At 40.4% G+C, this 555,940-nt stretch overlaps 8 protein-coding genes and 1 long non-coding RNA gene across 14 annotated transcripts; 6 read left to right on the top strand and 3 right to left on the bottom strand.

Moving 5' to 3' along the window:
- The first annotated feature begins 19,758 nt into the window (after nucleotides 1–19,758).
- Nucleotides 19,759–45,986, top strand: SULT4A1 (sulfotransferase family 4A member 1). The gene is made up of 7 exons (XM_054631560.2): nucleotides 19,759–20,125; nucleotides 36,008–36,138; nucleotides 37,534–37,614; nucleotides 37,719–37,845; nucleotides 39,390–39,484; nucleotides 40,891–41,029; nucleotides 44,327–45,986. The coding sequence occupies exons 1-7, from the start codon at nucleotides 19,957–19,959 to the stop codon at nucleotides 44,437–44,439; spliced, it is 855 nt and encodes a 284-aa protein (XP_054487535.1). The 5' UTR covers nucleotides 19,759–19,956; the 3' UTR covers nucleotides 44,440–45,986.
- Nucleotides 45,987–112,555: 66,569 nt separating this feature from the next.
- On the top strand, nucleotides 112,556–129,390 carry LOC143694037 (uncharacterized). Its single transcript, XR_013182214.1, has 7 exons — nucleotides 112,556–112,715; nucleotides 113,291–113,576; nucleotides 118,599–118,752; nucleotides 120,747–120,861; nucleotides 121,982–122,177; nucleotides 124,248–124,376; nucleotides 128,551–129,390. It is a non-coding gene; the product is annotated as an uncharacterized LOC143694037 (long non-coding RNA).
- Nucleotides 129,391–157,963: 28,573 nt separating this feature from the next.
- MPPED1 (metallophosphoesterase domain containing 1) lies at nucleotides 157,964–221,313 on the bottom strand. 4 transcript variants are annotated; one of them, XM_077178405.1, is made up of 8 exons: nucleotides 219,982–220,120; nucleotides 219,578–219,833; nucleotides 207,266–207,528; nucleotides 202,108–202,289; nucleotides 189,553–189,778; nucleotides 168,916–169,031; nucleotides 164,187–164,300; nucleotides 157,964–160,718 (listed from the first exon to the last, which is right to left on the bottom strand). In XM_077178405.1, exons 3-8 carry the CDS (start codon nucleotides 207,415–207,417, stop codon nucleotides 160,600–160,602), a joined length of 909 nt encoding a protein of 302 aa, XP_077034520.1. In that variant the 5' UTR covers nucleotides 207,418–207,528; nucleotides 219,578–219,833; nucleotides 219,982–220,120; the 3' UTR covers nucleotides 157,964–160,599. The 4 variants fall into 4 exon arrangements, with proteins under 4 accessions (XP_077034520.1, XP_077034519.1, XP_077034522.1 ...); XM_077178404.1 differs by lacking the exons at nucleotides 219,578–219,833; nucleotides 219,982–220,120 and adding an exon at nucleotides 220,525–221,313; XM_077178407.1 differs by lacking the exon at nucleotides 219,578–219,833 and having other exon boundaries at nucleotides 219,982–220,105.
- Nucleotides 221,314–275,532: 54,219 nt separating this feature from the next.
- On the top strand, nucleotides 275,533–469,690 carry SCUBE1 (signal peptide, CUB domain and EGF like domain containing 1). Of its 2 annotated transcripts, XM_054631631.2 has the most exons (23): nucleotides 275,533–275,980; nucleotides 278,729–278,851; nucleotides 306,495–306,623; nucleotides 327,590–327,724; nucleotides 374,718–374,843; nucleotides 382,855–382,971; nucleotides 385,764–385,853; nucleotides 401,075–401,191; nucleotides 421,395–421,517; nucleotides 440,732–440,848; nucleotides 442,824–442,946; nucleotides 446,299–446,418; nucleotides 447,480–447,572; nucleotides 449,119–449,235; nucleotides 450,884–451,042; nucleotides 452,048–452,251; nucleotides 453,704–453,865; nucleotides 457,089–457,256; nucleotides 458,103–458,264; nucleotides 459,661–459,858; nucleotides 461,336–461,488; nucleotides 461,964–462,043; nucleotides 463,078–469,690. In XM_054631631.2, exons 1-23 carry the CDS (start codon nucleotides 275,548–275,550, stop codon nucleotides 463,228–463,230), a joined length of 3,402 nt encoding a protein of 1,133 aa, XP_054487606.2. In that variant the 5' UTR covers nucleotides 275,533–275,547; the 3' UTR covers nucleotides 463,231–469,690. The 2 variants fall into 2 exon arrangements, with proteins under 2 accessions (XP_054487606.2, XP_077034518.1); XM_077178403.1 differs by lacking the exon at nucleotides 385,764–385,853.
- A 5,425-nt stretch (nucleotides 469,691–475,115) lies between these two features.
- TTLL12 (tubulin tyrosine ligase like 12) lies at nucleotides 475,116–500,650 on the top strand. The gene is made up of 14 exons (XM_054632007.2): nucleotides 475,116–475,279; nucleotides 481,971–482,146; nucleotides 484,151–484,349; nucleotides 485,537–485,696; nucleotides 486,288–486,418; nucleotides 488,948–489,024; nucleotides 493,025–493,141; nucleotides 493,269–493,463; nucleotides 494,993–495,104; nucleotides 495,887–496,038; nucleotides 496,112–496,193; nucleotides 496,636–496,704; nucleotides 498,183–498,321; nucleotides 500,143–500,650. Exons 1-14 carry the CDS (start codon nucleotides 475,160–475,162, stop codon nucleotides 500,292–500,294), a joined length of 1,881 nt encoding a protein of 626 aa, XP_054487982.2. The 5' UTR covers nucleotides 475,116–475,159; the 3' UTR covers nucleotides 500,295–500,650.
- A 1,048-nt stretch (nucleotides 500,651–501,698) lies between these two features.
- On the bottom strand, nucleotides 501,699–511,411 carry TSPO (translocator protein). Its single transcript, XM_054631774.2, has 4 exons — nucleotides 511,047–511,411; nucleotides 505,029–505,229; nucleotides 503,204–503,342; nucleotides 501,699–502,451 (listed from the first exon to the last, which is right to left on the bottom strand). The coding sequence occupies exons 1-4, from the start codon at nucleotides 511,409–511,411 to the stop codon at nucleotides 502,275–502,277; spliced, it is 882 nt and encodes a 293-aa protein (XP_054487749.2). The 3' UTR covers nucleotides 501,699–502,274.
- Nucleotides 511,387–513,848, top strand: MCAT (malonyl-CoA-acyl carrier protein transacylase). The gene is made up of 4 exons (XM_054631791.2): nucleotides 511,387–511,830; nucleotides 511,928–512,015; nucleotides 512,283–512,500; nucleotides 512,775–513,848. The coding sequence occupies exons 1-4, from the start codon at nucleotides 511,387–511,389 to the stop codon at nucleotides 513,195–513,197; spliced, it is 1,173 nt and encodes a 390-aa protein (XP_054487766.1). The 3' UTR covers nucleotides 513,198–513,848.
- A 3,249-nt stretch (nucleotides 513,849–517,097) lies between these two features.
- Nucleotides 517,098–528,924, bottom strand: LOC143694101 (uncharacterized). 2 transcript variants are annotated; one of them, XM_077178402.1, is made up of 6 exons: nucleotides 528,788–528,902; nucleotides 522,621–523,197; nucleotides 520,546–520,682; nucleotides 519,235–519,336; nucleotides 518,135–518,243; nucleotides 517,098–517,639 (listed from the first exon to the last, which is right to left on the bottom strand). In XM_077178402.1, the coding sequence occupies exons 3-6, from the start codon at nucleotides 520,674–520,676 to the stop codon at nucleotides 517,544–517,546; spliced, it is 438 nt and encodes a 145-aa protein (XP_077034517.1). In that variant the 5' UTR covers nucleotides 520,677–520,682; nucleotides 522,621–523,197; nucleotides 528,788–528,902; the 3' UTR covers nucleotides 517,098–517,543. The 2 variants fall into 2 exon arrangements, with proteins under 2 accessions (XP_077034517.1, XP_077034516.1); XM_077178401.1 differs by lacking the exon at nucleotides 522,621–523,197 and having other exon boundaries at nucleotides 528,788–528,924.
- Nucleotides 528,925–532,117: 3,193 nt separating this feature from the next.
- Nucleotides 532,118–550,418, top strand: TTLL1 (TTL family tubulin polyglutamylase complex subunit L1). The gene is made up of 10 exons (XM_054631219.2): nucleotides 532,118–532,267; nucleotides 535,269–535,401; nucleotides 536,610–536,818; nucleotides 537,999–538,179; nucleotides 539,250–539,384; nucleotides 539,553–539,661; nucleotides 542,914–543,057; nucleotides 544,877–544,963; nucleotides 546,082–546,245; nucleotides 547,778–550,418. Exons 2-10 carry the CDS (start codon nucleotides 535,289–535,291, stop codon nucleotides 547,905–547,907), a joined length of 1,272 nt encoding a protein of 423 aa, XP_054487194.1. The 5' UTR covers nucleotides 532,118–532,267; nucleotides 535,269–535,288; the 3' UTR covers nucleotides 547,908–550,418.
- The last annotated feature ends 5,522 nt before the right edge of the window (nucleotides 550,419–555,940 follow it).

Genomic DNA, 555,940 nt, shown 5'->3' with positions numbered 1-555,940 from the left:
GATTTAATTGCCTCACTCAGGACTGCAGAAATCCCCTTTAGCTACCTGCATGCAGCATTGCATCATAACAATGGGATGTTGTAACATCCAAGACCCAAGAGGAGTTCATGCTTTCCAAATACACCTAGGAGAGGTGTATTTGGTGGAGAGGTTATGTTGTGAGACGTTTTATTAATAGAAAGCACTGCCATGATGAGAGCAGAATTCAAGCTCTTTTTAAGTGGATTTGAAGCCATAATTCTGGCTCTAAGTGAGCACCACAAGCACTGGGCCATATTTCCAGTTTTCTCACTTCCAAGTAACTCTCTAGACACTTCTGTCTTGTTAGGCCATTCAGCTTCATCTATTCACCATTTCAGTGAGCAGAGCATGGAGTGTCTTAATCCCAATCCTGCCTGTCTTTAAGGTGCTTCCCATTATTTAGGAAGAAGAATTGAACCCCTTTCAATTCACAGGGAAGGAAGGAGCTGAAAAGATGAAACCAGATCTCACACTTCCTAGAAGAGCCTTCTTTCATTAAAAATTGTGACTCCTGTAACTTTTCCATTCTCTTCTAAAGGAAGGGCCTAGCTGTGCTGTATTTTGTATTCACTTCATGTGTGCTCTCATGCTATTTACTCAGACCATAAGTGTGGGAGAGTACCATTTCTTAATCCATGTTTTGGAAAATGGACACAAAGGTGTTCAGAGAGGGACATTTCTGGACATTTACAGAAGTCTGTCAGAGCCAATTAAATGGCAGGCAAGTAAGGGGTTTTCAGAACATTATCACATCAATAGGTTTTTCAGGGCTAAGCTCAGTTTTGCTGGTAGACATCAACTCTGTTTGAAAATGTTTTTTTAATCCCTAAACTCTCACTAGAAGGCTGTTCCTGAACCACATTTCCCAAATAGTCAGGAGAAGTCCTATTTCTCCTGTAAAATGGCCAGTTCATAACCATCTGCTCCTCTGATTTGGGTCCTTTGACATTAGTATCTCCTGCATAACACTGACAGTGGAAAGAGTGTTATGCAGGAGTTTTATTCCCTTTATTACCCATTCTGTGACACTCCGTGAGCTGAGCTCCTCTGGCTTCCTCTCATGACACAGGTGCTACAAATGCTCCCCAACCAGTAAAGCAACTGGTCCTTCAGATGGGGCTTCTCTAGAGCTCTACACAGTCCTTGCTAGGGAAGCTGAATCACAGATTCTGATTACTTGTACTGTGATGAACTGGTAAATCCAGGTCCTTCCCTATCTCAATTTACATCAATGTTTTTAAATGTATTGCACTTCCCTCAGTACACAATACCAAATTTGTTTCTAAAACTAGTGTCCCACATATGCCCAGCCTTTTTCACTATCTGTGTCTTCTTGGGCTGCTTTTAACAGAAAGTGCAATTTCTCTACTACATCATCTCTAGTTCAGCAAATAACATCTCTTGCAAGAAAAAAAAAAGGGCAACAAACAAAAAAATTTAAGCTAAGGTGCATAACAACAGGATGGATCCCATCCAAGAAAGGTGATACAACCTTGTCACAAGTACTACCAACCCTACTGCAATTGTACAAGATGCAGTTTTGAGATATATATTAAGTTTATATCAAGGTTTTAATCAAGTTCATAGTTTATATCAAATACTGTTGACAAGTATCGTGTTTTTTACCAAGAATCACTCCACGTACTATATGCTGCAATATGTGTTGCATACACATCTTAAATCTTTTACTGAATCAAGACCATAATAATTTTCCCATAATTCCAGGAATATGAAGCAAGGCCTGAAAGGCCTCGTGATGAAAATCAAATGTATTTCAGTGGGGTTATAATCTACCAGGAAACCTGCATGCAGCTTGCAAACCTGTAAGCAGACACTGACCCAGCCCAATGTCTGGCACATGAACTCCACAGACACACCTGTGTGTCATTGGTTTGTCATTTAACCACCCTTCATCCTTTCCATTTAGCAGCTATGTTAATCATGATACAGGCATGCCACAAGATGTGGACTAAATAAAACCTTTCGTGCAAAAAGAGAGAAACTGATAGTGTACTTGTAAGGTGTCTTTAACTCCTTAGGAGAAAAGTACCATTTGAATACCTGCAGGTAGCTGAAGGCACATAATTTATGGGAAAAGGAACCACATGGAATGGAGCACTAGCAGGAAGTGACAAGCAGTACTGGGCAGGTAACAAAATATCAGGTCTCAGATTTTGGCCAGCTGTGTAAATCTGACAACAATTTCTGTCATCAGACCAAGAGGTTCAAGAAGTTACTGCTAAGCCCTGCTTGGAAACAACAAATGTTTTCTATGATTTTTTTTTAATTTCAGAGATTCATTATTAAAGCATTTTAAAAGAGATTGATGTATCACAATGGCCTTTTTCATGGGGAAGGTGGAAGGGGAGACAGTAATGAAGTTGGCCCAGTATCACTCAGCAAGTCTAGTTTCAAAGTTGGAGGGGAAGTCTGATTTACTGAGAGTTAAGCCATATCTACAGCCTAGAACTTCTCCAGAAGGATAACAAAGCACCTGCTAGAATTTCTGGAGCCCAGGACACTTGCCAGTGCAGTCTGTCATGTGTGTGTATCCTTGTCAAGTGATCATCTACCTAATCTAAAAATATCAAAGCCTCATCTCTGCCTAATACCTTTCTGGAAATGCTCTGCTGTGAAAATTTTCTGCAGAATCACAAAACATTTGTTGGCAAAGTTTAGGTGCCTTTGGTGGGTAATGCAGCCTTGGTTCATGATAGAAGGCCTTGCTCTCCTCTGCCTAAGAGAACCCAAAAAGGAAAACCAAGGGATTGCTTTACACTCCCTTTGAGATCTCTTATGTGGGATGCTGCAAGTTTACTCCTCTTGTTTCAGTGCATGGAGGGGAGAAAGAATGTGAGCTCTGCTGTCTTTGTTATTCAGGTAACTGCTGCTTATGTTCCTCTGAAGATGCTAATTTGTCACAGAAATTATAATCAATAACAAATATTAATTCTACTCCTTTTATGGGATCATCCTACCATCCTCATAAAATAAGAGAAATTCTACTGGATAAGTAGCCAGGAGACTGTTAAACAGCTTTTCCTCTTTAAAATGCATGAGGAACCACAGGGCGGGAATGGATAAGTGTTGAGTTACAGAGGGAGGTAAGCTGAGGACAAATACAGACCATAACCTGGACAAGGAATTCATTACATCCCTGGTGCCAAGGCCCCATGTGCACGCTCACCACTGGGGATCAGGGACAAAGAAAGGACATTGAAATCATCCTGCCAAGATATGTTTCAATGGTTTTTAGTCCATTAGCAACATCAACTGAAATCCTCTCACTACACTCCATTGTAAACCTCACAGAGAAACTACACTTGGCACAAGCATCCTTCTGTTTCATTATTGGCTTCCAGCTCTGTTCAAACTATATGGACCAGCAAAGACTCAGGCACTTGGTGGGGTTTTCTTCTCTTTGCACGTCTTATGACCCAGTGAGCTTGCAAAGGTCTCAGGTTCACTACTCTCAGGGTACTTTGGCTAGAGGTTGTTTTAGTGAAAACTGCTTTTGCCCTTGGGCCTGATCTTCTAACGTTTTGAGTATGGATTTGGGAGTTTGGGTTAAGGTTCTGGTGACTGTTTCTAAGTCATTATTTTTGTGTACAGTAAAACTGAAGAAACTTGAGACTGTGAGCTCAAAAATTGGCTTGTCCATGTCCGATACAGTAGATGATGACAGTTTGAGCAGTTTTAGTGCAGATTCCAAACTTCACAGCATAACCCTTTGAACTAAGCTGAGAGGTCTTCTCTCTGACTTGCAGTTGTGACTGTGGACTAACAGACTCCAGTCTGGGCAAAGGGAAATCAGCTGTGAAGATCTGTATCAAAAGGGCAATACAAAACCTAAAACCAGACAGACAAAGCAACCTCTGGTGTTTTTCAGAGGTTTCTGCCATGATCTTTTCCAAAGGAAAAGAAAATCAAAAATCAAGCATCCATTCCACATACCTTTTGCTACGATCCAACACTAAGTCGTTCTGTAGAGACAGAGCCCTGTGCTCTCGGGGGCTGAAGCATGAGTGTTGTAGGTCTAGCTTTTTTAAAAATCTCTTTACAGGTCCTGTTTCAAGGTGTATGCTCTTACAAAACAGGGATTTTCATTTTGGAAGCTGCATTGGAACTACTTTCTCTGGTTGCTTTGTCTTTAGTACTTGGTGTGCTACTACCCGGCTTGTAGTTTACTTGTGCAAACAATTTTGTGACTGTGGCTGAACCTTAAAATATAGGGGAGGTTCTCAGACCTAGGTGCCTGCCTAAAAATTCTGGCTGTTGAAATGCAAATTCTGCTGCCAGCCCTTTCTTCCTCTGGGTGATGTGGGAGGGAGAAACATGATAAAACAAATTTAGAAAAGATAATCCAAAGAATGTGTTAACTAAAAAAAACCACACAGAGCATGTTTGCCTTTGGCCAGCTTGTTTGCAAATAGGTGTCTCTCAAGAACAGGCTGTGACAGCAGGCAGAGAAGAACCACTGGCCAGGGTCTGCTTAATTACAGTGCATATAACGCCGTCACTCATCATCAAGAGCTTTCCACCTCGTGCTAAAGGAATGACAACAGTGACTGAGTGCTGGTGCCAGAGGCTTGCTTTGTCAATTTATTGGAAAAATAAATGTGCACTCAGCACATTTTTATATCCGAGGGTGGCTGGAAACCAGTGTAACTGGTTCAGGTAGGAGAAGCAAAGAATTTTCATATCTTGAATTCCTTGGTGTGAGCTGTGTTTTTCCTTCTGAAAGCCAAACAGAAAAATCCTGAGAGTTAAAATTGCTTCTCAGATCTGATATCAAAAACCGTTGCCTTTACTCTTCATAATTTCAAAACTCTTGCATGGAACAAATAGCCTAGAACTATTTCACATGAACGTGGTCCAAATACTGTTTCACAGGAACATGGCCCATTTAAAAAAATATATTTATTACTTTATTTTTGTTTCATAACTTTGTGGCCTGGTATGCATGTTGCAACAGTTTCTTGCAAAAGATCCCATGCTGTTCTATACATCATACTAATGAGATACAGCAATGACCAGTGCTGACTTGCAACGTTGTTTTTTATCAATTACTTTTGGCCTTGACCTAAGAAAAGACTTCAAACCTATAACTGGCATAAAGACTAGGTGTTTGTCTTCCCAAGTCTACGACCAATACTATTTAGAGAATTATTCTAGATATAGATATGTACATATGTACACTTTCTCTGGCAGAATTTTTCCCAAGAGTTGTGATGCATTTGAATCTTGTCTTGCACACAGTGATCCATTAGCCAGGAAATGTACATGATTATTTTATATTCACCTCTTTACGGGGGTTCTCATTCTGCAGAGAAACAGCTGGTCCTTCATTCACCACCCCTGAGAGGTGGAAGCTCGTGAGAAAAGTATGAAAATAACATTTGTAATAAAAGGAAGTGATTGTTTGTGTACACAGAGACCAGTAAGCTGCTTAGCATGCATTAACACCTTCTTAACATTTGAAAATGCGTTAAGAAATTCTAGAGAGGAGATTATGGAGCTGAACATAGGTGAAGATGTTGTCAACAGAGTGTGTGGGTGGGATGTAAACATACATGCTGTGCATAAATATAGGCCTTTGGTAGAGCAGTCTTGGTTCTCTTGATTCTTTAAATACCAGGGATTTGAGATTCCTAGGTTTTTTTCCTTCCAGTTGGAGAAGCGAAGGATGTTATATCGAGCACATTGCACCTTGCAGATGGCTAAACCAAACCACAAGCTGGTTGACAGAACCACACAATGCCAGCACAAAGGGGACAGGGACTTAACAAGTGCCACAGAAATCTGCCCAAAGGACCTCATGCAGTTTGCCTTGAAAAGCAAAAAATTCTAGTGAGCTTTTGGGCAACAATACCAACCTAGGCAGTCAGTGCCAGCCCTCTGCACCTTTGGCTGTGCTCATATTCTAGATGAGTGCACAGTGGACTGGGTGGGGGAGTTACAGTGCCAGGAAATAATTATTTCCCTTCTGTTTCCCTCTGTGTTTGCCTACTTAAAGCTGCTGAACAGCAAACCACCCATGGCCTCAGCATGGAAAAGCTTCCTTAAGGCTTACGTAAGCCAGGTGACCTGGGGAAAGTCATTCCCTGGCACGTAGCAAAGGGGACCTGAGGTAGGAGGGGAGGCAGCCTCAGCAGGAAGGATGTCCCTGCGTTCTGCACAGCATTTGGGGACCTTTCTGCTCACTCAGGTCTACTGCAGGTTTGAGGGACTTATTGAAAGGTATCCTTGTGTTGTGAAGGTGTTGGACAACCCACCACTGCCCATTGTGGCCCATTACACCAGATTCATTCTGTAGCCACCCGGCTTCCAAAAAATTATGAGAAAAGAAAGAAGAGAGATTTTAGGAAGCCTGCCTTTTCCCTAAAAGTATCCAAAGTTCCTGTTTGTGGAGTTGGAAGTTTGGAGCAGCTATTCTAGAATACAGCTTGAGGAGAGTGGCTGAAGTCATTAGAGCTGGCTACAGTTTGACCACTGTGTACCAGGAGTTTTCCTGAGTGACCTCTCTCAGCCTGGACCTGTTTTAATCATTAAATGATAGCACAATAAGGAAGATTTGGAGAAGGTTTTTGTCCTGTAGCTCTGCTTTAAGAGGAATAGAGAGCTTTTTCTCTTTCTTTGTAGAGGAAGGATGTTATTTAAGTCCAGAGAGGAAGACATGTAAGCTGTGCATCTCTCATTGGGTCAAAGTAAACATCTGTTCTCCTCATGCTCCTGTGAATTATGTTAGGCAGCCACCTGTGCAAGGCCCTGGCTGCTGTAAATTCCATTTTGAAGAATTCACCATTCTTCCCAAATGTTGCACAGGAAATTTAGACACACCTTTAACACTATGTAAACTTTATGCCAAAGGATGAAGTGTTTCAAGAGAGCTGATGAAATGGTAAAGGCAACAATACCCAACTCCTTTGGCTGGTCTTTCACCTAGATTGATTGGTTTCATTTTTAAGTAGAAATTATCCAATTTTTTTAGTAGGCAAATGATCAGTACAGCAGAAACCAAGAACCTGCCCGACTCCCCACTTAACCAGGAATCCTGACAAGTTTAAGGAGGCTATGAGGGCTCTGCAGAGGGATCTGGACAGGCTGGATCCATGGGCCCAGGCCAGTGCTCTGAGATTCCACAAGGCCAAGGGCCCGGTCCTGCTTTGGGTCACACCAACCCCCTGCAGCTCCAGGCTGGGGCAGAGGGGCTGGAAAGCTGGGAAAGGCCCTGGGGGTGCTGGGGACAGCGGCTGGACAGGAGCCAGGTGTGCCCAGGGGGGCAGGAGGCCAATGGCACCTGGGCTGTGCCAGCCATGGTGTGGCAGCAGGGCCAGGGCAGTGACTGTCCCCTGGGCTGGCACTGCTGGGGCCACACCTCAGATCCTGGGGCACTTCTGGGAACCTCAGGACAGGAAATGGACATTGAGGGGCTGGAGCGTGTCCAGAGAAGGGAACGGAGCTGGGGAAGGGTCTGGAGCACCAGGAGGGGCTGAGGGAGCTGGGGGGGCTCAGCCTGGAGAAAAGGAGGCTCAGGGGGGCCCTTCTGGCTCTGCACAACTCCCTGACAGGAGGGGACAGCTGTGGGGGATTGGGCTCTGCTCCCAGGGAACAGGGGACAGGATGAGAAGAAATGACCTCAAGCTGTGCCAGGGGAGGTTCAGGTTGGACATCAGGAGGAATTTTGTCATGGGAAGGGTTCTCAGGCAATGGAAGGGGCTGCCCAGGGAGGTGGTTGAGTCCTCATCCAAGGAAAGACTGGACGTGCCACTCAGTGCTCTGGGCTGGGTGACAAGGTGGGAATTGGTCACAGTCCCTTGTCTACTGGTATTAGCATTTAAAAAGAACTGCCAGGTCCAGATCTTCAACTGCTGCAAATCATTGTATTCCCTTTTCAGATGTGCTGGTGAATTGGTTTTTGAAACCAGTAAACTGTTCTGCTTGAATAATACTTTTATATGGAGCAGTTCCCTTTTACTTCAGTGATGTTTTCTAGTGAGAAAAACAGTATAAAATTCACACCAGAAATTGTACAGGAGTCCTGACATCTTTCCCAGCTCTGTTCTGCTGGAAGATGAAGGACTTTTCACTTCCTCTTACTTTGTATTTCATCCCTTTTGTCCTTTGTTTGTCCTGCTCTCGATTGCTCTGCTCCTTCCTCCTCTGCTTCCATGTTTGTATACTCCTTGTCTTCCTTCTCCTGCCACTTCTCTGATTTTAGGCTTAGCCAACACTATTAGCTAAGTTCAGAAAGACAAAAGTGAACAGTTAGCTGGGTTAGAATGCTGAATTGGAGAGGGTAAGCAGGTACCAGAGGGAGGCTCTGCCTCCTTGGCATAGCCAGCTGGTGGCTTGGCTCTGTCTGTGGCCTTACAGCAGGGTCAGTGCAGGCTGAGGCACATTTCCAAACATTTTGTGACTTGTGGGCAGCCCCTGCTCCCCTCTGCTGGGTGTGCAAGAGAGAGGGCACAGTGGTGTGCCAGCTAAAGCTGGTTAGTGGGTCAGGGAGCTGGCTCTGGCATGGGGAGGGACTGATCTTCACCTCTGCCCTCTGCCATTCCCCAAAAAACACATAATGGGAACCAGGCTGCTGCTGTGCCTGTTCTTTCAGAAGTCCAGAGCCTTTTGCAGTTTCTGTCTGTGCTGTAACAAGAGTGACCAAGGGGTGGGGCCTTTTTGGCCTGTCCATTCTCATCGACCCAGTCTGCCCTGTGTATATCCCAGCAGATGCCCCTGATGTGCTCCTGATGTCCGTTCATGTGCCTTCTAAGAAATGCTGCTGAGGACCATTCTGGTTACATTTTTAACCATCTTAAGTTGTGCAGAAAACAGTAATTGTCATCTTCTCAGGCCTCAAGTTCTTGTCACAAAATAATTTTGTCTCCTTCCCAGCCCATTCTAATTTAGGAATCTAGGCCACCATGTCACACCATTTCCCTTTACTCCCCATTCCCCCCACTTCTTTCCCAGCTGCTGAATGTTGGCTTGCTGTAGGGAATTTGGCTGTGGCATGATGTAAGTTATATTGTGAAACAGCCAGACTCTGATCTTAATTCCTGGCTGGTAAAGGCAGAGAAACTCATAACTTCAACTTTACCCTCAGTGATCTGTCCTGACTTGTCCTGTGGAATGAATAATACTCCAAAAATAGGAGTAAATACAATGTCCTTTCCCTAAATAAATACTTTGGTCAAAGTATTTGGTCTGACTTTGGTCAACCAAAGAAACAAGGATTATTTCCTTCAGTCCATTTCAAAAGCAAAGCATGAAGTTTGATCTCACTGAACAAGTTCTGAAAAAGAAAACTCCGTAATTTGATTCACTCCTTTTCCAGAGAACACCGTCACTGCTGCCCACTGATTTCCACTGAACCCTCCGAAATGTGCACACACCCAGACAAAGGGCAGTCCCTGTTAATTAACTGAACTGTGCTTCTGCTTTCAGCAAAAGACAATGTTCTGACTGCCAGCAGATCAACCCCTTCTTTGCCACCTCAGAAAGGATAATTTGCATCCTGCTGCACAAGAGACCAGGCTAATACTGATTACTCCCAGGATTCACAGCAACATCACAGGAAGCTCATGAAGACTGCAGTACGTGCAGGCAGAGGATTCACTCTTCTGTAGCAAGTTCTTAGCTTCTATTCTTCAAACCCAAGAAATAGGCATTTTCCTAGCACAGCTGAAATGTTCTGTCATCTCTGGATGCTCTGTGGAAGAAAGGAGATAATTTATACCAGTTCAGAAGAAACACAACTGCTTTACTGCCCTCCCCCCTCAACACTAGGCATGCAGAGTATAAGTGAAGATTAACTAGGAGACTAGGAGGAAGAAAAAATACAGGTAGTTGAGATAAGCAATCTTGTCTTTAGATGACCTCTTTTAATCTGTTGCCAAGATCAGCATAAGCCCAAATTCTGCATACTCAGAAAACAAAAAGGCAACACATCCAGTAGTGTTAGTTTTGCATTATTTTGCATTAAATTTGCCAAGCAGAACTAGAAGCTTGGCATGGTTTCCTGAGGGTATTTCAAAGTTCAGCTAAATAATCATGCCTTATAGACAGGAACTTTCAGTGTATCATCAGATAAACTGTTTCTCTAGCATAATTAAAGGCACATATTTTGATATTTCTCTACTCACAGATGTCCATGTGGCTTTGTCTACCTCCATTATACCACAAAAAATACTACACAGATATCTACATACATATAAATATATATATATACACATTGATACTCAGGAAAACACTGAAAATTATAAACAGACACCAAGGTTAGAATAGTGCAATGCATAATGTAAAGCATAAATGTGTCTATGCAGTTAAATCATTGATGCTAAGTTTGTGATAAAATAGAACCTCAGTTTATAAACACTTATGATCCAGTGACAGACCTAAAACTGTATTTTGGTGCTTATATTGTTAGTTTTTATATATATATATATGCTCATGGTTGCATTTCACTTCTCATGGTTACAGAGGTTGAAGTATGTTTAGTAACATAATGGAAATTACAATGGGGAACAAATGAACTAATTCTTTTAGTTTCTATTTGCTAACCAGACACAAGGAGGGGCTATTTCTTGAGGAGGTCCTTGACAGCTGTGTGCTGTGAAGTCTTTGAATGCCCCCCTTTTCCTCGCCTTTCCATGCAAGTCCTGCCCTTTTTCTTTGCTCTTAGCCTCTGTAGGCAGCAGACTCCTTGCCCTGTTGCTTCAACACCAGGCAGCCCTCCAGCCTTCCTCCAGCACATGTTGCAGCCCTGACCCCATTAATCTGGCCAAAAGGCTTTCAAAGTGGAAACACTTATAATCATGAGACTTTCTCCTGTTGTCAGGCACAAGCAATCTGTTAACTTCACAGAAAATATCTCTTAACAATAGGTAAATTGTGAAAGTAACAATACCCCAAGGGCTGTCTGATCCATGGAAAATTAAAAATCCAGAAAAATTCTTTTAAGGAGTATGTAAAGGCAAATCACTCCTCCTGGATCAGTTTCTAAATTGGTGGGGTAGGGATGTAATTAGTTTGAAGGAGTCTTTAGACAAGTCTCAAGTTACCAGTAAATTATATTTTACTTTGTAAAATATGATTTAATATAATCTACATTCAAATCCAATGTCCCACAGAAAGACCATGTGGGAATTTTTCCCCATAGTTTTATGGAAAGGTCCAGCGTTAATACTCACTGATGAATCCTAGAAGTATAAGAGGTCTGATGTCAGATGTTGGCCTATTGTACAAACCCTTCCTACCACACATCCCAGACAGCTCACAAACGCTTTATTCATCCTGAGTTTTAGAGACCTCAATTCCCTGTCACAGCCCAAGACCTCAAAAACCCTTTCAAAATGCAACTAAAACTTATAAAAAATTCTTTCAACTCCCAGTCCTATGAATTGGCTGTGATGTCCCCTGCTGAGGGGATGAATCCATTCCCTTCATTGCTATATATTGTATTGATGGCTTTAGTGAATCCAGAGCTTCAGTCTCAGTCTTCTGCTTAAATCCACAAAATAATTCCTTTTTCCTTTCTGAGAAATCAAACCAGATCAAAGCTGTCCTTAAAATTTACCTGATCTCTTGATGGAATCCACAACATGTTGCTCCCTAATGAACCTAGGGATTTTGTGCAGTATTCTCATCCTGGTCATCATGTAATACTTAATACTACTGATTAAGTATTACATTATAAAATCCTTTTACTTTCCCTGAATAGAATGGACATGAAATTGTCTCCAAGAAAACTAGATTTCTGTGGGTTTCTCTGTGCTGTGGCCATCAGTAGTGCGCAGAGTCTCGGTCAAAGAAACAGTGCCCTGCAGTTCCAACAGGGACCAGTTCTATGAGAGAATGTTCCTAATACAAATATTTTTCTGCTTTTCTTAAGCCTCGGTCTCTATGAATTCTATATTACATCCACTGATATTCTGCCTATCAGAAGCCTGACTCCCTAACCAAAAATCATTCTCATCTGAGCCCTTCCTTTCAACACTCTTTGTTTCCTCCTCACAATATAAGCCCTGAGCTGACAGGAGACTACAGCTTATCCTCTATCCTCGTGGTCTGTTTTGTGACATGGATGTGGAGCCACAGAAGCAGCCAAAACAACACAACTGAGAAGCTGGCATGGAAACAACTTAGCAAGAATGAACAATTGAGGCTGGGACAAAGAGGGAGATGGGGAGACAACTGACGAAGAGCAAGTATGGTGGAACAGCCATCTGCAACTGTTCTTCAGCTTTTTGTGGGATCTGGGATATGTGCTGTCACCGCTGCTTCAGAACAGAAGCTAAAACTTAGTTATAACTTATTGTACACAAAATATCTGTTTTAATTGAGATTGAGACACTCCTAATTCTGTTGTATTTTTTTTTCAAAAAGCATTCCTGATGTCAAGTAAATTTGATTAATTTGTAGTTTCCTGGAATGACAAAGTAAGGTACATCTTCAAAGGAATGCTGCAAAACAGCAACCAGTGCAACCAAGCCTGCCCAATGTACATTTCATAATTAGAAAAAGGTACAATATAGAGAAAGACTGTATAAAATGACCTTTAAATCTTGAAACAACTCTTAAAAATACCAGAAAACAGGCTATAGAGCACAACATTGCATTAAATGTAATTTTCAGGAGTTGTTTGAGGAATGTATCTCAAGGATATTTGAATCTGCAAGTACAATCTACATACTAATTAAAAAATCCCTGCTGCAGCTCATAAGATCCAGATAAAATCTCAAACATTGTTTGACTCATAGTCCATTTTCTGCATTTCAATATTTTGATTTTTCTATGTAACAGCAGATTCAAAGGACCACAGAATGCTGTCTAATGTATTCATTATTATTAGTGCAACATCAAAATATAGCTTATATTTTTCTTATTCTCTTTTGCCTTCCTTTACAGAGGAGGAGCAAAAAGCAGACTAAGACATAACTGCTCCCCCAGTTTGTGCAAACCACAAGAAATTACACAAATAGATCTTTTTTGCTTGAGGCTTTGCACTTAAAACTAAGTTTTGTCATGACCTAATGGGCAATATGTCACTAGGCATTTACAGGAGGAAAAGCATGCTGCTCAAGTATTTAGCTGACATAAATTGTTATAGAGCAAAAAGTGGATGATGTTGCAGTATTTACAATTAAAATGTGACAAGTAGTCCAGTAAATATTGTTTTGCTTTTCCCTACTGTCTTTTCCTTTGCAATGCCAACAGCAGGAGCAATCTGGAAAGGAGGTTTAGCACAGGTTAATGCAGTCCTATTCCCAACAGAAAATTTATATTCTCAGTAGCTGGAAGGCATGTACACAGGTAATGTGGGTGCTGGTTTCTCAATTCCAAAGCCAGACCTATGAAACCAAATTGCTCTAGCTTATAAATCTTTTTCCAGCTTCATTTACATGTAATAGCATGGAATGTAATGCTGGTATAAATTAAGTGAAATCACCGCCAGGTGTAAGAGAACTAGGAATGGACTTAGTTTGTTGGGCAAGAAGGAACACTCCCTTTCAGGTCAAATTTTCAAAATCTGGCAGGCTGAATTTCTGGGGTTGTTTCCCACAACCCCATTTGGCGTGTGCCTGGCTTTTGTAAATGCAACAGTCTAACTAAAGGATGGTTTAAGCAAGAGTTACAAAAGTGGGATCATGCAGCACCTAGAAGACTGGCTTCTGGTTTACTTCGTGTTGATTTCTCAAAGGCATTCAAAGAAATCTCTGTTACTACCCATCTCAAAGTACTGGCAAAGATTCAGTGAGAGCTGAATCTTTCATGATTTCTATCTATTTGATATTTTGCTTAATAAAACACCTTCAATTATGTGTAGCAGACCTTCAGTTACAGCCTGAGCTGTATTTGTTATGAGTAGTCAGTGCAATTCAAGACAGTTTGAGTAACTCTCTACCATGGTTTTTCTAAAGAACAAATAGGAGAGTGAAAACCACAAATTTAATTAAAAAAGCATTACCTGCAGGGTCCTAGAGCTGGACACTAAGTCCCAGGATGATCACAACCATACCACTAAGCCAGCCAATGACCCCAGCACTCTGTGCAGCACCAGGGAGAAGAAGACAAAGACTCTTGAGGTGCACTTCTGAACTTCCCTACTCCAGGCCCCAAAATTTTCTAGCACACAGGTTCCACAGGAAGCATGGGGGGCCTTCATTCTCACCCAAGCCCACCACTAAGCCACTTTCATAAGCAGATCTACATGGTTTTTCAAAAGATTCCAAGACACTAAGACTACTATTCACTATATTTCATAAGTACAGAAAGAGAAGGTTTAAGAACTTGAGTGGAAACATCGAGTAAGTTAAAGCAAAACTGGGATTGGAAACTAAGACTTCTGTTTCCCATTGCCAAACTTAAACTTCAGAACAATACTCTCTCTCCTGGAGTACCTCTGCTTCGTGTTGGCCCTCTTTTTAGAGATTAACCTTCCATCCCTAATTCCCATGATCAGTCCATGGAAATGAATGAGAAAAGGCTCAGGACTGAGCATTTAAGTTGCAGTCTTAATATTTTGTAGCCCTTTTTTTTGTTAACCCAGCACCTGTGCTCTCTTATCACTCAGTACTTAAACTGTGATTATAAAAGTAATTAGAAATAATCAGAGGTACCTATATTCCAAAGGCTCCAAATTATATTTGGCAAACTGAAGTTATAATGTATGGTGTAAGAAAAACACACATAATTTGTCAGCCTAATTAATGAGTCTGGGTAGAGATAAGTCATATTACACCTGAACATATGACATCCTCTTGAAAGCCTGTGACCTCTCTCCTTATTATGGGTCCACCCACAGGAGATGACTGCAGTCTTTAGCAGAAGACACGTTACATCTGAACTATTTTTGGGTGCTTTCAGCTGATGATGTATCCAGAATAATCATGATACTACCACATGCCAGCAGATACTGTGCCACAGTCCTTGTGACTGATTGTCTGAAGAACTATATTCTTACCTATAACTATTAGGATCAGGGTGGAGTTGGAGGTGGTCTGGAACCAAGAATCTCTTAACTTTGCAATTGTCAGCTTCTGGATTTGGCAGCTGAAGGATGAACTGCCTGAATTCCAAACACAGCAAGTGCAAGTTAAAAAGACTTCTCTTCCACTTGTGCATCACTTCAGAACTTGCAGAGCAGAGTGAGGTTGAAGCCTGGCATGCAGAAATGTGTAGTAGAATGTGGTTTGTTAACCTCTTACAGACTCCTGGGCACAGTGAGGACACAGTGAAGTAACACTGCTGCTCTCACAGAACCGGTTGTGCCTTACACACAGAGAAGGTTCAGTGAGGTTCTTTTAGTGTCCACTCCTGGGTGACTGTTCCCTCCATGTCTTATGCAATCCTTAAGCAGGTGATGCTGTAGGCATTGCTCACATCTCTTCCTGCCCCTACTGAACAGACTTTTTGTGATGATGTCATGGTTTGACCCCAGCCAGACCCAAGCCCCTGGCAGCTGCTCACTTGCTCCCCCACCAGTGGGATTGTGGAGAGAATCAGAAGGGTAAAAGCTGGAAAATCCATGGGTTGAGATAAAGACATCTTAATAGGAGAAGCAAAGGCTACACACACAAGCAAAGCAAAACAAGTTGTTAATTCTCTGCTTCCCATGGGCAGGCAGGTGTTCAGTACCTCCAGGAAAGCAGGGCCCTGTCCCGTGGAATAGTGACTTGGGAAGACAAACACCATTACCCAAATATCCCTGCCCTTCCTCTTTCTTCCTCCTTCTTCCTCCTTTACATACTGAGCATGATGTCGTGGGGTCTGGAGCATCCCTTGGGTCAGTCAGGGGCACCTGTCCTGGTTGTGTCTCCTCCCAAACTCCCAGGCACCCCAGCCCCTCCCCAGTGTGGCCTTTGAGGGGCAGGAAAGGCCCTGGCCCTGTGCAATCCCTGCTCAGCAATAACAACAACACCTCTGTGTTATCAGACCTGTGTGCAGCACAGATCCAAACCACAGCCCCATTCTAGCCCCTGGGAAGGAAACTAAAAATTAAAATTAAAAATTTGCCTATTTTCTGAATAAAATTGCTCTTAAAAATAGCCACAAATTCAACACCACATGAGTACAGAGTGGAGGCAGAAATGTGCAGGTAGCTAAAGCCCACTGGGGAAAATATTTACAGCTATGCCATATTAAGCTATGCAAGGTATCCAATACCATCTTGTCTAGTAGAATTACCATTGCACAATTTGTGCTGGGGGTCTACAAAACCAGCAGATTTGAACTTTCAGGAAAGCAGAGCAGAACTGACTTATTCACTGCTCCTCTTCCCCTCACATGATCTTTGCTTTGAGGCACTGAAAATATCGATGCATCCCCAGTGTTTTTCCCTTGAAGAAATCAGCTTGCTGTGTACTTTCATTACTCATCTCTTTGTGTTCCTGCCCTCATTTCTTGTACAATGTACATGATGCAAAGGGATCACATGATTTTTTAATTCCGTTGAAGCTAGTGATACAGCAAGCTCATCTTGTCTGGATGTCTCTATCTGGCCTGTTCGGAAGGGTGGTGTTAAGAGTAAAGATGATATGTGATGTCTACATGTAGTCATGATCCAAGTCTGCTGAATGTGAAATGATCTAGGATATAATTTTAGGAATGCTGTAAATTTGTGAAAGATATTCTCTGGTAAGGACCTGTCTCAGAGCTGGCACAGCGAGTGATTTGCATTGCTCCTGAATGTAACATGAGTGTCTCCTACAGCCTGGGGCACTCAGCAGCTGGTTTTGTCAAGTACCAGCTAAGAAAATTTCAGAGAGAAATACAAACCCTTGCATCCCAATCACATTGATCAGGATCACATCAAAGAAATCATGATTGGCATCAATCCTGTCTTCTAGAAGGACCACCTATCTTTTGATTAGGTAATGGGAGGCAAGAGATTTATCTTCAGACTGCCTCCTGAGGTGGAACACAATCCTTGCAACTGTTTTGACAGTTGGAAATTAAAGCAAAGGGAGACTGAGTTATTTAAGGTTACACAGAAATCAGAAAGAGAGCAGAAAAGAAATCATATTCCTTAGCATCCTGGCTATAAGGCCAGAGCACTCATTCCTGGTTACAGGTACAAGAAACAGAAAAAAGATGGGCGAGTGCTGACTAACAGCTTGATCCTCAGCCTTATAGGCAGCAGGAGAATCAAATGCTGTGTTAGAATCCTGTGCTCAAACCTCCCATGGTTGTAGCTCACATTTGGTCAGTGTGAGTCAGTGAGAAACATTCCTGAAAGTTCATGTGTCCTCACTGAACAAATGCCAGTGGCCAGCAGGCAGCAGTGTTTTGTAAACACCAAGCTGGTGCATTAATACAACATCACACGCTGTTATTAGGGTAACACCACACCAGTGTAGTGTAATACCTACAGGAGCCTTCATGAAATGTCATGTCTAAAGACTATTTTCAGTTAGCCTTTATCTTCCTGTGCAGTCCATCTTTCTGTGAACATGCCCCTCCAGCCCTGATGCAAGTTTCTATTACTGTGTTTTAATACAAAGGTAAAGCAAAATATTGTCAGGTTTAGCTTTGTTCATCAGATGCATTTCAAAAGCTGAAACTCCATTTTGGTATGAGCATCAGTGTGCACACACCTCAAGACAGGGACATTCTTTACAGTATCTTCAGCTTTAGGCACATCTGGCAGCAGCAGCAGCAAGGAGACACCTCCTGACTCTTCAGGAGTATGAAGGTGTAGGAGCGCTCTGTGCAGTGACAGACCACAGAAATACAGACATAACAAAGCTGCAGAGGAACAGACAGACTTTTTGCCCGATTTAAGTTCTGCTTCTTCTTCTAAGATCTACTCCTTAGTTTTCTCTTAGCCAAGTTTTATACAGAGATGAGTCTAATGAGGTTTGTCCCAGTTTACATCCCTGTGAGAGAATGTGAAGTTTTTTCACCTCCATCACTTTGCAAGCTACATATTCTGATTCACTCCATGAGTCCTGTATAGTTTGAGGGTAAGTGAAACACTCCAGGATGGTTCATCTGCTATAGCACATTTGATTTTTATTTAGCTTTAACACTGGATCATCCTCTGGTCATTTGCATAAACTCTTGGGTACCTGAATGAGAGTCTGACAGCCTCACCCTCTTTGTGAATGATGAATCTACTGACTGCAGTCTGTTTTAACAGGGAATTCCTAAACAGTTTCCATGCATTTTGTGGTTCAGTTGTCTTGAAATACCCAGCAGATCTGATGTGACTCAGGTATGCGATCTGAGTAAGCACTGGGCCAGTGACCTGCACACAGGCATTAAACCCTGATGTTTAATATCCACATACATGCATCAGCTCTGCAGTTTGTGCACTACAGATCCCACATCCTCACTTACTGCACCTGCAACACAGAGACAGTCATCCCAAGTGCAGTTAGTCCAGGGGACTTGTTTCCCAGCCACATTCCCACTGCTCTTTCATTTAAAACATTATATTGTTGCGTTTTGAAGGTGGGTTTTTTTGTGTTGTTGTTGTTGCTACTGCTGTTGTTAATTTTTTCCCTAGCACATCCCTGTAAAGCATTTCCAGTCAATGAAATAATATTTTTGAGGTTAGATTTTGACATACTTTTCCTACCTGCCCTAACCATAGCTTTAATATCTGCAGTTTATTTTTAGTATGAACAGACATAAGTACAGTAAAAGCATGGATTTATGCATGCTGGTGCGTAGGTCTACAAAGCCTGAAAGCAGTTACTGCTCAGCCATTTGAGCTGCTACTTTTCCTGAAGTTGCTTCTGTAGAAGAGAGAATTTGACACTACACACAAACTCCACAATTTAGAAAACTCAATTGACATTAGCTGTTGTAATTTACTCCCTAGTACTTAGACATGTATTTTCCAAGCAGCTGTACCTTCTTCCCTTACTTTGCTTCTTCTTTATATGCTTATTTTATTTCTTTCAAATGTATGAATCTGCTACAGATGGTTTGAAGCTTTTAAAGAATTTCTGTTGTGTTTTAGTGCCATCACAGAAAGATACATAATTTAAAAATAAAGCAGCTGTTATAAGACAAGCAAGAGTAAACTAAACCAAAGTTCTTCATTGATGCTTCCAAAACAAAGGGAAGTCTTAATTCTGTTGAAATACTGCTGGCTTTTCATTCATGCCAGACCAGGCAGCCACACTGGCTTTTCTTTTGGTAGCACAAATATATTTTAAGGGAGGTTAGGTGTGTTGGGTACTGCTGAGTGCTGAGGCCTGAGCCCCATCTGAAAGATGCCCCAGGCTGTAATGAAAGCTGTTTCCCCCGTGGATACACAGAGGTGGCATCCAAGAGATTGGGATGAGGGAGCCAGGATGAAGAGTATCCTGTGTGGAAAGCAGGTGCCGGCTTAAACGGGAGTAGTGTGAGGAGCAAATAATGTGTTGTTGAAAAAGCAGGTGGGCTCCCCTTTGTCACCGTCTTACCTGCCCCCACCATGGATCATGACTAATCTCGGTGCAAGGGCGGGTATGAGCCCCCGGTTCACTTGGCGGCTGTGGCTCATCCCTCTCCCCTGCACTCCCCAGCATCCCACCTGCCCTCCGAGGCCTTGGCACTGCCACAGCGCCCGCACCGCCGCGGGCTGAGTGGAAACGGGGCCGGCATCCATCCATCCATCCATCCATCCATCCATCCATCCATCCATCCATCCATCCATCCATCCATCCATCCATCCATCCATCCATCCCCTCCCCTGCCAGCCCGACCGCGGCTGCGGCTGCCCCGCAATGACATCACCGTGCGCGGAGCCCCCGCCCGCCGTGCGCGGGGCTGTGCCGGGGGCCGGGGCTGCCGCGCCCGCCGCTCGCCCGCCCCTTCCCTCCCCTCCTCTTCCCTTCCTCCCTCCCCACCTCCGTCCCTCCATCCGTCCCTCCCTCCCTCCCTGCCGCCGGAGCGCCCGCGGCCCGCGCCCCTCGGCCTCCCCCGCGGCCCGCAGGGAAGAGGATGGCGGAGAGCGAGGCCGAGACCCCCAGCACGCCCTGCGAGTTCGAGAGCAAGTACTTCGAGTACAATGGGGTGCGGCTGCCGCCCTTCTGCCGCGGGAAGATGGAGGAGATCGCCAATTTCCCGGTGAGGGACAGCGACGTCTGGATCGTCACCTATCCCAAATCAGGTAGGCGGGCGGGCGGGCCGGGGCTGCCGCGGCTGGTGGGGGCGGCTCCTCCTCCTCTCCCCGCTGGCCGGGCCGCCGGGGCCGGGAGCGGGGGCTGGAGGTGCGCCGGCCGCCCCCGCGGGATGTGGGAGCGAGGCCTGAGCCTGTTCTCCACTGCGGGTGTGCCCGGGGACGGTGCCCTGTATCCAAGGATGGTACCCTGTATCCGGGGATGGAGCCCTGGGGCCGGGGATGATGCAGTGCCCTGTGTCCAAGGATGGTACCCTGTATCCGGGGATGGTGTCCTGGATCCGGGGATGGTGTCCGGTGTCCGGGGATGGTGCCCTGTGGCCAGGTGTGGTGCTCTGCGCCCGGCAGCCCCCGCAGCTCTGCAGAGTTGAGAGCCTGTCCCGGGCACGGAGGGGGGTCGGGGCCCTGTGGGGACTCACGGGGGACTCACGGGGGGTGGGTACTCGCAGGGCCCAGCGCTGCCCCGGGACCCCGCCGGGCTGGTCCCGAACCGCTGGAGTGCGGCGGTGCCGCTCCGGGCGAGGGAAATCTCGCTCAGCAAAGATGTCGAACGGGGAAGGGCTATGGCATCACTGCAAATATCTGCGTGGTGCACAGGTTCGCTGTCTGCTCCACAGCCTTCCCTCCGTGCTGCGCTCCCGAGTCGGCTACCCTGATCCTTCTGGGAGAACATGTGCTCCAAGTACGTTCTTCCTGCACTGTGTGAATCGCCAGAAAGGCCCCCTGGTCACAGTACAAGTGAATGTTTTGTCCAGTAAATGCTTCCTTTGGCTGTTGCACACCGTTTGGGTGTCTGCTTGTAACGCTGTATTTCTTGATTTTTTTATCCTCTCCGTTTCCAAGCAAAAATATTTAAAGATATTTATCATGGATGTAGTGCTGCCTGCAAAGAGACAGACAATATGGGAGCTTTGTACCCCACCTGATAAAATCAGATAAACTGTTTTGTGAGTGCATTCTCGAGTGACTTTTTTCCTGACAATGAGAGGATCACTTTCTAGGAAATCCGAAGTCCACTGGAGAAAACAGATGTCAGCTCTGTAAATGCCCTTGTAATATGATGTTTCAGTATTGTAGGTTTCTCACTTACTTCATTGTTTGTTGTGTGAATGGCTAATGCTTTTCAATTTCCTGGTGTGCTGCTTCAAGCATGCACATTTCTACAAAGTAGCATCTATTATGCTTTTATAATTTCTCAAGCAGTTTCAAACATTTGTCTTTACATTTTTTTATATTTTGTTGCTAACTATGCTCTTAAAAACTGGCAAGACCTTTATAGATAATCCATTAGATAAGGGAAAATGTGAAGATGGATGGCCCTCAAAATACTAGGATTAGGAATAGACAGCAACTTTCAAATTGTTCTTTTAAATTGTCTTCTTCAAGATTTATATGTTGCATGCAGCACCAACTCTGTTAAATTCTTTGTGGTTTAGGATTTCAGTTTTGAGAATCTGAGGCTACAGTGTTCCTGTGTTAGATTTGCACCCCAATTTCATAGTGGCATCTTGTTAAATATCTTCAGCCAATCTCAGCCAGCCACAATATCATTAATAGCTGGCAGTAGCTTAGTTTTGATGGCTAGACAGTTGGCTGTGGAAAGCCAGCTTGCATAATCATATTTAATTTGCTGGTTTGTGCATATAGCAACATAATATTTGATTATAGCAACATAATACTTGATTTTTTGGGGCCCCAGTAACAGGGAGCTGCCCACTTAGAAAATGGACATGCTGCAAGAGGATTTACTGGCAGTCACTGGGAGAAGGAGGAGATGGGTGAGACATGGAGAAAGTGCAGTATTGTGTGGATGAGCTGGAGGAGCAGCCTTGAGATCAAAATAGGATTTTATTTGCCAGGAAAGAGAATGCTTGGGTGGTGAGTAATCTGATGTCATTGTTGAGGGAATAGGCTCTGGACAATAATAGCATCTTCAAGCTCCACCTTCTTGTAGCCCAAAGTCTAACAAGACCCTTGGAAGTTTGTTTTGTCAGCTGCTCCTGTGTGGCTTACAGCTTATTTAGGGCTTCAGAGGGGCTGCTGGCTAGGGACAAGCATAGCAGCAGAAACTGGGCTTCCCTAGGATGGTTCCCACTGATTAAGCCAAGGTCATGCAGAAAGTCTACAGCAAAGCCAGGAATTAAATCCAGAAGCCCATTATCTAAACTCCAACTTCATCTTGCTGCCTCTCTTCCACTTGTTCTGGTAACATTCAGAGGTAGAACATGGCTGGGACCACTTTTCTAGTTTCTGTGAATAAATTGTGTTTGAATAATAGTTCAAGAAAGAAAAATGCACCAATGTCAAATAGGTCCAACAGAAAACTTTTTTCTTGTTCCTAAGGAAATCAGCTTTGTTCAGTGTAGCAGCAGCTTTCCATCTGCTCAAACTGTGGAAAATACCCAAAAAAGTCTGTTTGCTGGATGTGTGAGAGGCCAGAGCCTGTGGCTGCAAGCAGAAGGCTTCAGCAGTAGCTCTTGACCATATGGTGGCTTATTTGGCAGTGAAAATCCACAAGTGGCCAGGACTGCTTCAGCTGTCCCAGGGACTGGTGGAGTGGTCTGGAAGCCATTTGGAAGACACTGTACACTGCAGGAATAGTGCAGCTCCAAACATGTGAAATGGAGGCGGTGCTTGGAAATAGTTACAGTTATTGGTAAATTGGGAGTGACCCAGGAAGAAGCTGTTCCAATAATGGTTGAAAATCAAATGTACCAGTGGCCTTACTGGCAGTAATGTAATAAGCCTAATGGAAAGTGACTCTGCTTTAATGTGATTTCCACTGAGGGATGGCTGAATAATGATATCTCTTATATCTTTAATTATTCTTAACACCTGTGCCCAATCAATGGTAACAGCTTTTGGGAGCTTCTGGACTATGAGAAACTTTATGCCTAAAACCCAGAGACTCAGATATATGAATGTGTGTCTACATTTGTGCATATGGGAGTATACTGTAATTATAGAAAACCTTTTTTATCATGATGCATAATTTAAAATCGGGTGTGCTACTGAAGAAATGAAGTCAAAAGTTTCATCTTCCACATAACTTTGTTGTCTAGAGTGGGCAGGCTGAGTGGGACACACAGATTTGCAGGAGAAATGTAAACCAGAATGCTGTTCTCTATAGTGTGAAATAACTGGAGCTCACACCACAGATAAGATACAGAGGCACTGTTTATAGGGAGCACTGTGCCTCTGCCACAACTTGAGCTGAACCCTCTCATCCTGTGGATTTCCTGTGCCCTACTTGAAAATTAAAATTCTCATCTGTGAGCTTAAGCTACAGAATTTATGGAGAAGCAAACTTTTCCATGGTATTCCCTCAGTCACCATGCTGAGAGCCAGGTTAGCTGTTTGCTAACATCAGTGATTTCAGTGGAATTAAATCAGTCCCTAAAGTGTAGTGTTTGGTTCAGGTTCACTCAGTGTTTTATTGTATCTTACAGTGTCCCCCTGGCTGGACGTGATCTGTCCATGTCCTTGCTCAGAAGTGGTGCACAGCAGCTCCCTTCATACCATCTTGTGTGTGTTCTAAATGGATGTGTACTTGGTCTTCTCAGGTCAAAACCCACAAGTTCATGCCTTTTGCAAAACCGGTAATTTGAGAAAGTGAGCTGTTTACGTTAATAATGAAGCACTCTCTCCCATAGTGATTATTTTGCCAAATAAGTTTTTGGAGTTCTGTGTGGAAAAATGTCAATTATTGAGCAAATATCAGCTTCAAGTCCAGCCAGTTCATGAGAACTTGCATTTGGTGCCAGACAACAGGTGAAAAGAGCAAATGTTGCCTATGGCCTTACCTCTCTGGGGGTGTCTTTCTATAGATTCTCAATTTCCCTTGTAACACTGGATTTTTGTAACTACCCTTTGGCTGCTAGGGAATATGATGGCTCTAGACCTTTGCCTTAATGAAGTGCCAGCAGTGATTTTGTGGGTCATTCCAAGGACAGCTTTCATGTGTGTGTATTTACTGAGTTCTCCTCTTTGGAATTCTTTCACACTCACTCTGGTGTTACGTGAAATGAATTGGGGAAAGTCCATTTGAGTTGTCCATTTTGTAATGTGTTTGAGAGGTTCTGTGTGTACAGGTCATGCCTCTGGCAGTGCATTGTGTGCATGGGGAGGTTCTCAGTTCTCCTGTTCTGTGTGCCTCTCCCACTGTGTGCACATCTCTTTTATTCTCCTATTTCTAGCACTCCTGAATCCAACACTCCCTCTTGCTGGGTCACCAGGATGTGCCAGTCCCTTCCTTGGCTCATGGAGGAGCTCTGTCCTTCCCCTCCCTTACAGTCTCTCTGCATTCTTCCATGGCCCATTTCCCTCATCTCATAGTCCTTGTTATGTTCTTCCCATGCGGGGACTCTGTGTGCCCTGAGGTTTTCTTCTGTTACAGGGAAAGAGTCGTTTGATGCATTGACCATTACAGCTATGGCAGGGACAGCTGTTAAACTGTGAGATACAGTGGGCACAATATAATCAGCAGTTTTCCTCTTTGTCTGATTCCCCAGTAAAAGTGATAGACTTCAGCTCATCAACATCTAAAATATTGTTTGATTAGACTCAGCACTCAAAAGTTGCTGCACTTAAGGCAGAGAGGCTTGAACCATTTGAGATGTAGACATACATGCTTTTTCTTTGGATATGAAGTTGGTTTAAGAATTTCTTATCTTTGGCCTCTTGTTTCTTCCCCTTCCAATGAGCCTTAGCTGTCTGTGGGACCATGTTATAAAACAGATTGGCAAAATCTTGAATAAAGAAATACATTACAAAGAAAATGTACCAAGTAAGTATGCCAAAATCTTTCTTTGTTTATCTTGTTCAATCCTACTTTTCATATTTTCCACAGACTGTAAAAATCTCCTGGAAATGAGGTTATATTTCCAGGTGAGATTGGTATTACTGTATTTCACAGTAACAGTCTTATTATTCAATATACAGAGTATTATTGCTTGACTAAGTTCCCGTGGCTGCAGATACCCAGATGGGCACAGGTCAAACACTGCTGACAGTCAGTCCTGATTTGCACAGTCATAACTGAGAGGAGAATCAGGCTGAAGGGTTGCCCAAGGATGTTCCTGAGCTGTGGGAGGCTCGGCTGGGAGCTGTCAGAGGGACGTGTGGCAGCTGCGGTGGATTGCAGAGGTTTCCCTCCTAATGGCAGGTCTGAGTGGCCTTTGTAGCAAAGGCTCCTCGGGGGACACAAGCATCCATCCGCATGTGTTAAATTAATTGACTTGCCTTAATTTCAAGTGTTCTCATATGGAACTTCTCCCAGCAGTTTTGTTGGCATTATTTTAAACAACAGCTTTGCAGTTGCAAAAGAGCCAGATTCTGCAGTGCTGGATTTATAGTGCTATAGCCTCTGCAGAATTTTGTTGCTTTGGGCTTAAACCATTTTCATTTAGAGAATTAATGCAAATGTTGCTGGCCCAGAGGCATGCCTTGAGAAATCATGAGGGTGGCTTAAAAATCAATTTTTTACACAAAATACATTTGGGATTTTTTTTTCTTTCACCTCTGGTTTTTGAAGCAATATTATGCTCTGTGACATGGAATGATGAGAAACCTCTGTTAGTTGCATGAATCTGGATGAGTGAGTTGATACCTTTAAAACCAGAATAGAGCATGTAACTTTTTCTCTCTGACAGTAACATTGCAGTTATTTGGTTTCTTTAAGCAATGTATAAAGCTCAGATATTGTTCTGTTTTAATGACAGATGAATGTGCATCAATTCCCATACCAGCTGGCTAGAATGAATGGAATTCTTTTTCAAACAGGAAGGAAAGAGCAAACTGCATTGTGTGTAGAGATATGCTTTGTGAGCTGTCTCTTTAGGAACTGATGGACAGGATCTACATTTGAATCTGATTTCATGTTCTTGATGACTGAAATTGTGTTCCCTCCACCACTGAGAAGAGTAAATATTCCACTGCCTAAACTCACTCCATTCAGGTGCAGAAAGTGACTCTGGTAGATTAATATTTTTGGGGGTTAGAGCCTCTGGGTTCCTGTGCTTTGAAAGTCCTTCTGAAATGGGTCTATCTTTTTATTTATATATAGCTCAAAATACCTTCAGGTATTGACTCACTCTTAAATGCTGCTAGGTTAAGAAAGTATAAATAAAACTATCAAAAAATAAGTAATTGAAGACAATGTCTAGTTTGCCACTGATGCATTTGACTTGATTTCAATGTGAGTAGAATTGGATAGGTCCTTTTATGTCTCAAACTTGAAATAAAAGCAGAAAAAAAATATCTGTGGTTAAGGGAAACTTCTTTTATTATCCAGATAGCAGTGTTTCTCTCATGACCCTTTTATCAAACCAGTGAAGAGATGTTACTAGAGGCAGAACAAATGGTTCAGAAGACGAAGAATTCTCCAGTTATTTAATAGGTTTTGCTGGGTCTTTTGCAAATGCTGCATAATTGCTTCCCTGCTGTTAAGTAGTGCAATATTCAACCTTTTTTTTTGTAAACAGGCATAGGAAAAAAAAAAAGAAAAGTGTAAAGTGGGTAAAAAGTGTATTCTGAACATGTGAAATAATTTTTGATTGTATTAAATGATAATGACCTCAAAAACTAAAGAATTATAAAATTATGTAGATCAGCCAGACCCACCTGCCAGTCATTCTCATTTCATGTTAATGTTCATTTGCCACAGTAAAGATATTAATGAAAGGAAGCAAAGTGCTTAATTTTTTAATTCTTATTAGGCAGTCTAATTAAATGAAGGTTTTCCTTTTGTTGGGTGCAGTGGAGGCATGAACTGTACACACGGAACCTCTCAAATACCCCATGCTGAGGGAAAGGAACGACCCTGTTTTGTCTCAAAAATGCTGCTTTAGAAGTGATACAAGCATTGGGACACTGGGCATGCAATGTGACTTCGTGGCTGCAGATTCTGTGACCAGGGATAAATCATATTATCTTTTTGTCTGTGTTTTCCACTGGGTGTGTTTCTTCTAATTTTTCATATATAATGGTAAACAGTTCTCATGGGCAAACAGATGTCACCTACCATATCTATTTTTTTCCTGTCAGGGAGTTGTGCAGAGCCAGAAGGGTCCCCCTGAGCCTCCTTTTCTCCAGGCTGAGCCCCCCCAGCTCCCTCAGCCCTTCCTGGTGCTCCAGACCCTTCCCCAGCTCCGTTCCCTTCTCTGGACACACTCCAGCCCCTCAATGTCCATTTCTTGTCCTGAGGTTCCCAGAAGTGCCCCAGGATCTGAGGTGTGGCCCCAGCAGTGCCAGCCCAGGGGACAGTCACTGCCCTGGCCCTGCTGCCACACCATGGCTGGCACAGCCCAGGTGCCATTGGCCCCTTGGCCACCTGTTGATGCAAGGCCATGAGAAACACAGCTTAACCATGCAGTCCAAAGCTTGTTTACTGCTGGTCAGGATTGCCAAAGTAACACAGAACAGCTACAGGCATTGCTGAAGCTGGATTGCTCTCTGCATGCAGAGCTGAAATGCACATTAGTAATGATCAATGTCACTGATTATATGGGATCACCAGTGCTTTCTGTCAGAAAAAGTGTCTTCAACCATTTTGCTGCAGCACTGTAAATCTGTTGCCTGAAAGGGAAAAACCTTGTAACAGTATTAAAATGATAAAATAAAAATGCAGGTTCCCCATGGTTATGGGCACACCCTGCATCAGATTTCCACAATTTTTATAAGTTTCACAAATGATGATATCTAACAAATACTGTCCAATTAGAAGAGCAGTTGGCTTGGTAGTTTTTCCCCAGGTTCTGTCCCATTAGAATTGGTTCAGGGCTGACATTTGGAAAACAAAATGTCCTTGAAGGTTCCCTTATTGAAAATCAGTCTTTCAGGAATGTTTTAGAAGATCACCTTATTACTCTAAAATCTAAGATAAAGGGTAGGAAAAATACCAGGAGCTATATAACCATGTATTATCAGTCCACAAAGCTATGAATATATGAAAAATGTATAAAAAAGCTAAAATCTTTAGGCATCCACCCCATGGTATATCGGTTGGCTGATCCCCTTTTATACTCCCAAACAGATCTCTTTCCATTTCTGATTCTGAAGAGCAGCAATGGAAAGGGTTGTTGCTGGCTTAAAACTGCAGTCCAGCTAGTGGGGGGGGACATAGGTACCTTGAGAAGAATGGTTTTGCTTAGTGCAGCTATAACTTGAGTGAGGTTCTGTGTGGGACAAAATGCTTTACTCCTTGACCTTAGACAAGCAATAGCTGACTGGACAGGTTGTGTTTTTTTTAATGTATAACCTGTACCTGCAGCTGTTTCACATTATATTATTGCTGTGCTGCTCTCTTGAAGCTTGACCACCTAATATGTGCAAATGCACATTGTGTGTAGGCAGGTTTTGCCTAACAATTTTCCTGGAAGGGGTTGAAGCTGAGGCAGAGAATTGCCTTTTGAGTAATGACAGACATCTGACATTATTATGTGGGGAGAGGAGTATGTTCACAGCCAAGGGTATGGGATCTACCTCAACACAAGTGCCTAATAGAAGTGCCCTGTTGTTCCCTGATTTCTGATCCTATCTCAGTCAGCAGAGCTTGCTGTGAAGCTCTGTATTTACTCACAGACCATAATATGACTGTAGAAGAGAACACAGTGTCCCAGAAATCAATGGAGCTAGGGGTAACTATGCAGTTCTTTTCGATGCAATGAAGTCTTTGAGTGTGATTTTAAAACCCAATGACTTGTCATCACAGCAAAGTTCTTTCCTGCATTGTTGTCCTTGGTACAGTGTGTGAAAACAAAGGCACAGTGGGAAGAATTTCAGCTGGAGATTATGAGCTCCTGCTGGGGTAATGTATTATGCAATTTAGGCATGTTTCTTGATATGGGTTCTAAAAAGATGGGAGAATGGAACTGCCAGAGGATACAAGAGGGCAGGCTACAACTGAGCTAACTACAAGATACAAGAGGGCAGGCTACAACTTATTGTGCTGGGTTGGCTTTAGACCTGGTCAGCCTTAAATGGATGTGGAAAGGGGGAAGAGAAATGTCATTCTGTCAGAGCAAGCAGGCTTATTGGTTATTTCTATGTTACTGCATGTTGTATATTATGTTTTTTGGTCTATCGGATGTTGTGCTCTCTTTACCATGGAAGCATGTTTGGTTGGTGAGTAGAAACTGGAAGAAAAATTAACCCAAGGATATCTGCTTTCAAAGGTGCCTGTGCTAGTGCAGAGTTGTTAGTACCCTTAGCCTGCTGTCCATCATTCCTGGTAGAACAACAATGTGCAGAGTATTTTGGGTGGACGCATTCCGATTTGTCCCACACAAAATTTGCTACATGAGTTGATGCCAAAAGTAGAAACTCCTTCAGCTAATTTGGCAGATCTAATTTTAAGTGGATTGGAGCAGTTTGTGTGAAGTTACTCCATTAGTGTTGACACCTGGTACAAGACAGGGTGAGCATCCACAGATATGGACAGCCCAGCTAAAGCTTCCATAGAAGAGTAAAACCATTTTCCCTTTGAATATCTGATACCAAGAGATGTCTGTAACCAGCCAGTAGCAGCTGTCTGTGAAGGACCTGTGACAAAATCCAGGACAGCTGGATATGATGAAGTCATGGATGTAGGGACAAACTTGAAGACACAAATCAGGACTCTTCAATCAGAAGGCAAAATGAAGGCAAACTTTTGGCCTGTTGATGTTTTTAACAGTAGATCTGTAGACCTGACTCACAGTTCTTAGAGCTGTTAGGATGCTACTTACTCAGCCCTTGCTGCAGAGCATGTCAGGATGTTGTGGATTATTAACAAGGATAGAAAATAAATGCTTTTTGCCCCAGCTCTCCTCAGCAAAAGACCTCTGCCAGCAAGAGCCAGATGAGCCTCTCTTCTTCAGGGAATCGATCTCTATGGGTGTGGGTTTGGCTGTTCCACAGATCTCCCAGAGAACAGGTCCTGGTGTGTTTTATTTACTAGTGTTGCTCCAGTTTTAGGACCCAGCATGCTCCAAAGGAGGTGTTTTGCTCCAGGCTGGTGTTTAGTGTGGGCAATAGTGGCCGCCTGCCTGGCTGTGTGAGTGAGGCTGCCCTAGCTGTCAGTGCCAAGTCCCAGACACTCTGTGGTTGATGTGCACTTCTCATCCCGTCCTCTGTTGAGTAGTTAGTGTGCTAATGTAAGGGAGAATCACGACTCAGGCCACTTTAAAAAAAATAGTACTGATGCATTAGCCAAAAATAGCTCAGCTTTGTAACCAGTTCATTAAAGCAGTGCTTTAGGATACTGTATTGGACATAATAGCAATAATTCTGTGGATAATATGTGTGTGTAAACAGTTTGGTGACAGCATTTTTAGCAAACAGAAAGTAGGTTTTCCTCCTAAATAGAATGGGGTTTCATAGTGTGCTGTTTATAGCCTCTGGCAAAACATATTCAAAACACAACTCAGAATTAATGGACCCATGTCTGCAGAATTTAGCCCGTTGATTTTGGTTCAAAAGCTGGTAGCTGCAAAAAGAAAAATAAATGGATTATGAAGTCTAAAAATCTAATACTGTGCTTACTGAATGTTGCTGGAGGTTGTGTATTTAGCACTTCTTTTAAATCCAGTCTTACCTAAATTGTCCCCTTTCAGAAGGTCTGAATTCAGGCTTGTTGTGTCCCACAGACTCCCTTGACAGTTACCTATTGACTGTGCAACATTTAGGCCATATAAGAGGGACATTAGTTTTAAAGGATGAGTAATCAGTCCTTTCTCAAAATTCGGCCCTCTGATAAATATTTAATTGGTCAGTCAAAAGAAATAGTGTGGCAATATAACATCACAATTTCAGTCTTTATTCTGAATCCCCAGTCTCATTTAGGAAAACAGAAGAATTGGAAAATATGGTATCAAGGTATATACATTATTTTTATTTTTAAAATGCTAGTCATTAATGAAAACCTCTATTCGTAAGCCAGGTGGAATTCGAATTTGTAGGAGAACTTCAGCATATAGAGCTCAAGAGGAGATACTTTAATGTTTTGGAAATGTTTTTTTTTTTCTTCTAATGGAAAATCTAATTTTCTCTCCAGTATTGTAGGGTGAGGATGAATCTGTCATACTGACCTGAAGATTTACACTGCAACTGGCCAAGGAGGAATGAGCTTGCAGGCAATTAGAACAACAGTGTGAGGCTCTGCTGTACAGCACTTGCAGACCAGTCTGGCAGCTTTGGCAGCCCTCACTTTTAATGAGCACTTGCATCTACCAATGCTATAAAAAAGTTATGAGTCATAATGGATCTGCTGCACTGGATTAGCCAAAATTTGGTCAAGCTCTGGCAGATCAAACAAAGTACAGATAATTGGGGTTGTAAGATTACTAGCATTAGTATTTCTTTATTTTAATTTTCCATGTGGTTCCATACAAGGAATGAATAAAGGGAATATACCAAGGCCTTTGCATCCTTAGGCTGCAGCTTTGTCCTGTCTTAGCTGATAAGAGAGGAGAAACTGAAAGAAACTGCCTTAAAAATCACCTAGAGAAGTGAAATTTCACTGGAAATCTTATGGTTTTATATCTGCCACTTCACTTTGAACACATCTATGATATCTGGTGACTTCATAGGAGTGCCAGTGGCCAGAAAGAGTTGAGAGAAGCCAGAGAACATCTGCGCTAGAGAACATTTCTCCCTTCCACAGTGACTAAATTTGACATTGAAGACATCTAACACACAGAAGGCAGGAGGAGTAGCTGTGGTGTTTTCGAGTCGTGTCTGTCTCCCTGCGCTGCCTGGCTGCTGCTGCAGCAGCTCCTGAGGAGCAGAGTGGCCCTGGTCTGACTTAGCTCTTGCTGCTGAGGCACTGGCCATGGAAAGGGCACAAAGGAAGAGTTCCCAGTCACAGGGATTGCTGGGGTGTGGTGGGATTTGTAATGAGTCCTGGTTCCTGTGCATCATTAAGTAGCCCAGGAAAGCACAGTGCATCCCCACCAGCAGACTCCTGTTATGCAGGGTATAGAAATACTGGCTCACAGATAATTTTAAAAGGTCTCCTAAAGACACCTGCAGATTCTGGCAGGTAGTAGCTTCTCACAGCTGTTTCCCACCCCCTCTCTTTCCAGATATTGTGTGATAAACTGGAACACTCTGTTCTCCTGAGGCGTTTTATTGACATAGCAGAGGAGCTTGTCAGGAAGAGCATTTCTCAGGTACTTTGCACTGAAGTTCCTCAGATGCAAACTGCCTCCATTTTAGCTGTAATTGGATAAGTGTTCATGAATTCCATGTCTGTTTTGGCAATATGACCTTAGAGGTAGCAGGGTGAGCAGTCTTCCTCCTGAATGAAATGTTGCAGATGGAAAAAGAAAGGGTAGAATTGCTGGGAACTTATTAATGTGGCATTCGGTTTCTCATGTCCAAAGGCTGGCAGTTAATCCTGTTTTTCAATGATTATCCTACTGTGTTTATCCTTCTGTACCATCCCAAGTGAGGTGTGCATGTACATGTGCAGGTGTTCAACAGCACAGGGAGGAAGCAGTGAAGATACTGGAGATGCACAACATCCATTGCCTTGGCAGGGCCAGAAATGTAAAGGCACATTTTTCTCCTTTTCTTTTCTTTTCTTTTCTTTTCTTTTCTTTTCTTTTCTTTTCTTTTCTTTTCTTTTCTTTTCTTTTCTTTTCTTTTCTTTTCTTTTCTTTTCTTTTCTTTTCTTTTCTTTTCTTTTCTTTTCTTTTCTTTTCTTCTCTCTTTTCTTCTCTTTCTTCTCTTCTCTTTCTTTTCTTCTCTTTTCTTTTCTTCTCTTTTCTTTTCACTTGCCTCACCTTTTTCTTCTGTCCAACAGGTATCATAATTTTCCTTTTTGTTAGAAAGGCTCTGTGACATTCAAATAGGGCCATGTTTTGTGATAGACTGGGATTGCTGGCATTATTCACATAATCTCCTTTGATAATCTCAGTTTCAGAAATTTACTCTACTTTCCATCCCTAAAAATGATGGTTCTTGCAAAACTCCATAGAGATCACTAAGTCAGCTGAGTCAAATGGCAAATTTCTGTATGTGTTACATACAGGTGGGGATGCAGCAGAAGGCTCAGATCCCATCACACTATGGCATTTTAATAAATTCTGCTACCCCAGGTCTAGGCTTGTGCTCTTCATTTTTTGGATAGGTACAGTATCCCACCTTATTTGGCTTTTCAGCCAGCTGGTGTTCCCAGGGTTGAAGATGTTGCCCTAGCAGCCAGGTCTGGAATTTGGACTGCCTGTTGCTAGGTTAAGTCATCCTTCCTAAACCAAAAGAACATTTAGCTCTGATACATTTAATTTGAGTGGGTTTTAGTCCTAGCAGAGATGTGAAGAGGTCATATCTATCTAATTATACATATAAAAGTTTTTAGATTTTTTTTCTTTTTAAAAAATTAGGCATGTGATATTTTAATTTGTTCTTTTAAACAGGAAACCAGGTCAATGATAAATTTTTTACCTGGAGCTTTTGGAATTTGTGTGTGTAGTAAATAATAATTGATTAAGGGTGACAAGTTAAAAAAAAATCACTGTTCCCTCAAAAGTTAATTCCCTAGTTTTCATTTGCATTGAGACCCTGAAATTCTGAAGCATAGTAACTTGAGTGCTAATGTGGGAAAAAATCAGGCTAAAAAAAATCAGGGAAAAAATACAGTGACTAACAAAAGAGAAAACTAGCACAGAGATCACGGCTGAGGGAAACCGAGATGAGTGATCCTGCTGCAGGTGTAGGGAGGAGAAATTCCAGCCTACTGGATAGTCCCAGCATGTCTCTTTCAGCGTGTCACCGGTTTTGGTGGGAACACTTTTAGATGGAGACTTTTGAGCTTCCAAAACCCCCACTTTGGATGGGAAATACGTAATTTCCCACCTCTGCAGTTCTCCATGGATTTGACAGCAATCAAGCCAAGTCTGGTGCACAGTCACAGGTCTCTGGGCATAACCAGGTAAAGGGGTGCTCCCCATGGGGGCTGTGCTCCCTGTCCTGACTTTTAACTTTTCTGGTCGACTTTGTGGAGAGCTGGTGCTGCCCTCCCGAAGGTTCAGTGTGGTTCTGCCTCAACCCTGCAGCCTTTCTGTATTCAGAGGCACAATAGACATGGCAGCTTTCTGCCTAGAGAGCAGCTGAGCAATGAAAAAATAGTTTATTGTGTATCCCCACGGAGTTAATTCTTTTCATTTCATGAAAATAGGGCTGCTGTGATAGCATTTCTCTTTGCAGGTGGAATAGGAAATACTGAAATAAATTATGGAGAACCAGGGTGTTTCTGGTCAGAATAAATATTTAATGAGAACAAGGGTTGTGGTCATTCAGAGTCACAAGGACTGATACTAAAGTACTGTATGAATGTTGATTTGAATGCATAAAATATATGCTTGAACTTAAAAATGCAGAGTGAACGGCCTTGGGGGCAAGTGTGTATTAAGTGTGTGACAACTGTCTCTGTGGGTGATGATAATATAAAAGTGTCTTTTTTTTTTTTTTTCATGTCCCAGTCCTTTTTAATTTACCCATCAATCAGTAAGGGAACAGTGGAATCTTGAAGTGCTTGCTATCCAAGACAATTCTTGGAGGTGTGTTCTTTCGCATTGTATCCAGGCTGTGTTCACTCCAACCATTGGCCTCACTTAACTGTTTCTGTCTCAGATTAAAAAATAAACAGAATAATGATGCAGTAGTGTTTTAGATCTTATATTTTGGTGGTGGTTTTTTGGTTTTTAGTTTTTTTTTTATTGGAACAACATACAGGATTGGTATAACATACATACACAAAGGTGCCTGTTTGTGTGTACAGTCTTGTTAGTTAACATGAATTAACTAGTGACTGTTAAAAGTGACTTGCAACGCACAAATTATTTTCAAATGGTCATTGATCTCAGAGTTTACAGCTCACCATTCCACAGGCTGGGATGGAGGAGCAGGCTTGGACTTTGTAACCAGTTCTGGAACCATTACTTGTTCCTTTAGGCAACACAAGAGAGTGGACAAATCCTGGTCTCATTTCCCTTACTGCTCACAGTAAATAATTAATAATGGGTTAAATAATGGGTCTGTCTTTTGCAGTTTCCAGGGTGTCCCACACTCTTGGGATCTTTTCATCTGAACTGTGGGGTCTCTCCCTTGGCTCATTGTGGTCTCTCCCCATTCTGTTCCTCCATCTCACCAAGAGCCTTTCTCTTCATAACCCTCTGTCAAATATCTCTGTTTTGAGGGTTCCCTACCTGCCTGAAGGTAAAGTCATTTTGAATAGTTTCCCTGTCCAAAGCCCTAACTGAAGCACCTATTAATTTTCCAAAGTGCAGTCACTGGCCATGATATCTAATGGGTGCTTTGTAAATGTCCTCAGAGTGGGGAGAGATGCATAATTGAGGTTTCTCAAGCTTGTGACTGATGTATGGGTGTATTTGGGGCTTTATCCACTCCATAACCTGGAGGCATAAATAGACTCTCAAATCATTGCATAACAGGGGCCTTGCCTTCAATTTAGAATAAAGGTCTCTCAGCACAGCCACTAATGCATTTTGTGAACTTGGATGACCTCTGTTCACCTCATTTTTAGTTCTTAAAATGGAAATAGTAGTGTTTTGCCAAAGTAACATTTACTGAGGTAAAACCTTTTGTTAAATGCTTTGCAATTCACAGCTTAAGTGATTTGGAAACAGAAGTGTATTTAAATTGTTACTGAAGAAAAAAAATCTCAGGTCTTTTGCATGGAAGATCTACATGTATTTAAAAAACCAAGAGAGCTGACATACTACAATAAAACTGTAGTAATAGACTTAGCTCACAGCAGACTGTTGAGGACAAAAGTTGCCATTATTTCTCTGTTTAGTTTCCCTTCATATGGCTGTGTTTAGATAAGAACTGTAATACAATCTGTTCTCTCTCATTGTTTGGTTTGTGCAGGCACAGGCTTGCTGCAGGAAGTGGTGTATCTAGTGAGTCAGGGAGCTGATCCAGATGAGATTGGACTAATGAATATAGATGAGCAGCTTCCAGTCCTAGAGTATCCTCAGCCCGGTCTGGACATCATCAAGGTACAATTTATTGCAAAGAAAGTCTTCAGCATTTGGGTTTTTCCTCAGTTCCATGTTTTTCACTTCATTTCATCCTGTGTCCTTCTCGTCACTGGACTTTTTTAGAATGTTGCAATGATTCAAAGTGCTAAGAGGTCATTTTAAATTGCTTTTATTAAGCTTGATTGTGCTCTGTTTAATACTTTAAATGTGTCTCCATGTCCTAAATATCTTGGCAGTGGGAATCAAAGTTCCAGGCCTCTCCTGCTTATGTAAACGGGAGCTGGCCAAATGAGGCAAATTTACTTTGATTCCTTCCCTGAATTTGTAAAAGAAAAACTAAAAATGCAGCTATCCATGCATCTGTATTCCCATTGCTCTGACTTTACACATCTCAGTCTTTAAATCCACAGATCCTGGCTGTCTACAGACACTGTAGGGTGTAGCTTGAGGGGTCTGGAATATCCTGCATGAAATTCCATGCAGTATTAAGAATCCCTTGATGTATGGCACATAAGTGTGATCTTGTCCTTGCTGCAGCCACTTCTGACAGAGGCATGTCTTGGAATTATTAGGATAACTCTACAGGGCCATCCTGGTAACAGCTGCAGTGCTGCTTGGACTGAGCAAGCTGAGGCTGGCAGGGATAGAATTAAGCTGCTTGTGGTCAATGACAACGGCATGCTTCCGCCTACTTTAGGCTGAGAGTATTTAGAGGTCAGAGATTGCTCTTCCTATTCATCTGTGATGCCTAATCCAGCAAGACTTCAGTGCTACCCTGCTGCAAAACAGTGGTGGCAATAGTAAGAGGTTTAGTTTGAGATTACACATTCTTATCTATGCCATGTGCTAGCAGCTTGATTCAATATGGATTTATTCCATTTTTTATAGCAGAGCATGATTTCTGTCATGAGACAATTTTGTATCAAATTACAGAAAAAAATATTGTTTGAAAGATGTTCACACATTCAGATTTGGGTCTAATTCTGAGGATAAAATAAAATGCAAGGGTAAAATTTGGAAGAAGTCAGGGGTCATGTTTTCAGAACTTCTAGTATTTTTTCAAGGATTTTTAGTGGAGGCATCACTGGAAATAAAGTGAGTTTGATATTGAGAATCTTCAGCAGTTATATTCTCTTTCTGAGAAGGTCCTGCAAATGGACATGCTTTGAAACAAAAGGGATAAAACCCCAATATGACAAAACCCCTAACACATTATCTAACCTTTTGATATTTAACAACCAGATGTAATTCCCTGACCTGATTTTGAGTCCCTAACTCCTGTTAATTTTAGGAAGTGAATTTGTGAATGGAAGTCACTGTAGTAGAGGGCCTCAAGTGTGCCAGCTCAGGCCAGCTCAGGATGTTCCCTGAAGCAGTGGTCAATGGGAAACAATTCTCTCTGCTTTATTTTAGGAGCTGACGTCCCCTCGCCTCATCAAAAGCCACCTGCCCTATCGGTTTTTGCCTTCGGACCTCCACAATGGCAACTCAAAGGTGAAAATGAGCTCATGTTTGTTTTGACTCTGCTAGCAGCAGTTGTGTCAGTGCTTTGGGATGAGGAAAAAGCTTTCAACAAGATGATTTTCCCCCCATCACAGGTAATATACATGGCTCGAAATCCCAAAGACCTGGTGGTGTCTTATTACCAGTTCCACCGCTCCCTAAGGACCATGAGCTACAGAGGAACGTTTCAGGAGTTCTGCAGAAGGTTTATGAATGACAAGTGTAAGGAGCTGTTCTCTCTGCACACATTTATTTTCATCTCTGCGTTCCTTCTGCAAGTACAGAAGTGAACTGGATAAAGGTGCATTTGTTTTGCATATACAGCAAGGAGGTTGCTATGGATAGCGCTGCAGGGATTGAGATTTGTCCATGCAAACTATGAGCCGTGCTTTTTGTAAATATTTGCCTTACAGTATTTGACCCCCTGGGTTCAGCACTTTGGCACCCAAACCAGAGCAAAACTCTGGTGTACTCTTCTGAAATTCAGTTTTCAGGCTGCCAGGAACCTCCTAAAAAGGGGTGAATACTCCCAGCATCATTTGATTTCAGTTATGCCTCACTATCAGCTACTTCTCACAAGTGTTTCTGGTCCTCAGGTTTGGGGTTATTTTCCTGGTAATTCCTTTAATATTTAAATTTCAGCCAAAAATTCAAGGTTCATACATTGGAAGTTAACACAAAATTCTCTAGTTTGCGTGGGCCTTATCTCCGCCTGCACCAATGAGCTCGAGTGAGACCCCATGAGAAGGCAGCTGCAGGCTGCTGCTGCCTGAAAAATGCAGCTCTGTGAGGAGAATAATAACCAAGGGACTGCCGCACTCTAGCTAAGGAAGAGAAAATAATCCTGCTGCCTTTTATTTCTCTGCAATATCTCCTCTGATACCTTAATGTGACACTGAGAATTCACCAGGTACCTTGAGCTCTGAGAGCAGGATCTCCTGTAGATCCAGAGCAGCAAACATGGAATTTAGGGGAGTTGATGCTGAAGGAGCTGTGTAATACCAAAGGGAAGAAAAAAGGAAAGCCTACCAATGGGAGGTTATTTAACAGGCCTAAAAACCCCTTTGCTGCTCCTTATGCTGCAAGCTTGAGCAGGATTAATGCTCTCCTCCCACTCCAGCCCACCTTCAGTTTTCCATTTACATTCCCTGGGAATGCAATGTTTGCCTGTAGCCCGTGATCAGGAACTTCAAGACCAGAGACATAAAAAAGACACATTAGAAGGTCTTCTAAGATAGAAAGGTTGGGTACTCTTTTCTCTGTAAGTATCCCAAGAGTTATTTGTCTCTTTATCTTGTAGCAGCCATCTGACTTTATCACGACCTCCCAGAGCCAATAAAACATCGCAGCATGTTCCATGGCCATAACTGTACAAATGGGAGGTTTGTAATGCACAGGAAATTTAGTCACTGGTAGCAGAGAAAAATGTAGAATGCATTTCTCGAGGGGTTGTCTTGTAATACTGGCAACAAAAGAGATTCTTGAGGTTGTAAATAATACCAAGTACCAGTGGCTGAACCTCTGGTAGAGACACATAAATTGACTGAAATCAGTGCAAATGTGGACTTAATCAGAGAACTGGAAAACAAATGAGTAAAGCTTTGGGGGGAGGGTTAGGTCCCCCATTACATGGGTCAAAATGAGATGATGGTCTCCTGGGACTATGAACCACTCCAGTTATTTCTTTTTTTTTATTTTTCCTTTCTGAAAACAGCTTAATAACCAAAGTGTTCATTTTCCTCATGCCAATCATAATGTTTTTGCAGTAGGGTATGGTTCCTGGTTTGAGCATGTGCAAGAGTTTTGGGAACACCACATGGATGCCAATGTACTTTTTCTCAAGTATGAAGATATGCATAAGGTAGGTTAGATGTAGCAAAATGGTGTTTTTATCACATTTAGTATCCTAGTTTTTAATACATAAAGCACAAAATTACATTCTTATGTCCATATTTAGGCTCCCTAATGCCTGATACCATTTTTAAAGCACTGGCTTTAAAAATTCAGTAGCTTCTATGGACTTTAGACATTTTCATATCCATATTAATTTACTGGGGAGTCTGCCTGTATGTATAGGCACTGAACTACTTGCAGGGCAGGCAGTGATGTGAAACTGTTCAGTACTTGCTACACTCAGCCCTGGGCATTCTTTTAAAATAAATGTCTTGCTCTATGTGCCATATCAATGAGGGAAAAATATATAATCATTATTTTGTCCTCTGTATTTGGCATTTATTGGAATTATTTGGTTGTTTTTACTGATTTCTGTAAAACAAATCTGAAAACAATGAGGGTATGATCATGTAGCATAAGGTAGATAGAATTATTGAGTCCTTACAGTATGCTGGCTAATAAATCCACTCAAATCAGAAATCCAGTGGAAATACTATGTATTTCGTGTTGCAGTAACAACTTTTTGACAGCTAATGAAAATACTTCAGAATGTTTATTTGACTGGACAACTAATGCAAACATAGGAAAAACCCAGCTCCTGTTTCTAAACCTGTAAGAAGAAGAAATCAGGACAAGACTCAATAAAGCTGGGTAAATTATAATTCCAGCTTTACTGAGCCTTCTGATGGAGTAGGATTCTAAAAGAAGGTGTAATACAATCAGAGTAAATAAAGTTTAGTCAAAATCATTTCAATTCCATGGTTTTGAATAATTAATGGATTCCTAACTGTGCTCACCAGATGGTGGCATCACAGCATGCTTCTGCTTCCTGATAAATATTACTATTTTGTCCTTGCAACTCATACTGAGGAACCCTGGAATTCTGGAGATGTAAATTAATGGTTATTCTCAGAGGCCACCTCCCCAGATCCTTCCCATCTACATGAATGCAGTCCCAGAAGCTGACAAAGGAAGAAGGGCTCTCCTAACATTTTTAGTCAGTTATTTGACTAAGGTGAAAATCAAAGTAACTTTTAAATCCTCTGAAATGCACTGGTATTCCAGAGGGATCAGGGTGGGGTGTTCCCTGAAGTGGGAAGCATCACAATTACTTTTCAGTTGTTCGCTGTTCCAACATCTGAAGGTTACATGGCCATGCTTTCGGCCAGCCTGTCTTACTCTAATTGTTCAGAATGTGTTTCTTTTCAGCAAATTGGAAGGTGGCAAAACTTCAATGCAGTGGTGTTTGTGCAACTTCTACACTTCTATTTTTCACACTCACCAGGATATAACTTACTTTGCAATATTAAAACTCATTAAAAATGTGATTTTAATTATTGTGAAGTAACCCAGGTTTTAAATGGTCTCTTGCAGGACCTAGCGACAATGGTTGAGCAGCTGGTGAGGTTCTTAGGAGTTTCTTATGACAAAGCACAGTTGGAATCCATGGTGGAACACTGCCATCAACTCATTGATCAGTGCTGTAATGCAGAGGCTCTTCCTGTTGGCAGGGGTATGTTTAAAACCCACAGCAAAACTCTTCTTGGAGAAGTTGCAAGTAATCCCCAGGGTGTGTTAGATGTTGGCAAAATATTGCCATGTAAAGGATGGGAGGGAGCTGATTGTTGGTGCAATTGGGGGGCTGGGTTGTTTAGAAATCAGGTTAGGTAGAAGTGACTGGAAAGGATGGAAGAATCCAAGATGAACAGGGTAATGTCAAACCACTCCATCAGAGAGTTTGTCTCACTTTGATGGATTCAGCTCCTTGTGCTGAGAACTCTGCTCTGCTCCTTCTGACCTCTGGCATGCCAAAGCCCACACCATCTTACACAGTTCATCCTGGCCTGAGCCCTAGGGTTTAATTAGATCAGGATTTTCAAGAATAGCAGATATTTCTTATTTGGAAGGCATAAAATTACAAGGAACCACAGCGTCCCTTATAAGCTTTTTATTTTAATTTCTTAACTCAGCTGTTTAAAATGTGTTTGTCTTCCAGATGTTTATTCTGGTGCGATTCTTTCTCTAAGAACCTGCAGGTGCCATGTGATCTGTTGATACATCTATCCTTTGATAAGAAATCAAGTCCTTTCAGTTGCCTTTGAAAAACATAAGAGTGAATTTAGGCTCCCTCAGATTATTTTCTGTGGGCTGCTCTACATCACTTTTAAAAACGAGGCAACCAAGTCAAGATGGTCAGTTCCTATGTTACCCCTACATATGCCTTACCCTAACCTAAAATCACTTCATACACTAATTTAATCCAGTTCTATTTGGACCTTTCCCTTGTTTTCCACCCATAGCAGCACTTTATGATACAGCATCACACATGAAGCACATGTTTATCGTCACCACAAAGTTTCTCAGAGGAAGCAATTTGCAGGTTATTGTCCCTTACTCAGGGGTTATGACAGGAATACTTTGATCTTCTTTTGTGTATAGGAGCCCTTTCCATACTACCACTTTCAGCCATCCTTCATGTGATCGGCAAATTATACCAGCTGCAATTTTTATAATTATTTTCAAATCTCTGATGAAAATGCCAAATACTACCGGTTCCTCTTGACTACTGATTCTGTGTTAGCTGGTTATTTATTCAGTTATCACACATTTGGTTGGGACATCCCCAAGTCCTTGGATAAGGTGCTCATGTGAATGCAAGGCTTTACAAACAGCAGGGTTGTGTTCTACTTGTTGGCCCACATGTACCCTCTTATTTCTACTGTCTACGTATGTTTCAGAAAAAGGCCCTCATGTTGTAATAGAGAAGGAAGGGAGCTGCAGCACTTAATGTGATACTTTGTCATTTGTTTGCTGTGTGCTTTTTAGTATAAATATCCTTATTTTGAATTTCTTTTCTTTGCTGTCTTTGGCTTTTACAATATTTTGTTACTCCAGAATGTAGCTTCATTAGCAGTGCTTTGTTCCTTCTCTGTTCGTTTCTGTGACAAAGAATGGTGGCAATGACATGACAGCTGATTGTAATTTGTTTCAAATATTTTAATTTGTCATTAGTTACATTTACTTTATTATTTTGCTTTATTTTAGTTCTTCATATTTTTTTTCTTTTAGCACATTGATCTTTACTCTGAAGATAACCCTGAACTGCTGTGAAAGCAGAACAATGATTAGATATGTTACTTGTATTTGACTCTTATCACATCATAATTTACGCAGTTGCATGATTCAAATCATAAACCAGGTGGGTGACTTTTTGACAAGCTATCAATTGATACGGTAAAAAAAGAAAAGAATTATTAAAAACAATCCACTGTGTATGTATGTCATTTGTAGAACTTGTCATTTGTCCGTACATGTTTTTAGGGAGACTCAGAAATTAAAGGATTTTTTTTTTTACCAAGCAAAGGAATAAAATACTTTATTATCATTATTGAATGGGAAATACAGGGTTTTGTGTTTCATGCTGTACTTTGTGCTGTTATAGTTGCCAGAGCAAGATTTAAGTTAGTATCAGATATTTATGATTGTGTTTTCTTAATTTATTCTCTTAAAAGTATGTGAGAAAATTGTTGAAAACAATAAATGGCATTTTCAGTGTCAGATTATTCTGGTCTTTGGATCCCAAAAAGAAATCAGGACCCTTTCATACCTTCAGGATTTTTACAAAAGCCCTGCTTTCATAAAATGGCCCTTGCCACACATGCTATACCATCAGATTAATAAGTAATATGTAGATGTTTCAGACAGTTTTGTCTTTGGTCTCAATTATATAGTTTCTGCATAAAAGCAATGGTAATTGAATTAAATGGGTATTCTTCTTATGCATCAAATGCATAATTAAGTTCCCTGCATGTAGCTTTGTTCTTGCTGTTATGATGAAACTCTGGTAGCACAGTCCCAATTTTCCTTTCATTTATTCCAGTTGAACAAGTCTGGATTTTGTCTTTATCTCCAACATAAATGAGAAGAGAATTGGGCTCTCAGTCTGGTTATTCCATGAGGCTTATTCAACCACAAGTAACCCTGGCTGACTTTGAGTTAAATATATCTTGGGCTGCATTGAAACAGTTGTTAAGGGGGCTCCTGCCTTTGGCTGGTAGGTTCAGCAGGGTCACCAGGTTATGTTATGTCATTGGTTGGGTTCCATAGGTTAATTCATATGAGGAAGGTGCTCAGTGTCCATATTGCATCTCCCAAAAGCTTCCTATTGCTCCTGTTAAAAATTAGTCAGTGGCTCAACTTGAGTACATGGCACTTGTTCTCTTTCATAGATGGAAATTTGTATTTAGCAAACAAATATCTCCATGTTGAGAAATGGAAATTCATCTGTTGGACTTATCTCTAGACACAAAATAATAGAAATTAGCAATGAAAATATTATACTCCAGTAGTCAGTTTTATACCCCACATTCTCTGTACCTTTTGGATAGTTCTCTAAGCAGTAGGTGCCAGAGGCATGGTGATTTTGAAATGTGTTCTTAGCTGTTGGAATTATTAAACAGCCATAGCTTGCACTGAAAGAAGAAATCCACATTTAAGTGAGCACCCAACCCAAAATCTCTGTTCATTTCTGATTAAGGCCAGAGTAATGTCTCAGAGAAATATGAATTCTTCCTGTGTGACACTGGGCTGGTACAGCTGAAGATGTGTTTTATTTGAAGGCTTTGCAAGTGTAGTGCCAGAGTAACTGGGTGAGACAATGAACAGCTTTAGGTCTCATTAAGCTTTCAGAGAAAGCCCAGACTGATCAGAATCTCACAGCTGATACTTGGTGCCCAGCACAATTAGATTGTAGGTATTTGGTGTCCTGTTACGTCCACTCTCTGACCTGTATTCTTTCTCTGTGTTTCAGGACGAGTTGGGCTATGGAAAGACATCTTCACTGTTTCAATGAATGAGAAATTTGATCTAGTTTATAAACAGAAGATGGGAAAATGTGACCTCACATTCGATTTTTATTTATAAAAAATGCATGCATATGATATCCAGATATAGCTAGAAGTGCTTTATGCATTCATTTATTACCTGCTGGACAAACTACTGTAGCTATTATGTGTAATAAGATTTAAAGAAAGAAAAACAATCTAAGTAAACCATATCAGATGCAATTATCTTTGATCCTGAACAGCTGTTTATCTTCTAGTATTTAAGTCCTTTGTCCACATGCAAGAACTTCTCAGACAATACTAGAACATTCAGCTGTTATGGAATGTATTATATACGTATAAGGTATGTATCATATATGCAACTAGAATGTACACCTTTTCAGCCCCACATTGATTATTTAATGTGTTTTATAAAAGCTTGTCACTAGAACCGAAATGAACATCCGTAAACCAAATAAAAATTTATTTCTGAGGGAAACAAGTAACAGGCCAAAACAGTATGCTAGAATGATCTCAGGGGTTAATTGTCACATTTATTTTTATAGCAGGTATAGCCAAGTATAAATAAATCCCATTCCAGAATAGGAACTAATCCAAGTGGGGTTCACATTAGGTCCTGCACACCCTTATCTGTGTGATTTGAGCAGGTTCTGTGCACTGGCACACTCTGGGAGACAGGGCTTGTTCTGGTTTACAGCTGTGATTGTCAGCCTGACCCCAAATCCCATACATGCCTTTATGGACACAGCTCAGAGCTGTGGAGGCAGCTGATGGAGGCAGTTCAGATCCATGCCCAGGGACAGCAGATAGAAGATTCTTAAGCCCTCAGCTCTAGGTCACTCCCTCAAAATGGGGCTTAAAAGCCAGGAATCTGGTGCAGGGACTTGCCCGAAAAATCAGTCTCCAACCCATGTCACTTTGCTGTGTGAATTTCTCCCTTTAAGGGCAGCCCCAAAAGTTAAGGTGATGAAAAAGCTCCAGTTCCACTAAATGTTGAGGGCACTTAGCACTGCTTATGGGTTGTTCTCCTGGACTCCACCAGACCTAAGGGGAAGATCTGTGCCAGTGTAAAGCAGGCAAAGGGAACTGCAGCATCCGAGAAGAGAGTTGATGGATATGCCAGCAGGTGGGAGTATTGCACAAATATCCATGCACAATAGGTTCCAGGAATTGTTAGCCATGACTGATCTGGATTATAATCAGGATTCAAGTTTATTTCTCTTATCTTTTTTTGGTCTCTACACAAACAGCCTGAAGGAGGCTACTATCATTACAGTACTCTCCCAAATTATTTTATTGTTCTATTATGTAATGAAATCTATGCTTTTTAGGTTCTCAGCTGCAGGAGGCCCATTTTTTGCTAGTCAAATGTTCAGGCTCACCAAAAACTATGAGGAAGGACTAGTTTTTAGTGTTTCAGTTCTGTTGGGAAACTGTCAGTTCAGCACTGGCAAGTGGTGTAGCATGATGTGGCTTGACAGCACTTTTCCTTGTATATTTGTGAGTGAAAATGCTTTCAGTGAAATTTTATTTCTATTTTTATATTTTTAGTACTGTATGAATATTAAGCACTACACATTATACTTCTGTGCTTGCTTGCTTACTGAATAAAAGATGTGTTCTGTGCATTGTGGCTGCTCATTTTCTAGACCTCCCACTCAGGCCAGGTGGTCTTTGCAGACAAACTACAACAAACTGCAGGAACATGGGAGAAGGAGAATTTCCTCTTGCTACAGAGAAAGACAAAATTCCCCCACAGTTTCTGCAGATTAGAGTCAGAAGAAAATTTCATTAGCACAAAACTACTTAAATCACTTAATCCCGAGGATGTATGAACAATACAACCTAACATTTCTGAAGGCACCAGGGAATCCTGCTCTGGTTCTCAGAGCTGCTTTCCTTTGCTGCAGCTGATGCCCAAAAGCCAGGAATGTCCCACAGCCACATTTCTAACAGCCCAGTCCATCCACATGCCATTGCCTGTGCAGAGGGCCACCAGCTGCCAGGCCACGTTACCTGTGCTGAAATTCTGCTGTTGGGTCTTTGGTACTTAAAAGCATTTGAGTTTTTCTATCAAAATCCAGGGACATTAAACTGCTTCCTTGAACTTTCAGGACTCAGGCCAATGTTACCAAGACTCTGCACAAACACAGACACCCCTTGGACCAATTGTCTGTGGAGAGAATGCCTCATTGCTACCAAAGCATTGCAAAAGAAGAACAAAAATACCAGAAAACCAAGAGAGTTTCTTTTTTTCTCCCCTCAACATTCCAGTTTGGTGAACTGCTTCAGCTGCGGGAACTGCTGCAAAGTTTGTGCCCCGTCCAGATTTGTCAGAGTCCTGAAGGTTCAAGTGTTTATTGCTTTGAAGTTGGGCAGGACAGAGGAAAGACAAGAAAGCTGAGAAACAACCAGTAAAGGTTCTCAGCACTTTTGTATAAGTCTCACAACATGGCACCAGTAGTCCTGGCAATAATTATAAAGATGCATAGGCTTGAGTCATCATTATAATAAACCATGCAGTCTTGCCTGGGCTATAAATAACACCACTTAGTAGCTACCAGCAAAGGTTTAAAGAGAGGATTAAGGAACCGCTTCTGCTGCTTCAGTCAAAAAATAAAAAGGTTAAACAGAAAATCAACTGAATCAAATAATATTAAAAAATCCCAAACCCAGTGAGCACACCTGTGAGAAGGGCACAGTACAGAAATGATGATGTATAATCTCACTACATAATCCATTTGATTTCTTTGCTGCAGGATCTGCAGACTGGTGTCCTCTAGTTTTTGAATCATAAAACGTGCAGATGAGTATTTTCTGCTACCTGTCATAGTGTGTGTCATGCAGAATGGAAATGCAACTAATAATCAGCTTCATTCTGGCAATGGAGAGAGAATCAGCAAAAATGAGCATTTATAAAAAATATAACCCGAATTTCAGCTTAATGAGGTTCAGACCTCGAGTGCCAAGACTCCAGTACCAACTGCTGGTTTAGCTTCAGAAAGTGGCAAGGAAATCAAGAAAACTGATGCCACTGATCTCTGGTCTATCAGTTAAAAACCACCCCTCTTAAAGATGGGAGAGTGATGGCAAATTCTAGAGGCAGACTGGAACAACTCCCCCTTACAGCTCTCAGGCTTGAATCACACTTGGGTGCATGTAACATCCAATGTCCTTCTGACAGCATCTGAGCTGTGTGGTCTTTAAAAATGAATGTGAGAAAAGTTTGCAAAAATGCAGGGAAAGTCGGTGTGCTTTAGAGCCCTGACTTGTCAGAATAACTATTAGCAGCTAAGGACTCCTTAGCATAATTTGGTTTTAAAAAGGGTGAAGAGCTAATGCAGGAACATTAGGTTCTTTTGGTGAGCTGTACCATGCCAGCACAATTTTTCTGGATTTTGCTACTTCATCCACAGGCAAAATTGTAAAGCCATGCAACAACTTTTGCTGGAGTTCTCTCTGTGCACAGATGATAAGCCCTGGCAGTGCAAGCTAGAGTAGTTTGAGAAGCTGCCACCTCCAGCTGTCCATGCTGCCTCTCTGCCAGGAATGGCCACCACGGAGGAGAGACAGCAGAAGTAAATGTGTGCTGGTTCCTCAGCTGCTGGGATTTACAGGCTGACGGTAACTGGAACTGACGTGGATGGTGCTGGCAGATAATGGGCTGTGCCAAGAGCCAAAGCACGTCCCCAGGTGCTGCCCTGGCTTGGAGGTGTCCTCCCAGGTCCTTGTCTGAGCTCCTCTGCACCAGCCCTGCCATTGGCCAGAGGTCTCTGCCTGGGAGCAGCCTGCTTCACATCCAGGCTGAGTCTCACCTGCAAAATATTGTCTGTGAAGCTAGCACCGTGTCCTTGAGCAAGAAGGAGAGACAGATCCCCTCTGCCACATGGCGTGTGGAACTAAAACCTGCTTTTGGGAGGCATGCTGTTTTGTAGGAGGGAGTGCTGCAATGTGTGACAGCACACAAGATGAAGGAAGAAAGGCAATGTAATGACTGCTCAGTCTGATCCCAGTCACAGGCACTAATGTGCCGACTGGCTTGATGTGTGTGGTACGAGTGATATTCAAAGTAACTGCCATGCAGACATTCAATCCACTGTCACCATCTCTGTCACATACTCAGCTTTTGCCAGCACTGAACATAAGATGACAATTTAATCCTCGCAGCTGGTGTTACAGTGTGTTAAGACTGCAGCCCTTGCAGGCCTTACATCTGCTTCCTTTTGGCTTTGGAGGAGAGTCACCCATTAAATATGGGAGAGTTCTAAGGACTCAGAAAAAGTGAACCAATTGGAACAAAACAAGAACTAAGGAAAATTTTTAGATTTCAAGCTCCACTGGGAAAACCACTCTTTTGTTTCAAAAAGAAAAAAACCAAACATTATTTTTCCCAGGTACCACTCTTGTTTTCCTCTGCACCTTATTCTGCACCCCCTCCCCCCAAAGGCAGTTCTAACCCTACAGAAACAGATAATCCTGGAAATGCTGCAGGAGACTTTCAGTAGCTGGGATTGCTAACATTCCATAGATGGTAGGATTTAAACTCACAAAGAAAGACCCACAGTGGCTCTCCAGTTTCAGGTTTTTAACCACCCTGCTTCAGCCATACATGCTGAGGGGTTGGTCTCTCTTAGCAGCCAGACCCTTTCAGACACATTCCTTATTCCCTCCTCAGTAAATATCAGAGAGAATAGAGGCTAAAATAGTTCTGATTTGTTTTTAGTGTTAAAGATCTGTATAAGCCTGTGTACTCTAAACAGGATGAAAAAGGAATATAAACAAAAATATGGCATGGCTCAATTCAAGTTGTAAACATTTAGGTTTTAACCATACAAGCATGGATCATTTGGTCACTCTTTTACTGAGTAATCTGCAGCAATTTACATGAAGTGTTTGAAATAAAGAAGTAATTTCAAAACTATTCTTTTATCTAGCAGTAACTATGTTGCTATGTACAGCTATTACATTTCTGTGATCCTACACCCTTCTGCTCAAGTTATTTTCTCTAAATGAGAACTATCACTGAATTCAAAGGGACTACATTGAAGGTAGGCTACATACACCAATATTTGGGGGAAACAAAGTTTTAATGTGCCATGTAGGGCATTAATCTGTATCAAGAACTACTGAAATACTGAATCTGTTAATGGATGTTGGAAAACAGCATTATCATTTGGTTGCTGATGCAGGGCCAGTGTGTCTGGATCCTGCATTTTTTTCCAGAATGTGTCTACAGTATAGTATTTATACAGTATAGTATATTATAGCCACATTTTCAAGTAATCTCTCTCAACCTATTAAAAAAAAATATGCCAAAGCTGAGGGACAGACATAGAATAAGGCCTTTTTAGTCTTTTTTCATGTTGGACTGCAGTGATTTAAGTAGTCCTTTAGAATGTCCAGGAGATCATCCCTAACTGCCCCCAATGAAGAGGAATCTGCTTTATCTGTAGTTTAATCCACAGTTCTGCTTGACAGGAGTTCTTTCAGCTTTCCACTGAAGTACCTGAAACAGAGATGTTTTATAGCTAGGACCTTTATAGGCCAGTAGTCTGTCTCTGCAGCCCAACATGTCCTGATAATCAGAATGAGCTGCTGCACAACAAGGAAGAGGTGCCAGAGGTAGCAGGGCAGACCAGGAGGCCGCCTGTGTGCTACTGAACCTCCTTATGAGATGTGTTGCAGGTTGGCTTTCACTTTGTGAGTATTTCTGCCTTTGGGACACAAAATTACTTTGTCACTACATACAAAATTCTCTTTTTCTCTAACATGAATAGCTCCTCCTCTAGGTGATTTCAGTCTGCTGCATTACTGGGCAGGTCTCTTGGAGGTGGTTTGTCCAAACAAATGGCATGTGCTGGAATCCAGAAAACTGTCACACAGGGACAGATGACATGTGAGACAGAACATGGTATCTGTAGGATTGCTCATTCTTTATAGAGAGTGCTGTCATGTTTATTTGCTTCCATTTTGTATGTTCCATAAAGCAAGTGCTGCTGCTGTTTTCCCTGCATTGTATGAAGAAAGCAGGAAGGTTCTTTGGTCCTCCTCTGAGTAGGGAAAAGGCTGGCTGTAAGAAGTTGATACTTCTAGAATTATCCTTTTCCTCTCAAGCCATGGAAACAGGGAAAAGTAGCAACTGCAGACTGAGAACACATTGATTAAGGATTTTATAACTGGAGTTAGCAAGGTGCTGAAAGGAAGGCAGCGAGGAGACACCATCTATACTGTGGATAGTCTGATTTATATGTTAGGATTTTTCCTCTGGCTGGTGAACAGGATTTTTCCTCTGGCTGGCAAAGATGCTGCCTGCTTCCAATACACAGCTCCAGGAAGAGTTGGGAGGAGGGAATAATTTTGCAGGAAACTCCTGCTTCACCCAGTATTTGGATTTCAGGGTGACTTGCCCTGTGTGTCTATAGTACAAGTAGGTGTGCAAAGCCGTGCTGAGAGAGAGAAAGGAGTGATGGGAAAGAAACAATGTGGTGAAAACCACCCTGCAGATCCCAAAGTCGCAGAGGAGGAGGAGAAGGTGGTGGTGGTGGTGGTGGTGGTGGTGCCCTGGGCGTTGAAGCAGTGATTCCCCTGCAGACCCGTGGGGAAGCAGGGATTTCACTGCAGCCATGGAGAGGACCGTGCTGGGGCTGACACCACTCTGGACCCACATTTTGCTAACCTCCAGGTAGCCACGGCCTGAAGGAAGCTGCAGCATGTGCAGAGGCCTGAAGGAAGCTGCACTGTGCTGGAGAAGATTCCTGACAGGAGCTGTGGCCCTTGGAGAGGAGCCCATGAAGGAGCTCTCTGTAAAGGACTCTAGCCAGTGGGAAGGACACACACTGGAGCAGGGGAAAAGTGTGAGGGGGAAGGAGTAGCAGAGAGACCTTCTACATTTATGTCTAAGCTGACCAGAAATACAACATTTGCAAGATTCATCCATCTTGTAGCTATGGTGAAACATGGCTCGGCTGCAGAACTACGCATACAGACACTTGGGAAGCTCCTATCATTTAAATTATTGAAATGAGAGCCAAATCTCTTAGTGGCTATAAATGCTGTAATTCTTCTTAAGATAGGAAAGCAAGCAGAGCTGTTCTGATTTATGATAACTGAGGATCTTGCTCTCACATGAGTAGGAATGTACTTAAAAATATAAGCAGTGGGGTCTGATTTATGACTTTTTATGCACTGCTGTGAATTCCAAGTAACACATAAATCAGGAGTTATTCAGTGCAGGTAAGTTATTCTTGATTCATGCACTGATATTTTGCAAGTATAAAGGCAATGTAAGTGAGAGAGAACCAGGCTAAGTATTTGATGAAACTTGAAATCTGTTTGCTTTGTATCAGTAACTTTGACTTCTTATGGATCACGTGCTGTTTCTGAAGGGTCTTTGAGAAAGACAAGCTTAGACTTGATGCACATATACTCCAACCAGAAAATGTTTTAGAGTCCAGAAAAATGCCAGCTGACTTCACAGGAGTGTTTCAGAGCTTCATCCTGATTTTCTGGAGTCAAAGAAATCTTTGCTAATGACTTCAGCAGCATTAGGATGTTACTTACAGATACTACTTACCATATTCCTGTTGTAGTCACAGAGCCACGGAGCTGCTGCTGCATCTGCTTTATGGACTGTCTTTTTGCTAACAAATAGATTAAAAAATGATGCAGTAAAAGGAAATGAGTAGTATTGAAAGGTCTCTGAATTTCCCTGGGCTGGTACAAGTATCTGAGGAGGCAATAGCAGAACCATCATGTGTGTGTTAATCTGAAACATTTTTGTTGTCTGAAACATGGGTTACTGACCATATTTATGATGGGGTAGGTCTTGCAGGCGTTGGTGGTTTTGGTCTCTTAGAAATGGACCCTTCCTGTTCATGGTTTCTAAGGAGCCAAACCTGCACAGGTCCCAGTGCCGTGTATCAGCCACTGTGGTTTGTTCATTCATTTTGGGTGAATTTTTTCAGGGTGGGAGGCAGAAGAGCTTTTCTACCTATGCAAAATGCCGCACAGTGCTGCACTTTCACTGTCTGACGAGGAAGTCTTGCTCTTGTCCTGCTGTTTTTCACCTGGCTGTGCAGTATCTGCTTTTTTTTCATATCTCCCTTTACTGAGTTGTAGTTGACAGAGTGGTGAGTTGACCTTGACTGCATGCCACCAATCCTTTCTATCACTCCCCCTTCTCAGCTGGACAGGGGAGACAAAGGATAGAAAACAACTCAAAAGGCTGCAGAGCTCACAGAATTCCCTGTGTTAACATTTGCTTTCTGTACTGTGATAATTGAATGGCAGGAGCACAGTGCAGTTGATTGGCACAAATCAGAGAGAGGAGGAAATGTGTTGTAGTCTCTGACTGTCACTCAGCTTGGAGAGAAACCAAATTTCTGATTTTGAATTACATTTGTAATAGAGAAAACAAGGTCTTTAAATATTTCCTTTGAAGTCTGATTGGGTTAACCTTGTAAGTATCACTAGAACTACACTGTGATTGAGTGCATAAGAATGTCAATATTCAAAAGTGTTATGTGACTAATGACTAGAAAACGGTATGGAAAAGATTGGATAATAGCACCATCACCTGGGTCACCCTGGTTTTGTCAGCACTTAAAACCCTTTACACAGGGGGAAAAACAGGTGCCTCATCGTACCTGAATAAGCTTTGGAGCAGCCTGTTGTCTAAAATCAGAAGAGAAATTCTAGGCACCAGGCCTCTGCCAAGGTTTTGGTCCCTAGATTTCCCATCTCTCTTGGATTCCTCCCTGGAGCTGGGAGCATTGCTTGCAGGAACCATTGGAGTTGGGTGGCTGCACAGAGCAGATGCAGATCCCTCAGCTTTGCCCTCGTGGAGCCACTCTGACACTACTCTGGAAATGCCATGTCTGATTGCTGTTTCCCACTTCACTCTTCTGTTTGTACTTGCAGTGTAGTTTGCTGCAGATTTCCTGGAAAATTAATACTATCTCTTAATGAAACAGAGTAATTATTGTAATGAGCTTGTGTCTAGTATATGCATTTTTCTCCCCAAAACCCTGGAACTCAATATCAACATTTAAAGCAGCTGCTTAATAAAATAGCAGGCTTTCTCAACTAAAAGGTGGTGGGTTTAATTATATTTAGAGTACTTTAATGTGCACAGGCTTCAAGATAATGCAGAAAACATTTCCAGGTAAAATTTGGTGGCAAAGGAGTTAGTGTAAAACTCCAGCCTCCTATTCTAAACTGCATATCCAAAAGTGCTGACATAGGAGATAGCACCCGGCACAACCACAGAAATTGTGAGCTCCTCTCATTTGGTATTTGGTCACTACTGTCAGCAAGATGTATCTCAGTCTATTCTTTTTTAGCAAATTAGATCCCATGTCAAGAATTCAGTTGTGTCTCTCTTGTTGCTGTGCTTCTTTTGGTGTCCTGTACTCTGTTGTAGTCTCATAACCCAGGGGAGCCCATGGCCAGGGTGCAGACCACAGAACTCAGTGCCTGCCAAGACATCACACTTCGACCTCATTTTACTCACAGCACAAAATAGTTGTGTGGCAGCAGGTGACATTCAATTAAATCATCTGCAGGTTGTGTCCACAGTCTTAGAACTTTAGGTCAAAATTCCTGTTTAGAGTGTGAGACACATGTTCTCCACTGCCTGGGGATAAGTGATCTGTGAGGCACATTGTGTTTGCTGGATCCTGTGGAATGAACTAAACCCATCTAATTCTGCAGATGGGAAGAGGTGGAAGAGGGAGCCATGGCCCTGCTCACACAGCTCTTGCTCCTCCTGCTTGTATGTGAGGAAACAGGGTCTTTATTTCCTTCCCTGCTCTTGAGTCCACTGAAACTTGAGATGTGTGTCCTTTGGATTAATTTCTGTTCTGAAGTCACTACAGGACCACTGATTGCGATTATAATGGATTTTATACACATCTTATCCTTTGACAACTCCTTTGGAATGACAATACACTTACCAAAGAAAGCTCATCTTCTGAACAAGTAAGAGTTACAGTTTATTCCAATCAAGTATGAATTTGCTGGTAATCCCAACCTGGACATTTCTCTTGCAAGTAATTTTTAATTATTATCATGTGGGGCTTCCTCCATCACAGTTTGTGTCACTTTTCCTCCTCTCCTTGCCATGCAGGGTCAGATTCATTGTAGGAGTAAGCTGTGACAGCTCTATTGATTTCACTGGATCTGTATCCAGCTGTGAATTTGAATGCTTTCTTTTGTCAGAATGCCTTGAAGTTGAAATGAAATGTGCAAGGCATCTGTGATTGTGTACCTTCATTGTAAGGAAGGGGTGAGCATAACAAAAAAATTGGCTCTTCTAAAACTGCAGCAAAGCTGCAGCTGTAAATAACAAAAAGCTGCATTTTGCCATCTTGCTTTTTGTAAACAAAACTTCTCCTGAAGGTAGTTATGTCTTGTTCAAGAGCAGATCCTAAGCTTGAAAAAAACATAAATATCTATGAACTAGCCCTGGAGTTCAAATTTGTGTTCAAAACCTCCTTTGATCCAAGTAGAAGGTAAACAAATGCTTATTGCTATGGCTGAATTTGGCTCATCATGAATCCGACAGAAACATCAGGCCAAATCCATGAGAGCCAGAGATGTCTTAAGTAAAATAAATCATCCCTGTACACTCTATTGCACTTCCAGGTACTCACTCTCCATGGCTGGTTGTGCTTTTAGTGGGAAAGCAGCTGAGATACGTACCAGACACAGACCCCTGATGCAGACAATGAATTTTTACCCCACTGCTACATGGCATCCCTACCCAAAGCTCAATAACTGAATAAAGTCTCTAAATTGTACAGGGCAATGATTTTCTCTCTGTTGTTTGAAGTGTGAGTGCTGCTTTCATGGAACACAGTTGGGCACTCAAAATTATTTTAACTTTTAAAACTTAAGTGTGTATTCCAACTTACTGTTTAGTCAGAAGTATCAGAAGAGAAACCCTAGAACCTTTAATTACTTACAGTTGTGTTTGGCTATTTATTGGTTTCAAAGATGTGGACCTATCAATAACTGTTTGGCTATTTATTGGTTTCAAAGATGTGGACCTATCAATAACTGATTTGCATACACATTTTTAGGAAATTACATTATACATTAATAAATTTATAGAAATTCACTGATTAATATTGAGTTCTCAGAAAAAAAAAAGTGATTTTGCCAAACTTAGGAGTATCTGGATGACTGCCTAATACATTTTACAGCTACATCTGTGACCTCTGTCCCAGATCCCAAATTTTTCTCCTGGGACATTGGACAGACCTTCAAAATATAGTTGACAAAGGAGATGAAGTGGAAAAAGAAAGCATTTCAGATGCTTGATGTTGGTCAGACTTTGACAGTCTCAAAGGGTGAGTTCAGGAGTTGTTGAAACCTTTCTCTTCTATGTAGCAGATGCGAAATGTGATGCTGTGCTGGAAGGGCCACACCGTGTCATTGCTGTTGATAATTGTTTACAGGTTGTCCCTGTTTATGTCAAGAGCAAAACTGCAAGTGGGAGCAGGTTTCCAGACCAATAACATCAAAAAGTGCAAGACATGGTCAAAACCTATTCAAGTGAAAGTTTTGGAAAACTTGCAAAAGTAATGTGACCTAATTTGGACAACTGGAATGTTTGCATGAGATTTTGTTTGTGTAATGTGTCTCTTTATGTGAAAGAGCTGCAGTTTGCCAGCAGATTTTTTTGATTTAAGAGAAGATCTCACAGCTTAAATTCATATACATGCGTTGTTATGAATATGCATAGATTAGGCTGTGAACTCTGAGTCAGAGACCAGCTGGTTTTTGTCTGCACAGAGAGCTTCCCTGCTCACTTTTGGAATTTGTCACCTTATAAACCACCATCAGATTGGACTTGAAGGAGCACTGGGTGTTTATATGATATCAGAACTGAGGTCTATCAAAAACAGAGGAGGATTCTGATGCACAGTCTGCACCAGCATCACTGTATGCTTCAATTTCTGTCCTGAATGTGGAGGTGAAAAAGTTGTTTGTTTTTTTTTTTTCCTGAAGTACTTGACTGTCCTTTGTTTGTTTGTTTAATTTAGGTGAACTGCTCTGTTACATTTGCATTTTAAACGAATCAGTCTGTAATGGGTTAATGGTGTTGATTTCTTTGCTAATACTAAATTATCATTAGGAGGACACCTATCCTCCTGAAACACTTCAAGAGTGTTTTGGTAGAAGAGAGGGATGTATCATTGAAATTGATGAGAATGAACATGTTTTCATATAAACGTATGAAAGTTCATAGAGCTAAAGCTTTGAAAAAATTTATCTTATATGATGGAAAGTCTTGTAAGTTGTTAGTTTTTTGAGAGGGATTTACCAATATTAAATTAATGTCCTGCCTAATTCTGGACAAATCATTGAGAAGTAACAATGTATAATGTGCAAAATAAAACCAAAACTATAAAAGAAATTTATTTTTGCTCAGTTTGAGGAACTAGTAGTCCAAGTGAAGCATTTAAAAAATCTGGCATCAATTTAGGTCTTATCCATGTATACTAAAATACAGAACCCAAATATTTTCCAAGTTACCATGCCATATATTGATTTCCTGTCAAACTTCCCTCAAATTGCCAGAAGTACCAGCATGTTCAAAAGGTAGGCAAGAGTTCTGTAGTTTGCAAATTTCTCCTAAGCTGTAATTGTGAATCACTTGTGGGTTGTGGAGCTCTCAGTCCATAATGTAGCTGCAACATGAGCTTCTAGTGATACAGACATATGCTACACTTTTTCCAAAAATTGCTTTTTCTGTATGTGCAAGTGGCGTAGTTGCTATAGGAATGTTACCAGGTTGATGAAAGGAATGGTCTGCTAAGCCACTGATCTGGTCCTGGAAAAATATGAGCCTTTGAGAGTAATCAGTCTGTTCTCTAAAGTAACAGTGGAAAGTTGTGGCGTGTGGAAGAAATTGTAACTGATTGATTTTAATTGTGATTTGAAAACATGCCACTCAGCTTGGCATATCTTTAAGTGAAAAAGGGAAGTTAAGCCAAGGGACCCACTGATGGAAAAGTTATAATGTTTCAGGATTCAATACTTTTGTAATAAATAATTCTCATTCATCTTCATTTTGTTTAAAGTAATTTTTCATTAACAAAGTTGTGAAGACACCAGCTGTGTGCGAACTGGCATTAAATATGGATTCTTCCTTCACTGAAGTAAAATGGAAAGTAAAGTTGTACTCTGCATGAAAGTAAAAACCCTGAGCAAATCTGTGCTGTCACAGTAGCTTTCTCAATGGAGCACTAAATAGTTCTTACTCCTCCAGTGAAATATAAAGGGTGAAATTCTGCAAGAGGATCTGCAGGGAAATTCCTTTTCCTTAATTTTATCTTCTGGGTTTATATGATCTGGCCTTCAGTAAGGGGTCACCTCAAAAAATATTCTGTAAATTCTGGTCCAACTTTGTTCCCAGCAAGTGCAAAGTAAGAAAACTCTCGGACAAAGAGAGAATGAGGGCATGTAATAGTGAGGATACAAAAATGGGATTAGGACTCTGAAAGGAAGCAGGAGGAAGAAGAGGAGCAGCAAAAGAAAAGAAGAAAAAGGGAGGCACCTAAGCCACTTTCTCCCAGAGAGACAGAGGAGCTTAAAAATTCTAATTAATTAGTGAAAACTAATTAAATAACAAATGACAGAACTTTCCTGGAATAAAAGGTTAATCTTTTCTTTATTACATGCAATATAATAAAATGTAAAGCTTTTTGTACGCTTGGGGTTGGATTTTCTTCCAGTGTTCAAGGAGAATATATGTTTCTCTTGACTTCCTCTTAAACTCATTAAACCGTGGAGAGTAAGGATCACGCTTAGGCAATCTTGTCCTTTGGCCCTCTGGTTTGTTAGGGAACTTCTCTGGTGCTGTTTGCTCTGTACAGAGGCTGAAATGCCAGCACAGGGGTTTGCTTGGGCTACCAGGCACAGATTGGTGAGATTTCCACGGGAGGGCAGTGCAGGTGCTGTTTTCCAGGAGTGGGGACAGCAGGAATTTTCAGAGATGCTTTCTGTTTAAAGCTCAGAATTCAGAGGCTGAGTAGACAGCAGTGCTTGGCTTCTAGGGCTTCACCCCCCAAAAAAGAGATCCAACTCAAATTGCACAAGGATTTCAGAAACAGTTAGTTGAGACTGAGAGCAAAGGAGGATGTGCAGAGGGTGCAGCTTGGCACCAGTAGAACCTACTTGCAAAAGTAAACCTGGCTGGTAGTTGACTCTGAAAATGACCTGTGAGGGTGCTTGATGCAAATCAATAGGGTGAGGAAGCACAAACTTTTAAAAGTAACTGGTGACAAATGGATTGGAGGTGTATGCTGGGGAGAAGAGGAGGAGAAAACATGATTGCAGTCTGAAAAACACTTGAGCAGGGCAGAAGGGAGAACTTGTGCTATAATTTCTTCACCTTGGGACTCACAAGTATGCTGTCATTCCAAAGGTCAGATCAAGCTTCAGAAGGTTCTTTGTGCTCTGTATGGCAGCCAAAAAAAAATCCTTCAAGAGAAGGTATTTTACACTAACAGTACCACACCTGTGGTCGAGGAGCCACATTTCTCAGGGATTCAGATTTGTGGTGATTTTCTCCAAGAGCAGAACAGAGCTGCGAAGAGCAGCCACAAAAAAAGGCAGGACCAAGCCACTTTCTTCCATTTGTAGTTGTCTACACGATAAAACAAAACTTGGCCACTCATGTTCTTACAGTGGTCAAGGGTACTGTGGAACGCTTGTGGTTTTTGTCTGCCGATAACTTGTGGTTTATGTTCACCTAGTCCTTTTTCATTGTATTTATTTTCAGGTTGAGCAGCCACAGCTGCCTAACAATGACAGTAAGTCAGCTGGAATCGCTACTCAAGGAGAAAGTATGTTGACCAGGGTAATAACAGAAACCACATGCAGGGGTAGTAATTCATTTCAGATTAGTAGATTATATTCTTGATGTACTGATATCAATTTAGTAACAAGTTTTGAAGGATGTTGCCCTGTTGTTGTATCATGAAGATCTATTCATACTTGTATGATTAAGGGGTTTGTTGTTGTTTGGGCATTTTTTATTCAGCTGAATGAATATTTAAAAAGCCTCTTTTTATCCCCACTGTGAATCCCTTTTTAGCATCAAAACCCTAAGAACTCCTCTTTCAAGCAGTCTTGATACAAATCTCTGGTGTAGGAGTGACATAGTCCCACAATTTTATTTCATTATGTGCTTGTGTCTTGAGCAAAGACATTTGACTTTTTCAAGAGACTAGATTCTCCATGGCAGCACAACTTCTGTAATTGCCCAGCCCTTTGCAAAGCTTGTGTAAAATATACTGTCACATCACAAGAATGGTATTTTAGGCATTTTGCTCTCTTTTTACATGGATGTATCCAGATACTTAAATCTCAACACAAATTTGAACAGCACAAACCCTCTCTTACAAACCAAGGAGAAAGTGGTCATGTGACTGTGGTAAATCTGTATTTTTATTATTTTATCTTTGCACAAATGGAGCCATGAAAATTTGTTTATAAACACCATGGTATTTTAGTAGGTTTGGGCATTTGCAACTTTACCTAATGTCACATATCACTATCATTAGCAACTAAATAATAGTTATTATTTACCAGAACACAGAAGAGTATTCCATGCCTTTCACAGCACTGTGTGACAGTCTGTTGGCTCTACCCTAAAACTGCTCATAGAAGAAGAAATACATTAAACATAACCTGATGTAAATTCCTAGGAAAATCCAACCTCCTGCTGTGCTTGGCATGGACTTGGCCTGTAATTTGGGAGAAGGAAATAAAATCTTTCTGATTTCACAGCTGTTATTGCACCTCAGGGCTGCAGTTGTATTTGCAACCCATTTGCGTCTCTTCCACCGAGTAGGACATCTGAATATATCCTCACTCTAGCCTGAATAAAATATTAACATATCGCAAGGCTGTTAGGACAGATTGTATCCAAGACAATCTTTTCTCGCTCTAGAAAAGCCTATCAATCATAACTTGGTATAGTTGTTATTAATGCCATAGCTTTTACTCATTTTGGCTATATGCACCTAACTGAAGAGCAAAGTTTACGTTTTCATGTTAAGTGTTTCCTATCACAAAAGAAACTGCTGAAATGCTTTTTTGTTACAGAATTTATGAATTGAAAATATCCTCCAAAGTTCTAATTAGAGCTATATTTATTTTACAAGGTTCTGTGGTATTTTTTTCAACAGCATTGTGAAGTAGAGCTGTTACATGTATTTTAGTATATTAACAGAAATAATTATTATCTTAAGGCAAGGTTACTGCTACCCATGTGTCCCAAGAACAATTCAGTTAAAGTAAATATAAATGCAAGATGTATAGATGCATGATGTACATAGACAGTCATTCAAATACACTAAAGAGTTCATTTACTCTGAAATATTTATTTGTGATCTATCACAGTGGTTAGTCAAAAGCCAAACCTTATTCTGCTTCTGTTTGGATGAACATAATCTATCAAGGATACATTTATATTCATAATTCTGAGTTTTTAATTGGCACGTGTGTGATAAGCAAACTAACAAGCAAATGAACATACCCCCCATAACACAACCCTTTCCTGCCAGGAAATCTGCCCCAGCCTGGGCTTCCCATGGGGTTGCAGCATCCTTTGGACATTCCCCTGCTCCCGTGTTGGAGTGTGTCCAGAGAAGGGAAACAGAGCTGGTGGAGGCTTTGGAACATGAGGAGTCCAATGAGAAGCTGAGGGAGCTGGAGTTGCTCAGCCTGGAGCAAAAGAGGCTCAGGGGTCACCTCCTCACTCTCTCCAACTCCCCGACACGAGGGTGCAGCCAGGTGGGGATCAGCCTTTTCTCCCAGACAACCAGTGACAGGACAAGGGGAAAATGCCTCAAAGCTGCACCGGAAGGCTCAGGTTAGATATTAGGAACAATTTCTGCCCTGAAGATGTGGTTAAGCATTGGAACAGGCTGCCCAGGGAAGTGGTGGAGTCACCATCCCTGGGAGGGTTCAGAAAACGAGTGGATGTGTTGCTTTGCAGCACGGTTTGTGGTCAGTTGAAGGCTGGAGTTGAGGATCTTGAAAGTATTTTTCAACCTTAATGATTCTATGATTCACTGCCCTGGCGGTCAAGACTCCAAAAGCAGGGACAGGATTTGTTTCCCACTTGCAAAAGGATGTGCTGGCATTGAAGGGAGCCTCTATTTTCATGACACAGTGTTCCTGAATATTAAAAATCTCCCAACTTTGTTCAAGAGCTTGCAACTTGCAACAGTTTTTTGTTTTTTTTAATGGCAGCAATAAGACTCCGGAAGTGAGTCAGTCCCTATAAACTATAGTCTCCTAAGAAAAGAATCCAACCACTGTGAAAGTTTGTCAGAATGCAAAGATGACTCTGTATTGCATGTGCACATCCATTTTCTGTGGAAGTCCTTCACTCAGAGCTGTCTAGTGGGACTGAGAATATTATATTAGCCAACTCAGACCCCAACTGTTTCTATTTAAAGATTACTGAAGTACTGTGATTGATTCACATTTACAATCAGGCTCTTCATGTAAAGAAAAAAGTAAAGAGGAGTGAAAATTGATTTATTTGGCGTGCTCATTGCACAAATTTCAAGGTCTCTAAAAATTGTTAATGGATTGTAGAGGACTATCAATATGAAACAAGCATCATACCCATATATTCTACTCCCTCCCTCTACTTTTATCTCCCCTCCCCCATTAATTTTTGATTTTATGTTTATGAGGATCTGAAAATAGTCTAATTCTTTTCTATCTGGTTTGGGCCTATCTTTACCAGCTGGTAAATAGGAAATGTTCACTGTAGGAAGCCAATACTCTGCAGAGTGTAAACAGATGGAATCAATATAAAGTGACAAGTTAGACTGTGCTACTGAGAATACAGAGCCAAAACTAAGAGCATAACAGTCACGATACTTATTTTGTTCCAATTCATTTGGTACTGAATAGCACTTCATATATGCACAGCTGTGTCCTTCCATTTTTTACTTTCTTTCTTCTGGTTTGATGATGACAATTTCAAAGAAAAACTTTAATTAAAGATTTTACACAGAATGGCCCAAAGTAGAATATAGAGAAAATGAGCACTGATGTGTTTATAGCACAGAGAAGAATATTTTTCAGGCATTTATTTCCTTTCTTTCTTTTTAACAAAACAAACAAAATCTGATGGCTGTATCTCCCTGCATGTAATATGCTGGATTGATAGATCTTTGCAGATTGAAATCTCCCATTTGGTGATAAGGACCTCTAAAATCTTCCCCATCATCCCCTTTCCTCCTGCATTATGTGGTAGAGCAGGCTGCCATTGAGGGCAGGAAATCTGAGTGTTCATCCCTGTGTGGATGTGCTGGCTGAAGGGAGAGGGACAGTCAGACACAGAGGCTGCTGCAAAATGCTCTGGACTGTCCTGAGACAGACTGAAATCAGGGTGACTGAGGGTCCTCCTCCTCCTACACTCTCAGGAAGGGTGTTTTGGAGACCCTCCAGGGACATTTTGTGGGCCAGTGAGATCCCAAGCTGTGCTGTGTCACAGGGTTTGCCTTGAAGGCACATCTGAGCTCCAGTCCTTTTGCTAGAGAGAGTACCAGGTGTTACAGTATGAGTTTTTCTTTACTCATTTATGCATTTTTGACACATTCTCACAAAAATGGAAGAACACAGCATGTTTTACCACTCTATCCCCAGCTTATTCTTTGCAGCATATTTCTTGATGCTGCCATTAAAATTTTTGCTATTTTTGCTTTCTTGGCAGATAAGAACCCCAGATTTCCCATATGTTGTTTATTAGGGCGGCTGTATGGTTCTAATGAGGGGCAGCAGCCACAAGTTTGAACACAGATTTTGCTTCTGATCCTTGTGTCAAGGGCGAGGTGAACTGTGTTTCCTTCAGAAGAACCACTGGGTCTCTCCCAGCCTCCTCTGTGCACCTTCCAAGGCGAGATCCGTGGGGCAGACTCAGTTGCTGAGGAAAATGCCAGGTGATACAGTGGTTGGCAATACCTGTGTGGGTGACAAAATGAATTCGTGGCAGGAAATCATCTCACAGTCAGCCACAGTGTGCAGAAGAGAGTGCCTGCAAGCTCCCCCCTTGTGATGCCTGCAGGGGATCTGTTTTCACTGGATATCCTACATGCTCCTGAAGAATAGGAAAATATTTAAAATATTAATTGTCTTCCCTCTTCCCAAGGGAAGCCTGAGTGTTTTACATGATAAATGCTGCTGAGATGCAGTCACTGCTGGGGTGGGGAGCAGCAGCCAGCTGGCACGTGTCAGTGACAACAGAGCATGCTATGCCAAAGACACTGTGGCAAGGCCTTGTGGTTGCTGAAATTGTGTGATATCAGCAACACTCCAGAGAACAAACAGGAGCAGTGCTTCCAGTGGCTCTGCTGGAACGTTCTGATACCATTAGCTGGTGGGTTCATGGCCTTTCTAACCTGTAAGGACAAATGGTCACATCAAGCTGGCAGAAAAACATGCCCCTGGTGCCAGGCACCACAGCATCCAAACCTGTGCTTCACTCATTAAATAATACATTTTACTTAAATCTGATTGCAGGGAGAAAGGAGTCGTGATTTCTGTGTTTCTTTCCCCACGAGCAGCTAGGATTTGTGGTGGAAATATTTTGCCAATCATGGCATAGAAGAGAAATCCATACTCTGGTGAAGTCTAATCCTATCTTTGAATTTCAAATTCCTTTCTCATTTTTATCTATAGGAATTGTAGATATAAATTCCTATAGAATTAAAAGAAAATACTTTTTTAAATTAATAAAATCTATTTTTCTGTCTTCATGTCTTTAGCCAGATAAGCTTTGTCTTCTTCCACCCTGCTTTGACAGGCAGACTTGCCAAGGAGTCAAATCTGCCTGACTCACTGCTTCTTACTTTGGGCAACCTTTGCTTATCTCAGGGGCTAGTTATAGCCACAAAGAGGCCTAAAATGTGTAGAGTGGGAGGACTGGGCTTGAAATGTTGACTGGACTCAGACTGTTAACTCTTTTGGTGAGAAAAACCCAAAAATACAGAATCTTGGGTGCACTGAAATCACTTCTCTATGATCGGGACTCCCTACAAGGACTCTCCTCCTTACTCCTAATAGTAGCACTGCAGAGTAGATACAGCTGAGTTTAATTGTCTCAGGCAGCCACCCTCAAATGAGTGAGTAAGGAGCAGTGGCAGGATCTTTACTATTGCTGCTGTTATGTGAGCCAGAGAGAACAGAGCCTGACTCGATTCCCCAGTTGCTTCTGCAGAAAAAAACCAGTAAAAAAAGAGTGATATTTTTATACAAGGCTTTGTTCTTGCAAGCTGAGCAATTCAACACAGAACAGAGTAAGTGTGGAAGACTTCCAATACTACTCTTATTGTCAGTTCTCAGTTTTTAAGTTTACTCTAAGGTCCAGGCTGCTGAGGTGTTTAACAGACCTGGAATAGGCACTTACAGTTGCTAGAATGTTAACGTATTTGTTGTTTTATCCTATGTATCCATTTTCTTTCAACCTCTTCTTGATTTGGGGAATTTTTGCAGAATTGAAAAAAAAAAAAAAAGTTTTGGTATATTTGGAAAATAATTCACTGATGTTCTGGAGTTCATTGATAATTTGGAAATGTATACCTGCCTTGATCTTTTGTTTCTAGCAAACCTCCAGGTTTTAGTATTGAAGGAAAAACATCCTCTGCCTACCATTTAAGAAATTCATTTCTTTGCCTAAAATAGTCTTGAAGTTTACTAGTGCCATTTGAAGAGAAATTTGCCTTAGAACACTGAGTAAATGAAAAACACTCATTTCTCATGGAGTGTTATTGCAACATTTCCTGCTGTGCCAGGGAAGGTTGTACTCTATTCCTGTTCATTGGAATCACCTGTAATTTGTAGATTGCAGAGAATGTGGAAAACATTATCAGGTGCTGCAGACCTTTTGGCTGCAGTCAGGCAGGATGGACAGAGAGGAACATAGCTCAGCATGACCTGGTTTAAAATGAAGGGCCAGGAATTTGAAAGTAAGTAAAGAAACAGCCGTGATTTTTCTGTGAGAGTAAAAATAACAATAACTGATGAGCCTTTGTGATCTTCTGAGTGACAGTGGCTGCGGGCTGCAGCAGCAGGGTAATTTGACAGTTTATCTTCTGTATGCAAGTTGCAGCCTTCAGCCTTCCTCTGACTAATGGATGCAATGGTATGCAAGGATAAATGTGTTGGTAATTCATTCCAAAGGCATGAGTCCCGGCATCTGAATTCATCCCAATCACCTTGAGTTTCAGGATGGAGGTTAAGATACTGGAGAGATGATGTGTGACTGCCCTTGCCTGCAGTCCCACTGAGTGGCTTTGGTGGGGGATGTTCCTGGCCTCAAATTCAGGACAAGGTTGGGGAGTCTGCATGGCAATGTGTGTGCCTACTCCACTCTGAAAGCTGCATAGAAGAGATAGTGAGAACCCCAGAGGCTCTTCCAGAGGAAGAAGTAGTGAAAAGAAGAATTTTCCTTACTCTGCTTATAAGAGGGGTTAGGACAGCCTTCTGCTGCATCCCTTCAGTTTCTTGGTCTGACACAGGATATATGAATTTATTTTTTTTAATAATTTTCAGCAGAATCAATACATCCAGAGGAAAGAGTGTGTGTGCAGGACATACCTACAGGAGCCAAGATGCCATCCCTTTTGCAGCTGATTTGAAGCTGGTGGTCTCTGAATGAGAAATTGGCTCCCCCTCCTGCTGATATCAGTGAGTGGAGAGAGCCAAGAGCTACTGCCCCTCACAGGGAAAAAGGTCCTGATAACCAGGTGACAAGTGAAACCCTGCCTTTGGAAAAGGAAACATCTCTTATCAGCTGTGTTTCATGCCTTTGCTGAATTCCTGCAAGAAGCTTGAATATGACTGGGTTTTTCCCCTAGGGTAGAGGAATGCTGTTATTTAAACATTGTGATACCATTGCACATCTTCACATCCTGTGCAGCTTAGGCAGTGAACAGGAGAATGTCATATTACAGACACTGAGATGTTGTTCTTCCTCTCACTTTAGCACAGTTCTCCTGTGAAGCAGTCTGGTGAAAAGAAAACTCACAGAGTTTTGAATCATTGAAACTCATGAGGTTTAACCAGACCAAGTGCTGATGCTGGCCCTGTCTTGGGCACATCCCTGTGTGTGATGAATCCAGGCAGGGGATGAGCAGAGGGAGCAGCCCTGGCTGAAGGACTTGGGGCTGCTGTGGGTGAGAGCTGACCCTGCCCCAACCCAGAGCCCCCCTGTGCTGGGCTGCACCCAGAGCCCCAGGGCAGCAGGGCAGGGGGGATTCTGCCCCTCTGCCCCTCTCTGCTGAGCCCCCCCTGCAGGGCTGCATCCAGCCCTGGGCCCAGCACAGGAAGCACAGGGAGCTGCTGGAGCCAGGCCAGAGCAGGGACACTAAGGGGATCAGAGGGATGGAGCAGCTCTGCTGGGAGGAAAGGCTGAGGGAATTGGGATTGTTCAGCCTGGAGAAGAGAAGGCTTTGGGTGACTTCACTGTGCCCTTCCAATGCCTGAAGGGATGGAAAGAAACAATCTACAAGGGTCAGGAGTGACAGGACAGGGGGTAATGGCTTCACACTGACAGAGAGCAGGTTTAGATTGGATATGAGGAAAAATTGTTCACTGTGAGGGTGGTGAGGCCCTGGCACAGGTTGCCCAGAGCAGCTGTGGCTGCCCCATCCCTGGAAGTGTTCCAGGCCAGGCTGGTGGGGCTCTGAGCAACCTGGGATAGTGGAAGGTGTCCCTGCCAATGGCAGGAGATGGGACTGGATGGGCTTCAAGGTCCCCTTCCAACCCAAGCCTTTCCATGATTCTTTGATCTCTTGGAGTGAGTCCAGAGGAGGCACCAAGTGGAGTTGGGGCACTTCTGCCACGGAGACAGGCTGGGAGAATTGGAGTTGGTCAGCCTGGAGAAGAGAAGATTCTAGGTCCTTCTTGTAGTATTTCAGTACTTAGAAGGTCCTATAGGAAAGATGGGAATAGACTCTTTTGCAGGATCAGTTGCAATAGGACAAAAGGTAGTGGTTTTAAACTAAAAGAGAGGAGAATCAGAATTGATTTAAGGAAGAAATTTTTTGTGGTGAGGGTGGTGAAACACTGGCACAGGTTGCCCAGAGCAGTGGTGGATGCCCATCCTTGGAAACATTCAATGTCAGTTTGGCTGGGGCTCTGGGCAACTTACTTTAGTCAAAGATGTCCCTGTTCATTTCAGGGGTGTTGGACTAGATGAGCTCTGAAAGTCCTGTCCAACCCAAACTATTCTATGACTGCATGATTCCACATGCTTTCTTTCCAAATAACGTTTAGTGTCTTATGATTTCAAAAGTCTTTCTGTGGGTTTTGGAGTCTGTGATATCCATCAGGAAATACTACCTGAGATATTCTTTGGTGGATAGAGACCTAAAAGAAAATGAAGCAAACTAGGATGGTGTTTTATTGTTTGAGGGTTTGTTCAGTTTTTTTTTTTTTTAATTTATATATTAATTTCATTGTGAGAGACTGCCAAAATATTTTTTTCTGATTTCATATTTCCTGGCTACACTATTTCACTTTGTGTATTTTTTTCTGGTTGGGATACTTTCCATAATTAGTTATCAACAAAACCAGTTAAATAATTTGGTGGAAGCAATTATAGAGCAGAAGCAATACTCTTCTAAAGCAGGCAATCAAAAAACAAAAATGATGCTTTATTTGGCAATAAACCTTATGTTTGGCATTGCAATCTGAAAGGTAATAAATTTATAAAAATGTTGCAACATCCCATAAGTGCTGAATGATAAAAAAGAACACAAATTTTCATGTTGGGGACTTAGAGCTCTAAAATGAAGTTTTATCAGAAAAACTTCTGAAGCTTAACAGATGATAATAATGGTCCTGAGTCACTTTTGTATGAAACAACAGGATACCAGACACAATACAGAGATAAAATGTAACCTTTTCTTAATTTTCTTACTTCTGCGTTGATTTGTTATAAAAAACCCAAAAAGACAAAACCAAACTCAGTCCTGTTCTTTGGCCCAAATTCTGCCACCAACTTTCTTCCCGCTGTCCCTTCACAGTGTGGTCTTCTGAACTGATTTCTGCTTTTTGGACTCTGCAGCTGTTTCTGATTCAGGCCAGAGCCTGCCAAATATTTGCCTTGGATCAATTAACAAATGTTTTTTCCCATAATCCTGTTATGGTTGCTCTGGGCTGTGGTGCCGAGTCTCTCAATTAACTATAATGGACTTTGGACCAGTCCTGTAATTATTAAGAGGGTTTTTCTGTCAGGATCCTGACCTGAGGCACGGCTCATACATATCTTTTGGGCTGAGGAAATATACTACGTAGTATAGGGGAAATATTCTTTTTAGAGATGTGTTTTGGATCCACAAACTCAGCCATATATCCCTGTTTGCACTCATAGCATTTCTTTTAGATCAGTTAGACCAATGCCAGAGAGATGGAGGAATTGTTGTACCTTACCAAAAGGTTATGAAAAAATTTCTGGAAAACCCCAGAAGTCTGACAGTTCTGAAACCCTGATTTGTTTAGGAAGCAGTGAACCCTTTTTGAATGGACTTCCCATCTAAAGATTTATTTGCTTCTATGGAAAATATAACTCTCCCTAAGACCAAATCAACTTTGAGGGTTCAGAGTTGGGCTTGGTCAATTACTCTTAATGGTCAGGAAAGTTATTCAGGTTTCAAATCAGGGCCTCGCCTCATTCTCCAGTTTTTTGGGGAAAAGCCACCATGAAATATCCATATCTATATATCTATCTATATCTATCTATCTATCTATATATACACTTGCCTATTTCCTTAACATTCCAGTGATATCTTGAATTTATGGTGAGATGATACATATTAGATGTGTATCATTATGTATCATTCATTATTAGATAAATGGCCAGAACTATAGAAACAAAAAACACCCAAATTCTTCCTATATGTGATAACTGGGTTCAATTTAAAGATCAGAGGAAGAAAAAGGATACAGCAGCAATTTTTAAATATTGAACTTAAAAGCTTTTTCTTAAAAGTCACATGCTCAAGATGAAGCTGTCCCTAGGCATCTTTAATGTTCTCATGTGGCAGTTATGCGGCAAATAACTCAAGGTTATTTTCTTTGGCAGCAATTTCAGAGCAAATCTTTGTGCAAAGAATGATTTCTTTTCCTTGAACAATGGGCTGGATTCATAAAAAAAATAATGGGTATATTTGTTTGTTTTTCAATTTTATCAATTAGGAGTATCCGTATGGGTGTAAAAATAGGAAGTAGAAAATAATGAATAGTACTACTTATAATCAGCATATTTTGATACTTAGGAAACCAGAAGCCATTTCTATGCTTATGAAATGTGCATTGTCAGCTTCAATGTTTTTGAAAATTACTACCTAAAAAAATAATTTCAGATGAAGCGTTGCTTATGGAATATACACTGAAGTTAAAAGTACACCCAGACTTTAAAATGTGTAGAACAATACCTGCTTAAGTCTTACTAGCACTGAAGTAGCTTTTAGGGAAAACTTGTGCAAAGATGCAGAGACAATGTCCAAATTCAAGCAGGTATAGAATAAAAACAGGTACTGGAATGTTGTGGGTTTTTTTTCAGATTATAACCTGTGAAATGGTTTAGGTTATATAAGTAGAGAAGTCATAGAAATAAACAGGGAAATAATCTCATGAAAGGAAGAGCAAGGCCATCCAAAAGCTAATTTGAAGTACCCAGGGTTTGTTGCCCTTCCTAGTAAGTGAAAAGTTAATAGCATATCCAGAGAGCAAGTAGATGAGAACAATAATTTAGAGTTTCTTGTTTTCTTCCTTCTCACTGTGGAAAAGGATGGAAGAGATTGCTGTGTGCAAAGCTAACCTTTGGTAATACTTTTCTTGGTCAGTAAATCTATGAAAGCAAGCCAATCATTGTCATGATTAGAAGCAAGAATTTGGGGATTTAATTATCCTCTCTTCATACTCCCAGGTGAAGGCAATAAAAATTCTGTTGATTTTTATAATGAAAACAGGCTCTGGCCTAGTTTTAATGGCTGCTGCCAAAGCCACCTTAATCTTCATTCATTAAATGTCCAAATTGTACCATACCCTTCTGCAGGGATTTGTTTCATGGTGTGCAAAGTATGGTGGTGATCCTGGCCTAGCCATGGGATCCTGTGTAAGAAACAGGAGCATGAAGAACAGAGGGCAAAAGTACAATTTTAAACCAGTCGTTCCTTCTGTATTTCTATTCATAAATCAAATGGGATTCTCTTTCCAGCCAAGATATTTATGGGTGCATAATAAGCCATTTGGTTCAAAGCAGCAGGAATTGAAGAAATGATCCAGTGGAAAGTTCCTGGGGGAAGGAATGGTACTGTTTTCATGGGGCAATCCCTATGGGAAGGGTCACAAATGGAGGATCTTGACTGAAGAGCGTTCCTATTTTGTAGTAAGGCCATGATAATTTGTGGATGTATCACTTTGTGTTGTAGTTTGGGGTTATTTTGGTAGATCAAAAAAGTAAACTGTGATTAGGAGAGAGTTTCAGACACCCCAAAAAAATGCAAGAGTATCATTCCTGATGCTGAGATTTACTGTTTACCTGATCTTTCTCATGGCATTCTCATGGTAAAACCGAAGTGTCCATCCCCAAATAATCCAATCACAAATGTTTTTGAAGTAAAGTTTTGAAGTGCCTTTAATTTTGACTGTAGGCATGAAAACTTTGTTCAAAGTGGAACTGAATCTCCCCATTTTATTTTATGTTTCCACCATGTTTCACATATGTCAGAGTACTGCCCTTACGTTCATTCTGTATTTCCATAGGTACAACTCCCAGCTAATACAATCTGAATCCCTTTAAAATTTCCTTGAAAATTAATTCTCAGATAGTTCTCACTCTCTAGCAAGACATGAAGAGAAGTCTTGAGGGGAAATAGGATGTGGGGGGAATTTCAGGGGAAAAACATTAAATTCCTCTATGAATTATGCAAAGACCCATATTTTATCTGCATCAGAAACAGGTGTGTGGTTTACTGTCACAAACAGAAGAGCCCTGTGGGTTGGCCAGGATTATATTTTTATTAAATTAATTCATTTCAATGAATCATTAGAAATTTTAATCGTTTACAGTTGATTGTTACAAATGGGAAACTGAAGCAAGAGGCGAGTAAATAACTTAAAGTAAATTAACCTAAGTTACTAGTTTATTAAGTGAATTTAAGGTTGTAAAGGTGTATTCCTGTCTTTCAGTACCCAACAAAAGCAATGGAATTATGATGATCTTAGCAGCTAAATATACTTTTGTGCTTTAGCAAACAATCCAAAGAATAGAGAGGAAAACAGGGTATATCAGTGCAGCTCCCTTTTCCTGTCCCAAATGGAATTTGACAATTGGTTAACCAGGTTATCTGCTCATAATCACTTAAATAGTCCCAAAAACTGCAAGTAGAATTCCCCTGACTCTTCTGTCCCCCATGTTGATGCAATTAGAGGGTTATATATGGGTGGTATTTGTTTGGTTTTTTCCCTGAGATCTTGGCCTCTGCTCTGAGGGACTTCTAAAGGGTTAATGTCCCAACAATGTCCAGAAAAAGTCTGAAAGAAATAGAACTTTTGCTTTCATCTATTGTTGAAAGTCAAAACCAGAACATAGCTTCACATCAGCTGCTCTCATTCCCAGGACGTTGGAAAACTGCAAAAAAAAAACCCCCAAAGCACCATAATTGTGATTCAAGGGGTGGTGTGAATCCTTTAGAGCTTGAAGTTAGCAGACAATCTGTTTAACCTTTGAGAAGGGAGTTTAAGAGGTGTCTGCATCATATGGTGTAGCATCTTCAGTAGATAAATTCAAATTAAAAAGTAAGGCAATCAGTTCTCAGAACAAATTCATCAGGACTAACTAGACACATTTTTGTAAGACATGTTTAATCAAACACAAGATTTATTGTATTTATAGACTAATTATGGGGCTAAATGCAAAAAATCAAGAGAAAGTTAGTTGCCTGTGATACACAAGATGTGCTAATGGTGCCATTTTAACTGTAGAATTTATGGATCCTCTTTATGTGACAGAATTCTGATTTTCATTTTTAAAACTACATCTTTGTAGGTTCCTTGCTTAGTAACATAAATAATGAGCTTGAGTCACAGCAGTGTTTTCTAAATAACTTTCCATTCTAAAAGCTGTGTGCAGCAACTTCACTGTCAGTCACGGGAAATATTTAAAAAGTAAATGCTGCAATCAAGCTGTAAAAGTTAACATCATGTGGAAATGAGTTCTAGCTGCAAAGTGAGGTTTCCATTTAATCCAGATGAAGCTGCTGCAAATTTTCCAGCCTGCTATGAGATCCAGACAATTGCTACAGAGTATAGGTATGACCTGCCATAAGTTACACTTGAATTTAGATATCATAATATTCTAACATTATTGGAAAGGAAATGTGCAGATCTATTAAAATTCATCTTCATGTTGATGGCCAAGAAAGTGGCACCTTATGTAGGATTTGAATGTTCTCAGGACTCCATTGGCCTCCTTGCCCTCAGGACACAGTGCTGGCTTGGAGACAGCTCATTTTCCACCAGGACCCCTGGGACTGTCCTTCCCCAGGTGCAGGACCCTGCATTTCCTTTTCTGGATTTCAGACAGCTCCTCTGCCCATCTCTCCACCCTGCTGAGGTCCTAGGGAAGGGCTGTGCAGCCCCAGGGGGACTGGCTGCTCCTCCCAGCTCTGTGCCACCACCAAGCCCTTCACCCAAGGCACTGATGAATATATTAAATAATTAATCCTGGAGGACACCACTGGTGAAGGCCTGCAAACAGACCCTGTGCCAGTGTTTATGCTCCTCTGGGATTCAGCCAATTCTCAGTCCACCTCACTGTCCACTCATCCAGTCCCCAGTTCCTGAGTTTGCCTAGGAGGATATCATGAGATACAGTCTCAAAAGCCCTGCTGAAGTCAAGGCAGACACCATCTACTGTTCCTCCCCTCATCTGGCCAGGTAGTTTCATCACGGAAGACAATCAGGTTGGTCAAACATGACTTCTCTTCAGTGAATCCTTGCTGAATACTCCTGATCACCTTGTCCTCCCTGTGCACACAGATGGCCTCTAGAATAAGGCATTCCCTCACCTGGCAGGGATTTGAGGGAGGCTGACTTGCCAGCAGTTCCCTGGTCCTTTTTCTTGCCCTTTTGAAGACTGGGGTGTCATCTGCTCTCTTCCAGTCCTCAGACACCTCTCCTGACTGCCAGGATTGTGAGTGGCCTTGCTGTGGTGTCCAGCAGCTCCCTCAGCATTTGTGGATGCATCCCATCAGGGCCCACGGACTTGTAGCTGTCAAATTTGCCCGGATGTTCCCTAAACCAACCAAGGGACCAAGGGAAAGTCAAGAGGCACATTTATTATCAGAGGCCATTCAGGATTCTGTCTTTCATTTTCTGAAAATATACATTTAGAGATGGATCATTCTGGAAACATACAGACAAGGAAAGGGAGTTATTTTCTAGTGGTACCTTCTGATATTAAAATTAATAAAGTTGCCTGTTAAGATTGTAAGCTAACTGTATTAAGTTTTAAAACACAACAAATGCTCAGATTAATTAGAAGAATTTTGAACTACTGATCAAGTTTGAAATACAAGAAAGTTATGTTTCAGGTTTAGTTTAGCCTGTTTTTAAACAAAGATATATCCAGTTAACGAACGCTGTCTTGAAAAGTTTTAGACGGCTTTATTTCTTTGAAGCTGACAAAGCTCTGGAATTTGCTAAGACAGTTTCCTTGACAGCACTAATCTTCCAGAAAAATAAAAGGGTAGGACCAGAAGCAGAAAAGGATTTCCTTGTCTTCACCAGCAAAACCTTTCCTCCAGTCCCCACCAGCTGAGTGTTGCATGCCAGAGTGTACTCTGGTTACACTGAGAGGGCACCCACAGAGCATGGGAGTACCATTAATACTTTGCAATATTTTGACAGACAGCAAAGCTGAGCCAGGCATCACAAGAAAAGAAAATTGCCAAGTTTTGAGGCCTGCTAATTATACCCACTTCTTTTATTAAGCAATTCCATGCAGAGGGTTCCTTGTTTGAGTTTACAGCTGATTAGCAAAAGCAGCAGTTCTGTTTCATTTTGTGTGTTTCAGTCTTGCTCCGATTCACAGCACTGAAATGTGTATTGGAACTCCAGATTCCTTGGGCTAACACAAAATGGGAGGGCATCAAAACTGTGTTTCAAGATGTGAATTGCTAGATCACTCTGTCAGATTGATGACTTTGAGTAATAACTAGTGCCAGTCTGACAATTATTTTCTGAAATAAATTATTAGCAGATAGGTGCTGTTGCAGAAACACGTTTTTAAAATGTGGTGTCAAGCTTAGAATAGAGAGAGTGGAGCTGGAATAGATATGGCAAATGACCTCTCCACATGCCCTTAGGTCTGAATTTAACAGTAGGTGATTGCGAAGTGCGATGGTGGAACATAACTCTGTTCTACCTCCTTCATGGGAAGGTACATAGAAACAAAGTTTTCCAATATACAACACTTTGCCTTTATGTCATAAAAATCCTGACTCTCTAAGAGAAGAGAAGCGGAATCAGGAATATTCTGCTACAGGCTCAGTTATACAGCACTGTAAATGGGTTTTCTCAACCTTGAAAATTCAGGAGAGTAGGGAAAACAAGGCTACAGGGACTTTCAACATCTTGACCCTCTTTCTTCTTGTACATCTCTGTTGGAGCAGGGTGGTAATGATGCCAAGGTGAGGGTTTGATCCCTGTATGGGCCTGTGTTCATGTAAGAGTTGAGCTCAATGCTCCTTGTGGGGCCCTTCCAGCTCAGAATATTCTGTGAGATCTTTGATAGGGAGGTGAAAGCCTGGACTGGAAGCACAGTGCACTTCACCTTACAAGCCCTCCCAGTGCTGGATGTTTATTTTGGGCTTTCTCTCTGTCCTGTATCTTCACCCTGCAATTTCAGCAGTTTGGAATGAACAATAATCTTAGAAGCAGGTGAGAACTCGTCAAAAAATAGTGGGGGGGAAAAAGCCTAAAGGATGCTCTCACTATTCAACAGCCCAATGTGAACTAACATTTCAGAAAAACAGGCCAGTCTTCCTATTGTTTCATGAACCTTTTTAAAATCTGCAGTAAGTCAACTTTCAGGCATTTTACAAGTCCCATAAGCAAAAAAAACCCCACATCCACATATCTCCTCTGCAACAACACATGAATTAAAATAAAAACCAACCAAAGAATTGTGTGATATGTTTGAACAACATTTCTTTTAACTATTCCACATCTTCTAACATTGTCGAGTATTAATTGTGCTAATGACCCATTTTAATAATGAGAACTTTGATACTAGGTTATGCCATGGCTGGCTTTAAGGTTAAATTAAGATAGGTGCTGTCAAGCAGGCTGATCCAGAAAGTATTTTTAACTCTGAATTTTGAAGCAGAGTTATTATTTGAGAAACTTGTCTGACTTGTCATTTGAGAGCATGAGATTGGGAATACAGTTGTGTAGTGAGCTTATTAATTAAACATCTGACCGTCAGAGCATGCCAGGGTAACCTATTTGATCAGTTCACAGTGAAGAATATTTGAAAAGGTCTTGTAAAAAATGCACCACTGTTTTAAAAGCTTCATGAACTTGGTTTTTCTAAACAAAACACTATAAATTGTATTCATTACAGCTGTGTTCAGCCTATCAGGACATTGAAAAAGCCTTCAGAGAAATTGATGTCAGTCAGAGTGGATTTGTGTCTTTGGATTACTTGAAGTCAGTCATAAATGGCTTTATATTTCCTTTGCCAAATGAAATTTTTCAAGAGCTAATGAATAGGTAAGAATCATATTATTTTCTTAGGGGACATTTTTTAGCACTGCTGTCTTATAACTTTATTATTGCTTCCTGTGACTACCATCATTAATTCATCTTACTTGTGCCTGTGTTGCAGTATATATGGCACAGTATGCAAAAGCTGATACAGCAGGGTAAAAAAAAACAACCTTTTTTTCCCCTTACAGTGAGATACATAGGTTTAATGGAGTAGTAGCTTTAAATTACTGCTTTCTAATTCCATTTGCTCACTAATTTGTATTTAATTTCCTAAAGGAAGCATTACTTTCTTGCATTCAAGTGACTGGTGGTGTGGGATGATGTAAATTTGCTGGAATAGCAGCTTCACAACTGTTTGCACCATACTTGCATGGTGACAGTGTGTTTCTACAAGTCTCTCCATTTTAAATAAGGGGGTGCGGCAAGGAAAAGAAAGAAAAAAGCGACACTAAAGTGAATAAATGAACTTATGGTGAAAGCTTTCATTCTGTAATGCTCACTGTCAGCCACTGGAAAAGACAACTGAAGGGGCACTTCTGTGCTGCCTAACAAAGCAACTTCATACCTGGGAATTCAAATTTAAGCCAAAAAGAGGCAAAAATCTTTTGAACTTAGGTTCTGAAATTGTAAATATTTTTATTGAGGCTTCTTTGAGGACTGGGAAATCATGCCAACTACTGAATCCAAGTCAATGTACTATTTTACTTCAGCCAGGCATAGTACTGTGACCAAAACCCAAATCTCTTTATGAGCAGAATAGTGTACAGAATATAAATGGAGAGAAAGCACTTTACAGCCCAGCTTCAAGGATCTCAGCAGACAGATTTTAGGCCACAGGACATTTCCCAAAATGTGATTTCCTGAATGGGATCACTGTCATACACTGACTAGCTTCCTAAATTCATATTTTCCTTTTCAAAGCCAAAATACCATAGGAATGAAATTTTTTGTGGCTTTTGGTTAAATCTAGTCCAGTATCTCTCATGATTAATCTCTTGTACTCAGAAACCAAAAGCTGTGAGAAGAAAACTGACAGAAAAGACTTTATACTTGTTGGCAACAGTGCTGAGGGCATATGGCCAGTCAAGGAGAAAGGGAGAACAACTTAACTCTTACCCAGCATTTTTACTCCAAAATATTGCTTTAAGCTTGCCCAGGCACCCAAATCAAGCAGTGTAAGAAGGTCAGTAACCAGATCAGGAATTACTGGCTAATGATTCCACAACTCACATTTTATCCATTTAACCTGTTGAAAGAATGGAATTGCCCATGTACGTAACAAGTTGAGAAATTTTTTCTGTCTATGCACTGGTTAGCTGCACAGAGCTCAGTGCAGATATACATTTTGCAACAGCAGGTGCTGTATGAGAGTGTCATCTGCAGTAACCATATTGCTTTGTGCATTCAGCACATAAATCTGATTTGCTTCTAATCATTCACAGTGGGATATAACAATGATTGACTATTACTTTGTCAAAAAATTGCTAATATGGAGGTTTGGTTTTTTTTCAATTAATGTCACTTGTTAGTTTAAATCTTTAAGTAAATCTTAATCCTAAGGGCAGTTGCATAATAGAAAGATTTCTGCATGTATTCTTCCACTGGAGCTTTATTCTAGCACTGAAAAATATAGTGACATTTTAATGATGCTGTAAACAGAAACGTTCAAGCCTATGCATGCTGTATCTCTTAGGTGATATTTCTGAGATAATACAATTCAAAAGCTCCACCAGGTGAACGGAACAACAGCAAAAGCTTATCCTCATCATCTAAATTTAATAATGAAGTAACTTAATAGTACTTGATAATAATTGTAAAAGGAATTAATGGGCTAAGGACATGATTTCATGGTTTTAAAATTTTATTTATATAATATGACATTTGTTGTACCAGGAACCTGCTTGTAAGAAATAATACATGACAGCATTTGATAGTTGTTTGAGGTATTTACATCTCATGGGCTCCTGATACAAAATTCAGGGCCTGTAGAAGTGGATTCAATTTTGCCTGGAGACTTCAGCTGCAATTTTATCCTTCCCTGGTTTAGGACCAGATCACCCACACATTTTTCTCTGTCTATGTCCCCTCTGCAGCATAATCAAGCACATCCAAGGTACCATTGAGGTGTTCTTCACTCAGAGAGCATCACTCATCTGAGTCCTGAATTCCCTGAATTCCATCCCTTCTGCTCTCCAAATTTCCTTCATTTAGAAACAAAACATCATCACTTGAGGCTGTGTAAAGAGCCGCATAAACTGAAGGAATAAAATTCACAAAATCTTTCAGCATTCCCATGTGGGAAACGCTGAGATTGTGTCTTTGAGCTTTGCTGTGGATTTTGCCCCTTGATGAGTGAGAGGTGTCAGTAAAGGGTGCTCTTGTCAGTGGCTGGGAGCAAATCATACATGACCAATGTGAAGGCTTTGCCAGCAGAGGACCTCACTTCTAAGACTCTTTTCTCATGGCTGCCAGGATTTTTAATTGGTGACTTTTATTTGTGATATTAGGTAAATCATTATTCCCAGTGGGTCAGGACTCTGATGAACATAGTATCAGTTAAAAACACAAAGACATGTTTCAGCAGCAGAAGTAGTTTTTGTGTTACCCTCATGCTTCATTTCTTTGATTTATGATTTGTATAAAAGTATCAGATGCTAAGGCAACAATGATTAAAAATGCCTAAATTCCTAGTACTTTGTCAAGGACCAGTATGGGATGATATATCACATGGTTTTGCCAGCTATCCATGCTGTTATGGCTCTAATCAGTCAATTCTCTTGGAAATATATTCTTCTGAACTTGGACACATCCATAAGCATACTTCCAAAAAAGCCATACCATGCAGAATTATTCTTATTACTTTTGTAATTTAGCTGGCCTCCTACAGTAGATAAAATGCTGGATTATCCCTCAAAAAGATGCACATTTTTATCTGGCCCTACAGTGGAGCAATATTTCTGTTTCTCAGTATTTCTACCTATGGCATCTAAATACTGTATTTATTGCCTTTCTAGCACGGCCTGAAATCTGAAGGCCAGTTTTATAAGTATAAAGAGGAAATGTTTTGAAATTAAAAAAACAAATGCTCTGAAATTCCTTCTCAGTTTTTATTCCAATTGATTCGCTTTATCTAAAACCAAAGCTTAATGCTGGTGAGTTCCTCCCTGAGCTCCCCACCCCAGCTCCTAGAAGGACCAAATTCATCCCCTTCTGTGGTAAAAGCAGCAAGAGAAATGTGCTGTGTTGGCCAGACACAGGCAGCACTGAAAGAGCTCCACAGTCCACTCCTCAATCTGCAATATGTGGCAAAACCACTGCATCTGGTGGACTGATCAACGGCACCACAAACTGGAGTGAGCAATGCCAGAGCTTCACACGTCCTCACTGGTGTTTCTTCCTGAGCTCCCTCCAGCTCTCCCAGGATTTTGGCAGCTGTCACTGCTGAATCTGAAAAGCAACTATGGGATTACTGAGCAAGGAGGTGGAAATGGAGAGGTCTGCTGCTCTGACTGACACAGCTTTGCCTGGTTGCTCATTTTCAGTGGAGAATTGCTCTCTACAGTGTGATTTGAGGGATTTAGCAGCCCATAGACTTTTGAGTGTGAAGACATCTCAGCTGGGGGCTCAAAATAACTGTTATTATCTTGGCCTTAATTTTAAAAATAATCTGTTATTTCATACTGTTTGTTTCATATTCATTTATCCAAGACAATAATCAGACATGAAATATCTATCCTTCCCACAGCTTTTTTTTTAATAACTCATTCCTCAACAGCATTGTTGGCAAAGCCCTTCCCTGCAGGGAATGAAATTACTCCCTGGTGAAATTTGAATGCCAGCACTGCCTCTGTCTTCATTTATCTTGAGTCTTTTGTGCTTGGCCCTTCCCAGGCCCTATTTTGGGCTCTGGGCAGTGGAAGATGCTCAGCCCCTGAGCCATGGGGCGTCTACTGCTCACAGGCAGCACCACTGGAAAAAGTCAGGTTCCCTCCACACCCCATGCTGTCAGGTTGCGGTTGACCAATAAACTGTGTGATTCTTCTAACTTGTGTTGAAGTTTTGCTGGCTGTTTAGGCTGAGCTTAGCAAACTACTGGACAGTCCAAAACCAGGAGATTTTTAGTAAAAGATCCTGGAAACTTGGCATACCTCTGGTAGCTTTTTAGTTTTGGCCTTTGCATCCTGGATTAGGAATGTTCTTAATACCACCTGCCACCATTTTGAGGAGCATTAGGAGTTTTAAAAGCTTTTCTGAGGTGCCAATAGTATGAACTCAGCACATTTCTAAAAATACCTGGGGGATGTAGCTGCCTACAAAACCATTTGAAGCAGGAGTGCATTTAGCCTTTGAAACTTTCTGCAGTACCATTGAAACTGAATAGGAGATAGGGTTTGGAGAGTTGTGTGGACAGGTCCTTATTGATTTTAAAGTAATTACCTATGAAATATGATACTAATTAAGTTCCCAGAATTTTTAATGCAGTTTAACATTTCCAGTACTTTGGATGCTTTCAAATTTGGGTACAATGTACATCATAACATTAAAACAGCTCAATATCCTATTCCCCCTAGTTAGTTTCTCTACTGTTATGTGTAAATAATGAGAAGAGATGCATTAACTACTATCTCATTGTAGACATCTCTAATGTGAATGTCTATGCCTGAACTGCCCCTCCTAGACTCTGTTTTATAGTCACTGGAGAGGAACAATGGGCAGGATTCATCTAATCAGTTAGAGATGTCTGCTTTAGGATGAGATGAATCCTGTCCAGAAAGGGCTTGTTCCTCCCCAACGACTATAAAGGGACTTGAGAGTGGCTTGCTCAGGTGCAGGCATGTACATTTGGTTAGATGAATTCCACAGTCAGGGACTTGGAATGGAGAAAATAAGTTGGCTCCGTTTACATATTTAGCAAGAAAGAAAAGCTATGCAAGCTTACTCTAATGATGAGAGTTGCACACATTGGCATCATAGTGATGATGTGATGTTCTAGTTCAAAATTTTTATTGGAACGTAGGGTATTTTTATAAGGAAATCTCTAAAAAGCATTTTTCTTTTTTTTTAAAAAAACAAATTTGGACACAAAGCCTGAAAGCCACAGGTAAAATTGCGTGGCAACAATTTTGAGAAAAACTCCAGGATCCTGGGACCACCTTTGAAAAGCAGACAATTTCTTTGAGAAAAAGCAAACATAAGTAAGTTGTAAGCTCCTATTTGTTATGTGAGTCACCTGTGGCTACATATTTATTGAAAAAGAGACGTGTATCCACACAGAGATCACCCTTGATTAAATTCAGTTAAAAAATCGCTTGGCAATGCTTCCTCCAAGTGCATTCTTATTTCGAATCCTATCAAACCTAAAGTCTTAATGAGGTCATTTAATTTTCCTGCTCTGAGAAGAATGTAGTGAGTGAAAGAGGGTGAGACATGAAAGCATTGCAAACTCTTTTTTCCTCTAGCAAAATAGACCCAGCTAAAGGAGATGAACATTTCTCTAGTGACACTGTTCTTCAGAAGCTGTGCAGATACATCCAAGATGTTTATCCCTCTTTAAAGCAGGTTTTCTTTACGCTTGATGAGGTAGGAGCAATTATTTTTATGTGCCGCCTCTGTTAATTACTATTACAGCTAAGCATTTTTCTCCTATCTTCTTCAAAGTCATCTGGTGGTTGCCAGTGTTTGTTTCCTGTTAGAGCAACACCCAGAGTCGGTTTTTCAAGTTTCTTTAATATAGACATGTGCAGTTTGGGACTAAATAATCTGTAACAACTTCCTTGAAGACCAAAAATTTTTGACCTCTTACAATTTCACTTTAAGTCATGTTGGCCAGTAGTTTAATCCTCCCTGTGGCTGCCTTTGAACTCCTGCTAGTTTTTCTCTACATTTCATGAAATGTTATGGCAGAAATGAGAGTTGGTGCTTTCACAGAAGTTACATTGGTATGAGAAAAATAAGTAATATAACTTCTCAGGTGCTGCTATGTGTTCCTCTGTTTCTACAGCCAAGGACTGCCTGAGTCCCTTGTGCCTAGCATCATACTGGCAATTAATTTATGCTTTGATTATATGTTATGAACTGTAAATCTCATAATCAAGCCTCCCTTTTTATTCTGGCCTATTTTCTCTGTTTCTCATTGCAGGACTGCATTAGAAACCTTGTTCTTTCCTTCTCCTTCCCACTCGTGCTGTGTTAGTGAAATTTTCTTTTTATAATTTTACCATTCCACTTATTTTTCAGTTATCTATGGTCACCCAGTCTTTTGGAGAGGGTTTTGGAGAGGTTTTTTTTTTTCAGATTATTTGTGGATTTGTGTATGTATATATTTATATAGATATCTATGGAGAGGGATATGTTTGCTCAGTTTATATACCCTCACACACACAGAGACACATATACATGGATGTGTGTGCCTAAAATGTATGGATAGAACAGGGCTAAAAATCAGCCCCTGCAAAACCTCATTAGAAAGAGACCTAGCTGAGAATGGGTTATTGTCCACAAATCTATTTGAAGGTTTCTGTTACCTGGTTCTGTTACTCACCACACTTTGCTATCTGCTACTTCCAACAGAGGGATCCAGATGTGTAAATTTGCAGCTGTTGGGGTCCCTTTGTTGCATCCACCATTGTTATCTGTCTTGTACCATAAAGCGTGATAGCTCCCAGAAAAGCTGACTCCCTTGTGGGTGAAAGGAAATGCAATACTGACTGGCTTTGGCATTTAATGGAGAAGGAGTTCTATGAAAAATATTCTGACATACATGATCAACACAAGAAAAGTCCTCTTGGACATCATATTTTCTGTTCACACTAAGATCTGCACAGTAACATTTAACAAATACTGTTCTCCTGCTCAGCTGCTGTATTATTCTTAAAAATTTATGTAAATTTGAGTAGATTTTCAGGTATTGTGAAAAAATCATATAAACCAAATAAAGATATTTCTTCCTGTCTTAGAGACAACAAAAGGAAGTTTCCTGCTCCTTTTTTTTTTCAGGAGATAGAAGTAGGTATGATCTTGAATGTCTTCTGCTCCAGGACTTACATCCATTCATGTTCTTATCTAAAAAATTTCAAGAGGCCCATGCAGCAACCTTCTAATTTTCCATCACATCACTGCCCAATTCACAGGTAATGGCCTGCTCCCTTTTCTTCCAGCTGATGCTCTTTCCAAAATGTTCTCTGTGCGTTGGAGTCTAAAATGCTACTGGTCCCTACCTTTTTAATCCATATCCTGAAAGCAAAACCCCAGCCTAGTACAGGGGCTTTCTAATGTGCAAGCTAGAAATATAATATTCCCTCTAGCTGTACTACAAATTTGAATTTATAATGTTGAATGCAATTGATGTTTTATAAAAGGATGAGTGAAGCACCCTTTGATATTCTATTGTGAGTCTTGTAATATTTTGTGATTTACTTAAAACCTCAGATCCTAGAAAAAATTGTGAGGCAAGTATTTCAACACCAAAGAAATAGCAATAAACAACTTCTCTAGCCTCCTATAATCTTTTCAGAGAGTTTCTCATGTTTATGGAGACACAGAAACCAAAAGGTATGAAAATAGAGTGGGCAATATTTGATATAAATTAGTTGTGCTTTTTTAACTAAAAATATTTTTGCTGTATCTATTATTTTTATACATTGCATTATATGAAATGAATGATTTTTTAGTTCTTGTGTTGATAATATGTGGTCACTCAGTCACCTAAAACATTGCCACTTGTGTCATTTGAAGATGAGACATTATTTTTTAAATTACTTTTAGAGTCATATTGTTGCATCTCCTGAAAATTTGGAAATTTAGAATTGCAGTATCAAGTGATAACCTTTCACCTGCATTATTATTCTTATTTTTTTTCTCTCAGTCTCTTCTAAGAGGAGATTGTTCATTTCAGGGCAAGGAATTCAGGTGGTATTGGAAAGTTTCCTTACTCTTGCTCTTAAATGTATCAGGTTCACCAGAGAAAAAAATCTGGTTTGTCTCCAGTTCTGAAACATGGAATGAGGTAAACCTTAGTGTTCAGAGAGTTCTAAAAAGTTTCACAGTGGGTTTAATATTATCTCTTAGAACTACAGTGCACGAACACCTATTAAACATCACATGCTGAAGGAGACCAATGGGTTGTGAGTGACATTTCAGTTAAGGGCAGGCATTAAAATGTGCAGGATAAAGCTGCACCTTGGCCTGAGATAGAACATTTTGGAGAAGGATGGCAGGTGTCATGTGTGTGTACACCCAGATATAGCACTTAGGAATGGATGTACACCCCTTTGGTCCCTGAGAACAGGGGAGGAATCACAGACAGGCAAATCTCTTCATATGAAGAGAAAAAATCAGCACGACAGACAAAGCTAATGACAGTCAGAACCATGTAGCAATTATTGTAAGATAATATTATGGAACACAAACAGAGTGCTCTCATGTTTGTAAAAGGTTTGTGTTTACAGTTTCCCATCTGACAGCTGGACTGTAACACCATGTGTGACACTGGCAGTGCTGAACCTGCTGTCCCACAGCTCCCTCCATTTTCAGCAGTACCTTCATCTAGCATCTCCTAGAGTCTGGATTCTATTTTGTATTTAGTTTGGAAGATGAGCTCTGGTAAGAGCTGCTTGTCTTTGCCAGTTCCACAGCCCTCATGCTGCACAGAGCTGTGCTGGGATGCCTTTCTGTCTGTGATGATGGAGTGTCATGATATGTGTCCCACACTGGCTTGGGTGATCATCCCTTTGGTGGACAAGCTGCATTTTTTTATTACTTTGATTTGCTACATATTGCACTCCTTAACTTGTAGGCTCTGTATTTCTAAATTGAGTGAGCAAATAATAGTCTGAAAAAATTAAAGCTCTCAGTCTGGTTGACACAAGCAAAGGAAGCACTGGGCATATCTTCAGAAGCACTCTTGGCATTTTTTATTAGATGGTTTTATATAGATGATAGATCATAGTGCCTTTCTAATATAATTACATAAAAACTGTTCACTTTAGCTCTGCAGTATTTCATCCATATACATATACATGTGTGACCTCAGAGGGAAAGAATTCATTTAGCAATTTATAGGAAAAGAAAATCAGTTTCATACATTGCAGTAGATAATAATAATAATGCTTACAACATTCAGGCAATGATTCAGTAAAGCACTTTACTACTATGATTTTTATTCATTTACTGAACAGGAACATTTCTGAATGCGGTTGTTAACAAAGGCAGAGGTATTGGAGGTGGTGGAAAGACAGGCAGAAGAAAGAACTATTTAATCCCCAGCATCTGGAGGCTCCCACCGTGAAAGAAAGACAAGTAAAATAGTTTATATTTATACATAATGTTATGATTTTTTTTTTGTTGGAATAGATCCGTCCATCTGTCTCCAGTCACATCACTGATGTTGGACTGACTTAGAAAATTATCTGGGCAACAGAATTAAATCCTTTTGACTAAATAAAGTTGAGCTTTCAAAATGGCCAACTAAGAAAATATTTAATAAATCCTGAAGTAGTATGTCTTAACATTCCCATATTATGTAATTTTCCAACAAAATGCAATTTCCTTTTATCATATTTCACTTTCATGGGTAAGATCTAGCCAGTCTGTACAATTCTTTCTTGTGAAGTACAAGCTGTCTTTGTATCTTCAGTACCAGATTCCCCAAGTTATTTACTGGGGGAGGTAGGTGCATTATCAGGTTTTGCTTCCATATGATTTAATGCAGTGACAAGGGTCTCTAAAGAAAATTCAAATACCCAATAGTAGTTTCACAAGACCATTATCTTTTGATTGCCAAACTTTAAAGTATTTCCCAGACCAACTGATGAAGTAAATAATTGCTCATCCTCTATATTATTACTGCCACCCTGGATCTCTGTGGAGGACTAAAGGGAAACAGAATTTTCTTAGGGTGAATTTTATGAACAGAAAGCTATTTGTCTAGTGCTTAGCTAAGAAAACCGAATCACTGAAGGAACTATTTACCCCTATTTTTTCTGTTATTGTTCCAAATCCTTTATTCATCTTTTTCTTCTTTCTGCCCATTATGTCTCCTCAGGTTTCTTTAGAGAAAATAAAAAAACAATCTGAAAAAATATGCAGGCTACTGAAACATGTGCAACCTCTCAGTTATTGTAGGTCAGGATGATCTGGCAGTGTAGAGTGACATGCTGGAATCAGCATTGCTTTGGTCAGTGTTTATTCTTTTTTATGCTTGTGGGGAAAAGACCACAAGAAGTTACCTTCATCAGCTTTTAGAGAACCTGGTATTTCAAATTAAAAATAGAGCCTTCCAGGAGTTAATTAATTGATCCAAAGCAGACTGGATAGTTTGGCTATCATAAATTTAAAGACTTGTTTGAAGAAAAAGAACCAGAAGTAAGTGTTTCTTTTTAATTCTGTAATCGTAGTCTCTTTTATAACGACTGTGGCAAAATGCTGGACTGTGGTTTTGTAAAATGTTATGCTCTGTGTACAGTTTTTAGCTAAGTTAGTAGTTCACATTAATTCTAGCAATCAAAAATCCTAATCATCCCTTCTAGACTCTGTTTCTGAAGCATCAGTTGCAAAGAGATCTCATGGTTGGTAGAAGTTTTTGAAAACCCTAGCAGAATCTCTGGCTGACTTATGTGAATGAAGCAGAGAAACCATAGTAGTATTTCTTAGCTTTGTGTTGTCAGATTTGTTTTTCTGATATTTTACTATTTCTTATTATATCTATAATTCTTTATAATGTACATAGATTCAAATGGATCCAAGAGAACATCATGGAGCTGTGTCAGGGGAGAGTTAGGGTGCGTATCAGAAAAGGTTCTTCCCCCAGAGGGTGCTGGGGCACTGAACAGGCTCCCCAGGAATGGTCACAGCCCCAAGGCTGCCAGAGCCCCAGTAGCATTTGGACAATGCTCTCAGGGATGCACAGGGTGGGATTTTTTGGGTGCCTGGGCAGCACCAGGGGTTGATGGTCCTTGTGAGTCCCTTCCAGCTCAGGATATTCTATGATTCCATGAAAATATATTCTGTGTACTACACAGACATTGCATATTTCCCTGGGCACAGCTTTGACACTTCTAAATTTGCAGCTGCCTTACAATGTTTTCCTTTGGAACCGTTCACCCAAGGTACAGAGAGGTTATTTGCTGAAACCCACAGGCAACACTTAGCCTGCTTTCCTTGACAGAAATAAATACTCTTTTGCTCACTGAATTATTCCAAGAAATAACCTAAGCTGCAGGTTGCAAATCTACTACCTAGTGTAAAGAAGCTGTTCATAATTTTCAATATCAACTTCCTTTTAAGTTTGCATTAGTGTGTAACAGACTCCATATTTAGCTTTGTCTTAGGTACTCTGGAGAGTGTTGTTGAGAGAAAGCAGTGTCAAGAGAGATAACAAAGACACCAAAGGAGTACACAGGTATCAAGAGAGATACTAAATGCACAAAAAGAAGCTTCCATTGAACAGCCCTGAATGGTGTGCATTGCTTTGAAATATTTGTATATAAGGAGCTGAAACAGGCTGATTTTCTACTCTGGTGGCTCCAATAACAGCACCATTTGATGCATCTGCTCAAGTCCATTCCAGCTGGTTTTTGGTAGAACCAGAACCTGGAACCAATCTAGGTCCCCAGCCAGCTAAGACAACCCAAGGGGTTTCTTGACCTCCTTCAAGGTCACCTGAAATTTTGCATACTACAATGTTTGGTCAGATCTGCAGTTATGCAGAGACATTTTTTATCCAAACAGGATCCCGGTTTTGTTTCTTCTTAGAATCTTCTGTTTTTAACACACCAAATTTTTGCATGAAAAACATTTTTAATCTAAGTGCTATAGCTACAGATAGATTCTAAAGCGGGTTCAGTAGGCCAAATTTCATCATCATTTTCCCTTGATAAAAGCCATTGTCTTCAAATTATGCCCTGAGTGGCTTGAGTGCCATTTGCAATGCACTCAGTCCTAGGGGGTTTTGTTTTACAGGACTGAGAGGAGGAGCAGACAGCAAAAGCTCAGTGTCCTCAGCAGACACAGACCTGCTTCTTCAGTCACTTACAGAAGCACATCTATGAAGGGAGATGAGGGGATGATTTCCTGCAGCCTTTCCAGTCTGTTTTCAGAACAAGTATTTTCATGGGTGAGTTCTGGGCCTGATGTTGCACAATGCCTTGAAATTAGTAAGCTAATTATTTTAGGGGGAACATAATTTTGGTTTAGCTTAGATGGTTTACAAATATCTTAATGGAACATATGAAATAAGAAACCTGCCTTTCTTGTTCCAGCTTGTAATATTGTAAGTGATAACCCAGGTCATTTTAAGTGTAAAATTTGTCATTTTAGTTCATTTTTCCACGTGGTAATGCTATCAAAACTACAGGAACACTTTTTTTTCTTACCAGTATTACAAATTCATTCATCTTTTAGGTGGAGGAGATCCTTTCAGATAAATTTGTGGAAAACTGGAAAGGTTTTCAGAAGGTTTTGCAGTCCTGTGATCCTGAGTGTACAGGCACGGTGAATAGAAGTCCTACAGCTGTGCTGTCCCTCTTTGCCAGATCAATAATTTGGGAGGCAAGTTGATGGTGTGTGAGTTGTAACAAGTTTAAGGTAGGTTCTTTTTTCACCATAACTTTCTTTCTGTCCTTTAATAAGGCAGTTATAGCTGGAGATTTTGAGTCTTTTGGTTTGCCTTAAGCATATCAGAAAGAGAAGATTGGTGGAAGAGATTCCCCATTCTTCATGTGATAAGCTTGTAAATTATTTAGGCTCTGAATGTTGGAAACACTAGTGAGCTTGACATGATGTCAGAATTTCAGAGGTGAGACAAGCCTTTTCTCAACAAAGGAAATCCATGCTGCAGATCCATGACATTATCAATTATTATTTAGCATTATTATTTAGCATTAACATTATTTAGCATTAACAAACACAAAGAAATCAAAATTAATGTCTTTCGTCAGTAGACTGTTGTTGTTAAGAACAAGAAATGGAAATTTACTATTCTCAACATAAAATGTAATTTTCATTCTAAATAGGGTCCCCAAAGGAGACCCTGAGGAGTCCAAAGAGCTACAAGCATGAGTAGCATGGGGTCAAAATATCCATGCCCCCAAACCAGAAAATTATATTAAGCATTTTATTGCAATTACATTTCAGTTACATAATCAGGTCAGTTTATAATCAGGTCTAATCTACACTCTCAGGAGCTTGGGTTTTCCCTGCTTACAGCCAGTGACTTTCAGAAGGATGTAGAAGTCTCTCTTACCTTTGAAAACATAATAGAAAAATCAAAGAAATCATTTCCAGTCTGACCCTCACAGCCTAGTGTCCTGCTGATCATTCTGAGTGAGGACCAAACACAACAACATCAATAGGAAATGATTTTTGGAAAACAATCTTTTATCCTGAAATATGAATGAGCCTGAGTGTGCTCAGTGCAACCAATTCTGCCACACACATTTTCCTTTCTATAAATATCTTAAGAGAAAACTTTGGGTGTAATGCACTGGGTTCATGAAAGTCATGTTCCCAGCACAGTGTGCAATAACTATGTGCTTTCACCATTTGTCAGTTTTATGGCTCTGTGTTGTGTAGTATATAATTAGTCATTGATCATGAACAAGTAATTATCCTTTGAATTACCTGAGACTCGACAGTTATACAATTTTCTAAATAATGTTTCTACCATTATTTGTGTCAATGAGAGATCTGTACCGTAAGAAAAGTCAGGAATTGTAGCGACTTTGAATTGGAAAGCAGCCCTTCCTTGAAATACAAAACATTACCTCTAAGAAAATAATATAGAGTAAGGTACTGAAAGGCAAACTGTTATGGCTTAATTCATTCATCACTGTGGTCAATGGCTGTTCTGCTTGTGTTTTAACAGGATGAACGAGAAGCCTTGTGAGATCAGTCTAAGAAAATGCTGGGCATGGAGACTGTGCTCCAGTAAAGTGCAGGGAAGTGTGAGAATGACACTTGCTGATTCTGTGGGGGTGAACATGGAGCACATTTGCATATTTGCATTATTAAGCTGTGGCATTGCTGAAAAGTGCAGGTATTCTGCCAAGTGAGATGTGCAACGCCATGGATGGGATGAGTTTGGAATCCTCTTATAGGAAAAGCCTCTGAACTACACATCTGAAAGACAAGGCTTGTGCCTTGTTGCCAGGGGCATTCAGGGACATCCAGTCTTGCACTGGCCATGTTTAGAAAACAGGGTCTCCTTCACACCATATCATTAATTATTCTGTAGTAAACATGTCTTAAGGCACCCATTCTTAGCAATATTGTTCATCAGGGTCATGGTCTAGGCAGCTGATTACTGCTCTGGAGAAGAGATGTAGTTCTTAGAATAAGATGAAAAGAGAATTTACCCTCAGCAAGATAAAAATTACCTACTTGATTGGAGTAGTATTTGGTATAGCTAATTAGGTTAGAATGGCTCACCCATGGGTGAGGAAATATTTCATAAAATCCCCTTTGTTGTAATCTCCTTGTAGAGTTCTCACTCTATATTTAGCCTGACCCCTTAAACATGCATTTTACCTCATACCTTTTTATCAATCTATATTTCTTAGTTCCAAATGTGGCATTAACTTTTATGTTAAATCTTATTTAAGGCATCCTAGGAAAATGTTGTGGATTATGTAGAGAAACAGTGGATGGCACTGTTCATTCGCTACTCTAATATGGTAAGAAATACCAGTTTTAAAAAGGCTGTATTTTAAAATAATAAGGAGGAAAGAAAAAAAAAAGGAAAGTAATTGACTCCTCTAAATGCATACACACTGGCTTAAGACTATCACATCTGTGCTGGGAATGTTGTAACCAGATTGGGGATTTAGCACGGGTGCTTTAAGGGATGCAGGGGTTTTGAGCAAAAGGTGATGAAGTGACTGAATTACATTCTGAATTCCAGTGGTTCAGCTACATCAGTCTTATTTATTTGAAATGATACTTCTGCTTTGGGGGGCTCCTGCTATAATTGGACTTTTGCATTGATGTGACTCATCCGGAGGCACTTGAGGACAATACTGCCATCGCTAAGCAGAATAACTGGCATGCTTGTCCCAGATGGCTTCCTGGGAGATGGCACTCAGACAGGGGAAAAGAGGGAACAATTTTTAAGGGCGTTTGGAAGCCTTTTATGGATTAGAATCACAAAGCAGGTGTTGCTGTGTAGTGTTCACAGCCATTTTCTGTGTAAAGGCTACACTTGTTTTAGCTAAACAGAGCTTCACAACTGCTGGAAAATGGTGACTCTTTCCTCTCCTTGTCACCCCCTTGACACTTCCTCTCCTGCAGTATATATGGTGTGGATTGGATTTCTAAAGAGAAATGAAAGCTTTAATTTCTTTTCTCTTCTTATTTTTCCCCTGAAGGAATGCACAGGAAGGAGGTACTTGATATGTTCAGCTACAAGTGGGGTTTTTTTACCACAGGTATTTTTTTTTAGTGTCTTCTAGATAGAAATGGAGTAAGTGAAGTGTAGAGAGTGCCATGTGTCCACAGGAGCCTTCTGCTTTCTTCCAAGACGGCTCCAAAGCTTCATGAACATGAATGAAATCCTGGAAGGTAAAACAGCTCAGGAAAGCAGAGACACAGTGATAACAAGGGCTCTGATCCTTGAGTGCTGCTAAATTATACAGAAGTGATTTCAGAGGATCACTTAACAGGGAATACTAGCTCCACCTCTCCATTGGAAGTTCCCTCAGAATAACATGAGGGGCTGAGCAAACAGCGTGCCTGGTTAAACCCAGGAGCACTGACTTTGCCTGCCAGGGATTTCAGTTTATATTCATACACCAGGCCTTGAATGAAGGCAAACAAGGGCTTTCATTCATGATTTCCAACTGATTTATTAGTGCAGTGCCTGTGATCTTAGCTCCCTCTGCCACCAATGCAGCTGATTTGACAGGTCAGTGTCAGGTGAGCTGAGCCTCTTTCCAGTTTCCACCATCCAATTTAAGCTTTAATTATGTAGGGTATTCACAAAGGTTTGTATCCTTAGGCTCCTTCTAGAGGTAATAGAGCTCTTCCAGGTAATGATACAGTGCTTAAATTAGGTTCCTGTTTTCTCTGTAGTTAACAGAAGGAGCCTGGAAAGGTGAGTTCCCAAGGATGGCTTTCTTAGTAATGCCCTTAGCTGTGTATTGAAAGGAAATTTACTGCCTTGATCATCTTTGCCTTAAGACATTTGTATTATATACTGTTCTTAACCTCCCCAATTAGTTTATATTCTTATTTTTTCCAGGTTATACAATAAATAGAAGGATAACTCTTCTGATAGAATATTTTATAAGATGCTTTTGGATAACTTAAAAATTGCTGTTCTTCCTGGAGAATTTAAGTGGTAGCAGTTCACATATATCAAAAGAAATGCACTGAAGAGAAGAAAAAAGGCAAACAGAGCTTTCAAAAGTTACTGTTATTATAGGCAATTTTCTGCTTAATATAAGGAAAAATTATGTGTAGAAATTAGACTTTCAGATAGACTGAGGATATATGTTGTTTTTCTAATGGTAAGTACTGTCCTGGGCTGATCTCTCATTTCACAGATGTATTCAAAATTTTACAACTCTCAAAGCATTGCAACAGGAGAGCAAACACACATAGATCATTCACCAAAGACTCTGGGATTCAGGTACAAATGTTGAGCTCACTTTACAGGGCCCACAAGGATTATCTCTCAGTGCCTCACTCAAAAATTGCGGTTTTGCCAGCGATGACAGCTGAAGAGAAAGCTTGTGATCTTCAGCAGAATCAGCACAGCTCATGGTTCAGGACCTGGATTTGAATGTTCTCAGAGGATCAGGAGCTGTTACACATCTGATGGCTGTGACTGCTGTCACATCCCCATGTGCACAGCCACACCCCCATGGCACCTGGGGCACCAATACTGGTGCCCAGGCTACACACAGGTACCACCTATTGACTTGCCTCTCTTTTTAATTTGAATATATGCAAATGCCTGCCTGATCATAGGGGAATGGGGAACAATGGGGACACAGCAGACTCCAACAAATTGTCCCTTGTTATGGGGTGAGCTTCTCCTAAAAGTATTTATTTTGCAGTTGCATGCTAACCTCATGTGGGGTTAGAGCTAGGACACAAGCATTTCCTTTCCTTTGACCCAGACAATTCTTTACTCTGATATGTCCTTGGGGGCACTCCCTATATTCCCTTGGGTTTTGGCATTCCATAAACAGAATTCCATAAAACATATGGAATTCCATAAAACAGAACCCTATGCAATGCTCACTTTTCTGTCAATAGATCTCAAGACAGGAATATGTCCTGTCTTGGCCCAGACAGGGGACAAGATTCAATTCTCCTCAGCCTTCCTCCTTTCCTCCTAAATGATGTGACCTTTTTGTGTTTCTTAAGTCCCTAGCTCTTCTCTTTAGTGAGAATTTGTGACCAGTAATGGAAGTTAATATTACTTGAAGTCTCTAGGAAACCAAATCTGGCCTCTTCTACTACAGTGGTGATGTTGGACCAATGGTCTGTAATGGGTGGAATCAAGATATTTCCACAACTTTCCATCTGTAAGTTCTTTAACAGATTGGAGTGGTTAAGGTGAAAGAGCCTGTTCCACATGACCTTCATTATTCCTCAGAACTTCTAGCAGGCTGCTTCTGGCTCTGAAATTTCTAAATTTGTTTTTGCAAGACACTAGGATATATCTAAGACCTTATGGTTGGCTCCTTCTATGTAATATTTTTTGAGTACCGAGTGTTCCCACAGATGCCTTCCAAGATTGGCTCCAATATGAGTTGTACATCAGTCAAGAAATCAAACCTGGTGTTTTATCTGCAAGCTGAGTTTGTCCTTCCTGTTCTTGAGGTCAAAAGAGCTTTCAGAAATTCCTCAAAGTTATTTTTACAGAGGTCCAACAGCATTCTTACTGAAGACTGTCAAAGCAGAGAGCTGGCAAGATACAAAAAATGCAGATGACTCACCAACATGGAATACAGCTCTGTCACTAGGACACAGTACACTAAATTCAACATAAACCAGCCACCTCACTAATAAATATCTCCATCCCCATCTTCTGCTCAGCCACCATCTGGAGCTTTATCCACACCTTCAACAAGTTTCCTGGCACCAAAAACTGGTGTGTGAGAGCAGAGGGTTGGGCTGGGTTGGTTAGGCCTGAGAGAAGAACGCTGTGAGCCAGCCCCAGTGAGATGGGAATGTGCAGGGAGTGAGTTTGGTGCCTCACACAGCTGGGAAATGAGCTTGTGGCTTATTCCTTCAAGGTGGAAAAACAACATTCCTCTCACTGCACACTTCAAGCAGCTGGGCAAGACACAGTCTGCGGTAGCCCAGAGGAGCACATATGCTGGCTGCTTGGCTAGATGCTAATGCATGGAAAAAATAATGGACCTGCCTTCCCAGCTAGAAGCGTGAAGGGTCTCTCTCCCTTTTGTGACTGTCAATTTCACAAGACTTGTAATAACTGTCTGAAGCACAGAGCACTCTTCAGTTTGACTGAAATTGCTAAATGGACACCAAATTCAGGGGAAAGGCTGACAGATGTGGATGAAAAAGCTGATTGTGTTGTTCTTGTTTTCCTAGGAAAGCAGGGTGAAAATGTTGCATGTAGGAGGGGAATATAATTTAAAATATAAGCTTGCCCAAACTCAGGATAGATCTCAAGGATCCCCAGTGACTCTTGTGTCTCTTAACAGGCTTTGAACTCTTTGTGACTTTGTAATTACTGCCTGAAAGCAGGAATAGATTTCTTAGAAATATGTCAGTAAGTCTCCAGTTTTTCTTCTTCCCTTTCTTTAAAGCTAGGTAGTGTCTTTGCATTTCTGCATAGATTTAGGAGACAATTTTAGCTAGTTCTTTAAGAGCTAATATGAATACATAGCAATATTCTGTAATTTGTTCTTTCCCTATTTGTTATTGATATTCGTTGTTCAAGAAACCTGCTGATATTTGACTTTTATCAAAGTTGGATACAAAAGAGGCTTTAAGTGTTTCATACCCTTAATGCAATCTGTTGGTAGTGCTCTTTCTTTGTTGAATATAAAGCCAGATTTTTTCCTGATCCCTCTCATTCTACAAATGCTTCACTAATAAGAATTCTTATTATTCTTGATTTTTTTTTTTTAATACTGAATCTCACATTGTGTTCTGGGCTTTCATATTCTGGCCCTATATACTGTGCTGGTATGTTTCACTGCTGCACCTCCAGCTATCCTCAAGTTATTTTCCTTTTAGACTCATTTCCCATGAGACTACAGTTCCTCAAGAAGGTAGAAATCTACATTTTTTTCCCCCTCTTCTCCTGCCTTCCTTTTGTAAATGTCATAACTTTTTCATTCCATCATCATTCCTGCCTAAGGTGTATTTAACCATTTCAAGTAATTTCTCTGCATTAACCAGGATAAAATATAGAAAGACTTTCCCTTCACTGGATTTTGTGGCATCAACAGGATGTCACTGACACATTCTAATGATCTTTTGGACAACCCCTGTTCTGCTGTAATCATTATTCAACCAATTAAAAACAGCTCTTTTACTCTTAGGGGATAAAAAAATCTCCAAATCTCCAAGAGCTTCAAATCTAAACACTATTGTCCATAAAGATTTCCAGGTCCTGCTCTCTATACCACGTTTCATATATTCATGTGCTGACAACCAGCATGCTTGATCTGTGGTGTCTGGTTTTGTCTCCTATATGACCCTGTGATGCCTAACCCAAGTCCAAGTAATTTTAGGTCCTCTGCTAAGTGGCTGTGATTAATCCCTTTTTGTGAGCTTTTCTGGCAGTTCCTTTCTTCAGTCTGGTCTAAGGCTTGCCTCCTAGGTTATAAAGCTGATGGACAAAGAGGGCTCCTCTGTGAACAAGATCCTGACAGGGAAGATGCATTTTAAATTACACCCTGCAAGGGTCACTCACTTCCAGAACACAAGGCTCAGGTTTGAACTTCAGCAGGGAGAAAGGGTATAAAGGAGATCTGAGTTTGTCTTCATCACCTGTGCTTTAATTACCTGTTCATTTTTCTCAGGGATATCAGTGGCTAGGCCCATGTTGACAGGCAGGAGCATCACAGAACAGCTGGTGATGTTTTGGCCACGTCTCCCATTCAGGCAGGGTAGCAGATACCTCAGAGGTCCAGGGGCCTCCAGCAGATGAGTCCATCTGAGATCCTCATGAAGGAGTCACCAGTCACTGTCATCTTTTGATCCCTGTTTTGGAAGCTTAGAGTTAATCTGCTGTGTGCTGCTCAGATCAAAGCAAAATTCTTTTCATTAGCATATTTTTAGAATAAGTGTTAAAATGTTAAGATTATCTTCAAGTTTAGGGAATACTATAAAACACACTTAATAAATCTATAAAATGAGACTGCTGAATATTTCTGCATTTTGCTTATATGGAAATACATGCTCTAAAATTTAACAAAAATAATTGTTCTAACTTTCCTTTTCATGGGTTATAGTAAATCCATAATGGATGTAAAATAGATACAAGTGGGACACATTGCATACACTTTAATTTAATTTCATTTCATTCTGTCTTTAAAAATTATTAAATATTTAATTGTTATATATTTTAATGGCTCAGTGATGAAGCTTGTGGTATTTCAGCAAGAAGGATATATAGTTCATATCTATGCAGTTCATATCTATACTTTCTTATAGGGTCCAAGAAGGAAAAGTATTATGAACATTCCTCCAAAGGGAAAAAGCATGGAAGTGATTTACTTGGGATCCTAAAGGACATAAAATGTCAAAAGATAATTTTTTTCCTTTTAAATTCAATGGAAATGCTTTCAATAACTTCTTTCATGTTAGCTTAGCCATCTCATGCTAACTGAGGAGGTATTAAGGGATCAAGGTGTCTCCTTAGCTGATGGAGAAACTTGGGCTCATTAGAAATAAGTCTGTGATATGGGGGTTGAGCATCTCCATTAGCAAAGGAATTAATTCAGAACAGTATCAGTCATTCTTTAATTTTTTTTCTGTAAAGGAAATGTTTGCACAACACAGGCCTTGAAATCAATGTGTGTTCTAATTTGATGAACCTATCATTTTGTTTCTTCCATGGCTATATCTTGTTTGTCAGTACAGCAGTTCATGTTCTGCTCATTATTGCAGAATCAAATCTTTGAAACTACAAAATAAATGACTTGTCTTCATGCATGATCTTTCAATTTTGTAGTCAAACAGCTTGAAGACCAAACCAACAAATATGCCCAGAACACAACTGTTGATGAAGTAATTAAAAGGCTAAAGGACAGAGAGATACAACAGGCAGCAACTCTTAAAGACAGTAGCACAAGAAGATACTGAATAGTGAGGATTTGTGATTTCATTGTTCTTTTATTACACTGGGGATGATGCATTTCTCAGGTTTTGGCAATGCACAAAGGATAAAACATCATGTACATGCAGTCAGGGATATGCATCACTATTTTGTGATGTTCTTGGTTTGTGCAAGATCAACATATTCCAGTTCCATGGAAAACTCATAAGGTTTGGTAAGATCTGTGTCAGGGCAACCCCTGGGATCAATCCAGGCAGGGAATGAGCAGAGGGAGCAGCCCTGGCTGAAGGACTTGGGGCTGCTGTGGGTGAGAGCTGACCCTGCCCCAACCCAGAGCCCCCCTGTGCTGGGCTGCACCCAGAGCCCCAGGGCAGCAGGGCAGGGGGGATTCTGCCCCTCTGCCCCTCTCTGCTGAGCCCCCCCTGCAGGGCTGCATCCAGCCCTGGGCCCAGCACAGGAAGCACAGGGAGCACAAGGAGCCAGGCCAGAGCAGGGACACCAAGGGGATCAGAGGGATGGAGCAGCTCTGCTGGGAGGAAAGGCTGAGGGAATTGGGATTGTTCAGCCTGGAGAAGAGAAGGCTTTGGGGTGACCTCACTGTGGTCTTGCAGTGCCTGAAGGGATGGAAAGAAACAATCTACAAGGGTCAGGACTGACGGGACAGGGGGTAATGGCTTCACACTGACAGAGAGCAGGTTCAGATTGGATATGTGGAACAAATTGTTCCCTGTGAGGGTGGTGAGGCCATGGCACAGGTTGCCCAGAGCAGCTGTGGCTGCCCCATTCCTGGAAGTGTTCCAGGCCAGGTTGGATGGGGCTCTGAATACTGTGGTCTAGTGGAAGGTGTCCCTGTCTGTGCCAAATGGGTTGGAGCGCACTGATCTTTAAAGCTCCTTCCAACCCAATTCATTCTATGATTCTAAGACTGCCCAGAAACTCTGTCTTCCTGCTGCTGTTTATGATCATTCAAATGGGATATGCTTCCCTGCAAAAGTCCTGTTCTGCCCTGCTTGTGCTGAGTGAAACATGCCTGGAATGAATAGGGATGAGAGTTCTGTGTGAATAAACTTTTTAAATGGGTTTCATTGTCAGAACTAAAGTGGCAGACTACCTTATGTCCCTGGTAACTGCCTGGGCACACGTTTTCAGGGAAATGCAGTCTGAAGCTGATTCTCCATCAGTGTGGTCTTTAAGGACCGCTGCAACTTTTGTAAAAGAAGGGGGGTTTCCACTTCATGGTCTAGGGAGTATTCCAGCTGGGAGTTTTCACATTCTTCCTGCTTTGATTTCCCTGACACTTCCAACAAGAGGTTCATCAATCTCTGCCCTGGCAGCACAGCTGCTTCTCATGCTGGCTCCATAGCTGAGCAGGTGAGCCAAGGCCATTGCCCACCTTGGTGGCATGTTTGCCACTGCTGCTCTCATCCACAGCTTTCTCTGGAGCAGCCAGGCAGCTGCTGCATGGCTGGGCAGGGCTGCTCTTCCTCAGAGGTGACACAGGTCACTCCAACAGTGATAGCCTGGTGTGACAATGGTAAACACAAAACCATACCTGTTTTCTGATTTGTTATTCCAGACCAAGCCACAGAAGTGGGCAAAAGCTGTCCCCAGCATGGAACTGGGTAAGCTTTGTTTATCTGAATAACATTATGCTACAGTGGCATTGCAGGAGTGAGCAGAATGCACCCTCTGAGGGGTAATTATCTTGGCATACCTGAACAACCCAGAAATGCAGACATAACATCACCAGTTATCCTTTGCAGGGTTATACTGTTGGTTCTTCCTGTTTTTGTTTTTGTTTTTGTTTTTGTTTTTGTTTTTGTTTTTGTTTTTGTTTTTGTTTTTGTTTTTGTTTTTGTTTTTGTTTTTAGGAAGGGTGTCCAAGAAGGGCCCAGGCTCTGCTCCATGGGGGTCCAGCAATGGCACAAGAGGAACAGACAGGAATTGATGCCCAGGAAGTTCCACCTGAACATGAGGAAGCAATTCTTTCCTGAGCACTGGAACAGACTGCCCTGAGAGGGCAGTCCTGCTGCCTGGAACAGACAGCCCCATCCTGCTGGAACAAGAGGGCTGGAGATGAGGAGGAACTGTGGTCCCTCCCAGCCTGAGCCATTCTGGGATTCTCTGTGAGGCATGTTAGTGAAGGAGGATGCCAAATTCAGCTCCTTTTCCAAAGACCACCTTAGTATCTCTGGCATGGCTGACCTGGCTTTTCTAGGAACTGGGCAAGCAGGTGCAGACCCTCCTTTGCACCCTTGACCTGTCTAACATTTAATGTGCTTCAAAATCAGAAAGATGGTACCTGCAGCTGTGTTAAGCACCATTTCTATGTGTGACTTCACTCTGGTAAAGGTTTTCAATACCTCTTCCCTGGAAGGTCATCATCAATCCCTTTCTTTTAAATAAGCAGACACTTTGCCTTTTGTGAGCACAGAACAATGACCCAGTCCCACAATTTAATATGAATTAATCTTGCATGCAATTTCAGCAGAGTTTTATCAATTTTGTTTTTTCTCCAGATGAAAGTGCTCATAGTTGAGACTGTCGTCACCAACATTACTGTTGTGGCTGATTCTCCCCAGCTTTGATTGGATTTGTGCAGCCAGATTTCTTTATCACTGCTATTAAGCATTTGATCTGATGGTAAATACTTGTTCAACTGAACATAAAATGTGCTTGCTTATCCAGAAGCTTTACATTCATAGAAAGGAATGATAATTTGCTAATTATTCTCAAATTTTTAGCACTCCTTATGCTGTTCAGCTATTTAATGATTTTTTTTCTTTTAATCTGTATAATTAAGTAAAATATAATGGCAAGAATAATCACTGTAGGAACAGTTGGGAAGTTAGGACAGAGCTGTGCAGGATAGTTACAAAATATCCATCCAAATCAGGAGTTCCAAAGCAGCTGAAAGAAACATAAAAATTTGGAGAAAACCCTCAGCATCAGGAGGGGCTGCAACTACAGCTTTTCAGGGAAACAGGAGGTGGGAGAAGTGCAAGGAAAACAGGGATAGGTAACACTAAGAGGGGCACAATGGGAGACTCCTGCCACTCAAGACTGCTGCTCCTCTTAGTTGCAGAAACGCAGAAAAAAGAAAGAGAAGGACACATGGGAGGAAGATGCGAAAGTCCCTTGCCATAACAGATTACCTCAAATGGACTCCTAAATCTGCTTTGAAGGAATCATGCTCCCCACCTCCCTGCAGATCTGTGTGGTTCTGGGATCTGAATCCATTCAGCAGCATTTCTTGTCTAGGAGTTAATTATGGCTCATGAGGAACAGGGGCAGCAGCAAATTCTACAAATGTCACTTCTCTTCAAGTTTACTAAATGAATTAATGTGATTTCTTCTGGCACTTGTTGCTTTCCAGGTGAAGTTTTATCTTAGCTTGCACTCAGTGCTTTTGATGAAGTACCAGTCTCAGAAATATAGTTAAATTTGCTCTCTGACTCTTCCTGGACAGATTTGAAGTTGTACACAATAGTACTCTATTTAAATAGCCTACTGTCAATGCAAGGAAGAGAGATCATTTTCAGTGTAATTTAAAATTGAGCCACAGGATAAAACACACAGATATTTATTACTCAAAATAGCATATTTGGAAGAAAAAAGAGTCATTATAGGAATTACTTTATTTCTCATTTAACATGTGTTGGAAGATCATGGCATGCCAATGGATCACAGTCAATTTAATCTACTGTTAGTTAATTGAATTTAGGGTTACCAGATGGAAGGTTGAGTTATCTGGATTTTGTGGCAATACTGGAAGTTTTAAAAAAAAGTTAACAGTACTAAAGCATGAAACAAACCTTTCCTGAGAGATCTAGAAGCTTTGTATTTCAAGTGAAGGCTATTGGTGAAATTAGGAAGAGATCAGTGGTATGATTTTTAGCACACTGCCTGTATTCTTTGGCTCCTGATCCAGCTAAGCTGCTGATCAGGCCAAGAGGGAGGCTGAAACCTGTGGGATGTGAATGAAGATCCACAGGTAGTTGCTATGGAGTTGTCACCACTAACAGATTGCAAAAAGTAAATGACTGATTGCTCTGTCTTGAGCAGATCCTCATTCTCAGCATTTTGAAACTCTTACTCACAGTTGTGAAATGATATTATATCCTAAATTATAGTCAATGGTTCATGGTAATGTTGTTCGGAAGCTTTTTCCACTCTGTGTAAAAAGCCAGAGGACAGTAACCAGTCCTTTAAGGAAAGAAAGACATTTATGCCCAGTTCCATGGGCAGTACATACAGTGAGAAATCTGTGGTGTGGCCTGGGTTTAATTTAAAATACTGCTTTTGGATTTTTAAGCTGTTAAGGAATGTTGCTACTAGAGAATGCTGAAATGCTGCTGCCTATAATGCAATTGATGGTTTTATTTGGATATCAAGAATCCCAGTAAGAGGGCAAGGTTTGCTGTTGGTGTAGGTACAGATATGTTGTCCACCTGTATAATGAGGATCTGGTCTTCATTGATTTACAGTTGCTAAAGAGTGAATAAGAGTGTATTCATAGTTTGGGATCACATTATTTTAAATCTCAGCTGCTTGCCATACCCCACCAGTCATTTCACTGATTTCAAGGCACTGCAGTCAACGGTTTTCATTTTCAGCCCTTAAAGACAAAGTTTATGCAGTGTGAGCCAATTGCTTGGGGTGAACGCCTCAGTGTAGACTAGAGCTAGTTAGTAATTATCCATTCATCATTTATTTCTAAATTTATGTTCCAGGTTTGAATTTGTGGGTGAAATTCTGATGCCACTGAAGACAGTTTTGTCATTGGTTTCAAGGCCTGTTTTAGCTTCTGTATTGTGCTTCTGTAATTTTTTTCTCAGAGGCTGCATTTACTTTTTTCATGCTGTTACTACTATTTTCTGCTGTCATTATTTCTCTTTTAGGAGTAAGACAAGAGGAAGAGCTGACTTGTGGGTGGCTGACATAATGTTCAGGTTTTTCCTCATTCAGGCCTGGAAGTTTAGAAGTTTGTGAATGTAGTTTGTGAATGCAGCCAGCTAATCAGGTATCCACCAAAATATGTGCACCTTTACATCCAGGAGCACAATAAAAGATTTTTGAAACAGGTTGACCTCAGGGAAAATGAGTGTGCCAGCTCTTTGATTTAAATCAAGGATCAACAGTGTTTTGTCTGTATTTAAAGCTTTTGCCAATTATGAGAATCACAGCTTTTCTTTCCATATGTTACTATATCACATAGTTGTAAAAGGAAGTGTGACCCACATTTAATATAAAGTGAGTCTCAGAAACCAGAAGGCAAAGGAAAAAACCCTCCTAACTTTTTTTCTTTTTCTATGATTTGTGATTCACTGGGGTAGAGGGTGGTCTGTAGTTACAGAAAAAGAGACCTGATCTTCTTCTTATAATCTCTAGTAGGAAGATAACATAAGTGCAAATGTTCTTGACTATATTTCAATAGAAACTCAAATTAAAAAAAAAAAAATAAAAAGAAAGGATAGTGCAAGTCTGTAGAGGAGAACAGGGTTTAAAGAGTAAAATTAGAAGAAGTTAAAATGATGCAGAGAAAACTATTTAGTGATTTTTTTAGCAGTTGTACAGGCTCTGTATGCCAGCGTATGGAAATATTTTAAAAATAAATGAAATATTCCTTTATGAAGGACCATTATATTAGTAGTTTTTTATCACAATCAGGAGTAGGGTGTAGTAAAATGTCAGTGTGTATATTTTTCTTTGCAAGTTTTTCCCAGTTTAAAATCTGTCATGAATTTCTTCACTCCTCTTTGTGACTCATATGTTGCAGAAAACTCCTAAAATGCTCAAGAGGTTACACAAGATGCTTTTTCTCTTTTTCCCCACAGAAGCGAGGCAAAACAGGCTTCTAGAGTACCACTGCACAATGAGCAGAAGGTATCAGATCTCAGTCAGTCACCAAAATAGATTTTCTATGGCCAAAAAAGAACCTTGGTCCTTCAGGACTGGAAGTAGATGAGTGCCCTGCTGGGAAAGTGGCCATGGGATAATAAAGCTGTGACAATGCGAAGCTGTTTGTGTGGGACTGATACTTGCCAAAACATCAGGTAGAAGAGTTTCAGGGGTGATGCTCTGTTAAGCCAAGGGGTTTTGAGGGCAAATCCCCTGATACAGCTCATGTTGGTTCAGACTGCTATAGGGCTTTCTTCAGCTTGAGATTTCCTTCTTCATCGTGTGCTGGGGAAATGGCAGCTGAGGCCATTACAGCAAATTGGGTGGACACCACTAATGCTGCAGGCAGCTGCTGGACTTTGTCAAGCTGTGCTGTAAAGTATTCAGTTGTAGAATTTCTTGGTTTGTTTATGCTTTATTACTGTGCTATTTATCTTTAATATACTTTCAATATTTGCTTCGCTTCAATTTCATTCTTGCAGATGGGAGATTGAATGGGCTGGGAGCTACATTATGTAACAGCCCAAACCACAGAGCAAATGATGCTAAATATCACTGCATGACTGCTGAGGAATATTTCAATCACCTTAATGATATGCTGATGGATGTCTGTGGGGTAAATACATCAAGCTTTGGTTTGCTTTTGGCAGTGAAGCTGGTAGCTATTTTGATCCAAACATTTGTTTTAAAAGTTTGGAGAAGCTGCTGGGAAAGCGGCTCTAAAATTTTGTTGGATTTCAAGGCTTCTGTGTTCTCAGAGACTTCCAGTTCAAATACATTTCATTTTCAAGGCAAAACCTTTTTTTATTCCTAATTGTTTTCTCTGCAGTCTCTGCCAGGAAAATACATTCTGGGTTATTTTTTCCCATCCTTTTGTGAGCATAGCTATTAAGTATTCTGCAATTAGCAAAGAGTATCTCTGCACTACTCATTCATGGAACAGCCCATCTATTAATGAAAATGGTCCTTCAAGAAGGTGTTCTAAGTCCCCATAGTTTGCAAGATGGTGATCTTAATCAAGAGTTGATTTTCCAGCTTTTCTACATTTGTTTATTATTTTCTGTAAGGCAAAGCTACAAATGCTTTGCATTCTTAAACTGCATTAAAATGCTTGCCTGTTACCAGTACAAGTTGAGAGAAAACCTGTGTTATTTATGTTTTAAAAATATGCAGTAGACCAGTAAAATATATTTAGTTTAATATATTTAGTTAAATATTCCTTGTTAGGACACCTATTCTGCCTTCTGTGAGGCAGACAGCAACAGTGACAGTATCAGCAAGTTCTGAACAGCTTTTGCTTGCCTTGAGGAATTCCTGTACCCACTGGGTTTGTTGGGAAGGAACCTGACCTCCACGTTACATTAGCAAGAATTCTGTTGACTGTTTCACACCCAAGCAGCTAAGGAAGTACTTCCTTGGCTCCTGCCATCTCACAAGCAAGCAAGAAAAAGTTGCACAGCACCTACAGTAACCTGCTGTGTTTACAGAAATAAATATACAGCGTGAATGCTCATAGTGGGTATAAATGAAGATGTGGTATTAAAATACATCTTTATCAAGCTTAAACAGGGAGCTCTACCAAGTTCTCAGTGATTTATGGCTGCATTTGATTAGACATTGAGTCCTTTGAGACTGGATTAAAATGCCAGAACTACCCCTGGTGGCTGTTTCAATCTGTGAGGTCAAACATATAAACTGGTGCCCCAGCTGAAGCCTGAGAGCTGAGTGAGTGTCCAAACTGGACAACTTTGCTGCATCTTGGGGCTTGGAACATGGTTTGGGAATCAGTTGTGCTTTTGGAGGGAAGTGCAGGCAGGCTATTACCTGTCTGAGTCAGTGTCTGTGAGTTCTGGCATGAATATTGCTGTCAGAGTATTGCAGAACAGTGGAGCCTCATGCTCCAGAGTTTTAAGCCAGCAGAGCACCAGGAGCAGACATGATGAGGAGAGACATGCAGAGGCCCCATGGAGTGGATGGAGGACAAAGAGTCACATCTTCCTTTCCTGTGAGAAGCAATACTGCTTAAAATGTCTGGAATTTTAAAGCTTGAGCTTAAATTCAATGATAAACAAAATTTAAGCCATAAAAAAGTCATTCTAAAAGCTCAGAGTGAAACTCCGTTTAGCTATGAAGAGAGAGAAAAATTCATAAAAATAATTACAAGATACAACAGGACTGGAAAAGCTCCTGATCAGCAACTCATCTCCACTGTGGCAGTGATGATGTGATACATACACATAGGCTTATTTCCCAGTTTTTATTTGTCTCTTACTGCTTTACTGTTGGCTCTAATGGTAGTAATATTTATCTGCTTGGTTTGTTTTTATTTTTTGCTGAATTGGACAACTGAGTGAATCGAGGACATCAGTCTGAAACAAGAAAGGAAAGTGATATCCACAGAATCATTAAAGCTGGGAAAAACCTCCAAAAACAATGAACCCAACCTCTGACCCAACACCACCATGGCAGCTAAACCATATCACAGTGCTAATACATTTGCTCATTTTTTGAACATTTCAAGGGACAATGAGTCCACCACTTCCCTGGGAAGCCTGTTCCAATGCTCAACCACCCTTTCAGTGAAGAATTTTTTCCTGTTATCCCACCTGAACCTCCCAAATTATAATTGAATCTTCCTACCAGTTGGAATCTGAGATTACTAATTACTGTTGTGCTCTCATTTCTATTTCAGTTTATCCATAGCTAGAAATTGAAATCTTTTGCCTTTAGCTCCAGAACTTCCCCATTTCAAATATTCTTACTGATTCAGAAGTTTAACAAAGAACACACAGTGATGGGAAGCCTGCAGAGCACTTGCATTTCCACAGTTAAGTTTTCAGACTATTTTATTGGTCAATTTTTTATGTTTATGGACCCTTCTCTCAAGAAGTACTCCTCAGGTGTGGCAGTCCTTGTACAGCACATGGATTTAGTCAGATTTCTGTGCAGTGCTGCAACCTGAGTCTCCTGTATTCCTCTGTGTCCTTGGATTCAATCAGAACTGCCAGCTCCCAAAATTTAGGCACTTGCAATGATGGCTGAATTTGCAAATGTTTTTTGTCTTACTCCCCATTTCTAGCCATGCCTTGGTGACTCACAGAGATAGTTTTGGTCTATGTAATTGATGTAAATCAAGGATAATCTTCCTGGAGTCACTCCAGGATATAATTGTTTCTGAGATAATTAACATTTCCTTCTATGTGTATAAATGATCCACACTGGCTCTTGAGTTAGAGGGAGAATTGAACAGCATTGATTTGAAAATAAATAGGGAATTACAACATTTAAAACATCTTTGCTAACCTGCAGCCAGGGAAATAAGGCAATATTTAAAGAATTAAGTTTACACAGATGTGAAGTAACAATCTTTAATGTGTATCTTAGAAATTAGAAAACAAAACCACTACCAACATGAAGAACAACAAAAGGGAAGGAAACTTGTGGAGATTAAAGCTGCCACTAACGTAAAACATACTTAGTTTTTTGGGTTTTTTTTCTTCTCTGTGAAAAAAACAGATGATAACGGATGCAGAGCTAGCTTGTGATCACGCTCATTACTATCTTGTTATCAAAGCAAGAACCAGATGGTATGACCTGGTAAGGGTAAGAAGAATGTTTTCTTTAAATAAATAAGCAGCACTAATAGATTTCAGAACATCATGCAATGTTGATCTTCAGATTCTATAAATATTCAAAGAGACCCGTGCAAAATGGCTCATTAATGATGAAAACTTACTCTGTAATTAAAAAGAAATCCACTGTCTGAATAATATGCAATTTTTGTAATGTTCATTACGTAGTAGATGCTATTATGGTTATTTCTAAAACTTTCTTCATGTTCTACTGTTAATTTTATTTAATGTTTCCATTGTAAAAGGGGTAATGGGCTACACCTGAGGCCTGACCACTGAGGCTGTGCACAAACACAGCTTTCTCCTCTGCTGACACTCAGTGCTTCCCATCACAGTTTTCAGTCAAAGATGTCCCTTCTCATTGCAGGGGATTGGACTAGATTGCTTTTGAAAGTCCCTTCCAACCCAAAGTATTCTATTATTCTATTATTTTCTGTTTCTTTCTCAATTCCCATTATTTATTCATCTTGTAGAGAGATCAGACATTTTGTCAAACTTGTTGGTTCTTGTTAGTGATGATTTCTTTTGCATTCCAGAATTTTCAAGAGTTTGACAGTGAAGAAAATGGCATTATACAGCCAAGGGACTTGAAGAAGTTCTCATTCCCATTTGGCATTCCAATCACCCTGGAAGGATTGAAGCAGCTTTGGGCAAGGTATAACAACTCTAAATGATTAGGTCTTGCAATAATGCATCTTTTATAGCATTACAGAACCTTTGGTAGTGCAGTGAATGACAATAGATTACTCTGCACAAGAAATCTTTTATTTTGTTATGATTGTGACCTCAGTACACAACACTGTATTACAGGAGGCTATGTCTTATCATACTAAGTTCAGTTAGATCCATCAGTTTCCAATGAATTCAAAGATAGAACTTCCTCTTGGCTTCAGTATTTCTGCTCCCTTTAATTGAACATGCATTTTCTTTTCAGATGGCACTGCAGGTCACTGGTTAAATTAACTTCTTTTCCAGCAGTTTTTCTTATACACACAAATACCCAGCTCAGTGTGTGCTGGGTTAAAGTCAATGCTAGATATCTCAGGTCAGGTGGGAACTACAAACACAGCTTCCATCCAGGAGGTCTGTGGACAGTCCACAATTTTGCACACCTGGATGAAGGCACAACCTCTTCAGAGCACTACATTTACTTGCAATATTTTCAACCTAAATAAAAGCAACATAGTCAAAAGAAAAATGCCACCTACCGAATACTGAGCAAAAGAAAGCAAGGCAGTTTCATGCTGTGTAAAGATTTCAAGAAATATTGTGAAATGTTTTTATAGACAAGTAATTTGTTGTGAAGTGGGGGGGAGCTTGTCTGCCTTGAACAAAGAGGAGCTGTGCTATAAACTGTATTTGCAGTGGGATAGATGTCAGCTGTATGTGACATTATATAAAAAGCTACCTTCATTACAGGTCTATTTTGAAAAGCAATCACTCTAATATATAGAATCTCAGTGTATTGCATTTTGGTTACAAACTGCATTAACTGTATCGATTTTTCTTAGCATTGATTCATTTATGAACTATTTTCTACTCCATTAGATTTTACTTCCCATTCTTATTCCTTTTTCCTATGGCACGTTGAAGAGTGTCCTTTTCATGCAGTTATCTGCTGCATAACTTCACTCCCATCAGCCGCTCCTTTTAGAGAATAGCTAAAATCTCTTACATGCCTGATATGTCTGCGACTTGAATAAAGGAATTAGAGTGAAGCTGAAGCTAAATTAGGCATTGCCATGCATCAGAGCACTGGCAGGGAGAGAAACTCCAGAGGAAACAGTCTATGGAAGGATTTATACCTAAGAAAATATGAAAAGTGTTTATGAAGCTAAACCTATGTTTCTGAAGGATTACAACTCTGAGCATCTTGTGTGACCACTTTGAGACACCTGAGAATGGATTTTTTGGAGATCTGCATCTCAAACCAGACTCTGAAAGACTGCAGCACTGAGAGCTGGAGAATAGTCCCAGCAATTTCCTCCACAGGGTAGTATTTTTAGAAGTGACTCTGATTACAATGCATAAGCCCCATCTTTTGAGCCTCATGTAAAGTCACTCATTCATTTTCAGTGTGGTATGGCACCTCTGTAAGGAAGGGAAGTCAGTGAGAGCTAAGCTGTTAAGTCAGTTAAGGACATCTGTAATGCCTTTCTATGGCGAACACATGAATATTTGAAAAGAGCATTTCTTTTTCAAGGTATGATACAGATGAAAAGGGATAACTAACTCACCAAGAATTTTTAAGAAACTGGGGATAGAGTTTCCATCCACTGACACAGGCTCAGCCAACATATCACGGATGACAGCCATGCACATTTACAAGCATTAATTTTGTTTATTATTAGAATAATAAACAAAAGAAGCATTCAAAACTGAAAGAGCAGCAGGGAAGAGCAGAAAATAAAGCTCTGCATGTAAAAGAAATTACAAATCAGACCAAGTAAGTTATTTATGAGCTTTGCATTTAACTCGCAGTGTTTGTGTTTAGTTTGTCAAGATGTCACTGCGAGCAATACAAACACAATATTACTAAAATAAAAAGGCTCTGAAAAGCCTTTGGAAGATGCTGGACCAAGCTTATCCATAGTGTTATTCCCTTGATTTGCTGGAGATGTTTTGGGATGCTTAGGGGAATCGTGGGAAGAAGGAGACCAGGTATGGCATGGTGCCATGTGGCATCCTCCATCTTCTTGACCCCCTAGGGACTGGGGGCCATTTTGGGGATCACTGCTCTCCAAAAAGCTAACACATGCTCTGGGTTTCAGAGCGGGGGATGCGGGGCTTTGGGGAAGGTTCCATGCGGTCTGGACAAAGAAACTCAGGCATTTTAAGGTGCTCAGGGAGCCGGCTTCCCTGGGCATGAGGAGAGTCTGCTCTCTTTAAAATACCAAGTTTTTGGTTCCAGGGTTTAGAGCTGGGGAGGGAAGAAACAGGAGGAGCAGAGGTACATTCCTTGTTATTTGGCTTTTTCTCCATTTCCCTTGGTTTGACCCAGGCTGCTTGAACTTGTAAACTCCAGAACACGAATTTAGCTGAAGATGTATTCCCAGACTTTCCCAAGGTTATCAATTCATGCCTTACTTTATGCCAAAATTGAATATTGTGGACTTCTTCAGGAGAAATTTGTGGGAAGTGTAGAAAAATCCACCTTATGAACTGTTTCAATTTTCCTTTAGAGAATGATACATTTCCACTAACTAAAATTCCAACAATCTGATAATACACTCCTTTTTGTGCTGTGCTTAACTTAGAGCCCATTTTAGATGTAAAAGGCACAGTACAATCTCCCACCGACCAAAAACAAAGCCAAAATCAGCTACTGATTTCCAAAAAACCGCGGTTAAGGAACGAAAACATGCAGACATAAGCCCTTCACAATGCAGCTGCTTGTATTGCTTTTAAAAGTGCTGCCGGCAGTGGCATGGAATCAGAACTCGCCACGCTGCGTTGGGCGCTAAAATATTGGAATTAAATATCAATATTGCAGGATGGAATGTGCCTGGGCTCGTCTGGCCCTTGCTGCTTGACCAAAGGTGGCAGCTTTCACCTCAGAGACACCTTTGGCTGTTGCAGCTGGGAGCCTGGGACAAGTCCAGGCATGCAGGAGCTCAGGTTTACCTCTGGCGGAAAGGATTCAAGGCGAGGTGAAGGAAAAAGAGTCGGGTTCTGCTGGAGGGTTTCGATCCAGAGCTTTATTCCTGGCACACAGGCCTCTGAATGCAGCAACAGCTCCAACAGAACAGAGAAGTGCGTGGTTGCAGTGTCTTTTAATTCCAGGGAGAGGGGGAGGGAAGGGGTAGGTGTCCCACCAACCAGGTAAGGGGGGGGGAAGTCTCAGGGGACAAATGACACCTGGATAGCCCAATGTCCTCGGGGCTGAGAGGCATCTTTTGAACTCTGCCAATCACTCGACGCCCTTGCTGGAATGCCAGATTGACAGCACTCAGCAAGGGGGCAAGGGGGAGGCGAAGGGAGAGGTTGTTGGCACACCTGGGGGAGGAACTGGGATAGCTGAAACAGGCTATTACATCACACTGCAACAGAGATGAGCCTAGCTAGTGTGCACTGTTCTTGCACAGATATTCTCCATGGGTTGTATCCTTTACTACACAGACCTTGTGGCAGCATCTCTACTGGCAAAGCACAAAGTCTAGAGACATTTCCAGACTGCTGCTGGACTGCTACACCTTTCACTTGTGACAACTAATGTTCCCCCAAGCACTGTTTGGGAGCAAGAATGTCCCAAGGACAGCTCCTCCTGGGCAGTTTGGAGGCAGCTGCTCCCTTTGCAGGGCTGAGAAGGTTCACTGGCAGAGATGTGCCAGGTATCCCCTGTGCCTGGGCCACTCTCTGGCCTCTTGATTGGTATCAGTTCGTGGTTCAGCCCCAACACTGCTATCAGCTCAGGCTGAAGGAGAAGAAGAAGGGCAGGTCCTCCCCACCAGACTGCTTTGGACAACCTTGGCTTGGACCTGGTTATTCTCACCAGGGGCTTTCCTTGCAGCAGGACTGGCTGGGTGTGTAGGACACTGTGGTCCTGTCTCACTCCCTGTCCCTTGCATGAGGGATGGGTGACAATCACACCCAACTTCACATACCTCTAGCAGCTCCTTAAACTGCTAGGAAATGGCTCTGGAGTGCAGCAAAACCAGCCTTAATGATCTCCTGCTTTGCAGTGGAGTCTAATGACCCGTGCCTGCCCCAGTGAGTCAGCAGTGATCAACCTGCTGCTCCTGCTCCTGTAAGATCCCTGCACCTGCCAGCAGACTGAGGCAGCAGGAGAATCCTCTGCCCCACCACAGTGCTGTAAATACTTCATATTTCTGTGGATAAACACCACCTGGATACTTACCATGTTTCTTGCTTGTGCTTTCACTCTTCTCCTGAAATGTATTATATTTTTTATTTATTATTTAGGAGTATAGACCCTCAGGAACAAAACCCATGTAAAAATATATCCCCAGGAGCACAGATTTGCTTTCTTTTGTACTTGGAAAGGGTCTGGAAGTTCTAGAAACTAATAAATTATTGTTTATAAGAAAGATAATTCCCGATGACATTGTTGGCAAGGTTGATATACTCATAAACAGAGAAGAGCAGCCTTGTCTTGCAGATAAAGAGGCAGCTTGGGAAATCAGCTCACAACTGCCCCACAAAAGAGAGGCAGAAGTCTGTAAGCTAAGGCTTTTGCCTTTTCCCCCTGCTTTTTAAAATTCTGTTTCTCAGTATCCCAAATAGCCTGAAAGAATAAGAGCAAAACTGTGCCTTTTTTTTTTCAGCATCACGTCTCTCCCACCTGCATTGCAGCTCTCTGGCATAAACTGCACTTATGACACCCGCAGGTATCAACAAGAGTTCCACCTGTAAAGAATTGTATAATATAAAGCAGAGATGGTGAGGCAGCTGCTGAGTTGCAGGCATTGTTTATTATTGTATTTGATATGAAACTGCCTCATGCTGGGCTTTTCCACTCCATTCTTTGTACCAGCCCTTGTTATCAGTTATCTCTAGTCTGACTTGGATGAAGAGCTCTTCTGGTCAGGAACCTTCTATTTCTTTCCTGTTAGTGTGATGCCAAGTGCAAGGCAGCCCTGCCTCCAATGCTTTAAATAAGAAGCAGCTCTGCAAGTCAGGAAGATGCTGTGTGCTGCAAGCAGAAATTATACAGTATGGCTCAAAGATGCAAAATATTCCTGAAGCAGCTGGAGAGTAATTAAATCAATGGAGAAGACATGCCAGGTAAAAATGAAATAGTTGTGATGTGTGATGCTGGCAGGTTTGCATCCTTCAGAGTTACTTACTGTTGTGAACCTATTGTAACAACAACCGTGGTCAGAACTGCAACCACACTCACAGATACACATTGCTTAACCTTTATTTGGAGAAAGAGAAATTGGAGACTGGGGCACACAGACGTGGATGCAGTTATGTGCTAGCAGCTGGAGCCAGATGCTCCTGGCTGAGGTAGAGCAGCATTCTAATAGATAGACGTGGAATATTCTGACCCCTGCACTGGGGACTCCCTCATGTTGAGTGCTGACAGTTTGCAGAAGGGACTTTTATAACCCTTTCCAAAATTGCATTCTAATTATTTATTAGATTCTACTTTTCTTGATTTTTATATATAGGACACCCAGTTCTGATTTTAATATTTTGAAATCTGTCATCTGCAGCTTTGTCTGGGAATGAGTTCACTGTTTAATCACTCATGGTCTCTGCAAAAGTAAGTCTTGTTATTGATTATCACCACCTTTCAGTTTTGCTGAATGTTTTTTTTTTTGCCTCCCACTCTTCCTCACCCACCTCCTGGGTAGTGGCAGCAGTCCTGTGCTAGCAGTGCCTGTCTGGTTTTCTCTCTTGGATATCTGATGTGCAAGAGAAGTGGAATCCAGACCTCTGGACTTCTCAGATTTCATGTAAGGCCATGGAAAGCCATTAATTACTCTAGAGCTGGAGTCCCTGTACAGCGGATGAAAACATCCATGTGTGTGGAGGCTGTGAAGGCAGGAGTCCAGCCCAGTGTCAGCCTCCTGCTCCAGGAGCCGCTCAGAAAGCTGAGCTGTGAGAAGAAGAGGTGGGGACCACCCCTCTGACTCTAAGGTGGGTGTGAGGAGATCGGCTCTCGGTCAGCAAAACTGAAGAAGGGGCTGCAAAACCAAGCCAGGGTGTTCCCATGGGCCTCAGCCCCCACTTCCTTCTCAGTGTGTTGGGAAACGGAGCCCTTTCACCTTCCCCATTCAGAGGGGGAGGAGATCTTTGCCTGCAGAGTGGATTTGCTGTTTACAGGACCCACTTCAGCAGCACTGGGTCCAGCACCCGCTCCCCCTTCTGTGACTTTGCCCAAGCCCTGCGTTTTTCCCTATCCAGTGGCTGTCCCCAGCCTCTGTCCTTCTCCTGCCTTCCTGCAAGGGCTGTGAACCGCACCCCACCAGCTTTGGAGCAGCTTCAGGGCCCTGTGATTGCACACTGTGAGGCAGACAAAAGCTCTGGGCATCTTACAATTCAAAACATACTGCCTTGCACTTTTCTTTTTTTTTCCTTTTGCTTTTGGAACAAATTGCCCAAATTAGAAACAGACATTGAACAGTGTGCAGTGGCTCTGCAGATCTTAAAGAAAAAAATATGAAACATTTGCAAGAAAATATTATTTTTTTGGCATTGCAGCTTGATCTATGGTTTTAATCCTCATTTTCCCCATGTAGATATTTATTGCTGTGAGTGGAATAATTACCACCTGGAAATCTTTTATTAGACCAAAAAATGTTGAATGCTTCAATTTTCCAAAAATATGAATCTCAAAATCTCAGCCTCTATTTTCATTGGGACTATTCTGTGAAGATTTAAGTGGAAGATGACAGCAGTGATGAAGAGTGGCACTGAAAGTAAATATAGTTGAAAAAGGGTTGCTGAATTTTCCTGCAATGAAGGTCCAATGTGGACCATATCAACCCTTCAAAGCCCACCCCTGCAAGATGGAAGGGGCTGTGCTGAGCAGACTTTGTGGCTGGCAGAGATCAGTGTCTGGCTGAAATCACAAATTGTCCTTAGGGTAGTCAGCTGGCTTTGGCTTTTAAGTTGCTGTCCTGTTTCCGTGGTGTGACTCTCCTGGCCTCTTGCTGGGCCTCAGTCCTCATCTTCCTCCACCACTGCCCCATTGCTGTAAAGCTCTAAAAAAGCAAACCCTCCTCTGACAGGAGATCTTAGATTGTTTCTCTGCTGGAAAGTCTGCAGGCTCTGAACATAATAAAAGTTGAAATCTAGAGATGTAATTAGCAGATGTTGTATCTCTAGGGTCGGGTATCTACGAGGAGGCTGAGTTGGAGCTGGTTAGTCAGTAATTGGAACATGGAGACTGGGGAGGGCAAAGCCAGCAGGAAGGCACTGCAAGCACACCCTGACTGCTGGGCACCCTCTGCAGAGCTCTTCCATGCTCTTCCCAACATGAGGCTTGCTGTGAGTGTAAGCCCAGTGCCACATGGCATCAGCAGTAGGATGTGAAAGAGAGGAAGGAATTAAGTAGAAAAAGAGAGATTTGAAAGTGAGAGAAAAAGTCATAGCTCTTCAGGGGCTTTTAGAGCCCCTAAATCACACAGGCATTATTGCAGTTTCCTTGAAAAGCTTCACATCATGCCTTGGAACTTATATCCAGTGCCCAGATTAATCATAAGGAAGCTCACAACTATTTTCTGGAATATTGCAGGAGTAGGAGCTATCAAAGTTTTTAATGGCATGAAACCAAGCCAGGGTGAGAGGGCAATCCATGCAGTTACAGAAAGTAAGTTGAAGGAATATTGCACTCACAAGGAAACTTGAACTTTTGAAAGACACAGGTTGCATATAAGAAGGCAGAAGGAGGAATCCTTTGAAGAATTTTTGGCTGATCTTAAAATAACAGATCAGTCAAGTAGCTATGACATTTCAGAGATTCCATTTTAAAGGATCAAATCAAAGATCCAAAGATACAGAAAAGATCCCAGAAAAGTAGGATTAAAAAAAAAAAAAAAAGGTGTGCTAGAAAAATCTGTTTAGTCCAGCTAGGACAGTTGTAAGGGGGCAATATGGAAATACTAGAAGGGGAGAAGGACATGGTGTCTGTCAGAAAAGGAAACAAGAAAAATTTAAAGATTCTTAGAGCTATCTGCAAATAGCCAAATTGATATATGTGAAAATTTATAGATTCACATTATGTTCAGGAGTTTAGAAACTCTGCAGCAGCTATGGGAAATACAGTTATTTTGCAGGACCTTGTAACTGAAAAAGCAGAGGCAAAAGAGAATACCCTCCATATCCCCAGATCTATGTGATGGTGCACAAGCATGCAATACAACAAAATATCACAAAAAATGCTGTGCACAAGCTTCAAAAGTGGGCTGCAGACTAAGAATAAACAACCTTTAAATTAAAAAGTGGTGCTCAGTCGCTGCTGCCTCCAAACACACTGCAAAATATCTGGCCCAGGAATCTCTCCATGTAGAGGAAAGATATTGAAACTGAGGGTGTCTAGCAAGAATCTGATTTGAATCAAAGGATTGAATGCTCTTAATTTGAAAAAGATAAACAGGGTAGTTTAAATTTATAGGCAGAAAGTGTTTGGTTTTTAAAATATGTCTATCCCTGGGCCTGGTTAAAGCATTGAGTTGAGAAGGATCCATAAACACAGGAGATCAGCTCTGAGAATCTTTCATGTCAGAGAAAAAGGAGACCCAGAATGCAGAGCTGTATTTTCAGAACAGTGTGTGCTGCTAGGAGCATCCCTCTGGTTGTGAGAGAGAAGCTCCTAAAGCAGCTGCATTCTTTAGGAGTAATGGTGGGAAGTTTGAAAATGAGCTAGTGAGCAACAGCAAGATGAAATGAGAGGTGACTGAGATTGTTCTTGGGACCAAGTATCTGTTTCAGGACAGCCACTGTCCTGTAAAGGATGTTTTCAGGTAAAAGGGCTGCATACCTTTTTACAAATATCAGTAAATTTTTTACAAAAATTAAAAATCCAGATTGTTCCACTAGATCTAAGCAAACTTCCTTGTGTCTGCCAAGGTGTTTAACACCTTGCAATTTTTGACCCGTGGAAAAGAGGTTTTTCTTTCAAAGACTTCCTTTAGGCTTGAAGTTCATTCTTGAGTTTTCACAGGGAGAGCCAATCACTTGAAAAAACTGTCCTGCTTAAACTGGAGATGTTGAGTAAAGAGAAAACCAGTAAGGAATCTGAAAAAACATCTGAAGGCCTGAGAATGTGATTAGACAAAAATGCAACTGTAAGGAAGGAGAAATATCATAAAAGATGAACTGTCAACAATACAAGCCCAAGTCATTATAAAAATGCCAACCACAAGGATAACAAAGGTGTGCAGAGGCCACTTTGCACAGGAATGTTACATGAGAATTCATTTCACACAGGAAATCTGTGCAAGTAGATTTTGGTTTAGAACACAAAATGGACTTACTGAGCTGTAAATGTGGGAAACAAATGCTCAGATTAAAAGCATTAATAAATACAACCCCTGGCCTTACATATATTTGCACTAGAAGACATTTAAAGTCTTCAAAAGATGGCTTAGAGGAAGTATTATTAAAAAAAAAAAAAAAGGAAATATGTGGCTTGTGTTTCTAGGACACCTGTCAAAACCAGGACTGGGGCACAGACTGAGAGCAAAGCTCTGGCTCTCACTAATATGGAATATTTCTAGAATCAGCAGAGATCTGGCTCTGCTCTCTGGTTGTAAGGAATGTCACCTATTTGCTAATCCACCTGTTTGGTCAGAGCTGAGACAAACCACTATGCAGGCAAAGGAAAGACCATCTTCCAGAATGTGAAAATAGTGTGACTTTTAGTGGTTTGGGTTTTTTTTAGGTAAAACCATTCAGCCTTCTAATAAAGTTAAGGTTGGAGAAAAACCTACTGATCAAAGACACTTTACAGAGCATTCAAGGAGTCTCCAGATATTTTGAATACAACACTGAGCTGAGCCAAAACTGTTAAAATACAGTTCAAGCAAGCTGTGAAGCTGAGAAGTAATCTATACTTTTCAGCTGAACTTGAGAAAAATGTTGAAAAAACGTTTTCTTGCCAGTGAAACTTGGTTAAGGAGAGAGTTAGTCCACGTAACCAAGTGAAAGGTACAGTGGATCTGAAGCACGTAATAAATAAACTGCTAACAACCCACCTAATTCCTATCATAATTCTGACTTCTTAAAGGTAGGTGATTCCTTACACAATGGTGTTTCCTGCACCCTGAGAGCTATGGGGAAATTGCTCTTTGTTCCTCTGAAGCTCAAACTCCAAAAGTTTGGATTCTTAGGAGAAAAACTAGGCAAGGAAAATACATTTTCCTTGTAAAGGCTAGACTGAACTTAGAGCTTCTTGAAAACAAATAGAAAACCAAGGATTCTGCAAAGCTGAGAGGAAAACAGCTGAGAACAAATTGCACAGAGGCTTTTGATTGAGTCAAGATGCAGAGAATCACATTGTTTGAGTTTCTAAATTTGATCCAAGTCTCTGATGTTAATGAAATGTAAGTGACAAAATGAAGGGGGAGAAAAAGTCAAGACTTTGAGGCTTGAATTCAATCATGCACAAGAAGTGAAAGATTTGAAGGTCCTGATCTGAAGTCCAGCACATGAGCATGGATCAGGCCTTGTTCTGCTCCAGGTGTTCAGGTGTTGGTCAGGTCCAGCAGGTTTTGTTGAAGTTGTCTTGCTGTGTCAGAGTTTCAGGAGCCTCAAGAATTGTAGAGAGTTATGGTGCCAAACCCTTGAAATTTTAATGGCTGTAGTAATAATAAACATTTTGTAACTCTGATCAGGACAGGCTTTAAAAGGGAGAACTGTGTTTTGCATCTGTAGCTCTGAATGGAGAGAGGAACCAGTTATTTTCCCAAGTAACATTTTTTTATAACAAGAGGCCCAAGCCATACAATTCCACGTACAAATTAAATGGAGGTCATCTTGGATTTAAAGTTTATTTCTGAACAAATTGGTAGTCTTTGAATAAATGATATGAACTTACCACACCTAGATAAAAAAGCTCAAAATTTTCCCTGCTCCTCACCCCTGTTCTGTGTATTTGTTTGTATCCTTTTAGCCCATTTAACAAAGGAGCTAAAATAAACTTCTGCTGTCTTTCAGGGGTAAATTCAGGGATTACTTCCAAGATTTCAATAACGCCTTTCATAAAGGATAAAAATAGAGATGGCTATGTAAAAATATGTGGCCTGCACAAGACATTACAAGAATTCAAGCCTTATCTGGATGATAATAATTTCAGCAGTTTTCTAAACAGGTTTGTATGATTATCTCCTTAGGACCTGTTTGTTCACACTCACCAAAGCCTATTAACTTCTACTGAGTGTTCAGTAAATGGAAAAACTCTGTAAAGCTAACGGAGATACCCACAGGTTTAAAACTGCAGATGTGTGAAAAATATTTTTGCATAATGAATTGATTTTGCAGGCAAAAAAAGTTAAATAGCTTCTTGGTTTTTTTTAAGTATTCTTTGAGTATGTGCATTTCTTTGCTAGATTGTTTCAATTTTTCATTTCAGTTTAACTGAGCAAGGGTGTGCAACATCTTGTTCAAAATGGAAACACAATTAAATCAGGCTATAAGATAACATTAGCTTTCAAATGATCCAGTACTGCTGCCATGACAAGCTATCCTTTTCATTCTCTGTATTAATATGAGAAAGAAGAAAAATCTCTATTGTAGAAGCTGAAGAATACAAAGGACCTGCTCCAACATTGGGTACTGCAGTTCTCTGCACCAAGCCAGCCCCCAGAGGTCACATGCCTGGCAGCACTGGGTTTTGTTCTCCAGTGCCTGCCACACCAGACTCATTTTTGAAATAAAATTAACAAAGTCTTTTCACAGTTCACCTTTAATTGGGTGATCAACTTTCTATGAATTGAAACCTTAATAGGAATCTGCTGCTTGTTTCTTTCTCAAAGACCTCTTGATGATAAACACCTCCATTCATTGTAATTTTGTGCAGATTATTCCATTCTTGATCCAAAATAGTCTTTTCTAAATAATACGGAGTAGATTAGCATATGCATTTAGTTTTATTACTAAAATTTTAATGCCCACTTGGCAATTTATTCCTCCACTGAAATGGTGTTGATTATTTCCTTTTCCACACACTATCTCCAATATTGGAGCCAGCTTGACACGGGTAGTATGTGGGAGTGCTGTGCAGCTGCAAGATGCAAAATCAGGGCTCTTGAATGTTTTTTTTTCTTACTAACAGATATGGGGTCTATAGTTAATTTCTTTTCCAGCCTGTTTTATAAAGCTTCCTCTTTGTTTTACTGGCTCTCCCCATTAATTAGACATTCTTGTAACTGGATATTCTGGTGATTGGTAGCTGAGGCATTGGTCCCTGGTGATTTACTGTGGAAACAGATGATAAAAGTGTGTTACAGTAATTCATTTTTAAACAAGAAAATCGGGGTTGTGTGGTGGGGCCATCTCCTCTGTCAAACCTTGACTCTCTAGGACTTGCCATGGTCATAATTCTAACAAAAAAGCCGAGTACAAGATTGAAAAAAAAAAATCCAGGCTTTCCCCTGCAGCATAGGACTTGTCTGCCTAACACATGTGCCTGAAGAACCCATAGTTCTGATGATTGGCTATAAAATTATTAAAGTCTTTTATAAACCTCTCAGAAGATGGTAACTCTAACGTCAGTCTGGAATAGTTCCATGGCAGCCAGTGCATCTGTATCAAACATGCCTGGTGTAAATTGTATTCTGGAGACTCTCTGGTGATCTTTTAAGAGCAGGAAATTCCACAGTTCTGCTTTTAATAGCAGAAATTCCAGTTCTGGCTGCACTGGCTTAATACAGGGAAAACAAGGGCAGAGCAAGCCCCTACTCCTGTATCCATTGTGGTGATGAGCTCTACAAGCTCACTGGGCTTGTTTGGAGTCCTTGTTTAAAATATATCAGGTGCCTTTTCATTAAGAAACCACAAGTCAACACTGAAAATAGCTTTTCATGTAGTGGTCAGTGTTATTCATCTTGTCTTTATTTTTCATGCTAAATAACTTTTACAGTCACATATAAGTGAAGCTTGCCCGAATTCCAGTCCTTCTATAGTAAAATATGCAAATAAAACTTAATTTAGTTTGGTAACAAAGTCCTCTGCAAAAAAAAAAAACCATTCCCAATCATATGCAAGATCTCATGATTCCCCTTGCTGATATCTGATGCAAAAATGTATTCAGTGTTGTTACCTGCAGCTATCTGCAGTCAGCTCTGTGTCCCACTCCATTTCCAGTGTGACAGAACACAGAATTCTCCAGTGCCTCTGATCCAGCAGATGTTCCAGGTGACAGACGGAAATTTAGGAAGCTCTGAGTGCAGCCTGCAGAGCCCATGGGCAGGGCTCCCAGGTATGGGATGGGCTCCCACAGAGGGGATGGGCTTCCATATAGGGGATGGGCTCCCAGGTATGGGATGAGCTCCCAGGTACGGGATGGACTCCCATGTAGAGGATGGGCTCCCAGGTATGTGCTGGCCACAAGTGAAGTGGAAAGGAACCCTTCCTGGACACTTCCCACCACAAGGCACCAGCAGCAGGGCCAAATGCACCAGCCCTCTGTGCAGCTCACTGGGCACCCCAAAGAGGGCAGGGCCTGTGCCTGAGACAATGAGTCTAAGCCCTGCCAAGAAAGTGTTAAATAATTCTCTAGTGGCCTGCCAAGCCATGCCAAGTGAAGTGCAGGTTGAGAAAGAAGTAAGCCCTTTGCCATAACCATAGGCAGAAGCGCTGTATGGAATAAAGCTTGGTTACTTCCCATGTGGTGGAGAAATTGTGACTATATATAGATCTGTGTTGCTATGTCCACAACACCAACCACAGAAAGGTGCTGGATATCATAGTGCAGGTCTGGCAGCAGCTTACAAGGCTGCCTGTGGTTCTGCTGCTTCCTCTCAGAATGATCACAACATTTAGGAGGGTTAAGCAACACTTGAGCATCTGCAAGTCACAGGTGTTTTTATAAAGCTGAAAGGCAAGGGCCAGTAGCAGCACCTGGCACCAAGAACATCCATTCCTCAACAGAGTCTGTTATATTGTGTTTGCACTGTGATGTGAAGGAGAATTCTGCAGACAAAGCTGGGAAACTGCATGTCCTCCAGCCACATCGGGGATGGTGAGCCCATCAGTAAATAGGGATCCAAAGAGTGTGCTCTTTTTAAAAAGCAAGGAGTTATTGCTGATGGACAGGAAGGTTTTGCTCTTGGGCCCAGGCTAAAGCAGGTCTCCTCCTGAGCCCCTGGAGATCTGCATCTGAGACTGTGGTTGAATTTAAATGACAGAAATCTTAGACAGGTATCTTAGACTTGATAAAAAGCTTGGGCTGGAACTAACAAGATTTATACACGGACACCACAAGCATATCCTGAAGTGCTGCTGCAGTACAAATAATACATCAAAATAATTAATCAGTTCAGACAACATGAGATAATGATTTAAAATCATTGATATCTCATTCTGTGTTTTTCCCTTAGCTTAGGAATCAGCATTCATGACAGCAAGCTCTCTTATTTTGATTTCCTGAGAGCAATTGAGGATGGCAGAGCATCTGAATACCAGCAGAAACAAAAGCAGGCTGTACCACCTGCAAGCTTTGCAGAACTCAGCGTAGAACAAACCCTAATAAAGATAAAGGAAACAGTTACATCATCTTAGGATTTGTTGTATAAGGTAAGTTTCATCTTACTTAAAGTCTATTTTTTTCTGCCTGGCTGGGTACTACTGCAAAGGCTTCAAAACTTTTCTGCTATTGAGTGCTACCAACAACCTTGGCCTATGTAGAAATATCACCTTCTGACAGCATCAGGATTCCTAATTTATTGTATTCTGATAATTCCACAAAGCAAACATATCAAATCAAGCCTAGAGGTTTTGTGACAGTAAGATTTGGAAAGGAAAAAGCAAAGAGCAAATTATCAGGGCCTTCCTCTCTCCCAAAAATCCCCCTAAACCCTTTCCTCCTCCAGTTGTCTGTAAATTGTGTCCCAAGCCTGTAAATATCGCATCTCCCAAACAGCTCTGTTGATTTTTCTAAGCTGAGATTTGTTATAAGTAGATATAATGTGCTACTGCAGGCAGGCATTATGGTTTATCAGGCAAAAGAAGCATGTAGCAACTGAGGATAAAGACATCTGATCAGATGTGAGTACATTATAGTGTTTGCAGAAGTTATCACCTGTCACCTGGGGCTCTGCAAGTATCTGCATTTATGCTCTGGGCCACTTCTGATTCTGACACAGACAGATAAGAGGCATTAGCTGTCAAGCAGCATGTTCCCTGGTTTCTCCACCTGTAAAATGAGAACAATAAAAATAACCACTTCTCCCTAGAATTTGGAAAGCTCTGAATGAAAAAAAAAAAAAAAAGCTGTATGCTAAGTAGTCTTAGACCATTGTGTTGCAGCCTATTGAAATGCAGCATCCTCTAGAGGAAATAGCTCTTCTTGCCACAGCAAGATTGTTATCAAGCATGGGAAAGAATAATCAAAAAAACCTTGAAGAAAACCCTGCCATCACAAAGAACTCTAGAGCTGTGTCATCTGCACCTGCAGTTTCAGGCCCAGTTTAAGCTCATGCTTTTAGAGGCAGACCCTGTATCCCCAGTAATGTGGTTCTGCCTTCTGCCTTGGTCAAAACCAGCAATTTTCTTCTGGCCCTGTGACCTGAGGCAAGGAACATCAATGTGGTAAAAGCCTGGCCAGCTGTGTGTGGCCACAGGGGACCTGCTGCCTGCACAGGGGAGGGGAAGGGAACAGTCCCTGGGAGGACAATGGGGATAGAAACTCCCTGTCATCAATTGGTGGATTATCAATGGCTTCATTTCTGAAACCTCATCTGTGCAGTCAGGAATAACACAGCTTCCAGTAAACACACTGCTAGTGATGTCCCTGGAAGTAGAACCCAAAGAAAAGTTCCACAGAGGTGCTGCTGCTTTACAGAAATCTCTTTTCACACTATTCAGAGACTCCTGGTATGCTTGTTCCAAACCTATTGGGGTCACATTACTACAACTTTGATCACAACAAACTGACCCACAGCTTTTCTAGACTCTGGTATTTCTGCCACCCTCTTGAACTGCTGTCTCCAAATTGCTGCTGCTGCAACTCTTCCCTAAACTGTTTCCCCTGGGAAACCTTTGGAAAACTCCCACAAGGAATAGGCTGGGAATTTTGTGCAAGGGAGGATGAGAAGAAAGTAAGCCTTCAGGATGACCTGAAGTTAATGAGGATGAAAGGCTATTGAGTCCTTTATAGAGCAGAAAATGAACTTGCCTCACCAGCAGTCATGGTGGGAGTGACAAAAGGCAAATTGAATATGCTCAGGTGAGTTTAATTTAAAAATATTTTAATGCAAATTATTTAAGGAAGCCCTCTGATATTTTTGTTTGCTTCATCTCTTGTCTTAACCACTACCTTTTCTGGAATGTTTGGATATTTGCTATAATGCCTTTTAGCTTTTAGGGCAGGTTGTTGTTTGTTTCATACTTACATTTACACGTCACAGAACCACAAACTATTTTTGGCTCATTTCAACAATTGCAACTTATTTTTAAAATAAAAACACGCTTCAAGTTAAACGTGGTTCTGAGAAATGTGATTTGTTTCTTCATGTAAAAAACACTTGCAATTAAAAGGCATATGGATCTCAGGTGTTTCCATGTGAACTGCTAAATAGCTACTAAAAAGACTGCTCTTTTGGAATGTCTAGGTATGCTTAAATAATTTGAATTCTTGCTTCTCAGGCATTTTCTCTGTTGAAGAAAGATGACAGTGGAGTAAGTGAGCACTGGAATTTCAGCAAGTACTTGGCCATTTCCCCTTTAAATGATGAGACAAACAGTTCAGGCACCTTCTCAAGAACCTCAGTTTTTGTAAGTATTTCACAGAACACTGGAATTTGTTCTGGGAAATATAAACTACCTCAGACATCAGAAGAGCCACCAAGCTATAATACATTTCTTTAAAAGATAGCATTGAATGTGTTAGCAATGACTGAGTAAGCATGTGATTCACATATTTTCAAAATGTTACATATATTTCTGTTGACTTCTATTTAACTCCACAAATCCCTTACCATCTTTCAAACTGCTCTGATAAGTTAAATTGTACACTCACTTAGATTTTGGTTTGGACATGTAGCAAGCTGGAAGCTTGACCATGACTATGGATGCAGCCAGATTGCCCCACATGGGTGATGCAGGACATGGGCTATCCAAATATGCCAAATGATCCCTGATGGACTGGCAGGGGCATACAGAAAAATGAGTGGAGTGAGAATCTCACCAGGTTCTTGGTGCCAAACTAGAATAGCAGAGTAGGTGTAGGAGGAAGGTCAGATACAGAGATTAATCAAGTACAGAGAAAATCTTGGCTGTAGTTATGGACAGGTCTTTTGATGTGCTGAATATGAGAGTCACAACAACTCAGATTAAACCAGATTTGCTGTTTCTCAGTGCAGAGATCAGTGTCAAGAGTGTCTCACTTGGTGCAGAATGCAGGAGCAGATCCCTCAATTCATAATCATGTCCTGTCAGTGCAGCCACCCTTACCATGTTTGCAAATAGGAGGAACATTATTAAAAGTGTAAACCAAAGAAGTCACTGTGCTACTAATTTTCACAGTCCTTTCTTCTGTCTTCTCCCCTTTCTGTAGCAGCAGCTCTCTAGCCACAGAGAGCAATGCACAACTTCCCCAGGCATTGTCCTGGGGAAGGCTGTGAGAAGATCAGAGAAAAGAATGATAAACAATTCTTATCTTCACTTGCTGCACCTGTTGTTGTGAACATGTGGAATATGTTATGGAGATTTGCTCCACCAAAGGGTGGTTTTTGAATTGGCCAATGGTGATGGTGTTTAGATTGATGGAACAATTGGGTCCACCTGTATTGTGACTGTCTATAAGGACAATGGGTTTCTTAATAAAGGTAGTATAACAAAGTGATTGATCAGCCTTCTGAAAATCATGGAGTCAATGCTAATTATTACCCAGCTGGGGGCCTGCAGCGACACCCCTCAGTCTGCCTTTTCCAGCAGGAAGCAGGTGTGAGTAGATCTGAGTGTTCAGGAGTCCAAATGATATTTCCTTACAGCTAATTTCTGAACCTGGCTAAGGATGTGAAAGTTGGTTACTAGAAAAGAGTATTAACTTGCAGCTTATGTCCTACGAAAGGAACCATGTTTGATTTTGAAAGTACATGCTCGAAGCACAAGTAAAATGAAAAAAAAATTTTCATCATCCAATGGCAAACTGTACATCTCTATTGCCATGGCAATACTGGAATGTTGTGCTAAACAGAGCTATACAGAGATTAAACCTTCTGTCATAAGGAAGAAGCTGGAAAACCAGTGAGACCTACCTCAGCCTCTCCAAATCCTGTGTCAAAGTCTGTCAGGTATCAAAATTACAGGGCTTGAGTGATGCACAAGAGAAGGAAGAGGAAGAACCACAGGTTTCAAATAAAGGAAAATCAATAAACAGCTCCAAAAGTTTGCAGTGTGTTTCTAAACGTTTGTAATGTTTTACAGGCATTTGTAGCTGGTTAGAGACTTTGTGTGTCAGTTGGCAATAGGCAGCTTTACCAAAGTGCTTATTGTAAGTGTAGCTTTATTAAAAATTTTATAAGGTTGCTTAAATGTATTTTATTCTCTGTAAATACAGCATTAATATTTATAGTAGTGCAACTGTTACTTTGTCCATAATAATAGTTATTTAAAAATAGCTGGGGACTTAAAAATACTTATGCTTTCATCTTATTGAAATTAAAATGCAGTCTTAACAAATAGGTTGCATGGTTCTCAGGTATGGAATAGTGGGATACTTTCTAAAGGTTTGCAAATTCTACATTTCCCCTTTCTTGCTTTTATGCTGGAATAAATTCAGTAGGTTTCAACTGAGTCATATCAATAGAAAGACCACTGGTATAAACTGTAACGTGCCTGTAAAATTATTGAAAGAATTAATTTTTGTCCTGTAATATTGAAGCACCAGCAAGCTCTCAGGCTACCTTTAGAACAGGTATCTGCTTTTGTTAGGGCACTGTTTGCTGTGATGTCTTCTCCTCCTCCAAGGAGGTGTTAAGCATCCTTAACAACTCGTCAGGCTGCACAATCAACATGGGGTCAACACACAATCCATGTGTGTTTTTACATGAGGTCTCTTTTAACAGTCCCCCAATACTTTGCACCTCAACTAAGCAATAAAACAAAGTACCTCCACATCTTTTAAGAGGTACTTGGTCCATGACAGGGCTGGAGCTTGAACTGCTTAAGTGTTCACCTTGAACAGCTTGTTGGGCTGTGGTAGTGGTAGAAGGGATAAATCCATCATTAAAATCCAAAATTAGTCCGTAAGGGAGCACTTTTGAAAAGACAAAGCAAATACAAACCAGGTTTGCAGTGCTGGCTCAGCTTTCCAGGTGCTCTGAAATCTTTTGTTTTCATTTTGAGTTCAAACCAACATTTCCCACCCACACCTTTACAATTTCATCCCACCCTGGTTCACATGTATTCCTGGGCTCCTGTGCAGGTTGTGAGAAAAGGCTGCTTGTTAAATTATTCACTTCATCCAAACACTCTCCAATTTTAGCCTGTAAAATATGTATGTAAATTAATGAGGTATGCAACTCATTCAGGCACATTAGGAAAACTGATCATTATGCTGTACAATTTGATCACTGAAGTATATTAAAAAGTAACAAGTAAAGTATGCAGCTTGATCATTAAAGTATGGAAAATTTACTGAACTAGTAAAGTATGAGCCTGGGATGACTTTTGTCTCACATGGCACCTCATAAATAAAACCCATAACCACAAAGAAAAACATTCACAAACCCAAAAGCCATACAGGTTTAAGTTGTGAGGGCTTTTTTTCCTAGACAACAGCTGAATAAGGAGAGACAAAAAAAGTCTTATGGAAATTATTTCTAAATGTTTCATGTGTCACGTGGATCTTCTGATGGCTTTGACATATGTTGATGAGCTTTACATTATGATTAACTCTCTAGAAGAGACATTACAGCATCTGTATACAAGAAGGATGCCCACCGAAATACATCAGTGTAGAGTTGTAAGGCTGTGCTGTATAAAAATAGAATTAAAGAAATGTAAAACTTTTTAAGCACTGTGTTTGCAGCTCAATATTCCAGCAGGAAAGAATCATGGGTAATGACATTTAGTTTGGATGTTGCCAGCTAACTGCAGAGGAGCTGAGGGAGGAGACAGACAGGGCACTGGCTTAGGTGGGATTCCATGAACCACAGGTGGATTCTCTAAGAATATTTGTAAGAACCCAGCCCCTGGAGCTATGAACGCACACTTTGCTTGGTTGGTCTGCCAGTCTTGTGATTAGTAAGGCCTGAGTGGAGATCTTCTGGTTTGGCACAAGTGGCCAATGCTGTCAGAACTAATGAAAGCTGCAGTCAGCATTCAGGCTTCCCCCGGAACAGAATGTCCTCCCCCACTGTGAGCTGTTCCAGAGGTGGAAGCTGAAGAAGTACAGCATTAAAAGCACTAATTCAGGGCATGCTGGTCAGGCCTAGAATAGCAAGGTGTTCATCCAGGATCAGCACAGCTGCCTGGAGAGGGGAATGTATGGGGAAAGGATGAATTATAATCAAGGCCAGACAGTGTTTAACCTTCCTGGAGCTGAGGCTGCTGAGTGATTTGCTGGAAGCAGAGCAAACCTTCCCCTGTCAAGTCTGGCAGTGAGGAGAGAGAGGGCAGGTCAGGTTGAGATGACAGGCAGAAGTGACAAATTACCACTCCTGCCTGCTCAAGGGCAGGAACTAGGCTAACCAGGGGTTTGTTGATACTTGTGTCTTTCAGCTGACAAAGAGAATTACAGGAAATAATGGAAACAGATTAAGCAATGTTTTTGGGTTTTTTAAAGTCTTTTCATATAAAATGATTACATTTGGAAATCAGATTGAATTCCAAGACTTTGCATAAAAATTTGCAGAATATTTCAATATAAAATCAGGCATTTGGCTTAGCTTCATCCTGAACTTCCTGTTTCCACATTAAATTCTCTATTTTTGTTCATGTTTAGCTTCCTGTTCTGAGTTTCTTTGCAGTCTATCTCATGCTGCCAAATGCCTTCTTCAGTGGCTGTGTGCCTTTTGTCTTCAGCCAGTGCCATCTAATCAACCTGCCTGCAAAACTTCAGACTTGTCTGTTCATCCATAGTGTTCTTCCTGCTTCTCCTTGGACAAGTACCCATGAGAGGATTCCTCCTGTACAGTAAGTTTGCATCTCTTCTTGAAGTCTGGCACTGTGAGAACTGTACCTGTAGGTCCAAGGACTGAAGTTTCAGCCATTCCTAAATCAGCAGAGAGGACAGTGCTGACACAGCAGCTCCACAAATGGAGAGTGGCTGTGCTGTGCCTCCCCAAACACCCATTTACCTGCGAGTAATGAAGTGCACAGAGTGCAACTCTACACTGAATCTGTGGAGCTCAAAACCTCCATGCAGCAGAGAAGTGACATCCTCAGTGATGCCTCAGGTTTTGGCTTTTATATTTTTCAGTTTCTGTATTCCTTTAGTGTCTAGTTCTGAGCTTCCTATTAGGGGATAGTAAGCTCTCTTCACAGAATAGGTAGACAAAACAATTCCTTCTCTAGATGGGGACCAAGGAGAAATTATCCAAATTTCAGGCCCAAGAGCATAAACAACAGTGGACTGAAGAGAGAAAAACAAGAAGGATGGGACTTCATAAGCTAAGGCTATAGTTGGACAATTAACTCCAATATGCAAATGGACCAGAACTTACAAAAGTGTGAGATCCCGTGGCTGGTCATCCATTTTGTGACTATTTTGGGTTCATCTTGCAGCTTATGTCCACACATCTTGGGTGTGGCCTTGGCTGGGCTCTTGTGCTGCCCAAGGTGTATCCATTGAAGCCTTTTAATAAATACCTACTTTGTTCTTTAGCTCTGTCTAGTCTCTGTTCTAGGTCAGCCTTCACAAGACATCATCAGTCTTTCCACAACCTTCCTTCCTAAATTCAGTTTACTGTTCCAGTCCTTCATTCAGATGTGGGGACCTGAATCTGATTTTGCTGACCTGTTCTACAGTGAAATTGCAACAAGAATATGTAAAGAACCTCACTGTGGCTCCTGTTTCTTTACCCCTTCAATATGTACTTAATATTTCATAGTTATTTAATACAATAGTTATTTTAATCGCATTTAGAAGAATGTGGGCTTTTTTTCCCAGGCAAGACAAAGGCACATGAGCCACCTTTGACTCATTGTGTCAAATCATTTTGTCAAACCGTTGTATATTTTGTATATTCCAAACACTCCCAAGAATATCTTACCCTGCAAGTGTGACCTCAAAACATCCATCTGTGCATTGCAAAAATTTGGTAAAAAGGAAAATGGTCCATTACAATATCATCCTCAATGGAGTTTTCATCTTTTGCTTGTAGCTGGGTTTATTATTGCAAGCTCCTGTTGCACAGCAGCTATCAAATCCTCAACAGGTGTAAATCAGCACTCAGGTTAAGGAGCCAGTCTGATCACTGCCAAATGAGGGTACAGCTCCATGTTTAAGCCAGGGATAAAACACAAGCTTCTCTACAGTGCTGAGACTCTGAGCGCTGGGACAGGCTGGCTGGTGAATTACTGGTTATATGAACATGAGAAGAAAATACATTTCCAGCCCAATCTGTGCTCAGGCAACTAAGCCTACTGCTTCCACACATCTTTAGGGAAGAGCATTTGTATAAAATAACTTGAAGATTTGTGCTGTGAGGCTAAAGGAGCACCCATGGGCTAAGCTCAGAAGCCTCTAAATGTGTGTGAGCTGTCAAAAGGGTGATTCCTTCTGACCAAGGTCATTCTCACGTACAAGAGGAAAATGCATTTTATTTCAGAGGAAGATACAAGGGCCTTCTTATGTAAGCTGTTTCCCAAGGTCTTTGCCTTCTGAGCTTTTCCAGAAAGGGAAGGTCAGACTTGTGACAGAGCAATGCAATTCTGGAGAGGTCCAGAAAAATTCTAGTTTATCTTGATGTACTGATTTACTAAATAACTAAGAATTGCTCTTAACAGAAAAATCTTCCAGAAGCAGGAAGGAGCTGCAGGAATGGAGCTTCACTGAGCAGGTGTGGGTGGTGGAACCTTCTTTTATTACTAATCAGCACAGTTATGCCATTTATAGAAAAGGACACGAGGCTGTGCAAGGAACTTTCTAAAGAAAAATACAGCCCCGCTTCAAACAGCAAGCGAGCTACCTAGGGTGGCCCATAAGGAAATCCATGGCCCTGGATTCTGAAGTGACACCCACACAGAGCTTGCTGGGGTGAACTGGGCACGTGACAGTGAATAGCCAAAAACCACTAGAACATCAGAACAGAACAAAAGAACCCTTTTCTATCCAGTGGAAATTCCACTAGATATATCCTGTAAACACTACTGGGGCAAACATTGCACAGCCCTGAAGAAGTTCATTCCTGCTTCTCCCTTTCATCCATGAGCTGAGAGTCAGACAGAGAAACCCACACTGTGTCCAATGCTTGTTTCAAATACAGAAATGCACTTAAATTACCCGGTGCCCTGTCAAAAGTCTGAGATTTTCATCTCCCGTTCCATTATTTCAGCTAAAGGTGATTATTTTAGCTCATGGATGATGGAATCAGGGATATACTCTGAATGTACATGGTACAGGAATTTTCAATCCATGCTTTGCAAGAACACGTGATTTATTTTTTTACTGGCTTTCCAACCATTTTAAGATCAAATTGCACTAGGTCTCCTGAAAATTTCTTGAGATTAAATAAATTAAGAAAGCTTGCACTTATAAAATATTTTTTTTAAGATTACAGAAGTAACACTTTCCCCAAGACTTCATTAGAAGAATTAAAAGCAGCAGTACAGTGCTTTTTAGTTGCAGCAATGTCAGGCAGGCTGAAGGTGCACTGCAATCTTCATTTCTATGGCACAGTCCAGTTTTGCATCTGTGTGTAAGATTCCCCTTCTATTTCTTCTCTTCACAATCTAACAGTAATGCCTGTCCCATATGCATGCTTTCTCTAAATTAATACTGAAATAGTGGGGGTTTTTTCAGTCATACTGAAAAGTGGTACTTGTATCTCAAGATAGAGGAGTTTTTTTCTGATTAGGAAGCAGGTTTCTTGCAGTTCTGTAAGAAACATATTTTCTTTTCCATCCAGTTATAATGATCATGTGAGATGTGACAAGGAAACAGGAGCACAGGACCAAAAGCCATCTGTTTCTTTTTTGGTGTTTCATATTGCATGGAGCAAGAAGGTGGCAAAGATTCTATGCTTCAGCATGGGGGTATAAAATGCAATCGTAATATTTAACATGCTGTAAAGAAATAGCCTTGAACCAAAAAGACTTTTTTTTTTTTCTTGTTGCTGTTTTTACCAGGACCTCTTCCCACAGCAATAGTAAAACTGGCTGCTACTTGTGTTTGTGAAAACTTTGCTTTCAAGATATTTTACATATTTAGTTTAGACAGCGCAGTGGGTGGAAAGTCAGCTTTCATTCCCAAAAATAAGCAGCTTCTTCTTCAAAATTCTGATAGTGTTTTTTTAAATTGTTATTATTCTTATTCTTCAATATTGTGCCATTCCTGAGACTTATTTTGTAAGTAAAACTTGGTTTAATTTTAAAAAACTGAAGTTGCTAATTCTGGAGGTTGAATGCAAATGTTGAACAGATTTCATTGATATTTAACTTTGCAAAATGTAGCTTTTTGCATGCAGTTAGATTTTTGGCTTTTTCAGGTGTGTCCATATCACAGCCTTGCAGTGCTTTACTCTGCAGTTTGTAACAACCAACTGCCTTTTGTCTTATTTATTTTTGCCTGTCATATGACCTTCTCCTCTATTTACCCAAAGTGTGCATTTCCACCCTGCAGAATGCACAATGGAAGTTTAGCCAGTAATAAGCCCCAGCGGCAGGTTTTAAAAGCCAAACACCAGTGTTAGATTTGAAAAACCAGGGATTGTTTTTATCCTCTGCTGGCATTAACACATTTTCCTCCACCCCTTCTCACACATTCTGCACCTTTACAGCCTTCAGCTGCATCATTTTGCTGCACTAACCCTACTGTGGATGACCAGATGAAAAAGTACCGCCCTAAATATACCTGAACTTAGAAAGGAAAGGGACATAATTGCCCTCTCTTTCATCTCAGGACTGAAGTGCCTTTTCAATCAAAGAGGTTTCCACTACTTGCTAAAGACTATTCAGATGAGAAGAATACGTTTAGGATTTTTTGGGCTAGTTAGCACTCACTTCCCTTTTTTCTCCATTAACAGAATAACCCTCTTTGTAAGATCACTGAATGTTTTAGACCAATTTTTTTAGTTTAGGTCAGTCTTGGAATCCTGTGCTTTTGTTGGCCTGTCACCAGACTTATAGTCTATTTTTTCCCCCTTAACTACTTGCATAGCCCCTTTTCTCTTTTGTGGTGCAAGCCAGAATTCATGGAAGCAGGTTTTACTGCCTGCGGGATCTCAGAGGCTGCCTTCTCCATGGATATTTCCCTCTTCAACGGGCTAAATGCCACACCAACGATTTATAATTTATTCAGTGGATCCATTAGCGATTCTCTGTGTATGTTTCTTGTCTAGACTGAGGAAGGGCAAAAAGTCATTCAGCCTAAATCTGCTTGGGAGCTGTCAGGGAGAGCCATCCCTTCACAGATACCACAAGTACTGACTGCTGGTTTTAACACAGTTGCACAAGAATTTCAAGATATTTACTCTTCAAAAGATAATACAGTATCAAAAAGAGGAGTACATATGCATGTAACTGACAATTCCAGTGGCAGACTGAAGGACAAGTAAGAAAACTGTATTATTTTGTCTTGTTAATTTAAGTGTACAACTGGGTAAATTGGCTGTGGCTAGAGACATGTGTTTGCATACTCCTATGTGTAGGCAAGCAGTTAAAAAATTTGGATGAAATGAAAATGTTTTCAGACTATCATTCCATGAACATTTGTTGCTGCATTTGTGTGAGATTACTTTTTTCCTTATCTCTGAGTATGGTTATGAACTATAATAATCACAGGGTTTCTGAAGCAAAGTCACAGAGATGCTATTGCTAATACTGAAGGTGTGAATTTAAAGCACAGTAGTTCTCTTTCTCTAGCTCTTTATCTGTGTTTTTTCTATCTTAAAAGTTTCCTTTTCTCAATTTAAATTAATTCACTTCCAGTTGATGGAGAAAAAAAAAGCCTGGGATAAAAAGTATTTCCATGGGAGCTAATGCAAATTCCTTTTTCCCAATAGCTATTTTGTCCTGCCCTCCTTGGACAAAGAAAGGGGCAAGGATTTGACACTTCCTGGCCACCTCTCAGTTATTTTTCCTGCTTAAAGATTCCACCAGATTAGCATTAATAGTTCACAGAACCTTAAAATTAGCATGAGTTGCTGAAGTCAGGGCAGCACAAACCATCTGATTAGCCCAGTGCTAATCTCAGGAGAACCTTGAGATGCCAGTTTGTCCTAAGGGTCTGCTTCTCCTGAGCTTAAAATGAAAAAATATGTTTGTTTATCTTTGCCAAGGAAAGCTTTTTCCTTCTCCCAAGACTAAGGTAAAGCAGAAGGAATGTTGACTGAAAGATTTCAGGTTTTATTTAAAATCACTCTCACCTTCCTGCCCATGAATGTATCATTGCCATTGGGAAGCAAACTGAAGGACAAGACACAGAGCCTTCAGACTTGTCCATGACTACAAAACACTGTTCTGGTACTTTGATTATTGCAGATATCCCCTCTGACCTCTTGTTCCAACATTTTGGACTATAAATGGCAGGCAGTAGTGGGCCCTGCTTTGTAATTACAGCGGTGTGGTTGCACAGTCTGCCATGTTATCAGGCACTGCTATGGAGGTGTAAAATTGCAGATGGAAGAACTGAAAACAAACTAAAAATATTTTCCTTTTCCCCCTTGAAAATAGTGTACGCCCCTAAAACAGCCTGTGTGCACTCATCCCAGTAGCCACACTTCTGGTGAGCTCCCAAGTGCAAGTGCTGAACAGAACCTGAAGCCTCAACATCAGGTGGGACCAAAGTGGCAGCGTGGTCCTGCTCTTTGCTCCTCCCTCTGAAACACCAGGGAGAAATGACAGGGTGGGCTTAAGGTTGATACTGGCTGAGGCAGGAGAACAAACACCTTCCTGAGCTGTGGAAAATCTCTTTGTTTCCCTTTTGGAAGCAGTGAGGCAGCTGAAGAGTCCTCCAGGCTAGATCTTGTCTACTTTACACTCAAGAAGAAGCAAAAGGACACAGGAGCTATTTTATATTTAAAAGAACCTCAGACAAGTGAAGAAAAAAATCTTGATAGAAACTGTCATCCATAATAGTAACTAGAGGCAGGCCTGAGGAGCCTCATTTATGTAAGCACCAGCCTCTGTGAGAGTGAGATTCAAGCCCTGTATTTCCAGAGATATTTTGATTTTGACAGGCCCCTCAAAGATATGCCTACATAGATCTATATGAAGATGCCCCAGGAGAGCCTTCCAATCTGGGTAGAGGTTTTGCCACTGCTAATCCAAACCCCTGCCATTCTGACTGTTGTCATCGCTCAGAGCTGTTACAGAAGCATTACTGACAGTCGTAGTCTGGGTAACTTCACAGAAAATGTCTTCTTTTATCCTTTCCTGGATGATGGCCACTTACTGTTTGCCATTAGCAAGGCTCAGCTGGAGTCTGTCTCAAGTAGTAGATGAAGAATTCCTTTCTTAAGTTTGGCTTCTTGGTCTTCTGAATTTGATACTGTGACCTTTTTAATGAAAGGCTAAGGATGGTAAACATGCTGCAAGTGAGGTGTTGATTAATATCTTGCCTTATGACATTGCCTTTTTACCACAGGCACTCTTCTTCTCTCTACTTGAACTCCCTTGACTTGCTTGTACTATCTGCAGTCCCTCAAATGGCTAGACTTCATTGAGTGTTGGAATAGTTTTCAACTGTAGCTAACCCAGTTCATTGGGGTATTGTTCTATTTAATTGAAGTTTGTAATACACTTTGAGATCCTTGTATGAAGTGTGAAGTGCAATGACAAGCACAAAATAGAATTGTTTATAATTCATAATGTGGCAGCAGCCAGGCCAATGGGGGAAAGTTGAAAAGAAATTCAAAATGTATCCTTTGTCCTTTGAAGTCTGACGGCAGCTTGGCACACGCATCAAAGAGGTGACGAGTTTCCTTTAGGGTTTAAGTCTCTGCCGAAAAAGATCAAATCAAAAGCAGTCTGAGGTTCCCAATTAGATCTATATTAAAAATCAATAATGAAGACCCTAAAAAGCAATCCTGATAACTCTCAAAACAGTCACGAACTGAGAGCAGCTCATTTAAGGGCAGGCTCTGATAATCTATGCTTTGATTAGTAGCTTAAGTCATGAGTCCCACTTTACTCTGTACTTATGGAATAAAACACTGCTCAGTGGGAAATCAGCTCAGCCTCAGCCTTACAATTCCATGCATAGCTCAGAAGGTGCCAGGCCAGCAGGAGCAAGAGTGCCCAGCTCTTCTGTAGAGATAGTGTTGTTTGGCATACAATATACATGATCCTAAAGGCTGTGAAAATTTTTTATGTTCCTTTTTCCTTTTTTTTTTTTGCCCTTTTGCCCTCGGGATGAAATAATTTGTTGGAGCAAAAACAATAACTGAGAAACTTTAATGGCCTTCTGAGATGGTGGCATCACTCAGGTGCACTCCATAGCATGAGAAATTCCCCTCAATGGTACTTGGCCGGGATGCAAGTGCAGCATATATTTGATTTACATCTGATGTTGAAGCATTATTCTTCTATACTGCAGCTCAATCACTATGTCTAATCACGAGGTTTAGTCATTTAAACAGCACACTAAGGGCCCAATTCAATTAAAAATGTCCTGGATTTTCCTTTTTTCCTTGTTCTCCCAGTTTTGTGCAAGCTTTGGCAGATAAACTGTATTTTTATTTTTTTAAGAGGATGGACCCTAGATTTTTTTCTATTCCAAAGCATCCTCTCCCTTTATTTTTTATGTTTTTTCATGTCCTTTGGACACAAATAAAATTTGTGCCTTTAAGCGTAATCAGGTTTCTGAGAACAAAAAACCAACCCCAAATTAAAAAGACCTAATAGCTGCAAAAGCAGCATTAAAAAAAATACAGGCAGCTTATCTGTGGTCATCTAAAAAAGCAAGGCAGAGCTGGCAGATGAGGTTTTCCAGTAGGTGTTTTTGGTGGCCTGTCCTAGAGCATTCTGCTGGATTTTCCCACTTTCTGGTGGATGCCAAATTACAGCTGTTAGTGCCTGAGAGTCTAAGTGACAGACTTACCATGAAGACCAGTGATCTGAGAGAGGTAAGAGGATTAGGAATGTAGTTGGTTCATTTCATTTTGGTGTCAGTACTTATAGATCCTATCAAAAATGCACTTTGGTCCTCTCCACTGTCATACTGGCCTCGCCTAGTGATAGGATTCACAGAAAAGTAGGAAAATCATTCCAGGAAGAAAAATTAAACATCCCCCTTGCAGAGTTGCACCCATGTTCTTTAGCACAACCAAACCTGCAACAAAAAAAAAAAAAAAAAAATTTCATATTTTTCATTGTTTGGAACATGCTTGAGTTTTCTGACTACTTCTACATGGAAATGTTTAGCTACTGAAAAAAGAAATAACAGATTGAGCAAATTAAAGATGCAAACAAATTGGCAGTGCAAGTAAATCTAAACATTGGCCCATTGTGAGCTCAATTATTGCATTAACTATAGGTTCTTTCTTAGACAAGCCCAGACAATCAGCTGCATGTGTCCTTTGTGACTTGATCCAGCTTTCAGAGAAAGCAACAGAAAACTCCTTGTTAATATTTGCAAATGCTAGACTGGACAGTGTGAGACAATAGGAAGAGAACTTAAATGTTCCAAAACTTGGGGCTGTTGGAAAGATCCCAGCCAGCCTGAACATTGATGGCGATGAATGCTCCTGCAGCATTCATTTCATGGAAACGTTGGTGAGGCCTCAGCAAGCCTGCACCAGTGAAACCCTCCAGGCAGCACTGGGAAATCTCTAAAATATGAGGTTATATGTTGGATCTAGAAGCCAACATAGCATGTGTGCATGTATTGTAGCATTCTGGGCTGAGGTTTTGCTCCTACCTCCCCCCTGGTCCCACTGAGTTAGCAATGGAAGACAGAATATCAGGATCCTCCCAAGCTATTCCTTCTGTGGCTCTGCACAGGATCACTGCAGAGCCCCTGAGCCCTCCCAGTGACAAACCAGCCATCTCCTAACCCAGTGACTTTGCACTGGTTTGCATTTGGTCTGAGATGGCATTTCAGTGCTTTTGGTGAACACAGTATCTGTTTCTTAATAACAAAGAGCTTGGGGAAACTATGATGATTTACAGATTAAGCCAAAATGATAAAAAATGGTCATGGCCTATTAAACGAATACTGTCATTTTGAATACACTAAGAGTATAAAATACACTTTTTTTATCTAGAATTTTGCAGACCAAATGCAAATCAGACTTAAAACTGACCCAAGTGGTAAGGTCCCAATCAACTTGCTCAACAAGAATTCTGAAAGGGCTTACAATGGCTTATGTACTCTGAGTTGGACACACAGGAGAATAAGTTTTTGCTGTACTAACAGGATATTTTATTACCTGTTTGTATAGTCACTTTATGCAAGGACCTTCTTTCCTTTTGTTTTAATCCCTTTATACTAATGGCTTAGTATTTATTTGGTAAATCCTTCAACTGGAGCATGCAACTGCTTGGGATCATGCTCTGTGAACCAAAGTCACGTGGCAAATTTGCCACATTTCCTAAAATTTGGGAAAAAACAAGGGCTAATGATTTAAGAGCTTTTGTTAAAATAAAAAGCAAGCTAGAAATAAAAAGTACATGGGGTGTATATTAGGATGGCCTCAACATTCAGCAAGTTTTGCCTCTGGTGCAGTGTAAAAAAAGCCCAGAGGAGGCTCTCACTTGCACTGCTGGTGGTGTTCTCACAGTGTGACCTGACCAGCAGCCAGGACTGGTCGGGTCACAGTGTGCCCTTGCAGCTCTCCCTGCCCCACATTTCTGCTGCCCAGGCTGTGATACAGAGGCAGAGGAGCCCCAGCACCACAGCCACACACAAGCTGTTCCCCTCTGCCCACAGTGCCGCCCCAGGGCGCAGGAGATCAGAAGAGACACAGAAATCTGGCTCTTGTGGCCCAGAAAGGAAGGCATCAGTAATAGCATCCCAATCGAGTTCTGTAGTAGGAACAGTGCCAAATTCCAAATCTGCTCATTCAGCGAGCATGCTACATTTTTAGGCTGTTTCTGACTGTGCCTAATTAGTTTAGATACGGTTAGTAGCAGCATTTTATAGAGAAATTACATTACCAAACTGGTTTTAGATGTAGAATGAACATATTGCTACGAAGGTATGAAGAAAGCATCATTAGGAATTATCAAGTATTCACTACCAGTAGGAAAAGTAAGGTAAAGCCATTAAGTTTTGCCTCAAAGTACCTCATTATCTTACATAAGGTTTCCTTTATACACAAACTCTATACTGTGAAATTCCATCCCAATATTCCGGAGAGGATAAAGCAATAATATTTAAATCCCTACGCAGCTGTTTCAAATATATATTTTTTAAAATTTATTCTATTCAGAGAAAAATAATGAAGGTCTCAATCCATGTCTGAGCACTTTTATATAAGGTAATATTCTGAGTTAAATTTCCTTATAGATTTCTCTGTCCTTTCCACCTAAGTGTGCAGACACACATCAAGAGGAATCATAAAAAGCCCAAATAAACCCCTCTTCTTTTGGTGGCAGGCACAATTCCTTCTCATTCTCAAAAGCCTGAGAGAATAAACAGCCTAAGGCTTCATGGAAGCATCCAGACTCTGAGCAATGAAAATAACCCAAGTTGCAGTCACCATAAATTGCTTTCTCCCTCCATTCTGTCTGCAGGGGTAACTCAGTACTTTGGGCTGGAAACTGCATTATTTGTGTACCTGCTCATTCCTTTGCCTGTGACAGCTCCACTGACATGTACAGCTGGCACCCAATTACAACAATAAATACCAGGAAAGTGGGAGAAGCTGAGATGGAGATGTATTTTTTGAAGAAACAGGTGGTAGATCAGATCCAGAGCCTGCCAGAGGACTGGAGCTTGCTGCCTTTGGGAAAAGCCCCTTACTCATCACTCCAGTGTTAAGGTTATGAAATTAATTTTTCAGTTCAGGGTACAGCAATGTAACAAGTTGAGCCAGGTTAAAACAACAGGTCACAACATGTCCCAAGGGAAAATAACCCCATGGTCCAGCAGCGGAACCATAGAAAGGTTCAAAAACTGCTAACACAGGAAGAAGTGTAGGAAGGAGTGGGGTTATTTTTTCTTAAATACCTTACCACTCCCACTGGTTGGCTTATACATTCAGTCACTTTTAAGCAAAACTTCACTCTGAATAATGAACACTGATGAGAATGAAAAATGACTGAAAAAAGAGTTGAAACAAGGCAAGCGTAACACGTGTGAAAACACTGAGCAGAAGTAACACTGACTTCAGAATCAGTTTAAAATAATAAAAAGTTAGGGCTTTGACAGTGATTAAGTAAATATACCATCTGCACTTCCCAAGAATATCAAAATGTTATAGGTTAAAATAATCTTGTGTAAACAGAATCTTGCAATAATTTGTAAACAAGTATTCAGCAGCCAGTCACAAACTAAGGCATTCTTACAATCCAGCATCTTTTCATTCTGCATTACAGTTCTGCCCAGTTGTGTTCATGATGCTGTCAGTAAATGCCAGTCATTTTCATCCATCTTTGTTGGCCCACAAAGTCCTGGACCACAAGCAAATTCAGTCTCAAATGCTGCACTGCTGGACACCAATGAAGAAAACTTTTAAATTCTATGATAAAGTTGTATGAAATGTTAAATATTGCAGATTTCAGACAAGTCAGTTGCATTTATTAAATAATAGCCTAAAACTAATAGCTGTCTAATCTAAGCTTCCTGATGGAAAATTTTCATGATTTTCTACTAGGTAAGGGTTCTGTCTCCTCTGCAAGTATTCAGGTACCTTATATCTACTCAAACAGCAAATACACACTCACATATTCTGAATATCAGTGATTCTTCATCTAGATCCATGAGACATTTGAATTTTGCTTAACTTTACTAATTCCACAATTTTAATAAACTAATAATAATAATAATCACTACCTGTTTAGAAATAATTCTGAATATTTGGTATTCAATTGCAAGAAAAAGAAATAGAGTGGGGCTCTGAACCCATTTAATGCTGGACATGTTAGGACACCTCCGGGATGTGAGGATTACCTTTTGTAGTTAAAGCAATGGCAACAGCTTTCAGGTCAAGCTCTCTAACGTGACATAATCTAGGCAAAAAAAAACTAACAAAAAAGCCAAAAATCAGTCACAAAATCAACACTAAATCTTCATGGATCTAGATCAAGAAGCAATCTCTGATTTCAAAATCCTACTAGACGGGTATGAACCTGCTGTTTGACAAGATATCAAGTGATTTGGGGCTATAGAGATCCCTTTATCTCCTAGGTAACTTAATTTACTGAAACAGGGAAATTAGCTTTGTACTAACTTCTTGTACTAACACTGCTATTTCTGGATGTTCTGTCTGCAAGAGGTAATCAGTGATTTCTGATGCTGAGTTTGAATAGGGAAAGGGTCGGACTAATCTGAGTTTACCAGGAAACACTAAATACAGCCAGCATAGGTACATAAGGACATATCAGGTCACTGGCCAGTTGCCTGGTTTAAATTCCTCAGTATATCTAAACACAGAAGTAACCCTCAGAAATTAATGCAATATATTCTTTCCTGTGAGGGCACTGAGAATATTTAAAACTGCTGAAGTGCTGAAAGATGTACCAAGTGAAATACCTGAAAGGTATCAGGCACATGCAGCTGTGTTTTAGCATCAGATGAACCAGATGAACCCTGTTCCAGTGGGTTCTCACTTAGGAAGGGTGAGCATTTTTCCCATGGAAATTAAATGCTAAAATTAAAATTAAAATTGCATCATGGGCACTGTGATATGTATCTGGGGCTTTGCACAGTTTGGGTGATTGGATTATTTTTTCTGTTCTCTGAATGCAGATCACCCAAGGAGGATAGAGAGGAAGATAGTTCACCTTTTCATCACCTCATATCCAGACAATAATAAAAGCCTTCTAAACATTTCATTTTTGCAGATTTGCTTCTCTGCACAGGGATGCTGCCCACTCCCAGTCAAAAGTGGACAAAACCCCTCCATATCCTGGTGTTCTTATCTCCATTCAGGGAGACAGTATTAGCATGGCAAGAGTAAGAGACAATAAAGGAAGGCTTGATTTTCTAATAGTCTTGGAAAATTAAGAGTGAACCTGGATCATCAAATTATTTTTTAAAGAAATTTTCGTGAAGTAAACTAATGGTTTGACTTCTTTGTCACTCAAAGCACTGGAATAAGTTTTTAAGTTGTCTCTGTGTTATATAGGTTCTTCATGAGTAAAGCACTGATATAACGGAAGGGAAGTCACCCAATATTTTAGAATACTTTGATAGAACTTCAAAAATATCCTATAATTATTTTCTCTGGGCATTTGTACAGCAGTAGGATGTGACCAAATGCAGGAAACTCTAGATAAAGACAGTGACTGATTTATAATTTCAAACTAATAAATTAACTGAGTACAGGTTTTTTGTATCTATTCATAAGAAAACTCAAAATAGTTTTAAATTCTGACAGTGGTCCTGTATTGTGGATTAAATCTACACAGTGAGGGAATTAATTTTGCATAATCCATTTATCAAAAAAGAAAAAGACAACAATTAACATTGTCAAAATAATGCTTCCTAAGACGTTTCCAAAAGCAATTCATTTAAGGAAATTATTTTTAAACTTTCTGCATTTTATTACTGGCACACTCTTAACTTCACTAAAAAGGTTTACAAGACATACTATTGAATTTTCTCATTTGCCATTTTGCAATTGTATTACTTCTAATACATTTGCCTTCATTATTCAAAAAAAAAGGGATCCTATTTCTTAATGCATCTTTTTCCCCTGCTTGCGGTGCCATATGTGTATTCTTAAGTACATGTTTATATGGACCAAGCACTGAAATCTGGGCAGATGCCAGCTGTGTCTGGATACCACATCTTTCTCCATGCTGCAAATGAGTGGTTTGGCTGCTTTAGGACATCATCGAAAGTATTGGCAAAAGCATATGAACCATATGAATTTGTGGAAATGTGACTTTACAAAACTTGGTGGCAAGGTCCACTCTATTACTTACTGTACAGATTAAAACATCCACAGGAAGATCAAATTAGAAAAAGAATTGGAATGAATTACAAGGAAGCTGGGAATGAAAGAGAGTGTCAGGGTACCAAGGATATGGATGCAAAGATAAGGGTACAAAAGGGTTTAGCAGCATTTAATGACTTCAACATTTTCAAAGCAATTCAGTAGGATTCACAAGAATTATAACAGTGCCTTAGCTATGGATTTGAGGCAGAAACATTCATACCAGAATCAGTTCACACGCATGCACAGATAAAACCTGTGTGTGCAAAGGCACCTACGCAGAGTTCCCCTTGGGATCTGTGAAATACTCACATCAAACCCCCTGGAGTTTCCCAAAGGGAAGGGTTGCACCTCAAGGCCTGAGGAGGTGTGGGCTTGGGGATATTGTTGTCAGTAATAATCCTTGGTGCATCACAAGCTTGAAGATTTGGAGCCCCACCAAGGGTCCCACTCAGAGGGAGTTGCTGGCACAGCCACTGCAATCCAGGAGAGCTCAGAGGGCCTCACTCAGGACTGAATGCTGTTTATAGGGTGTCCAGGTGATGATTTTGGTCACCACTAAGTTTTCATCCTGGCAGTAACCCAAGCTGGTAACTACTGCCCTTCTGCCCAAAGTGCAGCATCAATTTTAACATTTCATGCAGGCTAAAATTCCCAGAGGGGCTGTTTCACTCAGGACATGATTCAGGTAAGAAAAAAAAAAAGTTTATCCTTTGTTTCCCACTTTGGCTGGGCAGCTGATGGTCCAACCTCTGCCAGGCAGGAGCTCCTGGTACAATCAGTGAATGCCTCATGGCTCCATTGGTTTCCTCAAGGCATCATTCACCAGTTTGGTCAAGGCTTATCAGGATCTTCTGAGATGACAGAGCAGGCCCAAGGATGGGGAAGGGAGGGGAACAGATTAGGGATGTACCCACCACAGTCCATTACAGTCCATTGAATATATAAATATATAAAAAAATATATATAGGTATATATAGATATAGATATATATGTATATAATTTTTTTTTTACACAATAAACAGTAAATTGAATTGCAGACAAAAAACTCTGTTTAGATTACCAGTTCTAGAAAGAAATCCTCTTTGAATACCTTGTGAGGTATTTAGATCTTGGCAAGGGAAAGAAAAGATAATTGTTTGACCATTGAACTCTTGTGATAATTAAAGGCTAGCATGAGCATCAGAGCCTGCTTCCTGGGATTATATCAACAATTAAACACCCACTCTGAAGAATTTCTAGATAAATATTTTACTGTCTAGTTCCTAAATCAGTTTTCATCAGAGCACCAAAGGACCCTTGTCAGCTGTGCTGATTTAGTATCTCTCTTTCTCCCAAGTAAAACACAAAGAGAAGTCAACAGATATTATGGGGAGAAAAAATGGAGCAAGTTGTAGGTGTACAAGCACACATAAAAATATGTATTTATATCTCAAGGAAAGTCTTAGGAATGGGGAAGGGTAGAGGAATGTAATCTTGTTTTTCTTATTATTTCTAGTGAATGTATGAACCATTGCATGAATCTGAAAGATTCTCAGTGCAGAACATTTTAACACATAGAGGTTTATTTTCTGGGAAAATGCTTGTTTGCATTTGGAATTTTTCAGGAAATACTGCAAAGATTTTTGATAAAAAAGCTTTGGGGACGCCTAAGGTTGGGTGCTTTATATTCTTCCTCTTTTAGCTTCTAAGATTTGTGTAATTAGTACTCTACTACAAAATAAATACATTTGGAATTGGATGAATTTGGAAAATAAGTATTAAAAAATGCTTGCTAGACTTTTTCCCAAAATTGATGCCTATCTGTATGTCCCTGAAATTGCTGCTTAGATAAATGATTACCAGAGGAAACTGAAACTGCCATTATTTAGGGGACGTTCTCCCACAATAGATCATTACAAAAAATTCCATTAGTTCCATTAATAAAAAATGGTTTCTGTTATTACTCCATGCAGTTCATATAGTGAATTTATCATTCATATTAATTAAACAGTGAATTGCTACTTTGATACCCAAGATTAACACAAATACCTCACGAATTATTTTCACAATAGTGCATATAACCAAGGAGAAAAAATTAACTACTCAAGATTACTGGGTATAATTGCTTGGGTGTGCCTTTTCTTTGTTTTACTTTTGTTTTCCCCAAATCTCCTGTACTTCCTGTTTGATAACTGCTTTTAATTTTGTATCAAATACAGTAAGATTTCCATCCCTGCACTGGTTTCTGGCATGGAATGCAGCTACTTGGAGAGATGCAGGATTTTTGTCCCTGGCTCTGCAGTTTTCAAGCTTCCACCATCTTCAGGAAAGGCAATGCAGCGAGGGGATGGATGGCTCTGAGCTTCCACATACTCTGCCAGAGGATTTTTCATTAGTTCGACTGGCAGGAGTATCAAATCCAACAACTCCAAAGGGATTAAAGAACAATCTTTTTGCTGTAAAAACAAATCAAATCACGCTGGGTTCTCTTACTGAGTTCTTAAAGGCAGGGATCTCACTTACCAACTGTTTATACAACCTCGAAGAAATAAACCCCAACAAAACCCCAACAAGCTGAATTTCAATTGCCAGCATTTTGAGAAGACCAAGGCAATTTTTTATATTAAAATTGCAAACTGCTGGATGGATAAGCTCTGAAGTAGAAGAGGAGTTGGGGATTTTTTTGGCAGCTGCTCCTGTTTTCCAAGGGTCAGCCATGCAGCCAGGAGGAGCTGGAAAGAGCCCCTGTGCTTCCACCCCGAGATTCATGTGAGCCATCTTCTACATGGACAACTGGCATGGGCTCTGCAAGGCTAAAATTAGAGTGTGCTTCAGGAAAAATAATCAAACTTCCTCCAAATGCAGTCATTTGTTTGATTAAGACATTACTATGTGACGTGCTTGTATCTTTGTGCAATTACTGTTTTTATCAGAATGATGTGCAGCAGGTCATGAGCAGTAAGGGATGCTCCAAACATGGGAAAATGAAAATCAGATTAAAAAAAAGATCCATTTTCTAAAAAATAATTTCCTTCTGTTTTTGAGTTTTTCTAAGCTAAAGGCTGTCATGCAGTGGAAAGAGCATTATTATGCTGTGAAAAGAGTCATAAAGAGAATTTTGTATTATATCAATACTTAAAATATGCAAATATGATATCTTCACAACGCCCCAAAATTATGCTTGGCATGAATTCTTAGCAACAATACAAATATCATCATCTTCAAATAAGCAGGTATAACATGCTGCTCAAATAGCTGTAAAAACAACCTCATCACAGCTCTGGGAGCATCCAGATTTCATCTTTGATGTAGGTAGATTTTAAGTAGGAAAGGGAAGAAAGTTGTCTTAAGCGTCAGGGTGTATTGGGATGAGCCTTAATGGGATGAGCAACTACATATTTAACGTGGCAAGGAGACCTGCTGATGTGCATTTACAGAGCTGTTGCCAGTGTAGAAACAGAATTTTAGTGCTGTGCAGGCAGAGCCATGGGGGCTGAGTTCTGTGGCACAGCCTCCTCCTTCCCTCCCAAATCTCCATTGAAACAAGGTGGCTCAGCTCAGGTTTATCCAGTGCCTCAGGTTAGCTGGAGTCTGTCTTGGTCACTACACCTACATTGGTGATTTTAAATAAAAAAGGACAGGAGGAAAATATTAAAATGAGTTCTTACACAGATGTTTCATTGTGGGGTAGATACCCTTTTTCAGCTCCTTTCAGTGTAAGTAATTTCACAGGACTTGATCCTGACCTCTTTAAATTAGCAACCACTCCTCTGGCTTTGGTAGATTTATGCCAGCATTTGAGATCAGGATCAGATCTCAGCATTTCATTTTCTTTTCTATTTTTTTTTCCTTCAGGTTTAAAAAAAAAAAAAACAACAAACCAGCTCTTTCTGCTCACTCCAGAGCAAGAGTGGCAGGAGGGTTTTGCCTAAGGAACAATGCATCTTTCTTGGTACACTGTACAGAATTCCCATCTTGTGCATTAGAATAGATGTTGAAACAGTTCTAATTAACATTTTTAATTTGCATTTTAATTGCCTGCCGGGGTGTGAAATGACATGCCTAGGTAAAGGAGCATTTTCCTTAGTTGCAGGGGTGTGCACAGGCCCGGTGAGGCTGAAGCACCCTGGCCACTGGTCATTTTGCAGCCTCTCCCACAGCTAAGGCAGGGCCTGATCCAAATCACAATCATTTGAGTTGAAAGGATTCGCATGGATGTTTGTTTGCTTATTTATTGTTAATGAATGGGACTCCCATAATTATTTTTTGTCTGAAGATACACATGAAACCTTGATTTTAAAATTGCTAGTTGCAAAGATTCAGTGCAATCATTCAAAAGTTGTTTTGGTGGCTAATTACTCTCTTTGTAAAGAAAGTACCATATCCATACATAGGAATACATACATTTTTAAGACGGTGTCCTTATTTCAGATATGAATTTGCCTTTCTGTGACTTCCAGCTGGTGCACCCTGCAGTTACATAAAGGTCACAGCAAAATCAACTGAAACCTCTTCTGGTTTCAGCAAGACAGAGTCAACTTCCAAGATTTTCACCTCTTAGAACAAATTTTCTGGCCCTTTCCCCACTTCCACAGGCTTTGCTGGAGTCAATTACAGCTCCTCAAATTCATGTTGAAGTCAGGCATGTCTGAACTGGGCATTTTCAAATCTCAGCCATAGGGATACGAAAGGCAGAGGACATGCAGCCTCCCTCTGCCAGCTTTGCCCAGTCAACTGCTGCATTTGCTCTTCTGTGCACACTTTATGCCAGCTAGACAAACATCCAAGACCTTCTTTTTTAGAGCTCTTCTCCCCAAGGCAAGTTTCTCCATATCCTTGTGATGAGGGACTCAGGTTTATCCATGTCCATGCTGAAATGTAGAACTGATTTGCTGTACCTCATTTTCTAAAACACTCTGGACCAGAGTGTCTTCATGAGACATCCCATTCAGTATTTCCTGCAGTCCAACACTTGGTTCATTTTGAAAGTTTCAGTGACACCTTTTGGGGTAGGGGAGGCAGGTTTCGTGATCAAGATGTAGCATGTAATTCATATCAGGGCACAATACCTGGATGACCCTGCAAAAAATATAGCCTCTTCATGACGAGTCCTTATTTAATTACATCCTTTGGTTGGTTTTAATTCATTTATTGTGTGCCATGTTGAAATTATATCATTCCTCTTTCTTCCTCAAAATACCAGACAGAGGTGCCAAGTCATGTGCCTTACAGAAGTCTATTACCAAGTCTATTACCTTAACACTAATTCATTTGTCATCCAAACTTGTAATCTCATAAAAAGATATCAAATTAGTTTGAGAAGATCCATCTACCTTAAACCCACCTTGATTAGCATTTAATTTTATTAGTCTCTTTTAATTCTTTATTGCTAAAGCTTTGCACAATCAATCCCATCACTGCTTTTTTTCATGGGGATCAAAGTCTGGGTAATGCTCTCTTGCTTTGGCCATTCTCTCTCCCTTTTAAAAATATTGGCACAATTTCAGACTTCTCTGGACTGCTGAGACTTCTCTCATATCCTAATGTGTCTGAACATTCATTCATTATTAGCAGCTTAAAAAACCTACCTTCTCAGATACAATTCTGAATCAAGAAATTTGGCAATTGCCATTTAACATGCTCTTTCAGGACTGCTAGGCTTAGAAGTAACTGTGTACAATGTCTCACCAGCACCACAGGCCATTTTGTCTGCAATGGCAAAGATATCTTAAAAGTCCACCATTTTAAAAATACCTCCCATTTCCATTTGGTTTTGTATTCTTATTATTACTGGTTTCAGCCATTGATAGCTTCTTCGTGTGTTTGTTTTACTTGTTCCTTTTTAACACAAATTCCTCCCTTCATATATCTTTTTTCTGAGTCTGCTTTTATTTACCCTCCCAACCAGGGTAAAGTTTTTTTGAAACTCATCTGAGTCTCTCTTTATTCTGGGACTGCTCTTTGGCAAACTTGATTAAAAAGTTTGCAAATACCATCTCTATTTTCCAGCTTAAGTGTTTTTCCTCCTCACTGGTGTGTTAACATTTGGCTTTATGAAATTTTTCTTTTGAAAGACTAAGAGTTTATCTGACGTGGTTTATATCCTTATTTTATGTTCACACAGTGGATGTGACCAAAGTTGTGCTGCTGATACCTCAAGCTGCTTCAGCACTCTCATTCTGTGAACGAGTTCTCCTTGTCCGCCAAGATGAGACATGATGTAGATGTCCCTGCTGGAAGTAGCCTTTCTGTCAGAAAATTGCCATCTGGGGAATTCAGAAATTCTGGCGGACTGAAATTTCCACTTTTTACCGTTCAGAACAAGCCGCCTCACAATGACAAGTGTGGGGTATGCTGCAAACAATATTGATACGTGGTTGAGCAGTAGTTTTCCTCTATAGGGATAAAAGATCAATTTAATTTCCTTTTATGACAGGGTAACCCACCTGTTGATCAAGGGAAGCTGATTGATGTCACTTTTTCGGACCTCAACAAAGCTTTCAGTACTGCCTCTCCCAGGATCCTTCTGGACAAACTTTCCAGCCCACAGCTGGATAAACACATCCTGTGATGGGTGAGCAGCTGGCTCAGGGGTCAGGCACACAGGGTGACAGTGCCTGGAGTGACACCAGGCTGGCAGCAGCCACTGGTGGGGTCCCACAGGGCTCCATCCTCAGCCCTGTGCTCTTAAACATCCTCATTTATGATTTGAATGAATATTAAGTAATTTTGCCAATGACACCAAACTGGGAGGAGTTGTTGACTCCCTCGAGGGCAGGGAGGCCCTGCAGAGAGCCCTGGACAAATGACAGGGCTGGCCAGGCAGTTCCCACTCTGTGAGGTTCCAAGGGGATTCTGCCCCTGGGATGGGGCACCCCTGGCTGTATGGACAGACTGGGAATGAGAGGCTGCAGAGCAGCTGCAGGAAGGGACCTGGGGGTTCCAGGCTGTGGCCAGCTGGACATGGGCCAGCAGTGGCCTGGTGCCAGGAGGGACAGCCCTGTCCTGGTGCATGGCCAGCCAGGCCACAGAGGGCATTGTCTCGCTCTGCTCTGGGCTGGGGCAGCCTCACCTCCAGTCCTGGAGGCAGTTTTGGGGGCCACAATATAAAAATTATAAAAAGCACGTTAAGCTTTTGGAGAGTGTCCAAAGGAGGCCACAAGGATGGGGAAGGGTCTGGAGGGCAGTCTTTAGAGGAGTGGCTGAGGGCACTTGGTCTGTTCAGCTAGAGAAGGAGACTGAGGGGAAACTCCTTGCAGTCTGCAGCTTCCTCACAACTGAGAAGCAGGGGATCAGGAGCTGATCTCTTCTTACTGGTGACAAGTGGCAGGACCTGAGGGAATGACATGAGGCGGTGTCAGGGGAGGATTAGGAAATTATGGATATTAACTGGATATTAGGAAAGGTTCTTCTGGACTGGATATTAGGAAAAGGTTCTTCCCCAGAGGGTGGCTGGGCACTAGAACAGGCTCCCCAGGACAGCGGTCACAAAACCAAATCTGCTAGAGTTGAAGAAGCATTTGGACAACACTCTCACACACATGGTGGGATTCTTGGGGTTGTCTTTGTCCTGTGCAGGGCCAGGAGTTGGACTTTGATGATGCTTGCAAGTCCCTTCCAACCCAGGATATTCTATGATTCAATTGAATGTAATGTGTGAAGTGTGTATCACCTGGAGGGACACCACAAGCTTTGTTTCATAGGTCTAGTGGATAATATTGAATAAATATTCCAGTTGACTAACTTCATAGTTGCCAGCATCAACATTTTATAGTGTAAGCCATTTTCATTTCCCTTTTGCCCAGCTGATCTTTTCTAAAGAGATTATAAACAACTTAATCAACATTCCTGTCATGTGTCATCCTATTAGGTTTCATTAATATCAGCTAGTTCTAATGCATGGTTCTAAACAGGCAATTTCTATTCCTTGCATTTATTACCTGGGCTTTTAATCTTGATACATAATCAATTTAGGAATTTCTGCACAGCGTAGTCTGTGTCTATTATGTGTTGCCAACACCAAGAGTTTGAACAGTCTTAGGGTTTGGTGGTGCCTTCTTTTCAGACATTTCTGTTATTTGAAACCTCCCCTTGCATCTCCAGACAGTCCTGTCTTCTGCAGAAGTGGAGCTCTTCCAAGCCATGCAGTTTTTCTGTTGCCCTAAAAGGCAAAAATTATTTAATTTATACCTCCCAGTTAAGCAGCATTTTTACTGTCAGGTCCTTCCATCTTCTGATTTCCTTCATTTTCTTACAAGCAGACATCCCTCTCCCTCAGTCCCATTCTGAGTGTAAATTTTATACAGTTATATCATGAATCAGTGCAGCAATGTCTTCTGTTTTCAGGAGGTATTGTCCTTTGTGCTGTGGTTCCACTGTCAGCTCATCATTTTGGTGCCAGCCTGTCCTTTGTAGGATATTTTCCCTCCTCTTCTCCAAGCAACAGGAGCTTATCTTCCTCCCTGGTTTTGTCTTTCCCTGCTTCTTCCAGGTATCCCATGAGGGGATGCTCTCTGCCTTCCACTGTCCCAGTACACAAAATTCCTCAGACATGGGGAAATAGTAAGAAGGCTGTGCACTCTATTTACTTATCAATCATTAATTGAACAACTTCTGAAGCAAAACCCTTCCCCAGTGAATGGATCTTTTTGCTTGCCATAGCTCCAGTTCCTGCATTTGAAGTCTCATATCCCAGCCAAACTTTTCCTACAGAAAGGAAGCTGATCTCAAGCAGCCCAGGAAAGTGAAGGTCCAGCACAGGGGGCGTCGCTCTTGGCTTCTTCTCAGCTCAGCCAGAAAAGACCAGGGTGCAAAGGTGAACCTGGCTTCTTTTGAAAACATCTTGAAAAGTTTCATAAACCTTAGGGTGAGGTCATATAAAGATGCCTTTGACTCATTTGGATGCTCATTTTGCTGCTCAGTGCTCATTCTTCTGCTGAATTGAGAGGGACCAAGACCAGCACCTGCTTCTTCAGAGTGGGTTTTCTTTTTGCTCTCCTGAAACAACCAAAGCAAATCAAACTATTGCACTGAAGAGAAGCAGAAAGGGAACTGGCAGACCCCAGGGTTTTGCTGTGGCTCTCTGTGTACATTAAGATTTGAAGTGGCTGGGGCAGCCAGATGGATGTGGTGGCTGCCTGGCATTGGCCACCACCCTGGATATTACCTTGAAGGATGCCACTGTGTAGCCACATGGCTGGGGAGCAGGGCAGGTGGCTTCCCATGGGGAGGGCAGTGCTTGAGCTTTCCATTCCACAGGCAGAGCATTTTACACCATGAGGGGGGTCCAACACCAGCACGGATGCCCAGAGGGGTGATGAGCTCTGCACCTTTGCAGATCCTCAAAGCTCAGCTGGAGCAGCCCTGAGCAGCTGCCCCTGCTTAAAGCAAGAGGTTAGACTGGATACTTCCAGAGGTGCTCTCACCTGAGCAACTTGGAAAAAAGACTTGGGTCATTTAGCTCTCCAGATTCAGTGGACCCTGGGCTTCTGACAAGGCCACCCCCACTGGTATCAGCACCCTCATTTAGTGGGAACAGCTTTGCAGTTCCCTGAAGTCATGTACACAGGAAAGGAAAAGCCTCTGAAATCATCAAGGAGTCAGGAGAAGTAACTGCCTCTTACAACTACCCGGACCTTTTAGAGAAAAAAAAGTCATTATTTTGTCTTTATTAAAAAATAATAATAATAAAAAAAAAAACAAACCACAACACATACCACCTTCCTATTTCAACTTTACATGTGGGCTGTAAGTTCCTGATGATTTTTAGACCAACATCACAACTGCAGAACATAACCACTATTAATAATGCCAAGGAGAGACTACTGAGAGAAGGCTGTTCTTTAAAGTAGGTTCTCCTTTTTCACTCAGAGACAGAAACAAAGCCAATAGGGAGCACGAAACATCGCCATCCCTTCTGAGAGCCCCATTCAAGTAATTTGCTTTCATACATTTTGTTGCTTTCCATCTCCCAGCTTTGAGTTCCTTTTGTTGTTTCTAATAGATAACACCAGCTTCAAAGTTTTGAGGAACTGTTCTTTTTCTGCCAGACTTGTCCTTTTTTCCTTTATTCCTTTAGCAAATATTGATTTTTTAATTTTTTTTTTTTTTTTTTTTTTTTTTTTTTTTTTTTTTTTTTTTTTTTTTTTTTTTTTTGCAAGTTAAAAGGGGCTGCTTTAACAAAGCACATCCAGGATCCAGGAGAGACAGGTGTCTTGCACTGTGGCATCCTGAGTTCATGTAGAGATGGAAGGACCCTGTCCTGACCAGCAAATGCAGCTGCACCCTTTTCCACTCCACCCACACAGCCTTGTGGATGGCAGAGAAAGTCCTACTATTCTGATTAAAATCTGGGCACTAAAAGATCTTGTATCTTTATTTTAAAGGATGGCATAAGCTTGGTAGCAGTTGGATTAAAAGCAGTTAAGAAATCCCCTACTTTTAATGCAGAAGAGGGCACAAAATTTTGGAGTTTGTTGCAGTGTTTGTGAGTGCCTGGTGACTCCAGCTGTTGTGCAACCAGCTCAGTGTTGACTCCAGTGCTAACACACTGATGCAGAGCTGCAGGCAGCTGATGAAGTGTCTTCATCATTGTTTGCTGAGTGCCTTGTCTATATTTTCATGATTTATTACTTCCCTGACTTTCTTAGGTGTTAGAAAGAACAATGAATCAATCCTAGCGTTTTCAGAGTGGGGACTGCTAATTGCATGAGCTCTGTTTACCACTCAAGAGCTGCAGTTTTGACAAGTCTCTTGACCCCATGTTAATACACATGATTAATTATTGTTAAGGGTGTCTGCAGAAACGAACAGGATAGGTAACTCTTCAGAGGTTTTCTTCCTTTCTGAACAAGCAATAAACATAATTATGTTTACACTACTGGAACAGGTGGGGAAAGAAGGTGCTTTTGAAGGCATGGGGGTAAACCATTGTTGCTCAAAGATGGACATCCAGAGAGCACAGGCTGAAGTGATGGTGAAGCAGGTTGGAAGCAGTTCCTTCTCATGACACCTTGGTGGCTCCACGGCAGCTTTCCCTTTCCTGCGTATGTCACTACAGAGGATCTATGTCACTGCAAGTAATGGCACAGATGCTGCATCCCCTGGTGTGTGAATGAGGGGTGGGAAGCACCACGGGCAGGCTACAAAGTTATTGGGGTGCCAAAGGTTTGTATAATTTCACAACTGATGGAACAAGCTCTGATGCTGTGGACCCCGTTGGGCCATTTTCTCTGGAGGCTTGCCCTGCCCTGCCATGCTTTACCTTGCTGTCCTGCTCTGCCTTTGCTCTGTCTGGTATTGGTATTCATTCCCCCAGGACAGGGCTCTTCTTCCCAGTGGAGGGAACCTACCCCATATGCAGCTACTGACTCACCTGGAGAGGCTTGAGGTGATGGTGGGAGTTGTCCCCAGGCTCCTCTCAAGCAGAAGGACCTGTCTCCTTTTCCTACACCACTCCTGGCTTGTTGCAGGTCTTTGGAGCTAAAACTGCTGGGGAAGGTGTTGTTTTATCTGTGGGCTCAAAAACAAGGCCAGGATGGGTTGACCCTCACCCTTGGGGAGCCCCAAAGAGATATCCAGAGTGGGAGTGTCCATGGCAAGATGCTTCTTAGGGAGCCCCAATGTGAGTGCTGTGAAATGGCAGGGACCACTAGGAGTGACCAGCTGAGAAGCACAGGAGCTGGTGACAAAGGCAACATAATCAGCAGTTGACACAGTGAAGCAGCATTTTAAAATACCACATAACAGACGTAACCAGAATGGCTGTGCCATGCAACAGCCTTAGTAAAGAGTAGAAAGAAACATAAATACAGGTTTAATTGCCTGTATTAAACTGCTTTATCCTGCATAATTTTATTATTTCTAGAAAATTTGGCCCAGGTCATCATGGTGGGAGGTAAAGCTGCCAGGAGACCCTGAAATTTGCCACTGTGGGTTACTACAGGGCACAGAGGATGTATCTCTGTCTGCACAAAGGCCTCCTCTGCATGCCAGAGGTGCAGGGCTGTGCAGGACCCGACCTTGCTGCTTCCTGTCCCTTGCGTTTCAGCACAGCAGCAGCACCACCAGGCTGAAAGAGAAATCCTGCAGGGACAAGGCTCTCTCTGAAGTTCACAGAACACCATGGTCATCTGGCTCTGTGCCCGGCAGAGGTACAGGAGTCCCCTAGGCCCCTTCATCAGCTTCAGCCCCACACCCCCACAGGCAGTGTCCCCACCAGGACACATGCAGACATTCCCTTGTGGAAGAGGGGGCACTCATTGAGAGAGGGCATCTCAGCACCCTTTGAGATCCCTTCTCAACCTTCCAGTGGCCTCTGTGGAGAGTTTTGTACCACCAATCTTGATATCTTTAGTATTCCAAATTTGCACTTGTCAGTGAGCTGTGCTAGCCCTAGCCCTCCCAGCCAGGCTCTAACTGCAGTGGGGAAGGGGCACGTGGGGCTTCACTGGTAGGAGGGTGCTTTAACATCACCTTTGATTCTCCCCAACCTTTCCTGGGTGATGGACAGCTCATGTGGTTGGACAAAGCTTTTCCCTTACTCTGATGTTGAAGCTTCATTCTACCATAAGCCACTGCAACATGTTTATAGCAACCAGCATTTTCCCATCTGGCCCTGCTCAAGTTGCTCACCCCATTCAGAACACAGAGACACTGACAGGATAAATGTAATGAGAGTTCTGGAAACAGCAACCTGTCTGTGTCGTTGTTTCCCATGGCTGTCTCCCTGTTCCCGAGGCCATGCAGAGGCAAGACCAGAGCTCTGAGGGAGAGAATGGGCTCTTCTCCCACAGCAGGGAGCATTTGTCCACTAACCAGGCCCACGTGGCCCTGGGTGAGAGCAAAGAGCACAAGGGCATGGTGTGCACACACCCAGTGGTAAGGTTAATTGCTCTGCTCAGTTTTAGTCCATGGTGCTCTGGAGAGGGAATACACTTCACTGGGCGGGGGCGGGGGGGGGAACAATGCCAACTGATTTGTGCAGAAAAGCCTGTTCCTTTAATCTGTTTGAAAGCTTTTGTACATCAAAGTCCTGGCCAGAAGAGCTATTGCTGATATAATTGGTGTAGACAATTGTGAAGGTTTTGATAAAGACCTTTGTGGAAGAGCTATTCATGAGGGGCATAGAAGGGTCATGGTTTGGGTAGCAGCTAAGAAACAAAAACCTCAAAAGCAGGATGAAGGCTACACAAATGTCACACAACTCCTTATCCCAGCCAGGGATGATGAGGATTGCCAGGGGCACACCAAAGCCAGGGGAACAGGCCAGAGTTGGGGAAGAAGATCCCCACCACAGACACAGCCTGGGCAAGGCTCCCTGAGAGGAAGGAGTGACAGTTGTGCTAAGTCCAAACCAGTTCTCACCTGTTGAAGAGAAAACTGAGCTAGGGCCATGGGCAGGTCACCACAGTGGTCCATTAGGGGTTACAAATATGTGCTATTATCCCAAAAACTCCTAAAAAAAAATGAAGGTATTGGAAAAAGCTCAGGAGAGAAAGTAGCAGAGAACTGTGTCTAAATGGTCAGATAGGAAGGAAGAGGAGGTCCTCTTCTGGCACTGCTGCCTCTCACCAACTCCCAAACGACACATCAAAAAGAGAGGAGGGGAGCATTTCCAAAATGGGAAAGTAAGGAAGTTAGGTATAGAGTCTAGCTAGAATTGAAATTATTTTAATTTCTAGATGAAGTGAGTAAAAAGCAACATAATGGCCAATATACAAAATAACAAATGGCACAAAAGAGGTGCATATAAGTACTCCTATTTTCACTTTGCACATAAAAAGAGAACAAAGGGACAGTCAATAAACCCAAGCAGCAGCACATGTACAAGGATTAGCAAAATACTGTTGTTCTAATGCACTCTGCATAATCATCCAGGGTGCTCCCTGTTCCAAAATATCACTAAAATTGCAGATGCAGAGAGACTTGCAAGAAAGAGACAAGAATGTACCTGAAAGGAAAGACCATTTGCAGTTATATTTGCTCTGTGTGAGTTACTTGAGCAGAAAGCAATAATATAGCTTTTAAGAGAGAAATTTTCACACAAACAGCAATAAATGGAATGGGGGCAAAGGTCCCCATGGGTAGATTATTCCAAAAATTGCCTTCTAAGGGATGTCTCATTCCTCCATCCTCTGAAGTATTTGCATTGACTGTAGGCAGTAGTCAGTGACTGGAAAAGACAAACCACTTCTTATCTCCTCTGGATCCCTGGTGCAGCAAGACCAGAGCACATTCCCACCTGCTGTGTCCTCAGCATGATCCTGAGACAGGGTTTTTGATCCTTCCTGGAGCACCAAAAGCAGTTGCTTGGGTGGGTGCTGAGTTCCAGCCTGCTCCTTCCTTCTAGTCAAGGAACATTTCACATCCTCAGCCGTATGTGACTGAGAGAGGTAAAAATAATCTTGTCATCTTTTTTTTTTCATTGACATGCAGTGATATCTCCCCTATTCATTGCTGAAATGAACCAGAATTAATCTCAGCCAACAATTCTGCCTGGTGATGGGAATGCACATATTAGTGATACACATCAGCACACCTTCCTTCAGGAGCACTGCTACCTGGATAAATATCAGTGAAGGTCAGCAAAGGGGAGGTGGGGCAGGAAATTACTTGAGAGGTCATCCCACATTTAAATAGAGCTGACAACTGCACAGGCAAATTTGTGGAAATCTTCCTTTTCATGGCCTCCCTTATCTGAGGTAGATCAGAAACTCAGATCTTTCTGTGCCCACAAAATTAAAATAAACATACTCAGCTGGCCTTAATCTCCCGCTCTGTGAAGATGTGTCCTGACACCCAACTCAGAGCAGGAACTTTCCTTCCCCCAGCTGCTGCCCACTCCTGAAGGATGGCATCCCAGTTCCTGACCTCTCCAGAGCTCTGCTGCAGCACTCCCACAGTAGCTTTTCCCTGCCTCCCAGGCACACCTGGCACACTCTCCCACCAAAATACATCCACTACAGGCGGTGGTTGCTGTTTTCCCTTCTCTGCAACACAAACCTCAAGCTCGTTTCCCTCTGCAGGAGATGTGGTGGCTGGAAGATCAGGGACAGTGCAGGGCACCCTCTGCTGACCCCCCTCCATAACAACTTTAATGTCCCACAGCCTGGCTCCTACTCCCGGAGAAGATGGCAGTCATTCCAACATGGAGCTGATCACATGAGCTGCACATTAAGAGACTTTATTTTTTGTTGTGTGTTGTTTTTTTTTAAGCCTTTATTCGTCTAACATGCTTGACCAAAAATTACAACACTCAAGTTATGTCAAAATGATTAAATAATCTTTAAGCTTTCATACCTCAAGTACTTTAAATGATATTTTGAAGTAACAGTTCCTTTCATATCCTTTCCACATAAAAATACACAGTATTTGGAAGATACCTTAGGAAAAATTATTTTTAAGAGAATATTTTATGGTTGACATAGAAATTTTGCTGAGGCTAATAAAAGGACCTCTTCCCTTCACTTTAACATTTAAGTGCTGTGAGCGAATGTAAACATTTCAGACTTTAACATACAGCCAATTTCCTGCCACATTTGTTGCAAACCACTTGAATTGTGACTAGATAAGCCACTTTTATTCTAACTACATGCTATTGTTCATCTTCCCAATGATGACAGGAGTTCATATTCAACTATGAATTTCAGTTCTTACTGATTTAGGAGCTGATCCTGAAATTTCTACACAAGTAGCTCTGACAAAACTGACCCCATCTGACTTAATGGCAGACTGCTCATGCACTTGTGAACCACTCCCCCAAAAACCAGTTGCAGGTGTCACCTATTGTTTTGGGTTTCATTTTCAGGAAAAAAAAAAAGCAGCACATTAGTTTAGACACATGGTCACCCCAACAGATTACAAAAATGACAGACCTGTGACTTGTCATGTTTTCGGGGGGTCTAGTGGCTTCTTGTGGGTCCACAGCATGAGTCAGTTACTGGGCCTGAACGTCTCGGCTCCAGGCAGCATCTGGAAGAGCTGCTGCACATGGGAAGCCAGTGAAAAGCAGAGTTTGTGCCCACCTAGCTGAGAGTCGAGGCTCACATGGCCTGGTTTTGCAACACAGGTATTTTAAATTGTTTATTTGTATAATGTACATGCAGCTGCTACATTAAACACATTTACGTCCATGTAACACACACAATTCTCCAATGCATGTGTGCAGATGTGGGCTATGCACAGATCTGCAACCAGCTCTGAGCTGGCAGTGCTGTGGTGTGCCCAATGTGTGTGAACAAGATTAATGCCTAGATGCTGTCAGCCCCAAATTCAGGATGCCCACATTCAGAATACAGCAGTCAAATTATCTCCATCAAGTCAAAAGGACATATTTGTTAGTTCAAGACAGAAATCCATTTCTTGCAGGACATGTCTGAAGCCCTGGGGTTTTTTTGGTAGCTTTCTAATCAATTCCTAAACTTCTGCCTAGGACAGGACTGAAATCCCGGCAGCTTCAATACCTCTGCTAGCACTACAGAAGAGCTGCACGGGCAGTACCATAACTGTGGACCATTCCCAACCAGCTCCTGCCACATTCCCTGCTTTGCCTGGTGCCAAAAGCAACACAACAGATGGGTTTCTACTGGGTTTGTGCTGAGCCTCTCTGAGCAGTGTCCACAAGTGGGCAAACAGCAGTACCAGGTCCCCTGAGGTGACCTCTGCTCTGCACACTTTGGTGTGTGCCTGTCACTCACAGCCACCCAAAAGGGAGTGCTTGAACCACACCTTGGGCTGATACCTTCCCCTTGACATCCATGTTTCCCAAGGACAAAATGATCACAATGACATTTAACCACTCCTGACCAAGGCCAAATTCAAACCAGTAATCTCATCATTGGCTGCATGTCCCATTAGGAGTTTTTAAACCAATGGTCCCAGTAGGTATTCTTTAAAATACCATTACTAATCATTGGGTGGGCTCTTTACAGGTCCTTTCTTTTTTCCTTAAGTACAATTACATCTCTCTTTACCATATGAAAACACGGTTATATTTTTTCTTTTTTTTTTTTAAGGGAAATGTCATCCTTTTTTTTTTTTTCTTTTTAAACAGGCGAGGCCAGGTTACAAATTCCTGAGTTTATACTGCACTTAACACAGTCTCCCTTCTTGAATGTTGAGCTGTTTACAGCATGCTGGCAATATGCACCATTTCCCTTGCCATCTGTAATGCCAGATGTAGTAAAACTTCATTTCAGTACAGTGAATTAGGGCCTGTATTGCATTGGTTTTGAATAGATGCAAAGACTTAGACCTGGAGGACATGGAGAAATAGCTTTCCTCCTGTGACTGGTCATTTGTGCACCATCTTTTATATTTGCCATGTTGATTAAGGGAAAACATCTTTACCATCATTTTTATTTTATCAAGAGCTCACTGAAAAACATCTGAAATGAGGAAATCCTAGTCTAAACACTTACGTTTAAACTGCAAACTTTCTTAAAGAAACACTCCTTTGAAAGACATCGTTCTTTTAATAAGTCCAGTATACGGTATGTACAAAAGCCCCTACTAGAGATATATATATATAGATATATGTATATATATATATATATATTTGTGGAATGCATTCACTTTTCTGTGTTCACAAACATTTTAATGGTGAAATGTTAGTCTTTAATCTGGTTCTGGCACCAAAATGTCTTTGTTCCTTGTCCACTTTTGTTACTCCAAATTTATCTGTGAAGAGCTAGCAGGGAAAAAAAGGATTTTGCTTTTTTTGTTGAATGGTTCCCTATTGGGATTCTCAGCCAGCAATATAAAGTTGCTTATGTGTTGGGTACAACTTTAAATCCTCATTATAATCATGTGTTCCTTGGAGTAGGTAAGTCAATAACTATAGGTGGATTAAGTGGCTGGTAATTCACAGTGCACACAGATGCATTCACATAGGTGGTAGTTCCATCAGCCATGACACCATAACCTAAAAAGGAAGAAAAATCCTGGTTACTCTCATTATTCCTTATTATCTTCTTTCATTTTTAATTACCTTTATCACACAATGATAAGTGCCACATTTTTTATTACTCAGAAGGAATTTAAAAATTATCTTTGTGCAAAACATAAATGTTCTGTGAATCAATACCATCATTGTCCTACAGAATAATTTTTTAATTGTGTAAGAAAAGCAAAATGGGCCTTCAGTAGCTGGTGGCTATTATCTCTGGCAGCCAGCACACTAAACCTCCTTAGAAAGACAGATACTTCTCTCTGCAGAGATTTTTCTCTTAAAACCATTTTAGTTTTGGAAAGGATGCTTCTGATAGTTTAGGCTTGCAGTCATCAGTGCAGCAAACTTTGGGCAATTTTAATCTTCCCACCTTTTTTTCCTGCCCTGTGTTGAACATCCTTTAAGCAACCAATGAAGAAAAAACATTGCTTGACTGAAGCAAGTACGTGTGCATGTGCATCAGGGCAGGATTTGCCTAGTAGGAACCTCTTCTTGCTTTGTCTTTGAACTTGTTAACCAGACTTGATGGAAAGGCACTAAAATGCCTGCCCAGGCTGAAAAAAGATGGCTTTATTATTGAGTGCATTGTCTAACAGACAAGGTGAATTCACACCCTAAAACACCAGAACATTTCCACAGCAGAACACACACATCTGTGTGTCTCACCAGCGGTGAAAAAGCTTCAGCTACATCTCATGTCTGGCTAGACGCCCAAGGCAAACAATTCCAGAGTTAAATATGCAGAAAACCAAACTTTCAGCTCTAATTCCTGTAGTAGTACAGTGAAATGCTGTTTCAGAAAGTGAAGAAGAAGCCCTTTGACAACCTTGGTGTTATGAAAGAGAAGACACTCTCCACTGTCAAAAATCTTTTAATGAATCTCTAAAAAAAACCATAAGCTTGAGTATATGAAAGCTAAAGGCCTAATGTTGGAAACTTTCACTGAAATATTATGATCAATATGAAGAACTGCATTTGTCATCAGAAATACATGATTTTGGGGAAATCACCTGGTAGAAAGCATTTGCACTAAGATTCAATCTCACCTTTCATAAATTTAATAGAGAAATGTATTCATTGCTATATACACACTAAGCTCTAGCTATTCAAACCCTAGGTACTGAGGACCCTATGTTTTCTCTGAATGCAATTCTGTGTCTTTCACAGCACTGAAAATTGCATAATTTGCAAACAAAGAAACAGTAGCCAAATTCCTTTCTTTTTGGTTCCTTGAAACACCCTGAATAATGCAGGGCCTCCTGCACCTTCCATGGAAAAACTACACTATAATTAGAGCCCGGGGAGGGAAGAAAACTCTGTCAGGCTCCTGTCACAGGAATTTCTTTAAATCCCTTTCTGTTTGCCATGGAATGACTGTTCTGGGGAAAACACAAAATGCACAGAGAAGAGTCAGCACTGCGGCTGGGACTTTCTGTCTCCTTGGCTACGTATTTGAAGAGACCAGACACTTTCTTTTGCTGGAAGATTCCTAATGCTGCAGCTTTCACTCCTGTCCCACTGCCAACAGGGTTTCCTTGACCATGACCTCAGTGGAGTACTGGCTATAGTGGGAAAACCAGAATTTTAGCCAGAGCCTTTGCCATGCTGCTTGTCCCCTCCATGGGTGCATCAGCGGAAAGCCCATGTGTAGAGGTAGTTTTTGGCAGACATGGTAGTGCAGAGAGGGAATAGGGAAGAAACATCTCTTATAAGCACCTCTTCTCCCCAGATGTTCAGTAAATGACTGCTGCAGATGTAGCTATGCTCACTCCGAGAAAGAACTCATCTGTTCAAATCATGCATTCTCTCTACAAAGTGCAGCTTCGTTTGCACAGGCTGCCTGCAATGGGAATTCTCCTCTGCAGAGATTTAGCAGCCCACTGAAAAACAGGCTCTGCTGTTCCCCATTTGTTTTCTCTAAATTATGATAGTTAACAAGAAGAGTACCTTGTTTCTGTGTTTTGATACCTACTGTGCCAACTACATTAATTCACTATTCTATGGAGGTGCTACTCTCTTCCCTTGAGAGCCAAAGTTGGACTTGGTTATAGCAGATGTGATTTTGTTTACCTGCCTGAAGCTTCATGGCTTGCTGTTTGTTTATATCCCCTGCAACCCTCTTGGCTTATAATTTCTGAAATGACAATGAGTTTGAACTGTATTCACCAGCTCTCTTGGTTGGAATATCAAAGACTGCTCTAGCAGCATTATTTGTTTGCTCTGTGATTTAACAGTACTTTGGACACTAACCAGGCATTAACAGGTCACTGGAGATGAGACACAGAAGGAGGATGGACCTAATCCTTGAGCTATAAAATAATGATCTGAACATCTTATCCATTAATTTTACACCACCAGCCACGTCACTACTATGTGCTGTGGTGAAAGCCTCCAGCAGCAAGTCAGAGAGGGATATCTTAGGAAGGGTTCTTCACAAAACCAGAAGTATCTGAATGCCATCTCCTCCAATTTTTCCATCTCTGCACTGCTGAGACCTACAGAGATCCTACAGCAAAGGCTGGAGCAGTCCCAGAAGCAGAAAACTGGCAGCTGTGGAGTACCTTTTCCTGCCAGTAAGTTAACACTGCCAAAGATGGAGCAGTTGATAATACACACGTACACGCCAATGGTTCACTCCTGCACAGCCCACTGCTTCTGCTTGGGGTGGCAGCACTGCTTGAAGCCTTCTGCCTTGCTCTATGAACAGGACAGGCAGCATCTACCTTTCCTTTTGCCTGGAGATGAACTCCTGCTGTCACTGACTTCAGCAGAGCATATCTGTCACCATTTACTTGGCTTGTGCAAAGGGAACTCTTTTTTTTTATTTTTCTCCAGTTAAATATCAAATAGTCAATAGAACCACTTCTTTTGTCTGAGCACAAAATGTTTCCCCTGACAAAGCAACCAAATGCATCCATAAATATCTTGGAACTTCTACACCAGTCAGTGGTGATACCCCTCTTGATTTCAACTTCATATACACTCGGATGGGGAGAGACAAGTTATTGTACAATCTTGAAGATCAAGCCTTAGAAGCAACACTCAAAATATTCCTACCCCTTTTACAAGCACAGAAGTTAACACACAGAGGTCTTACATGAATTATTGTGAAGCACAGATTCTACTAAGCAAAAAAAATCCCTCCATCCTAATATTTAGTCACTTTCTGTAACTACTGGACTTGTATTCTTATTTTAAAATTCACAGTACTCATCCCTGTGAAGGAAGCATCAACCTGTTTTATAGATGTAGAAAATGAAAGATAGCTCAAGTACAAGCATTGAAATGTGGATATCAGCCAATTTCACCTCTATATATACAGCTAAATACGTATCTGAATTCAAGTGCTTCAGTTCAGACATTCAAGTTTGAAAATGCTGGTTAAGACTTCTCTGTTTGCTATTTATAAAAACATATATATAAAAAGAAATGTGCTCCGACCTTCATGGATATGTCCAAAAACATGAAGCCTTGGCTGTATTCGTCTCTGGACTGTGTTCAGCAGCTCAACACATCCTACTCGTTGCATTTTCTTAGGAACCCAGTCTAGAAAACCTTTGGAAAAGAAAGGAAAGCTTTAAGAGAAGACAGGTAGTCCACAAAGCTGTGCTGTTATACAGCATTTTTGAGATTTCATGTCTCATGGCCTTTTAGAAATAGCCACAGAAGAACTGAAATGGTAAAAACTGTGTCTGCCTTGGTATGCAGAAGAGGAAGGAAAGAAAAATACTGGTGGAAAACCATAAAAGCTCATCTGGATAAAAAGGACTATGATAACTCTTTACGGTTTTTTTTCAAAGAATAAAAATAATCACTGCAATCAAAGCATTTTTTGCACTGTTGTTAATGGGATAACTCAATGCTTTACCCCTTTTTCTTCCTGAAGAGAATGAGGTATAAAGTGCAGTAAATCCAAAGGGAGCCTCTAAAGAATTTAAAAGAACATTAAACTATTTAAAATCTGTCCTGGGACCTACTTTTTTAGATTGAACACTTGAACCAATGTAATGGAATCTGTGCTGCCAATACTACAACTCTATTGTTATCACATTGAATCCTACAGTAGTGGAGCTCAGGTGAGGAATCCACTACATACCCAAAAAGTGACATCCTTGAGTTAAACCACTTCATGGCACAGCAAGCTCCACTTCCCTAAACTGATGAATCTCAGATAGGAAGAGAAACTCAGGCCTTTTGCAGAAGATGTATTTAAGTGCTGCATTTACTTGCACAAAAATTGTGTAAAAATGTATTTCTTATGAAAATAGACAGAAATGTTACATCAACTCGCCTCTTTGTCTAAAAATACTGCAGGGGGAAGTTTACTGCCAACTGAAGTCCATGTTTCTTTCCAAGTAGTAGTATAAGGAGGATGTTGTATGGGAGTGTTTGCAACAATCAATCTGTTTTCTCTCTATTGTTCAGTCATTTTCATCAGGCTCAGATTTGGAAACCTAGAAGATAAAATCTTCCTGGATTTATTTTGTTGTTCTACATTTTCCCTGTGTGCCTGTCATAGCTTTGCATCTCTTGGATTTTCTGCAGTAGTGTGAATATATTGTGCTTTTAGCCAGAGGTACAGAGCCTGGACCTGGTTTTCATACATTTACTTTTGATGTCCACTCAAGCATGGCTAAGCAGCCAGCCAACTGGTTTAAAAGACCAGAAGTGTGGTATTCAAACTCTTGGAAAAGCTCTCAGATTTGCTAGAGCTTCAGGGTAGGTTCACACATTGAGAAATACCTCTTTAGCTGCCACTGCTTGAAAACTGGGCTCAGTAAACTGTGAGGTTTTACCAAAATGGCAAAAGTTTGCACTTGTTTCATAGCTACTCAGAGAGCTAAGTTCAATTTTCAGGAAAAAAAAAAAAAAAACAACAAAAAACAACCTGGGAGTGGGGCATCCTAAGTGCCAAAAAGAGGAAATTCTCATCATGGTCAAAGACCTGAAGGTGCTGTTCGGCACCTGTCAGGGAATGTAGAAAAAGAAAGCCCTGCTGAACGACAGCCAGGCTGAGCAATGCTCACTCCTGCTGAATTCACATGTGCCATCAAAGGGAGGTCAAAATTCACCAGAGAAAAACAGCACTTATGGTGTCAAAGTGAGACCAGCAATTCCTCTGGAATAAAGTCATGTTTGGGGTTTTTTTCAGAGTAAACATATTATAGCCATAGGTTTTATTACTCCAGTGATTTGAAACAGTTAATTGTCAAAATGTCTGCAGTGAACATAAAGCCGAAAGTATTTCCACTTCAAAAACTTCACAAACAAAAATCCATAAAATTAACTTCTCCATTAAATTAAGCATTATTTATGTTGAACATGTTTTTGTTTACATGCATTATCACCCTTCTGAAGCCTTCCCATATGTTTGCAGCTTATTATGTACACCTGACTACACAGACTAAGAATAATTGATTACACCTAGCTAACAATTAGAGTTCATCTTAGGGGTTTTTTAATGTTTGGTTACTTGAAACAGGTTTCTGCAGCTGTCAGGAAAGTATAAATCTTTGTCACAGACTATCAAGCAGACAGCTGCAAATGAAGACTTAAAGGTGAAATTAAATTAAAACCAAAGAAAATAAAGTGAACTTTTGGAAGCGAAATAAAAGAATCTTAAATGGAGATCTTTAGGAAACAAAAATACGCAGATACGGAAATGAGCATTAACACTGATCCCATAATCAAAAAATTCTATATTTCATAAACTATGAAATACATTGCATATCTTTGTTAATAATAATAAACAGGTTACTAATAAAACGGTGCAAAATTGCTGTTTTAAGCTTTTTTTTCCCATCCTCTGTGAACCTCCCATCTATTCTGTTTTAGAGTAGTTCTTTGGGATGAAGTAGTGCTTCATTCCAAAGCACTACTCTAAAACAGAAGAGAAAAATTACTTGGATTTTTGTTACATGGCTAAATGAAAATCAAAGTTCATTAACTCTTAATGGTTCTTCTGCATCTAAATCAGACCATTTCAAATCTATGTAATAATGTATTATTAATTAGTTCAGGAGGATGCACACTCTTGACGTGAGGGAATCAGAGAGCAGCACAGAAGATGGATGATGGGCAGAATTTAGGCAGCCATGCTGGAGAAAAAAGCCCAGAATTTGCAAGAGGACTGATTGCTTTTTATGGTCATTAGGAACAACACTAGTGAGGTTCTGAGTTCCAAAATCAGAACAACAGGAATCAGCTTTCTTGTTAAAATAATTGGCTGGGAGGTTCAAGGGGGATCCTGTCTCCCAAAGGGTCCGTGGACAGAGCTGCACAATGAGGTGGTTCTGTAAGTTAAGCAGAGTGCTCAGTTCTTTGAAGTGTCATATATTTGTTGCCATGGGTGTCAGGGAGACCAACAGCTCCTGCCCTCAGGCAGAGGGTTCTGTGCTTGAGCCATCTATTAATGCATCAATAAGAGAGAGACAAAGAAACAGGAACTTCTAAAAAAGAAAGGAAATTCTTGGGGGATGATTGAAGATAAAGAATTAAAAGGGAAAAAAACCCCACATACTGAGCCATGGACATGGGGGGAATTCACACTACTCCATTACAATCACTGAAGATGGGCGGCCCTTCCGCAGAATTACTGCAATTATTAATTTACTTTTCAATTATTAAATTTACAATTAAATTTATTATTAAAGTCTGTCTGTTGAGTGCCAGCTCTGCAGTGCTCTTTAGGGGTCCTCCTCCCTCTGCTGATGCCTGAGGCTACTGGAGAGGCCTGGTGGCTAAAGCAGCAAGGTGGTTGAATCTCCACTTTCCAGCATTAGATTTCGAGTGAATCTCCAGTCAGCTGAAGTTTGGATTGTTTTACAGCTGGCCAGCTGGCTTTAAAAGGGGTTTTCAAAGTGCTGAAAAAGCTTCTGGAAAAGTTTTAAATATGACTTATAAATAAAACTACATGAAAGACACAGCATTGTGCCTTGGAACCTAGGAGGGATTACCCCTATACCAATGGCTTGGAGCTGATATCTTAGGGCTGAAACACTTAATTTCTGACATCCACTTTTACAATACAGGCTCATATTAAAGTCAGTCCATGGCATGGCATGAGACTCCACTTAGGTGAAGAATCAAAACACACACCCCTAACTGTGAGAAACTGCTCACAAAGAACTACCTTCCCCCAGGATTAGTGAGCAGTGGAATGCAAACATGTCTTTCTAAAGAAAACAACACACAAACCCCTTAGATACTTTCTCCTCCAAGCTCTGAAAGAGAAGAAAGGGTGGAAGATGAGGGTTTTAGCTTCAGGAAATTGGTGAATCTAAAGGTTTAAAGAAACCAACTGCCTTCATTTCACACAAAGCACAGTAAGGCTCAGCAGAACACTTGAGTACATGCTTCTTGTTCATGTCCACTTATTAAATTAGTGAGAGTCAAACACACAGTCACATTAAATATAGACTGCTGTATGTTAAATGCATTGAAAAAAAGCTTAAAAGCCTTAAGCCTTTACTGAATCTGGACAAGTTTGTGTGGTTGTATTATTTCTGTAGCAAAGGTAATGTCCAAATTTTCTAGGAAAACAAGAAATCTCTTATAGATAGATAGCTTTTATATCACCTATATTAAAATAATTGGAAAATGTACATGCAAAACTATTTCTTTTTGATCTCTTCATGTTGCCAATTTATATTACAGATAAGCAATTCAACCATCCTGTCCAAAGAACAGGCAAACAATGGGGAGCATATGGGTTTGTGAGGCAGAAGGTGCACCAAGTCAGCATAATGAGGGAAAAAAGAGATTCTGGGTACTTGTTGGTGGGAGAATGCAGTAGCAAGTCAGGGAGAAAGTGATAAAAAATAAAATCCTAATCCTGCATTTCTCTTCAAACAGGCTCCATGCCTTCAATCTAGTAATTTCACCAGTGGCAGATTAGAGATGTGCATAGGAAAACTAGACCCTGCTTATTTGTAAAGCTCATTGTGGCTTTATGTGTTAACATTTTATTTTTAAAGCCATTATTTAATTCCCTGCCATTGAGCAGAGGTATCATAGGTAATCATGAGCTGAAGTCCTGGTGCTGCTGAAATCAGTATGCATGTTGCTTTTGACTTTTGTAAGTGAGGATTGCACTCCTTTTCTAAGGAGAGCCATCAGTTACCATATAATCATCTGAAATACACAGCTAAGAGCACTATTATTTTCTTACCGAGAGGTGGTCCATGTGTTATAAGAATATCTATTCCATCTGGAATAAGGTTCCATTTCTCTAATAGTGCTTGGCCTCGTGGAAGATTAAAGCCCCAGCCATAAAACCAAGGTTGCCTGCCAAGAGAGGAGGAGAATGTCTTCAGTGCTACTTCCATGTACTGGTTATCTAATTAAAATACTGAGGTTGACTCTTTGCTACCATGGAATTTGAAGACACAAATAGCATTAATTTTCTTTGTGTGCACAGTAATCCACTCTTTCCATACTAGCAGTGTAGTTTAACTTGTACAGCAAATACGAGCAATCGTCCCCGCTTTCAGTAGGCAGCACAGAGTATATTTCACAGTATTGCTCCAAGTACTTACAAGGCCTGGATACCAAGATTTCCATGTGTGGATTATCACGCTGACTCTCACAACATTTAGAAGAACAGCTGTCTCAAACACCTCCACGTGATTTATGTTTCACATTGGCTCCCAGCACGTTTGGCCCTTAGCCTATGACCAGCTGGGCAAGGATAGACCCTGGCACCATGACAGATTCTGCTCCAAAGTCAGAGACATCATCTCTGCTGCTTTGTTTCCCTAATTGGATACATCCTATCAGAACAAGAATGCTGCTGCTTCTCTTACACACAAATTTCTTCTGTCCTCTGCTGTGTTGACTTGCTTTTAAGTAAGACTTTCCATATTCAGGATTCCTTATCAGACAGGCATTTACATTTTTTAAAACGTACTCATGGAGCAGCTCATCATGGAGCAGCGGGATTGTAACACTGCCAGTCAGAATATAATTTATCTGTATCTTGCTACCCCATTGATTAAAAAACTATATTTCACAGCAATTATATCACAGTGTTAAATTATGTCTTGCTGACTAGGCTCTAATTCTAGGTCATAAAATTGAGGGGTTAGTTTTAGGTTGGAAGTTTTAATAATTTCTTGACTGATGTCCCATGGCCATACCCATATTTGAAGAACAATGAACAAAAGGTTTTTCTTCCACAGACAAAAAGAAGCTCAACTACTGATGACTGAAAAGTTTTCTTTCTCATCTCCTGCCTCTTCATCACATGCCCTGGATAACCAGGGTTTTGAGAAACAGGTGTCCCAGGGGAAAAAAAAAAGGTGAATCTTCGAACATCTGCTATTGGGACCAGAAATATATGTCCCAGCCTTCAGAAGCTAGAAGCTGTGATGAGGGAGGTGAAGAAGGTGTGTGAAGGAGAAATGCCAACAGCACTAGCAGTGAAGCCCAAATCTTATTCTGAGTAACATTGCTCAGGCCAAGGCAGCTGCCTAAGGCACCTCCCTACATCAGGCCACAAACTCACACTTTTCTGGTTCCCTGTTCAGCATTCCAAGCAGCCTTTCCTCACTTCCTGCTGCCAGGGTCTAGAGGGAGACTCAGGGGAGACCTTATCTCTCCAAAGTTACCTGAAAGGAGGTTTTAGAAAGGTGGGAATTGGGTCTCTTCTCCCAGGTAACAATAAATAGGACAAGAGGAAATGGCCTAAAGTTGCACCAGGGGAGGTTTAGATTGGATATTGGGAAAAATTCTTCCCTGATAGGTCAAGTGGCTAAGTCACCATGCCTGGAAGCATTTAAAAGATGTGCAGATGTGGTACTTGGGGACATGGTTTAGTCGCATCAGGTTTATGGCTGGACTCGATCACCTCAGTGGTCTTTTCCTAAACAATTATGGGATTCTCCTAACTGGCTTATTGTGCAGCAAGGTACCAGCAATGTTACTATGTGACATTGCCACACAGCAACCACACAAGCTCTGTGGAGCTGGATCTGCCCCTCCTTACATTCAGCTCACCACTGAGATAAGGAAATTATTTTTACCACACAGGAATGCCTTGAAAATAAAAAACTTGAAGTTTGTGAGGTGCTTGGGATATTCCAGAAGTGGAAGGCTTCATAAAAATGTACAGTGGTTGGCTTTTTCTAAACTCTTCATCCTTTCCTGCCTTGGGATTGCATTCCCCACCTAAGAGGCCAAGTATTTTTCTTCACTGAGAAGAAAATACACAACTGTTGGGCAAATTGTAGGCCCAGGGTAAGTTCTCTAGCAGCAAGGTCTCACTGACAAAATATTTGCAAGGGCAAATAGGTGGCAAAAGAAGTGTCAGCACAGTAAATCATGTATTTTAAGTCACTGACAGTTTCAATGGATATGCCTGGGGTGGGCAGGGACAGGATTGTCCCTGGGTCTCAGATGGGAAGTTGGGGAGGCACTGTCCATAGGTATGCCAGACACAGAAAGGAAACCAAGGGGAAGGACCAGTATCTGCCCAAGAAGCAAAGGTCAAAAACTCACAAAATAATTATTTTAAGACTCCAATGAAGCATTTTTTAAAGAGAAATATTCATGACTGCCACAGGTCTCGCCAGAAGTCAGCTTAATTCTGCTGAAATCCAGACGACCACAAACCACATAGGCAGCTGTGAGAGCCTCTGCCTGCCTCTACCAGGGCTGGACTACACACGGCCACTTTCTAAAAAAGCCCATTTCCCCTTATGAATAGGCATGATCTGCTTATTAAGACAAGAAGCACTTTCCCCCGTCCCTCCCTCCTCCCTCCCTCGCTCCCTTTGTGGTGACTGCAGCGGGGCTGGTAAGTTATGCATGCTGGAGCTGTTCTTTTGTGAAGGGGAGATGTTACAACTTGTGTGATTTGCCATTATGCTGTCTTTTGTGACAATCCTGAGATGGAAGGAAATGTCTGGAATATTTCTGGCAAAAAAAAACAACAAAAAACCCAGGTCCAAGAAAGGATTCAGTGGAGGATGTTGGCATGCTTTACATTGGAGAGAAGAAAGACAAATCACACATTTCAGTGCCCCCACCCCAAAGCAAATACCATCTTTATAAGCATATAGGGATTTTAGAAATCCCCAAGCCCCTTCTTCTGAAAATTTATTACAAAACAGCTATAAAAGTTTCTGAGTAGGAAAAAAAGCCTTCTTCTCTAATACCCACAAATGAGCCCATGACCTGAACGTCATGCAAAGACAACTTTGTCTCTAAAATTTGCGTTTATGATAGAACCTGAACTCTTTATATAGAGTACACTGAATTTCTGTATTCCTAGTTAGAGGTTACTCAGGAAAAGTGTAATTATTTTTATAATGTATTTTTCAATAATATTAAATTTGACGAAGAAAATATTGCCAGGTATGTTCTACAAGAGAAAAATCCACTATCATCAGAAAAAAAGAAGCCAACCCAAGAAAAATTTATTTGGCAATTGAAGACATACATCATTAATGTATTTCACCTTTGAAGTGAAGCACTCATCTGTAGAAATATACTTTGATTTAGGTCTTACCTTTTTCAAGCGAACAGCTTGAGTGTTTCCAACACTCTACTGAAATTCAACCGGTTTGTTATTTTGATAAGAATAATGATTGTCTACATGTAAGATTCAAGGGGGAAAATATATCAGAGGTGAATTTGTTTACAGCACAATTAACCTTATGTTTAAAACATTTGAACAAGTTTTGCAGGCCAAATAATCTGCCACACAAAAAGGGCTGAATTATCAGAGTTTGTGCTAGAAATCGGATGTTGCTTTATGTACTGAATTTCTATCTTTCTGTTCTAAAGTAACCATTGGAATAATTTTCTTACAGAATGATAGTTGCTATGACAACCATAGCAAATTTTCCTTTTCTGAAACAGATGTCTCATTTAGTTGAAAATTAGAATGTGAAAAACCCATGGGAAAAATTAATTCAAACTTTAACAGAACACTGACTACAATGTAATCTCTTATAGGTTAACCCCTTAACATCTTTCTGCACTCCTATAGTAACCTTCTCATAAATTCTAATTAAACCAGTTTAACCTCCTAGGAATGACCTTCTTAGCTATCATTAGCACTTTAGTTGTCTTTGAAAGGATCATTTCTGTTATAATAGTAACAGAAAAAAGTCATACTAAAAAAATAATGGTCAAACATATTACCACCCTAATTATTTATTACGATTTTTTTTCTTTTATTCAGCTACTATGGGAAAGAGCTAACATGTAGCCCAAGAATTCTTTTGTCATTTAAATGGGGCTTTACTTAGTATTACATGTGATCTACTGCAAAAGGTGGGGATGCACCATACACATCTGACCTGCCCTTTATGAGAAAACTGAAGGTTTTTCATTTTCAAATCAGTGCTACCCATCTCAATCTGACAGGCAGCCCTAAAAACAAGGGATACTTGACTGGGGAGAACTATCAATCCACATGGATTTTCCTATTACAAGTGATGAAAGACTGAAATTTGATTCTCCATTGCCTTGAATCAATTGAAACCTTTTAACTCAAAGAATGGCTTCCTTCCTTTCCAGCTCAAGGGGACTCCTCATAGTACCTGGGCACCCCTGCAAACAAACAGGGCAGAAAACCAGTGGCACTCCCAGAAACATCGCCCCCTTGGCACTGCCTGCAGGGCTGGGGGCTGTCAGCTAACACAAGAGCTGCAAGATTTACTGCAGCAGCTGCCTCTAGGCTGCCCAGCTGAGTAACACAAATCTTGCCACCAGCAGGCACCAATTACCCTCTTTGACTTCAAGGGGAAAGCCCAGGAACCACAGGGAGCTCTGAGTGGTTTGACTGAACAGCAGCGGTGTTTCAATGGGATTGGTGGGCAGCATCTTGCAAACACTCCGGTAGCAAAAAGTGCAGAACTGAAACACATTGTACCTCCTAATTTCTATTGGTTCCTATAAAAATATTTTCTTTTTCCACAGCTGGAAGGTAAGTTCTCTTACTAGAATTCCTTTGCTTACTAAATAAATTTCAAAGGTTCACAAACACATGCAACTTGCTCCAGTACTTCCTCCACAACAGTTGTCATTTTTCTGCTACAGGAAAATAAACAGATATTGGTTGGTGACTGTCAAGAAACTCAGTGGGAAAAGAATGGACCAAATCACCTTTCTCAATCCTGATCCTCTTCCTGAAAAAAGCAAATATTCCATATTTAGAAGACTGGACTACCCATGCTGAAAGCCATACTGGGAGGAGTGGCTGGTCAAAGCCCACAGAGCATGAAAAGCAGATTCCACAGTGGCAAACACAAGCAAAACTCCAACACATCCAGATTCCCAGCCCAAAAAACTCTCTGTTGGACATTTAAGTCTCATTTTTCCTGGTCTTGATATCATCTTACTATCATAACGAGCTACAGTCCTGTGAACATGGGTGTACAGTACTATACACACTGCATACCTCCCCTGCTGGGCAGGTTCTTCAGGTGTTCATATTTTTCCATTCCCCACCACTGCATAAGCTGAATTTAGCCAATCACTGTGTTTGTCTTTTTAGCCTTTCCTCATTAAAGGAAATTAAGGAATTAAAGGAATTAAGTAAATAACTATTTTACTGAATATTTCTATTATTTTTAACTCTACTTTCTCTCCAAGTAAGCATTCACAAAAATTCATATTTTTGGGGTTTTTTTTTGTATTGGCCATTTCATCTAAAGTAGTTGTGAAGTAACACAGAGCTTTTTATCTTTTCTTCCTTGCATGCAAAAGGGCCATCCAAAGCAGGAAGGAAAAGGACAAAAGCAGCTATCAGGCCATTGGTGCTAAGACTGACTGGCAGGCACTGTTTGTTTATAGGCTTTGAAATTTCTTTCAGTACCTGGGCCTCTGAGCCAAACATAACTGAAATGTAAGGAAAAACATGTTTCAGAAATCTTCAGGAGCATGAGAAGATTTATATTATGAGTAACTTCCATGTAAGAGAGGAGAGGGTGGTGTGATTTTTAGAGAATAGCAGTGGGCAAAAAGAATTAAACTGTGCAAAAAAGAAATTTTTTTTTCATCCTTAATATTGAAGCCAGATCTTTTTAAATGAAAGTTAAGGCCTTATACTAACTAATAAATGGAAATGATGCAACTCAAATCTTCTACTGGCCATGACACACAACTCTGCTTCCATGGGGAAGTTTTCCTTACCTGCTTTGCATCCAAGGTTCTCACTCTTGGAACTCTGAATCAAATTAAATTATTGTTTTCACAAAAGGAAAGAAGGATAAAAATCTGAATATGGCCCTTTGTCAGTAATTATTTCTCTTGCAATTCGAGTTACACATGAAATCATTCATCTTTTGTTTAGTAAAGGATTTCATACAGCTCTGACTGCAAAGAAGAAAGAATGAGCTATGACTAATAGGAACTGATCATTTCTAAACATTAATCTGTTATAAAACAATGAAAAATAAAATGAAATCTACTTTATCTTCATAATAAGAAAACAAGAAGGTAACAGGTAAGGAGGAAAATTAATGAAAGACTGAATTTAAAATATGCCAGTACCAAATGCAGATAGTTTATCTCATTCTTCTGGAAAGCAAATGATTATACTCCATCTGATATTTTTTAAAAATAATAAAGCAAACAAAGGTAGAAACTAATTTGGAATAATTAGTCAAAAGATGCAATGCTGAGGGTGCAGACGTAGAACCATACAGATTTTCAGAACAGTCTTAGGGATTTGATGCAGAGATGAGGTCTTGAGTTCTTGATGTCTCAGAGCCTGTTCCCCCAGTCTCTTGAATTCTCAAGATGTAAAACTATAGAAACAGCCAGGTTATCCAGCCCATATTTGAGATACTGATAGCTGGCAGCCACAGAAAGAAGGGTTAGGAGAGAAACTAACTGCCCCTCTGTTTTCAGTCACCATCTCATTTTCAATGTAAAACCTGCCAAGGAGGGGCCAACCCAGAAGGAAAAAAAAAATTGATGCCCATCTATGCATGGCATCTTTATGGTTATTCACTGTCAGACGCCCAGACAGCTGAAGAAAAAGAATGTTCTTCCTCACTTCCAGCTAGCTGGTGTTTGTTGTAGTCTGCTAAGACACTGCAGGTGTTGGCCACCTGAGGAGATGGAATACCCCTTTTAGGGGCTCTCTCAGATGAAAAATTACTAAAATACGTAGCATATGCAATAGGTGCCCTGAGAAACAACAAAAAAGGCTCTCACAGTAGCCACTGAGTTACTGAGCCCCCCAGTTACAGTCAGGCCCAAGAGTTACTCCCTCTAGTAATTCGCCAGGTTTACATTCTTGTCTCAAAATACCAGGAGTGATCAGGCCATATGGACTAACTGTCTCCCAGTTCTTTTCTGATTTTCCTCCCTTTTAATTTTTTTTACCTTCTTTTACTTAGAAAATTCAAATGCATTTTGATTTAAACAAGCATGAAAACGCTTCCAAAACTAATAAATTAATGCAACATGTGTGCAGATATGCATTAAGTGTATTATTAATAATGTTTCCAATCTAGCAACAGATGAACTTACTTCTTGTTTAAAAAAAGCACATACTGATAGTTCATATGCCATGTGTCTACCCAAAGTGAACAAAATCCAAGCAATCCTAAATTCCATATTTACGTTTTCCCACACGCCTAAAGTCAATCCACAGCGCAATGGTGGAAACAAACTGCTGTAATATGGCTTTCTATACCAAAAATGTACATGTTTAACAGCTATCCTTCAGCTATCTAGGAATCTGAGATACCTTAAAAATGTACTTATCTGATGTAGATTACACAATTAGAAATATTTGACACGCATAGGTGCAACTCTGTGTTGTAATATCTGGAAAGCTTTGTCTGAAAAAGGGCAATTAGGACCTTCTGAAGAAGGACAAGAAACACAAGAGGACTGCAAGGATGTTGTGGGTTATGCAGGGAAAAAAGTAGAAGGGCCAATTCCCAAATAGAGCCTAATCTGCCTACTGATGTAAAAGACAGTAAAAAAATAAATACATCATCAACAAAAGGATTGCCAAGGAGAATCTCCATATTTTATTGGATACAGGGGGAAACATGGTGACAAGGACTGAGGAAAAGGCTGAGGTACTCAATGCTTTCTCTGCCTCACTCTGTAACAGTCAGACTGGTTGTTCTCATTGTACAGAGCCCCTGAGCTGGAAGACAAGGACAGGGAGCAGAATGGAGCCCCATAATCCAGGGGGAAAGAGTCAGTGACTGCTACACCACTGACACTGAGGCACACCCAAGTCTATGGGGCTGGATGGGGATCCACCTAAGAGCTGAGTGTTACCACATGCAGGACAACCAGGGAATCAGCTTCAGCCAAGGTGGGTTTGGGACAGACAGCTACTGCTTCACCCACCCAGCTCCTTCTGTGACAGGGTGACCCCCTCAGCAGATGAAGGAAAGTGTTTCCCTGGACTTTAGAAAGCCTTTGAGACTGTCTCCCACACATTCTCCTGGGGACACCGGCTGCTCACGGCCTGGGTGGGCCGTGCTTCACTGGGTATAAAACTGAGCTGGTGGGGAATGGAGCCACATCCGGGTGGGGCCCGCACCAGTGGGGTCCCCAGGGCTCAGCACTGGGGCCAGTCCTGTTTAATGTCTTCACTGATGATCTGGACAAGGGGATCGAGGTCACACCCAGTCAGTTCATGGACAGCACCCAGCTGGGTGGGAGTGTGGATCTGCTGGAGGGCAGGAAGGCTCTGCAGAGGCATCTGGACAGGCTGGATCCATGGGCCCAGGCCAGTGCTCTGAGATTCCACAAGGCCAAGGACCCGATCCTGCCTTGGGTCACACCAACCCCCTACAGCTCCAGGCTGGGGCAGAGGGGCTGGAAAGCTGGGAAAGGCCCTGGGGGTGCTGGGGACAGCGGCTGGACAGGAGCCAGGTGTGCCCAGGGGGGCAGGAGGCCAATGGCACCTGGGTGTGCCAGCCATGGTGTGGCAGCAGGGCCAGGGCAGTGACTGTCCCCTGGGCTGGCACTGCTGGGGCCACACCTCAGTTCCTGGGGCACTTCTGGGAACCTCAGGACAAGAAATGGACATTGAGGGGCTGGAGCGTGTCCAGAGAAGGGAACAGAGCTGGGGAAGGGTCTGGAGCACCAGGAAGGGCTGAGGGAGCTGGGGGGGCTCAGCCTGGAGAAAAGGAGGCTCAGAGGGACCATTCTGGCTCTGCACAACTCCCTGACAGGAGGGGACAGCTGGGGGGATTGGGCTCTGCTCCCAGGGAACAGGGGACAGGATGAGAGGAAATGACCTCAAGCTGTGCCAGGAGAGGTTCAGGTTGGATATCAGGAGGAATTTTGTCATGGAAAGGGTGCTCAGGCACTGGAAGGGGCTGCCCAGGGAGGTGGTTGAGTCCCCATCCCCATCCAAGGAAAGACTGGACATGCCACTCAGTGCTCTGGGCACTGGAAGGGGCTGCCCAAGGAGGTGGTTGAGTTACCAGTCCTGGAGAAGATGTGTAGATCTTAGGGACAGGGTTTAGTGTTGGCCCTGGCAGTGCTTGTTTTATGTTTGGACCTGATCTTAGAGGCCTTTCCCTAAACAAACCTAAACAATTCTATGATTGCTTCCAATTTTCTCTGTTTTCTTAGTGGTGAAGAAAAATCCTCATTTTAATTCATTTTAAACAATGCTAATTTATTAAATGAAATAATTTATGAACAGCAATTTCACAGGAAGTGTTCTGATGTTAAAACAATTTCACAAGTGGTAAAATACTTTTCCCCTTAAAATCCAGTCAGGGAAAAGAGAAAGAAATGTGGCGGTTTGACAGGAAATGTGTTTTTTGGGATGCTGTGTTTTGGGCCAATGGATATTCAGGCTTTAATATTGGCATTTAACCTGGCCATTTAAGACATGGATCCGCCTCTGAGAACATGGGGTTAAAAGCAGAGCTCTCCCCTGAGAGGCTCCTCTTGGGTCTCGGGCGGGAACGGGAAAGCGTTCAGGTCTCTCCCCCGGCCCAGCTGCTGGCTGGGCAGGGGGAGGGGAAAAGCCATGTGGCCGGGAGAGGTAGGCCTGAGCCCGGGGGTGGAGGGTGGAAGAGAGAGAGAGAGAGAGACACCAGGAGCCATCGGGCAGCCCCCCCTGAGAGACACAGAGAGAGAGAGAAAGAGAGAGAGCCGCTGCCTGGGACTGTAACCTTGAAACTGGATAAACATGGGCCTGTGCCGGCAGCACGGCTGGGACGGAGAAGAGGGGGGGGGGGGTTCAGCTGGCCGCTTGTAGGAGCTTTTAACCCTTTTCAGAGAATGAGAACTTTACAGATCATTGACCTCTCCTGGAAGATAGAGTGGAAGATGAGGAAGGAATGTGCAAGTGTGAGAGAGGTCTGGGCGAGTGAGAAACAGTGGAAGAATAGAGAAGAACCCTAGTAGGAAGAGATGATGGAGTAGCTTTTGCTGGACTCTTTTTGTATAGCCATGGACAGAACCATGTTCCTTGTGACACAGAGACTGCATTCTAGGGGGAGGTAATGGCCACAGAACCAAGAAAGTTCAGTGTTAGTGCCCCTTGGCCCCCAGGGGGTGAAAAAATATGGGGGGGACAGGTGTCCCAAATTTGAGACTGTGCCTTTTTTGGATCGGGACAAAGCATCCTTAAAAAGACAACCCTAGAAGCAGCTCTGGTCCGTGTTCAGTGGTGAGAGCACTGGGCATGAAAAGGAAGAAGTCACGACGGCAGATGTACTCTGGGCAGTGCCACGAGTGACACAGAAACACACGAGGCTTCGACTGTGTTTCCAGGGGAAGCCCATGGTACAAGAAGGACTCCTCTCCTCTAGATGAACTGAAGATTGATTGTTTGAAAGGTAGTTCTAGACTAAGAGTTGGTGATTTGAAGAATAGATGTATTGTGTTGGAAATTTAGTAGGGGGAGGAGGAAATGTATTTGTAAAGTTTTCATTTTCCCTGTGTGTGTGTTCCTTTTATCTATAGTCGTAGTGTAGTTAATAAAATTTTGTTTTCTTTCTTCCCTAAGTAAGAGCCTGCTTTGCTTATTTCTGGTCACATCTCACAGCAGCTACCAGAGAGAGAGGGTATCTTCATGGAGGCACTGGCATTGTGCCAGTGTCAAACCATGACAGAATTCAGACGGCTTTGTTACAATTAGTTTCTGTGCCAGTGGCTCTATTTACACTTCTTCATGTAGAGCCACCATTTCCTTCTTGATGTAGTAACACCTTTACTGTGTTAAAACCTGGGGAAAATGCACACATACAAGCTACCACGGAGTAGGGAGGCTGATTCTCACCAGGTGTAAATGGCTCGAAAGCTGGTGGAGCACTGCCAAGCTACTCCAGCTGAGAATCAGCTCCACATAGACCCACTCCAAACTAGTTGGCTATTTGTGTTTCTCTTGGAATATTGCCAAGGGGCTCATCACAGTGCCCAACTGTGTTTACATCTTTGAAATATCCTGAAATTGCTGCTGTCTGGGACTACAGCTCAGACTACAGATAGAGCTGGTAGTCCTTTTGTTCATGGAGAAAAAAAATGAAGGGGAAAGCAGCAAAACAACAACAACAAAAAAGCACTTTAAACTTTAAAATCAGCTCTGTCTCATAAAATTAAACTTTCAAGCAAATGTGAAAAATAAAGAGAAAACTGCTGTGGGGGATAGCAATTTCACTCTTGTGGTTTATGGACTGCAGGAAAGTGAAGCCAATTCCCAATAGTGAGATTACAGGTCTCCTCTTCTACAGGTCTTAAATTAAAAACCAGCTGAATCCAAAGTGAGCTAGTTTACTGGATCAGAAGATTCAATTATTTCTGCTAAGTAACTGAACATGAACTACTTCCTTTTAATAATATACAACTAATAATTACTGCCCAAGAAAGGACTTTTCCCTACCAAGCTAATTAAACTAAAGCAATATATTTTTCAACTGCTCTCAAATTTAACTAAAGCGAGGAACATCAAAAAGCAAGTAAATGCAAATCTCCACTCACATGAAGATATCCAAAGCCACACAAAATGTTCAGACATTACAAGAAATAGTATTTGCCCAAAATTTTTATGTTGAAATCAACATAATTTCTGGTCTATATTCAGCATACGTGCATGTGTGTGTCCTGCACACTTGTACAGACACAGTGGAAGAGCTCTACTGCAAAGTGGATGCAAAGCACTTTTGGCTTCATTAACTGCTTAAACTCCCCCTGCAAGAGGTCACAGTGAAATGTGTTAAGGAACTGGTCCATATCCCTAATACACAACAGGCAAGAGGTGTCTAAAGTACTGATTTTCCTCTGTTGTGATGCTCTGGGATTGAACTGTTCCAGACTCCTCAGCCCCAGGGAATGCTGAGAAGAAATTTTATTTGAGAGAAAACATTTTCTGGAATGTTCATAAAAAAGAAAAGAATTAAAAAAACTATATTCTGAACTGCTGTGATTCAGGAATACCTAATAACTAGAATTTATTGGTTTGACTGTGATGGTATTTATGGACTACAATAGGTGTAGTTCAGTCTACATTTTCATTTGTTCACATATCTACTGCGGAGTTTATATAGTTAATAACAACTATACTCGTTCAACATGATATAGAAAATTCACTTGGAATCAACAAATTTTTATTTTCTTCCATGCACTTTTTTCAGAAATGTTAATGATTCTTGCTAATTCATTTCAGTCACTTAATTTGTACGGAAGCATTCATTAAAAAGACCTCTCCTGAATTCAGTATGATTGCTCACACAAGCAGTAGCACCTGTATACTCAGAGCCTGCTGAATGACATTCACATCTCCTGTATTTTCAAGTCATGCAGAAAATGAAACGCTTTCCAAGACAAATTTATCACATCAAATGCACCAATTTAAGCTATTTTTTGTTGTTGTTGTTGTTGTTGTTAAACAAAAGAAAAAATAAGGAGAAAAATGATCCAGTGATCTGTTCCTGATGCTAAAGCAGCCAGGATGTTAAATCTCACTTTCTGCCACTGGAAGACCTTTCACACTCCAGAAGTTCAGTATTGTTCAGTTCTCCACACCACTTTCCCTGAACAGCTGAGCTCAATAGATAAAAATAATTTTGCAGGAAAAACCATGCTTATGATCTTCCATATGCTGCAGACTAAACTACAAGTGCAGTGTGGTTTTAAGTAGTTTTAGAAGCACCACTTCCAAAATGGAAAATGGCTTCTTGTAAGTATGAAAGAGGAAATAAAAAATATCCCTCCAGCATTCTGTTAAAATACAATTAAACCTGTATCTATGTGCCTCAAACTGATAATATATTTTAAAAGGATGATGAACTTTTCTCTTCTGAACATGTTGCTATTTCTTACACATCTGTCACATCTTACCTACCTTATACTGAATGCCTGAAATAAAATATCTTCAGCATTCTCACCATAGTAAAACAGCCACATCAGGTAGGCTTAGATGCCAAACTTCTCTCAAAACTTTCTGAAACCTGAGATGCCTCATTTCTAAATAGGGAGTAGAGTCTATTATTCCCATTGACGACTTTCATTTTTTTCAAGAACCATGTCAAGTCTACCTAAATTACTCACTTCTATTGCCTGCCTCAAAGTCTAATTAAAACAACTCCAAATAGTTCCCAACTTTAACAATCAGGGCACATCTACCACTTTTAAAACATTTCTGAGCAGCCAAAATCCAGCAGTCTATAATTAATCCACATCCAGGATTTCTGCATCCATCCAAACAAAACTGTAGCAAACATGGAAACAAACCACCTGCTCAGAAATCTCCTTAATCTGAAGTTTGGAAGTGTTTTAGAGGGAATTTTCCTCAGGAAACAGTACAGAAGCAAGTGCACTTCAGTTATTTGTATTTTTATCTTTTGACAAGTGAGAGTGCAGCACAAAAAGAGCATAAAAGGATCAAGTATTTTACTAAGAAAAACATCTAGTATGGTTTTGTCCAGTAATAAAACATTTGATTCCCTATATATTTTTGTTATGTGGAAGATGATAAATAGGTTTTTTGATTTGAAAGAACTAAGAATTGGAATGGTCACTTTGAGGCAGAAGTTTTTTCTGTGAATTCTGGGGAGTGAAACCCACAGTGTAACACCTTGAGCTGCTGCTGCTGCTGCTCTATATGGAAGCCACACTCCCAGCTTGGGAGGTTTATTATGTTAAATGAAGTCAATATATTATTTTAATACAGTTTCATTTTAATTGATGTTCACCTCAATGACTAAAAATTTGTACAAGGTCCCAGAAAGTAAACATGAGGTGATCCATCACTGGCAAAACGAAAGCATGTCCCTCTCATGAAATGAATCTATAAATCTTTGCTGATGGAAACTGAGTTCAGTGAGGAATGAAAAGCTGTTCTTGAAAAGATGGAGGAGGAAGGCACTGAAATGGAGACTTAGGCCTGGAGTCTATGTGGAACCAAAATAAGGCTGCCTCAGTTTGGCCCTTTGCATGCTCTTTGAAACTGTTTTGATTACACATGGAAATTACCAGCCTTTCTATGGGAAGTGCATGTGCACATGTGCACACACACACAGAAAGAAGAAAGAGAACATTTGACAAGGAGTCAAATAACAAAGTCACCTACTCTGTGATAAAACACAAATCAGACAAGAAAATAACAACTGAGACAAGAGTTGTGCATCCACACTGGATGCGCAACTTGAGTAAAGACACTTGGCTGGAATAGTCCAGACAACTGCAGTGCACCAAGAAAGGAACAACAGGTTGGAACCAATTTCCAGCTCTCCAGCCAAAGGGGGATGATGATTTGGAGAATAAGGTTCCTGTCAAGGCTGCTTTGGGCTAATACTAATGCAACCTACATGTTGATGTTCTTTAGACTGGAAGGAATTAATCCATCTTCTCTGATGAAGCCAGAGCTCACGGGATGGGCCTCAGCCAGTTTGCTAAACTCAATAAAAACAAGACTTGAACAGAAAGAAACTGCTTCCCACATACCTTAACTTTCTTCCCTCAGTTCCCAATTTTGGAAAAATAATGTGGCACCAAAGCTGTTGATCCATGTGTAAACATGCCAGGCCAAATCTAATCAACGCTCCATTGGAGGGAACCAACAAAACCCCAGGAGTCCAGCCCAGGCATCTGTCACTGCAGGACAAATGGTCACAAATGCCTTTCTAGGCTGACATTAATATTTGCTCTCACATCTTCCCTGACTGGGAAATTAAGAGTTTCTGGAGTTCAGAAGGCCTTTAACGAAGGAGGAAATGAGAATACATAGACACTAGAAAAAAAATTTACTTCTGCAAAAAGAAAAATGAGGTTCTGTTTCACAGGAATAGATCCCTCCAGAAAATTGAAGCCAAGTAAAAATCCACTCTGGATAGAGTCTGGAGGCAATCTCATCCAAAAGGGCTTCTTTAAGTTATCCAGACCAATATGTCATTTAGAATAATGAAACTGTCATAGATTTGCAAAGAGAGTTGTGATTGTCCCTTCCTTTCCCACATGGTGGAAAATGGAAAAAAAGTGCCGAAAGAGATAACATGCTCTCCTGCCACCTTGCATGCCTGTTTGAAAGCAGAAGGACCAAAGTTTCTCCTGCAGCTGTACATCTGCTTACAACTATTATGGAAAGCTAGAAGAAGATCTTCTCCTTCTGCTACTTGCATTTCTTTTGCACCATCAAGTAAAATGTGTACTCTTATCCTGTCACTAATGCACAATCATCCACTTCTTAACAGAAAGGCCACTCACCATTTTCCACAAGATCAAAACATACACACAGTCCTTTAGCAGATGTACATCTTTTCTACAAACCTCAGAGACCTGTTCTCATTTCCATACATAATTGCACATGCACCTTTATAGGCATTTGTTTTTTACAGGGCATTTCTGAATAAGAACTGTAAAAGGATTAATATACAGTGGACTTGTTCAGCAAACACAGCAGATCTTGTGCACTGAATGCATCAGGTCTTTTTGTGCAAACAGAGTGTGTAATTGTGCAATTAAAATCTTTGGCAGTTACAGAAACAAGAGTGGATGGTAGAGTCTATCTTCAAGCTGTGGCTAATACTAAAACTCTTACCTGCAACATAGTACTGGGGGGGAGTGATGAACTACAATAGAAGGCTGAAAATCTGTAACTCAAATACTCACTAATAAATTCTTAGTATTTTTCCATGAATGATGCCATCATAGAGTTAATACCCTATCTGATAACGCTGTCTGATGACAAAGACCTTCTGCTTCAAATCCAAATTCAAACTTCCACTGTTATCCCAGCTTCCTGACTTCTGAACTACCTGTTAGGACCATCTACTGCTTGTAGTGAGTGTGATAACAACAGCAAACTCCCTGTTGCAAAGGCCTTTGTTGATACTTGCCCATTTCAGGTGTCTGCCTCACACACAGTTCTAGTTCCATAGTGGGATTGACTGAATCACAGAAAGATGGCTCAGAAAGGACTAAAGGACTTCTGGAGATCTCCTGTCCAACCTACCACTCGCTACCTCTCACCACCACTAGATCTGGTCAGCCATGACCAGAAAGAGGTCTTGGAAACACACTTAAGAGTGTTTTCTCTGCCACCTCTCTGGTGTTCCTACTGGCTATATTTTTACTTCTATAACTTACTGAAAAGTAAATTAAAACCCTCTAGAAAATGGCTTCATCCTTGGGAATCTTAACAGTCCCAAGTACATTATATGGAATTATTACACAGAATTATTTGAGTTATTCTATCTTCCAGTTTGTCTTATCTTCATAACAGTTCAGAACAAAAGGGGCGTTTAAAAGTACTTTTCAACTAGAAGCTTTCCACTTTACAGCAAATTTTATTGAGGAACTAAAGTCTTCTCTTTTACATTCACAGCAACTACAGCTGGTGTGTGCACAAGATTGTTTCCAGGTCTGTGAATATGTTCTGGCTATGCCCTGGGTTTTTCTGGGATGAAAACTGAGTGCATTTTCCTGTGACTTGTTTTTGCAAAAATAAATCAAGGTGTCCAGCCTTTATACTGAAGAAGAGCCAACAGTTCCTAGCATCTGGGCTGTACTGAAGGAAGTGCACTAAGAAGAGCACTGCCAGTAGGTCAGGGAGTGATCCTGCCCTTCTATCCAGCCCTGGGAGGCACATCTGCAGTGCTGTGTCCAGTCCTGGGCTCCTCAGCACAGGAGGGACAGGGAGCTCCTGGACTGGGGCCAGTGGAGGCTGCAGAGATGATTTAGGGCCTGGAGCATCTCTGGCAGGGAAAGGCTGAGGGAGCTGGGCCTGTCCAGCCTGGAGAGGAGCCCCAGCTGAGAGGGGCCCTCAGCCCTGGGTGTCCCTGCCTGCAGGGAGGGCTCCGAGCAGGGCCCAGGCTCTGCTCCAGGGGCCCAGCAATGGCACCAGAGGAACGGGCAGGGACTGAGCCCAGGAGGTTCCACCTGGGCAGGAGGCAGAACTTCTGTCCTGGACAGCGACCGAGCACCGAACAGATTGTCCAGAGAGGGTGTGGAGTCTCCTCACTGGGGATATTCCAGACCCCTCTGGACACAATCCTGTGCTGTGGGATGGCCCTGCTGGAGCAGAGAGGTGGGACCAGTGACCCACTGTGGTCCTTTCCAGCCTGAGCCATCCTGGGATTCTTTGAAACACATTGCATTCTTACTGGTGCCCTGCTCATCCATTCAGATCTGGCAGCCAGCCCCAAAAGCACTGTGAGAAGCATCATGCCCCTAGGCCAAACAGCTACCCATTCAGCATTGCTATGGACACATTTGAAGTCTTGGTATTCCTGAGTTTCTCATGACTGTTTTCACACTTCTCCTTATCATCTATCCTGATAATCCACTGTCCAAGATATGGCTTTTGCAAGTACTAATTCCTAAGTAGCTGCTTTTGTGCATTGCAAGTGGCATTTCAAAATGGCTGCTCCCTGCTCAATGATAATACTTGTGTAATTAACAATTAAGACAGTTAAATTTTTGTTAGCGAGTAGAGGCTTAATCTGGCACTTGAATTCTTGTCCTTGGAGCCCAGGAGAGTTAGAGCATTGGTTTCTGAGACAAAACACTGTCCCATTTCTTCTGTGTAATTAAAAATAACCACTTGGTTTTAGATAATAATAGAGGACAAAATACCAAGTGCTATTTAAAATATTTAACCACACACAAATGGTACATATTTAAAAGACCTTAGAGACTGGCATGTTATACAAACCAATCAAGCTCTCATGGTTGAATTTGCAACTAAAATATTTTAAATAGAAGTATAATCTAATGTGTACAGGTTATATATAAAAATGCAGATGGCTACAGGTAAAAGACACTAAGTTAATGCTGCTTGGCTTTAATTCAGACCTTACTCCAGTGTTCTCAAAGTACTTTGCAACTATTGATCAACATGTTTTATGAATGAGGGATATCTCTAGCTTCTAATTATTTCTACAAAAGGTGATGTAAGACAGAAGGTCAGTGCTGCAACTAGAAATGGAAAGTTTAAGTGCATATTTTTAAAACAGAAAAAGAAAATTATTTTAGGATATTAGACAAGCAACTGCATGAAATTTGACTTTCTTATGGAATTCTGAGACCTTAAAGAACTTAAAATTGCGAACTCTTGACTTTGTTCATAAATATTTTCTAGTGGACAGTCTTGACTATGTTCATATATATTTTCTTTATAATGGACAAGCTTTTTAATACTAGCTAAAAAAAAATATTCACTATGTAAAGTTCAGCGAATTTCTGTATCTTTTTAGAGATGACATTACTATGATGTAGAAAGAAACCGAGATTGATTTCCCAGAGAGGATATGACAAAACTCTCCTTTTGGGGCAAACTAAGTATAGCAACAGAAATGCCAAAGAACAGTGGTGCTCACTAGGCACAGGAGTGTACCGCAGCCTGAAATCCAGCAGCAGCTAGTCAAACCCCCCACACAAGAGCTGTTTGTCTTCCCAAGCTTTCTGACTGGTGACCTGGCTGATGGGACTCTGCATCTGCTGCCCTGATAGATTGATGAAGGGCTTTTATTGCTACTGTTGATGTTTCCACTGGACATGTCATCAATTGGCGTGGAAACTTGATTCTGCCTTGCTCAATAGCTAGCAAAAAAACTCAGTTTGGCTGGAAGACTTTCATCAAGACTCCTTCCCAGATGGAGAAAGCAAATATCTTCAGGAGACCTCGCAACACAAAGGGGTGGGAGATGATTTAGCAGCATTGTAAAACATGGAGTGTGGAAGTGTAGCTATGACCAGGAGTTGCAGAAGAGATGGAGAGCGTTCTTTTTACTTGAAGGATAGATCATGGCAGATAGCTCAGGCAACTTGTGCAGAGTGACAGGATTTGTCACAAAGGGAATGTGGTAGAGCTGTTTTACAGAAACATTATTTATGGGTTAGTGGGTGGACTAAAGGTTTTCTCAACAGGTTTTTGCAGATCTAATCACACACAGAAAGTTCAAGTGGTTCTCTTTAGCCTCTACATAGTGCTACTTTATATATAGTATTTTGTTTTAATTTCATTTCTCTAGACTTCCATGCAACTTTTGGTACTTCACTGCCTGGAAAATTATTACTGACACTGGAAATATGGTGCCTGGTTACCAACACTGCAATGAAGACATGAGGTTGCCAGACATATTGTAAACAGAGCGTAATTACAGTATTTACAGTTGAACATCAAAATGGGAAAAGATGCCAAGTGGCATTTCTCAGGAGTTAATATTAGGACTGATACCATCTAACATCTTCCCAAATAATTTGGAAAATTAAGTAAAATGCACATTGACTGCATACATTGTACACACAAGAGGAAGATGAACTATAAAACAGCAGGTTGGTAGGTTGAAAAAAACCAGAAAGATCTGGAAGTCTGAAAGGGAGAAAGAGAAGGGTGCATTTAAGAGAGAAACTAATCTAGACAAATGTAGAATAATAAGCTCAGACAAAATTAACACCCATCTCAAGTAACCAAATGGGAAAAAGCCAATTTTCATTAAAAAAGAAAAAAAATCCAAGAGATTTCACAGTTTATTCACACTGAAAATTCACATCAGGGTATATGCATCAGGTTTGACAACTTGTTTGCTACATTTCAGCCTGATGTGATGTTAAAAGGAAGAATAATATATTCCCTTAAAACCCTGCCTTTTAAAATACATTTTTACTTATTTTAAACATGTACCAAATGCTCATAAAAGATCCAATTTACAGGCCCATCAGCAGAAATAATAAACAGGAATGGGACATTAGTAAGAGACACAGAAGCAGCACATACAAGGAAGTCAGGAACCAAAGTCCATCTGCCTTCAATACTGTCAAGGGTTCTAAGTGATCACTATGCAGTAGAGCAAAATCCATGAAATATTAAGCTGCCACTGAGTTGTTGATTTTAGAAGCTCAGCTAGACCTTGAGGAAAGCTATTACTTTATAAAAGAAAGTAAAATTCTGAGGGATATGCAATAAAAGACCTTCAGAGTTGCTGAAATAAGCTTGCTGAGTTAAGCGACTACTGTACACACTAATGAACCTCCAATACTTTCTGTAGGATGGAAATTTTCAAAAGAATGTACCCTTGCAATAAAATTAACCTGTAATTAAATAAATTCACCAAGGATAGAAAATATATTTTATGACACAAAAGCCCTCTGTATGGACTGTTAAACAACTGCTCCTGGCTGAGAGTTTGAAGAGCACACTCTCTTTTTTTCCCATCATTATTTGGTTAACCATACCCACAGTACAGTACATTATTTTGTCACAGAAATGATTCATTACAAGAAAATATAAAAACTTTATCAAAGTGAGTGTTACTTTTCTTCCTAACACAGCAATTCAAATACAGCTGATGCAGACAAAATGGCTGATGTGATAGCAATCAACAATATTTTTTTTATGTATGCTTAAAAACCTGCTTACCAAGGGGAGCCATATATTCTGAATCCCCTCACCGTCACTTCAGAGTCTTGAAGATAGATGCAGTTTGTTAGAAGAGACTGTACATTTTCATAGCTCTCTGGCTTCAGCTTAGAAACAGAGGGGAAATAGTAAAAGTCCTGCTTGATTAAGTCAGCCATGAATTCCTGGTCAAAGGTCAATTCATGATTTCCTGCTATCACAATCTTGTATTCATAGGGCAGGCTACCTAAAACAGTGAAAAACAAACAAATTACTTGTTTTATGAAAAATCTGATAAAAGCAAACAGATAGACAAAGTGTTATCGGTTCCTGTAATATGCTCACACATTTGAAACAATCGAGCCTACCCCTACTACATGTTATTGTAATTCCTGCTGATTTCAGGTAAATGACATTACTGTCTTTTTCATGGCACACTATGATTTAGCATGCTTAGCATTAATGTGTTGAAATTACTTTCAACTCATCAACCTTAAAAACCAGTCTGCAGACTTCTGCTCTACTATTTACTTCTAGTTAATTGCCATTTGTGCTGCAAGTATCATTTACTGTGACAGTGATGATAACTCTTTGACAGAAATTAGGGTTCAAAGAAGATCAGCTGTAATGCTTCATAAAATCATGTCAGCTCTCTTCTCCCAGAGCTGAGGTCTTTGTCAGCCTGTACTGACACTCAGAACTTGGGTCAGCCAGAGGGGTCTGTGCCCTGACATTAATATCAAGCCTTCAAGCAAGGCATGGACTCAGTTTGGCTGTCAAAAATCCACATCCCACAGTGAAATCTCACTCTTTGCCTCTATCCCATGGGCTTTTTTCCTGCTCCATTTTCTCAGTGACTCCCTTAGCTCTGCAGACTATAATTTAAAGTGACTCATGTTCAAGAATATTTTACAACCCGTATTTAGTGAAAAACCTTAGAACAACCTCCTGATGAAGGCAAGAATATATATGCCCACACACGTGGGCTTTTCCTGAGAGCAGCACTGAAACAGAAACTTTTCACCTGACTCTGCATTTGGTTATTCACTGGATTCTGCCCCTAAGAGCTGGCATTGCCTGTCTTAAACAGCTCAGCACAAACCTCCTAAGCACATCTGGAAGAAACAAAGAGAGAAACTGTGCAAAGCTGCATTCATTAGCTTTGTTTCTGCACTGTTAATTTGTATCAGGATCAAGACGGTCAGAAGAGGAGATTGGGACCAGAAAGAAATATTTTACTGAAAATTAAACCTGCCTTGCGTAACAGCAATTTTTTGGGATTTTAATTTTAGAAATGCACTGTTGATGACATAAAAATCCTTAGCAATGGCCCAAGCTTAACCTGCAGGCAGGCTATTTAGAGAACACAAAAAACCAGTTAATATGCAATGCCAAAAGTTGGCATGAGTAGGACTTCAGAATAAAATGCAACAGTGTGATTCAGAGCTATGGAAACAGAAGACGGAACAGCACTAGCCTAAGGGAGGTGACACAGGGCTCAACTTTGCCAGATGAAGATGTGGGTGATTCTGAAATACAAGTTTCAAACACTAGGAACACCTGTATTAGGAAAGTTGATGGTACAGGTTCCAGTCTTTCCTATGGATCAAATACATACATGTCTTTAGAATATTTACCAAAAACTCTTTTCAGATATTTATAATTACATGTTAAATGTTCAAGATTCAATGATTTACCTGAAAGGCTTCTCTGTTTAGTTTCTGAAACACTTGGCGTTTAGCAGATGTGTACTCCACCTGTACAAGCTTTCTAGGTGTGTGCACACATACACAAGTTAAAAATGTTATTTACATGCTGCAACATGGGGCATCTTCAGGCCTTAAAGGAATAAAGAAATCCTGTATCCCACAATGTCGTTACCAGCTCCATTTCTGTCCTGTTCAGTAAATCTTTTCCAGCTCATCTGATCCATCCATCTAGCAGCCAAGAACCTGTATGAGCTGGTTATAGTTGTTGCTTCCTCTAATGTATTTATGTCATGTTGCTGTCTGTGGGTGTTACTTAGGCAAATTAGCAAATTACTCTAAATGTACAGTTACATTTATTATAGTGGCGGCCAGAGGCACTGCTGTAGTTACAGGTCTGTCAGCTTTTCAATTAACAACTGTGTTTTTGATGAGTATGCACCTCAGTTGTTTGTTTTATTCTTTCATTCCACACCAGGCTTTGGTAAAATTATTTCCTTTTCTTTGTCTCCTTAACTACACTTTCTACCTTTCAAATCTTAATTTTTTTACTAACAGGGTATTTTCTGCTGCTTATTCATAGATTTAGCAATGTTTTGTTCAAACTTTGCTCCTTGGAAGGCTTTAGAATGTGCTTTGCTTTATACTCTGAGGGCTCTTGAATTACAAAGTCGGACTTAGGTGTAAATCTTTGAAATCTTGTTCCTGCCTAGGCACTGCTCTCGTGAAGTTATGTGTAAGGAACAGATTTCTACACAATTTGTAGCCCTGGCTTCCTTGGCTAGGAGCAGGACATCCCCAAGGGCGCATAATCTTATAGCTGTTGTATGGCTGTGTTCCTATGCACAGTCCTTCCATTTTTTATCCCAACAGCTCTTGATTGTAGATAATTCAAATGCTTCCATGTTCATCAGTTATTCCCACAGCTGCACCCAGGATGGAGTAACTGCACTCAAAAAGACTCTGCAAAGAGTCTTTGTGGCCATGACACCCTGGCTGTGTTAATCACCACACTGAGTTTTCAGAAACCAGCTGAACAAAGGAAGTGATCTTTCTCCACCACGTAGCACTTGTGAGACCTCCTTTGGAGTGTGGGGTCCCATCCTGGGCTCTTCAGTGACACGAAAGCTACTGAGAAACTGAGGCAAGCCTATCAGAGAGCAGCCAAGGTGGTTGGGATGAGAGGAGAGACTGAGATCTGAGGCTGTTCAGACCCTGAAAAGATGCAGGGTAGACCCTGCTGCTGGTCTGCAACCACCTGAGCCCAGGTAAATGCAGGAGCAAGTCCTTCTTAGAGATGCATGACAAGCAGCAACAGGCACAAGTGACAACATGCTACAAGGAAAAAATTTTACTATGAGGATGGTAAAAAAGTGAAATAGGCGCTCTGAGCAGCTGGGAAATCTCCTCCCTCAAAGGCACTCAGAGTTCACCAGGCCAAGGTTCTGGTCTCTAACCATGCCTGCTTTGAGGAAAAGGTGGAACTCAATGTCCTCCAGAGGTCCCTTCCATCCTCCCTGATTCTCTAGACTCCTGTCAAGCCACACTGGAAAACAAACCAGAATTGTAAAGAGCCTGCAATGCTAAGACAAATCCAAACCTCATTTTGTGTTTTGATTGTAATGGAACAAGTCTATGGCAGACGGGCAATTTAACAAGTCTAGAGAGTATGTTCCATTAACTCTGGTGTAAATTTCTCATACTATCCATCCAGCAGATGAGTAGGACTAAATCCCCAACTGATAACCAATTAACATTTGATTCTAGCATATGGCTTTGCTGGTGGGCAGGTAGCAAACTCAGTATTAATACAGAAGCTCTGTGTATACAATGATATTAAAGAAAAATTATGGCTGTCACAGGAATCCTGCACACATATCCAGGACAAAATTAATTCCCCAGAAAAAAAAAAAAGCAGGAAGCATGTAAGAAACAGATCTGCCCTTCAGGAGTGCCAAGAAACACTTGCAAGAACATATGCTATGGGAGTCAAAGATGTAATTTCAAACAAAGAAAAAAAGAAGATAAGTTATGAATTTGGGGGAAGTTACATTTTTTGTCTGATCTCTTCTTTTGACCAGCCAAAACAAGACAAGTGTTTTTGTCCAAAGTCCAGGGATCCTTCTGTTCTTGGCACCTGAGAAGATTCTACTAAAATATGCCTCTAATCTGGCCATAAACTGCAACTAGAATCAGTTGGAAAAATTTTACCTAAATATTTTTCTGTATTAAAATACCACTTGGATGGAATAGGTTATATCTGGAAATTCACACAGTCTTTCTGACATTACCAAGGGGAAAAAAAATGAAGCAAAATGTATATTTAAAATATTTTGGGGTGAATAAAAATTTCATTTCTAGGCAAAATTTCTTTTTTTTTTCCCTAAAGTAAGTGTTGGGTTTTTTAACTCTCATAATGTTTAATTTGCAAGAAACTAAAATTATTTTCCTCCATAATCAACCTATATCCACTTCATCCTATTTGGATTTGGAATGAAACATTTACAAATCAAAATCCTATCAGAAACACACTGGCTCTGATTCAGCCCTGGGCTTCTGAGCTTTCTCTTTCAGGCCACATTCAACTTTTGCCTTCTGCCAATTTGGAATGGGGCTCCAAGCCACCATCCACCTCTGTCAGCCTCTGTCTTAATGTGGGATAAGAGATTTCTCCCATCCTTTTCCTTCTTCTTGGCTACATGACTCTTTATCTCTCCTGCCTTATTTTCCCCTTTCCATTTTGTAATCTCCCCTTATATGCAATAAAATGCTGGAGACACAATATCTTGCCCTTAATTTAGCAGTTTTAGAAAAAGATATCTTTTTTCTTAGGGAAAATTGGGGGAACTTGCTGAAGTACAATGCTTTAGACTTCTGCCTGCTTGTCACTCTATATCTATCTGAAACTGCCCAGCAGAATGAAAAGCCATTTACTATATAAAGACCTCAAAGGTAATTATGTTCCCTTGAATTTCCTGAAAGTGTCTAAGGTAAATAATTCCCAGTCTGAAGGAGAGGTTTCAAAGGAATGAGGCAACTTGGAACCCACAGCAGATCTACGAGACAAGATCCAAAAAGTCAGGCAGCAGTGGTTCTTCTCCCAGAACAGCTCCTTACACAGAAAAATTGGCCCTAAATTTCCTCCATCAATATAGTTTCTTATCATTTGAGATTAGTTTACTATCAACAAGCTCAGGTTATCATATTTAACTTATATATAGCCAGATGTGTTATCATCTTACAGACTTTTTCACTTCATCCATGGAGTTTTTGTCAGTTTACAGCAAAGCTTCCTCAGAAAGTTTCTTAGCCTTCATTTGTTCAGGATAAGAATATGACAGCAGTTCTGGTAATATAATATGTATAGGAACATATATATTTCTTCAGCTAGGAGCATCTTTGTTTATTCCTTTCATTACTGCAGATTACTAATTAAGAAAATCAACCAAACATCTAATTTTTGCATGTTTATGCACCAATTACAGAATTATTGCAGTAATTTTTTATTTCCAAACTCCAGTAGGTTCTTTTTATGGCGAACATAATTTTTACAAAATAATTTGAAGTGCTGGGGAGCCATTACTTGGACTACAGGCTGCATAATGCAGCCTGCTGAGCAACACTGTCTGTTTGCTATTTCCCTGCAGCTGAGCTTGTTCAAAGTGGAAGTCTGTGTTATTAAGGGTTCATCTTGTTCTATTATCAACCAAGTAAACCAGATCAACACTGCAAATAATCCAAGAGCAAACTCATGGTGTCCATACTCCAGGCTCCTCTTGTACCAAGTGAGGCATCTTTATCAACTTTGGACCTCCTCTGAAGCTCACAGTGGTTATCAGCTCCCAACTTTGCCAAGCTAAATGCAAACCTGGACAGGCAGATGTGTTTTGCTTATTTCCCGGTATTTTGTACTGAGCAAAATTTTTAGTATTCATTAAAAGAAGTGACAATCATGTAAGTGCCCACTTAGTGCTTCTTCCCTCTCATTTCAACCTTTTAGAATACAGCAGTGAGTGATACAGTGGAAAGATTGCATAACTGTCTCAGATTGCTTTTTAGCATCTTTTTGACAGTTCTGTGTTTAAACACTGGTGCTGATGTCTGGGAAATTCACATTAACATACTTTTTGAATGGTGTGTAATCTGGAATAATACTGTAAATGAACACTCCCTCTGAAGTCATCTGTAACCTTCCAGCTCTATCCATTCTTGCATTGAAAAAGCCAGTAATTATACCAAACACTAAAACAGCAAACACATAAAACACTGCTCACGTTGATAAAACAGGATTCCTTAAAAATAGAGGAAGGCAAATCAAACTAAAAAAACACCTGATTATAATCCAACTTAGGCTCTTTGATATACTGTGCTTTATACCCACCCATATACTATAATTGGTCAAAATTACTTCTAAAGGAAAAGTGGCTCCTTTTAGCCTGGTTTATTTAATTTCCCTGCAATTATGCAGAACCAGCCCAATGCATAACTAGGCCATTAGAGTAGCTGCACTGAATCAAGACAAAAGGTTACATGGATCTGCACCTTCTGTTCACCTGTGGTCTGTAAGAGATGTCTAAAAAATTGCACAACTGCAATGTCTGCCTGGACTGAACCTTCCTTTGATGTGTCCCCTCAGCTTATGGCACTTGATGGCTTGAAAATCACTAACTATGTAAGTCACAGTCCATTTTCATAACTCTGTTTGGGGTTTTTTTGCTTCCTGGGATAGTTATAGTCTTAAATTTTCTGAGGAGATATAATTCCTACCACATCTTTTCTTGCCCCCAGAAATATTCTAGTTTTGGTTACAACTTGTATCTGGGGACCATGAAAAGGAAGGAGCTGGGAAAACTGAGTTAAAAAGTAACAATTAAAAAACGTTTTACACTTCCTACATGGATCTCTGTGCACACTGATACAGATTCCTATTCAGATCTTCAGATCCCACAGAGGTGCTTTCAGCATCTCCCACTTGTCACCTTCTGGAAGGGAAGACTACAAAGAGCCATGTGTCATGTCAGCATATGAGGTGCACAGCACTAATAACCATGTTTAATGTTTGTGTACAGTGCTGCACAATAGGTGTTCAAAGTGCTGTGCTGAGAATAATTAATCCTCCAACACATTCATGTAGTAGGTGGATCAAGCATCATTTTCACAATTTCACAAGGGGGAAAAATAAAGAGGCTGTCAAATCTGAAGATGACTAACTAGAATTTGGTTGCCTGTCTTCCTCAGGCTCTTTCAAATCTCTCTGCCAGAGGCAATGACAGTTCACAGACTCACATCCCAGATCTTTCCAGTTCTGTGGTTGTTCATTTCTGGGCCACACTACCTTCCTAAAGCTACCCTTGTCTGCTAGTCTGGGATAAGACTAGGTATTTTTATTCACTTACTCATTTGAAGGGTCAGGGATCTCAGTATTTATGAAACCTCAGGCTCAGAATCCTGGAGTTTGGGTACTTTTCAATGCATTAGTGGAAGGAGGCAAGCTCAATATTAGTACAAAGTTCAAGAAATCCCCCAGAAGCTCATGGGTTTGGAAGTTGGAAATGAAGGAACAATGCTTTAGCATCTATCAACTCTACAGCTTCTCACCACTGGCACAGGAAGTCTACGTGGAAAATAGTCACTTTGGATCATCTTCCCAATACAGGGATGCAAATTAAATACTCCTCACAGAAGCCAGTTTAATATTCTGAAGTTCCTAGGACATCCTAACTCCCCAGAACTGGAGAAATACTGGGAGAGTGCATTGCAGTGCAATTTTCTGTGTCTGAGTCTTGGATGTATAAATGCATCAAGCCACCTTACATTTAAGAACAGCAGTAAAAACCAACATTTGTTTTCAGTATGCCCAGTCTTTTAAAATTGACATCTGTTCTGAATCCCTGCACAGCTAAACGTTTTTCACTGCATTTCCAAAGCCATTCTTTTGTAAATAGATAATTAATGCTTAAATACTTCTTTCAAGGGGTTTCTACATTAACATAAAAATAGTGTAATTATCGATGGTCAAAATGGCATGACTACAATATATAAATTCTAATTCCTTTTGCTGCTCTGAAGCTGATTTTTTTCATCTTCAACATGGTTTTAATCTGGTTTAAACATGAGTATTACTGAACTTAAAAATATACCTGTTAAGAGAGGAAGAAAAATAATTACTATCATTTTGCAAAGCTGAGCAGTAAAGCAAAAGTAAAGCTAAGTCTAGTGACCACAAGTTTTTCTGAAGATCTTTTTTCAAGACCTTTAAAAAGCAGAGATGATATTTATTAACAAATCTCTGATTCTGTCTACAGAATCTAATACTACAAGTTTAGATCAAATACAATCTAATTCTAGAAAGAGGTAATGTTCTAGTAATGCTAGTTATTACAGTTGGTAGACATCTTCACTCTAAAATATTTTTTAGTCTGAAAAAAAATCTTATCCTTTGTGCTGAGTTTGCCTAGGTCAACTTCTGAAATGCATGCCAAATAATGTAATCCTTTTTTTGGTCTGTATTTGTGTGTGTACAACATCTAATAATATTTTCAGGAAAATACTCTGAAGAGCTAATTATTGTTTTCCATTACAACTGCAAGCCACTTTCTATTTTTTTATTTCCAATTTACCTTGAACTTGAATCTCAAATAGAAAGTCTGTCTTAGAAATTGGAAAATCTCAAGCAAACACACTGAAACAATATATATTACACAATGTGTTAGTTTAAGTAATCTTCCCAATCCATGCACAGAAGAGAATTCTCAGAGAAAAGATGGAAGTATGTGTTGCAGCTTATACCACAGATCAGCCATTTAGTTAAATTTCCAGGAAAGTAACCCACAAGCTCAAAGTGACAGCGGGTCCTGGAGCATACAATTTGGAAGTGATATTACAGGCTTGAGCAAAGGGAATTACATGAGCAACTGAGCCAGGCAGGCAATTTTCAGTGCCAACAATATAGGAGATAAAAAATAGAGACGGTTTTGGAGTCAGTATTTGATGAGTGTACTAAGGCAGGACATATGTCTTTGTATTTGTCCTACAACACGTTTGATTGACATGCAGGTAAGGAAGGGAATAAATAACAAAACTCAAAATAATGAAAAAGCTGCAGATTATTTTTGTCTGTTGGAAGTGTTATCATTAAAATCTCCTGAACATGCTGGAAAATTAGCACACATTCAAAGTCATACCAGGCATTCTTATAAATCATCAGAAAGTTTCCCTGGATTCTTGGCCTTCTGTTCATTCCTACCATAAAACATACCTTGTACTTCATCTTATTCTGGTTCTCCAAAACTGAATTTTTAAATTTGGAAGAAAAATACAGTAAGAGAACAAACTAGATAAAAAAAGGAAGAAGTTGAGATATGATAACAGGAGAAGGGTCTATTCAGAAAAAAAAGAAGGGAGGGCAATGAGCAGGTTGGCACTGTTTGTATGCTTTGTAAACTGACTATTCATCCCCTATTCCCTTAATTTCCTAAGTTACCCTGAAAAATGCCATCTCATTGTTCTGTTAAAAACAGAATAATCCACAAGACCAAAAAGGAAAAGAGAACTAGGAAATTTCATTGTGCAGGGAATAAATCTGTAGTGTTCTCAGAACATGTGCAGTTCTGGTCTCACTCTTTTTATAAGCATGTGGAACAAAGAGGTACAAAGTGTGACACAGATGATCAAAGGCATTTAAGGACTTCTGAACAATCTTCAGCCTGAAAAATATCTTAGGGGCAGATATGGAAAGAGCCTAAAAGTTCTTAAGCAGAATAAAGAATGATAAGGTTTTTCACTTGCCTCTTCCAGTATTAGGAAATACCAAATGAAACTAGTAGGTGACAGGTTCAGAAGCACAGTTCATCTCAACATCCCTGTCATATTCTGGAACTCTGCCGCAAAACTGTGTCTGTGCTCAAACTTTGCACAGACCCAAAATGCAATTAAAAAACTCAGAGAAGAAAAATCTATTTATTAAATTAAAAGTAAAGCTGGACTGCCTACCAGAGAAGGCTGAGAAAATAAGCACATACAGTGATCACCAACATTTTATCTCTTCCACAGAATTAGACACCAAGCCAGCCCTACTGAAACCTCAACTCTCTCTCTGAGAAAGGGCTTAGAGAAAAACACGCATGACAGAAAGCAATTAATCACCAGAAAGAACAAACTGAAATGATCTAGAGGGCTTTAGGGGTCAGAAGTATAAAACTTGGTGACTAAAGGGCTGCCAAAACAGAGCACCTGGGTAGCAGCCCCAGGCAGGGACAATACTGGGATCATAAGCACTGTTACCGAGCTGGTAGCGGCCTTCCTGGGAACCAGGGACAGTCAGAAAAAGAGAACAGATTTTAGGGGATGACTCATCCAGCCAATGTGCCTCTATTAGCACAACACTTGAGCATGTGCATGATAGAACCATAAGGCCTATGGAAGTTAATGACGGTAATGTAAAATAAATTTTCCATCAGACAGGCAGAGGAGTTTTGTGTAAAGCGCAAAGATAAAATCTGAACTTGCTGAAGGGCGAGTTCATCTGGAAAGATGAAACAGAGAGATCAGAGTGGCACAGACCCAAGAGGGTATGGCAGAACTGAAAATTGAAAGGTGGGAATCAATGATGCACATAGAGACTTGGAGCAAAAGCAGGAGGAGGTTTTGTATCTTGTGCTTGAGGGGAAGCTGAGATCAAGGGAAGCTGTACCACACCTGGTGTTTATTGCAAAGCAAAAACAAAGTTGTAATCTAAGGACAGCAGGAGACACGGATTAGACAAAGAAGTGGGAAACCGAGCCCTGCACATGAAGGAATAAACAGGGAAATCTGGCAGCAGCAAGGAAGAATGTCAGTGGAGGAAAAGTTGGTGCCAGAGTCTGTCAGTTACTTTCTCAAGAAACCAGTAAAATATTAAGAAAGAAGGAGAAGGTTGGATTAGCTGCAAAATTATGGAAGGTACTGGAAGCAGCCATCTAGAAAAATCAAAGCTGTTGGAGACTAATGTGTTCACAAAAAAATGGACAATCAGCAAAACCTTCTGAAATTCCTTCTCAATGGGGATGCTTTTAACCATTCTGCCATTTACTGCAGATTTTGTGAACACTCAGTATATTCAAGAGTTGATAAACTGGTTGTTTAAAACAGCCAAACAAAAACTTTATTAAAAATTTAAGTTAAATCTTTATTTTAAATTGCCAAGAAACTAAAAAAAAACCTTTTAACTTGATAACTTCTCAAATCTTTTGCTCTTGCAAAAATATAACTCCAACCACCAAGATCACCTTTTCCCAAGCGCACGCTACCATGAAATTGGAAGCATGCCTGAAAAGTCAGAAAATTAAGCCTTTTTTTTTGGAATAAAAATGATGAAGAGAACATCACAGAAATGCCTTGGGAAATCTTCCTACCATTCTGAGAGGATTTCAGCTTACAGACATCTTCAGAACACCGTACAGCTGTGACCAGCAGGGAGGCAGATGGAGAACTGGAGACAAAAACTCCAATTGCAGCAAGCAATGAGCACAGCCCCATCCTTGCTCACCAGCAATATCCCAAAGCACTTCTCTTCCCACACCAGCAGATAAATAAAATCAGGATTATTTAGAAGGGGTAACCATATGGTTTGAATAATTTGTAAATGCTATTTTCAGCATATTACTATAATACATGGTAAAGACCTACAAAATAGGGTCAAAACTTAGTTTTATAACCAACCTGTTCCATTTGGGTGCAGAGACAGAGTTGATGGCTCTATATCAATTATTCCACGTGCTGTTCCTACCTTCATAGTCACAGAAAAAAACAATTGTTCCATGTGGGGCATATTATTGGGTTCCTGAGCTCAAATAAATATTTATCAGCCTTGCTAATAATTATTTGCTAGTAAATATTTGTTTAAATTGTGAAGTCCTGACTTTCCTTTTTAAATTTCATTTCAGCCTACATGCATCTGTCTGCTTTGTGCCTTCCTAGTGGATTGCTGCAATATGTAGCAAAAAAAAAAAAGGAAAAAAATGCAAAAATATCAACTACAAGAAAGAAAATCAACACAAAAACTTGAAATCTGTTACCCTTAAACTGGGTCCTTTCTCTCTCCAACTCCTTCATTCCCTCTCACCTTTTTTTAATTAATGAAGTCTCAAAATCCAGAAGCCACTTTTATTCTAAATTAAGGTATCTGCAATGCTGCAAGAACAGCACTGATGAGGGTTTTTGTCTGGATACAGTGTATGCTTTCCAATTTTTATTTTTTTATTTTTTTTAGCATACACAAAACATTGCAGAAGCACATGTAAATCATCACTCTCTTGCCCAGTGGAACAGAATTTCAGTTAGCAATGCCAAAAGTTGCCTACAGAAGGCATCTACATCTGGTCTGCTACATCCAAGGCAGCAACCACAGGCACACAGGGTTTGCTTTGTTCAGAATTCATCTCTGTGGCGCAGCTGAGCCTCAGATATAAAAAAAACCCTCAAACCTATGAGCCCTCTGGGGTTAAACAGAAAAATGTTTTCAGTCACAACAACTTTTTAGGGGACGCAGCAAAGCTGTAACAATGTATGCAAGATTTTTATGTAAATCATTAAAGTCTCCTGACTTCAATTGTTGCTAACACCAAGAAGTTGCTTAATGTACACTTGAGAGTGTGAAGGCAGAACAGATGAATAGTCTCACAAATCCTATTTGCTCAGTTGGAAAAATGCAAAAATATTTGTTGAATCTAAGAAAAAAAATCTGATTCCTGCTCACTGCCATTCAAATTTAAAAGTGAAATTAATATTCATTATTTCTGAGTGTGTGATGGTTTTTAACTGGGAGGCAGAAGGGGCAGATACAATCAGTAAACAAATTTACTGTCGAATCCACACAGAATTCAATACCTACCTAGCCACTCGTTGAATTTTTTTACTTCACTAGGAAGCCCCAGCTCAGTAAAATCACCAGCATGTATTAGCACATCTCCATATGGCATTTGGATGGGATCAGTTCTTGAGTGAGTATCAGAAATACAGACAAATCGTGTGTATCCTGGAGGCTTCGGAGCGTCATGGGGCACCGGATCAACCCTGCAGGAAATGCATCATAACAAGGTTATAAAGTATTTACCTACTCCTTAGTGTCTGCTTTGCAATTCTGACACTACTTTTTTACCTTTACAAAAGAGTACACAGACTTCTAAATCTGCCGGATGGAAGGATTTGTTAAAACAAACCTAACACTAATGGGAGGTGTAAAAATTCTTGATGTTCACATCACAACATTTGCAGTATTTATTGGGTAGATAGATTAATTTAAAGAGATTAGAGATTGGACTATGGCAGTAACTCTGACACAAATACAAAACAAATCAAAGGTATTGCCATTTTCAAAGGAAAAGTACTATCCCATTTCATTGTTTAAATATGATTACACAGTACACAGAAAAAAGATTTATTTTAGATACATAAATACATTTAGATGCTTTTTTTTTTCCTAATTATAACTTCTTTTCTGCAAGTTACTCAATTTGAGCAAATTTAATTAACACATTTTGGAGATATGTTTCAGTGTGTTAATGCAAAGCAATATAAAAAGTCTCCTAACAGCTGTAAATGTATGTTAAAGCCTGACTATTGTCAGGACAAAGTGACGACTTTCTGGGCTTAATTACACTAAATGAAATCAGATGCTGTGAGGGGTGAGGCTGCATTGTTCAGAACCCAATGTTTACATTCAAAACTGAAGAAACTAGAAGATCTGGCCCAGTTTGATGAGTCTCACTTGTATTTTACAAGAGGAAATCAGAGAACACCCGTCTGCCATAGAAGGAATACTTGTTTTCAAATCAATCTTTTTAACCTCAATCCATATTTTGTTTGAATACATAGAAGCAAATCTATCTATATGCAACTATACTGTATCTACTACTCCAGTTAGGGAATTCTGGTGGAAAAAAATCAAAAAGCAAGAGATGCAAGAGTTATATTAATGTCACTAGAAACCAGAGAGATATACAGAAATGCTATGAACTATTTTACTTTTACAACATTTCTTTTGAAAGGGAAAATAAAATTAGTTTTGCTCACTGTTGCAGTATACAGTACATATTTCTATCCCTTGCTGGTTGTGCTTTAATTCAGGAGCTTACTTTTATATAAACAAACTCAGGGGAAAAAATTATAGAGATCTTTGCTTTTAATAATACTACTTCTGTTTACTAGGTAAATTTTCAAAAAGCATTTTAGTGCTTAAAAGGTGTAAGATAATAATTTTTAATCATTCAACCTTTTCTCTGTGTCAAAAAATCTATGAAATTTATAGGCAGATAAACTGAGCTGGTTTTGACAAGTTCACAGGATAAGTGGTAGGGTGAGGAACAAATCTAAAACACTGAAATCTTTTTAAATACAGAAAAAGGTCTTAGCATTTTCTACAATGTAACTACAAAACCAGAGTATGAACCAATTATTTTGTACCCATCTTTGCCACATGGGAAGAAGAAATATTGGGGGTTTTATAGTAAAACTGGAGGAGCAGCCTTTTTGTACAAACACCTTAGGGCTGTCTTTCTGAAGTTCAGGTTTTGAGCAGAAAGTAGCTGAATATGAGCTGAGGGGTAAAGCCATCTGTGATCAAATCCTACCTGATGAACTACATGCCAGGGGCATATGTAAGCAGGGATGTAGTGGGAATTCCAAAATTTGGGTGGCAAAGAGTGCGGTGCTTGGACTCCAAGTAGCTGGAAACACCTTGTGTAGGGCATGTGGGGAAGGGCAGATGACGGAAAAGAGTTGAGATGTTAAAAATGCCTCTGTTTTGGAGGAGGAGAGAGCTGCACAGGGCAAGCTCCAGGGGAGGCAGCAGGAGTGCAGAGGAATGTGGGTGGTGAATGGTGGGGTTCAGACTGGGAGGTGAGGATTTGCCCTCAGGTGGGAGCTGGGTGAAGGATGGTGCAGTCAGTTCACAAAATGAACTAGGATGGTTGGATAAAAATGATGAGGGGCTGACCTTGGCTATCACTGTAGCTGTTCAAGCTAAAAGGATTAAACACCAGTGCAGTAAACTGAATTATTGCTCTTTCCGCCCAACACTTCCCAAAGCGAGTTACAGATCACATTACTGATCCAGCTTCAAATCATGGATACTGCCTTGGCAAACAGAAGGATATGGACTGGTCTAAAACACCACTCTTTGACTTTTCATGCTAGGGAAGCCTTTAAAGCAGGTACAGCTTCTCCTTCAGAAATCTTTTAAAGCTCAGCACAGCAGCGAGCCGGGTGTTAGGGAGCAGTGTATGTTTCACATAGGAAGCTGTGTGGAAAGAACAGCAGACTTACCATGGCAACCCCATGCAGCACCTAATGCACATGCTTTGGATGGGGATGGGGAAGGTGTGGACAGCATTTTCCTGGTTGCTGAGGTATGTGTAACTTTCAAATTCTCTGCAATAGGCCAGAGAATTTTCATGGGGAAAAGGCATCAATATAAAAAAAACCACCCAAATAAATGAGATGCAGATTTCTCATGTTGAAGTGAAATGCATGCACTGAGACCATATATAGGTAAAAGCATATGTCAAGTTTCACAAACTCATCTAAGTTGTATTACTGGAAATAATTTCTGAAGGCTCAATCCCCATATTCTTGTGTAACGCATTCCCACAGCAGCTGTCACACCAACACCCAATGCACAGCTTGCAGCATGAGCAGAGGAATACAGATCTGCTGATTATTTTTGTGCAAATGCTTTTGTTTTTCATTAGATCAGTAGGAAAACTTGCAGAGAAACTGAAAAGTGAAGTTGGAACATCTCAAGGCAAAAACACTTCTAGAGGTTAGTTTATACACTAGATTTCAGTACTTCAGGAAGGAGTGAGACAGGCACTTTCCAGAAATGACTGATGGACTTGAAAACACTGGCAGAATTTACCATCCTCCTTGTCAGAGGCAACCCAGTCATCTCACAAGCACAGGGATGCCAAACTACGACAGGTCTAGAAAGGGCTGTCAGCATGTTCTGGGAGCTAAAACATCGAATAAGAAATCCAAACCTGCACAGAGGACCAAGGAAGAGCAGCAGAAAAGGAGCATACAACCCTCTGCCCCCCCTCACCCATGGTTAAAGTAGTTTACTGAGAGTTCAGATGTTAACAGGTCTGTGTGAAATGTTGCTGATTGTCTGCAACATCACTAATGGAGGTACTTTGAAGCATGCACAAAGCCTTCACCTCCCTGAAGTTAAGGACAAAACTTGCATGCACAGAAGCAGGGCTAGGATTTCACCCACAACAATCATGTGAATAAAATGTGCTTTTGTCGCCCTTTTCATGTCTACTTTTCCCTTCTTTGTTACTATTCTGTTCACTGGTAGGAAGAAAAAGCAATCCTGCTGGTATTCAGAAACATTATTTACTATTTCTGTACAAAGAGAAAGCGTAGGTCAGATTGTGGTACATGTTTCAATTGATTTGGCCTGTTTTTCTATTTGCACAAGCTTCTTCAATAGTATTAATCATTCATGAGAGATTGCTAAACTCTTCTGAGGAACTATTTTCTAAGGATATCTTATTTTCAACTCCTTGCTTGGGTGCTGGGTTTCGATTCAGGAGGCTTAGGTAGTTGACTGCCTAAGCCTCCAGTACCACAATTTCTTACTGGTTAGAAGTTTAAGCAGCATATTGTTGAGAGCCAAGTGAATAATAAAAAACTTTTTTTTCAGCCCAGTAAAAAACATTTAGCTTTTAACATCAGGAAACAGATTTCTGAGTGTCCAGGAGCTGTCTGAATATTCACAAAAAATAGCTAAGCCTCAACAAATCAGGCAACCTGCATTTGGCATTTTCATTTGAAAAAGTATTTCAGAACCCACATTTGTTTGTTTGTACTTTTTCTACCATTTGCCAGCTCTATAAACAAAAGATGTTTCCCAGTGCTAACACTCAACTCATTTTACTGTTTGCATTTCAGTAGGATCTAAAAAACCCCAACACAGACCATAATATACTGCCCCCAAAAACCAAGTGTTTGCTCACCATCTTGATATACATGTTAGTCATCAGATTTTTTTATATAATCTAATTTATGCCAAAAAAGCATTCACTAAATAGACACACAGCATTCTACCAGTCACAAGTGCTGAATTTTTTAACTGCAGAAATCATGACCTACAGTTTTAAGTTATCAAATCATATTAAATACGACAAATGTAAATTAGGTGACTATTTGTTCAGTCCTCCTAAAGGAAAAGGGTTCTCTTTAAAAAATTAAAACCAGCCATCTGATCTAAAGATAAGGCTGCTTCTCTCTTTAATATACACAATAAAATGGTGCAGACATTTTCATTCCCTATAAAAATATTTTACAGTAGAATTTTATACTTAATTTATTTGTAATAGCTTTACTGTTTTGCTCTTCCTTCTGGCTTTAAACTTTATGGCAGGTTTCATTTTGTAATTATAATTCTCCACTTTACGTTACAAGTAAATCATCTAGAGCAGTTAATTTTACTGATGTTGTCATTATATAAGTCAGAAACAAACACATTATTTTAATTACTCTTTAAGCACTTGGCACTTTTGGAAAGTAAGTTTTCGGATGGGTGCCCACAGTATTTTATGTATTTATATGATTTTTCCCTTGTATGCAGCTTTAATATAACTAACCAAACAGAATGTGTGCTGTACAGATCCAGGCTTGGTATGTTCAGCAACCACGTACATTAATATGCAAGTGCACAAAGCAAACAAACATTAGTTATTGAGATTGCAGAAAGTATCATCCTTGTATCATATCGTGTTTTATTGCCACCACTTGTTTTTTATTTCTCTTTTCAATACCTAAGTACTATGTATTACACTTACACCAGTGAGGAAATCTTTCTCCCATCTTTTAACAAAGTACTTTTCAAATGGACTGATTTCTTGTCATTATAGTAAATATTATTAGAAAGGCAGCAAAACAGCGTTCCTTGAATTCTTTGTGACTGGTCCATGGAATACCACATCGACAAGGCAATAACCATTCCGAAGGCTGTGCCGGAGCAATAACAGCACTATAATACTTACATTTGCACATGCGGGGGCTGGAAGCGTCCCTGGTTAATGTTGTAGAACGTGAAAGCCTGTGTGGGGTTGGAGCTGTACTCATCCACCTCGATGATGAGCCGGCTGTGCTGGTGCCTCCTGGCTGCCATGATGTGGGACTGGGCGAAGGCCATGTCTGCGCGCGGGGCCGGCGCCCTCAGGCCGCCATCTCTGCTATCTCCCTGCTGCGGGGGCCGGCACCATGGCAGCCCCCGGCCCGGCCAGCACGCTGCCCTTCCAAACACCTGCGGCACAGGGAGACACGCAGCGTGACTGTCGGGCACTTCCTCTGCTCACAAGTGCTTTGTGGAACGGGAGGGGAAGGCGAGGGATGGAGACAGACTGCTCAAAGTACACAAAGTTCTCTAGTCAGCAACCTGGTGAACGTGCTTTACTAGGGGTGGGAAGCACGGAGTGCAAGTAAACTTTCTACACTTAGAAATGTATAAAAATGACTTTGTGAGAGCTGTCTCTCCGTGATGCACAGAGGAGAGGAGCCATAGTAGTCACCCTGTCGCACTCGACGCTGTTAGCCTGGTTCAGCACCAATCTGATCTTTGCTTGTGGCCTTTTTACGATTGTATTTTAATTATGGAATAAATTCTCCTTATTAATCAAATTGGCTCATTCATTTATAACAAGAACATAGCTCAAGTATTTCAGACTTTCAATCCAAACCCAAAAGATAAGACCAAGCCACATCAAATCACAATGTTTTTGCAACACAATCGTTTACATTCTTCTTTTTTTTTAATAGAATGATTAAGTTTTATTCCCCATCCTCCCTCAGAAAACCCCCACCAAACCTGAAATGGAATACATGACTATAGAGCACTCAAATGCAAGCAAATTGAACAGGAACCAGTTAAACGAAATTTTCTCAAAGTTTGTGACATTAGAAAGAAGCATTGCAAGTGCCTGTTCTTTACATCAACAGAAGAGTGAATGGATTTCTGTGCACTCGATCCTAGTTTTATAGCATCACTGATGCAACTCCTTGAGGAGCACACAACTCCTTGAATGAAGGACATATATATGAAGGGCTCCCCTCTTCAAATAATTTACAGTCAGTAATAGCCCAGCATTCTGAATTCACAGGAAAACAGAATTATTCCAAGGCTAACACACAGTTAAAAGTTACTAAATATTTAAAAAATGTAAAATCCCTATAGGTTTTATGTTTGGGAATAAATTTTTCCCCGAAGGTTATGCAAGTCTAGAACAGCAGTACCAAAAATGGGTAGGGGAAGAACAATGTGAAACTAACTGGAATGCAAAGAGTATCCCCTAGAAACAGCAGAAAATAATTTAAATGTGAATTTTACTCCTATTTCCCAGTTTTAATAAAAAATGGATTATAAGCTATAAAGGTGGGTATTTTTACAGTATAACTTTGCATCCTTTTTAAAAGTTGTCTGACTTAAACATTGACTTCCATGCAAGCAGGGGCTCTTTTCTTCTAGGGAATACAAGCAATCTGATTCAAAGACTTATTTCATGAAAATTCATGCTAGAATGCAACAATTCACTTAATATGCAGAGTTTTGGAGAGCAGGACTAGAAGTATTTTCTGTGACCATGCTGATGTGCTTTTCTGCCATTCTGAAGGGACCACTGCCGAGTGATGGATGAGGGAGGCCTTCACAGTCACTCTGATTTTTAAACCTATTTATAAGTACTTAGGTCCAATTCAGTTTAGTGGAAGTAAAGCACTTAAGCATCTTTAAAAATCTGGGCTGCAGCCCTCTGCTTAACTACTGCAGATGTTAAGTGCTCCAAGAAGTGGCAGAGTATTTTTGTTTGGGAAAATCTTGTTCTCAGGAAGCTGAAATGAAAGATTCAGCTTGGTTTTTGTTATTGGCTGAATGGCTGTAAGATGATGACAACTTGCTGTCACTAACAAGCCACAGCAAAACAGCCTCAGAATAAAGGAGCAGATTCCTACATGCCCTCCCCTAGAACGGAGTGGTAAGGAAATGCTAGAATAACAACAAAGAAAATTTGGGATTTCAAACACTCTCAGATGCTGAGTTCAGGCTGCAGAAGAAGCAGCAGCACAAAGGAATGTGCCAGAGCAGGGGGAGGGAAGGGAGGCACGATCCTTGTAAGAATAATCAAGTACAAATTGCTGCATTTAGGAAATAAGAAATTATGACAGCAGATGTGAAGAACCTTCCCTAAGGAGCTTCCTGTATTAAATGATGCATTTGTAAAGAAGTTTGAATAGTCAAGGTCAGAGATTTTATAGGGGGCAAACTGTTCTAAGTGAACCTACTTCTGTTTGAAAGAAACTATTAGAACTGGTGACCTCTAGAAATATTCTCCAGTAAGAGAAATAATTTATGATTCCACACCTCCATATAAGGATTTCAAACTACCTGAAAAACACAGCCTTTTTTTTACAATTTGGGGATTGTGCCCACTTTACACACAACTGAACCAGGGTTTCAAAGAAGTTAAGGCACTGCCTTAGGGACCTAGAATCTTCCTTTAGCCTTGGGAAGCTCTCAGGAGCTCACAGCAGCTGAGGAAACAGCTTCTGTCAGTCTCCTCTTTGGCTTCTGTCCTTTACAGCTTGTCACAAGTCAGATGTCAAGTCTGCTGCAGAAACAGCAGATAAACCTGCATGTACCCCAATATCCACCCTTTGGCTCTCCTCCTCTTTCTGGGTTAGTGGAATGGCACGTACCAACACAATTTAATTCAAAAGACAAATTTGTTTGGGAACAGAAACACATCCAGTACACCACTCGACACACCCTTACTGCTGAAGAGCTCTTTTAAGCAGGGAATCCACCCTTGCCCACGGGAGAGTGAGTGAACCACACACCATTTGGCCAGCCTGAGAGAATGGCAGCAAACATCCAGCAAAACGTTCATCCTATATACAGGTTAAAAATGGGAAGACAACCTGTTTCCTTTGATTAAAAAAAAAAAAAAAGGAAAAAGAAAAAAAAAAGGAAGGGAAAAAAATGCAACAGTATATTGAGTCTTCTGCTCAGTGACAGTCACTCAGTGCCAACCCTGGACACATAAAAAACATAAAAACAAGATGGAAAGGGAAGGGAAGATCTGGGAAGAGGAGAGGAGAGGAGAGGAGAGAAAGGAAAAGAAAAGAAAAGAAAAGAAAAGAAAAGAAAAGAAAAGAAAAGAAAAGAAAAGAAAAGAAAAGAAAAGAAAAGAAAAGAAAAGAAAAGAAAAGAAAAGAAAAGAAAAGATCTAAAAAAAAAAAAAAAAAAAAAAAAAAAAAGAACAGCAGTAACTGAAATGCCCTGAATGCCCCCTGTGCTAAACAGAGATCATCTATGTAACACACAGGATCAGCAAGCATAATTCAGTATCAAGCTGATAATTCAGTATCAAGCTGATTTCAAGCTCATTTCAGATACATACACAGATGTCTTTGAACCTTACCTTTCAGTCTATGGTTTTCTTCCTGCATAAGTGATTGGCTGACTACTGACATTCTTGGTGTTCGACAGAACAAGCTGTCTCCTTCCAGCTTGACTGATAACCAGACTGACACCCATTACTCCCCTCTTTCTCTTTCCATTTCCAATAGTTCCCCAAATTGTAACTTTTCCTTTCTTTTAATATTCTGAAATGTATTGCTTTCCCAAACCACAGTATAAAATGCAGCAGGGAAATAATTATCGGCTTCTGCAGCATGCAAGTTTTAAAATTATATGCCCAGCATTAACAACACAGAGAGTTAAGACTCAAATCCCCACAGCAACAACATGCTAACCATCCTCTTCCCCCAGACTTATGGAGCTGCGGGATGTCTGCCAGGGAAAAACAGAGAAATGTAAAAAGGACTGCAAGAACATGAATACTAAAATAAATACCACAAACCTGGCTGTTGGAATCACAGACTGAGAAAAAGCTATTAAATCAGCTAAGCCATCTTCTTACAGAAGGCAGGAATGTTCTCTGTACAATAATTTCCTGCTGTTTTCTCCAGCGTGTGTTCAAATGGGCCCCAAAGTCCACTGTGTGCAATGGACACTGCTCCAGCCTTCAGAAGGCTTCACATCAGGACATAAACTGTGAGGATTGAAACACCTCTCCTAAAGAATTACTGGACTAGGCAGCTAGGACTATCCAGATATATTCAAGTACTTTATGAGACCATCAAATAAATCTTTGTATTAAGATTTTATATTTTTTTTACTTTTTCAGCCTGAAATTTCTGGTGTTATATCTCACCAGCATAAATATTTCCCCATCTACATGAACTTCCCAGCCTTTTTATACATCCTATTTATCTTTTTTTCATTTCAAGCCAATGTTTTATTTTGATCTCACTTCTCCACTCACATATTTTGCTTTATTCTAGGTTCACTCTCATGACCACTGTCTCTTCCCAAATCTCACTCCACTGCCCAACTGTTCTCTCCATCATCCACCCTTTGTCTCAAAACACCACTGACACTTCTTGAAAATAATTCCTGCAGCACAAAATGTGAATCCAGAATTGAAGCTACATGGATCAAGCAGATGTCACTGAAATAATAATTAGAAACCAAGATAAAATATTGATTATGATAATTTTAATAATATTTTTAAAAGTCAGTAATTGGGAGAAAACTATAAAGGTGTTCTCTGTTGAGGACTGAACTTTGCTAAGTTGCAAACATCTGAAGGTCAAGAAGCACAATGTGACTGTAGCACATCACAGCAAGAAGCTGAACAGGGGTAGTTGCCAGATTTTCCACCACCAGTGAGACAAAGAGAGAAGAGAATGCTGGGACTCTAGGCAGTACCAAGGTCAGGGGCAAAGAGGCAGCTACAGAAAACATGTTCATTTTGCTCAGCCAGCCTCTCAAGCTGATGTCTGGGGAGGCAATGAAAGAACAAAATGTAGTATCAAAAAAAAACCCCCCAAAAAACAAGGAGGCATTTCCATGCAGCTATGAAACATCAAAGCTGTATTTTTTTCAGGGAAAGCCAGTAAGACAAGAGCAGTAAAGCACCTTAAAGAGGAGCATGAGAGTTTGTGATAGACTACATAGTGACACACTTTCTTCTCATGCAAATCTTGGACACTGCTAAGCAGAAACTCTTTCAAGAGCTTTTACAAGCACCCAGGTCTTCCCTATACTACAGTGCCCCTCATAAACTGTCAGATCACCCCTTACATGAGGAAGTAGACCCTTTATTTAAACCTCCAAAATCAATACAAATGTCACAGCAAAATTTTTGCGATAACCAGCTCCACCGTCACAAATTCCTGCTTTTGCTTTAACTCCGGAAAATGCTTGTTACAAACTGACCACCAGTAAGTGAACATACTGAGACTAGAAAAGCAACCACTTACTCTGAGAAATAGGCTGAAAATACTAAGGGTTTTTGCTAAAATACCCATTTCACACAGTTCAGATAGAGGCCAATCAATGGAATCAGTCTGCTATCTTCAGTTCTGCCACTGGAAAATGAATATTGAAATAATCCTAAAAAGGCATTCTTCTGTGGGAAAGGATGAGCCAGGGAAATCACACTGCTGTTGAAATCTTCCCAGAGAGATACACTTTCCTCTTCCTCCTCTTCATCTTCTGAAACAGCATGCAGGTCCTGGGAAAGCAAAACCACTGGGCCTCCCCTTGGCAGCCTGGTGTTCTCACCTGACAGATGAGGACTTTAAAGGGAAGGAAGCACAGTCAAATGTCATGGAGACACTTGAGGATTTTAAGTTTGATCACACACACTTCTACTGATGGAATCATTAGGCTTCCTAAATTAATAGGATTTGTCTGAGATAGGAACATTTCCCATTGCATTTAAAAAAATAAACAAAACTAAAATGCACTTCTAGGCATTTTTAGAAAACATCTGAGGTGAAAACATTCCTGTGCCAGCAAATCTAAATTTGATATCAATCAAATAACACTCAGTTCTGTGACTCCATCTTTTCCCTGGAAGTCATAGCTATTTCCACCCATATAAGCAAAACCAGGTGAACGTAATTCTGAATTACCTGTAAGCCTCAAAACCCTACTCTTTTTGTCCTCTTCTGTTTAGAATCTCATATTTCACATATCAATGAATACTTCAGTGCCTCATCATATATCTCACATATTTGTTAACTGCAGATCTGCAGGGCACTGAGCAATCTGGTTTCTAACATGGAAAAAAAAACAACAGTGACTTTGACAGACCTCTTATTTCTCTATAATTCCAACCACCTTAACCTGCATTAGGGAAAAAAAAAAAGGCAACTAAATCCCCCAGGTTATTTCTTACCATTCTAAAACACACATCATTGCTCTCCTTTGCAGGTTATAATGACCTGTCACATACAGTATGAGAAAACTCTTGACTGGATTTTTTTTTCTACAAATTAGTTACTTCCTTTGCTCTAGAACATAAATATTGCACATTTCTCTCATTATTTTCTTTATAAAGAACACGAACATACTTGTGAGCTTTAACTGTAATAAAAAGATTATATGGACACAGCAAGTACAAAATGAGATATATTATTTGGGTTTTGGGACTATGTGGTAACATCCACTTCTATGAAGTTTATATCCAAAAATATACTGTACCTACAGCACACCAAAGTTCTGACAAGGCATCCAGGAAAAGATACAGACACTGAGTTCAGAAAATACAAAAATGGCACATTTACCTAAGAAATCCAAATCTGTATTTGTTTAAAGCAGTTACCACTTAGAAACCTTCTTTGTCAGTCTTATTTTGAATGATCATTTGATTTTTAATTACTTTTTCTCATTTCCCTACTTAGTTCCCAAAACTATACAGTAAATGAATATTCTATTTATGAAAATTTAGTTTTATTCTGGCTCATTAGCAGTATCATTTTCTGAATCAATTTCTCATCCGTACAAATAAACTGTTCATTTATTCAATTTGAAAAATCAACAAAACCTAATAATATTGCTTTGTTTCCACCTTAAAATTCTGCTTTACCTTATATCCAATATATTTTAGATACTGGAGTGCTCTAAGATTTACAAATAGACTGAATATTTGTCAAGGCTAAACGCATTATTGTAATCCTACATACGACAGTGCCTGAATGTATAAAAACATTGTAATATTTCAATGAAATATTTAAATGGATACTTTTTTAAAGTAAAATCAAATGTTTTTCCTGAAAAATATAATATTTTCACTCAATACTACCTTTAGTTATCTAAAAATACCTGCAGAGTAGATAATCTTTGTAAGTAATTACCTCTAGGGAAGGAAATTTTAAATAAATATCTAAGAGCCACAAAAATAATTTCTCACTTTTGCCTTAGTCTCTGGCAATAATATATAATCTGCTATGTTACTGTAAACCGTGTGTATATATTCATTCAGGAAAAAATTAGAATTCCCCAAATGAGAATACTCATTCTAAAGGAAAATAGCTAAAAATACAAGTTATGCGGGAAATTACAAAAAATGGACATTCCAACAGAAATAAATTAGGGTTGTGGGGGTTTGATTCTACATTTCAGTTTGCAATTTGGGCATGTCATCTACTCCTGAATCTTTCAAGATATTATTTACTGAGAAGAAGACTAAGTACTGAAACATATTTAAACAGTTTGGTTTAATTTTAAATTGAAGAATGTTCTTTTTCTTTACTCTTTTGTGACAACTGGCCACATCCTCATTTCCTAGCCTAGTACAAGCCCTGCTGGGTGAAAGCCACTTGCCTGCGACACTCACTTTATCCAAATTGCTTTCAGTGGAATTTGTGTGTAATAAATTGACAGGCTCTTCCTTTTTCGTGCAGCAGCCCCGCTTGGCTGTGGATTCATTTCTACTGCCAATATTCTCATCTGATTTCAGAAAGAAATCTGATGCTAACAACTCTTGAAAGGACAAGAGCACAAAAGAGAAGTGGCCTATGCATCCCTGTAGTTCAAGATGAATGAAATGACAAAGTGCCAGCACATATGTCAAAGGTGGGATGTAGAACACAGCTCACATGCAAATATATTTATAGTGATACTACTTCTGGCATCAGTGTCTCTTTTTCTACTAAGACCTGGAGATAAATTATAAAATTAAACATGCAAATCCTTCACAGCTACATTTTTTTCTCTTATACACAAAACTTTGAAAATTTACTATGCTGTCTTATTATTTCTGCTGTTTCCACTTCTCCCTCATCAATCCCACTGAAACCCTTCATGTCATCTGATTCATGTCCAGGGAGGGAGTCACTGGGATTGTTACCTTTATTTTTCCAGGTATTGCCTCTAGGACTGATGTAAGGAAAAAACAGTCAACAACCACTCCTACCCTGAAGTCATGTCCACAAAGAGCCCCCCTACGTGGTCCATGTGAGATAAAGAAAGGCTGCCCCTGAACTGTGCACGGCCCATCGGCTGATTCACTGGCTGCTTGAAACACTCACTTGAAAAATTTTAGCTGCACTGGTGAAAAGACTTTCATGGGACACCAAAAAAATGCTAAAATAAAACTACACAGTTTAGAGATGGAAAGTAAACAGAGATCAAAATGTAAAAATATCTGGGAGGAAAATAACCAAATTCTGAAACGAACTCACTGCACGTTTTTGTTTCTTTTCCCTTCTGTTTTATTTGATCAACATGGTGAAATCTGGACATTTTTTTTGATGTTGACAAACCTGAGGTTTCTACTAATATGTGTTGAAATTGACATTTATTGTCATTCTTGTTGAAGGTACAAGCCAGTTAGTCTCTGTCAGTAGCTAAGCTCTAATCTACCCCATCCCCACTACATTGGGCAAGGTGTCTTACCAAAATCCTCTCGTATTAGGGACACAGTGTTGAGGGACAAAACTCAGAACAGTGATACAGTATAGAAAACCTCCAAATAGAAATGTTTTGCTTTTCTACCAAAGAACCAGAAGAAAGGCTGTCCACAAAGCCAAAATAATCCTTTTATGAATATATTATGAGTGTCCACAGACCAGGTGAAATCCAGCAGCAAATGATGCTGGATACAGCCCTACAGAAAAACAGTCTCTGCCCCAGATTACAGCCTCCAGAAACTCAACAAAGGATATGGGAGAAAAACAATGTAGCACAGGAATTATCAGTGCAACGGCAGCACACTCTGTTCCTTCCATTTTCTTTTAGGAAAAAATAATGCAAGATTAGCATCACAAAAGACAGAAGTGGGAAGAAGATGGGATTTGATAAGAGTCGGTGAGACAAGGGAAAAGGTGATAAGGAATCAAGTGGTGTGCAGGGTGCTGGAGTTCCACAGCGCATCAAGCGCAGTGATGCAATTCTGAGAGCAGGCAAAAAAGGAGGCTTGTGCAAAACAGCCAATTAGGAAAACATGGAAAAAACAATCAAAAATATCAGTCACCATCTCCTCCTTCATATGCCACTTGTTCAGCTGCTCTGCTGGCTTCAGTCTTTGGTTCAGTGACAAGACCCTAGATGCCGTAAGGGAAGCTGGGCTGACTGCATGACAGAGGAATTCAATTTAAAAGGTGAAGAGGACACACCACATAAAAAGTAAGCTTGCAAAGAAAAGTGATACACTCTTGGTTTTAGCAGAAATGTACAAATTAGACATATGTAACAAGCGAGAGCTAATGCTTGCAGTTGAAATGTATTTCTGCATTGCACCTCTCACTCAGTAAAGACGAGCCCTTACTGCACTGATATTAGTCTGACACAGAATACAGCATATTTAAATGATATTATGAACTCAACCTTTACTCCCATAGTAAATCATAGCATTTTAAATTGTGACTGAATGGAAGATGATAAGCATTTTGTGTTTAGGTTACTGTAATGAATTCCAAGTCAGTTATGACTGAAAGTTGCCTCATATATACCACGATGTCTAATTGTTGATCCTAATACAATTCCCACTGCATTGTCAAAGCATGGCAAAACTGCCACACTTGTTGACAGTCTCAACAATGAGGTCAAGCAGTGAGCAGCACCCAGGAATGAACTGCTTTGACTCCAGAGGTGGTTACTGCAGAAGCAGGGAAACAGCCAGTACTGCAACAGCTCTACCACTTTTTGCAGTGGATCTGATCAGGGGCTGTCACTCTGCAACCTTGCCTGAGCATCACATTCTCATGCTATTTTATTTGTAATTACATTGATTGAAAAGATGATTTTCTAATGGGAAGTAAAAGGATAACAATCCAGCGACCTTAAAGAACTGTCTTACATTAACCAACTTTGCTTATATCTTAAAAAATAACCTAGAATAGTCAGGATTTAAAATGAAGGTTTTAAGTTAGAAATAATAATTAGAAACTTTCCTCTCAGACAGATGAAATAGACATATGGAAAATGATGACAGAACCCAAACCGATGCATGATCCAGAACACCCAAATTAAAGTTTCCAGGGCTACACTGAGTCTTATTTTGAAAGCTCATACTGTATGTTGCAATATTCTAATATTCCTTCATGTAACTGAACGTGTGAAAAGGCTTTTCCTTCAGCTTACCTTGCACATCCTGTATGAATTCTTCAAAACAAAATTCAGCAAGGATCAAATGGACTGCACTGAATTATTTGTATTATGTTTATTAACCAACTGAGATGAAAACTGTTCTTGTGGATGAAAAGCATTAAAATTCTCAATTATGAATGCACTTTCTAATTACTATTTGATATTGTTTCCATATGTCTGAAAAAAAGAAACTGACTGGGTAATTGACTAAGCAGTTACCTGGTTTCAGGGGATTTGAGTCCCCTTCCTTGTAATTCAGTGGCAGAACTCAAGCTGACTTAAAAACCAATGATCTCTTTATACAATTTTACTTGTTCTACTAAATAGAAAAGTGCACTTCAGTGTAACTCTTCAGGTCAAGAGGACTGCACCTGAGGCAGCAGATCTGAACATGTTTGGTTCCTACCAGGACATTAATCTTTTGTTCTGATTTCGTATAGTACATTCAATTAAATAAATATGACCACAAACTACACTACATTCTATGAATCATTAAGTGAAGAAGCAGAAACATCAATGTCAGAGTCATCTATGAATGTATGCCAGATCAGAACTCCAGTCTGCTTTACATTCCTGCTGACAGTTCCCATAATGAGCATGCAGCATTAAATAAAAACCATGACCTGTTTAAACAAAGATCAGAGCACCAGCTTTATCTTTGCATTCTCTACTGTTTGTTGTTTGGCATCACAAACTAACACCAAAGCAAGTCTCTTGTTAATAGCAGCCCAGAAGGTTTTCATACAGGGCATGAGGGGATGGCTCCTGTCCACCAAGAACATTTGTGTATCTTTAAAATGGGCACTTTACTTCACACGAACATATATACAGGTATTCTCTGCAGTTACTTTGCTGTGAATCATACCACAGGAGATCAGGAAGAGAAGAAAGGAGTTAGAGGGGATAGTGTACAAGCAAGAAATTTTAAAGATGTGTTATGTCTCGGATAGATTGAGACAATGAAACAAACCCCAAGAGCCAAGCCAAAACTGTTTAAACATACCATTGAAATTTTATGGGTAGTAACTAATATTAATCAGTTCACATACATATGATAAAAGGGAAAACTACTACATTTAATAATTTCAAAAAAATCTATATATAAATAGAAATCAGTAACCCCCCTATTTTTGTAGTACACTACCAGAGAATTTACAATGTCTGTCATTACGAAACTGTTTATTACAAATAGGTGCAACACAGATTGCCCTTCTTCAAAGACTCCATAACTGGTCTTCTCTTAAAGATGCATGATTTTTTGGTAGTCAGATTTCAGATATACACTTTTAAAATGTAGCCTTGCATTTTGAATATCTGCCTTAGAAAAAGTGAGAGTTCACTTCATCACAAGCTAATTGCAAAGTTTAATAATCCTGCCTAGTTATCAATTTATCCAGAATATCCGGAGCTCCTTTACATTAGTCTAAATTAACCACAAAATTCATTAAACTGAAGTTGCAATGGCTATCAATACCATACATTATCAGCAGATCTCTCAATGATAATATTGTTAAGGTACAGACTGTGCAAGCAGGAATCTTCAACTATTGATCTTCCGCCAAAGAGAATGAAGCATTTAAAATCTGCCCAGTTTCTTCACGTTTCCCATCTGTACCCTCAGTGTTACCCACGGACAAGCACACCCATTTATAAATGCATTCCACACTACCCATCTGAAAGTGTGAGATAGAAAACGCTAATCCTAAGAAAGCAAAGAAAAGAACTGAAATTTCTATCTAAATGTCCTCAACCTTTTATCCTTTTTTTTTTTTTTTTTTTGGTCTGCTATACTGCTTTAAGCGTGCTAGATACCAAATAACAGCGCAATAAATCACATGCAAATCGGCATGAATCCTACCAAACTTATTCGAGCGGTTTCCTCCCGGAACAAAACTTTGGAGGTCACTCAATCCTCTCCTACGACAAAGGGAAGCTCTTCCTCTTCCATCACCCCTTCCCCCGGCTGTGCGAGGAGACTATCGGGGAAGGCGCGCACGGCTTTTCCACGGGGGCTTCCTTGGCGGTGCTGGCCGGTGACGCTGAGCACGGCGGGGGGATGCGAGGGACAAGCGGCCGGGGCGCCCGGGGCTCCCGGCCCGGCCTCCGCGGCAACTCTGCGAACAAAGTAACTTCGCGGCTGGGCGGCGGCGGGGCACGGCGGGGCAGCGGCCGCTCTGCCCTCGCCAGCGAGCGCTCGCACGGCCGGGGAGAGCAGCCCCGCAGGGACCGGCAGGGTCCCCGGAGCGCGGTGCCAGCCCTTACCTTGCTCCGCAGCCGCTCCGCACGGCCGGCGGCAGCAGCGCCGCGGGGCCGGGGCACGGGATGCTGCGAGGCTCCCGGCGCCTCTCCCTCCGCCTCTCTCCCGATCCTCAGAAAAGCCCTTCCCCCCCTCGCTCCCCCCCCCCGCCTGCCTCACTCTCTCTGGCTTTGGGGCATAGATATTATGTGTATATATATACGTGTGTGTGTGTGTGTGTGTGTGTATATTTTTTTTTTTTTCTTAAGAAGCCAAGGGGAAGCTTGGTTGGGAGAAGCAAAACCCTGACGCGCTTGGGGGTGGGTAGGTGGGGGGTGCGGCTGGGGGGGCTTCAGACCCTCGCACGGCAACACAGGCGGACCCATCCCCCCCCCCGTCTCCTCGGTCCCCAGCCGGGGGAGGCGGTCGAACCTCACCGCCTTCCACTGATCCCGCATCGGGAACGGGCCCTGCGCGCGATTCTCCCGCCCGGGGCGGCCGCCCGGACCCCAGCCCCGACCCCCATCCCTGCGGGGGCAGCGGGGCGGGGGGGCTCCCCATATACGTACCCTGCCCGCCGGGGCTGGCTTGAGGACGCAGGATTTTGTGCGAGCGATCGTCTCCTTCTCCAGGAGCTCAGCCTCCCCTCCCCCCCGCCTCCCCTCCCCCGCCTCCCCCACCTCCTTTGGGGGGCCAGGAATCCCCCACTGCCGGCCCTGCCTCCTCCCCGCCCGGCCGGAGCGCTGATGCGCCGGGGCTGCGGCGCTGCATGGCCCCGGAGCTCGGTGCCCGCGGCCGGGCTGCGCTGCCGTGAGCGCGGGCTGTCCCCTCCCGCCGCGGGCGCGGGTCAGCGGGGGCGGCGCGGGGCCGCCTCCGGCGGGAGGGGAGGCTGCGCGGCCCGGGGCACGGCGTCCTCGGGGAGCGTGTGCGTGCGGCCGGCGGGCAGGACGCTCCGCGCCGGCCTTTCGGGCGTGGGGGTGCCGCTGGTCCCCCTCCTTCCCGCGGCGGTCAGAGGGAAGTTTGGCACCGGGGCTGCGGGGGGACTCTCCGGGCAGCGCCCCGCGGCCAAGAGAGCCGCTGCCCGTCCCTTCGGCAGCGCAGGTGGTGATGGGCGAGAAGGGCGCCGAGGGGACTCCGGAGGTCCGGTCCTGGCAGGGGGGACACGAGGGTGGCCGAGGTGTCCCTTCCCTGACAGCGCCTGGTGTATTTCTCAGAGGCACCGAGCACGCACAGCTTCCCTCGGCTTCGAAATCAGGCCATCGTAGAATCATAAATATATAATATTGCACTCCTATGATATTATGAGTAGAGAGCAAGAGAGTTAAACGCATGCATTGAGGAGAGGCAAATTACATGTAAAGGGCTTTACAGCCCAACTGCAGAGCGATTCTCAAATGAAAAAATTTCAAATCCTTACAAGAATAAATTTAATTCCTGCTCGCACGTTCCCGTATCGCCTGCTAGGCAAGAAAGCGTGCTGGATATCGAGCAACGATTAGTGGAGTTACATCTGGGTTGGGTACACATGGTGACTTACTGCTGATCAAACAGCAGTCTGAAAATCCCAAGCTAGAAAATATCCATTATGGACAGAATAATTGTACTTTCTACATCTCTTCCAGGTCAGGATGAAACAGAGAGCTCTGGGAAGCGTTCTGGAGGAAAGAAAAGAAGCCTTCGAGCCCCACACACGGTCCTGTATTACCGAGCAGAGCCAAACTCGCACGCAGGCTCTGCCCGGGGCAGGGGGACCCCACGAGAAGTTCCCGTGCCCTGGGCAGAGACCCAGAACTCCAATACTGGACCTGAAAACCTTCCCCCACAGCTTCCATTCCTGGCAAAACATACGTATTTATCTTGAAAGTTTGCTTTTTGACATGTCAGCGGTTTTGCAACAATATAAATGTGCTTGGGAAATTTTTGATCGGCCTCATGGTTAGGACCTATTAGAAGCTGCAGAACATATTCACAATCAATTCACTTATTCAGATGCATGAATACAAGCTTAGAAAAGTAATTACAGGCACCTTTTTTTGGAAATCTTGAGGCTGTGTGGTTTCCCCACGGGAAATATGAGTAATAAATTCCTACTTAAAAAAAAAAAGAAAGAAAGAAAAAAGAAAATGTGCTAAGCATTGTTCTTATTTATTTTTGTCTTTAATATCAAAAATTGTTGATTTAATGTTCCAGGTGAGGCAAGGATGGCTGGATGCAAATCCTTAATTTTCACAGAAAAATGAAAATCCTCAATTTCAACTATTCCTTAAAAAAACAATAAGAAAGATTTGATATTGATAATTTCGATCTTCTTTTCACTTTTTAAATTTTAGTTGTCTTTTGTAAGAGAAATGGATTTTTCTTTTTTGGTGAATGTATAAACAGAAATCAGCTGGTCAGTATTAGCAGATCTGGCCATTTTTCTCTTTCTTTTGAGAGTTAATGTATCTATATAGTTAACATCATATCTATATGCATTAAATACATCTGGTTTAGGTTTAAAATATTTTATTAAAAATTAATTTATTATCCTCTATTGTTACTAAATGGTGAATAGTACTTGACATTTTTAGTTATTTATGATTTGCATCAAGTTGTCTTTGTATGAAAACTGACATTCAACTAAAATTTATTTGAGGTCATTTAAAATTGTTCATTATAACTATCTTAAAATGCTTGATGCATTTCAAAAGTATCTTTGCATTTTAAATTTTCTGAAATAACTGAAATAATTGCCCCTAGAAGGGGAATTAAATTGGAGGCTTCTGGTAGCCATGGCTTTGACAATCTTAGAGAAAGCAGATCTTATCCTCTCACACTTGGGTTTAGCTGTAGATTGACAGAGGAAAATAGGCAATCTTACTTTTTCTTCTCTAATGTTGATTTTTCAGCTTTAATAGTCCTTAACTGAACTACTCAAATGGATTGAAACAAAGAAGATATTCACCCTGCCTGCAAAAGAAACTGCAGCTCTCAAAAATTGCTTTCCTGCATCAGTTACATCCTGTTCCATCTGCTTAGCCAAGGCACTCAGTCAGGCTGGTGGTGTCACCCTCTGAAGCTCAGGAACAGCAAACATCTCTTTATGTCAATTGAAGAGGTGCAGACAATGTTATGCGATTTTTTTGTTTTAAATAAAAATTTTTGGGGGAAGATGCTATGGAATTATGTTGTCCAGCAAGGACAATCCGTATTTGTAGGTATTTTGATCAAATTCTGGGATAATGAAGCAAGGAACCCCTAAATAGTTAGCTTTGGTTGTACAGATTGTTACTTCAAGGTGGATGGGCTTATATATATCATTTTTGAATTATTACTTTTGAAGATGGAAAATGCTCTATGTGAGCACTTAGGTAGCAACAGACAAAAATTAATTTCAACTGATAGGGGAGGAAATGATCCTCTTATCTAAAGTGAAAGGCAGTTGGGCAAATGAAGTTCAGACGATCACTGGGGAAGGCAGAAATAGATAATAAACATAAACCTGTATAACAGTGCATCATTTCGGCTGAATTTTTGTACTTGATTTGGCTTCTTGCTGGTTGGCAACTATTTATGTGTAGTTTAAATTAAACGTGTGCTTCAAAACCACCCATTAAATGAACAAATCCAGCCCAGTTTAGGATTTTTTTAATGTTTCTTGAGCAGTTTTTCCAGATAAGAGTTAGTGCAGACTTCTGTCAGCACAGTGTCACAGCAGAAGAGGAGCAGTAGATCACTGCTGAGTGACAGCCTCCAGCTCTGAAATGTGCCATCCATCCCCTCGCAGGTTCTCTGTTCCCCATCACTTCTGGGACATGTCAGACTTCCTGCACATGCCCTGCAGAGCTCGTCTGTGCCTGTGCACTCCAGTCTGCACCTCCCAGGTGCTTTCCTGAGACATCAGATGGAATGCACGAGTACAAGGAGCAGCTGATCCACACAGTCTGGGTGGTCTTTGCCAGGACAGGAGGGTATGTGGTGCACCTGAGCTCTGAGGCATGGCTGCATGTCCATGAAACCTGGACAAATACAGAGGAACATCAGGTTGTGCCTGGGCATGGTTATTACATGGAGAGAATGATGTGTTGTCCAGGATGGAAAGATCTGTTCCTCAGGCAGTGGAGCTTCACACTGCTAACACGCACACAAGAATAAAAGTTTAAAGGGGTTTTTTTGCTAAATTTTACATCTTTTCCACAGAAATTTGGAAGTGGGTCTGATGAATGACTAATAACGCATTGTCATTTCTTTAGTGGGGAGGAGGTCTCTAACCTGTGTGATATTTTAAAGCTAATAAATAAACAGCTAATTCTTAACACTAAACTTATCAATCAAATCAGCCTTGTGTTGTATTGCAGTAAACCTTAGCGATCTCCTTTCAGCTGGGGTTAGGTGTTCCCTGCAACTCCTCATAAAATACAGAGCTGTGGTACTCTGCCTGTGGGGAAAAAGCCTGGAGCCACATAGTGATGTATCTGTTCAGCAGTGTGAGACAGAAATTCCCTATTCACAGCCCTGCACAGTCAACATTGCCTGCTGGTAAACTTTAAATTGCCCGAGTTGCTTAATGTCGTGATTAAAAGCCATTTGTTTCTTTCTTGTCCTATGCTGTGTTTGGCAAAACAGAAGGAACAAAAGTCTCACAATTGCTTGCATGCCCAGCAAACAATTGCACATTGTCCAATCGTATGGGTTTTTCTTGTTCTTAAAAATATGGTCTAATAATACTATAGATACCAGAGGACCTTTTCATTTCCCCATTGTGAGCAAAATGAAAAGCTGAAGTCTTGAATACCAAAGTGCAATTCTGTGACTTGTGAAACTGAGTAGGCATATCCAGTAGCTACTGAAAAATGATAGGACAAAACCTCAAATAAGCCATCGTTTCTTCCCAAAGATGCCAATAAAAAAAGGCTTTGGAATAATATTCAGCTTTTAATTAAGACAAATGAGAAATGTCACAAATAATGTGCATTACAGGTCACAACAAAACTGTGTGGAATGTAGAATTTCTCCTGTAGAATTTCTCCTTAAACACTGATGTAATTCCAAGTCTCATTTAACATGAGTTTTTCTTGAACTTTACTACTATGTCAGAGGCTGAGATACTGCAAGTGACTCAAAAACCTGAATAGCAGTTGCTTATGTTCCTAATAGAAAGATGAAATATCTACATCCTCTAGTATTAAAAATAGAAAATGAAGTAGAGAGAAAAAAAAAGAAAACAAAGTATTTGCATTTTGAAAACTGTAGAAATATATATTTGGAACGGCACTAAAAGATGAGCTGCTTTTCAGGGTTGTAAATGAAAAAATATTACTGGGAGGCCATCTATAGCAATCAAAGGCTTTTTATTTGGCTGGTTGGTTTCTATCAGTGATATGTATTCTTCAGCTGAGGGGAAAAAGTCCATTTCAACAATTGAGTGGACATATTTGTGCTCCTATTTTAGGAACATATTCCTTTTATAGGCATTAAACAGAGTTTACTATTGGAAAATTTTCATTTATTACATCTGCTTCATGTAGGGTCTTTCATGTAAACATTATAAAAAGGATTTAGTGTTGGATTTAGAAGTTGGGGTTTGGGTTTTTTTGCCCTTTGTTCTCATTTTGTATTTTATTTCTTTGGAGAACTCTTTTTTCCCCCCTTTCAGGAAATTTCACATAATCTTTTCCATTCGTCATCAGCCAGGTTGCTGATTACCAGAGTAACTGCCAAGCTTTCAACTCCTTGTCATCAATGGGCTGTGAATGACAGACAGCATTAATCTTGGCAAGCTCCCACTCTCCTTTTTGCCTTTCCCAAATGTAATTAAACTGCACTAATACAGCAAAAGAAAAGCTGCAGCTTTATTTTACTCACCCTAATAACATAACAATTAAATCAGAGAAGCACACAATTCAGTCAAATAAACCCATCACGACAAGGGAATTCAGAGGTAAGGGAAGTGTGGATCTATCATTTAGAGAGAAACACCAGCAGAGTCTTCCTTCCCTTTCCTGGCACTCCAGTGACTGCAGTATTTGACCTTCGGCGAGATGAGTCCAGCATCCAGGAACCACTCTCTTACAGCCTGGGGAAAGGCCTCCAGTGTTTCCCCTTCTGCTGCACCTTTGGGTTAAGCATAAAGGGAATGATTAGCTTCTCCCACAAGTGATCTGCTGTCCCCCACGTAGGGGATGGCTAGATAAGGAACAAAAAGCTTGGGGGTCAGAATATACAGTCTGGACAGCACTGCATGCCTTGGCCACCAGAAGGACATGGCATTCACCTGAGCTTTGAGGAAGCCTTGAGTCTTAGGCTTAATGTCTGTAGTGGCTAGAGGACAGCCAGGAGTCAGGAGGAGGGAAAAACCCAAGTCCTCACCTCACTTGCAGGTCACTGTGGAAATCTGTGGAATGCACATACACCACCAAAGCAGATAAACTATCAGGAGATGAATATATATATATATATATATATATGTTTTTTCTGGATCAAGGCCAGTGAAGAAGTTACTGGCTCATAGAAAAGCAATGGAATTTCCCCATAAACCTCTCATCCTCTCATTTCTTGCAGCAGGATGGGAAGCAAGCACTCCTAAGGAGGCTGAGAACTGCCTGCCACGAGCTCTGTTAGCACAGCTCTGAGGCTGGCAAGAGAGCCTGTCTCGTCCTTCAAGACATCCTTAAAAGTAACACAGTTGGCTTACAAGACAAAGCAAATTTACAGTAATGCAAAGGAATAGTTTGACTAAATGCTGACAGAAGAAAATAAAGGCTGTTACACAACTAGCCAGAAACAAGGGGCACCATATTCAAAATGGAAAAGCCAGGACCCTCCTCAGCCTGTATTTGACCAAACCCTTAGGCCAGCCTGGCTAAACAGACTAAGTCTGTCTGCTTGTGCAATTTGGGTGAATAATGGTGACTGTTAGCTGACAGGTGGTACCTTATAAATCCAGCCTGTGCCAAATTCTCTGAGGAACTGTTCAGTACATACTGTAAGTAAATATGTAAGTTCTGTGGAGTAAGTAATTTACAACTCTGAACAAATTGTCCTACAATACCAAAAGCAGCTCAATATGATGATAATTTTCCAGAGGAAGAAAACTTTGGCTGAAATCATCTTTTAGACAAAGTTTAAAGCAGGACTTTTTGTAGGTCTAGAGCTGGGGTGATTTTTTTATATGCCTGCTAATGTGGCTAAAGTGGAGTGAAAAGCAAAAAGGAAAAAAAGGGAGGCATGTAAAACATAAAAATGTAAGCCCACTGGGGAAAAAGCATAGTTGTATAGTGGAAACACTAAAGAGATGAGATGGAGTTTGAGGTTTCTGTTAGATTTGTTCTGATACAGTACTGTTGCTTTAAACAGCCAGTTGCAAAATGGCCCAAAAGACCTTTTGGTTGAGTGTCATGATTTTCTACTTGATTCAGCAAAGATCAAGGCTGCAGTGTTCCAAGCCAGCTCCAGGCCCTCAGAGAGAGAAACAGCACATCAAACACCCACCTCATCTGTTTTTGCCATCAAGCAAAGAAAGAAGAGGCCACAAAGGACATGGAAAAAACATATCAGAAGGGCATAACTGAGCCTTCAGCTGTTCTTGTGTGTCAACCATAATTCTTGTTAGAAAAAAAAAACCATGGCAGATTTGGTTCCTGTGTAGAAACTACCCTGAGCACTTTAAAAGGCTTCCTCTGAGTTTCCATGAATAGATGATTCCCAAGACTCCGTAAAAATTTAATCTGATTTTCAGACTGAATACTAAGTGAAGATTGGCAATAGAAATTGGCCCTAAAAATGAGAGAAAATGCTTTTACTGCGAGCAAGGTTTGCAGTATTCAATGTGGTGGCCTTTGATTGTCATAGTGGGCAGCTACATTTGAGGCATTGCTAAGAGAGGCTTTGGTCCAGGACTACTCCTGGCTTACTCACTGCACCTAAATAACACCCTGGGCATATGTTGGTATCTTTGAACAAAATAAGATATATTTACAAATAGGTTGGGTTCAACCCAAAGCTGCTGGCCTGAAACTGCACCCAAAGCAATGGGGATTGTGTTAAAAAGAATGAATTTAGGACGGGCACATATAATAGCGGGGAGGGAAATTCTACTCTTAGGATCAATGGACACCAGAGAGCTCCCCAGAGACCTCCAGATGTGCAGTTTTGAGGGACATTAATCCTACCAGAAAAAGTTTTTCCTGTTTTCTTGCAATCACATAACATTTGCATAAACAATGTTATTTCAATGGTCATTGCGTGATTTACTATTCAGAGATGAAATGGTTATTTTGACTTTTTCTGTGTTAACTGACCAGGGCTGCAAACCTCATTTTCAATTAGACACAGATGCTACTGTTTATGGACTGGGTATTGATACAGGAATTAAAATTACTGAAGAGGATGACAGCCTATTAAGAGCCAAAGGTGAACTCTTACGGGAAAAATTACCTTATGTTCTGTAGGAGGTAAAAACTGTAGAATATGTTCAGAGCTACTTGTAGGAAAGAGGTTTCTGGTGGGAATGGACCAGCAGTGGTTCTTCAGATTCAGAACCAGAGGGGCAACTTACTTCCACCACAGACTGGAATAAGGGGAGCTATGATTTTGTAGTAACCCAAAAGCATGGACTGAGGCTTCAACATTGACTGATATTGATGTCTTGTCCAAATAACTTCATTGTGGGATTGATTGCAAATGCCAGCCTGAACAAAAAAGGAGCAAAGAATTGATTGTTCAGGGCAATGAGCACGTTTGGGGAGAGGTGATTTTTTCCTCCTCGCCTGTATTTTTCAGAAGTGCTAATCCAGTAGAACAGTTGCTCCAGGGATTCCCAAGAAACTGAGTGATTCCCACAGAGGAAATCTGCTACCAGAGTACTGTGCCATTTGCAACAGCCATCCTGGAATACAATCTGTCCCAGTGTGAGTGAAAACTCCTGAGGTTTTTTACACCTGAGTGAAAACTGCATTCACAGTGGAACGGCTCAGAGTTTACCATCAAGTTCTGTATAAAAGATGAGAGGAAAGCAGTAGACTATAAGATTTATTAGCTAGCTCTAGATCTACTGAAAAAGAATGATGTCGTGCAATGTCATAATTTGAAAACTGCAGGAAATTTTGAGGTGTTGTAAAGTGGTATGATCTCCTTTGCATGTGTTACAAATGGATGCAGAAGTTGCTAGGAATCATTGAGACATAGGAAAAGCCTCTCTTGAGCAGGATTTTGCTAAGCAGCTCTTCCTGATATTTATTATCTGCTTGGGAATTTCACAGTAGTTCCCAAAACTACACAGAGATCACTTGGGAAGGCATTGTCAGGGCCCTGATTGCACTAGTAAGTCTTAATGTCCCCAGTTAGCCCCACCTGAGCCCTCTATCCACAATACTTGAGAGACCAGGAGCTCTATTTAAGCTCAGCCTCAGCTCTTCATTCTCTTTTTAATCTGTTGGAAAAGTTATGGCTTAGAGCCCTGCTATGCAGCCAGATTTGAAGCTGTGCTCTGGCTACCTAGCTTGACCTGAACCTGCCTCATCATCACAGTCTTGCCTTAGCACCCAGATTCTTCACTGGACCTGGCCACCATCTCTGGATTTGTGCCTGCAGGTATTCTGAAGTTCTGTCGGAAGGGGCTTGGCCAGTGAGGCACCTGCCTTGGTGGCCCCAGCATTCCTTGGCTCACCTTCTTTTAGGAAATAGCCTTGCCCAGGTTGCTTCCTCATAGATACAAAGTAGTGCAGAATGTAACAAAGAGGATTAATTAGAGATGAAGTTTTGGGGTGAGTCATACACAGGTCAGGAAAGAAGTTTTGATTTGAAAGTGTTTGAGTAGATTATGAGACTCTTGGAAAAGTAAAATACCTGCCATCTCAGTGCAACAACTTCTGATAAGATGGTGGAGGAATTCAGAGTGGATGCTAGCAGTTCAGCTGACTTTCTTATCAACAAGGGGCAGAAATTAGTGTTTTGTGCTCCTTTTGAAGCTGTTGGAGTGTGGGCTAGTGCTCCTCACTCTTGACTGGGGGTTGAAGACTTCGGAAAATCTTCTACCAGGAATTTTTAGTGGAGTAGCAATTTTTTAGGTCATTCAGAAGCCCTTAATTCCAAAGGGAAGAAAACCAAAATGTCCTATGCTTGCTGGATAAGTTTAAATACAGCCTGTTATAAATGGGACTATCCACTGCTGATGTTCTGAGTGTGTAAGCCAGAAGTACTCCCCTACTCTTGGGTGTGGGTGCTGTGCTGAGACAAGACCCAGAGCACACAAGCCCTTCATTCAAGGGATGCTTGGAGTTTCTCAGCTGTGGAGATCAGGACTGCAGGGTGTGCTAGAGATGACTCTTTCAGTAGCAACAGTGTCATTCCTCAGACAAAAAGGATTTGTTAAAAGCATCTTAGGCCCTGTTTGATTTTACTGGATCTAAGATAGTTCCTAAGTTTCTGGCAAACTTTGGAGATTATCATGTCCTCCCTACAGAACACATCACAGATGGAACTACTTGGAACTGGGAGTTTGAGTCCCTATCACTGCTTTGTGAAGTCAATGCTCATTTTATCTGTGATAATCACTGAGCAGCTGAATGGTTTGGGGAACTTCCAGTTCAGAAGAATTCCTGAAAATATCTCACTTAGATTTGATTTGGACTGGAATCAAGTCTGAAAAGCCCCCTCAAATTTCCATTGAACTGCAAATCTTGCTTTTGAGCCAAATTTGATTGGAAAACTTAAACTGGCTAAACCTTGGATAGGGCCCTGCCTGGATCTGATGTGAATGCAAGTAGTGTCACTGGAGATAATGTGGGGTTCAGCCCTAGATATAAATTGTCATGTCCAACTGAGACCATTTCCAGGGTTAAGATTGTTCCTTTCCCTTTTTCATCCTAAAATTTGAGGGAGTACTTGTCAATCTCAAAATTGCAAAGGCTCTTTCAGTAAGAAGCTGCTGCCCCTGCCCCCACCCCTCCCCCTCATTAGGACACAATGTGCCACAGCCAGAAATTTCTGCTCATACACCTGACACTATTCAGGAGCCTTTAGTCATGTGTCCCTGCAGGCAGCCTGAAAGAGACCTGGGCAGGGACTGAAAAACCAAAGACAGGTGTGCTGAGCTACAGTTTGGAGTAGCACATGAAAACCCCTAATAGATAGGATACTATCCAATAGATAGATAGATACTATAGATCTATACTATAGAGAGCTGCTTAAAATTATGTAATTTGTATTGAATCCTCTAGAAAGACTCCTTGACTTACATTTCCTTTTGAAGGTGACATATAGATGTCAACCTTCTGTCCTAAGCTGCTGTGATGAGTAAGTGAAGTTAACAGATAGGGCTGTGAATTGTCTTGAATTGGATCCTAGAGCCTCCCTTATAATTCTAGTAAGCCATAAGGAGCTGTAAAGCTTCTCCAAGAAACACTACAGTAGAAGTGATGAAGATTTCAATCCAAACAAAGTTATTTGTCCAGAATCAAAGATACAAAGAGTCTTCTTTGAGTTCTCTTCTGCTCAGGCCAACAGGGTGGCATCAGAGAAATAGCTGACCAATCAGTTCCTCCTCCAGCTGGAGCAACCTGCAATAGCCAAATTGTGAATCAGCAGGTAGCAGGTGTTATAACACACACGTGTAACTTGCTAAAATAATTTTCACAGTTTAGGAGCTAGTTTCTTTTATTCACTGCATGGATCTTGTTTGTCATCTTGCTGTTTGCAAAATGGACAGTAGGGAAGAAAAAAATGTTGGCACAGGGAGATGTGGATCCTTTCACACTAAATTTAAGGAATAGGGACAAGCACAAAGGAAAATTCCACACTAGGAACTTTTTTTATTCATGGTACCAAGAAAAAGCATGAAAGATAATGCTATGAAGATTGGAAAATAGGAATCTCATGCCCCGATGTTAGAACCTCAGAAATAATGTGTCAAAGAGGTTGGAACATTTAGAATACAATCTTTTACTGTTTCAATGTCATCAACATGTTGTTCTCACTATTTTCTGAGACAGGAGATTTTATTGAGTCAATTTGTCTTCAACATGTTAAATGTACTGTGTGTAGGAGGGCAAGCTAACCTTATTTATAAAGTATTACAAGGGAGAATGCTAACTCACATTTGCACTCTTGAAAACTGTATTTCTTCTGACAGAAAATACCACACATTCAACACCCAGGCAGGTGTGAGAATACTGTTTCTTAAAAGAATGGCTTTAACAAAGAAGAAATATCCTGGGGGGTAACCTGGTTGTGGGGTTGAAGATACACAGACACGTTTATTTGGCTCTTGTCACTTTGCTTAAACTGCTCTCAGACCAGATACTCATCCATCTTCCCTACCCAAGTTATCTCTCAGAATAAGAACCTAAGATACCTTTTCTTGCTGATCCTGAAGTATTGGTCCCGTTTCTGTTTCATACATTGATTTAATCCTCTCAGCTCCGTCTTTTTTTACTTAATTTTTTGTTGCTCTTTGTGATGTACAGGAAGAATTTTTTCTCATTTTCTGCCTTAGTGTTAGTTTTGTTACCCCTTTCCTGCAGGTTTTGATAGAGCAAATGATACTCAACCCTTTGCATTTTGCTTATCTTTAATCCTGGCCACTTTATACCTCCTGTGTGACCCCAAGGGTCTCAGTTGTCCAGTCTGGTCCTTCTGACTGAGTTGGCTTTTTGTCACTGTCTGGTACAACCTATGCAGTACAACATCCCTCTCTGCTGCTGTACATACTCAAATCAAGCTGGAAGTTGGGCTACTTTGTGCTAATTCCATATTTTGCAGCAATATTCAAGAGACACCACCTCTCTAAGAACTCCTTCTGACTGAGGTGCTCTTCCTGAAAGTGATCTTCATAGTACTGAACTTCTATGGCCATTCTTTTCATGTCCCCTTTCCCACCTGGCAGCTGCCAAACACCTTTGGTATTTTCCCTGTTACTTCTCCTATATGCCTCTTTCCTGTACACACACACAGCTGAGATTGTGACTGTGTGTATTCCTGTACCTACGTTCCCTGATCTTTTCCTGCAATCTGTTTGAGATCAGTGGTTGTTTATTTGAAACTTCACCCTAAAAATCTAATTTAAATATATGCTCTTTACATTTTTAACTTTTGCCCCTTTCATTTTTCCTGCACAGACTTCCCTTCTCAAGGCAGATCATTCCTCCAGTCCCATCTTTTTCAACCCTTACTTTTTGTTTCCTAAGCAGCTTTCCTCCACTTCCAATGTGGTCAATGTGGCTGTTGGTCAAACCTCAACACGTACATTTCTGCAGAGTAGTCATCCCATATAATTAAAATATCTAACAACCTTTTTACCACTTAGCAAAGGTAGGTTTGGTAATATTTCTAGATGATTAATTAATCCTTAAATGCCTTCCTGTTTCTGAGAGGGATGCCATATGTTTAACTTTCCCCCCTTCAAGCAGAGGTGACATATCTGCTTTTGCTAATCATGTGAAAGGTGGTATCATATGCAGAGAGAGGATAACAAGCAGGCTGAAGCCAAACAAGTCTAAGGGGTTCACAACTTGAGAGGCATGGTCTGACACCTCTCTCCTTTTTTCCCCACTCTGCCAAATATTTCTTCAAAACATGACTGGCTTCTTCTCTTGCTAAAATAGGGGTCCTTGCCATACTGTGTCTTATGTCATAGATACTACAATCTGTTCTCCTTTGGCTTTATAACAGCAACCTTGCTTATTCAAGCTAAGCCACTAGAAGCCACAGTCCTTGGATGTCAGTCCCAAAGCTCAGTCTCTCTTTCCCTCTCCACTTTAAATTGTTGTATCAGTTTTCACACTGAGCAGAACGTCATCAGTTGCCTTTCAGCACTTAGTGCCTGTCTGGTGACATTTCTGTCAGCTTGAACCCAGCAAACACTCTGCTTCTACAAACTGGTATGGACCATCCTCCTTCCCTGCTCTCTTAAACCAAGCCCATGTGCCTGGAACATTGTGCTTAATGTTGTGCCTTGCGGCCTCACTAAGCAGCTGCACTGCAGTAACCTCATTCTTCTGAATCTTGCCATTAATTATATTAAATGTCCAAAATAAACAGTCCAGCCCTTAAATATCAAAACTAGGCTGGTGCTTTGTGGAGATGTACATCTTATTGTTCACTGTGGTGTCCCAAGGAAGAGCAATCTCTGACTGAAAACTTTGTCATGGTTGAGATGTTTGCATGGTCACTCTTGCACACATGGATCCTTGACATCTAAAAATATCCTAATCTAAATAACACTCTTTTCCTCAGCAGAGATGTTTCTGGTCACTTCATTCACTAATGCTTGAAAATTTTGGTTGATCTGGAACCTTGCTGCCTGGAAAATTTGTTAAAAACTGTTAATGACTTGTAGAGGTACTCTGGGAGAAACAGATGTGCATGTGCACACTGAGAACATGATTGCACAAGTGAAAACACTAGAAAGAAGCTTTTAATGTTTGTGGACACAATCTTTATCTGTTTTATTGTTACACACCCTGTTTATCTCCCCTCACTGACATACCTGATAATGTTGCCTCGCTTTCTACTGTTTTCATTGGGTGTAATGCTTTCTTATACCAGCACTCCCTTAAGATTCCACGGGTTTAAGGTTACAGGTGGCAGGAGATTTCCTTCTCCTGTCTTCTGTGGCTCAAATCATGGCCTGCAAAAATACCATGTGTATGTATCCTGTGAACACATAAAATAATGTATGTAAACTGCTTTCAAGGAGCTCTACAAGTTTGTGTTTGAGGATATTTTAACTTAGCACAATGCAGTTGAAAACAACAGTTCTGTACCAATGTGTATAGATGGAGAAGTTGGATACTTCTCTCAGTTTTATTGCGTTTCTTGAAAGAACAAGGTGCTCTGGTTGCAGAGGTCACATCTGTATCTGCATTTTGGACAGTGGCAAGTACTCAGTACAGTTATTGGTACATGGGCAGGCCAATTCACAAATAGGGATGCCTAAGTAACACTTCTAAACTCAGAATTTGGGCACTCTGTTAAGGTCCTCTAGGGTTCACACAACGTGAATCCATTTGGCAATAATGTTGGGAACTTTATAAAAGTGAGATTAAACAAAAACAAATAAATAAACTCCCAATCAACTACCAAAACTCTCACTTGAGACCTAAAATTTGGATATTATTCAAGCCATAAAGCAAAATGGGCTGAGAAGCACACTTGTAGCTGTTGAAATAGGTCTGGAAGTTGGAAGAATCTCCATTTAGTTTCAGTGATGCAAATCCTTTAAAAGGCAAGAGCTCAGTGCACTGGATCAGGAAAGATTTGAGTTATTCCTCTAAAGTGGATGAAATTACAGTGGCATAAAAATATCTTTTTGATAACTGATGGTGTTAGGGTTATAGCTAAAGTGTACTTGCACTAAGAATGCATGACTTGTAATAGGACACTGTGAAATGAGGTCTGTCCCCACACTGTAACCTTCATGTTTTTGGCTTTTATTGTGAATGAAATGAATTAGAGCTAGGTTTGTCTAAATCTGAGCAATAACAAGTGAGGTACTTAAAATTCAGGGTAAAAGAAGAAAACAAGATGGAGTTGCAGTGTCCCTGTAAGCTCTATGGAGCAGGCTCTAATTCTTCTTTCTCAGCACTTGCACCATGCCCAGATTAATAGAAGGACCCTAATTATGGATCTGGAGCAAGAGAATAGAAGATAAATTAATCTTCAAGAGACCCAAATCACAAAGCAATAGCATCTGAGAGGAAAATGTCATTAAACATGCTGCAAACATGCTGAAATTAAATCTGCTAAGGGGATGCTTAGTCGGAAGATTTTACAAAGTTGGGTGCTTTGTCTACAAAATTCCTACTACATTCTGCGTGTATATTAGGCAATGATTTGCAGCTTCCTAAATTTATTTGTTAAATTCTTTTCCTAATTACTCTCCTAATTTTGTTTCATTACTTCCCACACTGTTAAACCACACAAAAGAACATCTACAAAGTGAATTGTGTTTATCACTAACCAAAAAGAAAGTATAAAAAAACCCTAGACCTGTTAATTCTGCAGCTGGTGAGGCACCTGTGCTGGAGCAAAGTCACCACAGAGGAAGATTCTCTGGTCTAGACTCAGTTCCACCAATAAGTGATTCTGGATGCAACTTTAATTGATGTTAACATTAGAACTCAGTGTTTTGTGACTTGTTTTGAGTCATGAAATCTTATGCCTTGATTTACTTTGACAAAAAAGGAACTGAATGAAGAATAGAATAAATAAGCTTTTTTTTCCCCATAAAAAACCAATTCTAGAGGGAGGATGAAAAAGGAGAATAAACAAACTACTGGGAGAGGGAAAAATATATCTAAATTGGAGATTTGAGTTGTTACATAAAGGATTTCTATGTGATGCTCAGATGTGCCCTTAAACTTTTTCTTGTACCTAAAGTCCCTGTGAGGTAAACCTGAGTTTGTACTTCCGATACTTGGTTCTGGAGAGGTTAATGGATTCCCTCCTTTCCAGGAAAAGTCCTAAGTACAGAGAAGATGATTTTTTGGAATGCACCTATCTGCAAATCCCCTTTCATATTTTTTCTTTTTCTCCAAAACTGTCCTAACCATTAAACTACACAAGGCCAAATAATAATCTCAACTTCATTTAAATAACTTTCCTTATGAATCTGGCCACTTCTTTCCAAATCTTCATTCTTCAGAAATAAAACACTTCAGGTCAAACAAAATGTTTCCTTTCACTTGAAAAGCAATGTTTTCCCTTTCCTTAAAGCTAAAAGTGTAACTGTCGGTCATTCTGAAGCCAAATGCATATTAGATTCAGCTACCAAAATCATTTATTAGCACAGCTCTATGGAAGGGTGTTTTTCATGGCAAATTAACAACTGTAGTGTGCCTTAGGACCTTTGGATGAAAGGGATTATACAACTGGAAGGGATCATTAGGTCTATTTAATTTGCCTTTAGTAAAACGATGGAGGAAATAATCAGCATATTAAACATACATGAAATATTTTTGGAATGTGTAGTCTGTTGGAAAGGAATGAATAGTTCATGTTATTAGCTGGAAAATGAAGTATATATAATCCACTGTGTGTGGCTGTCATCAAAGCCCTACTAGGAGTGCAAGACTAAATGTGCTATTTTTACCTTCTTCTTTCTTGCTTTCTTTGTGGCTTTGGCAGAACAAAAAAGACCTGGATAAAATGAGAGAGATTGTTTTTCATTTATCATGATTGCATTTGAGGTGCTGTCTTCAGCATGAAGGCACAATATAAGCTTTTCATTCATTATTTGCATTAGAGTAGGGCATGGAAGCCTAGGCTGGTATCAAAACTCCACCTCTAGGCACTCTGTGTTCGTGGGGAGGAAGGGTCTCTGCATCTGAGGAGTTTACGATAAAACAGCTGTGGCAAATGATGAGGGGTGAACAAAGCCACAGAAGAGGAACCCTGTGTTCACCCCGCACCTGGAACATCATGCCAGTGCTTGCTTTCTGCCCTGCTGCCTCCCCTGATACCTGATGGATGTGCATCCTTATTGGAAGAGTGTGATACATGAGTCACTACAAAGTGCACACATACATACCTGTGCTATTTTAACTTTATTGTGACAGAAATTTAAAAATAAATATATTCCTTTCACCTCCCAAATGTGACCTGGCAAGAACATTCATTTTAAAAAGCTGGTGGTAATGCCATACAAGATATTAATCAGCCTTCAATCCATACCCTTTGTAAGAGAAAATGGGATGGTACATGCCTAGTCTTATTTTATTGCAGTATTTTAACAACAGATGCAATGCTGCCTTTGTTATTATCCTTTATTCCTCAGACAGTGTTCCCCCTCCTAATTATTACTTGTCGTCTTCAGTAAGATTGAGAAATGGCATTTTTTTGAGCTCAGGTAAATATCAAAGCAATCTTACTTGTAATGACAGAGCTGCTTTCACCAGGGAGTGAAGTGTAATGAACTAAAAAAGGAATTTAATATGCTTTCCAAATTAAATAATGTATTAATTTCTGCTGAACAGTGGTCCCCAGCCCCCTTGAAAACAGCGGGTCTTGTATAAATATCTGCAAAGTTTGAGGGTGGTTTGACAATCAGTAGCCAAGAAGCAAAAGGCAGATCAGGACCGTCTCCTTCAGCTCAAAGTTGCCCGTGATACCCATGGATGGGCTTTGCCCAGGGCTCTCTGTAGGGACTCTGGGGACACTGGGCTGTGTCCTTTGTCTCTCCCCTGGTTTTGCTCCTTTCCTGCTGGCAGTGGAGGATGTCACTGACCTCATTCCCACAGTGTAAGCTCCAGACTTGCTCTCTTGCCATCCATCACAATGTGCAGCATCTTCCTTGCTGGAATCAGAATTTTACCACCCCCTCAAAAATGGCCGAGTTTCAGCTTTTGTGATAGCAGAGAACTGTTTGAATATAGAAATTCTAAAGGTTTGAAAATCAAAGGCATATTTAAAAACAGGCAATTTCTCTTTAGTATTTCCTTAAGGCAGATACTCTTTTGTTTCAGGTACGCGTTTATTTAAAAGGAATGGGAGAAGATAAGGAACTCATTCAGCTCAGTAGTTTTAACCTCTTGGAGAATTCTTTAGGATTGTGCTGAAAAATCAGTGCATTGAATGAATTATTTTTTCCCCTGGCAACATTATTTTTTTCCTATCTGAAACATAATTTTTTATTTCAGAAAAGGAACCAAAAAAAAAAATCCAAACAATTTTAGGTAGAATTTAGTGATTACTCTCTGTAGCATGGCTTAAGGTCATTAAAAGCAGCATTGCTGAGAGCAAGTGTGGGCACAGAAACCTGTATTCCACCACTCTCTACAGAATAACCATAATTAAGGCATTCTTATCTAGGTAGAGAGAAATAGACTCCCAGAAGTGTTAAGAAATAAAGGAACAGTCCCTGAAACTGAGAAATTTCCAGGCTATTGCTGATACAGTGGAACTCACAGAGCTGGCCAGAAATTTGTTGTTTAAGAACTACTTAAAAAAAAAAAAAATCTAATTTTGTTCATTAAACTCAAATCCATTTCATTTAAATTAATACTTAATGAGTGAAATCATCTTTTTCACTCCAGGAAAAAAAAGCAAGGATGCGCTTCACAGGCTTTTCAGCTGTATTACATTTCTCTGTATATTACTCCTATTATTTGAAAACAAATCAGTAGTACTCATAGATATCCTTTTTTTTTTTTAGACCGAGGTGACAAAATATCTTTTTTTTTTCATTAAAACATAAACAAGAAGCTGTTTCAATCCAAACTCAGAAAGAGCTATTCATCACGGTTTTTGAAGTAAAAGACTAAGTTCTCCTGCACCACAACGATGACTCGGGGAGTGCTCACATTCACATGTTCTTCCTAATACTTGGAATCAAGGTCAAAAATAAGAATATGTTAAAAAGCCATGCTATTTAAGATATTTACTGGGTTTTTTGTTTGTTTGGGTTTTGGTTTTTTTGTTTTTTGTTTTTTGGGTTTTTTTTAACGGCCTCTTAAAAATATTTCGTCTGGAGAAGGATATTGGGAAGGCATTTCCTGTGAGGTGTACTGACCTTCAGTTTCCTTTTACACTCCGTTTTTCACTCGGTTTTCGCCCCGCTTTGCCCCGGCCCCATCCGGCGGCGGCGCCTGAGGCGGCCCGGGCGGGGCGGGGGCGCCCCCTCGTGGCAGGCGGCGGGAGCGGCCGCTCGGCCTCACCCGGCCCGGGCCTTCCCCTCACGGAAAGGCCGCGAGTGGTGCCTGCCGAAGGAGCGCTCGTTTGGGTGTTGGCGTTGGGAAATTCTTCACCGAAAGGGTAGCGAAGCGTTGGGACAGGCTGCCCTGGGAAGGGTTTGATTTGCCAACCGTCAGAGTGTTCCAGAAACTCGTGGATGTGGTGCTTAGTGTCTGGTAAAATTCACAATGCTGCAGGTTTATGTCCAAAAGGGAGACAGAAGAGTTATTCAAACATTATTCGAATAAAGGAAGAGGTCATGGGGTCTCTCAAATTGTTGGGGGATGCAGCCCCCTTTTTATCCTCATTTCCCAGACACATTACCCTCTTCCTTCCCCAACTGGCTGATGTATGTGGAAAGTACAGATTTCTCAAATCACCTACTCTGTGCCCTCCTCTAATATGCACTGCCCCCTTTTTTTCCCCCTCTTATAACAAAACAGTATTCATAATTCTATTAGGTCTTTGTTCTTTTTCTCTAAGTTGAGGAATTTTACTCAGCCTTGGCTAAGCAGCACTCTGTGTCAATTAGCAATATTTTCTAGAACTGACAGTTTCTTCCTTTAGCTCCCTATCTGCAAGTTCCTGGCCCTATCTACAAGCAGATTGCCATGGTTTGTTTGTAGCACATTCACCTTATCATTCCATCAGGGACAAGTTCTGGTGGTGAGACTGTCATTGTGAGGTTGCTGGTTGGACTCAATGACCTGGGAGGTCTTTTCCAACCTTACTGATTCCATGATCAGCCACCAGATGACCAGAAGCACTGTGTTCCTCACAGCTCTGCTGTCCTGGCTTTGGTAGCCCTGCAGGGAGAACCTTGCTAAGCTGTACTCCCTGCCCTGTGCTTTCCTGAAGTTTCCTCCACAGGACACTTGTGCTCATCCTGATTGCTCAAGTGCCACTTAGCTAAAAACTGGTAGGACCGAGAAGGTCCCCAGGTAAATCACCTGTGTAGGCAAAGCAAGAAACTGAGCTGTTTCCTTTCCCTCCCTAAAGACAAGAAAGGGGATAAATGAACTGTATGACACACAGGCTACAGCCTGAAGGTGTTTCTCCCTTTTTCTTTCAAGCTAACTGGAAAATCTGCCTGCTTCAGACATTTTCCCACAGATTTGTGGTTGGGTGTTTGCCTAAACTATGGGCTCTGTGTTCAGCTGGGATCTAACAGATTGTTATATATGGGAATAGGGTCTTGTGGAAAGAAGTCCTGTAGGAGTTTGTCCTGTTTCCAAAGAAAGGAAATATGTGGATCCTTTGTCTGTTTCAACTCTTCAGGTAACAATGTCATAGCTGGGAGAGTGAAGGGGATGATGACACTGCTCAGATCCTCAACCCTGGAAACCTTAAATGCGCACTGATGTATTTCTGCTGAAGACTACACCACACACACTTGTATTATTTCATCTCTACACCCTACCAACTTCTCGATCCTCATGCCCCTTGTTTTTAATATTTAGGTGAAAATGCTAAGCAGAGTCTGACCCGAGACTGAAGAAATACCTGTATCCAGGCAGTGATAAGTAGGTAGGTGGAAAATAACAACACAAATTGTTCATTCAATCTATCGATCTGTCATTGGGTGGCATCTTCCAGGCCATTTGTTAATCACTGATGTGGCCTCAGAACTGATGCATTAAAAGATAAATGCTTTATGGGTTTTTTTTAAGGTTTTGAGAAAGTGTTGGAGGTTCTTTGGAAGAAAGAAAAAGTAACAGGAACTGTTGACTCATTCAGAAGAGTCATATTTTTTTATTCCTGCATTTGTAGAACTTTCCCATTCTTATTCCTTACCCACAGGTGAAAAAGGGAGTAAACATCAGAAAGCACCAAACCAGTTTTTCTCCATAATTTATATATTCCCTTGGAAAATTGAATTGCCTGCTTTGTTTTACTTGAAAGGTGTTCCATCTATTTTTTTATTTTTTAATGGAGAATGGATGAGAAGTAAGTAAATAAGCAGGCTTCTTTCTCCTTACTTACATTGTCCTTTTTATTCCATGGAAGAAGATGGTTACAGAACATTTCTTCCCACACACTCTTATTTTGAGTTCTGTGCCCTTTTCTTTGAGAAGAAGGGGTTTAGAGATCACAGAACTGAAATAAATCCCTCCAAAAATCTTTTTTTTTTAATATTTCTTCCTGTGAGAAAGACAGAAATGCAAGGCAGCAAATAACAGAAGTGTTTTCTTTTAAAGGTGGTATTAGGAATTAAAGTAGTGCTTTTCTTAGGATTAAAAATTATTTTTCCTTCCCCTGAAGTGTCTGTTGGGGTTTTTTAAAGTTGTTTCACTTTTTTAGTAAAAAATCTGAAAACTGAAGTTTTCTCTTAGAGTTTCAACAGAGGGAGGAAAAAAAAGTGAGAAATTTGGCAGAAACAAATATCCTGCCAAAGAGCTTCCATAGTTATATGAAGTGGAAAATGGAGCCATTGCTGGTGCTGTTTCTTGCTCAACTTACATGTGGTCTGCATAAGAAAATTCACATTGGTAGGATGTGAATCAGGTGAGATCCAGTGTCCTCCTGACCCCTTCTGGAATTAGGAACTCAATGGGACTGTGGTTTCTAGGTAAAGCCTGTGTTCCAGGACTGTCCAGGTCAGCTTTAAGCATGAGGCCATCCTAGACAGAAAAAGTGGCTCCCTGTGAGGATATACCACCCTCACAGGAATGAAAAAGGGAGCAGGGTAAGGGAGAAGCAAATCAGGAATTAATGCTTGCTCATCAGCATGGTCAGAAATATGACAGTTACTTACAGATTGAGGCTCTTTGTGCCAAAAAAAGCAATCTTATATTTTTAGGAGTTGATAATTTTTCAGCCTGCGGCAACATTTAATACTAATAAAACAAAATATTGTGATTATTTGAAGATAATGCTACTCATGCAGGTTGATTGCTCAGATGTTGCCATAAGCATCTTCCAAGCTCAGTGATGTCCTGCTCTGTGTTATTTCTCAATGGACTAGGCATGCCCTGATATGTTTAAAGCCACATGGGAAAGATGTGACAGAAAATGTCTAGGGGGAATTATTGCTGGGAAAACCTAATCTCAATGATATTTTGATATTTCATTGCCAGTTGGCAGGTCATATGCTGTGGCTTTCTGCAGTTTTCGAGATCTTTTGTAGAGCTTGAGTGTGAGGCCATGATCTCACAGTTTGTGCTGGCCTGAGCCTGGAGAGCACACTATCCAGTTTGTAGAGGGCAAATGACACAAATCCCCATTAAACTTGCGTTCTTGTGGACTCACCTTATCATGATTCTTGGACAAGTGCCCCAGAGAAGCTAAAACAATCAGTGCTGTCTTGTCCTGGATATGTTTAATGAGCTGGTAGGCTGAACACCCAGTCTGTGCTCATGCAGTTGTTATTAATCCTGTATAATTCCAAGCACATAAATCAAGAAGCTCTCCTGAGTTCCCTTTATAATCTCTAGAGGAAGGTTTCTCCCACCCATCCCCCCTGAATGTAATTCAATTCTTAAGTAAGGAGCAGTGCATCTCCAGAGGATGGTTAAGCTCACTCAGGTGGCTCAGATGAGATGGAATCAGATCACCATCTCTTCTTTAACAGAAATGCCAGGATAGGCTCCATTGCACCTGGATCACATAGCAGTGAGTGCCAGCTGCTGAAGAAATTTGGGAAGTAGAAATATAAGACGAGGAGCAACACAGATCTGATCAGTCCTTTCAGTGCTGGAGAAGGGCTGGCAGGGCAGTGCTGACCCTGACATGACCTTATTCTGGCAGGCAGTGCCTGCTGAGTCAGCACTGGCTCATGTCTCCTCTAGTGCTGGCCTAGGAGTGCCACTGCTTCCCTGTCTTCTCCCTGTACAGTCCCCTGTGCCGCTCTCTCCAGAGCTTCCCTCCCTGCAAGAGCCTTTTCCAGAATGCCTTGGTATGCTACTCTCTCCTGTATTGTATTCCTCCTTCAGTGAAGGGTTAGAGTTAGTTATTTACACTTCCTCTGAAATGGCACAGAAGAGCAGCACACATTGTGCTCCACAGGGATGAGGGAGACCCAAAGTGGAAGCTCCATTTACAGAGCAATTGAACCCACTGGCAGCACTTTGCTGCTTCCCTACCTGCACTAACTAGAGAGCAGATTTGGGGTAAAACAGTAGAAAAATAACTTGTTTTTTCTTCTTCAGCTTAGTATAGGAGTAGTGGGAATGTGTAGCAGGATGTGGTTCCTTGATCACTCAAAGCACAGCCTTGGCCACTAGACCAGCAACAGGTACAGCTCCTGGGGCCTGTGCAGAACCCACAGCTCCTTCATGGGCCTCTCCCCACCCATGTCCTTCAACAGCATCCATCTGTTTAATTCTTGTGCATTGTTTGTGCTTTTAAACCCAGCAGATAATTAGAAATACTCTTGCAAATTAGTTTGAACTAAAAATGCTGTTACACTCGATTCTGGTTTCAAAAGGAATTCTAGTTAAAGCATCGCAGCTTCCACAGGGAGGCAGCAGAATACCTGACAATTTCTTTGCAACTTTAAACTTGCTCATTCTTTTAACAAACTTGCTTTTTCTTCTTTTAAAGAGGTCTTTGACCCAGTATATATATTGTTTGGATTAAGAGGTTTTAAGAATTCGAAGTTCAGATGAAAATTCATTTCTTTTGTGCCAAGATCAAGCTTTCCAAGATCAACATTCCCCTTATTTCCCTCTGAGCTGCCACCAAAATTATTTACAAATTATGTAAGAGCCAATTTTGAAAGAAATATGCTTTTAATTAGAAACTAAAAATCAGGGTGACTCTTTTGAGACAGTGTAGTTACATTCTGTCAGAATATCCATTATTTTCAGGGATTTATCACCTCAGGAGAAGAAAGCATTCTACACCCCTGAAACTTGGAATTTTAGTAATCAATACTAAAAATATAAAATAAGTAGAAAATAATACTATAAATTCCAGCATTTCCAAACCAGACATTCAAATATCATGGAGCAGACCTCCACCCTGCCCCCTAATTATGTTATTGGCTTAAAAAAGGTGATAGTTTTAAAATAATACAAATAGGGGTTTTTTGCTTGTCTTCTGCCTTGTGAGACTTTATGATCTCTATTTTCAAAGTCCTTCTTTGTGACCACAGGGGCTAAAAACATTTTGCTTTCTCCCTTTTTCTAAATGGAAGTTGAGATTTTTTCACATGCTTGCAAGACCCTGAAAGCTGAACTTTGGAAAAAATTTTCAAATACCAAAACTTCATATCTTCACTAAAGTCAGCTACATGTAACTTTTCTGAGCTGCCCCTATGCTTACAGTAGCTTGATAGGAAAGAGAGTCTGAAATGTTTTAAATCAGAATGGACAAGCCAGGAATGTTTAAATTATGTATTTGCTTCAGTTATAACTGGTTAAATTTAAATGTGCACTTCAGAGAAAAGATAGATTTTCACATTGATTAGTTTTGGGGACTGGGGGATTTTGGGTTTTTTGTTGTTTTGGGGGGGATTCTTTTTTGCGGGGTTTTTTGGTTGGTTGGTGGTTTTTTGTTGTTTGTTGGTTTGGGGTTTTTTTTCAATGCAAGTAAATTAATAATTTCTAACTTTTAGCTTTATCTGCAGAAGAGGTGTCTCATTGCTAGGAGCAGCACACATTTCTTTCATACTGTCCTGAAATAGATATCAGTCTGCCTCTGAATTTCACTTCACAGGAGACATCCCAAATAAGCTTTCTCAGTTCCTTCACTCCAGGTATTTGCAAAAATACTGCTCTCATAAGGAGTCTCTTAATTGATCCAGGGTTACAATTCTTTGTTCCTGGTGAGACTGGGGGTTTAAGACTATTTTCACAGGTTCACTGACTTGACATATTTTTTTGGCTATCTCCAGGAGCCTGGATCTTGCTCACCTCATGGTCATTTCTTTGCAGCACAGTGCTAGATTTGGTTTGTTCAACCCCTGTCTACTTAGGAAAAAGGAAGAGGAATATTTTGTATGTTTCTGTCCCTCAAAATTCTGTTGAAAGTAAAAGCCTTAAAAATTCTAGTGCATTTTTACCATGCACAGATACTTTCTTCATATCCTTTTTCACTGATCCACCTAAACAATGAGTTCCATTTTAAAAAAATCTGATGAAACAGGTGAGAGGTAGAGAGAGGTAGCGGTAACTGCCTTGTGACAAACACACATAAGTCAGGGAAAGCACCAAAGAGTGGCCTACAATCATAACCAAGGGAGACTGAACTGTAACCTCGAGGTGAAAAGCTCCAGAACTGGCTACCAGAGTTGTGAGCTGTGTAATCCCTCTGGAGCCTGGTTATAGGCAGAAGATGGATGATACAATTTGAATAACTGGTAATGTCATGCTCTGGTGAGGCACTGGGTTCCTTCTCCAGCCCTAACATTGCTCTCTCTGCTTTGGAGGTGCCTCATTCCCAGTGTAAGCTGCTACTCTGAGCCAAAGGGCAGGGTTAAAGGCCCGGGGGGAGATGGATGGTGTGGCATTAGGGAAGAGCCAAAAGAAAGCTCCAGCTCCATGGCCAGTGACAAACACGAACTGAAAGACTGGGCACAGCCTAGTAGTAGTTAAGAAAATACCCCAGAATACACTTAATTTCCACAGCAACAGCCGGAAGAAGCTACCAAACTGTCAGTCCTGGTCCATGACCCTGGGAGTGCTTTCGGTCTCAGACCCTGGTGGGGCCTGTCCAGTCCCCAGGGAGACAGGATGATCCTCAGCCTCTGCCTAGAGGCATTGATGGGACTTTGATACTGTGATCTAAGAGGAAGAACAGCTGCTGAGCATGGAGGGTGTGAGTCTTTCTGAGCCTTTGGTTCCTCCTCAGTGTAACTGATGATCTCTATTTTGCAGGATTGCTGGGAGGGTGAATGCATTAGTCACTGTTCCGATGAACTACAGGGATGGCTGTTGTCAGGTAATTTATTAACAGTCTTTCTTTCTTTGCTGCTTTTTTTCTCCACTGTTTGATATTGGTATCATCATGGCAAGTCCTCCTGGTATTCACAATTACATTTAAAATAATCATATTATGATTAAAGAGCAAATGTGCATCAGAACCTGAATTCAAATAGGGCCACAGAAACATAGGTCCACTGTGTTTCAGCAGTAATGGGGAGCCAAGAACCTGACAACAGGGCATCAACGAAGATATTTCTGATGTTTTCTGTTAAATAGATTCAAAGGCTCTGATTCAGGCTCAAGAAATTCATCTGCCTTTAAAATTAGCTGATCTATTTTTCACATCATAGCTGCAGTGTTTCTGTTCTCTGCCCTCCCTTTCACTTCATACGTAACCACATTTTGGTGGTAGATGAAGTGATTCCTATATATAGCACCCAAAACACTTTGTGATCCTTTCAGGGAATAAGTCCCAGATATATCAGATATTTATTTAGCACAGTATTTTTTAGTAGGATCACAGACAGGAGCACAGCCTTGGAGCACACAGCTCCAGCACCTGGCTTCAAGCTCAAAGCTAACCTACTGAATGTGGCTTGACCAGAATGTTTGCATAGTAGACATGCTGAGAGAAAAAAAACAACTTTGTCTGCATCTTTGTTGCAGCAATGGGCTCCTCACCTTGGATTAATTGCAGTTTCCAGGGAGGCTGACAGTTCTGCCCATTTCCATAGGAAAGGAAATACCAAAGAGTACACTCAAAGGAGACCCTTTCCAGGAATTTAGGATTTGCTATACCTATCAGGTCAGATATCCTGTTCCTAGCAGCTGTCAGGACACGATGCTTCAAAGGAAGTTGGATGAGTTTGCGTAGCCAAAGCATGACTGACTAAAGATGGAGAGAACTGAGGTAAGCATCTCTCTGCAGTGCAGGACTCAGCTTTCTGCCCGTAGGAGGAGATCTGATTACCCCTGGCTTAGTAAGCTGTATAGCTGTAATGTTAGTAGCAATCATATTCAGGCTTCTACAGCTTTGCCAGGTCATTACATTGTCCCTTTCAGTTACCTGTTCAGCATCTGCTATGTTTTCCAAAGGTTTTACAACCAATATAGGGTACAGCTCAATGGGGAGACACAATGTAAGTTTGTGTGATTATTCTGCAATGTACTTTCTGCTGGGTCCTGATTTTTGAAACAGATGGAAAGTGGGCAGAGAGCTGAAAGCCTTAAGACCACTCAGCTTCAGCTGCTTTCCTGCCCACCAAATTGCAAGGTCAGGCCTTGCATAACACTTCTGAAAAGTGCCATATGCTAGAGATACCACCAGTCCTTTCAAGTGTCTATTGACTTCAGAGGCCAGACATCTTAAATTACCCTCCACCAAGTGTGCTACTGAGGCTGCACAACACCAAGTATTATATTCCATGTATTCTTTCAATATGCCTCATCTTTTGAAAGCTTACAGCATTAACTAAATTTGTCATCCAGAGCAAATGGACCTAAGGTTTTCTAAATTACCTGAAAATTAGGAATTTGCTTACTTCTCATCTGCCTTCCCCTCCTCCTTGGAAATCATAAGTCATGTGGTGTTGTGCCCCTGGTGCTGCTTCCTTGCTTTTAGGAATGGGTTGACTTGAAAGTAGGTTGATAATTTAGTCACACTTATCTTTAATTATCTCTGCAGAAAAAGGACCCTTGAACATGTTGAGTAGGTAAATAAAACAGAAAAATAGTGACTTATTTCATATCTTCCTCAACTTGTATATGTTTTTTCTGAAGTTAGGTACAGTAGGAGAATATTTATTTTAAATTTTATTGTGGAAAGGTAGGAAATTAAAGAGGCTCTATTATTCCAAATAATTTCATTTTAAAACAGAACATTCCTTCTCCAAATCTCTTGAGGTATCATACATATCCGCTAGCACAGGAAAATCAATAGATAAAAAGGTTCCAGTTCAGTTTCCCTTGGATGTGATCAAGTACATTCAAATATTGAATGATAAATAGGCTAATTTACACATCTGCCAAACTGGCATTAGCATTTTACTAACTCCCAGTGTCATGAGGTTTAATTAATGGTTGTAAAACACTCCTCTGAATGAAAGGTATGACTTTTTACATTTGAGATTATGTAGATCCATAAGTTTCTGCTGTATTTGTAACAGCTGTCTAGAAGACTAATGGCTTTGCAGATTTACTGCTGTGCTCTGCTGCTTTCTGCTAGCCTGCAATTTTGCAAGTTTAGTACTGGTAGTAACTTTCAGAGATTAAGACCAATCACAAGTTTGTTTTCAGCTGAAAGACATCTCTTAATTGTTCAAGGCATTTTCCTTGCATTCTAGTACCTGTAACTTGCACTGTGTCAAATTAATACAAAGTGCACCACATTATTAAAAAGAATTGTGGTTTTCAAGTAGCTGAGGAAAAAATATCAATTTATGCAGCCTCAATGAGACAACCCAGTGAAGAAGTGACACCTTGTCTGACTGCAGCATCACTAGGGTGGCTGCAGGAGCAAGGTAACATGCACTGACATCTCTACAGATAGGTTTAAGAAGATGGGTAAGGTGACAATTCAAAATATTTGTGCCATTCTTATCTGAAGGCTCTCTTTCGATTTCTACTTTAGCTCAATGTGGTCTTGCATGTCACCCCCTTGAGACTGCCCAGAGTATTCCAGTGAGATCACCAGTTCTAACTAAAGTTCATGATGGGACCATCTTATTGAGGTACAAAGGACTTTTTTTTTTAACTCCTTTTCCTCTGCTCTACTCTATCAGTGTGTCTCCTGCTAATTTGGTGTAACTGTCCTTTGTGGGTAGTGGGAAAGAAAGAGATGAGAGTGAATGCACGCCCTTAACTTGAGCAGCAAAAATCTGCAGCCTGATAAAATATTCACTGATTTTGGCCTTTGCCTTTTGGAGTGCTCCACATCACTCAGTATTGTTGGCTTGGTTCAAAAACATTATCAATTTTTTTCTATCAGTGGTTTAAAAACTAAAGAGAGACAAATAGAGCATGTCGTTGCCTTGGTCACCCTGAAGGTGTCCTACCCCCAGCTCCCATGGAGCTGCTGTATCCTGTATTCCTGAAAGCAGGAAGACTCCCCAGCTCTGCAGCTGAGCCCCAAATAATCCACTGCAATGCTCCACGCCTTATGCCAAATGGACTCCATGGTCTCCTGAGGCTGACACAGCTGTCAGAGCTTGACAGAATGAGTAAAAACCAGGCAGGTTTTAGTATTATCCCATAATTCTGTTAAATATATAAATATTAGATATAGATTGAGGCAGGGTATCCTAGGCTTATATAACTAACAGTTACTTACAGAAGGATGTGGGTTTTGGCCACATCAAGTAGAATGATTCACCCAAAGTGGCATTATACACTCTTTATTGTTATATTGATCCTAAATGTTGGGGGCTGCCAACAAGCCTTCTCTGCTTTAATTATTTTCATTTGTATTGGCAGTGTAAAGACCAGGACTATAGAAGCACATATGTGTAAAATGTTTGGGTTTTTTCCTTGTCTTTCCTTAGGATAACCAATTTAGATTCAGTTGTTTTTAGAACCCAGCAATTCTCTGGCATGTATAACCAGAAATAATCCTGAATCAATCCAGATGTTGACAAGTATTTTGATAATTCCTTTACTGCCTTTCTAAGACATGCCTGGTGTTTGAGATGTACTTTTTTAACCAGCACCTCTTGTCTGGAGAGCTAGAAAGCAGCCCTGCAAATAATTATCACCTCTGCATCAGTGTTGGAACAGGAAGCAATGCTGTACCAGTGCTAGTGAAGGACTGAAAAGTATAAAATGGTCTTTGGAGCTTTAATTACTGAGCAATTACTCAACCCACAGCAGGTCAGCAACAAACTTCAATCACTAACATTCTATTATTCTGTTTTTAAATGGTTTCATTTTCCTGTGAGAATTATGACAAAAAAGAAAACCACTGCAGAATCCTTATGTGAGCTACATGTGACTGCAAAAAAACATTTAAAAAAATCTCATTATTGGTGACTTAAATGAACGTATCCTGAAAGTTAGTGAGTGATACCTCTATGGAATGCTTTAGGATACAAGTTGAAATTACGAACAGTACATGGGAGTATGTAAGAAGGAAAAAGACAGGACAAGCAAATAAAAGTATCACTGCTCTTGTGAATGGAAGAGCACATCTAAGGGGCTGCAATTTCTGTAAGTAGGGGGAAGTTGCTCCTGTAGGATGGGCTTTTGCTCCTGCTAACAAGACAGTACTACTGGAGCTTTTTGCCAGCCTCCTTCCAATGAGAGAAGCATTCCCAGGGACAAAAACCATGGGATCTTAGTTAACAGCGAGTGAACCCCCTGTTTTCTTTGCACAGAAGCAGCTAGAAGCTGGTAGGAGTGGGATATGCCAGTGGATAGCTCTCTTGTTCTGGGCACTTCCCAGGAGCCCTGCAGGCTGCTGGTAGGGAGGCGTGGTGGGTTGACCCAGGGGCCCACCAAAGCTGCTCTATCACTGCTCTCCTCACTCAAATGGACAGGGGAAAGAAAATATAATTAAAGGCTTCTGGGATGAGATAAGGACAGCAAGAGATCACTCACTAATTTCCGTCATGGGGCAAAACAGAGTCAGAGAACTTAATTGTATTTTTACCAATCAGATCAGAGCAGGATAATGAGAAATAAAACCAAATCTTAAAACCCCTTCCTCCACCCTTCCCTTCTTCCTGGGCTTAATTTTATTCACAAATTTTTTACCTCTCTCCTCCCTGCAGAAGTGCAGGGGAACAAGGAATGGGGGTTGCGGTGAGTTGATCTCACAGTTTCTGCTGCTCCTTCCTCCTCAGGGGAAGGGCTCCACCCACTTTCTCCCCACTCCAGCATGGGTCCCTCCCACAAGAGACAGTGTTCCAGCAACTCGTCCAACGTGAGTCCTTCCCTGCAGGTCTTCACAAAACTGCTCCAGAGTGGGTCCCTTTCACAGCGTCAGTCCTTCAGGAACAGCCTGCTCCAGAGTGGGAGCAAACCTGCTCCATCCTGGGATCCTGTCTCCGCAGAGTCTACCACAACCCTGCTCCAGCACAGGGTGGATCTCTGCACCCCCTACCCTCCAGGGGCTGCAGGGGCTCAGCCACCTCTCTGTGGGCTGCACCACGGAATCTCTGGGTAATCCGAGCTCTGGAGCCTGGAGCTGCCCCTCCTTCCTTCTGCCCTGCGTGTTTGCAGAGCTGTTCCTCTCATGTATTCTCATTTCTCTCTTCTCTGTACCCAATTACAGCTGTGCAAAACGTTTTTTTTTGTTCTTAAATCCATTATCCCTTAGATGTCACCACCTTCTCTGCTAGGCTTGACCTTTACCAGTGGCAGGTCTGTCCTGGAGCCTAGGCCGGCATTGGCTCTGCTGGACATGGGGGATGCTTCTGGGAGCTTCTCACAGAAGCCACCCTGTAGCCCTCCCTCTACTACCAACACCTGGGCACACAGACCAAAATCAGGAGGGGGCGAGTGTTGCAGCCATGCAGTGTCCAGTATCACCTCCCCAGGAGGGAGCTGAGATTCAGTCTTGTTGGCCTGGGCCAGGCTTGTGCAAATATTCCATTTGTGCAACTGAATTGGAGGAGAATGGAAGAGGGAAAATAACTGTAGACATTTTAAAACAGAGAATGAAAGATTGACTTAATAAACAGAATTGTGCCATAATACTGTAATATATCCAGAGAGTCTCTATGCCTCCTTTGTGTTACCACCCACAAAGTTTGTTTGCAGCTGTGTGGCACAATCTGCAGACCAATTGAAGGATATTGTCATGCCACTGAAATCTCTTGCTTCAGGACTTGAAATTGCATCTTTTGTTTGAAATTTGACCACATTTGTAGTTCCTGAATTATTTTCTGTTGACATTTCAAGAAATGGATGGTGTTTCTAAGTAAAAGTGAATCCATCCATCCTCTGTCAGAAGTACTTTTAGTCAACTAAAATAGTATCCTTCCTTTTTGTCCTTTAACCAATTATTCTTTAATCTTTATTCAATATATTCCTTTTACTTGAAATGCCACATAGGCCTGATGCTATACTATGCAGCGATTTCTTTACTAATCTTGATTTGCGTTTCAATTTCACTGATGAAGAGACCAATTTGCAAGCAAATGACCTGGGGAACAAATGCAAGATAGTTATATCACCCAAAACCAGTCCAGTTCTTCTATGCAGTCCCTGTTTTGCACAACACTATCTGGCTGTATCAGGATGCAGCTCATGGGCAAGCTGCAGTGCACTGACAGCCTCTGCTCCTTGAGCAGGTGAGAGGGGAGTGTCCCACTTGGCTTTGTACTTCTGTTAGATGCTAAGCTCTTGAGGCTTATTGGCTGTGGACCTTTCCTATCGTTTGAGAAATTCTGGCAGGTGGTGACTGTTGATAAAGATATGTCACTGCCTTTCAGTGTCCAGAGGATGCATTCCATCAGCCCCAACATGAGGTTGGGTTATCCCCATTGGTCTAGGGAGACAAATAAGGTCGTAAATAATGGTTTGATGGTTTAGTACTGGGTTATGGCTCAGCCACTGCATAGGGAGCTGCAGTGTGTGCTCAGTGACATGCACCCACAGGCCATCTGCTTCTGTGTTGATGTGATTTATGATGTAGCTAACAAGGCTCCATTACGGATAGAGGTGTCACAATATGTCCATAGCAGTCCATCTGAAAAAAAAAAAAAAAAACCAAAAAACCAAAACCCACTGTGAATTGAAGTTTTTTTGTTGTGGTTTCATCCAGCAGACAGCTAAACACAGCACAGCTGTTCCCTCTTTCCTCTGTACTGTGGGGGGGGGGGGGGGGGGGAGAAAATCAGAAAAAAAAAAACCACATGGGCTGCCATAAAGACAGGTTAATAGGACAGAAGAGGAAGGAAAAATAATAATGGAGATAAGTGAACGTGCAACACAAGTGATGCATAGTCTAATTGCACATTACCTGCTGACTTAGGCCCAGCCAGTCCCTGAGAAGCAGGTTCCCACATTCCAGCCAACTCCCCCAGTTTCATTGTTCAACTTGAGGTCATATGGTCTAGAATATTCCTTGGGCCAGTTGGAGTCAGCTGTCCTGACTGTGTTTACTCCCAGCTTCTTGTGCTGCCCCAGCCCTGCTTCCTGGCAGGGCAGGAGAAGCTGAAAAATCCTTGATTTAGTGTAAGCCCTGCTTAGCAACATCAGTGTGTTATCAACACTATTCTTATCCTAAACTCAAAACATAGCACTGTACCAGCAACTAAGAAGAAAATTATGTCTATCCCAGCCAAAACCAGAACATTTTTTCAAGTGTGCTTTTGAAATGGCACAAAATACAGTAGGAGCCCATGGCTGAGTCTCTTGAGAGACAGAGTCCAGACCAGTCCCTGCATTCAAATGTCACTAGTCAATTTTCATCTTTCATTTAGGTTAAAATGTTTCATGTTCTTGGTTTTGAGACAAAAAATTTAGACACACAGTTAATGTCTAATTCAATAATGTGTTAGTGAGTTAATTATACTGAGAGAGCAATTTTATTTTACTGGCACCAAAAATTTCAGCAAATGTCAAGCAAGCTGCAGATGAGGCAATTCCAGACTGGGCTTTTATTGAATTAAATGGATTATTTCCTTGGTGCCTTCGAAGTCTTCAAATATGTCTGGAATCTCTTGTCCATTTCTCCAAGTCTGCCAAAGCCAGATTATTAAAATGGCCCATTTTCCATAATATTGTCCTGGGTTTTTCTCATCACTCCCCTGATTATTATAAATTGCATGGTGTGATATTTCAGAGGATTAATATTCCATCTGCTCTGCACTCTGCCAGAGGATCAAAACACTTGGCTGCTTCAACTCAGACTTAATCTACATGATAGGCTAACCCCTGTAAACACCAAGTTGTTCATGGTGGGCTGGTCTACATGGGTGGTTTACCCTGGTGGAAAGCTGACTATCCATATGCAGAGATCTGTGCCACACGTCATTGACAAAATGCTCTTAATTCTGTTGAGAGCTTTTAATTCTGTTGAGATTAGTAGCACTGTGGCAGTGGAATAAATACTATCGAGAATCAAGTTAATTTTCCTGTGCTATCATGTTTTGTTAGCTGTCCAGTTATGTTCCTGTATTTCTTTGTGTCTAGTCTTGTACATCTGCCTGAAGATTCCCACTTCTGGCCATCTGGTGCAGCACATTGGTAAATGAGGAAAAGAACCTATTCCTCATTGAGGAGGAGCTAGCATTAGTCCAAAGCTTTTTGGTACACCTACCCACAAGCCTGAATTCATGAAGAAAAGAAAATAAATCCTAGCAGTAACAGATAGCAGCCAGCAGTTTGTTTTGATATGGTTTCTGTTTTCAGCATTCTATCTCAGCAGCATAGCCTGTACCACCCTATTCACAAACTCTTTAGCTCTAGAGACTAAGGGGAAATAATGTTGGCTCAATAGTGAGCCAGCAATGAATAAGTACTACATGGCAATTTATACTCTTTATCTGTGACAAAGGTGAGCTTCAACTCACAGAGGAACATGCTTCAGGTAATTTTTTAACACTCAGAACTAATCTGGAGTGTAAATACTCAAACACAGTCATGACAAAACAGTGTTGTTCGCTTAGAGCAATGCCTTGTGGTTCTTCCCCCTCAGTTTTTCTACTGGTATCCTTTGCTGACCAGCTCTGCTCCAACTACTTCTGGTCACCATTGATGTCTGAAGGGAAAGGAAAGCATTCTGTGAAATGACATTGTAATGTTTTGTGATGCTTATTTGTACATCTCTTAATCTCTCACAGAACAGGGTCATCATGCTAAATTCATAACTTGCTGCAACCCCACTGTAATACCATAAATGAGGAATTAATTTGGTATGCTGTATCTAAGTGGTTACTGAAATCACAGTGTGTAGGTTCTTTAATCTTTTGTTTATCCTGTCCTGCATCTAAACTATCCCCAGTTTGAGAATTTTTACTTTTGCTAATGTGGACTCTTTAGAAGTTGTTTCCCAACTCTTCTTTGGTCCCCACTGTTTTTTGGTCCCCAGTTAAACTGCTGAAAAACATTGAAACTGTGTGTGAGCAAAAACATATTGTCTGTTATTTTGTGCAGTTGAAGCTAACAAAGCCAACCAAAAACTGTCCTGCTGAGTTTCATACAAGCATTTATTCTTCTCTGTGTCCAGGATTCTGAATTTGAAACCTCTCAAACCATCACAGAAATTTCTCTTTTGAGAAATATGGGTCTAACAAGGGTTTGAGAACCCTCGTGTTGAACTCCTAATTCAATTGGAGTGAAAAAAACACTGAGGCAAAGAACACAGGTTCTTAACGTAGAAAGTGTATTTCTAAAGGACTTGGCTGTACAGACCTTAGGAAACAAGTTAAGACCAGCTACATAGTTCCATTAATCCAGACTCACCACTTCCATATATCTGAAATTTATTCATTAGAGTCTTCCCCCTACATCTTGAGTCTTGCAAGAGAGTCACTGTATGTAGCTGCCATTGACCTGCAGCTACATGACTGTTCCTGTGCAATCCTTATCTCTCTTCCACTGAGATCCTGTTCCTGGAGCCATCATGCTGCAGTTCTGGTGTCTTGCACAGGAGATGTCCTGGTGAATAGTGAAGGGTCAGGAGCTGATATCCCCAGCACATATCCCTGGGGATCCATTGCAGTGGTCCTTCAGTGAAATAATTTTACTTGGCTGAACACCTTGCAGTACTATGGACTGTGGACCTTACCCTCTCTACTGCCTGTTGGAACCTGGGGCACAGGGAATATTTTTCTGTCTGCTCTGAGGGGTCCTGACCCCCAGAGAATCACTGCCTTTGACCTCTGCCTATGGAGAGGGCTTCTGAGACTTTGGGATAGACTGGAGTCTACAAGAGTGTGAAAGCGATAATAGAGAATAGTGTAGTTTGTCACAGGGTGAGAAGTTTAGGTTTTGGGGTTTTTTAATATGGAAGTGGATAGGAAGGAAGATGGAGGATTTCAGGCATTGTCTCGGGCTTTTTCAACTTCTCCATTTTCTGCAGTGTTGGTGTCCCAGGATGATTGGGTGAGGAAAGCTGCAGTGCAGAGGTTACGTGGACAGACAAGGGATAAGTTATTGGTAGAAAGGTGGAAATAAAGCACATTTTAAGAGTTAATTGGATGAAACAGCTTTAAAAGACCTTGGAACTGTACATCTTGTAGCCATTTTGTGGTGCTTTCCTGCGCACTAAGTCTGGTATAGACGGCGTGCCAGAATTTTTGATAACAATAAGGTGAAGACTGAAAAAGTCCCGTGCATCTCTCTGTCCTGGCACAGAACTGTTACAGGAGGATTTCCCCCATCAGGGGAGCCCCCTGAGGCCCAACGAGAGGGACAAAAACCCATAACTGCCCTACTTTTTCCTTTGCTTTTTGGAAATTTTGAATTAGGAAGCTGTGATAAAATAATAAATAATCTCTTGGGGACATGGAGGAGCCAATTTAGAGCAGCACAATACCCAGTGTGTGTGTGCAGATCACCCTGCATGACTAGCCTGAGTGCCAAGGGACACTTTTTGAAGCAGGTGTGTTTATCAGGGCAAATATAGACCCTAAATAGTAAGGACTATTATTGGAACTTACTTGTAACAGTCACTCTGAAAAAAGTTCTGGATATTCCAATTAAATGAAGCTGGATTTTTTTTTAAGGTATAATGGTGTGAATTATTCCTTATGCCAGTGCCAAGCATTATTATTAGGCTCTTGAAGATGAAACCCTCTATTTTTTGAGTGTCTAGCCACAGTGAGAGTCCAAAGTGCAAATTGCCCCAATAATTTTAATTGTTCTCCAGAACCCAATTTGCTACTAGATATTTAAACAGTCAAGGAAGGGCCAGTTATTGTAGCCCTGAGAGACTCCCACTGTAAGATGCTCTATCCAGTGGAAATTAAGACAAAATATGGTCATAATGAAAACCAACCTTTCTAGTAAAGTATTACAAGTGGAGTGAAAGTATCCATACCAACTTCTACAACTATTTCTTTCTAAAATGGACTGTGAGTTTCAGTTCTTCACCTAACCCAATTTGTTCAGCAGCAGCTGTTAGCTTGACACAAATGGAGAGAAACAGCACATTCTGAAAAGTAATCAGTTTTGAAATTTGAATACATGCTAGTGTCTTTCTTCACTTTCACAGAATAGCATCTTTCATCTCAAAAGTTCAAAGCATTCCTCAAATAATTTATTACATCTCATCACCTCCTCTCTAAGGCTTTTAAATATTATTTTCCTCATTGCAGAAGATGGAAAAATGGAGAAATCAGAAAAATTAAGTTACTTTCCTAAGACCACACAGTGAGTCAGAATCAGAGGGAAGAGTACAAGTCTGAAGTGATAACTTCAGCTCTGCCATTCCAAATGCTGGATTATAGTTTGTCTGCAACATTCCCTACAGGGAGAAGTAATAACTTTCTGAAGAACTGCTGTAATTCAACCTGCAAGTTACTGGGACAGATGTGTTAATTACTGGATGAAATTCTGTCACCTAGCTATTCAAAGGGTCAGACTGGATGGTCAAAAAGGTCTTGTGTCTAGTCTTAAAATAGAAGAGTCATTGCCACCATACAAATCTATTTGCCCTTTCTCTCCTTCCAACAAAAATCAGCAATTAGTCGTGTTGAAAAGCTTGCTATGAAACTGCATTTTTCAAATCCAAGGTATATTATGCCAGAGGTTAGCAAAAATAGCTTCAGAAATCCTGAAAAATTGACAGATTGAATCTATCAAATCCATTTTTAATTTTATTTTGACAAAAATTCACACTGGGGCTGACAGCTCCTTGTAAAAACAACATTGCTGACTGCAGTTTGAAACACGCATGCTATAAAACCTTGGGAACAGGATTTATAATAGAAACCTGGCAGTCTCCTAACTCTACCAGTATTATCACCATGTGTGACAATAATATATTAGGACCATACTTAAGAGCTCCTTCATTAGATTCTGACATATGGAGGAGAAAAGAGACCCTGAAAACTAGGGAGGACATAGAGTGCAGTCTCAGCTGTGCATATTTATCATCTAAATCAAGTGAAGCCTATTTATTGACTTATTGATTCTAATTCAAAATGAGAACTTAATTAAAAGTTTAGTTCATTACCACACAATTACATGGCCCTCAAGACATTTCCAGGATGGTAAAGTGCACATTTAATCATGTGGTATATTGGATCTTCAGTTGTTATAAATCAGACATTAGTGGGGCCATGCTAATTTACACCATCTGGGGACAGGGCCTATTAGTTTTCTATGCAGGAGACATTTGTTATTGTTTTAAATAAGGGAATTACTGTTTAATGTTGCCCTTTGCTGAGCAATAGTGTTAACTTCCGACCAGAAGGCAAAGCAGTGATGAGAAATTTAGTTTTGGTTCCATATATAACGCATACATTTGCCAGCCTTTGCTCAAGCAGCTTGAAGCGCTGTCAGCCAAAATTATACTACCAAGCTCCAGAGAAGCTCTGGCAGAAGTTCTGCCTTGGAAACAGGCTTTGGTGACTCTGCTAAGAGAGCTTCTGGCAAAGAACAAACTTTTTTTCAATTTCTCTAGAGAAGCACAGCACTCTTGTATCCAGATGCAGCCAACATCTCCATCAATGTGCTGTGCTAGCTCTGACATCCCTTTTGGTTCTCAGCCTCACAGGGCTGCACCTACACCTCGCAGCTTGTGCTGCTTCCCCTCAACACAGCCAGTGGAAGAGTTTGGTTGTATAAATTTGACTTCTGAGGTTCTTTGAATGCAGCAAATTTAGGATTTGTCCTGCAAAGGATGAGAGTCCTAACTATATTTGTATCCACCTAATGCAGCATTCCAGGGCTCTAATCATCAGGATTTTTGCGTCTTTCTGTACTATTTAATCATTTTTAGTTGTTTACAAATAGCCAGAACTGACAGTCTGGGAATCAATTTGTGACAGACTTTCACATGTAGGCATGAGATGTATTAAGCCATAGAGCGTTTGAGGGCAAGTTAAGATGTTCATGAAGAATCATTGTGTATCTTCAGTGACTGAAGTTCATTCTCTAAAAGAGAAACTAAAAAAAAAAACAAAAAAAAAAAAAAAACAAAAAAAAAAACACCCAAACAAAAAAAACCCCAACAAAAACAAAAAAAAAAAACCTCCAGAATGCAATAAGGGTTTGAAACTTTCACTTTGCCTGGCATCTTTATTCAGATAATGCTTTCCACCTCTGAGCCTTCTAAAAAGAATTTGGGCAGACAATTTCTACATATGCTCATATTTTGGACTTTCAGCATAGGACTTTTAGCAGTACTGTGGAGTGGGCTGATGTCAAATTAATTTTATTGTACTTCTGACCTAAGGGACTAAAATATTTTTCAGGTGGTATGTCCTGTACTTCAACACATAAGCCATACACCAACAAGGAAGCAGGACTAGAAAGTTTTCAGTCAATTTTTGGCTCCCAGCTCCCAAGCTGTTACTCACAGTTAAAAGGAAGAACTGGCAAGGCAGGTGTGAGCTGACTGAGCAAACAGCACAAACTATGCCTGTTCAATCTGAAACAAGGCAAGGGCAGAGGGAGAGGAGCACAGAAGGGCACCAGACCCAGCTAGGAAGCTGCATTCAGCATTTGTCAGCCAGCAGAGATGAAGGCTGTGCAGCAGGAAGCACAGTGATTACCCATCACAGGTACATGTGCTCGTGTGACTGCTGTGGTGGTGGCAACAGAGCCAGAGAACAGAAGCCTTAGGTGACAGAGCTTTTGAAAACTCTGTAGCCCAAGGAGTATCTGTAAGGAATTCACTGGGGGAACAGGCATTTTAATAGCTGCTTATTAGGTGCACCTGCTACACTCAGTGTTCAACCCAACAGTATTTTCTAGCTATTGATTGAGCACATCCCAGTGCTGCTGAGGAGCTGTTTTTACATAATGCTGGATATTGTGTGTGACTGCTCTTCTCTGTTGCCTCAGATGTTTCTGTAACAAGGAGACACAGACTAAGATGGCCCCTGCTATGTTTGGTTGCAATACCTCCAGCTGGCAAGAGCCCATGTCTTACCCATTGCAGTTAGAATAATGATTTGTGCCTTCCTAGTGCTCACAGCTCTGAGCCATCACACTGAGTTTGTAGCAATAGCTGTATGAGACATTCTGCTCTCTCAGATCCCATTTGCTGCTTCACTAATTGTCTTTTCTTTCCCTGCTTATGCTTTTTCCTAGGCTTCATTTTGGTTGAGATCACACAATATGTTTGTGTGTGGCCAGTAAATGTTACTGGAAGGGACAGAGGTGTGAATAAGGGTAAAAGTTTGACTTGCAGCCATGCTCTGTGCCATAACTTGTAGACCAGAGTCAGTTTTCATTTTGCAGAACTTTTTGTCATCTGAGATAATTTCCCTTACACCTTATGAATCCTACTGAAGTTTGAAACTGAGTATTCAGGGCTAGCAGAGCTAAAACTGCCATCAGTGTTAACAGAGCAATGCAACCAAGCAGTTTATCAGTGCTTTTCAGGTTTGCAGAAACTGATCTGATTTCTCTTAGACAAATAGTAATTCCTGGGTTAAATATTTCCTATGTTAGTAAATATGTAAATATAAAACCTATTAGGCAACACAACATAGATTTGATCCTTCTTTCCTAACCTGCATGATTTTAATAGAGCAGGAAGAAGCCTAATGAGATTTGTCAGGAGATACTGCTGAATCTGGTGGCTGTGGCAGCTAAATGCTGGATAAAATGTAAAACTCTTCATATAGTGCAGAGTGCTCAGGTTGAGTTGTTGACCTTTTACTATGGCTCCTTTGGCAGTTAAACTTCCATCTTTGAGACAAAGTGTTTTCATACAAATGAATTCTGTAATACAGGGCTCCTGCAGCTCAAGAATGGTCCTGATTCTTTCATTACTGTAAACTGTTGGTTTTAGTGAAGCTGCTCACAGGAGTTCGTCTCTCTTAATCTTGCCCAGTGCTGGAAAATTTTACTTTCAAACGTTTTTTTATTCAGTGTGACTTCCTGTGGCTACTCTACTGCACAGGTTTGTTGGCTGTTAATAGACTGGCCCATAAGCTAATTCTTTCCACGTTCTACCCTGTAGCTTTTTTCCTCTTCTTTTGTAAGAAACTTCAACAAAGATGGATTTTAATGGTTTTTTTTAGCTTAGTTGAAACCAAGGCTAGGGGAATATATCTAGTGTACCTAAATTCCTAAGGCAGCTCCTTGGCACAGAACAAGATCTGATTTGCAGTCTTCCTTTCTTACTGCTGCACAACGATAACAGAAATATAGTAAAAACAGGAGATATTTTATGTATAACCAAAAATCTGTCTTGTGTAGGGTGGGAAAGCATCAAGTTTCTTAGAACTAAGTGTCATGAGATATATGTCTGCTCTGAGGCACTTCCTTTCAAACCATTTTTTCAGTATTTTCATATGTTCTTATATATTTAGGCAGAGTGCTGAATTTTCAACAGTACTAAAACACAGCTGCATTTGTCACATTAGATGTTCACAAAATCTTTCCCCCTCTCTGTCCCATTGCTCCCTCCCCATGTATATTTGCATTCTTTTTAGTGCTAATAGCAGAGCTCCCTCAGAATTTTCAAAATCTAAGGAAAGAGTTTTCCAGAAAAATTCTGCTAAATACTGCTTGTTTTCAACCCTCCTGCAGAGTACTAAAAGACAATGGAATTTCTTTTCACTAAAAAATTTCATAAAGTCTAATTGTGCTTAGAATTTTTGGACATTTTTTGAGTTTTTTTGTGGCTTCTATTGGATCTTGGGTTTTATGCTGTTTGATTTTTTTTTTTCCTTTTGTAGACAAAGATAGCACCTGATTTACGCTTAAACCTGCTTCCTCTAGAACTCTGTCACCTTTCAACGACTCAGGTGTGCAGGTTTTCTCCCTTCCTTTCTGAAGGGAACAGATGGTCCAGTTAGAAGCCAATTTTCTTAGAACCACAGTAATTCAAATACACATTGATTCTTGGTCCTGTCTTGCCTAGTGACACTGCTGTGTTGTCAGTGACACGCCAGTGTGTGACACCAGAACAAACGTTTGCTCAGCAGCAGCCACTATGCCTGCTCTGGGGATCATAAACTAACTTTTACAAACCATACCAAAAAAATGGGCATTTTAGTTTAGAATATGTGTAGTTTAGATTGTATGACTGTTAAATATGAAGTGTTACCTTCAAAAGAAAATCACAGATGTGATTTTCTGATAACTGGTGTTATGCCAGTTGCAATTCATTTCTCTGAAAATATTTGAGTTGGGATACAATCTAGAAAGAACTTATATTTTTCTGACCACTGCTAAAATTTTCTTTACTGAACTGTACTCATTTTAAAAATTTTAATCAGAGTTGCTGCTACCACTTCCTGCAAGGTTTAGATTTGGTTGTTTGCTCCACTGTCTGACTAGGGTTGCAGTCATCTGTAAACACAGGGGACTTTTAGAGTTAATAAAAGGAAAACATTGAAGCTTTGATCAGGGGAAAAGGAGGAGGTGGGTTTTGTTTTTTAATTTCTTCTTCACGATTTTACAGTTTATTAGCACCAACATAAACAAACTAATAGGTTCCAATTACAACAAAATAACTGTAGTTTTTTTATAGAGCCACTATGAAATAACCTCTCTCCCATTTTAACCTTTCATCTTGGTCTCATTCTTATCTGCGGACTGCCCCTTTTCCCTCTTCTTCCACTTTCCCTGAAAAATAAGCAGAAAATACAGTTTACATTATGTCTGTACACACATCTAGGTTTTTTTAATATATCCCCAGAGGAAAGTGGATAAATAAAGATACATTTTTCAATAGCTGTAGAGCATTTGTTTAACATGGACTAACTCCCCAATAACTAGCAGAAGATTATACATGCAAATCTAATTTTCTGGCTAACTTAAGTCTCTCTTGGGAACCTTGGTGACTACTTGCAAATACTTTCCTTGAATCAGCAGTATCAGCAAAGATACATTATGGTGCTAAAAGTATATAATGTAAAAAGTGAACTAAAAAGATGGAAGAAGGTTTAGAAAGAAGGAGGAGATGGAAAAGGGAAGTACTATAAAGGGAAGGGCATCTATAAAGAGAGAGGGGTCTAAGCCTTTTACAATAGAGGCAGACTGAAATAACCATGGTTTCTTCTTTGAGTCGTGAGAATAGCTATTTTCTTGTTTAAAAGCTTAAAGAGCTATTAAGTTGGGCAAATCACTGGTAAAACAGCTGGAAATGTAAATAGCAATTTAAACAGTCCATTGCCCCTCAATCCAAATGTGGAATGTGCAGATCTACTTCAAAAAAGTTCCTCTGGTTTTATTATATTGTCAATGGTAAGAGGATTGAGTAGGCACCCTTTCTCCATGGGCTGAATGGAGACAGTGTGCTTTATTTAGAAAATCCACAAATTTTTTCCTTTTCTCATTTTTCTCATTTTCCCCCTCTTCTTTCCCCCTTTTTTCCTTTTTCTCAATTTTTTCCTTTCCTTTTTTTCTTTTTCCTTTTCTTTTTTATTTTCTTTTTGCAAGTGAGCAGACGAGTCTCTAATTTTCACACTATTCTCCCTTAGAGACCTCCTTCAATTGCACCATTCTTTCATTATGTGGAACTAATGAAGTGCTCTGCAACCTTTAGGTCTCCAAAGAATCCATTCCATTGCTTTAGGAATATAGTCCTTAAATAAAACATGTTTCATTGGCTGACTTCAAAACACTATTCTTATGGGGGAGGGGGGATAAATAATTGGCCTGGAATCACTGTGTGAAAAAAAGGAAGAAATTACATCGGACAATGCTGTTAAATTATAGTTACAGTCAAAGGATACATTCAGCAATGGCAGTTTGGGTTTTTATTCCTAGTAAGCTGCCAAAATTGGAATATGATTTCTTTGAAGTTCCAGATTGCAAATCTTTTTATGACTATTGTCTTTTCAGTGCCTGTGTTCTATTGAGAGAGAACGGGTTTTGTGGTGTAAAAAATAATGCAGTAGCAGATCAATAAGACTAATAATTCAGCAGCTGAGTTGGAAGGCTGGCTGCTTGTGTGTCTTAAAAATAACACCTCACATTTTATACATTGCTTTTCTTCTCCAAAGTACCCACCAAACACTAACTCAGTCCTGTGGCTTGTTTATTCATCATGTGGAAGCACAGATCTGTTTTATCCATGAGGTATCAAATGCCTTATTCTCCTCTGAATATTTGTGGGTATGAGCGCAGCTTATTTTCATCTGCCATTATGGACTGTGGAGAACAGAGTTATTTCAAATTTGTCAAAGTCTCTTCTCTTTCTGTGCAATGTCTGCCCTCTGGCATTTTTAATTGATTTGCCTTTCTTCTCTAAAGCTTTTAATTGGTCTGAGCTCTGTTTTCCTTCCCTGTCCTAAAACCTTACAACTGAAATATGCTCTCTCATAATATCTTTGTCTGCATAATCTGCTTTTAAATTAAAAAAAAAAAAAAAAGGGAGTAGGGTGGAAGGCAACAGGGGGAAAATAAAGCTATAGTTCAATGTAGGATTGCTTGTTTATGTTGGGTTTGTATCTGAACCCAGCAAACAAATGTAAACATTTAAATTTTTTTATTAGTATTCATTTCCTTTCACATTGCTTATCGTTTGGTGCTTGATTTAATTTGTAACATATTGGATCCTGGCTTTTGGTAAACTGAAATAACACTATCAGCATGATTATTGTTATAGTACTGGCAGAAGAGATTTGCTGGCTTAATTTCAGTGAAAACTAGATGTCTGTCTTTGGCTGTAAAACAATTTATATTTATAGAAGCTGTTGTAATCATCTATTTTTGAGTGAAAGGATTTCTTGGAGCATAACTGTTTTGCAATACCCAGGACTTATCCCAAATTTCTAGTGTAAAAATAATGCATTTAAGCTCTGTTGAACTGATTAGAAAAGAAAACAGTGTTTAATGAACATGGAGCTTTAATTTTTGGGTGGCTAGGGATAAGTTACAGCCTTTAATTAGCTCCCAGTGTATTTTGTTAGGACAGCACACTGCACTTTGCAGTACTGAAGACTGTGGAGCAGGAGTCAAGAACGGGGACTAAGTTTTGCCAAGGTCATTAGTAGCAGTAGTTGCCTAATTGTGGACCCTCTTGAGGGGCCTGATTTCAAACAGGCACAGAGCTTGCAGTCCCTGTGTCAAGCCACTCTTATATTTATAATGGAGACACCTGAAATTCCTTCCAAAATCCTGGCTCTGAATCTGTTTCTGGGTTTTCCAAACTTCTCACATGAACCTGAGAAAGTAATTTAACCTCTCTGTATGATCTTTCCCTTATCTTTCCTAAGGGAGAATAATACTCCCCTTTTCTGTGTTATGAGACCTAATTAATGAATATTTATCAATCTCTTTAAACAGAAGAGACTTTTACAATACTGGCCTCATCATAAATAATTTTTCAAATTGCAAACTGGAGACTTGCTGGAGTTTCTATAGCTTGATACAGAAGTGATTCTGGAGCTGCACCCTCTCAGTTCCTAGTGTGGAGCAATTTTTATGTAACTTTGGTATCCAAAGACAAAACTATTTTGTTTTCTGACCAAAATGAAGTGTGCAGGCTGATCAGCTGTAGCTGGCAAGCTGTAGAAGCATGAAGTGAGGCCCAGACGACCCCGAGTGGCACAGATGGCAGCACTTGCTGTTGTTGCCTAGCTGCTCATAGTATCCCTCCCCTGCAGGGAGAGATGTGAGCTCTACTACACCTCACTCGTGTTCAGGTGGAACTGGGACATGCAGTGTAAGCCTCCCACTGCTGTTCTGAACTCTGCAGAACTGTTCATCTTGCTGTTTAGGTCTGGCAGGGTTTGCACACCCTTGACACATGCACACCCTTTATTTGGCCTTAAGTGTGCAACTTAAGGCCCAATAAAGCGAGCAGAAAGCTCTACATTATTCTGAGTTGTGGGGTTGGACTTGACTTGCGGAGGTAGAAAGCAGATGAAAATTAAGATCCTGTTCAAACATTTAATGCCCTGATTAAGCACTAGCTGAAGACAGAACAGAGAGAGAGAACTGTAGAAGGTAGGTACTGTCATGTTCAGTGTCAGCTCCATAAAAACATGTAGATGAAATTGTCTATTTCCAGGTAAAAAAACAGGGATGCTGTGTTTCATGGAGGTTCTGCACATCAAGATCTTACATATACTATCTGCAGTCTTGACACATAGATGTAGATATATCTACATACATCTGGCCTTTTTGGTCCAGGGTTTCTTTCATCAAGAAACTGGTGACACAAGTATTGATTTTGCTTCTCTGATTCTATTGTATTTGACTGAAATTAATTCCAAATTATTTTAGATGTGTAATTTAAGTTAAAGAACAATGATAATTTACCTGGGAGCTTTCAAGCAGTCAGTAGCTTGTGCCAGCTGTATTTTCACTTTGTAATAGTATACATTTTTCTGATTTTATCAGCTCTCTGAGCACACTTTTATGAAGCCTTACTGTGCTTTAATCTTCTGTAAGCTACTTTCACTGCAATTTACTATACCTATGTTAATCCAGTCCATCTCTAATGACATAACAATACTAAAAAACAGCAACACTAATAATGGGTCTGCACTGTGTATTTCATGTAATTTGAAAAGAGAAGCAATGAACATATGAGGCTAAATCCTCCTGTCATTATTCATTCAGCCATGGCCTTTCAATAGAACAAAATAATATGCAGGATTAAGGTGAGTGGAATTTTACCCTTTCTATATCCAGGCCTCCTGAGGATGCTGCATTTAATTCTATTTGATAATCTTCTCTTCTATTTGCCATTTCACACCAGCTGAAACTGCAGCTGCCTGTCAGGAATTGAGTTAGTCTGAGCTTCAGCTATCTCATAGGTAGCTTAGTGCACTAAAGCATAGGCTCCTCTGGAGAGTCCTTAGGGAGGAGAACTCATTTAGCAGAAAATTATAATTGGGGCTTCCGAGTGGTTCTGGAATCATCACTATATGTTTGGATAGAATGATGTATTTTCAAAGCCTCTGCAAGTGTGTAACCAAGCAGGGTGTGCTTTTACGGATGAAGTAAGCAACCAGAATGCCTTAATTCCTGGTCCTTTTAAACATGATTACTGGGAAAACTTGTGAGATGTATACTCTACCACTGAGGTGCAGCATGCTGGCAGTCTGAGGGGTCTGGGGAGGGTTGTTCCCCTTCTGTGCTGCAGAGGGATCTCCACTGGCTCCTTCACAGCAGTGTTGGGAAACGGGGCTGCTGTCTGTGTCAACGTGGCCTGTGAGCCACAGGCTCCCTCACAGCAACTGCAATTACCCCTGCAGCCACCACGGGACTGAAATAGAGTCCTGAGACTTGGGGAAAATGTGCTAGAAGGAATGAAGGTTTGCTGACCTTTTGTTTTGTTAAACTCAGGTTAGAACTGCAAAGATCAACACACTCGGGTGTATAGACTTTTATTGTCTTGTTTTGTTTTATAGAGGGGGAGGCATTAATTGATATGGTGGAAAAGTCTGAGGCAAAGATTTGAGCTTGGATATTATCTGCAGTATCTCCTCTGTTGGAAGTTTCTTGTAAACCACAAAGATCATGATAGCCTGGTTCCATCAGATTTATCTGGTGTGTTGACAAATGCAACATGATTCTACACAAGACATGGACTTTCCTATTGCTGCACATTTCTGTGGGAACTGAATTTTACTTATAGTATTCCTATTAAAACCCTGAGCACCCAACTGTTTCCTTGGGTCGAACTTTCATTTCTCATTTCCTTTGTCTAGTCTTTCCAACTAAAACATGTTCATTTTCACTGGTGGTAAGGCTCATAACAGTGTTCAGCATCAACATTTTAAGCATTAAGAGTACCTACAAATGTGAGAAACACAGCTGATATAAATTGTAAAATTAATGTAATTCTACATTTTTATATAATTCTACTTCATAATGTATATCTATTATAATTTTAAATTATTAAAATTTTAATGTATTATTAATTTAATTTATTCTAATTAATAAATTATACCATAATCTTGGCATCTCTAGACTTGGTTGTCTTTACAAGAATATTAACTTTACAATGCTGCATCCAAGTATTTGAAAGATCCTATTGTGAGATTTACCCTTTTTCCTTAAAGGACAATGAAGAAAAAAATCTCCTCCCTGTTTTGAATTCTTTTTGTTTCAGAAGCACTATTCTGTTTATTGGGAAACAGTTGAAACTTCTTAATTGTCACAATCCTTAGCAAATCTGAGCATGCCTAGAGCTGGAAAAGAGTTAGTACAGGACCATAGGAGACAGGACCCTGCTTGTTATCTTTCTGAACTTTTGATTGTGGTGTCACGCTGCTCTGTAAGTTATTTCTCACTTAGATCTTGTAGTCATCTTATGCTCATGCTACAGGACTACAGGCCTCAATTTCTGCTGCTATCCCCTGATACTCACTGGTCTCTCCAGGTGACAGCTACAGTGTTTTATAGTATTTTTTCACAACTGAAGAGGTTAAGGCTACAGTCACAGCAGGGGAGATGCAGGCTTCCTGATCAAAGCCCAGCTCAGTTCAGCTGTGTTGAAGGAACAGAGCAACTGAATAAAAATGCATTTAATTACAGTACAAAGAATTACATGCATTTATATTTCAACAGAAGTACCTACTTTGGAATAAAACTTTACTTGGTCTACAGAGATTTTGTCCAGGATAAAATTGTTACTGGTAATAGGCCAGGCTTACTGGATAAAGTCAGGGCTTGAACTCAAGCACATCTTTCGTAACATGCTTCTTTTTTAAGATTAAGTTTATATGGCAATGGGTTCTTAAATTGTGGATTGTGTGCAGTAAAGACTGCAGCTAAACAAGGGGATGAGTACATGTTTACACTTGAACTAAAATGAGCACATTGATTTTAGGAAATCTGTACTATATAGCTCCCACTGGCTTGGACTTGGTTTGGTAAAGGGATTGATGCTCTGACCTGGTGCTTAGCCCTCCAGCTGGTTTTGATGGAAGAGTTTCTGTCCCTGCAGTAAATTGAACAGATGCTGCAATGCAAAACTATCTAAGTTTCAACAGCACTGGACTCTCTTCACATTACAGCAAATTAAAGGGAAAATCCTGAGAGCAGCTTTGGTACTGTGGGCCTCCCTGAAGAATGCAGAATTTCAAATTAGTACACAAATCTCACTCTAGCTCTCAGTGGCTGGGTAGGTAGGGAAGGAGGAAAATTGCAGGAGCTGGCTGCATTAAAGATATTTTTTCTTCCTGTCTGCAGGAAGGTGTCCTGGGAAATAACGTTTAATTGTTTGTGGAATTGTGGAGAAATCAGGAAAAATTTTTATTTTATGAAAAAAGCTTCTGTTGGAATTTTCCTGGAGTCTTGTTGCTGCTATTAATGTTAAATATGAAATGGTTTTGGTTCAGGAAAGGTTCAAAAGAATTTTTGCAGGAGTCTTACAAGATCTTACCATGATTGGGCAAGATGTCTTGCCAATTCACCCACATCTCTAGCTGCTCTGCCAGGCGCTACAGTTGGAATTTGGAGCCTCTGGAAGTCCTGGTGCTTTTGTGCTGGTGTTTGGGCTTTTTTTTTTTTTTTTTTTTTTTTGAGAGAGAGAGAGAGAAGAGAGGGCAGGTAGGCCCTCAGGGCTCTGAATTGGAAAAAAATTAAAATTTCACAATATGAAGTCCTCTGTGAAGCTGAATCAGCCTTTGCCTCTGAAGTGGTGCCATGGTGTATTCCACAGAGCAGAGAGGACTGCCCATGTGGATTTGAGCCACGTCACTCCCCACAGCTGGTTTTGAGCTGCACTGAAGGATAAAGGGACTGTGAGTGGAGGGCACGGCCTCTTCTCTTTGTCCTGCACTACACAATCCCAAGCCTGCTGAGGCAGTCTTTGCAGAAGTCTATAGGCAAGAGTAGTCCTGCTGATAAATATGTACATGCTTCAGTGTTCTTGCACTGTTCAGGACCTTGATTAGAACAGGAAAGGGAACTGATAGCTTACCACAGATCATGGGTAAGATGGAAAGTACCTCAGCCTGAGGGCCCAAAGTGCTTTGAAGAAGAAATCAGAGCCAGCTGTAGATATTTTTGAGAAAAAAGTTCACTTTCAAACAAGAGATCAGAAAATGTCTTCTAAAACAACTCAAAAGCTTTCTCTCATCAGCTGAGTTACTAGAGCTCTGTTTGCTGTTTGTGCAGTCCAGAGCAGTTGATGACTATCCAGAATTTAAGATTTTAACTATGATAAGCCTAAAATACCAAAGACAGGACTTTCCTCTGAATTGCTTGACATTTTTTGTGTGCAAACCTGGTTGTTTAAGAGGATTGCATGTTAGAGCAGCAGCAATCACAATAATCTGTGAGATTCTTTTTCAAAGTAACTGAAATGCTAATGCTAAAATACAATGTCAAGTAATCTGCAGCAGATTAGGAGCCAGAACTTGTACTAGCAAAAGTCACTGTTCTGAAGTCTCCAGTGGAGGAGCAAATGAGTTAAAATTTTCATCCTACTGAAGCCTAAAGCTAGTGGATGGACAAAGAGCAATTTGATTTTTTTCTCCCCTTGATATTTCCCTTCTGGCTCCCTTATGCCCCCACTTCCTAAAACCCAACCATTTCAGAATGCCACTTTCATATCCTTGTGAACACAAGGACACATCACTGCCACTTTTAAAACTATTTTGGCAACAGAGTTCTCAAACAGGTCTTCTAGAAGGTATCCTTCTCAGCTCTATGTGTCCACAGGTCCTTGTCATCTTCTCCCACCTGCTAAGGTATAATCCCAGAGCAGGTAGTAGGCACAACTTTGTGTTGTGTTTTCTCTTTTGCAGCTTTTAGAGGTGTACCTTATTAATTTTGAGAGAGACTGCTGTAACCAGTCTCCTGAATAATGAAGGTTATGAAGTTTTATCCAGCTCTTTATGCATCAAGTCCTTATTCACCTGTTTGAGATGTAACCTTCATCTTGGCAAAATATGCTTTTACTAAGATTGACTGAGTACCACAAAAGAAGGATCTACTCTGCTTTTCATGGTGATGGTAGTATTTTCCATCTCTTCGTTAATGTTTTCATCTTTCGCTCTCAGTGGTTATAATTCAAGTAGGAGAGAAAAAAATAAACATCTCCATTACTCTTCCTAGTAACTCCCTTCTCCCCTGCCACTTTCTAGCTGTTGAAGCATTTTTCTGAATGGAAAACTGTTCATGAGACACTTAGGAGGCAAGAAGTTTATGAATTTGTAGATAGTAATTCTCAGTAAGGCGTTTTGAGGCTTATAAGCCGTATGACCCACTGTGTAAAATAATTACAGGTGTAAGGAAATGCCTTTGCATGAGTCTTCATCTCTTTTGACACCCTGGCAATGAAAGGGGAGGGACAGTTGGATGAAGCAGGTGACAAATTTTGGAGGAAGGTAACAGCCAGAGAGTAGCTGTCCTCAAGCATGGGTTGATGTCTGTCTTCAAAGTCTGGCACTAACTTACACCTTTTTTTTTTTCCCCAGAATATACAAATTTAACCACTACTTCCACAAGGTTTCACACATTGTCTCACTGATGGTAGAGTGCGATAAAACTGATTGTGATCTCACCAAAGCTATGGAATGAATGTCCCCTCTTAACTGTTACAGCAACTGCTATGTAATTCCTTGTTGCCTCCAATTAGGAAAAAAAAGAAAAAAAAAATCCTCGTCCTCTAACATGCTGAATTTTCTTGTGCAAAACTTTATTATGGCTTATGGTGGACTTATGTTGGTTTTTTACTCTCATGTACAGGAACAAATCATTTAATTACTTCAGCTGCATGCTGCTACTTGACTTCTAGGAAACTTACGTGCTGTATTTTCATGGAAAGAAGTAATACAGCATTGAGTATGCGGTGCAATGCATGTCTATTGCCGGTTAGTTTCAAAAACTTCCCCTAAATATGTGTACAAATGCAGAATGGCTAATATATTGCTTTGAAGAGTTGGGCTTGCATGGTTCCTTTCTTCCTAATAGAAAGTATTTAAGTAAAGTTTGGAGATATATATTTCAGGGTTCATAATGTAGGTGCTCCCAGCACAAATTCTGGCACATGCATTCCTTGTCTCCTTTCCAAAGGAGCCAGGTCTCTCTCAGTTCTTTGAAGTACAGTTCAGAAAAATAGATGAACTGAAGTTAAAAGGGTCAGGGTTTATGTGCCTCACTGGCCTCATGAAAGCCCTAATTGGAGAGACAGACAAAACAAGTTTAGTGTGATATTTTGAGAGGTGCTGCATTAATACAGTGAAAGACAGGCTCTGCTACAGTGGGCTTTTACTGCAAATGGACAGAAAGAAGAGGGACAGGAGGAAGGAAGGAAGATAGAAATGGAGAAGTAAAGCAATTGGTTCAAGTTTGCATAGGCTGTTGAGTGACTGCTGTGATTCCCAGCACTATCAATAGCTTGTGCTGCCTCCTGAGGCAGCAGTGGCCCCAATATACAGGTGTTCATTAATAGCAAACCAGGAAACCAAATAATTCTGCAGAGGCTGTTCTGTCTTTTCACAGCACTTTTGGAATGGTGAATATCTGTGGGAGAAGGTGTTCTGAAAGTGGGAGTACTGTTCTGCAGCCACAATTCTATTTATGCTCTTGCCTGATATGCAGCTTTGTATGGACTTTCTATTCTGTAAAGAGATGCATCCTTTTTTAAAATAAACCTCTTTTATTATTAAGCATTATTATTATTTTATTGGAATAGTCCCCAAAGCTTTAAGGGCATTAGTGTGGAAGAACATTAGAAGCCAATTAACATGCTGCCCAAAGGTTTTTAGGCACAGCTGAAGTACTTTGGTAGATGAGAAAGCTGAAACACTGGAGGTGTGCCCCAGACTGGGCAGCCCAGGGTAGCTCTTGCTTATCTCTCTTACCCAGAGCAGGTTTACAGGCATGAATCTGGCTGTTACCGTCCACAATGGAAGAACCTGCTTAGTCATTACTTCTAATATTAAATTTTTCATGAAAATAATTTTTGGAATTGACATAGAGATTATGTTAGATTATTATAACTAGAGAAACATAATTACAGGTGGAAAATGTGGGGATCCACAAGGATCCCCTTGTTAAGATGTATCCCTTAGCAAGGAAGACTCTGAAAAGACCCATCTGGAAATATTAAGCCTGGCATTGTAGATGATGTTCTTTATTTTATGTGATAATCCTGACTTACAGTTCAGGCTCTCTTTTGATAAATACAGTACTTTTGTATTCCCTCATGTATTCTATCTGTCCGGATCTTGGTAAAGGAAAAACACAACAAACTCACTAGAAGAGGGACAGCTGATATGAATGATCTTTAGCTTTCAGTTGTATGTGACCCTCGGAGAATATATAAAAAGTGTGAGATTCCATCAAGGGCACCTCCCTTCCTGAGTGCCATACAGGTGTTATGGACTATAAATGTGTAGAATTAGGCACATGTGTGGTGATTTCTGTAACTCAGCAGCTGCAGCTAACATGACACTTATAATACATGGCAGAGAGCAAGTCACCAAGGCAGTGGAAGCATTTTGTTGCTTTAGCAAACTTATTTATTGCACTGTGGCTTTTTTAAAAGTTGAGATAGTTGATTTTTAGACAATTCCAGTGCAATTCCAGTGGACTCCTTCATGAAATATAAACTTTTTGGATTATTTATCCCATGATAAATTTTAGTATGATTCCATGAAATTGAACGAAAAGTCCAACTGAGAAATATTTTAAAATAAACAAATTGGGGGGGGGGGGGGAAGATTTGGCCTTACTTTTCACCTAGGACAAAACTCCTCCTTCCAAAAATCTTGGAGAGGAACGGCCCTTGGGTGGCTCTGCCCTGACGGTCACGAGGTGGCGCTCCAAGGCACCGTGTGGTCCCTCTGGGGACCTCCGCGGCACGGACGCGCCGTGGTGTATCCATGGAAGACTCGGGCATGGAATCCACCGCTGCACTCAGCCGGGTCACACACACAAAATAATAAGCGTCCGGATTCAAAATAGCAATAGCCCTAACCCCACCCGTAAGGGATTAAGGACGGGAATGCCCAAAGTAGAGGTGTAAACACGCGGAAAGCAAACAGCTTTGGCACCGTGCGGTAGTGGCTTAGTTTTATTGGAGAATAAGGACCGTGTGTGAAGTTTTACTAAACACGCAGCTGGGCTGAGCAACTTTTCTTACGTTTCTTTCCCATCTCTTCAATCTTAAAAATACTTAATAGTGCTACTTTCTGGGCAAGTGTATTGTACTGACATATATGTGTATTTAGGAGGAACTTGTCAAAAAGAGGCATCTAAGGCTATGACAAGGTGTATTTATCTTCCAGACGACAAGTGGAACTCATACACGACAGACAGACAGCCTCCCAGGGGAATTGGGAGTTGAAACTCCTAATTCCCCTGAAGTAAAGGGGAATTACTAAAGTAGCAAAGCACTTCAGCAGTGGGGTACCCATGAAAGAAAGGTGTAAAGCAAAGAGGGGCGGCACGGCCGTAACAATAGTCTACCAGCTATTTCAGTCCTTTAAAGACAGTCTGAAAGAGTTTAGGGTCATGGGGCTTGCCTCGGAGGGGAGAAATATGTCATGTTTGGGTTTAAAAGTGAAGGATTTTCGCCTCCAAGGCTGTGGTGACAATGACACTCACATGTCCGTCTGCAGCGGAGATGATTTTGGGGAGAGCATCTCCCCGGCCAGGGCCAGGTCCGCAGGGATCCCTTGAGGAGCCGTGGTTGACCGGAGTGAAGGGCTTGGAGGAGCAAACCTAGGGCTGGAAAGGCGGAAAGGCGCACTAGCCTCCGCAGCAAAGCCCTTAAAACCTGGAGGAAGCCAGCGGCTGGTGATGACCCGTGGCAAGCGGGAGCGGAGTTAGCCGAAGCTAGGAGGTAGGCAGGGGAGAGGGGAAGGGGGTGGGAAAAAAAAAAAAAGTGGTCTTTTAGCCTGAACCCGAGAAGGGTGAAATATCCCTGGCCGCCGTTGCCAAGGAGATGGGCAGTGTCCGCCGGCCTGTCTGTCCTCACAGCCGCGCCGTGGGGGGTGTCCGTCCGTCCGTCCGTCCGTCTGTCCGTGCATCCCCTGGCGGCGCCCGCAGCGCCGGCCCCAGCCGTGGGGGGGCGCAGCGCGGAGGGTGGCGATGCTGCGGGGTCGCTGCGGGTCCCTACGCGCTCCCTGTCGGGGCGGCAGCGGCAGCGAGCCGGGCCGCTCTGCCTCGCGGGGCAGCGCCGCACGCCCCGCCAGCAGGCACCGCCCGGGGCACGGACCGGCTCCCCGCCGCCCGAGCACCCCCTCCCCGGGGCGGCGGGGCGCGGGGGCAGCCGCGGGGGCGGCTCTGCCCCCGGCCCGCCCCGGCACCGCCCCCGCCGCGGGAGCCCCGGCGAATCAGCGGGGCGCTGTCAGGGCGTCAGCGCCGGCGGCTCCGCGCGGCCGGCCCCGAGCGCGTCCCTTATCGCAGACAGGCACCGGGGATCGCATCATTATCATGGGCACTGTTTGCTTTTCGCGGCGCTGCTGTTTGCTTTTCGCTCTCGCCTGGGCCGGCAGGTTGGCGGGAGGCAGCGGGGGCGCAGGTAAGAAGAGGGGGCTCCGCCGCCGTGCTGCCTTCCCCAGGCGCGGGCGGCGCGGAGCCGCGGCCCCGGGGGGACCGTGTCTGTCCGCTCTCCTCTGCCCGCTGTAAGGTGTTCAGGGGGAGGTCACTTCTCGCTGCTCGTAGCGCCGAGGGTTTTGGAAGTTGCGGTGGGGAGGCGTTTTCTCGCGTGTTTGCCACAGCCGGAGCCGAGGGATTTCTGCAGGGAGAGATGGGGAAGAAAAAGTTACTTTTCTTGAGTGCCTACGAGATAAGTATGTGCTGAGCCCTGGAGACTCCGCAGAGCAAGCGTTGGCTGGGATATCTTAACAGGTTTTCCTTGTCTGCGCATTAACCCAAAGACCTGGTGTTTTAAACAGCGGCGCTCGTATCAGTTTAATAGCTCTAATTATACTTTGTCTTTGCTTCGGTGTTTAAAAAAAAAAAAAAAAAACAACCAAAAATCGAACACCCCCCAGTCCTATCTGCTTTGGAATGTTGCAAGCCCGAAGTGATTTCTGAAAGAAATGCATGCAGGTTTTGAAGTTGCGCGATGAGAAATCTTTTAAGGTGAAGTACGAGCGGGGCCAGGCGTCGGGGGGAGGGAGGGGGAAGGGTGTGGAAAAAATCCCTGTTCCTCGGATAGAGGAGTTTAAATGTAACAAAATGAACGAAGTCAGCCTAGAAGTTCTTACAGTCCCACTAATGCAATGTGAGATGTGGAGCAGAGCAGGGGCTCATACTTGGTTTTGCCCTTTCATTTGACTCATTGGCATTCACGCCTGACTCCCAGGCATCCTCTGGTTGCTGTGAAATGTCCCCCTTGGCTCAATGCAGTTTGAATTTTTGACGGCATTATAAAGAGTCCAGCTGTCACTTTTGCTGATCTTGATGGGAGATGGGTGCCGGTTTAATGACTCAAAAGTATGAACCAAAGCATTAAAAAAAACCGCAGAAAAAACCCCACAAAAACTTATTTTCTCTTTGTGCTTGACTGAATCTGTGCCTGATCTGAGCAACACCTAAGCTAATTCACGTAAATCATAGCTAGATTTGAATTGGCTCAGCGGTAAAAATAAACGAATGGACAAGAAAGAAAGCAACAGATTACAGCAGCTCTGCCTTAGTCCGGAAAATTACGACGCTCGGTGTTCTGTTTCCCTCTTTCCTAAAAAAAACACCAAAAAAACCAAACAAAAAACCTCTACAACAATAACAATACCGAGTCCGGGGAATTCTCTCTCTGGTATTCCAGAGGTGCCCCGCGGGGCCGCCCCGGTCTGCACCTCTCAGAGAAGTTCTCTGCTGTGTGCCATGCTACAATGTCTGCTTATTCTCCCTTCTCTAAATAGCCCCCTCCTGTTCCCGGTGACTTTGAAGGATCCGTGTGTTATCACTGGAGATGGCCGAGTGAGCACTTCTGAAACAATTAGCGTTAGGATTTCAAGCTAACAATAAAACTGTTTTCACTTTAGTGCACCTTTTTGAGATCTGTTAATCTAATTGGCATTAAACCAACTGCACATGCCTTTCGCTGGATGCCCGTCTGCCTCCCTCCGCAGCACCCCTGTCTCCTGGGTTCTTCCTGACCATACAGCGGGTGCTGTGCTCTGTCCAGTTCCGCGGGTCCCTCTCCGGCTGCCTGCCCGTGTCTTCCCGGGAGCCCCAGATGTGGCTGTGGCGTGAGGCAGGGAAGGAGCCCCCTGGGAGGTGCGGGACTGACGGCCCGGTCTGGCCCGGCCGCTGTGCCCGGGGCGCGGTGGCATCGCCGCCCCTGGCGTCGGGGGCTGTGGGTGCCGGTGTGCCCGGGAGCGGCTGTGGGCAGTGCGGGGCCGGGGCAGCTTAGGCAGGGCTATAAGCGTTCCCATGTTCCCAGCACACCCCATCCCTGAATAGGTCGGAAGGTGTTTTTTTTTTCCCCACGCTCACTTCATTAACATTCCCACGACTACCAGATCTCCACTCTATCTCATCCTCTTCCCTCCCCATCCTCTTTAAGTCTGGAGGAGAGAACGAATGCCCGTCACTAAAATGATTGTAAAGGCTTCCTACTCTGAAAACAAGAGAAGTGGTCTGGGTCCCCCTTTCAGAGTAGGGCATATCCAGTAAGGCACCCACCCGAGCAAGGGCCAGGATGGCTGCTGGCACTTTTTTCCCCCTAAATGAGTTTAGTCCAAGTAGATGATGATATTGCAGGTTGCTTTCCTCCACTCTACCTTACCGAGTTTCATATGGTCTTCCATTTATTTTTTATTTTGCTTCTCAGTAAAATGTATTAATGTGGTTTTACTGTTCAAATATTTCTTTTTCCCATTCCCCCACCAGCTTAGTTTATTTAAACTAGGGTCTATCTTTATGAATTAAGAAAATCTCTGTGCTAGAACATGCAAGGAGTCTTTTTTTTTTTTCTCCTCTTATATGTAATTTAAGCATTCTCTTGTTTTACTAAGATGTGGGTCTCCAGTACCAGACTTAAACAGCAGAAGCTAATTTCCAGTGTCTAAGTACTTTATTCATAGTGCAGAAATGTGAGACCGAGTCCCTCCAGCTCCGTGGAGCAGTGCTTTTAAGCGACTTAAAGAGAATATCACGTTGTCTAGTTTAGTTATTTATCCTAAGATGTTCTCATTTCCAGCATGACACTGGGAAGGCAGGCAGGCAAACAGCTTCAAGGGGAGTATCTATCCTTGGTGTTTTGTGGCTCTGGTCTCCCTTCTTATCTGTCCCCTTGGGGTTCCTTCTGTGCTTCCAGATGTTGACGAGTGTGCAGAAGCTACGGATGACTGTCACATCGACGCAATTTGTCAAAACACACCAAAATCCTACAAATGCATCTGCAAGCCGGGCTACAAAGGGGAAGGGAAGCAGTGTGAAGGTAAGGACAGATCGGCTCCTCTCCTGTCTCTTCTCCCCTCCCTTCTTTTATTTGTTTGCTCTTTGAAAGCTTTTGTAAATAGCTGAATTCCTGAAACGATTAATGCAGATTTACAGCTGCTTAACCTCAAATCTGGGTGTTTATTGGCAAGCATCCCCCTGCTGCTTTTGCTAATTGTCCGGCACTGCAAACGTTGTGCCCGCCAGCCTGCTCTTAAGAATAAAATTGAAAAGAGGGTGTGAGGGGATGGCGTTCTCTGGTAGCACCAGTTCCTCCTGGGCAGTGGTGGGCCCGCTGCCCCTGGGGCTGGAAGCGCTGCGCCAAACACGTGGGTGCGGCCTGGGGATGGGATGGGATGGGCCGGGCCGGGCCCCTGGCCAGCTCCCCAGCAGAGAGAGGATGGAAAGGACTCGCCATTGTTTTCCCCAGACAAGTTACAGAAGGTATTTTTCTGTACCTACTCAGACAGGACGCTGGAGTTCGATTCTCTTTGACACTCTACATGTGTCATGATTGTATAGTTCTAGTCCTTGGAACATTATTTTAAAAGGAAGCATTTCAGACTATTGCACTTATAACACACTTGAAAAAACTTACTTTACTTCCCTATGTCCTCACATCAGTCTTGTAATTGAAAAAGACCTAGCAGGTTTTATTAGGCTCTATGTACACTCATATTTTGGATTTTACGCACTTCATCTTGTCTGTTGAATCTCAGTGGAGAGATTCTCTGGTGAAAAGAACAAATAGTGTAATCACAGCAGAATGCCTTACAACTAAAAGATGCAAGATTGTTACTTTTTCCCACTTGTAGATACTTAGTAGGTATAATATTTTCCTTCCAAGTCTCTCATTCTACAGCAGAATGCAGCTTTTTAAAAAACATCTATCACCAGTCCATTAAAAAGATTGAAGACCTAGAAATTAATTTGTCTACAAAAATTTGAAATCACGTACTATTCTCCAGGGACCACCAAAATGTTTGTGGTTGTCATATTTTTCTGTCGTGGACTTAAATTGACAAATTCTGATTGTCCACCTTTTGGTGCTCTAGCATCTTTGAGCTGCTGTTCCTCTGGAAGCCGGATTTTCTTTCTTGCAAACAGGATAATCATTCAGCACCAGTTCTTTCTCTACTCATCCCTTCCAGGGAAAGAGCTACAGAACTCTGAGATAGTGTACTCAAGGCCGCAGCTGTGGAGCGGCCATTCCCAGCAATGGTACTTCTTGTATTGCTTTTCTACATTAAAAGTTTCTTTATGATTTAACTATTCATATTTTAGTTGTTGAGCTCTGTTTAGTGGTAGATGTGGCTTATATTCATGCTTGTCTAATACACATATACCTCTGCCTGACTTGCCTTGGTTCACTTAAAAAAACCCCAAAAATCCCAAACTCAGTAAGTAGTAAAACGCAAGAGTGATCCTTTTAATGATGTACAGAATAATGGAACATCTGTGTCTGATATCAAACTAATATCTAATAGAATTTAGTGTCTGATAAGCCTGATAAGTAAACTGGGACAGACTGCAAAACTGCATGGATGTTCAGCATTAGTCAGGTAGTATAAGCTGTCTAAACCAGGTGTTACTGTGCATGATATATAACATTTTTTCCTACAATATTATGTCAACAGTTCTAAAGATTTTGCATTGGTTCCATGTTTTAAATTGGTAATTAATACTAAATGTTGATAAAAGCAGAAAGCTTCAGAAAGAGTCAGTGGCATGTCTAAGATCTGCCTCAGTCCTACTGTACATGGAAAGTGGGTTATTTTTCATCTTGAGGTTAGGTATTCAAAACCTATGGAAATAAACAGACTAGCTTAATTGATTGGTATTTAGTATTTTGTCACAAGACTACCTCAGTGATCAGCTGTTAGAAGTTATCTTATAAGATAAAAGTGACAAAGATGAAACCCACTGGATTGTTTTTGTTGTGCTAAAACTAAATCTGGGTAATTAAATAATTCTTGTCTTGATTTTAAAGCCCAGTCTTTATAACTGGGCTTTTCAAAATAAGCCTTTTGATCAGTGAAACTAGTTACCTGTAAGAAAAAGTTTTTGTACAGATAATGAGCCTCTTTAACTAAGTTTGTAGCAATCTACCAGTGTTGCTTCATGTGTGAAGAACATTGAGTATATCATAACTAACTCACTTATAGCCCAGGCTCTCTCATACAACCAGATTTTACTAAATGAGTAGAATTGCCATTCATGCAGCACAGTGAGCTTAAAGGCATGCTATCAAATTCATTCTGATAAATTTTAGTGAGCTGCCAGTTTAGGTTGTATTGAGGCATTGCAATTAATTTAGCAAGGTGCATGTTTGTTTATTCTAAATGGTCGTCTTAAATATTGCTTTTGTTCACTGAAAATCCATTCTAGAGTAAAGGGTAGAGTATGGGAAGTAGTATTTTTTGGATGATTCTGAGGAGCACATATTTGTACAAACGTGTCCAGTATATCAATATGTATTTGTGTACTCTTGTGTATTTATTTATAGTTTTTCTAAACAATGGAATCCTTAGATCAATGCAGTAAATGTGGAGCCCAGCCACTTTGCTCAGGTTTGCTGCTGTGAGCTGAAGGGTGGGGAAAAATGCATATGACACAAATATTCCTTTAAGGACAAGTGGAGAACTCTAGAAGCAATTGCATGGAAATGAAACATTTTCCTGACAGTCTATTAAGTTTCATCAGTAGGGAATTTCTTTCTGAACTTTGATTTTCTCTCAAAATGTCTTTTGGCTTGGGTTTCTCCAGAGTTTGTGAAGATTAAGGATGACTTTTCAGTTCACAGATCTTTTTCTTCTTTTTTTTTTTTTTCTGGCTAGCTTTCTTGCCTGAACCAGTTGACCTGTTTCTTTCCACAGAGCACAGTTGTTTCTCCAGATAGAAGAGTTCCTCATTCTTCTTATATCCTGTCTTCTGCTTCACTCTGTAGATTTCAGTTGACCTTTTTTCTTTCTTTGAGGTATCTGTTATGCTTTGTAAAGCCTCATGGTCAGCATTGCCATGATATTTTCCTATATCATGTAATGGATCAATATCCCTTGAACACAAATTCTCTAGCTGGCATTTTCATAGGACAGAATAATGTGTCCAACCCAGATAATCTTTAAAAAATAATTCTCTATTTCTAGTCAATATACAAAATCCATTTATTCACAATTAATTAATTTACTTGCCCTGCCACACCTGTTATTACCTAAGAAGTCTTCCCCGTTGTGATTTTAGTCAGGATCTGAAATGCAGTGGACTGGATTCAGCTGCAGGCATGATCTTTCATGATCCATAGGACTTTGTTCTTACCTTCTCAACATTGAATTTTGGCTTCCTCACTGGTTGATATTTCAACAAAATTGTGTTAAAGGAATGGAAATTCTGGAAAGTTCAAAAAGATCCCAGGTCCTGGGGTTCTTTATGCCTTGACAGAGCATTCCTCGTCTCCTATGCAATGTTGTGTGTTTGCAGTTGTAGGATATTCTGTCATTGAACTGTATAGGAAGGGGTTTAGCTCTCAAACCCAGCTGTTTGGGGTTTTTACCCCATACTACTTCTCTGACTACTCCAAACTCTCACGCCATTAATGGTTAAAATACTCTGTATAGTTGTTGGTTGATATTTACCTATACCCATTTTATATCCAGTTAGCGTTAAGTTTATTTTATAGGTTGATTTTTTTTCTTATCCTACTTTTTATTCTCAGTGGGACTGTAATTTCAGTGAGTTGCAGTGGCTGTTGGTTTTTTCCTTTTGGATTATACTTTACATGTAGGACCCTTAAGACATGTTTATTGGGACCTGTTACTTCTGAATTGTTAAACTCTACTCAGTGCTTTCCCATATTGACTGAGATTTTCCTCTTGGAGCATTTTTTTCAACTGTCTTTCATGGTATTATCAGACTTCTGCTTCAGTTCTTTTAATAATTTATCTCATACAGTTGTTACAATGTTTCTTGCAGTGTTTCTTGAACTTTTTGTGCAGAAGTGTTCACAATTTTCAGCTGGACTTTTTTCCTTTTTTTTTTTTTAATTCTCCTGTGATGCTTCATCATGTTTTTGATGGATTTCTTGCTGAGGGCAACATACACATACCATGGCAAAGTGTCCTGGTAGAGTATGCCGTGGGAGGGTGATTTTCAGATTTCTCCTCACTTTGGAAATTTGTGCTATAGCAGCAGCAATTCTGCTTGACTGCTAAGTGAGTGGGATTGTGCAGTTCAAGAGATTTGTCAGTCACATGTTCATGTATTTGTAGTCTTTTTCATAATCTAAATAATCATTCTAGATAAATAGGTAGGTGATAGTGATAATCTGCAATGAGGGCCTTTATTCTTGATTGCCCCAGTGGCAGCACTTCACTGGGTTTAACCATGGTACAATCTCAAAATAAACCATTCCTGCCTCAGTCACAGGTATAGTCAGTCTCTGCATATGTCCATTTGGAAACACAGACCAATTGTCCCTTCTGAACAGTCATTATTATCTTCAGTAGTTTTGTGGATGTGAAACCAAGTTTCTACTCGCGCATGTTTGTTAGATCTGTTTTTAATGGATTTTAAACAAATCTAAGCAATTGGAAAAACCTCTCATCACTTTCATTTAAATAATAATGATTGACTCTCCAGGCTTGACTTAAAACTCCTCTTATAATTTTAATCTTGTTGACCTGTTTTATCTTTCATTTCCTTAAGAAGCTCATTCATGGTTTCACTCATTGGGTTTTCATTTTATTACGGCCTTTGAAATACCCGTTGAGTTCTTCTCATGCTCTTCAAAAGTGAATCCAAATATTGTGACAGGGCTGCTCCGAATCAATCAATTTGGAAACACAGGACTTTCCAGACTTCTCATTTCCCAGCTCCCGGTCCAGTATCTCATACAAGAGCCTCCTTTTGTCTGCAGGGATAAGTAAGGCGCTTCTGGATGTCCTTTAAGTGGAACAATGATCCCATTTCTTTTAAGAGCTCCATGGTCTCCCATCAATCCACTCTCAGCAGTTCTTTCTTAAGTGAGTCATCTTCATCAATGATGTCCTGGGAGAGCTGGAACACTGCTGGGTGTCCTTTGGTTTCTGAAACTTGGGCATCTTGATGCTTGCACAACTCTAGTGAGCTTAGACTTGTTCTGTCTCTGCAGAATAACAGTAATGCCACTGAACAAGGCAGCTTAAGTGACTTCTTCCTGCTTCTTCCTGATTGATGATTCTTCCGATTGCAGTAGAAGGTGAATTAATATTTTCAAGGACTCCCTTGGTCTCCCTGAATGAAGTCTGCAGGGGATATTAGGTGCTGAAGCTGCTGTGCTTTCTGGGATTGCAATACCTTGACAGATGGTGATCATGTCTTGTGTTGAAGTTCACGTCACCCTCCCCTAAGGCCGTGCTCCAGATGACACCTGGTGCTCCAAGTCTGTGCTGCTAGATTTGTGAGGCTGGCTTGCAGCAGCCTGTCTGAGCGCAGAGCAGCACACTCTGACACCTCCAAATTTTATGGGGATTTGTATTCCAGGATCAAATCTTCCTTCCCAGTTTGATTCACACAAATTATGGCTTTACTCTGGATGAGCCTCTGTGCTGATTTCACTGAAAGCAGCTTTCACAATGAAGCTGCTTTCAAAAAATGAAGGAGAGAGAATATAAACTAGCTTCTTTGATTTGAGCTGGTAATTGCTTTTTTATTTTCACTTATTGGGTAGATTGATACATTTTATTTGGTTTAGGCAGATAAAAGTGTTCACAGAACTGAATTCTGAAGCCTTCTATATCTCTGCTTTTTTCTTTCTCCTTTTTTGTTTTAATTCTCTGGTACTATTTAATACTCAATTTTGACTTGTGAGTTTTCTAACTTACATCAGGAGATGAATTTTCTTGGGAAATGGAGAAGTGGAGAAATAGCTTCAAGTAAGAAAATACTCCTGAGAACATTCTGTATTAAATCAGAATTTTATTACAGCCTAAGTGAATTAACAGCTTATGATAACTTTTTTCTTTTTCCTCCTTCATGCTTCTTTCTGTTCAGTGAATAGGGCTTTTGTTTTGGTCCGAGTTGAGCCTTGATTTTATTTATTTATTTATTCAAATTGCTTTAGTTTCCCAACTTTGTTCAGTAGTTCATCCACTAAAACCAGAATATCCCTTAGCTGGGCTGACATGCCCTGTTTAACTGCTCCCAGGGCCATCCGTCCCCATGTGTCACGAACCCTATTGTTTTCTCCTCTCCCTTTTCTTCCCTACCCTGTCCTACCTCTTAGAACTGCTTTTTGACAGCCCATAATGCTGCTTCAGTGAACAGCTCCCCCGGTGGTCCACTTTGGAAATCTTCCATTTTGACTTAGAAAAAGAACATTCACTCCAACATTTTTTTTTCTCTCAGAATGCTTCTTGGATACAAATATCACTATATTTTGCATAAACAAATACCATCCCATATGAAATATGGGCCTCATTCTTCAACAGCATTACATGTAATTCTCAATTTGGAAAAAAGAAGGTTTTTTTTCCAAGGACACTTCTCTAAATAGTTGATAAGCTCCCTGTCTGCTGGATGGTCTATGGGTACTCTGGGAACTTATTTATAAAATTTCATCAGGCCCAACAGTTGCTAAGATGCAGAGCCCAGGGTGGCCTCCTGGAGTGATATAAACTTGGTATTTAGAAGGAACTTCTTTCCACCCAGATACACAATGTAAATTAACTGCCAGGAAAATTATAATGAAATGAAGGAGCATAAATAAAGTGTACTAAGCTCAATAGGTCTGTCCTTCTTTTGTCTTCATTCATTTTACATCTGCCAGATACTACCCAGTTTTCCTTGTTTTCCCACCCATCACCTTTACTTCTGTTACAGTCCCCTTTCCTTGCAGTCTTCATTATGGTGTCTTGTGTACTCTCTTACTCAGCTGTCTTTTAGCCTTGTCATTTCTCTACTGCAAACCCCGCTTCTCTTTTGTTCTTTTCTCATCTATTTTCAATTATTTCATTTAGCTTTCCTTCCCCTGTCCTCTCAGTGGCTTGCTGCAGTTACAGCAGTGTTTTTCTGAGAGCCAGTGTCCCACAGCAAGACCACTGGGCCAGGAGAGCTGGCAGCTCTAAGTGCCCCTTGCTGGTCCTTTCCCTTGGGTTTTGTCTTTAAGTCAAAACAGCTCCTACCAGCTCTCTTTTCTTGCTTTTTCTCCCTTTTCTCCACCTCTTTCCTGGCCCCCATCCACAGCTCAGAGCTCACCTGTTCCTCAGCACATTCCCTGCTGTTGCCACCCCTGCAGAGCCATGGCTCTTCTCTCAGTGGCTAGCTGGAAAACATCTTAGCCTGGCTGATTGCCATCATTTGTTAGCTCCCCTTTGGTTATGGGCACTGTCTCCATGTGTGTCTTCACTGCCCTGCTGAAATACACATTCTTTGTTTGGAGGCTGATGGAAGACATGGTCAGGGACCCTCTGCTGGAATGATGGCAGAGGAGGAGTTAGGGAATGTGACCTCCTCCTGCTCCCTTCCCCAAAAAAGCTGCACTAATGCTGCTTCTGTCTCCTCTGCATTTGAGCCAGGGAGCATCCATGCTGGCAGGACACTGTGGAGTAATGGGAATGATAGATGGTGGATACCTGAGGATGGTGGGTACAGCCTCTGCACCCATGGTACCAGTCCCAGGCTGTTCTAGCCCAGGATAGCTGTGAGCCTTAAATGCAGGCCAGGTTTGGCCAACCTCAGGCAGTCCTGAGATGGAGGATGGATGGCAGGAATCTGTAGGGAAAACGTGCGTGGAGTGGCAAAAGGAGTAGTGCTCCCTCTGCACTGGTTTAGGAAGCTTCTTTTCCTTGATGTTGCTCTTTCTTTTGCACAAGGTGATTGATGTGGGGCTAGTCTGTGAAGAATATCACTGAAATAATGCCCCCAAAAAGCCCTGTAAGCATTTCTGCACTGAAAAGTTAATGAACTGGGATATAGAGGCTGAGACTCATGGCCAGGAGAAGGTGGTGGTGAATAAGGTGAACAGATTTCCTGATCTGGTTTAGTTTCTGGAGCCATTGTGGTGTGAAACTACAGCATAAGATTGAAAAAAACATCTACCATGGAGGACGTTTTGGAAACTTCAGCTGCCTAAATTTCAGCAGATGCCTGTTGAGCTTTGGATTTATTATATTCTTGGAGGAGGGGAAGGGGCTAATGAATTTTTAGATGGGTAATTTTTTTTTGGTAAATTTTCAGCTGTAATTTGACCATCTTATTCTGTCCTGAGAAATCTCTTGAAAGGTAACTCCCTGACACCTTATTAGAAACAAAATCTGACAGTATTGAATCTGTTGAAGCAGTTGAGGGAGATTTTTTTTTAAACATAGCAAAGCAGTGATTTTTCCATATAATCCCTTTAGAAAAAAGCTAATTTCCTGGGTTTTTTTTCCTTAGTTTGTTTTAGCATATATATATTCGTTTTTAATTTCAACTGAAAAAAATTACCTGCTCTAAAGCAGATACCTTGCAAGAAAAAATGTAGTTCATACATAAATGTTTGGCAGAGTTATAAGAAACTGAAGATAGGGTCTGACAGACCCCCTTGAAATTTCAAGACTTTTCTTCACATTTAAGATGCTGAGCAAAAGGAATACCCTTACAGTACAGTTGGAAGAATTTTTTTGTTCAAGTGCCATGAATCACCTGAGTGCTCAAGCCTGTGTTTAATCTTAAGAAACTGTTACCTTTTAAAGTAATTGTGTTTAAGTGCTTTATTAAATTGAAGCTACTGCCTTTTTTATGTTGTAGTCCTGCTTTTTTGGAGCCTGTAGAAGGTCACAGTTTTTCTTTCAGTGACCAAGGAATTAAAAAAAAATATAGATAATTTAAAAAGGTGATTTAAGACCTTGATCTTGCACATGCTTCAGACCTAGCTTAGTGAAGTTTGTTTGGTGCTGTAGGACCCATAGACAACTTATCAAATTCAAGACCATTCTTTCACAGCTATTGACAATGTTTTATAGTATAGCCATCAAAGAATCAGAAATATTAAATAGACAACTTTCAGATTGTTCTGATTCTTACAGTAAATATTTTAAGCAGATGAGCTGTTATCTCAGAGAATATAAAAGCCAAGTTTCATTTACTCTCTCAGAGTGAGGTTACTAAGCTTCATACTATCCTTCCCATGCCTTAATCTGCATGAACCACTGTCAGTCCTTACATTTAACATCATGCTCAGAGAGCACAGAAATTTAACTGAAAAACCAAGAGCAATGCATAATACCATTTTGGTGATTAGTAATGTTGTTGGAGAGAATGGTCCTGCTGCAGAAAGTGCTTCAGAGAAGGGCAACCTCTGCAGAAATAGGTATTTGTTGGACATATCATTGCTGAAAATACTACAGGACATTACTGCTGTGCACTCTAGTTCTTGCTGTTGTAAGAGGGAAACTGCACTGAAGTGCCTTTGTTCTGATTTCATTATCTAGAAGCAGAGGTCACATTCAGAACTTTCATTCTCCCTGTTATAGTGGAAAAAGGGATTGAAGTAAGTGGGGTATTTGCTTTGCTGAATAAGTAGGCTAGGTAATGCATATCTAAATTGTTTGGCAGCACATGAACAGAAGGAATTCGATATCTGACTTCATACTTCTAGAGATGTCAGTGTCTCTACCAAGCAGAGTTCTGCCTTTATTCTTTTTGCAGAACTTTGTTGGGAAAGGATTCCATAAAACCTGTCACTTGGAGACATGCCAATGTTTTTCTCTGGCTGTGAAGCACCAAAGTCCAACTTTATTTGGAAATTTCCATTTTTTCCTGATGCATTCCAACCTGTCTAAAGATGCATGCGATCAAAGCTCCTCTTTGCATCTCCTTCCCCCTCCCCCCCCGTCACTTTTCTCTTAAAGCAGCCCAATTCTTGCTTGCACAGTGGTGGAGTTCACCTGATCTTTAGTGCAGATATTGGTACAGCATGCTCTGCAGGGGCAGGTGCTCTGAACAGTTCACTCCTGCCCCTGATTGGGATTTTCCCCAGGGCTCTGGTGGTGGCTTTGTGTGCATGGGCAGACTGGGGAAAGGCATCCTCCTTTGGCTGTGCTGCAGACCCAACCCAAAGCCCTGAGGGAGGCTAACTGCATTATTTGGCTACTAGAGGGCAGACTCAAGTGGAACCCTCTGGCTTTTGCTTGGCTCGAATTCCTAAGGAAACTATTTTACCTCTATTCAGATGGGAGCGTGCAGACGTATTGAGAGCGCAAGAAACAAATGAGGGAAGGAGGGCTGCCAGGATTTCTCTGACCTGTGACTGTTTTGCTGTAAGAATGAGCCAGGGAATGGGTATAAGAGAGGAACAGACAACTTCAGCCTGTTGTCTGGAAATAAAAACCTGAATACTAAAATGCTTTGGTTGGATACAGTCTGATTCATTAAGTATAGAATCTTTCACTTTGTGAAAATGGCAGCAGCTTATTCTGTATACACACAGTTTTACGTTTAGGGAGATTATGACTTCTGAACGGAAGAACTTTTATAATACAGTTTTCTCAAAATCTTAAAAAGTGGAAACGACCTCATCAAATTGTTTATAGTATGATTGTTTACTAGGAAGATACTTTTTTGTGATATGGGTAAACTCTAAGTTGCTTTCATTCAAGTTTTGTATTAACAATCACATCTAGGTGTATATTAAATGTATTTCTCTTCTTGATCCTTCTGGCACTTTGCATCCTTTCACTGTCTGTTTTGAAATGTTTTTAAAAAAAAATCTTTGTCTCGAGGGAAGTACAAGAACTGCATTATAAAAAAATACCTGTTGACTGCATCATATGTGGTCTTACAGAGCTAAACCCAAAAGCTTCAGCTTTTATTCTAAATAGGAAATACACAGAAGTCTATTCAGGATAGCAACAGCAGTAGCATTAATTTTCTAGAACAGCTTAATAACGCATTTTACCTTGAGTTAATACAGAAGGTTCCAATGCATATTTCTGAGTTCTTTCACTGGATTTTGCCGCACAAAACCAAAAAAGAGTTACTAGAAAAGAGTTACCATAATACATTCCTTTACTGCTGAAAGGCTCTTAGTGATGTCCATGAATATTGATGTTATGATTAGGTACTAGTCCTAATTTTGAGCTGTTTTTAAGACAAGTATTCTGATGGTCTGTATGGAAGGCAACAGCTGCTGTAGCCTGCTCCACAACATCAGTCTTTATCCTGAGTAGGATAACATGATAAAATTGCCTGAGTTAGCCAGAGTCTGGATTCAAGGGATGGGGGGACATGTTCTGGAAGGACTGGCATGTTTTCCTTAATGCTGCCATTCGCTACAGAGAGCCCCAGTGTTTGTAGCTGGGAGAACACCTCGGTGCACCTGCTTGCACACAGCAGTTTTTATCTGATGGAGAGGACAGCCTGTTGTCTTTAAAACTGTAATTTATTTGGGTGCTTTGGGGGAGTTCTAAAGAGTCCAAAAGGCAGGTGAAAGGTTTGAGTGTGAATGCACCCAGAGGGTCCTGCTGGAGATGGGCTCTGGCACAGCCAGGCAGAGGGATGTGGGGGAGGCTCTCATGCCCTTAGGAATACAGCCTCGATTTGCTCACCCCATTTGGCTTGAACTTGCTAAAATAACTTGATTTTAAAGAAGGGACCAAGCATGAAGAATTTCAGTCTTTGAACAAGCTGTGAAAATGGGAAAAATGGGAAATGGAAGATGAGATGGGAATACTTTAAGAGTCCATTTATGTAAGTAGTACAAATCATAGTTTACTTCTACCTTTATCTGTCAAGTACACACAACATCTATGCTTAAGGCCATGCCAAGTATGAGCACAACTATCAAAAGTCAGAAATACACCTCTGGGAAGTTTAGTGCATGTTCTTATTGATATTTAGAAAATTAAAGAAAAAAACATAATAGGAACAAACTTTATAAAACTGTGGAATTTTTTTTTAAACTATTAACAACATATTGTTCACCTGAAACCTAGTTTACCAAGAGTTGCTTCTTCAATAAACTTTGTGATCAACAAAGAAGTAAAAAACTTAAGGGAAATAAAGACATGTCTTCTGGTCTGTATTAGTCACTGACATAGTCTTTTCTATTATAGTATTTGAAGCAGGAGGGAGTGCTTTAAATGCTTCAACCCATTTAACCTTAATTGCTTGGTTTTAATAGACATTTGCTAACTAAAGGAACCAGATTATAGCTTGAATTAGGCCTTACTAATCTTAATTAAAAGCTCTACTTTATAATCGGAAACAGCATATACTTCAGACAGTAAGCCTTTCTTAAATGGCTTACTTTCAAATACTAAGGCCCTTTCGCTAATAATTGTTTAGACTGGATACGGGTAACCATTATTTTCCTTATATTGCACTTAATTAAAAATATCTCCTCCATGTGGTTTTGTGCAGGCTGCTGGCTGTAAAATTGTTTGACTGGTGGGGGTGGGATTACTTAACTTTTCCTGTGGTAATTTGAAAACATGGTTCTGCCTTTGTTTTAAAAGTTTTCTGGGGTCACAAGTCACAAGACTAACATGTGAATCAATAGAAACATTCACTTCCTGCATTTGTCTGTCCTCAGGCAAACGTTTGTCAGTCACAACCATTAATAATACACCCTATAATTCTTTTAGTTCAACATTGAAATTGGGCTCAGGCACTTGATTATGGTCTCTGCACTCCTTCAGAGACCTAAATTTCAGAATAAATCAAGTCTGTTGTATTGGGAGGGAGGCAGGCCCTGGCTCTGTCTGTTGAGCATTTGGTGTATTAACAGAGCTCCTGTACTTTTCAGGGCTGTCTGAAGAGGACGGAGGGTGGATTTCATATTTGCAAAAGTGGATCTCGGTAGTAGAGATCAGCCCATTTAAACCATTTGCTTTGCTTTCCCTTTATGGTTGAGGGGGAGAAATTTCCTTCATGCAGTTTGCCTTGCATTATTGGAGGCAAAAATAGGACAGATAAATCATGTCCTGGAAATAAGAGTCTTCTTTCTGACACAGATGTGGGCATCTACAAAGTTGGATGAGATGTGTCACTGGATCATTATAAGATTAATCCTCCCAGTTTCAGTTTTATGTTTTTACAATCTCAGTTTTATGTTTTTAGTTCTTTAATTTTTTTTCTTAGTGCAATCTACTCAGGAAGCACTGCTAGACTGTGTGATCATACCTTTATTTAATTTGCAATGCTTTTAATTCAGTGGCTGAATCACCTACTTGCACAAACTAAACACAAATTAAAAGTCCTTTATATACTAAGCCTACTAGACCCCATATGCACTTGGGAGAAAATTCCATAAAAAGTCACTTGTGCCAGTTATGGAGGTGGGCAGATTTTCTTGAATGTCAGTGTTGTTTGCCTAGTTATCAGATCTTTGGAGATCCCCTAAAGCATTCTTTAGAATTTCTCCTTGTTGTCCAGTTAGTTTCATGTTCTATGCTGATGGAACTTACAAAGATTTTTAAATTATACCTAGTACAGGAAGGCAAAATCAGGACTCTTTACAGTGGATGCAAAGAATCTGGTCCCTACCTATGTGTATTTTAATATAAAAATGTGTAAGATGGCCAGACCAAGTTTAACTAAAGATCTGTCTACCCTGATGTGCAGTCTGTGACAGTGGCCAACAGTGGATGCTTACAGTAGATTATAAAAAAGCATTAAATGGAAGAATGCAGCTAGAGACTTAAAGACCTGAGCCAGGAGTTTCATTTCAATCACTGTCTTTAACGACATCTTCAGAATAGGAATGGAAAATAAGTATGTTTGCTTCTCCAGGTGTTCTGCAAAACTCACAGGGGTAGACAGGCGATCAGCTGTGCTCAGAATGCTGGTAAAGAATTGTGCAGGAACAGGTAATTGTGTACACCTGTCTCTTTGCAGCCTCCATCTAATGTGGTTTAGCAGGAGCCTCACACCATGTTTCCCTACATAGGCAAACCCTAAAAACCTGAGTTTTTGTCTTGGTAACTAACAGTCTCTTCAGAAGGATGGGCCTTCACACTTTTCTGAAAATGAGACTTCAATAAGGAGAGTCTCAAGTCAGTTGTGAAAAATTAATAGGTACTTTGAAAAGCTTGACCTGGATGTTTGACCAACCTTCAGATGGCTGGACTGTTAAATCAGGTGCTGTGGATACTCACCCATAACCCTATTATTTCATTCTTGAGCCTTTTATTGAGGCTGAAGTCCTGTATTATTTATGGGTGAGGTAACTAGTCAGGCCTTGCTGCCTCTTTTCAGTGAATAACCAAGGATGTTATAATGTGTTCTGTCCTGGACTTCTGTTTATATATCTTAGAAATACTCTGAATATACACCAGAGACAGTGCTAAAATAGGGATTCTCTGGAAAGATGGGAAGAAAGAAGAAGCATGTGGAATTCATGAAGAACATTTCAAGTGACATCTCAGTTGTCTAGTTTTATGTTGGATGTACTGTCCAATTAAACAAAAAAAAAAAAAAAGAACCCAAACTGTTAATTGGGTTGTTAATCAAGACTTTAGGCAAGACATTTGAGCATTTTGGCTATCTCTGCATAATAAAATAAGATTGTTATGAAAGGCATCTCAGAATAAATGATCTACATGAGAGTATTGGAAATAGGTCAACAAGACCAAACAATTATTTATATAGCCTTAGCCACTTTTATCTCTCTGCTGTCAGGGAAGAGGTCAGTGCAGTTGTACAGCTTGGCTTTCTGTGGTGTATTCTGTCAAAAGTAGATTATTATTTGAATACTGCACAGAAGTTGTAGGCATTCTTTGGTTCTCTCTACCTAACATTCTCCCCAACATAACAAAAAAGAAATTGCTTAAAATTCCCAAAGGGAGATTTCCAGGCTATGAATATGAGCACTCTTCAATTTACAGCAAATGCCCATATTATTATTCCTGTGTCTGCAGTTTCATTCCTTTTTCATTTAATAGTGTTAATGGAAGCTGTGTGTGCTTTCTAGTACAGGATATTTGAACAGTGGAGCCAAATTGTCTGATTTCATGGCAAAGCTGAAATTGCATCCGTTTGCCCTATCTCCCTTTCTTGTCCAAACAGCAGATGTGAGCACAGCTTATAAATGAAAATATTTGATTATTCACAAGTCAGCAATGATGTTTTTCAGATTTGAATGTTAAATTTTGTCCTTAACGCTTCTCCTGGACTTTCCTCACTACTAAACTGGTGTTTGTACAGCTTGGCCTGGCCTCATCTAACCCTCACTTACCTCATGTCCAGCCAAGATGAGTGTGTCACTTCATTAATTCCTGTTCCTGGTATTGCTTTCTGCTCTAGTTACCAAACAGTCCAGGAAATGTTTGAGAGTCTGGAAAGGGTAATGATGATGGAAAAGCCCGTGGATTGCCTGCTACTGTTCACTATTGTACATTTATGTCCCTGTTGGACAATGGCTGTACATCCACAGGTCAAAATCTAAAGGCTTACCACTGTTTACTAAATTTTCTCTGTGATTATTTGTCTTTGGTGATAAATAGGGCTCTGGTTCACAGGACTTATTTCTGCATGGCCTTTTCAAAGACTGAGGAGAGCTACGTCATAACTGATGAACTCTCTTTGTGGATAAAATTTTAGAACTGTCAGCACGTATCAGTAGGGTTGGGTTCTCTGTTTCAGGAAAAAAATAGCTGGAATAAAAAAATTGCATCAATGTGGTATTTGTTAGAAAATAAAACCCGTTTGCATTCATCAACTACAGCAACATCTAGGGCTTCTTGTTGGTACTGGCCAGGTCCATGCTTTCAAATAAAATGGAAAACATTCGGTCTGTACATCCAAGCAAAACTGCATGGCAGGTACTTTACAAACTGTGGAGACAGAATTGTTGTTAAGAAGCTGAGAAAGGCTGTGCCAGATTTCTGAGTTGTGCAGCAAAATTGCCAACTGTTTTGGCACCTTGAAAATAGCTCCACATTTTGTGATTGTACAGTCCTGATGGAGAAAGCTTTTAGAGCTGTGAACTGTTTCAGGCAGTGCTTGTGTGTGCTCACATTTAGGATATCGTCATTATTATCACAGGTTTAGTAAGGTTTAACTTAATGCAAGTGAGATGCTAAAACACAAATCTGTAACAAGCCTAAATTTTCATAACAGGAACAAAATGTGGATTGATCATCTTAAACTCTTGAATTGTAATAAAATTTGTAGTCTAGTAACTTTTATACCTTCTAGATGGTGCACAGAACTGAAAGGTGGTGGACAAAAATTAATTTAAGCTTTTTTGCAAGACATTTGAGATTTAAAAAAAAAGGTATTGTAAATATTTGATTATTCAGTTTAGTCTTCTCAGATCTTTTTGAAGTGAATGTACCAAGTACATAAATGAGCCATGTAAATGGCTTAGTGTAGGATCATCTCAACTAATTTTACTGTTTGTTTCCTAAAAATACCCACAGCTGTGCAATAGACTTATGACCAAAATTAACACCACTCTCCTGAAAACTTAAACCAAATACAAATCATTCATTTATATCTAGGCTGGAGCACTGAAATATTATTTTTAAGAAATGTCTTTACAGCATAGAAAAGAGAAGGAAAGTAAAAAAATCCTCAGTACTGTCTCTTGGATAAAAAGCAATGTAATGTGAAATTATTAATATTGGAAATTAGGCAACATGCTAGTATTAACAGATTACTCTTACCAGAGGTACTTTGGAGTCTTAATTACCATGAGTGTAAGGGACTTCTTTTTCATTGTTTTTTAGTGAATGAGCAATTCTTTCATTTCTCAGAGCATTTCAGCATTTCGCACAATTCAGGTGTGTTACAACCTTTTCACCATCATGTACACCCTGCTAGACTACATAAAAGCTTCTGCAGGCAGAAAAACTATCTACAGCAAAACCAAGCGTAATGATTCTAAACCAAAGAAGGATCTGTGTTTTGATGAACCAAGTTACCACCCAGCCAGCTGCAGTTTAATGGGTGAGGCCTTTATCCCTGTGAAGGACTGAGTGGCACTCCTTGTGGGCTGCTCTTTACTGTTGTCTGCAAACCAAAATGCTGAGAGGCCTTCAGATCATGAAGGATGTTGTTGGGGAATGGTATGAATTTGTCTGTATTCAGGGAACAGGTGGCAAAATAGGAGGCAGAGCTGGTTTCTTGGGCTTCCTAAGTATTGTGTCTGGCAGGGAACACAAGTTCATGGTTTCCCTGTGGATCATATTTAGAAGTAGCCACATGACTTCAGTAAATGTTGAAATGAAAGGCAGCCCTGAACAGGTGATCCCCTCATTGCAGGCCACATCAGCAGTGTAAGGTAGAGCTGCTCTGCTCACAGACAGATTACTTGTCTGGGACTGTCCTGCCAGGTTTTGGAGGCTGGCAAAATTAATATCTGATATGCGTCTTGCACAGAGTAGGAAGTTTGACCAAGTGATACAGGATGACAGGAAGCCCTGTATTGCACAAATCTTGCATGGTATAAGTTGCATTATATTCCCCAAGTGGTGAACCAGCACAGCAGAGTAGTTTTCAGCCAGGAGCCTGAAGTACAGGTGGGAAAAATAGTTTGGAAAGGTAACCTGCTGTCAGAATATGTGAATTTGCTAAAGGAGTGTCTCCACTTCTGCTGGAATACATATTAGTTCCTCATATCCAGGAAGGCTGAAAACCACTGCTCTGCAGCCTCCCATGCTGTTTGTGGTCTTGGCTTTTTCAGCCTGAAACTGAAGAAGTATCAGTCTGCCAGGGACTAAGGAAGCATGTGCTCTATGATACCAAGAAATCATCCATTTGGCAGTGCACAGTCTACCACTGACTCGTTCTGAAATGGGCAAGAAGCAACCTTCTGTTCCCCTACACAAAGGGCCACATAAAAAAAAAGTTAATATTCATTCACTGATAGGTAACAAAGAAATTTACTTCAGAATTGAAGGCTGGGATTTTTTCCCCTTTCAGTGGACAGACATTTAGAAATTAAATGCAAGTAAGGTTGGAGATAAGTAATCTGAGAATGAGATGCCTGCAGAGTCTGGGAAAAAAGTAGGTGAGTTATATCTGTATCAATGAGATAATTTGATTACTTGAAACATTCTTCTCAAAATTGATAGGTGCATATTTGAATTTAAAGATCTAGGAACAATGTCCTGCCATGACTTACTGAAACAATTATCATTAGGATGCGTGCACACCAGCAGTGTCAGTAAAAACATAGAAATACTCTCCCATTAGATGACCAAGAACTTCGAAGATTTGCCGTAGAATCAAACATTTCCCATTATATTAAAAGAGGGAATTGGGGTGCAAATGGCTGTGATTTAGAAGTGGTGGGAAAAAATGCTGTCAAATGTCATGTTTCACATTCATAACAGCTTGTGAACAGGAAACCTCTCTGCTTGAGCTTCTCGGGCATGGCAGCTACTAAATAAAGACAGACTCTAAAACTGTTACATGCTCTGCAGGTATCCATCTTTATTTGGGTATCTCACTTGAGCTTCAAAGAACTTGCAGCCAATCTGTTTAAATATCAATTAAGACAAATGTCAAGCTGCTCCAAGCTCTAATCAAGGGTTCAAGATGCTGAATGCAGGATTACAATCATTTTGGCTTTATCTAGGAAAAAAACTCTATTTACTATAAATGAAGCTGGAATGGTCCCAAATAAGTTTCCATAGTCAAGATGGCAGATGTCACACAGGGGTAATACTCAGATACATTAATAGAACATAAAATATTCCTTAGGGAAAGAACTCTGCTTAATTATTTTTTCCCATAAATGATTCTAGCTCTCCAAAGGTTTCAGGCACCCAAAAGGTACTGTAGGTAAAAAGCTCTGTAAAACTCCAGTGTTAATGCAATAGGAAGACTTGCCAATTAAGCAGTCAGAAACTCTTAAGGTGCTAAGTGAAGAGTGTTCTGTATCGCTTGTTTGACCTCCTCCCCATTCCTGCTGCTGGGGTGTTATGTATGCCACCATATAGAGTATTTAGGTGGCTGGCAAGTGACACCAAATGTGTGCAGAGCCTCAGCTTTCAGTTTGTAAGTTACCTTTTTTCCAATATTTTTGCCTATTTCTTACTTCACTGTACTTCAGTGATAACTTTCCAGTTGCAAGGTACATGTGGACTGAGGCAGGAATACCTGCCTTGAACATCAGGCATCCTCAGAGAAGGAATCAAAGGGGTAGGTTCTTGTGCCTGTTGTCACTTTGATTGGCATATCAATGTCCAGCCACTAAAAATGTTCTTTCCACTCTTTGAACTCAGTTTAAATAAGGAGGGAAATGCACAGGAAAGAGAACAGTGACAGGAAATGGAGGAAGGGAAGGTGAATTTAAGAAAAATGTAAGGAGGGGAGTCTCTAGACACCATATTTCTTATTGATGAATGAAGAATGGGATGGTTACTCACCAAAAATGTGAGATATAGCCATTCAGCTACTGCAGAAATTTTGCATTTTCATCATCTATTGCCTTGTTGCTTTTTCCAATGTATGAGCTGAGTCAGCTGAAGTCAGCTTACAGCACTGGGTGCTTGATACTGTCTAGTCACTTGTGTCTTTAAATGTGGCTCTTTAATTCTCATTGTATGATGCACAATATTTGAAGATCATTAACTAAAATTTGAAAAGTAGCAAGTGCTAAGCACACCTACATTTTCTACAGGCGATAAACTCAGTTCACTTACTTCATCTCCTCCTTAGAGAAGGACTTGTGTCTGAAAGCTGGTTTTCCCCAACCAGTGAGGGTGATTCCTGTAGGGCTACCTTTACCCTGTGTGCCTTGAAAATTTGATTAATGCTTGCTGTACACAGTATAATAATAGGGAAAAAAATTACAGACACAGGGCAAAATAGGGATCATTAATAGTTGTCTCTGTGCTTTCTTTAAAATGATAAGTTAATAATTGTGGTTAGGGAAAATTATTAAACAATATTAAAATAATTTTAAATTTTAAAAAGTCATATCTGCAGACAGTGATAAATGTGATGATATCTCATCTGTCTTTCAGACATATCCTAAATACTTTTAGGCAAGAGTTCTAAATCTGAAACTGTTCGCACTTTAAAAATGTGTGTGTCTTGTTTAATCAGCTGGACATAGCTTTACATAGTTGGTTTGTATTGCATTTCACCCCACTTCTTTCAGACAATACTTTAGCAAGAGATAAAACATGATGAACTTTGTGTTTAGCCATCACAGAAGGAAAGGAAACAAAACTGCTGCAGAGTACTTGATCTTTTCTGGAAACTGGATGAAATAGCTTCCAGAAAAACAGCACAACAATACCACAGATTGTATCCAAATCATGTCCACTAAACTGGCATGGCCTTTTCATTTTATTGCCAGTTTAATACTGGGAAATAGGGGCTTGTGACATTTTTGAAGGAAGTTGTAAAATTGATTTTTTTTTTTTTTTGTGGACGCACTAATGGGAAAAACATGGGAGAGGCAGTACCCATAGTGGAAAGGCTCTTGAGGGATTTACACTGAAAAAACCTCATGTTAAACAACATATTGTACCTGTTCTTTTTCCTTCTCCACCAAGAAACATCCGGCTGCTCTTTCTGAATTTACCCTGCTCCCAGCCTGCCCACTCTTGACCTTGCCTCTTAGAGAAGCCCTAATGGCTATCAAATTTTACAGTTTTCTTTGGCACAAGCGTCTTGAAAACATCATAGCAACTTGAAAGCTGTAAAAACTGCACTCTGTGTTCCTCTGATTCATTAGATTGTAACATTTACAAGGTCACAGCATCTAAAGAATAAAGATGTTAACGTTTATGAGTCAAAAAATAAAGTATTGCAGGAAGGGCCAGATGTAACAAATAATTTGTTTTCTAGAAAAAGTGATTTAACAAGCATTTCGTGGAAAGAGATTTTCAAAAATGGATTTTTCTCTGGAGGTGAAGGGGTTTTTAGGAGTAGAAATATTGAGAGTCTTGGTATGTCAATATATTCTCATAACATTTGGACTTGGAGTAGATGATGAATTCCAATGCCACAAAACAGATGGAAATGCTATTTCATCAGGTCAGATTTAGTTAAATTGATAATTGATCACATTTTCCCACCCAATTCTTCATTCTTTGGTCATATTTTGCAAATTTTAAGACTAGAGCAGACTTGAAATGTGTGGAAATGTGCTGATGCTAAACTCTTTGTAAGAATCTAATGTGTTTAGTAATATTGCTCAGGTTGGGTGTTTCCCTGAGAGCCCAACTTCTGGCAATTTTCACCTGCACTTTACCAGAATGGTCTTTAACCTATGCTTGAGCTTTTATTCTGGCCTTTGGATCTGAAACTGGTTCCCTTCTTAAGGAAAGTGCAACTTGATATGGGAAATACAAATGCCTTAGGTTCAGGTTGTCCAGAGTGTGATATATATCTGCTGAACGTACATTAAATGTAGACTCTGCCAAAGAATATATATAAAAATGTGAGTATTCCCATGTAATTTTTACTTATTTTCATGCCTTTTTCAGTCTCAAACCCAATTATGAAGAAAAAAAAGATGCTGATCTGACTGTGATCCAGGACTTGAACTTGTTTGTAATTCTTGTCAGTATGCATGTAACTTCACTTCTGCTTGTTTCCTTTAAAGCAGTGGAGACAGCGCTACATTGCTGTTTGCTCTGAATTGGAAATGGGAACAAAAAATTTCAGTGCTGATCCTGTCTTACGTACCTCTCTACTGTGAATCCCAGAAAATATGTCTTCCTGGCTTCACTAAGCCAGTGGCAATAATTGTAGAATTGGGTTTTCATCTCAGGCTGTTTTATCTTTGGATTTTACAAGGTTACTTTCTTTCACAAGCATCTGAGATCAAGCTTGCATGAAGCTATGCAGTGAGGAAGACAGTTCTGCACTGTAAATCTTCTTAGTTGTGTAGGATTTAGAACCTAAGAATGGGCCTTTTTTCCCTGTATTTTTCTGTGAATTTGAGGATAGTGCATTAGCCCTAGGAGGAACAGTGACCAAAACTCGATAAAGAATCAATAACATTTTTTTGAAAGCTCTTAGTAGAGAAGCCATAAAAGTGAAAAATAGTACTACATGGAAATATGGGCTCCAGCACCTTGCAGTGTTCTTTGCTGCATAAGAGTTGTGGAAAAGCAGGCAAGATACTGCTGTTGCAGAGCTGTAGGAAGGCATTTTTTAGCAGAAGGCAACTGATAAAAGAGAATTTTGCATCTGGTGTGCTTTGCCCTTGGTAGGGGCTAGCAGGAACCCCTTTTCAAGCAAGAAGGTAAAACACAGTTTCTTTCCTGTCAAGTTTGTAAGGGCAATGTTATTTACTGTCTCCACAGTGCCTTTTTGGCAGTATTTTCCTTAAAGCAATTAGATAAAGGAAGATGAATATCAAAATTTTCTTTCTTTAGATACTGGAGAAATACATGGCTTCAGGCATCAAGATGTACTTACAAAGATTTTAATATTTCTTTTTCTAGCTATTTAATGGATCCAGCTTCTTTATGAGAAATTCTACATCTGCATAATATACCTGCACAATCGCTTTTGTTTGTGGTTCTGTAAATTAGAAGTTGATGTGGGCAGACAGCTTTCTTTGGCTATTTGTTTTAAAATGTTCAAGCACATAAATTACTCCATTCAAAGTCAATTGAAGTTTTTGTTTACTAAATTAGCTCCAGATCTTGCCCTTATATTGCTAGTCAAGAAATACTTTAAAATGGACACAGATTTTGTTCAATCCCACGCCTATTTTGAACATCTTCTGTTGCATTGTGAGTGTTGGGATCTGTGGCCTTGACAGATGCCAAGATAAAAATTGTGTCAATGCACACTTTCCCATTTTCTACAGAAATCTGTGGAATTCAACACTAAACACTGAATTTGGCTCATTGACTTCCAGGCCTCAGTCATTCTTCCTTTTGCATGTTAATAGCCATAAGGCTTCTTGTGACAGTTTAGCTGTGACACTCATCCAAAATTCATCAAATCCATGCAGGCATTTGCTTTGATTTCAGTAGCTGTGCCCATGATGATCTGTAGCTGTGCTGACAAAGTTTGTTGCATATGTTGGAACACACATTTGTGGACATTCAGGAACTTAATTAATTTCAAGTGATGCAATGAAGAGTGGGAATTAATTTTTCTGGAGGTAGACTTTTTACTTTCTTGGCATAAATTCTGTGCCACCTTCTAGGAGAGCTGGTTACTGCTTGGAAAAGATGATTAGCACTCAGTCAATTAATGACAGTGCTGAAAATGTTTAGACAAAATGGGAACCAGGCATTTTGCAACTTCCTCGTTTTTTTTACAGTTTAGTTTGTCTTGTGGACATTAGTTATTGCATGCTGATGTGTCTTCTATTCTTTGCTGTAACAGAAAACTGAAATACTGTGATATGGGAAGCAAAAGAGTTTGATTCTTGTTTTATTTTGAACATTTCATAGTTATATGTGCTTCTGGAAGAGATGCTTCTCTGCAAGGTGGCATTGTGAGGCTTATGAGAGTTCCATCTCTTTGTGGCAGAATACACAAATTAAACCAATCATGGGGCAGTGTAAATTTCACCTCTAATAACGAAGAAGAATTAACCCCATTATGTATAAGGGAAATACAAGTCCCATCAAACTAAAAAGAATCAGGTTACTTAAAACAAATTCAAATTCTCTTCCTATAACTGAAATACAAGGACCGTAAATGAGAGCACATCCTCATGATAACACATCCTCAGATACTTGTCTAGAGTATTTTTTAGAAGTTCTTAGATGCTTGCATTGCATAATAACTGCAGTCTCATAGAGTGGGTGTTCTTTAAGTAACACCACTGCTCCTTGAGGAGGGCAGTAGAAGAGCATGGCTGTGTTCCCTAGGGATATGCTCAAAGAGTTATTTCCAGATGGTAACAAAGAGATTCACCTCTGCTTTCCAGAAAGAATTAGGATGGAGTTTCCAAGCCTCTTACACCCTGGTAAATAGCTGAACCACTACAGTTATTAGTACACCCAAGTAAGCAAGTTTCTTTTTACCTCTTCTTTCCTGATCATTTTTTACTTTAAAACTTTTGAAACAAGCAGTGGATTTTTGAGATTTTTCTGAACTAGTTCCAGAAAGAGATGATCAAAATTCTTTTGCCAGCATCTGAGGATGTCCTTACATCCAGCCCTGGGATTGGGAGGTGCTGTCTTTTTTGAATACACTAAGCTCAAATGGGTTCTTGGCAGGTTGTGTCAGTACTGAAAATTTCTCTACACCTTCTTAATCATTTGGTGCATTTAATTCTTGTCTGAGACTACCACAATTCCTGCCATTGTAGTACCACATGGATTTAATTTCTCTTGGAGTGGAAATACCGCAATTCTCTTTTAAGGTGATTTCTTCACTAAACACCCCAAGAGTTCCCCATCTGAACAGCTGGAATTTAAGGAATTGAAGACTTTATAAATATTTTGCCAGAGTACACAAAACTTTGGGTTTCTCTTTGAGAAACCTTGCAAATTCATCAGTAGATGCACCTGCATCCATCACAATTTCATGGCTGAATACCTACATTTATTTTTTTCCTCTTGGTTTTGGTTTTTGTTTTTGTTATGGTAATTCCTGCATGATGAAAGACAATATTAAGAGATCAAATGCTAAAAATGCTAAGGATAGTTGAAGCTATAAAATTAGCAGAGAAAGCAGGGGTGTTTAGAGTTGAGGTTTTGATTAACACCCAATTCTATCAATTATAGGAAAAAAAGAATGATAGGATATGACCTACTCAAAAGGAAATGAACACAGATGGCCCCTGCGAATTTTGAGGCTTATAATAGAAAAAATGAAGAGCAAGGCTGCAGGTTTTATGTGATTGAATATACTCCTATTACTTTGACTCTATATGAAGCTTACTAAGGAAGCTGTATTCTGTCATGTCAGATGTAGTATTCTGTCCATAAATTACAGCTGTTGCACACTGAGGCATTCTTTAAAGAATGTCTTCCTCCAGGTAAAAGAGAAGATGGAGTGGTGGTCACATTGCTTGCATTTCTCTTGGCAGTTGGAGCTTCATAAATGTTCAACATTTGGCCTTTGTAGGCTTTGTGCATGTTCTTATGAGATTTTCTTGTTTGGGTTTTTTTTGTTTGTTTGTTTGTTTGTTTGGGTTTTTAGGGGGGAGAGAGGAGCTGGGGTTTTTTTGGTGTGTTTTTGCTTTGGTTTTTTGGGAAATGTAAATACACCAGTCTTAGCCCCTTGGTCTTGGTTTTTTTGCTAGCCATGCTGGAGATAGAAATTCCAGCTATTGGGCTGCAAAAGGGAGAAATAATATTCTAATCCTTTTGCAATATTAATTGTGACTTGAACTCCTAAGAGAATGAGATGAAAAGTATCTGTTTCTTTTGCTATTTTTGTGGTTTCTGTATCTGTTGCATTACCTTTTCCAAAACTCGAGTATTGTATTGCATCATCACTTTGTGCTGCTAATCACAGTACAGCTTTTTAGAAATAGCTGTTATATAAGGGGCAGTCATTCAAAAGGCTTCCCATTTCTTTGGTATTTTTTTTCCCTTTTGAAAGCTCCCCTACTGCTTATTTAAACAAATAGTACTGTTTGGTTCATTGTTTGAAAAAAAAAAAGGAATTAATTGCTCAACCCTTGGCAGTCTGATGCTGAGGAACATTACAGGTGGTAACAGCTTCTTCTGAATGCCCTCTTCTGAAAAGACTCATCGCTGGATAAAAGTTAAGAGCAAACTTTGAAATGAAGATGTCATTTTTTCTGAGTGTCCTGAGGGGAACACCTGAAACACCTGCCATCAAAATCCTGTTAGATGCTTTTTGAGTATTGACTTGGCCTGTTAAAACATGGCATTATTGTAGAGCTCTCTTTTTGTCTCTGTAGCCTGTAGGGAACAGCAAGAAGTTTCTGGAAATATTCATGAATGGTTGTGGAAGGTGCAAATTTCTCCTAAGTGGAACGCAGACTGTAACATTTTGGGAATATGTACCCAGGCACACAGAGCTGTGGCCTAATGAGAGCAGCTTCTCAGAGACTGCATTGCAGGTTGTTTGGGATGAGCACTTGACTTGCTCATTCTTGTTTTCAATAAAAATCATAGATTTCTCTTTTTGCTCTCATACTGGACTTGGAAGGTAGAGCACAACCACAGGCTGTGCTGAGTGGGCACTTGTACAGCTCATGGATGGAAATTGTTAGTAAAGAATGAGAACCTTCAGAAAAAGAGCAGTGCTTTAAAGACTAGGAAATTTACCTTTAAGCAGCAGCTTGTATTTTGGTTTGAAGATCATTTCTCCAGCTTCCTATTTCTGGTATTGCTATGGTGCCAAATGCTGAGTTACGAAATAGCCAGCTGGTTTTGCAAATAAAACCAAGCCTGTCATTCCCTTTTCAAGCTGCTGAGAAGGTTGTACAAGGGGGACTTCAAAGTTGTTGAGGCAGGTGGATGGAGAGTTGGAAAATTCTGAGTTTAAGGTAGATTTTTGGGAGAGGCCAACATGAGGGAGAAGACTTGCAACAGAACTTGGGAAAAGCCTGTCCCTGCTCTCACGGATTGTGTTAGGAGGGACAAACCCAGCCATTCTCAATCCAAGCACCAGAAGTGGTGAAGGCACTGAGTGGCTGAGTCTGAGGTGGTTCTTCAGATGGGTCTGATTTTGCCCAGACCACCTTGTCTTCTTTGGATTCCATCTGGGTGTGATACCAGGTAGCAAGAGCTTTTTGTGGAGTGCTTTTAAAAGGTGAAAAAAAAGAGAGAGAAAATCTATGTGAATATTAACCTAATTTAGAAAAATGTCAATCACCTCTGCAATGGAAGGCACATTTGAAATGTAATGCTGGGGTAACTCTGATATTCTAACAGGTGGTTTTCTAAAATAATAACTTTATCTGTTTATCACGTGCTGCCTAACTTAGGGAGATTAGCTGTGGTTTTTGGTCTAGCACAACACAAATTTAGACCTGATACTTATCAAGCCATGAGGCTATCTTTAATTATTTATGTATTTTTAGTTGGTTGATGTGTACCACTTAATTATTCACAAGAGTGACTGTAATACTGATGTTCCATGTATAAGCCAAAATACAGTTTGTAGAAAGAAGAAAGTTTACTTTTTCTAGAATGAGTTTTTTTTTTTTGTATGAGGGAGGGAAGATCATGACAGGATTGTTTGTAATTGAAGCAGAATTCATCTCTCATCTTTTATGATCCTCTTTAAGATACAGGCCAGTGTGAAAAAACCCCAAACAACTCTATCATATCTTCTGAGAAGAAAATACTGACATTTTTGTGGTTCTGGTTGCATGTGATTAATACAGAAGATTATAGTTTATTTGTTATAAAAGGCATACTTTTGTCTCATGCCATATTAATACTATGCTTCTCATAGTTGTTACAAGTCAAAGGATTCATTCCTTGCTTGATTATATTGAAGCCAGAAAATAAAAACTACATTTTAAATATAAAGTGTAGCAAAATCAAGTGTTCCTTTTTTTATTTTTGACAACGTATCATTGTTTACTGTGATGATACTCCAATTATTTTGTGAAAGAGTGTTCTATACATTGGCTTGCTGCTTTTCAGACAAATATGACCCTGATATATTCAGTCCCTGACCATGTGTTGAAGTAGGCAAAATGAGCCTAAAAGAAAGATTAGGGATGGGCATATTTGAAAAAACATGCTCATTTGGAGAATTTTTTCTGTATTGTTAGAATTCTCGTTTTACAAAAGCTTTTTTTCTCCCCTCTTGTGTTTTAGATATCGATGAGTGTGAAAATGACTTCTACAATGGGGGTTGTGTCCATGAGTGTATCAACATTCCAGGCAACTACAGGTGTACGTGCTATGATGGATTCATGTTAGCCCACGATGGCCACAACTGTCTTGGTAAGTGGTGAATGCAAGAAACTTTCATTTCATGGCTGTGGCAAGAAGGCCTGATCTGTTTTCTGCATTTTATCACCTGGTGCTTCTTCAGTAAAGACTTGATCCAGGTCACAATGAATACATTCAAACCTGTGTGTTGGCCCCACTGTGGTTTAGGTCAGATCCTTTCAGCTGTCACTCTTAATCTCGACATTCTCAAAGCAGAATGCCCATGTTTAATATTGCTGAGGAAAACCCTGACCCCCAAAGCCTGTGCTCGGTGCTTGGGCTTCTTCTTCAAGAAAAGTAATCTGTTAAATATATTAAATATACTGAGATATATTTTGTCTGTTTCTTCCAACTTTTGTCATCCCAGTCATATCTTTAGAGCTTTCCTTCCCCTTTTTTCCCATTTTCAGGCAGGGATATGGTATATGAACATAAATTACGGAATGTAAGAAGTACAAGTAAGCCAGAAAGGAATACTTGGACAATGAAACAAGGCAGAGAAACACTAATCACTAATAACTGGAGGGACACTGTCCACTGACTGTGAAAGCCCAGTGCAGGATCTTCATTGCTTCAGCAGTCTGAGGATTTGGGGATCTGTATTTTTGATTCATGGCCATTGCTCTGGTTCAAATAGGGTGGGTTTGTCCTAGAGTTACATAGGTATATGTTCTTATTATGAAATTCCTCACACCAGTTGCCTGGAAATGAACCTACACTTCTATGTCCAGTTTCCCATAGCTTCTTACTTGTTGGTCATTTTTTGCTTAGAGACTCTTTCTCACTATTCCCAATATAAATGCAATGACCACATTTTGGTACAGTCCTAAGTTAATTTCAAGGTGATGTTTATAAAACAGTGTGTAAAAGGGATATTTTTCTCTGGGTCAGCAGCAGCTCTACTTTAATAAAAACTGAGATATTTTCAATTAAATTCAAGAAATGAGGCAGCAAACCAGAAATATTGAAGTCCAGTATCACCAGTCTGCACTAACTGAAGCTATGAAAGAACTAGGATTTCAGGGCAAGGATTTGATTAGCCTTTCAGTAGATGTATTTTGTACTGCATTTATTTTCAAACAGAGTAATATTTGTTCAGATGGATTATATATCCTGACCATTGACAGGGGTTTTTACTCAAACTTCCAAATTTCATTTGTAATAGAACAGACTAAAATAGATTTATTTGCCTCAGCCTGAGGTGGTCAAATGATTAATGGTGCAAGAGGTATTTCTCATACAAAGAGCAGCCAGACGTTAATTTAAAAAATAAAGAAAAGCTCTATTTATTCTAATATTCATAAATTCTTACTAAAACAGAACACAGACATAATCAAATAGTTCAAATATTTGGAATTCAAATAACTGTGCATATGTATTGTTTCAAACAGCTTGCTAGTTTCAACTTTGTCCAAACAACTTCCATTATAGTAGGGAAAAAAACTCTTTTGAACAATGAATAGCAAAAGGAGTGACCTGATCAATGATGAGCCATTGAGGAGATCTGTGGGACTTTTTTTGGACCTGCTGTCTGTGTTATTGCTCTCTGGTCATGAAATGAAGAGGCTAAATCTACAGAGATAGTCACATTTCTAATTACATTTTCATTAATTTATATCCAGCCACTTGATTTTTTTTTTGTGTTTTTTTTTTAATTAAGAAAAAAAGGCCAACAAAAATACAAACAGGTGACTACATTGGGAATAATAGCTAAGAGCTCCCTTTCTCCCAATGTACAACCATAGGACACTAAAAGAGGTCACAATTGTCTTTCTGATTTTGAGACCATGGACTGGGGAGGTTGTGTCTGCAACTAATAAATGGTCTTTAGCATGTCTTGGTAAAATATCTGGTTTTACTTACAGACACTGAAAAGGGAATCAAGGCACATTCCCTCTTCCTTCCTTCCTTCCTTCCTTCCTTCTTTGAAATATGAATGATTTTAGTGAGGGCCAGCATGTCTGCTTGTAAGGTTTTAGACTGAAGATTTCAATTGTGACAATGACCATGCCAATCTTGCTATGGCTGTTTGTTGTGTGCTGACTCAGATTTGGGACACCATTGCTAGAAAAGAGAGAACTTTTTTTTTGGATGGCATTTTTCTGCTATTATTTGCACCCCACCTAGTTGCTGGCATTGTCAGTTATACTGACTGTTGTGACAGCCTAGTGGTTTCCATTAGTAGAGTATCAGTTTTTGAAAAGGGGGACATTCTAATCCCTTCCCTTCTTGATCAGCTTTATTTCCCTTCTCTTATGCTACCAGAAATATGTAAATGAAGTAAGAGGTTGCAGTGAGGTCTCAAATCAAAAACAAACCCTGTATTGCACAAACAAATTTAAATTAGGATTTCTATAATGTTTGGGGATTGGTTTGCTTATTCCAAATATTTTCTTTTTCACCATGATGAAATTAGGCGTTGAAAGGAATTGAAGTTTTGGTGAGTCCACTAGTTTCCATCTGTTCTTGCTTTTTGAGAAACCAGTCATTTTTCATGGATTTTATGGAGACAAAGAATGCTTCACAAGATTAGTATCAATGTTTTTCACCTTTCTTATAATGAAAAAGATTTCATCAGAACTTCTGCATATCTTCTTTGACATCAGGATTTCTACATTTCTTGCTTGGCTGTGGTCTCTGCAAGTTGTTAAGCCATCTCTTCTTGACAGGGTTTACATTCCTTCATAAATCTTCACTGAATGTCTTTCTAATAACATCAGTACAGCAAGATGTCTAAAATCTTCTTTATAAATAGCAAATTTGAAGTATTCAGTTACAGCGGATGCTGTGGACAAGTTAAGTGCTTTTTCCTGAGTTCTTCCTCCAACATTTCCTTCCTTCCTTCCTTCCTTCCTTCCTTCCTTCCTTCCTTCCTTCCTTCCTTCCTTCCTTCCTTCCTTCCTTCCTTCCTTCCTTCCTTCCTTCCTTCCTTCCTTCCTTCCTTCCTTCCTTCCTTCCTTCCTTCCTTCCTTCCTTCCTTCCTTCCTTCCTTCCTTCCTTCCTTCCTTCCTTCCTTCCTTCCTTCCTTCCTTCCTTCCTTCCTTCCTTCCTTCCTTCCTTCCTTCCTTCCTTCCTTCCTTCCTTCCTTCCTTCCTTCCTTCCTTCCTTCCTTCCTTCCTTCCTTCCTTCCTTCCTTCCTTCCTTCCTTCCTTCCTTCCTTCCTTCCTTCCTTCCTTCCTTCCTTCCTTCCTTCCTTCCTTCCTTCCTTCCTTCCTTCCTTCCTTCCTTCCTTCCTTCCTTCCTTCCTTCCTTCCTTCCTCCCTCCCTCCCTCCCTCCCTCCCTCCCTCCCTCCCTCCCTCCCTCCCTCCCTCCCTACGATGATATCCTTGTCTAGCTAAAAATAAACATTTTCTGTATTCCCTTGAGTAGTTTTTTCTCAAAAATTGCTCTATATTCTGCTCAGTGGATGCAAGACTAGTATTTGGTGTCATACAGTAGGTTTGAAATAGGATTTCCCTTCTTGTACATGAAATACAAATCTGAGGAGTTTTATAATGCTTATCTGTTTTGATGTAAATGAGAATAGCTACCACCTGCTTTCTCTCCTTTTTTGTGTGTTGTTTGGGGTTTTTTCATATTTTCTTTCTCCTGAGGTCTGATTTGTGATAGTCACTTTTTAAAATGGGGAATAAGCATTGCTTTTTTGCATAAGCAATTCTTGCTGCCAGGCTGCACACATCCTAACTCTTCCTTTTTTTAAAGATTAGGATAGGTTCTATTAAGTTCTCTGCTTTATAGTAAGCATACTAAAGATGGTTGCAAATTCTTTGTAGAAAGTATCAAAAAAGATGCAAAGCAGCATGGACAAAAAAATTATTGTATTCAGAGACATACTTATTTTATTTAAAAGTTTTTATGTGGTATTAATTGCTGTAGGAACATGTCTTAAAGCCTTGTAAATAGTAATAAAATTGTCCTCAGAAAGTCCTGTAAGGAAATGAAATAAAATTTTAATTGTTTTATAGATTAGTAACTAGGCAAACAGATTAAGTTACTTCTCAGTCTTCACACAAGGTCTACACCATAGGCAGGAATAGAATCCTTACCTTTCTGCATCCCTGATTTTATTTCAAATAGTCTGTGTAGCTTTGGTTTCTCCTACAGAAAAATAGCAATTACTAAGTTTGGACACCTGTAATATGATATCTCAATTGATTCTTTTGTATGTGTGACCTCCTGCAGATAACTATAAAAGTAGGTTTTGATGATTCAATATAGCTTATGGTTCTTCAGGAGCTAATTATTTGTCTGATTGAGAAGGATCCTGGGAAGCAGAGGGAAATTCTGGTCAGAAATCGGGACAGAAGTGCAATTCCTAGTGTGTGTGATAAGTTCCATGGAGCTCTCTGCAGGAGCTGAGCAGACACGAGTGTGGCAGACACAGGCACAATGTCAGCTGTGAATTGAATAGCAAAGTCCTGGCTGTGTCCACAACCTTGAAGGTGCTTTGGGCAGAAGGCTTGATTTTCCAACCTGAATAATGGAAATTAGCTTTTTATTTGTCTGTTGTCAGATGGTCTTTGCATCTCTTGACAAAGTGGCTAAGTCACATGGAAACCCCTGTGGGAAAGGAGTGGTGGCACTTTCCCTGGAGCATCTGAACCTGCTTCAGGAGTGGTATTGATTTGCCAGCTCTGGTAGGTGCAGTGAATCAGCAATTCCAGCCAGGCATTTGGAAGCCTGCAGCTAAAAGAGAAACTTCTGAGATGAACCAGGAGCTGATGAGGCACAGGCCTTGAGATGCCTGTTATAAAATAGACCTTGGGATCTCAAACAAGTATAAAATCTCATGTTTGAAGTCACACAATTTCGTTTCTTCTAAGGTCTGAGGTTAAGATCTAAACCCAAGTGCCTGTCTTGAAGTACTCCTTTAAAATCTCTTGGCTTACTTTAAAAGAGAAGAGGTTTAACCCTGGCATGGAGGTTTAATTCTTGGCTGGGTGGTAGTAATCTGCAATCTGACTCAGATGAAAAAACTAACATTACTATATGCATAGAATCTCAGAATCATTTAGATTGGAAAAGCCCTCCAAGATCATTGAGTTTAACCTTTAGATCATCGAGTCCAACTTTTAAATGTATGTATATCACATCATATGATTCAATCATTTTTCAGTAAATGTTCCAGGGTTCTATGTTTTTGGGGTTTTTTTCCCAAAATAAACCCAAACCCATTAGAAATTAAATTCTACCTGTTCCTATCCTGTTGTTCAAACATACACACTGCGACTTGGGATTGTGCCTCATCTGACTATCAACATGAAGTGAGAGGGGAGTTGCAAATGTGTGAGAAATCATTCCTAAAGCTACCAGATGTATCTTGTCCAGAAGTATCACATAACTCAGGATTGCATAATTACTGGTATGATTAAGGAGATCAGTGTCTTCTTTTTAATTTAGCTGTATTTTTCTTCTTCCTCTGACAGCTGTGCACAATCGTTGCTTGCTTAAAGTCCAAGCAAATGCTGGTATTCCTGATGTTTATTTTTCTTTACGTTTCCCGACAGTTCAAATAGATTTTTTTTATTAAACTTTTTAATATGAAACTAAACAGCTTTTGCAAAGTTGTTTTTAGTTTCATAAAAATATTTTAAAGAGGAGCTGAAAAATGGTTCATTTTCTTGGCCATCTTCCAGTTTTCCTTGCCCTTCTTTCCTAGTTCCTGAAGACTAATAGGTGAGCTGACAGTTATGTGTTGTCCCTCTCTAGCACATTATAGCAGGTCCTCTAATAATATTATCAGTCATAAACTGTCTTCCAGATTTTCCTGGTTAGTAATTCCAAGCCCATTGGCAGATGGAGGAAGGTTGAATATACCCAGTAGCCTTCTTTTTATAACTCTTCATTTTTTATTAAAACAAATGTAAAATTATGGTATTTTTCTAAAGAAGGTTAATAATCTAAATCTTAAAGTTCTTACTCATTTCCAGACTTTTACTTGAACAGGATTTTGGGACTTGGAGGTGGTTTATTTCTTAAGAGAAGCAGGCCAGACCCCAAATCAGGTCTCAGTAGTTGAGTAGCAAGGAGCTGTTCTAACTGTGAGGGGTCCAAGCCACAAGATGGGAATGGGAATGTATAAAATATATATTTATAGACAAGTTGGAATGCAAGGTTTATCAGCACATTTATCTGCATGTTTTAAACTCTTGTGAGCTCTGCCTTTCTGTAAAAGATGACAGGCAGTGATCAGGTCCTTGGGGTGTAGTAAGAGCCTTAAGATGAGGGGAGCTTCTGGTATTCAGCTACTGAACCTTCCCAAGACAAGCTGCAGTGAGCACATTCACACAAATCCATGCTACAAATTGCACAGCAGACTGCCTTGTAGTGACAAATGTGTTCTTGCAGAATGAAAAACTTGAAAACATTTTTTGAAGTTCTTTGGTTTTCATATGCAAGCCTAAGTGACAAAGAAATTTGTTTTCTGATACATTTCTTCAGCAAACTGATTTCTACCATATTCCTGGTTTCAGATATTTTACCAGTCTTGTTTGGTCTGTACATGAGATTAATAACAGCTGTGATTCATCACAGCAATTTAAAGTATCCAGTCTTCGTGGTACAGTAGTATGAGTCAGATTTTAGAATACGTATTGCTATTCTGCAGTTTGTGCCGACTGATGAGTAGGTGCTGAGAAAATATGGATAACTGGGATGTTAATGTTCTAGAGACAATTCTCTATTAGATGTTTACATACAACTTCTGTATACATGGATTTACTTTTGTTACTTGGCTGCCTGCATCTTCTGAAAGTCTCCATGGTGCCGAATGGTAGCAGGCAGTCAGAAAACTAAATTAAATCTCTCTTTCAAGATGGGATTATAACATCTGAGTTCTGATGATCTTCCAACATCTAGTAAAAGTCTGGAATTCTCTTGGTGATGAATGGAAAGGTCATTGGTATCCAGCCCTCTCCAAAGCTGGGATCTCAACACTCTGCTTTCCTTATCTTGCTTTTTCTATTTCTGTGTAAAATTTCCTCCTTTGAAAGTACTCTAATGTTTGGTCACCCCACATTAATCTTTGGAGTTCAAATGGGATATAACTTTCCTTACATGTTAATTTGCTGTATGTTTGCTTTCTTAAGCCAATGTGATCTGAAAAGTACCAAAACAAGTGAGAGTATAAATCAGCATAGACCAAAGCTTTTTTGTTAGGTATGGGGAAATAATCAAAAGTGTAGAATAAATCTTGGTGGCTGTCAGCTATGAAGTTAGATTCTCAGACTGTCATAATAAATTAGGAAACTGGGAGCTGTGTGACAGCAACATCAATCTCAGTCTCTTGTTTCTGCAAGTCTTCTTGTTGTCTGAGCCTTTTTCTTCTTTTTTTCCAATACTTACTCCCTGGAGGAGGTAATCAATCACAGCAAAGATTTCTCTACATGGAACACTCAGGAAAGTAAAGAATAAGCAGCTTAGAGCGTGAAGCTAATATGTGTAAGTTATATCCCATATGGATGCTCTTAGTTAGTTTGATATGGCTGTAGATTATCTAGATAGTGAGCTCAACAAGCTCAGAGATACTGCATCCTTACTGCTTTACCTCATTTGTGTTACTTTTGTGTCTTTTGTTAATTCGTTTTAACTTTCTCATAATAGTAAATTTCTGAGTCAGCGTGGCCTCTATTGATGTATACCTTAATGGAAAAACTATAAAAATGTTGAATTTATCAAAGTTTAGGGAGCTGCATCGTGTTTAGTGCTTACTTAAACCAAGGGAGAATGTGTGTTCAACTGAGGGTGCAGGATTCCAGCCTCTAATGGGTGTGTCAGGTGTGTATGGCATTCAAGCCCTTCCTAAAGGAATGGTGCCTTTTTGAGTCCTAGAAACTACATAGGTCCAGTTGAAACACTGAATTCATATGGATTACATAAAGACATCAGACAAAGAAGTCATCAGATCCCTGATTTCAAAGAGGAGCTATGCTTAGAATGCAGTCAGAACTTGGCAGTGTTGATTTATGATAAACAATATGATTTATATAGTCAATAAACATCACAAAGAATATCTGCTACATAGTTGCTGACTGTATTATAAAATGAGACCTAACTCTTTTCCAGTAGGAATGAGTTCTAGATGAAAGGTTGGTAGTGAATTTCTTGCTAAGTAGATTTTAGTGTCTCAGATTTCCACAGTGCCCTGCCTTTGCTGTCTAACAGTCTTCATGAATTTCTGCATCTTTACATTATTCTTTTGACTTCAGTGTGCAAACTTGAAAGTATGGATCCAACTACAAAACTAAGGTAGAGGCTTGTTTTTACTGCTTTCATTACCTTCTGCAGACTTCAGTCCAGTTCCTTTCCAAGCATCTCAAAATATTCCCTGTTTCTTACTGGAGTTGGATCAGAGCAGAAGACGTAGTTTTGCATAAAAGAGGAGCAGGGAGGAACATGGAGTAGTTGATGGCAGCATGTTTTAATATGACTTTTTTGATGACTGTAGCTAACATCAAAATAATAATAATTACTCATTAAAAAGTCACTGGACATACTTTTACAAGAATGATTGTTTAGAGAATTTGCAATGTTTGAGATTAAAGCAAAATTTATTATTAAGAGGCCTTATGAGATGTGGAAAGAAATTATTAGAAACAATTCACTCAAGTCTTCAAAAAAGGCGAGAAGGAAGACTCAGGAAACTACAGTTCAGTCAGCCTCACCATTCCTGGAAAGGTGATGGAACAGCTCATCCTGGATGTTATCTCTGAGCATGTGGAGGAAAAAAGTCATAAAATCACAGAATAGTTTGGGTTGGAAGGGACCCTCAAGATCATTCAGTTCCACCCCCTGCCATGGGCAGGGACACCCACCTTCCACTATGCTCCAAGCCCCTCCAACCTGGCCTTGGACACTTGTAGGGATTAGGCAGCCACAGCTTCTCTGGGCAACCTGTGCCAGGACCTCTCCACCCTCACAGGGAAAAGTTTCTTCCGAATTTCAAATCTAAATCTACCCTCCTTTAGCTTAAAGCCATTTTCTCTTGTCCTATGTACTTGTAAAAAGCCCCTTTCTCACTTTCTTGTAGGCTCACGTCAGCTACTGGAAGGCCACAATGAGTTTTTCCTGCACCCTTCTCTTCTCCAGGCTGAACAATCTCAATTCCCTCAGCCTTTCCTCCCAGCAGAGCTGCTCCATCCCTCTGATCCTCTTGGTGTCCCTGCTCTGGCCTGGCTCCAGCAGCTCCCTGTGCTTCCTGTGCTGGGCCCAGGGCTGGATGCAGCTCTGCAGAGGGGGCTCAGCAGAGAGGGGCAGAAGGGCAGAATCCCCCCTGCCCTGCTGCCCTGGGGCTCTGGGTGCAGCCCAGCACAGGGGGCCTCTGGGTTGGGGCAGGGTCAGCTCTCACTCACAGCAGCCCCAAGTCCTTCAGCCAGGGCTGCTCCCTCTGCTTATCCCCTGCCTGGATTCATCACACACAGGGATGTGCCCAAGACAGGGGCAGCACCAGCACTTGGTCTGGTTAAACCTCATGAGATTCCCATGGGTCACTGCTCGAGCTTGTCCAGATCCCTCTGGATTGTCACTGCACCCTCAGCTTGGTGCCATCTGCAAAGCTGCTGAGGGTGATCCCTTTGTTTATATCATGGATTCTTCAAGGGGAAATCACACTTGACTAGTTGGATAGCCTGCTGTGATGGAATGATGGGCTGGAGATGAGGGAGAGCAGTGGGTGTTCTCTGCCTTGACTTCACAAAGGCTTTTGACTGTCCCCCACAAGATCCTTGTGGGTGAGCTCAGGAGGGCAGGTTGGTTAAGTGGGCTGTGAGGTGCTTTGAGAACTGCCTGAACAGCAGAGCAGCAGTGCCAGGCCTGGCTGGAGGCCTGTACCCCAGGGGTCAGGACTGGCCCCAGTATTGTTCCTCTTACTCATCAGGCCCTGGGTGAAGGGGAGATGTATCAGCACATTTGCTGATGATACAAAACAGGAAGGAGTGCCCTGGCACACCAGAAGGTGCTGTCATTCTGTGAAACTCAGGCAGGCTGGGGAACTGGGCAGAGAGGAACCCAACAAAGTTCAGCGAAGGCAAGGTCCGGGTCCTTCACCTGGGCAGGACAACCCCAGGTACCAGGACAGGCTGGGGTGATCTCCTGGAGAGCATCTCTAAGGAGAAGGACCTGGGGGTCGTGGTGGACACTGAAATATTCCCAAGCCAGCAGTGTCCTGAGGGCAAGGAGGTGGAATCCCCAGTGGAATCCTGGGGAGCATCACGAAGAGCATTGTCAGCAGCTCAGGGAGTGATCCTACCCCTCTGCCCGGCCCTGGGAGGCATATCTGGAGAGCCGTGTCCAGCTCTGGGCTCCTCAGGACAGGAGAGACATGGAGCTCCTGGAGTGGGGCCAGCAAAGGGCTTTATAGATGATGAGGGGGCAGGAGCATCTCTCCTGTGAGGAATCAAATGGGGGAAGACATGACTGAGAGAGGATCTTATAAACGCACACAAATATCTTCAAGGACAAGGGGCACAAACTGAAACACATGAAGTCTCCTTGATATAAGGAAAAACTTCTTTACTGTGAGAGTGACAGAGCACTGGAACTGGCTTCCCAGAGAGGCTGTGAAGTCTCCTTCTCTGGAGAGATTCAAAACCTACCTGGACATAATCCTGTGCAACCTGCTCTAGGGGTATTGGGCTAGATGATCTCCAGGTGTTCCTGCCAACCCTATCTGTTCTATGTTTCTGTATATGAAAATATATTTTGTTACATAAATTGTGCCATAGTTTGGAGCAATAATGTTTGAAAAAGTAGAGAAACTATTTAATTATTTGTGTTATTATTTTGAAGGCATAATTAAGAACTTGCTTCTGAAATTAATCAGAAATTCCAGAAAAGTTATGAGTATGGCAGCAATGAAAGGGGTCTGGACCCAACTAAGGATATAGGGGGGTTGGATTTGTAGTGTGTGACCAATCATATAGGGCTTGTTAAATAAGATGCTAAGCACTCTGGTCCCAGTGCATCAAAATTTCTATGTGCACAACAGGTACAAATCATGGTATCTTGCTGCCTGTACAACTGCAGTGCTTTCTTAAGTAGGCCTGAGAGTGGCTATATGTCACCAAATGCTGTTCAGTACTTACAAAAAACTCCTAAACTTCCTGTATGAACATGTTAGGGAAGTCTAAGAGACTTGGTTTTAGTCATTTTAAAAATAACTTGAAGATCTCCTCTAGTCTATAGAACCTGAGTGGACCACAGGCTCAGGCTGTTAATGATTGCACATTGAAAGAATGTGAGTACTCATTCTTGTGCTCTGAAATTACATGAATACCCCAGGCAAGGACTGAGTTTTGCTTTGAGTAGATTCCAGCAAGTGTCCACTTCATCATTTCACACATACTGTTTGAGTTGGACTTCAGGGCTTTTAAGTTGCAGAATTCGTCAGTAGATGGTCAGTCCATTTGCTTTAACATGTAAATAGTTTCCCCTCTGATTTAAGGGTCTGTACAACCAATATTAGGTATCTCAGAGTAAAAGGTAAGAAAGCTTCCAGTGGAATGCCTGTAGAAAGCTCTGCATTGTTCCTGTAATTTACAGATTCATTTACATGCAAGAATCTGTTGGATTGGGTCCAGCAGAGGGCTGTGGAGATGATCAGGGTACTAGAAATCTCTTGTATGAAGAGAGGCTGAGAGAGCTGGGGCTGTTTAGCCTGGAGAAGAGATGACCAAAAGAGGATCTTAGCAATGTCTGTCAGTATCTGCATGGAGGGTGTCCTGACAAGAGCTGGGAGCCAGGTTCTTCTCAGTGTGCCAAACAGCAGGATGAGAGTCAATGGGCAGAAACTGAAACACAGGAAGTGTTCCATGAGGAACATCAGGAAAAACTTTACTATGCAGGCAACTGAGCGCTGGCAGCCCAGAGAGGATGTGGAGTCTCCTTCCATGGAAGACCCTCAAAAAGCCATGTGGACACAATCCTGAGTAATATGCTCGAGGATGACCCTGCCTGAGCAGAGAGCTTGCATGATCTCCAGAATTCTTACGGTTTTTCCTTAAAAAATTGCATGGTGTTATATAGCTGTTAGAGAAATCCATTTATGTGTTCCCGAGTGCTGGCAAAAAGAATATGCAGGTCTGGTGAATTTTACAGGGAAGGTGGAGTTAAGGTGGTTATTTGTTTTGATTTATTTTGAGTTCTTTGTTTGTGTTGGCTGTACACTACCAAGCCAGCTCCAAACTTACTAAATTCTTGCCTTCTCTACATAAATATGATGTTCCTGAAGTCAGGTTTTTTGACTGTTGTTGCTTTTCATTGGTAATTCCCAGCTCAGGGCAATGTTGGTCTCGCTTTATAAGAGGTGAATGTGGCTGATGTGTCCATCTGTTGAGTTGCTTAGTACTAACACAACTTACTGTAGCTTCCATGTTCTAATGGGTGGCTGCTGCTTAGCTGGTGCACAGGTGTCCAACTGTTTTCTTAAACCCAGGTAGTCAAAAAAACCCCAACCAACCAGTCAAGCTTTGTACTGTGTGATATAGAACAGCTGGGTTGAGTAGTAAGCTAGTGTTGCCATTTAATATTAAGAAAATAATTACTATTTGCTGTAAGATCTTAAATATGTTCCAGATATTTCTGTCCAGAGAAATCAGAGAACATATTTGTTCTAAATGCTGAGATTTGTGTTGCTCATGTTTAGGAGAGTGGAAATGCTGAACTCATTTCCCAGGTGGCAAAAATGCTCATTTGCCCAAACATTTTGTGCCGAAGGAAGCATTCATTCTCTGAAACTATTCAGAAACTGAGGCTTTGTTTATAAAACAGTTTTCGCCAGTGGAGATACTTTCAGGAAAATGTAATTGTTTTGATATGACCTACAGGAAGGATTTCAGCATTTTTCTGTTCCCCAAAAGTTTAATGAGTAGATATGTGTCTGATTATGCCAATTCACCTGAATAAGCCAGTCTTTTTCTACTCCTGCTATAGTTCTCATTACACTGTACTGAAAGTTGTGCTTGACACTCTCCCATTTCTTCCATTTTTCATGGACCTCAAGTATTGTCCATATAGAGCATAACAATGACTTCATAGCCTACTGGGTGCTGCAGTGTTGAGGTTAAAATCACTCATCTGACTCTAGAGAGGCCCCTAACTGTGTTACTGACAGGTAACAACAAAAATCTTTAATCTAGCCATTTTCTAGGCTCTTATTACCGGAGCTCAGGAAGGAAGTACTTCATGTGCTATAGACCTGGAAAATCTTACCAACTTGAGACGGAGATACTGTCTCACTTTCCATGTCAAGTTTCATGGTTTGTTTACCCCAAAAGAAAAAATCTTTTTTCATTATTGAGGCAATAATAACAATACAACAAGAAAAACAACAAGCAGTTTTGAGTTAACCCAAACCAGATTTTTCTAATCTTGGTAGGGTCTATAAGTAAATGTAAAAGGAAGCAGATATAAGCAGTAATTATCCTGGAAGAAGGATAGTTCAGTTCAGCCTGCAGCAGTTAATGATGCTGAGGAAAAAGACAATGGGGCATATGATAATAGACTAAATAATTTACTTATCTCAAATTTTTCCTTCAATTGATCAGGACTGCTGCTTGTTTGTATCTGTAATTAGCTTCCCTCCACTAGTTTATGGAGTAATGTTAATCCAGCATTTGCCACTTGGAGTGCCTACTAAATAGGGCAGGAGATCTTTCTCCTTTTTAATGCCTTTATTAAAAATCAGCTTGGGTGGGGAGAACCGACGTGCCATGCGCTGCTCCCTAGAGTGATTCAGAGAAGGAGAAGGAGCAAGTGCAGATATGTCCACAGGTATGCAGGCACAGCTGGGGTTTCCATCCTCACAAGAGCACCAAAAATTACAGCCTTTTTCAGTTTGGTGTTCAAGGTTGTCTTTCTAGCCAACATCTCGGTTAGGGTGAAAGGTAAAAAGGGTCTTAGCAGACACTAGATTCCATTCTTCACCTGTCGACATCACTTAGATCTCTTAATTCCATGGTGGCTCCTTGTTTTAGGGGTTTTTCCTGCTAGATTTGGTGAGGTGTTTCTACATTTGCATACCAGCCCGATGTCACCTCCTCCTCACAGTCCCGGGTGCCATTTTCCAGGAAGCAGCAGGGTGATACTCAACAAAGAGGGATTTCTAACTATCAACAACAGGTAATTAAAGAAAAACTATTAACTATAGGTGATTACAACATGAAATTATTAACAACAAATAGTTAAAACTCCCACTTAGCAGCAATTGGTTAAACCTGTTAGCTTTGCAACCTTTAAAAAAAATGGACAACTTTTCTACTCATAACAACTAGATGTCTGTGGGAACTGCAAACTTATACTAATGGAACTGTGGATGTCTGTGCCTCACAGAAGAGCTTCATGCCTAGCTGGAGGCCGCTGGCATTCCCTGGACAATGGCACAGATGAAAAGAAGCGTGATCAAATTCACACACAATCGTCTTAAAGCCTGAATCAAAAGAGTGGGTAACATGAACAAATAATTGAGCAGGAACTTTTTTGAGTTTAGGCACTGTTGTCAGGAGGCCACCTGTGAAAGCATAGAAGCTACAACTGTCACATTCAGGGATTTGGATGTTTATTTTGGAAATGCTAAAAGCTGTGAAAATGGTTTTGGTGTCTTAAGAGGAGGGAGAGAGAGTGGTGCCCAGTTGGTTAAGAAAGGACAAACTACATCAAGAGAGTTGAACTTGATGCAACATCCGCACAATATCCATGGGGCTGTTACCTTCAGCTCAGCAAGTGGGCAGCAATCACATGCAGCAGAGTTGAACTGGGAGTTATGTGTGTGTTTCCTAGGCTGTACAGAGCAAAGAAGTCTCTTGCAGCGGCATTTACGCCGTGTTTGCCTACTGTGAAATTTAAGACATTCCACTGTGTGTCAGAAAATAACTACAGAAAAGATTTGAAGCATCCTTTTCAGGTTGTTCGGGCAAACAAGATGCCCAGTCAGTGGGTGCTGAGTGGGAGTGGATAGGTGATTGTAACCCATTAGAAGACTGAATTCTCCAGGACAGATCACAGCCATCACTTTAAGTGTTCTATCCTTGTACATATGAAAAGAGTGGTTCTAGGGATCAATTAAGTCATCAGTTACTTTAGAATGATTGTAGTATTCATCACCCAAGAGCATTCTTGTGATTGTTTCTTTATGTCTCCCATCTGCAAAATGTGCTTTATTTCTTGGGGAAAGGTAGTTTTGCACACTTTTTGTTGGTTTGGGGGGCGTTTTTTATGTCTAGTTCAGTAAACATTGACTACTGTAGGATCCCTCTTCTGCAAGTGCATCTTTTTTCACCAAGGGCTCTAGTGAGTATTTTTGCAACGGTGGGAGTGAATGAAGCATTGAATTCAGGGCTGTGGTGCTCTTTCTCCTTTTCTTCACCAGATTTTTCAGTTTCTGAAAGGAGGGGACAAAAGTAGAATCTAGCCTTGTGCAAATAATAGAGAATTCAGGCCCAGCTTTTAAATTTTTCATGAAGTCTGATTTCAGATCTGCTGGAGATAGAAATGCTGTGTACATAGGTAGCAATGTCTCTTGCCTCTAATACTCCTCCCTGCATGCTCATATGAAGATGGTTTGGCAGCTCTTGCAATTAGCAGTGATTCTTGTTTCCATGGCCCCCTCAGCTGCTGCAAGGGATCACCCTCCCTACCTTCACAGCGTGTCACTGCTTGTAGGAGCGTTCCAGCAGGAGCACCTGCCTGCAGCCTCTGATCTGATACCACTCCTACATGCCAGATTTGCTCTTTGGGCTTACATGGGTATCTTGAGATCCCATCTTCCAAGACACCCACTCCAACAGAGCATCACGGTACTTGGAGGATTAGAGAAGTGAGAAGAGCGTGTTCCAAATGCTGCTGTCATTAAAGGTTAACTCACAGAAATGAGCACATTTTGTTTTAAACATGATATACTGAAGTCATTTGAATTGTTTCTGTGATTATCTTATTTGTGTATTGCTATGCTTCAGGGTTCAGAATAGATGAGAGAGACAGTACGAGGCTAGGGAGGATTTGTAAGATGAAGAAAAATGCAGAAAAAGCAAGTAGTGAATGAATATTTACTCTTTCTCACAATAATGGAATCTGGGGGCATTCATCCAGACTATGAAGCAGCATTTTAGAAATAAACAAAAGCGATTTCTCTAATCTCCAATGAGCCCAACATGAGCCCATCATGTTGGGCTCATTGGAGATTAGAGAAATTACACAGGAAAGACCCAGCAGGACAATAGTCTAGGAAGTGATTTAGGAGAATTGATAGGTGTGTGATGCTGAAACCTGGGAGAACATGTCTGCAATGGTATTGTCCCATCTTTACAGTCTTCTCCTGAGTATAAGCTACAAGGACAGTGTCAGAGATGCTAGGCTAGGTGTGATTTTGGTATAATTATGACTGTAGTAAATCCAACACTGTGATTTTTTAAAATTTTATTTAGACTTTCAGCCAGCTTTCGGACTAGAAATATTCAGAATATAATGATTTTAAATTCCAGAACCAGGCACTTACATTTTCCAAACCTGTGGTTGCTAATCTTTTCCCTTACAAATGCAAAATATCCCAAGTGGTGTTTTGTTGCTAACATTTGTGTCAAGTCTGCAGTATTGCTATCAGTTCTTCATCTCTCTGTCACGATGTTTTGCACTGGTTAAATAGGCATCTTAGAGATATCTTCCAAAAGTTTCTAAGATTAGCTTAGAGGAAAAAAAATAGCAGGATCAGCTCCTTAGATCATGAGTCAAAATCTTGTTTTTGGAAGTCTTGGTGCAACAGCAAGTACATTTTACTATGGTTCCCAAATGCTTTGGTGATTTTGAAGACTCAGATTTCTGAGGGTCTTAAGTGTTCATCAAAATGCTGACATAAAAATGTCAGAAGGAAGGAAGAGAAGATCAGGAGAGGAAGAAAACAGTGGACATACTGTTCCTGGCACTGACTCTGTGTAGTGTTTCCACTTCTGTGTCTTCCTGCTTGTGGTTTTGGTTTCAGGTACCCTTAGCAGACCTTTCTCCCTCCATGGTATCCAAACAGGACACTTTGCTGAAAGAGCTTCTTTAGTCCAAACACTGCAGGAAGCTCTGTGCCAGATCAGGGTGAAACACCAGTGAAGTTAATTTGAAAAATTCATCAGATAAATTAAATGAGAAACTGAAAACATTTGTTTATTTAATACATAAAACATTAATCTTTATCAACTGTAATATTTCCTACCCTTTGATACTGTTCCACACTACCACTCTCCAGAGGATCTCATCTTACTAAGGTACAGAACACGAGTTTGATTATATGAAGGCAGTGGGCCAAAAAGCTAGAGGTCTTATGCAAATTGAAATCTGCATTCATTTGCATAATGCTTCTGATATAGAGATATAGATATAGCTACATATGTATGTATTTATGCAGCCATTATCTCTCTGTCTCTGTTGAAAGATCCTTCTCCTTTCCCAGCCTTTCCCTGAGCTGTCTCTTGCCCTAGTCCTGGTTGTCCTTGATGAGGACTGGGCACTCTGAAGTCCAGGGGCTCCTCTTCCTGCAAACATAGGTTTGTCACTGGTCTAAATTCTGCAGCAGCAATTCTTGCTTTTGTGCTGGTGGTCATCTGAGCTGTTTATTTGTGCTGGTAAGGAGCAGCTAAAAGCTGTGGAAACTGAGCTATTTCTAGGTGCTTCCAGCAGCAGTTGTCTTTGGAAAACAGAATCACAGGACAGTTCTTTGTGATGAGCATTACAGAGGATGGCTTAAGGATGTGTGTTCCCTCTCTACTAGTTCTTCATCCTCTTTTTGAGGATGAGGGTTGGAGTAGCCATGTGGAATGACCATCTGAGCTCAGCTCAGGTGAGAATAATTTAACATTCTTTAGTGGGTTTGGATTGTAAAGACTTGGTGAAATCTTCCTGCATCAATTGGATTTTGGGACTCAGCTCTCCTATGAGCACTGGATAATGTACTTTAGGAACCAGCACACTATCAGGTGGGGAGACCAAGCTGAAACTTTTGTCATACAAGGAGGCTGGGAAATGGATTTGACTTTCCATACACCAGTTTAAAGTAATGGAAGCTTGCTCCTTCTACCTTGAGGCTGCCATCGTCAGAGAGACAATCTGAATTATTGTCTCCTGACAATCCTGAATGATCAGTGGTACCTGATTTTGTGTAAAAGTTTTTGAAAGAAGACCTGTCTATTGCTCAAAATAAGAGAAAAATTCTGTTTCATTAAGAATAGAGTAATAAACCAAGTAAGCTTTGTATTTGTGCTTAATAAATTTAGAAGTTTTTAATATGGGTTTAGTTGGGGCTTAGAGTAGGTGTTTGAGTAACTTTTATGCCATAAGTGACTTTTTTCAAATCTCCAGAGTTAGGCCCTGGGGTGCAGGTATTAACTGTCACATAGAGTTGGCACCAATTAAAGCTCCTGAGAATCTACTCTCAGTTTTTTTCAAAACAGTCAACAGCCATGTTTGACATGTAGAGAGCCAGCAAAACTGGAGCTAAAAAAAGCTTTGTTGAAAATCTGACTGCTTATTTTGGTGTTTATGTGGAACTTAATCATTAGAAAATCTCGTCCTAAATTCAGTCTCATCCATGTTGCACTACCAATGTTTCCACTTTCAGGTGGATAAATTGAGCTGCACTGAATAAGAATTGCACAACGAAAAAAAGAAATAGGCCCTTGGGCAGGTATTTCATTTGTGAGATTTGAAAAAATTCAGAGACATTAAGGAATTACTCTGCCAGATCTACCAAAGCTTGAGCTTCTTGGAGTCAATGGAGTTCTCTTGCATAACTTCAGAAGACTATTTTATGCTATTCTCTCAACTGGGTTATTAATGAACTGATAGGTTGATCATAAAGTGACTTTATTGGAAAGAAAGTTTACCAAGTGAAGAATTCAGAAATATTTTCCAGGCATCCATGTCCAATAGATTGCTTGGTGTGGTGAATAGTAAGCAATACTGCCCTTTAAGACTGCAGTAATACAAAGTGCTCCAAAAAGCCTAACCCAGTCTCAGGACTGAGACCTGAGAACATGTAAATCCTGCATCATCAAGCCAAGATCCATTGCAAGGCATATGTATAGTGTAGAGTACTCCTAGATCCCAGCTGTTCGCTTTCTTCAAGTCCTTCATCAATGCATACTAAAATAATTTTGAGAGTAGCAATTGAACACAATTGGAAGAAATTCCTCATAGAAAATCCTTTTAAAGAGTTTTGATTGTAATAATTTTATTTTAGCATATGGATTTAGGGCTTGGTGATAGATAAATTGATCTCATTATGGAAATGGTAAGTGATTCGCATTTGTTATCAAGAGCAGAAAAAAAAACTTTACAAATCATTGCATTTGTTTCAGAGTATTCATGAGAGTTGAAAGGCAACTGTTTGAGTTACTTTGTGATACCATAAACAGAGCTCTGGGAAGACCACATACTTTGTAGCATAATTTGAGGTTTGTGCATGTACCAACTGAGACTTTCCTTCAGTAAGTGCTCAGCTAATTTTCCAAAAAGGAGAATCTAGATTCCAGGCTTCCTTCTTGTGCAGGGGTAGGCAAGGAAAGTCTTCACTTTCCCTTTTTCTCCACACTCCCAAAATCTCTGATTGGGTCGTGACAATGTTCGCATCTGGAAAAGAGGAAGAACTGAGTGCAGGGGGGATTTTGATACAGAAAATTTAAGTCAATAGCACTTAACATTTCCTGGTAAATAAAAAAAAGGAGAACTGTCTACACACTTACATTATAGTTCAAGACAGAATGAGACTGCCTGGTTTCCCTGGGTGCTGCTGTAAATTACCCCAGAGCTTTTTTCTCTGTGAGAAAGAGCTACAACTGCTGTCACACGAAGGCAGCACAAACTGCAATAGCTGAGCAAGCTGCTGGAGCTCATGGCCAGCCCTGCATTCAGAGCTGCCTGGAGTTGGCTTTGCTTGCAACAGTACCATCAAGAGCAGCTTGGGTTTACCTTACTGTGTTGTGGCCACTCCTGGTGGAATTAATTTCTGCAGGAGCTATGCCAGCTTTTCTGAGGTTTGGAGTGTTGTGGATAATTTAGCTTTGTTGTGGTTTTTTTGCCCTTTCCAAAAATAAAATGAAAGCAAAACACACACCAACTCCATTGCCAACATGTTGGCACATACTGTGAAATATCTTAACTGGCTGAAATATCTGAACTGGTCTTCATAAAAAAGGAAAGCATGGAATTTTCAGGTGGCAAGAAAAAAGCAAAAAATACATGTTTTCATGAGCAAAACAGGGAAATTGCAAAGTTGAATGTGGGTCAGATACCTAATAGTGGCAGTGCTGATACGTAGGTGTCTGTTAAACACTACAGCCTAAAAACAGTTACGCCAAAGAGAAGTGATGGAGCATAGGCCCTCAAAACAGCCAGTAGCTAATGCTGCCTTTGTGGTTTTATATATTTGCTTATTAAAATGACAATACAGACATGGAACATCTAGATTTAAGAAGCCTTCTTTTCACTAAACAACATTAAACAAACTGACAAAGTAGGGGGTTATGACTCCAGTAATTGAAACATGCTGTTCTGTTCAAGACCAGAACTCTATAAAGACTCTTTTCACCCGGTAATGCCCTTTGTGTTTGCCTGCTATCCCTACTAGAAGTTACTGTAGACCTGAAGTATGTCTTTCCAAGTGGAGTGGGAATGACAGAGTGCAACAGCACACTTGGCAGATGGGGTCACAGCCTTTTTAGGTTATTCATGTTCATTGTGCAGGAAATCAATTTGCAGCTCAGAATACATGAAGACTTAGGGAGATTCCTCTCCCCACTGTTTGGGGTTTTGTTTTGGTTTTTTTTCATGTCAACTTCAACCTTAGGATACAGGAAAAATAATTAGAGGGATTAATTTGGATTAACTAATTTGGGTAATCTTCATTAGCCTAATTTACAGTGTGCCTTTTTGTGTGTTTCTCACTCTTCTAGATTTGTATTCTGAATCTGTGCATTACCCTGAATTTCTTTTTCCTTCTGTCTTGTAGATGTTGATGAATGTCTGGATAACAATGGAGGGTGCCAGCAGATTTGTGTGAATACTATGGGCAGCTACGAATGTCAGTGCAAGGAGGGCTTTTTTCTGAGTGATAACCAGCACACCTGCATTCATCGCTCCATTGGTAAGTTTTCAGTGGGTAAAATGTGCTGTTTAGAATAACCATGCTCAATCAGAAAAGCTGAAACAGTTTGGGGTTTGCTGGGTTTTTTGTTTTTAAATCTCCACAGTTCCCAAAATCATTTTACTGGTTGGTTGGATTTGATTGATTCCTCTGCTAGCCAAACTTGTAGCAGAGCCATAAATAAGACAAAGAGACAGGCTTTGGTTTGACACACAAATTATACTTGGTTCACACAGCAGACTCTTTGTGTAGGCAGAGACAGATTTTCAAATAGTAACTTTCTGGTTCTGAGTTTCCAGAACTTAAAAATCTGTTTATTAGATAATGGTGCGCCTGTGTTTCACCTTAGAAAGCATGGTATCTTAAATCCAAACAAGCAGCTTGTTACTTCTGTAAGTTACACAGCTTGTGGGGGTTTTTGCCAGTTGTGTAGCTCATTATTTCATTGCAGACTGATCGTGGCTGATACTATATTGGCACTGGATTTTATGTGGTTCAGTACTCTGTCCTTGAGTGGATTAAAAATCAGTTTCTCTCTTGCCTATGCACTAGCAATAGAAACAAGAAATCCCTGAAAAACTGTGATCCTTGTCTGCTGCTGTTTTGGACTAGAATAAGCAGCTTTCCCTTTTCTATGGATGTCAGACATGGAAGACAAGTTTGAGTGGAAAGGGAGAAAAGAAAACAGCATAGTCATAAATCCTTGCAATTAAGTGGATTCTCTCAGTGTTCATTCAGGCTTCTGTGACCCTGGAAGCAGTGGGAAGATATGCTAGCAAACTCATTTACCAATAAGCAATACAGAATGACAAAGTAGCAAGATGAGACTGGTGATCAACAGTGCTGTAAATTTCAAAAGGCCACACAAATGCTTCTGAGCTATTTTAAGAGACTAATACTAACCAGAAAATCATGCTTGAATACAGAGTATGAGTTTAGTCATTCTGTTGATAAGAGAGCAAAACATTGTTGTTTTGCTACAACGTAGCATCTCAGAAATGTAGATGTGTTTCTGGCACTGTGTGTCTGCTTAAACAGAATTGTAATGACAAGTAGTGATTTTGACTTTCAGAATCATGAAACTATGGAATATATATATAACTGTGGAATATATATACTATGGACAGGTCCACTTTTTAGCATGATTATTAAGCTTTAAGTATTTTGATTATGATAAGAATATGCAATTAAGCTACATGAACCAGTGCATGTTTGAGATTGTTATCCAATAGGTTTTTTGTCATTCTTTAAACCTAAATTGTCCAGATTTCTGTCCACCATAAAGTAACCCTGACACAGAGATATCCAACAGAGCAAGGAATAGTTGCTGGAGGCTTAATGAAAAGCACTTGCAGAGTACTGTACTACAACCATTTTTTCAATTTGCACATTATAAAAATTCCCAGCTGTAATAAAAAAAGAATCTAGTTATCTGAGATGGAAGCTAATGAAATAAATGAAAAATGAGACTCTAAAGGCAAAAGTTTATTCTAAGGAATAGTTTCATGGCAGGAAAAGGGTGTGCTTTTATGGCAATGAGGATTACTAGTTTGTCAGAAAGACTAGGGGAGTGGATTTGAATACTGACTGCTGTGGGCATATAATAAATATGCATGGAAAATATATTTGTGTTAACTTGTTTACAAAGAAAATGTCATATAAGATATGGATGTTTAATTTGAAGCAATATATGAAATTGTTTTAGATCTGAAAAAAAAACAAGCAAACTACCAAATAGATGAGTGGGAACTGCAGTGTGTTTTATGAACAAATGGTTTGCAGCTTTTCCAAAGTAAAGTGTCAGTTTACAATAACAGCAAACATTACACTGCAGTGTCATGATCCCCTAACAGAAATACATCAGGTGGGTATGCTAGAGGAAGGAACTGAGATGAAATGATCTCTCTCACTTGCCAGAGGTGCCTGAACTGCAAACAGTAAACATGCATGGTGAGAAAGCAAATGGCTTTTTTAATATTTGTGTTTACTTGCTTTCGTAGCTCTCACTTGTAAGTGCTGCTACAGAAACTGTTGGAACACAAAAATACACATCAGTGTATTTATCCAGGATGGTGCCAGGGCTATATTGTGACTGTGCCTCTGTTGGTAAACAGGGCTGGAATGGACAAAGGCACCCCATGCAGCCAGCACTGCAATCCAAACACGAAGGAACTGACTTGCCAAAGCCCTTTAGCAAGTTTGTTGACTTTGTGCATAATAAGATCCATTCATTGCAGAGTGGTTGCATTTCTGTCTCTGTAAAATGCATGTGCAGTCACAGAATGTTGGTGTCCTGAACATCACCTAAAGTCCTCTGAAGACTCAGCTAGTCTCAAACCATCGGCCACAAGGGTCTTCATGCAGTTTGCTGCCACCTTTCCCCTCCTGTTTTCAAATGCCTTGGGAAAAAAGGCAGAAGCATTGCAAGGTGCTTAGGAGATGATTGGAGTTGGGATGTGTTCAGAAGAAGGGGAGCAGAACAAAGCCTAAGGATGCCTTGTCTGCAGGCCCAGCTCACCCGTCTCAGGCACCAGCAGAGCTGGTACTGATCACATGCTTGGAGCTCACCAGCACATTCAAGTCATGGGATGGTTTCAGAGTTTAAAAAGGGCTTTGGATGTTGAGAGTTGAGCAGAGTTAAGTCCCTTTTTGCATTTAGCAGGCAAAAGAATGGTGTCTTCCAATAAGAGAGATCCTCCTTAAAATTGTAGGCTGCTCTGTGAATTTTCTCCGCTTCCAGAGATGCTCTGTGCTTGTCCCAGTGTTTTTGGGGTGTTTTGTGTCACTGTGCTCCTACCCACAAGTTGTGGTTAAAAGCATATTGCAGCTCATGATGGGGATTTATGTTCTTGTTTCTCAAATGACACATTGGCTTGTCATCCACAAGTGTTATTATCTCTTGTAGACAAAAAGGATTAATGATCCACAGAGAAATAATAATTTTATACTAGTGAGAGGCCAAGCTGACATTAAAGTCAGAGCAAACCCTGGTGTCCCGGCATTTGCATTGTTTCACTGTCTTCATTACAGGCCTACTGATTTCTTATGTTTAGTCCCAGTATCTTTTCTGGGAGGATGCTATGCCCAGTACAACTTACCTCATTTGTTTTTGCATAAAACTTAATTTTGCTTTGCTGAGTCAGATTTCAGTGCTAGTTTACTCGCAATAATGATGGCAAGAACAGGGAGAGAGAATGGTAGGGAGAATAGATTGTAGAAGTTATGGAGAACTTATCAGTTGTTTATCTTTGTATATCTTAATTGCATGAGTGGGTATGAACACTGGGAATCATACCAGAGACAAGGTTGTGTGTGTTTCCTCATGACTTAAAGAGCAACCTGAATAAAACAGCTGTTACTGACTGTATCATCTCCAGCTCCAGAGGGAGCATGTGTTTAATAAATGTAGATATCACTATCGTACACTAGCTGTGACCGAGTCAGGTTAGTGGGTTACAGCACGTTTTAACTGAATTTGATGATAAACTAAAAACCCTAATTCAAAAAGCCTTGGGGCAGATCCTTAAAGTCCTAATTTAGGAAAGCTGGTGAAAAATCTAAATTTGGCTTAAAAAGTATTAAAGTAGACTTTGCCTGTAGGTATACAGACAAAATAGACAGAGTGCCTGTATCTCCACTGAAGGTCAGAGTGAACTCAATGAAGGCTTGGGTACATCCCATTTGTGTTACAACTACGTAAGGTGTTGTGGGCAGGAGCCCTGGCTTCAAACTGCCTCACCTACCCAAATTCCCAGCTGAGCCCCATCCCCAGGGGCAAGTCTCCTAAAGCACAAAGGGTTTTTGCCGAGAAGCAACATACTTCAGGAGCTCTGTGGCTAGGAATACTTCGGGGCCTTTAGATTCCAGCCCTTGGATGTCTACATCTTGCATAGTTATATTAATAACTATGTCTTATGTCTGCTCATCATTCACTGCAATGGTTTTATATAGCAAGTACCAAGTAGGCTGAAAAGGCAGGTGAATCAAGAGTGGCAATTACATGTGGAGATGAGAAGAGGTGGAGAAGTACCAGGCTATAGAAGCTGAAATCATGGTGGTCTCATCAAGTGGTGAAAAAGCTTTTTACACAGTTGTCACTGTCACTTTCAAGTCTGTTAAAACACTGCTTAGCATGGAAATCCTTTTTCACCTCCCCTTATCCCATTAGCTTTAGCAGAGTTAGGGAACTTGACAAAGTCAAGCTACCACAACTTAACAAGATTCTCAAAAACAGCTTGTCTCTTTCTGTAGTAAAAGTGTAGGTTTAGACACTTTCCATAGGAAAAGGAAATGTACTAAGCCACATTGTCTTGCACTTGCTAAGCAAGCCTGTGGAATTGTTTATCGTGCTTTTGCTGATACACAGAAACTTGTTAAACTTGACTTTGTGTTAAACCCTTGTTAATTTTGCAGTACTAGCATAGGAGTCCATTGGTCATCAAACTACTGAGTTTCTTCTTCTGAGGATTACAAAGCCATCTTTGTTCAATTTTTTTCCTTCCTATTTTCCATGATTTATTTTTATTCTTCATGTTTTTTCTTAGTTCAGTGCAATTTTGTAGTGGTAGAATAATGTGTTAGGACTCCCTGGAAGGAAGCGCTGTGCTGAGTCACTGAAGGAGGTGTTACAGTTGGGATTCTGGGATTCTTTATTCCCATCTATGGTACTGATCCCTTGTGGGACTCTGGACAAGAAGGTTATTGTGACTCAGAATTTCTGCAAAGCAGTTTAGAGGACAGAGGTGTTTTTTCTACAGAAAGCACAATCATCTCTTCATATTTAAATTCATGTGGAAGGGTGACTTTAAATAATTAAGTGTTGCCAGCACTGTTCCAGACTTTATGAAGTACGAGTTTGCACGAGTTTCTCATCCCAACTATGAAAGCTCTTCCATGATGATGTAACCAGTTAAATTACTCCACCTGAACATGCTTCACCATGGCTACCCTGAGTGCAGGTGTCCCATTCACAGAACAATCCTATTTGTCTTATTTTAATTGGAATCCTAATATGATTGTAAAGGAATGTATGTAAAGAAAATTTTATAAAGGAAATCAGTTCATAGATAAAATAATAAGAAAGCATTTCAGACAGCAGCAGTTTTATCTGGACAAACTTAGTGTGATCTTGGAAGCCTTTTCCTAAAACTGCACACATTATGACCTAAGTGTAATTGAAACTTGTCTCTTTATGTGTTCCCATGATACATTTAGAATAAAATATTCAATTTATTATCTTTCACATAATATTGGAGATATAGATATAGAAAAGCTATTCGAAATCTCACTGTGCCCTGTTAGAAATGTATAACTTTTTAAAACTGTGTATAACCCATGAAAATTGCTGTACTTTCATTTCCAGGATTCTTTGCTTCAGGAGCCTGTGTGAAGGGTACCTTGCATTTTCTTTCTCTATTCCTCTGGAATACAAAGGAGTTTTAGTTTGTCTGGAAGGAAGATGCAACAAGTGAAAATACCTGGTATGAATAAAAAGTAATTTCTGGTAGACCTGATCTCCCTCTTTTCATACACAACTGACTGATGATTGGGACTAGTAAAATGAAACTGGTGTAAAACCAGTTTAAGTGTAACCTGACTTAGGTTCAGCTGTAAGGGGAAGCAGTAATCATCATAGAATCACAAAATCAATTTTAGGTGAAAGTTTAGGGCTAGATGTGATAGTAAGTAGTCTCACAGGATCCTAGAACAGCCCAGGTTGGAAAGGACCTCCAGCCTTCTGTGGAAAAGGGAGCCTGGATGAAAATAGTGCCCTGTCTGGTCACATCCTGAAAACCACCATCAGCAGAGATGGTGACTCCACTGTGTTCCTGGGGAGGTTGTTTCACTGAATGGTCATTCTCATTGTAAAAATTGTATTTCTTCGGTCATAAGATCGATAAAACCTTGGTCAGTGCAACTTGCAACCATTGCTCTTTATCTTTTCTCCCTGTGGCTCCTTGCAAAAAGAGAGCCTCCATCTCTTTGTAGCTCCCTTCTAAGGACTAAACACTATCAAATAAAACTAAGCCTGTCCAAATAAAACTGCAAAAGCAGAGTTTTAAATATCAAAATTCTCAGTACTATTTTGTTGATTTTTTTTTTTCCCCTTAGCTTTTCACTTAGGGCCTTCAGTAAATGTCAGCTTAAATGCTTAGGATGGAGACAAAGGCATGCTACTTTTGGCTGACAAAAATTTTAAAGGCATCTAAAACCTGAGGCTGCAATCTTCCATTTAAATGTAAGAGAATTGTCAAAGACTGTGTCTGAACTGCAGGAGAGATCCCATCTATGACAGCAGCTGCAGTTCTATTGCTCAGAGGAGTCCAGACAAAAACCGGGATGTGAGGAAATGTTATGTGACATGAAATCAAGATAGATTTTCAGTATATCCCAAGTTGCAGAGTTAAATACAGCCAAGTAAAGTTGACTGCAGTCCTGTGTTGAGTTCCTAGGGACCAATTCAGATTCATATCATACTTTCACTCAGCAAAATGGGACCAAGTCTCTGCACATTCTACTTTGGTTTTTTAGCTCACTTGCCTTCCAAAAGAAAAATCTTTTGTTTCAGAATTTTCTGGGACTTTGGATTAGTTTTAATTCAAAAATAAAACCAAATTTTGTTGAGTAATCAATACCTATTGTTGCTTTGCTTCAGCTGAGATTGAATGCACTAGAAAAGCAACAGTTATGAAGATACAGTAGATCAGGAGCTAATTGAAACTCAAAGAAAAAGTCTCCCAACACTCAGGAACAAGAGCAGATGTCCAGATTTTGCCAAAGTCTGGAATTGAATTCCAAGAGTGTTGTGCAGAAGCTGTCCTTCAACGTGTACCAGATTTAAGAATACTGATCAGAACAGGCATAAATATTTTAAAAAGAAAACAGAAAACAAAACAACGCTAAAAAAATCATAGCCAAGATGAACTAGGAAACATCAGCTGGTAGGTAATCTAGAAGTCATATGGATATAGTGCTTGAACAGTAAATGCACAGTTGAATAGGACTGAGTGATAAACTAGGACATGCAGGTAATTTCTCAGTGAGCAAGAATCTAAAATAGTTTAATGGTACAGTCATTGTTTCTGCATGGTTCTGTTGCCAGTGCCTTTTGGTGTGGAAAGGATGAAAACTAAAGGGGGAAAGTTAAGCTGGAGGTGCTCTTGGAAAGAGCAGCTGTTTGAAACAGCCTGCAGCAGCATGACAGCCAGCCAGCTTGCCAGGGGCAGCACAGGATTTGTAAGTCAGATCAGAAATCTCTCCACACCTGTGTGACAGAAAGTGCAGCGAGCAGGCAGGAGCTCAGCAGCTGAGTGACTGGCAGTGCTGACAGGATGGGAAAACTACACGCACGAATGGGAAAACACACTGGAAAGCAGGACCTTAAGAAAAAAATTAAAAAGAGAAAATAGGCAAAAGAGGCTTTCACACTCAATCATTCAATAGCACTGGAAGGGAACCAATGTTCTGTTCATACTGTCTACTTTGGATACTATTATACTAAATAAAATAACTGACATGTTTTTTAAAGGCCTCTAGCATCCAGTTGACTGAAACATCAGGTGAGAAAGATCTGGGAAGAATATTAAGCCAGAGCGTACTGGAAAAAAGCTTGCATCCACACATAGCACAACAAATGGACTCTGTTTTAAGTATATACCATATGTTGTATTTGTCATGTGTCTTTCTCTGAATGCAGGGTCTGCTCTGAGTACTATGTAAAGATGCTCAGCATCTTTCATACCTGCTGTAGTCACTGCGTGGCTTGTGGTTTTCACTGTGTAGAGAAGTCAGTCACAGACCGTGTTGCAGGCACTGTTCCTCTTTTCTGCTATCCAGGACAAATCTCAGATGTAATCCAGCAGGAGCTCTAGAGACTGATACTGCTATGTGTTTCTGGTGGTTATAAACCAGGAGAAATTCAAGATATGAATAGCAAATACCTGTTCATAAAAAAGGTTAGCCTCCTTTATGTGGCATGCATTTCATTGGTTCTATTAATTATTCAGTTCCATGTAGTTGTGTTTGAGGTTGCTCTGAGCTATTCTGAATTAATTTAGGAGTTAATTGAAATAAGAAGGGAGATGCATGTATTTAATAGTCATATATATTTCAAGCCTAAGAATACTTGCATGCTTTGTTAAATTTTATACCTTAGAAGTCACTGTGAATGCTTTCATAGCAGGAACTTTGTAGGAACACCATGAAATATTTTTAAGAGGAAACAAAAAGAAGAAGGGAGTGAGACAAAGGTATGTCAGGCAAACAGAAAATAAGAGGAGGAGGAAGAGAAACAGCCAGCCAAGTGGGAATGAGGTGAAGAGGAGGAGAATAGATAGAAAATGAAGAGTGAGAAACAACATATGGCGAAAATCCATACTTCTTTTCTCTCCTTAATTCCCTGTCCGACCAGTAACATTTCTTTCCAATGTCAACTCCCTTAGAGTTTTCATTTCGGTAACTTCTCTCTTGTCTAAGCCACAGTTTAGTCAGAGGACAGTCATGGTAGCAGTGTCTTTGGAATCTTTTTTTTTCTCAGTGGAATGGATTGTGTGCTGAGATTGCAAAGTCAGCCTGCAATCATGAGCAACTCATCAGGATGATTTCCCTGCTTTGCTGCTCCCAGGATTCCAGAAATGCAGAAACAGAGGTGTTAATTGTAACAGGGGGAGGAGAGTATCTGAACTATGTTCATTATTGATAAAAGCATTGAGCTTGTGCAGCAAATCAATTAACCTAGGTTTTGTGCACCATGCATAGTATGACTAATCATTTTCCAAAGGCTGTGCCTGATTTATCAGGGCTGAGAAGCTGCAAGTAATCTTTCTTCTCTTGTTCCATCATAAAACATTCACCTTGTAGTAAAAGCCACAGCACTTTTGGCCCCCTTTGATATGGAGTACCTTCTTTAAAAGTTCTCTGTGTTTATAGCTTGCTAAATCACTGCACATGCCATGTAAGCCCGTGTTATCCACTTCGGTGCTGCAAGCATTGTGTTACACAGCTGATTTACCAGAGCTGGCAGATTTTCTGCCTACACTTTACATGGGCAGAGGATGGAAAAATAGCTGCTATCTTCAATCCATATCAAACTGCAAAGTGCTAGAAAGGCCAAAGCTAAGAGCCTTCTTGCTAAAACATTAATTTTTAACAGAAATCCACATGATCAGTGTTGGCATTTCAGTATTTAGTGTAATGAGGATTGGTTATTTAAACTGACATTTCCTTGTAAGGCTACAAATGCCAAGATGGGGAAGCAGGAATGTGCATGTTCTTATGCTGTGTATTTCTTCTCCTTCTGCTTCTTCAGAAGTGAACTCCTAGTTACTTGCTTTTCTAATCACTAATTGGCATGGGGATGTCGTAGGAGTTTACAAAAACTACCTCCATTCTGAAAGAGGACCTACACTATGTGCTGTAACTTACAGATATGAGGGACAGAAAAGTTAAATAATTTGCTTAGAGTTACACAGGAAGGCTGTAGAAATCACAAGAACTTTCCAGAAAAACTGTGAAGGGATCATTTGTCAGTACATGCAGTTTAACTGATGCTGTGTTGATTTCACCAAATCTGTTTTGTTAAGCCAAGTTTCTGTTTTTATGTATGCTCCTACTATGAATAGAATGCAGATACCCTGAACCCCATTCTGTTGGTCTGTTATTTAATTTATCTTTCATCCCTGGTGCACTTTAACATCAGTGATTGATAAATTATGTGTACATGTTTATGTGCTACAAAGTGTAGCACACGGAACCCAGTGGATAACAGTGGATATCACAAATCCTGTTCTCTCCCACCTTTCCTTCCCACATTTTTGTTCGCTTTGTTCTCTACTGGCTCAGTGTTGTAAATTGAATAATTCCTGATGGTATCAGGCAGCTTGACTTCTCAATGAAATTCAGGATGACTGCTGACTCTCTGCACTGTGCCTTTGTACTGGGAAGGCAGCAAAATTGACATTGGAAATGGATAGGTTCTGAGAAGTGAGGAGGAATACAACCACTTGAACAAGCCAATAAAATGTTGCCAGCATTATTTTTGAAAGAAGTGTATTCTCTCACTAAGCCAGATTTTGTTCTCTGAAGTTGATTTTCCTGTTTTCCTGTGGTGGCATTAGTAGTTGTAGTAGTAGTAGTAGTATTTATGCGTGCAGACATTGTCATTGGCTGTGTGTGGAGTGGCGTTTAGGTAGCCTTGTCTGTCTCTATGGGTGGCTGTGGTATGGCACTGAGAATCCATGAAGCCTCTCATCGGGCAGAGAGGCTGCTGCAAGGAGCAGCTCAAACACGGAGCCTGATTTGCTGGGTGCAGGAGGGTGTTCCTGGTAGTGTCTCTGAATCCAGTTTCCTTTCACAGGTGAAATATTTCAGTTTTGGGGGAGCTTTGCAGGAAAAAAAATGAGCAGAACAAACCCAAAGGGTCCTGCTAGCTCTGCTGAAGGGCACATCCAGGCAGTGCTGGAGGTGAAACTGGCCTGCCTGAGCAGCAGCCTGCTGTCTGCCTGCTCTTCTCCAGGACTGGGATTCTGCTCCTCACCTTTCCAGACAAAATGCTTTCTGAGCTCCCTCTAAGCTTCCCAGGAAAAGCTATCATTTGGCCTAAATGCTTACTTAATGGTAATTTAATTGTTCTGCTCTAATCTGAGTCTGAAAAACATATCATAAAAATACAAACAAACCTGTCATGAGCTGTTTTAAAGTAGGAGTTGTAGTTTCCTAAACTAATCTGTGTCTCATACTTGAGTCCTGAGTAGTACATTTCCCTGGAGATTTATTTTGAAACTGCTGCTTGTGTAGATCTAAACAGGACTTTTGAGCATTTGGCATTAGTTCAGAATACCGTGTGCTGTTCAATCTTCCTAGAATTCCAGAAGGAGATAGTGAGCTGTCATTGCTGTGCTGTCTCTCAGAGAAGCTGACCACTTATTGGCTCAATGAACATTGAATAATCTGGAGGATTGCCTATCAGGAGCTGCCAAAATGCTCCATAAAACAGTCTCACAGCAAAGTAAAATGCCAGAAAAACAATAAAATCAAAGAACACCAGTTGTAATACTCAGTAATTAGAGCCTTTAAAAGGATCTTAAGGATCCTCCCTGATGGGAGCAGAAGAGCTCTTTTGTGGTTTTTATGTTGTTTTTGTTGGTTTTATGCAAAAGGGATATTAGGTGACTAAAGGAATTTTCCTGTTGTCCAGACTGTGGATTTGTTTAACCTAGCTCTAGTTTATATGTAGTAGCACTTCTGAAAGTCCATCAAATTCACTTGTTCCTATTAGCTGTCAAGTGCCTGTACCCAAAATGTAAATAAATATACCCCCATCTTATTTATATGTCATTTGGTTAAATATTTTTGGGGTTGTTTTGTTTCTTCATTTCCTCCAAAACACCTGCAAAGGCCTTGTTTTCCCTTAGTGTTTTTTATGACTCATGTCATGGAGATACTTTTGTACTGATCTATACAAAGTTGAGCTGTCTCAAAAACAACTTTGTGATCAAAAGTGTGGCTGTGTTGAAGGACATCTCATTTTTCCTTTTTCATATTTATTCTCTCTTTGGACTTCCACGAGTCCTATTTACAGGCAGAACCAGGATTTCCTTGCTTTCCAGTATGGGATGATGTCAGGAAAAACACTGCTATTTTTTTCTGCTTACCTTGACCACCAATAAATACCACCCAAATTAAAATCCATGTTCAGTGTTTAGCTGATGCTTTTCATCAAAGTATAGAAATCAAATACAACTGCTTATCAAGAAGAATTCTATTTTTTTGTGTTCTCACAAGTGCAGCACTATTGACTGCACTGTGTTTAGTCTTCTGCTGACCTCTGGCAAACAGCTTGTAGTAGATTCCTAAGGATTTTCTTCACCTTTTTTTACTTAAATCATTAAAGCCAGGGATTGCTACAAACCAGATATGCTGCTAGCAGATCTCATGCTTATTCCCATGTGCAGTTCTGCCAATGCATCTCCATCTTCACTCATTCTGTCTTTTCACCTCCTTGCTCTTTATAAAAATGGAGCTCCAATTAGTGTATACATGATGACTAGGATGAAATAATACAGCATTTCTGGCCTATGAAATCTATAGAGGCCAAAGACTGCTCCAGTCAGTGCTGTAGTGCTCTTTCTGAAGTGGAGATGAGATCCAAGCCTGATCAGACCGGTTCTGAAGCCCACAGAGTCCCAGCAGTTTCAGTAGGATTTGAACAGGCATCACCAGACAGTGTACATCTGCCAACAGGAGAGATTGAATCAGAAGGTGAAGCAAATCTTCATTATTTCTTTGGGTTGCACCATTGCCCAGGTGCAGAAAGTCAGGAATAACTGTGCTACAATTCACTTCCTGCAGAAGAAATTAGCAAATCATTTCACCAAACTGTAGGAGAGAAGTGACTCTAGATTCTATGCAGAGCTGTGAGAAAGAGAGTAAAAAGCAAGAAAGAAACCAAGAGGTACTAAGTAGATTAAAGGCAATTCAGTCCTGAAGAATATACTTGCAGAGCAATTACACAGCCTACAACTCCCAAATGCTACTAATGATTGTTATGTTAATAAGAGCAGAGCTATAAACAGGTGATGCCCTTCACTTTGGCACACAAGAGAGCCTGCTAGTGTTAGGGTAAAGAAACTATACTGTGATGCTAAATAAGCCTCAATGCACAGAAAAAGAGCAGTGATGTGACGGCAGCAGTGTGGTTTGTGTACACAGTGGATGTTTCTCACCCTGAATATGCCTGCAGAGCATATAGAGTTCTGAGAGAAGCAGGTTCTTCCACTTTCACACCACTATTGCCCTGTAAACATTTCATTCATCTCTGAAGTACAACTTGCAGATTAGACTTCCACTCATTGTGTTCTTGATAGCATTTGGTCTTAAATGGCTAATAACATAGGACTGCTATTTCAGGTGCCTCCACATGAAATCTGATGCTGAGTGCCCCAGAAAAAAAAATTAACTTTGTGACAGGAATGGGATCAAATTTGCTGCTTTGAGGAAGATGTATTTGCCTACAAATGCCCACTGTGTGTCTGTGTTAGGTGCTGGTCCTAGCATTTGAACAGAGAAGCAAGAGAAATGCAAATACTAGTGAGAGTAAAAGCAGAAATTATAACTATGCTTTAAAATGGTGCTTTTGGTAATATTGTTGTTCAGGATTTTGTCCCCTGAGGTAACCAGAAACTGTTCTGATTGCAGGTAACTTTTCTCAAATGGCAAAATACTCATCATTCCCATGTACACCCATCCTTCCTGAGCAGCTCTCACTTCTCCCCTGACCTAGACCCTGCAATATTGCCTTCCAGACTGTGAATCACTCATCTCTCTCCCTTGTGCCCCCACCAAATGTTATCATCACACCCGCTTGAACCCTGACATTTGTTTTGTGTAAGCTACAATCCATGGTTCAGGCTGACATTTTACTCAGATTCCTCTTCTGAACTAAACTCAGGGAAAACACAGCAACATATTTTGTTTGCACAGAATGGCAAACTGTCTAACCATAAAAGCAAGCCCAGTAAAAAGTTTGGAAGTTTTTTCATAGCTAAATAGCCCTTTTGTATTTCAACTAGAAAACAAGCTGGATTTGGTGTTTTTTTCTTCTTTTTGGCCTAGAAAACAGTGTTATACCACCAGTGTATGTATATTTAAAATTTGTGTATACAAATACACATGCATTTCGTAAACACGTTTGCCTAAGCTATCCTTGAAAGCGGCTGCTGTGACCCCACTCCTTGCTTGCTATACCCAAGGGAGGCAGCATTGATTTTCTTCACTGAGTTTTGCAGGCTTTAATGAAAGCAAGGGAGAGGCTTGTGCCTACATTGCAATTTACTTTAATGTATGGGCAGTCTTTCAGACCTTTGTTATTGGGACTATTCATGTGCTTAAGTGTTTTGCTGGATTGAAGCCACAGAGCAGTTAGCAAATTAGTGCACATACCAGGGTAGAGCATTCTATTTCTTCTTCCCAGACAGTTTGCATTTCCAGTATTTGTGTAGGATATAGAGTGACAAGCAGCCCGTTGGCTTTATTTATTAAATTGAATGCCAAAAAATGGGATGTCTTCTCTGTAGTTAGTATTTCTGCATCGCTTTCTGAAAGATCTTGTTCCCCTTTTCTTCCCATTCAAACTCCATTCCCTACAGAAAAAGTCTGGAGGGAAAAAGTCTATGTGGTGGCTATCATTGCCATACTTTATCTTCTGTGAAAGTAGCATTGTATGCATGGTTTTTCCTTGTGGTATGTTCAAACAATGTTAGAAACAAAATTCAGCTGCCAAATTTTTAGAGTGATAATGACCACAGGTATTCATTGCAGGCTGACAGAAGCTTCTCTGAAAGCATTTGCCTAATTCTGTACTTCCAGCTTGGAGTATGGGAGAGTAGTTGTACATCTCCTTTGGAATGAAATTCTGACAGTGGCATTTGAATTGGAAAAACACACGTTTCTACACAGCTTATTAGGCAACAGATGTGTTCTCACTTTGTTAAATTATTTGTGAGCTTCTATATTGATACTTCTTTAGCAGCAAATTGACCAGGTGATTTGAGGACCTCCACTCTCCCACTGGCACTGCTTTTTATGGCATGTGCTCTCAGTCACCAGCTCATTTATTCCACAACTCTGTTGTATCCTGCTTTCCACTTCTGATTAATATTGTGTGGCTTTCTCAGAGCAAGGTCATACCCCAGTAGAGCCAAAAGCACGAGAATTCCACCTTGCAGAAAGCAGGGCTGCTGACTGCATCTTAGTTTGCATGTTGACAATATTTCCTGGCATTCTAGGCCTTTTTCTGTTCTGCTTATATTGCTATCTCCATGCTTGTTGCATTAACTTTTAATTCCTGTGTGGACTAGTAGGCCAGAAGTTACTTTAAGAGGTGGCTATGCATTGTTTTCTCATGGTGCAGCTTCAGAGGTAGTTACCTATTTTTTTAATAGAGCACCTTTCATCCTGAAATATCCCAGGGTGCTTTAGAGCTGTGATCCTAGGAAACAACATTACCCCATTACCTCTGGACCGAGATACTTGAATTTATGGGCAATATGGGATGTTCATACAGCACACGCTGGCTTTTACTTGAAACAAACTGTGATGCTCCCAGTAGTGATGAACACTACAATCAGGGGAAGGGAATGAGGAGCTAGGGCTTGTTTTCCCTTCACCACTTCCCTGAAAAACAACTGGAATTCATCAAGTAAGAGGGTATAGAAACAGGTGGAGGCACAAGTCTCCAAAAACAAAACAAGGCTTGTTGTAGAGAGTGGAAATGCTGATGTGCAACCAGGGTCAAAGAGTCAGCAGCAGGTGGACTTCTTGAAGAGGGAGAAGTTCTATATAAGAGAGAAATAAGGAAAGAGGGATTTGTAGAGGTTTGTAGAGAAAGTGAAGGTGCAGGTGGTAACTACTCTGTAAGTAAAGAGAAGAAAATTGGAGCAGTAACTTGCAAGGGATATTGGAACAGATATGGCAATGCAGTAGATGTTGACCAACATGACATTAATTTGGGAGCTGGAAATAGTGATCCTGATTGTACCCATCCAACTAGAGATAAGTTATGGTTCCGTGATGAGGGAAATTATCAAGAAAACCCAACAAAAAGAACACCACCTCAGGAAGATAAAACTAGACTGGGATCAGAGAGAGAATGGGATGAGTGATGTTAAAGAAATAGGGTGGGGGGAAGGAAAAATTCCAGACCCTTGCTTGGAAGTCTCCCTTGCATTATCTTCCCTTTTCCTACATAAGAAGAGACCAGAAGTTCCACTATCTCTGTGGGTCAGCATGTCCTTTTCTTCTGTCCCCAAGGGCCCTGAACAGAAGCTCCACTGAGATGAGGCAATGAAGAGATGGGTTCTGGGCAGTGTACATACTTGAGCAGTTGGGCAAGGGATCCTCCATTGTACTAGAGGACACTTTTAAAGAAAGCATATCAATTTTCTATTTCCAGGAACCCACAAGATGCATCAGATTACTTTGATGAGCTTTCCTACCCTCACTGGGATATAGAAGGGAGTAGCCTCTACCCTGGAAAGTTAGCAAAAATCTCTTGGAAGAGGGATGAGTAGTTAATTTTTTTTCTTTTAAATTGCTGTAAATAGCCTCAGTAAAAAGTAATTAGTGGTAAATGTGTTGTATTGTATGTAGTGCAGTGCTCTGGGTTTGTTTAGCTACTGAAAAGTAAAGTGGGAAGTGTGAAAGAAAACATATCTGGGCACAGTAAAATCTATCTGTGCTTATAGAAAGTGTATTGTCATATGCTGATTGCACAGTAAAATCTATCTGTGCTTATAGAAAGTGTATTGTCATATGCTGATTCATAAAAGTGTAAATCCCTTCATATACCAACCTTATTCTGAGAATCCTGGAACTTTCTGAAGGTGTGTTGATATTAAGCACGTAAGGAATAGGTGGTAGAGGGGAGTTATTATCTGACACAGTGTAAGCACTGTGCAATATTTATACAATCATTAAACTCTCTGCATTGGATGGGTCATTTGCTAATGTAATTTTTGTTCCTTGTGTTCTCAACTGGCCCAGTTGTCAGTACCACTATGACCAATGGGTCTCAGGCTAACACAACTAGTGCCTTTTGGTTTTGAGTCTCTGATTACTCCATTAAAGTAAATGGATTTATTCTGGGATGCTCTGAGGGAAAAGGACTTACTGCTGCTTTCCAACTTTAAAGAAAACACAGTCATGCTGCCTTTAGCTGTTCCTGCCAGAAGAATACAGTGACTGTGTGTAGCACCCTCCTGTGGTGTTTTGTGGCTTTTACTGCTACTTTCATTTTATCCTCTGCTCCCTCTTTATCAAAGTTAGTGTCCTGATACTCACTACTTGTAGCTAAGATTAGGACAGAAAGGTCTACCATAATGAGCAATTCATGTCATGCTGTCAGTTTTCCTCAGGGGTCTTATTCTTATTTCTGGATACTATCACAGCTTTTCCCCATTCTGCTTGAAATCAGGATTTAAAAAAGATGTACTGCTTTAATCTTCAGGTTTCTGAATGTATTTAGTTTCATGTTAAGAAGGTAATTGAAAGAAGGAAAAGTATTGTGCAAACACAGGTGTAGTATGAGCAAATGTCCTTTATCACATCTTTTAAAATTCCTCATTCTTATTTTCTGGTGGCATCCCTTTTCCTTCATTTCTGACCCCTGGTCAGAACAAGAAATTGTTATTCATGCTGAATTAAGTTTAAAGTCATCATATGGAAGCATTCACCTGAATCGTTCCATTTACTCCAAAAGCTGAACATTTCCAGGGAGCAGTCCAAGCAGCATTTGTCTGCTGAGATGCTACTCCATTCCTTACATTCTACTGTATCCTAATCATCTTCATATATAAACCCTGCAGTATCACTCTGCATCATCAATAGAAGTTATTTCTATTGCAGGTAGCTTGTTTGTACTCTCATGTTTTCCACTTGATGTGTGTACAGGATCTCATCATTCATTTCCCCTTCTTCCATTCACCACCAGGAAGGATGTGTGTGTCTCTTTTGTCTCTGCCATAAACCAACTTTACCTCAGAATTACATCTTCATAAAGAAGTGATTTTTAAAAATTTTAGTTAGATCATTCACAGTAAGGACTTTATAATTCCTCTGAAGATTATGAGAAACTGCGTGTAGAAATCTTTTAAGATAAGCATCAGAAATTTGATGACACTTCAGTAGCACAGCAACGTAGAAAATTGGGGTGATGTCTGATGTGCCTAATCTAGGTAAAGCACTGCAGTTTTTTGTAGTGTAACACCAGCATTCTGAAGCACTAGAGGTTTGGAGCCCGGGTGTGTCACCCTGCTCTAGTCCCACTGAAAGAGGATAACATCAAGAATTACTGCATCCAGGCTTAGAGGCCATTTTCCTTTTTAGGCACAAGGAATAGGAGAGGCTGTGTTAGGGTTTACTTGGCAAGGAAAGAGACTTCTTCAGCTGGGGCTAGAACTGACCAATTAATATTTGACTGAAAGAGCATGAAGAGTGTCTGCAAGCCAGTCAGAATCCTGTGTCCATCTGCATCATGTGCTGTGGATCAGCACTAGTCCACTTTTTCATGATGATACTTTTAGAGGAACAGCTGAAATGCAGCAATGATATAATAGACTGCTGCTGTTTAAGCCTGTCATTCCTTCAGGTGCAGATTTTTTATTATTATTATTATTTTCCCTTTTTTCCCTTTTTTTTTTTTAAATGGATAAGGTCTGCTACCTCCATAATAAGAACAGACACCATTTTGTATGGGTTTGGAGAACAGCCATACCAAAAGTAGGTTGAACTGATAGGTTTTAAACTGTTATCTGTGAGAGAATGTTCCTCCTTTTGTATAATACTAAATTGCTGCTGTGTGTCTCTGTAGAAACAAGAATGGTTAGATGGGTGATGGAAGATAGGCTGACAGAAAAGCACTAATTAAATACTGTTTTGCAAAGCCCTCATTGAAATTCATAGCTTGGTACCTTTGGGGACTTGAAAGCAGGGGAGATGGAAAGATTTCAATTAAAAAGGTATTTGTATGGTTCTTTGTGAAGCCAATCATTGCCTTTTTAATATAAAGCAAGTATCTAATATGCTTTACAAACATCAAATATCTTGCCTTGAAACAATGAGTGTCTTAATAGGTCTCAGAGGAAGATACTTTGAAATAAAACAAAAATCCCATAGATCTAAAATTTTATTCAAATTAAGGCTCTGCCGGTTTTTTTAACACAATAGCAGTCTTATGTAATTTCTACATTGACTGATTAGAAAATTTGAGAGGAAAAATAAAGACGCAAAAAAAATGGTTTTTTAATAACTAGTTATTTGTGTTTTGCTACAGTTGTAGTTGCCATTTACAGATTTTTAATGTATTAAAAACATGATGATTCCTTTATTCTTGCAATACTTTTAGATTCTTTCCTAATTCAGGGACTTCTGCAGCATGAATCCCTCATTGAATTGGTGTCTGGGCAACAAATAACAGAAATATAGCAATTTATGTCTACAAAAGATCCCCAAGGCCATCAGTTGAAGTCATTTGCAGGAGATACACAGTTCAGAAGGGTTCAGAGAACATGTATTCCATATGCAACTAAATACCATGAGCCACAAAATGCTTGTCAGCAAAACAAACTCAAAACTTAGAGTAGAACCACAAAAGCCTCAACTGTAATTTACCACAGTAAGAGAAAAGCAAAAATCTAGGCCATTGCCAGGTCCCTAGATCCTTGAAGTCATGGGGAGCATGAATGAAATTCCCAGATAACCTTAGAGTTCTGTGTCCAGTTGCAAGAGACAGCAGATTCAGAAAGATTGCTCTCAAAGTAATCTTTAGTTGAGACGTTGGGGCATGGGTTGGACTTGATGATCTTGAAGGTCTCTTCCAACCTAGCCATTCCGTGAATTCTGTGAAACTGATTTCAGATAAGAATTTCTCTTGTTCCTGAATATCCTGGTCAGAATACCAGGAGAGTGCAGCAACAGATAGACATTGGCAGCTGCTTTGAACATCTGTTTTAAGAGCTGTGGAACCCAGCTTGTCTAAGCAGTGTTCTTCACCCTCCATCTACTCACCCAGTCATGAGCTCTCTCTCACTTCTACAGATCCAGGCAAAGCCGAGGGTTTTCCACCACACCTCAGAGAATCCCTGTTACAAGTGCAGATGGTGTAATTCAGAGCAAAGTGCCTGAGCAGAGGCCAGCCAAGGCAATTTTGCAGAGTCATTTGGATCTCATTAGATCTCATGCAACACTCGAAACCATATCTTGAAGCCAAAAAGTTTTCACCCTGTGGATCTCTAGAGCATTGGCTTTAAATGCACAGGGTTTCTTGGCAGGAGCACAAATGGCAGCATATTAAATCAGCGCCCTTTCAAGGCAAAACTGCTCATGAATTTAATCATTTTTGCTGTGTCTAGGTTTGTGGGGACATCTGTGATGACACCCCTTCATGGCTGCATCATTGGATGCAGCAGAGCACTTGACAGGTTCTACAATAAACACAAATACCAAAAGATGGGCCGTTCTGATAAGAGAAATTCTACCTCCCTTATTGAGTGACAGGAGGCTGTAACAGAATGCCTTATGTGAAATAAATTATTTTACCTAATGCCATCTCCCCCAAGATTTGCTCATCAACTCCTTTTTTTTGCCCAGAAGTTGCCTTAACTTTTAGCTTGATCCACAAACCCATCTAGTGAATCACTTTCTTGATTGTATTTCTGCTGATTTCTTACATAGAATTGTATGGTTTATGTCCATAAAGAAACTTCATCATGGCTTTTTATCATGCAGCATGATTCAGGAGTCAGAAAATAACTGTGATTTAGGGCCTGGTTGCCATCTCATGGTCAGTGGAATGCTTTCTCCATACTCATGCCCACACACTACCACAATAACTCTTGCACAGTTGCACGCACATAATTTCCCTGTAAGCAACAATAAAAACAAATGGCATTTAAATAATAACCACAAATGGTATCAATAGTAACAGGTAATAACAATAAATATCACTCCATTATTTTCTTTTATAACTATGACTGCATTTTATTTTAAAGTAACAGCTACTTGAATAGCTCAGATGCTTAGGCTTGCATTTTTCAGTTATGAGGTATTCTTAATTTTTCTTTTTAACAAGTTCTGTGCATAGCTTGAATCAAAACTTATAGTCTCTTGAATTTTTTTTTCACTTTTGGCCATTCATGCTTGATAATTATGGCTGTTTTACATGGGTTTAAACATAGTAAGAACATAGTCTGCCAGTAGCAAAGCTTGTGCATTGTACACTTTGAAAAAGCACACAACTATCACTTAGGTGATGAATATTTTAGCAGAGGAGCTGGCATTGAACAAGATGATGCTATTTTCTTTTTATACCACCGAGGTCTAAAAAAAGTTGTATCACTGTGGTAATTGCAGCACGGGTGGTGAAAATCTCTAATGCAGTGCATTTGTTTTGTGGATGGTACTGTGGCCAAAAAATATATTTAGGTAGCACTGGTGAAGGGCTTGTGGAAAAGTAGTATTAATTTGTATTACAATAGCTTTTAGGTCTGGGTCTATTGTGTCAACTGCTATACAGAGAGAGAGAGAGAGAGAGAGACTGAGAGAGACTCCATTCAGCCAGACAAAAGATGTGTATCCCTGCTTTACAGGCAAGGAAGCTGGTATTCAATGTGCTCCTAGAGAGAGAATGCTGCCTCCTGATTCCTAGCCCACTAGATTCCCAGCCTTCACTAACTGTGTTGGGCAAGAGCCCACAGACAAACTGTTCATTAGTTGAAAAATCATGTTTATATAACCTGGACTGATAAGCAAATTCACTGAGAAATCAGAAAACTTTCTCAGAGAAACAGTAATTTGAGATGAATACATTTACATTTTTTTTAGATGTTGGGGAGAAAAAGGTTAAAATATCTGCAGATTTTAAAAATTATTTTGATTATCTTTAAATGAAGTTGTTGATGCTTCATTTTGCCAAGCCAACTGCAAAAATATCCACGTGAATGGACCTAAAAGAAACAAAACCCAAAAGTCTTCTAGCCTTAAAGCACAAAGCCATCCTCCCCTATGGATATGATGGAAAGAGGTTCTCTGGAGCTTTAGTATTCATGCTGAAGTCATTAATAGCGATGACTATGAACTCTAATGAAGCTGTGATTCAGAGCACTTGAGTTCTGCACATCTCCAGAAGGTCCCAGGAACGCTGGTATTAGGTGCCTAAAGTAAATAGTGCTGATGCAGCCTTTTGCCCCTGAATTTGATGTGAATTCTGTACTGAAACTTCATGTCAAGAGCTGGGAGCATAAGCTTACTTCCACTTGAAAAAGAAACCAGTGAAATCCTATTATAGGTCTACTAAGGCAGCAAGGAGCAGGACACATTTGTTTCAGTGGCAGTTAAACCCCCACTAAGTAAATTGAAAAGAAATTTGCCTTTTAAATTATGAAATAAAACTCCATTGCACCCCAAATTTTATTTTAAATTGTAAAAATTGGTTTAAAGGTATTGTAAACCATTGCAAATTAGCCTTTATAAAAAAGTATTTGCTGGTATTTTGAATACATGTATCTAACTGCATTCTGTATTATGAGGTTTGTCCAACCTTAATGATCTACAAAAGTGGTTTGTTATCAATCAGAAAACTGTTGGGTGAGAATAAATGGGATTCAAATATGCAAGTGTGTGAGTGCTAGTTTATGTCTGTGGAATTAGCAGCAGAAAAGCTAAAAAGAATAGCACTTAAGAAATGTCTCATGTGCCTTATGAGTAAAATAATTTCTACATTATCCAGGGAAAGTCTGGAAAGGTATAATCTGTTAATAATGGGAAAAAACCAGAATATGTAGGCCACAGGGAGCATGCCAGAGGGACTCTTCTTAGATAACAAGAACTGTGGTACTTGATCAGAGTACATGTGCCTGTTGCTGTAATAGCTGTCTCCAGTAATAGCCTTAAGTACCTAGGGAAGAGGAAAAGCAGGGCAGGCACACGTGATACTTCCTTGCACTGCTTCCAGCTCAGGGGGGTTTCCCAAGCCTGGTGTGGCTTGTCTGCTTTGTAGCCATCAGCAGATCCCTCTTACACACACTCTCCTTGTTTACCTTGAATGCATGCAGGCACTCTGAGAGGAGCCCTTCAGGCCTGCAGCCTCTTGTCTCAAGAACTGCCACATCCTGTTTGTCTCATCCTGGCTCCTGCTCCCTGCATTTGGTGGCCTCTTGTTCCCAGGGGGTGAGAGAAGGAGAACTGTTGGTTTGTGTGCACTCTCACACAGGCTTCCTGCATGATTCCATTGTCTGCACAGTCTTCCCCATTCTAATCCTGCTGCATCCACTGGTCCAGCCTTGGCATGGGCAATCCATGGCTGCAACAGGTCAGCAAACCTGGGGGGCAGCAGGAGATGCAGATGTCTGTCAGAGAGCCATGAGAGATACTGGGAGTTTGCTTGCTTGAAGATTACGTGGTATTATGTGTTTGAAGATGTGGTGAAGGAAAAATACAAAATATGAACCACAAGAGAGATATCTGAATATTTAAAGCAGGGCTTGTTTAGTAAAAGCATCAAATATGTTTAAAAGTTAGTAGTGAATATAGCTGGAAAAAAATTCTGTGACTGTCTTTCCCTCTGTCCAAACAGACATAAAGTTCTGTTTCATGTAGTTGGGCTGCTACTAAGCCTCTATTAAGAAGAATTACTTCTGTTGCACTTGGTAGGACAAAAAGTTAAGTTTTTCTCTCTGAGGTAAAAGATGCAGTGATGATTTCTGCCCAGTGACAGGGAACAAGCAGACCTGTTGCTATGGCCCTCTCTCAGTGTTTGCTGCTGGTTAATTCTTCCTTCCAGCATGCTGTGCTGCCTAACAATTGCATTTCTGGTGTTATGATCTTGTTTGCAATATAAGCACACCCATTTTCTGCATCGTGCTGTACAGTTCTGTTGCTTTCCTGAGACATTAAGTTGGCACAGGTGTGAGGTGAGGCAAGAGGAAGCAGACTCAGTATCAATGCTTCAGCTCTGTGCTGAGATAAGGTAGAAAAAACAAGTAGCATACTTGTCAACAATGTCTGGACGTCTGAATAAGAGGGATGGAAATGTGTTGTTAAAAATGATGCCACTGGAGTGTTGATAAATCCCTTTTTGAATTATAGAAATAAATTTCAATTACCCTTTTACAGTTTAGGTCCTGTAACACAAACTTTTAGAAGCATACTTACTTTTACTCCATAATAATAATTTGATATGACATCAGTGTGGTTTGTTGGTCAAAGATAAGCAGAGCTGTCTTTCTATGAAATAAAATCATAGGATGAAAAATGAATGGAGCTGTGTTTGGCATGTAGTAGTAGCTTGTGGTACAGAGTATTAGGGCCTCTATTAGGCTCCTAATCAGTTCTAAAGAAAGGAATTATAGAAGTGAACTAAAAAATTCAAAATTAAAATTGTCATTTTTATATTTTTTTAAGAATCACATCTAAACTGTACATTTCTGAGCAAACAAAAACAGTTATGGGATTAATCCAACATTGCTGTTATCAATGCATCTTTATGTTGAATTTAGCAGAATTAAACACATAACCACAGAGGTTTGTTCTTTTAGTTTCCTTGATTTTTTCAAACATGCTATTCTACTGAAGGGTGTTGATTTAGTTACATGTAATAGATTGCAATGAGCTATTACATGATGAATTATGTATTTTAAAAGCAATAGATTTCACAAATGGTATAAAAATTCTTTTGCAAATAGCTCACATTTTGTACAGCTTGCATTATTTCCCCTGTTAGATCATGAAACACGCCTGTGCTTCACAGATGTCAGTAGTGAAATGAACTTCTGACTCCAGAAGGAATGAATCTTGTGCAAGAGCTGTGTTCTCAGCTGACATTCAGGAGCAGCAGGTGTGTTCCTAAGGCAGACTGCATGGGCAGGATGCGAGGAAACTCTTTATCCTTAGCAGAGGGAAAGTCTGTTTTCTATGCATACCTAAGAAAAGAGAAATGAAAATTTATGTTGGAGACTGATGCAGATGCGCTTTGTCTAACACAGGCATTTTGTCACAGTCTCTGTATTACTGAACTGTTTTGTCAACAGTTTCAAGGAAAAAAAGTGCAGTGGGTCTTCAGATTGGAGCCATTTGGATTTCTGGTTTCCAGCAGTGACAGGTGTGCCTGCAGGTCTGGTTGGCCACCGCCTGGCATTAAATGGACTAATTTGCAGAAGGAGAGTGCTTAGTCATTTCTGAAAATTTTACTCCTTAAGTAGAACACAGAAGTTAGATCCTGAAATACTGACACATCCATTCCTGAGAGCTGGCCTAAAAAAAGAAAAGAAGAGCTGATAACTCACTATCTCAGTCAATGGAAATACATCTCATTACTAATGAATACTGCATCAGACTCAATATGCCTACAGCAAGTGAATTCCTACATCAAGAACAATTCATTTCATTCCATAGAAAGGACTGGGAACATTTGTGTTTAGAAGAATAGGTCATGCAAGTATATAGAGGTCCAAGCCATTTTCTAGTGCTCTCTGACTCCCTCCTAATTTTTTTTATGTAATTTTCAAGGCTATTAGGTTTGACTCAACTTGCTTTCCTTGCCTTTGCAACCACCTTCCAATTACAAAAATAAGCTGAAGTGGATAACAGCTCTGGCCTTTTGCTCCTAGCCCTCTGTTTCATCTCCAGGGTGTTGTTTTAATGGAATGACTTAGGTGGTCCCGGTTCACATCCTGGCTGACTGTGGACTGTATTATAAAATCACTGGGTACAGATTCTGTGGAATTGGCAGCCCTTGCTTGAAATAAATCCAGGGCCGAACAAGCATAAAGAATTAATTATTTCTTGCTTCTGGAGAGGGTCTCTTTGGGTCAGGGTTGAAAGCATTGGCAGGCCGGTGTAGGGACGCTTCCACTCCAGCTGCCTGCATTGAAATTAGGCTGTCGATAAATAGAGGAGTACAGTTTTCAGAACTGCCAACTCCTTAACCTTCATTAGCACAAATATTTGCTCAGGGTTTTATGAATGTTGTATTTTCAGTGTGTACTGTTAGATTTCGTTCCTAGAATGATCTCTTCAGGACAAAATATTAGGGAGTTATCTTTTTCTTTAGTGGACATGCAGCAGCACAAGAAAGGTGTACAAGGTTCTGCAATTTTCTCAGAGAAATTTCTGAAAATTTCTCAAAGCATTTCCTCTTGTCTCTGGATGTTGGGTTATATGGTAAAGAGGTAGCATGAATTTTTCCTTCGTAAAATAAGCAGGAGGCCCACAGGGGCTCATAAGTTGACTTCAAAAAAACTGCTTTCTTAAGCCACTCCTTATGGCAAACTAGGAATCCTTGGAGAGCTGGGTTAGTTTGTGGTCTTGGCAGGGTTTTCTTCTGGCTGCACCAGGTCTGGTGCAAGCACAGGTAGTCCTAGGCATAAAAACCCTCTGATTTTAATGAAAAAGATTTATGTGGTCATAAAGGAAAAATTTCCCAGTGAGCTAGTTCTGTACATACCTAAATACCTAGACAAATATGTACAGAAAAATTGTGTCTATTTTTCTAGTATTATTCCAGCACATTGACAATAGAGATGACTTTGGATAAAGCTCTCAGCACCATATATGTTGCTGGAAGTTTCTAACTGGATGTACATAAATTAAAGAAAAAAATTAGATGTGAATATCACATGAAGAGATACAGCAAAGAAAAATCCCTTCTCCCTCAAAACAACATTTTGGGTTTGGACAACAGTTCTCCCTATTTCCTGGTTAGGAATCCAGGTGCAGGGAAGTGTGGATCTAATACATAAGTTAGGACAATCTGTTGCAAATATATTTGTGTGGATCTTTTCTAACTCTTTCATCACTCCACAAGCAGAGTTTAACAATAGGCAAGGGGCACTGGAGCTCTGGCAGTGTGAGGGCATCCCCTTGCTCCCAGGAACAGGACCTGGCTAGGGTCAGATGCCAAAGTTCTCTCCATCCTTTTTTGAAGCAAAATATAGAGAGGGTTTAAAAGGGTGAAAACTTAGTTATATTGAAATTTCAACAAATTTTGATATTGTATTAAAGCCAAGGGTTTACCCAAGCAATGGAGTATTTCACAATGGGATACAGATATCTTATTAGAGCAGTAGGGCAGTCATAGCTGGGATCACCTAATGGCATAAGAAGCATGTAGATTGTCATAAGACTGGATTTTTTTCAGACTGACTTGATAGACATGGAAAACCAAAATGTTGGAAGGTAAATCTGAACCAAGCACAATTGTTCTGTGTTTGACAAGATGCACAGAGGGAAACACTGGTTGTAGTGAGCAGGGGAATAAAGGATGATAAAATCATTATCTCCAGTGTGGAGAAAAGAGGGATGGTAATAATTGTTCTTCAAGTGATTCTATCTCAATATCTCCTCCACACAGGAAAATTGGTGAATTTCGTTACTTAATTTTTTTTGTAATAAAATAAGGTGAAAAAAATACAGTTGACAAATGTCATCAACATGAGCTTATCAGTAATATTGCATATTACTGATATGCATATATCAGTATATAACAAATGGCTGAGAATTTTATCATAAAAATCCTCATAACTAATTTTCTAATGTTTAAAAAAGACATTTCACCAAGCATAACATGGTTCATAGCTGCTGTGCTGATAAATAGGTATCACTGAGAAAGCAAGATACAGCAATGCAAGACCCAGCATAACTTTCAAGCTTTAAACAAATGATCTTTAAAGTAGCCTTCCAGTCTATGTTATTCAATTATTTTATAACACCAAGAGTTTCTGTAATTGGTGTTCTGATGACATGATGATAAGTATGCAGGTACACAGGTGTGTAAAGTGGTTGGGCTGTGTTGGAAGTGTGTTCTCTGAATCTAGATTGCAGTTGTAACCCTAGGAGAACCTCAAAATGAATGTATATAATGAAGTCAAAAGAATGTCCTGTGCTTCTTAGTCCATATTTATCTCTTTTCAGAGAAGTTCAGCATTGAGCTGGCGGGAGAAAAAGGTCCAAACTTTTAAAAAATTGTTTGGAGACACCTAGCTTTTGTAAGTGCTTCTAAAGTTTTCCCTGAATGAACATGGAAAAAATATCTCTGGTTGCATGACACCAAAACTGTTCTCCAAGGACCTTGAAGATCAAATCTCTGGCTCAGGAGTTAATTTTTTTACAAACTTTTACAGCAGAGTCACCTCACACAATGTTCAGTTCATAGTTCAGAAGGGGATATAAGGGGAGAAGGGAGGATTTCTGAGTATGCATTCCCCTTCTATACCTTTTCAGGCTAGGGTGCTATGTAAAGTTCCATTTTATTTTATTTACAAAGCAAATTCCAAAATAGCATACAAATTATTTTAAAACTCTCCCCAACTGACTTTTCTATTTGAAGACTGCATGGCCTACACCTTAGATGCTGCATCTCAGACAGCCATTCCTGTCACCTTTAAATCCAGAGACAGTGACTCATTTATAACCCTTTTCTAGCCTTTCCATTCTTCGCAGAAAAAATGGGATGTTACAAGAATGTCATACTGTGACATTGCCACAGACAAATGAAATTTCTTATATTTCAGTGGAATTCCCTCTTGTCCCATCACAGGGCATCACCAAGTCTGGCTCCATCTTCTGGCTCCACCTTCTTTACTTCCCCTTTACTATCAGATGTACACATTGGTGAGATCCCCCTGAACTTTCTGTTCTTGAGGCTAAATGATCCCAGCTCCGTTAGCTTCTCCTTAGAGGTCAAATGCTCCAGCCCCTAAATCATATTTGTATCTCTTCACTGGATTCTGCGTTGAGCACTAGGTGCATAAACAAAACAATAAACTGAAATTTCCAAGATTTTTGCTTCAATATACTATCTCCAGGCTAAAAGAAACACTGCCATATCCTGAAAGCAAATTTGCTTCGGCTTGGACAAGCCAATGTTTGGAAAGAGTTGTCCCCCACCCCCAGAAATTTTCCCTAATAACTAGCCAAAAGGCCATTTGGACTTTCAGGTCTAGATCTGACTGTGTACAAAATTATAGCATGTTTTCTGCTTGCTACCATTTTGTGAACATAATCCAGTAATATTCCAGTATTTCAAGTTAAGCCTGTATAGTAGACCTATTTCCATGGCCTTTTTTTCTCTACACTTTAATTTTGTTCTTCTTTTCATTTCTAGTGGGAAGATATTTTTAAATGGTTGCAAGAAAAAATGGTGTCATTTTTAGACCAAAATTATTCCTTACCTAGTTATAAGTGATAGGTAGTGAAGGAAGATGATCTTTGTTGCTTTCAGTGGCCTAATTGTAATCCAGTGTCATCACTGTATCAGTATCACGCCTTGAATCTTGCAGTAGCAGAAAGGAAAATTTACTCCAGTAGCTACAGTTCAGTTTTCACTCACAAGGTAAAGGCTGTTTGATTAGTCCAGTTTTCATTCCATGTCTACATGCTCTAGAAGCCATATCTTCATGATTTGTATTACCACCATGGCTAGTACTCAGGTGTGAATTCTTACTCACATACTCCCCAAATATTTCTTTTCATAAATAATGTGTAATTCCAGCTTAAAATTTGCTATTTCAGCAAAAATGTTTTTGCCATCAAATTATCTGAGTGAAATTCACTGAAAGCTTGCCTAGAAGGGGAATGCAACATTCATGGGTATTTACTTTAAAATACAGATGTACATTGGGCATTAACAGCATTTTTAGAAATATCTATTGCATTGTTGCTCAGGTCTTCAAACCTATGGAATTTTATTGCTGAGAGCCAACATCGGTGTAGACCATATTGGTGATGATTTGTGGTAAGAACTGCAACATGTAATAGTAGGGTTTAGCCCTGGAAAATACCAGCAAATTACACAACTATCTCATCTTCTAAACCACACAGCAGTTATATGGTAAATACTCAGGGATCTGATTGAGCTTAATTATCAGGTGAGCTGCAAAGACATGTAATTATTGTGAAGCCCTACCTATGATACCCAATGATGGAGTTACCACATAAGTCAAATACACTTCAGAGCTCTGTACTCACTCTGTCAGTGTAAAGCATTACCATTAGTTTTTGTCATGGTTTTTCTCCTAGGATTCCTTTATTTGTTGAGTTTTCAGCTCATGTTTCCCATTGCACCCTTCTTGCAGCTGCCCAGAGGAAGGGCTCACCCCACCTCTCACATGGGAGAGTCCTGAGGGAAGGGTCAGAAACCTTCCATGCCATCCATCTTCTCTGTCCTCTACTTCCTTCAGCATGCAGGTAGTTCTAATCATTTTGTTTTCTTGAGAATCATGTTCTCCTGGACTGCAGTCCCTGTGGACAGCAGCCAGCTGAGCCTGCAAACCTGACACCTTCAGTACTACACTTCCAGCTTTACCAGGCAGCTCATGAAGAAAATCTACCTGTTCTAATAAAGTGCAGTGCTAGAAGCTGAAAAAAGGTCTACATACCTCCAAAAAGAAAGGCAACAGCTTGAGGAGATAATTGATACCTACATTTCTTGGTACTTGCATAGACTGATGTGAACACTTAAAGTGAAGCACAACCATGGTATAAATTGTCACCAGTGGTCTTGGTGGCAGGGAAGACTAAGAAGAGTAGGATGAAAATATTTGAAGTCTGGGAGGAAGCATTGGTAGATGCTCCAGATGTAGCTGTTGCACTTTTTGAATGAAATAGATGTCAGCTTTTCTGCTGTATTTTGTAATTTGTGTCTCTGCATGTGAAATCTTTTGCTAAGGAGATTTTTTCTTCAGTGTTGTGCACTGCACAGGACAAGAACATCACAGTTTAACTGAAGTGAAGCAGAGTAGCCTGGATGCTGGACAGTTGTTTTGTTTGTTTTGGGTTTGTTTGTTTGTTTGTTTTAGATCCACAACAACTATACTCCTTTGAAACAAGTAATGTTTTCTATGGTCATCCTGTACTAGGCTGTTGTCTTAGTCAGACATTTGAACAGGGATTCACATGCACTTTTTACAATCTATTAGTCATGGAAATGTTCAGTCATATTTTCTCAAAATTATGTCCAAGCCTTTTAATGCATCTTTATAGTATTAAAAGTGTGCTAGATGACATGGAACTGTTGGAGCAGGTCCAGAGGGAGGCCACAAAAATGATCAGAGGTACAGCACACCTCTCCTGTGACGACAGAGTGGGAGATTTAAGGTTGTTCAGCCTGGAGAAGAGAAGGCTCTGGAGAGACCTTATTGCAGTGTTTCAGTACTTTTAAGGGGTGGTCATAAGAAAGACAAAGATCTTAGCAGGGCCTGTTCCAATAGGACAAGAGGTAATGGTCATGAACTAATAGATTCAGACTTGATATGAGGAAGAATTTTTGTGTGTGAGATATAAAACTAACATGATAGAAGACTGTTCTCCAGCACACTGAACATATTCAATCATCTTTCAAAATACATTCACCTGACATCATGTTGGCAAAGTTGTAGCTCACCAAAAAACTCTCTTTAAAAGGCTTAGGGAATTGAGCACTGGAACAATGTCTCTGCATTTAATGTCGTGTTTCCAAGAGAGATTCTGACTTCTAGAGGAGTTTATTTCTCCCCCTTAACCATGCAAGGAGAAAAGAGAGACTACATTTCTTCTATGGACAGAAACTATTTGAGATGGATGGTAAAAACACAGATTTCCCACTTTCACATCCCTTAGTTTCTTTGGAGTTACTACTGTAATCTAAGTAGTCTCAAATTTGGGTTTACTGTTTGTTCATGTTAAATGCATTTGGTTTGGAAATTTCTGGGAAGGAGTATTTTTGCTGTGAGAAATAGCAATTAAAACCACTGACTTAACTGGCCTTGCTATGAAAACAATGCTGTTTAATTTTCTTCAAACTTCTCTATTATCTTTGGAATCAGAGAATCACAGAATGGCTCAGGCTGGAAGGGCCCACAGTGGTTCATACGGTCCAAGCCTCACTTCAAGCAGGGCCATCCCAGAGCACATGGCACAGGATTGTGTCCAGAGGGGTCTGGAATATCCCCAGTGAGGAGACTCCACACCCTCTCTGGACAATCTGTTCGGTGCTCAGTCACTGCCCAGGGAAGAAGTTCTGCCTCATGTCCAGGTGGAACCTCCTGGGATCAGTTCCTGTCTGTTAAAAAACTTCTGAAGATATTGAAAGCAGTCATAATTACAGAATAATTTTGTTTGGAAGAGACCATCAAGACCATCAAGTCCAACCTATGGTTGATCCCCACCTTAATCAATCAGCCCAGAGCACTGCATGCCACATCCAATCATTCCTTGGACACCTGCAGGGATGAGGATGCCTCACCTCCTGGGCAGCCCCTTCCAAAGCCTGACATCCCCTTCAGTGAAGACATTCTTCCTGATGTCCAGCCTGAACTTGCCTTGACACAGCTTGGGGCCATTTCCTCTTGTCCTGTGCCTCCTCCTGGATTGCAGGAGGTCTGTTCTGCTCCCTATAATACTGATTCTTTTTGCCACTGCATGGTATAGTGATGCATATTAATTTATCCTGTCTCCTAGAAAATGAAGTTTATCACTTGAAACCTTGTCTGAGAGTATAAGAAATTACTTAACTTCTTCACTTTTAAACTCTGAAAAATTCTTACAGAGCCAAAGAAGTCAGAATTTAACAAAATAGAATACTTTTCATTGGTAACAAATCTGTCCACTACTTGTTTGTCTTGACAAGGTATCTATGCAAAAGTGGTCATTAAAAAGTAAGCTTTCACAATTTGTTCTTAATTAGCTATGTCAGGCTATCACAATCCCTGTTGTATAATTTTCAGTGGCACTAACAAGGGTGCTTTATACAGAGTGACAATAAATTCATCTATTGTACATTCACAATGAACCAGTAGCTGCAGTAATCATTCAACAAGTGGCTTGCACCATCTTAGAAGGAGGAACCTTTATAATTTTCTGTTCAAACAGCCAATTTCATTCACAAGCCCTTTCATATGCCTTTCTCAGGGACTTCTTCTAGGATAACTTGTCATCCACAAAATAATTTTCTGGTTTCCTTTTTGTTCTGACATTAGTGGCTTAGTTCAACCAAGTTTTCTTTTCTGTTCAAATGGAGACCCCTTTCTAGCTAGTCCTCCATTAAGGAAATTAAGTGGTGGTTCTCTGCTGAGTAAAAAGATTGCCATTGATTATTGTGTTGTAGTGTCCCTTTTGGATCTGAAGGCTCTTGCAACATCAGAAATTCCATGCAAAGAGCAATGACTTCTAAATTATCAATCTAAGCTTGCTGAACATTTCATCAAAAACCCCTCTTTGGTAGGAATGTGTGTGCAAATGTCATCTTAGAAAAACACATTAGTGCAAAGCCTCTTACAAAGTAATACGTATTTATGAGATTATGTGGGTTTAAATAACATTGCTCTTACATTCCTTACTATTTCCAAATTGCCATCAGTAGAACTCACATGCAAGAGAGAAGACCTGGAAGACAAGAGTCAGGGTCAAAAGTAACAACAACTGTCCCAGTACTTATGAAATCTGGCAATTGCCATAGTGGAGCGAGAAAGTAGAGTGGCTGCCAGTAGGGTTTCATAACAGAAGGAGAATCTCTCTCTCTTTGCTCATGCCATGAAGTTGGAGATGGAAGTTCAGTGACATGTTGTAAGTCATGTGGAATGGTTTCATAGTGCTGGGAAGTTCACTGTCGTTAGTCTGGGGTGGGACATACTCTTGTTAGCAGATGTGCCAGACCTATAAACCTGCATGAGCAATTTGTGAAGGCGAGGTCATAAAAGCTGTTTCACAGAAGAATTTCAGTCAGAGGGGAAGAAGAAAGGTTTCCTGTAACATCTCTGAAAGGCTTAGGGAGTGCTGTCCCAGTTGTCTCTGGCATCCCCCACTTGACCAGTCTTCATCACTTTTGGAAGAACAAAGAGGGAGCACTTCCAGTCTGGTAAACACACATCCTCAAATAGCATTGTGTTCTCTTCTTTGGCTGGCCAAGTGATGTAGGTGGAGCTTGTTCTGCATATGTTGTGTTTAATTCAGATTGTGGTACCCTGTAATTTTCTAGGATGTGGATTACCATCAAACTGGATTCATAAATTTGAAGTCAGACCCAAGTATGTGTTCTTTGCCTCTTTCATTGTTTCAATGAGTGTAGAAAAAAGCCCACGAGTGATGCCCAAACCCAACAATGTGACATGTACTAAAATGGCAGACAGACTACACCCTGTGGGAACTTCCCAGATCTACAAATAATTCCAGGTTATGGTAATAACACAGCCAGTTAGAAACATACTTTTAAACCCACAAAGAACTCCACTTCATAAGGACTCAAGAATGCTGATCTCAGTATCTTACCTTACCTGGAGCCTGAAACTCCTGTTTGTATCACAGGTTGTTTGCCCAGTACTTTGCTTCTAAACATACAGAGTTTCCAGTGTTATGCTTTGCTGAATATTGATAATGATGGCCTTTATGCCAATGGCAGAGAAGAATGCTTATGTTTTTTCAGTCTGATGTCATCCCACAAGCAGCCTGGGCACACAAAGCTGTGGTGAGAATGTAGTAGATGAAGTCAAGCCTTCCCATTAGAAACTGCATTAGAGATCTTGGAATGCATACATATTGTCAAGCCAAGAATTTTAGTGACATGTAAGCAATTGTCATGCCCTGTCATTGAGGAATATGGGAAAACTCATTGGCACACCTTTTCCTGGTGAGCTTGAAGGCTCTGGACAGTGAATGCTTCTGTCTGCTAGCCTTTCCACTTACTACTCCATTATCCTACTCTTTCAGTATTTTCTTCTGGGTTTTTTCCTGTTTTTCTAGGTGCAAGGAATGTAGCTTACTGGTCTATTCAGCACACTACCTTCCCTATTCCATATTCACTCTAGATCACTTCCAGCACTTCATCAAAAATAGCTTTGCTTTCCTTCCCTTGATGGGGCTTGCCTTTCCTTCTCCAGCATGGACTGTTACCCTGTCTGCTGACTGCTTATATGCTGAGTGCCAGCATTATTCCTCATGTTCCCTGCAGGCCTCTGACTCAGGGACAATGACTGACTGTCCCTTCATGCCTGTCCAGCCTCCATCAGCTCCTTATTTTGCCTCTCAGACCCAGCTCTCAATTGCTTTCTCCATCTGAGAAATGCTCACACACTTACAGCTTTTATTTTTCTCTCAGCCAAGGATCTGGCAAGTTTCTTAGCAAAGATGTGTTACAAAAAGCCTACTCTGTTACCTCCAAGGTGATGAAAGAGCAGCTGTAAGACATATTTGCTAGCTTTTGTTTTGCAGATTGTAGCCAAAAAAGGTGTCATTAAATCTTTTCAGTGCCATCTTTGAGAACATTTAAAAAATTATTTTGTGGTCTAAGTGTAGGGCAAATACACCCCAAGAAGTGGAAATTGTGATCATGTACAGGTAAATGAATCCTTGCAGAGGCCATAAAAATCTGAAGTTTTAATCAGATTATAGTATTATGTAGTTGGCTTTATTTTTGTAACAGTCCAGCCAGAGGCCACTATGGATATGAGGGTTCATCTTCAGGCTTTTCTGCAAATATTCCTGACTGGAAATCCTAGATGGAAAGATCTTTCTCTTTTGAGAAGCACCATTAGTATTTAGAATAGGTTAGCATAAGGAAGTTTTATTTTTTTTCTTTTTTTTTAACATCATTCCTTCTGCTTCTGCCTTAAAAATGTACAATTGTACAGGATCAAATGGAGGAAATTCTGTCTGAGGATTCAGGGGATGGAAAAAAGAAATTATTTAGGTAATGCCTGATTGTTGTGAAGAATTTTTTTTAATTACTGGTGAAGGAGAATAATTTGTAAGTACTGGCATATCTTTTAAAATATCTCATCTTAGTAGCTTTCTTCTCTCTTCAGAATAAAAATTAGAGGAGATTTTCTCAAAGATCTGTGTAAGAACAGTATCACACTGAAGTGACCCTTGTGCATTGCATGAGTTCTGAGGTAACCTACAAGCAATTAATACTAAGTGTCCTTTCAGTCACAGAGTTCAGCAGAGTTAGGAAACTCTTGCTTAATAAGACACATGTACATTTTTAATACTTACTTCATAAATTAGGCATATAAACTTCCAGTGGCCTTGAAATGATCTCAGAGGGGTTCAAGAGGCTTTTAGCAATTCATCAAAACAATTGGTTTGTTTTGCTGACAGCCATGCAGGAGTGTTGATCTGAGGGACTGGTAAACTGGGAATTACCGTTCAGTTTTCAGCCTATTAAGGCCAACTAGGAAATTACAAAAAGTAGACATTTTCTTTCCAAGTCTCAGGCAAGTCAGAAGGGAAGGGAATCATAACATTTCCTTTCAGGAATTTGTCTTTTATTCCTTCGGCTTATGAGATAAAGAGTAATGTTTGGATCTGAGAAACAGATTTCACTAATTGTTGTTTTCTGGAGAATTTGGTGAATAACCCCTCAGATAAGCTGGGTTAGACCATCAGCTGCTGTATTAAAGTCTTTCCACAGGGTTTTCTAAACAATTCCTAAATATGTTGAAATCTAGAAAGAATGTGGAAGCTTTTTTTCCATTAAAGAGAACCCAGTCAATGTTAGCATTTAAACTGAAGTGAATAGCAGAACACTTTAAAACATTGCAGAAGCTCTAAATGGAAGGGAAAATAGTTGGTTCCTGCCATCTCCATATGTTGTTCCTCTTTACTGGGTCACAATTCCTCTAGGATTTCCACAGTGGCACATGGAAAGCTGAAGGAGCTATCCAAAATGAGCAAGCATTATCTGTCTTTAGAGGTATCGGGAGAAGCAGCGAGAAATCAAAGGACAGTGTAAGATCATGTGTGTAGGAAAAGATTCAAACATCTTGAATTCCCTTTCCTACCCAGCACAAACTTTCCATTGTTAATGTGGCCATATACTTAATTACTTGTCTTTTATAGACCACTGAAATTCAGCTCAAAAGCTTGAAATTGCATGATCTTAGTAATTTCATGTTGGTGCTTTAAATCTGATCCATTTTCTGCTATGTATCTTTGCTATCATTAACCCTACTAGCCCTTTCGTCTAACTCTGTGGGACATGCACATTCCTCATCTCCAACTCACATCACTCCTTTCTTGCTTTCCTCCACACTTTTCTCTTACATGACAAGGAGAAGGAAGCAGGAGGTTTTCCATACCCACCTTCAGCCTCTCACCCTAGTATAGGTACAGGAAGAAAGGTCCAAAATATACAAACAAGCCAGTGCACCGTATACATTGACCTTTACTTTATGTAGAAAGCACCAAGCAGCACATTCAGGGCTCCTCTTTGAACATCACCATTGGAGTCATGACAAAAGTGTAATGGCTCAGAAGGGCTTCCTAATTATTTGCTATATGACTCTTAAAAGTTCCTGCAGTCAAATCCTCCTTCGGAAAGGTTCCATTATTTATGAACTGACTTTGTGTAGGAAGTGTATCTACAATTTTGCTTTGGTCGTTGAGGTTTTAAACTGTACAGTGTTTTCCAACTGTTTGGTAACACATCCAATGTTGAAATCCTGTTTCCCCCATTTGTACAGAATTGGAATAGCTTCCTGTTATTATGTGACTTTAAAAGCCCAAGTTTCCCACTATAGACAACTTTAACCTGCTGGCTTGAAATTTATATTGATTCTGTCACTAGTCTAGCTCTTTCTGTGGAGTCTTTTAGGTGAATGGGCAGGGTTCTGTAAATTTAATTGCAGCAGATGTTTCTCTGGGTTTTCTCTCTCTCATTTCACTCTGGATTTTAGTTGTTTTTCCTTGGAAAGGTACATGAAAGGGAAATCCTTGTATAATCAAATGTTTGTTTTACCATCTAAAGCTTGCAAAGGGTCCTTAGCCTGGGCTGATTTCTTCTTGAAGAGCTGTAATTATTCATGGAAAGGAAAAAAAAGCCTTTGTTACTAATAGGCTTCTTGGTGCTTCTTGTAACAGTCTTTATTATTCCTTTCTACATAATTTTCTATTGATGAGGTGAATAAAGGCTTCCTCTGCTGTTGAGAAAGAAAAGGTAATTGTTCTTTTTTCACATTTACCAATGCTTGTTGCGTTCCTTATGTGTTTAAAGGACAAGGATGCAGAAAATGATGTTATTGATGGCATCACCATGGCAACAGTTCTTTGGAATAACACATTCTGGCATTGTTATTCTGCACACACAAAAAAAAAGGGGACTTTCTTTTAAGCACAAACAGATTGTGCCCCTTTTAAAGGCACCCATGAACTTTGCTTTTCTGAAGATTTACAGACTGGTTTGGGGCAGAAAGGATTCTGACATCATTTACCTCTCTGTGTACATCACATTATGGTGTTAAAAAAAAAAAACACTTTGAAAAAGCCAATGGTTTAAAGAGACACAGTATGGGAAGGATACATAAACATTTCTTTGATCAGAAAGACAAAAAAAAAAGTTGAAAGAATTTTGAAATTTATGAGCTCTAGGACCAGACTCACTAAATAATCAATCAAGAGACAGAGGAGACAGAGGAGTCAAACACTCTGAGCTTATTAAAGTAGTTATTTAGTTATGACAGTACTCCAGATAACATTGCTTTTTACCTCAGACACTACACACATCTTAACACATTTTGATAGGAAATTGAATTGCTTCCTCACAAGGCAGTTTGCAAACATACATCTTGTCTTTCATATTTCATCTTCCATTGTCCTTAGGTATGTAAAATCCTGCTATATTAGCATTTAGAAGCCATGGCATTTTCTAAGGCACGGTACAATTTTATTCTTTTTGACTCCACTGCAGTTCTAAAATGGATTACTTTATTTCTCAGAGACTCATCAGTGAAATATATCTGTGTTTTTGTAAGAAAAAGGAGAAGGGACTGTATTGAACTTGGGAATGTTCAAAATCCATTCTGGTCTCTGTGGTGCTTTTTCTGGCACCCAAGTGCACACCTTCCTGTTTGACTTCTCCAAGGAACAAACTATCTCCTGCATGCCAAGGCTGCGTGGAAGTGGGCTGTACAAACCCTGGGACTTGAGCACTTTGCACCTAAAATGAACTTGTGTTGTGTGCAAATGTACCACTTTTTGCACACATATAGCTAGCCACTGTCTTATTTTTGAGAGAAATTGTAGTTTACTCTCTGGCTCCAAATACACTGTTAATATTTTGGTTCTAAGTTACATGTAACTTTTCTGGAAGTCACCACAGCTGGTAGAAATCAGCTGTTTGGTTGTTGGACAATAACTGACCACTGTATTTTTCTGCTCACAAAATCTTGATGAAAATATGAAGCTCTGGGAACTATAGCACAGCTACCTATGGAGGTTGCTTCACATTCATCTTTCCAAAGCTGAAGTGACTCCCTAAAATTGAACAGGAAGCTGGAAACTCTATTGCTTTAGCCTTTATCTTTGACAAGTGTAACCACCTTAGTGAGCATGGAGGAACTCCTTAGCCCCACAGATTTTTTTATTTGGTAAGAAACAAAGTGACAGAATGAGCTTTAGATCTTGGTCGTGTTTAGCCCTACTACAAAAATTATGCTCTGTATTTACCTGGAGGAAAGTGAGCAGCCTTCTTTCCTTGCAGAACATATTTTTGAGTTTAAATAGGTTATTTATGCATTAGTACATATAGAATCACAAATAATTATGAATATTCATTGTATATAAAGATTGCTGCATATATATAATGATACATACACCTATTACAGTACATAATATATATAGATCCATATACTATAATGCCCTCTATCATTTTGCTAATTACATTATTTTGTAAGAAGTTGTGAAATTGTCCTGGGAAGAGTTTGGGATGCAAAGGAGTTCCTGCAAAGGAATGTGTTGTTGAAATATTTACTCTTATTCATCTATCTGAACGTATTCTATGTGATTGAAAAAGTGCCCTAGAAATATTTATCTTCAAGATCTTTTATTAGAAATATTTCTAGAATATTTCTATCTCATGTCTGTCTCATGTTACTTGTGCATATTGCAGAAGAAGGAAGAAATTACAATATTTTAGTTGGGGTTTTTTAGTCCTATCCTCCCACTGTTTGCCTTATCTTTATGCAAATGATACTGCTGTGATTTAATTTTTGCTTAGAACCTGTTGAAAACCTTCTTATGAAACAGTAATGAGAAGCCATATTTTCAACTGATTTTTTAAATTTCTGTTTGTGAAAGTGTCTGCTCTCTGAACTCCCTGAACTCTCTGAGATTATTTTAAGTCTTTTTATTGGAGACCTCCAAACTTTGCTACATCTTTGTGAGAAGTTTCACTTGGTAGAGGTAATGAATGTTTGATTAAATACTGCATTTTCCTGTGACCAGGAAGGAAAAAACATTTTCTTGCCATTGTCTGATCTTCTGCTGTATAATTTTCCTCTGTTATATTCAGGTCCAAAGAGAGAGACTCTAGAAAAGAGTGAGACAAGTTTTCCTAGCTCTAGTATACTGAGAGCCCAAAGACCTCATATTATATTTTTTTAAAAACTCTGCCAGTTTCTTATTCTTGTGCCAACTCTGGATTTCTTTGTGTTTCCTCAATTCTGCTGTTGTGAGTGTCTGAGATCCCAGAGTGGGCTGAGGTGATTGTTCCACTGCCCCTGCCCAGCTGAAGGTGCTCAAGCTTGTGGTGATGCTGTCCTTCACTGGCTCTGTACCACAGCCCTGGTGCTCAGGATAGCAAAACTTGCTCCCACCAAGGCACCAAGAAATAGAAGAGAGGTGGTGAAGACTTAGATGCAGAAAGTGCATTTCTCTCCTCTGCCTCCTGCATGGCCTGGTCTCCCCTCAGAGTCACCCCCATCTGCCCAGGGACATCATGTGGCTGTGACTCCCTGAAAACCTCCCTTTTCTTTTGCTTTGCTGTACTATTTAAGGAATTGCTATTTAAAGATGAAGCAAAGTTAAAAGCAGGTTGTAGTGCTGACTGTGTTTTTCTTGTCCTTACCTTTTTCTTCCCTTGCCATTTATTTCCCTTTAACATCAGGTGCCAAGTCTACACTAGCAGAGACTTACAGTTGATTGTGCCAGAGCAGCATTGGCACACAGGTTCTGGGCTATCTTGCAGATTTTTAAATTTTTTTTTTTAGATAATCCATATCTGTGTGTGAGAAGGTAACAGAGACTATTGGAAACAGTTTCAGCAAGCCTCAGCTTCTCTTGGTAGCTCTGCAATGTGGAAAGCAGATTGAGATTGCAGACGTTCCTTCATGTGTTCACCAAAAAGCCATCATACAGCCACAAGTTGGTCACAACCAGCATGGGATGGATTTCAGCCAGTCTTCTTTATTCTCTTCTTGGTCCTATGGGAATTGATGACATTTTCTGGCAATTTTGGAATCTGTTTCCTTTCTGCACTTCCATGGTTCCTTTCTTAAACTTGGTCCATTCATTCTCATCATTCTCCTGAAACCACAGCACCTTTGCAGAACTGCAAATCTGTGGTCTTACTGCTGAAAGAATGAAGTTATACTTCTGATACATTCCCATTTCTAAATTTCAAGACAAAAACCCTCTCCATGTGGTTTCCTGGCTGCCATTCAGAGCAGGAACATCTTGTCAGAGATCAGACTACAAGTCTGCCTTCTGAAGATGCTGGCCCTAAGCACATTTCAGATCCAAACTGAAAAGACATGTAATTGCTAAACAAACTTCAATTTGTTTATTTTATAATATACCAGCAGCTGTTTTCTTGTACTGTGTCCAAGATATTTCTCCAGACAACCTACTTAATAGTGTAGAATTCTGTTTCCTTGGGTCAGTTTGCCTGCTTTATTTGTTTTCTTTCCAACCTCTGTTGGGGTGAGTTGTAGTCACTGAAACAACTATTTTTTCCTAAAATTTTAGGCAGAACCAAGTAACTTATTTCAAGAATGAGGATGGGAAGAAAATGTTGTGTGCATTCACTTAACAGTATGAAAAACATTAGGTGTTCATATAGATGATTACATTTCCAGTGTGCCCAGTGTGGGGTTTCTCACTTAGCTCTGAAGGTCTGTTCCTAGATGGATGCTTTGTACCTGTGGTGTTGTGATCAGCTGAGGAAGGACACCTGCCTCAGCCAATTAGTTTCACCCTCCATTTTCTTGCTGAAGAGAGCAAATCTTGGTGGGGGTTTTGATCCTCAAGAAAGGACATTCTGTTTTGAGATGAAAACATCTTACTTCTCTCACTGGGGAGCAGAGGTCACCCAGACATTCCTCACAACCTAGGATCAGGTTCTTATTAGGGAGCCAAAAGTGTCTGGAAGATCTGATACAACTGTGCAGCATAAAGGTCAGATCCAGTCTGTTGGAAAACAGTCCTTTGGCTTTAATGGTCCTAAGATCTGACCATATGTATTTGTTGACTCTAATTGGGTTGTTTAGCCAAATGCTGATTTTCATCACCCTTGAGACGCACATGAGATCCTGGAGTTAGAAGGAAAAGGCAGGGACACTCCTAGGTGTAGATGAGGAGCTGCTTTCCACAAGCCAGACAAAAGGTTGTCTGTTTCTATATGATAAAAACATACATGCATAATGTACCTTATGGCTTAGAACAGCCATCTCACATTTTCGCCAACATCATGTTCCTGCCTCCATCAGAAACTTGCTGTCTTTTGGTTGACTTCCATTCCTCACAGAGTAAGAACTCTGTGAGAGTTGTCTTTGTCAGTTTTCTAAACTGCCTGGTCATTGACCAGTGTGTTTTATTGTAGCACTGTAGTTTCTTACACAATTTTTAAAAAGAGAACAAAAAAGAAATTCCTATGATGTTAATAGTTTACAGAACAAGTAAAATGAGAATTGGGTTGTTTAGCTTGTTTCCTCTTGTGTTCTTTCCTCTCTCTGCTACTGAAGATGTATCTTGTATCTTATATATGGTGAAGTTTAATAAGATCTCACTGTGTACCTTGTGTTAAAAATAACTTACCAACAAGAAAGGATAATGTGATTATGTAGTTTTCAAGATTGTGTGTAAATTACGCAAATGCTGCTGGGCATGTCAGTGTGTATGTATGGGTTAAGTTCAAGATATCTTCTAACTTCTTAGCACATTCAAGTGCATATAGTCTGAAAATATTCTGAAAGTTATTGATGCAATATGAAGTGGTCTTTTTCAGATGTTTGGAATCAGCATGCTTCAGCATGTATAAAAACAGCAGCAATATAAATACAAAGTAAGTGAAATCATGGCAACACAGAGGATAATCTAGGCATATATGATGAGCCACATGGTAAAATAATTGCTAAATGCTAAAAGTCTTAATTAAGATGAGGACAGACAGTGTTAATGAGACATAAAGGTTGATCCATGCTTTAGTTGTCACAGTCAGCCTGATTCAAGCACTTTCAGGGCCATTGAGCTGAAAACATTTTTAGAGCATAATACAATGGAGAGGCCATTATATCAGACTGAACATTTTGCAGAACAGCACTATTAAGAGATTTGTGATAACTAGATGGCAGACTGGATTAACGTAGTACACTCACATCCAAATCTCTCCTAGGCCAGGAACAAAAATGAGTGTGGATTGTGGGTATCCATAACAGCAGTCGTTACTCTCCCATGAACAATCTTTTGTAACTTAGAGTCAGGAAAAAATCCAGGAAGGCAATAGAATAGAGTTTCTCAAGTCATATCTAAAATGCTGAGAGAGGATTTAGTTTAATTAGATCAGTGTTTTCCTTTCTTAACTGACATTTCCCTTCCTGTTTATATTTTCCATTGGATTTTGTTTTGCTGTCTGTAAGGTGAATTTGCTGAGAATGTGTCTGTGTTTTCGAAGTTTATTTGACTGTCTGCCAGCACTGCTGAAGAGACATGCACCCATTCTTATGCTGGCTTTAGAGATTACCTTGAGTAGCAGCATTTGGGATTAAGACACTGCTTTTATGAACAGTTAATGTGTAAAACCTAGAACATTTCAACACTGGACATTTTAGTGTCATGCTGATAAAGTAAGGATTTGTGTGTGTGTGTGCTTCCCTCTTATCAACTCTCTTATCAACACTTAATCTTTCCCTTCATTTGGGAACTGTGGTTTTTCACTTAACCCATAGTGCCATCAGTTCTAGAAGCTGGGACACACAGAGTACTGCAAAAATCAAGACAAGCTGGGAGCAGCTCCTTGTGTTCCAAACCAGAGTGAGGCAGATGTGCACACAATGGAGAGAGAGGCTGGTAACAAGTTTTGTAAATAGTTTTGTGAATACCTTCTGGTTAGGGCTTGGATGGAAGATCCATTGTCTGATACTTTGCCCAGGCCGTGCAACACACTGAGGTAAAACTGCTGTGGGCATAATTCTGTACTGATGGGTGTTCTCCCTCTCTGTACTGTTTCTGCACTGCATTAGTCAGTTCAAGGAAGGGGCACCATGAGAAGCACAGGGCACCTCTGCTGAGTTGGGACTGATGGTGATAAAGAGAAAAACTTCAAACAGATAAATGAACAGCAGAATCCCATGCAATTTTCCCATAATAATGTGTGTGTGGGGGGGGGGGGGGTTTAATTTGAATGAGTAGTTTTCCACCCCTTTCTGCAAATAACTAAAGTTTGGCCACGATTGTGAGGGTGGAACGCACTGCCCACGTCCTCCTTGGGTCACCTGTTGTCCTGGGGCTGAGCAGCAAGGCAAGCACTGAGAGGCTTAAATCCCCCTTTAACCTTAGGGAAAGTTTTCCCATGCTGTTATTCCCACTCTGCATCCCTTATGGAAAAAGCATGTGTGCATTAGGTGGCTGCTAAACATTAACTAAAATATTGCAAAGCTTTCTTTCTCAGGGGGCACGAGCAAGGAAATATGATAGTTCAAACATCTCACTGCTCCTGTGGCAGCAGTGTGAACTCAGCCAGAGCAGTTCTTCACTACCAGCAGTGCACCTTCTTATAGGAAAATACTGGAGGTGCTTTATGTGTTTCTAGTCTGTTTTAAAGTTTGGACTAAATTCTACTCGAGAATACTGAACAAAATCATTTTAGGAGTATTTTTCTCTCCTATTTATATGCATTTGTGTAGAATGTAAGATTAGTACTAGAAAGATACTTAGCATACTTTTGTATTTTTAGTGTGACTTATGTGACATATCATTAAAGATTCTATATTGCCTCAAGTCAATTAGCAAAAAAGGAAACTTTTTCAATGGTGATTCATAAATTATTTGTGTATGTAGATTAATACAGAAGACATCTGGACAAATACTGTATCTGCTGAAAAATTAGAATTTTGAATGATTAAAATTATTTGCAAATAGATACAGTTTTGGGTTAGACTGCATTTTTAGCAAGGTAAAATATTAATTTGCTGCATTCTTATTTCACTAATCTTTTCAGGCTAAAAAGATTTTGTTTAGGAAACTACTTGTAATTTAATTTTTAGGGATTTTGAAAAATACTGAAATGAGAATTTTTGTTGTGCATGAGCTCCTGCTTATGACTGAAAAATAATGGTCTTTCATTTCACCATTATATTTTCTAAAGGAATGATTTTCAGACTCAGGAGATTTCTATGGTGTTCTCCAGCTAAACATGCAACTGAAATAATTTTTAGACAACTCTGATTAATACAACAGATGGAATAATTAATACAGCAACTAAAATATTGTGGTCTTACACACAACTATCAGGATCACTTTTGTTTCTAATGATTTTGATCTTCAATTTCTTCCAATACTTTCAGCAGTGCACAGTATCTGTCTTCCCATAAAGGCAGAGATTTGGTATCTGCAAGTAAACACTGAAAAATAACTTGCTTGATTACACTTGTGGGCCATTAAATATCTGCTTTCATCTCTATAATTCCTCTCTTCTCAGAGCCTGGGCAGTGGGACTCAATCAGCCATGTGTTATCTTTCCCAGATCCCTTTCGGAGCATAGCGCAGTGCGCAGGAATGCAGTTTGTCAAACACATTGTGTCTGAAATCCTTTGTTGGGAGAAGTGGAGAGAAAGAGATTATAAAATGCCTCAAACCCTTCAATAAGGCCATTCCCAGGTTTCTTGTATCTGTTCAGCCCAACAAAGCGTTCATACCTCGCTTTGATGTGGAGGGTGGTATATTATAGCATGTAGTGTGTATTGTATCTCAGGGCAGCATCTGTTGTCCAGGCTGCAGTTTACAAAGAATAACTTACTTGGTTGTAGTAACTTACTATTTTTTGGCAAGTTTTTAGGCTCAAGGACAACACAGAGGGGAATTTAGAAGAAATAAATACATCTGTTGTCTATAATATTGGTTTTCATAGGTGGCGAGATTTAAGACCCTGGTGTGTTTTGTAGGAGAGGTGAACAAAAATACCCAATCAGACTGGTGATGTGTGTTTTTCATTACTCTGCTAATACAAACCTCTCAGAGGTAAAGCTGAACAGTGTGAATAACTTCTTGAAGCTGTTAACTTCTGTCCCCCTGAGGCAATCTCTGACTGACTTTTTGTAGCATTTCCTCCTCAAAATTCTAGGCACAAAAAAACATTTACTTGCAATACACTGGCATTATAGGTTTAAGTTGAACATTTTGCACTGGAGTAGTTTTGAAAAATTAGGCTAGAATAGGTGGGAGCAGACACATTGCAAAATGCCAAATGAGTTGCAGAGTCCACACTGATGTTGCTTACAGCAGTGTAGCAAGCTGAGTTAAAATGGGAATTCTCTGCCAGTGTATTCTGAGAGAATTCGTCTCTCCTTTACAGGTCAGATATCCAAGGGGAAGTCTGGGAAGGCTTTGTAATGCAAATCTAGCTAGCCTTCGTTCACACAAGGAATGTTAGATGCTGACCCATAAGAAGTGAGTTCAAGATTTCTGTGAATATGTGGGATTTGAATTAGCACGGTAATGAAAGGCTCTAAGAGTATAAGGTGCATTCAGTATCTAAATCACTGACATGGTTTAGAAAGCTAAATTTGTCTCTGTGATGATTAAAAGAAAGCTGGTTGATACTATTCTGTGGCATAAACATTAGCAGGAATCCACCCATGGCACTTGGATGCTTGTTGAACAGCTGGTGTGTTTTGTTTAATAGAGTCAAAGACAAAAGTAGTAGTAGGTTTGTTGGAGATGTGCTGTGTTTATGGTGGATGACAGAGAATTGAGATGTAAAACAAATAGCAAAGAAATGGATCCAAACAAAAATGCTTGGTTATAATATTTGGCAGATTTTGTGTGTTAGAAAATATAAGGCACATTAGCAGGCATATAAAAATGCACCAGACAGTAACAGCCATTGAATTTATACAAGGAAAAAAATAACAGTAAGATCACTTATTCAGCTCTGTGGGACAGACAACTTCCTGGAGTATCCTTTAAATCCCTGATATTTTCATGAAAGATTAGACTATAGATACAGAATAGAGAAATCCCAAGTTTCTACATGAAACAGAGACACACAGTAGTGCTCATATTTGCCCCAGAGCATGTTTGTCTTTTATTACACAGTTTTGTTGACTATATATCTCCTTTCAGCTCTGTTCTTTTGTCTTGTGGAACATGGTCCAGATGAAAAATAAAAGTTACAGATAAAATTATTGGAGGACTGGATATGCATAATTATTTTGCAATTTTATTTTAATACTAATATTTTCTATTTTTCTTTCCTTTTCCACAGAGGGTATGAACTGTATGAATAAAGATCATGGGTGTGCACACATCTGCCGGGAGACACCCAAAGGTGGGGTTGCCTGTGAATGTAGACCTGGCTTTGAACTTGCGAAAAACCAGAAGGACTGCAAATGTAGGTAGATGAAGATTAAATTTCAAATGCCCCAAAATGTCTTGTTTTCTTCATTGTTGTTGTGTTCCACAAGAAGTTATATTTGTTTTGGCCGAAGGTGATTGATAATTTTGGTAATGAGGGTTTTTTTTGCTGTAGAAGATGCATTTGGAGATGGATTAGAGGGATTGAATAATAGAATGTTGACAGTGGCTCAGTTATCAAAATCATAACTTTTCTACTTTCCTATAAATGCAGAAAAGTGAAGGATCAGTTTAATCCAGGCTTTCCTAGTAAAGCAATACAAATAAAGCATAATAGGTTCTGGCTTGCAATATTTTGAAGGTCCACAAAGGTGGATGCATCAATTAATTTAATGATAAATCCAATAGAGCTATCAAATTAAGAGTGTCAGTTCCAATATTTTTAAAAGACAGAAATGATTGCTCTAGTCTTGATTCCACTCTCACAGTCTAGAATTATTACTTGGAAAACATGCAGCTGCATCAAATATACTGTTCTTCAGAGAAAAGCCCAGAGCGTTATATTCCTGAAGCTGGGATGCTAAGGATGCAGATACTCATTAACCCACAGAATTAGAAATTGTTCTGTACAGGTTCAAATAATTGACCTCAGCATTGTCATCTAAAAGCTTCAGAACTGAGTCTTTCTGATGGCTTCAGTGAGTCTTAGATCTGAGTCCAATAGCTTGCATTCCTACTTGGTAGCTTTGAGAGAGACAAAAGAAGTGTAGTAAAACAACATAAAATGTTTGCTGCTTTGCACAGGGCCAGTATTTTCGAGATAGTCTTTCTTACACTTTAGTTTTTTTCTTGCTGAGATCTCCACTATGTAAACACACATAGATGATATTAGTTCCCAAGTACAAAGTGAAAAGAATCACTTTTGAATGTCATAAAGAAGTGCCACAGAGTATTTACAGCCTGATTTCTGCTCCATAGTAAGAGGCTACGCAGGGCCAAAGGCAAAAGCACAGAGAAAAATGCCTTTATGGTAGTTTTCATTCTCAGTGTTTATTAGAAGTGAATATTGCGTGCTGTTAATTGGAGTGCAATGTCAGCTACATTGGTGAAGTGTGGGAGGATGTTTACTAATGTTGTTATTATTTGTTTCCTCAAATTCTCATATTCTTTGGGATTTTCAGTAATAGATGGTGGCAGGAGGATTAGAGCCTTTTCTGGAACATTATTTCTAAATGCCTCAGAGTTTAGAATAAAAACTTTAATTTATTCAATGTCCTCTGGTGTTCAAATTGTAGTTGTAAGTATAATGAACTTTTGGTGACAGATTTCTAAGTAGGGACACTGAGTTTTCCAAGGCTGCAGAGCTTACTTTGAAGCACATCAACCTCTAAACCCACAGCACATTCTGCAAGTATGTGATCCAGAGTTCTTACTTGAAATAATTACTTCTAGTCCTTCCAAATGCACAGAAGTACAAAGGTATAGCCAGATAGCCTGGGACAGTAATTGTGAGATTACAGTGGGCTATTTATAGAAGCCTAATTCTGAAACTAAATCTCAACTTTTAAAAAAAACTTTTTCACAGCTAACCATTTCAGAGCAGCTATGTTGAAGAGCTAGACAATTCCCACTTGCCAGCCTGAGCTGGGTCTGTAGCCCTGTATAACAGGGACAGGTAGGGTCTAAGACATCCTTGTAAAAGCCCATATCCTTGTCAGTTATGCTGTTTTATCATGGTCCTCCAGGAGTCCAGGCCTTTCAGGGTTTGTCAGAGCCTGCTGCTCTGGTTCTTTTATGTGAACAAGTGACAGAGAGTGTACTTCTCAGTACACCTAGTACCTCTCTCGGAGAACTTTTTATCAGCCAGTTTGCAATTCAATCAGACCACTGGGAGAGGTTTTCAAATATATTGGCCCAAGGCCTTTAGTAACAATTCAAGTCTTCCTCAAGGAAGATGTTAAAATAAGTTAGAAAGCAGAAACACTTGGAGGAAGGCTCTATGCTTTTTATGTATCACAATTGTCATTACATGCTAGTTACATAAGCGCATCCCATCTTATCATTTACCTTCACATGGCAGTCACTCTTGCTTCATGCAGTGTCCATTATGGTCAGTGTTCATTAAACAGGCTTGTGTTCAGTAGCTTCCTCTCCGTAATTTAGTGTCATGCCTTTCCTACTGCACAGTACTTAAACCCTATTGTGAATACAAAATTTTTCATTCCCTCATGGATTTTCCCATGATACTCATTACTGTAATATCAAAGTGCTTTGTAGACATTTGTAATGTATTTTCAAAATACTCTTCTCAAGTTAAAAAGTACTACTTTGCCCATCTTACAAAAGAGAAATTATTATAAAGATATTAATATCAAACTCATTTGGTAGTGATAGGTGATTACCAAGAGCCACACAGAAGCTGGCTAACCATTTACAGCACATTAATATGATCCAAGCCAAACTCCTGATGGTTCCTGATGGCTGTAGTTGCAAATGTCATAGAGAAAGGACTATAAAATCAGTAACCTGTAATAGAAGAGATTCAAGTGACTTGCCAAGCTCTAAGTAGGGATTCCTCAGTGAAGGCAGAAATAGGTTAGAGTTTTTAGGGCTCTTTTCACTGTCTGATCAAGACCATTCTTTCTTGACAGTCCATTTCTGGTTTGCTACTCACTCTGCAGCAGATGAGCGAAGATTCCCAGCTGTTTCCACAGCCCTGACTTTCCCCAGCTTCACTAGGCACTAAATGAGACAGGAGCATTTTCTGCATTTGTCATTGAGGAGAGTTATGACACAATAGATTTATTTAGAAGTCTGGTATTTTGCAGCTTTTGAGTGCTCAAGATTGCAGCCTTAATGGTTTCTTAGTGTAAATTTTAAGTATGCAATTTCTAGTTGCCCAACATATTAAGAAAACACTGAAGTGTTGAGGCTGAAAGGGACCTCAAGAAGCCATCTAGAAATACACAAAGCAGAATCATACAGATCCATACATGATCCCTCAGATGAACTTCATCCTTTAGCTCCAAAGCATCAATAAATTTCAGCTTTGTGGAGTTTACTGCTACTTCTGTACTTTAATGGCCTCTGGTGTACACAACCCCAGAAGATTTTGCTTTGTCAGTAATTTTCATAGATACTTGCTGTCAGCAGAAAGAAGATACTTCAGAACAGTCGATTTGGCTCCAGATTATGTTGAAAAAACATAGGAATTTACCTCTTCTTTCTGTGTCTGTATCCATGACAGATAATAAGATCCTGCTCCTGAGCACAATTGCATTAGATGGTTTTGATAAACTGAAGATTTTTTCCCCAAATATGAAAAAACCAAGACATTTTATGTTCCTCTCTTTCTTAGCTGGAAGCTTAAAAATAAGAGGAAATCTAAAGCAGATTCACATACCTGCAAGTTGCAACCTGAAAGAGTTATAAACAAGTAAAAGCCGAATCTTTTGGTGAAAAATGCTGGGTAACCCTACCTACAGCTGCTTCTGTCTGCCTCCTTGGATAATAATGATTTAAGTGAGCAGGAAAGCTAGTGCAAAGTGATTCTAATAATCCTGCCTAGTACTTTTACAATAAAATGCCAACCTCCCTATGCCAAGTGGCAGCTTTTCAGCTCCTGCAGATGCTGTCCTCATGCAACTGTTTGCTATCAGTACAAAGATCCCCAGAATGTCAAAAATGTAAAGCCATACTAGAATAAATCATGTAAGCAATTTTGCATGCACAGCTTTATCACATAGAGGTGCCCATATATTTATGCGAATTATGTATTTAATGGCCAGTTTAGTTAAGAAACAGTGCAGTTTTCAAGTTATTGGGGATGACAATATGCTCATTTGAGAAGTCCATCCTACAAAAACATCTGTCTGTGGCATCTGAGCCATGGTATATATTTCAGTCCATATTTGGACAGGATCAGAGCACTGTTGTCTTGGGCTATTTGTTAAGTTACCAAGTAATAAATGCTAGATTAAATAATTTGCCGTATGTTTTCAAGTACTTCTTGTCATGGTCATGTAAGATGGATTCTGTGAAATTTCAGAGAAGCACCGAAAGCAGGATTTAGGCTGTAGAGTGAAGCTGAATTCTGGTACCTTCTGTCTTCTGGGGAGTTTAGCATGGAATATCACTGTCAATACTTAGTAGCATATGTACATTAAAATCCTTCTTGTTCTTTGAGATGCCATTTCTCTTTCAGACAGTTATTTCTCATTTTTCATTATCAAAATGTAATTTCTACACTAGTCCATATATTTCTCTGTCTGTAAGCACTGGCCCACATGCCAAGCTGTGTCTCAGGACTGTTTGGCTTAGCCCAGTCAAACTGAATAATGCTGCTGGTTCCAGTGTGGGCAGGTGGACAGGTAGAGCCATTCTGCTGCCTGCCAGGGCCTGAAGGGTGTCTGGCCAGCCCAGGACCCTGAGCATTGTAGTCAGTGAAAATAAGTAATCTGGTTTGCAGGCACTTTGAAGCCCCAGTGTCAGCCCCAAAGCTCTTTATCCATGTGGAAGAGTGTTGGGAGAACAGACTGGTGGTTTGGCTGCCAGCACTGGACCTGTCCCACAGAGGGTGTGTGTCATTTGTGTCATTTGTAGGGCTTCTCTGCTGTTGTACAGGGCATTCCTCCCACTAAGGGAAAGAGCCCAGAATTCTGACTGCACTTAGGACACATACAAATGCTGAAGCACTGTCAAAAGATGGTGTTACTCTGGTTTTAAATCTGCCATATGGGGATAAGTATGTCTGAGTTCTAAAAGATACGTGAATATTCTCCTTTGGTTAAAAAAAAAAAACCAAAAACAACAAAAGAAACAACAACAAAAAAAAAAAGCCAAAAAAACCCTCACTATTTTCCATCCCTTTCATTTTAACATGATTTATGATATTTTAAGGTGATCTTTGTCTGTTGGAATTTACCATTTTGCCTCTGTTTTCCTCTTCAATATCACAGACTCTGAATGAGCACACAGCTGTTTGCATAGCTGCAGAGTCCAAATTTATCAGAAATAGTTTTTAAAATAACACTTTGTGAATTCTCATTAATATTGCTTTAATTCTTTCTCACAAAAATGGAGTAGATCTGGATGTCCATTTGCTTTTAAATAATTATGATTTTCTTTCTGTAAGCAAGAGAAACTTCCCACTGTGTCACTGCTACAGAATGAGGACTGGAAGAAAATTGAAGTGACATATTTTTAAACTAGATTTTGTAGCAATTTCACCTGTAGAGCTTGTCAAACTTCAAAATCTTGACTCAAGTTACTTAAAATAAATAAATAAATTGTAGTCTAGACAGAAATTCAAATCCCTCAAAAACATGATTTACTAATGTTTCTAGGAGACAGGAAAAGGAACTGACCTACATGTGCATTCATGGACTGGGTAGAATGGGAACCAGCAACTTTTATAGGCAGGGAAGCTGTAAAAGTGTGTGATTCTGCAGGATTTGCTATAAATACCATCAGTCTGGTGCAATTTTTTCATAGACAAATATAGTAAGGAAAAGTTCCTCATATTACGTGGGTCAGAGCAAGCCTGTTCAGATATTTTCATCTCTGCCAGCAGAGGCTTTCAGCAAGGAATGCCAAAAATAACCACTGCAGTCGCATTTTTTAAATACACACTTTGTTGCTGATTGCACTTTAAAATCCTCAATAAAAATACTGTTGGCTAGAAATGTATTTAAACATCTGGCATAAACAACACCTTTAAGTTAATTTGTGATGGCACTGCAGTCCAACAAGGACAGAAACTCCACATAGTCCAAGAGGCATATGAGGTCAAGTAATAAGCATGTCTTCATTGGAAAGGTGGGAACTTTAAGAATAGAGAATTGACATTGAGTTTTGTTTGTTTTGCATAAAAAATAAAAATGTTACAGTGTATTGAAGGGAAATAAATGTTGCTTCCTTTGGATGCAAAGCAGACTGATTTGCTTCTGCTATTTTTTCACAAAAATAAATTATTAGGTAAGGTATAAAAGTGGAGAAGGAGAAAGAATGCCCGAGGGTGGCTGTTGCTTAGGGGGTTTTGTAATGTAATTCCTTGCAAGTTTAGGATTCTCATGATTTGGGGTATATTCCCTCCCCTGTCTGGTTGGACTGAACCCACCATTTCCATTTACCAGTTTAGTGCACAAACGGTCAAGCTGCAAAAAGGGAACATGGATCAGGCAGGTTTCCCCATGTTTCTCACTGCCATTCTTTCCAGTTGGATAGAACAGTGATATTCCTGGAAAGTGAGGTGGGAATCCAGGCAGTCTCTCTTTTCAGAGATTGTTCTTGCCACCAGGCACCAAGGCTATTCCATCTCTATCTCTGAACAGCACAAGGGTTTTTATTCCAAGTATAGAGTTGGAAGGACCAAGGATGCTTGCACCTGTAGTGGCCTCAGGTCTGTACTCACTTGAGAGGTGGGCAATTCCTGCTGAGATCTTTGCCAGAATTCAGGAGCTGAAATTGTAAACTTGTGGTTCCCATTCTGGCAGGAGGTTTTAATGGGAATTCTGTTGGATATGCTGTGGTGGGTCTACCTCATTTGCTTTTTTTAGAACTGTTCCATTTTAAGATAAATACTTCAGTGATTACTGAGAATGACATGGCTGCTCAGCACTGAGGCACTCACACCAGAGGTGGGATATTTCATTTCTAGTAACTGTGATGGAAAATTCCGGTCTACTCCATTTTCAGGAGTTAGAATTAAAGCAGGGTCTCTGAGTTCAGTGGGAAAATATATGAATGTAGCCCTCTTGCATTAGATACAACCTCAGATTTTAGTTAGATATATGATTTTCAAATACTGTACTGTTAATACATTATCTTGGTTTTGTTGTATATTGCAATTTGCTACCCTGCCTCTTTTATAAATTTTTATCTAGAAGGAAAATTCTGCTAAGACCAATGTGAGGAAGTTCCTTCTGATTACTGGGAGTCAGTATTTAAATAAATGTAATCTTCACTTAAATTACCATAACATTTCAAAACATTTAAGTCCTCTGAAATGATGAGTATATAACTAAATAATGGCATATTGGATTTACCCCATATTTGCCAGTATATATTTACCAGTAAAGAATCTAGTCCAAATAAAGACAGTAAATTGAATTCAGGAATCTGTCAGATCAGAACTGTTATTCAGCATCAAGGTGTGCAGCTGCAAAGGATGAAATGACACAGGGGCAAGTGAGAGGCTTTATTAAATGGTGCTAGCCAGCTTAATATTTTAAATATAGTTTGTCTTAGCTGGCAGAAATTAAATCCATCATGTGACAAAGGAAATCAATTGAATCTGATCTATTAATTCATGTAACCTTCAAAACTCTACCTATTCTCATGAAAAATATTTACTTTTAATATATCTTTAGTACTTTTTCACCAGAGGACATTTGAATTGGTAAAAGCTGTTCTTCTTTCCTGGAAGTGAAAGTGGCATCTCCAGTGCTTCCTTCCTGGCTGAGGCCAGCACATGTCAGAGCCATAACAACTGTGTATTTTTTATTGCAGAGAAGTAAAAATAAACCCAAACATTTCCTGGTTTATTTTTAAACTTGTTGCTTTAGGGGGGGCAGCACTTCATATAGTAGATTCCAAGACTTTTGTGGTTCTGTTCTTGCTGCTTGGTCTCTGCTTCCTCTACTGGGAGAATGATGGGGCGACAAAAGAGAGATTCTGGCTATAGACCTGAAAGTATACATTTGTATTGGCAGACTTAATTTCATCATGGACATGAAGCATGTAGCTTTTAGGAAGACATAGAATTGGCTGAGAGTCACACTAAAATTATTAATACAAATAGAGTGGGGAAAATGCTTTTATTTTTCTTTCACTTCTTCACTGTATGGATTGAGGCTAGGGCGTGAGACAGGTAGAAGGGAGGGGGCAGAAGGAAAAAATATAAATAATTGCAAGCACAAATGTTATGTTGCCTTATGTCTTGGAATGTTACTGTTCTTCTATGTTCTGAAAGGCTCTCAAGACTAATTGGTTTCATTGTCATTTTATTTATATATACATATATACACATTCATTTGGGGCTTAACTAGTAACCTGTAACTATGGGAATGGAGGCTGCCAGCACACCTGTGATGACACAGATACTGGCCCTGTGTGTGGCTGTCATCAGAAGTATGCCCTGCACTCAGATGGCCGAACGTGCATTGGTGAGTACCTCTCTGCAGCTTGTTTGATTTGGGGTTGCTCAGAATCTCTGTGCCGTGTGTGTGTGTGTGTGTGTGTGTTTGTGTGTGTGTGTGTGTGATGCCTGTGTGACAGAGGGGTGCTCCAGCAGCTGACAGAAGGGTGTTCCAGCAGCTCCTGGCTCAGCCAGGCACACAGAGAGGCATTTGTGTGTGTTCTGTCAAAATGTTTGTTAATGAAGTATCTATCCCTTTGTTACCTGCTTGTGACTTTTGTTTCTGTTCATAACTATTTTTGAAGTAAAAAGGTGTAGAACATTCATCATTTTAAATGAAAGTTCAGCTCTTCAGTTCACTTTCATCAGTCAAGATTTCCTTGCTTGAGCAAGGTTAGAAAAATTACCTTCCTTTCTGAGCTGTTACCAGGGAAAAGGAGTCATTATGTGCTGTCTTCCCTGGTGTATGTTTCACGATTCTAAAAACGGCAACACTTGTAGTGACTAAGCTTTCATTCAGAATATCAGCAGGAAAGAGCCGGTCAAGATATGGAGCATCTTGGCAGATGCTTTGCAAACATTTATGATTATAAAATGTATGATTTGCTTAACTCCATTTCTTTCTACTCCACTTTAAAATAAATTAAAAAGTGCATTTTTGCATGATGCAAGTTAACATTTGAAAATTCTTACTCACAGATCAGAAGCTGAAATCCATAATGGCTTTCATTGGCATTGCGGACATGATGACTTTTTTTTGTTTGTTTAATTTCAAGTTCTTACAAATTCTTAGTCATTTCTTGAGGTTAAAAGAACACAGACACATATTTATCGTATTTTCTCTCCAGTACTGCAAGACAGAGCATTTGAAACCCATGGAAATCTGTCGGTTACCTTTAGCCAGTGTCTTGGTCAGATCCATGGCATAAAGCTCTGTAGCTGCCCAGAGCCTTGCTCACTTCTGAGGGGTTTAACTGCACAAATTGTGGGGCAGTGTGAGATTTCTGCTGGCAGAGGTGAAGCTGAGCAAGGCTCAGAGCTGGGCTCTGCCTTTTTGTCTGCACAAGGTGTGTCTGAGTGCAGGGGATCTCTCAGTGAGTGCCTCTGATAACAGAGAGCTCCATCCTGCAATCCCTGTCCTGTGGCAGTTCCAGATGGGGAGAACTTGCAAGAGTGAGAGCCTTGAGAGCAGGTTTTATTGAATGTATAATTGATCTTCTATTTATTATTGTTCACTAATATACTTGGATATTTTATTTTGTCCAGCATGTAAAAAAATATTTTAAAAGATGTTTACATTGCATCTATTTTTTTTTACTTTTTTTCCCATTTTTGTAATGTAATACGTACAACTCCATGTTACATTCCTTGGTCTTGTGATGTAAGTCACATATTACTGCCTGTGCTGATTTTCTTCCCTCTAAAATAGTTCTTTCTCTTAGAATACTTCTAATTTTTTTTTTTACATTTATTTATTCCTCCTTTCTGGTGATGGTTCCTGATTGCCTGTCTTGTCTGATAACTGACGTTTATTAATTATTTACAGAGAAAAAAAAAAACAAACAAACTCAAACAAAAGCCTCTATTGCAGCCTGATCCCATCTAGAACTTGTTAAAAACAAAACAAAACAACTTCTTGTTACCACTCAACCATGTAGAGTTGCCACAAACAAAACCTGCCAGCCTCCTCCTCCTCCTCACTTCAGTGATTCCAGTGTTTGCTGTCTTCAGTGGTGTATATATTCCAGCCATCACTGCAAGAATGCAAACTTCTGCAATGCCAGATAAATACTTGTTGACCCTTTGTCTAACATATTTTGTCTTTGTTTGCTTAACTTTTTTTTTATGTTTGCTGCATGTGAAAGTCCCAACTTGCATTTTCATTTTTTGTTTTCCTAATGAGCATTTCCCTTTTCCTACAAATCATTTTATTTACCCAGCTGCTGCTCCTCCATTGCTCTCCTGTATCAGAAATCTTTAATTTTATTTCACAAACTGATCATCTCTTCCCATACTTGTGACTGTTTCTGTGTATTTCTAATGAAGCATAACCAAAGTCCTCATTATGCTGTATGAAACTCTTACATGTAGGATGTCAGAGACTACCTTGTAAAGTGACCTCTGATGACATCATCCTGCTCACTGCATGCTAATAAAATTACTAAACCCTTTTCTTGCAACATCTTTCCTAGCGTTGAATGTTTAGCTAGTAGTGTTTCATAGACAAGCAGGCAACCAGCACTGCCCAAATTGATCTTTTTTTGTGTTTGTTTGGTTTGTTGTTTGTTTATTGTTGTTGTTGTTTAATTTGCATGCTGTTGTTTCGTTTCTCAGTGTGTCGATGTGTACAAGGCTGTGGTGCATCTGTGCCCATCCATCACCGGACTCTTCTCGCTCTCTCTGTCTGTCCTAGTCTTCTGCCTGCCACCTTCACATACTGGTGCCCCCATTAGCCTAGGTTGTCTTTGGTAGTTTGTTTGACTAGCCTTCCTGAATTTTAATTTTCATCATTAACACCTCTCTGGGGCACCCATGTTAGCTGTCTTGTTCTCCAGTAGAAATCCAGCTTCCTCTGTGTGATTAATTACTTCTGAGCTGATCATTCTTCCTTCCCACCCTCTTTCTTCCTCCTTTCCCTAAACACCCTTTTAATTTTTTCCTGGGTTCTCAAAGGGAATTAACTCTCTAACGGGGATTTAGTGCTTTCATGCCTTGCTTCTTGGCCTTGGCTGTGCCATGCCAAGAAACTGTCTTAGGCAGCGGAAAATTGGGCTTGTGATTAACCAACTGCTCCATGTTTGTCCCTTACTTGTGTTTTAGAGAAGGATGAGGCTGCAATTGAGAGTTCTGAGTACAATGCCACGTCAGTAGCTGATGTGGACAAGCGGGTGAAACGGCGGCTACTTATGGGTAACACTTTTCTTCCACTTCCTTTGTTGTGCTCTCACTTTTGTCTGTATGTATGTGGGGGGGAGGTTCTCTTTTGGTCTCATTTGGTTTTGGTCTCCTTTGGTTTTGGTTTGGCCTGGTTTTTTTTTTAACCTGACTTCATCTGTGTGGAAAGGTCACCAATTTTGTTAAGTTCTCATCTGTTTTACAACTTCATTCCTTGTTTTTAAACTTTTTTTTTCCTAATGCTGCAGCTTTAATGCTCAATTTTCTCTGCATAGAAAGAAGCTTTTGCCATTAACCTTACTTAGCTTATGCAAGCTACTTTTTACATGTGATTTGTGTGTTTGTGTGTATGTGTTGCTCTAGAATTCCTGAAAAATCTCCTGTTGCAGACCTGCCTATTGACTTAAAAGTGGATGATGACGATGATGATGACGATATAAACCAATGTTCTATTACATTTGTGGTGTTAAATGAGCAAGTGTATTTGCCTAATTAAAATTTCCTGTTCTTTTGATTGAAATGTAAATGTTGTGACTGGAAATTCATTTATTTCCTTTGTGCAGCTATTTTAGTAACCACTGAAAGATCTTTCCCTAGTGACTAGTGAGCTTCTGTACATTCTTCTTTCTGAGGCATGGCTTGTTTCTCTGTGTTTTTGGAGCCTGAGAGAGGAACAGAGTAGGAAGTGCACTGAACAGTGAAGATAATTCTTTAGCTTCTGCTCCCATTGCACACCTTTGTGCTTGTCTCATCCACTTTACATTTCTGGCTGTTAGTGAGAAGGGCCTTTTGGGAATAGAAAGGGTCGAGTGGCTGGGCCTCTGCCAGACTTTGCATGAGACAAAGAGCACAGTGTAGCACAGACTGAGATGTACCCAATGGACCTATGTACAAGACAGGGATTCATCACCACAGAAGAGACAGGACAAAATTCCGCTCTCTTCCCTCAGGGTTGCTATTTCTTTTCTTAAAACCACTTAAGTCCTTTGCAGACTGTCCTGCTAGCCTTTGAAAAGCTTAGCCTGCCTGTGAGCATCCATACCTACCTGGAATGACCACCTTGAGGAGACCAAAGCCTCACTTTGAGTATTTAGTTGATTGCTGTGCTAATAGTTGGAGTAGGTATATAATATTTATAAAGTTTCCATATCATTTGTATCTTGTCATACATGACAAATAGTCCATTTACCCAGAGACCAGCATACAACCACTGCGTAGGAAATGGCATAGTGTTATGACTTTGTAATGGTATTAGATGACAAGACTGAGGTAAAATATCTTCCTTGATGTGAAAATCTGGGCATATGTTCCTTTATTTTTAGATTATCTGTGATTGTTAATTTCCAATTAGTTTGCAGACCTAGCAAGTGACCCATATTGTTTTATTTTTTAAGGATACACAATTTGAAATTATTTAACCCAACAAAAGCAATGAGACAGCTCATCTTGCTTTATAAATGTGCTGTTAACACTTATAGCTATAATTTCAATGAGACACATCGTCTCACAAGAAGTCAGGAAAATTTGTGGGCCAAAAGAGCTCCAGGCCGCTGAAAAATGCTACCCTCTGGGTCTCAATGGTGAGTTTGCCCAGCCACAAATAGTATGTGCAGTACTCTAGAGGTACTGAGCAACATAGTGCACTGTGTTGATGCCTCACCCTCTGAAAAAAATAAATATCCAACCTGAAAATAAGCTTACACTGCTTCCAAGAGTCCAGGCAAATACTATTAAAAAGTTTTGCATTAAAAATATTAGTAACAGCCTTCTTAATTACACCAGGTCTGCAAGTTCCAAGCTGAACATAGACCCTAGAAATAGGCTTAGGGAGATATAGTTTAAAATCCAATTTGCAAAATACATTGTTGAATTCTTCAGTACTTCCTGTATTAGCAGGTATCAGCTGACAGCTGTGAGTTTCTGGACATGCTGTGTTTAAATCACTGATTCCTTAGAAAAACATTAACTAGAGAAGAAAATAAATTTAATTAGTGAGTGAGATCTGAGTGGGTGGCTTAATATTTAGGAACTTTTCTACTTGTATGTTTCTGCTGATTGCTGATACTCAGATTTATTCTTTTTAATGCACTCTTATTCATTTCCAAAGTGTAGTGGCATTTCCATGAAATTCCATATGTCTTCAGATATTTTATAAACAGCTGTTTTAGGAAATATTGGACGGTTCCTCAGGAAACTTTTTTCCCAGTTTTTCTAAATAGACTGACTTTTGACCCTCCTGCAGACAGTCTTGGGAGAGTAAGAAAAGTAGATGACTTTATGTAATTTTAGTAATCCGATGAAAGGTGCCTTCAATTGCAAGTCCTGAGATGATAATTGCTAGTCCCCTGTCATTTGCTGCATGCTAGCAAAATGACTATGATCTGTATAACCCTTGAAGTCAGCCAAGGCTCAGAATAAGCCTGAAAAGATTGCTTTAGAAGAGTGTTGCTGTCAGACAAGGCTGCCTAGAGCAGTCATCTTGCTACATTAGGACTGGGAACCTCAGACTGGCTGTGTCCGAGTCATGGTGTAGTCCTGTGACTTGTGGCTAAATCTTAAATAGAGAAAATTAGGTAAATACTCAATTTTCCTTCCTGTTAGATGCATTCTTATCTAGATCTTCTGAGGCAGATGAGAAACTGGTCTTCCCTGATGACCTACAAGAAACTTCCCTTTAGAACTGTCCAAAGATGCCTAGGAATTTCCATCCAACTTCTTCGTAATCTTTGGACAGATCCTGAGGGCTTCCAGCTGAAACCCTATTTCCCTGAATCAAAGAAAAGCACTTGGATTCACAGTCAAGAGTGATCCATTTCCAGAGATGGCACTGAATGGCTGTTGTCTGGTCAGTGAACATTCATACAGCTCATTTCCCTCTTCCTCACTTCCCCTTGGCCATTGCCGTCATGGAATGGAGGCAGTGCAGCCTTAGTTGTACTCCAGGGGGGCTCCTGGAGAGGTCCTGCCTCAGTTCTGTGGTGGCTGCTGTGAACTGCACCTTGAGCCATGAGCATTCAGTAGTTGAGAAAGGACATGGATCCGGCAGAAGTGCACAGCTCCAAAAGCAGAGCTGTACCATCATCTCTAAGGCACTCATACATTCCTTTTTTTGCAGAACACCTTGCACTTGCTACAAAGCAGAAGGGCACCACCAATGTCTTCATGTCTTTGTAAACATCTGGTGTCATTTGTCTTGCAGTTAGTTGAGCACAGCCTTCAGCTCTTTAAAATTATGTTCAAATCTCTCTTTTGTGTGTGTGTTTTGTATAGCAGAATATTTTCTGAAAATATTTTGTGTGTTTCTCAGGAGCATCACAGCAACCTTCTCTATCTTCTCTTACCTTCTTTTCCTTGGGAACCCATTTGCTACAACTGTTTTGTCTATCCTAGCATCATAAGATGAATCTGCCCTGCCTGGTTAGAGGAGTGGACTGGTGCATTTCACATATCTTTCAGTCTAAATCCAGAATGAGTGTGAATCACAGTATATCTGCCCTGCCTAACTGTATGAGAGACATTCTAGTATGGGCACACAACTTAAGAAGCACCAAACTTCCAGTTAACTCTACTAATACACTTACCTTCAAAATATTTTGTCCAGTGTCACATCTTCATCAATGGAAGTTGCTTTTATTCATGCTTCCGTATCTCTTTTTGCTGTTATAGCCCTGGAGAGAATTCATAAGTCCAACAGCCCCATCACCGTCTAAACTGTAAAAATAAATCATCCAGGAGCCTAGCACTTTATCATAAATAAATTGTAAGTAATTAAGGCTTTTGGGCTTAATTCTCCTTGACCACTGTAGAGCAATTGTCTGTTGATATCCTGAAGCTTTCTTTTAGAAACCTTTAAGAAACCTTTTAGAACTTGATATTCTAGTCACAGAAATAGAATTCATAGCATCAGTTATGCCATCGGGCTCACTCATTACAAATAAGCCAAGTGCTTACAAAAAGGTGACAAGCAGCTGGAAACTTCCTCTTTGAGGAACCAGAACTGTAGAACTGTCTGAAATTTAGGCTCAAGGAGTCTCGTCAGAGATAATGCTTTGCTCTTTGGCTTGCCCTTGACATCAACTCTTTGAACCAAGCAATTTTATGAAGTATTTTTTTATATTGTCTTTAAAAATGCAGTCACTCGCTACATCACCATCATCCCAGGCCTTACTAGACTGTAAAGTGTTTTAGCAACACAACCAGGATGCTTTGTGCAGGCTGTTTGTTAGATCCTGTCCTCTGGCCAGCTCTTCTTGAAGAGGCAGACTGACTCATTTCTCGCTGTGTTTCATTTTCCTTCCTCTACTCTTTAGCAGTCAATGAATCAGTTTCATTTGGGCTTAACATGAGGTGACTTCAGAACAACTGCCAACACTAAATATCTTCCTCACCTTCAATCCTTTTTTCATTCTTCACAGAATTCACAGAATCACTAGGTTGGAAGAAACCTTAAAAATCATCAAGTCCAACCCGTGCCCTAAACCATGGCATGCCCTAACATCTCAAGTAAACCATGGCACCGAGTGCCACATTCAGCCTTTTTTTCAACACATCCAGGGATGGTGACTCCACCACCTCTGCAGGCAGACAATTCCAGAACTTTATCACCCTTTCTGTAAAAAACTTTTTCCTAATATCCAACCTTTATTTCCCTTGGCACAACCTAAGACTGTGTCCTCTGGTTCTGTCAGTTGCTGCCCGGTGAAAGAGACCGACCCCCACCTGACCACAACCACCTTTCAGGAAGTTGTAAAGAGTGATCTCTTCTCTGAGGTCACTGTTGTAAGAACTCACTTTGACCATAAAACATTCTTGCTCTGAGCCTAGAAGATAGAAAGTTGCTTCCTTCTCATCACAAGAAGAGGGGTGTACAAAGTACTTGTAAGTATAGCAAAGAGCAACAGGACAATGAGCCCATCCTGAAGTTGAGAAATTGTAGTAATTTCCCTTCCATGCTTAAGGGAAGCAAAACAGACACCACTGCTAGAAGTATCTTCAGAAATCCAAACTACACAGAAATTCACTCCTTCACAAGACATAGTTAGCTAATTTTGTGTCGGGGCAGTTGAGGATTTTGTCATTGGACATCGACTTCTTGGTCATCAGTAAGGTTATTTGCAACCCACCACAGAGAGAGTGATGCAATTCTCTTCCCTGGAAGCTGGTTCCTAAGAACCCTCCAAGGTATTCTACTGTCAGCTGAAATGCTGGTATAGGCTGTGAAGTGCATTGGAACTGTGCTGGTCTTTGTTACTTCTCAATTTTACTTCTGCCTTGATTGCTTCTGGGGTGCCATTTGGAAACCAAGGACCAGCTTTGCCAGGCTGGGATATATGTGCACCTGCATTACATTTCATCTCTGATTTCCTAGGAGTTGCTCACAGACAGGGTTGTGGTCTGGCTGTATTCCTGGCACTTAACCAGCAAATAAGGTAGTATTTTCACTAGTTCTGTATTTTCCTTATTGCAGCAAGAATCATTTGATTTCTGCAGATGTCTCCTCTTTCATTATCTTATCAGTGGCTTTCCAGCCATTTATTATGAGCACCCAGCTACCTGCCTGGAGAGGTGAGTGTGCAGTCAGCTAAGACCATTCCCTCTGCACAGCAATAGCTAGAGATGTGAACTGTGGAAGTTGCAATTTGGGCATTTCTGCTGTGGATTAGTCTATGACAGAGAGTATCCTCCCTTCAAGTTATGTGGGGCAGAATCATCTCTTTGTTTGCATTTGCTTGCTGTGGAAATTGTACTTCCCCATCAACTCAACGCCAAGGATCCCAACCATTGCAGTAAACAGCCAAAGCCAATTCAGAATAATAGATCAAAAGTGCAAGTCCTGCTCTGGCCACTTGAATGACATGCCAGTACTCCCTTCTCTGTGTGCTGGTCAGCTCTTTCATCCAATCTTGTGCCTCCTGAAGGTACCTGGCCACATCAGCCAAGGTAACTGTGTTTATCCTATCCTGGTCAAAGCTGTTTGGGTTTCATATCATTAGCCCAGTACCTACAATGGATTTTAATGAGCTGCTCATATCATATTAAATAAAAAACCCACAACTTGAGCTTGTTCCATGGCTGACAGCATTTGTAGCAAAGGCAAGCATTTAAATATCTGTTACATCAAAAAAGGCAGAGAGATTTACAAATTTAGAGCTTGGGTTTAGCCATTTGAACCAAAAGTAGTATTCAACATCATATTTCTTGAGTCATCTGAATTTAATAGTCAGCCATATAGCATCTTTTCTTAACCTCCAGTTATCTAAGGATTAGGCTGCCCTATTCATCCTGAACATCAAATGTGCTTTGACTGACTTGTCTGGAGCACCTGAAAAATAAGAAATCTTCTAATTTCTCTAGTGGGCTTTTTTTTACTTCCACCACGCTTTATGACACACAGGACTTTTTGAATCACTGTTTTCTCTTCAGTAGAGACATTCAGCTTTTTTTGATTACAGGAAAATAGAATCCACAAAGTTAACTACAATTACCAGAGTCTCTTACTTAAATTTATTTTCTCCTGCCATGTTTAAAATGATTGCATATCAATATGGGGATTTTCCTTCTATAGTCTTTCACCATCCAAAGATCTCTCTGCTGGTGACTCAGTGTGAATAACTTGTCCAAAATCAAGCATCTTGAAATACTATAGAATCTGTAGCATCTATCTTGAAATACTGTATAAACCACACAGTGACAGTGTATATAATATGGAAATCTCATCATTTTCTGGATTTCAGGACTCTGTGGTAGAGCCATATTTAGCTTCTTTGCAGATCAGAAAAAGGAGCTGTAGAACATATGAAAGCCACACATTCTTAACCTTAAAGAATCTTATCATCTGATGAGAGTTTTCTGTCAAAAGGCTTTTTTCTTGAAAGTAGGTTTTGTGGGGAAACTCTGGGTTTTCACAGTGCTTTTGACTGGAATGGTCTTCAGAAATAGGGAGACAGAATGTACACAGACAGAACGTACTTGTTTGAATATTCATTTAAAATTTAAGGAAGTGGTTCTAAAGACCCTTTCACAGTGCATTGCCACCCCTATTCAAGAAAAATGTTGGTCTATAGAGTCAGACTAACTCATTATTGCCTCATGTATATGTTCCACCCTTGGGGCCACTATTGGTAATCAATAGCTTGATAAAGGCTAGGGATTTTTCCGTTTCAGTAAACTTAAAAGCATAGAAAATGTGACCTGGGTTTCTAACATACAATTTAATGCCTAAACTACCAAACACTGGAGTAAAGAGTGTACGAGATCTGGTTTGCCATCAGAAAATTTCCAAAAGCCTTACGTTGTTTCATTCCAACATGAATTAAAAACGGATTCTGCGGACTTTATTTTTGTCTTCTTTCAAAATAGAACGAGAGCGATATTACTCCCCAGGTTTCTGTCTCAAAGAGCAGGATGATGGACAAGCTAGTGTTTGTTTTGAAGTGTTCTTTCAAAGCAGTTAAATTCTATCACAGTTACAGGCTACCAAGGGTCACTTTAAGCCAAGAGCACCTTTCCAGTGTGTACTTCAGTGCCTAGCTTTGTTGTACTGCCTCCTAGGATTCTTTCCAATTACTTAAAATATGTCTTTATTTTTCTGAATGGCTTTTACCTGACTTGTAAACATTCACTGTCAGAAAGCCAAGCGTGTGTCTCTGTATGCATCATAATCCTTTTGTGCTTTAATCAATAAAGAATTGCAAACATTTCATTAGCAGGCATATTGCTAGGAGATTCTATAATTCAGTTACTGACTGTGAAACCAAGACCTGACTTTAACTCCTTCTGTCAGTTCTACTTTGCTGTATGAAATCATAGCAAACAGGGGGAAGGAATCCCTGAGGTCATTCATGCATTCTCTGTCTCCCAAGGGCAGATCTTTTCATCTTGAGTTACCGTCACTTTTATTCATTGAGTTTGTGAATGGCGTGCTATTTCCTGTAAAAATCCCTTTTCATTTCTTTGCTGATGATAAAGACTCTGACCTTATCCAGAATTCCTGGCAATACCTTCCATTGTTTTGCTTTCCCATTTTAAATGAAAGGATTTATCCAAGGTCAGGAGATAATGCTCCTTCACAATGTTGAGAGAGTTTCAGTTTTTCTTAAATGCAGCTTCTCTATCTAGAGAGAGCACCACAGCTACAAGTGTTAATTTTAAGAACCAGACTGGACTCATAGGATGCTTATAAAACACCTGATCCAATTCTATCAAGTGACATTCCCTAAATATGTAGCGTTCCCTGAAGAGGAATCGAGTTTTTCTGAACTGAGAGCTGAGGGGTTCATGATTCAGTGTAAGATTCACTGAGTTTTTTCTTCACACATTCCCTATGTGGCAGGGCAGAATTCTCATCCTATTTTCATGCAAATAAAATTCTACCAATCATGAAATTGCAAGGAAATGAGGAGACAAGCATAACGAAGTGAAGAATTCAACATCCTGAAAGTTACTCTTTCTGTCTTACCTTTTTCATTCCCTGAATTTGGAGCTCTTTCAGTTTCTCCTTCATCTGTTCACAGCTATTTGTTTCTTTCATTATACTCTTGTGAATGCTCTTTCTCTATCCTTTCAGCATCACAGAGCATAATTTGCATGAGAATAGCACAGTTCTCCCTTAACTGAAAATTGAAATATTTTGTGTTTCGTTTCTTCTTGTGCTTGTTGTCCTTTGCGTCCCTCCCTGTACCCTGATCTACTGCCACATAGCACGTGTACCTCATGTACTGCTGCTTTCAGTAAAATTCTTTTTATGGATGGCAACAGCACTCTTATCATCTGTTCTCTGTCTCATGGCTTTCTTACTCATACTGCATATTCCCTCTTATGTAAAGGCAAGCTCATTTTATAATCCACAGAATTATTTTCTTTTTTAATGGCCTTTCCTGAGTTAAGTTTGAATCTCTTCCAAGTTTCAGGCTTTCAGGATTTCTGCATTTTTGATCAGAATTTGCAGGGGATCTTCAGTGTGGTCTTTTTTATTCAGTTACGTAGTCCTTAGTTCTTAGGCATGGTCATGCGCTTCACCTACCACTAGTGGTTAAAATTATTTCCGGATTCTCTAGATAAAAGTTAGGAGGAAGAGAGAGAACCCCAGTTCAAAAAGAATTCAGAAAAAGCTCTTTTTGGTGGAGATTGTGCTGTGACACCAATATGAAGGAAACAGATGAGATGTCTGCACAGGCAGCCTTTGAGCCAGATGGAGCAAAGTGGTTTTTCAGGAGGGGAGGGGAGGCACAAATTAAGGACTCCAGACACTTTGTGTATTAAACTAAATTAATTCAACATTGTTTAAGGGAAGGGAGCCCATACCACTCAGCTCAACAGGATCTTGTCCTCTCATAGAACTGCTCGCATACCATCATCACTTTTTCAAAACTGCAACAAAGTTTGCACAACGGAGTCCTGGTGTTGGTCCCAAAACACTACAGTGATGCAAGGAATCACAACAGACAATGCAATCAGTGGTTTCAGATTAGACCTTCTCAAAATTCTCAAAGCCATATATATGACTATCTTTAACAGACGTCCTTAATCTTTTCACAGTTGTTCAAAGTTGGTGTTTCACTGTGAATTAAATATAGAGAAATTTAAAAATGAGAAATAAACTCATTTTTATGTGCTTAGGATAGGTAAACAGGTTATCAGTTGATTCAGAGACAGTAGCAGTTTACAACAGCTTTAGTGACAGTACATCTGCTGAGAAACAGCTACACGAAATAGTTTACCCTTTTTGCCACTCCAGTTGCCAGGAATTATTACTCCAGAGGTACCTTTTTAGGAAAAACATGGTCTAATTAATCCATATACCTTCTTGTTGCACTGGCTAAAACTGTGAGTGTACTAAAGCTGCTATCTTGCTTGCACCATTTAGCTTTAGTTGCATGAAGATTAACTTGTTCATGTGTCTGACCCCTGAATTCAAGGCGGTTATTCTGATCATAAGATGCCATGTTCAGATCTTGTGCAAAATCCAGACCAAGTGTAGAAGGAGACATGATTACAATCTGAGTATGGTTACTCATAACTTTACTTAGATTGTGATTTACTTGATAGGACTTGATGGCTTCTCTAAATTCTGAGCTCCAGGCTACTCCATCAAGAATTGCTCTTCCCTAGCATAAATATTGACTCAGAATAAGCTCAAAATAATATGGCACAGATTTTGAGCCCAGTCATCCTGTTTCTGTGACCACAATGAGCTTTAGTCCACTGCAAATGAATTCCAAATAAAGGCAGTTTGAATTGCTGGTTTTCTTTAACTTGCCCTTTGGTTAGTGTTATCATTTGGGTAATCATAGGAGCTAGGTGGTGGAAAAAAGCATTTTTCCATTTTCAGGTCTTCCTTTTGGCTGTACTTACTGCTTACCATGTCAACCTAAACAGTTTTGAAATCTGGCAAACTTAGAGAAAACTCTTTGGTTTGGACTGCTATGTTTTTATCTGCAGTCTACCAGTTGCCTCAAAAAATCCTTTTCCTCTGCACAAGGCCTTAAGACAGGGGGTCAGTCCAGCCTTCCTCTCTGATTCAGAGGAAATGGCAATCATAAGCCCTACAGAACAGTCATTTCATTTAGTCCAACAACATTTTCTCAGCAAGAAGGTGCCATTCAGTGTCCCTCTCATGCTTTTCCTAAGAGACAGATGCTGCAAGGCTGCCTTGAATGTAGGTGATGACTTTAGTGGCTTCCCTCTCCCATTTTCACTTAGGTTGTGTAGATCTCTTGTTTTTATGTCAGCTGGGTTTTTTTCTTCTGTTAAGACTTCTTAGCATGTTTTACACACATTCTTGAGAGCAGCTCTTACGTTTACAATTGTTATCCACTCTTTCCAGTCATTGTGTTATGATCAGGAGTCTGGGAGCAAGTGGGTTTTTTTGGATCCTGTTGGCTTCAGACTGCCATGATGAGTAACCAAAAAGATCAGAGAATCACTTCTCCATATCTCTAAATAAAGCACCTTGGTGCTAGATCCCCTCCTCTTGCCTTTATTGGTGTTTACCTTGTCCAGTTTTAATACCTTTCCTCATGATTTATCAAATATTATAGAGAATGACCTAGTTAAGACATAGATTACTGAATGATCTTCAGATGTAACCCTGCTAATCTCAAGGACCTATGGAATTTTGTTCTGCTTTGCATCATATCTTAGTTCCTATAAAACTGGTTGTGATTTTAGTCCAGACTGAACCAACAATCAATAATAGAGAATCCAAGATTTGCCTGATTTTGACCAATACCCTTAAAATCATGTTATGTTCTTTCATTCATGAGATAACCTGAAGTCACAGAAATTGGCTTTATAAAATAATTGGCTACTTTAAAAACCCCAAACAAACAGATTTTTATTAGAAGTTTGTATTTTAAATGGTTATATTTACTTGTTTCATAGAAGAAGCTGAAAAATCAGGCTTTCAGAAATATTCTCAAACCATGAGATCTGTTTGAAGTTTCAGGCATTTAATAGTTTCAAAGTCGAATAAATCCTGTCTAGTGTGACTCTAAGAAAGTGACCTGTTGCCACCTGATAGAGATTCTGGTTTTGTTCAAAAGCTTCAGAACTAGAACCTGAAGAGCTGCTCTTTCCCTGCTAAACCCTTGCAGGCGCTGGAGTAACTTCACCTGGTAACCAAGTCAATGTTCCTGTTCTGGTGCTGAAGGACTAGCAGCTCAAGCTTGCGTTTTTAATTGGATATTTTAATATCCAGAAGCAGTGCATATCCCATAGTGCAGTGGACTAATGTTAAAGCAAGAGTTCCTATGGATTAAACCATAGCACATTGAAATGTGCACACCATAGCATTGAAAATGATTTTAGATATTTCTTTGGATCAATGGATATTTCTTTGGATCAATGGATGTCTGTGGGTCCATTGAGCAGACACATGAGAGATTGTTCCAAAATTAGGAGCTTACACTGAAAAAATACAATGTAATGTCTCCCAGACCGCCTCATATAAATAGATGTCCTTTTCTTTAGATCCCTGTTTCTGCTTGAATTTTCTGGTATGAATTCAGTAGGGATGTTGATGGGGCTTCAAATATCACTTTAAATTAACAGTAAGGTCTAATTGTTTCAGATTTTGAGCTTTGTCATAATTCAGAAGCAACCTAAATGCCAGTAACATCATGCTGCTTTAGTTGTGTCTTCCAGTTTTGTTTTTTTTTGCTACCTTGTCAGAACAAACAAAACAAAAAAAAAAAAAGTTTGAAACAAACAAGAAAAAAGGCTAAAATGTTGATATTGTCTTTCACAGAGAAAAAAAACAGCAAAAATTATCTGTAGGACCAATATCACCATGAAGACTTGATCCAATTTCTAACGTCTGTTCTTTCCCTTCCATAGCTTCTCCACTGCGATAGAATGGAAATAAGTAATTTACTTCTGCTCTTGGCTTGAGGCCTAAAAGTTGTATTTGTGTTTCAAATATATGCTGAGGTTTGGTAGTGCTGAGGTGAGGGATGAGTTGGTGTCACCCCTCTCAGAAACTCAGAAACACATGTGGTCATGCATTGGGTTTGTGTTGTGTATAGCCTTCAGCTCCTCTCTTTGATGTTGCCTCTTTCCCACATTCTGCTATTCATGTTTGCTTTCTTTTACCGATGTTTTCTCACGACCTTGAGTTTAAGGAATTTCATCAGTACATCTCTCCAATTATCCAAAGTGTGAGAGGTACTGTCACATGTCCTCTTGCTCACTTGGATCTTCATTCTGTTAAGAGTTCATCATGTATGAAAGTCAGAGTTGCTAGGAAGGTTGCAGGGTATTTACCCTTTTTGGTTTGTTTTACTAAATCTGTGTGAAAATAAGAAAAGCTGCCTTGATTCCTTCTATTTATACGTAGAAATAACTCTTGTTCATTGAATGACCCTTACCCTATAGATCCAGTCATCCATGCCATGAGAAAAAAAAAAATTGTTGTGTCTATTCATTTTCACTGGATGTCATCCAGAAAGCAGAAATATTACTGCTTATGTTCATCTTGTGTTGACACACTGCAATAAAGGAGTCTTCATATGCCAGAGTTAATCTGCTAACAGAAGATTTACTGCTCTTTGCAGTGCCATGTCAAACGTAACCTTCAGTGCTTTTTCCTGAGTTTTAACCTTAACTCTTTACTCCTGGCAAATCCTCCTGCCCTTAAACTGTGCCCAAGTTAAAAATTTTAAATGACCTGATACATTTTGCCTTCCCTGAAACATAAAATTATTATCTGATATGTTGGTCTACAAGGACGCACTCATGTTCACATACAAATGGAAATGCCACAGTTGTCATTTGCAGAATTCTTCAAGCAGAAGTTTCAGCCTGTAAGTCTATAAAATAGTGCTTTCCAGAGAAGTAGATGAAAGTCAGAACTATATTGCTTAAACAGTTAGGTTGAAGTCCTGCAAGGTGAGCAAGAACTGTCTGAAAATCAGGAGCTGCTCCGTCTTCAGAAATCCTTTCAGACTCATCTCCATTTTCAGAAATCCTTTCCAGATAACATGTCAATCCCTTCGTTAGCTGTGCTTCCTGGCAGTTGCATGCAAATCCATTTCTATACTGGTAGCTCTCTCTACATGATGTCATTACATAGCAAACAGACATAAAAATATAAAATCTATCTGGAGGACTGTGTGAATGTGTATGGGCTCAGAGACCTGTCCCATGCTGTTAATGCGTGTATGCCCCAAATTTGTGTTTCAGTTTGTTCTTAAGTGCCAGGAGCTTATTTCACACTGGTGGAGAGGCCTGTGCCAGTGCAAAAGAGAAAAAAACAATTACTTCGTTTTTTTTAAGCAGTGAAGTTCTTAAAAATGGCCAGTCTAAGTTCACCTTGAGGGCAAAGCACTTTAAAATAAAAATCTTTTAGTACTAGTCAATAGAAAAATAAAGCCTGTTCTGTTCTGTGTAAATAATTTTTGATCAATGTACTGTTCTAAAGCAATTCCCAATTAGCATATCCTATAGCTGATTGTCAGACCCTGTCCACAGGGTACAATTGTGACACAGGCTGTGAATATTCAGCAATAGGAGTCTGTAAATCTGAGTAAGTAATGACAAAGCCTCTTTAGGGAAAGAGGTGAGCTGAGTATAATAATGGCAATCTTGGGGGGCAGTGGGGTATTTTAATTTAATCAAATCCAGAGCAACTGAAAAAGATACTATTAAAAGGACTTATTCTCTGAAGTAAATACTTTTCAGAAAAATGTACAGTTCAAACTGACATGCTAAATTGGCATCCTTACATCCACTCCATTCTGTGGATCAAAGAGAAGTTAATCATTTCCCTTGCCTTTTATCTCCTTTATGGATGTGTTTGTGAGTATGTGTGCATATGCATGTGTCCGGTGTGTGCATGTGCATACATGAGTAACACCAAACAACGGCAGCGAGGGAGGGGTTCTTGCTTTTTCTGTAATGAAGTTGGAGATTTTATTTTTTTTTAATCCAGTGGTACCTAATAGTCACTGCCCACTGTAGTAAAAGCTCAGAAGTATTGCAACTTTCTCTTGTCTGTGTTTGCCCAGCCACCCTTCTACATACTACAAGCACTGGGAAATTTCAATGACACAGCTTGGAATGGGTTCAGTGACCTCAATTATGCCCTCCCACCCACTCCAAACTCCTTTCAATTTGCAAAAAGCTTTAAGTGGACAAAACCCAGATGCCTTTTGCTTGTAGTTCAGTAAGAACAGATTGGGCATGTAGATTCTTGTCAAAGTGATATATGTAGTTCATTTTCCATTAACTCTTTCTTAACTAAGGGTTTTAAATTCTCGGTTCCAAGCCTAGCACTCTGCTTTGCTTTCTATTGTTTTTAAAGTTCATTATGCCTACAACATCATTTAAAAGTGAACTTTAAAATACCTCAACTAGACATTGACTGATGCAAAACAGAATGTTTGATTCTGCTTTTAAATGCAATCACTTTTTTTTTTCTTTTTAAACTTGTTTCATATGTAATAACCCATCCTATTGTCTAAGAGAGTTGAAAAAACACGAACTAAATACACTAAGTAAAATCTCCAGTTTGGGAGGAAAGAGAAATCATGACTTGTGGAAATGATTTACCAGTCAAAACCAGTACGTGGACCCTGATGACCTTGAGCTTGCTTCAGTTGGCTAACTTAAAACTTACATTGCTTTTAATATGTTGTAATATTGCCCCAAAGAGGCAGTGCCCTTCCCCTCCCCCAGAGCATTTCATTACACTGCCTTTCTCCCTCTCTCTCCCTCTCTGTCTCTCTTTCATTCTGCAGAAACATGTGCTGTCAATAACGGAGGCTGTGATCGGACTTGCAAGGATACCGCGACAGGGGTGCGCTGCAGTTGCCCAGTTGGATTTACCCTGCAGCCTGATGGGAAAACGTGCAAAGGTCAGCCTCTGTTTGCTTTGCAATGCATCATTTGCCTTCAGCGGGTCCAGTACAAGATGTAAATATGCAGTTATTTAATCAATACTTTTTAAGTCGATTCAATACTGGTACAGTAATTACAATTAAGTTCATTAGCTTTCTCCTTCCCTAATTTTTATGTTATTTACCTGGTTCAGTTGTTTTTCTTTTTTATTTATTAGAGGGTTTTATTACTGCAAAGAAATGAGACGCAGAGGTCAAACTGTTTCAAGCTGAGCAGAGATTTAGAGGAACAACTCGGGGCAGCAAAAAGCCTTTAGTTGCAAAGGACATTCTGATACCTTTGTAAAACCTCAGTCATCTAATGGTGTCTGCATTTGTCTATTCAGAAAGCAAGTTACAATTGTCAAGCAATACTTTGTTACTTGAGAATAATCAACTGCTTATTGCTGAGTGAACCCAGGTATTGCTCAGAAAAAAAACCCAGATACTTGGTCATTTCTGCACCTTCAAAAGATAAATAGCCAGCTCCAAAGGAAAACCAAAATAACATTGACAAATGCAGGAGTTTAAACCACACAGCTGATGCTCAGGTTTTACTGCTCCAAAGGCAGCTCAAGAGCCTTGCCATTCATGTGTGTGTTAAAGCTGAGGTCAGGGGAAAAGAGAGCAGAAAAGAGCATCTGATAGCACTGTCAGCATGTGCTCGCAGTTAAGGAGACAGGGACAGCTCTCAAATGTCACAACACAGTCACACTTCAATGGCACATGAGGAGATTTGGGTACATGTTGGTATGATCAGGCCTTCCATCAACCATTTTCCCACTTTCCTGTGTATTCCTTTTGAGCTTCTTTGCAGAAGACTTGGAGATGGAGATCCAGGAGGACCTGGCATATATTCTTGTCACAGAGAATATTTTTCATCGCTCAGTGACTTAGCTTAAGTTGACCTAACTTGCTAAGCAATTATTTTGACTTTTTTTCCTTCAAATTAACCAGAAATGTCAGAATATACTCAGTCCAGGGCTTGACGTTACTTAAAATAGTAAAACCCACAAAAATAAACAGAAAATGTGTGGTTTCCTCTTGCTCCAGGCAGAAAAATCCCGGTGCTTGGGCATGATCCTGTTAGTATTTATAGAAATAACAGTCCATTTGCCTGTTCATTTGAAAATAAAACATTTAAGCTGCCATCGCACACAATGTTAATAGTTAAGGGTGAGCACACATCAAAACTCAGTCATCTTAGTTCAAGCCACATAAAAATAAACCTTCATTTTTACCAGCAGACTAGCTAAGCTGTAGCAGAACAGTAACAGTGATTCCACCAAGTGCTTAAAAAGGAGGCATTTTAATAATGTAACATGCACCTAGGCTTGATCATAATGTTTATTATTGAAACTGTGTCATGAATAAAAAGAGTAATTCTAAATTTAGACCTTTGGCCAGAGAACTAACATGAAACAATATTTATATAATAATCAAGACTATAATTATTCCTACAGAAATGAAATATTCTACTGATCCTCAAACCAAATACCTTAGCCCTAAGCTCTTTCACATTTTGCTTTTCCTCTTTTTTATGAGTAGAAAATATAAGAAACAAAATCTGTATTTTTATGATGCTGCTGATTCTTTCTTACTTTCTTAAAATAAGCAGCCACTGGAAATTAACACAGATGGTTTAATAAAGCAACAAGCCATTTTTTTTTAACCTTTATTGACATTTTAGGAAATACTCTTTATCCTAAAATGGTAAAATATGAATTTTGAATTTGACTTAATTAATAAAATTTATCTTATGTATTGCACTGTGAGATTTCTGGGCTAAATCCTGCTCTCCTGAAGCTGAAGTGATTTTGCATTTAAACCTATGCACAAATGATCCTGCACTTAAACTGACCAGTGAAGTTTCTTGCACAGCTTTTGCAGGCAGCCCCTAGTCAAAGACAGTGATCTGTAGGATTTGCATCTCCTGAGGGCAGAAGTGAACTTTTTTGGTGGAGTGACATTAATGTCCTCTTGGCTCCTCTTGCTGATAGGTAAAGCCTGGAAAAGACCAGGCAGGAGAAAGTCAGTGTGCACATATTCCTTCCTCGGCAATCTCTAGAAAAGAAAAGAGAGTAATCAGCACAAGTTTTCTCCTTGGATTTCTTTTTCCTCTTTACTCTCCTTGATTTGACTGGCCCCCAGTTTCTCATATACCCACTCCCCTGTTTCCTTCAGCTGTAATTTTACATCTGTGTGGTAAGAGCAAGAGATTGTCTCTTGGATGCCCTTTAAAGCATCTTCAGGGATCATGGAGCTGTCACATCCTGTCTTTCTTGGGCACAGTTTTCAAGTCCATGGAGCATCACAACATGTCCAAGTGAGGTTTCTCATATAACATCATTCTAAGGGAGGTTATGTTTCTAAATATAGAAGAAAGATATGCCATTGTCTGTTAAGGGAAAGTAGAGATGTAGGGCATGTAAGAAAAGCTAAGAGGAACTGGAAGGAGAATTAATATATTAACTGAAAAATGCAATTGTGGGTCGAGCAAAATGATTAATATAGTTAGGTTTAATTTAGCAAATAATGTTGACCAAAAATAATGTTTTTATTGCAAAGTCTGTGATTTTTTTTTAGTCCATTTTGGCATCTTCCTCTCTAAGCAATTTTATATAGTGCAACTACTACATGAAATTATGTAGAAGTTTAGATTCAAGTGACTTAAATAAGACTCAAAGAAACATCTGCATTTTGGGTATTGGGTATTAAAAGTGGATCGAGGGTAATTTATTAATGTGTAATTCTAGCTCACTTGTAGGTGAATAATATATTCACAATAATGTGCTTTTGTTATACTGGTAGTTTATGTAAATCTGCTGCCACATTTCTTCCTTTTTTTTTTACAAGTGAATGAAGTTTTTTTTTTTAAATTCACAAAATAGAAATACTATTTTTCTAAATAACAAAAATTTCTAGATGGTTCTGTTCAACAGTCAGGACTCTAGTCAATTTTAGGCACTGTGTAGACATGAAATTAGAAAAAAAGTTTACTGTCCATAATGTCCACAGGTTTTTGTTTAGTAGTTGGGAATTGCATTAATTGTTTAGCATAGAAAAAAGGAAAGTATACATAAAAATGTAAAGACAAGTTCTTAAAAAAGAGTTTATGCAAACATGCTTGATTGCCAAAAGGTGGCAAAGAAACCCTTTTAAATGTAAATAATTGTTCTATGCTTTGTTTGCAACGTCACAGTTCCCATTCTGTAGGTCTATCATAGAAGCTGGCAGGAATTTAAATCACAGAGTACAGAACTGAGTCCTGACTAAAAATCTGGTATTTCTCCTGGCCCCTCCCAGTGTGTCAGAGAATGGAAGGTGTAGGAGAGCAACTTCCAAGTAATACAAAGAACCTGCCTTCAGTAGTTTTGCAAGAGGTTGACCTCTTCTGTACTGAGAAATGAGAGTTCATTGTTCCTCAAAGAATCAAGCTCCTTTTTTTCATGCACAGAACAGTCTGGTTTATATCAAATGTCAGTAAATTCAGGGGGAAAATTGTTGTGGATGTAATTTTAACATGGAATACGTACAGGTATCTGCAGAGCACATAAGAAGACTACTGTCCACTGTTGTGGAAGATTGGTTTGCTTTCTGGAAACTGGAAAAATCTTTTTAATCTCTGATTAAAAATCTCTGATTTCTCTGTTACATACATTACTTACCTGGTCTTGCAGTGAAATAAGAGCAAAAGTGCTGTCTGTGGTCTAGTTAGAATGATCTTCAGATGTATTGATGGTGCATGGATAAAAGTTCGTGAACCTTTTGCTGTCTTTTAAAAGTCAGTCTTGAACTCAAGTCCTCCCTCAGTTGGCTTGGCACACAATGGAGAATGCTCCTTTATTCCCTTCAGCTTTCCTGTCAGCTTGGCTCTTAATAAGCCAAACCATGGAGGCTTTTGACAGCTAAGAGAAGAGACATTTCAGGCAGAAAGGGTTCCATGTTCTCCCTCTAATTAATGCTATTTAATTTCTACTGCCATTGTAACTGGGTGATGCCAGCTTGGTGCTCAGTTCATTTGATGCTGTTGATTATTGTGCTACACATGAGGAAACAGTGTAGGTCACTTCCTTGAATGCCTACCAAGTTATCCCACAGAATTCAGCCAATTCAGGCAGAAAGGGAGACTGAAGATTAAAAGACATAGAGGCCCAGGATGCTTATTGCTCATTACCTCCTACCAACTTTTTAATATCCTCTATGTTGAGCATATCAGGGATTCTGTGGTCCTCATCTCCCTTGTTTGTTGGTTTCTGTGCCTCCTTCCTGCTGAGTGACCTTTCCATGAATCCAGCTCCATTCTGCCTTCAGTGAGAAGATTCATCAGTTCAGCATTTTAATTATACTAAATACAGCTTGGGTAACTGATAATGAAGGAGGCTCATTTGCAAAAGACTTGTAGGGTTCAAGAGGAGTGAAGTCAGACTAGATTAGATTTAGCAGAGATTTCTGAAGATTGTTTAAATCCATCTGCCAAACTAGATCAAACAATAAAGAGCTCACCTTCCTGAGGACAGTTACAGGAGACAAGCTGGGCCAGGGAGAATTCTTCTCCCAGGACTTAAAGTAAAGAAGGACTGAGAATAATGGCAAAAGATGATGTCTGAGAGAGACAGGGACTTTCCCTTGTGGCTTCTCTAAGAAGAGAATCAGAGCAGGAGGAAGGGCCACAAGCTTCTAGCATGGTGTAAAATGTGTGACCGTGTATATGATATATATGCTCCATTTCTGCTCTGGGACTTAATAAAGAAACTGTGCCCATAGATAGGCACTCTTGTGCCTGAATAAAGCAACTTCCCAGCACTCTGCACCTAGAGCTACAGAGAGGAACTGTGCAGACTGCAGCCCTTGCTGAGCTCCTGGAGTCACATAGCACAGCAAATGGAAGTTTTAAGAAGGAGAAACTGGATTTCAAAGCAAAAGCACACATCTCAACTATGGCTTTCCCACAAACATCCATAAAGTGCTATCTAACTTTGCATGGTCATAGATGTTTGGTAATAGCAGGATGTGGATTATTTTGTTCAGATGATTTCCTGTTTTGGATCATTTCACCCATATGTCATCATTTAATCTGCATCTTGTGAAGATCCATCCTTAAGGGGAAGGAACCTGACAACAGGATTTTGGGATCCTCAGCTGGGCTGGATTGTCAGGGGGTTTAGTAGCAATGTGGTATTACACATTCATAATGTGCCACCAGCTGTGACTAAGTGCAGCAGGATCAATTCCTGTGTAGGAACAGGTCTGTGCCAAGCCCAGGTGATCTCACAGACGTGTTTAGGAGACAGAAAGTTCCCTCCACATCCCCACCCAGAGATGGAGCATTTTCTTGGCTGTGTGACACTCGGTCAGCCCTTCTCAGCACTCTGGCATATTTAACCAGAGCGGTGTTACGCTGGGGTTATGTGCCTGCATGGCAAACATTTCCCTTCCTGCTGTCTCATTGTCATGGTGACCCAGCAATGGGATGGGCTCTCCTCTTCCTCAAAACAGGCCCCCATCCTTCAGCATTCCGATGTAGCAAAGAAATGTGGCACTGACGCGCTTAAATACTTGACTGTGCTGCAGTGGGAGTATCAGAAATGCCTGACTCGTAAATGATCTGTCCAGTAACTCAGCTCTGAAACCTCCTTTATCATTAAGCAATCTAGAAAAAAAAAAAAAAAGGAAAAAAGAAAAAAAAAAAGCAGGAGTGTAGAGACTAATGAAAAATCTCAAAGAACTGCATCAAAGTTTATTTGAAATAAAAGGGAAATTTTGGATTGGCTGTGCTAGCTTGATATAGTAATTACATTTTTTTAAAATCTTGCTTAATTGCAGCCTATTACAGCAGGAAAATGTGTTTTAAATCAGTTTTGAGTACACAAAAAAATGAAACCCTGAAGGTGAATTAAATTTTGAAAATGGAATTGTTTCCGTGAGAAAAGGGTTTTTTTTTAAAAATGAGTTCCAATGAAATAAAGTATGTCATGTTTTGTTGAATATGAACTGAAAAGTTTCATTAAATTAAGTGGTTTAAATTAATGCTTGAGATAGGTTTGGTATAAGATTATGACTTAGATGCTGAAGGTTTTTCTCTCTTTTCATTCAGAACACACTAACACTAAGTGAAAAGCTCACTGTGAAGCCAATTTGGCTTCATTTCCTGGCTACAGAGTATCTGTGAACAGTTATGATTTCCTCCATACTTCCATTAATCGAAATTACATAAAGTTTGTTTCAGCTTTTTTTTTCTCTAAATTGGATTAAATTGACTAGAGCACTTAGAATTGCATCTTGTCAGTCCTAATCAGTTCATATGAAACTGAAAATGTTTCCTCTTTTTTTTAAAAAAAGTACACCACACAGAAGACAGGTTATTTTTACTGTTTATTAGTAGTAAGATATAGGTGTTAATCTCATGCATCCACTATTAGCTCGCCTGAATTATGATAATACCTTTATTTCACTGTGATTGATAAGGCAAATTTCAGAGTACCTTTGATAAATTCAGGTTTTGTTTGATTCATATCCCTGATCAATTTGATGGTTTTTTTACATGTTAGTAAAAATTAGACAGTAAAATATACCCCAGTGCAAGAAAACCTCTAAAATGTGTGCATCAGTCAAGTTTACACTAAGGCAGATGAAACTTTCTTGGCTTATATGACCACACTTCTCACAACAATAGAGGTCTCAATGCCTTTAGAGTCAAGACTGTAAGTTTGGAAGAGCCTTCTGAACTAAATGGGTCTGACCTAAGAGAAAAATACAAGACAGACCCAAATGATTTCATGTGAATGAACTTTTATTTCCCCTTAGTTGTAAAGTGATCTCATTAAAAGTAGTCACCCAAATTCAAAGCTTTCCTTGGTTGAATTCGTTCACATACATCACCGTTTTAAATGGAAAGGAATTTAAATTATCTCCTGAAGAGTTTAAACTTTAACATTTAGAGGCAAATCTGTTCATAGCTGTCTGACTACTCCTGCTTTGAATCCACAGCTTCTTTCCATGCACCCCCCATGAGCAGCGTGTGCAATATCTGTGCTGCAATATGTGATGCTTCACATAGTGCAAGGAGTGTCAGTGTTCTTAGAGCAGGTCCTGGGGCTTACAAAGAGAGCTTTTCCCAGCTCACCTTTCTCCAGCAACATTAATTACTTTTTGAACACATGTGAAGAGGTTAGTTCAGCTCCATCGACACAAACCACATAGGGTTTTTGAGGAACATAAGCATTATGAGCCATTATCCATAACAAGACATTACTATTTTCCAATGTTTTCTCAAAAAGAAAAAAAAAAGGAAAAACATACATACATGCAAATATTGGGAAAGAATGGAAAGAATGAACTCAAATGAAAGAAGTAGCTGACAGTCATCACCTCCTCCTCTGCAGTCAGAGTGCTGTGATACCAGCAAATGTCAGCATAAATGTCAGCTTCAGAATTACAAGCAGCAGTGGGTTTTTGAAGAGGACGTCTGGCAAAGCCAGAAAGGGCAGAGACCTGCTTGTCTTATTCCCTTTTCTTCTGATTACATTTTCCTTGATCATTGCACCATGGCCATCTCTTATCTTTGAGATAATTTAAGTAGTTAATAGAGTGATTGTACTTTATACATTTGACTCTGGTTCATAATGTCAGTGCTTCGTGTCACAGCAATGTGGTGTACAGAACATTCAATTTTGTAACATTCTGCTGATATAGTGCCTTGGATTCATAGTTTGGCTTGGAAAGGAGCATATAGGAGATGGTCCCTTAGCCTTACCTTAGTCAAAGGTGCAGTGACAAGGAATGAGAGAGGACAGCTTTTCCTTTAAGCTGATGAGTGGCATCTGTCTGCTTGCTGCACATAAATGAAGGTATCTGGGCTGGATCACTCTGGGATATCCCAGAGCTGTAGTGTGCATGTTTTTTGGAGTCTGTCAAAAGTACCTAGGGGAAAGACAGGACTACTCTCAGCATACTTTAACTTACTCTGCTGGAAAAAAAAAAAAAGCCAAACTCTGCAAGTGGAACAAGATTGAGATAAACTTAGTACTTACACTCTCTATGAAGAAGCTGACCTGAGCACATAAACCACTTTACCCATGACCCTTGGGAGGGGCAAGTAGTACAAATGTTTTAGGGTAGTAAGTCAGATACACTTCTGACTTTTTAGGGGAAAATTTCTCAGACATTTCAGAAAACTGAATGCTCATGGGATTCCAAGTCAAGAACCTCAGTAGGAAAGGCACTGAAATTTGCTGTTTCATTTTTTAAAACAGACGTTGTCGTCCTCAAGCCTTTGTGTGGACTCACTTTGTGTGACTCTTCATTTGATCCCCAAGTCCACTGTTGCCCCCACTGTGGATACCCAACTAGAATCCCCATCCTCTCTCCTATGCATCAGCCCCCAGAGGCATCAAATTTGATTTTGCACCTCACACCTTTTTCTTCTCTCAGGAATCCCACACAGTGAAGGGTGTTCTAGAATATAGTCAGAAGAATAGGTGACCCCAAGGGAAAATAAGCACAGCCTTTGGTAATTCCTGATGGGATTAGAGGTCTTACATCATATGGTTCCTACTTGTACAAGCTTAAAGAGGTGTGCATTGGGAAATAACATGGGACAGCTGGCACCCTCTGAACTCATCTCTTATTGCAATAACATGCTCCTAAGGACATGGAAAGAGTTTAATCCCAACCTGTGGAGTACCCACTTTACTTGTCGTGACAATATCTCTGAACTGGGTTAGCCTTTCCACTTCCTCTCAGAGGAACACAGTGCCTCTTCTTGAGTTCAATAATAGAAACAAAATATAAGAAAAAATGTTAATATAGTGGTGCTAAGAGGCCTTTGTTGTCCATTCAGATGTGGAAGTCAGTGCAAGACAAATTCTCAGTCCCTGTCTGGTTTTCTTCAGTGTTCCTCCCTCTGAAAAAAATCCTTCTCCAGGGGAATCAGAGTGCCTTGATATTTTCAGTGGCAGGCCAAAGCCAACTGAATTTATCAAATGATTTTGTCAAAGCCAGTCCACAAACTGTCTGAAGTCAGAGGGTAGAGGTTTAGAAGTTAGCTATTAAAGTATGTGTTGTCTTTTAGCAACCTTTATGTGTTGACTGAAATGGTTCATTCTGAGCCATTCCTCCCCCCCAGATGGCTTTCTCCCTACTTCTCATCAATTTCAGCCAAGAATATATTTCCCAATAATCAAATCAAGATCTAGTTTTCATAATTCATTATAAGCAACTCTACTTCTATCAGATTTCATACACAACTCTGCTTTCAAGTAACAGCAGTTTACACTCCCAGAGTTTGCCACTAGAAATAAGTGTGTGTTCAAAAATAAGCCCCATTTGAGTTTGCTTCTCTGTACCTGCAAGCAAAGAGCTATCAGAAAATAGAGCAGGTGTGATCACAAGCCACTACAGCCACATGTCAGAACAAAAAATACCTTTTCCCTCTCCATGCTGATCATAAGGCAAATACAAATCTTGTGGCTGAGGTCTGTCTTTTAGCCTAAAAACAAGGAAAAAAATAAATACAAAAACCTCTTATGACTTTGCATGAACAGAGGGCCACCATTGCCTTGCACGAGAAGCTGGTCCCTAAATTAATTCATGAACATGAGACTGAGATCACGAATGATAGTAGTGAAAATGTGGGTTCTGCAGTAGTTAGATTAGTGCTTTTAGGAGGAACAAAAATATTAATTTAAAATAATACTTTTCTATTTAGGTGTGATGCACAGATTAAATGTGCAATTAAATGTTCCATTAAAATAGCTTAACTTCCTTAAAATCCTTCTGACAAACCAGTTTTGACCATTACCCAGTATTCTGCACAGTTACAGGGTTTTGAGACCACATGCCATTTTCAGGAAGCAAGCAGGAAGCACTCTTGGTAAAGGCAGATTGGTGTGAATCCCAAACCGCTCAACTGCAGAAACCAGCAGATTTCTTTTTTTTTTTTTAATGCTGTTGCAGCTAGATCACCCTGTCTCTTCCCATTCCCAGGACTCCTCTTTAAGTAGCAATAACATTTGATTAAAAAAATAGAGGCATTTGTGACAAACATGTAACCAAAGGCAGCCAGTGGGTGATTTCATTCTGTGAAACAATAGATGTGTCTGCCCAGCCAAAATAAAGGTAACAAAAACAGCATTAAATGAGAGGAAAATTAGGAATTTTATAATGAAAACAGTGGTCCTGTTCCGGGCTTGAGTACTGGCAAGATTTTCAGAACAAACACTTTGGGGAAGCCCTGAGATGGTTCCTATAATTGGACCCACTGAATGCTTCTACAGGGAAGTTTTTGGCACATGAATCAACCACATGCATGCTGCAGAGATAATAGGTAGGCTTGGAGTTGATGAGAGAAGAAAACACAAAGGGAACTTATTTGCTAGGAATGACAAATAAAAAGCCAAAAGGGAATATTAAAATACAGAGGCAGTTTTGAGGTTATTTTTTGTTTGATATGACTCTAAGTGAGATGTGAGACCATCTGTGTCCAAAATAAACCATCATAAACATCAGGACTGAGAGGGGGGGGAAACTGAGTAACCAATGGGAGAACAATAATCGAGTTCAGCTTATCAGTGGAGATGCTTGTTTTAGAAGAGGTGGATAAGACTCACGAACTGGATGAGAGCAGGAGTTCCGCAGTAGCTGCAAAAGCATTTTCAAAATAACTACCTAAATGTGGATTAAAGAAGCAAACATTAAGGCCTTTTTCCTGAGGCTGCAGTCATTTTAAGCTATTCCATCTATGTTGTCCAGGTCTCAAGACAAAGAACATGCAGGATCAATCCAGTGTGAGGAAAACAGAGCAGCATCCAGCAGGCAGCTGTAGCAGCTCATTAGAAGCTCTGTGTCATGTCCAGAGAGAGAACCGCAACCATCTGGGCCAGCCCTGCTGCCCTGGAAACAGCTGTTTCTAGACTTGCTAAGACTGGGAAGTGACTCAAAACTAGGTTTCTATTTTTTCCCCCCCACTTTTTTAGAGTAGACAGGGAGTTGACTGTTCTTGGTGTGTGATAAGAGAGGTGGTAGAGTATTGGACTGAGGAGAAGGCTCAGAAGAGCTCATGGTAAAACCATAAATTGTGGAAGAGATGTTGGAGAGGGGGAAAAGCTGATGGTTGCCAGCAGAAAATGAGTGAATGAGTAGGATTTGAGTGAAAATAAGATGGAAAACCCTTGGTGGTAGGTAGTGACAGTGGTCAGAAGCCTAGTAGGGCAATCAGAAAAATGAGCAATTGGACACGCGCTGAGGAATATATATGTGACTGATTTAGAGACATAATTGATTCAGACTTTCCAAGAGACAGTTGAAGTTTCGAGCTCAGTGATGAAAAATCAAATTATAAACCCATTATTTAAAAAAAAAAAGAAATGCAAATTTTAGATATCAACACAGTCGAAATTTGTCAGAAAGAAGAAAATTGAATGAAAAAAAAAAGAGAGAGAATGGAGAGCAGAATCCTTCTAACGGCTGCTGCAAATTTATCTAATTCAGAATATGTGTGAAACTTTCACTGCCCCTTCCCTATTTTTAAGGGAATTGCCTTTTAGGTTTTCAGCTGGGCCTTGGGTTTGGGAATTTTTTTGGTTTAAAGAGATACAATTCATTTGTCTGCTGTAGACTTGTTCATGACAGACAAATATAATATAACAAATTATCTTCCATTTAAAAATCGCAGACTTGGGTCAGCTGCCATGTAAATCATTCTGTTTCATTCCCTCCCAAGAGTTCCATCTATCCCCACAAAATAAATTCATGTGTACTAAGTTAGGGTTTTTTTCATGACTAGGCAATATCCCTGCTCCCTAGAAACTTGCAGTTGTTATTTGTCTTCGTGAACCTCCCCTTTGAAAATGCCAAATCCTTTAAATTAATGCTTCAGAGGGTCATATTTTGCATTTCAGTTGTTGAAAAGACCTTGCATTTATTCAGCAATATAAAGCCCCCTGAGGATCAACAACCACAGTATATTATGGGAAAGTGTGCTGTGCTTTCTGTTACTTGGGAGCTGACTGCTCACATGATCATAATTTCCAACTTTCAAAACTTAAAACACTTTTTTCATTATTTTATCATTGTCTTTTTCATTATAAAATATGGTTTTTCTTTCTTTAATATGACTAGATCCTGCTCTCAGTGATGCCTCTGTCTTCCCTGGTACAGAGCAGATCCCTGGCTGCTTGAAGTAGTGTCTTCAAAAACTTTTGGAGGGTTAATTTTTTGGTCAGCATCCAAATTTCTTTGATTCATTAAGAGCTATTTAAATTATCATGGACTAATTGTATTCAAGTGCCCCTTTCAGAAGGAGTAACTTTATCCCAGAAAAGCTATCACAGTTTCACTGGGATTTTAGAGAGAACATCAGTACCTTTAACTGCCCTTAATACCAATTTTATTTAATTAAACAAACACTTTTCTAGAAGCAAACTGGGATTCTTGGAAATAAGCACAGAGCTTTCCTGAGCAGTTAATAATTCCAAGGGGGTAAATGAAAACAACCATGGGTAAATGTAAATTGAGTTCATACACTAAACTTAGGGATTCTTATATCTTGGTCCAATAGTGCAGTTATTTCACTTGCCCCTTTGCTCTTCATTCAGAGTATATTGAAAAATTAAATACAGTAAAAGCCAGGCCTTGTTTTTTGGTGACACCTAGCACAGAGAAAATGGCCAGGGATGTCAGCCCCATAGTTCTGTCTGATTTACTCCTTAAGAAACACTGAGTTAACTCTTTTATTCTTCTTATTAACCTGCAGCAACCCATTTTGTTCTGCCTCTGCTCCTGCTGCATAAACATTACAGATAGAGTTATTCTGGTGGTGTGGCTGTGTGAATAATTACATTGCTCATGGAATTACTCTGGTGGTAGTGGCTGTGTGAATAATTGAGGTGGGTAAGCAGTCAGCCCAAAGTATTTGCACAGTTCTCTCCCACTGTTTTACCCTCAGCCTCCAGATCCGCCTGTACTCACCCACGTGGCCACAGGTACAGCCAAGTTCCCCAGAATCTGATTTCCTGTACTTTCCACATGCTCTGTAAAAAACAGAGACACATTCTTTGGTGTCCCCAATTACACATGGGAGATTGAACAGCACACTTATTTCTCCCTCTCCAATGTTTTATAAAAAGTAGTTTGATGGATGAAAGCATTTTGATTGATAAAATGTTACAGGAGGAGGAAAAGTAGTTTTATTTCCTGGGATTCCTGTGAGCTTTATCTTTGCTTCTGGCAGGGGGGCACTGGGGAGGAGGGGTAGTTTTAACATTTAGCTCAGCCTAGACACTGAAAAGACTATCAGTCTGTATCTTTATGTCTCCAGTTCCCTTCACATTCTGGTGTCACAGCCTCAGCTTGCACTGTTTGGGTTCATAGCATTGCACTAACATGTTTTTAGGGTTAGAAAAGAATTCAGTGTTCAGCAAAAATTTTAAATGAAAAATCCTTTCTTTTCACATTAGATTTAGTAAATCCCTTCCCCTTTACAAATGAGAAATCTGCGCCTAACCTATTATGACAGCATTTTTGAGTTTTTCACCTGTGAAGGTTTTTGTGTTTTATAAATCTAATTAACTGTAATAAGAAAATAATAGGACATAATGTTTGTTTTACAAGGTGATTGATCTCTTGGCAGCCTGGCAGACTCTTTTATTGATTGGTTGGTGGATAATGTCAGAGTGGATATGTCCTGGAGGAGAATAGCTGACACCTAAATCCATATGTGACAGATTACCATCTGTGTTGGAAGACAGGTTTCTTCGTGAAATTGCGAAGATAACAGGTGAAAATTGAGAAAGTGACATGAGGGAAATGTGTTGAAACCTGCCTCAACCTTTCCATGCTCTAAGAGCATTTACACAAAGCTCTCTGTTTTGTGGGCAGCCTGTTTTCAGGATGAGGAAGATTAAATTTTAATTACATTCATTCCTGTCTGCCCAGTCTAGATTTAATCCTGTTAATTAGGAAAATGCCTTGTCCCACAACCCAGCTATAAAGCTAATTAAACAGAGAATCTTCATTTGCTACTTAGTGGAACTTCAGTTCAGTAATGACTATCATACTTTACAGTTAATTAGCACTGTGGGAGGGAAAATGAGGATGTTGTTGAAGCACAGAACTCAAATTAGAGGTGCTATAATATATGCTTTATTTCATTTTGTAGCTATCTGATGCAGGCAAGTTGCACACTATCCTACCTGCCTCAGTTTCACATTTGTTAAAGAAGAATGTATTAATTAAATGTATCTCTCCTGAAGAAGTGTGGTGTAGGTTTAATGTAATGAAGAAAATAAGCTGTCCTTTGTAATCCTCAAGTGGAAGGTACTGCATAAATAGAATTATTCCTCCCTGAAACATGCAAGAGACAATGAACTGTGCAGTTTCAGGTGGAGTGTTGGAACAGAAATTGTACCTCCTAAAGTAAACGTGGCCCTAACAGTCCTGCAGAGATTCACAAAATCTTCCAGTGCAAAGCACTACCAGCAAGGAACCTGCTGCTGGATCAAACCATTCTGAAGCCCAGACCAGAAATTTAAAACAACTGTAATTTGACTTAAAAATTTTGACAGCAAATGACTTGGATTCCTAACACTTTGTTCCATAATAGTGCATTTGAAAGTATTGGTCCTGAAAATGCCAAGTGATAATTACCAATCCTCAATTTTGCAAGTGAAATACAGCAGGAAAGTGTTACACCTTGCCCAAATGTTGGATAAATCCATTGTAAAACTGGAACTAGGACTTCCAACTCCTTGAAAACTAACCCCACAACAGCTGGCTTGATGCTTCTGGATGGAACAGCAGAGCCTGTGTTCTACTTTGATTTAGATTTTCTCATAGTGGCGCTGATCCAATGAATCTACTGATCTGGGGATATGAAGTTATCTTTCTACCTTAATGAGATATCCCTGGCATGCGTTACTTAAGATGCTACGCAATATTACATTTAGAGTATTGCAAGTGGAGCCTGGTAGCTTCTGCTTATGTTAATCCTGAGGAGTTTACAAGTTTTATTGAGAAGTGGCAGGGCAAATATCAAAATAATTTCAGTCTGAGCATTGGTGGCTTTGTAGTATTTGTAACATAGAACAGCATGCAGTGCTAGGTGTTTTGTGCAAGCCTGTGCTGATTGGCACCCCAGGGTAACCAGCTGAGTTGTACACTGAAATTGGATTCAAGTGTGGATGAGTTAGTTATTTTTTCTGTTTCTCTATTTCCCTACCTCCAGCATGGGGTTAAAAAGTTTTGTAGCTGCTTTATTCTTTGTGGTCTGTGTGCAGCAGGGAACTAGTATCTGTGTCAACAAGGCATCACTAATTCCAATTTCTAGGGGACAGTGGTGATTTGTAAAACCATGAGGAACAGCAAGGGAAGAAAAGCAAGGGAAAATTAGGAAATCAGAGAACAAAAAGAACTAGCAAACCAGCCTACCTTGCAGAAAATGTATTTATATTGATGTCCACTGTATACCGGTAATGGCATTACTAATTCCAGCATGCTGGCTTTCACTATTAAAAACAAGAAGCTGATGAAGTTTCAGTAATTATTTTAGGTTGATCTGGGAGTATATTCTTTTCCTGGAGCTAGGTAGCATTTCAAATCTGTAAAGGATTAGACAGGCACAATCAGTTCAAATATTTGTCCAGCCATTGAAAGGAGGATCCTCACTTCCGCCTGTGATGAGGCGCTGGAAACCTCCATCTCCATCATTGTTCAGCAGCTAAGTGAAGATTGCATGTTGATTACCCTTTCAGTTGCCTTTAAGCAGCTTATGTGAAATGTTAAGTTCTAAGTTACCTAAAATCCCTGCTTTTTAATTTGTTCCCTGGCCTGTATGCAGCAAGGCAAATCTCTGTGGGTTTATATGTGCACACACAAGTGCATACATGCACCCTGATCAGAACCAACTCCTTCCAAACATGAAGTGCACTGAGCAGAGCTTAAAAAAGGTGCAAGTGGAACAGGAGCAGGCATTCCCATTAATCTTCACAAGATCATGAAAAGAAAAATAACAGTCTGCTTGCTTAGCCGAGTCAAATTGTAGCATTGTAGCTATGCAACTTAGCACAAAGCATCTGAGTTTCTATATTTTTATTTAAAGGTGATTCCACTGCCTCCCTCACATTTTGAGATCCTCAGAAAAAATAGGAGAATCTATTATTATAGATTAATATACTTACAACAATAACTATATTATGGGTTTTGTGTTTGTTTTTTTTTTTTACAAACCCAGGATTCATTCCTGGGTTCATATGGACACACAGCTTTTGTGATGGTGTTGCTGAGCTCCATCTCCAGATGCAGATATTTGCATCTGGAGTTTTTTCCTTCAAATATTGCAACTTTAAAGAAGGTGTTAGCTTCCTTGTTGCAAATCTTATCTTTGCTTTTGTTTGTATTTAATTGCTTGGATGAACCATTTTCAGAGCTAACAGGAGGCTTGAGTGATGAGTTGCATGTTATACCATACCTTCACCTTCACCTGATAGTTTTGACCATAATTTTCAATATTTCTCTGGTTTCTCACTGGCCTGTATTTTCATATCTGCATGTGTCCCATTTTGGTATTTTGTAGCAGATCATGAGGTTGGATGAGCAAGGTATTATTTACCAATATTGACGCACTGCACTGGGATAAATCCCTTGGGGTTTATTCCCAACGCACCTCCCGGTCTGAAATGACTCTCACAGTATCATCAGGGCATCTTATGTACAACCCCACAGAGGAAATACAGTTCTTTACATCCTCCTGCATTTCTGAGGATAAAGGGGAGCAGAGCCTGTGGGAAGTTAGAGCTATTTTTCTGCAACCTGCATCTCAAGGAGCCACTTGAGAACTGTTTGAAGACAGCAGGTTTATGGCTGCTCCACAGACAGTTCCAATAATATTAGGGAAATATTTTACTAAATACTGTCAAAGCTGGTAGAGACACCACAATGGGTTTCCACTGTGTATTTTTGCCCAACATGAGAGGCAGACACACTTACCCTCTGTGAAGTTCAAAGAGGCACTTGACAAAGTTGGGTACCAATGAGTTTAAATATAAATGTGGCCTTACCTTCTCATGCAGTGGAATAATTTATTTTCACATGGCTCATAAAACATATTATTTATGACCAAGGAAAGAAAAATAGTGGGGATACAGAATTCTTGCAATTTCTCTGAACCAGCTAGACATGATACATACAGTTGGATACTGCTCTCTTCCAATGAAATGCAGCAATGTGCTGCTCTCCACAGAGTGAAATAATTTTTACATGCCTTGTCAGTCTCGCTATGACCATGGAAAGAAATACAGTGAAAGCAGAGACATTGGCACTGTTTATGTTATTTAGAATGTTTTTGCAGCTAACAGTTTTGACCTCTATTCTGTTTTGATGGTCCCTGTTTCAAAAGGTCATGTCATGTTTTCCAGTTAGAAGAAATGAATACATACTTTCTTTTCCTGTGGACTCTCACAGGTTTTACTCAGATCCTGGTTTAGAATTATTCCAAAGAATTGCTGGTGTAAAGCTAATATGCTTCATTGTTAATGGAATTACAGTTATTAACAGCCTAAAATCTACACTCTGATGCCAGCAGGGTTTCATTTTTGTCCCTTATGGTCATGAGAGACACAGAAAAGAGACTGGAATTTGGAATTTAACATGTGAAATCCAGGGGCCATCATTTAAAAACATCAATCGTTACTCCAGAATGGTGTTTGACAGGCTGCAAGTAATTTCTACTTCAAGCAGTCTCAGGCAGCAGAGTAGTCCAAAGGTCATGTTGTTTTTATCACGAGTAAAAGATACTTTCTTCATGATGGATGACTCTTCTGTGTGTTTATGATGGATAACGTATTAGTAATTTTAATTCACATTTCCATTTGTCCCACAGTTTTGTCAGGGCATGCTAAACTGTAGTTAGGTACACCTGTGCTCTGCTAAAGGATGGGACTTTTTGTGGTAATCCATCCTAACACCCACACCACAGTCCCAATTGCACATTAGGGAGCTGGGAGGAATCACTTCTACAAAAGGAAATGCCAGGTTGCAGGAATTGGCCCAAAAATTCTTGCCTTTTCACTGCCAGTCTTGACCTGTGCAGATGATCACAGCCAAACCAAAAGGGTTCCTGCCTCCAGTCTCCTTGTGTTACAAAAGGTGACCCTCAGTGTGTTTTTCACCAGATCTATCAGGTTGGGAGCCCAAGGTTATCTGTTGTTGGCCAGCCAAATGCCAGAGCTGGAGCACCACAGACAACAAACAGACTCCTGATTTTGGGGCACTTTGAGAACTTTGTTACCCAAGACAAAGATTTGAGCTGCTTTTTGCAAAAAGCACTCAGGGTGTTCCACAGCTGCTGCCTGCAATTTACCCTCATTCTTTAATTGAATGCAAAAGCCACTCCTCTGCAGAACCAGACACAAAATAATAAGCAGCAGCATTACTTCAGAGGGTCTGAGAACAAATTTCCCATCTCCTTGCCTTAAGTGGAACTCATAAGAAAACCTTTATAACAATATACATTGTTCTTGCTTATTTGAGCCCTGGACATATTTCTGTCAATGTGTGTGCAGCAAAGTGCTCTTTAGAAATGATGGCTGAATTTCCCTGTCAGTGGTTCAGATTTTTAGATTTACCACCTCACTCCTCTTGCTGCTGTTTATATTTTACATGCAGAAATATGGTAAGCACCATGCCTCGTTCCCATGTGGGAATCATATGTTTCCAAAAATTAATTAATTACTTTCACTAAGAATTCTGCTGAATTCAAATAATTTTTAAAGCATGCCCTTCATTCACCATCATCTTGCTGGTTTTGATAAATTCCCATCTTCATATGTTAGACCTTTTGGCATCTAGATTTGCATTTTGCAAGATTTACGCTTTAAATGGCCAGCTGTTACCTCAAAGTTTCAAAGATCTTATAGCAAGAAGCTTTCCAAAAAGAAACATTGCTCTCCATTTAGTTCCCTGAAAGATCTTGTTTTCAATTCCAGAAGTGGGAAGCCAAGGCTCAATGTCATATTACTTCTTCACTGTATGCATTCATTAAAAGAGCTATTTTTTGGCACTGTTCTTCTCCTGAAAAATAATAAAAGTACTTTTATTTCCCCCTTTTTCAAATAAATGTAAATCCATGGTTTTATAATTGGGGGAGAATGGAAAGATACCCTGTATTTCAAATGATGTTTTGTGGCCTGTTATATACTTACTTCACAACCTTTTATGGATTGGAAAAGGGATTGGTCATTCCAGATATTCATAACATTTGGGAGAACTTAAAAGGAGTGGGAAGTAGAATAATCAGTATGAAATTCAGAACAGAGGTCTTATCAAGTTCATCTGTCCACTTCATAATCAGTATTTGAAGTAAGAGCCATTGAGCTGTCCTTCATACTGTGTGTGTGTGTATATATAAATACATATATATATATATACACACAAATAAATAAATAAATAAATAAATAAATATATATATATATATATATATATAAAAATATATAAATATATATATAATATGGCTTTCAGATTAAGGCAATAGGTGCTCTGTCTTCAGAATAACTGAAGAAGCAACATTTCACATGCACTCAGAGTTAGTTCCTTTTCTGCTACACCAAGTGAGAAAAGTCTGATACATGAAAATGGGTGACACTCTGTGTCACTGTGTCACTGAATAATGAGCGAAATAACATATAATGCTCATTCTGAGAAAATGTATCCTTGCATTTGTTTGTGTAAGGATGATGGAAATATTTCTTCAGAATTCAAGTATCTTTTACTTCACGTTTGTTATTTCTTCAATTTTTTGTGTGTTCTTATGCTTTGTTAGTTCCTATACAAGGTAAAACTATTCACATCCTTCCCAGGTTGAAGTCTGCAGTCAGGCAGAGCACTCCATCTACAGAGAAGCTCCCATGAATGTTTCTTAACACCAAAGTACCTCAGCTTGGGTCATCTGTTGGTTCCAGTTCTGAGAGAAACACCTTTATCTCCTGAACAGATCAGGCCATAGCTCTCCTTGAAAGCCTTGTGAAATAGGTCTGGGAAGGGACACATCTGACCAGCCTGGTTCCTGACAGGGACAGCAGCCTCCTTGGGGATCTGAGTATTCCTGTATTCCTGCCCTGAGCGACTGAATTGCTGTCACAAATTAAATTTTTGCTATCATGAACTAAATCTTTGCTGTTCATTCTTGCAGATATTGATGAGTGTTTGGTAAACAATGGTGGCTGTGACCATTTCTGCCGAAACACGGTTGGCAGCTTTGAGTGCAGCTGCCAGAAAGGCTATAAACTGCTCACAGATGAAAGGACCTGCCAAGGTAATAGCTCATTAACCTTACTCCTCACATAATGAGAATGTTATTTCCAGTGGATTTTTTTGTTGTTGTTGTTTTTATACTTAAGTCATTTGTACTGCAGATTTTAATTGTACTGCCATAGGAATTAAGGTTAGAAAACACCTGTGAGATATCTGTTTTCTGAGGTGGGATCAGAAGAAATGTCGTTTCAATGTTTTTAGTAGTAGGAATGCCAGTGTCCTGTTGAAGTGTAAAAATCCAAGTGGGTAGTGGAATAGCCTCAGGCAGAGAGTCTTATGTTCAAATCCTCTCATTTGCTATGCTCTGAATGGGACAGAGGCTTATCTTATTTAGACCAGAATCATTCAGGGTAACCGACTGTAATACAGCATTTGCAAGATTTGAACTAAAAAAACTGGATTGGATTTGTGAGCTCACCTTTGCCTGAGAGAAACTATTTATGAAGAGGTAATGGTGGCATTTTGTGGGAATTCAAATGAAGCATGTTTTATATCATTTGCTGTGCATGTCATGATTTGTTACCTAAGTCATCTGATGTTATGTATTCTGTGACTAATTAGATGCATAACCATTTCCAAGTACTAACCATGTCCCACTTTGGAGAAATGACATTTAAACTCTGTAGCTTTACTTTTCAAAAAACTCATAGGAAAGGCTAGAAAGATGAGCATGCATCAATAGAGAAAGAAAGGGAAGGATGATGTATTCAATTAAATTTTTGTGCAGGAAATGCCATTTTATTAATACGTGATTATTTGCATGGGTTTTGAATAAGTAAAAGTTATGAAGTCCAAAACAGCATTAGTATTTTAGATCTTTTTGTTTATCCACAAAGGAGAAACCACGATCTGAATATATATGTGCCATTCAGAATTTTTCCATTGCTTCTCATTGGTACTTCTATCCATCATTTGAGAAGCCACCTCCACCCTGACTGTGTGATTAGGCACAAAGGAGTTAGTGAAAGGTTGGTTTTAGGCTGGACAGGATGGGAAGAGCTCAGAGCTCAAATCTCAGATTAGCACAGCTCATGCCACATGATTCAGCAGAAATAACACTGTAGGATTTTGTCTGACATGGGGAAGTTGCCAGGTTTTGATTTACCTGCTAAAAACAGGGACAGAATATTAAAAAAAAAACATTCCTTTCATGATGTATTTAGAGATGGTTGGAAAGACCTTGTTCATGAGTTTCATGTGTGATGACGTGCTTTCACTGTGGTATCAGTCAGAGGTTTCCCCATTGAACTAATTGTTATGACACCAGGGAAAAACTCAAGAAAAGTTGGGCAAGAGCTGGTGCAGAATTTATTTGTTCATTATGCAGAGGATTAATAGTGTAAAAGCTATTTTATAGGCTATAAAAGCTCCCTGTAAATAATCAGGTTTCTGTGATGATAGTGAGAATCTAGAAGCAGCTCTGTAAATCCTATTCAAGTGAGTTTTGTTTCTTCACATGCCAGAGCTCCGGAATGAGAGAGCCACCAGTAACAATACACACCATGCAAGGACTAAAGCAGGAGCTGATCTTCTCCCCGTCATGTGATCAGACATGGAAGTATAACCATGGTCTGGTTATCCTGCTTTTTCCATTGTCAGTGAGGAAGGGCAGGCAATCCATCTTGCCTCTACATGATACACTGATTGATAAACTGTAGCTGATCTGTTGCTGTAAAAGATAGATAAGTGCAAGTCCAGAGAGTTTTTGGGCTGGACAAGTTCCTCCATCCCAGAAACTCTGGTTCTTCATAACATGAAATCTGGAGGACAAAGTCATTTCCTGTTTAAAGTCTGAGGTATTTGGGCCCCAGCAAACATGGTATGATGCCTGCTTTGTGGAGAGATCACTGTGATAATTTAGTTCCTGTCTGGTGCTGAAGGTGATAATTGGTGACTCATGCAGTCAGTATTAGCCTGCTAATAAAGAGAGAAGGAAAGTGAATGCAGAGCAAGAAATTGCTGATATGTGAATCACCTGCACTTTGCTTCTTCCCCTGTGAAAAGAATATAGTCAGGGAAGTGGTTATAGTTCTTAATGTCAGCTCCATCAGGAAAATGTGGTTTGGGGTGAGTGACTCTTCTGGGATATAAATCATCCACATTTTGGTTTTTTGTAACAGCTGGTCAACAATGACCGTAAAACATTAATGAGAGATTCAGGGAAATTTATTTTGGGCGTATTAGCCTTTCCAAAGAGTGAAACAGTACAGTCTAATTTCTGTTTATAAAGGATGCTGTTGTTCATGTTACATCTGTTGTTTTGATTCATAATAGAGTTTCCATGATTTATGATCTTTCTGTCAACATTGCCCTTCTCCTCTGGTTTTCATATTTTAAATAAAGATTTCTTTCAGTTACTAATCAACATGTTTACAAAACACTGATTTAGGACCTTAGGAGTCTGCCTTGTTTGGGACTGAGTCCTGTTTAGTTCGACTGGCCTCCCCAGTGTTCAGAGCATTCATCTCCAAATGTGTGCATCATTAATATCAGCACAAGGCAATTCCACACATTTCAATATTAAATGTTCCTTTCTATTCCCAGTAAAATTCTGAAGTTGTCCCACCTCACCTAATTTCCTTCATGTCCTTTCATTGTAGACCTCAAAGCTGACTCTGAGAGTACAGGGAAACTGTATCAGTCACAGACCTTGTTCTGGTTGTTTGCAGAGCTCCCACCCCAGTCATACCAAGTGCCTTCCCCACATTCATGCTCTCTGTGAAGATGAAAGTATTTCTCTTTCAGTTTTTAGGCAGGAAGGGTGAAGCCATATATAGCAGCTTGCCTAAGGTCATGCATATAAATGCCTGGACTGCCCAGAGAACAAATCTCCAATTTTGGTAAATCTTCCCCTGCTCATTTGCCCATAACAAGGTATTCTTTTTCTCTTGTGCTTGTGCTCATATCCTGATACAAAAATTCCTTGATTTTTTCAGGAACTCTGAAGCTTGGTGCTCTCTTGGTGCCACCCTGCATGTTGAGTGCCTGTGTAAGCAGCCCTTGCCTTAGGAAAGGGCCTTAAAATGTTCTGAATTTGTCTGTTTACAGCTAAACCATTTTTAGCCCTGGCTGCCACAAAAACCATTGTCAATCACAGATTACTTCTGCTAGGGAGTGGTTCTCACGCCGTGACTCCTTGTTAGACAAGGAGAATGTGGGGGGTTCCCTTCCTTTCCCCTCCCCTGCATTCCAGCCATTAAAAGGAAATTTCTTTGTAACTCAGAAGGTGAAGAATCCATACTGCAGTATGGAATATTGTGCAGATTGATACTGTTTTCCCAGCGTCTTTTTTTTTCGCTCAGACTAAAAAATAGATTTTTTCCCCCCCCTTTGACTGAGAAATCACTGTATGACAATACCAAACCATACCAAACCCATCTATTGTGTATTACTTTAATTGATCCCTTAAGTCTAAGGTATTGTAAATACTTTGGTGCAGGAAGAAACAGTTGGACGTATTTGTAAAAACCTAGCAAAAAGAGGTCTGCATCTCCTTTGAACATGTAGTAAAAATAACATAGCTATATTTATAGCAAGGAGAGTTTGTGTTTGTAACCTTTTTGGTAATAGAAGGACAACAACTCAGATCAGTTCTAGAATGACATCAGCAACAAGCAAGCAGGCAAGACTTGCTGTAATGAAATAATGCTGCAATGAATGTGTGTAAGCTCAGACATAATTACCTTAATCCTCAGCCAGGATGAGTTTTAGAGCCAGTTAACTTAATTGCTTATTCAGTTTCTGTTTGTTGTGCAGTGATCTTGAAAAAAAATCAACAATAAGCAGTCTCTCTACTCTGCTCCAGTTCAAGCTTCATTAAGCACCCAGAAAAATGTGTGAAATTCTATCGTAATTAATTTTCTCTTCCTGCTCTAGGCATTGCTTTTTGCAAAGCAAGACAGGGAAAGACAGCACATGCATTTGTTGCAAATCTCTCCAGGGAGTGGTAGAGATAGAAAGAAAAAAAGGGGAAAAAAAAGTGCTTTTAGTAGGAACATCCAGTAATCAATGTGTAATATTTTGGGCTGCTAAGTCCACACTCGCCCTCTACCCCTCACCACCTCCATTCAAAATAGAGACAAATCCTCCTACACCAAGGAATTCGAACTTTTGTAGGGGGCAAAACCTCAAGGCATTTGCATCATTCTGGTCCCGTTACAGTCTCCAGAGCAGGCTTTAAGTAGGGTTTGGTGATATCACAGACATAGTAAAGTCTGCTCAAGTTGCCTTCTCACCAACCATTTGAATTGGTAGAGCCACTGTATGAAAGGAGATGACTGTCCACCAGGGAACAGTACCTCCAGGGCACATGGAATACCTGTATGGGCCACCTGGCTTTTTTGGGTCCTCTTTACAGCCATGGATGACAGCGTTTTTTATTTGCTTTGAAGTATTGCCTGTTTGACTGTTGGTTATTCTTTACTACCTTCCTAGCAGATTTTAAACAAATGTAATTGACCCTTTTGTAGCCAGACACTGGAACACAGGGTCTCACAGTCTGCTATTGATATTGCTGGTGTCTGTCCAAAGGAGATTGAGGGATGCATGTTTCTACAATAGGAAATCCCAAACAGAATTTGCCCCATTACTTCATGAATAACTGAGTTTTCCCTCTAGTAATTTTCTGTGGGCACTTTTTGCTATATTTAGATAGCTAAAAAGCTCTCCAGTGGAGGTCCAAGTTCAGCAGATTTGAGGTGGTTTTCCCTCTCACTACAAGGGAGTTTTCCCTCTCATGAGCATTAAAACCATCATATTTGATATTTGTACTTGTCTTTCATTGAAAACAAATGTGCTTCTTATGCCCCACTGTTCTGCCCTTCCTTTCTCCTCAGTCTCACTTAGACAAGTGTTCCTCAAGGCTTGATGCTCATGGAGTAGAGCAACTGGAGTAATGGCCTAGAGCAGTGAGGAGATATTGAAGCAATTTCCTTAGTAACTCTGGCAGCATTTTGCTGTGCTGTCCTGCAATACACCTCAAATTTTGTCCAGCTCTGCATTTTTTGTTTCCTGGGGTTTTTTGGTTTTTTGTTTTTTTGGTTTTTTGTTTTTTTTTTTTTTTTTTTTATTGGTTTTTGTTTTATATCTCTACATATCTGTCAATAGAGGGATGCTTTACATAGGGCTTCCAATGCCTACTGTCAGGAGAAGCCTTCTTTCATCCCAGAATGAAAGATAGAAAAATAGTACCTTGAAAAATAGTAGTTGTCTGTGATCCAAGGATCCTGCAGGCCTGGTCTTGAAACATTGCCCTTTTAACTGGGTAGCTAATCAACTCTCATAATGCCCATCTTCTAGCTGTACAAAATATGCACTATTTGCCTTCCCAGGGTAAGATTTGGATCTCCCAGCACGGTATCTCCATTTTGAAAATGAGTCTGAAATGAGAGATTCATCATACAGGGAAGGACAGATAGAAGGTGTTTGTGGGAATTATTTTTGGCCTAGAGAAGCCCCTAAAGATTAGCTACAAAGATTTCATTATACTCTTCTGTATGGAACCATTGATGATAAATGTGGATATACAGGACCGGTTTAATCCCAAATAAATCAGGGCATCCACACCAGCAGCACTGAATCCCCAGCCATCTTTGACACAGAGTAGCCAAATTAGAAAATAAAAAATAGCCAAAGAGGTTTGCACCCTTGGGTTACATGACAGTGACCTGTCACTCACATTTGGTCATATAACTCAACAAAGCAACGGGCCTTGTCCCAGTCACATGACTGATGAAGGTCCCAGGATTAGGATGCAGCCCTTGCATTGATTTATATAGGACACAATCACTCATCTAAGACAATAAAACACATCAGAGCATAGAAGTCAGGGCTGGAGTATCTGGCCTCTCAGATTCAGTTTATCAACATGGTTCGACTTTCCAGTAAAAAGGGGTGGAAAGTCTCATTGTTGGTTTACCCCCTCTCTTTCCTTTTCTTCCCCTGTTAAATACACAGAAAAGCAAATGCACTCATATACTCATCCTCATCAGACAGATGTGCCCTACCATATAAAATACCTTGGCTTGTTACAGGCTGATTTTCATCCGGTCCAGCTGAGTGTGGCCCAAGTGTGTTTTAATTGTGGGAATTCTTCATACACAGACAACAGTGCTGGTTCAGCTGCCAGGGCAGTGTAGCTCAAGAACCAGGCACTGATGCTCTGGAGGAGATACTGGGAGCTGCTTGTGGAAATCAGACTAGCTCAGAGAAAGAAAACTCAGGATGATTTCCCTGTCACTGATGATGTTCACTCCCTATGCAGATTTTCTCTCTGGCATTCTGCACCACTGAGCCTTACAAAAATATCTCGCTTATGACAAGCACCATATTGCTTCTCGCATCAAGATTAAAAAATACTCCACTGGGTAAGCAACATGTTACACTGTCAATGAAAGGAATACTTCTCAAATCCTTTCTGTTACACTGGGTGTCAGTGAGACTGTGAATATTGGTACAGTCTGCCTCTGTGAGAAAAAAGGGTTTCAAGATCATACCCAGGAACAATAAATGCCCCAGGTATGAAGTAAAAACAGCTCTAGCCAGTACAAGTTTGTTTGCCAAGTGATAGTATCTGCAGTGTTGGTTGTAGCAATTAAGTCTGCTGAAACATGAAAACAAACACATCCCTCTACCACCTCCAGTTCTCCCCTCTGCAGCAGTGTTTTCATAAGTTAAAGGGGAATGTTCTTTGGTTGCTGCTTCTTGGAAGGCATATTAAATCTCACAATCTAGGCTTTAAATCACTTTCTAATAGAATGAGACCTAATGTGGAGAGGGCAGATGGGACAGATTATTTCACTTCTATTTTCCCATGAAGCTTCTGACATAGGCTACTGTTGTAAGTTAGAAAGTAGATTAGTTTGACCTAAGGTCTCATTCAGTATGGTAGCTCTTATACTGTTAAACTCTATAAAGTACACTGCTCTCAAATTGCTTTTTACAGCTCTGTCTGGCCCCCTCCTCTTGATGATGTGTGTGGGAAGCCAAGCAAAACGTTCCATTAGTGTTTAGAAAGAGAATTTGAGATATATTTTTCAGTTGATGTTGTAGGATTTATTACTTGTATAGTGCAGAAATTACTTTTCTGGACTGGAATCATGTTATGTATTAATGAATTAACAGGATATGAGTCAGCCTTGGAATAGTTTGAGCAGGAAGGTAGCATTCTTCCACAAACAATAATCTGTTGATAAATCATGCTGAAAGCTGTAATTCAATAGGAATTGTTTTTAAAGAGAATCAGAGAAAGACTATATGTGTATATCTATTCTCCACTATGGCACATTAATGCCATATTACTGAGCTCAAGCCTTCAGTCACACTGATTATGGTCAGATAGCCTTTACCCTGAGTGCTAAACAGTATTGCAGTAAAATGACAGCCCTATCCCAAATATTAAAGAGTTTCATTTTTCTGTGCTTGCATCCACACTCCTGGGCCTTTCAAAAGTGCCCTGCTTGGATTATTTTCTTCTAATGACAGTAAAAGCCTAACCTGTTGAAACAAAGGAGTGTGATTTTCCTTACATTAGCCATGTTATGAACCACTTCTCTTTCTTTTGGTAGCTTGGAGATGAGGCCTTAGTTAGGACAGGTGAAATAAAACCAAAAATCTAAGCCCAAATATTGAGTCAGTGGAAGGGAGGGTTGTCTTCTGGGGTTTTGCTGGGCAGAGGAATTTTGAAGCATGTTTGCAAATCATGGTGTTGGTGTATTCAGAGGGATACCTGCTGGGATTCTGCAGAGGCTAGCCTTTCTGGCCAGGGTTTTATTCTTGTGTATATTCAGTGGTCCCTTGACTTCAGCAAGAGCTTGAAGCAAGCTGGGAATGCACAGGTCCACGGGAAGTGAAGTGCTGCATTTGAGTTCTCAGCTGAAAATTGAAACTGTGTTGTTGTACTTGCTCTTTCAGCACCATCAAATAACACCAGGCATGTTTTCACCCAGACTAGTCCCTGTTCCTTCAAGAAGTCTCACTAGCAGCTCCTACTAAAGGGTGATAGAGACAACACCTTAGCAACCTGAACAGTTTTCTCTTTTCAAAAATATAGCTAAAAATCAAATGTATTGCAGGATAGAGGGAATATTCCTTCCTTAATACAGAAAGGGTAAAACCTTTATTATGTTCTCATCAGGCTGTTAAGCTGCTCTTACAGAATCGCTGTGTAAATAGTGGCTTGAGCAGAATGCAGACTAGTAAACATATTTATTTTTGTAGGAAAACAAATAAACCTGCCTGAAGTTTCTTTTAATGCACTTCTCTTGATATATGGCTTCTCCTACCCCAAGCTCTTGACGTAGTAGCACAGTTGATTCCTATAATAGCAGTAGATAACTCAGCTTGCCTTTGCCTTGGGAAATGATTAATACTGGAAAATTATACAATTGCTTATAAAATCCTGGCAACGTCTTGATAAAAGTACTTATTTTCTTAAAAAAACCACTGTAAAAGTATTGACTTCAATTGCATTTTAGATTGTCCTACCAAAACAATGGTAAGTGGATAAATGTAATAGGAACCAAAGCTAATTGCCTCCTACTGGGTTCCTGAGATTAACAGAGGAATCTGAGCACAACAAAGCCCTAAAGTAATGGAGAGGGGTGGGGAGGAGCTGGGACAGGTAAATATAGGCCCAAGAGCAAGGGTAATGTCTGGGAAGTCTAAGCATTGGCACAGTTTTAGTTTCCAGTTTCGAGATGTCCTTCACACAGAAAATTAGGCTTTTGCCTTTCTTGTCACAATCTCTTTTTCACTTCACTTTCATGTCACAGCAGATTCAGCCCTCAAAGCCTGGAGCATCTTGTGTAGCTGGGAAGTGGTTGTGTCCAACTGTCCCTCAGAGAAATACAGATTGGCTCGAGAAGATCTGTATTTTCATACCATAAATACTTCTGTTTCAAAATTTTATGTCAAAGACAATCTGTACCTAATGTGAGGAAGCTATAAAACAAATAAATTCAGCACCAGAGATGTGTGGAGGATGGTGGTCCCCACTTCTGCCAAGAAATGCATTTGTTAGCACAAGTGCACCTTTTACAGAGCACTGTAGATGTGCTTGCACAGATTGGTCCCTAAAATGTTCATACATTGAGAAGAGTTTTCATCCAAGGTGCCCACACTGCTACAACTTCATTGGTGCTAACTTACATAACAGCTTTGACTTTATCAAAAATGCCACTGGCTGTTGCTGCGCTTGGCATTCTCCAGGTTAAGCATTCAGGGGGTACAGTTTTGAATCAGGCTCATTTTTCACAGCTTTCTTGACCTTTCTCTGATTTGCCATTGCTGAAGTTGAAAATGTATTTGGACTTTCTTTGGCCTTCCACCAAGCACTTCCGTTCCTTCCTGATGCAATCAAGGGAAGATTTTGTAGCTCCTGTGATCTGACAAAATGCTTAGCTTAACTCATTTCCTATTGATTTTTAAAGTAATAGGTTATAAAAATGAATTATACCATTAAGTGTACTTAGGCATTTTTTATACTATTAGCTTTGGATGTTAGAAGATAATGGTGCTTTACTCAGGTTCAGATCCCTATAGTGCATTTTTATATGTTTTAAAAATCATTTGAAAATCCTCTCAAAATTGTTATTCACAAAGATAGCAGTATGGAGAAAAGGCAGGATGAGAGAACTGCCATGAGTTTATGGTGAGGTTAAGTGTAATGTGCTCAACAGAGAAAACCAATACCAATTTGAAATCTTCCCTTCCAAATGCCTTTATAGAACACCTCCCTAGGCTCACTTTGTGCCTGTGACCTTGGGCAGATTTACTAATTTTATACCATTGTGTCTAGTTATTAGTAGATTTTTTCCATGTTCCATAAGAGACCAGGCAAACTTTCTTGCCTGAAAAAAAAAAAAATCCCTTTCTTTTTTTAACTTCTCTATTTGAAAGTATCTGCAGAGCTGTCTCTGGTGACCAGCATTGGTTTTCTCATTCTTCTCTCTGCTAGGACAGCTGACCGAATTCAGAATTGAGCTCAGATGAAGAATCGGAGGAAGAGGGAAACTTAGCTTGGCACTTGAGGCCAGGCACCTTTCCCTCCTCAGCAGCTACATGGTGAAAAGTTGACACTGCAATTCCCCAATTCTGCTTGCAGAACTAAGATTTAGCAAGTAGTTTTGCTCAACCATGTTTAAAATATTAGAAAAAGTAATTATCTGCCAAAATTGAATTTGTCAGGTAATCCTCTACTGTTATTCTGGTTTTAAGTTTCGTGCTGCCCCCAAAAATATCAGATGGTGAGGTCTTCCATGCTGCTGCAGGAAAACATGTCAGAATTTTTTTTTTGTTCAACAGCAGAGAAATAATAATATAATAATAATGGTGGTGATAATGATGATGTATTAAATTATAGAAAAAGCCTTGGTCCAAATCCCATCACCTACAGTCAAAGAAACCCCAAAGACCCCAGAGTTGGCTGCCAACTTTTGCCTGGCTGAAATTGCCAGATTCTGCAGTTTCCATCCAAAAGCATAAACCTTCCTACCCCTTGGACACAGCTCTTGGTGATGCAAAAGCAAGCAAATCCATGGCTGATGCATGAGGCAGGACAAAGCCATAGCACCTGGGAGCAAACTTGGCTCTGCGGGGCTGACAGGAAGAGGAACGAGTGGTGGTCACTGGGCGTTAAGGGAGCACACACGAGTCTTGAGGGAACAGGCATTTACTGCAGTGAGATGTTGTTCCACAGCCCCATTTCTGCAGACTCAGAGGAAGTCCTGAGGGAAGCTTGTGGAAGAGAAGGAGCTTGTGGATTCTGTGTGGAAGAAAAACTAAATATGGAATTTTTGAAAGAAACTGGAAAGAGAAGGGAAAAATTAATTTGTTGCTACGTGAGATCACATAAAGCTCTCTTGGAAGAATTCCTAGAGAAAAAATTGTGTTTACTGAGTAGAGGGAGCAAAGAATCTAGGCCTACAATTTTATTGCCAAGTCTTGTTTTTTAACCTGCTTTCCTTTTGTTTTCAAACTCCAGAGATAGCACGGTGGTTCACAGAAAGTGCAACTGGTCTCTTTTGATAAGGTCTGATAGCAGAGATAAAGGAAACAAGCTGCCATTTGCCTTTAAAGACCTTCCCAAATGCACTGTCTTGCTCTTCCTAAAAGCAGTTCCCTTTGCTTTAACGTCTAGGTAAATAGTGGGAAACCAGTTGCTGTGATGTTAATGAGGATGATGAGTTTGCTGGGTGAAGAGTGGTTCCCTTGGTGCTTAGCATCAAAGAAGGACCTGCCTGCTGCAGTTCCTCTAACACCGAAGGGGCCAATGAAAGATTGCTGTCTTTTGAACTGAGGTGAATTCACAGGAATTAGTAGAGGCAGCCAGCCAGCCCAAGGGAGCTGCTTAGTTGGACTCATTCCTACTTTCTTGTGTGTAACCTCAGGCCCAAGAAAATAATACAAGAAATCTAAAAGGAGGTACCTGCTTATTCCTGAAAGGATCAGGTATGCATTGCACTTTCTAAGATAAATTCAGCCTCTAAGTGTATTCAGCCTTTACAAAATTTATCAGTTAAAAAGGATCACACCAATTTAAACTCTGAAAGTTAAATTGATGAAAAAGATTAAGGGATTTGTTCAGGAAAACACCTAGACAATCCCTTCTGGGACAAGCATGCTTTTGGAGTTTACCAAGCAAAATGCTGGAGGCTGCTTAAGTACAGGAGGTTGCACTAAATGAGTATGAGTATTTAATGTTGGCATTAAATGTCCTCATTCTATCAAAATAAACATCCAGTTTCTGGATTATGTCTTGGAAGACATTATTCAATTTCAGACATGTAGCAGAAGTGTGAGAACACACAGTAACAGGAGAAGTTACTGATGCCCAGATAATCCTTAAAGGAAAACGAGAGTATCTAAAATGATCAGACCAAAATGATAAATGACTGAGGAACCTGTGGCTCCCTAAACTGCACTTGTACCAGAGCTGTATGGAGTGTTCATACTGCATTTGGTACTGTATGAAGACACAGAAAGACATGGCCTGTCCTAGGAGTGACAGCCCCAGGAGCAGAGATAAGGGGTTATTGAGCTTACTGTAAGTACAGATAAGCTGGGAGGTAGATGAAAACAAGCTGTTTCCAGGATCTCAATATACTGAATAAAAACATACAGACAGGATCATGATGCTGTGAGGTAGAATGAGGCAGATGATAACATTTGTCCTTAGTACAGCTATACACTGTGTGCCTATCCCTGAAGCTGAGTAGCAGTCACTTTGTTGTGTACTGCTAAATCCTTTAAATACCTCCTCAGTGGGATGCTTACATAATAAGTCACAGGTTTCTAATTATTTATTGCCTCTGTCTCAAACATGTACTGAAGGGTTCTTTTGCTGTTTATATACATTTATTTGTTTTATTACTTCTTTGCATTTTAACAAATCATCTCTAATAAAAAGCACATTTCCTTGCGAACAGAATCAATTTCCTTCAGAAGTCTTTCAGCCCCTGATTAGTGGGTTACATTTGGTCTTCACTAATCACATACTTAACTGTGAGCAATAAAGTTCTTAAATAAATAAATGCTTTACTCCAAGTCAACATTAGTCATAATGGACGGTTTCCCACTCCAATTTCTGAACTACAAGATGAGACTGTGCTACCTGGGCACTTAGCACTTCCCATTAAAAGTACAGCAATTAATGCCAGAACTGTTTTTTCTGCAGGTCATTAGGTATGTTATTAACAATTAAGTCTCAGCAGCAGGATGATTGCAGCTCAGTAATGCAGTGGGTAGTCTAAATGGGTGTGGGTTTTCAATTACTTTTAAAGGCCTGGGGTTATGGCTATTTTTTTCCCCCCTTGGTGTTAGCCTGCTCCAGAAGCACTCCATGGGAAGGTAATGAAGTAGAAGATTTGTACATTACTACATCTTTCCCTGCTTCCTTTTCATTGGTTTTATTTTTGTAGGCTTTGAAACTTAAGGAGAAGTTAGCTGTAAGCCATTCCTCTTGGTCAGGGTTGGCCGTGTATTAAAGAGCTACATGCTCACATGGAGGATGCATTTTACTAACTGTGAACAGGGCTAAGTCACTGTGGATCAAAAAACCTGAGATGTGGTGCAAACCCCATCACGTGGCTGCTGCAGCAAAACAATGCCTTCCCAGCATTGAATTTAAACCAGCATTTGTTGGGGAACATAGCTTGAATCATGGCTCCCTGTGGTCCAGCAACCACTCAGATTAAGATATGTGGTTTCCCTAATGTCTGTCAAATATTGTTGGAAACCGGGCTGGCTCGGCCGTGAGGTGAACAACATTACATGGGTGGTATCAGCTCCCCACAGAAAGTGGAGGTGGGGGCAGGAGAAGACAGAATATAACTTTCAGCCAAAATACATACAAAAAAAGCATTAGTGTTTATTTTAAAAACATCATGTAACACTTCTTTAGAGTTTCTATGTATGTGTGCTTAATGAATGAGAACAAGGAAAGGCTCTGTTTCTCACAGGAGCCGATAACTTGGAAGCTGAGAAAGGTGAATACAAAACATTCTGACTAAACTTGAGTTTGGCTTGTGTGCATGGCCTGGGGTGCTCCACACTGAGTCCACATCTGGCTTGGGGGTTAAAAATAAACCAGGGCTGTGTGAGATGGACAAAACAGAGCTACATCTAGTGGGCCTTTGCACAAGGAGAATGTGGCCTTGTTAGGAGATAACCCCAGTGCCCTGAGAGTGGCTTTGCTGTGCCCACTGCACTGGGACACCTGGGCCACTGCTCCCAGCCTGGGGCTTAACCCCCACCAACACCTGAATCTGAAAGCCACAGGTTCCTTGTGGTGGATATTCTCCATAGCAGCATAGGCAGCAGTTATGAGATAGAAAAAAATCTTTGCTGCCATAATCAAGTTATACCTAAGCTTACTGGGAGGATTGGGACTAGATGGACTCACAGCTGCAATAGCACTTTAAAGTAATGTTGTAATATCAAAAATGACCATTTTTGACTGATCTACCAGCATTCAGGGTGTCATCAGTCACTTCTACTGATGAAGGAGTAGAGATAGATATATCCTTTTATTTTTATTGTACATTCAATTTCTTAGGAAAAAATATTTCTTTTCTGTTTTACTTATATTTTAAATAGTACATCTAAATTTAATTTATGTATTTTGCAAATAGGCAGTTATCTAGTGCATACTTCATGTCTTGCCTCACCAAACGCAGACAAATCAAATGTAAGATGGGTTTTTGCTTACAGTGTCCAGGACCTTTACAGTCTGCACTCTGTTCCCCATGCCTGTTATAGCTTTTGTTGACTGTCTTTGAGCCATTCCTGTCTTGTTCTCTGTAGCACAAATAGCACCACCAAATAACAGTGATCTCTCCTTACTGCTTTTATTTTCAGATCAGGTGAAAAATACTCCAGGCTCAAGACTAAACTCTTTGGCAGTTATGATATATGACCTGTGTTTTGGAAGGGGGCTCCCAGTTTCATAATTTGACCTAGCTACTTAGTGTATGTCTCAAGAAAAGCTGTTGAGATGACCATTAATTTTCTCTAAACAATTTCTTCACTTGTTCTTAATATTAACAAAATTACATTAAGGAAAACAGAGATGGCACAATCCTCATTTCTGAAGCAGATTTTTAATGTGAAATTGGGAAGCTGGGTATTGAATTCTTCAGCTCTCTAACCACAACCCTCAAATCCCACCTCTGTGCAAGTGAGTTTGCATATGTGCATTCTGTCAGGGAGTCACAGCAGTTCCCGCATCAGTCTGCAGTTCTAAAACACCTCTAAATCCAGCAGGATTTATCAGTCTCACCTGGGTGTGTCTGGTGCTGGGCTGTTTGTTTGTAATGCTAATGGTTTTTTGGAAATGTCCTGCTTTATGCTTTGATTTCCTGATCACTGGTTCCTTTTTATTACTCAGAAATTTATTTTAGAGCGAAGACAATCAGGAGTACAGGGTACTGTGTCTGAGGGTTGGAAACAGTACAGAAAGGAGCCTTTCACTTCAGTGCTGCTGGTTGGAATCCAGCTCAGGTCCAGGCTTAGCAAAAATCGCTGCTGTGTGATGGCTTCTGGGTGCCCTGCACTCTATGTCCACAAATGAGTCAGTGTCCACATCACACAAACCACAGAACAATTGGTGCTACTGTAATTGGGAGTCTAGTGGCAGCGCTAGTGGAAAGGGCAGGGACTTGAATGAGCATGGAAAATGAGCTGCTTTATTCCCTGCTCCCTCAGGTCACCTTTGAGACACATCTGTTTGAAGAAACTTAGAAGAAATTCGATCTCTGGTAGCTCCCTTTTGGAGATAGAAGAATTTACTTTGCAGTACTGACAATCTGACACCCACTAAAAATCTTTACATTCAAGAAAAATAAAGATCATTATGGGATCGTTTAACATGGGAAAGCCTGAACTGAAAAAAAAAAATAAAAGCTACATATGATTGAAAAATCAACAATAAAATCCAAATGCTGACTTGAAATAATAGGAACCTAGCCAAACTAATATTATTGAGCATGGCCACCACTGCCAAAAATTGCTTCCCTCAAAACCCCAGGGAAATCCTGCTCTTTTATTAAACCATTGAACAATCTCTTTTAGTTGAATCCATTCTAGGGAAAAATTAAGGAGTGTTTCCTCAAACATTCTCTTTGGAGGTGAGAACATGGCTTGCTAGAAGAGATACTGGACTTTATTCAGCCTGAGATGATGCCTTGATGTCTTGAAACAGGGACTGGAAGGAGAGCTGTCAGCAGTGCAGGACATCATGAAGAGAACTCTGGCACTGGCAGTGTGCCCATGAATCCCTGGTGGAGACTGGAAAAGACCTTTGGAGGTCTCCTGCTCCAACCCCTGAACTTAGCACTTCCACTGGGTCTGCTGTGAAGTAGGGAGCTCCTTTCTTAGATTTTATATGTATCATTAGTATTCCTAAAAAAAATTGGCGGGAGACTAATTGTGTGCTACCAGCAGAGAATTTGGCCCCCTCAGCCCTGTAAGCCTCACACAGCTCAGCTGTGAAGACACCTCTTAATCTGCTGAAATGGCACAGTCACCTACGCTGATTGCAGTGGTGAATGTGCCATGAAATTTTGGCTAAGTAAAATTTAAAAAATGTGTTTGATGTCAGATAAGTGCGTTAGCAAATCTGAAATGTTCGGAGACAGCTTGGACTGCATGTGAATTTATGCCAAATGCAACCAAAAATAGAATACAAACTTCACCTTTAAGCTGAAGTTTTCCACTGCAGTACTTCAAAACCACAAGATTTTGACTTTTTATCTCCAAACAGTCTAGAAAATAAATTTTAATAACTTTAAATAATTTTAAGAGTACCTTAAACCCAGGAAGTTAATTTATAAGTATTTATTTTGGGATGTGGGAGGGGGAAAATTCAGAGCAACACAATACCTAAATGTCTGTGTGTTTGAGTGTGTACATGGTGGTGGGAGCGTGACTGTAACCTGCCACATCTCTGCTTTTGTATTTTTTGACTTCTCTTAAATAGATGAGGCTACCAGATTTTGTAGAGTTGCTTGTACAAAGGAGACAGGGTTTAGATCCCCATGTTTGTTCTCTGTTCTTGTGGTAAAGGAGGATTTGAAACCCAGGGCTGTGAAGGTCAAATTCCCAACTCTGTGGTGTCTTGTGAGATACACCTGTGTCATGAGGGTGGTGGGAAATAAGCATATCCTTTTAGGCTAAACATGGAGAGGTATTGTGAAGCACCACAGATGTGTGAGGGCCAGCTTCAAAGTTCCTGGGACCCTGGGGATAACATCATCCAGAGCCACAGATTTCAGAGTTTAAAAAAAAAATAGGGGAGGATTTCAGCATCCTGTATCACACCACCAGTTTCTTGTAATGAAGAGTATGTGGTGCATATTTTTGCCTTTTCTATGACAAGTGCTGAATTCCTCAGGGGTTTGGTGATTGTGCAGAAAGCTGGCTCCCTCTCTGCCTGCCTCAGCCGGGAGCTGCCGGGGCTGAGGCTCAGCCAGGGGAGCCTGCGCAGGGGCTTCCCTTGTTCCAGCAGGATGCTGAACTCAGCAGCCTGAGTGTCTGAGAGCAGCAGCAGGAGGGGGCTGAGGGGTTTCAAGGGGGAAAAAGCCATGGAGCAGAAATGCATTTGGCCATCCTGAGTGCCTGGTACTTGGCAAGCAGTGGTCACGTCATCAGGCAGACTGTCCTTCACGGGCAAAGAGGGAAATGCATCCTCCTTAATGGAAGACAAACAAGCCCTATATGTAGCAACACACAGTTCTGCATGGGAAAGCAGTGCATAAAACTATGGACTAAACTAGTGCAGGCTAAGATCGCTGTTCAGAAATACGAAATTGGTCCTGAAAAAGAGACTCCTGAGGTAAGTCAGAGGCCAGAAAATGAACTGCTTTTGTAAACCTCCTGCAATTCCATGTAGTGAACAAGGTTACACATGAATGAAACCATGATGTATGATTTGGCATCTTAAACATTAAAAATCCTTTAAACTATAGCTGCAGTGTTCATTCCCAAATGATTTTACTTTGTGTATTTATTTAGAGAAAGCTGAAACAGTTTGCCATTTTTGTGAATTCAAAAGCTGCACATTTCCAAGACTATAAAAGAAACCTTAAAAAGAAATTACTTTCAGAACTCAAATGATGGTATTTAAAAATTGATTAAAAATGCATTTAAAATTAAATAGGTGTAAGAAAGAGAAAAGCTCAGTTGTCATCTTTTTGTAACTTTATCAGATAAAGTGATTGTGATGCACACATAAAACTGGACAGCACAAATTTCTGTTCATCATGTTTATTTCATTTTATGTTATGAATTTGCCTGAACAGTTGCTTCCTACATTGTGAATTATCTTTTGTGGGAATGTTTTGAAACATTTAAAGTTGGAGGTCATATAAAATATAGCTGTATGTGTAATTCTAAATTTGTGCATAAACTCTCACACAGATTTGGGTTTGGGTACTCATACAAGAAATCTTAATTTTATAGTTCTGGAAGGTAAGCATTTGTATTTATAATAACAGAATGAGACTTAGAATGCTTCATGGAATGTCAAAACTTTGTAAATAATATTTGAATATAGGAATTGGGTTAGAATCCCCTGAAGTATGGTGAGTTTTCAAGTGTTTTCAAACACCAACAGCTTTCCAAGCATGCACAATATGAAAGTCTAAGTTACATTTGTAATGGTGTTGTTCAGGTTTTGTTCTTAAAAACTATCTCTAGAAAGTGTGGAAATTGTCATAGGAATACTATTCCATTCATTTATAACTCAGGAACATTGGAGGAATGAGATTTGTTGAAATGACCACTCTCAAATAATGTCATTGTATTCCGTTTTCTGACCTGTAAGCAGAAAAATTAATTACAGAAGAGGATTTATTAAAAAAAAAAAACAACAACAACAATAAAATTAACTCAAAAGTGTTATTTTGCAGAGATTGCTGTTTAAGGTACCTTAAATTTTTCCAGCAAGTCCATTCTGTCAGGGCTGCTGTCATATCAACCTCCACAGCACCTGCTCAGCAAAGCCTTTGTACTGTCCTGGAAGCAATGTGCTCTCGGTTGCTTTTTTCATAGCCTGCTGGATGGAAGACGCTGTGTAAGCCAGGGTTTCACATTACTGAGCAGTGATAATTAGAGCTACTTGGCTTTTTTTTAAGGGGAAGAGGTCATATTTTCTTGAGTTGGATAGAATGTGGGCTTTGGGCTAATATTTTCAGTGCTAGGTGCAGCCTGTTCATTCCTTATGAGGGTTTATTCTTCGGCAGTATTTTGCTTACCCTCTGCAAGTCTGTACAGTCTTGTAAGGCAGAGCAGAAGTCTGGGAGCAACTCCCTGTCCTGCTGGGCAGGATGTCAGCATATTGGGCAGTGAAAGAGGGAATTGCTTGATTCAACCTAAACCTTTTTTCCATTTTGCCACTAACTTCCCCAAAAGCTCCATAATTGCCCAGCCCTGCTGGGTCAGTATGATCAGAAGTTAAAGGTTGCCATCTAATGGGGAATGTACATAGTACAACCTTCATTGGGTTTTACCAAATTATCTCTTCTTGTTCTTCTCCATGTACCTGTGAGTATTTTCTTTACAAGGCACTAGGGGAATGAGAATGATATTTTATTCAGATTTTACATGGGATGGTAAAGTATATTCTATCAGTAACAAGGCGTTGCAACCTAGTGAGAAAATCCAGTCATTCAGTGTAACATGATTAAATCTGATTTCTTAATGCTTTTTCTATTCATTCAGATATAGATGAGTGTTCCTTTGAACGGACCTGTGACCACACCTGTATCAACTACCCTGGAAGCTTTGAGTGTCTCTGCCACAAAGGCTACACCTTGTATGGACTCACGCACTGTGGAGGTTTGGAAACTGAGTTTTGCTTACATGTGTGTTTGTTTGCTTTGGGAACTGTTTACGGAGACACTCATTCTTTTAGATTAAGGTTTTATAACTCAAGATGATAAAGACATAATGTTAAAATACACTTAAAATATCATGAGCTGGGTGCGACTAAAATTTCAGTATCTCAAATATGCTGAAGCATTGCCAAGAGAAAAACACCAATGAAAACCAATGTCCCACCATTTTTGATCAGAACTTCCACAGGACTGAGGTTACTCACTACTGCAGGGAGGCATCATATGATTAGCAACAAAGAGAATAGGGGAAAGAAGTCAGTTTTGCAAAGTTTGCATATTTTGGCTCTGATGGCATTTGTCCTTAGCAGTCTGTGGCATAAACTGCCTCTGAAATGCATAACAGAAGGCTGTGGTGGATCTTCCTCCCATCTTCTGGGGACCTGCTTTCAACCTTTTTGGCATGACTGGAAAGAATTGGTCCTGTAATGTTTCATTTTGTAGGAGAGGGATATTTTTGTGCAGCATTACCACAGTGACCAAATCAGAGGTTCAGCTAATGTAGCAGAAACAAAGGCTGGCCCCTCACTTCTGAGGGCTGTGTTCACCTGATTTTGTAATGTCAACACTGCTAATGGTATCTCTGCATGGCTTCTTTTCTGGAAGAAGGATGTAGGAGGTGTATGCTGGTCTCTCTTTTGTGGAGAAGTATCACATGAATTCCTGATAAGAGTAGGGGCAGACAGGAAGAGAAATAAGAGTCCATCTAAGGAAGCAGTTTGGGAACAGACCCCACTTAAAAACAGTTGTGAATGCAAATTCAGAGTCTGAAAGTTTTTGGGACCTGTGTTATATGAGGTGTAGAGAGACTGATCTTCAGTTTCACTGTTAATTCCTTAATTACTTAATGCACTAATTTAGGGAAAGCCTCAAAGTTTGGGGTTCTGCCTCAGTCTTTAAATAACCTTCAGTCTCAGTTCAGTTTCAGTCTTTTCAGTAAGACTGAAGAAGGACCAAAACTCTAACTGGAAATACTCAGTGCTGAACTTTGAGCAAAAACATAACTGGATCCAAACCTCCTGCTTTTTTCCATTATGAGCAGATGCAAAATCACAACTCTGAATCCAGACTTGTCCAGGCCCCAAGTTTTACTACTTAGGCCTGTCATTAGTTTTACTCCTTGCTTAGTTTTGATGCCTAATTTTGAGGTCTGCCAGTGAGCCAGAGCATCAGGAATTCTGTGTGTCTCCTGTTGATTTGGTGTCATTTCAGCTCATTAAATGTTCTTTCTGGTGGTGGAAAGAGAGGAGACGAGAGATTGACCTTGTTGGCACGAGTATATGAATGCTGAATGGATGGACTAAAAAAGATACACTTCATACTGGCTAAATACTTTTCTAATGCATCAAAAGTCAAAATATTTTCTGTGGAATATCAGTGTTAACATACATAACTTCTTCACCTTCTTTCAAGCTTTACCTTTTATTTTTATTCAAGGAGTGGAACTCTAAACTACCCTTTAACTGCTTAGTTTCTTTCGAAAGCATCATTTCCTCCTTCACTTGAACTTCTAAAAGAAACTCTGGGAATCACTGTGGAGAATTTACCTCCTTGTTTTGCTGAAGTGATGTAATCTCACAGAGGTTTATGCCATTTTTCTGTATTGTCCATTATTGTCCAGATGCTGCAGACACTTTTGAGCATGTTTTGTATCCAGGAATTTCAGTGTAACTGGTCCTGGCAAGTAAACTGTGTCAAATGCATAAATCCTTGGGAGAGTAGGAGCTGTACAGTTTAAGGACAAATACATGCAATATGCACTACAGTTGTTTGGCACTGTCTACCTTTATACATGTTTATATGGGCTCCAGTGTAAAAGATGCAGTAGAAATAGTTTCCTTATGCAAGTCGTGTCCTAATGTACAGTATATGTGTATACACATGGTTAAGACTCTTCACAACTTTAAATATGTTTTCAGATATTGATGAATGCAGCATCAGCAATGGTAGCTGTGACTTTGGGTGTCTTAATACCATGGGGAGCTATGAGTGTGTCTGCCCACCTGGAAAGAAACTGCACTGGAATAAAAAGGACTGTGTTGGTAAGTGTGGAAGTGTGACTCAGAGGTGACTGTGGTGAATGTGTTCTCCAGGAGGGTGCAAAAGCCCATGGTTTTGTTTTAGAGAGGCCGCATTTTCACAATCTAGATCCCCACATTCATTTTATAAACTCAGAAACACCTGATCCTTTGGAGCTCCCTGGGCTAGGATACAATTCTAGGTCAATTAGTGAATGATCAATATGTTAGATTTTATTTGTGTGGAATGTTTTTTTTTAAGTTTATTAATCCATTCACAGAAATCTAAGATTGTTATTATTATTATTATTATTATTATTATTATTATTATCGTCATCATCATCATCTTGGGTATTTTATACTTTTGTCCTTAATTTGCCCTCTTCCCATCTCTGTAATGTCAGCTATAACTCTATTTACCTCTAACACTAATTTAGTATATTCAAAATATTTAACTGTTTACAAGTAGGACATGGTAGGATATAATACTGACATTCACAGAACCACACCCCAATTTTTCAAGTTATCTCTGAAGAAGTCCTGCTTCATATAAAGTACTGACTTTATACTAGCTGTGTTAAAAATATTAATCAAAATGAACACAATTCCTGAGACCAGAAAAATTTGGTACTTGCTGCTAGTGCCACTTTGTGGCAGACCTGAATTTCTGTATCCTTTAAAGAGATAACTTATTTTTCTGGAGTCTTATGTGAAGCACAGCAAATCTTGATCATGGCTACAGCCAAAGTATTTTCTGTGAGATTTTAATTCTGATTTTTTTATTTTTAATGAGAATAGTATACCTGGGGTTTTTCATGGCCACATTTTTTAGACACAAATAACTTCTCATAGGCACATCTGGGGATGATACCTAATACCTAATTGGGAGCAAGACAGAACAAGAAAAAGGGGGATCTCCCTTCAGGGAATCTCTGCACATACTGAGAGAAAGCACTGCTTAATCTGGAGCAGAGAGTACTGCACTGGCCTCATGTGATCATGCAATTGTGGCATTTTTTTACATGGGTACAGCAGTATAGTAAGCACTTTATAACAAAGGTGGGGTGGGGGGTGAGAGCCTCAAGCTGAATTCCAGCCTTTGCCTCTATGTTCTTCCTAAGCACAATTAAGTGTTTCACTTTCCTGCTTACCTGGCTATTACCTTCCCTGCTATGTAGAGAACTAAGCATTGTGACAGCAAGAAATAACTCACTGTGGTTTTTAGTTATCCACTAGGTCTCCCTTGCCATATACCAGTTATTCCTCTGGAAAGGATTTTGTAAGCTAGCAGCTGGGACTAAAATTTTTGGAGGTCCGCTATGAAGTTAGACTATTTATGCTATATTCCCTCTCAGCCTACTAAGAATGTTGCTTTATTGAAAATATTCTCCTGCTTGTAAATTTCTCCTCCTTATTTATAATGCTCAGCTGAAGATGGAAATAGAACACCTTTGTCTATTGATACACACTCTAGTCGTTGGTGACTTCAGTGAGGCTTAAAATGAGCATCATCTCCCTGCTGATCACCTGCCGTTATTACCAATGTTTTTGAGAGGAAACTATATTCTCAATTGTTACAAAAGCACAATAAAAAGGGGAAGAATTTTTTATTTAGTGATCCTGAATACCATGTGATTTGGAGACATTTGCAGTAACAAAACCCTCTTTTGCTCAGCAGCGGCACTTTGTGTTTTGTTGCCTCCTCAGTCCAAGGAAATAGTTTCCTTAAAGATATCACCAGAGTAGCATACAAGACTTAGGAGGGAGATAAGTGAAGGATGATTATTCCCATATCTGAGATGTGAACATCAGGCATGTTGATGGGACTTGTATATATTTATATTTAATGACCAGTGAGGCCAGGAATACAAACCAGCTGGAGGCTGCTGGGACTCTTCCTCTGCACTCAAGCCAAATCAGGCAACACTCATTCCAGCTACTGCTTGGAACTGCTTGGTTTCATGTTGGCTTTCCTGGGCTTTTGCCAAGCCCTGGTAGACCCAAACCAGTCTAGCTGCTACAGCTCTGGTGTCAGAAGCAACCCCTACCTCAGTGGGGTCTGCTGGCAAGCTGACAGGTAGGAAGAAAGACATTTACAGTACTACAGTCAGCAGTGAGAAGAACAAATGTCAGCCAAACCTCTCTTGTAAGGTGAGCAGGTTTGGAAGAAGTAGCAAGAAACAGTTGGAGAAAAATCATGTACCTGAAACAGCATTTCTATGGGGCTGAAGCAAGAACTGCCCTATAGCCACCTGGCTGAGATTTAAGTAGCTGCTTGAAGAGATGCCCAGCTGCACTTGGTCAGCAGACAGTGCAGAGGAGAGCCCTCTGGGGAAAGGAGGGAAGTAGTGAGGCTTCTTCCTCCCTGTTGGAAGTGATGGCATGTGCCAGCTGCAGCCAAGAATGAGCCTTGTCATTTGTGAGGGAAAAGATGTATTTAAGTAACACTTCAATCCAAAGGAGTGGCAAAATAAAATAAATAGAGGTTATGGTTATCAGTGTCATTCCATCTTCTCAGAGTGAAACACAGAGACTGCTCCATCAATTAACAAAAACTTCATGTGTCTTCAGCTGAAACACAAGCACTGCCTTACCCAAGTGTGAAGAGTCACTTGTGAGACCTGCAGGGTGCTCTGTCTTTATCCTGCCGTGAAGCCAAGAGGAGAAGCTGGATTTTTCTTTCACATGAGCTGCAATGTGCCTCATGCTGTAGGCACTGATGAGAAATGGCTCTGTGATCTCTGTGTGTGGCACAGGGTCCCTTCTAGCACTGTTTGGGGCATTTCAGCAGTGTCTGAAAGGGCCAGCAGGACTATCCATCTCCATCCTAGCATCTGCTGCCTCACCTCTGCCTGGCTGGGAAGTTTTCTAGCTCCAGAAGCTAGAGCATGGAGCTAAAGTTCAAAAGTCAGTGGGAGTTACAGAATTTAAAAATATAATTTTAGTGGTCATCTAAGTAAACAGACCATTGTGCACAGTGTGTAGTTGGTCTGTTAAATCAGAGAGCTGTGCCTCCAAATCAGAGAAAGAACCTCTCAGGTGATTAGTGTTATCTATTGCTTCTGAGATCAAGATGAGCACACAGAATTGTGCTCATAGAGCACAAAGATCCCAACGTGGAGGATAGGAGAGAAAGGCTGATGTAGAGTTTAGGTCTAAAAATGTGAAGGAGTTTCATTTTCAAGCGCGAGCTCAACATCCCAATCCAAATGCTCTCCCTTATGAGATATATGCTTATTTCAGAAACAGTTGTATCTGTCATTATGGTTTTTGCCACTTCCTGCCTTTTCTCACCATTGTATCCAAGTGTGAGCACAAGGTGCTGGGTTGGGCAGTGTCCAATTGTTTTACATTTCTTTTTTTTTTTTCTCCTCAGAGATGGTGAAATGTCTCCCAAATGCCAAACCAACTCCCAAGGCTCAGCTAGTGTGCAGTAAGACAGGAGGCATAGAGAGCTGCTTCCTGTCATGCCCATCCAATACTCTTTTTGTTCCAGGTTTGTGCAAATTATTTGTCCTCTTCATCTAGGATGTGACTTGTTGACCTTTCTTAATGCATTCATGATTCTTGCATTCATTTTTTGTTATGGACAACAGTAAATGAGCAAAACCTCATTATAAATTACATCAAGAAGAGCTGATTGTCAACTTCACATGAGAAGTTTGGTCCTTCATTGTTTAATTTGAGACGTCAGTTGAGAGGGTGGGAAAATTCTAACAAAAAAGCTTGTATTAAAAAATAACAAGAATTCACTGAAATCAACTGTTGATTTTTGCCTTCCCTTTTGCCACAGCAATTCAATATATAACAATTTCTTTCTGCACCATCCTGGTTAACATGGGTGCATCTCTCAGTCCAGCTGAGTATTATTTATAAAAAATAGGGCATTTCATTCCCCTCCCTCTTTTTATTTTTTACCATTTGCTAGTAGTAGTTTTCATCTTCACATTTTTGCAGGGAAGAAGGAGGGGATTGCTACTCCTTTTTCATAGATCTTCTGGCACAGGAATATTTTTGGGTGTCTACTTTTCATGTTTAGTCTTGGCATTATATGCAGTCAAGCTAACATTTTATTCACATTTTATTACCAGTTTAGGAGATATTAGTGGAACTGTGCATTTCTCTAATTGTAAGCACCAAGACAGAGTTTTATCTCTGTAATATGTAAACACTGTTATAGTTCTAAGCACACCATTTCTGTTTCTGCCAATAAGTTCTGTTGGAGCCTGAAGCTAAAATTATTATGAAAATACATGGTTTATTTTCTAAATTACAGGGAAGCAGAAGGACTTTGCCATGGACAAACACAAAATATTTTTTACTTGTGCACACCTAACCTTGTGCCAAATCACTTATGAAATGTATCATTCCAGTGCTGGAAGAAACAAACCTTGCCATCAACACTGTGAAGTGTCGAAGGTTTTTAGCAAAGTATTTCAGCCACTTAAAATCCAAGCTCAGCACTTAAAATATCTCATTGTTTAGCAGCTCTGAGAAGCTGAAGCCCAGAGTTTGGTGAGGCTGTTGCCCATGTGCTGACTGTGTTCTGTCCCCCAGACTCAGAGAACAGCTACACGCTGAGCTGCGGCGTCCCCGTGCAGCACGGCAAGGCACAGCCCAGGCGCAACTCCACCCTGCCCAGCTGCTCAGGTGGGTCTGCCCTGCTTGCTCCCCTCTCCTGGGCCCCAGAGGGAGGGCATGGACCTCGGGGATTGCAGGACATCAGGCTCATTCCTAGGTAAGGCAAGGGTTAAGGTCTTGCCTAATAACAGAAGGAAAAGCCTTGCCACAGGGTTGAAGCGGTGTAAGATAAAAAAGTAATTATTGCAAAAAAGTGGGAAGGTAAAAAAGTAATTCTTCTATGAAAGCTTTCAGGTGCACAAAATATGGCTCCATGCACATGTGGTACAGGATTTCTGTAATTCTGTAAGGTTAATTAATTAGGATATCTGGCTGGGACATCCAATAGGAAATCAGTTACCCCAGTAATCCACCCATGGGTCAGTCCCCTTGGGGCTTCTTTGCTCTCTTCTCTTGTCTCTTAAGTTCTGGTAGAAAATAAGATGTCCTTGTCAGGAATTCTCTTCTTAAGAATAAGGCTAAACAGAATTCCAAATATGTATTAGTAGGGTTAGCTTATTATTCTAAAATCTAAGAGAAAAGGTAAGAAAAATACCAGGAGTTATATAACCATGTATTAATGGTCTACAAAGCTACAAATATATTGAAAATTTATAAAAAGCAAAAATCTTGAGGCATCAAAGGTAGCCAATGTTCCCCAAAAACTTGAAGCCTGGCAAAATTAGAAACAGCTGAAACAACATCCACCAGTAGGAAGAGTCAGCTCACCTTACACATACCTGCTGTACTTCTCTCCCATTTTCCAGTTCTCCATGTATTTCTTATATATCTGGGATGTGCTGGGAGGTACAGTGCTGTGGAGTGACACAGCCTGGCAGCAGATGTGCCTGCTTGTGGCACAGGATCAGGCCACCTCTAAAGTCCTGCCTCAGCAAAGCCCTACCAAGGAAAGAGGGACCCACGCTGTGGCATCACCTGGGACCACCCTCCACCTTCTGCAGGGCCAGCAGGCATCCCAAAGCTGCTGGCAGGTGACATCCAGGCCAGTCTTTTACTCCAGGGACTTTGTGAGGAAATCAACCAGCAGCTCCATTTTCTACTCATTGCATGACTGCATAACAGCCTTTAAAACAAGACTGTGAAAGCTGCCTTGGGTTTAAAACTGAGGGATAAAGCTTGCAAGCCACAGACTGCAATAGAGGCAGCTCCTTTGGATGGTTTTCAGTTGCCAGCAACATAGCTCCACTAAATTAACCTTACTGGCACTAGCAGGAGCAGAGCTACAAGTAACATGGGAATTCACAGACAGAGAGCCCAGAAAAAAAATAAAGGTAGGAATTAATCTTTCTCATAGTAAAAGATAAATTCACCCAAAATCTGAGATGTGCAGAGCAAGCATGGTGCTAGCACATTCATTGACCTGGTTGGGCCCAAGGGTAGGTACTCTCTTAAAAATCGAACTTGTGGAAATGGACCCCCTTGCACAAGCTGTGTATTTCTTGGGCTGACTCTTTTCTAAGTCACAAGAAAGCTTTTGAGACTGTTTTTAAAAATAAGATCCAGATCTCGTTTCATTTCTGTTGCAATGGTAGCTTTTTTTACTTTACATCAACAGATTCCCCAGCCCCTCCAATCAAGCAGAAAGCTCGTTTTAAAATCAAAGATGCAAAATGCCATTTACGGCCTCGCAGCAAAGAAAAAACCAAAGATTCTGGGAAGCAGGCTGTTTCAGGTAGGTGGTTTCTTCCAGCATGTAAACAGCACTTAATTTTTTTGTTTGTTTTTTTTCTTGTTCATTTGCATGCTTTGTTTTCATGCTGCAGATAGGGAAAAAAATCAATGGTTTACATATTTGGTCTGAATTTAAGTTAAGGCCAAGGGTCCCTCTGTGGCTGAACAGTGCCTTGGGTTTGGATCTTGGGTGCTGAAAATCTCACCAGTTGCTTTGAAAAATCTTTGTTCAAAAGTACATGATTTGGGAATGAAGCTGATCCTTTTTCTGGCCTTGTAATGGCACAAATACCCTGAGACAAAAAGCTGTGACTAATGCAAAGTTATATGAAACCATGTCAGTTTGGTTTGGTTTGGTTTTCCCAAATGAGGTTTTTAAAAGAAAAGAAAAGAAAAGTTATTATTTGTTTGGTTTATGCTGGATTACTAACCTATTGTAGCACCAAAGACAACCCCTAAAAAGGAAGGTTATTATGAAAATCTGATGTTACACAGCCTTAGATCTTTTGTTATGAAAGAGGGAGTAGTTATGATGTTAGAAAAAATATTTATAAGATTTAGATGTCATTAACAAAAATGTGGTATTAAAAAAGTTAAATTGCTACTTAACTTAGCAGCTTACACCAAACATCTACTGGTGATGCATTCTGTTATGAATTTGTCTTACCACCACTTTCACTAGCGAGTGAGAAATCTTACTTGAGCCCTGAACAGAGAAGAGTAAAAATACCTATTTTTTAAAAAAGTGAATAGTTTAAAGATTTTATTTTTAAAATTTAGACTCATATTTCATCTTTATCCCACAATCTACATTTTGTATCTCTCATTTTACAAGTATTGACTTAAGTCTTAGTCATCAAGATGCTTACCCTGTGAATAAGATGTGATCATGAGACTCATTTTTAAAGTCATAGAAGCCGAATTTTTTGGTCCATACACTCACTATGGGAATGTGTTTCTTGGATACATTTCCTTGTCCTTTGCTTGCTTTGCTTTGTGTTTGTTATGTCATCTGAACCTCTGAGTCTAACAATAAGATTACATAGTGTAACCACACCCTTGGAATGAAATCCTTCTGGTGTCTTGAGTGCTACAAACTTCTCTGTCTTCCCTGACCTGGAAGTTCATCACTTGTGACAAACTACAATTCTTGCTCAGATAAAACCTTCCAATACACTTTCATAACCTCACAATCAAAGCCTTTTAAAGCCTTTGCTATCTGATGATTGTCACTTCTGAAAGAGATAGAATACTCACTGATAGAGTCCCAGGCCTGACATTCTCACAGATTTATGAAATTGACTCCCTTGCCTTGTTCAGCCATCAAATATAGTTTATAGTATTTGCTGATTTAAAATAATTTCTGTAAAGAGCTTTCTAATCCTTGTGCAAAAAGGGTTGGGCAGTTTTAGGCATTGGAGGCACCACTGTGCAGCTGAGCATCACCAGGCTGTGCTTTTGCCTTCTGCATTCATAGCAAAATGAGCAATCCCAACACTGCCCAGCGAAGGAGGTGTCTCACAATACACAGGAAATGTTATGAAGCCTGTCACTGCCTTCATGATAACCCAGTGAGATATCACCTGTTAGCCTGTCACGTGCTACTTTGCTACTTGATTTCTTCCCTGTGTTTCTTCTCTCATGCAAAGGAGGTCAGTTCCCCTGTACAGACAACTGCCAGGTGACCTTTGTGAACCTCAAGTGCGATTCTTCCAAGAAAAAACGCCGAGGCCGCAAGTCGCCATCAAAAGAAGTGTCCCATATCACTGCAGAGTTTGAAGTGGAGATGAAGTCTGAAGAAGTCTCAGGTTTGTGAAAGATTGGTCTGTGGAGAGAAATCAGAATTTAGTTCCTCGGGGTGTTATTAAAATCTCTTTGATGTTATTTCATCAAGCTGCCATGAACACCTTTTAGCACAACACCTTGTTCAACAACCTCTCCAAACTCAAAGTTTCAGAGCTTTAATTGAAAAGAGCCAGGGATGAAATTAAGCCAAAGGAACAAAAACTGAACCTGCATCAAAATTCCTTCAAGGCCTTGAGTTAAGACATGTGCTTTAATCCAGTGTGATTTCTTTAAACAGCAGAAGTGCTAATCAATGTACAGGGAACATAAAGATTAGGTAGAAGTTCTGCAAAAATGATGATAAAAATATCCTCTGAAATGTAAGTTGCTGAATATTTACTCTGTGAAGCAGAGAGTTTTATCACATAGTTGAAAAATTCATGTTTTCTTACCAAACTTTGGAATAAAAGTAATTGCCTCAAGTTATAAATGAGATGATATTATGTTATAAATTCCAGCCAAAGAAAATGTGGACTGAATCCTATAAAGATGTCAGTCCTCAAAGGCAGATTTCTTAACCTTGAGGGTCACATCATTAGCCAAGTGATTCAAACAGCAGTTGTGCCTGAAAATACCTTTCTTTTTATCACTAACACAAAGGTGTTTTGGTCAGGGAAGTGGCAGGAGTTCCTAATCAACTGAGAAAAGCATGGGCAGAGAAAATTCAGGAGCATTAATGGTGGCAGACTGAACACACACCTGAAGGAGAGCACATTGGGATTGATGCTTTCTGCAGCACTCAGTGTGCACTTGCAGGCCATGGAACTGCTCCGTGGACCTCCGGATACTCTCCTGTCCCTTTGAAAGGCCTGATATTGAATACAGTGAGCTGCTGCTTCAATTTATATGGACAAGACAGTGAAACAAACAGAGGTGTCATAGTGCAATGCAGGCTAAACTTTTTGTTAAGCACCTCTTTTAAACATGAATCTCAATTGCTTCTAGTTTTGTTATCATTTCCCATCTAGACACCTGTAACATTGACTGTGTTCGGAAAAGGATGGAGCAGAAGCTGCAAACTGCAATCAAAACATTGAGGAAATCTATTAATAAACAGCAATTTTACATTCAGTTTTCTGGGACAGAATATGAAGTGGCTCAGAAGCCAGCTAAAGCTACTGAAGGGCATGAAGCGTGCAGTACAGGGCAAGTACTGCAGGATGGAAAATGTGGTAAGTCCAAAGAGCTCGAATATTCAGTCATATCCCCCAAATCAAGCAGTCTGAAATTACCTTTTCCATGGTGAACTCGGGAGGAAATCTCTGAGATAATGATTTAGAATTTAATGATCAGTATTACTCAGCATATATGCATGGACTATTGATGGTTCATAAGACTCTGAAGGGAATTCATTAGATGGTTGTAGGAAAACAGAAGTGTAAATATGGATACATTCCCATGCCGTCAGGTGGTAGATATCAAAACCTGCCACAAGACAATGTTGGCAGTTAGTTGCCAGTTGCTCCCATCTTACAAAAATATATTTACATTTATTTACATTTATTTATATTTGTATATATTTACAATTCGGTAAAAAAATAATATGTTTGCCTAGTTGCTGTGTATTTACTTTTATATCATCAGTGTCAGTCTCCTCACCATCAAACAATCCATGATCCATGGATATGTTATATTTCATGCTCAAGAGGTCCAGTTAAAAAATAAAGTACAGAAATCTATTTCATGCAAAATACCTAATTCCTTTAAGCCTTTTCCCATGTTATCAGGCTCTAGTGCTTTGCTGGGGACAGTGTGCTAATGCAAATTTATTAATGGCAGTTCTCAGCACTGCAAGCTTTCTAATCACTTACAGACATCTTTTCAAAATCAGCATACCTATTTTTCCAGCTTTTGAGATACCAAGTGACTTACAAGCCAAAAGAGGTCTCATCTGATAGGTGCTTCCAGTGAGTGGGTTCAGAAGTAGTTGTCATCATATGGGAAGAGTGATATAGAAACTGTATTTGAAAGGTTGTTGCTATCAGTATCTAGAAACTGGACATTATCTAGACATTTTAACCACCCCTACCCAGCAGAGAAAAATGTGAAATGCAGTTACGTGCCCTGTTGAAGCCAGAAAAGCGCGTGTATTCATATCTGTATTTAGGATGCTGTACAACTGGGGTATTTGAGTGGCAAGAGACAGAAATTATTACAGAAGTTATTACAGGGAATACATTGCCAGTGGAGAAATCCCTAGAACTGATCTCAGGGGACAGACTTTTTGTTGTCATCTGCCATAAAACCAACTTGTAACTGCACATGTTATAAACTAAAAGCTCACACTTCCCACACTTTATGCAGCACTGCTTTGATTAACTGCAAGATACTCTTTCAAGACTGCACCCAGCTTTATTAACACACATGTGTGATAAACACCTGAGTGCACTACAAAGGCATTTAATATTTTAAACATTAGAAGCAGGACCTCACCCTGATAAAATTGACCTAAACCCCAGTGGAGATGGGTCTGTTTACATCAGCATCCTGGACTAACACATGCAAAACATGTGCCATCATAATCCTGGGGCCAAAGACATCCACCTTCTCTAAATGTTCGATGTTAGGGTGAATAATGTGATCAAAGTGAACATCCTTACGTATGCTCCCCCTTGTTTCCTCAGTTACCTGCAGCACGGGCACCTTCTATAGCGGAGAACACAAGCAGTGCGTCCCGTGCTCGCCAGGAACCTACCAGGACACAGAAGGCCAGCTCACCTGTGAGCCTTGCCCCAGCAACGATGGCCAGGGAGTAGCGGGCGCCCGCAACGTCTCGGAATGTGGAGGCAAGTTGAACTTGATCATAAAAGCTTTAGGTGTTGCCACGCGCATGCCCTGTGAGGCAAGGAGGCTGAAAGAGGAGAGAGCCTGCCACAGTTCTGGCTTGTAAAGGTAATAGAAGAAATCTCTGTCCACTTACAAGCAATGGATGGTTTGGCTCAGGCCATCTGCTCCCATTGCTGACAAGACGATGGGATCTGCTGCAACAGTGTGAGTTATGGGATGGAAATGAGCAAGCCAAGCAAAGCACTTTGCTTCACCTCAGGTATGGAAATGCCTTGACTTGTTAGGACTCATCAATGTATTGTGAGCCAAAGGGATGGATTGCTTTGGACTGGTATTGGTGAGTCTAATAATGAACCTTCTCATTTAGTGTTTTGCATGAGATGCAGCTTACTTGCTCTAATTAGCAGCAATTATCAATTTGAGATAGTTATCCTGTAGGGATCTGTAACCCAGACTCAGAACTAATGATTGCAATTTTCAGCGCTGCTTGAATGCACTGTAACTTTGTGATGTAGCATCTCTGATTCAACTTCATGATTTATAAACTAAATTATAATGATGATAATACCTGATGCTTCTACTGTAACTTGATCAGTCTAAGTTTTTAAGATACAACTGTTTATTTTCTTTACCTCATTTCATTACAGACTATCAGAATCTAGTTTATAGCAGATACATTATGTGACTTTGAAATAAATCTGTCCTATCTGCTACACAAGTTCTAACTTGAAAACTCATCCATGTAATTTACATTACTGAGTTCTTCAAGGATATCTAAAGAGAACACATGGCAAATATCACTTGAGAAACTGATACTTTTTCCCATCTACTGAATAAAAAATAACTGCAGTGTCACCAGTCCAAACACATGATAGATTTTGCTGATTTGCTGTATGAAGGAACTATCCGACAAAAAATTTGAAACACCTGTGCATTTTTGCTATGCTGATTTGTTTTTATCCATAACACAAGAAAAGCATATCAAAATACAGTCTGAGGTTATAAAGATTGTCTATGGCATACTGACAAAAGCAGCAAAACAACTAGAAAAAAAATACTTTTGTTTCAAAGCTTACATTGGAATTATTGTTCTGTACAACAACAAAAAAAAAAACCCTTCTGATTATTTTTGCAAAGTGGATTCATCTCACAATGGTTATTGTCAGATCAAAACAGTCTGTTTTTCTGCTCAGCTCTCCCCTTTTCCTCTGGAAGCGGCAAAAGAGAATATACTTTGGACTTCATGAATTTCCCTGTCAAAGATTTTATCAAAATTTGTGTCAGCACATGTGGCTTTGTTAGAAACTCTCTGTACTGTCTGTACTCACTGCCAGTAATCAATAGTATTTTTGCATCCTATCTTCCAGAGCAGAAATGCCTGTGCAGTAACCCATAAGCTTTCACTGAAATCCTCACTTCTAAATGTGAGGAATGTACAGTCCATGTGTCAGAGATTTTTAAGTGCCTGTTGTGCAGAAATCACTTGTAGCTGCAAGTGAATTCCGTGCTGCAATGAGTTGCCCCTGCCTGGACACCAGGCACCCACCAAAGCTGATCCCTCACTGCCTTCCTCAGCTGGAGAGGGGAGAGACAGGTTTAATGTTCATGACTTAAGGACAGGAAGAGACCCCTCACCAAATATCAAACAGACTTGAATTGGGAAAATTCAGTGAATTCATTACTAATCAAAATAAGAGCAGGACAAGGAGCAATAAAATATCTCCTAAAAACACCTCTTCCACACATCTCCCTCCTTTCCAGCTCTACCTCCTCCTACCCAGCAGTGCAGGGAGATGGGAATGGGGATTATGGTCAATTCATCACACTGATGTTGTTCCTGCTGCTGCTCCAGCATGGGGCCCCTCCCACAGGAGACTTCATTAACTTCCCAATGTGACTCCATCTCATGGGCAAGAGTTCTCCAAGTCACTTTTCCAGAGGGTCTTTCAGGCACAGCCTGCTCCAGCATGTGTCCCCCACAAGGGTCACCAATCCTACAAGGAAACACGTTCCAGTCTGGGTTCCAGTAACCAGTTGGACCAGGCCAGTTAGATCAGTTTTGCTCCTAATAACAAGAGCAAAATTGTCCTCAAATTAGTAACATCATATTATTTCTCTGAGGTCTGTGTTACTACAGCCAGTTTGTACAGTCATATTTCAGCCAGCTGGTATGGGAGCACAAGGAGATCCTGGAGATCCTGACCCCACAGGTGTCCACAGGAGTTTGGCTTTTGTGGGGACAGAACTTGGACTTGGCTTTCACTCAGGAGCTCTAGTTCATCCTAAATACCAAAGTTCCTGACTCATGCCAAGCACCCAAAATACTGAATGCCCCAAACATTCTCAAAACGTTCTTATTTTCAAGCCAGTTGTTTCTGTCTGCTGTTCAGCTCTTAGGGAAGCTAAATTATAAAGTACTGGGGTTAGGCAACCTCAGGGAATATGTAGCATCTCACAGTGCTGGTGCCCCAGTCTGGGGTGGGGTGGAGACACACATTCATGCCACAGTCTTGAAAAACCTGACATCCTGGTTCTCAGGTTCACAGAGGAAAGTACTGAAGCTAGCAAGAACCAAGCCAAACAAATTCCTATCAGAAACTGCCTGGAGAGCGAGTTTGGAAACTTCTGTCAGTAGATTGATTCACAAAGCAATTTGCTTTACACAAATCTCTGTTTCCTGGCAGAGGAGCACCTGACAAGCAGTAGTTTTCACAACTATGTGAAAAGCTGCTGGTGTTAGGTATTCTCATAGACAAGGTGCTGGACTGCTACCATCCCATCTGGTAAATAAACCCCACAATCCACTGTCTACATCTCTAACTTGGAGGTACAAAAACTTGCTTCATAGGCATGATTCAGTTCCATTTCTTCCTATAAAGTGCTTTTGAAATACTGAGATGGAAGATTTGGTGAAATTTCTAATATTTTCATTAGAAAATATTCTAATGAAATCTTAGTAGACCCCTTTCTTAAAAAAAAAAATCCAAACAGAATCATAGTTGCCAAAAAGCACATTATGAAACTGGTTCTATTTACTGGTGGGGGTTTTAGGAAGAAGATACAGGAACAATACAAAATATGCAGGTAAGATTAGAATTTGATCTGCAGCTGTCTTGATGTCACATGATTAAGTGAAAGAAAGCCTTGCTAACTACTTGTGGGTTTTATACTTCATCCAGAAATGTCAACACACTAATAGAGATGATCATTTTCAATTTCTAGGGCAGTGTTCTCCTGGGCACTACTCTTCAGATGGTTTTAAACCTTGTACAGTCTGTCCTCTTGGTACGTATCAGCCTGAACCAGGAAGGACCCTCTGCTTTCCCTGTGGCGGCGGGCTTGTGACCAAATACGAAGGTGCTGTTTCCTTTCAAGACTGTGAAACCAAAGGTGAATTCAAAATCCTTCCACAATTCATCTTCCTACTTCTGGGCCTTTGGTTTATTATCATCAGTGCCAAGGGGCTCCTGAAGGCTCCAAAACAAACATTGTTGCTGCACGGGCGTGTGATTAAATCAAATGGTCAAGAGATCTGTAAACTGGGAATGGTCTCCTGGGGTTGTGCAGGCTGAACAGGGTTTATGGTTTTCTTTGGAATTTACCACAGGCAGGCAGGGGGTCAGCACTGCTATTGGTAAGGGAATCAGCCCCACTGTGTGGCAATAAATAACACAAACTTGGACTAGACGATGCTTTAGCTTTCATGTCTTGTATATTTTTATTTACTGTATCACAAAAACTAAACAGTACAAAAGTTACACCAAGTTAAGGATTACTCATGGGCTAGGCAGAAACTGTAAGGGTGCAACGCATTCTGTATTCCATAATGTCAACTTCCAGTGCCAATGCTGAAGAAGGAATCTGCCCAAATGCATTTTGGTTTAGTTACTGAAATGACATGCTGGCCCTGGCAAACAGACACTATTGGAAACCTCTCTCCTGCTACTTTGAAAGTAATTTTTCTTGTTGAGGTGGATTTACATCCATTTCCATTTATTACAAATATATTAAATACAGTGAGAGATACATATCACACATTTGTAGTTCACATAGGTTTTGCTCTGGGTTTTAGTTGGAAGAGTCTTTATACTGGGAAATACAGGGAGCTGGTGTCTTTTCTGCTTTTTATGGCCTAGTAAGAATGTTGCAGACCAGGTATGTCCACGCAGGGCAGAGGAAAGCTCTCTGCACTGGAGGTTGCTACTTTTTGAAAATAATACACCTCCTACCTTGCAGTTCACTGTTCTCCTGGACACTACTACAACTCCACAACACACAGATGTATCCGGTGCCCTGTGGGAACATACCAGCCTGAGTTTGGTCAGAACTACTGCATCACCTGCCCTGGCAACACCAGTACAGATTTTGATGGCTCCACCAATGTCACACACTGCAAAAGTAAGTCACATTTATATCAGTGACACAGAGCATGTCTTTGGATCTGAACTGCAGCTCAAAGGTTGCATCTGTCAGGCTGGACTTCAGATTTGTATTTCCTAGTTAGCAAATATCTGCTGCCAGAGGGAATAGTAAAATTTGGGAAAACAATGAGGAAAAAAAGTTGGGAAAGTACCACTTGAGGTATATGAGTGTTTTAGATTTAATATGATTTCACAGAGTTCCATCTACAAGTTAAAACTACAGAGCCTTTAGTTTCCCATATCCTGTAAGTTGTGTAACAGTGATGCATATTTCTCTGTGTCTCTGTAGAGCAGAATATCTTCTGTCAGAGTAACTGCCATTTTAGAATAATTGTAAAATGTCAGAAGATGTGGTCATGCATGCTGCAATTGCCAGGTATCACTTTGCTTGTGATAGTGAGATCTTCTTGGAGGCTTTTTTGCAGTACTCAGCCTCCTATCTTAAAAAATTTAAATGTCCCCAAGGATTTCAGTACAGTTTTATTTGATCCTTTGTGAATGACTGATAATTTTAGGCAAGCATTTTTTTTCATCTCTACCAAGCTAATTTAAGAGAATGTTCCTATAATAATTAAGCAATGTTATCTAACTAACTATTCATGTGCAGATCTCCTGTAAGTTTTTAGTCTGATTATGTGCCATGTATTTTATAAGCCCTTCATAATTTCTAATGTCATTTGAGTAAACTATATATTTGTATGGAATTTGAAGAAGTTTGCTGATTTTCCTGTAAAATAAAACCACCCTTCTGCTGTCTTGGGTCATCTCAGTTTTCAAGCCAGTTTCTGACTTTGCATGCTATTTGGGGGTTGAATTAAACAAAATATTTAAACATATATCTAATTTTATGTGCATGAGTAGGCCTGGGGAGATCAACCATAAGTAACTCGTGCCAAATTCAACATGATTTTTGAAAACTCAGAAAGAAAAACTGATCCCTCAATAGAGATCTTTTATTAAGTGGTTTAATCTAAGATGAAGCAAGGCAGATCTGTAATTAAGTAAGGCCAGCTGTTGGGACCAGCACTCTCATTCAGCTAAAGCCAATTAAAAACTAAGTAAGTTAAAGCAGAATATCTTCTGCATATCAGCACAGTATCCATAGTAACCACAACTGGATCATGTTTATCTACCTGCATTTCTCAAGCAAAGTTAAAGCAGCCTGGATGAAGCATTGAATCAGTTTGTGCACCGGAGATTAAGGTTTTGCAATCAGCTGGAGCAACCTCGTGGATCAAATATTCCTTTAAAGCTGGAGAATGTATGCATTTCTAAAGCCACAAGGAGGAGTTTAGACTTGCTCATGACAGATCCAGAAAAACACCTTAGATGAATTTATCAACTAACACAAATACTAATTTATTTCTCCCTAGACCAGCACTGTGGAGGAGAACTGGGGGACTACACTGGCTACATTGAATCACCCAACTATCCTGGAGACTACCCAGCTAATGTGGAATGCATTTGGAATATAAATCCACCCCCAAAGAGAAGAATACTCATCGTAGTACCTGAGATATTTCTCCCAATTGAAGATGAATGTGGCGATGTTTTAGTAATGAGAAAAAGTGGTAAGCTGCCAGACATGGGTTATATTTCCTGCAAACTCATGGAGTGAATAGTTCATATTGAAGGGATGACTGTCTTCAGTGTAGCTAGTGTTCCTAAAAGGTTAAATTTAATTTTAATTTTTTTTATTGGTAGTGTTCTAACTTGCTTTAATTGTTAGTGTTCTAACAATTAACATCACACCAATAACAGTTAATGGTGTGATATTAATTGTTCAAGTTTATTGTCTGAATCACAAAGCAGTTAATGGGCTTAGGTCTGGCCCAGTTACCACATGAGATAAATCACTGCCATTCTAGAAATTAACAATGATAAATTATATTTGGAGAACTATCTCTGTAATCTGTACAACTGTGCTCTCACTTATCTTTTATATATATATATATATATATATATATATATATATATGCTGCAGTTATTGCTAAATATGGGCAGTGTATTGGTACAACTGACACCCTCAAGAAATCCAAAGTTATCCTGCTTTTCTATGGATTGGAGGGGGTGCATTGTGTCTTTGATTATGAATTTAATCAACAACTTCTAAAGTTAAGATCCCGATGAAATGCACTCCTCTTTTGCATTGGAGGATGTGGGCATCCTTTTGGTGATTTTTTGCTATATATTTTTTGCTAAGAAGCACTAAACCTGAAAGGCAATTGTTCATATGGAGTTTTTTTTCAAAACAGTGTATTTACTCACAAAAATGGTGTATTTTATTTGCTAGAACAGTTTTCACAATTTTTTATCCCTGAGGGCCTGTATTGACATCTCTGTATGTCAGAAAGAAGACATCTGGTCACTATAGATGGAAGGAAATTATACCTGTGCAGATGAGCTTTTTTAAAAGCAAACACTATAACAAAACGCATCACTTGTCCTTCTGACCCCAAACTGTGGTTTCAACAGTGACCAGAGCCAGTCACATCAGGGTAAAGTTACACTTCAGACGTGATTTGCCCTTAGTGAAGCTGTGCTGGCTGTCACCAACCACCTCCTCACATCCAGGTTAACTCTTCTGTGGATCACTGACTCTGCTGGATGTGACAGTCTTTTCTTCAAAATTACCATGCCAAACATTACTTTCTGCTTTTATTGTATTTCTGTTTATAAGTGGTTTGTTGCTATCAGATGAATTCCCCAAACTGGCCATGTGAGGGACTGGCTACCATGTCTGCCTGGCATGCAGCTCATTTGTCCTTACCTGTCTGGACAAGCTTATGGGCACTCTGGGATACAATGCTAGAGTAGTAAAAAAAAATTAATATTGACAGTAGTTTTAAATATCAAAAATTATACCTCTATGGAAAAACCTACTTCTCTTTATAGGCAAATAAGGACAACATCCGTTCGGTCACAAAAGCTTCTGCTCTCAGGACACTTCAGCTGAGAAGTGTCTTGTCAATTTGACATGCCTGACCCCTAGATGAGGAAGGGTGCAAAAATTGTTATATAAAGAGCATCATTTAACTTTATTTCTAGCTTCTCCTACTTCAATTACTACGTATGAAACATGTCAGACCTATGAGAGACCTATTGCATTTACCTCAAGATCAAGGAAACTCTGGATTCAGTTCAAGTCAAATGAAGGAAACAGTGGCAAAGGATTTCAGGTTCCCTATGTGACTTATGATGGTGAGAATGGAAATGGTTTTCATCTTTGTGTTATAGCTGAATTACAGAAAATTTTCCTTTAGAATCTCTCTCACAGTGCTTGCAGAGATAGAAGAATGAGGAAAAACTTTATATACCTCGTTTAATTTTAGTTGCAAAGACTTTGAAATAACATGCATATAACATATATAATGTTTGAAAAGTTATATTGTATCCCTGTTTCTTCATCTCTAGAGTAGAGATAATACAGCATTATTATTTGGAGGGAGTAGTTTTTTGAGGATGTAAGTATTTATAGCAATAATTCAAAACCATTGTTATAAAGAAATAGAGAATTTTAAGGTGATTAAATTAGAATACAGCAACCTGAGAGACACTGAATAATTAACTGGATGCAAAATTTCTGAGCTCTGTCTTCAAGAGGAGATCTAGCTCATGTCTGACTATTGCCCTCCCAAAGGATGTCACAATCACTCACTTGATCTTTATTTTTCAGAGGATTACCAACAACTAATAGAAGACATTGTTCGAGATGGCCGATTATATGCATCAGAAAACCATCAAGAAATCCTAAAGGTAAGAAATTTCTGCTTTTTTTGAGGCCAACCAAGAATTCCTTTTCCTAAGCATTTTCCTAAAATAGTTCTCAATACCTTGATACAGTCATATTTAAAGCTCAAGTGTGACCCCAAATTCAATTCTCTGTGTTCTGAGGTTTATGCTGGTATTTGAAGCAGCCCAAAATCAAGTAACTGAGCTGGGCTCAGAACATGCTTATGTCCTTTGTGGAAGCAGGAACTGAATGAAATATATGTTAATATGATTAATAAGATTGTATGTTCAAAAAATTTGTCTGCCAAGAATGAAGGACTTATTGTTTGAAGAACCTTCTTCAGCCTCAGTCTGGCATTTAAATGTTTAAATGACTTATTAAGTTTGCGTGCATTAAAAAATATATTTACCTAAATCACTATCTTGCCTCAATAAGAAATGGTTTTCCAAAGATACAAGCAACACCTGTAATAACTAATTAATTAAAACTGAAAAACAGCTGGTCAGAGGGCAAAATTGAGCCATGTAAATGTAGGGCTTGGAAGGACAGGAGCTGAGGGAAGGCCAGGTCCCTTGGCCATCCATGCCCAGCACTGTTCTCTCCCTCCAGCTTTTGGGTTGCTCAGGTCCCAGCTGCAGTGCACAGTGCCAGGGACAGGCTCAGCTGAGGCTCTGAATCAAGGCTTTCCCAAGGTACAGAAGGTCCTTAGAAAGCTCAGCATCCCTGAGGACCAGCCTTGTCTCCCATCCATGGAGGGATGGCTGGACAGAAGCATGGAACAGGTGGGAAGGACAGTCAGAGGCAGCTTGCAGTTCTAATGCAGGCATCTGCAGTTTGTGGTTAGTGGTCCTGCCAGCAGCCCTGCAAAAAGCATCCAGCACAGCAGGCAGACTCATCCCTCTGAAACCCCGCTGCAACATGGAGCAGTTTCCTTACTCTCTTCTACCCAGACTCAAGTTTTGCAAAACAGACCTGATTGTTCTTCAGTTTTGAAACCTATGCAGACACAAAATCCAAACCTTGCTTTTATCTAACATATCTGTGTTGTCTTCCATAGGACAAGAAACTGATTAAAGCTCTCTTTGATGTACTGGCACACCCTCAGAACTATTTCAAGTACACAGCACAAGAGTCAAAAGAAATGTTTCCAAGATCATTTATAAAGCTACTGCGATCGAAAGTTTCCAGGTTTCTACGACCATACAAATAGTCTAGTGGTATTCAATTTTTGGTTACTTTGCATTCCTGTCAAATATTATCTTTCCTCCATAGTAGAAACATTTGCTAATTTGAAAGCTCTTTTTTGCAGACTTTGTTCACAATTGTTAATGAAGAACACCTATAATGTTTTATAATTGTTAAAAGTCAATGTTCTGAATGGGATTCTTACTAAAAAAAAAAAAAATGCATCCCTGAGTACATCTAGTTGGAGATGCAAATTTGTGTCTGCACTAGTGTATCCTCATTTTTCATCTGAAATCTCACTATGTAAAAATATTCTTTCTAGCTTTTTATTTTTCATCAACAATAACTTTTGTCAAAAAAAGGAGGAATCTATTCAAATATGATTAAACTACCTGCAGATAAGTTCTGTTATAGAAAGAAGTATGTAGTATAAATAATACTTGGATTTTGAATTGCACTTGAAGTTTATATTTGAATCTTTAGAAGAAAACAAAACAATCTAAATTCTGTTATTTCTCATTTGTGGCTTGGTGGAACCTCTGCTAAATAGAAATCAAAAAGGAAAAAAAAAAAGAAGAAAAAAATGTATAATTTTGTTCTATGAATTACATGAGATTGAGTCCCATGCCCTAATGTCCTAATATTTTTATCTGTCCTCTTCTAAACTTATTCAGAGGTTTGCCACTGTCAATTACTTAATTGAAACAGATTAGCTCTGGATTTCCATGCATCAGTCGGTCCCTTTAAAGACATTTACAATAGGATATGTGAGAAATGAACAACATGAGTAGTCTTGGTTTTCTTTCCATTAAGAGAGCATCTAATTAAGTACAATATATAAATATATAAATATATACTTCTATTTGTGGGTACATTAGTAATGTTATCTCTAGTTACTGTAAATATTATTCATGCTTAAATCTTTACTCCCACACACCCTATTTACTCATATCTATATGTAACTTTGTGTAGACAATTAAATAACTTCTCCAAGTGCTTGTCACTTCTGTTAACACCCAACTGAAGCCTTTTGAGGTTTTAAAATACTGGATAATGGTTTACTCTGGGACAATCTCTTTCAATATGTATTATTCCAGGAAAAATGGCATCAATGGAGATGCAACTGCTGCCCAGTATAGGGTGAGCTGTTGCCTCTCCCTTGGGGACCCCCCACAGGCAGGCCAACAGAATCACCCTCAGGACAGCACACGTTGGGGGAGCTGCTGCTGGACCTGCTGTCTCTAAAACACTGGGAACACAACTGTGTCCAAGGCCCAGATTGTCAAGAGCTCAGGAGTGAACAGGACATGGGTTTGCAGAAGAGTTGGAGGGCAGGCTCTGTGTTTGCAGAGACCTGGCTCTCCCTTTTATCCCAGATTTGTAGCCACAGTGCCCACCAAGCACAGGGACTGCAGGAGAGCTTTATCCTTGTGCTCAGGCCCTGCTCACAGAGCAACAGAGGGTTTGCCATGATGATAAATTCTGGGTTTCCTGCTGTTTCCTGGCACTGAAGCTAAATCAAATGGGAGAGGAGCCTTTATTTTCTATTAGTATTTCAGCCTCTTTCCTTTTCAGTCCCTTCCTCTTCTGTATCATTTTCCCTTTTGATTCTACAAGTTTATTAATGGAGAAATGAACTCTCCTGGCAGCATCCTTTCAGAAAAAGACTAACACACAGTTTTGCTTTGCTGCTTTTTTTTTTTTGCCTGTCTACCCTGTAGTTTAACACGTTTGGATGTTCTCAAAGACATGTATTAGGGGTGGTTGTGGTTATCTTCTGACACTTTCTTTTTGTCCTTGATCAAGTACTGCTTAAACTTACACAGTTGGTTTCTGTTGACTACAAGCTGTTGAATATTCCATTTCTATGAGAACACACCTTAAGTATTCTGTTTAGTTTTTCTACTTAATCATCTTGTAATTTTGCTTGCCTTCTTTCCTTTTCTGATGAAGAATATAATTTTTTTCTTTCTATGCCTGAACAGCCTGACTTTATAGTCTAACCATTTTTTTTTCCACTCATGGACCTTAGATCTTTGGTGAGCTTTCTTTTTAGTATATACATTAACCCTTGTTAAAAAATGTCACTTCTCCATAAAGGTCCTTTGTTAAAGGCTGTTAAACGTAACTTTTTCTTAAGGATGTTAAAACTACTTTTATTTATGATTCACCAAGGGTCACTAAAAAGAACAAATTTTCATTAATTTTTCCTTTGACAGTACTCATTTGTACAAAAAAAAAGTTTTTAAAAAGCAAAATTCTTTTCAGTTACTCAATTATGCAGGAGTATACAGGTAAAAAACTACTTTAGCCAAACAGTAGTTCGAAGTCTGATAGGTTATTCAGAGTTTTATTCAGATCCATTAAAATGAGTCAGGATTGCAGCCATTCTACTGAAAGATATGAAGGAAAATATATGGAAAATATGGTGAAAAATAGCTTCCTCACTTGGCAAATGATTTACAGTGATCTTTAGTATTTCACACTTGAGAAAGCAAACTTCAGAATCTGGTATTGTAGTTTAATAAAATCCTTGCTAAAATTTTTGTTTAACAACCAACATGTTTGGACATAATACCATTGTATGACAGTGATGCCAGAATCCAGAAACCACTGGCAGCACCGTAACATTTTCCAGGTTCCAAGCTCCATGGGAAATCCAGTGCCAGAGAGAAACCATAAGAGGGACATGTCCCAATTCTGGCCACTGGTAGTGGGACCTCAGTAGAGCTGTGAGAAGTGAATACAGGCAAGAGAAATTGCATTTGGCTCTGTCACCACTTGCCCTGACTTAAAACCACACTACAAAAAAGCGGGGTTGTGTCCAGTTCATCCTGACAGACAACCTGAGAATGAGGCTGATATTTCCCAGAGCCACATCAGGGCAGGGACTCTGCAGTCAGGACAAGGCACTCGTGGCACACTTCTGAGGCAAACACAGGCTTTGTGTTGCTGAAGGAAGATGCTGAAAGAAAGAGAATAACTTGACTCTCAGAAGTTGACACTTAAATGCTTTTGAACATTGAGGGGGTTCATATCTGATATATTTAGAAAATGAGTCAGGCTTGAACGCTTGCCACTCTGCATAGAAATGCTCTTGGATGTACAAATTTCTAATGAAATAAGTAATGACAAGTGGTATATAGGGCAGTCTGAACTGGTTTCAGTTGATTGGAAAAACAGCATAGAATTTTTATATCAGCTCTAGAAATTAAAAATGCTTTGACTTTCATACTAGGTTTACAGTTACAGAAACTGGAAGTCACCAAATAGGAGGTGGGTTCAGCTCTTCATCTGTTAGTGTAGGATGCCTTCATTGTCAAAGTCAGAAAACCTGTTGCTAGTACACAATAACAGCACAGCAACAAAGAATGTCTTCTTCAACAGATGAGACCTACACACATTTGGGAATCAAAAACTGTACAAGGAGAAATAAAGCTGCCTTTAAGCAAACCAGCTTCGGGAACGTGGCAGAATATTACATTTTACCTTTTACCCTAAATGTGAAATACTTCATTTGAACATACCAATAAATAAAGCCCTGTAGCTGTTCTCACGGAATTGCACATTGTCTGCAGGACAGGTGCAACAACAAATTTATGTGTTAATACAGGTAGACTGAAGAAGTGCCCATTTGTGATTGCCCAATTCTGTGGCACAAACAGAGCTTTTTATTTTCAATTTGCAAATGTCTATATGCTTAAAAGCTGCACCTGCAGCACTTACCATTTTAAGCCTCTCTTTCTGCTTTAAATAGTGCACTTATTTTTAGTGAGGTGGTGGTGAATCATCCCTAACCATTCTCACAGGCCACCAAATCACTGCCTGCACACCTGCTGCAGTCCAGGACACTGCAGCAATCACAAGTTGCTCATCAAGCCCCAAGTTGTGCCTTGAAAGTGCTGAGGACACAAGGTGCCTCTGTGTGCCATTTGAACACAGGGAGGAGCACGATTCTGTGTTCAGTGCATTGCCACCTCTTCTGCCACACTGCATCTTGCCTACAATAACAAGACTTATCCTGCCTGGAGATTTAGCTCGCTGAAACTGGATTTAAAATAACTGAATAATAACTGAAGTCTTTCTTTCATCCCATTTTCTTGCCCTGTCTTCCTTCTTCCACCATACATTAGATTTTTACCTAACGACCAACTTTTCAAAAGAAATTTATTTCCTCATTGTGCCATCCCCATAGAATAAAGTTATGACTACTTTAAATTTAGACTAATCCTTTTTACACAGCAGTTTTATTCTAGAGTAAGCTTACTTAAAACTAGCTTACCTTGTAAGCCAGGTTTAGTTTAGTTTAGTTTTAGACTAGATTAAATAAATACAGGATTGGTCAGAGAATTTTCAGGGGGTCCACGTTCTGAGTTGTCAGCGGGTTTTAAAGAGCACAGCTCACCTGTCTGTGAGCAGAATACAAGGATGCTGCCACATGAGTGAGAAACATCCTTTACATGTGTTCAGCATTCCAAAAGGACAGTCAAACCCCACCCTCTACCTTTTTATAAGCCTGCCCAACACATTCAAATTTCTCAGATCAGTTTTACCTATAAAAAACCCAGCTTTAATCTTGCAGATAGCAGGTTTGGAACTTCAGGAGCAAAAGTAGCGCTGTGATTCTTATACAGGATCTGCTGACAGGTGTTTGACAGCAAAATTCACCTGCTCTATGACAGCTCCCATGTCTGGACTCTAAATATCTTTGATTGCTCTTACAAACTTAGCTGGAGTAAAATCTTCAACAGCTGGACCCAGTGGCAAACTCCTCAGCCACCTCAGGGGTCTGGGTGATTTCTTAATGATGGGAATGAGTGACACACACAGTTCCTTATATCTGTATCACAAGTTCAAGGAGTTGCATTTTTTCATAGTTTAAAACCACTGATTGATAGGATTGGGAGTAACTGGAGGAGTTCTTATAGAATCTCAGTACTTTGGGACTTTAATGAAGTAGTTTTCTAGAATGACAAACTGTTGTAAGCACTTGGGAAAAGGAATATTTTGTCTTCCAGAAGAATTTATGGAAGAAGGGAAATTTCTGTAAGGTACTATGAACTTACTCCTCAGCAAGAGACTTGGATCCAGAGACAAGTCTTGTTTTATCTCTCATCTGAATAGAAGCAGAGTGGAAAATAAACAATGTCAAAAACCTGTTATCTAAGGATCTGAATATATACAATTCCAGTTTGTTATTTCATTTATTTATTCTTTCATCATAAAGCCTTTAATCTATAAAATTAATATGTAATATACAAGAGTTAAATGTACAGAAGTACCTTTAGATCTAATAATTTAAACCATCTGTATTCAGAGAGCAGAGATAACAAGTTTAAAGATATACAAACAATTGGAATTCAATTTTCTCAATATCTAGAAAAAAGTGTCTTTGATTAATTAAACTTTATTTTAATTATTGTGAAAATATCTTTTTTAGAGTTTGTTTTTGTTACTTTTTTAATTAAAATTATTTTGTAAATATTGTTTTCTATGTTTTATAACTTAGAAAGGCCATTAATTTGCATTGAGAGCAGCAGGGTCTCAACATGTTGATTATAAAGATACTCTAGGAGACTGGGGTGGATGTGAGGCAGTTGCCAGATTTATCATTCCAGATTACAGATCCTGTTATTTCTTCAGTCTCACTGACATGACAGGAAGAGTTTTCTGGAGCACTTGAACATTCTAATTTAAACAGAATTGACTATCAAGTGTCATTCTAAAGTGCTTTCCATTTTCATAACATAAAAAGAATATGTATCTTAAAGTTAGTGCTGGTTCTTCTTCCATTGTTAGGATAAGAAACAACACAGAACTCAGAAATACAAGGGAATTTAATAGATTACACACATGGATAGTAGAAAGACAAGAAAATCTCTATGCTTGTAGGGCACAGTGGAAGTGATAATTCCTCACATTGGATCAGATCACAGAGCCTTTTTTAGCCAAAACCACTGAGGCCAGTGGTACTTTCACCTGCAAAAAAGTTCATTATGACCATATCCAGCACCAGTTTAGGCAGGAATTTCTGGCAGGCTGGATTTCAGGGGGAAGCACACAGGGTGTAATACTGGTTTCTGCATCAATTTGCTCCACGTAAACCACTGTGCAGGAGTGAGATTTTAAACTGAACTGTTGTAGATGCTGCTGGGACTTCTAAGCTTTATTACCAATGTAAATTGTGTACAAACAGCTATTTCCATATGAAATGTACAATAATAGTTTAGAGCAAGGGTAGTGAATAACTGTACAAAATTTGATACTTAGAAAATAAAATACAGTGCTAAGCTTTACCAATATTTTAACAATTCTGTCAGATTTATAGTAGAAAATGTTGTTGTAAATGTACCTTATAAGAAAATACATTTCCTTTTGCCTCTGTATATTAATAGCTTTGATTTCTATGTCAAAGTTAAAAAATGAAGCATGTAATAAAATTTTTTGTTAAAATCACTTTCATAATAAACTTAAAATGGAATGGATACCCCTGCCTGCCATTTATTTGTGTATACGACAAGGCTTCTTGCACAAGTGTGGACAAGGATCAGAAGAGAACTTTTCTTTTTTGATTGCTTTTACATATTTTGGTCTAATTTTCATCCTTAAGTAACAGAGCTTTTTCATCCAGGTGCTGGAGTTTGTGGGACACTGATAAAAGTTCCTTCCAAACAGGCTTCAAGGAGTGTTTTTTAAGGAAGAAATCCTGGCTCCAGCGAAGGATTAGATGACTAATATTCCTCCAGGACTTTTACCTACTTGTTAAACTAAATCTGGTGTTACTGTGTATAGCTCATGCAGCTGCCCTTGTCACAGCCCTCTATTGAGAAGCAGCCTCAAAGAAAGAGAGAGAAACCTCTCATGTTCCAGCATGGCATGTGCCATTCTGCTGCTATCCTTAAGTAAGCAGTTCAGCTTGTTAAGAGAAAGCATTTATGATGTGACAGCATCAGCTTTGCTGAGTTTATATATATTGTTCATTATATAAATACTGTTGGTATGACTGATGACTCTTGGTGTCTGGCAGGTTGAAAGGCATCAAGAAACTTGCTGTAAAATATCCATTACTGCCTTTTTCAGCTGGTAGGAATTCACTCAGGTAAAATGGCAGCTATCCTCACTGCATTCCAAGAAGACACAACATCACTTTTATGGGACTACAGATGTGCCATATGAAATGGCACTCAGCTGTCCTTGTGCCTTCAGAGCTTTAAATGAGTGACAAGAAAAGCCAGCTCCTATCAAAGACAGAAAAGCTGAACCTCAAAGTTCCTAAAAGTCATTGGAAATCAAGTTGATTACTGGTAATGAAGTATCTGTGCACAAGGACAAAATCTGGAATGGGAATCCGGGAAGGTCCCAGCTGACTGGAAGTTGGCAAACATTGTCTCTATTTTCAAGAAGGGCAAGGAACAAGGACTACGGAGACTCCAGGCCTGTCAGTGTCACTTCAAGTGCCTGGGAAAATCATGGAAAAGGTTATTCTAGGAGTTACTGAAAAACACCTGGGGTACAACCCAGGCATCGGTCACAGCCAGCACAGCTTCATGAAAGTCCTGCTTGTCAAACTGATTGCTTTCTAAACAAGAGTAGAACAGGCAATTTTATAACAGCCACTTAAGTTTCAGCAGTCATGACAGTCTTCATTTAAATACAAGATTCTCATTTACTGGAACAGGCATTGCCTGATGTAAATTGCAGAAGGGTCCATTCTCAGTACCAATCTTGCTATGACTTCCCAACAAGTATACAAAATGTAACAGCCTGAGGAACAGCACTCTGGCACAACTCAGCAGGTAAGTGAAGGCAGGCTGGGCATAGATTATTTATTCTTCTTTTATCCAGGAATCAACATCGGCCGACTCCTGGTGTCGCAGAAAGGGCCTATCCTGTATAACAACCATAATTTGCTTTTTTTGCCTCTTAAATACAATATCTAAATAGGCAGTCAGCACAGGATGAGGTATGCTACACTCCAAAAGCATTTCTTAACATGTAGAATAACAGCACCTGTACCTCACTTGTGCGTGTAGAACGGTATTCCTAAGTACTGGTCCAACTTTTATAAAAATAATATATTACACAGCATGGTATGTATGCCTAAAGACATGGGAAAGGGAAGAACAGAGATCTGTCTTTGAACGCACCCAAGCAGCTGGTGAAAAACTGGAGGTACAGCAGGATGCCTCAGGACTGAGGGCAATGTTGGATTGCCTACATGGACAGAAGATCCTTGGAGCTGCCTGGCAAGGTGTTTTTTCATTGTTGTACCCCCAGAATGAGGGCAGCCTGCCTCTACCCCAGAACTGCATGAGCAGTGGGAGAGTATCTTTGAGAGTAAAACACCTGCACTTGGCATTGTATGTTATGTCAGCACATAATATGGGTGCAGTAAATTTGTCTCTTCAGGGAAAATACTCAGGGGAAGTATTGTTTGTGCCAGACAATTTGTTTGGTTTATTATCCTTCACACACTGGTCTCTTGCCAGACTTAGAGAGAAGGCTGAGTCCAACCTGCTAAGATCACTCATCCACCTGCCGAGTGTTCCCCGAAGCTCTTTCCAAGCTCCACACTCATATTGGGCACCCATTCCAAGGTGAAAACATGGGTTTCCCTCCTCACTCAGGTGACCATCCAGCCACACAACAGGACAGCACAGCCCCACTGTCCCAGGGTAGCCAAAGTATGGGATATATGTCATACAGACTCCAGCTGGCATGTGGATATTGCAAAACCTTCCCAAAAGTTGTACCTGTCCACAAAGCAAGCAGGCAAAAGCTATACACAGTGATTGCTTGATTGCTTTTGATGCAGTAGAATTCATTTTCCCTTCCTAAAACAGCCTTCTTACAAACCTCTCTGAAGTTTTAAACTCACATATACTGCTATGATAAAATATTTACAGCAAATTATGTTCTTATCATCTGAGCCCCTAACACAGCCTTCCATGCTCTGAAGTTCTAGTTTTACCATTGACAGAGTTGTTGACTAGAAAACAAATGGTTTATTTATTTTAAAGTGCACCAAAAATATGTCCTTTCATCTCCTTTTCACTGTGTTGTTAAGGTCTCTTCTGCCCCTTATATCCTTACCTCTCTTGAGGTTTCCATGCCATGTTGGCAAAGAGGAAGGTTCTAACATTAAACAACAGGAATATGAAGTGGGGAATGCACATCAGATCTATCTGGATGAGACAGCCATAAACATTTGGAATAAAGCCACAAACTGCCAGACTCACAAAACTTTGAAAAACTTTAGCTGTGTTTGTTGGGGACAAATGCTACTTCACATATGGTAACTCATGATAAATTTCTGCTGCAGACTGCTGCAGGGTAGGAACTAAATGTGGTGGTGGTGGATAAGTCATGGAGCCTGCTATGACAGAGAGGCTCGAGGGCTCCATGGGTTGGCTTCCTATGGATAGTGCCAGAAGGCTAAATCCTCTTATTTTAGACTGGGGTAGTGCTAGTAAGCTCAGCTTTGCTGGGATCTTTTTGCATTCTCTGTGAATTCCTATGTAAAGTAACCCATTAAATTCAACAGGCACATTGCCTGAGTAAGGGCTGCACTGTTCAGGCACTGTGAATCAGCCACTGTTCCTAAAGAAACAATCAGAATAAAATACTGTGGTGACTCTTCTTTACAAAGATTGTCCACAAACACCTGCTTTCATGAGAGGCTGGCAGTGGTACTGGGCTGTGGCTCTGGCATCCATCAGAGCAGGAAGGACTGCTCCTGAAAGCCTCACGGTGCTTGAAGCAGTGGTAGGACAATGGTGAGTGCTGGTCCCCGCTCCCTGCTCCAGGAATTACTGCTGCTGTGAAAAACCAGCAAAAAAGTAAAACAAGCTGCCAAACACAGCAGCTGAGCAAGAACACATTTAGGTAAGTGCTGGACAAAGTCAGGGAAGAGCCTACTTACACTCTACTCTTACCATCAGTGATTCTCACTGTGTCTTATATATTACTTGGAGTTTATCAGCAGCAGCCCCCAGACCTGCAAACTCACCCAAACAGCCAGCCAGCAGCCACAACTCCCATCCAAAGGGATGTGGAAGTGCAAACAAGCAGTGAGAAAGCAGCTGCCTACACTTGGTGAGAAAAAGAATTATGTAAATTTCATGTTCGAACAGGATCACATTCCCCTTGCCTCTGGACAGGGCATGATCACTGTGGCACTACTGAACAAAAACATGAGGACGCCCTAAGCTTTTCCTCCTTGGACTGTTTTGTTTTGTTTTGTTTTTTTAAGGTAAGTAAAAGATTTAACTACATAACATGACAAAGACAGAAGTGAGGGAAGGGTGGCCTTTTCAGTAAGCAAAGTCCCCAGGAGGACTACTAGTAAGTGATCAAACCTCCACATTTTACAATACTAGGGCAAGATCAACACCCCAGCCATCCTCTTTTCCCAAACCAAAATATTAGCAAAAAATATGCTGAAACTCAGGGTAGCAGGATGGGAACACAGTCAGGGAACACTGGAAATCCAACTATTTTTTGATCTTCTGCTGTTTAATCAGGGAGGTCTCCTTAGAGACATCCTAGTGGAGCCTTTATGCTGAGGAAATGTGGGAACACAGCACATGGTGAGGCAGACACAGTCTCAGGCAAAGAGGAAAATTTGCCTGCATTTACTATTCAGATATCCAACCTGGAGATTTGAGTTAGATCCTCAGCTGCTGAGTGCTGATGTATAGTTACAGCACATATGCACCATTTATAATAATTTTCTACTCTCTCTCTGCCTGGCCAACCTATTGTAGCCCTTTAGTTTATAGACCTTCCTCCTGAATGATTCTGTGATTGTGTGGAGAAAGGGATTGTTGCTACCCTTGGGTAGTTACAGAGGACACCGGTCCAGCAACACTAGACAGGGCAGAGGGCAAAGAGATATTTCTTCAACATGGCACATTCTCCACTGACTGTGGAGTCAGTGAAAGCGAAGCTTTCTTGACCAGCCACTAGATCTGATTTCTTGAACTTGACTATTTCCAGGGCTGTAGGACTCTCCTCCCAGCACAGTGCTGCACTGCCAGTGCAAGCAGCACTGAAGTTGATTTGAGGATGGGCTGGCAGGAAAAGGAATTTCCACAGTCTGTGGAGCAGATAATGCGCAGAGGGAGCGGTGTGGGTGCTCCCAGCAGCAGCAGCGGGCACAGCAAAGCCCTGACCTGTGCTCTGAGCAGTGTCAGACAACTGGCTTCGCTCTTGGAGCTTTACAACCATACCTGAGACAAGACCAAAGCTAGCAGTAATGTTTAAAAAGCCTCAGGTTAAACTGGTTTAGGCTATTCCCCACAAAATCTTGGAAGGAAGAGATTTTCTCAGAAATCTCTTCTAAACCATCCAATGAAAGAACTGAGAAGCCAGCACTCCACTACGGGTTCTTGCAAAAAACACACTCCCTCTTGTACTGACAGATGTTTAAGTCAGGCTTACATGTTAAAATTTCCTTGTCAACGTTCAAAATAAAAAAGGTTTAATTCAATAAATGACTGACACTATGTTTTTCCTGAGCATCACAACTTACACAAAGCAATTCCCACGGCTGTGGCCAGCAATCAGTGCCTGCCATGCCTCACATCCCACCCGGAACCCACTTCAGGGGCTGTGGCTGGGGCCTTTCAGAAGAGCCCCTAAAACACCGGGGAAATAAAAAACATGTTGTGGCCAGCACTGCACCACAAACACTGGGAATTTTATAAACGCTCAAGGGCAGAAGAAGAACAAAAGAGAAGCAGAACCCGCATCTGCTCGGCAGACTGAAGCCTCCTCCGGGCCCTTCTCCTCCAGGGTGTCTGAAACCGCCCCGGCGCTACCGGGGCCCACGGCTCTCACCACGCTCCGGAGCCGAACCCCCGGCGTCTCCGGGAACGCTCCGGGAACGCCCCGAGCGCCGCTCCCGCCTCCCCGCCCGCCCTCGGCCCCGCCCGGCGCGTTCCGGCCCGGCCATGGCGGGAGAGGGCGAGGAGGATCTGGCGGCCTTCGTGGCCCTGCATGGGGCTGCGCTCCGCGCATCGCGGGTCCCCACGCAATACTGGGAGAGCCTGAGCCGCAAACTGCGCGGAGAGGTGGGTGAGCGGCGCTGGGGCGGCTCCGCACGGGAGAGCGGCGCTGAGGGAGCAGCCCCGGAGGGCAGCCCCGGGCTGGGGGAGAGCCGCGCTGAGGGAGCAGCCCCGAGATGGGCGAGCGGCGGCGTGGGAATGGCCGTGGAGAGCCGTGCTGAGGGCAGCCCCTGCGGCCCTGGGCGAAGAAGAGAGTCCCGGTGTTGCTCAGCAGGGGACAGCGGGAAAGGCACGGTGCGGGTTGTGTTACCGAGACTGCAGCTCGGGGCTCTAAAAGACGTCAGGTGTATTGTACATATCTGATTTCGTCTTTTTGTTGTCGGCGTGAAGTTTGGAAGCGTTTGGAAAGCCTCGTAACTAGCGATACAGTACTGGAGAGAGGTGATGAATCGAAAAAACCACAGCATTCTACCAGCTTCAAAGAAAAAAATTATCTCTGTCCCAGGCAAATGCAGGACAATGTCCTCAACCCTTCAGCTTTTTATGCTAAAGAGAGTTAAGAAAAAACAGCAACCGTAGTAGTGTTAGACTCAGGATGTTGTCATATCGTAATCCATTATGGTTTGGATTGGCTTTTGCCTGATTTTTAATTTTTTTTCCAGTTCACTTCCACGCAGATCTGCCCTGCAGTCAGTCACTTATAACTGTGCAGAGCTCAGCCAGCTCATCTCATGTGTGCATGAGTTATCTGGCTTGGGCAGTATTCTTCAGGTGAAGCTGCCCCTGGCCCTGAGCTAAAGGGAATGTGGAGGCACAGGCACACTGCAGGGTGGAGTATCCCTTTTCACCTTTATAGCAACCATCTGCTTGCTTCCTGGAGCTTTGTGATGAGAAAGGGAAGAGAAACAAAGACAAGAAAAAGAGTGATTTTAAACAGATTGTAAAGACACGGGTTGTATTTGGACAGTTTTTTCTGTTTGCACATCTGCAGCCCAGCCTCAGTAATGAGGAAAGCTGTCTTTGATTTGTGGGAGTAAAGGAACAAGGAACTGAGGCAAAAACCTTTCGTCTGGAGAATTGAGAGTGCTTGAGGGAGACTGGAAGAGTTGACCTGGAGAAGAGGATATGAATGAGGTGAATTTCTAGTCCTGGGGAGAGAAAGAGATCTGATAACTGGAGAAAGCAACTAGTGTTGGTTTGCTGGAAGGCAGGATAAGCAGTGAAGAAATGGGTGAGATGGGGTGAGAAGTTTGAGCTGGTACTATAGAATGGTAGAGAAGATGAGGGAACTGCAGTTTAACACCCATGTACAGGTAAAGTAATTTCTAATTACCTGAGTGCTTCTTTTCCCCATCTCAGCTCCAAAGTAGGAACAGGAGAAAAGCATTGCAAGTCATGATATGAGTGTTTATAGTCAGGAAAGGTCTGATTATGTTCCTGCAGCTTTCAGTCTGTTGTGTGGTGGTGTTAATAACAGGAATATGTGTTTATTACAGAGAAGATTACTGAAAATCTATACTATCTCAAGCATATGCCCAGTCACAAACTCCTTGTGGAATTACATCCCCCTCAGTAAGTATTCATGCAAGGAACTTGGAGCAGGAATATTGTCACAGACTTGTTTTATGAAAAATCCTTTCCTTAGGATTTTTTCTCCTAGAAGCCGAGAGGCCTCAGAAACAAAATGTAAACATTTGTTATCTGCTGCTGTGGAATGCAACAGGTGCATCTTTGATTGGTCTCCTGTGGTTGTTTCTAATTAATGGCCAATCACAGTCCAGCTGTCTGGACTGTCTCGGTCAGTCACAAGCCTTTGTTATCATTCCTTTTCTATTCTTAGCTAGCCTTCTGATGAAATCCTTTCTTCTATTATTTTAGTATAGTTTTAGTGTAGTATATATCATAAAATAATAAATCAGCCTCCTGAAACATGGAGTCAACTTTCTCATCTCTTCCCTCATCCTGGGACCCCTGGGAACACCACCACAGAATATCTGCTGCTCTGCTTAGGTAGGAGGGTATGAGAAGGGATGTCCTGGAAGAGGATGGAACAGAAGACAGTATAGAAAACCCAAAGTTGAGAGCTGTTATGTTTCCACATGCCGGTGTGAAGCTGGAGGTAGCAAACTGAACCTGTGCTGTGACCTAATGCAGGCTTGAGATTTGTGACCTGTGGCTGAAATCCTTGCTTGTTAGCAGCTTTGCTGGGAGGGTGTAACACTGAGAAGGTAGGACAATAGAGCGAGGAGAGATCCCTGGTGCTGATGTTTTTACGGGGGCTGGGATGATGAAAGGCAGAAGGAAGAAAGCACATGCCCTAAGGCAGCAGACTGCTCCTGCTGCTTCATTTTACTTGCAGTAGTGGCTGAGCAGGCTCTTCTGTACTAAATGTAGCAGTGTGTGTGGAAAAAGAGACTTAATTATTTCAGTGAGCTTTGGAAGATAAAGCAAGCTGCTGAGTGCTTGTCTCTACTGCTGCAGCTCCTGGTTTTTGCCCAGAAGAAGGGCAAAAGGATATGGAGAAAATTGGGGTGTCCAGGAAAAGTTACTGTGAGGAGTGCTGTGGAGTGGGATAACCTCTTGAGGAGGTAGAGACAGAGTCACAGGACCTTACTTAGAACTGGACTATGCAGAATGGCTGGAGGAGCAGCAGTAAAGAAAGAAAAGGAGGTGAGGGGAAGGGGTGAAATGGTTTTGGGAATCTAGGTAATAAAATATAACTCAGGGGGCAAAACCCCAGGGCAGTGTAGAACATAGGATGTTTCTTGTGACATGTGTTAAATAGGAGGAATTTTTCCTTTGTCCTAACCTGCTGCAAAGATTAAAACTTTCTAGCATAGAACTTGAAAAATTTGCATCTATAATACAGATAAAAATATCTCTTGCATCAATACCTCTAGAACCCAGCCCAAGCAACTGTTATTCAACACTGTCACACATATTTCAACCCTCCCTCCACTGTGTACACCAAAGCCTGTGAGAAGTGGAGGGTTTGGTTGTTTTTAGTTTTTTTTTAATTTACCTTGGGATCTGCTGGAGCAGGTTTCCTTCTGAGAGCATTATGTAATTGGATTGCTCATTCAAAACATGGTGTAACTGCTAGATCGGTAAACCTGCCTTTAGTTATTCATTTGCATTTAACATTCAGCATCTGTTGGGAGGAAATTCTTTTTGTGTTTCTGGCAGAAACTTGAAAAATAAAATATATGCATATGTAATCATTCATTATAAGTGCTGAAATTCTGTTTCTAGTGTAGTGAATGTTTCTTATGCTCTTGAATAAACTGTATAGTATGTTTATAAGCCTGGAAAATACAGTGCCTGCATCTAATTTATTCATAATCTTTTCTTTTTCTATTCCAGCCATACACTAAGTTATTTTGCAGTTATATTTCTCTGTAATGCAGGAAGATTTTTGTAGCCCTCAGATGCTGCTGGCAAAAGACCACTTAGAGTTTCATCCCAGTTAGAAATGGAGGCTCTTAATTAATTACTAGAAGGAATGCAGCATGATAATACTGCTAGATTTTATTTTCCAGAGCAGTGGAAGGCAGCCTGTTGCTTAGAGGTTACCTGTGGCCTTCAAAGCAGTTTGCAGTGTGCCCTAAAAGAATTTGCTAGAGATGCCTGTGTGGTAATTGTCGTGACATGTACCTGCTTTGGTATCAAGTTCTCTGGTTTGCTGGGGTTGGTTAGGTTGGAACTGTACCTGAACATGCAGAGGGAGGGATTTTTGCCCAAACATGTTTTGCTTGCAAGCAGTTGTGCCACTGGAATGTGTTGGTACCTTTTTGCTGTCTAGAAGTTATTGGTTGCACTGGTGGAATACTTAATGTGAGCTCTCCCTGTTCTGCTTCAAGCCAGAGATTACTTTTCAGATTGGTGGTGTGATCTTATCCAGCTGGTTTTTGCTTAAGGAGCTTACTTAAGATTCCCTTAATGGAGCTGCTGTGTTAATAGGTTCAGTGTGACAGCCTGGCTCAAAGGGAGGGAGGAAGAGAGGACACACAGAACTGTCTGTGTATCCACACTGACAACGAGGTGCTTCTGCCAAACCCATCCGTGAACTGCTGAACTGCTTGTATTATCAATTATGAGTTTAAAAATCAGCAAAACCCTCACAAAAAGCCACTGATTAAGGTGGTCTTGAGCTGCTGCTGCTGCGAGAAGTGTGATTTGCTTTGGGTGAGGAATACACATAGTTCACTTTTAAGTGGTTATAAATTCTCTAGAAGAAATTTTTCATTAAGCATAATTCTGTAAAGGTATTAAAAGTGGAGATTTTTGCTAAATGCGACTGCTACAGCCTTGTGTATCTGATAATTTGTCAGAGGGAAAGACCAAACTTTGGCTTAGGGCATTTGGAATCCCTTCATTTTTCAGTCTTGAGATGATATTAAATATAATAAAATAAAATAAAATATAAATGCAACAGCTTCCCCTTAGTGTTATGGAGGAACTCGATATTCATTGTGGGTGTTTGGTAAACAGGTGGAGCCTGTCCTGAGGGAAGGCTGAAGCTGAGTCAGCCGCTGGCTGGCCTCCTGTCCCTCTCACAAACTCCTTAAGACAAAAACCAAGTGTGGAAAACACACACAGTGCCACGATGCAGCACATACCAAGTGGCTCCCCTGAGTCACACTTGCACTTTTCATTTTCTGATGATTCCCATTCACTTGCCTGTTGCTTCTTGCTGGCTAATGAGGTTGTTGAGGATGGCCCTTGATCCAGGCAGGAGCACTGAAGTGTCACTTCAGGGAAGAGTGGAACATGTTTCCTGGCACTGCTTTTGCTGGCTGCCATGGGCTGGGATTAGCATTTGTGCCCTTAACCTGACCAGGGAGCTCACCCAGCTGGGAGCCAATCTGACAAAAATTAGTTGTGAGCACAGGGAAGGGCTCTTCCTTTTTCTGGGACCTGCCTGCAGCTACATGAAGTTCAATAACTACAAATTTTCAAGGTAACTGTGCAGAGACTTGAAAAAGAATTGAAAGCTACTATTAGAACAGCAAGAGGTTTTGATACTGCTTATTACTGAGTAATGTTATCCTCTTCTAGCAACTGGAAAACTAGAAATAAATTGGAACTGCTATTTTGATACCTGCTGAAGTGAAAGAAACTAAATTTCTGATTTTTTTTTTAATAGGTGTGGTTTTAATCTCTAGTAAGTTTGTTTGGAGAGTAATTTTCTTTACCCTAAAAAGATGCATATGCATGTATTAGCCAACATACTGTTAGCATCTCCTTAGCATTTAGCTAAGAAGCTGTGTGCTAAGAAGCTGTTAGCTAATAACAGCTAATAGCTGTTAGCTATTGTTAGCATCTGGAAGGCATCCCTGCCCATGGCAGCAGGGATGGAACCAAGACGATCTTTTAAGGTCCCTTCTAACCCAAGACATTCTATGATTTTTTATCCAACATGGTCCCCTCCCCTTTGCTTCCACCATCCCAGAGGAAAATACCATCCCCTGTTCCTCAGAAGGGAATTTCAGATACTTCTTCACTTGGATCTGATCTGTGAGCTGTGGCTTAAGATGAGAAGTAGCTGTTGCTGTCCTGCTGACTTTCTCCCTGTAATGGTGGACACTCCCTCTTTGAGCAACTGTCTGCTTTTTCTAGGTGCCCTTTCTTCACAATTGTGGAGTTGATTTCCTCATCTTCCTGTTGAGGCTTAGCAAAAATAATTGTCCTGTAGAAACACTCACCTGAACAAATGGAAGCTTGTTGCTGCCACTGGCATTTTACAGCTAAGAAGTTGTCAATATATAGAAGTAATGAATTTTAATAATGTGGCATTGCAGGCTGTGTGTTGAACCATTGCAGGTTTGGAGTGTTGAACCAGTAACTTGAGAGCTCACACTTTAGACCTTTCTCCTTCCCTGCTACTTTTTAGTCATATTAGATTGAGGCAAATGATCTGTCTGCCCATGCCTGTGTGAGTGATTCTAGCAAAATAATTCTTTCTGAAAAATTTCAACAGTCTTTGGAGGCTTTACCTATTTTTGTCTTCTAAAAGCATGTCTTCATTTTGAAATGATGAGAATTGTCAGCAGAGTCTTAGTTCTGCCAGATATGCAAGCCCGCTGTTTGGGAAGGGAGCCCTGTGTGGTGACTGCCCTCATTTCTGTATGTTCTAGATGGAGTTGTTGCATCCAGAGTAGGCAAGAATGTAAACAAACCCCTTTCAGCACCTTAGTAGACATAAGTGTATGAAACTTAATTTTATATATAGCAATATAAGGAGTCTCCCAATTTACCTGGGGGTGAGTGAGCACTGATAGTTCCTTTAATAGGGAAAGAAGAGAGAGAGAAGCAGGCTGAGATTTCATAACTGGTTCAGAACTCAATTGGGAAAAGCTCTTTTTCTTCAGGGACCTTAATGTACTTCAGCCTGGTTGTGGAGCACTCGGTTTTGCAGGTCTTAAATTACTGATTTTAGCAAAGGTTGAGCAAGGGTATTCTGTTTTCAGCCTCTAAAATTCTTAATGAGACGTTAAACTGATAGGCAGTCGTTAGTAGACCTGCTGCTGCCAAAGAAACCAACAAAGCTTCCTGCCAATATTGACTAAAGAAACTTCCCAAACAAATAGCTCTATTAAAATGTGAAAGAATAAATACTGTTGTTCATTCATCTCTTAAGTTAAAAATGCCATTTTTTATCAGATTACAGGAAAGAAATGTCTGCAGGTGTCTCATTGTGCATATCAGAGTTCTATCTTATCCCGTTGCATGATATTTTCTGCACTTTCCATCTCAGATATTTGATGCTGGTGACTACTTTGGAATAATGCAAGTAGAAGAGGTGGATGAGGAAGAAGAAGTTGATGAAGAAATGGAAGAACAATTTAAAAAGAAACCAAATCCTGGAAATGGACCTTGTTTCAAAGTTATTGTAACAAATGAGAATGGACTTCAAGCCTCTAATCCCAATAGGTGAGTTGTGATTTTGAAAATATTGTTCAGTCTTTGAGTAGTGTGAAACCCTAAAATAATAGTGACTTGCTTTGAGACTTGTTGGAACCTATTCAGAAATCCTCTTTTCCACCTCTAAGACATAGCTGTATGTTTGAGGAAAGATGCATGCTATGAAGCACCCCTTGCAAAGGGTACTGGGAGCACAAATATCCTAATGTGGTTCCTTTTTAAGTCATGCAGGAAGATACTTAGAAATTGTTTTTTAGTAAACTCGGGGAGAAAATAAGGAAAAGGCAACCTTGAAATGATTTCTGCAGAAATAAAGCAAACCTTTGTATCTGCAAGACTGTGTGCCTGTGGAAAAAAAACTAAAGAAATACTTGTGATCTCCACAAACTTCATGCCAAGGTACTCACAGTAATATTCTATGGGCTTCCATTTCCTTCAGTTGGCTGAAATATAATTCAAGAGTGGTCGTGTGCATGTGTGTGGAATTCAATATATTAAATTACTGTTCTCTCGCTAACAATCAGCTTATCTGTCATGAATGTAAGACTAGGAGGCATGTATAAGACTAGTATAAAGTTGTGTAAGAAACAACTTTATGTTATAGTACTGCTTTTTGTGTTCTTACTGGTTTCAGATACAGAACAGGGTATTTGTCATACATTAATGAAAAGCAGTGAGATGAAGTCATCTCTGCTGGAGATCTAAGTTCAGTTCTGCTCAGTTCTGTAAAACTTCTTTGAGACCATTCATACTTTTTAGATCTTTGGTAAACATGCAAAACCTAAAAATTTAAATTAAGCTTGATGAGTAAAACCAACAAAGATTCATAGGTATGTGCCCAGCCTTATCCTAAGTAATCACCTTTCTAAATCTGAGAATACTCTTGAATTATCAAGTTCAAAACCAGCTCCTGTGATAATCTTGGGCTTCTTTGCAGCATTCAGGTAGTTTGAATGTGGGAGCAGAACACCAATACACCTGTTTGCTAACATTTTGAAAGAGCCTGACCTTAGCATTCTTTGAAAGAGCTTGACCTTAGCATTCATAGGAGTCTTTAATTTTAAAATTAAGTTAGGTTTCATGTGTGTGTGGAATCTGGGATACAATAATTGTTCAACCATATTTGCCTTATGTGACAGCTAATATATTTTTAGCTTTCTGAAATATAGGTGTTGTGGAGGGTATTTTGTGTGGTGTGGGGATTTTGCTAGCAAGTAGAATTCAGATTTTTCTCTGTAATTGTTCAGCAGATGATATCACCAAAATGTGAAGAACCCTTCTGTTTGAAAAACTGTGGTTTTTTCTAAAAGTCATGCAGCCTAAGCAAGGATTAAACTTGTCAAGGGAAGCTGTGCCAGATATGTATGGTTTTATTTTAGGTTAGATTGTAAATTTTTTAAGCAATGCAATTTTTTCTAAAAATGATTTGGTGACACACCCCACCCCTACCCAAAGGAAAAAAACCAAAACAAATGGAAACGATTGAAACTTATTGCTCATTTTCTTTTAATAGCACATACAGGCTTCTGATGATCAGACTTCTCCACCTGGCTTTACAGATGACAGTAGATATCACTAACCCTGTGGCTAACAAGGTCCTCAAGTAATTTTTCAAAACAGTGTATTGTTTTCCTGGTTAAGGCAAGACTATCAGGTTGTTGCAGTAGAGTTCATAGTGGTAAAAAGGGATGGCATTTGTGTTCTTGGCTTTTAATGGGAATAAACTCATAAACTGAGTGCCTGTTCTTTATCTGCTCCTCATTTTTATGGAAATGCTCACTAATGCACCATAAGCTTTCTAGAGCAAAACCAGAGTGTAAATTACTGCTGGAAAGTTGCTCCTGCAGTGCCCCAGTGTGTGCTCAGGGAGTGACTTTGTGACTCAGAGCAGATTAGCTATCACACCATCTCCAGGGAAAGGCAGCATTTGTTCAGAGCACGTGTGTGTGTGTGTGAGAGAGCCCTGGGGGTAACAGCACCCCGGGGTGTGATGCCACCCCAACTCTCCTGCAGCGTGTTCCTCGTCGACCACGCCTGGACCTTCCGCGTGGAGCACGCGCGGCACCAGCTGCGCCACGTGCCCGGCCTGCTGCACAGGATGGCCAACCTCATGGGCATCCCCTTCCACGGAGAGATCCCTGACGAGGGCAGCATCGAGCAAGTGCTGCAGGAAATGTGGAAGTACAGCCAGACCTACCAGCTCTCTCAAGGGGTAAGACTGTACGGGATGCTAAAAATTTTGGGGTGGATACGTTCCAATACATGAATATTAGCAAAGATCCTTACAGGCATTCTTTCTCATTGGAAGGAGAGCAGATGCTGCTTTTAGGGTGTGTGGGTAAGACCACACCAGATTTGGTCACCCTGCCCTCTCTAGCCCTTCAGCACTGTGCAAACGTGTCTTGAGCCTTCAAACGCTTCAAGTGCACACATGCCGTTTTTGAGGGAATACAACCCTTGGGGTGCAGGTGAAAACCCTATTGTACTGTTTGCATTGGAGCTCCAATGTTTTTTTGAGTCTTTTGAATTAAAGAGGAGAAAGATGAATTCTTTGGCCTCAGCCCCTTGCAGAATGGGCAGGGCTAGCCCTGAGAAGTGAGAGCATGATCAGACTGCCCCTATTAGCTCAGGATCTTGAGATTGTTCTCTGGACTGGTCATCTTTATCATTTAAGCTCAAATTTAACTCACAGTAGAATCAGGTCTGAAAAATCCCTGAGAAGGGGATTCAGTGTGACTTTTTCCTTAAATGAAAGGGAAATCTGAACAGTATCTCTGAGTCTTTCTATCCTATCTCTTTGTTTCTCAATTTGTCATGAATAGCTTGTGAGTGAAATGGAATTATCTGTGTTACTACTTGGAAAGTGATTTTCCAGAAGACAATTAATTCATCCTGTAGCTGAACTTGTCTTCTGTTCACTTTTCTAGGAAATATCTCAAGTCTACTCTCTCTGCTCCATTTCTGCCTCCATAAAAAGGCCACATTAGTGCTACCAAGCAATTTAAAGTTTATTTTCTCATTCAGGATTTTTTCGTGATGAGTGTTGCAGGAAGGGGCACTTTGACAGTGCAGCCTCCACACTTGCAGCCAGCTGTTGTTGCAGGTGGCAATGTTGCTCTCCTTCACACTTAAACTTCAGACACTTTTTAGCTGATTGATTCTGAGAGAAACTGAAGGAAAACTAATCCTACCAAGCAGCCTTCTGCTGGTTTAGCTGTCTTAAGCAGCTGGTTTGGTTCAGGGAAAGTGGGTCTGGTAGGCAATAGCAGTAGCACAAGAAAGAGGAGGCTGAAGCAGGAATCTGAGAAGTGGTGTAGGGGTGCTGCCAGTGCCTCTGTCTCATGGAGCTTTTTCTGCAGTCCATGTGTGTGAGATGTCCCCCTCTGTTTATTCATGCAGACTGCAGAGGAGAAGGTTCCTGTCTGGTACATCATGGATGAATTTGGATCACGCATTCAGCATTCAGACCAGCCAAGTTTTGCAGCAGCACCTCTGTTTTATATGCCTCAACAAATTGCTTACACGATTCTCTGGCCTTTGAGAGACCTTGAAACTGGTGGTGAGTGTGTGTCTGAGGAGCTGGGGTTTTCTTTTAAGCTTGCAATAGAAAATGGGCCAGTTCTTAAAAAATCATTGAACATTTCACAGTAGAATAAATGTTTCAAGACCAAAATGGCTGCATTCTTGTAACACTGTCAAATATAAAAGTTCTCTCTGGCTAATATTTCTGTATTTTAGGATACAGACCTTTTAGCAGTCCAAAAATGTTGCTATTGTTTTATTGACAGAGAATTTAAATCTTGCATCACTACCTTAGTGAAACTGCAAATTCAGTCATCTGAGGGATTAAAAAAAAATCCCTTAAAATCTGTGTTTGTAGCTTTGAGTCAGAAAGTTAGGCTCTGAAAGTTGGGAAACACCAGGCCAATGATTTATTCCTGTAATCTTAATCAGGGGCCACCCTCTACCTCCATCACGTGGAGAAGATAAACATCCTGAATAATACTTCTTTTATCACGTTTCATTAATTATCTCTAATTTTTATTTAAATAACAAAAGTTGTGCTGGTATTGACTGTGCAGCTGTCATTTGAAGATTTTCAGTGGGAAATGAAAGGCAGCTCCTAAAGGTTCTCCTGGTTTTGGTGCAGATGAAGTCACTCGTGATTACGCTCACGGGGAGACGGATCGCCTGATCAGGAAGTGTGTTTTGTTACCCTGGGTGCCTGAAGTGTTGGATGTCAGCTCTTCTACTCCAGAGCCACCAGATGAGCATTACCAGGTATGATTTTAACAGGTTAATTCCATATCTTATCTCTTTTAAGAAGAGGCAGAGTCTAGAAAAGCATTGCAAGAATTCTGATTTTGCTTCTTTTTAAAGACTGATTCAAAGGACAGCCATTAAAATAAAAAAACAATTCAAAGCACAGTGAGACAAGAAATGTCTTATACGTAATATCTAAGTGTTTAAATACTGGAGCAACATAAACAAGTTCTAATATTTTATTGCTGTATTGCATGGCTATTTTTATAAGCACACTACAAGGTACTTCATATGAGGCATCCATCTTCCAGGTAGATGTTTGATACATTGCCTAATAGGCTTATTGATTGAATTTGTTATTGTAGCATTGCTGTTCAGTCTTGAATTACAGAAAGATTTGTTTTATTATTTTAAGAAAAGTTTAATTTTTCAGACTGGATGCTGGGCTATGTTGTGGTTTAGAACTAATAAATATTGGAGCAGAAACATTTTTAAGTTGATGGCACTCTTCTAAAGTACTGATTCAGTTTGTTTCCTTTCTAATAAACGTTTGGGATGTTTTAAGGATGTGAAATGAATGTTTGGAATCTCCTTGTCATGAACAATGTCTACATGAGATTCACATATTAGAAAAATGAGGAAACTGATACCTATGAGGATGCTACTGGCTACTAATAGCATTCAAACTGCAGCTTCTAAACCCCAACCTTATGTTTCTTTATGGTGGATGAGAAGCAGAAAATGCTCCATCCAGCTTGTTATTAACAATATCTAGTCAGAAGTGAAGTTAACCTTCTGCTAGGTAAAGTTGTACACTCATAATAACTGGGCTGTCTTGTAACCTAAGGCAGATTGATTGGTTGTGATTTTGCATTTTTGGAAGACCTGTACTTTGCATTAACAGAGGAACAGCAATGCACCCAGAGTTTGTCTTATATGTATTCTCTTGGCAAAAGTGCCTTGGTCTCAGAGAAGGCAACTTTTGCATGTTTTAATTCTGTTTTGGTATGATCGGGTCAAGTTAAATGAGTCCAGAATCCTCCTTTACCACTCTACCTTAAAAACATCTTTTCAAGGTAGCTTTTTTTTTTAAACTGTCTCTGCCACTCAGCTGTTGAGGGGAGATGAGAGCTCTACTGATGCTGGAACCAACCAACAGAGCTTTCATTTACTGCTAGACATTCTAGAGTAAAAGAAAGTCTCAGCTAGTGACAAACCAGTGAGGAGTGGCTCGGGGCATGCCACATCCCTAGACACCAAAGGTGACACAGCTAGAAAGAGATACATCTAGATACAGCTAGAAAGGTGATACAGCTAGAAAGAGATACCATGTTGCTGACAGTTCTCATTATATGTAAAATAATCCCAGTTGCTGTGGCAACTCAGCAACATTTTGACTTAACTTTTTGATACCTGTTTTTTATTCTGTTATCCAATTCTGGTTTCCAACACAGACCACAAAGACTGTAACTTAAATGATACTGTGGGTGATGATGGGGCACTGATTGCAGGAACAAGTGTCAGGGGAGGCAGCTTCTAATGAAATGTCTGGGATGGAGGAAGTATCTCATGGGACTAGGGAGATTTCAACAGCTCCCTGGGTTTGAGCAGCAAAAAACACAGTAATGCATCCTCTGGTACTGTTCTGAGAATTGTAATCTTCTCACCTTAAAAGTACAAGCTACTTTCTTTTTCTGGAGTGGCTGCAACCATTATTTTGTATTTGTTCCTGCCCAGTCTGTTTCAGAAGGTGATGTCTAAGATCTTTGATTACCATTGTGGTTTTGTTTGTCTTTCCACTTAAGCAGGATTTTATTGCTTTACCAACCTTAAGGGTAAAGAGGTGCACATGTGGCTGGACAGACACCTCACTGCAATTTATGACAGTCTGGATCAGCTGGAATTCAAAGAGCCTGTTGCACAGCAGCAGCTGCTTTTCTTTCTCAAGATGTACTTCTTCTGTCCCAGAGTTTCTGAGAGCTGCTTTCCTTTTGCAGGGCATCCGCAGGGATACAGAAGTGTATTTCCTTTTAGCAGTCAGAGGGGGGCTGTACAGGATAGAGAGAGACATTGCAGGCATGGTTGCTGCTGAAGACTGCAGAAAACGTTTTGCTCATTTTCACAGGAGCAGAATTGGCTTCCAACATCCTATAATTTTTTTAGTCATCTGTAACAAACTATCACAACTAAATGGTCAGTCTTCCATTTTGTTGGAAGTACAACAACTTTGTCTTCTATTGCATATGGTTGGCTGTGATTTGAGGAATTTTTTTTTTCATGTTTAGGAGACAAGAATTTCTCAGGGTCATTCAGCAGTGTTGATGTGCCCTGATCTTGAAGCCTTATTTCTTACTCCTTTTTACTGTTAGGATTTCTTTCTGCCTCTGTTCTTGTACTGATTTTTTTTTTTCTGAACAACATAGTACACAACATAATGGAATTGTAATTTTGCTAAAATTCACTTGCACCAAAGAGAATGGAGTAAGACATGCAATGGACTCTTTCATTCTGACTGGAATTAACTTTTTGTGGTTTTCTGTTTTCTAGGCAATTTTAGCAGAAAACAAGGAAAAACTTCCTGTAGCGATAAATCCACCAGTTTATGCCAAAGACAAAGTTTTCAAGTATGTATCCACAAACAAAATGTTTTCTTACCACAATTATGTGCAGTAATTGCAGTGTGTTCAGGCTGAACAGCCTTTTCCATCTTTGAACAACAGAGGCAAGTTAAAGGGAGGTTTGTATGGAGCCACTTGCCTAAAATTCTGACTTACTAGTTACCGCTCTTGGATTTATTCTTCAAAGTGAACGAATTGTCACTTACATAATTTCTAAAAAGTAAATTTAGTTTGGTTTTCTGTTTCCTTTTTTTAGTAAGTGCCACCTTCTGGGTGAAAGAAAAGTTGCATCATGTTTTAACACTAAGTTACACAGTGTTGTTTTCACTAAGAATGATATAAGGTGTAGAAGAGACACTAAAGACTTGTCTTCTGCATTATAGCATGTATGTCCACAGGGGTTGCTCTGTGCTGTGTGAATATAACAGACTATTCCCCTTGTCAGATGGCATTACCAAACAGGAATCCTATAAAAACCTGGGATGTTTTAAATTGGACATGTGTTTACTACAAAAATGAGCTGTATGCTGTGAAACCATTTCAGAAGAAAGCTGGAAGAACATTGCAAAGATAAGGGATTTTTTTGAGCAAAAACGGTGGTGCTGCATGGCCAGGCTGCCTTGTTACTGGTTTTATTCCAGAACAAACCATTGCTTAGCATGTGCTGTGAGTTGCACTCCGGGGTGTTTGTGCTCTGACACTGGGATCACAGTTCTTGCTTGAAACCTTTTGCTTAAATGGTAAAGTTGCACTAAAATGTATTTGGTAGGTGTACTCACACTGAAGAACTACTGAGGATCAGAAGTCACTTCTTGTGGAGAGAGATTTGTTAACTTGCCCAGTGGTAGTCAAGGTTTCATTTGTGGTTGAAATCTCTGGTTACGTGACTGTGAGGATAAGCAAAAGCTGATACTTTTCATCTGATGTACTCAGATACAGGAGTCAAAGTCAGATGCATTCTGATAGAGGCAGAAGGCAATACTTAGGGTGTTGAGAAACACATATTTTTCCCTACTTACCTCTTTAGTTTGTATCTTACATTTCAAATGAATGGCATTCACATTAGGCAGAGAAGGAGGGGGAAGCACATGAAATTCTTCCCACTTTTCTTCTAAGAAATTTAATCCACACCCAGTCAATGTACTCTTAAGGGCTTCCCTCCCTTTTCCTTTATCTTGTTCATATCTGGACAGAAGGCTATGAGGTCTCTCTCATGCTCTGAATTTTGTGTACTAATGTTCCTCCACAGGTAGAGCAGCATCTCAGAGTCCAGATGACTGAGTGGGAGCTGCAGCCTTCCAGTGCTCTTGGCTTTCTCTAAAGGTTTTAGGGCTGTCATCCTGGGCAGACAGATGGGAACATGTGGAGCTGGGTAGATGGGTGTAGCCTGTTAGTAATGTTTGTGCTCTCCTTTGTGGATTGCTGCTGTTTTAGGGGATTCAGAAGAAGTTCACGCTGCAAACTTTAGAACCTGGAACAAACTCTTAGTCATCTAGTATCCAAACAGAGTTAAGACAGAGAGTGGAAGATCAAATAAATGTTTAACCTGAGCCCTGAAAAGCAGGGGAGTGAGTACAATTAGTTTGATACAGCAAATTTATAGGTTTAATTAGGGCTTGTAGCATAGTAACTGCTGCCCTAGGGAGATTGTTCTATCCAGCTGTGCTGATTGCTGAATGGAAAAAAAGAATCAAAGAACTAAATGCTTCAAAGACAGATTTATTAGGGAAAGTCTTTCCAGTTGGTGTTGGGCTTGATCATCTCTGTTTCTTTTGATCTTCTCTTTCATGTTTCTTTTCAGCTACATCAGTTACTGTTTTAAAATGTCCAAAGAGCTGTTATGAGGCAACTCTTTGTTTTGGTTGGTCTTGTCAGCTCTGTGCTGTGGAAGTTGATTCTCATAACTGCTTCCTAGCTTTAAATATTTTGAGTTTAAAGATAAGTAACATCTAAACATATTTATCTTACTTGTATCATTTCACTGAATGTCATCTTTAATCCCAGAGTTCATAGCATCCCTACCAGGACTTCAGTGAGACCAGGGGAAAAAACCCATCATTTGGGAGGCATGGTTAGCTGGCTTCATTAGTTCAGTGTGTCACTGATACTGGACTGAAAGGTCCAAAATAGCTTGGCTGATAATACAGGATTGCAGTGGAGGTGTTCTGCCCTCTGCCAAAGCCAGAATGGGACTTGGTGCATTCCTTACCTCTGTGTATCTTTTTGTGGCATTATCAGTGTATTACCTTAGAACAAATGAAATGGCCTTATTTCCTCTCTAATCTTAACCTCCCTCATCTTATTGCAATGATGTTCTTGCACTTAAAGCTAAATTGAGCTCCCCTATTACTTTTGTGCTGCATTTTAAGCAAGTCTTCAAATATGTAATCCTGAGTGCTCTGGGACTGGATCTTTGCAGGATAGTGACTTGTAGGGTGTGTTTGTAAAGAACCAGTTTGGGATTTTCTGAACAACTTCAATTTTAGTACTTCTTGTGCTGCATGTGTTCTTTCTTGCCTATTTGTGTGGAGATTTTGGATGCTTCAGAACTTTGTTACAGCATTATATAATTGGCCTTTTGTCTTTAGGTCACCACTTTGATTTCCTCTTGCTCCAGCAAGGACTAACAGTTACTCCAAACCAGTGGATGTTAGGGGAGCTTGTGGGTTTGGCAGTACTTGTAGTGGATCCAGTACATTTGGTATTACACTTCCCCTTGTGTGCAAACTTACAAGGAGAAGCCAAGAAGCCACAAATTGCAGGAAGAAATGCTACTTGGACTCTGTGGAAATACTAATTTTGTTCTCTTGCAACAGTGAGGAAGGACTGGTGGCTTCTTTCAACAGGCTGATTCCCTTCATCCAGAGTGAAGTCAGCTCTGTCAGTTACAGGCTTCAGCATAAATAGTATAAATATTACAATATCTCACACATGGAGCTATGCAAAGCACCTTACATACTTTGCTTTTTAAAGAATTTATTTCCCCCTGTGACTGGGCTATTTCTGAAGCTCATCTTTTTAGAGAAGTTAGAGATGTGTCTCTCAGGGGAATATATTTTCCAATTGGTTAGTAGTGGAGGAGGAGAGGAAAGTTCTACAACTGTTTAGACTAGATCTGGAGAGAAGGGAGAATAGAATAGTTTCTCATGGAAAAAATTAGTGGTTTTTTATTCTGTTCAAATGTTTCCTTACCATGAGAATGATATAAAAAACAGTCTTGCTTTTTGAGTTAACATGCTGAATTCTGAATTAAGTGGCATCACTTAAAGCTATAAAGTCATCAAAATAACCATTATTTCTATCTGCTTATTTTAGCACCCAAGTCACTGGTTTTATTTGAGAGGGAACTTTCCTAAGATATACAACAATTTACCTCATTCTTGGTTACATTCTGAAATGTATGTGAGGTTTGGGTTGGTGTTTTGTATGATTTTAAATGAGGTTGAGAGGGAGTTTGTATCAAGCCTGAAAGTTTTCTGTATTCCCAGCATATACCTAATGTACCTACTTTCATATGTTTGGGTTATTTACAGTTCTGAACAAACAAAAATAATCTTCTGAAGCTACAGAATTAAGCTGACAAGATTTCCTATGACTTTCTTTCATGTGGATGACAGCAAGTTGATTTTTAGAGCTCTTTCAGGAGTGAAGGCATTCACAAGACCACTCTTATTTCTGGATATTTCATATAGAACAGTGAATTCATGTTACTCTTCTGTGTCAGGGGTTTAGTCATCATCTTCTGAACTGTTGTTTTTATGAAGCTGTCAGAGCTAAACTACCTTTGATATTTCTATCTCAAAATAGATAATTTTTAGGTAATCTCTCACAAGTTTTTTATCTATCCCACTTCAATTTAAGTTGTTTTTGTGAATCAAGAAGAGATTGTCACAGAGAGTGTATACAGGAAAAAAACATAAAAGTTTTTTTTCTATTCAAGCATTAGTTGATCAGTTTCAGGAACTAAACTGACATTTTTCTTCTTTTGTGTGCTTCTTTCTTCTAGGGTTTTCACAGACATTCCTCAAGTTCTCAACAGCCTGACACATCCCCGTTTTGTATTCACAGACAACGAGGGAGAGGCAGATATCCTCTACAACTTCTCACACTTCAAAGATTATAGGTTAATTAATTATGGGATTCATTATTCCCCTGATAATACTTATTTTTAAATTTCTTTTCTATAAAAACTGTGTTCCCAAAGGCCTCCCCAGCCTTCCCCCTTCACCAAGCACTTGTTTGCGTTGTAGGAAGCTAAGTGAGGAGAGGCCTGAGGTAATGGTGAACCAGTTCCCATGTGAGAACCTCCTGACTGTCAAAGACTGCCTGGCATCCATTGCTAGACGAGCTGGAGGACCAGATGGGCCCAGGTGGTTGCCTCGGACTTTTAACCTCGAGACAGAATTGCCTCAGTTTATCAGCTGCTTCCAGCAACGAGACAGAAGGTGACTTGTGTTTCCTTTGCCTTAGGTTCTGTCCTGTCTTGATCTCACTTTCCTCAAAGACCAGGAGCCCACATTTTGGTCTTGGCAGCTGTTGCACTACCATGATTTAGTTCTTGCTGCATTTATATTCAAGTGAATTTTACCTGACAAGTGGAGGCTTTTTAGGTTTTTATTTTAGGTAAAAGTAATTAAGCAATGCAGTTTGAAACCCAGAAACTTTGCTGTGATTTGAATACATAGTTGAAGTCCTTTGCTCTTTTCCTAGTCAGGATCTTGCCTCTTGTGTTTAACAGATATACAGAGCCTCAAAATATGTTTGCAACAAGTGTGGGATTTTATTTCAAGGGAACAGTAGCAGTTGTTCTTGTACTTAAGCCGGAATGGAAAATGTTTAAAGTACTTGGGTTCTGTAAGGTTATGAAAGTAAAATTGGTGTTAGACTGAAGCAGTTGTGGAGCTTTAGGGTTTTAAATCCACACTTCTGCTGGTGCAGCTCCCTTGGGTGGAAATTATGATTTCTCTTCTTGTGAGAGAGAAAGAGAGCATTTGCTACTGCTCTGTCTGGCATGGAGTACTGTGGTTGAAAGGTTGCTGCTTTGGTGATGCTTGTTTATTATGGTGACACCTGCCAGGTGTTTCATTTGGCCATTATTTGCTATTCATAATGTCTCATGGACTGGCATTGACCAGGAGAGAGCACACCTGCCACGTGTCCCTCATTGTGGTAGTTTAATTCCTTTTCAGCATCAAGGACTGACAGTGCATGCAGTGTGTATGTAAGCTTAATGGGAAGGAGGTGGTAGGAATTTTCAAACAAACAAAACAGAAGTTAAATGCTATCTTTAGCTCACTTTATGATACTTTAATAGTTTGAGGAAAGGACGTCAAGCATCACCCTGTCCTGACTTGAAAAGATAGGTGGAAAGACCAGCATATTGCTGGATTTTCTCAAGGATATCTCAAAGAATTTTGCCCCAGGAGGTGTCTGGGGGCTAGAAAGTGAGACAATGGTGGTGTGGTTTTATTTTCCTGTCATGTGAGCTGCTGATAAACTGTGTGGTTTTTTTCCCAAAGAGATGAGTTCTGGTGTCATTTAATGTGAAGGATTTTGAGGTGTCAGTAGGGACCAACTTGGAAAATTGCACACTACCCTGCCAGAGTGTTCTCAGGCTCCTAGCAGAACAATTCCACACTGTGACTTGGTTGTGCCTGTTCATGGTGTTGCTGTTGATGGGTTGTTTTCCCCTTTTGATGGAGTCAGATGCAGTAGAAGGAGATAAACAGTGAGACAGAGTTAGGCCCTAACTAAAAAAAAAAAAAAATTTGTGAAAGGTACCACTGCCTTTTCTCTCCCTTATTCCTAAGACCTACTCCTCCCAGCTGTCAGCAGAAGTCTTAATTCTTGCAGTGTAGCCCACAGCTTTATAAAGTATTTTTTCAGGAGAAGACATGTATCCAGCCAAATGGATATTTAGCCGGATGAATGAGGTGGATACTTACAGGTATTGCTCTCTCACTTTCTCTCCCAGAGGAGAAGATAATCACTGGATATGCAAACCATGGAACCTGGCCAGAAGCCTGGATACCCACATCACCAACAACCTGAACAGTATCATCAGGCACAGGGAAAGCAGCCCAAAGGTGAGAGGGCATAGTTTTGAATGGGATTTAAAAAGCAAAGCTGAAAAAACTGCTTCATAGAACGAGGTCTGAAAATACAAAGGAAATTTATTCTTCAAAATACATATGCTGGCCATAAGCATACAGTTCAGAGTAGATTCAGTTGCAAATTGGTAAACTCCAATTGTTGCAAAGATGAACTCAGAGCCTGATGTTGCCTTATGTAAAGAATAAAACTTGCCCTGGCAATAAGGGGTACTCCAGCGTGGTGCTGCTGTAAAGCCAGTCCTCAGGCTGGCAGACAGACACACTGACTGTAGTTAGCATTGCTCATCAATTTGGGAACATTATTGCTTCTGTCCCCTGGTTGGTTGTTATTGCTCAGTGGCACAAAGGACCACCCTTGCCAACAGGAGATGAGTTATGGAGCTTTTTACAGGGAGCCTGCAACATCCACCTGTACCTCACTGTGTGTGAGCACTGGAGCTCGCTTCAGCACCATTTGTTGGTGACGTGTGGACTGCATGTGTTTTCTGAGGTACAGAAATGCACACGGAATTGCTTCACAATTGTTGCAAAACAGCAAGGTCACCAGAGTTAGAAATCTGTGATTTTTAAAAATGAGAACATCCTGGCCTCCGTGTTTCCACACCCTGTAGTCAGAGTGTGAACAAAAGCAACGTTGTCTATTTGTGCACCTTTCTGGGGAAAAGCTGAAATGCAGGCAGGGCTGCCCTAAGTCACCGAGGTGCAGTGACACTTGCATTTCACCTGAGCTGTCCCTGTGCTGTGCTGTGCTGTAGGTGGTGTGCAAGTACATCGAGGAGCCGGTGCTGTTTGAGCGCGAGGACGTGGGGCTGGTGAAGTTCGACGTGCGCTATGTGGTGCTGCTGCGCTCGGTGCAGCCCCTGCGGCTCTACAGCTACGACGTGTTCTGGCTGCGCTTCTCCAACAGGTGCTGCCCTCCCCTCGCAGGCTGCACCTGCTGACACGGAGCCCTCAAACTGAGGAGTTGTTCTGTTCCTTAGGGTGTTCTCGCTTGATGACTTGGATGACTACGAGAAGCATTTCACCGTCATGAATTACGCTCCTGGTGCGACATTGAAACAGGTAAGCAAACTGCCCAAAACACTCCCTCACCTTTCTGTTGGTAGAAAATCTTCTGGTGTTTGCTGTTAGCAAATAGTCTGTTTCACATCCACTTCAACAGGGTGTTCAAAACACCTGAAGTCCTAAGCAAATACTTTCCTAGACTCTTTCCCCTCTTTGCCCCAGTCACCTGTGGTTATCTGAAGTAATACAAACCTATGTTCTGAATGGAATCCACATTGAGAGAGACAATAAAAGAACTATAAAAAACAACAGCCTGTCATTGTCAAAGCCTTAGTGTGATCTTTTACAACAAGAAATCCTGCAACAAGGAAGGTATTCAGGAGCTGTCTTAATTCCCTAGTTCTCTACTTGCATTTGTATGAATGGCAAATATATTTGATGCTCCATTCTCTTGTCATTCCTGACCAAGACAGCCTTTGATGTTACTGAACTGTTTTAGGTGCACTGTGAAGACTTTATTCCTCTGTTTGAAAAACAATATCCTGAATATCCTTGGACAACAGTGCAAGTAAGTCAGCAACTCATCTTTTTCATGTAAATGTTCATTATGTGTTTTGGGTTTTTTATACTCAGCAAATCAGCTTTTCCAAAAGTCTTGGATTGTTAGGATTTTTTTTTTCTTAGAAGACATATTTCATGTGTATCACAAAGGAGATCATATGTTAACCTTTACTTCAAACTGTGTAATTTGCCCTCAAATACTTGATTGTTAGAGGATTGTATTTTATAATTTGAGAATTTTACTTCATGATCACACTGTGATAATTCTTTATGTTGGACGTAGCAATACAGCCAGTCCTGACCACTCCCAAGTGTAGAGTTTGCTGCTGCTGCTCCAGCTTCTCTGTGTTAGAAGCCTTGCCAGAGCCCTGTCCCTGCTCCTTGCACAGATGACTTTTCACAAGAACACAGATGGCTCTCTCATACCAGGGCATTTTTTTACTGTAAAAAGGAAGCTCCAAATACTACAGTGCCATAAAACATGCAGGAAGGCACATGAGGGCCTTCTCATTGATTTTCATTTTTCCTGTGATTCGTGCTTGAAAGAAAAAGCTGAATGTGAAGAGCTGCTTCAGAAACATGCACAAAACTGAATTCTTTCATTCTTCCATATTTATTAGGAGCTGGAAGAAACAGAGTGAATGATAGCTGAGCCTTTATATGTGCATATTCATTCAAAAGTGCATAAATTATCCAACTGTGACTTGATTTCCTAGATTAATTCACATTTGTTTTAACTAGAACCTTGTATACTCAGACTGTGACAGGTTTTAAAATAGTCTGAAAGAGACTACAAGGGGTGAAAAGAGAGATGTAAAAATACATCCTGTAGGTTATCCAATGTGGTACAGTGTACAAAAAATAGAGGGAATGATTCACTGCAGCATAAATTCAATGCTAAAACTCACATCTCTGTGTTCTTCCTGGTTTATTTCATTTCCAGATTGGATATTTGACTGTTTTTCAAAATACCTATGTAATACATTCTTCAAATTTCTATGTCCCCCCCACCATTCTTAGGGGTATAAATAGGTAGAAGATTTTTCATTGCAGAACAAAACAAAGCAAGACTACAACTGAATAGTCAGGAAAAAAAGCAAGAATCTCACAATTGTACTGCTGGTTTTCACAGAACTCTCCTAGGTTTTCTTTTTCCCCTCCTCTACACATAAGTGCAATACTTGGCATAATGCCTGAGAAGGGCGTTAATTATAATGTTAAATGCACTATTTTTAGGATTTCCATAGTATTCATTGGCTTCCCAGAAAAGTCCATGGATATTGCCTGGTGCTGAGTTCTTTCTTTGTGTTGGCATTAGGTCTAAATGCACATTTGGAAGCCAGTACTGTGCAGATTTTCATCTGTTGTGTAGTGCAATTTATACAAACCCTTTCAAACACTGCATGAATTAAGTGCTTAGAAACGTGTGTTGCTTTTATGGAAGCTCACTGCTCATTCAGAATTCACTGCTTTTTCTGTTATTAGGCGAGTATTTTTAAGGCATTTGCTGAATTGTTCCAAGCTGCTACATCTAAACCTGCCCCTCTTGGCATCTGTGATTATCCATCTTCAAGAGCGATATATGCCATTGACTTGATGCTTAAGTGGGACACCAGCAGAGATGGTGAGAAGCTCTTTATTTGAGTGTTGAATTGTTTATGTTTGTGGACCTTTTCAGAAGTCTGTTCTCTGTGCCTCCCACTGACACCTGAAGTTGCAAATTTGTGGGGATAGCATCTGCCATGCTGCTCAACAGGAGTGATGCAGCTGCCAGCTGCTGGGCTGCATCCTTGTTTCCCTGCTGCTGTTGTTCTCTGTTTGGAGAAAAACAGAGCAAAACAACAGGGGGATGGGGGGGGGGGGGCCAAAAGAATCCAATCAAACCACCACACACACAAAAAACCCCAAACAAATGTCTGAAATACACAACTCTCTATGAAAATCTTGGAGACATCTAATTGCCTGTGGCTTCCAGGCTTAGAGCAGTGTTCGGTGCTCAGTGACTTACTGTGGCAGGGAAGGGACCACATTCACCATTTCAGTGCTGTTGATGTCCTCAGGGCTGACATTCAGCTGTTACCAAGTCTCTGCAAGAACATGTGAGTGAGGCTGCTTCATGTTAGTGCCACAGCATGGCTGCCTACCTGAAGCCTTTCTTCCAGGCAGCTGTGGAGTATGGAGGACTGGTAGCAAAGTCTGCCAGACAGAATAGTTTGTTGTCTCACTAGGAGGCTCAGAAGTGTTCTGTAAATGTCCCTGACTCAGACATGTGTTCCTTGTAGAGGTAAAAAAGTAGCAGAGGTGCCAACACGAAGAGAACTGCCAGGGATACTGAAGGGAGCTGAGCATACTCTCTTTGTGTGGTACTGGGTTCTCTGGGACACAGAAGTTGATTGCCTGGGCCCGTTTGCCTGCAGAGCAATTAGATGTTGTGTGTTGGGTGAGTGCCCCATGGCCACTGCTGCAGGGACTGATTCTGTGAAGATTGAGTTGCTTTCATGGAGGGAAATGATTGAGAAACAGGAGATATAAAATGGAGCCTTTGCTGCTGAGATGAGGTGGAGCAAGGGTTAAATGTGTTTTGCTATGTTCACACTGGATCCTCTTTCACCTGTCCCAGAGGTGTCCTGAATGGGATAAGCAAAGCAGCTCACAAACATTACTGGATTGAGGACAGCTACTGTAGTAAAAGAACCAACCTCACATTACATGCCTGGCTGAACATGAGCTGCACAGGTCCCTGGCCTTTTGAAAGTGAGGGGTGGTGCCAGTGGCAATGCTGTAAAGCTGTGGGCAGCCTGTGGACAAAGAGATTTGTTGCTCCTGTGCAAAGCACAGTAGGATTCACTTATCCATCAGAAGGTTGTTCCTCACTTAACAATCTCAACACCAGACGTTAAACAAAATCCTTTGGTTTTCTCTGCACAGAATGCATTTGATTCAGAACTGATGAAGTTTTAAGAGAAAGTTAAATTTCCTGACTTCCTTTAGGAGTGGTATGAAGTGGCAGATGGGGGTGGCTGCAGTTAAAGGAACAGGACTGCTAAATACCTAGGAGGTTTAAGAAAGCAAGGTTTGTACTGAAATGTGAAAGGAGAAGCAGAGTTTTCTTGAAGATGTTTGAGACTGACAAGCAAAACAGCTGATTCAGGGAGATCATATTGAATGGCTGCAAATTCTCATTCCAGAGGAGGCACTGAATTAGCACAGTAGTTCCAGAATCTGTTGGATAATTGTCCTCTGGATAATGAAGGTAGAACATACTTCAGTCACTCCGATAAAAACCAACCTACTGAAACAAAAACCCCCTACTGGCTTGGCAGTTTGGGTCACAAAAGATGCTTTTTCCAATAATTTTCTATAATTTCTGGATTAAAGAAAAATAGTGATTTGGGATCTCTGTAGAGTTTGTATTAAGCAGCAATGTTTGTGTTTACCTTGACAGGGAAAAGAATTATGCAGCCTCAGATCTTGGAGGTGAACTTTAATCCTGACTGTGACAGAGCCTGCAAATACCACCCTACATTTTTTAATGATGTCTTCAGCACCTTATTTCTGGATGAAACAGACAACTGCCATGTAACACACATTGTCTAACCACAGGAGATTTGACTCCATCAATTTCCTTGTCAGATATGCTTATCAGCAGGATTTATATTTCAGTTCTATCAGCTGCTGATGCAACTGTTTTTCTGTACTGATCACCAGGGTAAAAAAAATTGTCTCAGAAGAATATGCCATATACTGTATTGATAATCCCTTTGTCTGCATTGTCCTTGTCTTGCTTTTGTTCTTTCTGTAAAACATAGCTATGTGTTGACAAAGTGTCTTGTTTATTGAATATTGGAGGCCTCAGAGTAGGATTTGTTTTTCAGGTAGCCTGATTGCTTGCTTGCTGGGAAACATTGCACAAGTTCCTTGTGTCAACATTAAAACTATAATTTTCTGAATCATGTTGGGGTTTGTATGTCTCTTTCTTATCTACCCCTCCTATACAAAGATCGAAAACATTCTGGTGGGTGGGAAATCATGATAATAATAAATAGGGTATTTCAGTGCAATGAACTATGGGGTTAATGGGACTAAAGGTTTTATGGATCATCCCATTTTCCTTATTTAAAAAGAGAGAAAACAACCCCACAGCATTTAGGAAGCTTGTTCTGATGGCTATCATCCTTAGCCTGCCCCTTAAAGAAACCAGATTTTTGAGGATGTGAGCAGGAGGCAATGTCTGGAGCAGCACAGGAATGAAAGGAATTTTGAAAACTCTGCTAGAAGCTCAAACTGTCTTTGGACTTTGAAGTTTAGGGCATAAGAGAGAGGTATTTGGCAGTGGATTGTCCATTTGAAATGAATCATTCCTACTCTTTCCTCAAATCAGGGTCACTTGGCTGAAATTTAGCTATTATATGTGCAAGCTGCAAAAAATTCTGCTGCCTGCCATGATGTATGTATTGTATGAGTAGTAATTACTTAAGCTAGTTTGCAGCAATTAGATTGTGCTCGAGAAGAAAGTACAACTATAAAATTGTGTAAGTGTTCTAAACCTTGCTTCCAGCTTGCAAACATGCAGCACATTGTCCATCATGATCAGGAACATGAAGGAATATTTGAGGCTATTTCAGGCTGGTCTGCAGGAACCTGCTTTGTTCCACTGACTGCAGTATAGGCTGGAGAAATAAACTTGGGAAAATCCAATTGCTGTGAAGGTGAGGCAGAAGGGAGAGCAGGGTTGCACAGCCAGAAGTGATTCTCACACCATGCTGGCCTGCTGCCCAGGAGAACCCCAACTGGTTTGGGCTCCTTACTTAAATTTGATCAAAGAAATGTTGTGACTGGGTTCTCACAGTTTCTTTGCAGTTGCTTGAATTTCCTGGTTTGTCTTGGCCATTGCAAAGGAGGAGATGAGATGAAGGGGCTGTCTTTGAGGCTGTAGCATCCTGCTGCCTTCAGTGTTTTTCTGCTCAAAACAATTTGAAATAATACCAGCAAGGAACAAGGTTATTAAGTTTACATGTAGTTTAATACATTTAGCTGAATGCACGTACAGTTCTTCCAAGTGGGAAGGCACAAATTGTTAAACGTTTGTAAATTGTCTTAAACGTTTTCAGAGTACAATGGCCAGAAGACAAATATCTGATGGCTGTAGTGGGACATATCATAGCACAAAAGCACTGTGCCTAGTGGTAAATATGAAAGATTCAGGCCACAATCATCCCTGTCACTGTTAGGAACACCTTCTGGAAACTGTTAAGTGTGTGGCTGGATTTCTTCTTCTGAACATAAGGAAGTTTGAGTCCCTACTTTCTTCTGGTAATGGTTACAACGCTGTTGTCACGTAATAGATAATACTAGAATATGGCACTTACCACTTTTCAATCAAGACTTTGTTTTAGTTTGCTATAAAACCCAGTCACTCATACACCTCTTTATGGCTTGCCTAGTAAAGTTGTATTTGTTTAGTCAACTTGTAAATACCAAAGTTAGGGCTGAACCCGTTCAGCTAATAATAAACTAAGGCCATGACTTTATATAAAAAATTATCGTAAAAAAAAGATAGTTTTGGCTGAAAACTGCTTATTCAGATCTTTTCTTGTTGCGATTGTCCTTCCAGATCCGATAATTGAGTGCAGAAGCCAAGCTTAGCCAGGCTAAATAAGGAATCATCAAATAAGCTGCTGCTTTGTTGATGTTGTACCAGGAAGCAGTAGTAGCTGTTGCTGTACCAGTTGTCAGCAGGAGAGTCACCAACCCCTGAAACACAGAAGGTGATTAAAGTTGTGTTACTTGTTGCATTTCCTGTGTGTCACTTTCCACCTAGCTCTGGCACCTATTCTATCCCTCTGTGTGTTAAGTCCTTCTCAGAAAACCAGCCAGCAGAAAAAGATAGATTTCTGCTGAGTTACAAACCACTTTGAGTCATAAAACCATACAAGAAAGGGCACTACAGCTGGGAGCAGGGAGGAAGAATGAAGTCTCTTTCACCCATACCCTCTTTAGTGGGCAGTGAGATACTTCCAAGAGTACCCTGGAGCAAGCAAACCTGTCCAGTTTGTTCATGCCACCTGAAGAGATGAGGTGTGAACGAATCTGTGATGGATTGCAGTCTTTCCCTGTTACAGCATTGCATGTACTGCTATTTTATTTTTTGCATTACCAATTCTTATTTTTGAGAATTGAGCAGTTTCTCTTCAGAGAGCTGCAGAAAGTTAGTCTCTTCTAAAAGGGGTGTTGATCACCTAAATAATGTTGTAATAAGCTGCTTATCACTGCTGCTTGCCAGAGAAACCTAGGAATTGCAGTAAGTATAAATGTTTGTTTTATAGTCACACAAAGCTCTTACCAAAGGCTGGCAGAATCTGCAAATTCTCTCAGGTGGGTGCTGGCATGCATTAAAGAGAATTTTAGAAAAGTTCTGCAAGCCATATTTTGCAGTCAGGCCCATTTTCAGGAAGAAAAGATGATGACACAAACCTTTCATGCCAATACCTTAGTGTTCCACTTACCCATCCCATTTTGTGAGCTCCAAAAAATATTGGAGTCCATGCCCAGTTTAATGCCAGGTTCCCTGCATACAGACCCAGAGGAATGACTGACTTTTCATTGAAGCCCCCCAGTTCCTTCCACACAAGGTAGGAGCCGTATCTGCAGAAAGCAAAGGGGAAGTGTCATTCATTACACTGTTTAAAGCTACCACATATTCTTGATCCATGAAATAAGTTCAGTGCCAGGGTCTAGATTAACTTGGAAGACTGAGAGGTCTAAGCCTTACTTGGCAAAGTAACTGACAGCACAGGCTAGATCAGCTGCTCTGGATAACATGGAGAGAGAAAAATTCCAGTCATGCCAGAATTCTTACTTTTAAGTGCATAGAAGCAGATAACTTAATGCATTTGTCTTTAAAAAGAATACCATGTCAAAATGGAAACAAGTCTAAGATGCAAACGGTGAAGAAACTTTGTTTTGGTATTGGGATGTGGTGCTTTAAAGATTTTTTAGAAATAAATCCAACCCCAGTTTTTAAATAGATGAAATGAATGGCATTAAATGGTATCCCAAAGCACAGTTCAGTATGCGGAGCAAGAAGAACCCTTTGGTTACTTTCATTACATTCACAGGGACTAAACAATGCAGCTTTGCTATTTTGGCAGTTTGATTGCAGAGAATAATGAGAACAGAATAAAGTTGGGGCAGGGTAAGCATTAGAAACTTTCATTTCCTAAGTTATTTCCAAAGCACAGTGTGGATTTCAACTTGTTCATACACCCGACTTCAACTTCAGACCAATACTGTGATGTACAAATCTAAGAAGCAAAGTGTCAAGAAAGACAGGTCAGCTAATTAAATCTTGTTGCTAGTTATTTGTTGCTTTCCATATATTTAAGAGATTCTGGAGGAATGAAATGTCTTGGTCATTCAAGGAGTGTTTGTGCATGATGGATTAGAGAAGGCTGGTAGTAAGTATGATCTTTCCACTGGGCTGGATGTATAATACATGAGCAAGACCATCCACCTTAGGATACAGTGATTCTGCTATTACCAAAATAAGTTATAAACTGTCACAATCTGGACTTTAAGGTATTTAACCTGCTACACAGATTTGTGGTGAGGAATCCAGACACAGGGTTACAGATTGTGCAATCAACTTGAAGGGAGTTGGGAAAGGCACCCAGCTCTTTTCTCCTTGATAAAAGGCATGTTTTTATTCACAGGTCAGTAATGATCTCATTCAAATGTTAACTCTTCAAATACACAAATATTCCACTTAAATAAGTTAAAAAGTACAGTCTGTGAGGAAAAGGAAAAGAGAAGTCTGGTGGGGAGGGACAGGACATGAGGCTATAAACATTACAAAGCTTTTCTGGAAAGAAAATCGAACCAAAATGAGAGAACATGGGAGTGCCAGTCTAGCATTCAGTTTCATCCATTGCATTATTGAGCTCTGTTAGAACAGTTCTATCCTAATTTCCCCCACCCCTTTTATTTAAATTTTCTTAAAACTACTGAAAGATATACTTAGAAGAAATCCCAGTGCTGCCTTGCTCTGCTGTTTCCAGCTTGGCATGTCTTCCCCTCAGAATGAATGAGGAAAACAAATTAATGGCAGCTTTTCAAGCTGCTGCTTTTGATGCGGGTGCTTCTGCATACAAAATGTCCTATCAAACCCATGCGTGACTCCCAGAACAAGTTTTTACCTGTTAAAGAAGCAGGTTGACACAGTTTCTTACTAACATAAAGCCACAGGAGTACAGTCATCTCCTCTGGTCCAGCATTATACCAAATGCAACTTTGAGATCAGGCCAGTGCCTTAATACAATGTGAAAAACATACCCCATAGATGTATAGAGAGTTCCCCAAACAGGAGCAAACATCCAGTTAGGTGGACACCAGGATGGCTTCTGTAGAGTTTGATACCATGTTGGGATTTCCCTTTTGGTTATATTGCCTCCTAAAAATCCTCCCGCATGTGGCAGGAGTGTGAAACCTACTGCTGGGGCCCAGGCTGGTACCACTTCCATTGAGACAGTGAACCTGAAAAAAAATCCAACACTGATTGGCAGAGAACTTTTAAAATGCAACTGCAAAAGTTTCCATTTCTAACAGATTTTAAAAATAGCCATGTCAGATCTGATCCACAACCCAGTGTTGTCACTGAGAGAGACTGCAGCTGAAATGAATGGACCTTGTACCATAATCTTACCTGTACCTGTAAAGGAATCTGTCCCTGGGGAGGTGGGATCCAGAGGGAAGTGGGGCCTTTACTTCTCTCTCAGCTGAGTGCATGAAGATTACTGAATTTTACCTACAGAATATCCTCACTAATAAGTATGGCACAGGAATAAAGCAGTTTGAATGCTATATGAACCGCACTTGGAAAATAAATAAATGCAGTAAGAAGTGTGTATTTCTGTATTCACCAAAAAGCCCATTCCCTCAATGAAGTGGTAGAGCCAAGGAAGAAAAGAGCATGTGCTTTCCTGTGCTCAAGCAAAATAATGTGAGGTGTTGTCTGCAGGATGCTCAGTGGGAGCCAGAGGGATGTGACAGTAGCAGACATTTGAGAAGCTGCCTTGGAACACAAACACCAGGGAGGACAATAAGAAGGTAAGTACTTAACTGATGTTTTGCTAAACAAGGAAGGCGATCTGGATACATGGGGAGTACACCGTTGGCTCCTTCATGAAGCATTCAATCAGTTGCAGCAATTGTTGCTGCCAAGCCCATTAAATTTGCCTACAGAAGTAGGGCTAAGTAATGCTTTGCTCTGCTGGCCCATGCTGCTTTAATTAGGATACAGGCAGAAGGAAAACCAGCAAGCAAGGAAGGAGGACAAAGTTTCATTGCAGATTTTCTGGCCAGAGGCCAAATGTTACAGAAGAGCTGTGCTTAGTTTACTGAAATGTAAACGTTAGAGCTACAATAAAAAAAAGGGCAGAACTGAAAGATGTTTTTTCAAATATACAGTAGGCAAATACACCCAATTCCTCTTCATCTGTTATGCAGGAGAGAGATTATGAGAGACTGCAGCAGTGGAGAAAGAGCAACTGCAGAAGGCCCAGGAGAGAAAATAAAGTTTTAGGTCAATGAGCATTTTAGATGCTTGTCAGAGAAAAGTGCCATATTGATACTGCCTTGACTGTTGTGTTTCCCTGGATTTCAAAGCTTCTTTTGCTTTAGTCACGACTGCTGGGATGAGGAGGCAGGGAGTGGGGAAGAGGAAATCCTACTTGTGACAGATGTGCTTAAACCAATAGGAAATGGCACAGATGAGGTTGCATTGTCACAGCTCTGGTGACTTTCTGTTCAGAGATCAGGGTAAGCTTGGGCAGCAAGAAAGTTCTTGCATTATGGTTTTTGTCCCTGCACTCAGGGCTCTGCCCACACAGGATTAATGTGAGATTTCAGTGGCTGGGACCACAATGCAGTTTGCATGGGATCGAGAGAAATCCTGGTGATAGAAGCAGAGCAGAGTTTTGAAGGCAAACTGAGCATGGAGGGACTGGTAAGGTACACAGGATGAGAAGGTTGAGAGGGGGGCAGGTAGGCCTGGGCTGTGGGCTTGGGGGAAATGGGCAATGAATAGAAATATAGACAAAAAGGCAGCAGACAAAGCCATAAGAGATACAAGTCAAGGTCAAAAAGCAAAAAAAGACTGAACGGGTGAAAAGAGCCAAGCAGGGAAGAATTCAGAGCTGAGGCTGGGGAGAAGGAGGAAGAGGAGTACAATTGGTACTCTGCTGTGATAGGACCAATTGGGTCTTGGGTGGAGGATGGAAAGGGAGGGAGGAAAAATCTGCAGGGCTCACTGCTGCCATACTTCTGCCTAGTGGATTCCACTTAAGCATCTTAAGAGGAGCAGAGGAGTTCTCCTGTTCTCTTGCACTAAGATCTGTGCTGTTTTTTCCCAAGGAAGCAGGCTGCCAGCTGCTGTGTGCACTACCTATCATCCCCACTGACAGCATGAAAGGCTCTGCTTTTACTGGGATGTGAAGCAAGTGCCATGTGCAGGAGCAACAAGGTGTGATGGGAACAAGAGCTCTGAGCACAATGGTTCTTCTTTGGCTGCCTTCAGATGAGTAATTCCCAAAGGTTAAGTTAAAAATTGCAAGTTAATAAGATCTCACTAATTTTTAACCCTTTAGCTTTGCCTACAGGGAGTCCAGGCTTAGCTCTCTACACATGCTGTGATATGTTCAACTCCAGAGTGACTGCCAAATACTATTTTTTCAAAAGTGATAAGCAAGAACCCAAAGGGCTTTATGTTTTATTTGGATGTTAATAATATAAGGATGGTCTCCTCACAGCAATCAGCAACAGATTTTGTCAGGGGTTCTGTCAACTTCCTCCCAGGGAACCAAGTCTGAAAGTGCTAAATACTATAAAATTTAAACAATACTGCTCTGTGGCAGTTATTAGTCAATAAATGATGTACCCATGCATGTTGGAGAAAGAACACTGAAATAATTCTTAAGAGAAAGAAAACCAGACAGGCAAATAGAATCAGGGAAGGTGCAAAGCAAAGAAAAGAGAGAAGTGAGGCCACTCATGCACATCAAAGGGGTGGAAATAGAAATTAAGAGATTGAATATACTGGCTGGAATTGAATTTTGGTGTCCCAGTCTTTTAATGACTATTGCTATTAATTAATTATGTGCTGTATTTTCCAGTGTTATCTCTCAGGATTTCCCAAGCATGGCAAAATACTCTATCTTGCAAGGAGAAGGAGGAATGAAACCATGCAGCAAGGTGTGCTGGCAGCAAGACCACAGCTGTCCATCAGCAGTGGGAGTTCCTGTGTTTTCATTCCCAAGAAATTAAATACTGGTATCAACTTTCCATAAAAAAGCACAGGTAACTCAGAAAACAGCATGGAAAAAGCCACATCTGTCTGTGTCTGGTTACCTGATGTAGGTATTTAGCAAGAGAATGAGTAAGAGGCAAGGTGCACTGGAGAGTCTGTGTACTGGCCAGTGCTGCAGTCTTCGTTTACCTGTGCAGTACAAGAGCTGTGCAATGTTTACAGAACAGCCTGTACATTTTCTAAAAGTAATGTGAGCACAAAGGTTCATCAGCCCTGCCTTCCTTTCGGTGTACAGCTGATGATTTGAATTGAATCGGTGAGAACTTGAACACCACAGACTTGCTAACACAGCCCCACTGGCTGCATTACTCAACCTAGAAATAATAACTACTTTCCCAATCGTATCCCAGCTCCAGGGTGAGTTGCACAACACTCTTGCACCCTCATTTTCATACTGAAGAATGCTGGATGTCTGTGAATGCTATCTGCAGTGTACCCAGCAGATATCTGCCTCTAAGAACCATCAAGGTTGGAAATATTTTCTTCTCACACACACTTAACTTGTTTACTTCTTTTCCACTTTTTATCTCTGCCCTGCAATATATTCTTCATCATGCTGCCTCTTTTCTGTTTAGCCCTAGTGTGACTTCAGGCACCTCCAGCAGAGCAGTGAGGGCTACTTCGCTTTATATACATGTTAGAATAATTATTCTAAGTATTCAAAATATCTGACTTATCCAAAGTTAGTTCCAGCTACATAAGTAAAAGGAGAAATAAAGGGGAAAAAACTGCAGTAGTTAAACTTGCTGCCTAATGGGCTTCTTTCTGCTGTTTTTCTATGGTGGCATAACATGAAGAAAAAACTCCCGGAAGCTTTCTGTGTCCTCTTTCTGGAAAATCACTGTGCACCCAAAGAAAGGGATGGGCTGCTCTGTAGGTGGGATTAGATATATCATGACAGAGCAGCTGAGTTGCTTCAGCCTGATGAAAAATGAACTGCAACACTTCTTTGCCTTGAGGAGGTCTCTGAAGGATAGGTGTCTTTCCCTTCTTGGGGCATTCTGTCAGCAGGAAGGAGAAGGAAGGTAGGAAAGGAGAACTGCTTTCATCCCATTTTCTCACACCCCTGTGCTGATAAAACTTCTGATTAGTTCCATTCATGTGCAGCTTAGGGCTGGCTACCCAATCACATGGGGCTTAAAATTGCATTAAAAACACAAACAAAAAACTCCCAGCAGGGCTAAATCACCCTGGCAGCCCTGGGGTTCCCAGTGCCCAGTGTTTGGAGATGGACTGACAAAGCTGGGACCATACCATGAAGGGGGGTCCCCAAGACACATACTCTCCCTCTCATCCTCTACCATGCTTTTTTTTAAGGGCAAATAAGGCTCTGCCCAGGTCTGAGAGGCAGCATGCAAATTTTCCCCAGGAAGAAGGCTTCTTCCCAAGACAGCTGTCTGAAAAATTAAAGACAACATACTTAATTTATATTGATTAACTATTTATGCGTGTTGTGGGTTTAATTCCTGGGAAGCTGCAACACTAAAATCAAATTTATATCACAGCCTATGACAAAAAATACAGCTACCACAAAATAAAAAAAAAAAAAGCAGGCTATCTAATCTCAAGTAATAGAGACACTTCAAACAATAAATGTTATAGGATACAAATAGAATATAAATATCTAATAAGTGTATAATATGTGTTTATAATACGTATTTAAAATTTTTAAAAATACAGTATTTATTGAAGACTATAATGTAAGATGTACAGATGGAAACAAAAAATCTCCCTCTCCAGTGAGATTTCAACATGGCAGAGCACAAGTTGTGCAAATAAATCTATGATTTATTCACATACAGGGAACTGAAATGCAAACTGGAGCAAGATTTTTGCTGGGAGAATTTGCCATTTACTCTCAACCTCTTCTCATTGATGCTTATGTTACAGGTAGAGGCAGCCACGGGCTGGGATATGGTCACATGTATGTCAGATATCTCCTGTTACTGCCCGTACACTTGAGCAGCTCGCTTCCAGGTATTTTACCTGGAGGCTGACGCAAATGGAAGAAATCATCTTACAAAATAGCACAGAGAACAGAAAAGTGAGAAAAATAAAAAGTCAACATAATTTTCTGCTATTATGACGCATTTTCCTTCTCCCAAGCCGTACTTAGAATCTGTTTTACTGAGCTGCTCTGACTCAATGTTTGATACTGTTTCACAACCTTACTTCATGCAAAGTCGTTACACAATTGCAACTCCGGCACGGCAACTTTCGCTTTCAAAAAACAATAATCTTAGCGTTGAATGCTCCAATTACATCACAGCGCTTTTTGGGCTTTGATTTATAAGTATCAACCAAAAATTTGGAATTGAAAATCAAAGTCATTTCTTTCACCCTTAAAGAAACGTTCCTCGGCGACACTGAAGGAAGATACCTTTAGTTAAACAGCAGCGTGAAAACTTCTTCTGAGTGCCGAGAGCGAATGTGCCTGGTGTGCGCGGCAGAGCCGCCGGCCCGGTGGGACCGGAGGAACGGGCTCTGCCCTTCTGCGGTGCGCGCACAGCTGCCAGCCGCTGAAAACCTCGTGTGCCGGATCGAAATTAAGAGCAAGCTTCACAGCTTGGTGGTTTGGTTTGTTTATTTTAAAGCACTTTCCATGCTAAACGCCGGCACGGAAAAGCCATGAATGTTTGCCCAAGTCCTGTCCGCCCGTAAGCGGGGCCCGCCCCGCCCGTCTCCAGCCGGCACCGCAGGTCCCGTCCTGCCCGGGGATCCCGGCTGGCCGGCACGGGGCTGTCGCCAGCAGCAGAGTGCGGGATCGCTCCCTCAACCCTCTCCGCCGACCCGCGGGGGAGCCGAGGGCGCCCGGAGTGCGGCGGGGTCCCGGCGGCGGCAGCGCTGTGGGAGCGCCGGGACCCGGGCGGGGCGAGGTCGGGCGGCCCCTCCGGCGAGCAGCCGGGCCCCGCCGCGGGGCTGCGCCGCCCCTCGGGCTCCCCGTCCCGTCCGACCCCGAGCCGTGCCGCGAGCAGTGCCGGCATTACCTCCTCCCGTGCCGCGCTGCTGCTGCCGCCGATCGCGCCTGCTCTGCCCGGGCAGCCAAGCGCCGCCCCCGGGGCCGGCCGGCCGGGCTCCCCCGCCCCGGGGCGGGCTCTCGGCGCTGGGCGGGCGGAGGCGCCTGGCGCGGGCCGGGCCCAGGGCGGCGCGCGGGGCTGAGGGCGGCGAGCGCCGGGGCGGCCCGACCGGTCTCCTTCGCTCCCTCCCTCCTTTCCTCCCTCCCTTCCCCCCTCCCTTCCCGTCCCCTTTGCCGGAGCCCGGCCCGGCAGCGGCTGCCGGCGGGGGCCGCCCCGTTTCCGTGGCAACGCCCGTTCCCGGGCGGCGGCCATGGGCGGCTGGGCCGCGGCGCCATGGCGGCTTGGTGGCTGCAGCGGGCGCGGCGGCCTCCGCGGCGCTGCGCGGCGGTGGGGCAGCTCCCGCCCCGGCGCTGGGGACCGGGCGGCGACCCTGAGCGACCTCCTGCAGAGCTCGGTGGAGGCCGAGGAACCGGGCGCGGCGGCGGCGAGGCGGGAGCGGCGGTGCCCCCGGGAGGGCACGGTGCTGCTCTTCCCGGGGCAGGGCAGCCAGTTCGTGGGCATGTGCCGCGGGCTGCAGCAGTACCCCGGCGTGCGGGACATGTACCGCCTGGCCGAGAAGGTGCTGGGCTACGACCTGCTCTCCCTCTGCCTGGAGGGGCCGCGGGACGCGCTGGACCGCACCCAGCACTGCCAGCCCGCCGTGTTCGTCGCCTCCCTGGCCGCCGTGGAGAAGCTCAACCACCTGCAGCCTGAAGTGAGGGGCCGCGGAGGGCGCGAGGGGTCGGGGCGGCGGCGCCTCGGGCCTGCCCCGCGGTGCGGCTGAGGCGGCGCTCGGCTCTCTGTTCCCGCAGGTCGTGGAGCGCTGCGTGGCGGCCGCCGGCTACAGCGTGGGGGAGTTCGCGGCGCTGGTCTTCGCTGGAGCCCTGGGCTTTGCTGAAGGTGCCTGGGGGACGTGCGGAACTCCCTGCTAGGATCTCCCAGCCCGGGCCCGTGCTGTTTCCAAAGCGTTGCCTGTTATCACTGTGTCCTTCCCGCTTTTTATTTTTAATTAGAGGAGAAATTTTACTTTCTACTTCGACTGTTCGCTTTAACGCGTGTAACACGGCATTAAAAGCATTGACGTTTCACGACGAGTGAACAACTGCCCTTTCTTGCGCGCAGGTGCCCGCGCTCACATTTACGCCGCATCTCTGTTTCTCTCCGTAGCGCTGTACGCGGTGAAAGTGCGCGCCGAAGCCATGCAAAGGGCGTCGGAAGCTGTCCCCAGTGGAATGCTCTCGGTTGTCGGCCGGCGAGAGGCAAATTACAAATTTGCCTGCCTGGAAGCCCGTAAACACTGTGAATCGCTGGGTATAGAGAACCCCGTGTGCACAGTTTCAAACTATTTGTTTCCAGACAGCAGAGTCATTGCAGGACACTTACAGGTATTGCTTCAGAGTAACTATCTCTTCCTTTGAACTGAACATTTCACTTTTTAAAAGCTCTTACTTTGCGCTTATCTGTGGGTGTTATGTATGGCCTTAGTTTGTCCAAAGAAAAGTATTTGATCTGTGGGGTTTTTTTTTCCCCCCGGCATGTGGTCAGTTGTTGGGTAGTGAAAGGAATTCCTTTATCACAGTAAGTCTGATGAGGTGATTCTTGTGGGGTAACTGAGAAAACCTTTGTTGTGCAAGACTCACTTCTCTCTCTCTTTTATAGGCTTTGGAGTTTTTGCAGGAGAATGCCCGAAAATATTATTTTAAACGTACAAAAATGCTTCCAGTCAGTGGGGCTTTTCATACCAGACTTATGGAACCAGCAGTAGAGCCACTGGCTGAAGTTCTAAAATCAATTGAAATTCAGAAACCGCTGCTCTGTGTGTATTCCAATGTCGATGGCAAAAAGTACATGCACTCAAAGCACATTCAGAAGCTGTTAGTGAAGCAGGTGGTGTCACCTGTTCTGTGGGAGCAGACCATGCACTCAGTGTACGAAAGAAAGCAAGGAACAGAATTTCCTTACACGTATGAAGTGGGGCCTGGGAATCAACTGGGAGCCATTCTCAAACAATGTAATTTAAAGGCCTGGAAACAATATAAACATGTAGATGCTCTGGAAGATGAGGAAGCAGCAGAGACCTAAATAACCTTTTGAGAAAAATCCACACAACTCAGTTTTTTTCTCATTTAAAACTTTGTGCTCCCAAAAGAGGAAGCCTTAAACATTCATGGCTTCTCATGATGTAAAGAGCACTCACTATGTGCATAATTGCAATGAACATTTTCCTTTGAATTCCTCAGGTGTGGAAAGGGGAGAGCAAAGTTTGGCTCTTCCGTCTGTGTCGGGACTGCAAAGCTGTCAATGAACAGGCCAAGTAGCACAGTTTGGCCTCAATCCTGCAAGCAACTTTCCCTCTTGGGTGGTTTTCTTTTTTTGTTGTTTTGTTTGGTTGTTTTTTGGGGGAAGTTTTTTGGGTGTGGATTCAGGTTCCAGTTGGTAGCCTTGGCTGTCCAGTGCAGGGATCTGCAGGAATGCAGGGGTTTTGGCTTCAGGTTGTGGAAGGCCCTGCTCTGGGCTGGAGGGTGCATTTAGAGGAGCCATTTGTTGGGAGGGCTTTCAGTGTTCTGATGTTCCTGTTTTCTTACTCAGCTGGCTTGTGGGGTATTCATCTATGTACAGTTCTCTTACTTTGTGTCAACATTGCCAGGTAGCAGCTGAGTGGGGCAGATGATGTTACTAGAAACATTATTTTCTTAAGGTTAAACTATAAATAAACTGAAGCTTTTCTTGCTATTTTTAATGCTTTGGGGTGCATCATTATTGGCTCTGTCCACATGTGGATGGAAGTAACTTTCCCTCCAGTTGTCCAATGCTACACTGGTTGTGCTAAATTACACAAGAAATGTTCACTGGGAAAAAAAGCTTTACAAAAATATTATGTACATTTCCTGGCAGCAGGAAATGATGAACTGGAGATCAGCAGGTTGTCCCAAACCCTTCTGGAAAGAGCTTTCCATTACCCAGTTTTATTTTTTATTTTGGTATTTTTATGCTGTATTTAACAGATATATAGAAAAAAATTAGGATATATTACTTAAATCAAATGACTGACAGTATCTTCAATAATGTATTATGAAATGCTGGAGAACTTCCAATTACAGTACCAATCATTCTGTAACTTCACATTTATGACAGGGAGAGTGAATTAAAAACACTGGCCCTTATTACCATTGCTAAGAGGGCTGTATTATTAAACAGTTCTTTTGTGGACTGCAGCTGGCAGCTGTGCCTGCCCTCACAGTACAAATTCCACTTTTAGCATGTGTAAACATTAACAATTAGTAAAGTACTACAGAGTCTTCCAGCTTCACCATTCAACTACTAGAGGCTGAAGATTTAAGTTTGGAAAAACTGTAAAGAAAATTATTTCAGTGAAGGTTCCTGTGTTACAGGTAAGGTGTTAATTATTCAGAAAAGCATACCAAAATCTTCAGTTAGAAGTATTGGTTAGAATATTGCAACTAAATCCCATTCATATTATTAAACACTGGATTGTCCTGTGTTAGAAGTTTCTGACCACACCTTGTAGGACTAAATGCAAGGTTGATGACTTTCAAACCAGCTTTTATGATAGGTGAAACTGAGTGTGTGCTTTGAAAGTTCTGGACTTTCTTTTTAATTATTTAACCTTTCTGAGGAAATGTTGGAGACCTGTTTTCTATTTGTAGTGTTCTTGCCATGATTTTTTTCCTTTTTTTTCCCCCTCATTTCACTTTGTTGTACACTTTGCTGGGAATTAAAGCTCTTTGGGAAATCCATGCTAGAAATCTCCTGTTTGCAAACCATTGATAACCTTTGCACTTTTGTCAGCTGAAGAATGCTGAAGGGAAATCTGTATCATAAGAGCATTCCAATGCTGTGGGTCTTGTTTAATTAGTGGGAAGAAGGACCTGTCACCACTGTTGGGTGTTTGCTTTTCTTCTGTGCAGTGGTTGAGCCAAGGCTGCTCCTCAGTGAGCTTTGTGTCTCCAGAACCAGAAGCCAGAGGGAATCACGCTTTTGTGCTGATGTTGCAATTCCTAGGAGCAGAGGAAGTGTGATGGAGGTGTTGTACCTCTGTATGGAGAGTGTTCAGGGTCTGATTTTGTGTGGTGCCCGTCAGCACAGCCTCACCTCACATGTGCAATAACATTGCCTGTGCCTGGGCAGAAAACGCCCAAATAATTACAAATCCTGGATCTCAGAGCATTTTTTAATGCTCTTGCTCCTCTATCCCCTCTGCTTCTGGAAACTGAATATTTGAGAGGTGAGAAACCAGCGTGGCTCCTTCACCTATGAACAAGCATAACAGGATGTGGAAGCAAATCAAGTGCCGTAAATGCTGTCACGTATCAGGAAGTGTGCAGCGAAAAAAACAGAATTAACGTTGGGTCCCCTGAGTCACTGTGGGGCTGTGACTAAAGGATTAACTAACTGTGCTCCACAGGTGAAACAGGAGCCTGGCACCAATTGCTCCCAGCTACTCCAGTTAGTGCTGATTGCTGTGGCTTTGGATGCCATTTGCTTTGTGTTTCACTTGTTTCTTTGCTGGGATTGAATTTTGTATTCCTTGAGACTGTGTTATGCTCCATGCATGCTGGATGATGAAATTCCCCCTCTCTTGTAATTCAACACAAGAGTGGGAGAAAAGCAGAATCACCCCACACAGCTCTTGGATAAAATAGGCAGTGAAGAGTCTCCTGTTCTTCGCTGCTCCCCTGTGCATAAAGGTTATTTATCTAGAAAGAATTATTTGATAGTATTAAATTGATTCAGCTGGGAAGAGTCAATTTTTTCACAGCTGGTACTTTTATTACATACGAATAGCTCATTTATTAGACCCTCCTGATGTTAAATTTTACCCTTTACTAAATAATAACTTTTAAATATTTTTCTATCACATTGCTAATACAGCTCAATAGAGCAGTTAATTCACTGATAAAACTTCAGTATGTTTTTTTGGCTATGTGGGCCAGTTTCTGGCCTGTGTGTGACTCCAGTTCCAGGTGTGTGAACTGTGCTTTTCTAGAAAAAACTTGCCTACCTGCTGCTGAAGGGCACATCAGCTTGAGAGCATTTTGAAAAAACATGACACTGAAATATATGCTGCTGCTTGAATTTCTGGGGTATGCTGGAGCCATCACACTTTATATTCCTTCTTTGCCTGCTTTCCTTTTGCTCTGTATTTCAAGTCATTCAAAGAGATTTCAAAATCCTTTGCATGAAACGGTCAAATGAAATAGTCTAGTGAAGCTTCATTTTTTTTTCCCAGAAACATTTTTTGAGATGGGCAGTTAGCATCATAATGGGATTTAGGCACCATTCATTAAAGAGAGGAAGCATGTTCCTCAACATGCTTAAATTTGGCTTGATTTGGCATTTGTCTTCACTAAAGAGGGGTTTAAATTCCTTGTCTCATTTAAAACAGAGACTCAAACTTGAAACTCCAACTTCTCTGATAAATGCTTAGCTCACAAATCCATTGAATATTGTATTTTCCTGTTTTAAAAATACACTAAAGGTAGGAGTTGCTTGTCTGGGCAAAAAGCAGGCATCTCCTATGCCGAGGGGAATATCCAAACCACAGAGCTGCACTTTCGTTTTCTCTCACTGAGAGTCTATAGCTGGATACTGCAAACCAGCTTCAAGAGCAAAAAGAGAAGATGCACTCAGATACAGAGAGAACACCAGGCACAAATGGGAGATGTTGAGAGAGGAAAAACTCAGCTGTGCCCTAATGGCCACCCATGGAGTCCAGGAGGGTGACACCTCGACCATCTCCATCCTCTAAGTTGTGCTCATGTTCCCCTCAGGCTTCCAGTCCCCCCAAGCACATGCCTTGTGAAAAGACATGCATCCTCTGAGAAAATCGCTTCTCAGAATCCATCAGCTCTTGGGCTTTTGTTCTGGGCAGCTCCTAGTTTTACTTTGAAAAGGAGCAGAAGGTACTGCCATTAATGTGTGACAGCAGAGTCTTGGAAAATAAAGCAGACAACACTGCAAAAGGTTTGAAGCAACAATTTAATTTTAAAAAAGTATCATGGTTTTAATCTTTACTATTGCTTTTACAGTATTAAAATTTAAAGGATGGCCAGCATGCCTTCAGTTTTCTTCACATCCAGAATCTCTTTAACAAACTCATTTATAGGAAATAGACACTTTATACTGCATTAAAATAAACATAAAAAAGACAGACTTTCTAATTGCTTGGAGTCACATTTCAAAACTAGCAAGTCAGGCAGTTATCCAGCAACAACCTCCTTATTTTAAAAGTTTTTTCTTTAAAAAAGATACGAAAAAGCAGTGACCCAGCACTCGCCTAGGTTTAAATATTAAAGAGATTTTTATCAGTGTAAATTTGAAAAACAAACCAGCTGCCACCACTGGGGTGTTAGTGATGTTGGTCAGTGTCCAGCAATGACCTCCTGTGGTAATTCTGTGTGCTAATTCTACAGTCCATAATTCATGGCCCACCAAAAGGCAGCAACAAGCAAGGCTGCAGGCACCAGCTTCTGGCAGAGGCACCTGACAGGAAGCCTGCAAGTCTGTGGGAGGAAAGGGGTTGGTAATTAGAAATAACAAGAAGCAAAAAGAAGGTGCAAGGAAACTAAAAGAGTGCCCATGTGGGAGGTCAGTGTGGGCCCGAGAGCACGGTCTGGTTCTGCTGCAGAAATGCAGAAGGGGGTCAATTTTACTGGGGGCTCCAGCCACTAAAGAATCCTCCTCTCTTCTCTGGGTAAGTACTGCTGGCAGCAGCTCTGCTCATCTCCCCAGGGAGACCCTTCCAGCATCTGATAGTGGCAGGTGCCTCCCCTCTGAACAGAACCCCACGAGTTGTGTGGGATTTGGGTAGTCTTTAAATGAGAAATTTCAGCCTAAAGAGAAAAAAAACAGGGCACCGAGGGGGTACCAACAAACTAAGGGATAAAGCCCAGCCTGAAGCCACATGATATACTTCACTCCCTGACATTACAAGGGGGTCAGGTGTTCCTGTTGCCTACATGCCAACAAAAAGGTGGGAGAAAAGGGAGAGAGCGTACCCAGCCTCCATAGCCAGTGATCCGCTTTGTCCAGTTACTGCTCACATCTCCACAGCTTCTTATAACACTTTTAATAACATTCCATGTCTGGAAAACACTGATAGCAACCCTGATGATTTAAACAAAACAAAGCATGAGGATATAACAATTATTCTAAAAAGTGGCAAATAAAATACCAATGTTTAGGAAACAAAAACCAACAAAACAAAACCCAAACAAAAACCTTTAGTATATTCCTTCCTAAAAGTGTATGTGTACATATACATTTCTCTAAATATTTAGGAAGAAGACCCTTGAAATCTAAAGATAATTTAGGTTCAGAATTAAGTGATAAAGTGACAATCTTTGTGGTTGTTTCAAACTTGGAAGAGCATAGAGCATAACCCAATAAGAGATGTTCATGTTTGATAAATCAGGACAGCAATACAAGACTGACACAGCAGTGTCATAGGCTCTCTCTGGAGTGTGAATCCAGCTTTGCTGAGGTGGAAGGTGTATACAAATGTTATATACAGATATATTTATAGGTTATGTTACACGGCTGTAATTGAACTGCATTCTGGTAGGTCTGCAATGAGTGACCTTCCCCTCCCAGAAGCAAGGAGAAAATAAGGTAGAGTACCTGGGGCTTCAGACACAGCTGAGTATCTCATGTCAGGACATTGCTGCATGTCAGTTAATAACTATGCAGGACAAGCCTTCAGCTCACAGCAGATAAAAGGCAGTTCAAACTAGTTCTAGCCATGTTTTCTTGGATGTGCATGGGTAAGTTATTGCACATGCAGTAACATGTTAATCCCACACTGGGCTGCAAGTCTCTCATCACTCAGTTGTGCTTAAAATTGTGTCTAAAGTTACTGTGCCTCTGAGGAATTTGAAATAGCAAGACACTATTTAAGTCTTTCGACTTTAAATGGCTGTAGTCTGTTGAAACAACTTACACTTTATTACATAACTTTTCGTTGTAAAACAAGCTGCTTTGCTTTTCTATGTTCTATATGAGGCAGCAGTAGCAGCAATAAATTTTTTATTTTGTGTACAGAAACATTCTTGTTTGTCTAACATGATTATTAAAAGGATCTGCCAATAAGGTAACTTACACTCGTGCCAGGTGAAGCAGTGTTTCTTCTAATGTCCTGTGGTGCTGCCTGTTAAATTCATCTCCAATCAGGGCCAGCTGACGGCCAACCTGAGTAGCTGAGCTGCAAGGCAGGCAGGATGTGCATGTTAGAGGAGAACCCTGCAACAGCAATTCTCTAAAAGCACTCTGCAAAAGTCAGGTAATGTAATTCCCCCAACAGCTGGGCTAAACTGGCAATGTAAAACTGAAATGTTGCAGGAGGTTTGTTTCCCATTACTTATGGGTTTATTGATTAAGTATTTTAGCCCTATACATGAAGTGTTTTGATGCTTTCATAAGAAGCTGCATATTTGGCACTTTTGAAAAAACATGCTGATTTTTTAGGTGTTTCATTTCTTTATATAAGACAATGAGATTCTGGTTTGAGGTTTTTGATTGTCCTGCTCCCTTCCTCACCAAGTCAAAATATTGAAACTGCCTTCACTTCAAACCTTGCAAGAAATTTCTTCTTACAAAAGTGTTGGCTTTGTCATCCAACAGATTTACTCCAATGAGTTCCACTGTGCAGTGTGGGTCTCCAGCTACTGGGTGGTGCCCAGGTACAAACTGACCAAAACGTTAAGGCTTTTAAGGAGGTCCTGGGATATACAGAAACTTGAACAACATCTGTGGCACATGTTGATGCTAAACACTGGTTATGCTTTCCTGATGAAAATTTTCCATTAGATTTAGCTTCTCTTAGACACATGATTTTGTTCTGGTAGACAAATAATATGAATATACATTTTTATTTTAATTTGCATTTCTGCTGAGATCTGCTCACTAGATCTGCTAAATAGTAAGTAGGCTTAAGAGCTTAATTCTAGAGTCTGCTGAAAAAAACCCCTTGGGCTTGGCGGTCCACCTACAAAAAACCACCAGAAAAACCACATAAAGGAATTTTCACAGATGGGGGAGAAAGGCAACCCCTGATTCTTGTACTGGAAAAAATGTATGTATGGGATTAAGAAAAACCCAAGGCAGCACTACTAGTTTGTTTTAACTGGCGCCTGGAGAATTATGTAAAAATGACTTCTTCAGCTGCTTGCTGTAACAGGTGGGTCTCTAATAAAGAGCCATATCTGTGCCCCTGTGCAAGATTAAAACTTAGAGACATTTAATGCAGCATAATCTTGCACAGTCAGTGTTAAGCACCACAGGTTATCTACACTTGCACTATCTATTCCACTTCCAGTAGTATGCACTATGATTACTTGGCTTAGCAGTTTTCTGAAAAGTCTGGCACTTTGTACTTGGGGAGGACAGAAGGAGTATTAATATAGTGTGATACCTGATATCAAACTCCATTTGCTCTGTGGTGTCTGGAATTGTCTGGAGGTTACTGTAGGTTTCCTCTTCTGGTGCTCCATTGGGGTAGCTGGAGAGGACAAAGTGCCTGGGGGTTCTCCTGATTTGAGACATCTTACTCTGCAACAAGTCATGAAAGACAACCTCAGGGCTTCATGTTATGCAAGGTCTTTTCAGTTTAGGTGGAAATTGTTTAAAGTGCTCTTAAAGTTACTCTTTTTACTTCTCCAGTCAGAACACGAGTGTTTCTAAGATTCCTATTTTAAGAGTAGTCAAAGGAAAGTTTCAATGACCCAGCAGATGTCCAGCAATTCAAACATGCAGCATTTAGATGGCTGCTACTTTATACTGGCTCAAAACGACCCAGGAATTGGAAAATCTTGATAAATATAACTAGTGTAGACAAGTATAGTTTCTCAGTAGTTTCACTTAGTACAAGATGCTTTCCTACGCTGTTTGCAACAACCTGCCTGGCATTAAATCACTCTAACCCATGGAGAACCCCAGGCAGCAAAGTACCTAAAACAAACTTGAACAGGTTTTCCTAAGTCTAATTCAGGTCCAAATTTACACATGTTCAGCTGGAGGCTACCAACATGGAAATTACAAGCAACTCACCATAGAAATAGAATATAAGAAAGATTTAAACCCATTAATAGCTTTCCACATGAAGGAGCAGACAGTAGGAACCAGTAAAATCAGTAGAGCTGCCTGCTTGTACAATGGGAAAGTTATTCACAACCAGTACCACAAAATCAATGTCAAAATTTAACAGGCTTCAGCACACGTGGCTTGTGTCTAATATTGGAAGCATTTGTGTAACACAGAGAGCAGTGTTTGGAGAGTAGAGCTGATGTTTTTGTAGTCATTAGGATTGTTTTATTTGGTTTATCAAGGGAAACAACATCAGAGCTGCAGATGGGGATTATTCCAATTACACACGTCCTTGGACACTTGCTGTAGTGGAAGGCTCTGCCTGATGAGGAACTTAATTGCAACCTTCTGGAGATGCTCTGGTTTTATCTGGCATTGGGTTTGGCCAGCTTTTTCATGGTTTCTTTGCTTCCTGGCTCCATCGTTAAAAAACTGATCCCTTTTGTTGATGGAGTGATCCTGGACAGCAACAAAGGGAAGCTCTGCTGGCTCGATTTCTTTCTCATTTTAAACACACTCTCAAGCAGGTCAAATGAATAAAATTCAAATAAAATATTCTCAGAAATTAAACTAAACCAAGCAGAAGGTAATGTCATAATGCTGCTTAGTATGAATTTGGTTTGCTACATTGCTGCAGTCTTGTAAAAACTAAATTTTTCACTTGGGATGAGGTTAGGGCCTTTGTGATCTTCTTTCAATATTTAATGACATTTACATTTTCAACAAAGCAAAATTATTCATAACTAATGTGTATACATTATTGCATAAGCAAACTCACAAAAATATGATACTAAATAAATGAAAATAGGCTTGGTTTACAGAAGCATAGAATCCTCTTACAGCAGACAGTGGTGTTTAATGTGGCTGGAGAAAAGCATGTTACAGACCAGTGTCAGCTGGCAGATATTATGTGTTTTATACAGTTTGTAGTTTCATCTTCTGGATTTTTTTTCCTTCTATTTGTAGCATTTTTGCTTTACTTACAAAGATGTTTAGAATCTAGGGTTTTAAATATATCCAGAGTTCTGAAAGTTCTGAAAAGCTGTGTGGTTTAGCCATGACAAAGAGAAGCTGGGATCAGGTCCTCTGAATTATATTGCACTGGCTTTGAGGGGAGTTGTGTGACCCAACCCTCTTTCTAAGGGGAAATATCACAGCCTTCCTTCCAAGAGAGCACCCATATGAATGTATTTTACAGGTGAGCTAAAAGGCTCTTTTAATTCAGATAATATTTTTTTAAAAGAGACAGTAGTTTTAGGTAATGTATTTGCTTCAAAAGATGCCCTGTCCCATTTTAAATGCTTCCTTTATGTATTGCTGTGTGTCTCTCTCTTACATCCAAAAAAAATCAGGGAAAAAAAGGGTGATGTCCATAGAGGAACTCTGTGCATTCCAGCACCATACCTGATTTCCAGATACCCAGTCACCCCAAGGGCTTTGTAGCTCTGAATCAGGTGCCAAGGCTTCATACAAACACCGAAGTGAAGCTGTGTCACATTAAATCATTCCATATTCACTGCAGCAGATACTTGAACGGATCTTCCATTTCCCAGGGCAACATCTAGACCAGTGGGTTACTGGGCGTAGTGGTGGCCAAGGGCTGATCACGTTCCCACAACTGCATCCCTGTCCCTTTCTGGTGCAAGGTCCAATGTGACACTAGCAGTATGGCCTGGGTGACCCAGGGCAGCCCCTGGTTTGAGAACTCCACCAGAGCTTGGGCAGGAGCTCCGAGGCGTCCTGTAGATCCATGAATGGGAAACTGGGAATGGCAGAGCAGGGTTTGGAGGATCCCAGGGATGCTGAAGTACTCCCTTAGACAATTAAAGTGTGAGTTCTCTGGATGCAGTTAATCTCAGTAGGCTGCATAGAGAAACAGTCAAAGCACGCAGTGCTGGACTTTTGGAGGTTTAACAAGCCAACTGCTTGGCTCACACGTACAAAGTAAACATCTAGGGATGTAATGGTGTACTCCAGTAGCCTGTGGGTACCAATGGAAATGTATTAATTGTGTTTCTTCACAGTTCAGAAAGTTGTTAAAAGTTATCTAGTAAAGCAAGTGCTATAGTGCATAAAATGTATTAAGACCAAGCATAAAAGGTCAGCTGTCTCTTGCACATGTATTACTATTTTTAGCTTTCACAACAACATAGTGAGGGGGAAAAAATACTAAAAAAAGTATTTTCTTTTTCTCTTTTTTTTCTTCATTTCTAGACTCAATGCTAGTTTCACATTCACAGGGCCATACAACGGAAATGTCTATATCTGTGTGAGACGAAAACTGTGTCCTGAAAAAGACCTATAATAAGTCAACACAGTACAGAACTCAGACATGTAAACAAACCATACAGTACCACAACAAAAGCCCAAAGTGCAACATATGCTACCTCACACCTGTTACCATGATAATACCTTCCTCCCACAGGCTAAAAAAGAGTTGTTGGGTCATGCTCTCCACAGCTCAGCTGCAGCCTTGTATGTTGGCTTTGCCCACCAAGCTGCCTCAATGCAAGGCCCATCCAGCAAGCAGGGGTGCTCAAATGTATTTTACAGGATGGGCAGTATTGAGGCAAAGGTAGTCTGGGAGGGTCACTGTCTTGAAGGTGTACAGGATGGGTCTAATTTAGATTCAGAGCAAAGCTTAGCAACTATCTTCTTGAGAATTAGCTGTCTTCAAGCCATTTACTGATTTCTGTCATCAGTTAAAAAATCTGGATGTACAGGTGTAATATAGAAACGCACACAAAAGCTACATTAATATGGACCTGTTGTGTTCCTCAGGTCTGGATCTGTGCAGAGCTGATCAAGAGGAGTGTGTATCCTTCTCCACAGCAGGATGTGTTAATCTTCTACCACCCCATCTCACCCTTCCCTTCTTTCTCTCATTTATAGAGGAAGAAAAAGCAAACTGATTTTGGTTTACAGAAACCAAAGAGGTTCTACATGTATGTGAGTAATTGCTTGTGATTCAGAGATTAAGTATACACCTCACAACACCTCTGAGGAGGCATTGGCATGACCCCATGACAGCAACAGAGATCATTTCCAAACAAGCAACCCGATCAAAAAAGCTCAAACTTCCCTGTAAAGCTTTGACTGAGCATGCTTAAAGCTTAGTTTCAATGGTAAAATGCCTTCAGCAGAATAAATAATGTATTTCAAGTCAAATACATACTTAATGTTCCGATGAAAAGAGGTCTAGATCAAATTTTAAAAACAGCTCTCCAAATGCCTAATTATATGATGGAAATTATGGCAATTTATGAACACAAGACTGATTGAATAATGAAGCATCTTCAGTAGAAAGATTATGTTGATGATGTCTTTACTTTGCATAGTCAGGTTGGTTTTATTTGTGAGGGTGTTTTTTAATCTAGCAAAAGAGAACAGAAAATCTTCTTGAAAAAGGAACATTGCTAAACCAGGCAAGCCAGCAGGTGAGTTGGGGAAAACAAAAGGATCTGAAATTTACTTGTAGTCAGTTCAATTAAATTTGCTGTGTTAACATTTTAAGTCAGGCACAATGATTCTTTAGTACAATGCACTGAATGCATTAGTTATAGTTTATACATTATCCTTATGTATTTCACAACTTATCAATGCAGTTTATGTGCACTTTTTGTCTTACACATACAACCTGACATATTTTATGCAGATGTGACACCGTAAAGCTATAAATATACCAATATATGATTTACTATATTTTAAAACTGGTTATGAAAACAGAAAACCACTACTGATAATCTAATTCCAGTCTTCAGGCTCAAAATTCCCAGTGCCTGCCTACATAAATATGGATTGACAGACAGGACCCTCATCCTTTACCCCCACTGTATCAAAGCCTATCTCAAACTGCTTCAGATTCTACCAGCTGCCCATGCAAACTAAATTTAAATGAAAAACAAATAGAGGCTTGGTTGTTTGCATATATATCTTCAATCCATAGCCACCTCTTTCAAAACATGACATCATCCTCACGGCTGCAAGCACAAATCTCTGTGCTATTTTACAAGGACAAGTCTCTGACATAGCGACTGAAGATTAAGAGCTAGTTAAGGTTTCAGAGAAACAGCCATATTTGGCTGGCAGGAATATACACTTTAAAATCTCAGGCATTTTTTTGTTTGGTTTTCTGTAGGCTCTCCTGTGACCTCTGTCAATGAGCAGCAGTTGCCCTCAACTTCTGGCCCTCTTCCCTTGCAGGCCAGACACTGTGAGCCATGGGCAGCACACAGCCCGTGGGCACCAAGAGATCCCTGCCCCTCCCTCACAGGGACATCTGCCTTGGGAACCACCACAGCTCAGGGCAAAACGTTGTAATGTAACCATCAGCAACCTGAGTTTCTCTTAGAAAGATGAGAGGTTAAGTTATCATTACTCATTTTGTGCAGGTTAGTTAACCCAGGGTGCTAGATGAACTCTTGAATCAGTATTAGGTCAAGGAGCAAAGATAAATTAATTCTTTGTCTCCTACCATGTTCTCAGTCAGCTTAACATGACCTTGGAGACTGTTTACACAAAACACTTCTTAATATTGCCTCAAACAGCTATTAAGGGACACTTTGTAAATCTAAAAAATACACACTGTACTTACATTTTACTTCATTTCTGGTTTTATGCTCAGTAAGTTAGTATGATAACATGCCTCCACTGGGAATGTAACATACATTCTCTTACCTCAAAAGAGAATAGGAATTGAGCATTTGATTACATTTAAACATAAAAAAACATGTTCCTAAGCAAGTTGTGTAACCTCAGGAGCAAGAGAAATGTATACAGCAGACTTTAAATGGAGGAAACCTTTTACAGCAAAGAGCACATACAGATATTTTGTATTTCAGTCTCTACTGAAAATGTTTAAGGGGCTCTGATTGAGTCAAGACTTCAAGAACTTCAAGATTTTTATGTATCATCAGCATTTCCATGTTGTCTGTTAGAGCACTCAGAGAGCCCCAGTCCTTACTGGGACTTATTGGGACAGAGATTGTGACTGTAGAGAACAAGAGATTTCCACCTTAAAGAGTAGATAGCACAGGTATGTCTGCATTAAAAAGCCATCATTTTAATAAGTATCATTTTCCTTAAAGAGTCTATGGATTCCTTCAGTTCTCACAAACCTATTTCAATGGCTTCTAAACTCAAAAAGAAACAAGGAGTGTCTGCTTCTATCAAAATGAACACATTGAGTTCCCAAGAGGTTTCATGGGAAGAGCTAAGAACCTTGACAATAAGAATATATTGATACCCCAGTGAAACTATTCTAGTAAAAAAACCCAAAACCACACACATATTCTGCCAGGCTCTGTTCTGGGTTTTTTTGTAACACCACCACCCATCTCAGGGATATCTACTTGCTGATAAGGACTTAAGGTTTAGATTTATTCAGATTTTGCCCTAACATTGATATTTCCTTTTCAAAACATCTTCTGCCCTTTGTACTTCTCTGTCTCACCAAAAGGTCAAGATTCTTATATAATAAATAAGAACTTGCTTAAAATTGATTATTGAATTGTATGGCCAAGTTGTTGGAGGTAAGTATGACAATATATATGGTTCAATAATCTGTGAATGGAAAAATGTTTCTTTGTTCACATTTACTCCAAAATTTTGTGTCTTAGATTTTTTTAATTTTGAAAGTTCCTAAAATAAACTATTCAGGCAGAAAAGTTATTATTGGTGTTCAAAAAAGTTAGTGGAAAACTCATAATTATTAATACAGTTGCATAGTAAAACCTGAGTCTTAATTTTAAGATGTGTTCACAATAAAAATTAAAATCTGATGTATTTTTGAGACCTTGTTCAACCACTCCATTCACTTGGAGGGTGAAGTACCTGCAGTGAACCTGCTTGCATCCTCAGCAGATAGATTATGGGATTCATGCCTTGATATTAAATGTAGAATTCAAGGATGCTGGCCACCAGGGTCATAACCTATAAAAATACTGGGGCAGATGCTGAGTTTTAATGGACCAAATAACATTTTTAATTTAAACCTGATAATTCATAATATTAAAAAGCTGGCACACTTGGGAGAGCCATGGGCTGCATTTTCCATCCCTGGTCCCCTGAGCACTGCACAGCACAGTACCCACACTGTCACCTTGCACCTCCAGCCTGTCCCATTTAGGGACACTACTGGACTTGTGGTCAGAAAACTCATCATCTTCTAAGACCTTTGGTGGCATCTTCTACAGGTGCCTCTGGAATCCCAGTTGCTGCTGCCACGTTGGGAAGGTGAGAGAAACTGTTGGTATGCAAGAACAGTGTGACTGTGAGTCAAAGAACTCAAATTTATCTCAGTATTGATGCTGTCCTTGTTCTGAACACCAGTATAGAGAATTCAAATGCCATGCTGTTTGCAGTTTTACTTAGATTTCCTGTATTGTGTCAAGCTCACAGTTCCTATTCTACTCCCACCAGCTCTTGTTTTGCCCAGGAGGCTGTTACCCTGCAGAAGCTGAGTACATTCAATTTTTTTTTGTCTGCTCTAAATGGTCTTATGGTCAATAGCCTATTGATACAGAAATCATTAAAAAGAACTACCACAGACACCTACTAAACAAGAGAAGTCAGCAATTTTGTTAAATTTCTTTTTTCAGGGAGATTGTGTCCCTACAGAGGTGACATTTTTACATCAGAAGATATCAAACACCTTGCATAAAGACTGATTTTCTTCTTCATTATACTCACTGCCAACTCTCATTCAGCTGACATGCATTAAATGAAAAATAAATTAATGTGTCCACAATATTTTAATTCAAAATAACTTTGTCCATGTATCTGTGACAGAAAATGACAATGGAATCTACTCTGTCTTCCTGTTATACATGTGTCTGTCTTTCTGCTATGGCCTTGAGAAGCAACCTCAGGCTAATACTTTCCAATTAAACACCTCAAAATCTGTTTAATCACAAAACTCACCACGCTGATGAAATCACTCCTTGTGAAATGACTTAAATATGACTGAGTATATGCTGCTGTACAGATTTCTGCATCTATCTCTGCTGTTGCAGATCATTCCTGTCATCAACAGCACCGTTTTAAACGTACACAGATATAGTAAACGAGTTATTCAGGGATATTTTATGTTTAACTCTGGCATATTTTGCTACATATCTTGGACTTATTTTGAGGGCTTATTTCCTGCTTTGCTAAGAGTGAAAGTACACGCATTCCGCTCTTCATTTGCTTAGAACACCGGAGTACAAAGCGCACGGGTGCTCGCAGCATCCTTCGGAGGGACGCAGGTCCCTGCCGGGGCTGAGCAGCCGGGGCCGGACGCTTTCCCGCCCGCGGGCACAGCGTCCATCCCCGCCCGCCGCGTTTGTTACACGGCATCGATCCCGCCTCTCGGAGCCGCAGATGCGGAGGAGCTGCCCGTGAACGTCCCGGGGCACGCCGCGGGGCCGGGGAACAGGTGAGGCGGCGGGTCCCGGCACCGCCGGCAGCCCTCGGCACCCCGCAGCGCCCCGGGAGCGCAGCCTGGGTCTGCCCGGAGAGCGCGGCCGGGTTCCCCCCGCTCCCCCCGCGGAAAGGCGCCGCCCGTGTCCCGCCGGGCCCCCGCCGCTCACCTGGGCCCGCAGTCCCCGCCGCGTCGCGGGCACACGGCAGCGTCAGCAGAGGGGGCTCCCCGCGCCCCCCGCGCCGGCCGCTCTCGGCGGTGATCCTGCCCGACGGCCCCTTTTGTCCGCCCGCGCCCCGCCCCGGCCCGGCCGCACCGCACCACACCGCCCCGCCCCGCCGGGACACCACCGCCGCCACCGCCACCTCCGCCCGCCAGCCCCGGCGCTGCCGGCGCTACGGGAAGCGCCGCGGGGCAGCGGGGCTGACTGCGCCCTGCGCCCCGGGGGGAGCCCGTGGGCCGGGATGGTCCCGGGCGAGAGCCGCCCCGCGGTGGGACAGCGGCCGTGGTGGGATGGACCCCTGCGTGGCCGTCGCGGCACTTGGTCACCACGGCCCCCTGGCCGCCACGGCGTGCGTGAGCATTGCCGCACCGATGGAGATGCCAAGTGGAGTGAGCAGGCCCTGCGGACACCTTTTGCAGAAGGAGCCCTGTTCGAAATGGCTGCCCTTGTCTCTCAGTGGGCCCACGTGGGTTTTTTGGTTTTTTTTCAGTACGCTGAGCATGCTAGAACCCGCGCAGGGCTTTGGTTTGGGAATGTGGTGGTGTTCACTTTTAAACAGGGAGGAGCAGGCTTTCCTCTTGGTTCAGCTTAGCAACAAAAATACACTTGCATCCCCAGCTGTCTCGAGGGCACCTGAGGAAAAGGGCGTGGAGCAGAGAACAGAAGCCCTGGCAGCACAGCCAATGCAGAGTTACTGAGAGGTTAAAGAGAGAGAGATCTGCTGAAACGCTACTAACACCTTGCCCAAAAGGTTTAGTGAGGTCATGGGACTTTCGGTGTTTTTCTTTTGTGCTGGTGATAGCAGTGTTGTGATTCAGTCAGTATCACCCATCACTAGAGAGCACAGTGTACTGCAAAAGAGCTCTAAAGAGCCAACCCCGCTATTGCTCCACACTTTATTGTCATGTCAAACAGCAGACTACACCAGGTAATGTTTGAGAGCGGACTTTGCCCTCTATTTATAGTATGATTTCATCTTTCTGAGTGAAGGTAAACACCAGGAGAAGCAGAACAGCAACATAGATGCATCACTCCACCTGGACCTGGGATGCCCTTAAGACTTTCCTGGCTAAGTTTTTCAATGTATAAAAGTGTTTACCTGTGTTGTGTCCGTGTGTCTTATGCAAACCACTTCTTTCAGCACTGTGCAGTAGAACCCCCCCTCGTCTCTCCCCTCCAAGCACCGTACAAGAGGTTTATTCATCTGTAAAATGAACATTACAAAGCTTATCTTCCAACTCATGCCAAGGACTGTGCAGTGTTTACATTTGCACATGCTGGAAGAAAATTGCCTCGAAGGTACAATATAATAAAAGGTAAATTAACTTCTGCACTGTCACTGCTTGCCACGACTTCCTTCTATTCACCAGTTCTGATATTTCCATTCTTGTATTTACCACTTCAAATGAATAATAGTTCCTCTCTTGACACTTGTGAATTTTGAACATACAGGTAACCTTGTGAGTTCCCTCAAGCTTAAAATAAAATACCCAAATGTCATCATAGGAGTCATTTCCATCACAAAGATAGCACACCAGGGCTGCCACTGCATTTCCTGATACAATAATAGTAAGCACCACTGAGCTGCTCTCAAGTTATACCCCACTTCCCCTTTTTTTACAATAATGTTAAAAAGTGGAGATGCCTTAATATTGAAAACCACAGCATCTATTATTAGCTGTGATGTAATACTGTTAGTGTAAATTTCAGAGAGACAGCAAAACAACATCTAATACAATGGAACTGTAACATCAATTAAAATTGCTGAATTAAGCTAAAAAATTCTTATAATTAAGAAATCCAAACAACAACAAAAACAAACAAAAAACAAACAAACAAAAAAAACCCAAAAAACCAAACCACTACCAACACAACAACTGTTTCTGTCCTTAATGAAATATTTAATACACTTAAAAAGTGAACTTCTTTCAGCTTTCCTCTGAAGTATGATGGATGCAGGAACAAAAAGGATTGACCAGCATGAAGATGCAGGCTCACTTTTCTAGCTGTCAGCTGCCACAGCAGACATACCTTCTCGATAGAAAGAAGGCTGTGAAGGCTGCTCTCTTCTGCTGCCAGAGGTATTGTTGTGCTAGGAAATTTCCATTGCACGTGGCCTTGCACGTGACACTGCATTTTGCAGCTGCTTTCATAGCTAAGCTAAGGAATATTTAATAGCTCTGGTTATATGAATTATTAAATTAACTCTTTCCTTGTAGTTGCATCCTTGAAACAGCCTATTACTGTAGCATCACCCAGGAAATCATAATGTATATTTATTCCACTCAGATTATTTGGGGAATTAAGGCTCTTATGAGTTAAGGCTCTTATGTACTCCAACACACTTCAAACTGTTTATATCAGCTACTGTCTTAATGTATCTATTTTTTAATGAGTAATTTTGTCTTACAGAGACAAAATAAGTATTAGATGTAATTTGTTTTATCGAGTCTCCCTCAAAGACTTTTCAGATCCCTGGAGCTCACTCTGTAGTATCTTATTGTTTTGTATCAAGCCCATCACAGAATGTTGGTGACCTTCATATATGGCAGGTGTCTTAATAATCTCTTTTTGGAAGGATTTTTGTATGCAGAGATCAGGCTTCTCTGCACAGGAACTAAAACATATCTTCTTAGGCACTATTTTTCTCACTCAGCTCCCACTGAGTGAATTAGAGCTGTTGACCACAGTGTTGTTTTCATCGGCACAGGGTGCCCAGAACAGCTGTGGCTGCTCCATCCCAGGCAGTGTCCAAAGCCAGGCTGGACGGGGCTCTGAGCAACCTGGGATACTGGAAGGTGTCCAGTCCCTGGAAGGGAGTGGAACGGGATGGGCTTTAAGATCCCTCCAACCCAAACCAGTCTGGGGTTCTGTGATTAAATTTTTGGGTGAAAATTTGCCTGCTTCCTCTGAACAGTATCCGTACAAAAGCAGCTATTCCTGCAGCTGTAGGGTGATGAATATTTTAGCACCTGATAGGCTCAAACGCGGACCTGAGCTTTGGCATCTGAGTGTCCCTGGGGGTTTTATATTCTGGTAACATCCGAGAAGGTTTTGTCACGCGATGGCCTTCAACAAAACCCCATTTATTCATGGACTGATGTTTGTTAGGGACTTGTTTCCTGAGGATGGGGCAGGCCCAAGTCGCACACGCTTAGACTAAAACAGCCCCACACAGCAGGGACAACCCTGAGGTGGCTGGGCGGGGTTCGGGGATTCCCCGTCGGAGACTGCAGCACGTTCCTGCCCCTCGGGGGAGGGCCGGCCCCGGCCTCGCCGTGCTCCGCGGCCCGCCCCGCACACAACATGGCCGGCGGCGGCCCCACAGCCCCGCCCCGGGGCGGCGGCCGGAACGGGCGGGGCGATGGCGGCGTCCGGTGGGGACGGCCCGGGCTGAGGGGAGCGGCGGCCGCGCTCCCGCCTCAGGTGAGCGCGGGGCTGGGGCGGGTCGTGGGTGTCCGTCCCCTCCCCGACATCCCCCCTATACACCCACAGCGCCTCTACACATCCCCAGTCCCATCCCCTTCCTCCACAGCCCCGTACCTGTCCTACATACACACCCCACACACATAACACACACCCCCACGCACAGACACCCACACACATCCCCACACGTACACACACCACACATGCACACAAGCACACCACCGCACGCACAGAAATGCACACCCCTCCATCACCCCAAACACATCTGCGCACACACAGCCGTGTGGCTCTTTCAGTCTTGGGCTCCTTCTCCTCCCTAACGCTTCGGGAATCTCGCAGCAGGCCCTCCTGGCCTCCTCTGATGGCACAGCCAAAGTGGATTTTCCAGTAGTAAACTTAATAATGAAGCACAGTTACATTTTGTACTGTTGGAAGGAAGCAGCGGTTGCTGGGTCCGGTGCCGGAGGTGCAACTTCACCCCTATTTTGTGGTGTGAAGTCTGCCATCATCAGCACCACTGGCTCCTTAGAGTGGCGGTGATGCCAACCAGGCTGCTTTTGGATCTCAGTTCATCAGTTTGTCCCAGAGCCAGAGGTCTCACCTGGGGGTTAGGCTGCTGCCAGGCTTCCTTGCTGCCCGTGGGATCAGTCTGGGCAGGAAAGGCCTTGTTTTGGAGAAGTGACAGGCCTGCTGGGTCTCTGTCACATGCCTGCTGTCTCTTGAGTAGGAGCTCTGGTGTTTTGTGAAGGATTTGACTTACTACAAATATGCAGGCTACGGCTGTGTTATGCAGCTCTTTGATGTTTTGTAAACTAAGGGTCTCAGCTGACCAGAAGTTTGAATGCGTGCATCTTTTGTGATTTGAATGTGTGAATGTGTGCATCTATCTTGTGCAATCTCATCGGATTATCTAGAATACCTATTTCCAGATTAGAGGATTCCTCTAGAAAAGTACATTATATTAAAATTATATTATTTGTTGTGCATTCTTGTTTGTGGGTTTCGGCGATCAATTTGTACAAAATTGGAAGATTTTGTTTACAGGCCACTTAAACATCATCTGAGATTGATTAAATTCTGCAGAAACCAAGGATGAATTTTCAGTCTGCCTTCAATTCCTCTATAGCAGGAGGGATAGGTGAGGCACCAAGATCCCAAAACAGGAAAAGAATTGTGCTCTTGTAATTTTTGTTTTGATTTTTGGTAGAAGCTGTCTCCAGTGTTTAGCTCTGGCTTAATTTTAGCTCACCTTCCTGTGTGTGAATTGCTCAAGGAGTCAGAGAAACAGGTCTAATGTTTGGTTTGAATTTTGGTGAACCTCTTGGGGTATCTTGGAGATGTGAAGAATGTTGGTTTAAAGCCTTTTGAAAAGTTTACATTGTGGTTGGTTAATACCATTGTAGCCTTTAATGCATTTCCTTTTGAAGGGACAATTGTATCGCGAGCAGACTAATCCCTGAACTTTTAAAACCACAACAAGGTGCTGTGCGGTATTACTGAGTCACTGATGATAGGTTATGCCAACTTCAGTACAAATAAATTAATTGTTTCATTTACTTTTGTTCTGGTGATATCTGGAAGGCCCAGAGAAAGATCATGACCTTGTATAACTAAGTTCTACACACAAGAAGACAGACCCTGAGCCTGTTTATACTCTTTTCTATCTAAGCTTGATTTCAGATTGCTTACCAACATGAATAAAAATACATGTGTCCTAAACTTTCTCAAATTGAAGTTTGTTAGTAAACATTTTGGCTTTGTAGGATTTGACAGGATAAATAGTCTGTGTGGGATTATATGGGTTATACCTCCCAGAAAGAAACAATAGGGGCCTGAGCTTGGTGGCAAATGTACATTCCCATATCTTGCCCTGGAAAATGAAGACCCCTTGAATTCCAGTCCAACATGTTACTTGCAGAAATGGCATTATTATTAAATTGAATTAACATTCATTAATTACATTACTACATTTAGTAAAGGTGCTTTTATGTTTAAATTTACTTTTCAATGGAAAGTTGTGTGTAGAAGGGGCAGTAGATGGTGTTGCTTGTGGGTGTGTGATAACCCAGCTCCCTCCCACTCCTTTGCACGGTGAGTTTTGTTCTTGGAAAAGTAATGTAAGTAATAATAACAAATATAGGGAAAATAATAAAAATATAGAGAGAACCACCCCCTACCCCCATTAGGTTAGTGAGGAAGTGGGATGGGATGCCCAGAGAAGGTGTGCTGTGTCTTTGGGGCTTTTCAAAGCATAAATGGGTAAAGCTCTGAGCAGACTGTCCACACCTCGCAGCTAACCCTGCACTGAGCAGGAGGCTGGACCAGGGGACTTGCTGGGGTCCCTTCCTGCCAGAATGGTTGAGTGATCCTAACAAAAGGGTGACCTGGGCAAGTGAGAGATCAAATGTAGAAAGTGACATCTGGTGTCAGGAGTTGAACTGCAGTTTGTAAGCACTCTTCTAACAGCCTGACGTTCAGGGAAATCCTCCTGTAAGGAGGATATCAGTTGCAAGATCAGTAGCTTTAGTTCCCTCCCCTGAGGTACTGCAAGTCTTGATTGTTGATAGAGCATGTAAGGTATTTCTCTTGGAATCACGGGTTTTTATTCTACAGGCACCACATGATCCAGATGAACTTTCCTGCTTCAAAAGACAGCAAAAATATATGTTCCTAAGTTAGAAACAATGCAATGTCTGTATTGGTTCTTTAAACATTACTCAATGTAGAATAGGGGGGTTCTGCCAGTAATATATTTAAGGGAAGGTTTTGTGCCTATTTATAAAAGGTGGGGAGTGTGAAAACCCTCCCTGTAACCAGTGTCCTTGTGTGCAGTTCTCCAGCTGAGAAGTGCAGGGTTTCAGTCTGAGCTTAGGTGCTCTTTCCCTTGGGTTTTAAGCTAATAATACTTATGTGAAAGTGTTTTCTAGGTGCCACTTTTCTTCTGCTTTTACTTCCCTGTATCTTCCCCTATTTTCAACTTTAAAATTTTCTGTCTGAACAGGTTGATTCCACTTCGGAATAATGGCAGGAAAAGTAAAGTGGGTAACTGACATAGAAAAATCTGTTCTAATAAACAACTTTGAAAAAAGAGGGTGGATTCAGGTGGCAGAAAATGAAGACTGGAATTTTTATTGGTAAGTATGCTACAATTCCCAGTTTCTTTTATCAATGTTATGGAGGCTTGCCCTGTTACTAGAGACCAAACTTCTGTAATAAACTGTCCTTTCCTTCTCTTCATGATAATAATTTATATTCAGGCTAACTATTCAACATTTCAATACTGAGAGTGAATGAGAAATTAGACCAAGATTGTGGTAAAAGGAGGAGAGTAAATTATCTTCGCATTTGGTGTTTGTCTAATATAAGCCCATGAAATGCTGTCCTAGAATGCAGTAATCTATTAATGGGCAGAAACAGTGCTCTTCAAATAAATGAAACAATTTGTGATGTTCCTTTCAAATACATCAGAATGGCAGTTTGTGCTGCCAAATGTACCCTTTGTGAACCACTTATTTAAATGGACAGGAATCTAAATGGGCAGGAATCTGCTCATGCTTTTGGAATGCAGTTGGGAGAGTGGGGAAACACTCATGGAAATTGCTGTGTTGTATTGTTTTGGGTTAGTTTTTTTTCTTTCTGAAATGATAATGTAGCAGATTGGTAGTATTCAGGAAATATTCTTAAATTTTTGCATTCAGACATCTAATATGGAAAATTCTTTGCATTTATGTCCCCGCTCTTATCTTCTGTGAAAATCTTCTGTGAAAATCAGTTGATGACTGATTTAATGACTCTGTCACTGCAGCACTTTCATCTGGTATATAACTCAACGACACAGGTGTTTTTAGCAAGATCTCTTAACCAGTTTTCAAGTCATATGTTTGAATTCTTTTTGTAATCCAAGTAGCAAGGCAGTCAGTAAGAGGTTGGGTTTGTGGTTTTTCTGATGAGGAAAGGTGAGTTTCAAGAGTGTGAAGTAATAGATTTAGAAAGAGGATTCTGTAGCATTTGGGTGCACTTCAGTCATTTTTAGGCCCTGCTGGGGATTGACCTGACTATCTACAAGACAGAGTCCAGTAGGACCCACTTGTCATCTTTTTGTCCTCACTTCCTGCACCAGTTTCAGTGGTAGTGGAGGGACTGATTAAACCTTCAGCAGGATTTCATTTGCTTTGTTAATAGAACTTCAGGATGTGTTGGATTCTCACTGCAGCAAAATATTAAATATAAAGAGAAATGAGAGAGAGAAAAGATGAAGAAATTGGGGGGAAAAGATCTCTAATTTGTCGTCCTGAAGTGTGTTTCTTAAAAGAAATCACTTGGTGTCTGTCTTTGGTTTCAGGATGAGCGTCCAAACAATCAGAAATGTGTTCAGTGTGGAAGCTGGTTACCGTCTCTCTGATGACCAAATTGTCAATCATTTCCCAAACCACTATGAACTAACCAGAAAAGATTTGATGGTAAAGAATATCAAGAGATACAGAAAAGAACTTGAGAAAGAAGGAAGTCCTCTTGCAGAAAAGGATGAAAATGGGAAATATATTTATTTGGGTATGTTCTTATTTTAAGCATTCAGCATTTTTCTTAGAGAGTCAATAATTGGAAGAGAGACAGCTTTTTTGTGTGTGAAGCACTGAACCTCTGGAGTGTTATGACATTAAAGTGGCTACCTTGAAGTGCTCTGTTCCTCTTTTGGGTTTGATTCATTTGGGGTTTCTCAAAAATTGTTTTGGAGAGGGAAAATTGTGGATTTAAGATACTGTGCAGTTAGGTTAGTGGTGAAACCAAAGGGCTCTGCTACTTCACATAAGAGAGGGTTACAGTTTCTTTAATTCAAAAGTGAAAAACTATTATGTGAAAATCTTACAATGGAGCAACAACTAAACCTTTTTGAAGGAAGGCTCTAGACAGAACTGAATGAACAAACACCTCAGAGGGGAAATTTAGGAGAAGTTGGGGAACTAATAAGGACTGCTAAAAAATAAAAAGCAAACCAGACAAAAAAAATACCCAAGAAACTCAAATCCCAAAACTAAACCAAGAATAGATCAGGAATGAGGAAAGCAGAGTTGGTTTGGAGGTCAGAAAGCATTGAAGTGAAACAGAGTGAGATATGTGGAGTTGCATTACATCTTGGAAAAGTGAAATGAAAACACTTCACCCATGTAAGAAGGCAGGTCTTCAAGAATGGAATTGGAGATAATTTAATAGCAAAAAGTGAAAAATGCTTTTCTTTAGGTTTCAGTAATCATGGTAAAACTGAGTGTGTGGGAGCAAAGAAAAATAAAAGAAGTTCAGAGTAAGATATAATAAATAAGAATAATGGGAGTTACATGGAAATAAAAATTACACAGCCAAAGGGGGGTTTTGCCTGCACAGAGCATGATAAAGAATGGTGGAAGCTGTTTGAGGAAATTGAGAAATTTTAATTGTTTTGTTGAAATGGTATCTAATACTGCAATGGCACAGCATATAAATGGAAGAAGAAAATCTATTCACATGAATTAGACTCTATTACTTTGAAGTTAGCATCGTGCAGCATTTTGCAATTGTTTAAGTAAAAACTAGTATGTAAATGAGATAAAAAGCAACATGACTCTTAATGAAGGTGGACCATGCCAGACTGGAAAACTGAAAATACAGAACTTTTCTTTTTTAGTCTTTATGTGTCAGTAGCCTTATCAGATAGAGTATCTTTAATTGTGCACCCTTTTTTCCCCCCTTAATTCAGATTTTGTTCCTGTGACTTTTATGCTTCCTGCCGATTATAATCTCTTTGTTGAAGAATTCAGAAAGAATCCCTCCAGCACATGGATTATGAAACCTTGTGGCAAAGCTCAAGGAAAAGGAATATTTCTAATCAACAAACTCTCCCAAATAAAAAAATGGTCTCGAGACAGCAAAACATCTTCGTAAGTTCTTGAAACCAAACCCTTTATTGTACTTTCTGTAATTAGGTGAACTGCATCAACATGCTGATTGTCTGATGCATGGGAAAAGTATGCCATTATTATTATGATTGCTGTGTCATTTCATAGTTAGGTTTGCATTTAATCTCAGTTGTTATCTGGCTTCCTCCTTCAACAGGTTATAATACAGCTTGTTTTGGTATGAGGAGGTACACAGAACTGTTCAAATAATATTCTTTATAAAATTACTTTCGGTGTTGTTGGAGAAAAACTTGCACAGAAAGAAATTGTTCTGCATCACAGTATTAAATAACAGGAAGCAAGAGAAAAATCTTCCCCTCAGCAATTTCAATAATTGTTTAATATATATTAAATCACTTCTAAATTGGTCCAAAGAAGAATACATTTCTATGAAATAAATGTATTTTCCTTTTGGAACACAAAATAATACACTTCATGTTGATGATCTCCTTCCAAATGGGTGAAATAGGTTAGCAATTTTATGTTTTTCTCTGACTAGAAGTTTTGATCACACAACTAATGGTTTTTCCTGTGACCAAGTGACTGGCTAAATATCATTTGAGAATTTTTCCCCCTGTCTGATTGGAAACTGAAGAATGTCACAATCTGAAAGTTATATTAACTTTTCACAGTGGTTTGCAGTTGCACACCAAGCAGAAATGCAAATATTCCAGTAGTACAAGACCTGAATAATGAAGGTAATGCACTACATTCTTTTTGCTTGTCTGGACTTTGCCAAGCTCTAAATTCTCTTCAAGGGAAAAAGGCTGGCTTGTAGAGCTGCATTGTGAATGGCTTGGTCAGCTACTGTGTGAGTTTAAATGGGTAATTGATCTTGGTCATCTCTACAGTATTTTCAGCTTTTTTTTTTATACGTAAGGCCTGATGCCAAGTGTGTATTATTAACCTCTACAACTTTATACAGCGTCTTGCCAAAAGATGCAAGATTTCAGTCAACTCGAAATTTACAGAACACTTCTAAAGAAGCAAAAGACTTCAGGGATTGTATTGTTGCAAATATCATACTATGAGACATGTTTTGTGTCTTTCAGGTTTGTGTCTCAATCTTCCAAAGAAGCCTATGTGATTTCACTCTACATCAACAATCCCTTACTAATTGGTGGAAAGAAATTTGATCTTCGTCTCTATGTTTTGGTGTCTACCTATCGTCCACTGAGATGTTACATGTAAGGTTGCATGTCTTTGTGTTTTGTTTAGAGATAATGTCCAGTGTAGTCAAAATAATGTTGTGCATGTTGCACAAGGAAGTTTAACCAGTAACTGGTATCCTAGGATGCTCACTTCCTTGCTTCTCACAGGGAATTAACACATTTTAATGACTTTTTGCTTTTAAGGTACAAGCTTGGGTTTTGCCGATTTTGCACAGTGAAATACACACCAAGTACAAGTGAACTGGATAACATGTTTGTACATCTTACAAACGTTGCCATTCAGAAGCATGGGGTAAGTGTGCTGATTTCTTAGATGCTCTTTTGTAGCAAGACTGATTTTCTTTAATTGTCCCAGAAACTTGGAATCAAAAGGTTTTCTCATACTCCTCATCATCTTGCAATTAAAATACTTCACCTTGCACTTACAAATAAATACATTTTAGAATGTAGACATTTTAGAAAACCACAAATCAGAAGTCAAGATAATGAGTTGCAGCTCTGTAATAGGTGTGATATTTTCAGTATTGACTCACAGTAGTTGAGAGCAGGGGTCTCCTTTAATTTAGAAGGCAACATACTCACTTATGAATTGAACAATGAAATTTATGAGCTTGGATCATGTGGTTATGTACTGTATAATAGTGGTTTAATATCCCCGTCTTCATTTCCCCTTCCCTCTCTCTCTCTCTGGCAGTTAATTTAATTTCTTCTTTCCAGCACTTATTCATCACAGGATTTTCCAGCTTCTTCCAGTATTTCCCCAGCCTCCTGCCCCTGCCTTCCTTCTGTGGGAAACAAAGGGAATGTGCAGTTGCAAACTTGAGATAAATAAGTGCTGCCTGGCCATCTGGTGGCTTCCTCTTGCATGGACAAAGCTGGAGCTCTGCCTGCAGAACAGTTCTGTCCTGTAATTTGCCATTGATATTCATGTGGAAACATGAGAGCTTTGACAGCCTATCCTTATGTCAAAGTAGGCCGAAATTCAGCAGTGGGGAGGGAAGGTTAGTGGGGCAGGGGTGACATAGATGGGGATACAGTGTCACTTCCCAAGCCTTGTTCCTTCAGGAATGACTTGATAATGATTTTCCCTTTGGTGTTTTTAGTGGATGTCTGTGATTTACAAACCATGCCTCTGGTACAGTCATTAAAACTCTATTGTTGCACTTCCTAATGCCAGAAGCTTTATTTTAATGGTATGGAAAATAATATGTATGGACACAGACACACACATGCTCCTGATTATATTAATGTAGGTATACACATGCACTCATACACAAGATATGCAATATATCTTAAATTGAAACCTTGCTTAATATGCCTTCTCTGCTGCTGTTCCATAAGATGTGCAGCATAGCAGAACTGTCTTTGTCTGGATATTGCTGCAACAACAATGTAAATGATAATGTTGATAGTTCTTAATCAGGGTAAGTGGTCAAATATGCCATTTTTCAGTACTACAAACATTTTATTGTTCAGTTGCTGATTTGTGAAGTGCTTCAAACATGTTTTGGTTTGACAGGGCACAGTGAGAATTACTTATGGTGAAAGCTGGTCCCATACAACTTTTAGAAAAACTCCTGGTGGTGTTGTCAGTAGCAGAGAAGATGTGAGGCACGGGGTACATTACCTGCCTTGTTATTATGCACCCTTTCCATCTTCTCTACTGTCTCTATAGGACACAAAAGAACACACGCTCACACTGTTCTCAAGGTGAAAGAGGAAAAAGGGCCGTTTATTTACTGACTCCAACATTTATAGTTTTCCAAAAGTGACAGTGGATTGGAGGGTGACAGTGGCACCTCTCCAATGCCACTGGTTAAACTAACAGTCTATTAACTCTCTCTTCTTCTATAAAAGAATGCAAAACAATGAATTATTTACAGAAAGTGTGTGAAAAAATTCACTACAAGAATGTCAACATCAAAAAGCTTAGAAAATCTTAAAAACCCAAAATGACATCTACCAGTTATAGAATGGCCTTCAAGATTTTTCCCAGATAAGAGAAGTGACTGTGGTGGTGACATCACTTAGAATAAAGGTCAACAGAAATGGGTATAGAAGTAGCAGCCTAAGAATGTGGAATTATTACTAGAATATTTGAAAAGCTTTTTATAAATTGTAAACCACTGATATCTGTTCAGTTTTGCAGAAAGGCAGAAAGGAAGTTTATTGTAAAGCAATGCTACCCATTCTATTTGTTCTGTTTTAAATGTGCCTGTAACTTTGGAGGCTTTTAGACTGTACAGCTTTAGTCTTCTAAAACTGTACCTAATTTGAGCTGTCAGTAATTTATAAAAATTATGATGAGGTGCTGTTTGTGTGTGTAATACAAACAAAACAACAATAATTCTTATACATAATTATTTTCACTTTGTTTTAATGTCTTTAATGAAACAACTGTAATTATGTAAAGCTCTACCCAGTTGCAATCTGTTTTGATTTGAGTACTTGTTCTGAAGGGCAAAGAGGGCTGAAACTTTGATCTCTGTTCCCTTGCTGGAATCTGGTGTCATGACATTTTTATCATGGAGCAAATCCTGAGAACCATGTTTCAGGTCTTTATTTGTACTGTCCAGTTCTCCAAATTTACTAATGGGAGAGCTACAGGAGAAAGCCTAATAATAAGATAGGTGCTTCTCTGACCTTGTCCTAGAGGATGACAGAATTTGTTCTTCTGAGAGCTTTTTTTCTGCTCTATGCATTCTGTGTTTTGTAATTCAGCAGGCATACAATCATTAATTCTCAGAAATGCTCTGAGGAGAACACTTTATAAAGGGACAAAGCATTTGTCCTGAGAGTTCCTTGAGGGCTGAACATGTGCCTTTCCATCTATGAACACCCCTCACTTTGCTCCTGTCTTTTCATTTAAAGAGAAATAATGCACAGCCTTGATAGCCTCTGAAAAGACAACATAAGGTAACCTCCTGTTTTCCCCTGTTCATTTTCAGTAATGCTTAGTGGGGTTTTGTACTGAATTACTTGAAAATTTTAACTTTTAAAAACAATTCAGGTGTCATTTCACTATGTTCTTGAATTAGCTGTTATCAGTAGCACCATTAAGAAGATACCAGGGAACAGACAAGTTGTGCTTTAAATAAATAAACACAGACAAACACTTTCAAGTGCTGCATTTTACAACAGCTACCTTCAGTGAAATTCTGCTGTTGCTCATTAATTGTTTTTTCCTTATCCCCAGAGGAGCAAAACGTTCAGTTCTTTCCTTTCACATTTTAAAACTTCTATTTCCAAATCATAACTCATACTTTATTATAAAACTGTCCAAGTACCCAGGTTTTTTTCTCCTGACAAAGATTTATTACTTTATTTACGATGTGTGATACAAGCATATTAAAGCTATAATAAAAGCAATTGTTTATGTAGAGGGCAGTTCAAAGTTGAGGTGTTCATGAAGCTGCAAGAGCAATTAGCCAAGTTTATTTTTAGAGCAGTACTTGTAAATATAAGGGGACTTTTTGTGGGGATGAGAAAAAACCTGCTGAACAACTTCGAAATCTTAGACTGAGTGAACTCCTTAACTCTTCAGGATGATTATAACCATATCCATGGAGGCAAGTGGACAGTGAGTAACTTACGCTTGTACCTGGAGAGCACCCGTGGAAAGGAAGTCACCAACAAATTATTTGATGAAATCCACTGGATCATTGTGCAGTCCCTGAAGGCTGTTGCGGTGAGTGCTGCCCAGCAATAGCATTCCAGCTGCAGGCTTCCCATAGCCATTCCAGCTGCAGGCTTCCCATAGCCATTCCAGCTGCAGGCTTACCATAACCATGGAAGTGAGCTTGCCCTTCAAACCCCTGCATCTCTTTTCTGCTCTTTGAGTGATGGTGTTGATGCTGATTTCTGCAGCTCTCTTATCTCTTGATTTCTTGATATCTCTTGAGATGAGGGAACTGAATCTTGGGTGGGTGAGTGGGTTGAGATGTCTGTGGATATTTGAAGGAGTGAATAAATCTCTTTCCTTGAGGGATTTGTGAACTATTTAATATGACTTGATACTGCCCTTGTGAACAGTATTAAGTTCTGCCAAAATGTGTGACGTCATTCCAGCAATAACAAATGTGTCAAAGAAAAAACACCTCTGGAGGACAGTTTATCAAAGCAAACCTAAGGCTATTAGTTCATCAGAGTTACATAATGTACTTTCACTACTTTTATGCAGAAGTCACAGAGTTATGAATTTATTAAAAAAAAGAAAAGAAGCAGCAGCCAGTTCTCTGCTTGAGTGACTTTCTAGTGTTGGGGTAATATTCTGTGATCACATTACAGGGCAGGTACCACTCTGGGAATCAGCTGGGGCAACTGAGTTGACAAGGACTCTCCTGGTCCCAAGTACATTGTCTTGTCCTCTCTTTTGGGTTGGTCCTGGCACCATTTAGAGCTGAATCAGCTCACTTGTGCACTGACAATTACAACCTTGCTTTATTGATGGCTTGGTGTTCTGCCAGGGGAATAAGCTGAGTCATGGAAGGAGCAGATGAACACCAGAATCAGCCCGAGAAACAGGGACAAGGTCGTGCAGCTAAGATCAGTGGGAGCTGGGGAAGCATGCCTTAACCTGGCCTCTGCTGTGCAATCATATCTGAAGGTACTTGGGGGAAGAAAAGGGATATAATCAAATGCTAGCAGAACCTTAGAAGAGGAGAAGTGGTAAAAATTACGGAGCATGAAATCTGTTGTTCCTCTGTCCTTCTGACAATGGCACATGTAATTAGATTCTTGTTCCTCCTCTCCTCTTTCAGTCCCTGAAGAAATGAAAAGCTTCATTATTAGTTATGGGGAAAACATCTCAGAAACCTTTACAAAGTTTTCTCTAAAAGATCTGATGAGCTTCACGTAGAAGAAAGTATTATACCATGCATACTGCAAATGTTTATATAATGCATATATAATGCATAATGCAGATGCTGGAAAGCTCCTGGTTCTCTAGGGGATGTGCGTCTAACCAAACTTGATTCCTGCTCTCTCTTGGCTTTGGGGTTATAGTTACCTTGAGTAATTAAAATTTTTAAATGCATTTTGTAATTGTTTGACCTAAAATTTCTGCATAGTTACAGCAGCAGAATAAAAGAAATGTCTTTGAATTGCTTTTCTAAAGTTTAAAGAATTCACAATTATAGGAAGCTGTAAATTTTCAAATTTTCTGTTTTCTCCTGATGCATGCAGGCTTTAAATATAGTTATTACTTTTGTAAAGTATAAAACCACTTATTTTCACTATGGAAACATAATGGAAAATTAACGTAACATAACTCAATATTTGGCATCAGTGCAATCATTAGTATTGAAATATTTACATCCAGCCTCAGAAAAAGAGGCAATGCTGAACCTACTAGTTGGCAAGCTTATATTTGAGTTCCAATACTGAAAAGTGTTGTAGAAGATTCGTAATGTCATTACAATGTGATTTCTAGCAAAGAAAGAAGGTAATTGGGTTACTTACTGAAGAGTAGATTTTAATACATATTACTGTCTTTTCTTTTTCCCCAGCCTGTAATGAATAATGATAAACACTGCTTTGAGTGTTATGGATATGACATTATCATTGATGACAAGCTTAAACCCTGGCTAATTGAGGTAAAGTTCTATAAAATACAGGGAAAAAACTTCCTTCTCATTTCACGGAATAAAACTAAGTAGATTTCAATGTAGTCTTTCTTCTTTTTAGATAGTATTGTTTGTTTATCGGGTAAGAGGATTAAGAAAAATACTGGAAAGTGACATAGCTCATGTGATGACCAAGCTAGCATGTGCTTTTCTTTCTTTTTTTTTTTTGGTTTTTCTACTTGTTTGTGGCTTTCTGTTTTGGTTTCTAAATCCAGTGCATCCATGCAACTGCACTTCAGAGGCAGTCTGAATGTTAGCAGCCCTGTTAAATACTGGATCAGTATCTGAAAAATGGGCATTGACTTGATGAAACAAAACATCGAATTTAATTTTTAAATGCTCATGGCCTTAATGTTACAGATTAGGAGGAAACAAAAGGGGCATGCAAAGTATAATTAGGATATTTGGAAAGATTTTTATTTTTTACATAATTTTCTCTTTCGTATATATACTTTAGCCCTGTATGTTCAATATAAATTTTATCCATCCCTCTTCCTTCTCAATCTAAGTTGAAGTGAGCTTCATAAAAAAAAATTCTGTTTATCGCTCTGATACTACTTCTCCAAAATAAATGTTGAACAAAGATATGTTAAATGAATCCCTGGTTTAATTAAAACAAGATAAAATGTAGTGCTTTGAATAGAGAGCACTCTCCAGCTCACAATATAATGAGAACTCAGGTAAGAACTTCGAGAAAAGTTGTTTACCAGAAGAGAGCCACAGATTTCTGTGGGCAACAGTGGCTCATGTAAACTGGGCAAATTTTAAGGACTCAAATGTATGGGGTTTGTAACCATGTAAACAGAAAATTAAATAAAAATTCTGCCTTGTCTGATTGATCCTGGTGAATCTCATCTCAACAGAAATCTTCAGGCTGACACTGCAGATGCTTAACAGAGTGGTACTTTCCTGTCTAAGTAAAACGAAAAATGCTCAGTGGGGAATTCCTTCCAGTGCCTGAGGAACTGAAAGATGTGCTTTGAGCCACCAAGGCTCAATTTCCCAAATGGTACACACAGACATCACGCATGCTGTTTGGAGAACACTCCAAAAACTGATACTGACTGGGTTTTTTTTCTCTTTTGTAGGTTAATGCTTCCCCTTCTCTTACTTCCAGCACCGCTAATGATCGCATCTTGAAGTATAATCTTATTAATGACACGCTTAACATTGCTGTGCCTAACGGGGAAATTCCTGACTGCAAATGGAATAAATCTCCACCAAAAGAGGTTCTGGGCAATTATGAAGTCTTGTAAGTACTATCAGTGTTTCATAGAAAGGCCAATGTTTTTCTTTCCCCTCACTTTTTTTGATGTGTAATGTAGACCAAAAAGATAAAGTAAACTTCATTCTGATATGAAAAATGGGCACAAAGTATCACTTCATTTCTTTGGAGCTGCATTGGAGGTGGGAGTGCATTAAAGCAGAGTTCCCTTGCCTCATGTCCAGAGACAATGTTGTCTGATAAGCTCCTGCTTGCACCTTCTGAGCTTCTAGCAGCTAGAACTGAGGGTCAGAAGCAAAGAGAATGTTTGTCTTCTACATGTGCAGAACTTCAATTTTGTGGAGGATAATATATACATGGTACTTAAACAGTTAAAATAGTTAGTTCTGGTTTAAAAGTTATTTGATGCAAATTTTCTCTCAGTTCATGGAAATAATGCCTCTTGAGTCCTGCGAATAATGAATGTAATAATAAATCATAGAATTGTCAGATATTTTTTCATTTCCTTGATCGGTATTATAAGGAGAGAAATGAAGGAAACTGAGACTTTTTATATAGGAATGTCTGTAAGATTTATCTAGTATGGATTGGTTTTATGCAGAAGAACACTGATTTGAATACCATATTGCTGACACAGTTTCTTATCTTTTTTGAGAAAGTGTTTGGATAGTTTCTCTGGCACTAGTGGTGCAGTTGCTCAGTATGTCAAGAATGCCCTTTATGTACACAGCTGATCCACTAGTTCTTGCTCATCTTAAATACTTTTTCTCTACTAGTAAAAGCAGTTAAATGTAAGTGGTCTGAATTAGGATTTAAGATTTAATGAATGTTATACACATGGTAGCTATGAATACTTATAAAACAGTATAACTAAGTATATTTTATGATTTTCCTACAAAATTCTTTAGTATTGTCTTCTGTTAATTACAATTACCTATTTATAACCAAATTCTGCTTGGAATTTGCATAGCAGTTGAAATGTCAGTTTATTCTGAGGTTATCTGAGGCTATAATGGATTTAGATATCTACAGAACCACTCATCACTGTGCTTAAGTGTTACAAATCCATATCATCAGATGCATTTTGTTTGATCACATGGCTGTTTAGTTCACCTCATTCTTTCCCTTCTCTCTTTGTAATGCAACAGGGGAGTTTTACCACTGCAGGTAACAATCCTCCCTTTGAAGCAATAGCTCAGGAGTTATTTGAACTGGCAGCAGGCTGATATTCTGCTTAACCACAGACCTGCAGAAGTACATGGGGAACTTCACAAGCACAAAATTTCACAAACTTGGGAGTTTAACTAAAGCTGCCAGCTGACTTGTTTCTTTCAAACTGGCTCTGAAGATATTTCAGGATGATCTGTATTGTAAAATTATAGATTCATAGACTCATAGCTGCATGTCATGCTATGCCTGCATGAAGCCGTATGCAAAGCAGCTTGTATCAAACTCCAGTTCTAGACAGTAAGCAGAATAGAATGTAGAAGTAGAATGTACAGGGCCCACAGCTGTTTGTGTAGCAGCACAAGACACTGAAGGGGTTTCCTTTCCTGCAGATACGATGAAGAGATGGCGCAGAGCGACGGGACTGACCGCGACCTGCGGGGTCGTCCTGGGCAGCCCACGGGGGTCAAAGGAAGCCGTGCAAGAGATTCAGGAAAGCCTGTCCTGACCACCTGGAAGTGATGACCGAAAAAACAGCTGCACTCTTGGTAGGAAGACATCAAGAATAACTTGAAGTTTTGGAACAGATTCCTATGTTTTGCTACATTGCATGTAGGAAATACTAACGAAGACAAAACAGCCTTTGAAAAGTGAAACAAACGCTCAAAACCCAGGAACTGTACTAGACATATACTGACCTGATAATTATTACAACAGTAGATATAGAGTGTGTATGTATATACAGTTCTGTTTATATGATTTGTATAAACGAATTCTCAATAATGATCAAGAATTTAATTTATAAAGTGGCAACTCAAATGCATTTTCTGAAAGAAACTCCTTGCTGTTCTGGATAGTATTTATTTCCTCTAGTAGCCTATCCCTTCCTGCCTATAATAAATGAGCTGTGGATTCTATAAAAGGATGATGGTGGTAAACATTAATTTTTCACAGTGATGGTTCATATTCTTGTAGTAAAAGAAAAGCAACTAGAAAAAAATAGCAGTACCTGTACGTGAGGCTGTTGCCAGTTAATGCAGCTATTGATTTATAACCAGTATTAAAAAATTGAAAAGCAAGTCCTTATATGCTGAGGGTTGGGGGTTTTTATTTCCTTTAAGAGTTCTGAGCTCCTAACTCTTTAAAAGTAGGAAGTTTTATGAACTGAGGGAGTATTTCAATGGTATATTGATGGACTGTTTCACTAGCCATTAATTTTTATTTTGAGATAGTGCATGTCTGTGAAAAACAGACAGAACAAAGATACTGTGATAAATTTCATTGCTTGAAGCTAATGATAAATTTTTATTTACACCAGAATCTCTCAGTGTATTTATGCATGTATATAAGCCAAATATCTGTATATTTTTGTATATTTAATTTACAAAGATATTGTTGCACATGGCAATTTATTTCTGGTAGCTATGATAACAGTCGTGATGATTAGCTAGCAAAACTAAGATGCAAAACTTAGCTACCAAAACTTAGGAGCAAAACATAAAAATGGGTATTTCAGTCTTCTAACAGCAAGGCATATGAATAAACTAGTGGGGTCTGTGATTGGCTGTTGCTTCCACTTGACTTCAAACAAGATATTGGGTGGTTATTTATAAATGGTAACATGCATTGGTTGGTTGGTTTTATTCTCCTTCTCTCTCCCTCCCAGCCCCTTCTTCTTTTTTTTTTTTTTTTTTGGTAAAGTTTAACTCTCCCAAAGTTTTTAGTTTCTTGAACATCTAAACCAGACCACAAACCGTGGTCTCCAGGACAGCTGAACACAGTCTGGCCAGAGCAGCTTGTGTTGGGGAGGAAGGGCAGGTGTGGGCTGGGCTGACCAATACCCTTACACAGAATCTGGGGTTTATCCTGGCAGTAAAGAATGAAATCTGTAGGCTGAGTAACTCCAAGCAGTCTTCATTAATCTTGTATATTCCACTAAAATAAAATCTAACTGATGCTCTCTTCATCAGCTTTGAATCTTCTCATTGGCCTCTACAAAAGCCTATTCTAGTTGACTCTTGAAATAAATAAGTGTAAGGTAAGAGGATCACTGCAGGATTGTAAAGCTCACCTAAATTCCAGGTCTCATATTTTGTGGTTGGGGTTTTCTGCTTGGGTTTTTTGGTGTGGGGTTTATTGGTGGTGGTGGTGGAGGGTTGATTTGGTTTTTCTTAATTCCTAACTGTGAGTCTTCCTTGTATATTTGAGCGTTGACAGGCAAGCTGCTCTTAAGTAGAGGTGTAGTCAGATATGTTAATCATCCTAGTGTTTTAATTACTGATATTTAGTGGGCAGATGTTTCCGGTTTTACCCCTAAGTTCCTGTTAGGGATAAAGTGGGAAGTAGTAACAGCCCTAGGGACTCTGGGCCTGTAGTAAATAGTATTTTGTAGTATGATTATATTTTTGACAGATGGGTATCATAACAAGGGTACTGTGATAGAAGGAAAATGAAGCTTTCTCTCACTGCTTGTGATTATTTTCTGTAGTGGCTGGGACAGAGGATGTGTTGTTGTGGTATTCTTGTATTGCAACAGGAGCATTCCTTCCTGGGAAGGCTTAACATGACAGCAAAACCAGGTCTGGGATTTTAGGATTTATTGCTGTGGAAGGCTATGGAGACTGAATCCAGGGGATACTTTTAGGTGTAATTTCACAATGACCCAATACTGATAATAGCATCTAAATAATCTTTGTTTTCCAAACTGGTTTGTTGGTGGTACTCTGTATAGGCGGTGGTGTTATTACAGCACAGACACTAACAACACAAAATAGTAATGGCGCTTTCTGTAATATTACTAATATACATGTAATATACTAATATACTGAATATATTAGTATGTAATATACTGGATATTCTTATGTAATTGTTTAGGGGGTTTCTGCTGGCTTAGAAAGGGTTGGCTCATTTAAGCTTGCATTTTCAGTATTCAATATTTGAAAAGTCAGGACTGGAAGTCTTGCTGTTGCTTTCAAAGATTTCTGTCCCAGTGTACAGCAGATACATTAAACAAAATAAAGTATTTGTAAAGAAGTTTTTTATTTGGAAAATGTTTTTGTAGCAGACTTGTCAGTTCTAAACATGTAAATCCTTCTCTCTGGCCCACTGTAGTATTGGGAAAGCATATTTCAAACCCTTAAGGATGAAACATCTTTGTAAAATATCTAGTAAATTTTCAGTACTACCTCAAAATAAAAGCATTGAAATATTACTAACTAGGGGGGAAAAAGGAAAATAAAAACCTGATAGGAATCTTTGACTATGTAGTAAATAATCTCAGAACTAGAATTAAGATTTCAAATGTTGATACCACATTTTAGTTATATCTCCAACCCATGTCTTACTAGTAATTTATCTTGCTCACCCAAACATGAATTTAGTCATGCAGTGTTCTCTTTGAAGAACAGGAATTCAAAGACACTGCAAATGCAGTGACCCTCTCTTCCTGATCTCATTCCATTTTTTTTAAAAAACAATTGTCTAGTGATTATATACATCAGACTGCTTTCTCCTCATTTAATTTTCTTCACAGGCTTTTTGCAGAGGTTGAAGTTCGAAGCCTAGTTATATTTTCACTTCTAACATGAAAAGTGTATGTATGTAAAAGGAGTTTTAAGGAATAAAACTGAAATAACATGGAATTCTAATATACAAAGATTGGTTTTCTGGTTATCGGTACTAAACTGTACTGGTTTCAATTGGGATAGAGTTAATTTCTTCTCAGTACCTGTTGCAGTGCTATGTTTTGAGTTTGGAATAAGAATGGTGTTGATAAGTCACTGATGTTTTGGGTTTTTACTAAGTTGTGTTTATCCTAAGTCCAGGACTATTTTTCTGTCTTGTCTCATGCTCTGCCGGTGAGGAGGTGCACAAGAGGAAGAGAGAAGGAGCACAGCTGGGAGAGGTGACGTGAACTGGCCAGGATATTCCACACCATGGAATGTCATGGCCAGTCTCGAAACTGGGGGAGTTACTCAACAGGTCTGATTGGGGTTTGGGAAGGGGGGTCTGCAGATGGTGAGCAGTTGTATTGTGCATCACTTGTGATTTTTTCATTAGTATTATTATTACTACTACTACTACTACTACTGCTAGCCAATATTACTTCATTTAATTTTACTTCCAATTATTAAACTGTTCTTATCTCAACATGCAAGTTCTACTTCAATTCTCCTCCTCACTCCACCAGTGTGGGAAGGGGAAGAGAGGGAGCTAAGTGAGTGGCTGGGTGGTGTTTCATCTCCAGCTGGGCTTAAAACCACAACAGAAAGCCCAGGAAAAAAATCTGTAAGTGAGCAGCAATTCTTCCTTTTCTATGCAGAACTTGAGGCCTCGTGTACGTCAGTGAAATGTTCTTGAGAAACTCAAAATTAGGAAGCTCTGTTGCTATGTAATGTCTGTTTTTAAGGCTCGTTGAGAAATTCTCAGAAGGAATTTGAGTAAGGAAAGAATCTGTGTTAGCTGGAATGAGTGTGCATAAAGCAGCTTTTCTGCAGACTTGAAGGATGCCAAGGAAACAAAATCAGTCATAGCTAATAGTTCTGTGGGAGGAGGAAGAGGATGATATGCGGATATTATGCTGTGAGATGCTGGTTCATGCCTGGTCTTGAAAGGTAAAGGTGAAAATCGAGTTAGGAGGAAGAGAAACTGAAAGGGAAAACTTTAACTGCTTACTCAGAGATAGAATCTTCACCTTTTCACTTCTGCATCTTCAACTAAATCTCTTGCTGTAGTAGGACAGAACTAATGGTACCAAGTGGTGCCCAGGCTGGTGGGAGCCTGGAGCAGGCTCTGCTAAGAGCTGGAACTGAGGTGATGAGGGAGATGTGTTCCCTGCTTGAGGCAGGTGTCTGCTGCAGGAATTCAGGGGAATTGACTACAGGAGTGATACTGACGTGTAATAAAAGTTGACAAACCTCATGTGGATGCTCTCATTCTGAGGTAAGGTAGCTCTTTTTGCTGGACTCTGATTCTCAAAAAGGTTAAAGCCTGTTTCAGCTCTGACTGAGAGGACTTAAATCTGAGTGACTGTGAGCAGACAAGCTCTTAGTTCTGAGTAACTAACTGTGGCCTTGGGCCAGTCATCCTCCAAATGTATCTCACAGAGAAACCGTTTTGGCTTTCTGGGCAGCAAAATAAATCGGAAATAACAGTTCTCAAAAGTTCTGACTTTAGCTAGTATAATAACTTGCCAGGCAGAGCTGATAATAAATGTGTGTCTCAGTCCTAAAATACTGTTCTTCATATGCTCCAGTGCTCCCTGGCATAAGGACAGTATTGTATGAAGAATTAAATGGACAAGCTCTAAACAGCTACGGGAATTGTTATAATGGCATCAGTGTAGAAGGAGTTTATTGTTAGAGTTGAATAGTGGGGCTTGCTTCCTGGGCACTAACCTTTCTCCCTATTAATTCTTTGACATGGAAGGAATTAATAAGATTCCCAGAGAATAGCTTCTGTACATGGCTTGAGGAACTTAATTAATATAAAAAAACAGTATTATTCCTAAAGCTACTTCACTACTGTTGGCTTTACAATAGGACTTCTGCCTAAAATGTCCCTGTCTCCTGATTCACTTCCTGCTATAAACTCAGCAAAACAATAGACAATTCACAGAAGATATATAACCCTGCATTTCATCAGCAGAACATGTCAGGCAGAGCTCGTTTATCTGTGGTAGAGGAAGGACTTTACTGTGGCACTCTAAACTGGTGCTGTTGCTCAAGCAGTTGCTGTTCAATTGACTTGGATGGAAATTATAGAAGGGAGCTGATATTCTGTGCCTGCTTTGAGACAGGAGTTCACTCCAGCCTTTGGGTCAGTGGGAAGGACTCTGTGCCCTGTGGCGCAGAGGTATCCATTTATGCTGACCTGTGTGGCTTCTTAAAAAAAAAAGCCAACAAAACAAACAGAAACTTTATTCCTGTCTTCTCTGCAGAAAACAAATGCGGATAGCTGGGAAAAGCTGACTTTAGCCACAATTTTGTTTAAAATTCCATTATTAAGAGGAAATAGGAGCATAAATGAATATCTTGGAAAAATTGGTTGTTTTATACTGAATTGTAGGAAGTTGTGTGGGCTAGACTCTTATGTTTCTCCACCTTTTTTAAGTTGCCTAGGCAAGCTCTCCATACTTGAACTTTCCCAGTAATGACAATCACATTGATACCGTTGCTATTGACAGAAAGTCTTGTATGCCTTAATTATTCTGCAATTTTGTACCTATTAAAAGTAAATAATTCACATCTGAGGTAGTCACAGACAATTGCTGTAAAGTAGAAAAGTTTGGACAGTATGAAACAGTAATTAAAACACTCATGAAAAACAAGGAGACGATAAAAAGTACTTCAGATGAGAACATAACTTTTATTTGAGAGGTTCTTTCCCAGTGAAAGCTGGGGAGTGAAACAGTGAAATTCATTGTTTTAAGTGGAATTAAATTTAATAATCTGAAATTTATTGTCATTGGTTGGCATATATAGTCAGTAATGGCATTATATTTGCAAGCAAAATATGGTTTTTGGTTTTTAAATATAGGATTTAAATTTACATTTGAAGTGTAAATAAAGGTTATAACCCATGGAGTTTCTTAGCAAGAGAGAAGGAGTTTGAAGAGAATTCTGAAATGTTATGGCAGCAGTCGAGAAACACAAAATTTGTTCTGAGTGAAGGCAAGAGACAGAATTTCTTTACAGGGAAAGTACTAGTGCCTAAAAGGACACATGGAATTTCTGAGGACAGCAGAAGAAACAAGAAGCATATTTAAAAATAGATTGTGTTAAAAGTAAAAATAACCGTGGGATACTTATCTAAAATGAGAGGATTTTTTTTTCCCCCAGAAACTTCCTGTCCTGTTATTAACAGTCTGAATCAAATGCTCACCAGTGGGGCTGGAGAGACTGTCAGCTGTTCTTCTAAGGAAAAAGATTAAGGTAATCTTTCACTGGATGTCACATTTTTATGATAACTGATAATGTACAGAGAACAACTGCTTTTTAATACTTAGGAAAAAAACATCAAAGTACCAAAATCAAAATTATGAATATGGTGGAGTGTGATTCTTTACATAAGTAAATTATTCATGCCATCATAATAGTGTCATCTTGCTGGGATCTTGCATCACTGATGATAGATATAATTAGGCCACTAATCTCTTTTAATTCACTGAGAAAAACTTAATCTTTGATTATACATAAAGCCAATTTACATTAGATAAATTGAAAGAAATTGCACTTTATTAACCTTTGAGGTGTATTTCCCCAAGCAGTTTTTCAAGTGCATATATGTATTTATTCAGTGCATGTAGCCTCAAGCCCTGTATATATTTATAAAGACATTAAACTGTATTACTATGAGTAATGCAGTGAAATTACTATACCTGCATGTGTATTAACCCCAGTGCAGACAAATTCTTCTTTCTTCATAGGAAGAGCAATAGTATTGATTCCAAAAGTACATTAAGGTGACTCTAATAATGTTGCTTCCAAATTGTTTCAAATACTACACTTGGAATGGGGTAAAAACTTGGCAGTTAAAAATGTATTTTCAAAACTCTGGCAACATTACTGTCTTACTGCTTCCAAAGGTGTCTAGGCATTTTTCATTTAAGTGTCAAGAGGATAGAAAACATCTTGCAAGCAGAAAAGAATATTCAGCAGGCTCAAAAATACTATTCCCTAAAGTGGCGCCTTGAGAAACTTCCAAATATTAAATTAAGATGTTTATAAAAAATTGCCTTTTGGTAAGCTTTATTTTTTCCAGCTAATAGTCTTGATTTTTTTATCTCCAAAATTATTATTTAATAGCATTTATAAATATATTTCATAGCAGTTATAAAGATGTTAGTTGAATCATACAGATGTTTAAGTGAAACACTGAAAAACAAATCTGAGTCCAGTTGTTTGTACAAAAATGTATAAATTCCTCATTTCTGATCAATCTCCATTCCCTTGGAAGCCAGAACCAATTGAAATTCCAAATGAAGGTGACTCCCAAATAACACACTGCCTTTCTACTATGACACAAGGGCTAAATTTATTGTACCTATATGTGTGTGTGTATATTCTATATATATTATATATTATCTATATAAAAAGTATAGTAAGTGTATATGGAAATACAGTAAAATATATGTAAATAGAGTAATACATTGTATACAATTTCCATGTACATATTACAATGTAATATATATAATTATATGTTATACATATATATATATATATAATGTATAAGTAGTACATCAGCCTACCTAAGTCAATACATGGGAATAGCTGATTTGAAGAATATTTTCTTCATTGTTAACAGACTGTCTGATAGTTTGTGTCACCAGACTCAGGACTTGAAGATACATTTCTTACTCCTTTTACAGTAATTGTGCCCAAACTGGCCCAAGATAAGAACATGGGCCCTGGTTTTCACAGTGAGTAGCATAGATGCAATCAGCACAGGGTTTGTGCACAGTGGAGTGGTTTGGGGGCACAAGGTGGTAGCACTCAATGAACTCTGTGTGGAATAGTTGGGGATTTTCTGTGCCAGTCCACCCCAGGCTGCAGGTT

Source organism: Agelaius phoeniceus, chromosome 5 (assembly GCF_051311805.1).
Source record: "Agelaius phoeniceus isolate bAgePho1 chromosome 5, bAgePho1.hap1, whole genome shotgun sequence".
NCBI classification, from domain to species: Eukaryota; Metazoa; Chordata; class Aves; order Passeriformes; family Icteridae; genus Agelaius; species Agelaius phoeniceus.
This window is presented reverse-complemented; position numbering and strand designations above follow the sequence as displayed.

Excerpts from the sequence above, each read along its gene's own strand:
- SULT4A1 (XM_054631560.2), top strand. The coding sequence starts at position 19,957 with ATGGCGGAGAGCGAGGCCGAGACCCCCAGCACGCCCTGCGAGTTCGAG. Across the intron at positions 37,846-39,389 it reads AAGGTTTATGAATGACAAGT|TAGGGTATGGTTCCTGGTTT; the intron begins GTAAGGAGCTGT and ends ATGTTTTTGCAG. Across the intron at positions 39,485-40,890 it reads AGTATGAAGATATGCATAAG|GACCTAGCGACAATGGTTGA; the intron begins GTAGGTTAGATG and ends GGTCTCTTGCAG.
- MPPED1 (XM_077178404.1), bottom strand. The coding sequence starts at position 221,286 with ATGCGTTTAACTCTCTTGCTCTCTACTCATAATATCATAGGAGTGCAA. Across the intron at positions 202,290-207,265 it reads CAGCCCCCGCATGTGCAAAT|GGTTGATCCGGTGCCCCATG; the intron begins GTAAGTATTATA and ends CATTTCCTGCAG. Across the intron at positions 164,301-168,915 it reads AACACATGGACCACCTCTCG|GTTTTCTAGACTGGGTTCCT; the intron begins GTAAGAAAATAA and ends TCTTTTCCAAAG.
- SCUBE1 (XM_054631631.2), top strand. The coding sequence starts at position 275,548 with ATGCTGCGGGGTCGCTGCGGGTCCCTACGCGCTCCCTGTCGGGGCGGC. Across the intron at positions 327,725-374,717 it reads CTGCATTCATCGCTCCATTG|AGGGTATGAACTGTATGAAT; the intron begins GTAAGTTTTCAG and ends CCTTTTCCACAG. Across the intron at positions 385,854-401,074 it reads GAAACGGCGGCTACTTATGG|AAACATGTGCTGTCAATAAC; the intron begins GTAACACTTTTC and ends TTCATTCTGCAG.
- TTLL12 (XM_054632007.2), top strand. The coding sequence starts at position 475,160 with ATGGCGGGAGAGGGCGAGGAGGATCTGGCGGCCTTCGTGGCCCTGCAT. Across the intron at positions 485,697-486,287 it reads GAGAGACCTTGAAACTGGTG|ATGAAGTCACTCGTGATTAC; the intron begins GTGAGTGTGTGT and ends GTTTTGGTGCAG. Across the intron at positions 495,105-495,886 it reads ACAGGGAAAGCAGCCCAAAG|GTGGTGTGCAAGTACATCGA; the intron begins GTGAGAGGGCAT and ends GCTGTGCTGTAG.
- MCAT (XM_054631791.2), top strand. The coding sequence starts at position 511,387 with ATGGGCGGCTGGGCCGCGGCGCCATGGCGGCTTGGTGGCTGCAGCGGG. Across the intron at positions 512,016-512,282 it reads AGCCCTGGGCTTTGCTGAAG|CGCTGTACGCGGTGAAAGTG; the intron begins GTGCCTGGGGGA and ends TTCTCTCCGTAG. Across the intron at positions 512,501-512,774 it reads TCATTGCAGGACACTTACAG|GCTTTGGAGTTTTTGCAGGA; the intron begins GTATTGCTTCAG and ends TCTCTTTTATAG.
- TSPO (XM_054631774.2), bottom strand. The coding sequence starts at position 511,411 with ATGGCGCCGCGGCCCAGCCGCCCATGGCCGCCGCCCGGGAACGGGCGT. Across the intron at positions 505,230-511,046 it reads GCAGCGCGGCACGGGAGGAG|GTTCACTGTCTCAATGGAAG; the intron begins GTAATGCCGGCA and ends ATTTTTTTTCAG. Across the intron at positions 502,452-503,203 it reads GAGCTCACAAAATGGGATGG|GGGTTGGTGACTCTCCTGCT; the intron begins GTAAGTGGAACA and ends TCTGTGTTTCAG.
- LOC143694101 (XM_077178401.1), bottom strand. The coding sequence starts at position 520,676 with ATGTCTCAAATCAGGAGAACCCCCAGGCACTTTGTCCTCTCCAGCTAC. Across the intron at positions 518,244-519,234 it reads CTGCTTCACCTGGCACGAGT|GGTTGCTATCAGTGTTTTCC; the intron begins GTAAGTTACCTT and ends TTAAATCATCAG. Across the intron at positions 517,640-518,134 it reads TCACTGGCTATGGAGGCTGG|ACTTGCAGGCTTCCTGTCAG; the intron begins GTACGCTCTCTC and ends TTCCTCCCACAG.
- TTLL1 (XM_054631219.2), top strand. The coding sequence starts at position 535,289 with ATGGCAGGAAAAGTAAAGTGGGTAACTGACATAGAAAAATCTGTTCTA. Across the intron at positions 536,819-537,998 it reads TGGGAAATATATTTATTTGG|ATTTTGTTCCTGTGACTTTT; the intron begins GTATGTTCTTAT and ends CCCTTAATTCAG. Across the intron at positions 544,964-546,081 it reads TTAAACCCTGGCTAATTGAG|GTTAATGCTTCCCCTTCTCT; the intron begins GTAAAGTTCTAT and ends TCTCTTTTGTAG.